At 43.4% G+C, this 576716-nt stretch overlaps 2 protein-coding genes across 5 annotated transcripts; one reads left to right on the plus strand and one right to left on the minus strand.

Annotated features, from left to right (window-relative positions):
* The first annotated feature begins 34318 nt into the window (after positions 1-34318).
* LOC121269611 (beta-galactosidase-1-like protein 2) lies at positions 34319-140778 on the plus strand. 4 transcript variants are annotated; one of them, XM_041174321.1, is made up of 19 exons: positions 34319-34587; positions 50987-51184; positions 52872-52940; positions 55434-55529; positions 58444-58552; positions 59626-59718; positions 62075-62156; positions 62838-62899; positions 64143-64224; positions 68876-69013; positions 72822-72902; positions 73888-73994; positions 76210-76356; positions 81548-81619; positions 82909-82987; positions 85149-85236; positions 86269-86380; positions 93384-93500; positions 94785-96325. In XM_041174321.1, the coding sequence occupies exons 1-19, from the start codon at positions 34463-34465 to the stop codon at positions 94866-94868; spliced, it is 1941 nt and encodes a 646-aa protein (XP_041030255.1). In that variant the 5' UTR covers positions 34319-34462; the 3' UTR covers positions 94869-96325. The 4 variants fall into 4 exon arrangements, with proteins under 4 accessions (XP_041030255.1, XP_041030258.1, XP_041030256.1 ...); XM_041174322.1 differs by lacking the exon at positions 94785-96325 and adding an exon at positions 139369-140778 and having other exon boundaries at positions 34329-34587; XM_041174323.1 differs by having other exon boundaries at positions 34329-34587; positions 94713-94833.
* LOC121269612 (galactosylgalactosylxylosylprotein 3-beta-glucuronosyltransferase 1-like) lies at positions 112200-301575 on the minus strand. The gene is made up of 5 exons (XM_041174325.1): positions 301504-301575; positions 139487-139629; positions 134044-134558; positions 123840-124136; positions 112200-112286 (listed from the first exon to the last, which is right to left on the minus strand). Exons 2-5 carry the CDS (start codon positions 139596-139598, stop codon positions 112200-112202), a joined length of 1011 nt encoding a protein of 336 aa, XP_041030259.1. The 5' UTR covers positions 139599-139629; positions 301504-301575.
* Positions 301576-576716: the final 275141 nt, after the last annotated feature.

The following is a 576716-nucleotide window of genomic DNA, read 5'->3' on the forward strand; positions in this document are numbered from 1 at the left end:
CTACATGTCAAAAGTATGCATTTGGCTGTAAAGCACTTTGGAATGTCCAGTAATATGAAAGGCATTATATAAGTACAACTCTTATTTTTAAATATAAAAGGTGCTTCATCTTCTGAAGTCACGCAGAACAACTTGTCATGAGTTTGCAAGTGAAAGTCCATGTTTCCCACATCGTTTAAATTCAGTAAAAAATACAAATGCACACAAACAATTTCTAAAATATAACTCACCCTTTGTGGCTCTGATTTAAATTGTAAAACTTCCTCCATGTTTCACCCAGCACTGCCAATAGTGCAGAAAATATTAGAAATTACTCTAGTGTTCAGAAAATGCCAGGCGACTTTCTCAAACCACTTCTGGGAGATATGGTAACATTTCTCAACCAAATATGACTGAGTTGGGCACTCTGAGCCCCTTAATGCAGTTATTGCCCTTTTAATTGTTCCTTTAGTCCTGAGCCAGACCAGAGGCTGGGGCTGAGGCTTGGACAGATGAGGCTGGAGCTGGGGCAGGTGAGGGTGAGGCTGAGGCTGGGGCTGGGGGAGGCAGGGGCTGGGGCTGGTGGGGACAGCGGGGGCAGGGGCTGGGGTTGGGGGAAGGGGCTGGGGTGGGGGGGGCAGGGGGGTGGAGGGGCTGGGGTGGGGGGGACGCGGCTGGGGGGGTGGAGGGGCTGGGGGGAAGGGGCTGGGGTGGGGGGGGGCAGGGGAGTGGAGGGGCTGGGGCGGGGGGGCAGGGGCTGGGGGGAAGGGGCTGGGGTGGGGGGGGCAGGGGGGTGGAGGGGCTGGGGTGGGGGGGCAGGGGGGTGGAGGGGCTGGGGTGGAGGGGCTGGGGGGAAGGGGCTGGGGCAGGTGAGGCGCAGGCGCAGTGCTGGAGTCAGTTGGGAGGATCAGTCCGGCTGCCGAGAGGTTCAGATAAATCATCCCCCTCCCACGGGAGGCTGAATTTTATTACTACATCTCACAAGCCATGGGATGTCTGTTATTGACTAATTTACCGAATTTCTCATTTATAAGGTATTAAATCTCCAGTTGCTACGGGCTGTGACCACATAAACTCACCCGGGACGAACACGCCTCCATGCCACTGGCCAACAACTTGCCCGGGCTACACAACGTCGTCGCCACGGCAACGCCGCTGGAACGTCATCACGTAATCAGCGCTCTGTGCGTGCTGAGTTGTTCCGGGCAAAAAAATCATCAGCGATTGATCACGTGGATAAAAGGAAACTACTGCGGTTGCTGGAAATCTGCAACAAAAACAGAAAATGCTGGGTAACGTCGTACAGAATCGAAACGTTAACACTGTTTCTCTCTCCACTGACCTGCTGAGTTTTTCCAGCACTTTGTTTTTTTATCCGATTTCCAGCATCTGCAACATTTTGCTTTAATTTTCTCACGTAACAACTTCACCAGCTCAACATCAATCGTAATTGTCTTGCTGCGATCTCAGATTGTGCACAAAGTGCTAACATTCTCTTTTTGCTCGAAACCTTAACCCCCCTACATATATTATCAAGGGTAACTAGTGTTAATAGTCACTTTGTTTTTGGAGAATGCTACAAGTTTACAGTTACATTATTTATGTTGGATTAACACGAACGAAGTTCTCCAATCATTAAAGCATTTACTAAATGGGAAAACAAATCTCTACAATAAACCTGATCTTGGGCCTATCCAGATCTGCGATGCTGAGAGTTAAATTTGGATCACCTGAACAAGCGAAGTGTACTTAATTTCCTGTAATGTACAATCTGCTCAGTCTGTTGCAGTAAAGTAACATTTTCTTTAATTTTTGGCATCAAGTCAAAGAGATGTCTTGGCATGCAGCAGCAGTGATGTCAACAATCAAACTGAAGTATACACAGCCATCCAAGAAGTTAAAAGCACTTAACATCCCTCATTTTTAATTTAAATTTTCAGATAGTTAAATAAATATGTCTGTATTAGGGAAGAAGTTCACATAAAGATAAGCAGACTTTTAAAAAGAGAAAACATTTTTTGTTGAAAAAACAATTTGGAAATTTCAATATTGTGGAGAAATTTGACTTTCCAAAAATATAAAATCAGCTTTTCAGGGCCAGTGAGCTTGTTTTGTAGTAATTATGAAATTAGTACACAGTTAAAAAAAGTTACACCTCGTTCAACAAGGTGTAACTTTTTCAAGGGTTTTTACAGCAAAACTAACAGCAAGGAATGGAAGCTTATGTTAATTTATGATTGCAGCAGATATTATGGCCTGTGCAAACTTCAACAGCATACCTTCTGGAGATGTAGACTCATTGATAGCAACTTCTGGATGTCTGTGTTACCTTGTGCATATCCGGACTCCCGAAGTTGCTGTCAGTTTTGGTGAAGTAATATTGGTGAACGCTGACGCTTTCGCTGCCATTATCACAGAAAAATATAGGCCATAGTCATGTCTACATCTGCAATTGGACACTTCTAACATTGGGGCTTCCAAAGCTCTGGACACCTACCTCAACATCGTACAGGTTCAGGGCCTTCCAGATCACAACCAACCATACTGCTTTCCTACTTGAATATTAGCAGTAGCAATGGAATGAAGTTCCACTAGCAATGGAGTTAAGGGAAGAGCCTCATGTGAGTTGATGAGAGTCAAAAAGGATAGCTTTAGTTTTGTCAATGTTGAATTGCAACAAATTTTGCGGATAAGTCTAAAAATGATGCACTTTGGGAGGAACACCATGGGGAGACAGTATAACCTAAATGGTACTATTTTGAGATGCTGCAAGACCTGAGGAACCTGGGGATATCTTTAAAGATGACAGGTCAAGTTGACAAAGTGGGTAAGAAGGCATATGTGGTACTTGGTTTTGTAAATAGGGCATTGAATATGAAAGTTATGCTAAACCTTTACAAATCACTAAAAAGACCTTAGCTGGAGTCTTGTGTGCAATTCTGAGCACCACACCTTAGGAAGGATTTCAAAATTTGGAAGATGATGCAGAGGAGACTCACTAAGATGGCACCAGGAATAAGACTTTATGATTCTATTCTATAACAACCTTGAGATTCATTCATACTCTGTCCAAAGGCAGGTCCCTTGACTTATTGTCTGCTGATGTTTCATCCTGAGTCATTTTCTTGGGTAGTTTTTTGTCAGTACTTACTATTCCCAGGATCAGGGCAATATGGTAAGTACCAAGTCTACCTTAACTTGAACAGGAATCAAACCCATACAAGTGGTGTTATCTTAAACCACACACTAGCCACCTGGCTAACTGAGCTAATTGGCCCTGACAGTTTTCACTAATAGAAATGTTGGGTCTTTGATGAAGTAGCTTTTTTCCCCCAGTAGGTGGCATTTATAAACCAATTCAAGCCATTGAGTCAAAAACAACTATCAGGCCCTAACTTCCTCAAAGTGACAATCAGTGTTGAATTGTGATTTTTCTTCTGCACCTGTGTTGCCCAACCTTCTGACTCGGCTTGGGTGAGATCCAGGCAGCACAGCTTGTCCCTTAGCCCCAGCGTCGAAGTCCAACTCTGTTGAAGTGAAGTAGGACAGGTCCTTTTTTATGCGACCAGCTCTGGTAAACCACGTAAGTTAAAGGTCCCATTGAAATTTGAAGGACCTTGATAGGCCAGGGAGAAGGTAAGTGTCTAAGCTAGGATTTGGGGTGGGGAGGGATCTGAGGTCTGGGGGGTGTGGCTGTGCCTTGGTGGTGGGGATGTCGGAGATTAATCACATCGAGGCATCATTTTGTACAAAGAAACCCCATTTATTACTTGTGCACAAGGGAGACAGCACAATGAGAGCTACTGTACAGTCTCGTAGCAGAATACATGCAGACTTGTTAAAAGCGTTTTTACAGCCAATCAATAAGTTTCGCAACAAACCTATCCGTTTATTTGCATTAGTTAACTGACCAATCCATGTTCCAGTAAATTTCTATTTCCCTAACAACAGATGTTTGGTTACGCAGTTGCTTATCACAACCCTGATTACATTCAGCCTGAGAAAGAACAAAATGGAATGTCTCAGGGCTCATCCTACAACTGTGGTCAGACAAGATGGTATTGTTCTCAAGGTTGTAGTATTTTTCTCTTAGGCCTAGGCGTACAATCAACTTCTCATTAACCCTTCCAGCACCAAATGGGCTCCCTGCAGTTGCCTAGACCACCAGAGGGGAGGGTCAGACCTCGAGTGGGGTTGGAGGGTGTCAGACATTTGGGGCGGCTTTGAATCTTGAGGGAGGGGGGATCAGATCTCGAGGAGGGAGTGGGGGTCTGGATCTTGGGGGGGGTCGGACTCATGGGGAGGGTGTCGGTCCTTGATGGGTTGAGGTCTGGGACATGGTAGGGGGTGTGGGGGTTAGACCTTGGTAGGAGGAGGCTCAGACCTCATGGGGCTCTTGGGACTTGCGGGGCCGGGGACATTGTACCTCGGGAGATGGGGAATGGGTGGGGGGGTTCAGTCTTTGCTGGGGAGGGGGTATGGGGATCGGACCAGGGAGGGGGAGTGGACATCGGGAGGGGCGGTGGAGGGTGGGGTCGGGCCTACAGGGGTGCGGGGGGGAGGGGGTGTTGCAGTGGCAGGGTGTTGGGTCATGTCGTGTGTTGGAGGAGAGAGAGTTGGGCCCCAGGCAGTTATGGGGGTGAGAGTCGGGCCAGCAGGGTGGCAGGGAGAGCAGTCCCATGGGAATACCATGGTGGGGTGGTTAGTCGGCGGGGCCGGAGGGCAGTCCCCTGGAGGGTCAGGGGTTTGGTGGGATTTCCTTCGGGGCTTCGAGTGTGTGAGGTTAGTCCCATGGGATGTCATCCTGGGTCTTTATAATAGTCACCCAGAAGTTAGAAGAGGTTTTAATTCTTCTAACTTTTTCTAAGTAACTATTGGTGTAGCCCTGTCGGAACCATCGAACATTTGCAATTAAATTGCATTTTTGGATGGTTCCCAGTGCAGGGCTCTTGCCCAGAGGAAGTTTGCACTTCTGGACAATTGCTGTGCAAACCCTGACCTTTGAAGATCCGAGAGGGGTGCCTCAGTGCATCTTTGGGATATCTCCCCCTGAATCTGATGCTGGGGAGCTGAGAAGTTACGGCTCATTGTGGCAGGATTTTTACAGAGTTCCAGTGAAAATTTGCAGTGACTTAAATGTCCTGTCTGTAGGAATGCAGTGTGGCTCTGTATGAGGCAATGACCGTTGCTAGGACCTGGCAGAAGGTTTTGTGTTTTTTGTTCCTATGTTTGTTTCCTCTCTGCTGCATTGCGAGAAAGGACAAAAATGGAAAACTCATAATAATGCAAGAGTGACCCAGAGCTCCCTCAGCTTAGTTCAAAATTTTGCCGAATTTTGATATATTTTGCTCTGAAAAAGAAACAAGGCCCCATATGATTAATTGGGTTTTTAATTAGTCTCATTCACTTCAAACATAAATCTCACTCATATAAGCCTGTCTTGATGGCCATGTTTTGGGAGAATTTAAAACGAGTAAGAGTTCCTGACATGAACACATCCAAAAGGAAGTCAATTCTACTGTAGCCTTTTCTTGTTCAGAAAGGAAAGCTTACTACTCCCACAGGTGAAATTAGACCTGGGTCAATCCAGAAATGTCAACAGAACAGAAGTAGTAACTATTGTAGAAAGAAGCTGTATTGTAACTAGAGCTGTTGATGAGGATGTAAGTTATACCATTAATAAGCATTTAGAATAATTTGTAATGTAGTTTATTGATTCCCTGGGGAATCAGCTCCTGGTTTAAAATAAGAAACCATTTAGTTTGGGCCAACACGTTTTATTTTTTAAATTGTGATTTTGTTTCACAGTCTCCAGAAATAAAATGTAATTGTTCTGTATTGATGCCAGTAAAATTGATAGAATCTAAAGGGCCAGCTCTATTATACGTGCAGCACAGTGATTCCGGAATGTAATATTTTCAGAATATTCTAAAAGTTGTGAAGTCTCTTTTAAATAGCATTATAGTTTGGTTACTGAAATGAATTGCTTGCCTATGTCTGTACCATTTGGTAAGACGTATTTAGAAGTCCTGCAACCTTTTACATCCCATTGAAACATGCATCATCCTGCAGTTAGTACCTCTCCTAAATACCATTTTTGTGATGGGGACCATGCCATTTTCAGCATCACTGGTCCCCTGCCTTCACACTTCCTGGCAGATTTTGCATTGAGAGAGACTGAATTCTAACTAAGGAGAAAAACCTGAAAAAAGTATGAAGTTTTACTGAATCATGCATGTTTTACAATATCAAAATGTTAATGTTAATAGAAAACTTTAAGAAAAAGAATTAAAGAAAAAAGTTAAAATAACAAATTTGCCACACTCAGCACTCCAGGGAATGCAATAGCAGGATAAAATCTTTGCTGCCCACCTGCATTATTGGAGAAATTAAGGGCCTGCCAGTCTTGAGAAAACAGGTCATTAGTCACTTCCTGAACGTAGGCGTCACAATGAGCTGGCAAATATCAGCGACATCATCCTTTGTACCAAACATAATGCAGCAACCAAGAAATTGATGCTTGCTGTTCATTTCAGTGCCAAGGGCAGAGCAGTTTTAGTCACTGGGAACCTTCCATACTCCTGAAAACTAGGTGTCAAGATTTAAGATAACTGTTACTACTTCCCTTTTGAATTTTTGAAAGCGTTGATATAATATATTTAAGTAACTAGGGCACAGCCACTATTAAGGATATGGCTTTTCCCCAAAACTGTTTTATTTTTCAATATTATTTAAAATGTTAAAATGTTTTTATTTCGATTTTGCAATATAGCTCATTAATGCTGATTTACTCCTGTAGAAAAAAATTCTGATAATGCAGAGATTGGAAATGGATCTTATCATTGATCATTTTCAACATTTTAAACAAAAAGTCAATTATTAGGTATCTACAAAATATTGTTAACTTTCTTTCTGTACTCAGCTCTTCTCAAGTTGTAGTACTTTTTGAAGTAGTGATTCAGTTTGTAACAGCCCTCGCATGGAATCTTAGATATGACTTTACTGAAGGAAGCCATGTTTGTGCCAGTCATGTTTTTAACTGGAACTATCTACTCTAATCTAATTTTACATGCTTATCACAATGTTGTTTTAGTCTAAATTTTCAAATACTTATCCAATTTCCATTGAAATAATGCCCTAGACCATTCCTAAACATGCACTTATGCATTCAATGTTCTAATAACCCTCCTTAAAATGGGTACACATAGAAGGAGACCATTCAGCTTGAGGAATCGGTGCCAGCTCTCTGCAAGAGCAAATGAGTTTGGCTTTTGACTTTCAAATTGTTTTTTCTATGATTTTAGATTAGCATATCTCCAGTGGCATTGCTCTGGTGAGTCAAAGGTGATATGGTTGTGGCAGGAGAGAAAGGATCGTGTGGAAATGAGAAAGACACATATGTGTGGAAATGTTTGAAAATAGAGAGAAGGAAAGGTAAAGTTCCTTTTCTAAAGGATACCATAGATAAAAGGCTGCATAAGCTGCTGGAAGAGTGGTTTAAATGGCTGGAGCTAAAGGGGAAAGATGGTGAGATTCAAATTTTTCAGAGGCTGATGTGTAAGTGCTGCTGTCCCAAATTAATGAATGAAGAGATGCTATTATTGTAGTATCAGGACATGAACCATGTGGTAATTTGTAGCTGTAGCTGGGATTTTCATAGCCCCTAAGAAATCCTTGCAGTACAGAAGAAGTATAATGATCTCACCAGGGTCAGGAAATGTAAGAATGTTTTAAATAAATGGCAGGGCAGAAAACTGAATAAAAAGGAATACATGTGTGTTCCCTACAATAATAGTCAACCATTGCCTCTTTAGGTTATGTTATGAATCTGAGAACTATATGCTTTTTTTAAAAGTTGGAGGGACTTGAATTATTTAGACACTCTCCTGAGTTTTTTTAAGGCTACATGTTCACTTTGATCTGTGAGAAAGCTGTTTTTTTTCAAGAAATCACAAAACTTCAGCTAGATGACCAACAAGCTGCCTGGTGAGACAAGTTATTTTGTTTACTTGAGTTAACATAAAAAAAAACTGCTGTTGCCAAGCCTTGGGCTCCCTGCTGATTGGCTGAAAAAACCTGACCTCTCTGAACATTTTACCTTGAACTCAGTCTGTGCCTTTGGAGCAAACTGTGAAGGAAGATTGATTCTCTCTCTCTTTCCCTCTTCCCACCCTCCTGCTGTATTGCCTGCAGTCCAGAGTGGCTGTTCACCTTCAGCCATAAAATTCTCATCTCAATATAAGTGATCTGTATTTTGAAAGCCAGCGATGCGTACAATTCTGGTCGCCACATTACCAGAAGGATATGGAGGCATTGGAGAGGGTGCAGAGGATATTTACCAGGATGCTGCCTGGTCTGGAGGTTATTAGCTATGAGGAGAGGTTGGAGAAACTCTGATTGTTCTCACCAGAGCGACAGAGATTGAAGGGCGACTTGATAGACGTTTACAAAATTATGAGTGGCATGGACAGAGTAGATAGTCAGAAGCTTTTTCCCAGGGTGGAAGAGTCAATTACTAGGGGACATAGATTTAAGGTGAGAGGAGAAAACTATAGAGGAGATGTGCGGGGCAAGTTTTTTATGCAGAGGGTAGTGAGTGTCTGGAATTCGCTGCCAGAGGAATTGGTGGAAGCAGGTACGATAGTGGTGTTTAAGAGGCAGCTTGACAAATACATGAATAGGATGGGAATAGAGGGATATAGACCCCGGAAGTGCAAAATGTTTTAGTTTGACAGGCAATATGATTGGCGCAGGCTTGGAGGGCTGAAGGGCCTGTTCCTGTGCTGTACTTTTCTTTGTTCTTTGTTCTTTAAGCAAGTTAACAAAGACAGTGTTTCACTGAAGATCTATCTAAAAAGGACTTACAGATAACTACTGTGATCAGCACTCTGTCAGATTGACAGCATCAAGACCTTTTTGAACTTTATCCAACCCCTGCAGAGACCTTATTTGTCTTGTCCTTTGTTTTATGTATGTGTGAGTGTGTATGTGTGTTGGGATTTTTAAAGGAGGTAAATCATTACACTTCCAGGTTACAAATTGCATGTTAACTAGTTTTGCCAGAAGTTTAATTTCATGATAAATCAATTATTGAGTTTATTGAAAGAAACTTGGTTAAAGTCTCTTTTATTCTGGGTCTAGCAGTAGCAAAGATAAACAATTGGCTATTTTAGTGAGTGAATAATAATATTAAGTGTAGCCTACTGAAATGCGCTTATGTATTTGCATGTAGAAGATGTCAACACAGAGTTGACATAATCCAGAAGAAAAAGAGTCAGAATTTTCAGAATGAAGAGGTGAACATTCTTCCAAGTGAGGTGAAAGTGAGATGTCAGTGCACCCTTGAAGGTGGAAAAATGAAACTGTGCAGAAAAGTGATCTCCATAGCCTGGAAGGAAGTAACATAGGCAGTGAGTGCAAATAGTAGCATGCCAATTGAAACAATGCCAGAAATAAACTTAATGATTTGATGCATTCTGCCAGGGTATGTATAGGGAAGTTATTTTGTTAAAATTAAAATCCTAGTTTTCAATCATAGAATGGTTATTTATAGCTAAGGAGGCCATTCGGCCTACTGTGTCCGTGCCACCTCTCTGCAAGAGCAAACCAGTTAGCCCCACTCCCACATCCTTTCCCCATAGCCCTGCAAATTCTCTCTCTTCAGGTAATTATACAATTCCCTTCTGAAAGCCATGATTTAATCTCCCTCCTCCACAGTCTCAGGTAGTGCATTCTAAATCCTAACCACTCAGTGTGGAAGTTTTTTCTCTTGTCACTGTTGATTCTTTTGTCAATTGATTTAAATCAATGTCTTCTGCTTCTTGAACCCTCCACAAACAGGAGAAGTTTATCCCTATCTACCTTGTCTAGAACCCTCATGATTTTGAACACTTCTTTCACATCCCTTCTCAACCCTCCCTTCTCTAAGGTGAACAGTCCCAGCTTCTCCAATCTATCCACGTAACTGAAGTGCTTCATCACAGGAACCATTCTCATAAAGCATTTTTGCATCTTCTCTAGAGCAAATTAGACACATTGGCCTGGATTTCATCTTCGAGGCTGGGATCGGGAATTGGGAAAACTCCCAGCTCAGACCACCCGTTGAAGTTGAAAATACAGAAAGGTTATGAGATGTTGTTTTTTTGTTTACTAATTTTACCAGATGTCATAAATTGCAATTGCCCTGGAAATGGTTCTGACTTTTTCATTTGCGTTATCTCTAATCACAACCATGCCCCACCCACCAAGTGCCACTTAACGAGCCATCACCAGTAATCATAAAATGCGACACAAGGCAGCACAGTCTTGAGCTTTATTTTTAAAATTTTCATTTCTTCTTTTAGGCAAATTTGGCCCATAATGCCCAGGAGTGCTCGTGGTGTGGCGCACTTGAAGGAACTGACAGAACTCGAGGAGTTTACAAGGGAACTGTTTGGTATTTCCATACTGCCATGTGCCAGTGGTGGATCAGATGTGTTGATAAGTGAAGGTAATGTCATCAGCTGAATACTTAAACCATCGAAAGGAGAGTTAATTTATGTGACAAAAAATAATTGTGAACATTTCCTCTTCCAGATCCATGTGGACACATCAAATGGTGATGGAGTGGTGTGCTGTGGGCAGCGCCCAAGGTTCCTGAGAGGAGTGATGTGGAGGAAAATGCTTCACAATGAAGAGGTATGGCAGCTGTAGTGGAGAAGGAAGAAGAGTGACCAACAATGGAACAGGATGGTGGGATCTCTTAGTTTGAGGGTAGTCATAGTAGTGCTGAGACTTCAGTCTGAAGATTAAACCTTATGTTTGTGAAGAAGGGGAAACCTTTGATGTTATGGCTGCTGTGGAAAGAAGCACTCAGAATTGTCAGGAGGCAAGAAACTGGCTTTGGAAGCAGAAGTTCTGCCGTCACCACGAGCACTCAGGCCCATGCTGATGGTGCACAAAATGCTGATGATGCAAATGACCTGACATTCCTTGAGCAGTTATATCATGATCAACATGAGAAACAACTGGCCATTGCAGATTTTAATTGATTTGGTTCAATGTGTGCGTAATATTGAGACAGGTCTTTGTCAGCATTGGCATAGAAGCAGTAATGAGATGCTTTGCCTGCATTTGCAAAAATAAAAGTGAAGTTCTTTGCTAGCTTCAGCAAAGAACCAATGAAACCCTGAATGAAATGAGACGGATCCTGGCTCAAATCATAGTGGTTGCACCCTCAATGCAGAGGCTTTTTTTTTTGCAAAAATATACTTTATTCATAAATCTTCAAAAACATTTCGAATATTTTAAATCACCATTACAAAAATACAAACAGGTTCAACTTTTACAAACTGAAACACAAGGTGTATCAGAAAAAACAATGAATATTTCAAACATTGGCAGACATACATTTTAATCTGTACAGCCTGAGGGGCTCTTTACAGTTCCCAGCCCCCCAGTGCACTGTGGCAGAAAGGTCTTAGGCAGTGACCCTTCCCCATTGCGCCTTTGTGGCGGCTGCCCCAAGCTTAACTGTGTCCCTCAGCACGTAGTCCTGGACCTTGGAAAGTGCTAGTCTGCTACACTCGGTCGGGGACAACTCTTTGCGCTGGAAAACCAACAAGTTTCGGACAGACCGAAGAGCGTCTTTCACCGAGTTGATGATCCTCCAGCTGCAGTTGATGTTTGTCTCGGTGTGTGTCCCTGGGAACAGCCCGTAGAGCACAGTGTCCTCTGTCACTGAACTGCTCGGGATGAACCTCGACAGCAACCACTGCATCCCTCTCCAGACCTTCTTTGCAAAGACACAATCTACAAGGAGGTGAACAATGGTCTCTTCCCCACCACAGCCTCCTCGAGGGCAACGTGCAGAGGGGATGAGACTCCTGGCGTGTAGGAAGGATCTTACAGGGAGGGCCTTTCTCACCACCAGCCAAGCTACGTCTTGGTGCTTGTTGGAAAGTTCTGGTGATGAGGCATTCTGCCAAATTACTTTGTCAGTCTGCTCAGGGAACCATCCCACAGGATCCACCCTCTCCTTTTCCCTCAGGGCCTTTAAGATGTTACGTGCCGACCACTGCCTGACGGACTTGTGGTCGAAGGTATTTCTCTGCATAAATTTTCCCACGAGGGACAGGTGGTACGGCACGGTCCAACTACTTAGAGCATTCCGCGGCATCGTGGCCAGACCCATCCTGCGCAACACCGGGGACAGGTAGAACCTCAGCATGTAGTGACACTTGGTGTTTGCATACTGAGGGTCTACGCACCGCTTGATGCAGCCGCACACAAAGGTGGCCATCAGTATGAGGGCAATGTTGGGCACGTTTTTTCCCCCTTTATCTAGAGGCTTGTACATCGTGTCCCTGTGGACACGATCCATTTTCGACCTCCAGATAAAGCGGAAGATGGCTCGGGTGATCGCCACCACACAGGAGTGTGGAATGGGCCAGACCTGCGCCACGTTCAGCAACAGCGTTGCTCCCACAAGCCCAGTTTCCTTTTCACCATAGACACTCGCTCCTTCCAGTTTCTAACGCGTGCCCTGGTCCCTCCGAACCATATCCCCAGCACCTTCAGGCCATCAGCCCTGACAGTGAAGGGGACAAAGGATCGGTCAGCCCAGTTCCCAAAGAACATGGCCTCGCTCTTCCCACGATTTACCTTGGCTCCCGAAGCCAGTTCGAAACGGTTGCAGATGTGGATAAGTCTGTGTACCGACAGTGGATCAGAGCAGAAGATGGCGACATCGTCCATGTACAGGGAGACTTTGGTCTGAGTGCCTCCACTACCTGGGATCGTCACTCCTCTTATGCCCGGATCCTTCCTGATGGACTCAGCAAAGGGTTCTATGCAACACACGAAAAGAACAGGCGAGAGAGGCAGCCCTGCCTGACTCCAGATTTCATGGGAAAGCTATCTGATTCCCACCCATTGATTGAGACAGCACTACTGATGTTAGTGTAGGGCAGTTGGATCCAATTGCGAATTCCCTCCCCAAACCCCATTTTGGAGAGCACATCCACCATATAGGTGTGCGATATTCTGTCAAAGGCCTTCTCCTTATCCAGGCTGATGAGGCAGGTATCCACACCCCTGTCTTGTACATAGGCAATCGTATCCCTGAGCAGCGTGAGGCTGTCAGAGATCTTCCTGCCCGGCACAGTGCAGCTCTGGTCAGAGTGGATCACCAATTCCAGAGCGGATTTGACCCGATTGGCGATGACCTTGGACAGAATTTTATAGTTCACATTCAACAGTGAAATGGGTCGCCAATTTCTAATTTCCTCCCTTTCCCCCTTGTGCTTGTAGATGAGGGTGATAATGCCTTTCCTCATGGATTCTAACATACTGCTGGCCAGGAGCATACTCTCGTACACTTCTAGCAGGTCTGGACCGATCCAGTCCCACAGAGCCGAATACAACCCCGCCGGCAAGCCGTCGCTTCCGGGAGTTTTACTCTTCTCGAAGAACTCAAGGGCCTCAATCAGTTCGTCAGGAGTTAGCGCTTTGTCCAGACTCTCCCGTGTACTGTCATCTAAGACCTCCGTGATAGAGGACAGGAAGGACTGGGAGGCCGTGCTGTCTGTGGGCTTTACGTCATACAATCCGGCATAGAAGGATTTGCTAATCCTCAAAATGTCAGATTGCAATGTCTTAACTGAGCCGTCTTCTTCCTTCAGGCTGCTGATCACAGAGCTCTCTCTGTGTACCTTTTGGAAGAAGAAACATGAGCACGTCTCATCCTGCTCCACGGAGCGGACTCTGGAACGGAAGATGATCTTGGAGGCCTCCGAGGCAAAGAGCGAGGCTTGCTGGCTCTTCACCTCTTGGAGTTCCTCCTTGATATCGACCCCCATCGACCGCAGCTAGAGCAGGTTCTGCATGTTTTTCTGGAGTCAGGACATTTCCCTCTGTTCCTTTCTAGCTTTCTGGGTGCCTTTGAGGACGAAAAACCTCTTGATGTTTCCCTTGATCGCTTCCCACCAGCGTGTCAGTGACTCAAAGTGGGGTTTCATGGTTCTCCAACCTTTGTAATCCCTCTTGAGCTCCTCAATGTTCTCTGGGGTCAGCAATTTTAGCTTCCATACCCCCCTGCCAGCCCTCTGGTCCTTCTCTAAGTGACAGTCAGCCAGTAGGAGGCAGTGGTCAGAGAAGAACACCGGCTTGACGTCGGTGGATCTGACTGTGAATGCATGGGACACAAACAGGAAATCTATCCTGGAACAGACGGACCCGTCAGGCCACGACCAGGTGTATCTACGCTGCGCTCCATCTGCAGGGTTGCTGAAGACGTCGTGCAGCTTGGCATCCTTTACTGTTTCCATCAGGGATCTGGACGTAGTGTCCAATCTGCTGTCGGCCCTGCCGGATCGTCCAGCCGCATTGATGATGCAGTTGAAGTCACCACCCAGAATGACAGGTCTGGAGGTCGCCAGCAGCAGTGGGAGCTGCTGAAAAACCTCCAGCCGCTCAGCCCCTTGTGACGGGGCGTAGACGTTAATTAAACGGAGTGGAGCATTCTTGTACATTACGTCTGCTACGAGGAGGCGCCCGCCCACCACCTCCTTAACCTGGGAGACGGTGAAGCTGCCTCCCCACAGCAGAATCCCCAGGCCGGAGGAACGAGAGTCGTTTCCTCCTGACCAGATCGATGGCCCATGGGACCACCATCGTGACCATTGCCTGTAGGAGCTGAGGTGCGGTATCGCACACTCCTGCAGAAACAACAGGTCAGCTTTGACCTTGGCAAGATAGTCCAAGGTCGCAACACATCGCGTAGTAGATTTAATGCTACGCACATTTATGGATACCAACTTTACACCCATTTTAAAGCAGTTAGTCGCTTACCAAACCTGTTGTCTCTGAGAGTTCCTTCATGCCCGTGGTGTGCTCAAATTGCTTCACTTGGGATGGGCTGAGGAAAGCGTCCTGAACCTCCCCATTGGAGATGTTCTGCTCGGGTGGCATCTGGGGGTCCGTGCAGAGAGCGGGGTTTGAAATGTCCTCTGTTGGAGAAGCTTCTCCAATCCTCTCCCCCTCTGGGGCGTTGCTGCTCCCAGCTTCCCGGAGCTGGGGTGCGCTGAGCGCCTCACTGCTCCCAGATTCCTGGGGTTGTGGTGCACTAGCCTCTTTGGGTTGTGGGCTAAGTTGGGGTGCGCTGGTCTCCTCATTGTCTCCAATGTTCTGGAGCTTGGGTGTCTCGTCCTCCAACTCCCTAGCGTTTTGCTGGTTCTTCTGTTGGCGCCGCCCTGGCACTTCTTCGTCCGAAGAGCTGCTGCTCTTGTTATCCGTGTCGGATAGGAGACGCCTCTTGACTCTTGTCTGGGAAGTGGCTTGGTTTCTTTTTAGCCCCTTCTTCCTTTTGGCTCTCTTCACCAGCTGTCACTCCCCCTGCTGCTTTCCCACTGCTGCCTCCTCCTCCTCCGTTGATTCGCTCTCCTGAGGAGTGGGAGGTTCAGGGAGCAGTGCTGTTGATTGGCTGTCTGCTGCCTCAATTTTTTCCTCCACCTTGTCTCTCTCTGTGTCCTCCTTTGTCCCGTTGTTCTCCCTGGGGGCCTTGGTGGTTGGTGTGACACGAGGCATTTCTTCTGCTTCCCCCTCGTTGGCTTTAGCTGCCTGTGCATAAGTACGGCAACGTTTGGGGCAGGTCTTGTAGAGGTGATTTACTTCGCCACACAGGTTGCAGCACTTAGCCTGTTTACAATCTTTTGTCTGGTGCCCTTCCTTTTTGCAGTTCTTGCAGAGGACAGCACTGCAATTGGCCGCCCCATGACAGACTTGCCGCATGAGCGACAAAGTTTGGGTTGCCCAGCGTAGACAAGGTACCCACGGCTTCCCCCGATAGCGAATCTGGAAGGGGGGTGGAAAACGGCTCCCTTACCGTCGGTCTTGAGCGTTACCTTAACCTGGCGTTTACATGTCCAGATCCCCAAATTATCTTTAACTTCAGTGCAGCTCCCAACCTTATCGAAGTACCTGGTAAGGAAGGTGAGCACGTCAGCGACAGGGACGTAGGGGTTGTACAGATGCACCATCGCAACCCGTTCACGATGCAACGGTAGAACAAAGAGCGGCTCTGCCATCAGGATCTTCATTTCTGGCAGGTCTTTCTTTTCCTCAAACACCTTCAGGAGTTTGACACAAGCTGCCACATGCTTGAAGGTCACATCAAAGAAACCAGCGCTGGGGAAATCCTGTAGGCAGTAGATATCCGCAGCCTCAAAACCACACAGCTTGAATAGGATCCTCTTCGTGAAGAAGGTCCTATCCATTCCTGTTCCTTGCTCGCTACCCTTCACCATGACTCGGATGGAGTTAGGTACCCCATGGTAAGGGGTTTGACTGGTTATAGCCATTGCTCTTTCCCTGGCAGAAACACGATGAAGGTCTCTCCTCTGCCAGGTAAGAGGCATCTGCTGCTGGGCCTCAGGTACAGTCATGGTTAAGGGGAGATGTAAAGTGAATTAGGGTCCCTCCCAACTTCACTACCTCCTATCATGAGGGCGATTTTTCTCTGTTTTTATTGGTTTGTGTTATGTTTCTTTTTAATTATACTTACTACTAGATTTGACTGCAGACTATGTACTGTTCCATTTGATTTGATATTTATTGTTTTGTTTTCTGAGTTTTTATATATTTATACCTTTATTTAAATATGCACTGTTCCAGTTCAGATTTGTTGTTTATTTTAATAATCTGCTATTCATTAATAGTTCCACTATATTTAAGGATTCACTGGAGAGAACATCCCCCTATCGGGAGGGTTGTGTAGGGGTGGGCGTGGACCCGATCGGCATCCTCAATTGGGTCTGCGCCGCCATTTTATGTGGCTGAGCCAATTAAGGCCCGCCCAATGTACCGCGTACCCAGAAGCGCTGTGCGCTCCCTGTGCCGGTAGGGCCAGGGTTGGGGGGGTGGCGGGGGGGGGGGCGTTCCCTGAGTCAGGAGTGTGCTGGCGCGAAAGTGTACAGAAACCTCCCTGAGGCACAGAGAAAAATTTTAATAAAGAAAAAAAAATTTAAGACACGCCCCCTCGTGGGACAGTGCTGAGCTGAAAATCTAAATGACGTGCGGTGATGTTGGGACGCACGCCCAATGTTACCCCATGTCAATTTACACCTCGGGGAGTAGGCCCCGCCCCCACTCGCCAAGCCGAAAATTCTCCTTACTGAATCTGATGCTCAAATAACACATTGGGCAGAATTTTCAGTTTGACGTGTAGGGGGTGGGCCCCACGCGTCCACGCGTAAAATGATGCACGGTAATGTCGGGCGAGTGTCCCGACGTTACCATGCGCCATCACAATATTTCGGTGGGTGGGCGCATGATGAAGTCCAATGCGCGCCCCCCCCCCCCATTAATTAATGGGTCAGTTAAGGCCCTTTAGTCGTGAATTAACGGTGATTTTTAGGCGCCCGTGTGATCTTCGGGTTGGCGCACGGGCGCAACAGGCAGGCAGGTAAGGGACTTTTCTATGAACCTCATTCGCGGATGGGATAAGAGGGCTCAGTGGGGTCATCAATCTGCTTTGTGGAGTATTTATTAGAGAAAGTATTTTAAACTTGCCGGTGTGATCTGCAGTAGTTCAGAATGAATTCCAGCAGCTTTGTACTTTGAACCTTCAGGTCAGCTCTCTTCAGTCAGGGATCCTTATCGGGCCTGCAGCTTTCCAGAAGCCTCCCCTTAGCCTGGGTATGGGTTCTGACATGTCCACTGGAGGGAGCTCCTCTGAGGAGGAAGGGAGGGCTAGAAGGAGGAAGAGGCCAGGAGTGGACATTCAGCCTCCAGGGGAGCCACCTTTGGGAGGACAGGTGCAGGCACAAGGGGTGCAGGGCCAAGAGGTAGTCCAAGGTGGAAGGGGCTGCAGAAGATGCCACTAACCTGCTGCTAGGATATACAGGTGGTGAAGCAGCTACCTCAATATATCTGAGGTGCAGTGCCGAAGGAGGCTCCAACTGTCAAGGGAGACAGTCAACTACATCTGTCAGATGATTCATCCTGAGACATCTCCTAACTGTGTGGGCGGATGCCCCTTGCCAGCAGCTCTGAAGATCACAGTTACCCTCAACTTCTATGCCTCTGGTTCCTTCCAGGACTCGGTGGGCGATCTCTGCGGTGTCTCCTAATCAGCTGTCCACACTTGTGTCAAGCAAGTCACAGACGCTCTGTTCAGATGGGCATTAACCTTCATCCACTTCCACTGGGACCAGGCAAGCCAGACACAGTGAGCCAGAGGCTTCGCAGCCATTGCTGGCTTCCCCCGTGTCCAGGGTGCTATAGACTGTACACATGTGGCCATCAAGGCGCTGATCTAGGACTCTGCCAAGGAGGCAGGGACACCCAGGAGGCTTTAATCCAATGAACCTTCAGCTAGCACAACACAGATGGATCAGGAGGACCAACCTTGCCTGGCGCATCCATACTTGGCACCCCAGTGCAGAATCTGCCAGGTCATCAGCAGGAACTAAGGGCTTTGGACATAAATTTGAATGTCGAAACAAACACTCATGACATTTCTCTTAAACATACACATGCAGAACAAAGGAGCCACCCTCAGCCATGGTCACACATCTGGTTTTTATTTTAAACATCAGGTGTTCTCACAATTCCAAAACAATACTGTAAGCAAGCAAAAATAAATTATAAGGACCTAATCTTGGGCCAACACAAAAACACCAGTGAGAAACCCGTGGTGTGCCTAATGTGCTTTGTGTTTCCGTTTGTGGGTGCTAAGTCTTGGTGCTGCCCCATCGCTGAGAGTGGTATCTGAGCCAGCTGCTGACTCTGCTGTCTTATTGGCCTCGATCACCTTGGCGGACGTCCTCTGGTCCCTGGAGCCTGTGCTGGCCCCGCCTGGGAGGGAGTGACCAGTTCCACAGCTGGCACCTCCCCAGTCGTCACAGCCTCACCCGATGATATGGTCACCGGGAGAGGGGCGGAGGAGCTGCTGCCCTCATCCGGAGCGCCCTGAGAGGAGCCTGCAGAGACGCCAGGCAGCTGCTGCGCCGATGTGAGGTCACCTCGGACCCCCCTGCTCACCGTGGATGGATGGGCAATGAGCCGAGAAGCTTGAAGCTCATACCATCTCCCACATTGGCACTGACCAACTGTGGCCACTGGCGCTGTGAGAGCTGCAGGTCCGAGCGTAACCCCAGGAGAAGCTGATTGTTCTCCTGGAGGCCCCTCTCCACGAGAGTGGCCACTCTCTCCATGGAGGAAGCATGACGCTCTGACATAAGGCTCATTGCATCAGTGATGCTCCGTGTGGACTCCTCCATCACGGACACCAAGTGAAGCACAGCCTCATGTATCTCCCCCAGATGCTCCCACACACCCGGCTGCATTTCCTGCAGCTGCTGCATCACAGACAACTCCAGAGGCACAACACCACGCCCCGACTGAGCATGTGTCTGGTCCCCTGCAGTCCTAAGACTGCCGGCACCCTGGGCACTCTCTGTCTCTGCCAGCTCCTCCAGCGAATGTGAAATGCCCTCTCCACTGTGCCCCAGGACACTAGCCGATGTTCCAATGCCCACCGAGGTGCTAATATCTGCGCTGGTGACTGCCTGGCAGAAATGGTGTGACTCAGGTGACACTTGAGGGCCCTCAGGTGTGAGAGGGGGCATCTACAGTTCCAACTACTGGCTGTGCTCTGATGATGCTGAAATGAACAACAAGGACAGTGGATCAGTTAGTGTGCACACAGTGACACACTTCATCCCTTTCCCCCTGGCTCATTATGCGCTCAACCTTCCAGAACCAATGGACACGAACATTGGTGCGGTGGTAAATAGTGAGGAGGATATTCTTACATTAAAGGTGGATATAGACGGCCTGGGCAGATGGGCTGATGAATGCCAAATGGAATGTAATGTGGATAAGCATGAGGTCAAGTGTGAGGTGAGCAGGACAAACAAGGCACAGGAATACATGATGAATGGTAGGACCCTGGGAAGTAGTGAGGATCAGAGGGACCTTGGTGTACATGTTGACTGGTCCCTTAAGGTAGCGGGACAGGTACATAAGGTGTTTAAGAAGGCTAATGCCATACTTGCCTTTATTAGCTGAGGCATAGAATATAGGAGCAGGGAAATAATGTTCCAAGTGCAGAAAACGCTGCTTTAGGCCACAGCTATAGTTCTGAGTGCAGTTCTGAAATGCGCCTTATGGGAGGGATGTGATTGGAGTGGAGAGAATGCAGAGGATGTTTGCCAGGATGTTGCCTGGCCTGGAGAGTTTCACTTATGAGGAGAGATTGCACAGACTGGGGTTATTTCCCCTGGGGCAGAGGAGATTGAGGTGTTTAAACTTATGAGGGGCATAGATAGAGTCCACAGAAAGGAACTTTTCCCCTTGGCGGAGGGATCAGTAACCAGGTAGATTTAAGGTCAGTGGCATGAGGTTTACAGGGGATGTGATGAGCAACTTTTGAACATAGAAGGTGGTGGGAATCTGGAATACACTGCCTGAAAGGGTGGTGGATGCAGAAACCCTCCTAACATGTAATAAGAATTTGGATGTGCAGCTGCGATGCCATGGCCTACAAGGCCATGGGGATAGTGCTGGGAATTGGGACTAGGAGAGGTAGGAATGCCTTGAATGTTATGACGTGCCTGTTACAATGTTACAACATCCTGGTGAATCTCCTCTGCACCCCCTCCAGTGCAATCACATCCTTCCTATAATGTGGCGACCAGAACTGCACACAGTACTTCAGCTGTGGCCTCACCAAGGTTCTATACAACTCCAACATGACCTCCCTACTTTTGTAATCTATGCCTCGATTGATAAAGGCAAGTTTCCCATATGCCTTTTTCAATACCCCACCTTCAGACATCTATGGACACACACACCAAGGTCCCTTTGTTCCTCAGAACTTCCTAGTGCCATGCCGTTCATTGAATACTTCCTTGTCAAATTACTCCTTCCAAAGTGTATCACCTCACACTTTTCAGGGTTAAATTCCATCTGCCACTTCATCCTCGAAGGGCTGAAGGACCTTTTTCTGTGATCCACACCCCTGACTCTATCACTTTGTGACCGAGCAATGTTACAACAATACAAATTAAACAATCATCAGTGCTGTGGATGTTGGGAGGACATTGCAGATCTCACTGTTGGCCTCAAATACCTGGCCATTCCACCCCAGCCTCACTGACACCAGTTGACCTGGGTGCATGGCACCTCTCAAGCTCAAGGGCCTCCTGGTCGAAGAAGCGGCTTAACATGAGGAGATGTGCCTGGCCCCCTCCAGTCCTCGCACACTCTGAGGCATTATGAGCATTCTTCTGAGAAAGAGAGAACACCATTCATTATGGCAAATTGCACATGGACTCTGCACGCGCACGCTGCACCCCAACCACAGTGGCCCATATCAGGCCTCCAGTGCCTCTTATCCCCGCTATTGCTGATCATTCACGCAAAGATAGTACACCTGTTCCCAACAACCACCCCCCCCCCCCAACCTCCCAATGGCCCCTTGGACACATTCTGCCTACATCACTTTAGGAACCACACGGTCTTTGCTCCCATAGCAAGGAGGCACAACTATGTGCAGCATCAAGGGCAGCAGATGGTTCTTGGCCACAACACCTTGAGGCTCCCCTTTTACCATCTCATCACCCTGAACAGGACATGTGCTGGAGTTCTGAGTATACACGGAGCTGCATCTCCTGCAGGTTGCCCCCAGACTAGTCATGTGCGACTAAGAGCAACACATGATTCAGGGGAGAACTCATCTCCTCATGAACCAATCAGGCTGATCTAAGCATGGGCACTATCTGCTTGCCCTCCCAGCACAAGAAAAATGCCCTAAATGATTCAGTGCAGTCAGAATCATAGTCTCACAGAATCACAGTGCAGAAGAGGCCCTTCGGCCCATCAAGTCTGTACCGACATGTGAGAAACGCCTGACCTACCTACTTAATCCCATTTACCAGCTCTTGGCCCATAGCCTTGAATGTTATGACGTGCCTGTTACAATGTTACAACATCCTGGTGAATCTCCTCTGCACCCCCTCCAGTGCAATCACATCCTTCCTATAATGTGGCGACCAGAACTGCACACAGTACTTCAGCTGTGGCCTCACCAAGGTTCTATACAACTCCAACATGACCTCCCTACTTTTGTAATCTATGCCTCGATTGATAAAGGCAAGTGTCCCATATGCCTTTTTCAATACCCCACCTTCAGACATCTATGGACACACACACCAAGGTCCCTTTGTTCCTCAGAACTTCCTAGTGCCATGCCGTTCATTGAATACTTCCTTGTCAAATTACTCCTTCCAAAGTGTATCACCTCACACTTTTCAGGGTTAAATTCCATCTGCCACTTATCTGCCCATTTGACCATCCCATTATATCTTCCTGTAGCCCAAGACATTCAACCTCACTGTTAACCACCTGGCCAATCTTTGCGTCATCTGCAAACTTACTTATCCTACCCCCCATATAGTCATCTATGTCGTTTATATAAATGACAAATAATAGGGGACCAAGTACAGAACCCTGTGGTATGCCACTGGACACTGGCTTCCAGTCACTAAAGCATCCTTCTGTCATCACCCTCTGCCTCCTACAACTACACCAATTTTGAATCCAACTTATCAAATTACCCTGTATCCCATGTGCATTTGCTTTCTTTATAAGTCTCCCATGTGGGACCTTGTCAAAGGCCTTGCTGAAATCCATATAAACTACATCAACTGCACTACCCTCATCTACACAGCTGATCACCTCCTCAAAATATTCAATCAAATTTGTTAGGGATGACCTCCCTCTGGCAAAGCCATGCTGACTATCCCTGATCAAACCTTGCCTCTCCAAGTGGAGATAGATACTCTCCTTTAGAAATTTCTCTAATAGTTTCCCTACCACTGACGTGACACTCACTGGCCTGTAGTTCCCTGGCTTATCTCTACAACCCTTCTTAAATAGCGGAACCACATTAGTTGTTCTCCAGTCCTCTGGCACTTCCCCTGGCCAGAGAGGAATTAAAAATTCGGGTCAGAGCCCCTGCGATCTCCTCCTTTGCCTCCCACAGTAGTCTGGGACACAAATCATCCGGACCTGGAGATTTGTCCACTTTTAAGCCTGCCAACATCTCCAATACCTTGTCACTCCCTATATCAATTTGCTTAAGAACCTCGCAGTCTCTCTCCCCGAGTTCGATACCTTCATCCTCATTCTCTTGGGTGAAGACAGACGTGAAGTATTCATTCAACACTCGAGCAATGTCCTCTGGCTCCACCCATAGTTCCACCCTTGGTCCCTACTCTGTCCCTGGTTATCCTCTTCCCATTGATATACTTATAGAATATCTTGGGATTTTCTCTACTTTTACCAGCCAGAGCTTTCTCATATCCCCTTTTTGCTCTAATTGCTTTCTTAAGCTCCACTCTGCACTTTCTGTGCTCCACAAATGCCTCTGCTGATTTGCTTCCCTTGTACCTACTAAAAGCCTCTCTTTTCCTTCTCATCGTAACCTGAATATCTCTGCTCATCCATGATTCTCTGGGCTTGTTACTCCTTCCTATCACCCTAGAGGGAACATGTTGAGCCTGTACCCTCCCCATTTCCTTTTGGAACACCCCCCACTGTAGATTTCCCCACAAGTAACTGTTCCCAGTCTACCTTGGCCAGATCCTGCCTATTTTACTAAAATCCACTCTCCCCCAGTCCAAAACATTATTTTACAACTTGTCGATTTCTTTGTCCATAACAAACTTAAACGGTACCATGTTGTGGTCGCTATTGCTAAAATGCTCGCAAACAAAATAAAATAAAAAAGTCATGACAGTAAGACTTGTGGGGTAGGGGGGTGACCTCAAAGGCTAAGGCTACCTGCTGGGTTAAATATCTAATGCCAACATGGTACTCACCTTGCCAGGGCGCAACAAATTGTTGAAGCGCTTGCGACACTGGATCCAGGTGCATCGCACCACATCGTGGGAGCTCACCACCTCCCCCACCTCCTCCCAGGGACGTTTGGTCATGTGGAGGGGGGCCCCTCCCATCCTGGGGAACCAGCACCTCTCGCCGCGCCACCACCTCCTCGAGGAGGGCAGCAAGGCAGTCATCAGAAAAACAAGGGGCACATTGGCCCCCCGCTGGCAGACCCTACAGCCTGCCCTGCTCCTCTGTCCTTCCCTCCAGCCTGGCCTGCTCAGCCGACCCCCTGTGGTGCACCCTCGAATTGGCCATTGTGAGCAGCCAACAGGAGGCTGCCAGGCCTTCTTTTAAACAGCCTGCTGGGTCTCCATTAGACCCAGTGGTCTGTGCACGCCCACTGCCACCTGCACACTCCTGCTATCCACGGGAGTCGGCAAATACGTTGGGCTGGCCTTAATTGGCCCTTCTGCGTAAAATGGCGGCGCTGACCCGATGGTGGCTGCCGATTGAGGACGCCCGCATCCTCTGTCCCCCTCCCCCAACAATGGAAAATTCTGCCCATTGATCGTAGTCTTTGTAAAGTGTTCAGAAATATGGCGTTCACATGAAACTAATGAAAAAAATGACAAAATGTTCAATATTAAACGCAATTTACTTGTATAATATTTTACTTGAATGGTGGAAGTTTACCTTCCTCAACAGTAATTACCTCAAAAGTCTTTCAAGTGTTTGATATTGAAATAAAGTTATTTGTTTAACTTTCTGATAACATTCTGCTGTCTTATTTCTGGGGGGCAGGGGGGAGGGAGGGAGAGAGAATTTGCAATTCTCAATGTGGAAAAGCAGTAGCGACCAGCTGATCTCTAGTTGTCCTGGTGGCTGCTCAGCCTGGTCCCACATTGAGCCCCTTCATCTCTTCCATTTCCGGCATTAAATCATCCTCGGGTGAAGGCCCAGTCCTTCCTGGTTGGCAAAGTTGTGTGATGCATAACATGCTACCACAATCTTCGAAGCTTTCACACGAGAGTACTATAAAGTGCCCCCTGACCTGCCTAGGCAACTGTGACATGACTTCAGCAGCCCTAGTGACCTCTCCACCACATGTTGTGTTGTGCAAGATTGTTTTCTTTGTGTGCTTTGTTGCTGGTCCTGCAGTAAGGTTTCATCACCCACCTTCTCAGCGGGCAGCACTTAATACTCAGTGTCCATCCTGAGCTGTCCGGTGACGCAGTCATGACCTTGAGTTCACCAGGTAGAATGAATCATGAGCACTTCCCCTGTTATCAGCATTTACAGTGGGGATCTTCAGTTGGGCTTTGCATACGATCATTACGTTCAAAGAATGGAAGCCCCACCTGCTGATGAATGAAGCAGGTTCAGCTTCTGGTGCCTTCAATGGAACATGCATTTCATTGATCATCCCAAAAGCACTTTTGGGAAACCAGCAATCCTGTGGAATGCGATGGACTGCTCCCTCCTCTTCACAGAGGACTAGGGTTGCCAACCCTCCCAGAATGACTGTGAGTCCCCCGGACTCGGCCTCAATCTCCAAACAAAGCATTCCAGCAGCATGTCTGCCAGCCACCAGCCAATCACGTCACTGACTCGTTTACCGCTTGACCTTCCCTACATCAGGGACCAGCCATCAGCCAATCACAGCCCCGGCACGGGCACCTCCTCACCTTCCCTTTGTCAGGAACCTACTCCCCCGCCCACAGAAAAGCCTACGTCGACAGAGGTCACTTGATGGAAGTATCCAAACAGCCATAGACCATGTTATCAGTGCTTCAATCAATTGAGGGGGTGATGCCTTGAGCTTCAGAGCTGGAGGAAGGGGCGCTGATTATGAGCCAAGGTTAGGATTGGCGAGACTGGCTGGATGTTGGTATAATGCATAATTAGCATTATTAGTGTTATTAATTAGTGACAGATTGAATTGGTACTAACCGAGTGGACTATGGTGTGCTGTGGATTTCCATCCACCGAGTGCAACTGGCAGGGGAAGGAATTATTCAGACTCAGTAGTGGAATTTAGTGGAGACGGGTCCTTTCCCTCTCACCCTGTCACAGGCTTTTTCTCTAGCTTCACTGCTCGCATTACACCACCAGCTTCCTGTAACCTCACTTCTGCCAGCTTTCCATGCCAATGTCTCCCAGAATATATCCAGCCAGAGTTGCCAGCCCTAATAGGAACACATCAAATTTAATGAACTCAGAAGCCCTACAAAGATAGTCCCAGTAATCTGGTGAATGCAGACCCTTGCAGTGCTCTGGGAGATGTTGCACGTTACCAATTCCTGACCAAAATGACCCACATGCATAAAAATTCAGTGCAGCAGTTACTTTCATTGCCACTGTTAAGGCAGTGCAGCATTTGGGGCTTGGCTTCAGGTCATCTTGCAAAATACCACAGAAGCAGCTGATTACTTCCCTACTGAAGTGTAATTATCTAACACACAACTCTCCCGACATCATTTCGTATGATATCCTCTCCCTATACACTCTCAAGGCTGGGTACTTTCTCTTTCTGGTCAGCAAGCAGTTATGGTGCCTAACTCTTCTTTTGTGGCCCCTGTGCCTGTGTTGTACTCTCTTTCCAAGTTAGAAAGTTGTATGACAGAAAGCAATATTTCTGAAGCACCAAGATGTCTCTGGCTCACCGTTTGAATCTACAATAGATGCTGGAACACCTGTTAAAGTGATAGCACACATCAGCCTTGTCATTTGAACACATTGCACTTTTATGAAGCATCCTCCTCCTCCTTCAGGTACCATGCCCAAAGATGGCATTGGCAACCATGGACTTCCATTGGATTGGCCCATAATTATGTTTAGCAAAGTGCCACATTTCTCCTTTGCCTTCTGTAGTATGCCTAACCAGGAAACTCTCCTGCTCTTTACCACCTGCCCCTCAGGAATATTGAAAGGATTTACAGGCTGATAATCAACCTGTTTGGCCACATTATACACACACGATCAAGTTCTGAAGTGGGACTTGAACCCGGAGCTTCTGGCCCAGAGGTAGGGACACTATTCACTGTACCACAAGACCTCCTCATAAAACATATCAAACAACCAAATGACATAAAGGGACTTGGAACAGTGAATCCTAACATGGTGCAGACTTCCTATATCACATTTACTTTTGAGAAAGCTTCTAAAGATCAACATTGCATTAAAGAGCCTGTTAAAACTCAAATAAACCATGCTGCATACCTATACCACATAGTCCTTTTTAAAAAGCATGCTAAATGATTAATTGCTTGAAACAGTTAGAAAACAATTCATTGAGAGGTTACTTTCACTGATTGGGTAATCTAAAATCTGGGGTAACAGCCTCAGGATAAGGGACTGATCATTTAGAACGGAGATGAGGAGAAATTACTTCACTCAAAGAGTTGTCAATCTTTGGAACTCTCTGCCCCATAGAGCTGTGGATGCTCCATCATTGAATACATTTAGGGTTAGGATGGACAGATGATTAGTCTCTCAGGGAATCAAGGGGCATGGGGAATAGGCAGGAGCTGAAGCCCAAGATCAGCTATGATTGTATTGGATCATAGAGGTGCACATCTATCGTTTTTAAACATCCTGGAGAGTTACAGATTGTTTGACCAACTTATTAAACATAAAACAATTGTTTTCACCAACCTTCAGGAGCTTGACAGGGCAGCTGCTACCCACTCCCTTTAACTTTTTAAATCTGTTACCCTAGTCTTAGGCCAGCAATGAAATTGTCTCAGCTGATCTGTGCAATTTTCTGTACAATGTCTGGGCATCGAGCCCAAGTTTCCGTGGTTAGGCATATTTCAATGAGAGTCCTACAACTGTCGAAGGAAACATTGAACAATTCGACCAGTGTAAAACACGCTGCCAGAACTTTGAAATTCCCACAAATTTATTTGTATTTCCACATGTCTGGACTTTCACAGATTTACATTCCTGGACAGACAATATGGATACTAGAAGATTTGGGTCAAGGTGGATGCACCTAATGAAGGTTTTCAGCTCTTGGATGACATCTGGAGTGGTCACTGTTTAAAAATAAGGATTTGTTCATTTAAAACGAAGATGAGGCAAATTTTTTTCTCTTAGAGGATCGTGAGTCTTTAGAACTCTCTTCCTGAAAAGGCGGTGGAAGCGGCACCTTTGAATATTTTTAAGGCAGAAGTGGATAGATTGTAATCAAGGGGATGATAAGTTATCGGCGGTAACAGTGGGATGCAGTTAAGCCATGATCTTAATAAATGGTGGAACAGGCTCAAGGGGCCAAATGGCCTACTCCTGCTCCTTGTCCGTATGTTAATGTCAACCGTATTGCAAAGTATACGTGCAGTACCTCAGACTGACCAAAATAGATTTGGTTGATTCTCTGTCAGGGATTTAAGGACTTTTTAGATTCTGTTATGTCTATTGTTCTATTGATAGCTCATAACTAGAATCCTCTTCCTAGCACCAATGGAAAAGTTGATGTACATGCAATCTCTCAATGATTCCTTTTTCTAACCTTTTCAAGCAATTTGACTGTTTATCATGCTTTATACAAGGGCTATGTGATATAGGTATGCAGCATGGTGTATTTGAGTTTTAACAGTCTTAAAGCATGTACATGTATCAGTTTTAAAAGCTGATATAACAGTTTTTCCTTGTAGCAGCAATCCATCAGATCCTTACAGAATCTTTAATCTTTATAGGAGCAGGTTACCATTAAGGCATGCCAAAGAGTTAGGCGTAATCCAGGTCTATCACAGGATGTGGAGGCCCTGATAGAAAGGCCATCTCTATTACAAGATACTCCCAAAATTTTTCGACAGTTGTCTAGCTCTTAGCCCAGGCCCTCATGTGGCACATAAATGTTAGAATAGGGCAGAGAAAAGGTTTTGATAAGGTTGTGCATGCTGACAAAACAAAGCAATGTTTTCATAATTAGCTTTCATATGAAAACTAAGGACTGTTTAGTGTTTGGTTCTTTTGTAGGATGAAGGAGAAAGGAATTAGAATGTGATGGCTAGCTGTGAGGAGTAAGAATTTTATCTAAGGCCACAGAGTTTGGTGAAATCTAAATGCTCTAGTCACCTATGAAGATGTGATGAATAATCCTAACTCTCAACTGTTTAGCAACAGTTGCTACTGTACCTGATATTCAAGAACTGGGTCATGAAGCTCTGCCAGGCCCCTTGGCATCCTCTAGAATATCTATCAACACTACTTTCTGCATTGCCATGCTAAAAAGAATGAAACTCGCGATCACAATTCATGAGACTATGCTAGTTACATACTGTAAGGCGTGCTTGCTTGTTCCAATTCCTACTCTTGTCTTCATGGGTTTACATTCTGTTTCATTTTTCTGCAGCTTCAGTGGTCCCAAGGAAAGGCACGTAGCCATGGGAATTTTGGGTATACTTTGTTATTGTTATGGCAGGCGGATGGTAAATGCCAAGTTGCTCAAATCTCAAAGGGAAATTTGAAGCAGCTGCCACAACTATTTACAATTTGTATTTATTTCGAGATGCGGGCTTTGAACTCAGTAAAATGGCCACCAAGGCATAGAGGTTTCTTACAAAACTAAATAAACTTTTATTAATAAACAAAAATGATTTTAAGCACATATACAGGTTTACAAACTACAACTATAATAACTTCTAGCTTTCCTGAATAATCTAACTCCCAGTTACAACTCCATTAAGGCAGCAGTAAAACACAAATTAAAAAAAACCCAGGCAAAGTAGCACAATACCCTGAACAGTCAAATTCAAAATGAGTTTTCTTAACTTCAGTTTTTTGTATACAGCAACTTAAGACTTGGATGCTAGAGGCTTTTCATAATTGTGTTATATCTTAAAATGCATTCCCTTGCACACAACCTTCTCTCCTTTATACATATTTTGCTCTTTGAGTGCAAATTCCCATTGTTTCACTATGTCTTTAGGCTTTACCTCTCGAATAATAAAAATCTATCATGGTACTAACTTTACCTGTAACCTGTGGAAAAAATAAACACATTGTTTCTTAACTTCTTCTGGCTAGATCAAACATTTCACCCCCTCTTTTGAATTCAAGCTACTTCAATTTATTTAAAAACGCAAGTGTTCCCTTTACACCTCACATTCTAAAACTTCCCCCATGTTTACCTATTTAGCATTTCAAACCTAGTTTCTCAGCCGATACATCAAAGCACCCAGACCAACTGTCTGTATTCAATTAAACACCACATCTCTACACACATGCATACACACTCCATAGACACAGACCCCACTGTTACTCTACTTTACAATAAATTCCAATAACATTATGAAAATTATTATATCTTCCTGACAGTCATCATGGTGTTGAATGACAGTTGGGACACACTCCTGTCAAAATATAGAAGCATCATAACAACTCGCAGCATGTTATAAATTTACATATAGTGATTTTTGAAAATGTGCAGCAAGTCCCGAAATATGTACACAAGACTTCACACACAATTGCAGTGTTCATTTACCAAAGTTATCAAAGCTTAATGAATGGTTTCTGAAAAATTGTGGCTTTTAAACAGTGACACACATTTTAAAGGGCAAGTTTGGAGGTCCTCCCATCCTAATTTTGTAATTTGTTTGTGTCTGCCACTGGGAGAATGGATACCTTCAGTGCCTCCTGAAAATGAATGGAATTTACTTGTGGGGCGAGGTTCAGGAGAGGGTCTTCTCCAACAGAACCCTTTTTTAAAATCAGCCTTATCAGACATTCCTGGCCCCCTCAAGGATGAAAATTCTGAGTTATGCACTCCACCACCCTAGGAATTTGGGAGCCAGAAAATACAAACTTAAATCTGAGGCTGCTTCTGTGTCTTCTTTTCTTACCATTAGATTAACATCACGTTTCATTGTAAGAGTTCTGACTTCCAGATTTTAGTTGAATCAACATAGGCCAACACTCTAAGATTCTGATAGAGCGGATGCAGAGAGAATGCGTTCACTTGTGGAGAAGAGCATATAGAGACCATCAATATAAAATTGTCACCAAGAAAACCAATAGGAAATTCAGAAGAAATGTCTTTATCCAAAGAGTGGTGAGAATGTGGAACTCGCTACCACAGGAAGTCATTGAAGTGAATAGCAGTTAAGGGGAAACCAGACAAGCATATCAGAGAGCATAGTTACGATGATGGATTTCAATGAGGAAAGGCAAGAGGAAGCTTGAGTGGACCTTAAACACCGTCACTGGCTGGAGTGAATGGACTGTTTCTGTATATCCATAACCCTCTATACCAGATAAGCTAGCTTCCCTCTCTCTTAGGATGAGTATAATCTCCAGTTTCATCCTTTCTGGGTTTCTCTTTGATCAGAAACGTCTGTTGCCTGCAAACAGTATTTTACAGCTCTGCCTCATTTCTTTCTCGCTTCTCTCATCCGGAAGAAGACTTCCTGTAATCACTGGACCAATTCAAGCCACAGATGTTGAGATGCCTGTAGCACCTGCCCTAGTTCAATCATTTTCTGCTCTTTCCCATCAATCAATATCAGCATTAGAATTAATCTTGCTCCAAAATGTCTGTCTTAACTGTTGTACAGATTTCCTCATTTCACAAATTTGACTATAACAGGCTCAGGCCTACGCTGCCCAAAGGTTGTGACTATAGTCTACTAGAATCTCCATTACTTTTTCAAAGTTCTGTACACAATTACACAAATGAGCTATTCAAATACCGAGAAATGGTTCCATCTCCACTACAAAGTGGACTCTATTTGTGCTCTATAATAACTTGCATTTATATAGCACCTTTAACAAAGAAAAAGATCCCAAGGCACTTCTTAGAGGCCTCACATTTTCTAAATTCTCCTTATGCTCGGTTGCAGACAATTGGGCAACTAACAGAAGGGATGTGGTGATGGTTACCACATATTTTAGAAGTTTTTGTTTGATCAAGCTTTCCTGTGAGCTAATGTTGAATAATGTTGGTATTTATTCTCAAAGAGCTTGGCTCAGGCACATGCTAAAACACTGTAGGGGCTAAAATGCCACTTGCTAGAACTAGCAAGCAGAAATTCAGCGGGAAAACAAGAAGTTATCATCCGTAAGAAATGATTTAAGAAGCATTTTCACGACCACTATTGTGCCCACTTAGAAGAGTTTAAGTTGCACAACAATGTAAGAGTGATAGTATTGCAGGGAGGATACAGTGTGCACTAAAACCACCAACAATAAAGCTTGATTATAAACCACCCTATTAAATCCTCAGGAGGCTCCAAAGAACTTTAAAGCCAATGGGCTACTTTTGAAGTGCAGTTGCTGTTGTTATATAAGCAAATCCGACAGACAATTTTGACAAACATCCCAAAAAGTGACAAAATAACTGGATTAGCAGTTGATAATGTATCTGTGGCTGTGTGAAGAATTCCAATGCTTTTTGCTTGGCTGCTTTCCTCCACTTTTTCATTGTATTTAAGCTGTTAGGGAAATGTGATACAATATTATGTGATAGAAATGAAATTGGTCCATTTTGCTTCTGTCAACAGATGGTGAAATGATATATGGGTCACGAAGAGCAAAACAATGTATTTTGTGGCTGGCATAAAAAGCAGAGGTATACCAAAACTATTTACATAATGCCACACCTTAAATTTGATAAGTGTGCAAGGTCTTGCTTTACAAAATTGGGTGTGACCTACAATCATGCCTCTGTATATGTCTCTCTTAAAAGAGCAGCTCGAAGTATTGAGAGGGATTTATCACCTAGTTGGTGGCCTCCTGGCGCAGCACATCCCTGGTCAGGTGGAGATGCCTCACTGACTCACACACAAAATGAAAGAATAGGTAAAGAGGAAATTCCTCTGGCCCAACACCCAACATTGCCCTTGCCATTGCCCCCCTTCCCCACTCCGCACTCCCACCCATACACACTATACTCTCTCACACAGTCCTCCTTTATAACCCACTCTCTTTCCTCACACTTCCTCGCAGCCAATGGGAATGTCGGATGAAGGGGTAGGCAGCCAATGGGAGCGGAGGGGGTAGGCAGCCAATGGGAGCGGAGCCTGATTTGGAAGGAAACCTATGGGAAAGGAGCATGCCTGAGAGGGCAGCCAATAATTAAGCATGATGCCACCACCAAACACATCTTCCCTTCAACCCCCTATCGGCATTCCGTAGGGATCGTTCCCTCCGGGACACCCTTGTCTGCTCCTCCATCACCCCCTACTCCTCAAACCCCTCCTATGGCACCACCCCATGCCCATGCAAAAGATGTAACACCTGCCCCTTCACTTCCTCTCTCCTCATCGTCCAAGGACCCAAACACTCCTTTCAAGTGAAGCAGCATTTCACTTGCATTTCCCCCAACTTAGTCTACTGCATTCGTTGCTCCCAATGCAGTCTCCTCTACATTGGAGAGACCAAACGTAAACTGGGCGACCGCTTTGCAGAACACCTGCGGTCTGTCCGCAAGAATGACCCAAACCTCCCTGTCGCTTGCCATTTTAACACTCCACCCTGCTCTCTTGCCCACATGTCTGTCCTTGGCTTGCTGCATTGTTCCAGTGAAGCCCAACGCAAACTGGAGGAACAACACCTCATCTTCCGACTAGGCACTTTACAGCCTTCCGGACTGAATATTGAATTCAACAACTTTAGGTCATGAGCTCCCTCCCCCATCCCCACCCCCTTTCTGTTTCCCCCTTCTTTTTTTTTCCAATAAATTATATAGGTTTTTCTTTTCCCACCTATTTCCATTATTTTTAAATATTTTAAAATCTTTTATGCTCCCTCCACCCCCACTAGAGCTATACCTTGAGTGCCCTACCATCCATTCTTAATTAGCACATTCGTTTAGATAATATCACCAACTTTAACACCTATGTGTTCTATTGTACTATTGTCGTTGACATCTTTTGATGATCTGCTTCTATCACTGCTTGTTTGTCCCTACAACCACACCAACCCCCTCCACCTCTCTGTCTCTCTGTCTCTCCGCCCCCCACACACACACCTTAAACCAGCTTATATTTCAGCTCTTTCCTGGACTCGAACTCAAGTTCTGTCGAAGGGTCATGAGGACTCGAAACGTCAACTCTTTTCTTCTCCGCCGACGCTGCCAGACCTGCTGAGTTTTTCCAGGTAATTCTGTTTTTGTTTTGGATTTCCAGCATCCGCAGTTTTTTTGTTTTTATATCAATAATTAGGGAGCATGCCGGGGAAGGCAGCCAATGGAAAAGGAGCATGAAGGGGAAGGCAGCCAATGGAAAAGGAGCATGAAGGGGAAGGCAGCCAATGGAAAAGGAGCATGCCGGGGAAGCCAGCCAATGGAAAAGGAGCATGCCGGGGAAGGCAGCCAATGGAAAAGGAGCATGCCGGGGAAGGCAGCCAATGGAAAAGGAGCATGAAGGGGAAGGCAGCCAATGGAAAAGAAACATGAAGGGAAGAACAGCCAATGGGAACGGAGAATGAAAGGTGGGCAGCCAATGGGATGTACAGGTTGTGCGCGTGCGTGGGGGCGGAGGGGTTGCGCTGACCTGGAAGAAGAGGCGACTGAGGCAGAGAGAGAGAGGGATTGGGTCTGGGACAGGGACACAGACAGAGACAGGCACTGTGACCGGGACCGGCGCTGCAGGAGGGGCCGGTGCTGGCTGTAATGTTAAAGTTGCTGGTACAGAAAGGATCGCGGTCCATGCAGATCATTGCAGTGAGGAAGGAGCATGTGCGGAGAATTGGCCTCCTGCTTCTGATTGTAGTGGCTCTGGTTCTGTACAGACTCAGGTACTGGAGCGGGGGAGTCTCCACCGCACTTGGTAACTTGTTTGCTTTCCCCTCTATTACTGGCGCATCCTTTTTATTTATTCACCTGCAACCATTTTATTTCGAGGTTTTTGGTCTGTGCTGAAACTGTTGACTGAGGCACTGCCAGATGCAGCATTTAATGTGTTTCTGTGGTAACTTTCACACTCCCAGCTTGTTCCAACCAATTAGTTACTTCGCAAAGTTTCTCACTGTTGAGCAGACAAGCATGGTTACCAATTTGAGTATAACAAGATCTCACAAACAGCAATAACATAAATAACCAGTTAATGTCTCTTGGCGGTGTTCCTAGATGGATATAAATTGGCCAGGACAACTCCTGTACTTTCTTAAGAATTGACAGCTACCACTTTTTGGCAACGCAGGTTCTTCACTGAAGATAAAAACAAAAGACTGCGGATGCTGAAAATCCAAAACAAAAACAGAATTACCTGGAAAAACTCAGCAGGTCTGGCAGCATCGGCGGAGAAGAAAAGAGTTGACGTTTTGAGTCCTCATGACCCTTCAACAGAACTGAGTGAATATTAGGAGAGGGGTGAAATGTAGGCTGGTTTAAGGTGGGTGGGGGGAGAGGAGTTGAGGGGGGGGAGGTGTGGCTGTAGGGACAAGCAAGCAGTGATAGGAGCAGATAATCAAAAGATGTCACAGACAGAAGAACAAAGAGGTGTTGAAGGTGGTGATATTATCTAAACGAATGTGCTAATTAAGAATGGTTGGCAGGACACTCAAGGTACAGCTCTAGTGGGGGTGGGGTGGAAAGGCTAACAGGGCATAAAAGATATAGATTTAAAAATAATGGAAATAGTTGGGAAAAGAAAAATCTATATGAATTATTGGAAAAAAACAAAAGGAAGCGGGAAGAAACGGAAAGGGGGTGGGGATGGAGAGACCAAACGTAAACTGGGTGATCGCTTTGCAGAACACCTGCGGTCTGTCCGCAAGAAAGACCCAAACCTCCCTGTTGCTTGCCATTTTAACACTCCACCTCTCTCTCTTGCCTACATGTCTGTCCTTGGCTTGCTGCATTGTTCCAGTGAAGCTCAACGTAAACTGGAGGAACAGCACCTCATCTTCCGACTAGGCACTTTACAGCCTTCCGGACTGAATATTGAATTCAACAACTTTAGATCTTAAACTCCATCTCCATCCCCACCCCCTTTCCGTTTCTTCCCCCTTTTGTTTTTTCCAATAATTTATATAGATTTTTCTTTTCCAACCTATTTCCGTTATTTTTAAATCTATATCTTTTATGCCCTGTTTTGCCTTTCCACCCCACCCCCACTAGAGCTGTACCTTGAGTGTCCTGCCATCCATTCTTAATTAGCACATTCGTTTAGATAATATCATCACCTTCAACACCTCTTTGTTCTTCTGTCTGTGACATCTTTTGATGATCTGCCCCTATCACTGCTTGCTTGTCCCTACAACCACACCAGCACCCCCCCTACTTCTCTTCTCCCCACCCCCCCCCCAAACACCTTAAACTAGCTTATATTTCACCCCTCGCCTAATATTCACTCAGTTCTGTTGAAGGGTCATGAGGACTCGAAACGTCAACTCTTTTCTTCTCCGCCGATCCTGCCCGACCTGCTGAGTTTTTCCAGGTAATTCTGTTTTTGTTCTGCACTGAAGATTTACTCTAGATGTGTTTAACCTAATGTGTTTGAGCCTGTGATCTTTGGAATTGGACGTAAGAGTGCTGCTACATAACACTGATGTTTGTCAAGGCTGGTTGTCTCCCTAAATAGTTATATTAAAAGAGTAAGATAAAGGCAAAATACTGTAGATGCTGAAAATTTGAAACAGAAACAGAAAATGCTGCAAAAACTCAGCCTGTCTAACAGCATCTGTGGAGAGAGAAACAAAGTTAACATTTTGAGAGTGCATTTTGTAGCGTTTTGGCATGTCTACATAGCCAGACCAAAACTTACTGCAGTGATTGACAAATGTTTGTTGCAGACCTCTTCCCCTTTCAAGCGCTTGAAAGAGGAAGAGGTCTGCAACAAACATTTCCTTTGGGTAGATGTTATCTGCAGGAACCATTATTATCAGAACAGTAACAGAAGTAACTTGTTAATAAGTTTGCAAAAACACAAATATAGAAAGTTGATGATTTTATGAAGTCCTGGTTCAACCTGGTCACCCTTGAAGGGTATGCAGGGAATGGCAAATTGAGGAATTGTGCAGTCTGAGTTTCTGCCTCAATATAAATAAAGTCAGATCAGATCTGGTGCAGTGCAACAAAAACAAAAATTTGGAAACACACTGAATCAGTTAGTTCTTGTGGTTGGTTGGTTTTTGGCTTTTCCCTTGTTACATGAGGGTCAACACACTGCTGGTTGATCACCTTCATATCAGCCATCATTTTTAGATTTGACAGGTGGTTTTACAGTCAGATGCCCTTCCTGCTGCTAACCCTCCCCTACTTAGTTAGGCTGATGACTGACGTTTATACACACTGGCTTCCTTGCACCTGTGGCTGTGCTCTTTTGTGGCCAACAAGTCCTTGAGTGGGATTTGAACCCAGAGCCTTCTGGCTCAGTGGCAGGAGAGCCACTCAAGCTCCTCTCAGTTCAAGTTTGTGGTGAGAACAGACAGTTGATGATTGGGGCTTGTGCCTTTTTTCAAAATTGAAAGATACGAACTGAGCTGATTTATAAATCTTTGATTTATAGAAGAGAGGGGAAAGTATCAGCGAAATGATTGGTGGGTGATATAATATGTTTCAGCTAAATAATGGGAACAAGCATTCAAGAATGGTGGATGGTGATTGTATTTTTTTTAACACCTAACCCTAAAAGCAGTAAATGTGATGAGGCTTGACCCCAGAGTTGTCAGAAGGATGAGCTGTGAGGCACAAAGAGGTAAACTTAGGCTTTGACCTAAAAAGAGATGTCTCAGAGGAGATTGTATGAGAGAGGTATTTTTTAGTCCTTTAGGGGAGAGAGAAGATAATCCTGGACCAAAACAAAAGACTTGCATTTATAAAGCACCTTTCGTGACTCCAGGACATCCCAAAATGCTTTACACTAATGAAGTACATTTGAAGTGTAATGACTATTGTAATGTAGGAGATAATCAGTTTTTGTAATGTTGATTGAAGGATAAATATTGACCAGAACATAGGGATTTCTCCCCTGCTCTTCTCCGAAATAATGCTACGGGATCTTTTATATCTACATGAAAGAGCAGATGAGGCCTTGGTTTGACATCTCATCATACTGCATTGATTTTTGTGCTCCAAGTCCTGGAGTGGGGCTTGAATTGACAATCTTCTGACTCAGAGATGAGAGAGTTACCAACCTAGCCACAGCTGTTCAGCACCTTTTGCATCTACCGATGCATTGGTTCAAGAGTATGAAAAGCAATTTTAGGACAAACGTCAGGAAGTTGTGAAGCTGGAACAGATTTGCAGGAGGAGTGGGTAGAGTCAGGGCAAGGACACTGGACTTATTTGAGAAGCAATTACAATGCTGCAGTGGGGAGATGATGAGCCTGGTGTCAGGATGAAATCAAAGAATTTATTAAGTAAAATTGTGTTTTGCTTGGCTGATTGTAATTTCCTTATCTCTGGGTATTTTCAATTCTGATCAAAAAGGGAGTATATGATGTCAGCGTTACTTTGAATTTCCCTCTCTAAGCTGTAAACTCACTTGTGTCAGAAGGCAAGACTCATTGTGTCATGTTCTAAGTGTATAATCACTGCTAGTTTGGTCTTCACTAATTCCTACAATTTAGAGGCTATTAGAACCCAATCTTCCCATCAAGTAAGCACTAATTCAGCAGTTACCATATTCTGTGTTTTCAACCATGACTGTGTCCTGCAATTATGGGCCTTGGCTCTCCTTTGCTGCCTCAGCTTGCCTTCAATTGACTATAGGTTCTAACTCTTTTGAGTTTCAATTGACTATAGGTGGAAGTAATCCATCCATGTTGCAGATGTGACTGTTTAGTTAGCTTGCAGCTAGAGAAAGCAAATGAATTTTAAACTTGATGACTGAGCCCTAGCAGCCCACTACAGGCAAAACCAAGATGGAACCATATCTTCTGACCTTGTCCACCTGACCATTGGAAGCTACTCTCTGGGACCAGGTTTCAGATTGCTGGCCACGCCTTAGCCTTATTAGTTAAATTTAAGAATAATAAACACAAATACCTTCCCAAATGCTGATGTGTGGAAAATGTTACAAAAAATGTTTTGGGGGAGAAAAGGGGAAATACTGCAATCATCATGTGTTCTTAGGACCTGACCCTAGCCTGGCAGTATATAGAACCAACATTGTGATACACTGGGCTGTGCTTTGAAAAGTGAAATTCCGATTCAAAGCCAGGAAATGGTGATTTGGATTGTTGTGTATCAGGGCGTTGCATTCTTTTCCAATATTTTTTTCTTTCTCCCAAAGGATTCCCAACCACAGTAATCAACGTAAAATCTATGTTTGATCATTTGTGGCTGTACCTAGCCTAACCTCCCATCTTGTGTCTAACCACGGAGATATAGTAGATCCTTTTTTGTAAGAGAGAACCTATGTAACATTGCTGCATTTGTTACCACAAGCAATAATCTGTCACAATTGATCTATCAAGGGGCTTCTATTTTCAGATCAGAAAGATTTAAGTAGTCAGTTGGGGCTTGTGTGACTTGGTAGAATTGCTTTGCTAATTTGTGTGCACTTTAAGAAACTCAACGGCTTGCACTGAGTTATAATGGGACACCGAGGAAGACTGAGTGGATACTGTTGAGAACAATTTGCAGTTACTTTAAGGCCTCTAAGTTTGGACATTTGTGTTGTGGTACATATTTTTTTGCACACTGCCAATAAGCAGTGTCTTGGAGAGATGAGATATGGTTTGCATCTATATTTGACTGCCACTCCCCTTTGGTTACTTCCAGCTCTTAGCCATGCATTGTGGAAAGATGTCAAGCAGATATTGAGTGTTCGCACACTCATTATCAATAAGGAACATTGTGCCAGGTAGCTTTAAAGCAGTTAAGTGTGTGGCTCTCAGGCACATGTGAGTAGTTTGATTTTCCCCTTTCACAGACTACATGGAATCGAGAAATATGGGACAAAGATTAAAAGCTTATAAAGAAATAGTTAGCAATGCCAATGATCTTATTTTATTTGCTAATAGTGGTACTGTCTTAAAGTGAATTGACATTTGTGCTGCTGTTACCTGAAGTAATCTCTATTATGCTAGTGTACTTTTGTACTAGAGCTACCAAATTGGTATGTGGTCTTCAGTAAGAATGTTGTGTTATTTGTTTAAACAAATGTTGGCCAGTAGTCCATGCTGAGGAACTGTGGCTTCCTAAATGCTTTATTAACAACTGCACAATGCTCCAAATTTTAATGTCGGGAGAGCATGGATAGGAAAATCCACTTTCTCAAAACGTTGTAAAGACTCAATACTAAACTTATAAGGAGGCCAGGAAACTGAAGTGACTAATCTAGGCAGCAGGGAACTGGAAATTATTGATAAATGCTAAAAGCTCTGGGTAGGGCCTGTGACTAGGAGAGTGTTGTAGCTATAAAAACAAAAAACTGCGGATGCTGGAAATCCAAAACAAAAACAATTACTTGGAAAAACTCAGGTCTGGCAGCATCAGTGGAGAAGAAAAGAGTTGAAGTTTTGAGTCTTTGTGACCCTTCCACAGTTCTGTGGCAGGGTCATGAAGTCTCGAAACGTCAACTCTTCTTCTCCGCCGATGCTGCCAGACCTGCCGAGTTTTTCCAGGTAATTCTGTGAGTGTTGTAGCTTTCTGTTCTGGTAACTAGGGGAAAATATTATTTGTGATGTTATAACATTTACTAATGAAGCTAAGCTATGAATAAATGACAGAACAAAGGTGTTTGAACTGAACTGATTATGTGGCTAGGTTAACGAATGTGACCTAGCTTTTCATTTACTTGTTGGATCAGGAGAAATGACCATAATTAAACCAAGTGTAGTACATTTGGATTTGACAACACAATTCACTAAAAGTTTCCTGAGTTTATGAAGTTATTATTGATTAGGCTAACTGAGCACTTGGTTGCATATTTTTTTTTCACAAACATCCACTGGCCTGAGCCTATTTCCTAAATCGCACCAGGTCCTGTCTACTCATCATCCCTATGCTGTCTGATTTATCTTCACCCCTGGTCCAGCAGCAATGTCTCTGTTTTAAAATTTTCACATTTGTTTTGAAATCCATCCATGGCCATGTATTGGGGAGGATTTTGTAGGAAGCTACAAGCATCATGATTTATGGAGTGGGATTCATTAGGCTGAAGTTCATCTCATTAGAACAGAAAGCATCAGGAGGGGACATCATCCAGCTTTTTAAGATGTCAATTTAATGTCTGTTTAACTTGAACTGTAGCAATAAACTATGCATCAAGGCTATAAAATATATATTATAGTAGAACAGCATCTGTTACACCTTTAGGAAAAGACTGAATTCTTTGGGTTAAGTATATATAGATAGAGATATCTGAACTTACAAGCAAGAGATCCTGCCTCAGGCGCTAAATCCATTGGTTGGGATCCCCTGCCCCTTGCTGTCCAGCAAGAGACGACCACATGCTACAAGTGACAGCATCTTGCTGATCAGTGAGGAATTCCTAATGGTGGAACACCATGGTTTTTAAGCAGTTGTGGCCAGTTCGGATTCAATAATTGAAAAATTGGGGTGCATTGACAATCCAGCGCATCCCTCGATTACCAGTGGAGATCAGGAAGAATTTCAGGGGAGTGACATATTACCTATGAAAGGTCTGACTGTAATGGGCTTATTTTGTTCCATCTTTCCTTTCTCTACCCTGTTCTATTGCAAGATCTTATTGTGAGCCATAATCTAGTCCTTTCATCTGCAGCAGTCTTGACTGGTTTCTGTATATGCAAGAAAAACAAGTTTTATCTTCTGACACCTAGTTTTTGGCATTATAATATGTGGTTAATCATTAAATTGTCCAATTCTAAAAATGTTTAGGCAGATTTAATTTCCCATCCTGTGAAGTTTTTATCTTCTAAAGACACTGCAGGTAATTTTCTGAAAAATACTGGTGGTTTTAATCAGTGGTTTTGCATCATGCAAATCTAGCATGTGCTGCCAAGTCTAGCATGCAAATTCACAGGCAGCAGCAACACTTAGGGAGGAAATGACCCTTACAATGACTATAGAAAATAAAAGATTCTCTGGGTAGGAAGTGAAACTTGTTGGAAAAAATGTGCACACTTTGATCCTGTGACCTGGGGCTACCCTTGGTTTGGCATATTGACTTTGCACTGTATGGTGGCACTGCTTGTGATTTTGCATCAGGTTCTGATAGTGGTTGATTCCCTGATGCCAGTGCCTGCTTGAACATTATTCTCATTGACTGCTACTGAGATGTATATTGTTGCTCTCACATTTTCAGAAGCAGTTGCCCAAGGCTGAGAGTAATACATTGTATTGTAGCTGACATTGCTGACACAGCTATAGAACCTGCGGTGAATGTTATGGAACCTTTCCTGCACCTGATATTTATGCTGTTTACATGTGCACTGATTTCCTGAAGTATGAAGCCTGTTTTAAACTCTGAAATTGGCCCCAGGGCAGTAGCCTGATCATCTGGAATTCAGTGACTGTATAAAAATAAACCCCCTTTGGACATAAAGATTGACATGGCTCTTTCCTCTGCTATTTTTATCCTAGGACAGGGGGCAACATCCTGAAGAGCCTTTTTAAAAAACATTGTGTTAAATAAAAATTCTTTAGAGCCGCAAGAGGAAAGTTCAACATTTCTAAACCAAATACTTGGCAAATGGCCAAGCCTCTCTGGCAGAAGGCATAATTTGCATAGCTAAGTAAAGTACAAGTACTGAACTATATTAATTTGATGGAAAAAATAACATGTTTCCACTTGATTTTAAAAAAAGCTTCTATTGGAACATTCATAATTTATTGTCTCAGCTATATCAGAAACAATGGTCACAACCATAGAACCTGTTCTTTGAATCAAAGGGATTATCTATAATCATGAAGTAGCTATTTCACTCGAGCAGGTTTGTTTAGAGTAGAATGATGCTTTTCATCAAAATAATAGTTTGAAACTGTAAAGTGCAACTTAATGATCAGCCTTCTATGCCCACAATCAAAACATGGGATGGCTTTCACTTTTCTTGACTTAACTTTTTGAAGGCATTTTTCATAATGTAATTCAACTGGAAAAGGTTGGGACCTGCAAGGGAGATGTTAAAGAAATGCTTGTGGCTCCGGAGCCACGCGTTGCTGACTTTATAAGGCAAACAGTTGGTTGCTACTGCTGTGTATGAAGAAGAACAACTTGCATTTGTATAATGCCTTCCCCAACCTCAGGACATCCTGAAGCCCTCTGTAGCAATTATGTTTTTTTGAATAGTAACTGTTGTGACATAAGGAAACATGGCAGTCAGTTGGTGCACACCAATTGCAATGTAATAATGACCAGTTGAACTGTGTTAACGATGTTGGTTGAGGGATAAATATTAACTAGGGCAGTCTTATTTTTTTGAAAAAAGCAAGTAAGCTACTTCCTTTCAGGCGAGCAGGAATGCCACCTGAACAAATCCAAGCATTCTGTTAATGTAACGGACAAGGTTAATTACAGTCTCATGGAGCCTCTTATTTATTTTTTTGCAGAATGTTGGCGTCGCTGGCTAGGCCAGCATTTATTGCTGATCCATAATTTCCCTTGAGAAGGTGGTGATAGCCGTCATCTTGAACTGCTGCAGCCCATGTGGTGTAGGTAACCCACAGTGCTGTTAGGGAGGGAGTTCCAGGATTTTGACCCAGCGACAGTGAAGGAGTCACTATACTTCCAAGTCAGTCTGGTGTGTGCCTTGTCCTCCTAGGCAGTAGAGATTGTTGGCTTGCAAGGTGCTGTCGATGGAGCCTTGGTGAGTTGCTGTAGTGCATCTTGTAAAGGATGCACACTGATTCCACTGCTCTTGGATTCTATGTTGTAGAGTCAGCTCATTAATATAAATGTATAGGCAGAATTTTCCCGTTGGCGATTTGGGGGCGGGGGCCCGCTTGCCGACGGGAAAATGACGCGGGATGATGTTGGGAAAAAACCCCCAACGTCATCCCGGTCCCTTTAAATTTTTAGAAGGCAGGCGGACAGTGAAATCAGCTGTCTGCCTGCTGACCTATCAATGGCCAATTGAGGCCATTGACAGGGTCATTAAGATAATTAAAAGCCCTGCCTGTCCTACTTTAATGCTGGTGGGCAGGCCAGGAGCCCCAGCGGGCTTCTGATAATACATGAAATCACATCCACTGGCAGGATAAGATTTCATGTCCGTTTTTAAAAACTCTAATAAAGTTTATGTCCTTTTTATTAACATGCGGGGGGGCATGTTAATAATTTTTATGTTTTTAATGTTTTTGACACTGTCAGTAATCTCCCTGAGACAGCACTTAGTCTCAAGGAGATATGTGCTCTTTTGTGCTTTTTAGATATATTATAAGCTATTGTTCAACAATTAATATGGGCACGCATACTTTGACAACTGTCCTGAGACCAGCACATTTCTTCCCTTTCTCCCAGGTTTGGAGCACGGGGTGTAGGTAGTTTTGGGGTGGTTATGATGAGTATTAGTTTATTTTAAATCTGATACTAACGTTAGCTAAAGGAGATAGTTTGATGTTATGTCAGTCACATTTCTCTGTTAATCGTAAACAGGAAGCGTGTAGCCTTAATTGGCCCGTCCATTCAAAATAGCGGTGGGCCCCATTTCAGCAGCAGCGTTCGTCTGCCCGCCCGCCAACCGAGGGCAAAATTCTGCCCATAGTGTTTCTGGGCCAGGCATAACAGGCTGGGAGAGCACCAGGGTCACAGCTTGGGTTATCCAACACCAGCAACTTGGGAAGAGCATCTAGATGTCCTTAACACTGTCCTATTGTAGATGGCTGGAGCTAGGGCATAGGTAAGAAATCCTCCATTCATTGAAGCAGCTTTGAAGACCTTGCAAAGAAGGCTGGACGTTTTTGGAGGTGACGGCCCCTCTTCCAATCAAAAGGAGCATCAGAACCCGGATGGAGGTAGCTGAGTGGATACTGTCTCCCCTGTGAGATTTTTGGATCACTCAAGCTTTAGTTCGACGAGACTAAAACCCATAAGGGCAACGGGGAAATATTTTGATGTAGCAAATTGGGACATTTTTTTTCAGAAACGAGTTATGCTTAATCAGCCAAGGTGGCAACTTGACTACTTGCCTGGCTTTTACTTTCTGTCTGAGCTTTGGGTGTAGTTCAACACGCTTGGCACCCCTCTCGGGTTTCTTTTGCTTCAGTGGCTTCTTGGTTTTGCTATGTCACGAACTTCTTTGTTTCCTTATTCTACGGTTTCCATCAGTTGGGACTCTGTTTCTGTGTGATCAGGGCCCCTCTGAGCTCTTTTTTTAATCCCTTCTGATGGCCCAAGACCACCTAATGTCAGAGCCCTGCTGGTTGGCTTAGACACTGTGTGATCAGTGTCCGGTCCTTGCAATGATAAAAGACACTTATGGAGAAGTGTAAAGACCCCTATTCATTTAGTGAGGACTGGTTTGAGTTAGTTTCACCTAGTCTTCTGATTCCATGGTATGTGAAGCTATCAGAGTTCACGACTCCTTTCGTTCTGAACCACGCAGCATAAAACTTGCAACTGAAATTATTACAATGAATTCTTTAGACTTTTACATCATTAAAACTACATAATCAGAACATACATAACTGAAAGGTTTACAATTAATTAGCAGAGAAATGTGACTGACTTAACATCAAACTATCTCCTTTAGCTAATGTTAGTATTGGATTTAAAATAAACTAATACTCATCGTAACCACCCCAAAACTACCTACACCCCGTGCTCCAAACCTGGGAGAAAGGGAAAAAATGTGCTAGTTTCAGGACAGTTGTCAAAGTATGTGTGCCCATGTTAATTGTTGAACAATAGCTTATAATATATCTAAAAAGCACTTACTCTCAGCTTGGTGCTCAGTACTTGCTCTCAGCATGGAAAACATAGTACACGTACTTCCCAAAGAAGACATTAATGTCCTTCTCTGATATTGGCTCTTATTTCATGTGGAAAAACCTTTAAATACTTCCAGTAATAATCAGTTTATTCCCTGCATAGGTTTCTGCAGCCCTGGTTTAACAATGCCCCTATTTGTTACTGATATCAAGACTGTGATGACTATTAACCAGCAAACTACTACTTCAGAATAAAAAAACAAAGTGCTGAATAAACTCAGCAGCCTGACAGCATCTGTGGAGAGAGAAGCAGAGTTAATATTTCAAGCTCAATATAACTTCTTTGGAACCGAGTTTTTCCAGCACTTCTGTTATTATTTCAGGTCTCCAGCATCCACAGTATTTTTCTTTAATATTACTATTTCAGAATGTTATTTGCCCTTGATGGGAAGTTCTGTTGGTAAACAATTAACGCTGTCCAAATTAATTTATGTCTATCTTCCAATTTGTAGGATTTCATTCTTACTTTTGAACAAACTTATTGCCAAGCTATTTAGACCTAAAATTGAACTTGTCAGATTGCTTGCTCATATTACATGCTGATTGAGCTCCCTTGTTTGACATGAAAATAGAACAGTTGTCAAGCCAGATCCATTCTTTTTGACTAAGATTCTATCTGAGTTTAGTCCACCTCTGGAAATAATAAGTACAAAAAAAAAACCCCAAGATTCTTTTGTTTTGAAAAGAGATGTTAATGTGTAATGATCACAGAGTCTGGGTTTTCTGAGCCCTGTTGGAGGTGGGACAGAAGGTGGTCTGACACCTGGGTTGCTAACCCAGCATAATTTCTATAGTTAGCCTCATTATAATCAGCATAAGTCATCTAAAGATTGACACCACCTCCCTTGGGGTTTTAAAATAGTGAGTTGCTGCAAAACTTTTTTGTCTTCAGCAACTTCAAAGACCATTTGCTGCAGCCAACAAAAGCTAAGAGGAAAAGGATAAAAACAAAAAACTGCGGATGCTGGAAATCCAAAACAAAAACAGAATTACCTGGAAAAACTCAGCAGGTCTGGCAGCATCGGCGGAGAAGAAAGGAGTTGACGTTTCGAGTTCTCATGACCCTTAGGACTCGAAACGTCAACTCCTTTCTTCTCCGCCGATGCTGCCAGACCTGCTGAGTTTTTCCAGGTAATTCTGTTTTTGTAAGAGGAAAAGGATGTCTGACCGGTGTGTAGGAGGGTGTTAGAATTTCTGGGTTCACATGCAACCGACAGAAGTGCTTTTCCAAGAATTTGGGTAGAGGATGGAGACCATCTTTGACACTGGCAAGACCCCAAGGGGAACTGTCTGGGAAGTGGAAGTAAATGGCTAGGACAGTGACTGCCAGCTGATCCACTTCATACATGTTCAGACTGCGGCAGCTAGAAATTTAATGCCCTTATCAAGCCAGGCAAGGCAAAAGAAACCAGGTGCACTTTCCATAAATACACTGTACTAAGCAACTCTGTCATTTGCTATAAGTTCCATGTCTTTCTCTCTCTTCAAGCCACATCCCCTTTGTCTAAAGGGTTGCTGAATGTCAGGATATCACTGTGGGGGCAAGGTGAGGAGGCAGGCACCAAGAACTTCATCAGCCGTTACAGGGCTTGAACCTGTGCTGTTGATGCTATTCTACACTACAATCTAGCCAACTGAACTAACTTGCCTTTGCTGGCTTCACATTGTATTAAAAGTGTTTTAAATTGCCAGTGAAGACAGCCTTGATGCCCTCAGCTTTTACCTCAATCATAACTTGATGTATTGACCCCACAGCTTGCACAGAATATAATTGTTGCACATCCCTTTCGTCACACCCATTACAGGCTTTGTGTTGACTCATGAATGTCACTGAATGTCATGATAACAAAAGATAGCTCTCATTTAGTGCGTCTTTTTAAAAATCCAACAACCAGTACTACTAAAGAGCTATGACAGAGGATGGCCAACCAATCTCAGATTTCCTATGAGGCAGAAGTGCTTATACTTAAGCACTGAAGTTCTGATGAAGAGTCATATGGGCTTGAAAAGTTAACTGTATTCCTCTCTGCCGATGCTGTCAGACCTGCTGAGTCTTTCCAGCTATTTTTGTTTTTGTTTCAGATTTTCAGCATTTGCAGTATTTTGCTTTTATCTTTTTGCTTATACTGTATCCTGGGGAGTGATACCATAGAATACATCAGAGACCAGGAGGGAATGTGCCTGATGAAGGTGCATGATTGTTTTCTGTTTTGTTTCCATCTCATCATAATGTTGTAGTCATTAGCTCTTACCAAACTCATAACTTTCAAGTCACTTTCTTCAGCTGTAAGCAACATGTGAATACTGCTCATCAGGAACTATAATTCCTCTCCCACTTTCTTCCTTCATGTGTACCTAGAAAAGGTCACAAAGTCTGCAGTAAGTCTAGCCCTTCCAGCACTTCACACAAGTTCTCATTCTATACATCTCAGACAGTAACTCTGAGATATCCAAACCAAGGAGCTAGAGCAGGATATAGGTGCGCGCATTGGCCAGTGTGCTACAGGTGTTAGCTCAGCTGGAGGAGCTGACAAGCCGGCCTTGAAGAGCAATGGAAAATTAATTTACATCGCTACAGACCACAATGGAACCTGTGGCTTTTTTATTAATTTACGGGATGTGCATGACACTGGCTAGGCAGCATTCATTGTCCATGCCTAATTCCCCGTGAGAAGATGGTGGTGAGCTGCCTTCTTGAACCGCTGCAGTCCATGTGGTGTAGGTACACCCACAGTGCTGTTAGGGAGGAAGTTCCAGGATTTTGACCTAGTGACAGTGAAGGAACAGCGAAATATTTCCTAGTCAGGATGGTGAGTGGCTTAGAGGGGAACCTTGCAGGCGGTGGTGTTCCCAAGTACCTGCTACCCTTGTTCTTCTAGATGGCAGTGGTCGTGGGTTTGGAAGGTGCTGCCTAAGGAACCTTGGTGAGTTTCTGCAGTGCATTTCGTAGATGGTACACACTGATGGAATCTAAACTTCTTCAATACTAAAGACTTCTGGCAGATGTTCAAAATCTGAAATAAAAATCAGAAAATGCTGGAAGTAGCAGGAGTGAAACAGAGTTAACGTTTCAGGTATGTGACTTCAAAACACCATTGACCTGAAACGGTAACTTTCTTTCTCCATTAATGTTGCCTGATCTACTGAGTAATTTCTGTATTTGATTTCATCATAGAAGCCTGGTTGCCAGAATGGAGATGGCTGTCTTTTCTGATATACCAAGGGTTTGTTGGCTTGCTTCACCACCATCTCATTTTTCAAGATCAGAGTCACATTGAGCTAGAATCCAATACCAGCGGCATTGCAGGAATAGGAAAAGGAGACGATGCTTTCTCCCAACTTGGCCCCTAGCCCTCTTGGCCTACATGTGTAGAAGAAAGAAATGGGCTGGTTGCCTATTTAGCAGAAGGATCACAGTCTGCAGTAGGTCTATCTGATTGGAATCCAGGGCAGTCCCAGTGCCAGGATGCTACTATTGCAACTAGCCGCTTCCACGCACTCTTTCCCCTGAGCTAGCAGCTAAAAGAAGCATAAGAATAGAGTTAAGTGTACATACTCCATATACTGACACCTAGGGGAAATGTGGCTCTAAGAAACAATTTGGCTACACCTTTTAGTTTCTAATTAAAATTGTTCTTGCTAAGGTTTGTAAGCACTTTAAATGGAGCTTGGTGAATTGCATATGGAGAAGTGCTTAGGTTATTCATATGATAATGGTGGAAGGGACAAGATGCAGACAGGACTGCCAGTGCAGCGTCCAAAGCGCAGACAGGACTGCCAGTGCAGCGTCCAAAGCGCAGACAGGACTGCCAGTGCAGCGTCCAAAGCGCGGGCAGGACTGCCAGTGCAGCGTCCAAAGCGCGGGCAGGACTGCCAGTGCAGCGTCCAAAGCGCGGGCAGGACTGCCAGTGCAGCGTCCAAAGCGCGGGCAGGACTGCCAGTGCAGCGTCCAAAGCGCGGGCAGGACTGCCAGTGCAGCGTCCAAAGCGCGGGCAGGACTGCCAGTGCAGCGTCCAAAGCACGGGCAGGACTGCCAGTGCAGCAATATAGAGAAGGTCTCCGCAAGAGTGGCACAGATGTTTCCTGCAGGTTGACCTATCTTTTTATCTTGATGTTGCCCATTGCTCATTCAAGGCCTCTCTGTGAGGGAAATATGTGTACTACATAGTACAGAACAATGATCCCAGAGCCTCCAGTGGACTCTCATTTGATGTGTCTTATTCAATCCGGCTATGCCAATAAGCCAATGGTGTACTCGAATCATCCTATTTCCCTCTGACACCATTGGTGCCATATTCCTTTGGAAATCTTTGGAACCTTGCAAATAAAAAACCTTTACCTCTTCACTTAAAGCTCTACCTTCTTAAAAGTCATATCTTTTTGCGTAAGCTTGCATCTTCTCTTTGAGCTATCTATTTTGGCTAGGTGTTTTGTTCCCTTATTTATTTTCTCTCTCCCCTCTGGAACGTGTCATGAGGTAATTTCAATGCTAATAGACTGCATATTAATATAGTGTAAAGGTGCTCCAAACTTACCTTAACATTGGACCAATTGAGTTCTAATCTCCATTTTTAACCTTTTTGCTGTAAGTCATGAGACTTGTTACACCAGAACAAAAATCGCAGGGTTGGAATAGTTCTCTAGCTAAATTTATATGAAGCTAAATAACTGAGAAGTATGTTGGGAATCTAAAGGGAAGACTTACTGTTCCAAATATAGCTGCCTCCTGATGCAATTCCCTTCGACCAGTTAGATAGATTCTAAAATAAATAGAACATATTTAGCTATTGTGGAAATTAAAAGAATTTGTGGCTACAGTTAGCAGTCTTTCAACTGAGTGCAGCACAATGTAATGGAAAAATCCTTTAAATCTTTAGAAATACCAAGTATTGTAGAAATTGCCAATGTATAAGTACTTGTATTTGAGCATAATATGATGTACTCTTTGTTATGCTAGTGAAAAACTGTATAGCTCAGCACACATTTAGATTGAAGTATATTGGTGCTGAGCTATGCACAGATTACAGGGTATTTGCAATGGTTTCCTAACAATCATCTTTAGAAAGATGATTGTGTGGGTAGTAAAATGGATAACTGTCTTTGTTTTGTGGGCCATTGACCCACCCACTCCCCTCTGGCCCTATCATTTGGTCATGTGACTACTAAACACCAATAAATCCCAGGGGAGGTGAAAGAGGAAGGCATTTTGGTCTATCTTAACTCATCTGTGCATCTGTATTAAAGCTTTCTGGCACTTAAGGTCTTTTGGCCAAACTGACCATGTGCTCAGCTGCGATTATACTTTGAACTAAGATGTTTTTCATCTCCTTCTAGGTTCCACTGGTTGCCACTCATTCCAACAAAAATGAACAGCAGAAAAGTGGGATTGCAGGCTGAAAGGGAATATTTTCAGTTGGAGGGAAAGAAGCTTCTCATCCTGGGTGGCTCGATGCACTACTTTCGCGTTCCACGACCGTACTGGACTGATCGCATGTTGAAGATGAAAGCTTTAGGCTTGAACACTTTAACAACGTGAGTAATGATCCTCATATACATACATGTATATATATTTGTTCTAGATTTCCAGCATCCGCAGTATTTTGCCAAGAGATTGCCAAGGATGTCATAGACAAAAGGACAAAGAGGTGTTGATGGTGATATTATCTAAAGGATGTGCTAATGGGGACATTAAGGGAAGCAAGCTAGTGGCAGCTGGCCCTAGTGCGGGTGGGGTAGGGGGATGGGATCGAAATGGGCTAAAAGGTGGAGTTGAAACTATAGATCGAAATAAATTTAAAAATAGGAAAAAGAAAAAATATAGTTGTAAAAAAATTACAAATTATTGGAAAAAGGGGGATCAGAAAGGGGGTGGGGATGGAGGAGAGAGTTCATGATCTGAAATGGTCGAACTCAATATTAAGTCAGGAAGGCTGTAAAGTGCCTAGTCGGAAGATGAGGTGCTGTTCCTCCAGTTTGCGTTGAGCTTCACTGGAACATTGCAGCAGGCCAAGGACAGACGTGTGGGCATGAGAGCAGGGTGGAGTGTTGAAATGGCAAGCGACAGGGAGGTTTGGGTCATGCTTGCGAACAGACCGAAGCTGTTCCGCAAAACGGTCACCTAGTCTGCGTTTGGTCTCTCCAAGTAGAGGACACCACATTGGGAGCAGCGAATGCAGTAGACTAAATTGAGGGAAGTGCAAGTGAAATGCTGCTTCACTTGAAAGGAGTGTTTGGGCCCTTGGACGGTGAGAGAGGAAGTGAAGGGGCAGGTGTTGCACCTTCTGCGGTTGCATGGGAAGATGCTGTGGGAGGGGTTGAGGTGTAGGGGGTAATGGAGGAGCGTTCCTGGAGGGAACGATCCCTGCAGAAAGCCACCATCGGGGGTGAAGGGAAGATGTGTTTGGTTGTGGCATCATGCTGGAGTTGGCGGAAATGGTGGAGGATGATCCTTTGAAAGTGAAGGCTGGTGGGGTGATAAGTGAGGACAAGGGGGGCCCTATCATGGTTCTGGGAGAGAGAGGAAGGTGTGAGGGCTGATGCGCGGGAGATGGGTCGGACACGGATGAGGGCCCTGTCGACCACTGTGGGTGGAAAACCTCTGTTAAGGAAGAAGGAAGACGTGTTGGAGGAACTGTTTTGGAAAGTGGCATCATCAGAACAGTTGCGACGAATGCGAAGGAACTGTGAGAATGGGATGGACTCCTTGCAGGAAGCGGGGTGTGAGGAGCTGTAGTCAAGGTAGCTGTGGGAGTCGGTGGCTTGTAATAAATATTAGACAGTCTATCACCAGAAATTGAGACTCAGAGGTCAAGGAAGGGAAGTGTCAGTGATGGACCATGTACATATATATAACATGTATATATAATATATGCATTTCTGTCCATGTTGCTTTGCCGATTTTTCTCTGCTAATTTTCTGTCACATAATGAAATTGGGTTGAAATTTCTGAAACCTAGTAAAGCTTCGTGGCCGAATCTTTCTGCGAACCTTTTAAGATTGATAGATTATTAAGCAAAACCCCAGTTACTTTTACATGAGCTTAAAGGACCAGGTCAGAAACTGCCATGCTGCATTTCTCGTCTAGTGGTGGAAATAGCTTGGGAACATTTTGAGCCTGGGGAAGATGGAAGTATTGAGTGTGTAGTTTAACTGCATGGACACTGTAGTGAGCATTACTTGCTGTTTTATACACAATATCAATAAATGTGTTCTTATTAAGGTATGTACCATGGAATCTCCATGAACCTCAGAGGGGAATATTTAATTTCAAGGGAAATCTTGATCTTGAGTAAGTAATACCTTTTTGCAACATTCTTTCTTTTTGCTTTTATTTCCCTTCATCTCTTACAAAAGCATTGATTATTTTCTTGGACTCGGTCACTTTTGGTAGCTCAGCCTTCATGTGTAAGCCTTGGTAGTGAATGTCTGCCAGTGAGTGATATGACCACCAGGCAATATTGTAGTCAGTTCTGTCCCTGTCCTCAACCTACCTCCACATGCATTTCCAGCAAGGGTTTCTGAATGATGGTTGAACTGGGCTCCTGGGATTTTTCTCGTCTGGGTGCAGAGGCGCATTTCAGTCTGTGAATGGTGACCTTAAGTTTTTTTTGGGGAGGAAATTCAATTTTCCCCTGCATTCCCAACCTCGTGCTCCTTTCCTCTGGGTTTTTTTTGGGCCTGGAATGCCTAGTACGCAAAACACATATCTGTTCCTGCTGAGGCCATGTTCCCCATTTTAAATGCTTGAAAATCTGATTTCCTCCCACATACCATTTTCATGTAGTGCTGTGGCTTTTGGAAGTCCATTAAAAGCACGACAGGTTTGAGATTTTGTGAAGAAAATGAAAAGTCTGCTGAGGATTGGAGCATTCTGAAAGTTTGTGTGAGGTGTTTTCTCATCTTCAGATGTCATTATCAAGTACTGTATTGTAATGTAGTTGTGTTTTTAATGCATCATAGGGATCTGTCCTGCAACGGTAAGTTGACCCTTACATTGACCAGTCTTGTGTATTTGTTCACATGCATTACAGTGCTTTTCCAACGGAAAAAGCACCTTGATGCTGAGAAAAATGTTACAAAATGCCCTGTCAGCTTGTGCTGCCATCTTTTCCACTGTGATTTAAATGGCCCTGGCTGATTTTTTAAAAATCTGGTTGAGGCTTGGAGTAAATCTGCACTTGAAAAAAATGCTAACCACGTTCTTCCCTTCCCAGGGAGCAATATATTGTATGGACAGCTGTGGCCATTTTCAATGCTTGGCTGAGTTTTAAGTGCTAATGGGTTTCAGCATAGTAGGTGTTCCATTAATTTGAGAATGAATGGCAGTTCCAAGAAGCTGTAATAACGGACTGTGCCTTTGTGGTTTCTGGTTTGTTGACACAAACTAATAGGATTGCAAGTATTAAGAATTTTTTTCACATGGCAAAATGTATTTTTTACTCTGTATCAATGATATGGAGGCTTTTATTAGATGTTGACAGGTTTATTTTTTTTCCAAGGAATGTAAAATATCTTCCATTGATATTGCATGGATTTTGAGGACTGCACATAGTACATACTGGGTGAGTGGCTATGGAGGATAGATGGGGGGGCATAGAGGTGAATGGCTGGCAAGGGAAGTGGGTAGGGAGAATGAGGGGTAAGGTTTAGGGAGCCTTTAAACAATATTGGGAGTTGGAATACAATGTTGGAGAATGAAGGCAGGCCTTCAAACCAGCTCACCTCTGCACCCACACTCCTCATGCACTCCAGTGAGGCTTGAAAACTGTACTGCAAGGCTGACCCCGTGCAAAAAGACAAAAATGGCGCCCAGATGAAAATTTGGCCTTTTTTTATATAAACTTCATTACCCAGACAGTTGATATCAACTTCAGTGCCCTAACTACCATCTCCGGTCAGGTTAGTCAATGAGACACAGAACCACACAAAATCTTCATGTTTCAAATCATCCAAGTTAAGGGAGAAACTTAACGGAGCGATATCTGCAGTCAAACTTACCACTGACTTGGTTCTGTAGAACACTCCTGATCTTAACCAGCTAGCCACTGGGGATTCCATTATGTATGCATATATCCCATTATATTATAGTCATAAATGATTGTTAGTGTGTGTTATGAAGCAGTGTTTGGCTTAACACTTATGTAGGATTTGTGAATGGACATCGTGCAATAGCATTACAGCAACATCTAAATATACTCTAAGCTCTTTGTAAAGCCCTTTTTGTAATAAAATCAATTTGTTTGTGACAGTGTATTTGATTCATTTATTGTAATATATATGATTGATACTTTAATTGATGTCTTTAGCGCACTCTATTCCCAATTTTTTTCTTAATCCTAAATCTGATTTTTGTGCAACTATTATTTTTGGTTGGCAAGGTTTCTGACTCACATTGAAACCTAACATCGTAATTAACAACCTCCAAACCAAAACTACTAAGAAATCCACATAAAAAGAAAAAATAGTGCATTTTTGTAGCGTCTTTCCTGACCTGAGTACGTGCTAAAGTGCATTACAGAAAGTTAAGTACTTGTGATAATATCCACAATGCTGTAATATAGAAAATATAAGTTGTTTTCAGCTGTCTAGTTTGAAATATATACTCTTTTTCCCCATATGGGCATTCTTCTTTAGCACAGCTATGTGGGATTATAGAGGATGTAGGATAAGGAGCCACTGGTGAATGCAGGGAATAGAGCTCATTCATCTCTAAAGATACCACAAGTTCACCACTTTGTTCAAAAGGTTCAAGTTAAGTATTTTTAAGTATTTTCTCTCACAGGGCGTATCTCAGATTGGCCGACGATTTGGGTTTATGGGTCATTTTACGTCCTGGACCATACATCTGCTCGGAGTGGGACCTTGGTGGTTTACCCAGGTAAATGCAACAGGAATTGGACACACGGTCACACGAAATCTGAGTGTTTTAAATCATCCAGCTAAAAGAAAGAAACTTGATGCAGCAATATCTGCAGAACCTTTGCTGACGTTGCTGAAAATAGGTTTATGTTTCCAGCCATCAGTATGAATGCCGTCCTTGCTGAGGGTTAGATCTAAAAATAGGTTACAGTGTGTTACAGGGTAAGAATATATTGATGGGTTCAAATCACCTCCTAAGCTGAGGGAGCAAAGCTCAAGTTGCGATAATTAAAATTTATGTCTGACGTTTAATGCTTTAGGAAACACTGCAGAATGTGCATAGTATAGAAATGTAAGGACTGTGTGCTAATCTTTACAAAATGTGGATGTGGATAAGTCCAAAGGACAGGTAAAAAGTATGTGTTTATCCTCTTCTCAATGTCTTCACTGAATTAGCAGGAGAAACCTTGCTTTTTAAAAAATGCTGTTAAAGCCATGTGAAGACCATTGCAGAGGAACCTATGCAGCATCACACTATAGGGTCAGGGATAAGAACAAAAGATGAGTTGTAACTTTTGGACTCAGAAGAGGTGTTGTTCATCTTTGAGCAGGAAGAATTTTGGCTTTTACCACGATGACATGGCTGGCATTAAAATGTTTTTCTTCTTTTGATTCCTAATTTATAAAGTTATGCAATTAATTGTACTCTCTCTTAAAAGACATCAAAGTAGAAGAATGTCCAAGATTATTACAACAAATTAAATTCTAATCGATAAATGTATCTGTGAAGCATGAAAAGTCTACGATTATCATAGTGTATGGATGGTGGAACTATTAAATGATTAATTTTTGGGGTGGGAGAAAACACGGCTTTAACCAAAGTTGCTTATTCAAGAGCTCCACTTGTTGGCTAAGTTTAAATAACACTCTAGAGATTTCTTCAAATGAACCAATTAATATGCTTTGTGTCAGGTTTTATCAGTGTCATCCCATTAATTGTACACTGAAGTGACCATTTTCTGTTCCACTTGATGTCCCCTGGCTTTGCAGATAGTAAGTTGCAACCCAGTGTAATCTTCTCGTGAAGTGATGTGAGGAGACGGAGGATAATTGAAGCAGGGCGAGTGGGCATATTTCAGTTCTCATTTTGAAGTCGCACATTCAACTCCGTTTTATATTTCCACTACAAGTTCTTATATCCATATTTATGATTGAAACTGACTCTGTAAACAAGACTCGATTGTGTTTCATCCTTTTGTCAGTGGTGGCTTTGCAATGCCTTCACTGGGAGCAGGGAGTGTATAATTTACAAATTAATAGTTTGTAATAGTTTACAAAGGTACTTTCATTATAAATTATTATGCCCACATTATCATGGCAAAAATTGAAGCAAAGTGCAAATTGACCTAAGATTAGTAATACACTATGTATTTTTCTAGTAAACTTTTAAATCGGCGTACGGTTCTGATATTTTCTGTCGACTTGCATTCAACCAGGCTAAGCATCCTTGAACCTGTTGAGGCTAGACATGCCTGGGAAAGGGCTGTGCTATTTGGATTACAATTGTTAATGTTTCCATGTAAAATTTTTCTGCTCACTGTTTTACCTAAGTTATTGCTTGTTTAGTGCACAAGAAAAATTTGCATAAATTAATCAGTGTAAAGAAAAGACGGTTGAGTTTCACTCTATAGTTCTGCTTCATTCAATGTTTAGCACAGGCAAATAAACACCTTTAATTTCTACAGATAGTTATGTAATCTGGTGGTTTTCACAATATGTGGAGAGCATTTGTCCATATGAGGAGAGTCCACACATGGTTTACAGCTACATTGATATCTAGATTGAGTGCAGAATTGATACCCATGACCAATGTTTAGCTTTGTACACGTGGTATTTATCTTGAAGCAAGGCCTGCACAGTATCCTCCAGGCTAATGTGCAGCTGTGCACCTGCGCTGTTTAGGAACATGCCTGTCACTAATTGTGATCAAATGCCTATACACGTTTTAGAAACATAGAAAATAGGAGCAGAGGTAGGCCATTTGGCCTTTTGAATCTGCTTCGCCAATCATTATGATCATGGCTGATCCTTTTATCTCAACACTGTACTCCCATGCTCTCCCCATAACCCTTGATGCCTTTCGAGTCCAGAAATCTATCTGTTTCCTTCTTAAATATATTCAATGACTTGGTCTCCACAGCCTCTGTGGTAGAGAATTCCACAAGTTCACCACCCTCTGGGTGAAGAGGTTTCTCCTCATCTTAGCCCTAAATGGTCTACCCTGTATCCTGAGATTGTAACCCCTTGTTCTAGACCCTCCACCCCCACCAGCTAGAGGAAATATCATCCCTGTCAGAATTTTGTATGTTTCAATAATATCCCCTCTCATTCTTCTAAACTCCAGTGAATAGAGGTTTAGTCATCCCAATCTGTCCTCAAATGACAATCCTGCTATCTCAGGAGTCTGATGAAACTTCACTACACTCCCTCTGTGCAAGTATATCCTTACTTAAGTAAAGAGATCAAAACTGCACACAATACTCCAGGTGTGGTCTCACCAATGCCCTGTACAGCTACAGTAAGACATCCTTGCTCCTGCATTTAAGTCTTCTTGCAATAAAGGCCAACATACCATTTGCCTTCTTAACTGCTTGCTGCACCTGCATGCTTGCTTTCAGTGATTGGTGCACAGGGGCCCCCATTTCCCAGTCTATCACCATTTAAATAATACTTTGCCATTTGTTATTCCTACCGAAGTGGATAACTTCAGTCTTATCCAGGCTATACTGTATCTGCCATGTATTTGCCCACTCGCTCAAGCTGTCTAAATCGCCCTGAAGCCTCTTAACACCCTCCTCATTGGTTAAAGAAAACTGATCATCATTAGATGGTTAATTAATTCCACTAAAATTGCAATATGTTTATTTCTTTAGTTGGTTGCTGAGAGACCAGAACATGAAACTGCGCACGACTTATGTCGGGTTTACTGATGCAGTCGATGATTTTTTTGATAATCTGATTCCTAAAGTTATCCCCTTTCAGGTGAGTTTGACCAGTTCATTACTACTATGACTGTACAGCTAAGACTCTAAAAATTGCTATTGATGTTGCAGACTTTATTAATGTTCCTCTATTGTTTGGAAATAGCAAACTGACGTTCGAGCAACCAGCGTTTGTTCTGATCAAGGTATTTGTGATTTGCAACCTGTTGGACATCAGCATAAAACATCCTTTTATGCAGACGATGTACATCACTGATCTGGTTGGTTTCCCCCCCCCCCCCACCTCCCCCCACCCACCCTTTACTCCTTTTTCAGGATAATGATTAACTTCTTAAAATTCATAGCGCTAAGGCAGAAACCTTGAGTTGATACCATACATCCCCACATGATTTTAGGGCTTTTCTACAGTAACCTTTCCTGGTCGATATCCAAGAACTCTTGCTACAAGCGTATGTGTCAGGATATTTTCTTCGTAAATCTCTTGCTCTCTCCACATTCTCTTCTATAAGATCCTCCAAAAAGCCCACTTCTCTGACCAAGCTATTGGTCGCCCCACCTAATATCTCCTCCTTTGCCTTGGCATCTATTTCTTTGATTGTGTGAAATCCTTTTGACGATTCATCCAATTCCTTAATGTACTTTAGGAAAGGAAACCTACTGTCCTCACCTTTTCTGGCCTATATGTAACTCCAGTCCCACACCAATGTGGCATTGTAGCAAGCCATTTAGCGATATCTAACCACTATTAGTGGTTTAGGAAGAGGGTCCACCACCACTTTCGTGGGGCAACTTTGAATGGGCAATAAATGCCAACCTCACCGGCAATGCCCACAAAGAATTAATAATGAATAAATAAATGTTGTGGGCGAGAACTGGATCAGGTTTGGCAGCAGATTTGTAGATGGCCAATGTTCCTTATCTAAGCTCACGATTGAAGGGCAGTCACTTGGACGAAGTAATGGAAGGTGCCCGATACCATGGCGCTACCCTGTAAAATGTCAACACCTCCAGACTGGAGAAAATTGACAGAAGAAAAAAGGAAAACTACTGGGATTATTAAAGATGAGTTTTAATCATTAAAGTAGCTTCTCATTGTGTTTTCTTGACTTGCAGTACAAGGAAGGAGGTCCAATCATTGCTGTACAAGTAGAAAATGAATATGGTGGCTATGACAAAGATCAGAAGTACATGAATTTTGTTTATGAGGTAATGATGTTTGCTATTTAATTATGTGAATGAAAATAATGTACCGTAATGTAAGTTTAAGTCTTGTTCCTCTCTCTCAATCCATTCAGGACCATTCTCTGGATAAACAGGTGAGGGTGGGAGTTGGGGGGGGGTGTGCGGGGAAGGTGAATGACCTGGTCCTAGGCCTCTGCTAATTCCACTCTGGTAAAAGCTTCTAGGAAGAATTAAAAAGTATCTGATGGTAATCTGTGACTTTTGTACTCACATTGCCTACTTTTGGGAGAAATCTAGGGTCCGTTGCCGGAGGTCACTGGTAATGGTTGTTGGCTTAGTACAAAGAGGAGAAGAGTCAATTCTCTCTTAACTCTAAATTCGCTTTATTCACGTCGTTAGGTCATCTACATAGAGCTTATATGTCTGGTTAAATATAGATGTGCAGTTTATAGCAGTTTTATACCCAAAACTAGGATCTAAACGCACACCCACTAGGTTTCTCTGGCACTCCGAGTGGTCACAGAATCTAAAAGCTAATACCTGAAAAGGAGAGCTAATGCTGGCCAGGCGTTCCGTTCTCTCTCTCTTGTGTCTCTACATTGCTGACGTAAGTTCTTCCGCTTCTGCGATGGTTGGTCTCCGGAGTTCTCACTGGCTCCACGCCTGAAATTCTTTATTCTTATTCTGAAATCTTATCTCTCCAAGCTGTGCTGTCTCTCTCCCGTTGGTTTAGGCTTGCTTGCCTTGTCCGTGGCATCTTCTCATTGGCTTTGTCCCAAGGACTTAGGTAGCATTACCTCGTTACTCCTTTCCTAAATAAGGACTTGTATCTTATCTCATACCCTTTTTTCTTCAAGAAACTCAGCTACTTCAAACCGGTTCCAGCCAGCTCAGGCCAGTGACTGGAATCAGGTTACTTCAGGTCAAAAGTTGCTTTTGCCTGTGTCAGCAGTTCGGCTGCAGCCCCTGGCCAACAGGTCAGTGGCCCATTCTTACAGGTTTTTTTAGGGTTTAATGGCCAGAGACCATGAGCAGGATTTTCCGGTCCTACCCATTGTGGGACAGGAAATGCCTACCCAAGGTCAATGGAATTTTTGCTGGTCCATCAAATTTTCTGTCCTGCCCACAATGATTCTTGTGGCGGGCAGGTCCGGAACATTTAGGCACATATTCAGGACTGATGTTAGGAATCACTCCTTTAGATGAAGGGTGATTGGCACAAGGAATGGTCTACTGAGTTGGACAGTGGAAGCAAAAGCTCAGAGTTATTGAAGAGATAGTTGGTTTTCTGAAGAGCAAATCATCAGTTTTTGTAGAAGGATGAGCTATGTGAGTCAAATGACCTTCCTCATTTGCACTAATATTTGTCATTCCAGGCTGAAAGAGTGGTGTGTAGTAGGGGGAGGATATTTGATAAACTGAAAGGCATTTTTTTCTCATCCTTTGTGCCATTATGTCTCCTGGCCTCTACTTGGCATCCTGGATTTTGCTGTATGGGAAACAGCACAAGTCTGTTCCCTACATCTTGGATGCATTATTCAACTATTATAATTCATACATGCTACAAAATACTTGGCATCTGTGTGATATTCATACTAATGAGAATGGGACAAACATTGTCACGCTGAAGAGCACCCCCTTCATTAGCTTGAGTTGATGGTGCATCATCTTAAATAGATGAATGCTTATGTTGAAATGTTGAGAAAACTGATGCTTTGCAAGTATGCTAAGCATTTATGTGCTGCTATTGCTATGGTTAAAATGAGTGGATTTGTGAATTGTAGCTCCAGCAGGAGGGTTATGCTCACAGGTAGCACTGCTTGGAAGTATAGCCAGTTCTCCAACCTGCTGGGATTGGTGAATTTGCCTGGTGCTGTTGACTCAATATAGTTCCCTAACCAAGGGTAATATGGCTCAGTGCCTGTGTGTTTACATCTGCAAGACTACTTACCTTATCCCAACGGCCCATGGATTGTTAATGTTACTGATGACCGATAGTCAGTTCCCTACTAATGCTAACTGTTTGAACATGTGATTTAAACATTTTTGTGCTGGTTATACTGGAGCAAAATGTGAGGTAGTCCTGCACAGTCTGTCTAAATTTGGTTCAAGTGACTTCGCTCACCAGTTATACATCCATTTCACATTGTTCCAAATTATGAAGCATAACTCGCCACCATATATGCTGTTTGTTTACAAGGAGCAAATCTGAGCCTCCAGCAATATGCGTGATCATCCCTAAAACCATTAAATTTGAAACACTGACTACATTGCAGTAGCAGAGAATATATTGCATGTATTGTGCAGGCCACATATTTGATGTTCTTGTTGGCAGTTTGAATAAACAAACCCAAAGTCATTTCTGTTTTGATCTTGAAAGGCCCTGTTGCACAGAGGGATAGTAGAATTATTCATGACTTCAGACAACAAAGATGGACTAAGTAAAGGATCAGTCGCTGGAGGTATGTACCATCCTGGGGAATTAGCATGATGAATTATTTCATGAAAATTTTAATAATTATTGTGCAGAGAATAGAAGTTGAAATAAAAATGGTACTTCCACAGTTATTCATGAAGCAGCTTCAGTTAATTTTGCTCTGGCACAAAAACTAATCCTGGGACTTAGGCTCTGAAGGCTGGAGACTGATTGCAGTCCCAGCCCTGACCACTACAGCTTCTGGCGCTGCATGGACTAGAGAGCTGTCGGCCAAACAGATTGTCCGGCAGTTCTCTGGGGCAGGACTTCTTCCCAAATGAAGGGTGGAAGTCCCGCCTCTGGCCATGTAATGAATGTTGGAGTGTTAAACGACTGTGGGGTTGGCTATATCAGCAGTTCTGATGAAGAGTCATTCGAGCTCGAAGCGTTGGCTGTGTCCCTCTCCGCAGATGCTGTCGGACCTGCTGAGTTTTTCCAGGTATTTTTGTTTTTGTTCTATATCAGTGGGGATGTGTTCCCCACCGACTCTTCAGATGGTGGGAAGGGTATTCCTGCTATCCTAAAAATCCTAACCCATGTTGTACACATGATAAACACATTCTATACACATGGAAACTTTTCCAATGTACACTGTTATTAACCTGTAAAGTCAGGAGAAAAAAATAAATGTCCTATTTGTACTAATTCATTATGATACACTTTACAGCTTTACCAACTATCAACTTTCAAAAGATGGATTCTGGAATGACACTTATGAAAGGTCTAGAAGTAAGATTGTTTTTATATATTCTCATTACTTGGTGAAAATATTTATTACTTGCCAGGATCTGCAATATTTTTAACTCAGAACTTGCAACTGTCCTCTGCATCCCATTGTTAAAAAGGGGTGAAAAAAAGGCAGTGCCAGGCAACTGGATGAGTATTGCTGAGTTCAGAGATGCTGAGATGTAAGATTTCAGCTCTCAGCTACAGGTCCCGGTACCTCTGCAGTTCAGTGCTTTTCAGGGAGTCACTGAAGTGCTGGCAGGAAGGTTGAGTACCAAAGTAGAATGTTTTAGTGCAGCTGTGGAGAGAGTTAACTTTTCAGGTTGGTATTGGGAGTACTTAAAGATGTAACGTTTAATCCAGCTAAGGAAGGGTGGGGGTTGGCAGGTGAGAGGCGAACCAAGAACAAAGGGGGAAGTCTGTGATCATTTGAGAGATTAAACAGCAAAAGGGATGATAGTGAAAGGTAAAAAGAGATAGCAATGGGACAAGTAAAGGAACAAATATGGGCCTAGACGTGTAAAAGTGAAAAGCAGAAGGGCCAGCAGCTACCATCCATAATTGAAACCTGTATTAGTTGTAGTGCTACAAGCATGATACAGCTGTTACATAATAATGTAAAACTGCAAGGTCAGATTAAACTTGATTATTTTAATTGGTCATAGCCCATTATTGTGACCACATTTAGAAAACTACAGAACCTAAAGGGTCAAGGTTGGATGCTTGGGTTGCGTCATTCTCTGCCAGATAATGTTAGGAATGCTATAATTAACCTCAGAGCCTTGGGCTACAAAGGGTAAAACATCTACTATAGATTGCTGGCAAAGGGTGCATGCGGTGGGGTGAATGTGTGCAAATATGTGGATTTCCACTGTGAACAGGTTTGGGTTTGGTTGTGATGCCTTCCACAGTCAAATAATGTGCCAGTGTTCACTCTTTAAGCTGTCAAGTGGGACTAGGTATCGCAGAGTAGTCAGCATTATGGAAACATATCTCACTAGAGTATTAGCACTTTCATGAAAGAAAGAGGGGAAGAAGGTTGAATGCTAATAACTAGGGAGGCAGGATATCACAATCTCTAAGTAATTGCTTGTTAATACCTGGTGGTGTTGCTTATGCTAACCCCTCTCCCTCTCAAATTCTGCCTTTGTGTATTCTATCTTACAAGTGATCTCTTCCTGTGCCATAAGTATTTCTATGTATTCTTCCACTGTAACGTACCCAGCCTTTTTCTCTCCCTTTGTAGCCTGGCAAACCTAAGATGGTGATGGAGTACTGGAGTGGCTGGTTTGATCATTGGGGAGGTCACCATCACATCTATCAGAAAGGTTTGTTTGTTTGTTTGTTTGAGGTTATTTTTGCAAATCATTTTGTCCTTTTTCCTCCTTTTCGTTGGTTTTATTTTAGTAAATAATTTATTCTGCAGCTTCACTTATCCACAATAATTATTGTGAAGGTTGGAGTTGGCTGAAAGCAATTTATTGTTAGTTTAGCCAGGGTTTTATTTTTATGCATTTGGTGTTGACCTATTTGTCATGATAATAAAGCCCTTCCAAATCTTTTCCCTGGTAGTAATAACATTAGCGGCAAATTGCAAACTGGTTGTGGAAATAAAATGTGTGAAATTAACTCTTCAGTCCCTCTCGTGATTTTTTAATATTATTTTACAGTCTGCCATCAACATATCAAGAACGCAATTACAGTGAGATTTTAAACAAATCTTGACAGCACTGATGAATTAGCAAACCCCACTAGAATTCTTAAACAGCAAGACAAATGCAGTTGCCCCAGCTGAGATCAGTTGCCCCAGTTGAGTGTAAGAAAATATCCAAAAACAGCCCCTTCACTTGCGTAATAATTAACCATGTGAAACACTCTTAGGGTCTTCAATGACCTGAACATGAAAGAAATGATAAGAACTTCAATTTATCATCGCGTCTTCGCAACCACAGGACATCCCAAATCATTTCACAGTCAATGAATATTTTTTAAAATTCATTTATGGGATGTGAGCTTCACTAGCTGGGCCAGCATTTATTGCCAATCCCTTGTTGCCCTAGAGGAGGTGGTGTGGAGTTGCCTTCTTGAACCCCTGTAGTTCATGTGGTAGATACGCCTACAGCGCAGTTAGAGAGGGAGTTCCAGTGACCCAGTGACAGTGGCAATATGTTTCCAAGCCAGGATGGGAAGTGGCTCGGAGGGGAACTTCCAGGTGGTGGTGTTCCCATACGTCTGCTGCCCTCGTCTTTCTAGATGATAGTGGTTGTGGGTTTGGAAGGTGCCGTCCAAGCAGGCTTGGTGAGTTCCATTTTGTAAATGGTACAAGCTGCTGCCGCTGTGTGTCGGTAATGGAGGGAGTGAATCTTTGTGGGTGAGGTGCCAATCAAGCGGGCTGCTTTGTCCTGGTTGGTGTTAAGCTTCTTGAATGTTGTTGGAGCTGCACTCATCCAGGCAAGTGGGGAGTATTCCATCACACTCCTGACTTGTGCCTTGTAGATGGTGGACAGGCTTTAGGGAGTCAGGAGATGAGTTATTTGCCACAGGATTCCTAGCTCCTGACCTACTCTTGTAGTCACAGTATTTATGTGGCTAGTCCTGTTCAGTTAATTGCACATTTTGTGTAGATTGACTGTTGGAATGTAGGGAACCTGACAGCGATTTTGCACACAGCAAGGTCCTACAATAAGAAAATGCCATAATGATCAGGTAATCCATTAGTGAAAAAACAAAAACAGAATTACCTGGAAAAACTCAGCAGGTCTGGCAGCATCGGCGGAGAAGAAAAGAGTTGACGTTTCGAGTCCTCATGACCCTTCGACAGAACTTGCGTTCGAGTCCAAGAAAGAGTTGAAATATAAGCTGGTTTAAGGTGTGTGTGTTGGGGGGCGGAGAGATAGAGAGACAAAGAGGTGGAGGGGGGAGTGGGGGTGTGTGGTTGTAGGGACAAACAAGCAGTGATAGAAGCAGATCATCAAAAGATGTCAACGACAATAGTACAATAGAACACATAGGTGTTAAAATTAAAGTTGGTGATATTATCTAAACGAATGTTCTAATTAAGAATGGATGGTAGGGCACTCAAGGTATAGCTCTAGTGGGTATTTTTTTATATATAATGGAAATAGGTGGGAAAAGGAAAATCTTTATAATTTATTGGAAAAAAAAGGGAAGGGGGAAACAGAAAGGGGGTGGGGATGGGGGAGGGAGCTTACGACCTAAAGTTGTTGAATTCAATATTCAGTCCAGAAGGCTGTAAAGTCCCTAGTCGGAAGATGAGGTGTTGTTCCTCCAGTTTGCGTTGGGCTTCACTGGAACAATGCAGCAAGCCAAGGACAGACATGTGGGCAAGAGAGCAGGGTGGAGTGTTGAAATGGCAAGCGACAGGGAGGTTTGGGTCATTCTTGCGGACAGACCGCAGGTGTTCTGCAAAGCGGTCGCCCAGTTTACATTTGGTCTCTCCAATGTAGAGGAGACCACATTGGCAGCAACGGATGCAGTAGACTAAGTTGGGGGAAATGCAAGTGAAATGCTGCTTCACTTGAAAGGAGTGTTTGGGTCCTTGGACGGTGAGGAGAGAGGAAGTGAAGGGGCAGGTATTGCATTTTTTGCGTGGGCATGGGGTGGTGCCATAGGAGGGGGTCGAGGAGTAGGGGGTGATGGAGGAGTGGACCAGGGTGTCCCGGAGGGAGCGATCCCTACAGAATGCCGATAAGGGGGGTGAAGGGAAGATGTATTTGGTGGTGGCATCATGCTGGAGTTGGCGGAAATGGCAGAGGATGATCCTTTGAATGCGGAGGCTGGTGGGGTGATAAGTGAGGACAAGGGGGACCCTATCATGTTTCTGGGAGGGAGGAGAAGGCGTGAGGGCGGATGCGCGGGAGATGGGCCGGACACGGTTGAGGGCCCTGTCAACGACCGTGGGTGGAAAACCTCGGTTAAGGAAGAAGGAGGACATGTCAGAGGAACTGTTTTTGAATGTAGCATCATCGGAACAGATGCGACGGAGGCGAAGGAATTGAGAGAATGGGATGGAGTCCTTACAGGAAGCAGGGTGTGAGGAGCTGTAGTCGAGATAGCTGTGGGAGTCGGTGGGTTTGTAATGGATATTGGTGGACAGTCTATCACCAGAGATTGAGACAGAGAGGTCAAGGAAGGGAAGGGAAGTGTCAGAGATGGACCACGTGAAAATGACGGAGGGGTGGAGATTGGAAGCAAAATTAATAAATTTTTCCAAGTCCTGACGAGAGCATGAAGCGGCACCGAAGTAATCATCGATATACCGGAGAAAGAGTTGTGGAAGGGGGCCGGAGTAGGACTGCAACAAGGAATGTTCCACATACCCCATAAAGAGACAGGCATAGCTGGGGCCCATGCGGGTACCCATAGCCACACCTTTTATTTGGAGGAAGTGAGAGGAGTTGAAGGAGAAATTGTTCAGTGTGAGAACAAGTTCAGCCAGACGGAGGAGAGTAGTGGTGGATGGGGATTGTTCGGGCCTCTGTTCGAGGAAGAAGCTAAGGGCCCTCAGACCATCCTGGTGGGGGATGGAGGTGTAGAGGGATTGGACGTCCATGGTGAAGAGTAAGCGGTTGGGGCCAGGGAACTGGAAATTGTTGATGTGACGTAAGGTGTCAGAGGAATCACGGATGTAGGTGGGAAGGGACTGGACAAGGGGAGAGAGAAGGGAATCAAGATAACGAGAAATGAGTTCTGTGGGGCAGGAGCAAGCTGAGACGATCGGTCTACCGGGGCAGTTCTGTTTGTGGATTTTGGGTAGGGTTAGGGTAATCCATTAGTGATGTTGGTTGAGGGATAAATATCGACTAGGATAATACTGGGACAAACTCCCATGCTTTTCAAAGTAGTTTCATGGAATCTTTTATGTCCACTTGAGAAAGCTGACAGGACCAGTCTCACCTGAAAGATGGCACTCTGACATTGCAGTACTTCCTCTGTACTGTTGTGACGTGTCAGTTCAAGCCTGCAGGGTGGCTTAGGATAGAACAGGGATTGAACTTGGGTCTGTGAGAGTTGGGCCACTCATTACCTCATTTATTGGAGAAATGTTTTAATTTTTAAAAGAAAATCTGTTGGCATAGAATTTTACAGCATAGAGGGAGGCCATTCAGCCCATCAAGCCCATGCCAACTCTCTAAAGGCACTCTCCACCTAATTTTATTACTCTGCTGCTTTGTCAAATATTTATCCCTTTCATTTGCAAAAGCTTTTATAGATTCTGCTATTCCCCCCGCCCTCCCCCTCACAATTTCTGGTCAGACAATCCATGTCCTTCTTCTTACCCCTTTTTTTTCTTTTCTCTGGTCATCAACAGACTCCCAATTTCTTTATCACCTGATTCTTGAACAGTAGTCCAGCAGTATTTTCAAGGAACAGCAAATACTTACTGCAAGGAAAAAGACAGCTGTGTATTTTTCCTGTTTGGCCAGATGTTCAGTCATTGTAGTAATGCTACCTGCAAAAAGTAATGGTTAGGCGACACCAAGATCTATCTCTTTGAAACCTGTAGATTGTAGGAGAAATGGAAGACTGATGAACGGGAGCAATTGCATGTGTTTAAACGCCTAGGAAAGAATGATTTAGAGGGTGCAGACAGGCAATGAATCTTAGAGGATAGTGTATTTATTTATAGCTTAGGAGGAATAAATGAGAAAAGTTAAGGGAAGCATCAATCTTGGTAGTATAGATAAAATGGAGCTAGGCGAACATAATTACAACAGAAAGAGGTAAAGTTGGATCTCCTGTCAATAATAGCAGCATTAATCTGCCTGCATTTCTTTTCCATACAAATGTAAGTCTTGTACATCAGTAGATCTATGTTTCTCTGTTAAGTTTCCTTTACTTCTGGCTATACATATAGCAGAGCTATTATGTACTACAGGAGCAGGTTGTGTTTGAGTCTCAATGGATATATTTCTTTATCTCACTGCATGAAAATGCTACTGTTTATTTCTTCTGCAGGAATATTGAATACCATTGCGGCACTTTTAAACAAAGGGGTTTCCATCAATCTCTACATGTTTCATGGAGGAACTAACTTTGGCTTTATGAATGGTGCTCAGGACTTTGGCACCTATATTGCTGATGTCACCAGCTATGGTGAGTACACTTGAGATGTCGCCAGATTTTCCTCAATTGTTTGGCAACTGTTCCTTTTAGGAGGTCAAAATCTTAATCGATTCTTCAAGCAAATTGCAGCAGTCAGTCTTTGAAGCTTCACAGCCAGATGCAGGTACTTAACAGATTAGTTGTAGTTTCTCCATTTAATGAGTGTTATTAGAACAGGATCGCATTTTCAATCAGCTTAATGGGAAATCAGATAACCATTTGTAGATGTATCTGCAGCAAAAGTTACTACATGGCTTTTTAAGCATCTGTTTACTGTTGCGATTAGTGCAGTCAAACCAGAGACCTGAAGAAGAGTCATACGCACTTGAAACATTAACTGTTTCTCTCTCCACAGATGCTGTCAGACCTGCTGAGTTTTTTCAGCATTTTCTGTTTTATTTCAGATTTCCAGCATCTGCAGTATTTTGCTTTTTTTTTCAGAGACCTATCCTGACTTGTAGGGCTCAGGGTCACATTGGGAAGAGTATTTTGCAACTCACCCAGCAGGCGAGGCCTGTGCTAAGAAAGTGAAATGGTTTACAATGAATACAGAGGCAGTAATATTAAGTAAAGGTGTTCAATGGGAGAGAATTTAATTCAATCTGGTAGCACAAAGTGAATGCATTTGTGTAAACTTCCTGAAATCCATTTGATCATCTTTAGTTTGCATGATAATTTGGTGGTCAAATGTCATGCGACTTTACCTGATCTGTAAAGGAATCTTAAATAGAAAACAGCAAATGGTGGAAGAACACAGCAGATAGTCCCCATCTGTAAAAGGTAAAGCCATTCTTGCATGAAGATCTTTCATCAACCTTATCAGGGTGAGTAAAATAGAGAGGGCAGGAGAGAACAAGAGACAATGGATTAATGCACAGATATGCTAATTACTATTTCAAAGAGGCAACTGATATGTTTGATAAAAACAAAAAACTGCGGATGCTGGAAATCCAAAACAAAAATACCTGGAAAAACTCAGCAGATCTGGCAGCATCTGTTGAAGGGTCATTCGGACTCGAAACATTAACTGTGTTCCTCTCCGCAGATGCTGCCAGACCTGCTGAGTTTTTCCAGGTATTTTTGTTTTTGATATGTTTGATAGCTGTAAACAGATCAATAGTCGAGGTTGCTGTGGGAGTCGGTAGGCTTGTCATGAATATTAGTGGACAGTTTATCACCAGAAATTGAGACATAGAGGTCAAGGAAGGGAAGGGAAGCATCAGTGATGGACCATGTGAAAATGATGGAGGGATGGAAATTGGAAGCAAACGAATAAAAAGATGAGAAGTCATATGTGATAAAGAAATACCAGCAGTCAATTTGTGAAAAAGACATTGGAGAAATGGAAAATTACTGAAAAAAAAGGCTCTTGGGTGTAAGAGAATATGGGGAGGGAAGAACGAACAGGTGAATCTGACACGAAAGTCAGGTTAAAAAAAGTTTTTTCATCTGTTTCTAAAGAGATTGTTTATCCTGAGATCTTGGGAGGCTTGCTATGTTTAGTCTCTTAGTAGAAAAGACTCAGATGATCACTTTGTTAAGTTCATTTGCAGCAGGCTGTTCCATATTTAGTTACGTGTCATTTATTCTTTGTTCTGCTGGGTGCTGGCTCCTGCCCTTGAACACACTGACAGTGCTTTAATTTGAATTTGCATTGTTACCAGTGTCATCATCGTCGTCGTCATTTTGGAATTGGAAAGGTGCTGGTACCTGATTAGAAAATATCAGTCTGTTTTCACAGCTGAATCAATTGAATCATCTTCTATCAACTGTAACTTGCATTTATATAATGCCTTTGGTGCAGAAGAATGAAACTAGGTGCTTCAGAAGATTGTTATCACTCAGACAGACAGGTGACCAAAAGCTTTGTCAATGTGGTAGAACACAAGAAGTAGGAGCAGGAGTAGACTGCATGGCCCATGGAGCCTGCTGTACCATTCAATACGATCATGGCTGATCTTGGATTTCAATTCCACTCTCCTGCCTGCTCCCCATATCCGTTAATTCCCTAAGAGACCAAAAATCTGTCTATCCTAGCCTTAAATGTATTCATTGAAGGAGCACCCACACCCTCTGGGGTTGACAATTCCAAAGATTCACAACCCTTTGAAGTATTTGCTCCTCATTTCAGTTCTAAATGATTGGCCCCTTATCCTGAGACTGTGGTAAGAAGTGTCTTAAAGGAGGAGCGAGAGACAGAGAGGTTTAGAGAAGGAATTCCAGACCTGAGGATCTAGGTAGTTGAAGCACGACCACCAATGGTGGAATGGTCGAAATCAGGGTGCACAAGAATGAGGCAGGATTACATAAAATTATCATTTGCACCTTGTCCTTTTTGAGTTTGAAGGAGTGTTATTTAATCTAAAGTGCGTTCTTTCCCCAAACTAATGTTTACTTCTAAGTTTTAATTGTAGGGTCTTTTTTCCTTCAGTCAGATGAGATGGTTTATTGCAGGCTTTTTGCTCAGGGTTGGGGGGGCACCTTTGCATATTTTTCTCACTCAAGGGGCCAATGAGCAGATTTCGGAAACATAAGGTTTGGCACAACGATAATGTAACTTTAAAAAAAAAGTTGGGTTTTAAGGAAAGAAACGATTGCTGAGCAAAATTACAGCAATGTCATTGCAATAAACTGTTAATTTAAAAAAGTAATTAATAAAAGTAATTAATAAAAGTGACCTGAGTGTGATTGTGTCCAGCTCACTCCCAGTCTCGGGTGCTCACTCACTCACACCCGTCTGCTACGAGTTGGTGCGTGGTGGTGAGTGTGAGTGAGAAACCTGAAACTGGGGCGTAAGGCAGACTCGCAATCCAACCCCCCCCCCCCCCCTCCCCCCGTTTCCCGCCCCCCACCAACCCTTCCCCCCCACAGACTCTGTCTTTCATTGTGTCTCGTACTCCCCACCCCACCCCACACACTCAGCCTCTCGCAGCACCCCCCCACGCCCAACACAATCACTCAGCCACCCCCCCCACACACACACACACACACACACACACACACACACACACACACAAACACACGCTCACCCACTCTCACTCGTCCACACACTCACTTAGTCACGCCCTCTCACTTCACCCCCCCGCCAGACACACACATTCACCGTGGCACCGCCTCTTCCTGGGCCTGCCAAAACTTCGCCTTCCATGGGCTTAATGTGATTTTGCCCTCCCAGGCTGCAAAAACCTTGTCCTCTAGGGGCCTGATGGCTCCAGCCCTGACGTTCCTGGCTCCGCGGGCTCCAGCCCATCATACCTTCACTTCCCTTGGCCAGGCAGCCCTCAGTACACTCACCAACACCAGTGGCTGCTGCTCTTCCAGTTAGAGACTGTCCCTTTCCCTTATTTGCTGCATTAGGCTCACAGCCTATCAGCAACAACTGTGGGAGAGAAGGAGGCTCGAGGAGCAGTTCCATGCAGAATCTTCCATTGAAACTCACCTGTTTGACCGTAATTTTGAAAACTGGTTCTGGGGGTTGGACAAGCCTGGTTTATAGTTACATTTCACAATGCTGTAGTTGAGTTCGATGCAGTACTGTTTAGCCTTGATTATTATTAATTTGGAAGTTACAGAATGACAGAGGTCAGATTTCACTTGACATATTGAGCTCTGAAGAAGAGTCATAGAACTTGAAGTGTTAACTCTGTTTCTCTCTTCACAGATGCTGCCAGAGTTTCTCCAGTATTTTCTGTTTTTATTTCAGATTTCACTTGTGGGTTTTTATTTTTAAGTATTGAATAAGATTGAACCTATTGGTTGACATTTCTTCATTTGGCTGAATTTTCCACCTGTGTACCAGATTACGACGCACCCTTGTCCGAAGCAGGAGACTACACAGAAAAATATATTCAAATTCGGGAACTTTACAGCAAGTACTTGGGTAAAAAGACTTTCCTGAATTCTATACACTACTTGTTGAGAAAATGAAGTCCGTGGATTTGTTTGTCCAATTGCCTAGGCTTGGAAGTTGAAAGGGTGTGATTGTCACTTAGCCAACGCAACCCCTTCCCTTCACCCCCATCTTTGCAATACCGTCCATGTTTAGGCTTCTCTCTTTGCATTATGTGTAGAACATAATATAAATGATCAGGTAGAAGATGTACGCACTTCAATAACATGCTTTCTGAAAGCATTGGGATTTCTATCAAGGTGTCCATTTCCCTGCCATTACCTGTAAAACTCAACTTTGATTACTGTTCCTTAAAACGTGTTTTGTCAGCTGACTGGAAACTGTGTCTGCAGCCTGGTCAGGTTGATGGGACTAAAGTATCCGTTGTGGTATCCAATGCACAAAATACCCATAACTTATAATTAGATTCAGGATGCAGATTGGGCAAGATTGCTTGATGGCTAGTGTGAGAAAGGTTGCAACAGGAGTGAGAATTTGGATTTGAGGCTCAATGTGTAAGTAGCTTTACCCTGCAATTAATCTTAACCATATTTAGCTTTGGAACGATTGATAAATCCGATCCTCTGCCTTCTCCTACTCCACTCATGTCACAACTTGAGTTAATACCGCATCATCCTTGCACCAGAATTTCTGTTTGAATGTGCAGTTTGAGGATTTTAAATTCAAGATTGTGGACTTAATGTGCGATCATGTGACCTCAGCATGACTGCCAGTTAAAAAAATCAATTCAAACAACAATCTGTAAAGTCAAAAACCAAACTCATTCGCTCTTGCAGAGAGCTGGCGCAGGCTTGAGAGGTCAAGTGATGACTTCCTGTGCTGTAACCATTCTCTGATTTCATACAAGATCTTTTTCCTAGTCCCATTCTTCACCCCCACCCCCAAAATGTTCTTATTGATATTTATTCATAAATTGTGTTAAAAACCAGGCTAATTTTTTTTCGCTTTGTCACAGATCAAGAGTTACCTGAACAACCTGCTCAAATGTATAAAACAAAGTACTCCGCTCTTCGTGTAAAGGAATACATTCCTTTGTGGGAAGTGCTCAGTCAATTAGAAAAGGTATATTTTAGTGATTGCGACTTGTGTATCTTTCAAGGCAAATTATGCACTAGAGGTGAGTGAAGCTGGTGCGATTTAGATTCAGATGATAAAGAGTTTGGGCATAGGAATCTTTATCATAAGTATACAGCATTTAGAGTAACACGAGTGGCAGGACCACCCGGAAACCATATTGGTGTGAAGCCGACAGGCTCCACACTGACCAGCTCTGTAGCAATGAAGCTGAGCGGGGCTGATTAACGAAGGCCAAGTGGGACTTCTGCCCCTCTGATTGGCCATCAGCTCCATCAGCCCCAGCAGAGTCAGGAAAGGATTAGTGGCAACTGCAGGGACTGCTGCTGAAGAGACCACTCCAAGGCCTAGGATGCTCAGAGCAGGTAAGTCCGGGGCCTTGGATCAGGGGGATTTGGGTAGGTTATGGAGAAGGGGCCATGGTGGGGTAGGGGGTTAGTTTAAGGGAGTGAATGTGTTTGAAGAAAGTAGCGTTCAGTCTAAGGGGGCCGATGTGCGATCAGCAAAGGGCAACGCCTGAAGACAGCGACCCCACCCTCCCTTCTACTCTTTAAACATTGTGGGTAAAAAAAAATCGGGTTGTCCACTCTTGCCCTGCTGTCCACGCCAAACATATTATGGCATGAGCAGCGTATTATACGTTTCAACAGGTTTGATAACAAGCCTAATTGACCCATAATTAGTCATTTGAGTGCTGTTAATTTCAGTGCCGCCTGCCCATGATTTTATGGGGTGAGCTTGCGAGTGGGCGAGAAGATGGTGGGATGAGCAACCACCCATTTTACGTGCCCTCCCTCCCCTGCGGGAAACACGCCCGCTGGGGGTATGTGGAATGCAGCCCCACAATTGCGGTGGTCACCTGCTAGCAGGGTGTATTAGAAAGTGACTAATTTTCTCCCACATGATAGGGTGGAACTTCCAGTTTGGGAGTTCACTCATGAACACTTAATAACTTGCACTGTGTTCCTGTCCTTGTTATTCGTTCAGATATTAACTTGTTTAAAAGAAACATCTTTGGTAACTAATCAGAAGTTCTATGTAAGTGAGTCCCTAGTGTCGCTCACTTCTGCAGGCGGATGTGTCAAGCAGAGACTAGGCATTCTCCTAATGAGTCTACTGAACCACTTGAAGGCAAGTAACCTCAGTCCATTCTCACCCCATCTCCCAGGAGCTGCTTACGAGACATTGTAATAGAGGGAGAAAGCTGGTGAATTCCTGCTCTCAGCTCTCGGAGAAATGGGTTGTGGGGAAAGCTAAAAACGTGAGGTAAAGTTAATGAGGGAAGAGATTCAAGTACCACCCCAATAGTTAATTGACGACAAGCTTATTTCTTTGAAATTTAAAAGGTGCAGCATTATTTGAATGGACTGAAGTTGCATTGTTGATTTAAGTAAAGTACAAATATTGTAGCAAGCTGGTTAATGTTTGTTTACATCATTTCAAGTCCTTTCTTTGCGAGTGTCACACTTGAGATTTAAATTCATCAGGGCACAATAAGCTTACCGGTTTTATTGATTGTAATATTATTCCCTCCAGGGTCAGCTACTAGTTTTGGAATAATTTTCCAAAACCTGCTTCTCACTCCCGCCTGCATGCCAACCATTTCACAGTGTGGGCAATGTGAACGGGTTAATTGACTTGGTAATGAGCTCAATTTCCAGTTCATTATTCATTTAAAAATCTCGAGCAGGCTGGCAATTTTGGCATCCACCCACCCACCACATTATGGTGACCAGGTTGGGGGTAAGGTGGGAAAGCGGTGGCTTACTTCCCTTGTACTTTATCACTACTTGTATTTTACTATCCCTGCTGAAAACACACCCAGCGGTGGGGGATTTGGGGTGTAAAATCCATATTTGTTTTATTCTTTTATGGCATTGTGAGCATCACTGGCCAAGATTTGTTGCTCATCCCTAATTGTCCTTGAGAAGATAGTGGTGAGATCATTATTACATTAGGTAGGATTCAAACTTGCAGCCTATGCTAGTGCTATGGCCTCATTGTCTGAACACTGAGGCAAGATGTTCCTCAACACACAAGGGCCATCAGGTCAAACTCAAAGCTTCTTAACTCCTGCTCTATTGGGGATTCTTAGTATCTGCTGTGCATGCGTTTGGGGATATTTCTTAGAATCATGTTGGTAGATGAACTATACATAAATGTTTGATGTTACAGGAGTAACACGTTTCACTGTCTTTTGTAGCCAATTGAAAGTGAAAGACCTATTAATATGGAAAACCTGCCAATCAACAATGGCAGTGGACAAGCCTATGGGTACACGTTGTATAACACAGTAATAAATAGTGGAGGATTACTTCATTCAATGCAGAATGTGCGGGACAGAGCACAGGTAAACAAACAAACTGTTCTTCTATAATTTTGATAAATGTCTATAATCGTCCAAGGGGAGGGCTGTCAGTGCTGAGGAAGATTCACAATTCAGCACCTAAAATCTCACACCGGCAAGTCAGATGGAGGAGTAAGAGCCATGTATATATTAAGGCATCATTCCATTAGAGGAACTCGGAGCATATATTATTTGTGTTTAAAAAATGTTTAAAATTGCCAAATGTTGAATTTAGCAGTTTTTCTACTCCTGTTGATCACTGTACAATAGATTGCAGGGGAGGAATAGTCCACACTCAATATAATTTCTGCATCCTCTAAACTTAGTAACACTGGACATGAGGGATGCTTTGACATATTGTACAACTGGACTGGGATTTCCCACTCCGGGTTTAAGTCCCATGGCGGGGATGAGAAGCGAGAGTGTTTACTGCCGCCGAGCCCAGCGGGAAATTGTGCTGAATCGTGTGATGATGGACTCATTAATTATGCAGCTGGGGGTTTCCCGATTGTTATGTGCGGTGAAGTGGGCAGGAAGTCGTGCGCCCTGCCGCCATACCCGGGTGTCATGTTTAAAAGGCGCCTGGACTGATATAGCTTTATCATGCTCTTAACTATGGGCTGGGACGTGGAACACAGAAAGCAAGGAGCAATGCCACCCAGATTCAGCGATGCTTCACTGGGAGTACTGCTGAATGCAGTGGAGGAGAGGAGGGACGTCCTCTACCAGAAGGATGGAGGAGGAGGGCCCACCCGAATCACCAGCCCTGCATGGGAAGCAGTCGCCAGGATGGTGAGTGCCAGCAGCATTCGCCAGCGAACCACCTTGCACTGCAGGAAATGGTGGAATGACCTCATCCGCATTGCCAGGGTAAGTGAACCCTCTACTCCACATACTCACCTCATTGAGTGGGAACTGGGGCAAGGGCCTCAGTGGCAAGGGCGCCATCTGTGCTGCACATGCATAAAAGCGCATCTTAGCATGATGCACCACTGCCCTATTGCAGTCCATGTAGTTTGCAAGTGGAGAGATGACTGCGGGTGTTTGACCCTGCCCCCCACACACACAGTTCATAGTGTTTGCGGTGGTGGGGGGGGAGTGGGGTGATGGTGGTTGGCGTAGAGGGCACCAGCATTCACTGCTGATTCCATGCCTCTGTTAGCCTTATCCTTCTATCAGCATGAGCTTACCGCTCTGGAGAGTGCTGCCGAAGAATCCACGAGCTGCAGTGATTCTTTCACGTGGCACACAGTGGCCAGTGGGTCATTGGTGAAGACTGGCATCATGCGAACTTGACCTGCTTCCTGATAGATCTCAAACCATCTTCTCTGCTTGCACAGGACAAGTTAATGCACAACAAGCACGAGAGAGGGACGGGAGGGGGCATGGCTGAACTCCAGCACCTCACACAATTCGAAACAAGGGCAGCCAAGCTGGCAGGGAAGGTTTGGGGACTATTCATGTGCAAACGGTGAGGTCAGCGTCCAGCCTGTATCCAGTAAGGAACCACACATACTGTCTTTACATTAAAACTTAAGGGTCATGCTCCTCAGTGTCAGGTTGGAGGCAACCCATACACCCTCTCTCACTCACCCTCTCCTTTTTTGATTAAAGGTGCTAGCAAGAAGAGGGTGAGGTCTGACCCTGAAACCGAGTCCACCTAGCCCACAGAGGAGTGAGGATGATAATGGTGTTGAAGATATTGCACCTGTAGAGCTGTCACCACAGTAACCTGCACCCTCCACCAGCGCAGAGAGACACACCCGGATGGGTACTGAATCTAGTTCAGGCAGGATCTCGCATTTTAGTGGTCGCCACATGGACGCATGTCCGAGGCAGGGACAGCCAAGGTTGCCAGCACTCGGGCTTCTGCTAAGTCTGAGTCAAATGAGAAGGCTCTGGGAGTGGTCCTAGACAAGATGCTGGAGATGCAGCAAGAGACGGGGGAAACATCAGGTGTCAGAGTAATGTGCGAGGCAGAGGAATTCGCCTGCCTGCTCTTCAGTGTAGTGGCACCGACATGTACGAGCATCAAGGTCTCCATGAGAAGGGTGGCAGAAGCCATGGAGATTCTGGTCCAGCAGAATCCCCAGTTTCTGCTGGAGATGCGTGCAGACATACATCCCATCATTGTAGCTGTGAGTGAGCTTTTGCAGTGGTAACGTGAGACGGGGACGGGATACCTTGACATCCCTTACCCTTTTGGAGTCTTGGAGGGACCCTCTGGTACACAAAGGGAGGAGGAGTGTCAGGCGCACACCCCTGGGATCTCCACTTGGGACTCTTTGAGGGTGCCTGGCTGTTCTGAATCCCCTTCGAACGTGACTATCAGTTCTGGCCTCTGGGACCACAAAGGGTGCCCCAGAGCAGGAGACTTAAACTAATTCGGTGGCCTCTGGAGGACACCTGCCAAAGTCATCAAAGACAACAGGGCTAGTGGTGAGCAAGCTACCTCCACCCCTGGTGCAGATGTCGGGGGAGCACTTAGACCCAGTGGTAGGGAACATAAAATTAAGTAGTACTGATCTCACTATGGTGGCACAGTTGCACTATAATTTTTCATTTTTGATGCATGCTTGTTAATATATGTATAGTTGCACTTGAAGAAGGTCTTCTGTCTTTTCATTACGCCTGGTTGCTTTAATGTCTCTGCACCCCCTATATTCAAGAGGACAACCCTACCTGAGTGTGTGCCCCTGTGGAATCATGCGTGCGCAGGGAGGCATCAATCTTTTGTCATGGCCCTTACGAACCATGTGTGAGAAGCCTCCCACGTGCGCTGCTCCTTTGTCCTTCACAGCCTTTTCAATACAATCACCTTTACCTAGTCAGAACGACATATTGGAGTTCCTCTTTGGTTGTCCAGTTGACCTGACGTGTAGCTCTACCCACCCAATGAGCCTACCCCCATCCAGCATTTCCAAATCTGGACTTCGAGGCACTGGGTAGGTCTGGAGCAGCCATGGTGCATGCCCATTTCGAAGCTTGTTCCAATACCTGTTACCCACCCCCAGCCCCATAACCATTGATTCCCCCCAAGTGTCACAGACAGCGTCCTCATGGTCACCCTTGAGCCCTCCTCCAAGCATCCTTCAGCCCATTACAGTGAGTGTCGATGTCCCCTCCCTCCCTAACAAGCCCACCCCAGTCACCGTTGAAATGCCCACCATTACCCATCCCCACCCCAAAGATCCACACTGCATCTCCCCTCCAACAACCCTGACCGTCCCTTCGCCTGTCGTAACAGGACTTCCACCCTACCGCACACCAATGCCTTCTTTAACAGTCTCAATTCCATTTTATACCATCAACTCCCTCACTTGGCCCCCACCACCTGGATTCTTCAGTTGATACCACTGAACCTTCCCCCCTCCCCCCAACCTCACATCGCCCTTATCCACCTCCATCCCCCCACTAACATCGCCCTTGTCCACCTCCATCCCCCCCACTAACATCGCCCTTACCCCCTCCACACCCCCCACACTCATATTGCTATTTTCCCCCCCATTGCTCTTCCTTCCCGCCCTATTGCCCCCATTGCGCCCATGCAAGAACCCCGTAAGACTCCCATCTTCCTCCACCGCCCCCTTTTTGGCATTCAAGCCCACCCACTTCTTTGGCCTTCCCTCCCCATCACCTTCCCTCTTTCCCCCCTTACCCCACCACCACCACCTCACGAAGGCCCCCGTTGCACATCTGCTGCTGCAGATGTGCACCTGCTGCTGGTTGCTCCACTTGGTCGAAGCCCCACCTTCAGCTCTTGGCTCCAGCATCGACTCCAGGATCCACTTGCTGTTCCAGGTGTGCATCCAGGTAAGCCCCGACACCTGCACACCACAATGGTCCGGGTGTGTTCTCAACCAGTGTGAAATCCCACTGGCAGGACGGTTGATTGGACAGCAAGTGAGTGTTCTGGTTGGTTGTTCATTTGAATCTCGACTATTAGATGTAAAACAGCTTCCTAGCAGCTTCTGGCAGGAATGGGGAGCCGCCATTATTCTGCCACAACAGTCGGGACTGCAAGTTCCCACCATCGGGAAACCGATTTTTCAGCTCCTGAAGTATTGTTGGCCCCTGCCCGCTAAGAACCCCACCACTGGTGGGAGGGGACAATTCTACCCCTAAAGTTGAGACAGCGAAAATTATGGGACATAGGTTGGGCAATATATTTTGCTTACTTACATCACATGGAAAGGTGATCATTCATATATGGACAGATGGTTTATCTACCCATCTTCATTTCAAAAATTGTTCAGACAGACAGATAAAGTAGCCCAATTAACAACATTTTGACGCTAATTTAGTTGAAGACATTCATGGCTGAGTGGTGCTGCACTTCGTTTTTGGATGACTTAGTTCGTGTCAGTTTTCTGAAAGATTTTGGGAGACAGCAGGTCAGTGAGATTAGATGCAGGTTGCTCTGTTAAGGAGCTGGAATAGGAATCAGGAGATGAGTGACCTCCATCTATGCTGTAACGTGCAGTAAATTTCTGCTTCCATGGATGCTGCTGCAGCCAGGACTGTATTGACAATAATCTCCTTTGTTAAATTGATTGTCCAATTCTAAACTTCAGTATCCATTGATTGGTTGAAAGGTAGCCATCCAAACTGCTCTCCAGCGAAAGGTCCATAATTAGAACATTTTAATGAGGTGGCTTGCCTCATATTTAACCAGAGATCTACTTGTACTGCTGGCAAGACCGGTTTCTCAGGGCTCAGAAAACTTAATGACTTAAGGGAGGTGGAAGGGGCCAGATTCATCAGGTCAGTGCCTTTACAACACTGTTCCAGGACAGGTGTTTTACCTCTGCACCAACAGGTTTACCTACTTCCCTGCCCACAATCAGAGGAGACTTACTGAGCCAATTAACCTGTTTCTTTGCAATTTATCCTTTGAAATTCTTTAATTCCACGCAAATCTAAGACTTAACTAGCTTCATGCTAACCATGCTTGGTTGAAGGGAACTGAAGATATACCATGTGAGGCATCCTATAAAGGGGGTGGGAATGAGAAGCTTTAGCCTGTTCCAATATTAAAAAGCACTGAAGAAGCCGGCATTTGTTTTTTTATCCTGCTTTAGATTGTGCTTTTCACTGCTATACATCTCCTGCTGCTGAAGACCATGGCCTGTCATTCACACACAACTCTTATGTTTTCTGTTTGCACAAGCAAGTTTACTTTCTGATGTTTCAGGTGTTTGTTGATGGCCAGTCAGTTGGATTCCTGGATTACAAAAATGTGGAATTGGCAATCTCAGTTGCTACGGTAGGTGCTATTAAATATCAAGTCTCCAAAATGTGTTTGTAGTTAATTCGGCAATTGCTTATTTCTCAGGATTGCTGTTTTTTGAAGGTGGCAGTAGATAATCTGGCTTTTTTTTTTACTGTTTATTTCACAAAAATGGTGACTATAATGAAGGAAACAAAAAATATCTTAGATTTATATAGTGCCATTCATCTCCCCTGGATGTCTAAAATTGTTTCTCAGTCAATAAATTGCTTTGTTCTATGGGCAAAGATAGCAACCAATTTATGTGCAGGAAATGAGGTACATGACCAGTTAATCAGTTTCTTGAGATGTTCAATGAGGGATCAGAATTAGCCAGGACACAGGGAAAAATCTCTGCTCTTTTTCGAGTAGCTATGGGATCATCTACATCCACTTGAACAAGGTTTAAACTCCTATTCAAAAGTCAGCACCTCCAACAATTGAGTACTCTCTCAGTACTGCACTGTGGTGTTAGCTTGGATTATGTGCTCCACTACAGGGTAAGGGCTTGAACCCACAACCTCTGATTCAGGGTGCTTTGTTTCAGAACAACGCTGGGAAAATGTAATGAACATAGTTTAAGGAGTTTTTGGTATGTCTGGCAAGGAGGTGACATGCCTAACTGGGTTATAGAATCTCTGCGCAAATGAATGGTTAGTAATTGCGGTAAATGATTTTCAGTGGTACCTTCAACAGCATTTCTGAGATTTCAGTTAGAGCATAGAACACAGTGCCTAACACTGCACTTTAACATGGACTTCAGTTGCTCCAAAACGCCTCAGTCTGGGCTGCATCATTTGATCATGGTTAAGAATCACTATGCAGTAAATTATAACAAGAGTCCACACAACCTACTGACCTTGTACACAGTTAATGGATAATATAAAAACCTGCAGTCTTCCATGTATTGATTACAATGTTTGGAAAATTGCAGGCATTATGTTCAGTTTTTGCCTGCTGTGTGTGGCACCCTCCAGCAATGTGATGTCTTGTGAAATATCCCCTATAGTTTTATTGTGTTAGCATTTTATCCCAAGAGCAATGTGTTTTTATTGGTTTAATTTCTGTGTTCTGGTTTAAGTTTGCTGTTGTGCAGTGTTTTGAATTGTCTGCTATTAAATTGGTCAACTGCTTTATAAATCCACGACAACGTGAATCTGAAATATCAATTAGGGGAGGGTGTCCATCATCATGTAAGAACTCCTCTGGTCGCTCTGCTTTAAATGATGTGATGATGAAGTTCCACAATGTTCCCCTGCATTGAAACTGATTTCTTTTTCTCACAGGGTAAACGAAATTTGAGCCTTTTGGTGGAAAATCGTGGCAGGGTCAACTATGGTAACAAACTTGATGACCAGCGAAAAGGTGAACTTGTAAGATGGTGATTAACAATGTAGTCAGTGCTGTTGTCAAGAAAGCAAGAAATTGTAACCTTTTATGCCTGGTAACATCTCTAATATCACTGTCATATTTCTTATGTACTGGAAGGCAGGCTATTGGCAGTTGCAAATATGGTAATTGGAGTAAGAGCCAGAGTAAGTGCAAGAGTCCAAAACCAACAGTAAGCAGTGGTTTTGATATGTTAATGAATCAAGAGAAACTTCAATCAAAATTTTACGTAAAGCAATAACAGGAGTCGTTTTGAATTGAGTTTTAGTTCAAAGGGGGATATATGCAGGTTTTATAAGGTTAGGTATGGATAGGGTAAGTTTGTTTTTTTTAAGTCCAAGAGCTAGGGTAAAGAAACGAGTTTAATCAATTCTGGGAAGAAAGCATTTCTGAAGAGACTGGTAAGACAACAGCAAGATTGAAGGATAGGGATTTAAGGAAATACTGAAGCCTATGTGAGGGGGGTAGCTGTTTAGGTCTCCCAGAAGACAGCAGGATAGCTGGTCAGAACTCCCAGAAGACAGTGTGAACAAAGCCAGACCTAGAGAACCAGTTGCAGTCCGCCTCAGAGAATAAGGATAAGGCACTGTGTGGTAAAAATTAATGGAATTCTATAGATTTTAAAATCTATAAGGCTAGTCACTGAATAGAAAAGTGGAAGGTTAGCTTTGAGGGTAGTTAAGTTAAGATCTTGTGGAACTGTTTTAAAATACAGTTCACTATGTGAAGCCATTCTTGTGTTTAAGTGTAATTGTGTTATTTTTAATAAACCTTTAATCTACTATAAAATCATCACAAGTAGTCGGGACATCATTTCCTGCATTCAGAACCTCTCCTCGTACTATACAAATTGCAAAAACTGTTTTGGCGGCTGTTTCAAGCTTCCCTTTGGGATTTGGACAGCTCAGCATTTACCATCAGCCATGCCATAACACTGTTTAGTGCATGATCAGACAACATTTCCAACCAGTGTAGTTATCTGAACTATTCTGTTAAATTCTTAATTTTAATATACAAAGTACATCCAGCAAGAAGAACTGGATTAAATTCACCAGAATTTACTGTAGAAAATTGATGAGCTTGGTTACATTTCAATCATTAGAAAGATTTCACTGTGATAAAGATTTTGTTCTGATAACTGCATGTGGAACTGAGGGCAGAATTCTGACCATTTAAGGAACCTCAGTTTCTCCAGGGTAAGTACGCATCATGTATGAATACTACTCCTGGATATTACAAATGATAAGGTACAATTTAATGGGTAAATTGGTCTTTTCAGCCTTCAGCTAAAGTGCTTAGACTAATGCGATATTTTATCTGATTTTGCAGGCAGTCAGATATGTATTTAGTTATAACCCTTAGGACTTCTCTTTCACACCCAAGCTCACCTATTCAAATATTCTTTTTGCTATCCTCCAGCCTCCATCAATTTCAGCTCATCTGCAATTGCAGCCTCTAATGTGACTTGTACCAAATCACGTGGACTCAAAAATCCCCATATTGGCTCCTGGCCCCATAATGCCTGCAAGCTCTCCCTATCCCTTTAACATCTTCCAACTCTACAGTTCACTGAGAGCTTTGCCTTCCGTCAACCTTGGCCTTTGTACTCCACTCCTGTATCCCCTTCCTTCAGCCCCCCCTGGACGTGCTCTGTAATTCTCTTGCAAAATCTCTCCCAATTTCCCATTCTCCTTGAAGGTCCTTCTCAAAACCTGCCCCTTTGACCAAGCTTTTAGAGACCTCTCTCAATGTTTCCACAAACTTGGCACCAATTTTTGTTTGACTACACTTCTGAGAAGGCCTTGTGATCTTTTCCTTTGTTCAAGGTGCTTTATTAATGCAACTTGTTTGGTTTGCAACAAAAGCCATTGTTTGAACCATGGTCACCTGAAGATATTCTGTTCTTTTGGAGTCACTAAGTGATTATTCTGAGACACTTTGACCTAAGTAAAGAAAAGAACAGGAAAATCACTTTATTATATCCAGGATTCCTTTTAAGAAGCAGCTTCCCATGTCTTTAATTATGTTCTCCCATTGATTATATTGCTATGTACCTAGTTCAAAGTACTATGAGTACCATCTCATAGAATCAGGTTATTTGTTAAAAAGAAAACCAATGTTTGTTTTGGTTCTTCAGGTCTCATAGGAGATATCTTTCTGAATAAAGAACCTTTGAAGGGCTTTACAATCTACCCCTTAGAGATGAAAACAAATTTTATTGAAAGGTAAAGTAATAGGAATTCAACATGTTTTCAGCTGATTTGCTATGTTGTGCAATTTCTGTTTTGTATAATTACAGCAGTTCTTGTAAAGATTATTTGTTTCAAATAACCACACCCAGATCTCAAGTGTCCATGATGCTACTTGTCTCACTATTTTCTTCAGCACCCGCCTTGTGTGTTTTATACTACAATCTGTATTGTTCTCATCGTAATTCATGTGATTGGTTTCTTCAAGGGATTAAATGATCTTAAATTTTTTTGAAATAAGTTTATACATCAGATATTCAAATTATCAACACAAGGGATAACACATCAGCATGTATATTTAGTCATGACTGTTTATTTTCATTTTACTTCAAACCAATTAAAGTTTCCCAAACTCATTTCCTAAGTTAATCTTTATTAGCTAAACCCTAAGAATGAATACCACAGTAGTTCAGATGGCAAAGACAAGATGAGCAAGGCTCTGACAATTTTTTCAACTCTTCGTTGTACACTGAGATTAGATCACTGTTTACAGGTTGCTCCCTATTCTTGAATAGATTTTGTAATCAACAATGGGAGGAATTGCATTTTCTACCTTAGTTCCCACTGCGAACATCAAATACTCCCAGCTCTGGTAAATGCCTGGCAGCGCTGCCATACTCTGTCCCAGTCTGAATATTTCTTGATTGCCACTTTAGTGACCCTCTTGTTTTTTTTTTTCTAACCCGGTTACTATTGTGAATTGAACTCAGACTGAGAAGAATTAGTACCCAATAAACATGTGATGTTCGCACTAAATAATTATTCCTGTCCCTAACCCAGGGATAGATACTGAGGCTAATTGCAGTGTCCTTGCAAAAGAAACATTGTGGAGTGTGTAGGCCCTGTTTTTTTTTTGTCTAACTTTCACTTTGCATACCTCAGCCAGTGTAGATCTACACAGTGACACTCACATTGAAAGAATAAAGATGGTGGACATTTGTTGAATGATAATTGAACACTGTTCATTGGGAATAACACTTTTGTCTTTGTTTGTTTCCTGGGTTGAAGTTTCTCAACTATCCCGTTGAATCCTATTCCGGAAAATCCTACCTTTCCTGCCTTTTTCTATGGCATAATGCATGTGGATTCATTGCCTTACGATACCTTTGTAAAGCTTAAGGTGAGGAAAATTATTTTCATCAACACAGCTTCCTGCTTCAGGTCATGATTTTTAAAATAAAATGCATATCCTAAGATGTGAGACGCACTGAACAAGGTAGTCGAAAAATAAACAAAACGTGAATTGGTCGAAATACTAAACCTTAAATTCATCCCGACAATAGTGGGAAAATATGCAATACTAAACTTTTTAAACATTTTTAAAGGAGGTGTAGGTACTCCACAGAACTTTTAAAATTTTGCAGCTATGGATGGAAATCTGCTTTAACTGAGGATTCATTCCCCTGGGTGCTTGTTCAGAGTTTGAGAATGTGTCTCAATTTTTTTTCTTTTATGGAACATGGGCATCGCTGGCTGGGCCAACATTCTTATTGCCCATCCCTAATTGCCCTTGAGAAGATGGTGGTGAGCTGCCGTCTTGAACTGCAGCAATAGGTACACCACCCACAGTGCTGTTTGGTAGGGAGCTCCAGGATTTTGACCCAGTGACAGTGAAGGAATGGCGATTATCATTCCCAAGTCAAGATGGTGTCTGGTTTGGAGGGAAACTTGCAGATGGTGGTGTTCCCATGCATTTCCTACCCTTGTCCTCCTAGGTGGCTGCAGGTTTGATAGGTACTGTCGAAGGAGCCTTTTTGAGTTACTTCAATGCATCTTGTAGATAGGCTCACACTGCTGCCATTGTGTGTTGGTGGTGGAGAGAGTGGATGTTGGAGGTGGTGGGTGGGGTGCCAATCAATTGGGCTGCTTTGTCCTGGATGGTGTCAAGCTTATAGAGCGTTGTGGGAGCTGCACCCATCCAGGCAAGTGCAGAGTATTCCATCACATTCCTGACTTGTGCCATGTAAATGGTGGGCAGCTTTGAGGAGTTAGGAGGTGAGTTCCCAGCCTCTGACCTGCCTTTGTAGCCACAGTGTTTATGTGGCTGGCCCCATTCAGTTTCTGGTCAGTGGTAACTCCAGGATGTTGGTAATGGGGATTCAGTGAAGGTAATGCCATTCTAACTGAAATGCTCTCTGAATTACTTTGTTATTGCTACTCTTGTGCTGACGGGATTTTTCTTCTCTTATTTTGTCAAAATGTTGTCAAATCTGCTCTTTACTTTCTCTTTACCCTTGGTTACTGTGATCCTTTAAAGCCAATTTAGACCAGACAGTGAATTCTATTGATTCCAGACTTGATTCATTCTCCTCGCAGCCTGTGCCATGAACTGAGACATGATAGACAGTAGTGAGGGGAAACAGAGACAGACTGAGTCAAAGAATCGATTCAAATCAATCCTAATCCATCTGTTTTTTAAAATTACTTCAAATCTCTGAAGTAATAGGTTTTAATTTTGCTCAATCTCGCTTCGGGCTGTGTTTGTTACCATTTATCATTTGGGTCTTTTTTTTCTCTAGCAATAAAGACGTGATTGAGCATTAAGGAATTGTAGGGGCAATTTTCCTGTTTCTTGTCCTGAGAGCCGGTGAATGACCCAGGGAACAGCAGATACAGGAAAACCAGATGGGTTCTTCACACCTCTAGGCAAACCCAGCCAGTTTAAAAAAAAAATAGCAACTCAATCACAAATCAGATGAACTTGATTAATTTCTCTTTTCACTGAAGTCAGGCAATCTATTAGGAACAGGTATGAACTGAACCTGATTTTCATTGTGAGGAGATTGCTGTGTTGTGTAGGAGGAACTGGTAATCCAAGAGAACCAGTTACTTCAGCAAAATACTGAATCAGATTTACTGATTTAAAAGAGATGCCTTTTTTAATGTGTAAATACCTTTGCTTCACTAGAATGTAGCTGCAGCATTACGTTAAAATCGTGTTTGCCCTTCGAGATGAAGATGACCATGTTCCTCATCTGAAGTATATGGCAGGGTTTCAGTGGGTAGATAGGTGACTGCTAAGGCCAACCTGTACGTGGAAGGCTCTACTGCAAATAGGACAGGATATCACAGATGATTGAGTTTTGGATGAGTTGCTGGCTTGAGATTTTCTCTCCTTGCATTTTCTCTCTGCCTCTGTTATGTGCTTGCTTTGGAAGGAGGCTGCACCATTTTTTATTTGGCTGTGCCAGATGCAGCAATAATGTGTGAGCATCTTCCAGGACTTAGAAGGCAATATCAAAATGACGAAGTGAAGCCTTCAGAGTGCCCTTGCTGCACTTCCTTTGACCACCATGAGAGTGCAGCCCAGCATCATGCTCTCCATAGAAGATTTGCTTTGGTAAGTGTGTGTCAGGCATTCTGGTTGCATGGCCAGTTGTGACTGTCTCAATGTTGGGTCAAAGCTTGACATGCCAACTTGGTGAATACCTCAATGTCTTTGTCCTGCCATCTGATCTTCAGAATCTTCTGCAAACAGCTCAACTGAAAGTGGTTGAGCTTCTTGGCATGATGCTGGTACACGGTTCAAGCCTCACATGCATAGGGTAGACTGAGCAGGACTATTGCTCTATAGACTTCTCTTCATTCCCAGGCTGATGTTCAGAGTCTGCTGGAGGCTGCATTTGCTTTAGCAATTCTTGCATGTCACTCTTGCATCATCAATATAGATAGCTCGAGAAAGTATGCTGCTGAGTAAGTGAACTTATCTGTTGCTGACGGGTTCTGGTCATGGGCTGAAACCTTGGGCTCAAAATAGGACTTTCCTGGAGTAGGCTAGTATGTTATCTTTGTTTTCTTCGTGCTGATAGTAAGTCCGAAACTCTTGCATGCATTGGAGAACAAGCCCATGCTACGTTGCTTATCCAGCTCTAAATTGGCAGATCGTGCACAACAATCAGCAAACAGGAAATCGCATAGTATGTCCTTGGCGACCTTGGTCTTTGCCTGGAGTTGTCTCAGATTGAGCAACTTCTTTATTCATCTGATTTTGATGCCAGGATCGCTATAGAATGTATTGGAAAACTTGATGGAGAGAAACATACTGAAGAGGATTGGTGCTAGCATGCAGCCCTGTTTAACTCCATCAGTGACTGGGAATGGATTGGAAGACTCACCGCCACCCAGGGTATGTGCAAACATCTTTGAATTGTTGAACCATTGTGCTGAACTTCTCAGGGCAGCTGAATTTCTCCATTACCTTCCACCGGCCTTCATGGCTGACTGTGTCAAAGGCCATGGTCACAGCAACAAATGTGGGCAGACACTCTAATTTTATTCTTGGCCTTTCTCCTGGAGCTGCCTAACTACAAGCACCATGTCAGTGGTTCCTCAACGTTTTCTGAAACTGCACTAACTCTCTGGCAGCAGATTCTGGTTGATACGTTGCACTAAATGGTTCAGAAGGATTCTGGTAAAGATTTTGCTAGTGAGATTTCTCTGATTGTCACAAGATTGTCGAGTTCCTTTCCACTTGTGCAGGTGCATCTTTGTATTCTTGAGGGTTGGTTCTAGCTCCCACGTAAACTGAAGGAGTTCAGTGAGCTACTTGACTAGTTGTAGATCTCCAGCCTTGTAGACCTCAGCTGGGGTAACATCAGGTCCTGGAACTTTACCCCTCTCAGGCAAGTTTGCTGCAATCTTTGGAGTGTCTCACCCTGTATTGGTCCTTTGCGCCCAACTCTTGCTTGCATCCAAGTAGTTATTAACGTGCAACTGTGACAACTACCTGGTAAATTTGTTTTGGGCGGGCCAAACCAGGTGAGGGTAGTTGTAGGGTCTTCCACACTCGGCGACTTAGGGATTTGTCTACCCTGGCATGCAAAGACTGACTTTGAAGTAGACGTTAAATGCAACAGCGTGTTGCATTTACTTGATATACTGCAGCAACTCACCAAGCCTCCTTTGACTGCACCATCCAAAACTGGAACTCACTGCCTGGTAGGACAAGGGCAGAAGACCCATGGGAACACTACCACTTGAATGTTTCCCTCCAAGTCACACACCATCCTGACTTAGAATTATATTGTCGTTACTTCACTGTCGCTGAATCAAAATCCTGAAACATCCTTCCTAGTAGCACCATGGGCGTACCTGTATCATATGGACTGCAGCGGTTCAAGAAGGTGGTTCACTATCACCACCTCAAGGGCAATTATGTGTGGCAATAGATGCTGGCCTTGCCAGAGATACTCTTATCCCAAGAACGAACAAAAAAAGTGTACAGGGGGAGATTTCAGTCCTAACAATTCAAAGTTCCCTGGTCTTTTTGATGAAAATAAACCTCCAATCTTTAAAATTACTGATACTTCCCCTCTTTTCCCCATGAGATCTTACATTTCACAATTCAGCAAGGAACCATTCATCTTGATAACAGGTACTAGCCCATTAGAGAGCGGCTCCACAGGAACAGACTGCATTCTTTCTGGTCAGTTCACAAAGTAAAACCTACATATTAACAGCACCCAAACAGGATGTGTGACAGCATTAAGTCCCCTCTCCCCAATTCCTCTAAACAATACTCCTTTAGAAGCCGCCACTTTGGCCAAGCTTTCCTGAAGTGACATGGTGCCAAGTTTTGCCTGATAACGCTTCTGTGAAAGGGTGACAAGCCCTCTTGACCTAATAGCCTGCATGCTAGGGTCTTAGAAGAAGTGGCTGCAAAGATAGTGGATGCATTGGTTGTAACCTTCCAAATTCTGTAGATTCTGGAAAACTGCCAGTGGATTGGAAAACCAGAAATATAACGCCTTTATTTAAGGAAGTAAGGACAGTGAAAGCAGGGAATTATAGGCCAGTCATTCGTACATACGTCATTGGAAAAATGCTGGAGTCCATTATTAAGGAAGTTTGTAGAGGACATTTAGAAAATCATCTCTCAATCAAGCATAGTCAACAGAGACAAATTGTAACCACAAGGTGAATAAAGGAGAACCAGTAAATGTAATGATTTCCAAAAGGCACTCAGAAAAGGTTCCTACACAAGATGAGTTCAGGATGTTGGGGGTTATATATTAGCGTAGATAGAGGATTGGCTGATTAACAGGAAATGGTGCGTTGGGATAAATGGATCATTTTCAGGTTGGTGAACTCTAACTAGTGGAGTTCCACAAGAATCATTACTGGGGCCTCAACTATTTACAATCTATATTAATATCTGGATGAAGGGGCAGAATGTGTTGTAGCCACATTTTCTGATGATACTAAGCTGGGTGGGAAAGCTATTGTGAGGAGAGTATACAGGGCCAGATTTTCATGTCCCCATCCATGTTGGAACAGAGGTGGGACGGATTTAAAAATTGTAGACAAGACCTGATTCTAGGATTCCCCCCCACCCCCATCATTCTCGTCTTGTGGGATTTTTATGCCCCAGTATAAAAGTACAGGGAGTAGGCTCACATTCAGAAATCCCACCAATTTTGCTGGAGATGTGGTTGATAGCACCTCAGAGGAATCGTGAACCTTGGGGATTGCCTAGTCTGGAGTTGGGAAACTTTTGACAGATAAGTTTGAAAGGTGTTACCAACCTCACATTTCATATTTATCATTATAATAATTTAAGTATGTTTTAAATAGTGATTGATGATCGTGCTTTGTTATTAAAAGGTAAGTGACCATTAAATTGAACAGCATTGTGAAAGCATTCAGATGTATTAGGGAACCTTGCCCAGTGGAGAAAGTACCCTTCTGCATTCCACAGGATGGAGAATCCAACTGAGGCATTCAAAAGGATTGCGGGGGAACTAATTGAATTTCTCATTCAGAGCTTGTGCAGACAGAATGGGCTGAATGGCTGTAAGAATTCTGTAATATTAATGTATTTAGGGGATTCTGTTTGATTTTTCACAATGATTTAATGTCCTGACATCTGCTGAGCCTTTGAAGGACTTTTCCAGTATCCACCAGATACAGAACCAGTGGACCCTATAATAACACTGGCAAGTCTTTTAAAATATTCATAAAATTATCAATTAAGTATAACTATTCATACCTCCATTGCTTAAAGCTGTAACCCTTTTAACACTTGTTAATCTTATCAAAATATACAAACAGGCAATGAAAAGCTTCTTCCAAGAAAGATAAAGTATTTCCAGCTCAGATGGCACAAAACTTGGAAGTATTGTGAACTGGGATAGTGATAAACTACAAGAGGACATAGGCTGGTGGAATCGGCAGAGATGTGGCAGATAAAATTTAATGCTGAGAAGTTTGAGGCGATACATTTTTGGTAGGAAGAATGAGGAAAAACATGAAATAAATGGCACAATTCTGAAGGAGGTACAGGAGCAGAGGAACATGGGGGAATCCAGCTACACAAATCGTTGAAGGTAGCAGGGCAGGTTGAGAAAGCAATTAATAACATACAGGACCCTGGGCTGTATAAATTGAGGCAGAGAGTAGAAAAGGAGGAAATTATGCTAACCCTGCATAAAACACTGACATCCTCAGCTGGAGCGTTGTGTCTAATTCTTGGCATCACACTTTAGGAAGGATGTGAAGGCATTAGAGTGGGTGCGGACAAGATTCACAAGAATGATTCCAAGGTTGAGGGACTTCAGTTACAAGGATAGATTGGTGAAACAGGGACTATTCTCCTTAGAGAAGAGAAAGTTGAGAGGAGATTTGATAGAGGTGTTCAAATTCATGAGAGGTCTTGACAGAGAGATGAAGAAAAACTGTTGTTGGATGTGTTGAGAACGAGGGGGTACTTATTTAAGGTGATGGGCAAAAGAGCCAGAGACAAAATGAAAATTTCCACTGCAAGTGGTTAGGGTCTGGAATTCGCTGTCTGAGAGGTATGGTGGAGGCAGATTTGATCGTGACTTTCAAAAGGGAATTGGATAATTAATATTAATAGAGAAAAATTGCAGAGCTATGGGAAACGGAAGGGGAGTGGAAATAACTGAGTTGCTCTTGCAGAGAGCTGGCATGGACATGAGAGGCCAAATGACCACCTTTAGTGCTGTAACCATTCTATGATTCTGTTCTATGAAACATAGGCTTAGCAATCATATTTCTAGCCGGCTCTTCAGCTTTCTGTATCCCAGAGCACCTTCAGCCCATTCACAGTTTGTAAAATTGCAAAATGTTTACAAATTATTATGTTTTCTTCTTGTAACTTTTAGGGCTGGACGAAAGGAGCAGTTTTTGTGAATGGAATGAATTTAGGCCGCTATTGGGAAATAGGACCACAACAGACGTTATACTTACCAGCCCCATGGTTACAACATGGCAGTAATGAGGTAAGCAGACAGTGTGATTGTTTACTCAACTATTGGAATCCATAATTCTTTTTCCCCTTGTAGGTGATCATTGAGTATGGCACAAGTGAGATTTCTTGAGTCAAATTCACCTTTATTGTAACAAGTCTGACACAGTACTGTTACCTGGGCTTCCATTTTACCAGTTAGATCAGAAATGGTGTGCAGCTGAAAAATATTTCACAATTAGGTTGATTTAAGTTGTAGGGCAGGAGAGCTGTCCCAGTGCCTCTTCACCTTGTACTTTACTCTCTGAGCAATGAAGCAAAATTTCAGCAGCAAATTAAAAAGAAAATCCCAAAATTCTATTATGGCCTCATGTTTTGAATGAACAGTTCTTGCGCTCTCCACTTTCCTTATTTCACTTTCTAACATTTCTTCACACCTTTTGTATGGTATTCTGTTATTTTGAAAGAATTAGTCATTATGTTTTTTAACAGAAGGCTTTGATTCGTGCCATTGGGTAATAATTAATAATCATTTTTAATCTTGAACAAAGCCAATGCGGACTTTAATCTACAATTATTGGCTCAACAGTGTAAAAGGTTACACTTTACAGCATTGTAAGTAGTGATTCAGTGTTAGCACTGCTACCTTTTGAGTTAGAATCCCATGGATTTAAGCCCTCATTCAAGTCCTAAACTCACAATTTAGGCTGGCACTCATGTGGTACTACATTGTCTAAGCTGTTGCCGTTGAGATCAAGACTCTGTCATGTCCACTTGAGCAGGTAGACACCTGAGCAAGAGCATTTGGAGTTCTTCCTACCAAACAACAATGGCTACATTTTATTATTCGTTGGTGGTAATGAACTTTGGGATGTTCTGAAGATGTGGAAAATGGTGCATAAAAAGAATTGATACCTTCAGTGTGAACTGATACCTAGGAGTGCATGCTGCAGAATACAAACATAGAAAATGAACAAAAGTAAGTAAAAAACTGGTGTGAAGGGATAGAAACATCTACAAATACGTTCCATAATCATTAGGCCCTTGGTCCACTATCCGAGCCTTCCAAAGTTGCTACTTGTATTAAAATCAGTGGGGTGCTCTGGGATACAGACAGGCCTCCTTCCTATCATTGGCATTGTTGAGGCCTCTCTGGGTGGAAGGAAACCTGGTTGGCAGAATGTTGGGACAAAAATTTGAAGTGTTTTTTTTTTGAAGTAACACATTTTCATATTCTCCCACACAGACACTGAACAGCACGCCTGCACCACCTCCTTGATTTGTTACTACACTTTCACATTTTTCCCTTTTAAATTAGATTGTAATTTTTGAAGAGAGCAATGCGGGAAAAACAGTTGAGTTTTTAGACAAGCCTGACCTAGGACAAGCTCAACATGTATGAAGATGAGAACAAAGAATTTTTCTCGACCATTCCTGATTAACTTTTTAACATTTTGGTGGAGAAAAGCATTCACTTGTGCTGATGTCTGATCATCACTGCATTCAAGTATCGAATAAAGTCTTCATTGAGAAGTTACCAGAATAAACTTATGATCCAGTTGGTTTGATCTATGATAGAATTGTTTTAAGTTTTTAAGTGCTTGAAATTATACTGATTAGGAGTGTAGAAATACTTAATGCACTGTTTGAAATCTGCTTCCACACAGTTATAGCAAAAAGATTAACCTGTTTAAAGTAAATGTGCTGATATCTCTGCTGAATAAGCAGGCAGAAGAATTACAAGCAAGTGTGTTAAATGCATCCATGTTTTAACCTTTTCCAGGACTGAAATGTGCAAAATTCACCTGTTTTTGTTTAATATTTAACAAAAAACAATGTCACTTCTCTTAATTTTCTCATCAGAGGTTATAGTTTAATAATCTTGAATGAATTTGAATGAATTCTCCATCCACTGACCTTTGTGTTTTAAAACAGTGTGAAATATCAAACTGGGGCCATTGAAGTAAAATCCTTTTTGGCTTTCTTGGGAAGCACTGTAACAATCTCCTCCTGTGTCTTATAGAAGCCTCTCCTCACATTAAGTTGGTAAGCTGTTTGGGGACAGTGCCATTAGATCTCTTACCAGGAGACTGTTGTTGTCCTCCAGCTCTTGTCCTAGTGTCAGAAGTTTCTCTGTCTGTGATGATCTGTAGGGGTTGTTCATTTTTGTTTTGATGATTAATCCAGGAGGAAGCACTTAACTTAAATGGGTGCTTTCAACTTCCTGTGGATTCAACAATTGCAACTTTCATTTAAGAAATTTGCAATATACATGTAGGAGAATAATCAGACCGAAATTTAAATAAAATAGAGTATATCAGGAGCAATGACTTCACAGAAGCTGATTGGATAGGTGTGAGTGGAAGCTTATTGAGTTGAACAATGGAGGAGAAGCATTGGAGGAGAATAGTATGTTCAAAGGCAGCAGGGAAGAACATGGAACGATAGTGTACCAAGGTCACCCTCACTAAAGATGTCATTGAAATGTCCCTAATTAAAGTCAAAATGGCATCCCCTAAGATTGTGATCATGTACGCAATCATTTGCTAAGTCTAAAACTAATTTGTGCTCTACTCATTCCCCATAGCTCCATCTCCCTCCTCTCCAACTATCTATTCCTCCCTTAAAACTTACATTGTTCAGTGTCTCACTTGCTTCTGATAAAACATTCCATCCTCTTGGTTTTATATCCACCCTATCAGACCCAGGTGCTACCCAAATATGTCCAACTTTGTAAGGTCCCAACACGTTTGTATCTGCAAGTTCTGTTTGACCTTAAAATACAGTGACAAGGGAAGGTTGTAAACTTTGCACAATTGAATTAAAGTTTGAGGTAAAAAATAAAGCCCACTCACCTCCTGTTGTTGTTGCTGCGTGTTTACTTTGCTCTCGTTAATTTTTTTATTTTGTTTTTTCTTGTTGCAAACTATTTCTATCCAAGATAGAAATAATGACAAGAGGCCTGAAAGGGAAAGATGCCTTTGAAGCCTTCAGGAAATAGATAATGTGGGACCCCTAGGAATTCATACGTGTGCACAAAAAATGTTTTCTACTGGGAGTGTGGATGAGTTCCAAACCTGGATCAACCCCATAAAGACTGACTAAAAATACATTTGGCCTTCTGACTCTTAAGATCTTTATTGATCCTACAGACAGCGCTAAAGAAACTTGAAGCAGTTCAACTCCCATAACTGAATATCCAAGCTCTTTCTGTGCTGCTTCAGTGAGTTGCAGGTCACATGTGGAATTTATTTCCACATTCCCATTAATTTGTTTATAGCTGATATGAACAAGTCTAAAACTTCTAACTTAGAATTTATCCAAAAACGATGCAAAGCTTGACAAGCAGCACTTTTGAAGCTTTCAAGTCTATGAAATTAAGGTAGGGAAAATGAAGAAATAAGTGCCAGGGCTTTGAGGGGCTAATTGTTACCACTTGGTGTTCCTGTGCCATTCAGTGTCCGGCCATAAGAAGAAGTGGGAGATGCAAGAATCTTCTTTATTATTCCGTCATGAGATGTGGGTATTGTTGGCCACTAATTGCCCTTGAAAAGGTGGCGGTGAGCCGCCTCCTTGGACCACAACAGTCCATCTGGTGTGGGCGCTCCCATGGTACCCTTACGAAAGGAGTTCCAAGATTTTGATCCAGTGACAGTGAAGGAGCAGCAATGTAGTGCCAAGTCCTGATGGTGTGTGGCTTGGAGGAGAACATGAAGGGGGTGGTGTCTGACACGTCCTCCTTCTTCCTTAACCGAGATTTTCTACCCACGGTAGTTGACAGGGCCCTCGGCCGTGTCCAGCCCATCTCCTGCGCATCCATCCTCACGCCTTCTCCTCCCTCCCAGAAACATGATAGTGTCCCCCTTGTCCTCACTTATCCACCAGGCTCCTCCTTCAAAGGATCATCCTCCGCCAACTCCAGCATGATGCCACTACCAAACACATCTTCCCTTCACGGGGAGGGGGCCCCGGCGACATTCCGTAGGGATCGTTCCCTCCGTGACACCCTGGTCCACTCCTCCATCACATCCTACTCCTCAACCTCCACCTATGGCACCTCCCCATGCGAATGCAAGATATGCAACACCTGCCCCTTCGCTTCCTCTCTCCTCACCGTCCAGGGGCCCAAACACTCCTTTCAAGTGAAGCAGCATTTCACTTGCATTTCCTTCAACTTAGTCTACTGCATTCGTTGCTCCCAATGCGGTCGTCTCTACATTGGAGAGACCAAATGTAAACTGGGCGACCGCTTTGCAGAACACCTGCGGTCTGTCTGCAAGAATGACCCAGACCTCCCTGTCGCTTGCCATTTTAACACTCCACCCTGCTCTCTTGCCCACATGTCTGTCCTTGGCTTGCTACATTGTTCCAGTGAAGCCCAAAGCAAACTGGAGGAACAGCATCTCATCTTCCGACTAGGCACTTTACAGCCTTCCAGACTGAATATTGAGTTCAACAACTTTAGATCTTGAGCTCCCTCCTCCATCCCCACCCCCTTTCCGTTTATTCCCCCTCCTTGTTTTTTCCAATAATTTATATAGATTTTTGTTTTCCCACCTATTTCTATAATTTTTAATGTATTCCACCCATCGTTTATCTATATTTTTATGCCCTTTTAGTCTTATTTCACCCCACCTCCACTAGAGCTACCTTGCTTGTCCTGCTATCCATTCTTAATTAGCACATTCTTTTAGATAATATCACCACCTTCAACACCTCTTTGTTCTTTTGTCTTTGATGTCTTTTGGTTGTCTCCTTCCATCACTGCTTGCTTGTCCCAACAACCCCCCCCCACCCCTTCTCTCTCTCTCTCTCTCTCTCTCTCTCTTGAAACATCAACTGTACTCTTCTCCGCCGATGCTGCCAGACCTGCTGAGTTTTGCCAGGTATGTTTTATTTTTTGTTTCGGATTTCCAGCATCCGCAGTCTTTTTTGGTTTTATCTCTGGTGTTCCCATGTGCCTGCTGCCCTTGTTTTTCTAGGCGGCAGAGGTTACAGTGTTGAAGGAGCCTTGGTCAATTGCTGGGGTGCATCTTGTAGATAGTACACACTGCTGTCGTTGTGTAATACTGGTGGAGGGAATGAATGTTTAAGATGGTGGACATGGTGCTAATCATTGAGCTGCCTTGTCCTGGATGGTATTGAGCTCTTGAATGTTGTTGGACCCACAATTGTCCAGGCAAGTGAAGAGAAATTCCATCACTCTCCTAACTTGTGAGCTGGCTTTGAGGAGTCAGGAGGCCACCTTAGAATCCCCAACCTCTGACTTGCTCTTGTAGCCACAGTATGATATATGGCTGGTTCAGTTCAAATTTTGGTCAATGGTACCCCCACCCCCAGGATGTTGATAGTGGGGGATTCAGTGATGGTAATGCCAATGAATGTCAAGGGGAGGTGCTTAGATTCTCACTTGTTGGAGGTGGTCATTGCCTGGCACTTATGTGGCGCAAATATTACTTGCCACTTATCAGCCCAAGCCCGAATATTGTCCCGGTCTTGCTGCATATGGACATGAACTGCTTCAGTATCTGAGGAGCCACATCCATTAATTGTTAATAATCGACTAGTAGCTATACTCACTTGGGCTGAGGGGAAAGTAAGTCAGTTCTCTGAAGTTGGGGTGACTCCAAGATGGACAGTTGGAACCAAACTGCGACTGACTCAGCAGTCCATTTATTAGAGACCTTCCTGATCTTGAATGTCGCTTGCAGCAGCAGATGAGAGCCTGAGTTTAATATCTCATCCAAAGGAATTCACCTCGTGTAGCCTCAGTGAGTTCCTGGTGCAGAGTTCAAGCCAACAACTATTGGGCCAAAGGTAAGAGCTCTAACAATGGATTAATCTGGATACTTTAACATGTGTCGTGAAACCATTCACTATCTCAAAAAACCCTGCAAAGATAGCTGGTGAAGAATACTCTAGAAATCTGGTGCTAGCGTTTGACACTTGACATTTCTGTTTTCTATGAAGGGCAAATCGACTCAACATTAGCGCTTTTCAACAATCACAACAGACAACTGTACTTTCTCTCTTTATTTAGGGTTCTCTCTTGCTAAAATGACATTGAGGGATTGTGTGCAATCAACAATACATTAACATGCAAAAAAAAGTGCAACTGTCACAGAGACTGAAAATGTTACGATCTATGTATAGAGAAATCAAATACATTTATTATACAGTGAGAAAGAAATATCATTCCAATGTTAGGGACAGCCTTCTTAGTATTGTCTTTATGAATTAAAGACTATTTAGGAAAAGCAGTTTTGGTAGCCTGAGTCAAAAGTATGTGTGAATTATTTATCAGTGGCAGTCTTGGGGCTGTCACTAAAGATAGTGATCAATGTGTGACTCAGGCATTTGAATGTAGAACTAAAGAAAAGCCTGCAACAACAGTTGACAAATCATATCCTGATGTTACTGGGTTTTGGTCTGGTCAGTAGTTTTATATTCTCTTTAATTTTGTGCAGAATTTTTTTTTGCCCAGTCTCTCAAAATTGCATTCCTACTCTGCCACCTAGTGGTTTCATAAAGCTGCAGCTTCCCTTTTCAGCCCTTGTGATAACTGCCAAGTTAATTTGAGGGAAAAAATCTAATTAAGTAGCCAGTGATTTAATAGCAAAGCCTTTAGCAAAAATAAATGACCAGAATTAAACTCTCTCAAGTCCACCAGGAAAGAAGTTTAATTGCTATCATGGAAATCCGGGATAGCAGGGCATTTGGTGAGCACACACCTGGAGTACTATGTGCAGTTCTTGTCTTCTTCCCTAAGGAAGGCTTTTACTTGCAGTACACGGAGTGTTCCAAAGGTTCACTGGACTAACTCCAGGGACGAGGGGATTGTCCGATGAGGAGAGACTGATTAGATAGACTAGGCCTATATTCCCTGGAGTTCATAAGAACAAGAAGGTGATCTAATTGAAACATATAAAATTGTTAAGGGTAAATGCTGAGAAAATGTTCCCCCTGACTGGGGAATCTGGAAGATGGGGTCAGTGTCAGAATAGGAAACTGGCAATTTAGGACTGAGATGAGGAATTTCTTCATTCAGAGTGCTGCGAATCCTTACAGTTCTCTATCCAGTGAGTTTTTGGTGCTCAGTTATTGACAGAATTGGCTAAGAGTTGTGGGTGTTAAGGCATATGAGGATAGTGCAGGAGGGTGAAGTTGAAGGAAAAGATCAGTCAAGATCTTGTTGAATGCTCAAACAGGCTCAAAGGGCCAAATGTCCTACTTCCCTTCCTATTTCTGATGGTTTATTGCAGAGCCTTGCAGTGGTTTAAAACAAGGAAAGCTAGAAAGTAAAACTGTCACTGAAATTCAAACATAGGAGTTTAAAGATCTTGCAACAAAAAGCCAAGAAAAAGAGGCGTAATTCACAGAATCACTGAATTGTTACAGTGAAGAAAGGACCATTCGGCCCATTGTGTTTCAGTTCTCCGAATGAGCAATTCACCTATTCTCCTGCCTTCTCCCTGTAACACCTGTACATTCTTCCTTTTCAGATAACAGTCTGATTCGCTTTTGAATGTGTTGGTTGAACCTGCCTCCACTACACTCTCCGACAGTGCATTCCAGACCCTAACCACTCGCTGCATGAAAATGTTTCTTGCTCTGTCACTTTTGCTTCTTTGGCCAATTACTTTAAATCTGCGCCCCCTCATCCTCGATCCTTTCAAAAAGTGGGAGCAGTTTTTCCCTAGCCACCCTCATGATTTTGGATACCTCTATCAAATCTCTTCTCAGCCTTCTCTTCAAGGAAAATAGCCTTTAACCTATGCATTTTGAAAGAGTTTCTTACTGTAACAAACTATGTTAATTCGAGTTCTTCAAAACGTAAAGGTTTATATTTTTCACAATAGATGGGAGTTTTCAAATATTAGCCAAAAGGTTTGATAAGGTGAAAATAAATGAATTACTGGAGAATTCCTTTCATGCAGATCCTTTAGGGAGGAGGGATACATGTTGCATGTGTCGTTACTTTGAGTTCAATTTGTTACAGCCGATTGCCTTCTACTGATGGTGACTGTAAAACATGTTGATGTATGACTTATGTAGAGTGAATATGTATAGTGCATGTTTCAGATGTGGAATATAAATTAAAGTTCACAGGAGCTAATGCATAACTATGTTAAAATGGTTGTGAGTTGAGTTGAAAGGGTAAAGCACATGGTACAGCAAGTAGTAATTGGACAACTCCAAACTTTGCATCTTGCCCAGGATTATGAAAGAGGTGCTAAAAAGTCCTCCCCAGATATGACAGGTAAATTAAGTGTCACACATTGTGACATAATGTGTATTTATGGGTCTCAGATAGGTAATGCAAATCAGCACACCTGTTTATATATCTTTCTAAAAGTCTTTTTCAGTGTCATTTCCCCTGAAGATTTGTTTTTTTTCCTAGGCTGAAGGTGCTAATCTCCTTCCTCACTCCTGTACCCTGGTTCTCATCATCATTGTCCAGCACTGAGTCCGAAAAGCACCAAGTGTTTGAATCAGTTTGAATTGGTTTGCAGGACACAGTTTCAGATTGGTAGTAGAAAGAACTTATTCGGACTGTAATTCATGCAAATATTAGAGCCATGTTAGTGCCAAGTCTGTTGTCTAGCAGCATCAAACTATAGATCCTGCTCACCAGCTGGAAGGGGCGAGTTTGCACAATTTTTCAAGATCAGTCTCAACTTAATAGATTTAGCCATGTAATGTCAGTAGCCTGGATTGCTACTTGCAAAGGAATGTGTGTGTAATCTTGCACCTGTGCAATATGTAAATAGAAATGTAGCCACAGTGTGTTTTATGGCAAGGAGAATGGTAGTAGTGCTGTGCAGGAATTGGCCTCTTAGTTCATACAACTATATCCCTGGGTATTGCGAAAACTGAGGTTAATTAAGCTGCATATTGAATGCTATGCTTGGCTAATTATGATCCCTTGTGAAAAATAATAAGGATATCCACAGTAACCGGCATCTGCTACATTAATCCATCCACCTTGAATATACTTGAGATTGAGCAAATGTAAGGCCATCCTTAATTTAGCTCTTTTACAAATAGTAAAGATTAAGGTTTGGGATTTTTTTTCTTTAGCTCCCAATGTAACTGTTATATTTGTACATCATCTCGTTGCATGCTCGGTGAGATGGGTGATAAAAGATGTGAATCTACGTTATATCAAGCATGTGTGACCTGCAGAAAAATTTCTGGTCTGAGCTGTACACAGTGAATAACCCTTTTATGGTTTTAAAAAATGCAAGTAAAGTTCATTTTCAAACCCATTCTCTCCACCTGCCACCTAGCATTAGCCCTGCCAAGGATTCAAAACAAACCACTCAATCTCACCGGTGAACTGCAGGTAATCCTGTACATGGCTCAGACTCTGAAATTACTCACTGACCTTTATAAATAATCACACACAAAATATCAATTCAGCCTCCCAACCCACATTTGAACTCTGCTCAGTTGTATTCCACATTGAACTGGTCCCAACAGCATCTGTACCAAGTATATTTGTGTCTATGGGGAAAAGGCATCAGAGTAGATCACTCTAGTTAATCAGGCAGCACTGGCATATGTGAGATGTGTAAAAACCTTTCTTCTGTGGTACAAATTAAATGATTATAGCCCATCCAGATTTAGCTTTTTACAAGAGCATTGTGAACAACAGAATCCAGAGGGATAATGCAATAGAGTAACTTCTCCTTTTGTTTTATTATGTTCTTATTCTCTTGCACATATCCATCACTTAGTGCAGAGAAATATTTTTCTGATGTTTAGACCAATTGGAGTTTCATTGTTTTTCTATTTGTTTCCCTCTAACCCTATTCTATCCTACAGTCACTTTGAAATAATTTAATCAGACCTCCTCAATCATCTTTCATTTCAGTATTAAGTCCAATTCTGAGAGACTCTCATAGCTTACAGCCCTATGTTCCTGGAATCTGCTCACTTGCTCTTTTCTAAACCTTTGTCAATGTCTCCATGTCCATTCAAAGGTGAACTATGCCGAACTGTACACAGTATTCAAAGTGCAGCTTTGCTAATGCATTAGAGTTAAAATATTTTCTTTTCAAATAATGATTGTGTTGTAAACTATACCCAAACATTTGATTAGCCTCATAGTAACATGAACTGCCACTGAATGGCCAGTAGTCATTCATCCAGTAACAAAAGTGAAAGAGGATACAATTTACTATGTATTAATCATTAAGATTCACCTTTTTGTTCTGTTCTATTAATCTTCTTTTGTTTGCACCAGAATGGTGTCTGACTGTGATAGTGAAGAGGAAATTACAAGGCTACTTATATAATTATATAGAGCCACTTAGACTAAGCAGCTTTGGGTAAGGGTAATTGGAAACCTAGCACTAATATTATTCAAAGAGCAGCTAAATCTCAATGTTACTGGTGCTAATGTGTGCACTATCACTGGGTCAGTTCTGTTCCTAATGAAAGGTAACACCACCTTTGTTATTAGACAGACTGCCAAATCCAATTAGAAACACAGTGCAACAATTTTGTTGTTTTTATAAGACATCAATTTGTTATCAAGAAAACAACCATAAACTAGAAGGCTGCTTTTAAATATGTGCCATAATAGAAGGATTGAAAATTCAACAGTTTCCCATAGTACCAAATATATTTCAGATTGAACAGAAAGAAATATCTTTTGGAAGCCACTAACGCCTCTGTGCATTCTTCCTTTTGATTTCTTCTATTATTTTGGTGAAACCTTGAGAGGTTGTTGAGCAGTACTGAACCTTTGTTTGGAAGGTCGTTTTCCAGTGATGCCTCCTTGTGTGCTATTTTTTTGATAGAGGCATTGAAACAACGTAGAAGTGTGGCTAACTGTTGGCTTTGGTACATGTCTTAATTATACTTTCTCAGGAATTTGCCTATACAATGGCACAACATGGACAGTAACTTAATCATCTCTGCCCTTGTCACAGGGACTGCATATATTTTCAAACGCAGGTTTGACTCACAAGGTAAAATATGGTATTAAGAGTTTTTTTTAAACAAAAGGATTTCATTAAACAATTTTCTTAAATTATAAATAGAAATAAATTAAACAGCAGATGTTAGCAAACAGCAGTTGTGTTAGATAACTTCAGTTAATTCTAAAGAAAGCATGTAAAAACAAGGAATTGATCAGCTATGCCAAGAGGATAGAAGAGAAAGCTGTAATTTGTCAAGTGCCGAGGATTACATCTAGTAAAATTGTGCTTCATTTTCAAATTTGATGCCACTATTATCTGCAGCATGTTCTGTTTGTCCACATGCTGCTGTAACTCTCCATGAGGTGTGTAAACATCAGTTACTGTAATGTCATCCTGAGGCTCTACTGTACCCACATACAGATTTCATTTAGGACTCGAGATGTTTGCCTTTCCTAATTATTTACATAATCTAATTCAATTACATCATTTAATTCAAAGATCATGCAGTCCTATATATTTAATTTCCTATCACTCTCAGCCCCTTCAGTCAATGTAATAGATTTACACAATGCTCCGCCAGTTAGGATATTACACATTACTGCATAATTATTTCTCAGAATGATGCACACAGCTAGGGATTATTTGGCACAAATAAGTTGCTGGCCAAGATTGACACTATCTTGACAAGTGGAAATGAGGTACTGATTTAGGTCTCTCTTTAAGGGTTATTTGCAGTTAGTGATTTGTTTGTTTATGCTAGACATGCCTGTTCTTGATATTGTGTCCTATCAATTTTTGTTTTTGAGGCGTAAAATTAAATTTATGATGAAATTCACCCAAACTGAATAATATATTGATCCAGTGGGAATAACAATGCACAAGTGCTAGATTTTTTTTAAAAGCTTGGAATGTGGATGTTGTGGCAAGACCAGCATTTATTGCCCATCTCTAGTTCTTATGAGAAGTTGGTGGTGAGCTAACTGAGTCGCTTCCTAGACCACTTCGGAAGACACTTAAGAATCAGTCACATTATTGGTGCGGATGCCAGATCTCCTTCCCTGTTCATGTTGAAGGATGAACTATTCCTGATTTGAGATGGTATAATTCTTCATTCTCCTAGTGCTAAAGTTATTATAATCAATATCCTTTCACAATTTTATTCTGTGAATTTCCATTATTTCTTCCATAGCTACATTTTGCACTTTCAATATTTCCTTCTGAATTTCTCCTGTTACCCCTCGTGCCCTGAAGGGATGATCTCTTGCTAGGTTGCAGTTTCAAAGCTAGCAGTCCTTTGTTACCTTGACCAAGTGTCAGTTCCTCATGCGTGAGGTCACAGTTATTTTAATCTGGACTCTCAGTACCTGACTCTCAAGACCTGACTTCAATTAACACCCAGATCACTGAATAGAAAACCTGGCTGGATTTGCTTTTCCATTGGCAGGAGGTCCTGATGTCCATTGTCATGTTGCTATTGCTATCTTGACAGAGATAAGCTAACATACCAAGGATCAACCCTTTGATTTTCTTGGTCAACGTGGTTTAAATCCACAGCATGTGATGCATTTATCGACTGACTCATCAGTGGGTGGATGGGTGAGGGGAATCCATTTTTTACCAATTTCTCCCTGAAAATGTACCCTTTGTAGTAGTGTAATTTAGTTTTGATTTCTGTGCATGAGAAAGAGTTTATCCTGTCCAACGTAGTAAAAGTCTTATGAAAAAGCCACGTATAACAAAATTTAACGTAGCAGTGAGGAAATTCTGAAACATAGAATTTACAAATATTACATAAAGAAATGTGTCAGTGCAGTTATCTTCCCTGTTATCTGTTATTGCCTAAATATAAGTGACTGAACATATACTGCTGAACCTTGATAAGACCTACTGGAGGATATTAAAGTACAATGTAAGTCTGTCTCATAATGGGTATTGTTTATGACCATCTGCATAATGCTTATAACCCATTTTTTTGTAGAATTTCAAAGGTTACTGGGAGAAGGCGGGAGAATGGGGTTGAGAAACTTATCAGCCATGATTGAATGTTGGAGCAGACTCGATGGGCCGAATGGCCTAATTTCTGCTCCTATGTCTTATGGTCTTACGGTCTAACTCCAAGTGCTGGCACAATGAAAAGGCTTTCTGTAGCTGACCGTGAAAGGACACAATTGGATATTTGAAAACTAAAATCTACAAGACTGTAGTAAAACACTCTTGAGGTTCGAGCACCCACAGTGCATTTCCTTATTGTTTAGTACTTTGACTGAATGGGCTGTGGTATCTTGTTTTTCAGGAAAATAATCTGAACTTTGTAATGTGCTATAATAGCCATATTTCTGGTCATGATGAAACATTTTTGTGTGCTGCTGTCCTCAGACATACCTTGTTGTAACTGCACAACCCAGAGGCATATTTTCAAATACTCTGTTTGAATATAACAAGTGTTATTAGGAGGAAGGTCTTTTATGGATGAAGTCCTGTTAACTAGAAGTGAATTGGAAATGAAAGGTTTAATGCTGGTGAACAGCCCTGTACTAACATATAATTTGTAGTTGTAATCACAGGTCAGTGCAACCTTAATTTGAAGCCTGGTCAACACATTTCACTCTAAAGCTAAATGCTGCATGAACACAGGTACAAATTTTACATCACTGCAAAAGAGAACTGGTTCACAGTGGCAGTGTAAGGGATCCTTTTCCAACTCTGCAATCCCAATGGGCACCCTGGCCTGCTAAGAATGTGGTTTGGAACTAAGTGCATATGGAATGGGATTTTCTAACTATTGAAATCAGCAGTGTGAATGGCCTATTTCTGATAGGCCATGTTAGCAGGTGAGGTTCCACACTGGCACTACAAGATTGAAATTATCCCTTAAATGCACTCTATAATTGCTCTATAAAAACAACTTGAAATAATTCATGTTGATGTACAGCTCCTGATCATGTTCCTTAGGAATATCGCTAAACATTAGGAATTACTCTGAAGTGTTCACTGTTAGGTAGGTGAACATAGCACTGATTTTGCAAACAGCAAGAAATATCAAGTAGCAATGAAATGCATGACCAATTAATCTGGGTTTGGTGGCGCTAGTTGAAGGAAAAAAATAACCAGGAGAGCAGACTTCTCTTCCTGGAATGATGGCATAGGATTGTTAACATCCATCTGAGCCACTGGAACAGGAAGAAGGTATTTGATTAATATCTCATCCAAAAACTAGCACCTTCAACAGTGCAACACTCCTTCAGTATTGGTGGAGCTTCAATACACAAGTTTCTAACTCACAAGATTGAAATTATCCCGTAAATGTACTCTATAACTGCCCCGTCAAACTACCAACTGCTACCAATTGAGCCAAGGACACACTACAGGATGTCTTTAGCTTCTGTATGCTGAAAAGGATTCATGAACATATGGAGATGAGAGTCGGAACACTTTTAGATCTGAATTGATTTATTCTGCTGGGATTTTACTGTGCTCAATAATGCTGTTGCACATGGAAGTACTGAGAATGTTTTACGTTGGATATTGGCTAGGTGCAGAGAAGCTGCTGTATTCATTTGAAGAAGTATTTAATGAGGGATCTTTCCTTTCTTATCTAATTTTCAACTAGGCTTGCCGTAACCAATGCTCCAGGATTATTGAGGCAGGATCAATTTCAAAATGAACAGGGACAACCCACCAAATTCATGGTCACATAAGCAAACCACATGCAGGACTAAAATCGCACTGTGTGTAATTGCTAACAAGCTATCACCCTCACTACAATATAGGATAGTAAAATTTCATACAATTTTATTACTAATTTCACACTTGGTGTCCAGGCATCTGAAGGGCCTTATCATATGACCAGAATTCCTTATTTCATACAGAATCCATTTTTCAAATTTCCATGCACATGGACCATGATTAAAGTTTAGAGCCTCAAATTAAATTTTCACAAGTATTTGATGCAACCAAATTTGCGTTAATTCAGACAGACCTTGGACCTATTTGCTACAATCCTTACAGGGCAACTTTTGTATGGTTAATTTCACTAATATTGTTAGAACAAAGGCAAACAAAAATGCTGCAGCACACCACTGAGATTAACGATTTTGTCATAACCCTAGGTGAACTTTATAATCTACGTCTTGCTGGGCTGGTCCTGCCAGGCTAAGCAACATTACTGATTGACAGGCCAACAGATATAATAACATCACAACCTAAAGTAAGGATACATTGGATGAGATGCTCTCCATTCAATGTACTAGGGAGGGAAAGGACTCAAGTTTGAAATGAATTGAAACAAAACGTCAATGTAATTTGAGCCCATGGAAGTGAGAGAACCAGTGCTCTATTGTCCTCTATTGTCAGTATCCCGAGCCCCACCCCGTACGTCACAAATTGGAGACAAAAGGGAAAAAACTGAATAGCAGAAACCCGAGATTAAAACAGTAATTGCTGCACTATCCATCAGGGACATCAGTATCCAAGGAGAAATGCAAGGGTTAATACTGCAGGCGGGACTGTTCATGAGATCTGGACCAGTTCCAAAACTGGATCAGACTTCAAGCTTTAACCTTTTCTTCCTGTTTTTGGCTGCCTTGCTATTTCCAGTATTGTTTCACTTTTTTAGTCATGGGTTAGATGTAGTTCTGTGTCCCTCTCTGTGCAGCAAATATACAGTCACCTCAGATTATGATCATTTTGTACTGAAACAGAGTGATCTTTGCAGTTCCTAAATCACCCAACCTTCCATACATACAGGAGATACAACCTGACTAATGCTGAATCTGCTGAAATCTCACCTTGTGCACCTAAACCTACAAAGGATTAGAAACAGATTATCCGTGTTCCATAATTTTCTTATTGAAATGACAACTTTCAATTAGCAGTAAAAATGGTTATTTAACACTAGTTAGGTCCACTTAATATATAGCATTGCTCTATGTGTTAATGTGTATCAAATCCAGTAACTATGACTTTCATCTTTAAACGTAGCATCTTTGCATTCCTTTTTAATGTAACCTTCCTTGAGGACACAGTTGAACTGTAAAAAAAAAAAATCACCCTAGTACGCTACTTTTTTGCCAACCTGGCCAAGTGAGCTAAGCTGGCAATGTTCACACAGGTACCTCTCAAACTGCAGTGATCTTCTAAGAATGAATATGTACTATTGGAACAAAGCTGAAGAGATAAGAGCCTTGTTCACTGGGCTGTGCCAGCTGGTGAATTACCATGTCTCAAAAGAGCCCTTGCAAAATGCAAAAAAGGGATGAACACTACAAGTTAACAGAGTATTACACACTTCGTGGTAACCTTGAGTCGATATCCATGTGATCTAAGTGAAGGTGGAATACAATATGCACACAAGTAAAGAATAAACAAATAGGTGCAGGCTCATGAGGTATGTAAACCAGAACATTCCATTCCTTAGGTCTTCATGGTAGAAAAGGTTCATTGTGGTAACTCACTATTACGGCCCAATCTTCACTGCTTCCCTGTATCTTGTAGGAAGTTTTTCAAGGTCAGTATTTATTTCTGGTTTAGTATTCACACTGAGTGCATGCATCCTCCTTTACCCATGCAACAGAATGCATTGCCATGGAGCCATCTTATTCACACATACAAAGGAACCTATCTTCCTCAATCATAAGTCACAGAGCCTTGCTAAATGAAGTCACAGAACATACTCTTCAATTATTATTGTTCATTTCTCAGGAATCTCATCTGTGCTTTATCCATATAATTATCTGATGACACGACCTGTTCTTGGTCCTGTCACCTTAGGTACATAATCTGAAATTTTTGCTTTTGCTAAAAATAAAACCACTACCATTTTATCCATTGTACGTGTGGTGAGAGAATGGAGCAATCAGCTTGTAGTCAGGTTTAAGGTCAATTTGTCTGCAAGAAAAAAAATGTCAGTTAAGTTGAACACAAGTGCTTGTGAACTTGTTTTAATTCTTGTGTATTAATATGTTGATGTTTTTAATCACAGAGTAAACCTAAATGATCAAAAATATTAAATTCCAAGACACTTTTGAGAGATGTAACACAAATAGGGAGTGGTTATAAGAGGACGACAGAAGTTCATTTAGTGCCTGGCAGAATGGCGTCCACTGTAACATTTCTGTGATTCTCTGATCTAAGCCTCACTGAGATCTATACTGACTTCCTTCAGTTCATTAAATTTAAACCACCACACGCCTCTTTAACTCTCTCAATGGCCTTGCCTCACCCTGTCTGCACCTACACCGCCTTATTTCATTCTCCTGAACAGTTGCTTTCCTGACCCTGGTTTTTTGTGCATTCTCCCACTTTATTCACCAGCAAACTGGTGTCAGAGTCTTCAACAGTCAGGTTCCAACTCTCGGGAATTCCCTTTCTAAACATCTCCACCTCATTTTCCTCCTTTTAAAAGCTTTTCCAAAACCTTTTCTTCAACCACAGCGTTGGTCAACGATCTTCCTTCTTGCCTTGCAGTCTGCTTTCTGTGCTGGAAATATTTTGTATTTCTTTGTTAAAGTCCTTTGTGATTCCATCACACTTTCCGATCATTCCAGATCTCACCAACAATCTGTGTAAACAAGTTTTTCATTTTCCCTCTAGCTCTTTTGCCAATGATTTTAAGCCTATGACCTACTGACCCACTTGCCTAAGGACATAAATTGGAGCAGGAGCTGGCCTTTTACCCCCTTGAGCCTGCTCAATCATTCAATAAGATCGTGCCTGACCTGATTGAAACTGCGTCCCTTTGTTTTACATTCTCTCATGAGGAGAAACACAATCTCAGCATCTACCCTGTCAAGCTGCCTCAGAATCTTATATGTTTCAATAAGATCACTTCTCATTCTTCTAAACTCCAGTGAATATAGCCCCAACCCACTCAACCCTTCCTCAAAATATATCCCTTTCATCCTAGGAATCAGCCTCATAGACCTTCTTGGAACTGCCTCCAATGCAAGCATATCCCTCCTTAAGTAAGGAGACTAAAAGTGCATGCAGTACTCTAGGTGCTGTCTCACCAATGCGCTGTACAGGTGTAGCAAGACTTCCTTACTTTAATATTCCTTTAATCCTTGCAATAAAGACTAACATTCTATTTGCCTTCCCAATTACTTGCTGTAACTGCATGCTAACTTTTTGTGATTCCTATACAAGGACACCCAGATCCCTCTGTACTGCAAAATTCTGCAGTCTCTCTCTATTTAAATAATCTGATTTTCTCTTCTTCCTGTCAAGTCGACAATCTCACATTTTCCCATATTATACTCCATTTGTCAAATTTTTGCCCAAGCATTTAATCTATCTATATCCCTTTGCAGATTCTTTGTATTCTCCTCACAACTTACTTTCCTACCTATCTTCCTATCATCAAGAAATTTGGAATTGAGGCAATTGTTTCTCCCTACTTTTTTTTATCTAGACCCCTCATAAATGTGAATACCTCTCTTAGGTCTCCCCTCAATTTTTGCTCTAAGGAGAACATTCCCAGCTTCTCTAATCTCTCACTGTATCTGAATTTCTATATCTCTGGTATCATCATGGTAAACCTCATCTGTATCCTATTCCAGGCCTTGCAATTCTACCTAAAGTGAGGTGCCCAAGAACCATACACAATTGTACAGCTGAGGGCTAACCAGTGATTTTAAAGGTTTAATGTGACTTCCTTATTTTTGCATTCAATGTCCCCATTTACAAATCCAACGATTCCATTTGCTTTTTTTAACCTGCCTTACCAACATGCCCTGTCTCCATCATGGATTTGTGAATGGGCACTCCCCAGGTTCCTTTGACTTTCTTTGTATTTACCTGTGCATTTATATTTCCACATTTGGATCTGTGAAGCCTTTTTTGCCTTCATTCACCAGCACAGGTTTCTCAGTCCGTGTGTGCCAAACTAGTATCTGTGGGGGGGAAAAACAAGATGAAGATAATACCATAATAATATAATCCCCAGTAGCTTCAAAGCCCTGAGTTTGATCCCTGTTCCTATTCAAAACAATGAAGAACCACCGAGGTGTGCCAACAGTGCAGATTGCAGAAATTTCTCTGATACATTGTGCAAGTTTCTGGGCATCAGGGTCCATTGAAGATGAAGTATCACTTGTATTTTCAAAAATCAAAGGCAATAGAGTCATAAAATTGTATTCTGATCTTATCTGTGATGGCTCTTTGAATGAGCTGTCCAATTAGTCTCGTTTCCTTACTCTTTTCCTATTGCCCTAACAATTTTCCCTTTTCAAGTACATATCTAATTCAGTTTTGGAAATTATTAATGAAGATGTTTCTATAACCCCTTCAGGCAATGAATTCCAGATCATCATAGCTTGCTGCATAATTTATATGTTGCCTCACTTTCTCCCCCTGGAATTTTTACCAATTATCTTAAGTCTGTGTCCCCTGATTACCAATCCTATGATGTCTTAATAGAATGTAAGTTGCTGAACAGTCTGGCATCATTAGGACCTGCATGCTACTTAGATCAAATAAGGTAAGTTGCTTTCCAAAACTTTATCAATAGGTTGGTATAGTGACCTGCTGTTCTAATGTAATATGCTACGGGTAGCCTATGGGTTTTTGTACTTGACTGGACCATCAAAGGAGCTATCAGGATGTAGATAAACTCTTTCCTCTGTATCCCTGGAAGGACAGAAATTCAAATCAAAGAAACGCTTATGATCTATTAGCAGTTGGTAACAGAAGGCCACATGCAGAAGCCTATAGGAGGTCATCAGCCTCTCCTCTAAGCTTGGTTTTTGCCTTGAACTGATTTCAGCAATCTTTCTAATTCAGTAAAGTGTCATTGCCCAGTAAAGGCCTGTCATATACATAAATTTAAACATAGACTGTGCTCATATAAAAGCTTCTGGAACTATATTTTTTTTGTTTAAAATGGACACTAGTGGACACTCTTAAGATGGCTGCTGCAAATCATGTGACTTATGGCATTTGGACAACAAACAGTATCAAATCTCTGGTGACCAACCAATTAAATATGGACATTGGTGAGGCTCCCTCACACCCATCTGTTGAATTTACACATCTCATTGTTTAAGGATGGGCCAACAGCTAAAGACTGTGGAGTTTCCAGGCCGTGTTTCCATGCTTCATACTAGACAAATGGGAAAATCAAAACTCAATGGCTATTATCAACTTCCCATTCAAGTCAAACCGAGTGGGTCTCAGAAGTGTTATCTCAGTGATCATGTGATCAAAAATGGTTTCAGGGTCTACCCCTTATAACCCCAGTTTCCACCAATTTTCAGCCAGTCTGAGAAGCAAACTCAAACTAGCTGCAAGTCATTAAGTAGCCGAAGCACTTAATCCATTCCAGTTTCAAAGTTCACCTGAGAACCATCCTCCTAGATATTCAGCTACAAAAAAACCTCAACCTGCTGTGAACCCTTCGCTTTGCCCTCACATCAACTTTAAATCATTGAAACCACAGGCCTGCCACATGGGGGACTGGAAATCGCAAATCAGAGATTGAACTAACTGTAATCTGTAAAAGTGCACTCTTTACCTGTATCCAATTTTTGTGTGTCTGTGTATGTGCATGCATGCATGAGACAGAGTGTGTAACATTGTGTTAATTCAGGGTAAATGTGTATTTTAAAATTACAAAAGCTTGCTGTTGGATTACCGAATGCAGATACACACTCCAATGGTATGAAAAGACACACCTATTTCCATGCAAAACTTACTGAATTTGGGCTGTAATACATTCTGTCCATGACAAAAGGAATAATTTTATTTGTGTTTTGAAACAACATGCAGCAACATTCTGCAGCTCTTAGCCTCCATTATCAAAAAAACCATCTTATAGTTCTCTGCAATAGCCTGGCTCAAACAGATGATTAGAACAAAGAACAAAGAAAAGTACAGCACAGGAACAGGCCCATCGGCCCTCCAAGCCTGCACCGATCATATTGCCTGTCAAACTAAAACATTTTGCACTTCTGGGGTCCATATCCCTCTATTCCCATCCTATTCATGTATTTGTCAAGCTGCCTCTTAAACACCACTATCATACCTGCTTCCACCCCTCCTCTGGCAGCGAATTCCAGACACTCACTACCCTCTGCGTAAAAAACTTGCCCCGCACATTACCTTTATAGTTTTCTCCTCTCACCTTAAATCTATGTCCCCTAGTAATTGACTCTTCCACCCTGGGAAAAAGCTTCTGACTATCTACTCTGTCCATGCCACTTATAATTTTGTAAACTTCTATCAAGTCGCCCCTTAATCTCCGTCGCTCTAGTGAGAACAATCCGAGTTTCTCTAACCTCTCCTCATAGCTAATAACCTCCAGACCCAGCAGCATCCTGGTAAACCTCCTCTGCACCCTCTCCAATGCCTCCATATCCTTCAGGTAATGTGGCAACTAGAATTGCACGCAATTCTGATTGTCAGATACTAGTTGTTAAAGTATTGTGTCCCATATACATATTCAACAGTTTACAGTCAGGTTTCACCCATTGGTTTCCTTGAAGCCCTACACAACTGGTGGTCACCACAGCACATCAGCTGCTTAAATATCAAAATGCTTAGATTGTTATTTAAACTGACCACCAAAGAGATTTCGTTAGGATAGGTCTTATTTTTTTTAGTGGGCAAAGGCAATTCTTGTTCTGGTGGTTTGGTGTCCAGTTGCTTCCCTCATGTCTCAATCCTTAATGCTGCTCTATGTTACTATGGAATACAAACTTGCAATGATTCTTAGTTCATTTGAAACATTTAGGAAATGCTCAGCATCAAAGTATCATTATCCGTGATTACTAAGCTATCCTGTCTTGTGAATGAAATGTTAAACTGATGTGTCCCGTCTGCCTGCTTGAGTGAAGGTAAACGATCCCCTGACAATATTTTGAAGAAAAGGAGGGGAGTTATCCTGGGTGTCCTGGCCAATATCTATCCCTCAATCAACATTCACAAGAACCAATTATCTGGTCATTAACACTTGCTGTTTGGCGGAGATTGCTGTGTGCAGATTGGCTGCCACTTTCCAACATTATGACAATGACTACAGGCTGGATTTTTGTGGAGTCTGGGAGACCCTGCTGACCTCTAAAGATGGTGGGTGGGACCCGATTCCAGGATTCCTGGTGCCGGCACCAACCCCCCCAAGTTTCATCCAGGCAGGATAAGGGTGCAGTCTGGTGTGGGTCATGAGCCCACACCCTGCACTCTTGACCTGGCTGACTCTATTGTGGGGATAGGCACCTCCTGACCCCCCCAGCAATTTTTGTGGAGGAGGGCCAGCTTTTCAAGGACTCATAGTTCATGGCCCCTCCAAGGTGTCATAAACCATAGTCTGGATAAGAGAACCTTTTAAAAGACAAGTTCAGAAGCTCTTACCAAAACCTCCCATGCCAAGCTATGCCCTTCCAGCCACTCCAATGACTCCTCATATCCTCTATGCCAATCTATATCCCTACAGCTACTCCCAAAGCCCTTCAAAACTTTCATGCTAACCTGTGGCCTTCCACCCACCTCCAATGGCCACCACACCTGCCATGCCAACCTATGCCCCTACACCCATCCTTAATGGACCCTGATGCCCTTCATGCCAAGCTATGCACCTCCACCCACCCTCAATGGACCCTCATGCCCTCTATGCTGCCTATGGCACTTCCATGCCCATTCACCCAGTATAGACTCCATACAGAATCAATTAACCTCATAGTAAGAGTGGCATGCATGGAGAAGTTTAAAACAGTCATTCGTTTGTAACTTTCTTAAAAAAACTGATTTTACTACAGCCTTATAAAAGTGTCAACTGTCCATACATTTAAAGCATCAATTGTGTAAATAAACATTATATAATTGACAAGACAGATTTAAGAGAAAAATGCTGTTAATCAAGCAAGATTTCCCCTTGGGCTCAGCGATTCAACAGAATAATGGATATGTGGGATCTCAGCCCGGAGCCCAGACTCCATTATTCTGTTGTAACAACTGTATGAATAGGCATGAAAGTCCCACAGGTTGGCCTGGAGGGTATTAGGTACCATTGGGGATGGGAGGAGGGGGGATAGATTAACATGGAGGGTATGAGGGAACATTGGGGGTCGGTGGAGGGGCAGAGGTTAGCATGGAGATTATGTGGACACGGGGTGTGTAGAGAGGTATGAGTTAGTACGGATGGGGTGTGAGGAGTGTGTGGTGGGGGTGTGCTAAAGGGGTGTGAGGAGTGAGTGTTGGGGGCCTAATATTAAATAAAACAACTGGGATGAAGCACCAGATCACCGAAGTGGGTTATTTAAGCACTTGGCAGGCCCAGTGGCTGCTACTCATCTGTTTCCGGGGATGGTGGGCCCCACTTAGCACACTGAAGTGAGGAGTATTTCTAAATATTAATATTACATCATTACAGGAGGTATGTGTGACATGGAGGAGCAGGAGGAATGTTAAAGAGGGGAAAAGATTGAAGAGAGAAAGGACATAGCTGTTTATCCCATAAGAATTGTTAGCTGACTGCATGATGGATCGGTGAGAAAGAAGAGAGGCAAGCTGACAATTTGTGGGGAATCCCTCAGAACAATTTGAGTAAACGAGCCACTCCAAACATTCAGATTTCTTTCTCTTTCGCAAGCTGATTATGTTCACAATTTTCTGTAAATAAAAATGAAGTGAATTAGGAAAATAAATTGAATATTAAACACTACAACAGATAAAAAGAAAACCTAAAATGTAATATTGTACAAAGAGCATTAACACAAATAATGCTGATTTTAGAGTGTGCTAATGCCATTAGACTGAGATAAATTGCTACGGCCAGGATTTTACCCCCCCCCCCACCCCCCCGCCCAGCCAGCAGGATATTATGGTTCTCCCAAACTGAATGGGGATTTAAATGGCTCACCAAATCCACTAGGGGAAGAAGACAAGTTGCGGAGGGGCCGTTACATCCTGGCCTATATATTCACCGGGGGCTTACGTCGTATATTTTTCCTCTTCATAGAAAATCTGCCACCAGTCTGAGTGTTTTCACTTTAACAGATTATAGTGTGAGGCAAAAGAATGCTTCCAGCCTCCTGAATCCAAAATCTGGTTGCTTTGAGTAGTTGCTAAGCTCAGAATTGGAAGAAAAGCAACACAGATCTTGAAGGAATTGTTGGAGTAGAAAATTGAGCAAGAGAAAGATAATGTTCGATAGAAAAAGAGATGGTTGACTATACTGAGGCTATGTAGCTGTGATTTATATTGTGTATTTAATGTTTTAAAGTGGCAGCATGTATCACTGTAGTATTCTGTTAGAAATTAGATCATAGATGTGAACTGTAAAAATTGAATTTTACCACAGAGTGTTTTACATAAATCTTTAAAATAGATAACTTATTTTCCACAGTTCATCTTTCCCCAAAGCCACCATAATCTCTTTTTTCCTCTCTTCAATGATTCTGCTCTTTATTTAGACGTTGAGAATTGAGAGGTGAATTAAACCAATATAAACACCTGAGAAAGACAGCTTTCTGGCTGAATTGACTATGTAGGGAGCTATAAGAGTGAGAGTTCATCCTATGATGGATATCAAGGTTCTCCCACATGGGACACCATGGAACCGCTGTGCAATAGCTCTTTTCTGCTCTCCTTTTTCATCAGTTTTCTCCTCTTCTTCATTCTCTCCTAATGGTACTAATTTTGCACTGGAGTACGCTAGAAGGAGGTTACCCTCACCCAAGATGCCATTCTTCATTTGTGAACCTATACCTACTCGGCTACTGGAAGCACCACTGCCAAACCTCACGTGCATTTCCATCAAGTGGTGTCAGCAATTATGAATGGAAATCTTACCCAACTTCCCTCACCCTCAACCATTGGAGCCATTGCTTAAAATTACCATATTTACAGATGAGATCAGCTAACACAATACAGGCATATGACCTACCTTCCCTGTACACTCAGTTACTTGCTCTTTTAACCAGAAAAGTGTTTCAGAGACAGCTCCTTAATTGATATCACAGCCACAGATTGTGAATACCATTCGACTACCTTGAATGCTCCCAAGTATGGACTGATTTTATTCTTTTGGAGTATAGTTCTACATGTGTAGACAACTTCCCAGGAACGTATTAAAACTCTAATGCATGATGCCTGAAGTGGAATGTCTTGAAGTATGAAGGATAACTTTCAAAATGGATGTTGGAGATCATTAATTTTATGTGCTTGTTACACTACATTTCCGCATGAAACAAAATGTTACTACTCTCAATGCATCTTGTGTTGTTGGCTCCCACCAGCTGTTTTGGTATTCATCAGACAAATATTGCCCTTTCCCAACTTGATCTGCACAATGAGCCTCGACTCTTCTCTTGGATTTTATTCATACTGAGAAACCTTCCGCACTGACCCAGCAGAGAGTTTGAAACATTGCTTCATGAGCTGAGGCGCGAGTGGGATAATATCACAAATTGAATCTTGTGCGTTGCCAAGGTCTTCTCTGTTGCCTTAACAGTAGAACCAGATGTCATTTGTCACCACTGAGTAGTGCCTTAGGGGTTGCCCTTCCCGGTTAGACTGTTTATTCTAGCGTAATATCAGCCTGCTGCAAGTTTTATGGGCTCCACGCACAAAAAAAAATACAAGTAACATATAGAGTAGACTGTGATTTGGTAAGGTATGAATATCATTCCAAACAATCTCAGTAAGCAAAGTAGGAAAAAAAAATCAGGCCTGACAGGCACAGCAGGATATAGGCTATAAGAAAATCATTGCAGGAAAAAAAATCAAATTATGAGCAACTAAGCCTTTAGCTTAACTTGACAGCAGCCACTTAGGGCAGCAATAAGAGTTTTTCAATAAACACAAAGGAATGACAAAGGGAATAAACCATGTAATTTACTGCAGAACTTTAAAGCATCCCAGAATTTGGCTGCAATCATCTCTTTAGTTTCTGGAAAATGATGGAACAATTGATAGGTTTAATAGTGATTGATTTAATTTTTCTATTGCATTTTCAGAAAAAAAGACTTTTGTTTTAGCCCTACAAGTTTCTTCTCACAAAATACTCTAAGGCTGTAATGTCAAAATTGATGCTAGGCCCTATCTACCTTCTCATTTACCTCACAAACTGCTGTAGCATGTCTACATCATTAGAGGCTGATATTATCCCATTATTCATGAAAAAAGAGACATGCTGTCAAAGCTTTTCATCTTGCATTCATCAGGACAGATGCAAGAATGCCAGATTTCAAATGGAGCAACAATTTATTCTACATGAGAAGAGAGTGCTGATTGGTTGGCATGTCGATTTTGATTGGTTGTGGGATTGTCATGATGAATGCATTAGGGAACAATTGCCCCCCACTCTTGGTTAATTCAAATAAAGTGCAATGCCTAGACATGTTCCTTTAGCCTGCAGAGGACAGGTCTTTGCACGTAAGCATATGTAGCTTCTAGCAAGGATAAGTGAGCCACATTGTGAGCCTGACTAATTATCTTAATTGTTAGTATAATTCTTAGCACACATGGGATTGGTCAACAAGTGCTATCTAATTGTAGAATCATATCTGAGTTTTGTAAGCAAAGTGCTGGTTGAGTTTGGTCAGTATGCTACCTATTGCAAACAGCTGAAGGGATGTGCTGTTTGATACGGTTCACTAATCATTGGGATGTATAGCCTGTCATTGCATCAGCACTGAAATTCATATGCCACGTTACTTATTTCTATGGTAAGCAGAAAAATTTGAGCAACAGGTGAAATTAGTAGCAACACGAGTGATGTTTCCACTGCCATCTGGACACTGCCATCAAGCCAAAAAGATGTTTTGTCTACCATAAAAACGAGTAATGTGGTATATGAATATGAGTGCTGCGTGATGCTTGGTGTATAGGCCTTACATCCCAATGACTGGTGGATTGTATCAAACAGCACGTCCATTTGGCTGTTCACAACAGGCAGAGTACTAACTGTACTCAATTAGCCCATGCTTGCAAAACTCAGGACATAATGTCTAACATTAGATATGATTCAGCAATTGGACAGCACTTGCTGAACAATCCTGAGTGTGCTAAGATTGACAGTAACAATAATTTAATGTTATCAGCCAGGCCCACAACATGGCTCACTGACACCTACTAGAAGCTACACATGCAGGATCTGTCCTCTACAGGCAAAAGGAACATGAACAGGCATTGCACCTTTTTTGAATTAAACAAAAGAGTTGGGGACAATAGATCCCTTGTGTATTTGCCATAGCAGCATCTCAACCAATCAGAGATGACTTGCCAACCAGTTAGCACCATTTTCCCATGCAGTATAAATTGTTACACCCTTGGAAATTTGGCACTCTTGCATCTGTCCTGATGAATGCAAGACAAAACACTGACGGCATGTCTCTTTTTCAGAAATACTCAAGTCCTGTACTATCAAGTGACTATTATCCTTTTTGTTTATTCAAGGAATTTTGTAATTTGTATCAATGCTGTGTTGATGAGTTCCTCCCCTCTTTGCAATGCAACTGCTCAGGTGATGTCAAAATGCCACAAAAATATCATTCTACTTTTCCTTGATGCTATCATGAGGTAAATGGCAATAATTCATGAAGGGACTGGAAGCCAGCTCTTTGACTCTTTGCCATCTCCAGAGGTCAGATTTTTATGGCCCTATTATGGCGAGGGCGGGGCCATAAAATGCAGTGAGCCATTCAAAAGTCTATTGACTTCGGCGGGACCAGAAAATCCTGCCAGTGGGAAAGACTGTAAAATTCCACCCACAGTAAATACTTCAAAGCAGAGACCAGTATATTATTCCATTATGAATGAAGGGTCAGAAATGTGAACCATCTCATATTTCTTCCTCTTACCATCTGGTATAGCCAACTCAAAAAAGGGGAAAAAATATGGTTTATAAATGGGAACATTCTCATTTGTAGATATAATATATAGAAGATCATGCTACTGGTTTTTAAGCTTAACTAAAAATATCCTTCTGTACTCAAAGGGGCTGCAATGCATGCTGCAGGCAAGTACCTTGGCAGTTACAATTCTTTAGGTCACTTGGCACTGATGCCTTTTACGCTTTTACATGAGTTTAACTATAATTTGTTTTAAAGTTTTATTAGATAACATGGCATGGGAAATATTCTATTACTATAAAAATGATATGAGGTATCTGAGGTACTTTAATTGCTATCCAATTATAATATGCTAGGGAACTTATGGAGCAAGCATGAGAATTGCTACCTCCTTAACCCCCTCATGATAGCACATATTAGCAGCACATTTTCTAGATACACTTGGGCTGAACTGCACTGCTTTCTGTGTGAAGGAGAATGTATCATTGATTCTGCCTTGGCTCAATGGTGGCACTCTTGCCTCTAAATCAGATGGACATGAATTCAAATCCTATTCCCTAACATAGGCTGATACCTCAGCATTGCACTGAGGGAGTACTGTTTTATTCAAGGCGCTGGCCTGGACTTTCCACTAGATAGAACCATATATTTTAGCACAATTCACCCAAAATTGGCCTAACCAACACATAAGATTGCAGAATTGAAGTACAAATTACATCCGTTGTGAATTGGTTTTGTGCATTTTTTGCAATAGTTTACAAAACATTGCACTAGGACCTGCAACCCACCCCAACAAAACTGACCACTACCCCTGCTACCCAGATCAAATCAATCTCCATAGTAAGTTGCCATGAATTGTGCCCTTCTGGACCTTTGAGCAGGCACTTAAAATTAAACTGATTCTTTTGGGCACAGGGATATGTTTTGAAAGTCTCTGAACATTTTTTCAACTTACTAAAAAACTGACTACGGACACCAATATAACTAGCAAATCGTTCTGTATTGTTTTTAAAAGTCATTTTCAGTTACATATGAACATACGATATAGGAGCAGAAGCAGGCCATTGGGTCCCTTGAGCCTGCGCCGCCACCATTAAGATCATAGCTAATCTGCTTATGTTTCGAATTTCACATTCCCATCTATCCCTGATAGCCTCTGATTCCATTGCCTAACAAGATCTATCTACCTCTGCTTTGAAAATATGCAATGCCCCCACCTCCAACACCTTTGGAGGCAGAGACCTCTGAAGTCACACATCCCTCTGAGAGGAAAAAAAAAATTCTCCTCATCTCTGTCCTAAAAGGGCAACCCCTAATTTTAAAACTGTGCCCCCTAGTTCTGGACTCACTCACACAAAGAAACATCCTTTCCACATTCACCTTGTCAATACCGTTCAGGATCCTGTATACCTCAATCAAATCACCCCTCACGCTTCTAAATTCCAGTGGAAACAAGCCCAGTCAGTCTAAACTTGCCTCATAAGACAACCTGCTCATTCCAGGTATCAATCTAGTAAACCTCCAACGCATTTACATCCTTCCTTAAATAAGGAGACCAAAACTGCACACAGTATTCGAGATGTGGTCTCACTAATGCCCTGTATAACTGAAGCATAACATCCTTATTTTTATGTTCAATTCCTCCCATAATAAAGGATGGCATTCCATTAGCTTTCTTAATTACTTACTGTAGTTGCAGATTAACCTTTTGTGATCCATGCACTAGAACACCTAGATCCCTCTGCACCTTGGAATTCTGCAGCCATTCTCCCTTTAAGTAATACTCTGCTTTTTTATTTTTCCTGCCAAAGTGAACAACTGCACATTTTCCCACATTATACTCTATCTGCCAGATTGTTGCGTACTTGCTCAACCTATCTTTATCCTTCTGCAAACTTGTTATGTTCTCTTCACAACATACTTTCCTACTTACCATGAGCTTTTAAGAGTTGTTTAAGATCAAATTACTTACTGTTGGTTGACTGGGCGTTCGGATAAAACTTATTTTTTTATGCATTTGCAACTGTAATAATCAAACTGGATCAAGTTACCACTCTTTTATATGACAGAATATTTTTTAAGACAACATTTAGGAAAAAACAAGTACATTCTAATAAACTGTCTGATTGTGCTGCTTGCTGGCAAATTTTATGTCTGGCCATAAGCAAATGAGTTTAAGAGGAAACTAGAGAAACAAAACACATCTCAAAACTAATGCAATTTTGGGTGCAACTTGGGCCGAGATCACTGAATCTGTCCAAAGCAGAAGTTCTACCCTGCCATGTTGTAGATGAGACGTTAAAAAAGGATCAATCTCCTCTCTCAGTTGGATATAAAAATCCCATGCCAATATTTGGAGAATAGCAAGGGAGTTCTGCCAGTGTCCTTTCCATCATTTATCACTCAGGTAACACTTCAAAAATCAAATTAACTGGTCAATTATAACATTGCTGTTTGTAGAATCTTGCTGTGTCCACATTGGCCGCTGTGTTAGCCTACGAAACAGCAGTGACTGTACCTCAATAAGTAATTAATTGGTTGTAAAGTGCTTTGGGATGTCCTGAGGGCATGAAAGGTATAAATCGAGCTCTTTGCTTGCAAATCTATCTTTTTGGTTCCAACTTCCTATAGTAGGTCGGATGTATATACATGATCTACCTTAGTGCAATTGGCTGCTTTAGGTTCCAGGTCATTTAGTGTCACTAACTCTCGTAGAAGGCTACTTTCTTGATAGCCACCCTTTACTCCACGCAGTTTGAAGTAAGCTTGAGGTCTCTGCAGGATTAATCGAAGGTTTATTGCAAACCCTGCCATATCTATGGCAAACGGTCTGTGCGGATCAAATACTGTTTTCCATCCGTAAACTTTTCCCACTGCATTCACTTTCGGAGATTCATATCGGAGTCCTCCCACAAAGGCAACGGGCCAGACTGAGACTTTCCTTGTGGCACGCATCTAATGGAAAGTGAAAAAAAAAGAGTGGTAGCATTTACTATTTATTCAAATCAAGTCAACAGAATGATCATAAAAATACATTTCAAGGATCAGTCCTTGGTGTATTTTAACAGGATTTAACATGCTATCAAAACTTCTATCAAATTAAAAATCTCTTTTTAATCAGCAAGGATGGAAGAGGTGGATCAGCGGTCAGGACATTCTCATTGTGGATATATTGTGCCTCCTCTGATGATTAGAGACAGCCTCCTAGACATGCAATATCAGTCAATACTTGCAATTTTACTATTTATCAGATGTCCAACATCTCAGTTTTATTTGCCCAGTGCACATCCGAAACTCTAGCTTCTCCATCCAAAAGGGGAACAAAATTAAATGACTACTTCAAGTGATAATGTTGGTGGCCAATTGGGTATGCCAGCAATGGCGGAACATAGAAAAGGTGAGTGTCGCTATGTGAATCAGTCAACTTGGTATTTATTAATATCCTATTCATTCTTCATTTCTGAAGAACTAGAACATAAGCATTTCAACCTTCCTCGAGGCTGTGGCATTACTGCCCCGCCTCAGTCTTGAAAAGTTAAATCACAATGTTGCATTTCGTTTGCCTAAATTTATATGGGAATTTATAAAAATAAAAATGACCATAATTGACTATTCCCAACCGGAACACAGTTTGATACAATTTCAATACTTAATATTTCCATCTCTTCATTTTATTAGCATTATTGACCTGCTACAAAGATGCTGAATCTTATTGGGGTATTACTCTGAAGGTGCTGATCCTTGCTGGGGTATTACTCTGAAGGTGCTGATCCTTGCTGGGGGACTGCATTGAAGATGCTGATCCTTGCTGGGGGACTGCATTGAAGATGCTGATCCTTGCTGGGGGACTGCTTTGAAGATGCAGATCCTTGCTGGAGTATTGCAGGAAGGTGCTGATCCTTGCTGGGGTGATGCATTGAAGGTGCTGATCCTTGCTGGGGTACTGCATTGAAGATGCTGATCCTTGCTGGGGTGATGCATTGAAGGTGCTAATCCTTGCTGGGGTGCTGCATTGAAGATGCTGATCCTTGCTGGGGTACTGCATTGAAGATGCTGATCCTTGCTGGGGTGTTGCATTGAAGGTGCTGATCCTTGCTGGGGTACTGCATTGAAGATGCTGATCCTTGCTGGGGTGCTGCATTGAAGGTGCTGATCCTTGCTGGGGTACTGCATTGAAGATGCTGATCTTTGCTGGGGTGCTGCATTGAAGGTGCTGATCCTTGCTGGGGTGCTGCATTGAAGGTGCTGATCCTTGCTGGGGGACTGCATTGAAGATGCTGATCCTTGCTGGGGTGCTGCATTGAAGGTGCTGATCCTTGCTGGGGTACAGCGTTGAAGAAGCTGATCCTTGCTGGGGTATTGCAGGAAAGTGCTGATCCTTGCTGGGGTGCTGCATTGAAGTTGCTGATCCCTGTTGGGGTATTGCATGAAGGTGCTGATCCTTGCTGGCGGACTGCATTGAAGAAGCTGATCCTTGTTGGGCTATTGCATGAAGGTGCTGATCCTTGCTGGGGGACTGCATTGAAGGTGCTGATCCTTGCTGGGGTATTGCATTGAAGTTGCTGATCCTTGCTGGGGTATTGCATTGAAGAAGCTGATCCTTGCTGGGGGACTGCATTGAAGAAGCTGATCCTTGCTGGGGTATTGCATGAAGGTGCTGATCCTTGCTGGGGTATTGCATTGAAGGTGCTGATCCTTGCTGGGGTATTGCATTGAAGGTGCTGATCCTTGCTGGGGTATTGCATTGAAGGTGCTGATCCTTGCTGGGGTATTGCATTGAAGGTGCTAATCCTTGCTGGGGTATTGCATTGAAGGTGCTAATCCTTGCTGGGGTATTGCATTGAAGATGCTGATCCTTGTTGGGGGACTGCATTGAAGATGCTGATCCTTGCTGGGGGACTGCATTGAAGATGCTGATCCTTGCTGGGGAATTGCATTGAAGATGCTGATCCTTGCTGGGGTATTGCACTGAAGGTGCTGATCCTTACTGGGGTATTGCATTGAAGATGCTGATCCTTGCTGGGGTATTGCATTGAAGATGCTGATCCTTGCTGGGGTATTGCATTAAAGGTGCTGATCCTTGCTGGGGTGATGCATTGAAGATGCTGATCCGTGTTGCAGGACTGCATTGAAGGTGCTGATCCTTGCTGGGGTACTGCATTGAAGATGCTGATCCTTGCTGGGGGACTGCATTGAAGGTTCTGATCCTTGCTGGGGTATTGCATTGAAGGTGCTGATCCTTGCTGGGGTATTGCATTGAAGGTGCTGATTCTTGCTGGGGTACTGCATTGAAGATGCTGATCCTTGCTGGGGGACTGCATTGAAGATGCTGATCCCTGCTGGTGTATTGCATTGAAGGTGCTGATGACATCATGTAAATGGCTGTCTTCATGAGTGAGACACTAATTAGAAGCAAGTTTTTCAACTGTGGTATTTTGGTAACTAAACTCATCTGTGTCACTGAATGTCCACGTGTATGCATATTGTAGCTAATGCAAAGTAACCAGGAGAGTGAAACCTTGCTAACTTATGTTACGTTCTAGCCTGTAACGTGCAGAGTAAACCAGGCGACCCCGCCAGCATGCTGACCGATAACAGCTAACAGAGCATTGAAACCTCCCAGCCAACGTGGCTTCACGATTTGACAAGTGGATATTTTAAAAATCATTTTACTGCAAAGTAAAGGGATCATCAGCTTGCATAGTGAACAATTAACTGTCCAGTCTGGAAGGAGTACAGTGCTCAGCTATTTCCTGCAGGGCATCAGTATGAAGAGGAATCGTCTCCCCTTTCAGTTGAGGCTCCTTTCCCACCTCCTCATATATCCTGAGTTTTGGTAGAAACTTTCCTCAACTCAGCAGAAAATGACGACTTGAAGAGGTTCTTGGCTTGTAAAGTTGCAGTTATTGATTTAAACACATTAGCTAAGATCCAGAGTGAAGTTTCTGAAGCTCCAGGAAAGCACATAGGAGCACCTCTGCACTAACATAATCTCCTAAAGATACCACACTGCTAAACACGACCATATCAGCAACGTTTACATATAAACATATGTTTAGAAATATATGGGTGGTATTTTAGGCCAGTGGGATTTTACGGTCCCACCGAAGTCAATGGAGTTTAAAATGACTCGGCGCGTTTTATGGCTCTGTCCCCACCCTGACGGGGCCATAACATTCCGGCAATAAAAACCTTAAAGGTTATTTCGATTACCTTTACACAGATCAATAAACAGGAATCATGCTCTGCATTAAACTGCCATGGTTGGCATATTGAGGGATTAATGGCAGATTTCTGCACTGTTGTTTTGGGACTTAGGACAGGTCACAGGTTTTTGTATTGAGCCCAAAATACTGAACGGTACAATAATAGTTTTAGAATAAATAGAGTTTCGCATATGATTTTGAATGAAATGTGCATGAAATTAATATTCTTTAAAATTTTTTTTTTTCATGAGAGGAGTAGCAATATTGAATGGGAGCTTGAAGTGTCAGCCAATTGCTGCATAAATTATTCTTAGAAGAGCAAACAGCTCCTTTATAAGGATCAAAAGTGGCATCAAGTTGACTGAAGAACTGCTGGTGATTCACTGTTCACCCTTAGAGGATCAATCACAGTAATTCATCTAGGTAATTCTGGCCATGGCTTGATACACACACTTCATCCTACACTTGGAACATTCCTCCCTAGCCTCATATTCAATATGATTTCAAAGAAAACTATAACCTAAATTTCTTCATATTTTGCTATTGGATTAAATCAAAGTTAAGCCCATACCTTTAGAAGGTTGTGGGTTGAAATGCGACTCCAGCGCCTGAGCACAAAACTCTAGGCTGACATTCCAATGCAATGCAGAGGAAGTGCTGCACTGTCAATGGCTCCGTTTTCAGATGAGACGTTAAACCGAGGCCCCATCTGCCCTCTCAGGTGAAAATAAAAGATCTCATGACACTATTTCGAAGAAGGGAGTTATCCCCGGTGTCCTGGCCAATACTGGTCCCTCAGTAAATATTCCAAGAGCAGATTATGGGGTCCTTATCACTTTGCTGTTTGTGGGAGCTTACAGTGCACACATTAGCTGCAGTATTTCCTGCATTACAACAGTTCACTTCAAAAAGTACTTCAATGGCTGAAAAGCACTTTGGAGTGTCCTCAAATTGTGAAAGATGCTATATAAATGCAAGTGTTTCTTTTCCTTTAACAATACAGACGTATAATATCAATCATAATGAAAATAGGAAACTGTTTGCTTTTCTTATTAAAAGGTGCATATAATAAAAGAAAATGGCTGATATGTTTGATATGTTCCAGGACTGCATTAAGAGCAGACAAGCCTCTGGCAAAATCAAAATAAACCCACTTTCTAAAACAAAAGGTTGTAACAGGTGCTGTTGTGATGGTGCCAAGTTGTCACAGGTGGCCTGACATTGATATCTTTGATCCAGCAAGGTGCCACTGGATGCCCAACCAGTACTGCAGCTCACACCAGGAGTGTTAAATGCATGAGGAAGGCTTTCCATTGATCCTCAGTCCTCTTGGTTTGGAAAAGGGGTCCAGACCAAAATCTACCACTGGAGCTCCAAGCACATTTTGTGATGCCGTTGTAAAAACCTTAAATAACCAAATTAACTTGTTTTGCAATGGATACGCTAAAAGCTGGCTGTGAGCATATTACCTTTACAATGTGAGACAATGAGGACCGTATAGATCACAAATCAGGTTTGGAACACATAATATTGGTTAAAAGCAAAAAACTGCGGATGCTGGAAATCCAAAACAAAAACAAAAACAAAGATACCTGGAAAAACTCAGCAGGTCTGGCAGCATCTGCGGAGAGGAACACAGTTAACGTTTCGAGTCCTCATGACCCTTCAACAGAACTAAGTAAAAATAGAAGAGAGGTGAAATATAAGCTGGTTTAAGGGCGGCGGGGGGGTGGTGGTGGTGGCGGTGGGACAGGTAGAGCTGGATAAAGGGCCAGTGATAGGTGGAGTTAACCAAAAGATGTCACAGACAAAAGGACAAAGAGGTGTTGAAGGTGGTGATATTATCTAAGGAATGTGCTAATTAAGGGTAGAAAGCAGGACGAGCAAGGTACAGATAGCCCTGGTGGGGGTGGGGTGAAGGAATCAAAAAAGGCTAAAAGGTAGAGATAAAACAATGGATGGAAATACATTTAAAAATAATGGAAGTAGATGGGAAAAGAAAAATCTATATAAATTATTGGAACAAAAAGGTGGGGGGGGGGGGGAAACAGAAAGGGGGTGGTGATAGAGTAGAGAGTTCATGATCTAAAATTGTTGAACTCAATATTCAGTCTGGAAGGCTGTAAAATGCCTAGTCAGAAGATGAGGTGCTGTTCCTCCAATTTGCATTGAGCTTCACTGGAACAATGCAGCAAGCCAAGGATGGACATGTGGGCATGAGATCAGGGTGGAGTGTTAAAATGGCAAGCGACAGGGAGGTCTGGGTCATGCTTGCGGACAGACCAAAGGTGTTCTGCAAAGCGGTCACCCAGTCTGCGTTTGGTCTCTCCAATGTAGAGGAAACCGCATTGGGAGCAACAAATGCAGTGGACTAAATTGGGGGAAATGCAAGTGAAATGCTGCTTCACTTGAAAGGAGTGTTTGGGCCCTTGGACGGTGAGGAGAGGGGAAGTAAAGGGGCAGGTGTTGCACCTTCTGCGGTTGCATGGGAAGGTGCCGGGGGAGGGGGTTGAGGTGTAGGGGGTGATGGAGGAGTGGACCAGGGTGTCCCGGAGGGAACAATCCCTGTGGAATGCTGCTGGGGAGGGTAAAGGGAAGATGTGTTTGGTGGTGGCATCATGCTGGAGTTGGCCGAAATGGCGGAGGATGATCCTTTGAATGCGGAGGCTGGTGGGGTGATAAGTGAGGACAAGGGGGACCCTATCGTGTTTCTGGGAGGGAGAAGAAGGTGTGAGGGCAGATGCTCAGGACATGGGCAGGACATGGTTGAGGGCCCTGTCAACCACGGTGGGTGGAAAACCTCAGTTAAGGAAGAAGGAGGACATGTCAGAGGAACTGTTTTTGAAAGATGCATCATCAGAACAGATGCGACGGAGGTGAAGGAACTGAGAGAATGGGATGGAGTCCTTACAGGATGCGGGGTGTGAGGAGCTGTAGTTGAGGTAGCTGTGGGAGTCGGTAGGCTTGTAATGGATATTGGTGGACAGTCTATCACCAGAAATTGAGACAGAGAGGTCAAGGAAGGGAAGGGAAGTGTCAGAGATGGACCACGTGAAAATGATGGAGGGGTGGAGATTGGAAGCAAAATTAATAAATTTTTCCAAGTCCCGACGAGAGCATGAAGCAGCACCGAAGTAATCATCGATGTACTGGAGTAAGAGTTGTGGGAGGGGGCCGGAGTAGGACTGGAACAAGGAATGTTCCACATACCCCATAAAAAGACAGGCATAGCTGGGGCCCATGTGGGTACCCATAGCCACACCTTTTATTTGGAGGAAGTGAGAGGAGTTGAAGGAGAAATTGTTCAGTGTGAGAACAAGTTCAGCCAGACGGAGGAGAGTAGTGGTGGATGGGGATTGTTCGGGCCTCTGTTCGAGGAAGAAGCTAAGGGCCCTCAGACCATCCTGGTGGGGGATGGAGGTGTAGAGGGATTGGACGTCCATGGTGAAGAGGAGGTGGTTGGGGCCAGGGAACTGGAAATTGTTGATATGATGTAGGGTGTCAGAGGAATCACAGATGTAGGTGGGAAGGGACTGGACAAGGGGAGAGAGAATGGAATCAAGATAATGAGAAATGAGTTCTGTGGGGCAGGAACAGGCTGTCACGCTCGGTCTGCTGGTACAGCCCTGTTTGTGGATTTTGGGTAGGAGGTAGAAGCGGGATATCCAAGGTTGGGAGACTATCAGGTTGGAAGCTGTGGAAGGAAGATCTCCAGAGGAGATGAGGTCAGTGACAGTCCTGGAAACAATGGCTTGATGTTCAGTGGTGGTCCAGGGGGAGGTAGGAGGAATTGTCTGCGAGTTGACTCTCAGCCTCTGCGAGGGCCCAAATGGAGCCCAAAGAGATTCTATTTTGTTGGTGTGGAGAATTCTTTATATTATTGAATATGCTATGTTAACATATATTGTCAAAATAATTAGAAGAATCAAAAGTTTAAGCTTTGATAATCAGCCTCTTAATAATGTTCAAATCATCAAAGATGCCATAATATTGGTTGACACTCCAACACAACACTGAGTGAAAGTCATAATGTAAGATGGCCTGGGGGTGAAACTGGTGTTAGCACACAATGGCAATAGTGCATTTACATTCTGTTTTAAACCCTGCCTGTTTTTTGTTTCTATTAAAGTTAGTGGAAAATAAAATTAGGCAGAGTGTAAAACCTGCTGCTGACTCGCTTTTGCCCATTTTTCTCTATGGTCCCCAAGAGCAATTGCAGTTCTGCTATCTCTCAGCTGCTACGTTAAAAGGAATCTGTCCTGGCTCTACTCAACAGAAGAGGTGAAAGTTCCCCATGTGATCTAGGTGGCATTCTCTCCTCAGTTCAAAACATCAAAACCTGTCATCCATTTCCCTTTCTGTTTGTGAAGTTTGCTTGCATAAATAAACTACCCTCTTTGCCTATGTAACAAAAGACACTACAGCTCTTGCTTTCTGCTAGAGTTTTCACTCTAACTACCTGAGTGATATTCTGCCTCGAGAACTTGACGCAGCTGATTGGAGTTTCACAGGCTAGTTATTTAGTTTAGCAAATAAAGGGTGAGATTTTAACTTACTCAAAACCCATTCACCTACACAAAGTTAGAATGGAGCCCAAAGAGACTCCATTTTGTTGGTGTGGAGAATTTTTTATATTATTGAATATGTTATATTAACATATATTGTCAAAATAATAAATTAGAAGAGTCAAAAGTTTAAGCTTTGATAACCAGCCTCTTAATAATGTTCAAAAGAGCACAATAACCATCAAAGATGCAATGTTAAGTGCAATATTAGTGAAACACAAATGATGGGAATTATCTTTCATTTGTCATTGTCTCATTACCATATTTATCATTACACTGGCACTATGGGCTACAAAGCATTTATGCAAGCTATATTACATATTATTACAATCCTAATGGACTGGGCATTGTTTTTCAAGTTGAGGCATAATGGTCCATGTACTACTGACAGTATAGATGAACTTGTAAAAGCTGGTCCCACAACATTATCGCTGACCTGTTCTGTCATTTTGAGGCAAAATATTTCTGCATGTCATCATAAAATAAAAGTAATCTGTAATGGGCCAAAGCACAATTATTTCACAGAAAATATACTGAAGGGATTTTAACATTCGAATAGAGATGTAGCTGGCAGATAATGAATTTTAAGGTGGACTCAGAAGATTGATTTGATGTAACGTTGTGTGCTGGCTGTACAGATCAGGAATAGGGCATTCAGTCAGTGGGCCCACAGGTTTTTCCATAATGACCGTATAGAGCAGATTAGCCATGATCTTGTTGAATGGCGGGGCAGACTTAAGGGGCTGAATGGCCTATTCCTTCTCCTATTTCTTAAGTTCTTATATGTAGACTACACACTGCTGTTACAAAAATGGATTTTGTTCTTTTCATTCCATATCTCTTATACCTAATATATCTCTTATATCTTATATCTCTTATATCTCTTATACTTATATCTCTTATTCTTATATCTTATATCTTATATCTTATATCTTATTCTTATATCTCTTATACCTAACAAAATCTTATTGATCTGTCTTAGAAGCTCCAGTTGTCATAGGAGCCAATTTGAGAGAGTAGAATTTCAGTTTTCTACTACCTTTTGTGTAAAAAAGTGCTTCATAATGTTTCTTTAACATCTCAAACACCTCAATCCCCTCACCCATCAACCTTCTACTCAGTGAATACGAGCTAAGTTTCTGTAACCTGTCATTACAGTTTAATCCTCGAGCTTCCTGTGTAATTCTGGTGAATTTGTACTGAACCCTCTCCAAGATCAATATATACTTCTGGAGGTGTTCTTAAAACTGAACACAGTATTGTGGATGGGGTTTGAACAAGGGTTTACGCGAAGAATGAATAGCAAGACTCTTTCCTCTTCGGCCCTCAATGGAGCCTATTGAAGATTCTTTAACCTTGATGCCTTGTTATCAGACAAAATAGCTGCACCATGCTCCATTTTCAAACCTCAAGTTACCCACTTCCTTTAGACGTGACTCCTCCTTCCATTGCTGCTCTTATCATCAGGGAATCACAATGGTCACAGTGGAATACATCACTTAGCCAAACAAAGAGCAAGAGTGAGCGTGTAAAACATGTAAATACTTATTTATATAGTGAGATGTTGACATGAAAGATCTGGCTAACCAGCATGTACATGGATTTCATGTGTTATTCTTTAAGGAACAGGTGCATCATAATCATCTGAGGTACTCAATTAAATTTCATGTTTGCAACTCGCTTCGAGCTGTCTGCCATTTCAGTCATTTTGCGTTTGTGCCTCCTAGTTATACTTCTTTCCATATTTCCAATAAGAAGGAATGGACACTTCCCTAAAAATAGCAAAAATGAAAAATGACATACATTTTACATGAGGATGTAAGAGATTCTGACTAACCAAAGGCCATTCAGCCCAGCAATCCTATCTATCCAGACACCATTTATGATTATTCTAATATGGATATCCTTGGCCCACTATCACAAGAACATAGATAAAAGGTCTTTAAAGTCTGTAAACTGAGGGTTCAGATAATGATTCTGAACAAAATCATTTCTGTCATGGATTGAGCCACCATCTGAACCCATTACTCAGGATACAAACCTGTCACCTACTCTTATCGCCATTATTCATTGTTACAAGGTTGAACTCACCTCTTCAAACAACTCTAAACTGTATGTGTTGTCATCATCTGCAAAATATACGATCCCTTGCTGTGTGTTGTTTAAATTGAACATTTCCCGAAGCCACCTCAGTGCCAGGTTTCTTTGCATTGTTCCACGTGGGAAACGAGGATCCCGAATATCCCCTCTCAACTTGTAACTGCGTGGTGTTTCTACATTCAAGTGTGTGTAGTTAAGGCCCGTCTCCTTGAGGAGTCGGGTCACCAGTGTTGTTCTTCTCTGTGCGTCTTCCACCACTATCCAGTGGAGGTTGGGCACGTGAAGTAAGGTGTTAGCAACCCTCGTCAGTTCTGCCTTCTGTACAGGCCTGCTGTAAGTTGGTGTGATGACATGAATTGTGGGGAGGATATCTGACCAGGGAGGAGGCCGTGTATAAACATACTCTGTCCTGATCACCTCCACGATATCCTTATCTGATGGACAATATTCCTTGGAGCCTGATGACTGACCAAGGTCTCGGTGGTTGCCATTCTCACTCCCATCATCTGAAAAAAAATGACAAATCTTAGTTCTGTTTTTGTAAACTTTACACTGACTGAAAACATTTTTGGCCTTGATTTCTTCTTGGTAATTGCCTTCTGTCTTTTGCTAACAGTAAGGAAGAGCTCAGGCTCCATCACTAGATGGCGCTCCACATTACTCCATCTGCTGATTGCATCGTGTGCCTGTGCAATATAATATAATATATAGTGATTACACTTGCATTTATGTAGCATATTATCAGGTCAAAACAAATCAAAGTACGTTTACAAAGGAATACTTTTGAAATGCAACTACTGATAGCTGTAGCTATTCTGCACAAAGAGATGATTGAAATTAAATGAATAGCACTTTGCTTTAGTGGTATTGACCTGCCCATCAGGAGAATTCGATGCTCTTCTTTTAATAATGCTATAGGAGGTTTAAGATCAACCAAACCAATCAGATTGGGCTTTTTAGAAAAGTGCCTTATTGACTCATCCAGAGATTGGAACCCCTGACAGTGTAGCACTCAGTCTGTACCGCACAGCAGTGTCAGCTCACTTCATGTGCTCAAGCACCAGTGCGGGACTGAAGGCATAACCTTCTGATCCAACGGAGCCAAGCTGGCACACACAATGATGTGTCCAATACATTCCTAGTTCAGAAGTGTAAAAGGTAAAGTGTGCAGGGACATGGATCCACAATCACAATTGTGCATCTAGCTAATATCTGACTTCATTTTCACTCTCAATGGGAGGAACTGACTGAAGGTAGAGGGCTAGACCAAATGAAATAGGCGATAAAACAATGAGGGCAAGTCAACCTTGGCTTTGTGTAGTGAAAGCCTATAAATAATTACAGGACATCATTCAGACTAAATCCTCCACCTCCTTGATCAAGGACGGTCTGGATGTATTAAAAGGAGGGCTGAAAAACACATTGCTGTCAAAGCAGACACGTTTAATTTGTGTAAATATATGGAGTATCCCATTTACAGAGGATAGTTAACACGTTTTTTTTTACAATTATTTGTACAGTTGCTATATGTGTTCAAATAATTATACAAAATAATATTGCGTCTCCTCCATCACTAACACTGCTTGTCTGCAATTAAGCATCAACTGCTCTGTGACAATTATGCAAACTGCATGCATGGAGCATCCATTGGTTCATAGCTCAGGCACACTGTCCCAGGCAAGTATGAATTCCTACATTTTACCTCATATGTGGCATCTGGTAATGGGACTTTATACAAAGTGCATTTCCAACCTGGAGGAATGTGACTGACCAGAGCAGGTCTGTTATCTAGCAATGTAATATTGGCCAAGGTAATGTAATACTTTTATCAGTTGAAGGGCTGATTTAGATGCAGATCATAGAATCAAAGAAAGTTTATGGCAGAGAAAGAGGCCACTTGGTCCAGCCTGTCTGCACCGACCAAAATACGAGCCAGCCAGCCTAACCCTACTTTCCAGCATTTGGTCCCCACAATTTTTAAATGAGTTGAGGGTTTCTGCCTTTACTACCCTTTCAGGCAAATTCCAGACCTCTACAACCTTTGAGTGAAAAAAAAATCCTCATCTCCCCTCTAATCCTTATACCAATCACTTTAAATCTATGCCCCTTAGTCATTGACCTCTCTGCTAAAATAAATAGGCCCTTCCCATCCACTGCTTCCAGGTCCCTCACAATTCTGCACATCTCAATCAAATCTCCCCTCAGCTTCCTCTGTTCCAAGTAGAACAACCCCAGGCTACCCAAACTTTCCTCATAGCTGCAATTTTCCAGTCCTGGCAACATCCTTGTAAATCTCCTCGGTACACTCTCTAGTGCAATTACATCCTTACTGTAATGAGGCTACCTGAACTGCACACAGTACTCAATTTGTGGCCTAGCTAATATTTTATATAGTTCCAGCATAACCTCCCTGCTCTCATGTTCTATGCATTGGCTAATAAAAGAGAGGATTCCATATGCATTCTTAACCACTTTATCAACCTGCTACCTCCTGGGTATCTATGGACATTCACTCCAAGGTCCCTCACTTCCTCTATACCTCTCAGCATCCTCCTTTTATTGTGTAATCTTTTGCCTTATCTGACATCCCCAAATGCATCACCTCATACTTCTCTGGGTTGAATTCCATTTGGCATTTTTCTACCTGCCTGACCAGTCCATTGATATTTTCCTAGCAACCCTCCTCGCTATCAATTGCACTGCCAATTTTTATGTCATCTGCAAGCTCCTTCATGCACATTATAAAATTTCCATTCCTCATACTTGACATTCAAATATTGGAGAGACATTCATTTAGAAAATACACTTGAAGAGAGATTGATAGAAATTAGATTTGATTGTTACCTCCATTCAAGAGGCTAACCAAAACTTTAAATACTCTGGTTATATCTATGACATAATTAATATCCCCAAGGGAAATTGCAAAATAGGTGACAGTCACATGGCAGCAAAATCAATTGCTATGCAGTTTCAACCTGTTTTTGTGTAGGGCAATTAACTATTTTTCATACAACTCCAGACCAGACATTTACTGAAGAATTAATATGTTTTATTTATTCGGAATGTGGATCTCTGTGTGGGGGCTGGTTAGCTCAGTTGGCTAGCATATGGTTCAGGGTAATGCCAATAGTACAGGTTCGATACCCAGTCTGGCTGAGGTAGATTTGGGAACTGCCTTGTCTCCCTGCCCCGAGATTGGAGGGCAATGGCAAACCACCACTGACAAAACCTACCAAGAAAGTAGTTCAGGATGAAACATAAGCAGACAATGAGCTAAGGACCTGTCTTCAGGCAGAGCACTCATGAATGGATGTTGATGCACGTATCAAACAGGTATAACATGAGTAACCGAGACCATCGAATAGCAGCAACTGAAGAGTCAAAGGATGTTTTGCAAAAAAGTGTTGTGCAGCTATTTAAACCTCATGATATTGCACAAACTGCACTCAGGACGAAGGTAAGATTTAATTGCATCTGTAAATTCATTGTAAGCAATGCATAGGTCCCATATATTCAGAAGCCAGAATAGTCTTCATTACTTTAAAGCTACTAAATAATGTGGAGTCCTATGGGATTAACAGGCAGGTTTTGGGTTGGATAAGAACTGGTGGAATTCTCAAAGAGAGAAGAGAATCTTTCTCAATGGTAGTGTTCTGTGTGTAGGCTGGTTATTAGTGGAGTCCCACAATGATTATTATTAGGGCTGATGCTCTTCACCATCTTTATCAATGATCTGGATGACAGCATCAGGAGAACTGTTCACAAATTTGCAGATGCACAAAATTGTGTTCAGGTGTAAGGACCTTAGATGAGAAAAAAAGTTGGGTGCCCAATGGTAGAAAGAGCTGGGTATTACAGTGCATGAGTTTTTGAAGATTCATGACCAATGCCGTGAGACTATTGCAAAAGCAAGTGGAATGTTAGAAAATATTTCCAAGATAATTAAATAAATACTAGGAAATACTAATCCGTTCCTGTTCACAGTCTCGGTCTGGTCTCACCTAAAACACTGAGGTGGGATTTCCACAGGGGTTCCCTCAGGCGTTTGCCGCAACTCCCTAAGTTCTTCTAGGATTTTTTATCTCTGATATTTTGCTTCTCCTGGGAGATTCACTGGTTTTTGGAGGGGATGAGGATTATGTTGAACTGAAGTCACACTTTCTGACAGTATAGGACAGGATGATGGGTCAGGCTCCTTTTCACCTGTCCGTGTTTTTTAATACCCTTTCATCTACCAGAGTTTTGGCCACACTGCTGTCCCCTTTTCTTCAGTTGTGAATACTTGACTGGTTCTGATTAATTTTCTAATTAACTCTGTCGCACACTGATGATCTGTTATTTATGTTCCAATGTCTTTAGTTGCATTCACTCTCCAATTGTACCTCCTTATTCATATTCACCTCAATCCCTCATTTTATTAACCTGTCAATGGCTTGATACTTTCAGCTTTTCTGTATCTTGGATGGAGCACAAAGAGGGAAGTCCAGCTGGGAAGATCTCACCTACTGGACCTGTTTGATCTTCCTTACAATAATTTAAGCAGAAGAAAAATTCAGTGGATCCTTTTAGTGGAATGTGACCAAATTTCCTTAATGACCAGGCAGGCAGTAGAGACAAAAATCCACCCACTAGATTATGTATAAGAAAATAATTCAGAACAACTGAAAAAGTTTATTTTAGAAAAAAATCCATACAAAATTCAACAATATGTCTATAATGGCTTCAGTTTATAAATGTTCCATCAACTGTTTCAATTTTTAATCTAAACAAAAAATAATGGATATTTAACACCTCTTGATTACCCAGAAAAGGTATTGCAATATTAGCATTTGCAGAACATTACGTTGTATGCTATTTTAGTGGATGGGTTACAATATGTGGTTAATGCCTCTTTTAACATAACAGACAGAGGGATGAGGGGCATGGATAGGGTGGATAGGGAGCAGCTGTTCCCCTCAGTCACAAGGGGACATAAGTTCAAGGTGAGGGGCAGGAGGTTTAGGGGGAATGTGAGGAAAAACTTTTTTACCCAGAGGGTGGTGACAGTCTGGAATGCGCTGCCTGGGAGGGTGGTGAAAGCAGGTTGCCTCATATCCTTTAAAAAGTACCCGGTTGAGCACTTGGCACGTCATAACATTCAAGGTTATGGGCCAAGTGTTGGTAAATGGGATTAGGTAGGAATGTCAGGTGTTTCTCACGTGTCAGTGCAGACTCGATGGGCTGAAGGGCCTCTTCTGCACTGTGATTCTGTGATGTCATATGAACACTATAACTGTTTGCCTTCTCATTTTGCATCTTTCAACTTCTATTTTTCAGGTTCTGAGATTTCTACATCTGAAGGACATTATGGAGCATCTTTCTTCGTGTTTCTCTAAAGAACTATTTTAAAAACAATGAACATTTTGGGGAGCCCGTGAGCCTGGTCATCACTTACCCTTTCTCAGGGCCAGCAGAGGCGAGATGGTGTTTTGGTGCCAAACTGTAATAAGCAGAGTCCAGGGTAAAACAATCAATACAATTGCGAGGATGTCTCGTCTCTTCGGCATCTCCAGGGTTGGTCCTACATTTCTTCATCACCTACCACAAACCCCATAAGGTCAGAACGACAGTACATTCAACAGACAGTAGAGTTCAAAATGTTCTACACAAGATATTCTGACTTTACACACTCTTTTATGGAAGACTTTGATTACAACAGCGCGTATTCCTGGGTGGCAAGATGTTGTTTAACTAGTTTTGGGACAAATCATAGTAAGGTGATGGGGCATAGTCTTCCACCCACACTTTCCATGTGTTGCATTATTGGTTTCGGCTATGCTGTCTTGTGTAAGCTGAGAGTTTGGGTTAAAGGGAGCTCAAAGAACAACTTCAGGCATTTCCAGTGATCAGTACAGCGAAGCAGTGACAAGCTTTAGGAGATGGTTGCTCTCTTGCCCCCTCAATGATGTGTTGACTTGGAGAAAATTCCTTGGGAAGGAGGTGGGGAGGCTGCTAGTGGGAAGAAGTGGTGGTGCAGTCTCAACCTCTATAAATCAATGCAGGCAAGGTATTCTAACTCAGGAGAGTCTGTGCTTTCTGGGTGTATTATTCTCAGGTATTAGGTGACGATGATGTCTCATAATTTTCAATCTTGGATTCTCTTGACATGATTATAAATAAATGGTTTAATAAGAGTGCCTGAATGTTGGTTTTACGGATTGTTTAGGTGAGCTAACATATATACAATATGTGCAACATAATACACAAGCAAAATATTGTGGATGCTGGAACTTTAAAATAAAAACAGAAAATGTTGGAAAAGCTCGGTAGGTCTGACAGATTTGGTTGAGGAAGAAACAGAGTTAATAGAGCCCTGACAAAAGGTCATTGACCCAAAACATTAACCCCGTCTTTCTGTCTCCATGGGTGTTGTTCCTCAGCGTCAGAATCTCAGATCTCAGGCACTAGCACCACTGTTCTGTGGAATCACATTACTCATCTGCAGAAGTAGACTTTTCTCACAGTCTATTTATTGAAAATAAGTAGCATTTTATAATGTGTACAGGATTCTAGGTTTATAACTGCAAAGCTTGGACACTGAGATATATACTGGAGTGCAGAGATTAGCCTGTGCTGCAAACTGTATTAACAATGTACTGTTTCACCAGCTCAGTGGTAACCTTGTATCCTATCTCATTTGTAATGATTGATGAAGAAAAATAAAACTCATGCTTAATTAAACCCAACCAATTCATCTCAAAAATAGAAGATTTTAACACCTCTGTCAGTATTATTAGAATTTTATACAGTGTTGTGCTATGAAAATGACAAAAGCAATTCAGTTTTTAGAAAAACTTTTCTGGAATATGTTCAGAGCCAAGGAAAGATTGGCTCACCTACTGCCCTCATTCCTTTTCTAGTGGTTGTTATTATAAGTGTGAGTGAATGTACAAAACAGAAGGAGGTCACTCAGCCTTTCATTCCTGTCATAATTCTCTGAAAGGGCTCCAATGCCTGTGCTCTCTCCAGGCTCTTTAAATTTCTGTGCAAGGAAAAATGACAGCATCTTGAGCTCAGTGAGAGTCTCAAACGTAACATGAATGGCCAAACACTTCAGTATTCAGATGCTAAAAGAATCAAGAGATAGGGGAAAGGTGGGCTGAGGAAGAAGGTCAGTCAAATCTGACTGAGTGGTGGAGCAGGCTCATGAGGCAGTATGGTTAACTCCTTCTCCTATTCCTTATTTTCTGATGTTCGTATCATCTGGGGCTTTTTTTTGGTGGTGTTATTAAGTGAAGTGAAGTTAATGGAGTCTTTCATTGTTACCTGAGTCTGCAAAACAAGTAGGTGGGGGATTGGTTTAACATCTCATGCACCTCTGACAATGCAGCACTCTGTAGTGTCACATTTACTTATCTGGGTCTGCAGTGGAGACAAAGTGACACCAATTAATAGAAAATGTATTATATTACATGCTATGTCACACTGAAATGGGATTATTATGAGCTCTGGGGATTGGTGAAGCAGTTTTTGATCAGCTTATTGAAATGGAAATCTTCCCACTGTCTTTAGCAAAGGCAACAGAAATTGTTTGTTGCATGGGATGTGTACTTGATAGGCTTTGCCATAACAAGGTTCCCCTATAATTAGTCTGTGCATTGCAAGTGATGGTTTTAATTGACTTTGACTTTATTTAATGAGAAAGTAATTTTGAGGTGTTAAAGAGAGATTGTCATCTCACTGGGGATGTTTTGGTTATAAAAGCAAGATTTCTTTTTCAATTCCCGGAGAAGCCAAAAACAGGAATCCAGCTCAAAGATTGTTACACAAACTATACAGCAATAGATGCTATTTCTGTTGTACTGTGAAGATTCACCTTGTACTTTTAAAGTGAAACTTCGAGGTACATTTTCTTAACACTGCAACTGGCAGGGAGTCGTGCCTGCTGAGAGTATTGCAAATTCAGATATGTAGTGCCTATTAGTTCTCAATCATGTTGGTTTTATGTGCTCTCTTGCTGTAATCAAGTCTCTCCACCAGATGTGCCAAGTCAGAAAATCAACCTTTTCATTTCAATTGACATCATCTAATTTTATAAATCATGCTTCACGATATCATGTCGCTCCACTCTGTATTAAAGAGATAAATTATGTTCCAAGACAGATCCTGTTTACCATGGTTACGGTACGCAATGCAGACTTTTTGTGTTGATTGAATATTGAAGCAATGGGCAGAAGAGTTTAGTCAAAGTTGAATGGTTTGATGATTGAGTCTGATCTTTGCTGGTACAAACAAGGGCAATGATTACAAGAAAGCTGGCAGACGATAGGGACCATTCTACATTTTGTCATTTCTGACCATTTTTACCACAGGAGGATCTCTAACATAGAATTATTATTATTACTGAAACAGGCCATTTAGCCCACTGAGGCAATGCCATTGTTTACTCTCTGCACAAACCACCTCTCATCTTTATTTATCTAACTCAATCATCATATCCTACTATTTCTCTCACCCTCATGTATTTATCTACCTTCCTTTTAAATGCATCTTTATCTCAACTACTCCAGGTGGTTCCACAATCTAATCATTCTCTGGTTTCTCTTGAATTTCTTATTGAATTTATTAGTGACTACCTTATATTTATAACTCACTGGTGTTGATCTCGCTATGTTTCTCTATATTTACCTTATCAAACACCTTCATAATTCTAAAGACACCTATTTTCCTTTTCTCGAGAAAGGAGCGTCAGCCCATTCAGTCTTTCATGATAGTTAGAACCTCTCAGTGCTGGTCCCATCCTTGTAAATCTTCATTGCACATTGGATAATACTAATAAGATATAACTGTCAGGAAAGACAAACAAGGCTTGGTTTGATTTATATTAAAATATTACTTTTAATTGAAATGTTGTTCTCAAGTAGTTAAATGTTCTATACAGGAAGCCTGGAATATATGTAAAACTAGAAGAACCAGCACATGGAGTGGTGCTACTGAGTCATTAACTCATTCCGGATAAGAGATTGTGTGAGCTATCTCTGCTATCATTGCTCATTATGCTGTAGTGATGTTATTAATTTGAGAAACAACAGGAGATAATTTCAAAGGGAGCCTCTACCCGGAGGCCTAGTAACTAGTTTAATTGGCAGCCCTATTGGCCAACACAGAGGCAGAGAGGGAATAAGGGGCCAAACTGCAGGTTTGCTGTCCAGCGAGGAACAAAGTACAATAAACACATGGCCTGGTGTCAGTTCCAGGAGATTTGCTGCAAGAAAGAGGCAGCCAGACTGAGTCCAGGTCCTATTTCCTTAAGATAGACTCTGTCAAATTCAGATAAATAGCTGAGTGAAAAAGTGGATCTTTAGCCTACAAATAGGGACATGGTGGCATGGTATTTCTTGTTGTTCTCAGGGGTCAAGTGCAATGGGATACAGCAAAAATGTTCACTTAAGAATTGCAAAACAAACAAATTAATTGTTAATTTGAAGTGAGCCGGGATGTGGAGGCTAATTCATTAGCTTCCAAAGAGCTGGCATAGGCACATTGGGCTGAGTGGCCTCCTTCAGTGATGTATGGTTCCACGGACTTATGTTTAGCCTTGTCTCATTGAAGTGTGAATCAGTCTGTCTTTGAAAATATTAGAGTGGCGCATATGTGAGCTTATAAATAACCATTTTATTTAACAAAAGACTTAATTGTTATGGACCTGGCTAACCCTTAGGCCATCTCTGCCCCTGCGTCAGCTCACCTCCTTATGTGGATTGGTATCAAATTTTGTCTGATTACATTTCTGTCAAGTGCCTTTGGATATTATTACTATGCTAAAGGTGCTATATAAATGCAATTGCTGTTGATAGCATATGCTATTTTATGACAAGAAATTAAGCAGTAAATGTAAAGTCTCATTGTAAGTGACATGGGAAGCATTTATGGGAGTGACTGGAAATGCTGAACCTGAGAAAATATCGAAAGCAGGCCGGAAATTTGAAACACTACACATTATTGTTGTAGTGGTGGTGGAGAGTTATAAACAATTTCTGCCCAGGGGATACTCTAACTCAATCTGGATTCCATTGGAAAGAGCAGACTTGCCACTAGCTGTAAGTAGATGCTTCCCCATTAGCAAGCTTCTAAGATCCATTTTTGAAGACTCACTCAGCATCAAACATATCAAGCCACCCACTGACCATGAAAGGAAAAAGATTCCCACTGATATGAACACTTGTAATTTTACCTTTCGCCAACCACCCCCCCACCCCACCACCCCCCCCACCCCCACCCCCCACCCCACCAGCGCCCCCCCCACTCTACCACTGCAATCTCAACCCCACGTTCGTGCTTCACTATTCCCCAGAAACCAAGATCAAACAAAATAATCAAACAATCAGTTATACACCGCTGATTTAAGGGCGAGTAGTAGTCCATTAAGAGCTGCTGTGCTGCCTGATTTCACCTCTCCCCCTTCCTCCCAATGAATCACATTGTAGGTTAGCCCTCCCTCATTAAAAAATTTAAACAGTGAATTTTGGAGGGATTGTCAATCACTGAGGCCATCACAGTTCAAGCCTAAACCTCTCCTCATTCGGTGTCCAAACTCAAACTTCCCTCATTCTCAGAAGCCCTCACAGATCAGAAATGATACTGCCTCTCTAAAACAACAGGAGTAGCACAATTTCAAATTGCTACCTTTCCTCTGGGTAAGATTTCCTCCTTACACTCTGCGATACAATTACAATTCAGTTCTTATATAAGTGATTTTACTACTTCATTAGATACAGTGCACAGAGAAATTCTGTCTCTTCCTCCCCAAGGGTCATTTTATTCAAATGTACATTTATCGCTTGAGACTAGGAACTGGAGTGAACTAGAACATAGGCTGGAACTCTATGATACTCAAAGGAAACCTCTTAAGAGAGTAACTTTCTTTCCTTAATCGTCCATTAGTTCATGTAATTTTCAGCAGTCAACAGAATAGTTCAGCCAAACAGTGCCTGATGAAATGGCCTCTGCAGGAATTTTGTCCAAAGCTGTGATTCCCATAAGCAAATCCTTTCTGTGGCTTGTGAGCTAAAATTGGGTTATGCAGCCACACTTAACTTGCCTGCATATGAAGCAAATAATAGCATATTACTTTTCATCCTGCCAAAATTGACTCTTTACGTAACTTTGGCTAAAAGCATTAGCTGTACTATTCGCCATAGCAACATTCTTGTGTCACATAAAAATCCACCCAGAAAGAGGCACCTTCTCCCAAGTAAACACAACAAACAATTCAAAGAGTTCCAATTTCTTCATTATGTACTCCATTGAACCTTGCCATTTTTTGTGACCAAACTAATGGAAATGCTGGCACTTCCAAAGAACTAAATAAAAAATGCACTAGGGCTTTCCATTACGACAGCGCGTGTAGTCTTTAAACAATGGCCCGTGCTTCCTGGAGGTGACACCAGCACTTTTTGCAGGGGAGACTTTCAGCGATACACACTGACGTCAAATGAGTCAAAAGGATTGATACTAGTGTCAATCATGGACTTACGACCATTTGTATCACTCCATGTCTAAAACTTATCTGTAGCAGAAAATAGCAGTAAAGTTACACAAGGAAGTGTAAAGTAGTCCATTGCCTGAGGATCGGTATCAAATTTTGCCTGTTTACACTTCTGTGAAGTGTTGATATTTTTATTATGTTAATGGTGCTACATAAATTCAAGTTGTTGTTGGGTCATGCTATTTTATGACTAGATATTAGGCAGGAAAGGTAAAGTGTCATTGTAAGCCACATGGGAGCCATTTACGGGAGTGACCAGAAATGCTGAATCTGAGAAAATATTGAGAGCTGACCGGAAATTTGAAACCCTACACATTACTGTTGATGGTGGCCTACAAAGCATTAATTAACAATTTGTGTTGTAGCCAATGAACTGCTAGTTCAGCACACTTATCAGTAACAACCATGTACATGTGTATCACATCGCTGCATAAAATTAAATAACAGACTTTGAATCAAAATTAAAACAACCTCAGCAATCAATATTACAAACAGGCTTGTGGCAGTGCACAGAAGTGCCAAGCATACCTCCCTCAGGCAAATGCAACAGACCTATCATTCCCTGCACATTGTTTGTTCGATGTGGAATAGCATTGGCTATTTCCCAGTTTTCTAATGGCACAACTGTACCGAGACAAAATTTCCATAAAAGTTTTTTTGCATCAATGTTAATTTATACACCTGCACAAATGCACATTGGTACCCAACACTGATTCTTCCTTTCTCAAATTGCCAACTTTCACTTGCATTTTATCATATTTCGTCTGTGTAAGAGTCGAATCATTCTGTATATGACAGGCCACAGCGAAGCAATATACTGCAGGTTTAATGTGGAGACATTTTTAAAACTATAATAGGATTATTCCTATCACGTTTCAAAATATCAAATTAGTTCTTGTTTGCTTTGATGCTTTTCAACCATACACAGCAAACTGTGTAATATATTCTAAAATTCAGCTCAGCAATCTTCAATCAGTGAACCATGAATCTTGAAATGTCATTGATTCATCATTGAATCAATCAGTCATTCTGTTAATCACCCTCACAATTCTCGCCAATTGTTCTCTCTTATAACTTATAACTACAATATTGGTACAAAGTTTCCTTGAATATGTTGGCTTAGAAATTGGATTGCACTGTGCCTTTTTTATGGGGGTTAAAACAGAGGCTGAAGTGTCCAAATTGGCATGCACTCATTCTGCACCGGGAAACAACGCTTGTCAAGTTAGTAAGGGCCCCTCAACATCATTCAGGAACGTAGCTGAAAACAGTGCTAGGCCCATTTTAAGCTAAACCAAGGGCCTTGTCTATATTGGATTGCATGTGACCACAGTACCAAACCATTGGAGGCTGCCACAAAAAAGGTAATTGAAAAAAGGTTACATCCCCAAATTCTCTGGCACATCCCAGTCTCTCCCCAGTCCTGGCCTCACTAGCTGAGTGCCAGTAACCCTGCCAATCGACTTTCCTCTTCTTCACACCCAAAGTCCTGCCCGATGTGATGAGGTTGACATCTCCAACATGCCAGTCACATCCTGTTGTCTCATGAGAACCAACTTGGGCATAAGTCACTTTCTAAGCCTCTCTCTCTGAATCTTTTCCTCACAAATCTTTTTAACGTTGTACTTGTAAAAATCCAGCCACTATTATTGAGGCCTTAAAATATTATTCTGCATAATTTTTCAGGGAGAGAGTATGGTCACTGAAAAAATATATAGGACAGAATTTAGCTGGGCGGGTGGGTGCACGCCCAACCCAACCCCAAATGTGAAATGATGGGCGTTGGCGTCGACCGAGCGTGCCAATGTCAACACTTAGTCTTGCAATATTTTGGTTGGTGGGCGTGTTCCAGAGCCATCAGCTAGCCTGCCAGCAATTAAAAGGCCTACTAAGGCCATTGAGTTATCAATAGCCCTGAATTTTTCACTAGCCGTTTAACACAACAGTTGACTGGGAGGCGAAAAGGCCAAGCGGCCTTTGCATTTTTTTGGAAACCTCATCCACAGACAGGATGAGATTTCCAAAAGCAAATACCCGTGAAATAAAAAGTTTATTTTTTAAATTAAAAACATGTCCCTGCTCATGTGACAGAGGGGACATGTTTTATTAAATTTTTCTGATGCTTAATAATGTCCTCAATATTTTCTTCATCACCCTCAGGGAGATTATTCAGTGCTCTTTCATTCTTTCTGGATAAAGAAAGCATTAATTTTTTGCATCCTCATGTGTGAAATGCGCGCTAGGCCTGCTCACACTCCTCCCACCCCTCAGCGTTGCCACTTGCGTATCACGCTGGGCAGGCCTTAATTGGCCCGCTTGCATAAAATCGCGGTGCGTTGTGGATCGCGGGCAGCGGTCGACTTCCTGACCACCCCCACCGATCCCGCACGCCAAGGGCAAAATTCTGCCTATGTATTTCTTCTGGGAATTATGAATGAATTTTTCACAATGATCTCACTGTACAGGGGTTCACACCTGAATATTTTACTTGCCTGTTCTCTCAAGAAGATTGACTGTAATGACTCAGAAATTAGTCAATGTCTCTGCCATTTTTTTGCTTTTTTTCATTTTACAAATCTTATTTAGACCTTGAGGCTGATCTTTTGAGGGCCCTCAGCAGTAATATGGGTGAGATGGGGCTTGGGGAATTGTGTAAGGGTTCATTAAAGCCCCTGAATAATATTATAATTTATGTTAAGAATTCACTAATGCTCTTTTCTAGTTTTATTTTATTGGGCATGTGCATAAATCTCTATTTTTTAAGGTAATTGGCAAAAGAACCAGGGGTGAAATGAGGAGCATGTTTTTGCTCAGTGAAGCAAGGACCAGGATTTTCCAGCCCTGTGGTGGGTGGGACCCTCTGCGGGCAAAGCGGTGCCCCAGCCAGAAGCCCATTGACCTGTGGTGGGTCCGGAAGGTCCTGGCAGCCGGCGGGTGTGGAAAATCCCGCCCATGAACTGTAATGCACTGCTAGAAAGGACAGTGAATTCAGATTCAGCTGTAACTTTCCAAAAGAAATTGGATAAATATTTGAAGGGCTAGGGTGGAAGGGCAGGCAAGTCACATTCTGAATATAGCATCAGCACCAAAATGAACTGGATAAAGAAAGCATTAATTTTTTGCGTCCTCATGAGCAGAATGAATGGTCTCTCCTCTCACGACAGCACTCTGATATACCATGGCCTCTCTCATCAAATACAGATTGCATACGGATCACTCACCAAATCAAGAAAAGCACCCATTCTGCAACATGCACTTTGCCATAATAACATTTTTGGATGGCTGCCAAAGTTAGCAATAAGTATTGACTCTAGAATCATGGAATAGTTACAGTACAGAAAGAGGCCATTCAGTCCTTCATGTCTGATTCAGATGCTCGTAGGACAGACCTGACATGTTCAGTCTGTGGAGGCCTTTGTTGCTTGTAGCAATTTTAGTTTTAATGGCTTGTTATCTACTTCAGAAATATCGAGGTCCAGAAAACACAGCTCGACACGTTGTTCGAATGCAATAAACTCAGATAGGATATCTGTTGCCTTCCAATTGAGGGTTGGAAATCTTGTCTTCATTTTTTACTTTTTTGCAGGATTTTTAATGCTACCTTGAGCTTTTAACGGCTATGCAAGATTCTGCCAGCTCTTTTAGAGTTAATGTAGCTCTGAATTGTTGTACCTTTACTGGTCATAGGTTACTGCTTGACTTTAATGGTGGTGCTGTTGAGCTGTTTCTGATTTTTTACCGGTTGACTCTAAGCTTCTCCCACAAAGCGCTGATTTAGGTTGGAAAGTAACTGCAGGACTTCAAAACTCAAAGCAAGTAGTGAGGAAAGCTTTTTACAGGCTTCTTTTAGCTGCTAGGAGCTGTTACTGGATAGATTCTTCTTCCCAGACCAGCCTACAGTGTTTATCTTCAGCAGTAAAGAGTTCTCCTGTCCGTGAGCTCTTAAAGCGAGAGCAGCTGGAGTCTGCTGTTTGAGTTCTGTTCAAACTCAGCTCAAACTTTGCAGCAGATAGACTTTAACTATTTAAGCTCTCAGATCTAGCTGTCAACCTGAATGAAATTAGACGTTTTCTGTGGAACTGTGGGTCTGACCTGCCTTCAGACAAAGCACAGAAGGAGAAGCACTGGTGAGCCTTTTACTTCAACTGCGGCAGTCCCCAAAGTGATGACACCCCATGATAATATCAGTAGGTAATTTTAACAACAATGTGTTGGGCTCTAATTCAGTGCAAAATTGAATCCCAGTGTTGTTTTACATTCATGATTATCCTATCCTCTATAGTTCTGGTACTGGTAATTTTAGATCATGAACTCTCCTCCATCCCCACCCCCTTTCCGATCCTCCCCCCCTTTTTTCCAATAATTTATACAGATTTTTTTCCCACCTATTTCCATTATTTTTAAATGTATTTCCATCCATTGTTTTATCTCTACCTTTTAGCCTTTTTTGATTCCTTCACCCCACCCCACCCCCCCACCTCCCCCCCCCCAACCCCTTAAACCAGCTTATATTTCACCTCTCTTCTATTTTTACTTAAGTTCTGTTGAAGGGTCATTCGGACTCGAAACGTTAACTGTGTTCCTCTCCGCAGATGCTGCCAGACCTGCTGAGTTTTTGCAGGTATTTTTGTTTTAGTTCTGGTACTTGTTGTTTTGTCCAGAAGGTGGTGAGTGTCAAGGAGGTATTCTTCTGAGGCTGGAGACACATGCACACTGAAACATAAAGACACACACACACTCATACATACACATGTACACATGCTCACAAGAAACTTATACACACATGCACTCACCCACCCAGTCATTCGTATATAAACACAAATGCACATACAGATGTATACACACACTCACACAAACTTATACACACATATACTCACACACATTCACATTCATATATACACACAAACTCACACTCATACACATATACTTGCACACATACATGCAAACATACATACACGTGCACACACACAGTCATACACACCCACAATCATACATGCACTCATATACATACACACCCACACTGGTACACATCCAATACTGGCACAAAGCGATGCTGTGAGATAGGGATATGAAGAATACTGGGCACAACCCAACTGACCTAACCCCAGACCCTGTAAAAACACTGAGGAAACACGACAGCAGAGATGAAAATGCTTCAAACTGGGAGTAAGGAGCCAGTAATTTACTTATTTCTAATTAATGATATGAAACTTTTTTATCCATATTGTACTCTTTTTCTCCTTTTTATTGCGGTATATGTGGAGTTAAAAACAAGATTCATTCATGGCAAATCTTAAAGCTTGTTTGGATATATCTGTGTGTTCCTGTAACATTTGTTTAAATAGAACTGAAGGTAAAATTCTAACAAAATGATGTAGCTTGGGTCACAACCAACTATAATTATAATAGATAATCCTTAAAAAATAAACTGTAGAAGCAATCAGCCAACATATTTGGTGTTAATCAGAACATCCTGATAGCTAGTATATCAGTTGCTGTAATTTAAATTCATGAAATAATCTTGAAACTAAAAGCATATTTTATTTCTAAGAAGCATGGGAGCAAGTGATTAAAGCCAAGCCTGCAATGATTGCTCACTGAACTGATGTTTCACTGCTTCCCTGTTTCACTGGAGAGATTCACCACCCACAGGGTTTCTGATCCATACAGATCAGGGAAAGCCATGCCAGATCCTTGGTGTATGATGACAGGCCAGCTAGTTGCAAGGATGCTTTAATTGGCGTGTATGGTCTGGAACAATCAAAGGGAAAATCAGCTGAGAATCATGATCCATTACAACCTGCCACATAGTGTGCATGTCTGGAAAGCAGGTGAGGAAAGGGAAAGTCTGGGTTTGATGCCTTCAGGGGTTCAACATCTTGCCAGGAGTCGCTTCTTTCCCCAGGCATGAAGAATGATTACTTGGGCACAGACTCAGGTAAAAGATTCAGCATCACTGGTTAAAGAAACAGAGAGAAATTGGAGAGAGAAAGAGATGAGTGATCTTCGATCTCTCATGGTCTGGGCTTATATTAATATGATTATAATTGATTTCCAAAACAAAAACATGCTGAATTTTAGATAATAAATGGCTTGGGGTACTGAAGGCTCCTGCCACAAATTAATACTGAAATAAACAGAAAATACCTTACTAAAAGGGTCACTGATAAGCACAGGAAGATGTGGTAAATCAAAGAGTAGAGAAAGGACAAAAGAAAAAGGTATTAATGTGGGAAATGATAAACAGACTGTGACAAGAAGGGACAGAGAGTAGAGGGAATACAAATCCAAGGGTAAATCAGCAGATTAAGGCTAGAGGTTACAAAAATATTAAGAGGACAAAACTAAAGGCTCTGCATCTGAATGCATATAGCATTCAAAACAAAACAGATGAACTGAGAGTGCAAATAGAAATAAATAAGTACGATCTGATAGCCATTTAAAAGCATGGCGGCAGGATGACATAGATTGGGATCTGAATATTGAAGGGTACGTTACAATTAGGAAGGACAGGAAGCTAGGAAAAGGTAGAGGGGTGGCTCCATTAAATAATGATGGTATTAGTACATTAGAGAGAGATGACCTAAGTTCAAGAAACCAGAACATAGAAACAGGGGTTTGGGTAGAGATGAGAAATAATAAAGACCAGAAATCACTGTGGGAATGCTGTACAGGCCCCCTAACTAACTATACAGTAGGAAGGGGTACAAAGGAAGAAATAATGGGAGCTTGTCAGAAAGGTATGGCAATTATTATGGGGCATTTTAATCTGCTTATAGACTGGGAAAATCGGATAGGTAAAGGTAGCCTAGATGAGGAATTCATAGAATGTTTTTGGGTTAGTTTCTTAGAACAGCACATTCTGGCACCGCCCAGGCAGCAGGCTATACAAGACCTGCTATTGCGCAATGAAATAGGATTAAGTAATGACCTTATAATGAAGATACCCTTAGGCTGCAGCAATCATTATATGATTGAATTTTACATTAAATTTGAGGGAGAGGAGAGCAGGCCCAAGACTAGTATTTTAAATTTAAATAAGGGCGATTATGGGGGCAGGAAAGCAGAGCTAGTAAAAGTGAACCGGCAACTTAGGTTAAGGGATAGTTCAATAGAGATGCAGTGGTGAAGAGGACATAAAGGGACATAGATAGGTTAGGTGGATGGGCAAAGGCCTGGCAAATGGAGTATAACCTTGGGAAGTGTGAAATTGTTCATTTTGGCAGGAAAAGTAAAAAAGCTTATTATCTAAATGGTGAGAGATTGCAGAGCTCTGAGATACAGAGGGAACTAGGGATCCTAGATCATGATTCACAAAGGGCTAGTATGCAGATAAGTTAATTAGGAAAGCTCATTGAATATTATCATTTATTGCAAGGGGAATTGAATACATAAGTAGAGAGGTCATACTTCAATTATATAGGCATTGATGAGACGACATCTAGAGTACCATGTACAGTATTGGCCTCCTTATTTAAGGAAGGATATAAATGCGTCAAAAACAGTTCACAGAAGGTTTACTAAGCTAATACCTGGATTGCACAGGTTGTCTTATGAGGACAGGCTGGACAGGCTGGGCTTTTACCCACTGGAGTTTCAAGAGTAAGAGGTGACTTGATTGAAATATATAAGATCCTGAGGGGTCTTGACAAAGTCGATTGGGAGAGGATGTTTCCTCTTGTGGGAGAATCTAGTACAAGGAGCCACTGTTTAAAAATAAGGGGACACCCATTTAGGACAGAGATGAGGAGAATTTTTTTGTCCCTCATAGAATTGTGAATCTTTGGAACTCTCTTTCTCAAAAGGCAGTGGAAGCAGAGCCTTTGAATATTTTTAATGCAGAGGTAGATAGATTGATTTACTTCAATTGGAGATCCGTCATTTGTATTATTTAATAGTTATTAACAAGATTGTCCCTTTCTAAGTGCCAGCCATGCCTCAGTGGTTGCATTCTTGCCTCTGATTCAGAGGATTGTGGGCCTCGCTGCAGACTTCAGTACATAATGTATTTTGACACTCCAGTGCAGTACTAAGAGAGAACTGCACTGTTGGAGCTGCCATCTTTCAGCTGAGATATCTGGCCTCTCATGTGGATGTAAAAGATCCCATGGCACAAAATGATGAGTAGGGGAATTTGTCTCAGTGACCTGTCCAATATTTATCCTTAGCCAACATTACAATAAACAAATTATCTGGTCATCATCACATTCCTGTTTGTGGAAGTTGCTGTGCACAAATTTGTTGGCACATTTCCAACATTTCAACAGTGACTACACTTCAAAATGATTTAATTGGCTGTCAAGTGCATTGGGATATCCAAAAGTCTTGAAAGGTATTATATAAAGGCACGAATGACAGCAACAATATAAGGGTTAAAGGCAAGAATTACTCACAAAGACATTTCAAATTGATTCATTTAAATGTCAACCACTCTTAACTATGTGACAAATGAGTTGTAAGAAACTAAAGGATAGACAAGGTGTTAATTTCCTCTAGTAAAATAACGATTAAAGTCAATGTTGTATCCTACAAATACAGTTGCTCCTATGATGTCGGGCTGAGGTACATTTTGGCACAGAGTAGAAGGACTTGTACCTGTGATGTACCTGTCAGTGTTTGATGTAGAGTCCTGGTACAAAATGGCAAAATATTTTTTGTTCCCCAGGACAAACTTCCTCACCTCAATGAACATTCCTTCTTCCCCTCAAAAAGAATGAATTCTAAGTGCATAAAATGTAAAGGATGGGATCAACTAGATGGCTTGCGTGTGGTTCAAAATACCACCAACAGTGCAGGTCTGGTTCCTGTTCTGGCTGAGTTACATTTGGGGCCTGCTCTTTGCCCTGCCCCTGGGAGTGGAAGACAATGGCAAACCACCATTGGAAAAACCAGCCAAGGAAACAGCTCAAGGTGAAGCATCAGCAGACCTGCCTTCAGGCAGAGCACAAACAGACTTGATTAAAAGTGAAAGGACAGGTACATAAGAACATGGATTTGTTTTTGTAATGGGTCAATTATACTGTCGTTTGTCAATGCAATATATTATGATTCTAATTTCAGGTGCTAATCTCAATGAGATCTGAATTTTGACCAATGGAGCCAGCCAACTCCGAGAAGGAAGGCACCATTGGGAAAGTAGTTGATAGCAGCTATAGTATAATTGCTGACACATTACAATATAATTCTACAGTATGTTTACATCTAATGCCAAGTAACTCCATAATGATTAACTTTCTGATGTTAACTAGAGTAGTTGAATTGTCTCCTTCATTAGATTTCAAAAGTTAGCAATATTCTAAACAATGAAAAAAAGTGTTTCTGTACCTTTATGTTGTACAAGTACAATGCATCACAGCTGGCAGTATAACCCTCTGCATACACCAGCCTAAGTACAATGCATCACAGCTGGCAGTATAACCCTCTGCATACACCAGCCTAAGTACAATGCATCACAGCTGGCAGTATAACCCTCTGCATACACCAGCCTAAGTACAATGCATCACAGCTGGCAGTATAACCCTCTGCATACACCAGCCTAAGTACAATGCATCACAGCTGGCAGTATAACCCTCTGCATACACCAGCCTAAGTACAATGCATCACAGCTGGCAGTATAACCCTCTGCGTACACCAGCCTAAAGCAGGTGTTTGCCAAAACGTACTTTAAGTATAATAGAAACATATTTTTCCCTTGTGAAAATACAACTATAAAGTTCTATAATTTTTTTAACCTTGACAAAATACTTAATTTTTCTATGTTCTAATTTACTAAAGAATAAATTAGTGAATATCACATTTAAAGTAAGAAGTCATTGGGCAGGATTTTCAGGCAGGCACGGGGGGACCAGCCAGTGTGAATCGCACGCTGAGAGACTCAGCACTGCTGGGGTAGGGGTTTGGAGGAGGGTGAGCGCTGAACTCAGCACGGGCGCTGGGGAGCAGGCAATGAAAGCTTCCTGAAGGCAGAGAGCTGCCTCAAGGAGCTGAAGAATTTTAAACCATGAAATAAAGATGTGGAAATGCAGGAAAAAATGTCCACACATCAGACTTCCTCACATATTCTGTCAAAATATTTTTATTTTTAAAAATTAATATTGGAAACCTCATCCTACACAACCTCAAAAATCCAAAGGCCACTTGGCCGATTCACCCGCCAGCCATAATGTCGGGCGGGAGCAGCAAAAAATTGCACTTAATTAATACATTAATAACCGTAATAGGCCTCTCAATTTCTGGTGGATGCGCTGCTGACTATCGTGCGCAGCCGCTGACTGAAATATCATGCAAGTGCGCGATGATGTCAGGACAGTCGCCCAACGTCATCACGTGCTATTTCACACCTGATCGGGTCAGGCGAGCGCCTGCCTGCAGAATGTAACATTCTGCCCATTAAAACCTTCTCAATTTTTTAATATTTGTTCAGGGGATGTGAGCCTCTCTGCCTAGGTCAGCATTTATTGCCCATCCCTAATTGTCATTGAGAAGGTGGTGAAGAGCTGCTATCTTAAACCATTGCAGGCCATGTGGTGTAGGTTCATCCACAGTGCTGTTAGGAAGGGAGTTCCAGGATTTTGACCTGGCAGTGATGGAAGGCCACTATAATTCCAAGTCAGAATGGTGCAGGGCTTGGAGGGGAACTTGTAGGTGGTTGCGTTCCCATGCATCTGTTGCCCTTGTCCTTCTACATGATAGTCACAGGTTTGAAAGGTGCTGTCCAAGGAGCCTTGGTGATTTGCTGCAGTTCCTCTTGTAGAGGGTACACACTGCTGCCACTGTGTGTAGGTGGTGAAAGAAGTGAATGTTGAAGGTGGTGAATGTGGTGCCAATCAAGCAGACTGCTTTGTTCTGGATGGTGTCGAGTTTTTTTAATGTTGTTGGAGCTGCACTCATCCAGGCAAGTGGAGAATATTCCATCACACTCTTGTGCCTTGCAGATAGTGGGCATGCTTTGGGGTGTCAGGAGGTAAGTTACTCCCTCACAGAATTATCAGCCTCTGATCTGGTCTTGTAGCCACAGTATTTATATGCTGGTCCCGTTCATTTTCTGGTCAATGGTAACTCCCAGAATGTGGATTGTGGGGGATTTCAGTGATGGTAATGCCATTGAATGTCAAGGGGAGATGGCTGGATTCTCTCCTGTGGGCGATGGTCATTGTCTGGTACTTATGTGGCAGGAATGTTACTTACCACTTCTCAGCCCAAGTCTGAATGTTGTCCAATGTTTAGACAATTCTTTCATATAATTAATATAATGCAGAAGCTTTTAGCTAACAGCCCCAACCCACACAACAGATAAGGGAACGTCTTGACATACAAGACAAAATGTAGAGATTTGAACATCCATTTGATTTTAGTCCAGCAATTCATTTTCTCCCAAAGTCCCAAAGAACATTTAAAATTACATTATGAATGATATATGTTGGTGAGATCAAATGCACTTATTTGTACTTCTCACACACAAATTTCATTTTTATTTTAGCATCAGTGCTGCAGGCCTTCAGGGAAGCGCAGACCCTGTACCTGCCACAGGTAATTACACTGAATTTAAACACCGTGAGTATTCGTAATGCATCAGCAATATAATTCCGAGCAGTATCATCTCTAGCCTTTGGACTTCTTAGCCTTCAGCACGTTCTTATAAATTATCTTGCTGTATAAATTATGGGAAATTAAATAGTACAAAGAGTTTTTCAGCCCATTTAAAACTAAGAGAGGATTTCAATTTGAACACTTTATTGGAAATAGACACAAACAAGATCGAAAGATGTGATGAGGAACTCTGATCCTTAGCAATTTTTTTCTCCCTCTCTAGCTTTCCTCATGGGAATCCTTAACATTGTTTTATTTAATTATTCTGCTATTGAAAGGTTATGGTAACATTTATAAAACCAAATGAAACACCTGAAATGTCAGAGAGTATAACTTTTTCATTTATTAAGAGATGATAAATGAACAAATGGGGAGGATCCACCATCTATGGTTAACTAAAAAAGTTAAAAACAGCATCAAACTTAAAGAAAAAGCATTTAATTGTGCAAAGACGGGTGGCAGGTCAGAAGATTGGAAAGAATATAAAGAACAGCAAAGAATGGCAAAAAAATGAATAAGGAGGGAAAAATCAGAGTACGAGAGAAAGCTAGCTAGTAATATAAAGACGGATAGTAAGAGTTTCTATAGATATTTAAATAAGAAAAGAGTTAACAAAGTGAGTGTTGGTCCTATAGAAAATGCATCTGGGGAATTGATAATGGAAAATAAGGAGATGGCGGATGAATTAAACAGATATTTTGCATCGGTCTTCACTACAGGACTCAAGTAACATCCCAGAAATAGCTGTAAATCAGGAAATGGAAGGGAAAGGAACATGGCATTGAGCAAATTGTTGGGGCTGTGGCCTGACAAATCCCCGGGTCCTGATGGACTTCACTCTGAGGTCTTAAAAGAAGTGGCTAGTGAGATAGTTGATGCATTGGTTTTAATTTTCCAAAATTCCTTCAATTCAGGAAGGTTCCATTAAATTGGAAAGTAGCAAATGTAACTCACTTATTGTAAAAGAGAGGGAGACAGAAAGCCGGAAACTATAGGCCAGTTAGCCTAACATCTGTCATAGGGAAAATGTTAGAAGCTATTTGTAATAAATTTGGTGTACCAGACAAGTTTCTTGTAAGAAACAGTTAACTTTATTTACAGAGCTCCTGAAGAAGCTACATGCTTGAACCCAGTCCATGATTAGAAAGCTCTGCCCCTAAGATCACCCGTGCCTAGGGCTGATTCGTCAGTACAATCACATGATCCCTGAAATAGTATAAAAGGTTTTACTTAAAATCCTACACTATTATTAAAGTTGTTATAGCAGGGCACTTAGAAAAATTCAAGGCAATCAGGCATTTTTGTGAAAGGGAAGCCATGTTTCACCAGTTTAGTGGAGTTCTTTGAAGGGGTCACTTGTGCTGTGGATAAAGGGGAATTGGTGGATGTACTGTACTTAGATTTCCAGAAGGCATTTGATAAGGTGCCACATCAAAGGTTATTGCAGAAAATAAAAGCTCATGGTATAGGGTGATAACATATTGGCATGGATAGAAGAATGGCTAACTAACAGGAAGTAGTTGGCAGGATGTGACAAGTGGTATGCCACCGGGATCAGTGTTAGGGACTCAACCTTTTACAATTTATATGTGACTTGGATGAAGGGACCGAAAGAATGGTTGTTAAATTTGCTGACGACACAAACATAGTTAGGAAAGTAAGAAAGAGGACATTAGGAGGCTACAAAGTGACAATGGTAGGTTCAGTGAGTGGGCAAAGACCTGGCAAATAGAGTATAATGTGGGCAAATGTGAAATTGTTCATTTTGGCAGGAAGAATAAAAAAGAAGCTTATTATCTAAATGGTGAGAGATTGCAGAGCTCTGAGATTCGGAGGGATCTGGGTATCCTAGTGTATGAATCACAAAAGGCTAGTATGCAGGTGCAGCAAGTAATAAGGGGAGCTCATAGAATGTTATCATTTATTATGAGGGGAATTGATTACAAAAGTAGGGAGATTATGTTTCGGTTGTACAGAGCACTGGTGAAACCACATCTGGAGTAGTATTCGCCGCCTTATTTAAGGAAAGATGTAAGTGCATCAGAAACAGTTCAGAGAAGGTTTACTAGACAAATACCAGAAATGGGCAGGTTGTCTTATAAGGAAAAGTTGGACAGACTAGGCTTGTATCCACTGGAGTTTAGAAGAGTAAGAGGCGACTTGATCGAACATTTAAGATCCTGAAGAGTCTTGACCTGGTGGATGTGGAGAGGATGTTTCCTCTTGTGGGAGAATTTAGAACTAGGGATCACCGTTTTAAAATATGGGGAAAAATGTTCCCCCTGTTGAAGGGGAAGAGCAGGAGTGGGCGCAAGCAGGCAGGCTCCCGATTGGTGGCCCTGGTCGGAGGCGTGCTGCCATTTTATGTGGGCGGGCCAATAAGGTGAGTGAAGGGCGCACAGATCTCCCTGAGGCAAAGTGCTGCCTCAGGGAGATCGAATCCGTTTTGAAACTTTTAATAAAGGAGTTAAAAAATGTTCTCTGCCGTGTCCCCTCACGTGACACTGTCACATGAGTTGGGACACGTCCATAACTTTTATTGCAACCTTTCATTAAAATTTAAAAACCCTCATGAAGCCTCATTCCGCCTGTGGATGAGGTTTGATGCTTTTTCACAAACCCACCTGGGCTCGCGGCCTGCCTGCCAACCTTATGGCTGGATGGGCAGGTCCGTTAATGAGCTGAATTGGTTTCTTTAATGGCCTTAATAGGCCGTGGACAGGTGGGCGGACACGCAGCTGGCCTGAAAATGTAAACGACGCAGGGTGATGTCAGGAGTTCCACCTGATGTTACCCTGCATCATTTTACATGTTGGCATGTGGGTCCCACATGCTGACGGAAAAACTCTGCCTACGGGTTCGTTCGTTTAAAACAGAGATGAGGAGAATTTTTTCTATCAGAGGTTTGTAAGTCATTTGATCTCTGTTCTTCCAAAGATGGTGGAAGCAGAGGCTTTGAGTATTTTTAAAGCAGAGTTAGATAGGTTCTTGATTAGCAAGAGGGGTGAAAGGTTATCGGGGATAGGCAGGAAATTGTGGGGCTGAGCTTACAATCAGATCAGCCCTGGTCTTATCGAATGGTGGAGTGGGCTCTAGTGGCCCGGTAGCCTAGTCCTGCTCCTAATTTGTATGTTCGTATGTTCATTTGCACAAAGCGATTCACTTGGAGAAGGAGGATTCCAGCCATAATCAGGAATATAGACAGGACAATCTCCATCTGAATATGGTCAGTGCAACTCTTGGCCTCAGGCCCTTATCCCAGTTAGTAACAATCTTGTCTCTGAGTCAGAAGGACATGGGTTTAAACTTTCCTCTAGAGACTTGACCATATAATCTAGGCTGACACTTCAGTGCAGTATTAAGGAGTGCTGCACTGCCACAGGTGTTGTCTTTTGGCTGGGGCTTTAAACTGAGGCCCTGTCTGCCCTCCCAAATGAGGAAAATGCCGGTTTAGTGGAAATGTCACTGGATTAGTAATTCAAAAACTCAAAATAATGCTCTGGGGTCAAGAGCTCAAATCCCACCACAGCAGCTAGTGGGATTTAAATTCAATTAATGAATAATTGAATGTCTCATTAATGATGGCTGTGAAACTAACATCAATTGTCATAAAACCACGTCTGGTTCACTAAACCCCTTTAGAGAAGGAAATCTGCTGTCCTTCCCTTGTCTGGCCTACATGTGACTCCAGATCCACAGCAATAAGGTTGACTCTTAACTCCTCTCTGAAATGGCTGACCAAGCCACTCAATTCAAGGGCAATTAGGAATAGTCAGCAAATGCTGGCCTTGGCAGTGACACCCACATCCCAAGAAAGAGTAAATTTAAAAAAAAATGTACAAGATCCCGCAGCATTATTTCAAAGAATTGCAAGGTGTTCTCTTTCAATCCTGACCAGCATTTTTATCTGAACCAACATCAATAAAACACATTACCTGGTAAATGATCACATTGCTTTTTGTGAAATGTTGCCTTGTTTTTTAACATTATATAAATGACTGCACTTGTGAAGAGTTCTGAACAAATGTCCCTGATGACTCACAGCACATACATATCTGATCAAGAGATCTAGGGATCGACTCACAATTCACCACTTTATAATTTACCACTTCTAGTGATGGCTAGACAATCATGCAGATTGTGTATCAGATTTGTTCACCTCTTTTCCTGAATTTCCAGTATGGAATTGTGTCATTGCAAAGTTCTGTGCTCAGAACACAAAATGTTGAATATTTACCCAATAATCCTGCCCACGTGTTTGTGCCAAATTATCAGTGATGCTTTTACAAAGTTCCACTCAGACTGAATTGTGAATGGTGAGCAAAATTCAACACTCAGGAGATAGCATGGTGCTTCCAACAGTCCTTATGCTTTAGGGAAAAGCTTAATGCTATCAGCTGGAATTTTACCAGCCCAGTGGAAGTGGCTTTGGAGGTGGTGGTCACAGAAATTTAAAACGTAGAGTGTTGTGTTGGTTCCCAATGTTTGTTGACTCCATAAGCTTTGCCTGGAGGTGGGCTCCCAGTGCCAAAGGCTACTTGTCTGGCAGTGGTGGATAGCCAATTACAGTAACTAAAAGGGCTATTAGCCCCAATTCTGACACCACAATGATAGTTTATGAATGCACATTGGTTCCCCACAATATCAGAAGACCAGTAACACATTGGAGACAGTTTCACTGTGGGAGGTCAGAATTACAGCATATGGTTTTGCAGAATCATACAAATAAGTAGGAAGTTGTAATCAGCACATCTGCAGGCATTTGAAACTATTTCTGCTCCACGTTGATAGCTGAGATGGTGCTGGTCTCTATTCAAAGATGCTATTTGGACCTCCAGGCAAGCACCTGGGGAGGCGGTAGAGTAGTGGTATTGTCACTGGACTGGTAATCCAGAGACCCAGGGTAATTCTCTGGGGACCCGGGTTTGAATCCCACCGTGGCAGATGGTGGAATTAGAATTTGAAAAAAATCTGGAATTAAAAGTGTAACGTTGACCATGAAACCATTGCTGATTGTCATAAAAACCCATCTGGTTCACTAATATCACTAAGGAAATCTGCTGTCCTTATCTGGTCTGGCCTACATGTGACTCCAGGCCCACAGCAATGTGGTTGACTCTTAAATTCCCTCTGAACAAGGGCAATTAGGGATGGGTAATAAATGCTGACCTAGCCAGCGATGCCCATATCCCACGGATGAATAAAAAAACCCACCATTGTGTGGCACCCTCTTGCTCTCCGTCTGCCTGAGCAGTGCTCACCTTTCACAGTGGGACCCTCTGAATGGCCCTATCGAGTCTTTATGCCACTCGCCTTCCCTAATTGGATGGCAATCACAGAGGCGGCCTCCTGTAAAATTAGGCTGGCAGACACCTGAATCCCTGTGTCCAGTACTTGGACATTGTTCCAATGTAAAGATCCCAAGATTCGTTTCCCAATGCCTACAGGAAGATTCAACCCTTCAAGAGCAACATATTCATACAGATGTTTTGTTCCTGCTTGGCCTTCAACTAACAGAATTAACCGCAGGAAGAAAAGGAAAATGAAAACCAGTAAATGTGCAGATGTCTCCCTCTATAACATTTAAACTGCAGTAATAATTCAATGAATATAATTTCCTTTTAATTAACAAAGCAGAACCCTTTCCTGCAGCACTCAAGCACCTTCAATTATTCAGTCTTCCAGTTATTTATAGTTAGCCTAAAATTACCCAAAATATTGAAGCCGTGTGATAAAAAAAATTGGGCCAAAATTTGCTATCAAAATAATGGTGGGGCTAATGGCACTCACTGTTATCTAGGGGCAGAATTTCCCGGTAGGCGTGTGGGTGTGGGACCTGCACACCAACACATAAACTGACACAGGGTGACATCGGGGGGGTGTCCAGACATCACCCAGCATCATTTAGATTTTTGGCATGCAGCCGAATTGTCAAAGCCCCATTAAAGCCTGTTAACTACCGAATTGAGGTTGTTGTCAGGGCTGCCCGTCCAATCTTAATGCTGGTGGGCAGGCCGAGAGCCCAGGGGGGCTTCTGAAAAAACATGAAACCTCATCCACAGGCCGAATGAGGTTTCATGAGGGTTTTAAAAATGTTTATTAAGTTTTAACATTCAAATAGTTGACGTGTCCCAGCTCATGTGACTGTGTCGATATTTCTTTTCCTCTCCTTTCAGCACAGTTTTTAAGGCTGAAGTGATCTCCCTGAGGCAGCACTTTGCCTCAGGGGGATCTGTGGGCTTTTCCGCGCGTGCGTGCAGAGCTGCTCAGGGAAACCAGCCTCCCCCCCCCACCCATACAGGAAGCACATAGCGCTTCAGGGCGGACGTCACACTGGGGGCCTTAATTGGCCCGCCCATATAAAATGGTGGCATGCCCCCAGTTGGGGGCGTTCATTAGGAGCCCGCCCGCTCAGGGCCCGCTCTCCTGCACAACCACCCCCCCAATTCCCCCATTTGGTGGGGGGGGGGGGGTGGAATGCTGCCCCTAGGTGTAAATAGTAGAGCAACTTCAGGTAAGGAGCAGGTTAACTGTGAATATCAAGAAGTTACCATCTAAGTTGTGCCCCTCCATTTTGCAAAAATTGCATTTCGTTGTCTGGATTACCATGGCCACACACTGAATGCCATGAAATTGTCCATTGAACTAAATTCACCACGGATATTTATGACTAGTATTTAATCATGTAAGTTGCCTTTTAATGATGTGATCATTGTTAATTGCTCCCAATCAACCTCTCTGGCACTGAAAGTTAACTATTACAATGGTGGTCTCATTCCTTCAGGATTTGAATTTTTGGTGGAGATTTTAAGAAAAGTTAAAACTTAACTTTATTTCTTACCTTTCCTTTCTATCTATCCCTCCCTATCCCTCTCTGTCTCTTACTCTCTCTCTCTCTCTCTGTCTCTCTGGTGCCTATCATTGTATCTCTGAGCTGGCGACCACTACCTTTGAAAAATGGCCTGCGGAAGAATCTCACACTGATTTTATCAGCGCTGCCACAGAGGGGAATCAGGCATCTCCTCACAGCTCTGTAACTTAGATCAGAAATGGGGAAGTAGGAGATTCGACGTATGTCCTCCAGTATCCATGGCAACATCTGCTGGTGAATCAATGCAATGCAGAACTGTGCCAGTTTTCACTTGCTGTTGATAATACTCTTGAAGGTCTGAGAAATCTAGTGCACAGTCTCACAGTGCTCAGATATGGAACTAATCCACTGCCAACTGCAGAAATCACTTCTCAGAAATGGATGCCAAAGTTTGCAGGTGCAGGTCATCAATTGGGCGCGATGACCTCCATGCTTAAGTTTCTGATACTTGGTCTCATTATGCAAAGCTATGTACTAAATCATAAAATTTCTTCAGTAATGTGTTTGGAGATTGGTCTCCTATTTAGGTATAAATTATATGATGTAGTTTCCCTAGAGATACTAGGTGGCAATGATGGGGAAAGGAGTATGTCTATAATTTTCTTAAAACCCCAACTTCCAATCCATTTTTATAATATGTAACGAATAACAATATGTAATAGTACTAACTGAAACATGGCTGTCAAATAAATATTCTAGGTTTAAACATAATCAGAAAGGATAGGGAAGGAAGAAGGGCTTGTGGAATTGTTGTTCTCATTAAACATAGCAAATAAACTGGTAAGAGGATGTGTGGAGGACTTTATTCCGAACACTGTTTATGAAAAACCCAGTAAAAGAGGGAGTAATATTGGATCTAGTAGTTGGAAATGAACCAGAATAGATAATGGAGGTAAGCACAGGGGAACATCTAGGCAATAGCAATCACGTCATAATAAAGGTTTAAGGTAAAGGTTGAGAAGGGTGTAAGACAACAACCCAAGTAATAGATTGGATAATAGCAAATTGTAAGAGAATCTGAATAGAACTAGGGAAAGTAAACTTGAAAAAATACTGACAAATAAATAGAATAGCAGTGTAAAACATTTCAAATGGTGATCAATGGCATCTACGTGAAATATAGTCCACCGAAGACTAGCCAGAAATGACACACCATGGATGAACGAAGAGCAAAATTGAAACTAAAGGAAAAGGCAGACTTGAGAGGGTGAAACAGCAAAAATAGAATGTTCAGAGAAGAAGCCAATAAAGTAATTTTGAGGACAAAGAAAAACTATAAAATAAAATTATCAAGAAATATAAAAAGAAATAGTAAAAATACTCGACAGGCACATAAAGAACAAAAGAAAAACCAGTTAGGGGTAGGACCAAAAATGTAATAAAATCATAGGTAATAATGGTGAATTGGCAGAAATATTAAATAATTAACTTGCTTTGATATTTACCAGGAAGACAAACATGGACATGATATTAGAAAAAGAGACCAAAAAAAAAGAATTTAAGATAGAAAATAGAGAGTTAATTGATAAACTAATCAAGCTCAGAGTGGGGGAAAACCCCTGGTAGATGGATTGCATCTGTGTATATAAGAATGTAGGAGACTGAACAAGCTTTAGAAAAAACAGATTGAAGAGTAACCTAATAATAGGCTCCACAAATATCCCCATCCTCAATGATGGGGGAGCCAGGACATCAGTGCAAAAGATAAGGCTGAAGCATTTGCCACAATCTTCAGCCAGAAGTGCTGAGTGGATGACCCACCTTGGCCTCCTCTGGGGGTCCCCAGCATCACAGATGCCAGTCTTCAGCCAATTCACTTCTGTTCACGTGATGTCAAGAAATGGCTGAAGGCAATGGATAGTGCAAAGGCTATGGGCCTTGACAATATTCCGACAATAATACTGAAGACTTGTGCTCCAGAACTTGCCACACCCCTAGCCAAGCTGTTCCAGTACAGCTACAACACTGGCGTCTACCCAGCTATGTAGAAATTTGCCCAGATACGTCCTGTACACAAAAAGCAGGACAAATCCAACCTGGCCAATTGCTGCCCTATCAGTCTACTCTCCATCATCAGTAACAAAATGGAAGGGGTCACCAACAGTGCTATCAAGCAGCACTTGCTTAGCAATAACCTGCTCACTGATGCCTAGTTTGGGTTATGCCAGAGTCACTCAGCTCCTGACTTCATTACAGCCATGGTTCAAACATGGACAAAAGAGCTGAAATCCCGAAGTGAGGTGGGAATGACTGCCCTTGACATCAAGGCCACACTTGACCCAGTGTGGCATCAAGGAGCCCTAGCAAAACAGGAGTCAATTGGAATCGTGGGAAAACTCTCCACTGGTTGGAGAGTCATACCTAGCACAAAGGAAGATAGTTGTGGTTGTTGGGGCTCAGTCATCTCAGCTCCAGGACATCACTGCAGGAGTTCCTCAGGGTAGTGTCCTAGGCCCAACCATCTTCAGCTGCTTCCTTCCTTCTATGACCTTCCTTCCATCATAAGGTCAGAAGTGGGGATGATTGCTGATTATTGCACAATGCTCAGAACCATTTGCAACTCCTCAGATGCTGAAACAGTCCATGTCCAAATGCAGCAAGACCTGGATAATATCCAGCTTTGGGCTGACAAGTGGCAAGGAACATTTACGCCTCACAAATGCCAGGCAATGAGCATCTCCAACAAGAGAATCTAACCATTGGCCCTTGACGTATAATGGCATTACCACCACTGACTCCCCCACTATCAACATTCTGGAGGTTATCATTGACTAGAAACTGAACAGGACTAGCCATATAAATACTGTGGCTACAAAAGCAAGTCAGAGGCTAGGAATCTGGCGACGAGTAACTCACTTCCTGATTCCTCAAAGCCTGTCCACCATCTACAAGGCACAAGTCAGGAGTGTGATGGAATACTCGCCACTTGTCTGGATGAGTGCAGCTCCCACAACACTGAGAAGCTGGACACCTTCCAGGACAAAGCTGTCCGCTTGATTGGCACCACATCCACAAACATTCACTCCCTCCACCACTGACGCACAGTAGCTGCAGTATATACCATTTAAAGATGCACTGCAGGAATTCACCAAAGGCTCCTTAGACAGCATCTTCCAAACACACTACCACTACCACCTAGAAGGACAAAGGCAGCAGTTACAGGGGAACACCACCACCTGGAGGTTCCCCTCCAAGTAACTCACCATCCTGACTTGGAAATATATTGCTATTCCTTCACTGTCGCTGGGTCAGAATCCTGGAACTCCCTTCCTAGTAGCACTGTGGGTGTACCTACACCACATGGACTGCAGCAGTTCAAGAAGGCAGCTCACCACCACCTTCTCAAGGGCAACTAGGGGTGGGCAATAAATGCTGGGCCCAGCCAGCGAAGACTACATCCTCTGAATTAATATAAAAAAAAAATGGTGACATAGTGATAAATCACTGAACTAGTAATCCAGAGGCCCAGGCTAATGTTCTGGGGACATGGGTTCAAATCTCACCACAGCATCTGGTGGAATTTAAACTGAATCTGGAACATAGAACTAGTCTGACCATGAAGCTATCAACGGTTGTTGTAAAGACCTACCTGCTTCACTAAGGCCTTACCCTGGTCTGGCCTACATGTGACTCCAGACCCACAGGAATATGGTTGACCTTTAACTGTCCTCTAAAATATTCGGCTGAAGGGCAATTAGGATGGGCAGCAACAAATGCTGGTTTTGCCAGTAATGCCTACAGACCATGAATGAATGAAGAAAAACGAGACATAGAGAAGATATTTCTACTTGCAGGAAAGACCAGAACTAGGGACTATAAATAACTTATAAATCCAATGGTGAATTCAGTGGAACTCTGTTCTAAAGAGTGATTATAATGTGAAACTTGCTACTATAAGGATTTGTTGCGGTGAATAGCATTGATATATTTAAGAGGCAGCTAGATAAATGTGGGGAAGATAGGAGTGAAACAATATGTTGCTAGGGTTTGATGAAGTTGGGTGAGACGAGACTTGTGCTGAGTATAAGCACTGGCATGAGCCTATTGGGCTGAATGGCCTGTATCTGTGTTCTAAGTACTATGTAATACAGAGTGTGATGTTGGAAGTTTGGCAAGTGGTGTGGAGGGGTAGGGGGTTCGGTGAAGAGGGGAAAGAGGCTCTCCTTTCTTTTTCTACCTTTTTCAGCCTCCAGTAGTTGATGAGTTTTCTTCCTTTCTCTCCAAGCTAGGATTCTACACTCAACTCATAAGCCAGTTGGTCAGTAAGTATCCACTGTGTGAAAATAACTGCATAATGAAAAAATGTAGAAGTTTTAAATAACCATTAACTACCTACAGGAGAAGGAGCTGATTAGTGAGTGCAGGTCTGTAATTCTAGATTCTACTAGCAACTGGCTTAAAAGTAAGGTATGACAGGCCAGCTTGGCCAAGTCGAATGCATGTCCTGTGATATGTGGGAAACCATACTTCACATTGCCTGGATGAACACATCACCAGTTGCAGAAACTTGAGAACTGGGTTTCTGAACTTGTGCGGCAGCTGGAGTCACTGTGATGCATCGGCGAGACTGAGGACTACATGGATAGCACGTTTAGGGTGGTGTTCATACCACAGGTTAGGAGCATGGGAGCAAAGAAGGAATGGATGACTTCCAGGGAGTCTAGGAGAACCAGGCAAGTAATGCAGGAGTCCTCTGAGACTCTCTCTCTCACAAACTGGTTTTCTCTAATGGACATTTCTCAGAGGTGCATGGCAAGAGGCAAGTTCAAGGCACCAGAGATGGTGCAGCTGCATGGGTGGGAGGGAAGAGTAGAAGTGAAAACGTGTAAGAGAATCAATAGTTAGGGGAATGGACAAACATTTCTGAGGTCATTAACATGAATCCAGAATAGTATGTTGCCTCCCTGGTGTCAGAGTCAAGAATATTACAGAATGGCTGCAGGGCATTCTTAAGAGGGAGGGTGAACAGCCAGAGGTCATTGTTCACATTGGTATCAATGACATAGGTGGAAAGAAGGATGAGGTCCTGAAAGCAGATTTTAGGGAGCTAAACAAGAAACTAAAAAGCAGGACCTCAGTGACACCCAGTGCCATGCACCAGTGGACATAGAGATAGGAGGTTAGAGCATGATGAATGTGTGGCTGGAGAGATGGTGTAGAAGGGAGGGCTTCAGAGTCCTGGGGCATTGAGACTGGTTCTGGGGAGGTGGGACCTGTGCAAGCTGGATGGTTTGCACCTCAATAAGGCTGGGACCAATATCCTTGCTGGGAGTTTTGCTAGTGCTGTTGGGCATGGTTTAAACTAGTTTGGCAGGGAGAATGGGAACCTGAGGGTAGACTCAGAAGGGGTAAAATCAGAAATGGAAATGGAAGACATAAGATTAGTGAGTGAGTCTGGAAAGCAAAGGGAACAAAGGATAGAACGTTTTAAAAGCAGTGCTGAAGCTTATATACTTCAATACAAAGAGTATAGTGAAACAAGCAGATGAGCTGAGGGCTCGGATAGAAACGTGGCAGTATGATATCGTAACTATTACAGAAACATGACTTAAAGAGGAACAGGAATAGTGGCCCAACATTCACAGTTACAGAGTTTTCAAATGAGATAGAGAGGGGGATAAAAAGGGAGGGGGTGACTATTTTGAAGAAGCATTTACAACTGTGAGGAGGGATGATAAGTTAGAAGGATCATCAATTGAGGCCATAAGGACTGAGCATAGGAACATAGAAGGGGCAGGCACACTTGCCTTAGAGGGAGTGCAGCAAAAGTTCACCATACTGATTTCTGGGAAGGCAGGATTGTTGTATGAGGAGAGGTTGGTCTGACTGGGCCTGTATTCACTGAGTTTAGAAGAATGAGAGGGGATCTCATTGAAACGTATAAAATACTAACGGGGCTGGACAGACTGGATGCAGGGGCGATGTTTCCTCTGGCTGGGGGGTCTAGAACAAGGGGTCACAGTCTCAAGATACGGGTAGGTTATTTACTGAGATGAGGAGAAGCCTCTTCGTTCAGAGGGTGGTGAACCTGTGGAATTATCTACCACAGGAGGCTGTGGAGGCCAAGTCACTGAATACATTTAAGGAGAAAATAGACCGATTTCTGGGCTCTAAAGGCACCAAGGGTTATGAGGAGAGAGTGTGGGAGAATAGCATTGAGATAGAGGATCAGCCATGAACATATTGAATGGCAGAGGAGGCTCGAAGGGCCAAATGACCTACTCCTGCTTCTATGTTTCTATGTTTCTACTGGGAGTGTACTATAGACCAGTCAGGGGGAGATAGAAGGGCAAATATATAAACACATCTCTGAGAAGTCCAAAAGCAATAGGACAGTAATAATAGGAGATTTTAACTAACCCAATATTAACTGGGATAGTTTTAGTGTGAAAGGAATGGAGGGAACAAAATTCTTAAGGTGCATTCAGGAAAATATTTTGGCCAGGATGTAGCAAGTCCAACAAGACAGGACATGGTTCTGGTCTTAGTTTTAGTTAATGAATCTGGCTAAGTGGAAGGGATAGCAATGTGATAGTGATCATAATTCAGTTAATTTTGACATAATTATGGAAAAGGACAAAGATAGAAATGGAGTTAAAGTTCTAAAGTAAGGCCAATTTTACTAAACTGAGAAGTGATTTAGCAAAAATGGACTGGAAACAGCTGCTTGAATATCAATCAATATCAGAACATTGGGAGGCATTCTAAGGGGAGATTCAAGGGGTTCTGAGTGAACATGTTCCCAGAAAAAAAAAGGGTGGGACAGCCAAATATACAGCCTCCTGGATGTCAAAGAGCTAACAGGGTAAGATAAGGCAGAAAAGGAAAGCTTAAGTCAGACACTGAAAACTCAAAACAGAATCCAAGAGGAGTATTGAACGTGAAGGGGTGAAATCAAAAGGGAAATTAGGAAAGCAAAGGGAAGGCATGAAAGAATATTATCCAGCAAAATCACAGAGAACCCAAAGATATCTTATGAATACATTAAGAGCAAGAGATAATTAAGGAAAGAGTAGGGCCCATAAAAGACCAAAAAGGTAACCCATGTGTAACGGTGGAAGATGTGGGCATGGTTCTTAATGAATGGGTGGGTATGATTCTTAATAAATACTTTGCGTCTGTCTTCCAAAAGAGAGAGACAATGCAGGCATTGTTGTTAAGGAGGAGGAATATGAAGTATTGGATGTGATAAACATAGGGAGCGAGGAAGTAATAAGGGGATTAGCATCCTTGAAAATGGATAAATCACCAGGGCTGGATGAAATGTACCCCAGGCTGTTAAAAGAAGCCAGCGGAAACACAATGGAAGGTCTGACCATCATTTTCCAATCCTCACTGGTTACAGGTTCGGTGCCGGAGAATTGGAGATCTGCTCACGTTGCACCTTTGCTTAAAAAGGGAGCGAGGATTACATTGATAATTACAGCCCGGTCAATTTAACCTCAGTAGTGGGCAAATTATTGGAACCAATTCTGAGAGGCAGGATAAACTGTCACTTAGAAAGGCGTGGATTAATAAAGAACAGTCAAAATTTAAGTCATGAATTTAAGAGGTCATGTTGGATTAAGTTGATTGAATTTTTTGAGGAAGTAACAGGAGGATTGATGAGCATAGTGCAGTTGGTGGGGTCCACATAGATTTTAGCAAGGCTTTTGACAAGGTTCCTCATGGCACACTGGTTAAAAGAAAATCCCATGGGATCCAGGGGAATGTAGCAGGCTGGATATAAAACTGGCTCAGTGGTAGGAAATTATCCATGGATGTTTTTGCAACTGAAAGGCTGTTGGGTTCCACAGGGCTCAGCAACAGGTTTCCTGCTTTTTGTTGTATATATTAATGATTTGGATGTAAATATAGGGGGAAATGGTCAAGAAGTTTGCAGGGGAAACAAGAACTGGTCGTGTGGTAGATAGCGAGGAAGGTTGCTGCAGACTGCAGGTCAGGTGGCCATAAAAGTGGCAAGTTAAATTCAAAACAGAGAAGAAGTGATGTATTTGGGGAGGTCAAACAAGGCAAAGGATTACATAATTAATGGTAGGATACTGAGAGGTGAAGAGGAAGTGAGGGACCTTGTCCACAGGTCCCTAAAGGTATCAGGACAAGTTGATAAGATGGTTAAGAAGGCATATGGAATCCTTTCATTTATTAGCTGAGACATAGAATATAAGAGCAGGGAGGTTATGCTGGAACCATATAAAACATTAGTTAGGCTATGACTTGAGTACTGTGTGCAGTTCGGGTCACCTCATTACAGTAAGGATGTAATTGCATTAGAGATGGTACAGAGGAGATTTACAAGGACTGGAAAATTGCAGCTATGAGGAAAGATTGGATAGACTGGGGTTGTTCTCCATGGAACAGAGGAGGCTGAGGGGAGATAAGATTGAGACAGAGTGGGCGGGAGAGGCCTATTTACCTTAGCAGAGAGGTCAGTGACTCGGGGACATAGATTTAAATTGATTGGTACAAGGATTAGAGGGGAGATGAGGAAATTTCTTTTCACCCAGAGGATGGTAGGATCTGGAACTCTGCCCAAAAAGTGGTAGCAGCAGAAAACCTCATCTCATTTAAAAAGTGCCTGGATGTGCACCTGCAGTGCCGTAACCTGCAGGGCTATGGGCCAAAGGCTGGGAAGTGAGATTAGGTTGGGTGTCTTTATTTTTTTCAGCCGGAGCAGACACAAGTGGCCTCTTTCTGTGCCACAAACTTTCTATGATTCTAATACTATATTAAGGATCTCTCATTTTCTTCCCCTTGAAGAGTTTCTGCCTCTTTCTAAACTGTGCATGGCTGACATCTTTCCTATTTTCCTCTTGACGGACTATTTCTTGCTGTTTCTTGACAGACCACAAGGAGGTGCATGAGAGCAGTCCAATGTGACTTGTCCTATAATTTCCCTCTAATGTTCGAAAGCACTCCAAATTCACTCAATGCTTCACTTTGACAGCACAGTTGAGAGCATAAAGCATGTTGTTTTTGGAATTCATGGACATTTGGGCTCAAACGTTCTGTCCTATCCAAAACAATGGGAAATATCTTTTACAAGAGAAATTACATTGTGGAAGAACTGACAATGTAGCAGAACCTGCTATCTGATCCAATCTAACTTAATTTCCTGTGTCATAAAATCAATAATACCCTTAGGCCTGTTGCCCTACATCACAGGGCTCAAAACCTTCACATCAAAGGGACGACCCACTGCAAGGGCAAGGAATGGAAATTCAACATCAACTCACTGTACAACATAAATTAAAATGGTAACAATAAAACCTGCTAGTGAATTAACCGTCAAGCAGTTGAGGAGCGTAAGACAGTCAAAATGATTGTCATTGGCTAGAGATCATCAACTTGATCACTTGACTGGATTACTTACAAGTGTCTATGGGCATAATCGTCCCAGATTTGCACTAGGTGTGGTAGCGGGTGGGTAAAATGATGTTTTACCTGTTGGCCATGATGGTGGTTTTCACGCTGTATCATCCCAAACCCGCCATATTATTTATGCATTCCTGGGAAACCCGCTGTATCCATGGTGAGTGGGCACTTAATTGCCTGCCAGCCCACAAACGTCTTAATTGCCTGCCAGCCCACAAACGTCTTGCCGCTGCATGATGCCGGGCGCCATAGTTAAAGTCCGGCCACGCACACATCTCAGTGCTTCCAGACCATCACTGCTGCACGGAAGACATGGCCCTGAAACTGAAGAAGATTGCAACCCCCAGGTTCAGCGACAGATCTCTCGAACGCCTTTTGGATGCTGTGGATTCCCACCGGGATGTCCTCTACCCCTGCTCTGGCCACAGGATGGGCAGCAACAGCACTAACCCGGCTTGGGAGGTGGTGGGAGTGGTGGTCAGTGCCAAAGGCCTTCAAAAGAGGACAGCCACCCAGTGCCGCAAGATGATGGATGATCTCCTCCGTTCCACCAGGGTAAGTTACTCGTTTCATCTCTCTTAACTCACACACTCACAAACCCATCACACACCCACAGGGCCTTCACTCACTGCCACTTCAAGGGACATCACCAAACACTCTCTTCACTCACTGCCATTGTCCTCATCCCATCCATGGGACCACTCATTCACCCACACAGGCCAGGCATACTTATCATCTGCCTGGCAGGCATCCTATTTACACTCTCTCCATCTCTATTCATGCAGGACAAGCTGCCATGTAACAAAAGGGAGAGGCCGCAGACCGGTGGAGAAATGCCCGAACTCAAGGTCCTCATGGACTTTGAAAACAGAGCCATCCAGCAGGCCGGCGAGGATCTGGACTAGTCCTGTTTTGACAGTGAGGGTCCATCAGTGCAACAACCATCAGATAACCATTCTGTGAGTGATGAGAAGTGTTTCACAGGCCACTGTGATGCGCTAATTATTTCCCCTTGCTTCTGCAGGCACATCTGCCACACAGCCGACACAGTCCATGACTCAGGGCCTCCAATCAAACCCTGAAGAAACCTCTGGAGAAGAATCTGGAGGCACCGTCCTTGAACTCCCATCACAGCGCTCACCCACACCCTCCACCAGCACAGGGACACACACCTCAGAGGCACTAGCTTTAGAATAGCCTTGTGATCACAATCTGGTGAACACATTGCACCATCCGATTCACAACAGATGGAGGCAGGGACCTCTGGGTTTCTGGCACTCGAAGGACTGCTGGAGGCCAGAACGTTGCTGAGTCCGAGTCAGATGACGAGCCTCTGGACTTGGTCATCTCAGAGTTGCTGGAGCTGCAAAGGCAAGCTCGGGAACATCAGGAATGGATGTCTGTTGCACTCCTCAGATTGCAAGGCACGATGGTGGAGTCCATCCGCCTTCAGGTTGAGGTGCTGGCACTCGCACGTTAATGCACCGTTGTCAACACTGGTAGGGTGGCGGCCGCCAAGGAGACCTTGGTCCAATATTTTGCTCCTGCACTGCTGCGTAGGCTCAACTCCATTGTTGATGCCATATTTGGCCTCCAACAGTGTGTATGCGAGCGGGGTGCTGGGCAGCTCGATCTCACTCCAGCTACCCCTGCCCATCAAGGAGTCATGTCCAAACCGGCATGCTGACATTGCAAAGGGCTGTGAGCATCTCCAGCAGTGACTGCTACATGGTCGGCTTTAGCGAGGAGATTGTACAACGTGAGCAGTCATCCAACTGTTCTGCCGTTCACTAAGATACTCATGAATTTGCAGGCTGTGCCAGATGGGGTGGGGGGTGCAGGGAACTTTGAAGCATTCGCTGGTGCTTTGGTGCCTCTGTGTTGCTTGAGTGGGGAAATAAGGGAGGAGCCCGATTCCAATCATATCAAGCGGCTACGCCTGAACTGTCTCAGTTGCGGAGGAATGGTAACTTTATACAGTTTTCCCTAATGCGTGTCCACTTCCCTCGGCCACCCTACCCCCCACCCTGAATGCTTGACTGCTATATTCAATGGTAGGGCTGCCCTTAACCCCCACTGCCACCAATCGCCTCAACGACAGGGCTGCCCTTAAACCCGACTCCCTGACGCCACTGAAACTCGAAGTCCAACAGGTGACCCTGGAAAGCACTGCACAACATTACTGTGTACTCATCTCTGAGGCCCCCTCAAAGTGCAGGCCAACAAGCTCACGCCTTTTAAGTGCTGCTGTGAAACACATCATTCTTGCTTTCCCACCAACGTGGATGGACGATTCAGCGAGGGGGGGCGGGGACAATTCCGGTGGGCTGGCCTGATAATGATTTGCGGATGAGGTTCAGGCGAGCAGACAATAGCGAACTGGTTTCCCTCCGTCATAAAAGGGATCGCGCCATATTGTCCACTCACGCCACCTATTATGCCCGATCCCAGCAGGCTCAGGAAATTTTTCGATTTTCTATGCAAATAACTGGGAATATAAATTGGGCGGTTTCTAGAATGTGGGTGCAATCTACAGCATCACTTTTACAAATTGATAATCTACAGCACTGAGCCATGCTGAAGTGTGATTCCATGTGTGGCAATGTCTTGGTCATCGTCCAAGGTTTTTTTTGTATGAATATGTTCAGTTGTGTATAAATTTATCTTGGGTGGAAGTGCAAAGTGGCCAATAAGAACAGAAAATTGAACTGAGGGCAGAACCTGCTGTTGATTTGCCAAATTATTGACAAAAACAGAATTACCTGGAAAAACTCAGCAGGTCTGGCAGCATCGGCGGAGAAGAAAAGAGTTGACATTTCGAGTCCTCATGACTCTTTGACAGAACTGTTGAACTTCCAGTTCTGTTGCAGGGTCATGAGGACTCGAAACGTCAACTCTTTTCTTCTCCGCCGATGCTGCCAGACCTGCTGAGTTTTTCCAGGTAATTCTGTTTTTGTTTTAGATTTCCAGCATCCGCAGTTTTTTGTTTTTATTTTTGCCAAATTATTAAATTGTGGGGACCTTCAAAAGTAAGTCTGATCCTGTCCTTGGCCAATAATGTCATAGGTGGACTTTTCAGCAACACTATAGCAATCAGGAGCAGGATTTTCTTCCTTTCTCTAGGGAAAAACATTTCCTCTGCTAAAAAAGAACAGCCTTGCATTTATACTGCACCTTTCACATGGTCAGGACATCCCAAAGCCTGTCACAAACAACAATTTCATGATTGAGGTGTCATTACTATTGTTATACAGGCACATGGCTCAGCAAAAATACATACACATTTTCTATCCACCATCTGAAACATTTACTTCTCCACCATCGACACACAGTAGCAGTAGTGTGTAACAGCTACAAAGTGCATTGCAGCAACTCACCAAGGCTCCTTAGACGACACCTTCCAAACTCATGACCTCTACCACCTAGAAGGACAAGGGCAGTAGATGCATGGGAACACCACCAACTGCAAATTCCCCTCCACGTCACTCACCATCCTGACTTGGAAATATTTTGCTGTTCCTTCACTGTCGCTGGGTCAAAATCCTGGAGCTCCCTTTTTAACAGCACTGTGGGTGTACCTACAGCACATGGACTGCAGTGGTTCAAGAAAGTGGCTCACCAACACCTTCTCAATTAAGGATGGGCAATAAATGCTGGCTTAGTCAGCGATACCCACATCCCATGAACAAATAGTTAAAAAAAAAAACACAAGGGTCTCACAAATATGAAAAGATTTAACGTAAGGTAATTGTTTTAGCTGGAATAATGAATGTTGGCTAGTAAACTGAGAGCATTATGAATTTCTTCACATAATGCCATGGTATGTTTTACATCCAGATAGCGGGTAGACATAGCCTTGGTTTAAGACCTCACCTGAAAGATAACATCAACAATGCCATGTACTGGGCAAAATATTAGTCTAGATTCTGTGCTTGAATCTGGAGGGTGGATTGATCTCACAACCCTTTGCCTCAGGTGAGAGTGCTGCCGACTGAGTCAAACAGCCACATCATCTCCTTTATCAAGCAATACAATTGGGGATTGAACCTGTGAGCTTTCCTGGCCTGTAAGAACATGACCAAACTAAGTGGTGAATTGGCCAGGCAAGCAGTTGGGGAGCTCCGTTTTAATAACAGGAATTATTGGAAGCAAGAAATGATTGAATCAGGTGAAACATGATAGCAAATAAATTGCAAATTTGATGCTGGCAAGGTGTCTGATAGCCAATAGATTAAAAAAAACCTCATTTTCATGGTAGATTATAAGAAAATGGGCTTGCACATTGACAAAATATACAACTCACAGAGAACCATCAAATGAGAAACAAATTGAATCTAATTATTAGAATTACTGAGGTTTACTGAATAATTGCAATTTTCCTGCTTATCTTGTATTTTGTAATTTTGAATTAATTTCTGAATAGTTTACACAAGTAGTATTTAATCATCAAAATCATATTATTAAGGAAAATTACACTATTAACAATATATTATGTGTTATTTGGTTTGACTGACAGAATTGTTAGGTAGGTTTCTAACACTGATGAAATAAATCTAGCAATTCAGAACATAACACTGGACATGTGCTACGTGTAATGTATTTTTAGCTAACCCAATAGGAACTCTTTTCCTAGAATAGAGACGTCTCTAGTACTTTTGGATCCCCTGGGGCAGCAATATGAAGCCCTGCAGCCCTCTGTTTCCTTCTGATGCACTATACCAAACATTTGTGTTGCATTACATCAGTGAGAGTTGGTGTTACACCAGCCTCAACTCAGATGTTTGGGCAATCTGTTTATGTTGAGTTTTTAATGGCGGCCAGTGGTTTCCTACCAATACCAACTTCAATTTGGCTGCCAGGGGAAAAAAGGCAATGATTTTGCTTCTGTGATTTGTTGGTGGTGAAATAGTTCCAGCTTTCGCCCATGGGTAATGCCCATTAAGAAGACACAACTACAGCGGGACCGGAAATTCCCGCCTGAAGTTAATGCACATTTGGCTCCTTCTCCAAATTTTCCGTCCCACCTGTGAGGGGACCAGCCTGGAAAATCCTGGCCAAAATGTTGTTCATCTGGTTTCTGTTGGTGTAACCTTGCTGTGTGTAAATTGGATGTCATGTTTCCACGTATCGCATTAGTGTTCATACTTCAACAGCACTCCGTTAGTTATTTTTGATTTGAGGGTGTGAAAGGTGCTACTTAAATGCAGGTTCTTTCTTTCACAATCACTGCACTTCAAGAAGCTCGTCAGTGTCTAAAACATTAACACGATAGGCAGAACGTTTACCTCGACGAGCAGGCGCACGCCCCACCCACTCGAACGTAAAATGATGTGTGTTGATGTTGGGCGAGCGTCCCGATGTCAACGCGCAGTCGTGTGATATTTCGTTCAGCGGGTACATGCCGGAGTTAGCAATGCACCTGCCGACAGTTAAAAGGCCTGTTAAGGCCAATTAAAAGATAATTAAAAGAAGTTTTTCACTTGAGTTTGGCAGGCAGGTGAAAAGGCCAACCGGCCTTTGCACTTTTTAAAAATAAAATTAAAATTTTAAAATTCAATTAATGACACAACCCTGCTCAGAGTCTCATGAAAGGACATGTTTTATAACATTTTTCTAATCTTAATTTACTTTTTAAAAATTGTTCATCTCCCTGAGTCAGCTCTGAGCCTCAGGGAGATTCTCAAGTGTGTACTTGTGCGTACGGGTGAAGTTCACGCTAGCCCCGCTTGCACTCACTCCCCCAGCCCTTCCCCGCACAGGCAGCACTGAGCATTGCTGCTCGCGTTTCACGCTGGGCGGGCCTTAATTGGCCCTTAACGGGTCAGCTTCACGCCTGCCGCCGGTCACCTTCCCCCACCGAGGCCGCCCGATAAGGGCTAAATTCTGCCCAATAACTTGCAAGGTACTACATAAATTACAAAGGTGTTATCGTTTTTTGGTTTTAACTCCAGTTTTCCATGCAAACAATTTATCTTTCAGCCGTATGCAATACAAATGTAAATGCAAAGGGGAAAACAAAAACAGAATTACCTGGAAAAACTGTCGAAGGGTCATGAGGACTCGAAACGTCAACTGTTTTCTTCTCTGCCGATGCTGCCAGACCTGCTGAGTTTTTCCAGGTAATTCTGTTTTTGTTTTAGATTTCCAGCATCCGCAGTTCTTTGTTTTTATCTTAATGCAAAGGGGAACCTCATTCTGCCTAACCCTTAGATTACACTGACTTCTCTCTCAATGATTCAAATGCCTGAATTTCCCTGTTTCAATTTAATTAAAATATATAGATGGCCTTTTTTGATCCCAGATCAGATTGATCTGTTGGTTTAAATTGCTAATGAATTCTTCAATGCAAATGGCAAAGAGGTTGTAACTCACCTAAAGGACTGTTTGCATGGAAACCTCTAAATTGAGTAAATCTTCATAAGATTTATCTTGTCAATTTTCCCCTATCCGATTTGTTTTGCTCCACATTCAGTAAAATGTATTTTATCAACATTTCTCAAATTGTACGTTTGAATGCCATTTAAATTTTAAAGTTTATTTTAAAAAACAGTTGAAAGAACTTTTGGTAGGCTCACTTTTAAATGTTACTTGAAGGAATTGTTTCAAAAGAATCATCGAGCACCGAAGGAGGCAATTGAGTCTATTGTGACCTTGCTGGCTTCTGGTAAGAACTAACCAGCCAGTTCCACTCCCCTGCTCTTTCCCCACGACTCTGCAAAGTTTTCCTTTCCAATTATATATCAATTAGATCCATTGGATGTTACTATTGAATCTGTTTCCTGCACCATTTCAGTATTCTGCGTACTTGTATAGAAACTAAATGGTGTACGAGAAGATGAAAACTATATCAATAACCAGAGCATTATCTTGCAAAGCTAAAAATATCATTTTGTGTCTTGTGCTAAATATCTTATTTGCCAAAGTGATTATGGTAATGTGGTAAGAAACTTCATTTCATTCAATTAGCAGATCAAGTGGAGTTATTACTAATCCATAGGTCATGGAGCTCTCTCTCTCTCTCGCTCTTTTCAGGTACTATGCCCTAAGACGGCATTGACGACCTCCATGTTAATCTTGCTCTGGAGGCATGAATTATCTTTGCTGGTGGTACATTCATCCAGTTCGCGAGGCTCTTTAGAAAGATCGTTCTTTGTCTACCTCGATCACTTTTATCAAAAATCTTTCTCATCAGCATCAGACTTTCTAACTCATGACTTCTTATTATGTGCCCTAGAAATTCCGACTGTCGCTTCCTGATCTTCATTAGCAGGTTCTTTTGGTCTCAGATTTTACTCCCACCTTTTCATTGGTAATGTGACTTGTCCAAGATATCTTCATTATTTATCTCAAAAACCACAACTCTGCAGCCTCAATTCTTCTCTGCTTTGCCTCACTAATAATCCAGCACCCACTTCCCTATGTGAAAATTGGTGTGCTGTAACATTCCTGGATTCTCAGGTTTTTTTTCATGGCTAATTTTGATTTGATCATAATCATTTTCATTCTTTGAAATGCATCTTTGGCCATTCCAATCCTTCGTCTTAATTCTTGGTGACACTTTCTGTCCGATATTAACATACTTCCTGGGTAACAACATTTGTCTACCTGTGTTACCCTTTCATTCCTCTCTGTGAACTTACATTCTGGTATGATTTTCCTTTTGGACACTACTAGACATATGGTTTCTTACAATTTATGCTCAGCCCTTTCTTCTCATTTTAATTCTATCCAAAATTTTTTGCAGTTGCCCTTCAAAGTCAGCAGTACGAATAGTGTCATCAGTGTATCTTATATTATTAAAGTTGTAACCTCCAACTATTTCTCTAGGAAGGTCCTCGATCTTTTTAAGAATATTTTCATTATACAATTTCAATAAATTTGGGGAGCTCGACAGGACATATTAATGAAAAGGTTGGGGACAAGGCCACTGACTGGAACTATTATTGAAACATTGACATATATATGGCTTTGCTTCTATTGTGCTAAACCTCAGAGGTTCACAACATGTTCTACTTGGCAAAAAATCTTAATCATGGAAAGGAAAACAATCACGTTTCACCAATTTCTTTTGACCTGGACGTAGAAATTTATAGGTGTCCATAATTACCTGAATTTGCCTATTTAGATTGCTTCCACATAGGGAGTATTTGAAATGGCCTGAAAGGCACAGGTCAGATTAGAGAACAATTCATCTTAGCAGCTAAATATCAAACTATGGACTACTCATGAGCAATGCCATGGGAGAGCAGTGGAGTTCAGAAAACAAACTAGAATTTACATGCCAATCATAATAGATGGGAGAAAAATTCTGCTCTATTACTTTCAAACCTGACCTGTCAAATGAAGGGAACTTCAGAGCAGAGGAAATCAGGCACATCAGTGACATTTCTCACGTGAATGGCTCCAGAATAGGGTTTCTTTAAACAGGAATTGGAGTGTAACAGTTCTCACTAAAAATGGGTCACTGTGCAGTTAAAACAAAGGCAGTCCAGCAGGAATTATAATGGCCCACGTTATGGCAGGACTCAAAAGCAGAGATCAAGAGGAATGTAATCACGGGCCTGAATCCCATAGTGCATCTCTTGTGTAAAATTCTATCATCTTTTCTGCCAATGCAGTAGGATTGATGAAATCTCCCCCAACTGCTAGAAGTTCACCGAAATCTTTATGGAGGCTTTTAATTTCAGGATTGGGGTGGACTTGGACAGGCTCAGTTGATGCCAGTCGAACACTCCATCTACAAGCAACACTGCAGATTGAGCAGAGACTGGAATTCTACTTGGTTCTGGATGCTGATGTGAAGCAGCCTGCCCAGTAACACTCAACCTCTGCTTCATTAGTCAATAACTGACAACCTCAGATCGATATCCAAGTAACAGCGAATGATCACTGGATTATAGAGCAATAAGGAAGAAACCAACACCACCCCATTCCTGCAAAAAAAACCCTTTTTCTCACTGAATAGCTATCAATCAGTTCACAAAATATTATAGCCCAAGCTAGCATGACCATTGGACTATCATTATTTTTTTTATTTCCTTTGATCTTTGAATAAAGTCTGTTTCTTTGATTCCTAAATAGGACAAGTTGAGGTATAATAAAGCTTATATTATGTTCTTTCCTTGCAAGCTGAAGGGATGTCAAATTCAATTCTACAGCTGAAATTGAAGCATTGTGGTGGTGATTAGATACAAGTTCATGTGTGTTCTGTACACAAACCTTAGCCAACACTTTGCCATCAACTAAATCAGCTGACAACGTTCTTGCTAAGGAATTTCCAGACCTGATCAAAAATCTGGTCAGATTAATTCTAATTTTCAGGCATTAACTACTATGGAGAACTAGTGCAGACATGATGGGCCAAATGGCCTCCTTCTATGCTGTAACAATTCTGTGATTTTGTGAACAGAACATGATTCCTTTTGAGGCTTTATGAAAACAAAATATATTTCTGGGAAGTCAGCATTTCAATAGAGAGAGCTGCATTCCTGTAATATTTCTATAGTGATGCTGTGGTGTTCCTGTAGTATCTCCATGTTGAGTCTGCTGTGTTTATATAAAGGATTCAAAGCAGAAGATTTATTGACATGTCTTCAATATTGGTTTTCCAAATGTGGGAGCAAGGAGAATTTCTTTGCTTATTTGATGGGATGAAGAGTATCACCATTGCATTTATCCAGATTGAGTCAAGGATCTGGAGAGAATATGCACAAAGTCCTTCCAGAGTACGGGAACAAGCCTAAGCTAAGACTATCGTTAAAGGTGTTCTGAGATGTGCTCTTCTATCTTGGAGCTTGGTTCTTAGACTATAGACATACTCTGGTATCTGCTTAACACCTGTTTATTAGTACTACAAATACATAGGTTACAGAGTAGGCATGTTGCTCCTAATCATATGATCCCAGCCTCTTTCTCTCGAATCTACCACATGACTAATTGATATCATCTAAGTCATATATTAGCATATCCCATCTGTTAACCCTTTTTACTACACCTCACTCCAAGAATGCTATCCTACTTTTTAACAACAATATGAAATTATGGGTGGGATTTTCCGATCCCATCAGTGTCAGGTATCATGGTGGGAGGGAGGGAAAATATTGAGGGAGTGCAAAAGTCAGGTCTATGTCAGTGCAAAAAGAGGCTGTAATCATCCCCTCCAGACTTTAATACTGCGCATGTTTCCCTCTGCGCCATGTCAGGGATGGCATTTGAATACCATGAGTGCTCATTATCAGGACAGCGCGGCGGAATCTTGCCCCCACGCTGGATTAAAGGACTGGTATGTTTCACAACCGGTTATAAGGGACCTGCATCTGGCAAACGGCATTTCACTCAGCACTTCGAGATAAGTTCGCCTACCTTACATTGCGCTTTGCTGGTGGCACCTCTGACTCCATGCCAGGCAGAATGATTTCAGGGTGGTTTCAGAGCCAAGATGCTACATACAAGACCAGCAGTAAGGCAGGGGTGGGTTGAAATGGCTGCAGGGCAAAGGCTTGACTGAGATGGTGGGAGGGTGGAGGACAAGAGAGAGGCAAGGGAAGCGACTGGAGGACAAAGGCTTGACTGGGGGGTAGGGGCGCGAAGAGTGGGGAGGCGAGGCTCAGACACATGTTTGGGCAGGGTGGGGGTGGTGATGCAGTTGGGCACATCCTTGGGGCCAGAATGGGAAGAGAGTTGAGCAAAGAAGCCCAAATGCATCTGGTGGGGAGAGCTCTTAAGGCTTCTGGAAGGAGTGGATCACCGCACTGGTGGGCCGATTGATATCTGTATTCCCAAATGAGGAGGAATGCAGAGCTGAGAAATGCATTTTACTAACAATAGATGCAATCAGGAGCCTTAAATCCTAAAGCGCATTCAGGCGAGATTAATTCTGATATGTGCTACCCCTTGTCCCAGTCATGGAAATCTTCCAGTGCAACAATAAACCCATGAACAAGTCAGCAGCTGGACAAACTGCAGACACCTATTGTAACCTGCACCACCGAACCTTGCTTCTGGCAGGTTCTGAGATGGGAAACCCCAGTCCCTCCTAAAATAATCCGATTCCCTCACCAAACATTTGCCCTAATGTGTATTCCAAAGCATGTAGTCTTAGAGTGCATTGGATGAGGATTTCAGCACTTGGGATAAATGTAGCACATCAAAGCACATCAAAGCAACCTTATATCATTGGGTCTTCGAAAGAGGTGGGGGCGGAGGGGGGGGTGGTGGTCTGGGTGTGGGGTGTGGGGTGGTGGGGGAGGGGAGGGTGGGTGGAGAATGTGCATACTGCGATCCTGAAAACTGTCATTGTGCTGCCGAGGAATTTTGTGGTGATGAGGAGCCTCGACTGAAACAAACAGCTTGGTGAAACTAGTGAAACTAGTCACTCTCTAGTCAGCAATAGGAAGAGGAGCTTTGGAGGTTGATGCTCACTCATGTTTTTCTTCAATGTCCCAGCAGAGAGGAGAACATGGGGAAGATTGATGGCGCATTTAACGTTGCTTTCATCATTGCATGCAGGCAGGAGGAAAGGTGGGGAAGATTGCTACGTTGGTGCCAGGCTTGTCAAAGGGAGGAGCATCATCCTGATGAGCAAGGGCAGCAGCGCCCCCTCCAGAGCCGGAGGATGAGGCTCACAGATCCACTGAGCATAGTTGGCTCGTAAGACCGAGGGTGTACAGAAACTGCATGTCATTCCTCCCGATGAGCGAGAGTCAGTGTTGCTGACGCCTCCGCATGTCCAGGGATCTAATGGGTCAATATCGCCGCACTCCCCAGGAGTTGACATTGTGGGGACTGGGTGGACATCCATTGCCAGTGACTCTCAAAGTCACTGCAGCTTTTAACTTCTATGTGAGTGCTCCTTCCAGGGCTCCACTCAGGGCCTCTGTGGAATCTCTCAAGCTTCCACTCACAAGTGCATACAGGAGGTGACGGATTATCTCTTTGCCAAGGTGCACAATTACATACACTTTGCTAGAGATCAAGCTAGCCAGGCAGCCTGAGCACTGGGCCTTGCTGCCGTTTCTTGATTCCCACAGGTACAGGGTGCACACGTGTGGCTATAAGAGCTCCCTGGTAAGAGCCAGTGCAATATATTTACAGGAAAGGGTTCCATTTGCCCAATGTACAGCTAGTCTGTGACCACCAGATGGTTTGTCTCTGCACTGGTAGAAGGTGTGGGTGAGCGCTGTGACGGATCTTCCAGCAGCGCATTGTTGGATCCTCATGCAAGGTGTCCTCAGGGCTGGATATGAGTGTCTGACTCCTGGTGCCCCTGGGGCATTTGGCTGTGAAAGGGAACTAGTGCATGGCAGCAGACTACAAAAGATAACAATGCATTCACAGTCCCGCCTTCTGAAGGAGCAGCTAGTGCAGGGTCTTCAATTGTGTCTGTGCTGCTGACCTGACTGTTGCCCCAGGCATGGTCATGGTCCTCTCTGGCCAACTCAATAGCACACTTCTCATAGGGAGTGAAGACCTTGAGCTCAGGAATCCCACCTGGGTCTGGGACATCGCCCTCTTATTGTGGGTGGGCTTGTCCTGCATAAAGACAGATGGAGAGAGTGTGGGCAGGATGCATGCCAAGGCAGATGATAAGGATGCCTGCCTTGTGTGATTGCTGAGCGGAGCCCTGCACAGGATGAATACACGAGCTGCACAGGATGTGAGCTCAGATGGAGATGTCAAAGTGTGTGTGAGAGTGGTTGGTGATGTCCCTTGAGCTGACAATGTGTGAGATCCCTGTGAGAGTCATCCTGCGAATGTTTGATGGGCGTGTGAGACTGTTAGTTGAGAGTGATGAGATGGTTGAGGTACACTGGCAGAATGGATGAGACCATTCATCCTCTTCCTACACTGGATGGCAGATCTCTAATGGGTTGAGTTGGCACTCACCGCCAATGCCAGCTCCTCCCAAGCCGCAGTTGTGAGGTTTTTGGGTCGCCTTCTGCCATCACAGTGATGGAGCACCTCCTGGTGATCCTCAATGGCATCAAAAAGGTGACCTAGCAATGCGTCGCTGAACTTGGGGTTGCGCTCTGCTTCCCTTTGAGGGCCATCTCATTCTTGCAGCAGTCCTGAGCTGCAGATATTGTGCACGGGTGCAGTTTGAATATGGCGCCTGCGCCAATGATCCATTTAGGTTATGATGGGGTGGGCGATTCACAGACGTATTTCCTGTTGATGTATATTTAATGAGGTGAGATGGATACAATTGGGTGCGAAAACCCACCATTGCAGGTGGCAGGAAAAATGCCACTTTCACCACCTGCCACCATACTTAGCCCATGAAGGGGAAAATCCCTCCCTGTATCTTTAATTATTTACATTATATCTCAATAACTCCTTTTATTACAACTAAACATTCTACTCAACACCAACTCCTAGTCCCCTCCCCAAGTCACAGTCCTGGGGCATTCAATCTCCCTCAGTGCTCTGGGCCCTGAGGGAAGAAGTGTTGGGGATATGAGAACTTTCTTCTGCATCAGGCAGGACATCATCATCCATCCGTGGGATTGGGCAACATTTTAGCATCATCGCCATCAGCGTAGCTCGGTAGCAGAGTGTTGGTTGCAGGATGACTGGACTGCAAAAGAGAAGGCTAAAGAGAATCGACTTTTGGACCCTCTGGGACTAGAAGAGAAGAACACAGGACACTCTGAGGAACTTGTTACTCCCATGAAGGACTCTGGGTAGAAGCTTCAGAAGAGGAATGATTTTCAACTCCAGGAAGGACTGTCACAGTCATATCGATGACTGAAAAGGCATTGAAGATCTGAGCTTTCATTGAATTTACATGACAAAGGAGAAGATGACTAACTTCCTGTAAGACTCAGGAAAAGGAGAGATGATTTACCAATGATATTTTGGGAGGACTGTCTACTGTCTGTAGGTAGCGGTAAGAGAGCCGCACTCTGTATGAGGTAGCTCCACCGTGGGCAATGAGAAGAATTGCTGAGGATATGAAGGCAAGACAGCCTCAGTAATGAGAGAAATTTCCTGTAGACAATGAACTCTGGGACAAGATGCTGTACAGGATTCTTCAGCTTCAGAAGTGCTGAATATTCTGTCACATCTCCAGCTCTGAAGAGAAGAAGACTTGCAGCTGGGACTGAAGTATGGGTGTCAGTTGACTTTCACCATGGGAAGGTACCAGCTCTTCAGCAGTGTGATCCTCTATGGACTCTAAACGGGATTCAGACAAAGCATTCTCTGTGGAAAACACTTCATGAATGACAGGAGATAAAGCAGGTAATAGATTGATAGATTCAGTGGAACTGAGCCATGAAAAGCATAGCTGATGTTTCTAAAAAGACAACAGAGAATTCATAAGGCACATTCATCAATGGGAAAGATGAATAATTCTCTAAGGTCCCATTCTCCAGTAGATCACTAAGCATTGAAAGGAATTCTTCCTCCTCACTCTCTAGGAAGAGCCAACTCAGGTCCAGCAGGTCTTCATGGGGATGGTCAGCATCTGCTGCAGTGCCGTCTGTATCCTCCACCTCTGGTCTTACTTCGTGAAGAATTGAGAGGTTCATAACTTCCTCGTCTGGCCTGGGTCTAGTGGATGGTGTCTCTGTGAAAGAAAGGAACTTACTGCTGAGTGTATAAACTTCCTCAGCTTCTGAAGGCTGAATTTCCACTGCTTCTAAATAAAAGATTGAGGACTGTTGCATGAAAGACAGTGAGTCATTTGAATTATTCGTGCCCATGTCCAAACCCCCTGCAAGAGTGGGCTGACAGCCAGTGGACCTAATAAAAAGCCCACCCCAGAAACGGAATATTTTTGAGTGGATGAAACAATGATATTTGTGGAGGATACCTGTGAGGGAAGGGTATGGGATGACAATAGGATGAGGTTTCATGTCATTGGAGGCTGTCCAGGTGGCTCTACTGTATCAGAGGCTTCAACAAGATAAAGACCAGGCTGGCTTTATTCAGCAGAAAATCTCTTTAGGAAGTTCACAAGTCTGTTTGACAATATTACTTAATTATTCCCATCTGGCTCCCTTTAATTTCTGAGAAATCGTTCAACACGTTTGTGTGACAGTACATGTTTGGACCTTAGATTTGGCAGGGCCCTAGCTTTATTTTTTTGGTGCCCAAGAGTATGACCCAGTCTCACGGAATTCTTTTATTTTTCTTTCTCAATTTTGCAGCAGTGTTGAGAAAAACGACCACCCAGCCCCTCTGTTTCTAATCCTCACTGTCTGTAACTACTGACAATAAGCTTTGAAATAAAGAAACCAAAGTATGAGGCAGGATTTTCAGGTCATCGGGCAGGCGCAGTGGCCGGCCTGGGAGTGGTCTGGACATGGCCTCCCGCCCGCGATTGGCCCCCGACTGTGATTGCACAGTGGCTGGCCAATTAACGGCCAACCAGGCTGAAAAACAGGTTGAGAGGCTCAGCGCTGCTGGGGTGAGGGTGGGAGGAGTGCGAGTGCTGGTGCTCAGGGGAGTGCGCACTGAGAGCTCCCTGAAGGCAGCCCCAGGGAGCTAGAGAATTGTAAAAACAAAAATAAAGATTTTGAAAATGTGAAAACAATGTCCCCACACAGGACTCACTCACATGAAAACATAAATGTCATAAAAATTATCTCAAAACATTTTTATTATTTTAAAAATGAATGTTGGAAACCTCACTCTGGCCGATTCGTCTGCAGGCAGCAAGAAAGCTTTTAATTAATTGATTAATGGCCTTAATAGGCCTCTTAATTGTCGGCAGGTGTGTTGCCAACTCTTGTGCGTGCCCACCGACCAAAATATTGCGCACAATTTTACACCCGATCGGGTTGGGCACAGGCCAGCCCACGGGGTGTAAAATCCTGCCAATGAACTTATTTATAAAAAAAGGGTGATGTGTTATTGTTACAAGACAGTTCTGAAGCTGTAACATCCGTCATGAACTGATGAAATGCTTAGAGAAATATTGAGCTAAGGGGCAAACTGAATTGGAAGTTCTGCACTTTAACAACGGATGTCACAGTAAAATGTGTAACTTAACCTCATTAAGTGGTTGCCAAAAGGAATTGTTCTATTCTCGTAAACTCATCCGAATTCTGAACAAATCCTAAGTGATATCCCTCAGGGGAAAACAGTGCCTTTAAAATGATTATTATATGTTTATGACAATGAAACAAAATAAAAACACAATAAACACTAAGGCCAGCGTTTTACAGCCCCTCGTACTGGTGGGATCTTCCAGTGCCACCGATGTAAATGGAGATTTCAACGGCTCGCTGGCCCAGTCGTGGGGGAAGCTACCGCGGGGGCAGGGGGCTGGAAAATTCCGGCCTGAGAAGGCATTTCTTTGGCTCTTTCTGTGAGAGAAAAACTCAATGGCCTGAATTTTTCAGGCAGCAGGCGGGCTCGGTGGGAGCAGGAGGGGGTGGTCACGGAGCTGATTGCAGGCGGCGATCGGCTTCGCGCTGCCATTTTACGCAGGTGGGCCAATAAGATGCGAGCCACAGCGCTCAGCACTACCTGTCCGGATGGGGATTTGGGGGGGGGAGCGTGTGGGGGGGTAGGGAGAGTCAGTGCATGCGCAGAAAGAGCGCTTCAATCTCCCTGAGGCACAGAGCTACCTCAGGGAGATTGAATTGCTATTGAAATTATTAATACATGGATTAAAAATTTATTTAAACATGTCCTCTCATGTGACTGTGTCACATGAGATGGGATATGTTTTTATAGTTCGGAAAAATTTTTTATTTTATTAATGAAAGCTTTAGGAAATCCCATCCCGCTCGTGGAGAAGGTTTCCTAAAAAACTTGAAGGCCGCTTGGCCCTTTGGCTGCCCTGCCCAACTGTTAGGTTGGAAAGGCAGTGTTATTAATTCCATTAATCACTTCCTTAATGGTCTTAATAGGCTGTTTAGATATCGGTGGCTGCACAGCCGACTCCGGCGCACGCCCTCCAACCAAAACATCGCCATGATGTAGGGACGCACGCCCAACATCATCGTGCATCATTTTACATGGCAGCATGTCAGGCCCGCCCCAGTAAGCCGGCTGAAAAATCCTGCCCAATGCATCCATTTACTAGACCTCAGTCGGTTAAAAAGCAGAGGAGGTTTGGACCTTTCAGATCCCAGCTTAGAAGGGAAGCCTATCAAACCAGCTATCCAGGCCACGCCATTCCCTGAACTATCTTGAAGAGTAAAACCTCACCATATATGATGCTTTAAGTAGCATTTTATTTTTCTTGAAATTGCTGGAAATTAATTAACTCAGTGATCAAAACTTCACCTGACTACATTTTGAACCATTTAATAACTTTTGAAATTGTGTAGATTATTGTACCATGAGTACCAAAGCTTGGATATTGGAACCAATTCTAAATCATTCCTAAAAGGAGAAAGAGGACGAAAACATTTATTAACATAAAGTTAAAAAATTATACAATATTCAAAGAAAGCCTTTCTGTTATTTTTTACAGACCACAGATTCCTCAATTAGGGAGAATACTGCTGGAATTATTAATCAGCATTATTAATGAACTCTAGTTCAAACTTTATTTGTGAGATCATTTCATAATGGAAGCAGCTTGATGTTAGTTTGCATAAACAAACGGCACCACTTACTTCCTTTTCATCCTTCTGTTGCACTGAGTTACCCCAGACCAGGCCCAACAATTAATCCCAGTCAGGTTAAATTGTTTAAGGAGAACACTACGTTTTCTGCCAGCTCAGTAAATGAGAAATATCACAGTAATAAAACACATTGATAAGGCTAAACAACTGGTCGCATTTACTGGCAATCCAATATGGTTCATAGAAACCAAAAGAAAAAATCCCAACCAGCACAATACTTTAATGAAGGAACTGGAATCTGTCCACAAGAGGCTACTGTAGACTTATGCTCCTATATGTCTCAGCCACTTGAGTAACCTACACCAGGCACCTCAAAGCATTGGGGGAAGTACAACCAGCAGTGCATTCACAAGATCCTCCATATCCAGTTGCAAGAAAGGCAGTCCAACAGCAGCGTCATCTCCCAAGCCAACTTGCGCAACATCGAGGTGCTAATCACTCAAAACCAGCTCCGCTGGGTGAGACATGTCATTGGTATGCCTGACATCAGACTCTAGAACAGCTCTATTTGGAATGTGGCCATGTCAGGACACTTCAGGAGGACAGCAGAAACTGTTTAGGGATGTACTCAAAGCATCCCTGAAGAGATAAAACATCCCTGTCGACTCATGGGGTAGAGTTCTCCCCCCGTGAGGGGAGTTGTGCGGGGTTAGGTGTGGACGTGATTGGGTCCATGCCGCCATTTTATGTGGATGGGTCAATTCAGGCCCACCCAGCGTGACATGCACCTGGAAGTGCTGTGCGCTCCCTGTGCAGGTGGTGGGGGGTGGGGGGGGGGGGGGCGTGTGTTCCCTGAGTTGGGAGTGCGCTCTCTCGTGCATGTACACGAAAGAGCGCAGAAATCTCTCTGAGGCACAGAGACGCCTCAGGGAGATAAGTTTTAAGTTTTAAAAATTTTAATAAAGAAGGAAAAAATTAAGACATGTCCCCTCATGTGACAGTGTCACGTGAGCGGACATGTCAATGAACTTTAATGAAAAAATGTATTTAATTTATAAACCCTTCATCAAACTCATCTCGCCCGTGGATGAAGTTCCATGAAAATTGTGAAGGCCGCCTGGGCTCTTTGCCTGCCCAACAACCTAGAGGATTGATGGGCAGCTTTATCAATTGGCTTAATTAGTTAATTAATGGCCTTAACAGGCCTTTGACAGCTCGGTAAGCATGCAGTCGACTCGGCTGCACGCCCGCCGAACTGAAAATCTAAATGATGTTGGTGAGATCAGGATGCACGCCTGATGTCACCCCGCATCATTTTACACCTCAGTGAGCAGTGGCGGGCCCCACCACACCCCCGCTCACCGAGCTGAAGATTCAGCCCATGAGAATCCCTGGTTTTGTGACTGACCAAGAAGGTTCATTTGTGAAGACATCAATGGCCTGGAGACACTTCATGGGGAATACGCAGAGGTGAAGCCGAAGTCAGAGGGAGCTCACAAACCTCCAAACATCTCATCTGCCCAACCCTTCAGGCAACACCTGCTCCACATTTGACATTATCTGTGGGTCACTTGTTGGACTTATCAGCCATCTCAGAAGCCATAAAAGTGGAGTGGATGCAAGTCATCCATGATCCCGAGGGATCGCCTAAGAAGCATACACCTTCAGGATACTGCCCCAAAAGTATTCGACATAACCCCTTGGAAAAGTGCTATGATAGCATTATATTACTGGGCTGGTAATCCAGGAGCCTTGTCTAATGACCTGGAATATAAATTCATAATCCCTCCTTGGCAGCCAGAGAATTAAAATCCAGTTAATTAAATAACTCTGCAATAAAAAACTAGAATCAATGAGAGTGACCACGAAACTACTAGATTGCTGTAAAAACTCATCTGGTTCATTAATGTCATTGAGGAAAGGAAATCTGCTTCCTTACCTGGTCTGGGCTGTATATGTGACTCCAGGCCCACAGCAATGTGGTTGACTGGTACTTGCCTTCTGAATTGGCTGAGCAAGCAACTCAGTTGTTTTCAAGAAGACAGCTCACCATCACATTCTCTTGGGCAATATGCCAGCAAAGCCAAATATCTCATGGATAAAAAGCTTTTTTTTAAGGATTAGATGAGATTTTCTTTTATTTCAAATTCAAAAAAAGTATGCATTCTTGAAGAGCATTTTTTATGGCAGCACCAAAGGCTAGTGGTCAGTGTTAACCTTGTTGGTGAAGTATGGCAAGTGGACATGGCAATCTTCACACCTCGATAAATAAATGTGTTCCTTCCCACATATCACTGAGACTATGACAACAATTTGAAATTGTATATTACTGTGATGAATGCATCAGTTCTTAGATTTTATTATGTTGCCCGATCAAAGGAAATCCTTTAGCATCTAATTTGTGGTCACAATCATGCCAGAATCATTTTTTTTTCTTTTTGTGATGAATGTTTTATTTTTCAGGCCAATATACCAAAGATGTTCCCCTCCATCATCTCCACAGAAGAGTGGAAGTCTTTCTAATTTCCTCAACTCACAGCAAATATTTTTTTAAGCACTTTCCCAAGCGCTTTTTCTTCTCTTAAAGTTAAAGCTCCTTTGTGAAGTGACAGTTCATTTTCTAAAACTTTTACTTACTTCATTACTCTGCTATTGTCTTCCAATATCTATTGCCATAGCTTAAAAGCTCTCTTATTGATGTTGTACGAAGAGTTAGTTGATGTTGGATGCCTGCCATTACCATACAAGGCAACTTCCTTTAAAAGCAATTGGATTGTGGTGCTGTTAGTAAAATCTTTTCCATTGATGACAACAGGTATTAAATTTTCATTAACTACTGTTCAACTTCTGCTTTTTAAAAATTTTCCCTTTGGAGTGTTTGCACACGGAAGAGTCCCACTAGTGCCTCCACATGAGCTATAATTTCCTGTATGATCACAGGAAAGCTTCACTGCTTCTTTAAATATCATGTGGAGTGTATTATTTCAACATCTACGAGAGAGGTCAAATGCCAAACATCCAATAAGTATCTCATTCATGACAGCCTGACAGACCTTGAGATAAATGTTGCTATGGAACATTCTCTCACTTGTCCTGAGCTGTAATATTTCATTCTTTGCCCTAATTCCTCTTTCCTACTGTATTCTTTCTCAGCACCTCAAACTGAGCAATTCTATCTCTCCCAGTCATACCTTTCATGTACAATTTTTCTTACTTTTAAAATCCAGGCTTAGGGTTATGTCTTGATTCACCTCGTCTTCTCTTTGAATCACTTTAGCTTTGACTCTTCTCAAGTTAAAAAAAGAAATAGCAGTTTCTGGAAGGTTTCGCATTTGAAGCAAGTGATTCTTTCTACGTTTTATGGTCTCTGTGCACTGTCATGACTAATTAGCCCACAGTGACAGCATTTATCAGTAAACCAGCAGTAACAGGAGCTGCCTGTGTGTTTCAGTTCGACTTTGCCTCTCAGTTTGTCCTGGAAAAATATTTTGAAGTAAATGGAGATACTTGTAACACTGAAAAATGCCAAGCATTTTAAATTATAGAGGTGATATTGATACACAGCATGAGAAAAAAATTCCACATAACCGTGTGCCATTGAAATAAAATATTACATCAGCTAATTATTGCCTTTTATCATAAACTCTTGGAAGAACAATTAACATTTCCAGAAGAAGTGTGATCAGAATACGTAAGCAAAGCATTAATTTTTTTGTGATGATATGATAGTTCCTGACAATTGCATCATGAATCATATTGTAATATGTTTATAAAAACTTGGAAGAAAACATTCAACTGCTTTTGTGTCTATTCATACTCATTAACCTACTGATGTTTTACTTAGTTACGGTGATGCCAATTTTCCATTGCCAGTTGTCCATTTCTCACCTGAAAAGCAAGTAGTTTGCAGTTGAAAATTGCAAAGGACCTCAAATGCAATTTTGAAATGGGTAGAGCATGCATGGGATATAATCCATCCATTTGTACCAAGTTATAAGCAGGTTAACCAGTTGTCCTTAAAGGACCGCGAGCTATTTTTAGTATTTTTTTGCAGGTTCCACAGGAAAGCTCTGTCGTGTTTAATGGATTAATTTATCTGTGTTTGATTATGTGAGCCTGGTAACTGATCTATGCCACCGTGCTTAATTGGTTAAGCCTAGGTGTTGACTCAGAGCTTGAGTGAACAAAGACCTAGAAGCTGTGATTGCAGAGCTATTTTAAAGCCCTTTAAATAAAATTGTTGCATACTTAGAAACTAGTGTTACCTCTGTATTGCTCGGAGGCAAATCCAATGTATAAAAATACAACAAGCTGGCAAAATACACAACATGCTCTTTCAGGTTTCATCAAAAATAGCACAGCTCCCTGCTGGCCTGGGTTCTCCTCCTTTCAGATTGCCTCCACTACTATAACACCCCTTCCCTTGCTTGACCTGCTGGCTGGCTCAGTATCGGAGCTGGTTGATTTCCCAGCCTCCTGTGACCAGCAAGCTGCCTGGGGGCATCTGTTTGGAGCCTGGAGCTCACCAGCTGCATTCAGGTAAGACCCCCATGGATAAATGGTGGGACAGACTGTAAGATGAGATAATGCAGAGTACCTCAAATTAAAGCTATTTGTGTCCCTTGTTGGTTTAGTGAGCAAATATCCTGCTTATTGGGGAATTGTACAGCACAGGCCAGAAGATCTTGTGTTCAACTCTGAGACAATCTTGAATGAAATGATCTCAGCAAGAGAGATTGAAGATAAGGGCTCTGAGTAAAAAAGGTGAGCCGCAAACCATATTCCTTGGTGTTCTTCAGTGAATCCTGTTCTTTCTGGCTATCAGGTGATGACAGGATTATACTCATTCTTATTATGTCCCACGGTTAACCAGCCTAGTGACACTATGCTCACAAATAAAGGATGTCTACTTGGACAAGCTACAGAAAGATGGCTGCTACACGTTTCAAATTATGGTGCAGAACCAGACCCACAGACATTCAGGGGAGGAGGAAGAAAATAATAATGGGGAAAGAATATTAAAAAAGTCAATAGATGATAGCCAAACAGATCTTTCTTTGAATAAAAGAGCAACAGTTACCATCAATGTTGTGCCACTGAATAAATGATTTGAAAATCCACATTGAACTAAGAAAATTATTCAGCTTTTATTACTCTTAACTGCGAGCGCTTGTACTGAAATAAATGACACCAGTTCTTGATAAATAATCGGTATGTAACATTTTTATTTTGCCACGATGTACTGAACCTTACAAATTCTACTTCTTCAGTCTGATATTTCAGCTTCCTATGTAACATTAATGCTATCACTTCCATTTTTCTTTATTGATTCAGAGCCATGCACAAATCACACTAAATCACAGAGGTCAAGTGCTTCTCATAGTCACTAGATGAATGCCAATTCCATTCTGACATTTTGGAAGTGGCCTGATCTTAATTTGTCCTCTCCCTGCAGGGTTATATAATGAAGATCAAACAATGAGGAAGAAGAAAGATAATGCCGTTCTTTGTCCTGGGGCCAAGAATAATTAACAAAGCCAAGACCTGGAAATGCAGAAGACCTTTCACCAATGTCTATTCAAGGAGGGTAACATACATCAAATCGATCCTGTTGCAAACTGCAAGATAACTGCAATAGAAACGTTTTTATGGGAAACTTGTATTTTTGAAACTGTTCAGAAAAAGCTCTATAAATCTTGATTATAAATATCATAGTGACCTTTGGTATTTCTAAGTATCCACGGTTCAGGCCTGTGAATGGTGTAAGACAATGGCTATGCTCTGGGCAGTTTGCTTGCAAATGTTAGAAACTACTAAGATAAAAACAAAAAAACTGTGGATGCTGGAAATCCAAAACAAAAACAGAATTACCTGGAAAAACTCAGCAGGTCTGGCAGCATCGGCGGAGAAGAAGGGTCATGAGGACTCGAAACGTCAACTCTTTTCTTCTCCGCCGATGCTGCCAGACCTGCTGAGTTTTTCCAGGTAATTCTGTTTTTGTTTTTGTTTTAGAAACTACTAAACCTGGTCTCCTATCTTGCTTAGAGAGCAACATTTTCCCCCCGTTGGTAGGGAGGTTGGGGGGGGGGATGTGCAGGAGCGGGCGCGGGGGGGGGGTGGATTCTAAATCAGCGCCCCCAATTGGGGGCTTGCCGCCATTTTACGTGGGCGGGGCAATTAAGGCCCGCTCAGTGTGACGTCCGCCAGAAAGCGCTGGCGGGGGAGATCCCCTGACCCGGCAGTGCATCAGCATGCGCAGGAAAGAGTGCCCAGATCTCCCTGGGGCAAAGTGATGCCCCAGGGAGATTGGCTCAAATGTAAAAAGCTGTTTAAATGATAGAAAAAAGTTCGCTGCCATGTCCCCCCATGTGACACTGAAATTTTTAAAACCCTCATGAAACCTCATCCCGCCTGTGGATGAGGTTTCATGTTTTTTACTGAAGCCCGCCAGAGCTCCCAGCCGTGCCTGCCAACCATAAGGTTGGACGGGCAGGTCCATTAATGATTTCATCTACTATTTTAATGGCCTTAATAGGCTGTTGACAGGTCGGAGGGCACGCAGTTGACTCGGCTGTGCACCCGCTGACCTGAAACTGTAAATGACGCGGGGTGATGTCAGGACACCCGCCCCAGGTCACCCTGTGTCATTTTTCATGTCGGCAAGCAGGGCCCATGCTGCTCCTCGACCGGAAGATGCAGCCCAGAATTACACTAAGTCTACAGCACAGAGGCAGGACACTCAGCCCAACTGGGGCTCCAGCCTTAAACATGACATGAGCTCTCTTGCTCCATGACTGCTTCTTCATGCTTTGCTTCTATTCCCTTGCCCCTCATTTTTACATCAGGTTTCGAAGCACCGATGCTATCAGTTTCAATCTCATAGTATTGAATTGCTCATTCTCATCAGTCTCTGTATAAAGAAATTCATCCTAAGTTCTTTATTTAAGCGGTTAGTGATCATTTAATTTTGGGCTTGGTAATGGAGTCGTTGTGACTGCACTAGTAATCTAGAGAACTTGACTTCAAATTCCACCATGGTGGTTTGAAAATTTGAATTCAGTTAAAAACAATATCTGGGCATAAAATTCTGATGTCAGTAAAAGTGGCCATAATAAAGTTGGATTGTTGGAAAAATCCAACTGGTTCACCCATGTCTTTAGGGGTGGAAACCTGCCTGGCTTGGCCAATCTAGTCTTTATCTAACTCTGGTCCCACAACAAAGTGGTTGACTCTTGACCGTCATCTAAAGTGCCTTCACAAACCACCCTAGTTGCTTGAAACCACTAAGCACTTCCATCACATGAATTGCAATGGTTCATGAAGGGGGCTCAGGAAAACATTTATTGTGCATCCCGAAGGGGTGAACTAGGGATGGGTGATAAATGCTGGCCTTGCCAGTGATGTCAAAAGTCATGAATGAATTAAAACCCTGATATTTATGTCCTTTGTTCTGGACTCACCAATAAGCTTCTCCACATCCATCCTAATGATCTTCATCATGATTTTAAGGCCCACTATCGGGTCTCCTCTTAGATTTCTCTTTTACAGAGAATGGAGTGCCAGCCTGCTCAATTTTTCATGGTAATTGCATCCTGCTAATTCCAGTAGATTCTTACACATTTTTTCTCTGGTGCTTCAATAGCTTTTTTGTAGAACAGAACTGCCTTCAATTTTCCAAGTGTGGTCTAACCAAGATTCTATGGACAGGGTTTTTAGCTTGGCGGGTGGGCATGCGTCCAACCTGACTGAGCATGAAATGACATCAGCCGAGTGTGCGGACATCAGTGCACAGTCGGGTGATAGCTCAGTCAGTGGGCACATGCCAGAGCTGGCAGTGCACCCTCTGACAATTAAAAGGCCCATTAAAGCCATTAAGTTAACAATTGTGCTGAATTTTTCACTGCCCACTTCCATAATGAAATACAAATGAAACAAAAACTTTAATTTTTAATTAAAAACATGACAGAGTCACATGAGCAGGGACATGTTTCATTAATTTTTTTGTGCTGCTTAATAATTTTTTCAATATATTCTTCATCTCCCTGAGGCACGGAGCTGCCTCAGGGAGATTATTCAGCGCTCTTTGGCGTGCATGCACGAATTGCACACTAGACCTGCTGACCCTCCACCCCCCGCCCACCCTGCACAGGCAGCACTCAGCATTGCCGCTCGCATATCCTGCTGTTGGGCCTTAATTGGCCCGTCGGTGTAAAATCGTGGAGCACTGCTGATCGCGGCTGGTAGTTGGCTTTCCGACCGCCCCCGCTCGCCCCACTAATCCCACATGCAAGGGCAAAATTCTGCCCTATGTAAACCTGACATTACCTCCCTGCATTTTATATTCTATTTCTCTCAAAATAAACAGCAGTACCTTGTTTGCATTATTTATGGTCTGAGAGATTTATCTTGTGGACTTTTAGTGATATATCTAGCTGTTTTCGCAGACCTCTTTGATCCTCTACACCATACAGGTTCTTATCGACCAAGGAGTAAGTGACGTCCCTAATCCTCCCACCAAAACGAGCCACATCACACTTGAATTATGAAGCCTATATATATATATATATATATGTATCTATATATATATATAATATAAATATCTTCCTGTATTTTGCTGTAGTGCTCTGCATTATTAGCTTTATCCCTACATGTATCTTCTGCAAATTTTGACACCATATTTCCAATTTCTGAGTCCAACACTTCTGTGCATATGGTGAACAACAGTAGTCCCAACATGGATCACTGTTAGTCACAACTTCCTACTTTCTGCCAGTCTGAGAAAACTTCCTTAACTCTTACCCTCTGTCTTCTGTTTTACCACCTTTCAATCCATTCTGTCACCTGACCCGACACCACACACCCTGATCTTTGTCACGGGTCTCTTTTATGATTTTTAATTGAAGGCCTTCTAAAAGGTCATGTGTATCACATCAACTGCAGTTCCCCTGCTTACTCTTTCTGCAAATTACTGAAAGAATTCAGTTTTAGAAAGGAGTCTTGTACACATTGTAAAACCTTGTTTCTCCTCTTTCACACCCTCTTAATATTATTTTTTGGGGTACCTGAAATCCTCCAGGATTATGATTCTGTGTGTTTTTTAAATTAATTTCTTATTGTTGCCTCCCTCAACTATTTGGTGGCCTGCAGTTCACCTCTAATAGTATGACTGATCCCTTCCTATACTTATCTCAATTAACAAAGATTCAATTCTATTTGCTGTAATGCCCTTTTTTGCTTTTTCTGATTAACGCAGAGTTATGGCTGGACCCCAGGTGAGGTACCCCCAATTTGTTATGATCCTGGTCCGTGTACCCCAAATTGTGATGCTCCAGGGTGAGGAGGGGTTAACTGGCTTCCCTTCTTTATTCAGCCTCTTTGGTTGGTCTTAACAAGGTTAATTTAAAAAGGATCCCTTCCCTTGTGGATACCTTTTCCCAGCCCAAATTTATTTATGTTTTAAGAGGAGCCAATTTAACCAGGCTTTCTTGAATCAAAGAAAGAGTGAGTTTATTAGTTATGGAAACACAAGAGCGACTTTCCTCCAGCAATCAGAGAGAAGGACTTTTCTTACCTGCAAGTGCAGGGATGCCTGGTTGATGTTCTTTAACTGTGATCTTCACAACACACCTTTGCATATCAAGCCTGCAACACCAATCCTATCACATAGAGACCAGGGTTGCAGTTGGCTTTTAACCCCTTTTCTTCTGTATTCCTGGAGGGGAAAAACAAACATGTCATTCACCCAGAAACGACTTTCCTTCAATGTACATCATGTCCACAGTCTAACTCACAGGCGATGGTTTCTGCTGAGATGGTATTCAACCTTCCTTATCTCCGCAACCGCAGGAAATTACAGTTCAGTCTTTGCATTGTATATTTTCCTTTGAATCGTCTCTGTCTGAAGTAAGCCTTGACACCTTTTTAGGTGCAACATTCTGTTCTCTTGACTGGTTGGTCAAGTGTAATCCATGTAGGAATTTTCCAGCAAGTGGTTACTTTACAGTCTCAGCCAGTTTTTGCTTGTATGTCTTTTTTTTAAAAGCAGATGTCTTACTTAAAATTTCAATATGTCAGTTAGCAATTTGGGGTTATGATCCGTGATTATGAGAATAGCTACACTACCTTCCCTTCTTCCTTCTTTATTGTTTCAATATACATTATAACATTTTGTATTTAACTGCCACTCCAGTCCTGCCTCCAACCATACTTCTGCTAACTCTATTGCATCCATTTCCTCACTTGGAATTATTACCTTCAATACACAGCTTCAGCTGAATTGATTTTAAATCATTCATTCCCCCTGCTTTATTTTTAACAGGTTTTTTCATTATTATTTCCTAGAATCATTTCTGCTCCCTGAGTATTTATGTTATTTTTTATCTTTGTACTCTAACCTTTGCACAACCCCTCTTTTTCTTTTCTTTAAGTTAGTGTTATAACTCCCCAAATGCTCACTTTTCACTTATTTCACTTTCTGCAGTCCTGTTTATCCTTTCCACTAGAGCCTTGGGTCATGGATCATAGCCCCAAATTCTTTATGGACATATTGAACTTTTAAGTAAGCCATGTGTTTTTTAAAAAGGTCCTACAAGCCAAAGCTGGCTGAGACTGTAAAATAACCATTGCTGGAAAATTCCTATGTGGATTACACTTGACCAATGAGTCTAGAGAATATAATGTTGCTCCTGAAAAACTGTCAAGGCTTACTTCAGACAGATACACTTCGAAGGAAAAAATGCAATGCAAAAACTGAACTGTAATGTCCTGTGGTTGTGAAGATAACATAGGCTGATTACCATCTCCTGTGAGCTATATTCCAGACTGTGGACATGAAGTGAGTTGAAAAAAAAGCAGATCTGGGTGAAAGACATGATTTTTTTCCCTTCCAGGAATACACAAGAAAGGGGGTTAAAAAGCCAGCTGCAAACCTGGTCTCTATGTGCTATTTTTGGTGTTCTAGGCCTGATGTGCGAGGGTATGTTGTGAAGGTCACAGCTGAAGAAGATCAACTAGGCACCCCTGCGCTTGTAGGTAAAAAAAAGTCCCTTCTCTCTAATTGTTAGAAGCAAGTTACATGTCAGCAAAGCCACTGTTGAAAAAGGAAACAGAACAACTCCTTTCAGCTAGCCTGCAGAACCAAGAATCTGTAAATCATTTGCTCAACTGTGAAAGCTAGCTCTACTGGAATTGCCCAACTAAACATGTGCAATGTTTCACCATCATGGACAAGCCAAAGACTGATTGGTATATTTTTAAAAACCTTTATTTCTGGGCTCACTTCTCATTTCTAATCTGTACGTACGTGTATTGTGTTTTTATTATATTTTTTCTTGCATTTTAGTAACTAATAAACTCATACTTTCTTTAACTCAAGACACTGTGGTTAAAATGGTTCCTTTAAAACATAAATACATTTGGACTTGGAAAGTTATCCACAAGAGAAGGGATCCTTTTTAAATTAACCTTGTTGTGACCAACGGTGGGGGTTGAACAAATAAAGGCAGCCAGTTCATTCCTCCTCACCTGGGTGTATAACAATTTGGGATGTCTCATCTGGCATCATAACAAATTGGGGGAACCTTGCCCAGGGACCAGTCGTAACATTTGGCCCCAGTCTTGATCAAGCCAAGAACTGAATATTGTTCAATTACTGAGGAAGTTCTTCCAACACTTCGTGTGCAGTCTTGGATAAGGTCAGGAGAAAGCTTGTCATAGAATAGGAACCCCCTCTCTCACATCTGATGGCAGTCTTGTAGTGTCCCTGCCTCTGAGCCAGAAGTGTAGGTTCAAGTCCCATCCCAGGACTTCTTGGTAAACGAATGTGCATTCATAACGTGGCCAAACAGGTTGAGTATCAGCCTGCAAATCGTCCCAACATACGCCAACGGCAGGTGGTAAGAACGGGAGAGATTCCTGGTCAGCCATGTGATGGAAAGAATGTTGGAGCCTCTCCCATCACAATTCAAAGCTCCAGACTACAACATGCATGTAAAAAGTGCATGTTGCCACAGTAACGTGGACTCCCTGAGTGATCTGTAACACACCTACCACATCTATATGCCAACTTCTCAATTGACCACTCTCTATTCTGTTGATATTCTTATCATCGGTACTCCTCTGAACTCTCCTTTTTGATCTTCCTGAACTATAATTTCACTATCTACATATTCTTTCTTCTCCCCACCTTCTCACTGTGTGAAAATAATGATGCAGCACATCATCTCATAATTGAACCAATTACCTCTCAGGTCCTCAGGAACTTCTTCCCACCTCCCATCCCTATCATCCCCAAACCAATCCTTCCTACTATAGTCTTCAAGCTGTTTTTTTGAGTAGTAAGGATATCATATAAAATATCAGGCATAAGGAAAAGGCATCAAGCACTCTGTTTACATACACCCTCTTCTTTGCCATGAAGGAGCGGGAGCTCTAATAGCGTCCACACATTGTTCATAATCATGATTATCAATGCTTGTGAATGCTTTTCAACTTGTCTGGGTATTGGTGGATTAGTAACTGAGGATCTCCATCAATGTGCTACTCTGAGTCCAAAGAACTGCTGAAGGTGGTTAGGTTTACATGTCGCTGTACATTCTATTGTATTCAACAGGCCACATTCAACAAATCACGGGACAACTTTTACTGCATGTGATCAGTAACATTGGGTGCTTCGTATTCTTGAAAAAATTGCGTGGAGTCCTTAAATATTGAATTGGACAGTAATGTTCACTCAGCCTTTATCTTCTACAGACTTTCAAAATCCAAACTTAGTGCCACCTAACCAGGGATCCTTTATTTACCTTATTTTCTCTCTTGCTGTTATCAAACTTGGCACCGGTCTAGCCTTTCACCAATGTTTCTCTATTCAAAAAGGAGGGCGAGGAAATATTTTCAGTGCAGGCCCAAAATGTGCACGTTATCACTGGTCTGCCCATGATGCCTGCACAGGGCCAGGGTTGGGAGGCTTGCTGCATTTTGATTTGGGTCATTTTAAATATTTGCAGGGGGCCAAATGGGTAATTTGCTGCAGCTCACCATGTTTGAAGCTGGTAAGGTTGGCACTGATCTAGCTGACAGGTAGGGCCTGCTGAAGGGAAGCAGATCCTCTGGGGGAGGCACGAAAGAGCTAGCAGCAGGCAGACTGGGATGAATTTTGAGGGACTAAGGGTGAGCATGATCCTTACCCTAGGTCCCACAAAATTCCTCAAAATAAATGAAAAGTTTCATGTTTTGGAGTTCTAGCGGTACCTTTATGAATCACTGGTCACTGGCCATTGCCTCTCAATGCCTGGAGAAGACTAATTTGTGTTTTGCATGCTTCACCCATTTCTCCATGACAATTGCAAACAAACTGCCACCTGTTTTTGGAAGGGTTGGATGTTCATTTAAAGACCTGCCTGAAAAATCAAATCAGGTGGGCAAATGGGTGTCTGTGGTCCCCACCTGACTGTTGCCTAGCCGTTTATCAGGCAGGTATTGAGCAGCCAGCGGCTGAAAGACCTCCCCGAGGTGTCACTCATTCAAGGGTAACAATCCCTGTATTTATTTCACATGCTGAATCCATCTTCTTTTTAAGCGGCTGTGTGTTTATGGAAGCTAAACCCTGCCTGTTGAGTTAAACCGACATTATCGAAAACAGCAGTAGCAGTAGATTGAAAAATGCTGGAGCAGCATCAATGTCTAATCATTTCTTATTACTGTTATTGTTTAGTGTATTCATCCTGATGACTGGCTTCCATTCACACAAAGATGATTTACTGACTTCTTTATTCAAATTACTCCAACTGGCTTTGAAAGGGAAATTACGGAATACAGCAGCAGTCCTACTTCATACACAGTCCTTCAGGCCAGCTCCAATTCACTTAAAAATAAATGTAATATTTTCAAGAGTTTGTATTCAAGCATATATTTGATGAAACTATTGTACCTTTTGATTGCACAGTATCATAGCAAAGGTACATTCTATCCAGAGGGATAGTATCCCTCAATAGCACCAGCTAAGATCCCTCACTCTCCTCAGACACCTAGGGACCTAAAGCTAAGGAATTGCTTCAATCTTTAAATCAATTTGCTTGTGTCACCTCATCTGTACGGAGAGAGAAAAGAAGTTTCAAAGTGGCTGCTTGTCAGTCACTGACCATGGTCATTGATTGTTACAGAGATTATTGGCTAATACATGTCACCAGACACTGATGTCGCATTGCTTTCTCCAAGGGCTGCAATGAAGCCGAAAAGATTTTGCTTCAAAGCTCGTCTTATCCTGTGTAAAGGATGAAAAAGAAAACCCTGCCATCAAATACACATTGGAGGAGTGTGCTGTGCATTATAAGCAAACAGCAGTCTGGGGCAGGGGTCGGGTGGAGTGTCTCTCCCCTACCCCCATCAAAATATTGTCACCAAAATATTGTTACCAAAATCAAATGATGCAACGTATTTCCAGCTTTGCCTCAGCTAGCTGTCAAATCTGCTTTGGCTGCTGCTCCATTTTCCTGGTGATATTAACATGTGCAAACAGCTAGACTTTCACAATACAAAGGAAGATTTATGGTCCTCGTACACTGTGAAAAGCTGCCATCCCTCCCAGAATCATTGCAGGCATCTGTTGTCTTTATGCCTGACAGAGCAGATTAGGAACTGAAACATATTAAAGTGGGCCAGAGAGTTTCAGATCGATTACCAGCTAAGAACCGGATTGAAGTCTAAAATTCAATTCCTTTTCTATGCGTTGGAACTAATGAGAGTTGAAAATCTTCACATCAGCATGCTTTGATTGGCATTACATGGATCAGGTCTGGTTTGGCAGAGTGGTTAGTTAGTGCAAAATAATATAATAGCTTCTTGTGAAAAACGTACAATATAATAGCTGCAAGAATGATGAAGCAGGATTTCTAGCATGCTATTGAGTTATTTCCAGTACAAAATTCCTGCTGTATGCACAAACCATTTCATTGGGCTTTAAAGGACTAAAGTGGTCATTTTATTTTCTCTGAAATTCTGTACATCTTTATTCTATGAAAACATGCCCTATTTCAAAAGTACTAGATTAAATGTAATCCTAAAATAACTAAAAGGCATTCTGGAATGTCATAAACAGGGGATTAAACCTACCTACAAACATAAATAAGCATGACATACTTCAAGATATTAGATTTTCATTTGACTTTTTACCTTCAACTAGTCCAAGTTTTCTAAGAAGTTTTAAATATCCGTTGATTTTTCATCCTAAACATCGCCTTAGATTTCCCATTATAACTCATGGTATAAAGCCGGAATTAAAGTTAATGGGTCAGAAATTAGTGCAACAATAACAGTGAGGGTAAAGGCTAACAGTACACATACTTATTTATTGATAAATCGGACTTTAACAGGACTGGCAAATCCTGCCGGCAGAAGGGGGGCCGTAAAATTCTGCCCTTGGAATTTGAAACACAAACAGATCAGCCATGATCTTATTGAATGGCGGAACAGGCTCGAGGGGCTGAATGGCCTACTTTTGCTCCTATTTCTTATGTTTGTATGTTTGAAAATATATTGTTTTGTTTGGTTACCATGTGTTCAAATCTGATTGATGATTATTAGCTCAAACTGATGCCTTCCTTTTCAGATGCTCTTTAACATCTCAGGATGTCAATCAGTTACCCACCAGAGAGTCAGATTCAATAGAGAGATTACCACAAGTGTTTGAGCTTTTGTGATTTTATGCTGCACTTAAATATTTCAAAAAATCTTTGATTTGTGTGCTAATTTGGTGAATCTAACACTTATGCTGTGAGTTGCTTTTATCCTGGTTTTAATAGGGTGCTAGGGCCATGGATCATTCTCTTGAAGCTGATAGGTTTACTTTGAGATTAGTGTTGGCCATGTGAAATATGCAGTATGCCATGATTCAGAGAAGCTAGAGACCAGAGATCCCTGGTTCACACCAATGTATACCAACGTAGCTGATCACAATTGAGCGGGTAATGGGAATAACAAGGTAGAAGTTGATTTTAGAGCTTTATTGTACTGTTTGAGGGCATTGCTGGAGTGGGTATCAAACGGAAAGAGAAAATGGTGGTCCTCTGGACAGGAGACAGATTGTTCAGGAGAATCTCTCTGTATTAATTTTATGCTTTACATCTCTGTCCGCTCAGTGTACTGCTGGGCTATGGTATTGTCTGCTTCCTCATTCCCTTTATCGTCTTTTTGCTCCAGTTCTTCAGAACTCGCAGGAAGTTCTCAGGCCTTTCCCTTTTTGGCAGATGTTATGGACCGACATGGGAGGAGTGCGCAGTTAATTCTAGCCCTCAGGTCATAACAAAAGCTTAAACCTTTAATTCATCCACAAAACTAGCCAATTGTTTACCTTTGATTCTGTTATTCCCAGCACAAAAATACTCTAACCAGGCTTCTTTCAGTAGACACAAAAATTGATTTATTATAAAACGAACTCCTTTTGAAAAACAAGTTAATGAACTGATTAACATACAAATTGCGGTTTAGAAGTGTAACGATCTTCCTCTTTTTTTTAAAGCAACAGATATTCGAACCCCTATACACACACACACAAACACAAAACAAACACAGGCCCCTGGAGAGGCTGGAGGATGGGAACATTTCTTTTAAAAGGATAAAATTTGAAGAGATCTCGATGCTGTTGTTATAACAGAATTCTGGTCACAATAGGTCTGGAAGTTCTTTCAGACCGACTTATTGGTGAAATTGTCTTTGATGACTCTTACTTATCACAACTTTGCAGACTTGCAAAATAAAGCAGATGAGTTATCCTGATGAGAGTTTCTGAGGAAAGTTTAACCTACTTTAGACTGCATGTAACATGAAGTTGGGGCAGAGAGAGAGGGAAAGAGAGAGGCCGTTCTTGCAACCTGCTTCTCAAGCCAGGTGTTTTTAACCAATCAGTAAGAGCCTTTAGCCTGGCAACAGCAGTCATTTGTATACTTAGACATACAAAGTGTCTCTTTCCTCTCCAGGTGTTCCTGCAGGACATCTCTGTTGACCCATGGTTTCTTGAAGAAAGGCATACTCACAGCCCCGAAATAATATTGCAAACTTTTAAGAATTACTCAGGAGGAAGAAAGTCCAACACTCAATGTCCTTCAAATTTTTCAAAATTGGGTTCCTCACAATAGTAAAATTGTAGAATGTACAGCAAACGTTAAAGAATCTTGACATATGTTCTGGGCTGTACTGAAATGTCTCTCCCAAACTGTCCAGACAGTGGAACCATTGGGCAGAATTTTCAACACTTGTTCTCTGTCGCAACAACAGGACCCGCTTGTTGGTGAAGTTGAGGAGTGGATTTTCCTAACGCTCTTTAACTGAGCTCCTACATTAACATCCCACCCTCCAGGTTCTGTGAACAATCAGGGAGTGCGGGTGGGATGAGTGCTGGATCTGTCAAAGGAAGGGTTTCTAATTAAAAGGATCACAGTATGGGTTACCTCACCAAGACTTGGATATTTGAGGCTGCAGCAAGGAATGGAGATGAGGAGACCTGGGAAAGCTACTCTCTTGGGCCCTTCATTCTTACCTGGGGGCCCTCCTGAGCGAACCAAGGGGCTGCAATGAGGTAAGCTCTCCCAAGGACAGGTGGAAGAGGCAATCTCTCCAACCAAGCAGGCGTGAATGGATGTGGCTGAGGAAGTCAGCAGGAGTGTGGTCTCTCCAACCTGAAGACAGTGAACCAGGACCTCAGGAGAACAGGAAGGGTGTATGGCATAACACTTCCAGGTGCCAAGCCCCACACGTTGGCTCACCCAGCATTCCCTTACACGTCACTTATCTGAACACTACACCTTGGTGCTCCACTCATTCTTCTCTCTGCAGGCATCTCACATCCCAACCAACTGGCTAACACGCATCTTCTTCCTACTGTCCTCTTGCACCCTTTGCCTCACAGTCACCCTCCACAAGTGGCATCCTTCCCTCCTCTCCACATAACCCTTTCTAACACTTATAACTGTGTTCTCTTCTTGCAGGAGAAGAGAACACATAAGCTTGGTGACAGGCAGTAAGGTGGCCCTCCAGTGACAGGCATCTTGTTGGCCACTGGCAATGTGATCCCCTTGTTCCACTAGGAAATAGGTCTTGTTCTAGGATGTTGCAGATGTCAGCAGCAACCCATTGTAAAAGCCTAAGCCTGACATGTTGACAGACATGTTGAGGAGCTGATCCTCAACCTGTAGACGCTGAGCTTGGGGGCCGGGGGGGGGGGGGCGGTTGCAGGGGGGTCTCACCTCCATCCAGTTAGGTATGTGTTCATTCCGTCTGTCATACAGCTGAGGAGAAAGTAGCTGATGTTTACGGTGCTGTCGCTACTCACCTTGTTCCTCATCAGAGGTGGAAGGTGGAGCTGCGTAAGCTGTCCCTAAGCCACATTGAAGGCTGTACAGCTGAAGATGAGTGAAGTGGGAGGCAAATTAAGTGACTTCCAAGAGGTTGGCAATCAGCTGTCAAACAGTGAAAGCACTCTCTCTGACAGAAGAAGCGTTGAGAGTAGCAGTTTTTCACCTGGCCGTGGCTGGAGCTCTTCGATAGAACTGATCAAAGCCTCCCCAGTTTATCGGTTTTACTGAAGAAACTCTTCCCACTGTGCACGCAACTCAATGACCCTGGAGAGGTGCTGACAGGCTGGTAATCAGGTGTCCTGTCTGTCAAAGCCTGAACTGAGGGTTGAAACAGCAGTTAATTACCTACTATAATATTTCATTTTTTTCTTTACTCTTTCCTGGGATGTGGGCATTGCTGACAAGGGCAAAAAATGGTTGTCCATCCTGAACTGCCCTTGAACTGAGTGGCTTGTGAGGCTATTTCAGAGGGCAGTTTATGAATCAGCCACATTGCTGTGGGTCCAGAGTCACTTTCAGGCCAGAGCAGGTAGGGATAGCAGATTTTCTTTCCTAAAGGACGTCAGTGAAGCAGATGGGTTTTTATAACAATCAAGGATAGCTTTCCTGGTCATCGTTACTAAATGACTAGCTTTTCTCATATATTTCAGATTTATTAATTGAATTTAAATTCCTCCAGCTGCCACGGTGGGATTTGAACCCATGGACAGACTTTTCTGGATGGTTGTGGGGGAGTGGGGGGGATGGAGCGAGAGCGGATGCAGGAAGGTGCGGACTCGATCTCCGCTCGCGATCAGGTCCCCGCCGCCATTTTACACCTGCGGGCCATTAAGGCCAGCCCAGCGTACTTCACCCCCACTGGGCATAGCGGGAGCAGGCGGGCAGCAGTGGGCACGCTCAACCCGCCGGGTCCAATGGCAACCCAGTGACCTGTACCTTGGAAAAGCTGCTCGCCATGGCTGGGTGAAGGGCTCTGCAGAGGGGCAATGGAGGTAATGCCAGTCCGGAGAGTAAGGGGCCAGTGTGCCCCTTGTTTTTCTGATGTTTGCCTTGCTGCTCTGCTCGAGGAGGTGGCAGCACGATGCGAGGTGCTGGTTCCCCAGGACAGGAGGAGGAGGACCCCCCAACATGGTGAAAGCCTAGGAGGAGGTGGCGGAGGTGGTGAGCTCCCGCGATGTGGTGCGGCGTGCCTGGATCCAGTGTCACAAGCGCTTCAAAGACTTGTTGCGTTCTAGAAGGTTGAGGACAATGTTGGCATTGGGCATTTAACCCAGCAGGTTGGCTTTCACCCCTGCTGCCCACCCAACCCCCCAACCCCCAACTCAAGTCTGAATCCAGTGACTGCATTGAATCATTGACAGCATGTGTCCTTTGCTGGGTGGGCCAGCAGATATTGCCCATGCTGGGGTCAGCCTGAGGGTGAAGAGATGGGTTCTGCACCCACAGCATGTGGTACACTGAGACCCACGTGACTGTTTTGGGGCAACCTGGAGGATCTACACCTAGGCGCTGTGCTGGAACTGCACCTCGGTGGGAGTTAGAACATCGGCTAGTGTCCTGGGGCAAAGTGGTGAGGGCACTTCACAGTTGCTGGTGTAAGTGGCAGAGACAGAGAGTGCCCATGGTGCCAGCAGTTGGAGGACTGCAGGGGACCAGGCACATGCTCAGTCGGTGCCTGATGTTGTGCCTCTGGAGTCGTCTACGATGCAGCAAATGCAGGAAATGCAGCCGGGTGTGTGGGACCATCTGGAGGAGATACATGAGACTACGCTTGGCTTGGTCTCCGTGGTGGAACAGTCCACGTGGACGGTTGCTGAAGCAATGAGCCTCATGTCCGAGTGCCATGCGTCCTCCATGGAGAGAGTGGTGACTCTCGTGGAGAGGCTCCTCCAGGAGACCAATCAGGGCTTCCTGGGGATGCACTCTGACCTCACATCGGCATTGACCTCAGCTGGTCAGTGCCAGTGTGGGAGATGGTGTGGGCACCACATTTCCCAGCTCAGTGCCCATCCATTCACGGTGAGCAGCGAGGTCCGAAGCCACCTCATGGTCGTGCAGCAGCTGCCTGTCGTCTCTGCGGGCACCTCTCAGGGCACTCTGGATGAGGGCGGCAGCTGTTCTGCCCCTCTCCCAATGACTATAGCATCCGGTGAGGCTGCAATGATTGCGGAGATGCCAGCTGTGCAACTGGCCACTCCCTCCCAGGCAGAGCCAGCACAGGCTCCGCGGGCCAGAGGATGGCTACCAAGGTCATTGAGGCCAACAGGACAGCAGAGTCAGCAGGGCTGGCTCAGATACCACTCCCAGCGATGGGGCAGCGCCAAGATGTAGCACCCGGAAATGTAAGGATAAGGCACCTTAGGCACACCACGGGTTTATCACTGGTGCCTTTGTGTTGGCTCGAGATGAGGTCCTTATGATTTGCTTTGAATTGGAACACTCTTGTCATTTTGTTTCATTATGCTTCTTTGCCTGTGATATTAAATTCAGACATGTGGCCATGGCTGAGGGTGCCTCTTTTCCTCTACATGTGGATGGTTTCCAAAAATGTTAGGATTGCATTGTGGGACATTCCACTTTATTAACAAGGCCTTTAGTTACTGTTCCTAACCTGGCAGAGTTGGCACTTAGGTATCGAGTATAGAGCCTGCAACCCAGGCTTGTCCTGGAGGTCTATCTGTGGTGAGCTAGCTGAAGGTTCATTGGATTAAAGCCTCCTGGGTGTACCTGCCTCCCTGGAGTATGCCTGGGTCAGCGTCTACCCCCTCAGCATTTCCCTGTGTGTGCTCATCCTCGGACTCAATGCTGGACTCATTCTGTGCTGCTGCAGCCACTGCGTCTACATCTTCATCATCCACTGCATCCCCCCTTTCAGCACAAGATAGTGGAGAGCGCAGCATGCAACCGCTATCAGTGGCATACGATCTGGGGGGTACTGGAGTGCACCCTCCGAGCAGTCCAAGCATCGGAAGCGCATCTTAAGAAGCCTTTTTGGAGCTGTGGCTCCTATTGTACCGCTGCTCAGCTTCTGTTCTTGGATGGCGGAGAGGGGTCATGAGCCACCTTTTCAGGGGATAGCCCTTGTCACCCAGCAGCCATCCATCCAGCCGGGCTGGAGCACTGAAGAGCCCCGGCACCTGGGAGTGTCTGAGGATGTAGGTGTTGTGGGAGCTGCCTGGGTACCTTGCACAGACTTGTAGAATCAGCATCCTGTGATCACACACTATCTGCACGTTCATGGAGTGGAAGCCCTTCCTGTTGACGAAGGCACCGGGCTCACCTGCTGGCGCCTTGATGGCCACATGTGTACAGTCTATAGCACCCTGGACACGGGGGAAGCCAGCAATGGCCGCTCAGAGGAGGTGCCCCCCGTGGAGAGTTCAGCTCCCATTCCCAGGCTAAGGGAAGGCTTCCAGAAACCTGCAGGCCCAAAAAAGATCCTTCACTGCAGAGTGCTGACCTGAAGGTTGTGAGTCCAGACCAAGCAGCTGGTACGCGTTTTGAAGTATTTCAGATCACACAGGCAAGTTTTAATAACTTCGAAAAATCAATACTTGAGAGAACACACTCCCAATCCCAGTGAGCCCTCTTATCCCGCCCGTGGATGAGGTTTATACAAATGTGTCCTACCCGCCTGCCCATTGTGCTGACCTGAAGATTGCACGGGCGATGAAAAATCAGCGTCGATTGGTGAATCAAGGGCCTTAAGTGGCCCGTTAGTTAATGGCTGGCATGGAGCGGGTATCATCGCGTGCCTGCCCAATGAAATACTGCGATGCACACGGTGACATCGGGACACTCGCCCATATTCACCGCGCATCATTTTACGCGTGGACATGCGAGGCCCGTCCCTGGATGCCAATGGGAAAATTCTGCCCCATGTCTACACAGCCTTAGCCAAGCCCTCTAGATTACTAGTCCAGTGACATTATCACTACATCAATGTCTCCCCAAATTAAATCAATATTTAAATGGCTGACCCAACAGCTGCACAGAGGTGGAAGCTGGAAGAAGATGGGATGATGTCAGGATTATGACCCAATGTTATTTGTTGGGGGGTGTTTTGCTCCCTGCATGTGCCCAAGCCCACCTCCTTTTGTCTGGGAAAATTCGTTCCTTCAGGTCACCGATGGTCTATTCAGTCAGACGTCTTGTTGCTCTGTGTCTCTAGACATCGAGGGGGGACATTGAGGAGGGTAGGAGTGCGAAAACATCACAACTACTGCCAAGAAATGAGTCCCAGACCTGCATGAGCCTTTGTCTGTGGTTGCAAATACATTGAAAATTAAACAAATAGTTGGCAGTCCTGTTGAGAAAGTGTTGTTTTGTGTCAGAGAGCACACAGGACTGCATGTGTAAAGTCCATGATGCCCTGCACCTGAGGGAGCCCAGCAGTGAGGGCAAATCCAGGGCACATTCTTTGATGCTCTTCAGTCTCCATTGGGATGACAATGACACCACAAACAGGGCATCAGTGCTTTCGTGGAGGGCCCGCCTGCTGTAAACTTGCTGACGTCAGCAGAAGCAGTTTGCAAGCAGCTGGAGGCACAAAACCTTAGAGCCACAGAGGCCTTCACTACCACACACATCCAACACATCCACTGGTGCTGGGCTCCAACTCTTGCTGCAACAGATGACACAGGTAAGTGAATCTTCCTACTGAAACACAGCCACACACTGCTCCTCTATGAGGTTCAGGTATGATGCACTTTTCTTTAAGATGCACACACTAAGGCCTCCTGTACCCTTTCCTCCTTCGCCCTCCTTTGCTGCCCTTTGCTGACTTGCTTCCTGCTGCTCCACTTCCTGACTTTGAAGCTTCAACAATAATCTCCACAGCATTCCCATGTGTTTCAGGACAAGGAAATTCCCTCTGAAATAGTCCACAAACTCACCCTGCAAAAGTATTTTAATGAAACAAGCACTTGATGAAACTCTGGCTCAAAAGCATCCAAGAAACCGATACTGACTCAACCCAGACAGACTCACTATAAATAAGGCAGCTGAATGGTGTTAGCCAATTGTTCTCACTGATTTTTTTTGGGCCTGTTAAGGAAATAACATTTCAGACGTGCACAGATACCAATTTTAGTAAAAGACCTGTTTCAGGTGCAGGTGCCTTAGTATATCATATTTAGCTGATGTCGCTCAGGATACCTATCAGGCACTTGGACCAATATGGTGTTGTGTGTACTTCCAGCACTTTTCTGGCACACCACACTGTGCTTCCAAATTCAGTTTTCCTTCCTCCCCCTCACTTTTAGATCTGGGAAACTTTTCAGGCATCTCCCAATTTCTCCCCTGACAGGCCAGGGAATCTCCAGAGTCCGAAGAGAAAATATTGGCCAGGTTTCCTGATTGCTCTCTGATTCCTGGCAGGCAACATGTGCAGACATCAGGTGAGAACACGATAAGGTTCAGCTGTGCTGCTAATCACAGTCAAATACATCAGCTACACTTACTGCCGATATGACAAGTAGGGCAACTATCAAAGTGAGCTCTGGGCCTGCACCATCACCTGAATCACTGTCAGAAAGCAAGGAGAGGTGAAAGGACACAAATTCAAGCAGAAAATACCAAAAAAGCTGATAGAATCAAAGGAAAAGGTTAGCGCCTGAAAATGATGCACACTGGTTGTTTTATATGAAAGAATTTGACACAGCAGAGCTACTGAACTCAATCTGCTGACCCATCCTTCAGGAAAAGGATCAGCTTGGATGCTTTTACTAGTGCTAGTGATAGCAGTTTTCTCACATACACATATTAATTTATAATCTTCAACATTAACTTAAAGTGATGAGTTAGTTGCAGACACACGGGATAATATGTTTGTGCAGAGCTACATGGAAGAGGCAATTAGAATTCTCAAAGCAATGCTTGGAATGAATATTGCAAGAATATTACGGTACAGAAAATCAAAGTGTTAGTATTAATTTCACTGTGGTTTTAGGTATTTTAAAATAAATTTAAATAACATTTGAAATGCTCCTCATTCACCTGCTTATACCATAGGAGCATGGAATTTGATTTGCTGTGTAAGTGTAGATCTCTCACACAGGACTGAATTCTAACTTGTTCAAAGGGTCACCTCACTGCTGGTGTTAAAATGGTGATGAGCAGAATTACATCAGTCCATTTTACTCTGGTGCATTGCTGTCTATTAGTAAATTAGTGTGATGGCTTTTACTATCTAATATGTGGAAGGAATAACTTACCGGATTAATGCATGGGCTTTAGTTGCATGTGACCTCTAACTTTCAGGTATCAGACTGGCCATGTAAGCTATGTACTCTCTGCTTCTAAGGAAACAAAAATATTTTCCTTCTAATTTTCTTCCCCCCTCATCAATAATTTGTTTTAACGTGTATAATAAATTTACTGTGATTCAAAACAGAAATTTAAAAAATAAATTAAGGTTGTTTCCATGTTAAGCTTTAAGTTAAAATTCATAGCTCCAAAAATCAATGGAGGATCTACTGGGAGTCCAGATGTGCCCACCTAGGACGGTCACCATTGATCCCTGCTAAGGCCTGTGTGGTCAGCGGGAGGTCCCCTGCTTTGAATGGTAAAATAAGCACTGATGCCTCTCGGGGGCATATCAAGGACACGTCTCACAAAAGTGTCTGGCCATTCAGTGGCTTTACAAGAGAGGTAGCAACTATTCCCCATGCCACCACCTCACCATCAACGAACGACATCAGCAACCTGTCTCCAGCGTATCTTGACCCCCCCAGGTGTGCCCTACTTCTGCTCTTTGTTGGCCCATTCCACAGCAGCTCCTAATGGGGAACTGGAAAATTCTGATGTGAGGAACTACTGTCTATGTCCTGCCCTCTCCTGGCACTGATGGCCTTGGTGGCCAAAGCAACAAAGTTGAGATCCCTACATGCTCAATCTGAAGCCTGCCAATAGGCCAAGATACAGCATATTCTGCTCACTGGCTGATTTCGAAGCCTTCTGTGACACTGTTGTTCTAGTTAAATGGGAATGTGCCAGATGGGCCACAGATTTTCATGGATATGTGGAGAGGTACAAAGAGCTTAAAAAAAATGCCATGGACATGAAGATGCCTGCCTGAAACTGTTAGGCAAAGGCAGCTGACCAAGGCCTGTTGGTTAAAATCAAGTGGGCTAGAGGTTACCCTTTAGCTGGAAGGTAAATGGCACGGAATGAGCTTCAGGAGGGTATCACAAATGTGATGGGTAGAAGGGGTGGGGAAACAAGGGCTGGCAGAGGCTCAAACGTACCTTGTGCGACCCAGTAGAGCACACTTGCTCATCCTGGCTCCACGAGGGAAAGCTAAACACTTACTTGTTTTTGATCCTTTCATTGAAGAGCAGCTCTCTTGAAATGGAATGGGTTCTCCACTGAGATCTCAGTTAAAAGGCCAGTAGGGTCATATTAACCTGCAGATAAGGTTGCAGATTTGCATACCTGTGTAATGTTTCTACCTGGTTTAGATGAGGACCTCATCTACCATGTTGCTAAAATCCACCCAGAGCAAGCAATTCACCATTTTTTTAAATGGCTCCCATATCTGGATTCTACTGGATGGTTGAAATTAAATCCACTCCCCCCAAGTATTAGCATGACTCAGTAATAGTACACTTGCCTCCAAGTCAGAGGTTTGTGTTTGGAAACCCTGCTCCAGGGATTTGAATATGGATCCAGTACAGAATTGAGGGAGTGTTTCATTGTCGGAGGTGCCATCTTTTGTTAAACCGAGTGCTTGCCTGTCTGTTGATGGGAGTGTCAAAGATCCCATGGCATGAGTTGAGTAAGAGAGGGAGTCCTCCTGAGTCCTGGCCAATATTCCTCTTTATCTTGCACACCACAACATACTAACTGGGTATTTATCTAATTGTTGTTAGTAGGACCTTGCTGTGAACAAATTAGCAATTGCTTTACACCTACAAAACAAAAGCAACCGCTCTCCCAAAGTAATTCAATTGCTGTTAGGTATTGTGGGACATCCTGAGGATGTGAAAGGTGCTATGTAAATACAAGTTCCTTTTTTCTTTGAATTATAGAATACTTGAAATTCCTTTGAATGTGAATTAATTAAAACTTTAACAAGAACTTCAATATTGGTATGCTAATACCCAAAGAGCTCAATTGAAAGGAAAAAGCTGGAGGAGAGTTCTTTCTGATTTAAAAAAAATATGTTCAAGTATAAAATTCCTTCCATATTGGCCTTTTCATATTTGTAGCTTTAAAACTGAGAATAAACACAGAGCGAGTGAAACAGTCAACACCAGCAGCACAGAATGGGCTTGTAGCAAATTGGTGGCCGATCTTTCACGTTGCTTGATCTTTCCACTGAAGCTCACAGAACTACAGCTCAGACACATCTTGGAGACTCGTTTCCTGGTCTCACTGTCAAATTGCTTGGTTTTAAATTTAAAATCTTGGTAACATCTTCCAAGCCAGTAGAAAATAAATAAAGCCGCAGTGAAAAGTCAACTGGCAATTCACTAACAACCTGTTCTGCACTGCTGCCTGCAGACCACTTTCACCCCTAGAAACTGCCTTTGCATTAATGTGACCTTTAAATTCCTCTTTTTATCTTTGAAATCTATTAATCATGTGGACATACCTTCTATCAGGAAAATGGTAACTCATTTTAATAGAGAAAGCCCTAGAGGAGCAAGAGACACTCAACAATGCAAAGGAAAAAATTGTCTTTCGAAACAATTATGATACAGGTCAACCATGAACTGTCCTTCCACATACCCATCACCTGAATATTAATTATGAATTGTATATTTTTATTTCTCACTTTGTACAATTTCAATTTGGATAGCAACTGCTGAAAGTAACTGAAAGCAGAATCAAAAAAGAAAGTCCCACTACTGCACTCAGTCCATTAAACATGCATTGCAATGACAAACAGGGAAAGTTATTTAAAGAGCCTACTTGCTACCACATGGGTTTACACCCATGTCGTGCAATGAACTAGCCCGCCTCTTGAAGAAGTCTAACACTTCTCAATTAAGTGACTGGGAAAATCACCAGATAAAATCCACTGCATTTCATCCTCTTCACTGCAGTTCCAGCATCTGGTCACAGAGGAACTTGTGAGGCCAAGAGGTGAGTGGGTTGTCTACCTGTGTTCACTCAGGGAAAGGATGCTGAGTGATAAAGAGAAAAAGAATGTGCCCTGCCTGGACAACCAATATTTTTTTTTCAGAAAAATAAAAAGATATCCAAAAAATATACCACAAGATTACATAACAAATAGAAGCAGGAACAGACCAAATAGCCTCTCATGCCTGCTCCACCATTCAATATAATCGGGGCTGATCTTCTGCCTCAACCCCCACTTTCCCACCCGTTCCCCATATCCCTCGATTCCCTGAGAGATCAAGATATGAACATAAAAAACCTTATAAAATACTACAATTGGAGTGCTGAAGGTGTTGGAAGGCTGGAGGAGTTTGTCAAGACTGAGTGGGTCACTCCATGGAGGGAGTTGAAGATGTTGATGATTTGCCTAGCTCTCAAATGTTTTATACTTTCCAGAGGCCCCAGCACTTCACCTCACCTGGTCCTCACAAGATATTGCTATTGATTATTCTATGTAGCTCCCAAGAGCTGAATTTTATTTTTGTAAATCCTAATAGTTTATTTATAAAACATAGAATGCAAAGTGTATTTTTTTTTCATTTTCTCCTTATAGCTTGACAATGATATTTCAATGCTGAAAAAAGAGACATGTCTAAGCTTTTCATCTTGCACTCATCAGGACACTCACAAGAATACCAATATAAGGGGAAAACAACAATTTATACTGTAAGTGAAGAGAGTGCTGACTGGTTGGCAAGTGGCATTGCCATGGAGAATGCACCAGTGATGGTGACTGACAAATATTGTTTGAAATTTAAACCAGGCAGCTTAACCCTGATTGGTCAAGGTATTGCTCTGAGGTATGAGTCAGCGAATAGCTGTCACTTATTTTGTTTAGCTGAAACAGGTGCAATGTGTGTACATGTTCTTTTCGTCTGCCAAAGAACAGGGCCCTGTATATTAATATATGTATTTTCCAATACATGCAAATGTGCCACACTGCATGCCTGACTGACAATCTTAAATCGGTGTCCTGATGAGTGCAAGATGAAAAGCTTAGACATGCCTCTTTTTTCAGCAATACTCAAGTTCTGTTATACCCAGCATTAAGTTGAACACTTTCATCTAATCCAATATTTTATATTCTGCCTCTCTCTGCCTAACCTGCATTCACCCCAAGCAGTAAAACTGTGAAATAGTGTTTCAAATAAAAAAAACTGTGTTGTAAATATTGATTAACCTATTTACAGTAATCTGTCACAATCACAAGGCATAAGATTTTTATTACACTTTGGGTATGTCATCTCCTAACCTTCAGGACTAAAGTAGCAGTTTTATAGCATGTCAATCCAGATATCAGTTGTCAGAAAAATTGCTTTTTACAGGTTAAAAGAAATGCATTCACTTTCTATTACAGCTATTTAAAAATATAATTTATATCCTGCCTCTGTGGTTCTCATTGTCATTTACAGTTATTTTAAATGATGATAATAAAGTGATTAAATGTGTTTGTTTTTCAAATGGTCAGCTGATACACCGATTTAAATATATTTAATTAGTGGTTAGAAAAATAGGTGTTATGGCATTGGGGGCACCATTTCTACTCCTGAGACAGAAGCTCCACATTCAAGTCCCACTTCAAGGACTTGATGGCTGAGAAAGGTGTGTTCATAACACGGCCAAACAGCTTTAGTATCAACTTGTAAATGCTTCCAATTTGTGCCAATGTCCGAAGGTAAGAATGAGAGAGATCCCTGGTGCGCCATGTGAGAGCAAGAAATTGGAGCCTCTACCATCATTCCCATAGCTCTAAATTACAACATGCATGTAAAAGTACATGTTGCCACAGCAACTCAGACTCCTTGGGGGTGGAGCTAGTTGGCTGGACAGCCAGTGTGAATCAGATTGCTACCAACAGCACAGGGTTCAAACCCTGTTCAAACTGTGGTGGATTCAGGACCTACCCCTTTGCCCTACCCATGGTAGAGGTTGTGGCATTGTGGGTTGGGTCTGCCTCTGGGCAGAGGGCACAAGCAGAAGATAAAAATGGCTGTGCTGCATTTAACCTGCATCTATTTTCCAAAGTGTAGTGTCTTAGTCCTGAAAGAGGTCATACATTGCAAAGTATGAATGTCTGACAATGGCAAGCTATGTCCAAAGTAAATCTACATTACAATTAACAAAAAGACAATTGACGTTTTCTTTGTAATGCTCAGCCTCTGAAGTCCAGTCAGTGGAAGGCACGTTATTCACAATGTCTTGTTTTTCTTCCTGTTTTTTGATCTCTTTTCAGTTCATGTCGCTGTGATGTACCAGGGCCTTCTTCAGTCTTTTCCTTATTATAACAGACAATTAATTATTTTGTACAATTTAGTACTGGAGTGAACTTGCTATTGCATGCGCTCTTATAAACAAACTCCCTATGATAAATAACATTAATTTAAAAGCCAAAGTTCACTTCACTTAACTATTACAAATAGAATGCTTTTTTTTATTCATTCACAGAGTATGGGCTTCACTGGCTGGGCCAGCATTTATTGCCCATCCTTAGTTGCCCTTGAGAAGGTGGTGGTGAGCTGTCCATCAATAACAGCTCATTGTTTTGTAATGTTATCAAATCCCAACAATTAAATTATTACCTTGTTACTCATAGAGATTCATGTCATCTATCTACCTATATAAGGCTCCCTGATATACCACCAATATACTACCATTTCTGATACATAAATCAGCAATTATGTTAGAACTTCATAGGGGTTGTGTGGATTTATAAAATCAGCATTACTTCATTCATGGGATGGTGTCACTGGCTAGGTCAGCATTTATTGCCCATCCCTAATTGCCCTTTTTCAGAGAGCAGTTAAGAGTTAACCACATTGCTGTGGGTCTGGGGTCACATGGAGGCCAGACCAGGTAAGGATGGCAGATTTCCTTCCCTAAAGGACATTAGTGAACCAGATGGGATTTTACAACAATCAGCAATAGTTTCATGGTCATCATCAGACTTAATTCCAGATTTTTTATTGAATTCAAATTTCCCCATCTGTTGTGGTGGGATTCAAACCCAGGTCCCCAGAGCATCACCCAGGATTTCTTGGAACACTATGTCAAATGACAATGCCACTATGCCACCACCTCCCCACTTTCCTGTGTTGGAGGGTGAATTTTGTGCTCATATAGGGGAAGAACATCTGTGTTGCGAGCGGAATAATTTTGTCAATTTGTTACCCAGGGTTACCACTGCACCATTCCCAGGTCAGGCAAAGTACAAAGAGCTTCAAAGGATAGTTCCCTTACTCTGTTTCAATGAAGCGGCTTAATCCAAGCCTTAGCAGAGCATTCTTCACAGCCAAAAGTATATGTGGGGAATTCAGGAGAAACTTCTTCAACCCGGAAAGTTAGAAAAGAATCATAGCATCGTTACAGCTTAGAAAGGAGCTATTTGACATGTCGTATCCATGCCAGGTTTCTGCAAGGGCAATCCAGCGGGCTCCAATGCCCTGGCCTTTCCACATAGCCCTGCAAATTTTTTTCTGTTCAGGTGTTTATCCAGTTCCCTTTTGAAAGACGTAACAGAACCTGTTAGACTCTCAGGCAGTGCAAACCACTTTCTGCATAAGAAAGTTTTTCCTCATGTCTCCATTGGTTCTTTTGCCACTCACCTTAAATTGGTCTCCTCTGGTTCTTGTCCCTTTTGCCAGTAGGAACAGCTCTTCTTTATCTACTCTGTCTCGAACCCTCATGATTTTGAACACTTCTATCAAATCTCCTCTCAACCTTTTCTTCACTAAGGAGAACAACCCCGGCTTCTCCAATTTATCCATGTAACTGAAGTCCCTCATCCCTGGAAAGATTTTCATAAACCTTTTCTGCACCATCTCTAAAACCTTTATGTCCTTTGCAAATGTGGTGGCCAGAACAGGATACTATTCCAGTTGAGGCTGATCAGCATTTCATAAGGGTTCATGATAGCTTTCTTGCCTTTTGTACTCTATGCCTTGCTTTATAAAGACCAATATCCCATATGCCTTTTTAGCCACTTTTTCAATCTGCTCTATCACTTTCAATGATTAATGCATATATCTCCCAGGTCTCTCTATTTCTGTACCCCCTTTAGAATTGTGCTCTATTTAAATTGCCTGGCCACATTTTTCCCACCAAAATGTATCATTTCACATTTTTCTGCATTAATTTTCATCTACCATGTGTTTGCCTTTGCCCCCAGTTTGTCGATGTCCTCTTGAAAGCTATCATTATCCTCATCATAGTTCACAATTCTTCTGAGTTTTATCTCATCTGCAAATTTTGAAATTATGCCTGTACAGCCAAATCTAAGTCATTCATATATATCAAGAAAAGCAGTAGTCCTAGTATTGACCCCTGTAGAACTCAACTGTATATCTTCCTCCAGTTTGAAAAGCAACCATTCACTGTAATCTCTGTTTCCTATTACTCAGCCAAATTTGTGTCCATGCTGCCACTTTCCATCTTTTTCCATGGGCTTCAACTTTGCTGGCAAGTCTAATATATGATACTTTATCAAACACCTTTTTGGAAGTCCATTTACACCAAATCAATCGTATTACCCTCATCGACCTTCTCTGTTGCATCATCAAAAACTCATTCAAGTTAGTAAAACATGATTTTCCTTTAACAAGTCTATGCTGGGTTTCCTTAATTAATCCACACTTGTTCAACTGACTGCTAATTTTGTGTCGGATTATCATTTCTAAAAGCTTTCCCATCACTGAGGTTAAACTAACTGGCCAGTAGTTGCTGGGTTTATCCTTTTCAACAAGGGTGTAGCATTTGCAACAGTCCTCTGACATCAGCCTGAATCTAAGGAGGGTTGGAAGATTACGACTTGTCCCTTTGCAATTTCCACACTTACTCCCCTCAGCATCTTCGAATGCATCCTATTGAGTCCTGGTGACTGATTAACTTTAAGTACAACCAGCCTTCCTACTACCTCTTTTTTAAAATCAATTTTTTGCCCATTTGCAACTCAACAACCTTCTCTTTCACTGTGACATTGGCAGCATCCTCTTCCTTGGTAAAAACAACTGCAACTTCTCATTTATTATCTTGGCCATGCCCTCTGCCTCCATGTGTAGATTTCTTTATGGTCCCTAGTCAGTCCCACCCTTCATCTTACAACTTTTTTTACTATTTATATGTCTATAGAAGACTCCTGGATTCCCTCTGGATTCACGGTTATGTTAGCTGCCAGTTTCTTCATGTACTCTCACATTGTCTCTCTTGTTTTCTTTTTCGTGTCCCCCCTGAACTTTCTATATTCAGCCTGGTTCTCACTTGTATCATCAAACTGACATCAGCCATATGAGTCCTTTTTTCTGCTTCATTCTACTCTCCATCTCTTCCATCATCCATGGCAGTCTAGTTTGGATGCCCTAACTTTTCCCTTTGTTGGAATGCAATTCGACTGTACCCAGGTCATCTCCTCTTTAAAGGTCGCTCATTGCTCTGTTACAGTTTACCTGCCAATCCTTGATTCCAACATATCTGGGACACATCTGTTTTCACCCCAATGAAATTGACCCTCCTTGAATTAATACTTTTTTAAAATTTTAGATAGCTCTTTGTCCTTTCCCTTGGCTACCTTATAATGCGATCACTACCTCCTAAATGTTCCCCATTAACACTTGATCCACTTGACCCAGCTCATTCCCCAGACCAGATCCAGGAATGCCTTCTTCCTCAGTGGACCTGAGCATATTGATCAAGAAAATTTTCCAAAGCTCCTTCAGAAACCTTCTATACATTTTACAAAATTACTATCCCAGTCTATATTAAGATAATTAAAGATTCCCATCATCACTACCCTATAGTTTTTGCACTTCTGTAATTTCTCTGCAAATCTGCTTCTCTATAACCTTTGCATTAGTTGGTGGCTTGTAGAATACACCCTGTATTGTAATGGCACCACTATTGTTTCTTAACACTAATCAAATAGACCCTATCCTTGACCCCTCCAGGACATCCTTTCTCTCCAGCACTGTAATATTCTCCTTCATTAATGTTTAGTTTGTGGAACTTGCTATCACATGGAGTAACTGATAGAAATTTTAACTCAATAAAAATCTGGAATTAAAAGTCTGGGACAATCGTGAAATCATTGCCGATTGTTGTAAAAACCCAACTGGTTCACTAATGTCCTTTAGGGAAGGTAATCTGCCATTCTTACTTGGTCTGGCCTACATGTGACTCCAGACCCACAGGAATGTTGTCTGAAACAAGGACAATTAGGGATGGGCAATAAATGCTGGCCTAGCCAGCGACACCCACATCCCATGAACAAATAAAAATAAATGCATTTAAGGGATAAATAGATAAGTATAAGAGGGAGAAAAGAACAAAAGGAAAATGCTGATAGGGCTAAACAAGGTATGCTGGAAGGAGGCACAAGGAGCTTAAACAATGGCATTGACCATCTGGGTCAAATGGCCTGTTTCTGCAAATTCTATGTACTTCTCTGTAATGTAAGGCTACCAAAATTGCAAATTATGTCAAGATAATTAATAATTGCACTTGTGGTCAAAGGAAGGCTGGTTTGCAAAGTGAAAAAAAAACTCTACTCATGTAGGACAGGGATGTCCAACCTTTTTACAAAGTGCATGTGGAGCCCTGGGAGCCACATATCAAATTTGACATCTATGCCTCCATTAATTTGCAGATGGCTGAAGGAGTGGCCTTTGAAACCAGGAAACTCAATTTTATTTTCCCTTCTATTTATTTCTTGGTTTGTCCTGTTGGAATTTGATGTGAAATATGATCAGAAAGGCTGATTTTATAGTAGTTGACACATTCTATTTAGGATTCCTGAAGCACAGTCCCAAAAGCTGTCATTATTGACAACTAATAAATGTGTTTGAATTAATAGAGATGTGTGTTAAACAGGAATAAAATTCAATTGGTACAGGGTGGAAAATTGTCAGAAGTGGATCATGCACTTGTTATACATGCTGCCTATTATTCTTATCATTGATTTCAATGGAAAGGAACATCAGGCAACTTGTATAATGGGCAGTCAATGCTGCCAAAGTTAAATGTTATGCTTAAGAGTGGCATCCATGCTTTCTAGAAGGACGGATATCTCTGCCTTATGTGAATGTTCCCATTTCCCATGAGTCATCTTACTAGTCTGGTTGAGCAATTGACAATTTGTTACAATTAATACCCAATTAGAATACTTCTGTACTGTGAACTCACATCCATTCAGAACTTACTTAAAGCTTATTGAAAGAAAAATCATTGGCCTATATAAAATGAACAAATGTTCAAAACAGTAATTTAATCTTTCACAGTTCCATTGTCAACCATAAACCTCAATTTACAAAATCCTCAGACCAGCTCAACTAAATTACCATTTAATAACTCCCTGACAACCCTCTATTTTCCTGTATTTATTTATGGCTCTTTCACTAATAGAGGGGCCATATAATAAACCTTACTTTTACCACAGTTTTTGCATTGTGCCTTAGGACAGCATCACCAACAGTGTCTCCGCCAATTGAGAAAGTGTTTTAAGCAGGCCTTGTTCACAAAGTCTGGGATATTCAGGCCCTGAAAGTTGTAATTCTGTTCACTGGGGACTGCGAGTTAGTTGCGTTTATTCAATGCTTTTCGTTTCAGGTGCTGACTTTTTCTCGGGGGTCTCTCCTGTTCAAAGGAAAATGAATGTCCTGCTTAAACAAAACTCTCTTATGTGGCATTTATTATGAAGCCACTCTTAAATTCTCTCCTCTCGTTATTTGATGCCAGATAACAGAAACCCCAAGATATCTGCACACTAATGAATTTCTCCCAATTAATGCAGCTGATGGTCCTCCTTGCTCTGTGAAACTTATGAATGCAGTTTAGTTGAATAAATAGGGATTAAACTATAAGAACAATACCTTATCTTTTCTGGCATTTTAAATCTAAACATTTGTGGATGATTATCATGCATGCTTTCTCCTTTCTGCCACTCATTACAACACCACACTTGCAACGTGATTGAATTCAGAATAAATATCTGTACAATGTGTAGAATGGAGGCATTCAAAAAGGAATATACATGGTCACAATGAGTCTGAGCACTTCCACAAGTGTCTTAATAACTATATCTATCATGCACTTTCACCTATATTCAGCAATCAATAAGATGTGACTAACCCTTAGACAAGGGCCTGATCAGATCAGAGGATTAGTATTGATCTCTGAGCACACACACTGATAACTAAAGTAATCAAGAAGCTGAACTCATCGTATCATTCCTTACACTGCCACAAATCAGGTGAATGGACGAGGTTTCTCAGCAGTTACCTCATCAAATCACTCTTCTACATTATCTTGTGTTTTAGCAATTACTACACAATTTGCAAAAGGTATTCTCACTTCTAATGAGAGTAAAGCAATCTTAGATAGAAGTATTCCAGGCCTTTGAACAGGTGGACTGCACTATTATTCTGAACAAAGTTCTGATGTTCTTCATTGCTATTTTGGCACAAGCTGAAAATACAGACAAGTAGCCTAGCTCAAAGGCCCCCTTAAAGTGCACAGAAATGGCCTCCAGTTGCTCTACTTCTGACCCTTCCCATAGAGGAATATTTAACTAGTTAACTGACCACAAGGGCAGTCATAGGCAGGAGGATAGCACCTGGCATAAACCTTTGGAGCTCATATGTGTGATTTTCCTCATTCCTAACATGTCTGCACTGCACAAGAGTGGAAAGGGTGCAAAACCTGAGCATGCTCTGGAACAAATTTCCTGGCCTGAGCCACTTCTAAAGCTCAGGAGCACCCCTGGTGTTGGTCCATCTCCAGGGTTGGCAGTGTGCTGAGAAACAGGGCAGGAAACAGGAGACTAGCACGATGGCCATGAGCAGGTCTCTGGCCATCAGTGTTCAACTCTCTAACAATTGCTGGAGAATTGGCAACCAGAGACCCTGAGGCCTAAATATCACATGATTACCCCTGGGGAAGGAAAGCTCTTTCCATTCAGGGAATTTCTGATTTTGGGCAATACTGGGACCTCCAGAGATCCTCTATCCACCAGGAGCCAGGCACCAACTATAATTTTATTAAATTAATTCTTGGAATGTGAGCATTATTTATTGACTATTACTAATCATCCTAAAGCAGTTGGTGAGCCGCTACATGATGCTACTTTCTTTGGCTGATCTTGAAAATGGGCACTCAATGGAGTGGAGAAGTGAACATGGAGTTGGGTAGCAGGAAACACTCCCCCTTAACTGAATTCTATGAAATAATTGAACTGCAGGCACAAGCCTCCTGCCTATAGCTGTCCTCCAGAAGACCAGGGGAAACCCAGAAATCCTGGGACTTCATAGAAACAAACAGGACCGTGAGAAAATAGTATTTGCCCTTTTATCTTGACCCCTGTTTTGACCTTGCAGCAGCCTTTTTCAGTTTACAGTGCTTAATGGTTGTAGGTTATTAAACAAAAGCACTTTCAGAAATCAGACGATTTAGTTGTGTGACAAGGAGGGAAATTGAGACCTGTGGAAGCAAACTAGTCAAAACCGTCACTGCAAGAGCAAAGAGCTATTTAATTGTTTTGTATATTTTAAATTAAATATCAACAAACGATTTATGTACGCATATAACTCACCCATTGACAGTGCTCATCCGCACTCATCCCACTGACAGTGCTAATCCCCCCTCACTCCACTGACAGTGCTAATCCCCCCTCACTCCACTGACAGTGCTAATCTCTCCTCACTCCACTGACAGTGTTAATCCTCCCTCACTCCACTGACATAGCTAATCCCCCCTCACTCCACTGACAGCGTAATCCCCCCTCACTCCACTGACAGTGCTAATCCCCCTCACTCCACTGACAGTGCTAATCCCCCTCACTCCACTGACAGTGCTTATCCCCCTCACTCCACTGACAGTGCTAATCCCCCCCACTCCACTGACAGTGCTTATCCCCCTCACTCCACTGACAGTGCTAATCCCCCTCACTCCACTGACAGTGCTAATCCCCCTCACTCCATTGACAGTGCTAATCCCCCTCACTCCATTGACAGTGCTAATTCCCCTTACTCAACTGACAGTGCTAATCCCCCCTCACTCCACTGATAGTGTTAATACCCTCTCACTTCAATGACATGATAATCCCCCTCATTCCACTCACAGTGCTAATCCCCCCTCACTCCACTGATAGGATTAATACCATCTCACTTCGCCGACAGTGCAAATTCCCCTTACTCCACTGACAGTGCTAATACCCCCTCACTCCACTGACAGTGCTAATTCTCCTTACTCCACTGACAATGCTAATCTCTCCCTCACTCAACTGACAGTGCTAAACCCCCTCACTCCACTGACAGTACTAGACCCCCCTCACTCCACTGATAGTGTTAATACCCTCTCACTCCACTGACAGTGCTAATCCCCCTCACTCCACTGACAGTGTTAATCCCCCTCAGTCCACTGACAGGGCTAATCCCCCCTCAATCCACTAACAATCCTAATCCCCCCTCACTCCACTGACGATACTAATCTCCCTCATTCCACTAACAATGCTAATCCCCCTCACTCCACCGACAGCGCTAATCCCCCTCACTCCACTGACAGTGCTAATCCCCCTCACTCCACTGACAGTGCAAATCCCCCCTCACTCCACTGACAGTGTTAATCCCCCTCACTCCACAGACAGTGCTAATCCCCCTCACTCCACTGACAGTGCTAATCCCCCGTCACTCCACTGACAGTGCTAATCCCCCCTCACTCCACTGACAGTGCTAATCCCCCTCACTCCACTGACAGTGTTAATCCCCCTCACTCCACTGACAGTGCTAATCCCCCCTCACTCCACTGACAGTGCTAATCCCCCTCATTCCACTGACAGTGCTAATCCCCCTCACTCCACTGACAGTGCTAATCCCACTCACTCCACTGACAGTGCTAATCCCCCTCACTCCACTGACAGTGCTAATCCCCCTCACTCCACTGACAGTGTTAAACTCCCTCACTCCACTGACAGTGCTAATCCCCCTCGCTCCATTGACAGTGCTAATCCCCCCTCACTCCACTGACAGTGCTAATCCCCCTCACTCCACTAACAATGCTAACCCCCCTCACTCCACTGACAGTGCTAATCCCCCCTCACTCCATTGACAGTGCTAATTCCCCTTACTCAACTGACAGTGCTAATCCCCCCTCACTCCACTGATAGTGTTAATACCCTCTCACTTCAATGACAGTGCTAATCCCCCTCATTCCACTCACAGTGCTAATCCCCCCTCACTCCACTGATAGGATTAATACCATCTCACTTCGCCGACAGTGCAAATTCCCCTTACTCCACTGACAGTGCTAATACCCCCTCAATCCACTGACAGTGCTAATTCTCCTTACTCCACTGACAATGCTAATCTCTCCCTCACTCAACTGACAGTGCTAAACCCCCTCACTCCACTGACAGTGTTAATCCCCCTCAGTCCACTGACAGGGCTAATCCCCCCTCAATCCACTAACAATCCTAATCCCCCCTCACTCCACTGACAGTGCTAATCCCCCTCACTCCACTGACACTGCTAATCCCCCCTCACTCCACTGACGATACTAATCCCCCTCATTCCACTAACAATGCTAATCCCCCTCACTCCACCGACAGCGCTAATCCCCCTCACTCCACTGACAGTGCTAATCCCCCTCACTCCACTGACAGTGCAAATCCCCCCTCACTCCACTGACAGTGTTAATCCCCCTCACTCCACAGACAGTGCTAATCCCCCTCACTCCACTGACAGTGCTAATCCCCCGTCACTCCACTGACAGTGCTAATCCCCCCTCACTCCACTGACAGTGCTAATCCCCCTCATTCCACTGACAGTGCTAATCCTCCTCACTCCACTGACAGTGCTAATCCCCCTCACTCCACTGACAGTGCTAATCCCCCTCACTCCACTGACAGTGCTAATTCCCCTCACTCCACTGACAGTGCTTATCCCCCTCACACCACTGACAGTGTTAATACCCTCTCACTCCACTGACAGTGCTAATCCCCCTCACACCACTGACAGTGTTAATCCCCCTCAGTCCACTGACAGTGCTAATCCCCCTCACTCCACTGACAGTGCTAATCCCCCCTCAATCCACTAACAATCCTAATCCCCCCTCACTCCACTGACGATACTAATCCCCCTCATTCCACTAACAATGCTAATCCCCCTCACTCCACCGACAGCGCTAATCCCCCTCACTCCACTGACAGTGCTAATCCCCCCTCACTCCACTGACAGTGCTAATCCCCCTCACTCCACTGACAGTGCAAATCCCCCCTCACTCCACTGACTGTGTTAATCCCCCTCACTCCACTGACAGTGCTAATCCCCCTCACTCCACTGACAGTGCTAATCCCCCCTCACTCCACTGACAGTGCTAATCCCCCTCACTCCACTGACAGTGCTAATCCCCCTCATTCCACTGACAGTGCTAATCCCCCTCATTCCACTGACAGTGCTAATCCCCCTCACTCCACTGACAGTGCTAATCCCCCTCACTCCATTGACAGTGCTAATCCCCCCTCACTCCACTGACAGTGCTAATCCCCCCCACTCCACTGACAGTGCTAATCCCCCTCACTCCACTGACAGTGCTAATCCCCCTCACTCCACTGACAGTGCTAATCCCCCTCACTCCATTGACAGTGCTAATTCTTCCCCACTCCACTGACAGTGCTAATCCCCCTCACTCCACTGACAGTGCTAATCCCCCTCACTCCACTGACAGTGCTAATCCCCCTCACTCCATTGACAGTGCTAATCCTTCCCCACTCCACTGACAGTGCTAAACCCACTCACTCCACTGACAGTGCTAATCCCCCTCACTCCATTGACAGTGCTAATCCTTCCCCACTCCACTGACAGTGCTAATCCCCCTCACTCCACTGACAGTGCTAATCCCCCTCACTCCATTGACAGTGCTAATCCTTCCCCACTCCACTGACAGTGCTAAACCCACTCACTCCACTGACAGTGCTAATCCCCCTCACGCCATTGACAGTGCTAATCCTTCCCCACTCCACTGACAGTGCTAAACCCACTCACTCCACTGACAGTGCTAAACCCACTCACTCCACTGACAGTGCTAATCCCCCTCATTCCACTAACAATGCTAATCCCCCTCACTCCACCGACAGCGCTAATCCCCCTCACTGCACTGACAGTGCTAATCCCCCCTCACTCCACTGACATAGCTAATCCCCCCTCACTCCACTGACAGCGCAATCCCCCCTCACTCCACTGACAGCGCTAATCCCCCCTCACTCCACTGACAGTGCTAATCCCCCTCACTCCACTGACAGTGCAAATCCCCCCTCACTCCACAGACAGTGCTAATCCCCCTCACTCCACAGACAGTGCTAATCCCCCTCACTCCACTGACAGTGCTAATCCCCCGTCACTCCACTGACAGTGCTAATCCCCCCTCACTCCACTGACAGTGCTAATCCCCCTCATTCCACTCACAGTGCTAATCCCCCTCACTCCACTGACAGTGCTAATCCCCCTCATTCCACTCACAGTGCTAATCCCCCCTCACTCCACTGATAGGATTAATACCCTCTCACTTCGCCGACAGTGCTAATTCCCCTTACTCCACTGACAGTACTAATACCCCCTCACTCCACTGACAGTGCTAATTCTCCTTACTCCACTGACAATGCTAATCTCTCCCTCACTCAACTGACAGTGCTAAACCCCCTCACTCCACTGACAGTCCTAGACCCCCCTCACTCCACTGATAGTGTTAATACCCTCTCACTCCACTGACAGTGCTAATCCCCCTCACTCCACTGACAGTGTTAATCCCCCTCAGTCCACTGACAGTGCTAATCCCCCTCACTCCACCGACAGCGCTAATCCCCTCACTCCACTGACACTGCTAATCCTCCCTCACTCCGCTAACAATGCTAATCCCCCCTCACTCCACTGACAATACTAATCCCCCTCATTCCACTAACAATGCTAATCCCCCCTCACTCCACTGACAGTGCTAATCCCCCTCATTCCACTCACAGTGCTAATCCCCCTCACTCCACTGACAGTGCTAATCCCCCTCATTCCACTCACAGTGCTAATCCCCCCTCACTCCACTGATAGGATTAATACCCTCTCACTTCGCCGACAGTGCTAATTCCCCTTACTCCACTGACAGTACTAATACCCCCTCACTCCACTGACAGTGCTAATTCTCCTTACTCCACTGACAATGCTAATCTCTCCCTCACTCAACTGACAGTGCTAAACCCCCTCACTCCACTGACAGTCCTAGACCCCCCTCACTCCACTGATAGTGTTAATACCCTCTCACTCCACTGACAGTGCTAATCCCCCTCACTCCACTGACAGTGTTAATCCCCCTCACTCCACCGACAGCGCTAATCCCCTCACTCCACTGACACTGCTAATCCTCCCTCACTCCGCTAACAATGCTAATCCCCCCTCACTCCACTGACAATACTAATCCCCCTCATTCCACTAACAATGCTAATCCTCCTCACTCCACTGACAGTGCTAATCCCCCTCACTCCACTGACAGTGCTAATCCCCCCTCACTCCACTGACAGTGTTAATCCTCCTCACTCCACTCAGTGTTAACCTCTATCACTCCACTCACAGTACTAATCCCCTTTCCCTCCACTGACAGTGCTACTCCCCCTCACTCCAGTGACAGTGCTAATTCCCTCTCACTCCACTGACAGTGCTAATCCCCCCTCACTCCACTGACAGTGTTAATCCTCCTCACTCCACTCAGTGTTAACCTCTATCACTCCACTCACAGTACTAATCCCCTTTCCCTCCACTGACAGTGCTACTCCCCCTCACTCCACTGACAGTGCTAATTCCCTCTCACTCCACTGACAGTGCTAATTTCCTCTTACTCCACTGACAGTGTTAATGCCCCCTCACTCCACTGACAGTGTTAATGCCCCCTCATCCCCTGACAGCGCAAATCCCCCTCACTCGACTGACAGTGTTAATCCCCTTCACTCCACTGACGTTGCTAATCCCCCTCACTCCACTCAGTGGAGTTAATCTCTATCACTCCACGCACAGTACTAATCCCTCCCTCACCCCCTGACAGTGCTCAGCCCTGTTGAACCCATCTCAGCCCAAGAAAGTGCCTACCCACCTCACCCCCTCCCCCACAATGCTGACTTTTCTGATATCAATGGGACAGGAACTGGGAATTCCAGAGGGTGAGTGGGAGGAGAGGGAATGGGCACTGGATGGGGTGAACATTGCTGTGTGTGTTGGAGTGCTGTGACTCCCGCTGATTTAGAGTTTTGCTGGGTTTATACCTGCTCTGAAAAACTCAGTTAATCCATGTAAAAACCAGGTAAGTAGAGGACCATCTGCCCAAGTCTCTGTTGTTCTGGCCAATCACAGAGCTGACTCTTAAAATGCCCCCTCTTCAAGGGCAATTAGGGATGGGCAATAAATGCTGGCCTAGCCAGTGATGCCCACATTCCACAAATGAATAAAAAAAAATCCAGACAGGATAAACCAACAATTGGAGTTTAAACTTCTTGCGTAAGTACCAGGGAAATGTGCAAGCTGGACTTCCGAGGGGTCCCAACACCTATCTCCCGGGGAAGGTCTGGCCTTTGATTATCCGAAGTCTGGAAGACTTGGGCCATTGGGATGGGCACTGTCGGTGGAGTGAGGGGATGGTGGGCGGGGTGGGGGGGGTGGCGGTGGTGGTGGGTATGAAGTGGTGCGGTGGTGGGTGGACATTGTTGGGGCAAGGGGGGATTAGTACTGTCAGTGGAGTGAAGGGGATTAGCACTGTCAGTGGAGTGAAGGGGGATTAGCACTGTCAATGGAGTGAAGGGGGATTAGCACTGTCAGTGGAGTGAAGGGGGATTAGCACTGTCAGTGGAGTGAAGGGGGATTAGCACTGTCAGTGGAGTGAAGGGGGATTAGCACTGTCAATGGAGTGAAGCGGGGGGTGAGCACTGTCAGTGGAATGAGGGTGTGGTTAGCACTGTCAATGGGGTGAAGCTATGTACAGTTTTGGAGGTGGACAGCTCCAGTCAATCTTTAACCCATGAGTTTTGAATATGTTCATTCAAAGAATTGCAAATAATTTGATTTAGATCAAATCTGGCCATGGGATATTTACCAGTTGTGATTACTGAAAATCACATTTTCTGCTATGAAACAAAGTTGGAAATAACACAATTACCACAAGCTTTTGGGACATTTAAACTCATACTTACTAGAGTAAGTGAAAAAGGGGCCTGGCTTGATCTCTCCTGCGCTGAGCCCTGCCTGATTTGCTACTGGAGGCTTCAGGGAGCAGCCAGTATCAGAAGTCTGGCCTTAAAAGACACAGTGTGTACTTGTTCCTGTGGTTAATATCAGTCAGAACTGTTCCGATGCTAATTGAAGATTTGGGCGATGATATCACAGCAAAAGCCAGAAGACATAATTGGAGTCCCAACACTCAGCTAATGATTACACACAAATTGAAACTTATTTCCCATTCATTGTAAGCACAGTGTGAGTCCTCAGTCAAATCAGTTAATTATGACTAAAAGATCATTCATGGCTTTATGAGATACCAATTGTGAGTAACAAGTTGAAGATTTTTAAAAATTCATTTATGGGATGTGGGTGTCACTGGCTGGGCCAGCATTTATTGCCCATCCTAATTGCCCTTTAGAAGGTGGTGGTGAGCTGCCTTCTTCAACTGCCACAATCCATGTGGTGTAGGTACACCCACAGTGCTGTTAGGGAGGGAGTTCCAAGATTTTGACCCAGTGACAGTGAAGGAACGGCGATATATTTCCAAGACAGAATGGTGAGTGGTTTGAAGGGGAACTTCCAGGTCGGTGGTATTCCCATATGTCTGCTGCTCTTGTCCTTCTAGATGGTAGTGGTCATGGGTTTTGAAGGCACTGTCAAAAGAGCCTTGGTGAGTTCCTGCAGTGCATGTTGTAGATTCTACACATTGTTGCTACTGTGTTCCAGTGGTGGAGGGAATGAATGTTTGTGGATTTACTAGGATGTTGCCGGGTCTTCAGGAGTTGAGTTACAGGGAAAGATTAAACAGGTTAGGACTTTATTCCTTGGAGCATAGAAGAATGAGGGGAAATTTCATAGAAGTTTACAAAATTATGAGGGGTATAGAGAGAGTAAATGCGAGTAGGCTCTTTCCACTTAAATTAGGAGAGATAAACACGAGAGGACGTGGCTTTAGGGTGACAGGGGAAAGGTTTAGGGGGAACATTAGGGGGAACTTCTTCACTCAGAGAGTGGTGAGAGTGTGGAACGAGCTACCATCTGACGTGGTAACTGCGGGCTCACTCTTAAATTTTAAGAATAAATTGGATAGATACATGGATGGGAGAGGTCTGGAGGGTTATGGACTGGGTGCAAGTCAATGGGATTAGCGGAATAATATTTCGGCACAGACTAGAAGGGCCGAATGGCCTGTTTTCTGTGCTGTAGTGTTCTATGGTTCTATGGATGGGGTACCAATCAGAAGGCTGTTTTGTCCTGGATGGTGTCAAACGTCTTGAGTGTTGTTGGACCTGCACTCATCCAGAAAAGGGGAGAGTATTCTATCACACTCCTGACTTGTGCTTTGTTGATAGTGGACAAACTTTGGGGAGTCAGGAGGTGAGTTACTCGCTGCAGGATTCCTAGCTTCTGACCCGGTCTTGTAGCCACAGTATTTATATGGCTAGTCTAGTTCAATTTCTGGTCAATGGTAACCCCAGGGTGTTGATAGTGGGGGATTCAGTGATGATAATGCCATTGAATGTCAAGGGGAGATGGCTGGATTCTTTCCTGTTGGTGATGGTCATTGTCTGGCACTTATGTGGCACGAATGATACTTACCACTTCTCAGCCCAAGCCTGGATATTATCCAAGTCTTGCTGCATTTGGACATGGACTGCTTCAGCGTCTGAGGAGTCACAAATGGTGCTGAGCATTGTATAATCAGCAGCGAACATCCCCACTTCTGACCTTATGATGGAAGGAAGGTCGTCGATGAAGCTGCTAAAGATGGTTGGGCCTAGGAGCTCCTGCAGTGATGTCCTGGAACTGAGGCAATTAACCTCCAACAACCACAACCATCTTCCTTAGTGCTAAGTATGACTCCAACCACAGGAGAGTTTTCCCTCTGGTTCCCATTGATTCCGGTTTTGCTAGGATTCCTTGATATCACACTGGGTCCAATGCTGCCTTGATGTCAAGGGCAGTCACTCTCATCTCACCTCTGGGGTTCAGCTCTTTTACCCATGCTTGAACCAAAGGCGTAATGAGGTCAGGAGCTGAATGGCCCTGGCAGAAACCAAACTGAGCATCATTGAGCAGGTTATTGCTAAGCAAGTGCCATTTGATGGCACTGTTGATGACTCCTTCCTTCACTTTACTGATGATGGAGAGTAGACTGATGGAGTGGTAATTGGCTGAGTTGAATTTGGTCTGCTTTTTGTGTACAGGACATTCCTGGGCAATTTTCCACATAGCCAGGTAGTGTTCTAGCTGGCAATTTGAAATCAAAATCAGTTCCGATCAAGTCAACCTATTGTATCTAAGGATAACACTCTAATAAATGCCAATTAGGTTGCACACATCACAAGACTTGGAAATGTCATTATCTATTTATGATGTGTGCATACATCCTACACAGCTTGAATACTGCAGAACCCAGCAGGATACAGTTTTAGAAGCAGGGCAAAGGTAAACATCATGCCATAAGTTTCTTCTTCAACATTGAGTTCTACCTTCTGTAGAACAAAGATAAAATTCATTGAAAGGGAATAAGAACACAATGAATAAAATGTTGGCATTATATACAGTGTGACAAGAATAGGCATATTCAATGCGAGGCATAGTTACAATGTAATAGCCACATGCTTTAGTACAGGGAAAAGTTACTACATATTTGGGAGGTATACACCATACAGGGTATACATTGAATGTTACATTTTGGAGGGTCCAGTTTTGGAACCAGTTCCACCCTATTCCCACCTCTCAACCCAAGCACAAATGGTGACATCCAAGGAGCCTCAAACATTCAGCCACGGACCTCATCTTAATGAAGATGGCACTGTAGGAGGAGTTGACATCAGGTAATTAGTCCAAGTTTGGTCATCTGGGTAAGTAATTGGGGGCCTAAGTGTTACTGCTGGGGAGAGAGACCAGAGCCTCCAGAGATTGAGGGGCTCTAGTTGACAGGGCTGAGGAGAGGAAGGGTGATGGGGGAGGCTGGAGGTTGGACTCAATGATTATAGTGAGTACTTACTTTTATTTATTCAGGTGATCTTTTCTCTGCATTAATCAAAGTTGCAGCAACAAATGGTATAATGGCTGCGTTAGGCATAGGTGGGGAATGCCTCTTGTTTGTCCTTTCCCAAAATGATGGGAGGTGCTACTTGTCTGCCACTTTGGGATTTTGGGAGGCTGCGTAGTACCTGAGAAATAGACACTGCATAGCCCAATTTAACCCCAAACATCTCGTTGCCTTTTGCATCTTTTTCATATGTAAACCCAATGGAGTGAGTGAGGGGCATCAAGTAACATTGCGTTATTTATACGAGGTAGGTTCTTTTACACTCCGAGTTTCTCTGAAAGGCAGAGAGTCACTTTGCCAGAGGAGCAACGTTCCCACTGCATGAGGTAGCACTTGTTTCTCTGCTCTGATTTAGCATGCCAGTTGTTTGCATATATTGACATATGAATCAGCCCCAAATGTTAATCCGAGGAGTTGTCAGTTTAGACAGAGGTTAAACTCAATGTGAGTTTGGATTATGAGAGTGTTGCATTCAGAGATATTTTATAACATTGCTACAATTACATAGGATTACACAAGATACATGGCACAGAAACAGGCTATCCAGCCTAAGCAGTCCATGCCGATATTTATGCTCCACTTGAGCCTCATCTAAATTTATCAATGAAATCACTGATTCCCTTCTCTCATATGTTTGTTTAACTTCCCCTTAAATGCATCCATTCTATTAGCTTTAGCCAATCCCTGAGGCAGCATGTCCCACCTTCTCACCGCTCCCTGAGGCAGCATGTCCCACCTTCTCACCGCTCCCTGAGACAGCGTGTCCCACCTTCTCACCAATCCCCGAGGTAGCGTGTCCCACCTTCTCACCATTCCCTGAGGCAGCGTGTCCCACCTTCTCACCGCTCCCTGAGGCAGCGTGTCCCACCTTCTCACCGCTCCCTGAGACAGCGTGTCCCACCTTCTCACCAATCCCCGAGGTAGCGTGTCCCACCTTCTCACCATTCCCCGAGGTAGCGTATCCCACCTTCTCACCATTCCCTGAGGCAGTGTCCCACCTTCTCACCGCTCCCTGAGGCAGCATGTCCCACCTTCTCACCGCTCCCTGAGGCAGTGTGTCCCACCTTCTCACCATTCCCCGAGGTAGCGTGTCCCACCGTCTCACCATTCCCCGAGGCAGCAAGTCCCACCTTCTCACCGCTCCCTGAGGCAGCGTGTCCCACCTTCTCACCGCTCCCTGAGTCAGTGTGTCCCACCTTCTCACCATTCCCTGAGACAGCGTGTCCCACCTTCTCACCGCTCCCTGAGGCAGCGTGTCCCACCTTCTCACCATTCTTTGGGTGAAGAAGTTTCTTCTGAATTCCCTACAGGATTTGTTGGTGACTATCTTATATTTACAGCCTCCAGTTATGCTCTCCCTCACAAGAGGAAACATTCACACTGTATCCAGTCTATCAAAACCTTTCAAAATTTTAAGGACCTCTATTAGGTCACTCCTCAGTCTCCTATTTTCAAAAGACTACCACTTGTCCTGGGTCTCGGTGGAGTCAACCCAGCATCAACTACTTCTGGGGCCGTGAACTGAGATTTTCTTTCGCTATTTTTAAGCCATTTTACAAAGTAAAAACAGCATGAAAATCTTAACCTCCAGCTTCTCTGTGATCACCACAGTTAGCCCTATTTTCAAGTCTCTCCTGCTATTTTACTAGAATGCATGCTCAACTTACAGCTTAATCTATACATATATGACTGAACTCAGAGAAATACATTGCGCACACAGTAATAGATGTGAATATTTAATTTTTCGTAGATCTTAATGAATTATATAGACACAATTTCCAGCACGTAGGGACTGGCGTGGAAATAAGGAAAGGTGGTTGGATATAGGCAAAGGAAAAAAAAAGGCAGTAACTTGCATTCTCTTTAATAACCTGTCAATTGTTGCTGTCATTTTAACATTGGGCTATTGTGGGTTATGTGAGTTCGATGAGATACAGGCCGGAATAATACGCTCTGAAAGTGGGAGTGATACGCGCATGTGCCAACGTATTATCAGGCGTGAAGATACCAGTCTGGGTAGTGGATGGGTCTGGAAATCAGGAGCCTGCCCATGCTATGCAAATTGAAGGTAATAGGCTAGTTGTGCTCAATGAAAAGGTTGCCACATTATGTGCAGAATGAAAAGTAAAACGCGGGTTTCATGCCAGGCGTATTTCCCATTTTTTCATCAGGCAGGCTGTAATGGTGGGTTGTCTGAGGGCAAATTTAAATCTTGGTTGTTTAGTGTTCTTTGGCCGCTAGAAGTGCTTTGTGGAAGAAGTAGATGTATACTGACTTAAATTCCTGATTTAGGAACCTGAGGCCTCATGCAGAGCGTTCCATTTCTGTTAAAGAGGCCAGAGTGGCCCTTTAAATTACAGGCCGTGACCTCGATTTGGGTGACGGCTGACGAGCTCCCATGCTAGATATCCTGTCCTGCTGCTCAGATGAGGAGTAATGCTCTCAATCTGCAGCCCAGAACCCACTCAGAACTCTTAACTGGCCCAACTGACATTTTATTCGGCATCTTTGGGCAGTGGGTTTGGAAGCCTGAATGCCTGCCGTTTCCGGGTACACAGCTACACGCTCCACACCAGCGCCTAATATTCTGCGCGCACTATATGCATATCTTTCATGTGTATGTAACCAATCTATTAGACCCTTATTAAAAGCCATGCTCACCAGCTATTAAAAAGCTTCTTAGGGTATTCAATGTTTCCTGAATGCATCTTCATTTCATTAGATTTAGGGAGTGGTAATATTGAAAAAGCTTTAGAAAGTACAGGGAGGAAAAATCTACTCTGAATAGGAATTAGAAGCCCAGGAACTGCTTTATCAGTCATCAAACCTGTGTGGTACAATTATCATCTAACAAGCAACATCATTCTTATGTGGATCAGGAAGGTTCGAGCTCAGAGAGCTGACCAAGTTTTCCACGAGGCAGTTTCCTTCCCTTCCTTTTGTAAGTGACCTTATCACCAATAATTCTTGGCAGACAGAAGTGTGGAATGTTAGTTGAGATTGAGACTCAGACCTAGAGTTAGCTTGTCAAGTGTCCAACACTAAAACATGATATACAGCAGATGACTTCATTATTTCCTCAGTGATTTTTCAACCCTGATAAATGATAAAAAAATGTAGACTGACGATTGCTGTGACAGAATAAAGCCAAAGCAGTGAACATACAAATGTCTTTATTCACAATGCACTCAAAATGAAAACTATGATTAAAATATATTTTTAGAGGTAATGTAAAATATTGCTGCTCTCACTCAAGCATCGAAGATCATATGCCAAAATGAATGGAACTGGTTGACCTTTTAAATGAGTTTGGCTACATTTTTGCTCGAGTCTGAATTTTGATTACCTAATTAAAGAGCAATATATTTTGTATTTTCTATATTTTCCACATTAGTCTCATCATGTTTTACAGGGTTCATAATCACCACGTGGGTTCAATTCACCAATTCTGCACTCCCAGCAGAAGACTGCTCAATGGAAGAGCACATTACAGGCAGGGCTACAAAACTTAACAGTGAATCTAAAACCCATGCCCTGATCAAGCAAGGCTCCACATCGGGAAGGTGGGATTGCCGAATGTCCCCTCATACTGGGGCATGTTTTTGCATAAGGTAACCTGGCAAATCACATCAAACCATTCTAAGCCTGCACTATGGTTATTTGATTTTGACACTTTGTCCATTTTCCAAGACTAATACCAGCTCAGTGAGCATAAAATTCCCAAGAAACAGGAGAAATTCAGTTATCAAGGACCATAATTGCTTCTTTTCATTTGAACTGAGGCCAGAACTGCCATACTTCTGTCAACGGATCAAATGTTTGACTGAGGATCGATGTTTCACTGGACACCCAGAGGGCGGAAGGAGGTTAAGGAAACATTTTGCATGTCAAAACCATATGAGAAAATGGACCACACGGATATTTTTCAATGAATACTTTGTATTAATATCACTGTCAGAACCTGGAGTTGCTAAACAAAACATTAGCAATGAGGAGCAGACACTTAAGACATGATTTCTCAGTCACAATTGCTGGCACATAATAAATTACTTCCAAAGAGACTAAAAGCATTAAAATATTATATTTCAGATATGGAATTACATAATCAGCAATTGGTCTACATAGAAACTCAAATACCCCAACATGATCTGTGGTTACAATGCTTTCTGAGTGGTCTTGATGGATGAGAGTTGGATAAATTACCTTTTCAATAACTAAAGTGCCACCTTTTCACCAAACATGCGAAGGATGTGCTATAGATAGTTTGCTTTATGTGAATCTCCACCAGCCAGGGTCACATAACTAGCTTGAATTCTAATGAGAATTTTCCGTGTTGACATTAGAACTTGGTGTCATGGGCCTGAGTTTCCAGCTGGGTGGGCAGGAGCGATGGGCAGGCCCCGGAACAGTTGGGAAACGGACTGCTGACTGCGATCGGCCCCCCACCCCCCTCCACGACAATTTCACACTGGCTGGCCAATTAACAGCCAGCCAGTGTGAAGCATGTGCTGAAAAGCTCACCATGCCGGGGGTGAGGGTGGGGGAGGGTTGGTTGGGGGGGGGTTGCGGGAGGAGGGTGGGCGATGACGTTGATGCGGGTGCAGGCGAGCGCTGACAGAAAGCTCCCTGAAGGCCGGGAGCTGCCTCAGGGAACTGAAGACCCGAAACCCAGGAAATGAAGTTTTTAAAATCAGGAGAAAAATGTCCAAGCATCGCAATCTGGCACCTGAACATATAGATTATAAAAATGGTGTCCACAGATTTTTGTTTGTATTTTATTTAATCACGGAAACCTCATCCTGCCCTTGGATGAGGTTTGCTGAAAAATGTAAAGGCCGCCTGGCCGATTTGCCTGTCCGTCAACCATACGGCTATGTAAAATGACAGATATAATCGCGTCGTTAATGGGCTTAATTGCCCTCTTGACTGTCGGTGAGTGCACTTCCAAGTTTTGTGCATGCCCGCCAACTGAAATATTGCCGAACGCAGGATGACGTTGGGACGCTCACCCAACATAAATCTCGCGCAATTTCACAGCCAATCGGGTTGGGCGCACACCCACCCAATCAGCATAAAATTCAGCCCATTTTGTTATAATTTAATTCCCTCCCTTGTGGCACTTTTGATAGCTGGGGGCATTCAATATGGCAGGAGGGTCCGCAGGGTGGGAAAGGCCATGGATGATCTTCTCACCCCACCGTCAACTGAGGCCTTTAAGTGGGCAATTAATACCTCATCTCACCACTGCTGGTATTCATCCAATGGTGGGCAGGGGGCTCAACATGTGGGAAGCCTGAAAAGTAAATCCTTTCAGGATTGTTTACAGGCTTCCAGTAGGGGTCCCTCATTCAAAGGCACTCAGTTCCTAATCGAGGGATCCAACATTGGGAAGAAAGGGTCTATTGAGAGTCAGCTGCCTACCCTTGCTGCTGACCTGCACCCCCCCCAACCCCATGACACCTTCCTCCTGCCATCACTCACTTGTGCCTTTGCTCATTGGCGAGTCTGGAGTCTGGGCCTTGGATGTGTACAGTACCAGCAGCAGCCCACAGCCTTCCCAGTGGTGTTACTGAACAATGAAGAGCTGCCAATCTCTGGCCGAGAGCTCTCAGTTGGTGATACTTCTGCCCCTGGGGATGTCCCACCTATGCCCAGTTAAGTTCCTGATTGGCACTTAATTCAGTGGGCCTTACTGAAAAGAGTCAAGGTGGAGGTCACACTGGGTCTCCAGCCAGCATGAGACCCCTGAGGCCTCCATTAAATACCACCCATGAAATCATTACATCTCAGAAGGAGGCCTTTTGACCCATCATGTCCATACTGGCCTTCTATGTAGCAATCCAGTCCATCTCATTCCCCGCTCCATGCAGTCACCCTAAGGTTTATTTGTCACAAGTATTCATCCAATTTTATTTGGAAATCATTGATCATCTCCACTTCCATCACCTCGTAGGCAATAAATTCTAGGCGATTGTCACTTGCTGTGAGAAAAGTTATTTCTCACATATTCATATGTTCACATCCCCACTGCATCTTTTACCCTAAACCTTAAATCCATGTCTCCCAGTCCTTGAACGATCAACTAATATGAACCTTATCTAATCCTGTCATAATCTTGTACACTTTATCAAATCTCCCCTCAATCATTTTTGTTGCAAGGAGAATAACCCCAGTTTTTCCAAACTAATCTCGTAGTTAAAATTCTTCATCCCTGGAATCATTCAGGTAATTTTTCTCTGTAGCATTTTGAGGACCTTCAGACTCTTCCTAAAGTGTGGTGAGCAGAACTGGATGTAATACTCCAGTTGTGGCCTAACCAGAGCTTTATAAAGGTTCAATATCACTTCACTGCTTTTGTACTCAATACCTGTATTTATGAAGCTGAAGAACTCACTTGCTTTCCTCTCAATATCTCCTGTCACCTTTACAGATTTGTGCTCATGAACTCTCATGTCTCTCTATCTTTGCGCATTCTTTAGAACTGTGCCATTAGCCTGGATTTTCAAGGTAGGTTAGGGGGAGTCAGGAAAATTCCCTGCCCGCCTCTGGTGAAAGTTCCTGCAAAAATGGGATCTTCATTTCTGGGGACCCGATGTGGGCTGGAATTCGACCAGCAGACCTGAGAAGAAGTGCAGAGGCAACCATAGCAGCTTCTGGGTGCAGAGGTGGGCTGTTTAAAAGGCCCACCTTGGTGCTATAGGACTTTGTCCCAGTGGAAAAAATGCAAAGGTGCTCCACCCCTCACACCTCATTCACCCTCCAAACACTTCCCTTGCCCTATCAATGCCACCTCATGCCCCATCCACCCCGGTGTCTCTCCATGGTCCCTATGATAAGCTCTGCCCCACCCCCTGTGTTCCCTCATGCCCCCTATGCCAAGCTCTGCCCTCCACCCACCCCCTCAGGCCTCTCATGCCCCCATGCCAAGCTCTGCATGTCTGTGCCCATTGAGCCATTGTACACTTTCTAGGACCAATGAGTGCCACAGTGTATTGTGGGATGTGTTAAAAAGAGCTTTGAAAATATGTAATCTCTTTGATTGCTTTCCCTTGTGCTTGAATACAAAATCTGGACAAACTAATAAAAGTGTCAATCATTCAGTCCCTTTGAAGTTTCTAAAAACACAAACCACAAACCCTTTAAACAACTAACCTGTGTCAATGGGGAACTTGCCTGTTGTCCATTCAACATTGACCCTTGCTGATGGAAAAACTCTTCCAATTCTCTCCTCTCCTGATGGCCTGATTCATTCTGTGATATGTTTCCATGGATGCTTCCTACTACCCATTGCCATAGCCGAGTTGCCACCCTCAATGTGTGACCAACAATGAATTAGATCGTAGCCATGCCAAACCCTTCTTGTCACTCAATGCTGTAGCTTCCAACACGGGATCAAAGGATAGTGATAAGGAATCAGGACACTGATTGTTTTCCTCCTGACCACTGGGATGATGAAAGCAACCATCAGGCTAGGCTTAACTAACAAAGCAAGAAAAGAAGGAACTTGCATTTATATAGTGCCTTTTACAACCATAGGATGTGCTGAAGTGTGTGACAGTCGACAAAGTACTTTTGGAAGTGTAATCACAGTGATAATTTAGGAAACGAATGCATCCAGCTAAGTTGTGCACAGCAAGTCCCCACTAACAGCAATGAGATAATGACTAGATAATCTGTTTATAGCAATATTAGTTGAGGGATACATTTTGGCCAGGACCTCTCTACTCTTCTCCAAATGGTGCCATGGGATCCAACTGAGAGGGCAGGGAGGGCCACAGTTTAACATATTATCCTAAAGACAGTACCTCCAACAGTGCAATGTTCTGTTCACCACTGGCATGTGAGCCTAGATTAAATGCTTGAGGATTTTGGAGTGGGACTTGAACCCACAATCATCCCACTCCGCAGCAAGAGTGCAACCAACTGAGCCATGGCTGACATGAGCACCTTTCTTGTTTGGCTGGGTCAGCACAAAAGACTTGGATTTTCCAACTGAGCAACCTTTCAAATTTTATTCATGGAAAATATGTGTCGTGGGTCTTAAAACTTAAACTCAGGAGTTAAAACATTTGAGAAGCCTGAAATCATTCTAAAGAAGACCCCAAAGGGAATTCAAGAAAGAAGTGCTGATTTTTTTTTTAAAAAATGAACTTCCCTAAGAGTTTTGCAGTGAAATTGAAACTGCTCTCCTTGGGTAACACTAAGCATCCCGATTGTCAGAAAAACAGACGCAATATTGTCTGCCTAGCGCAAAATGATCCTGCAACCAAAAATGTATGTAACTGAGAAGACACAGGAGACGTGCTACACTTAGCCTCTCGGCTTCAGTTCAATTAGTGCCGACTTTACTTTCGCAAACTGAAGTGCGATAATATCTTTTCCATGTTACCATCACTTACAGCAAGCTCGTCTTTGGTGATTTTTTTATTTTGGTTCCCTTATGAATAGAAGATTTTTTTTCATGAAGAAGGGATGATGCAAATAGCTCCAGCTGAAGAATGCCATATTGTCGCAGTTAGATATGTTAGGTGCAAATGTGCCATTGATACTGATGCTAGGAGTTTGGAAAGCCATTGAAATTCAATTGATTGTGGTCATGAGGTTGAGAATAGGCATGGAAAACACAATAGCTGGAAAGGGAGCTAAGGAAGTTGGAAATTAGGTCAAAAATTGGGACAGCAGGAGCTGAAAATGTCTGGCTCGACTAACACTGTAATTATTGATTAACATTGAGTGACCCCATTATAGGAAGGATATTAAAGATATGGAAAGGGGACAGCAAAAATGCAGCACGACTGTAGCGGAAATGAGAAGTTATTGTTATGGGAAAAAAATATTCTTCTTTCACTGAAATAGAAAAGATTAAACAAGTATATGATAGAGGTTTTCAAATTTCTGAAAGGTTTTGAGAGGGTAAATGGTGAAAGATTGCTTCTAATGGCTGACAAACTGGCAATAAGGTTAGGGCGGCATCGATCCAGAAGGAACATTTAATGAAAACGGAACCTAGAATGACTTTTTCACAAAAGGTTCTTAGAATACAAAATGCTTTATCACAAGTGGCTATTTAGGGAAAAGTTAGAATATCATTTCAAAGGATAGTAGTTTTAAGGAAGAATATAAAATAATAGAGGGCAGGGAAATTAGATGCGCTGGATGTCTCCTGTTGAACAGCTAATGCTGGCACAAATATGATGGACTGAATGGCGTCCATCAATGATGTAATTTTTATGATTCGCTGGCCTTTAGCCCTCTGAAATTCCTGGATTTTATGTAATGTTTGATGTCCTCTCCCAAGAAAACCACTGGGGACCAGAACAAGAGAAGAATAGACCCATTTTACTGATCCAGAATCTATTGACTGTTTTGAGAAACAAAAAATAAAAGGTAAATTTGGAGATAATTTTATGATTAAAATAAATGCTGTGACAAACACAGTTGAAAAAAAATTGGAAGTGTTATCAAAAACATAAATAAAAAATAGATGGATAGTACCTAGTTGTGCACTGGCAGTAATTATCTATGCCTATATTGGCATCATTCAAACCTTGCCCAATGCCAGTGTATATCATGGCTAGTGAACCTATAATTTGTAAATGTGCCCTTGTGAGGGGCAAGGTTCGCTACTACTGGCACAGATTTAGAAGATAACTCCTCATATAGCGTGAGTCAAAGATCAACTACCAGGCAAGGCCGGAGAGTTCATCTCAAGCATTATTTCCAATTGTTTTTGTTTTCAATTCACCATTCATGTTCAATGTTAGTGAGAAACTACTGGAATAAAGAAGATCCACTGTTAAAATAATAAATTTTAAAAATTATTTTCAAGATTATTGATGATGCACTTTTGGAATTTGGAAGATTTATGTGAGCAACAGAGAAGAACTGAATAGAGTTGCTTATCCATAAATAACTCTGCAACTCGGAGCTGGATGTCTTGCGACACTTTCAGCTACCCTGAAAGTGAGGGCTGGGAGAAATGTTTTCATCTGTTCCTGTTGCGCTGAAGTCTTGTAAATATTTCACTTTTGCCCCACTTCTTGTGAATTATTGGACACCAATGGACCCTTTTTCGAGCGACATATACAAACAAATTTAATTCAGAAAGAAAAATTGTCCACCTAAAAATAATTATAGACTTAATAACAATTTCAGAATTATTGACAAAATCTCTGATCAATACAGCACAATATCAAACAAGTATGGTAAATATTGCAAACAGAAATACACTTTATAAAGTTCTCTGCCCTATATGAGCTCAATCACACATGGTCCTCTCCTTGTGCCATTCAAAATGGGCTTTGAAGGCTAAAAGCACAATCCTGATGCAGAGGCAGGACAGCTGCACCATTCATTACATAAATTCTGTGACCTTAATTAGATTGCTACATGTAATTGGACTCAGACACAAAAGTAAAACCACATGGAAATTCATAAGCAAAGGAATCGATGCAAGTCTTAAGCTAAGGCCTGCACGCTCAACTAATTTTCCAATCGTTCTCTAGCAGCTGATACTCTCTAAAGTTTGGCTTCCTGCTGCTGAGAATTAATATAAAAACAAAACAATCTTAATAATTCAAGCCTCTTACAACAGTTAGGGTAGGAAAAGGAATTCTATTCTAAAAGCAGAGAACTGGTGTCTGGTATACATGTTGCAAATGTCTAGGCAGCCGACTCAAAAAGCAGGCCATCATCAAAACCAGACAGATGAGAGTTTCAAACTAGGAAGAAAAGAAAGTAAAAAAAAATCCAAAGCAATCACAGAAAATGGAAAGTTGACAGGTCTGTGAGAAGATAAAATAGAAAAAAGAGGTTTGTTTTTCAGGGTCTGGGAAACAGCTGAGAAAACATTTGAAACTGCTTTAAAGGGAAATGTTTCTTGTGTCCAGAATTTGGTGCTGTGGATTGGAAGGTCAGGCAGAATGCTGTGAGCAAACTCCAATTTTCCTCCATTTAAATTACTGGTGGGAATTGGGCCAGCTCCTATACTGGTACTGGGAGTTAAATTGCCTAACTTCATGAAAAGGCATGGGGATCACGGTCTGTGATTAACATATATCTGTTCATTACGCTGCAGCCAGCATGTTAAATTGGTGCTACCTGAGCTTGGCTGGAAGCATCAGCTTTGGGCACAGTGAAGTGATGGCTCGTGCTACTTAAAACCAGCCAGCAGCTCTTAAGGGGAGTCCATTGTGTGTGCACGAAATGGTGTGAGCCCTTTGAAAGCTGAATCTGACACTTTGAGGAATGGAAGAATATGTAAGAGAGTGAACCAAGGTGTTCTGATATTGCACTGGAGATTTTGGTGGAAGGGACAGAAAGAAGGAGAGACATCCTACTTACAACCCCAAAAGCCTGTCTCCCAGCAGATAAGAAATATGACAGTGATTTCACCAAAAGAAAACTATAACAATTTTTTTCTTGTTTTCTTGACATGTACCATTAGCCTTAAATGGTAACCACTGCTTATTTCATTATTCCCTCATTACCACCCAACAGCAATGTCTATCAAGCCTTCAATTCACATGCTTTATGGGGGTGGGAAGCCCTCAACATACATGCTCAAGGAGGCAGTGGGAAGGAGCAGCAGTGGTCAATAGCAGGGATACTCCAAGAACATGGATGCAGCGCAAGAAGATGTTTAATGATTTCACATGACCTGTCAAGGTGAGTTCAATCTTCAAATGGCATAGCCTACCAACTGCACCATCAGTCACATCAATTGTTCAATTCATTGCACCCGCATGACTTACTTACCAACATTCTCTATCAATTATACTCAACTCTTCAATTAATATTGTTTACCTCATGCACTTAGCCCTCTGGCATGCCTTGTACACACAGCTGATGGTTCACACAGAGTAGCAGCTATTCAACCATGATAGCCATATCACCCACACATATTGCACGCCCTTTGAAGACACATATCCCTCTTCTTTTTTGTGGGAGAAGATAGTGCATAACCAAAGGCAGCAGCAGAGAACAGGAGGAGGTTCAACTGTCCAAGCACATTTTTCCCTCATTGGAGGAGACAGTGCTGGCCATTCTGGGATGGGGCATTGCTGAGACCATGGCCTTTGGAGGCATAGATGGGATCAATGATGTGGGCCTCTATATTCCTGGTCCTTCTTCATCCTTCCCACTCTCCCTCATCCCACAATCTCTACTGACTCACAAGCTGCAGATATTGTAAGCACACAAGTTACTTTCTCCTCTCCCCTCACCACAAACCCATTCTTGCCCCTTTTTTCTTTTCAGAGAACTGGAGCCTTCCCAGTGAGAAGAGGGAGAGGAGGATGACAGTGAAGATGAAGATTCTGCCACTCAATCCCTCACACTTGCAGCCACCAGTTTATGTGAATGTGTGTAACCATGTGAGGATCAGATAAAGCATGTGAATTGAAGGCTTGATAGACATTGCTGTTGGGTGGTGATGAGGGAATAACGAATTGAGCAGTGGTTACCGTTTAAGGCTGACGGTACATGTCAAGAAAACAAGAAAGAATTGTTATATTTTTCTTTGGCGAAATCACTGTCATATCTCTCACGCATTGGGAGACAGGCTGTTGGGCGTTGTAAGTATGGTAATTGGAGTAAGAGACAGAGTGACTACAAGAGTCTAAAACCAACAGTAAGAAGTGGTAAAAACAAAAAACTGCGGATGCTGGAAATCCAAAACAAAAACAGAAATACCTGGAAAAACTCAGCAGGTCTGGCAGCATCGGTGGAGAAGAGCACAGTTGACGTTTCGAGTCCTCATGACCCTTCAACAGAACTAAGTAGAAATAGGAAAGGGGTGAAATAATAAGAAGTGGTTTTGATATGTTAATAAACCAAGAGGAACTTCAATCAGAATTTTACAGAAAGCAATAACAGAGTAGTTTTGAATTGAGTTGTTTTAGTTCAAAGGGTGATATATGCAGGTTGTAAAAGGTGTAAGTAAGTAAGATAAAGATAGGGTAAGTTTACTTTTTTAAAGCCTGAGAGCTAGAGTAAAGAAATGAGTTTAATCAATTCTGGGGAGAAAGCATTTCTGAAGAGATTGGTTGAGACAAGTGGGAGATCAAAGCAAAGGAATGCATTTAAGGAAATATTGAAGCCTATGTGAGGGGGTAGCTGTTTAGATCTCCCAGAACCCAGAAGGCAGCAGGATAGCTGGTCAGGACTCTCAGAACATGGTGTGAACAAGCCCAGTTGCTGTCAGCCTCAGAGGGAAACCCAAGGAGAAAGGCACGGTGTGATAAAAATTACTGGAAATCTACGGATTTTAAAATCTATAAGGATAGTTGCTTAACAGAAGAGGGGAAGGTTAGCTCTCAGTGTAGTTAAGTTAAGATCTATCGGAATGGTTTTAAAGTACTGTTTACTGTGTGAAGCCATCCTTGTGTTTAATTGTGCTTTTTTTCCTTTATTTTTTTAATGCATGTTTATTCCACTATAAAATCATCACAAGTAGTTGGAAAATCATTTCCTGACTTCAGAAACTTTCCTCTATACAAATTGCAAAAACCATTTTGGCAGCAGCTTTCAGTTTCCCTTTGGGATTTGGGCAGCTCGGCAGTTAACATCAGCCAGTTAACATCAGCCAGTTAACATCAGCCGTAACATACAATTGGTAGAAAATGCCATTTGAAGATGAACTCACTCATCTTAGCAACTCCTGTCAGATCATTAAACTTTTTCCTGCACTGCATGCAGTTTCTTGGAGCATATGTCTGGAGGCCATCCTGAACCTCCTTCTACCACCCCCGCAGTGGATAAAGGATGTGTCTTCTGCTCTCCAGCTCTTGCATCAACCCTTCAAGTGGGCTGTCAGAGCAGGAGCCCCTGCCTGCTCACATATTCAGCCATTCATCACAATATCACAGCCAGATTCATTTTTCAAAATATCCCTAATACTTCTTGGAGCTGCAATGCACCTCACCATGCCCCTTCTGATTAAAACAGTAAGCAGTACAAAGTTTATGTGCTGCCTGAATCACACTAAACAGACACAGGTTAATTACATACCATGATCCCCATGCTTGTCAATTGTGTTAGATTCACTTAGCTGCAGTTAGGTGGAGGAATTCAATATGAAAACATATTATATCAGATAATAAAAGCTATATTCTGATAGCCAATATTAAATTTGTTGTAAAAATCAAGCTCACTAATGTTCTTTAGGGAAGAAGACTTGCCTTCCTTAGCGTATCTGGCTTATATGTGACTCCAGACTCCACAGCAATGTAGTCATCAATGGCAGTGGACAATTAAACAACTCACTGGAGGAGGAGGCTCCACAAATATCCCCACCCTCAATGATGGAGGAGACCAACACATCAGTGTAGAAGATAAGGATGAAGCATTTGCTACAATCTTCAGCCAGAAGTGCCGAATGGTTGATGCATCTCAGCCTCCTCTGGAGGTCCCCAAATACCAGTCTTCAGCCAATTTGATTCACTCTACATGATATCAAGAAACAGATGAAGGCATTGGGTAGTGCATGAGCCATGTGTTCTGACAGTATTCCGGCAATAGCACTGAAGACTTGTGCTCCAGAACTTACCACGCCCCTAAACAAGCTGTCCCAGCACAGCAACAACACTGGCATCTACCTGGCTACATGGAAAATTGCCCAGGCACGTCCTGAACTCAAAAAGCAGGACAAATCCAACCCAACCAATTACTGCCTTATCAGTCTACTCTTGATCACCAGTAAAGTAATGGAAGGGGTCATCAACAGTACCATCAAGCAGCACTCGCTTAGCAATAAGCTGCTCACTGATGCCCAATTTGGGTTCCGCCAAGGTCACTCAACTCCCGATCTTATTACAGCCTTGGTTCAAACATGGACAAAAGAGCTGAAATCCCGAAATGAGGTGAGAGTGACTGCCCTTGACAGCAAGGCAGCATTTAACCGAGTGTGGCATCAAGGAGCCCTAGCAAAACTGGAGTCAATGGGAATCGGGGGAAAACTCTCCACTGATTGGAGCCATACCTAGCACAAAGGAAGACGGTTGTGGTTGTTGGAGGTCAGTCATCTCAGCTCCAGGACATCACTGCAGGAGTTCCTCAGGGTAGTGTCCTCGGCCCAACCATTTTCAGCTGCTTCATCAATGACCTTCCTTCCATCATAAGGTCAGAAGCGAGGATGTTCGCTGATGATTGCACAATGTTCAGCACCATTGATGCCTCCTCAGGTACTGAAGCAATCCATGTCCAAATGCAGCAGGACCTGTACAATATCCAGGCTTGAGCTGACAAGTGGCAAGTAACATTCGTGCCACACAAGTGTCAGGCAATGACAATCTCCAATAAAAGGGAATCCAACCATCACCCCTTGGTGTTCAATGGCATTACCAACACTGAATCCCCCACTATCAACATCTTGGGGGTTACCATTGACCAGAAACTGAACTAGACTATCCATATAAATACTGTGACTACAAGAGCAGGTCAGAGGCTAGGAATCATGAGACGAGTAACTCATTTCCTGACGCCCCAAAGCCTGTCCACCATCTACAAGGCACAAGTCAGCAGTGTGATGGAATACTCCCTACTTGCCTGGAACTTTGACACCGTCCAGGGCAAAGCAGTCTATTTGATTGGTGCCACATCCACAAACATTCACTCCTTCCACCACCGACACTCAGTAGCAGCAGTGTGTACCATCTACAAGATGGACTGCAGGAATTCACCAAGGCTCCTTCGACAGCACCTTCCAAACCCACGACTACTACCATCTAGAAGGACAAGGGCAGTAGATGCATGGGAACACTACCAGCTGGAATTTTCCTCCAAGTCACTCACCATCCTAACTTGGAAATATATCACCGTTCCTTCACTGTCACTGGGTCAAAATCCTGGAACTCCCTACCTAACAGCACTGTGGATGTACCTACACCACAAGGACTGCATCAGTTCAAAAGGCAGCTCACCACCACCTTCTCAAGGGCAATTAGAGATAGGCAATTAATGTGGCCTTGCAAGTAATGCCCACATCCCACAGATGAATTGAAGCAAAGGAATCATGGTTACTGATTTCCAGAATAATACAAAATAAAGTCAAAATAAACTAAGTCTTCCCTTAAATCCATATCATATATTATGTATATTGACATATGAATAGGGATCAATCTAACCCTAGAGTTTAATCATGGCTGTAAATCAATGCAGTTGTGTTGTTGTAGAGTCTAAACTCACTCAGTTCTCCCCAAAAAATGATTTTTGATTACTCTTCATTTATAAATATCAAATGGACTGTTATGCTACTGCATATGGCAAATATGAAAAGAAAATTGGAAGAAAAAAGTATGATTGAGAAAACATTCGAGTACACAGTCATGTGTCCTTATTATTGGCTGTCATATTTAGCAGTCATCAGGATGAGGGATCACTATACTGGGAATCCAAAGACCTTGCCATCAAGAATCCCTATCAGAATCAAGCACTCACATCAGCTATAGCACAGACATAGCACACCCAGCTGTCCTACTCTTCTCTAAAATACCTTTTAACCTTAATTTCAGAAATTACAACCCCACTCTCCATGCACCCGTTCATTTTTACTTACCACAAGAATTAAGCTTAACTTTGAGTACATTTGCCTACTTAGTGGCAATCTGCGCTAAACTAACGGCAGTTTTATGTTGCATGCTTGAGCCTACAACGCCTCATTTAAAACTATCCAAATTATTAGTTTCAGGTAGGACCCTTGTATGAACTGGAACACTTCATTTCAGTTGTTTGACCTACAAACAAACCTACTTCCCACAGGCAAAAGAACAACGTGAGAACCTCACGAGGTCACCAACTTTCAACAGCCTGTTAGATGAGAAAGGTAAAGCTGGTTGAGCTCTCTCTCCAAGGATATACTTAAGTGTTAACCCTGGGGCTTGTGTTGGTGGGAATCCTGAATTAAAAGAATTAAATCTTTCTTGTGATTTGTGAGTGCAGCTTGATTAAGTTACCACATATGAATATGGCCCTCAGTAAAAAGTTAATGAGTACCCCTGTGTCTAGTTAGAGTCAAGCACTCACATGTTACACTCAGGCATTGATAATTCGTAATGTGGGAGTAGTGTAAATGGAAGCGGATGGTTTTAACATATCATACCATTGTGGTTTTCAAAGCTGTGCCACCTAAGATATGTGATACATACTGGATTTCCTAAATTGTCATAATTCTGCTTTACAGCTGCAAAAATAATAACTTAATTATGCCATGACAACCAGTTGGACTATTTAATCAATAGCATGCCTGCGCTAATGTCAATTGAATAACTCAATTTTATTGTGAATTTACAATGTACCTTTTGGAATCTTTCTTTGATAGTACAAAACAAGAATGTGAAAATCTATTTTAGAATAAATATTGTGAAAAAAAATGACTAAAATTAGATAGATGGAATGGATATTAAGGAGCCAATGTCAAGCAGCTATCTCATGAGGAATTCACATAGCATAAACTGCACGAATAAAGCTTGGGTTTAAACCAGGTAAAGTGAAAAGTTCTTCCAGTGTCCCAGCTAACATTTATTTTCTTTCATAGGAGTATTAGATCCAATTAGATTAGAATTGATCTGCACTTCAGTTCCATTTTCCAACTTTTGGTTCATATCTTTGATAACACTGCCAAAAACAAAAATCTATCTTTCTCAGTCTTGAAAGTTCCAATTCAACCAGCATCCACAGCCCTTTTCAGGAGAGAGTTACAGGTTTCTACTACCCTACGTGTAGAAACATTGCTTTCTGGTCTTGCTTCTGAATGGCCCAGCTCTAATTCTAAAATAATGTCCCTTGTTCTTGATTTCCCCAAGACATGAAACGCCCTCCCCATACCTATCCTTTCAAATTCTTGTAACATTTTAAATACCTCAATTAGATTACCCCTCATTCTCCAAGCAAGGGAATACATGTTAAGCTCATTAAACATTCCCTCAACTTTCAACTAGTAGTCCATAGAAAAACAAATAACTGGCCAATTATCTCCGTGGGATCCGACTATGTGAAATATGGCAGCCAGTTATCGCATCTCAAAATAATTGTTTATGGGATAGATTTTACAAATTAGCATTGTTGGCTCAGAACTTAGTATGATGGGAGCACCTGTTGGGAATTTGGCTGTTAACCTCTGCACTCAAATCCTCATTATTCTTTTCTTTTGCACAAAGCTCAGCATTGGAATCATTAGTTCATAAACTCTCCCCTATATGTGAAACACTTAAAGGCGTTGCTGAGAGATGTGCTACAGGGCAGCACAAATGCAAGCCTTTCTTTTTATCTTTAATATGCATGAAGCTCAAGATGAGATTACTTCCTGCAAGTCATTCCCACTGATCTAGTCACTCTATAGAATATACTGAGCAAGCATTGAGACTAATTTATTTGATTTTCACTCTCCTTTATTTCAGTCAGACTTCAGTATTAAGATGGACGCTAAAAGCCAGGGACTTCTGTGCAGTTGATGTATGACAATGTCCATCCTCAACAATTAGCGGTAGTAATAAGATCACTACAGATTTATTGAATGATATCGACAATAAATTACAAGCAAGTAACACAACCAAGGCTTGTTACAATTTAGTCCTGGATTTTTTAACAAACACAAACAGCTCAAACTCTTTTATGATGTCTTGTGAAGCTTTTGATTAAATTTTGACCTTGTTACTCACTCTCAACCATACATTATTCTACATATTGAATCCTCCTGTGACATTATTCAGCACAGTATTCTCTCGGTGTCTTCAGTCGATGTCAAGTCAGCTACACTTTATTACTTTTCATGTCATTGGGACAATAGTACTTATTGTAAGGAAGTATGGACGGTTATGAGTGAATAATAAGGTTGCCACTGAATTAAGATTCAGAATACACATAAATAATTCCAATTCTACAACAAAATGATAGGTTTTAACTGAATTTTTACCACTACAATCTTTTCTTTCATAATGTACCCAGGTTTCAGTAAAATGAATTCAATGATAATAAGAGTCAAAATAATATTGGCAGAAAATGACTGGAAAAATAATGGATAGGTCATGGCAAGTCATTATTAATGCACAAAAACTCTAGCAATATCAGGCGAGGATGAGTTATGTCTTAAGTTGTGAATTGCCATGAATTGCTGGAAAATTTTCAACACATGCATTAGCTTCATAAAAGTGGAAACTCACCATGATCCTCACTGTAAGTGTCAAGGAATTGCTGTGGTTGCACATAAATATGAATGAATCGTGCTGAAGACATTTAAGCACTGCTAATTCATGTTGCAAGATCCTGTTAGTGACATGAATTATGGTCTTGACAAAGCCAAAAAGGAAAACAAATGAAGCTCTAGATTCTCACACCTGCAGGTAGTAAATTGTTCCTAGAGGTATTTTTAAAATAGTGAATTTTAATTTCTTACTTTTTCTTTTGGCTGCTTTTGTCTCTCTTAATCCAATTTTTCTTTCCTTTTCTTTAATTCTATTTATGCATATAATGTGACTCTGATTCATCCCATTTGCTTCTGCATTGTTTGTTCTGCTTCTTTCTCTATCTTTATATTTCAGTGGTTAAAGAGATAGACAATGGCAGCTGATGTTCACAAAGTCCCAGGTGTGCCAATCACCTCACTGTGCTAATGTTAGCTTGCACTTCCAGCAATTTGCAGGGCAAGAATAATATGATCTGAAGGGTGAGTGAGATTCCCTGTTCCAGCAACTTCTGGGCCATTGATTGAAGATAGAAAGACATTGTTAAGATGTCATCAATGCTGAAGGCTCCTATCATGTGATTCACAAAAAGGTGCAGTAAAAGAATTATTTGCTTTTCCAAAGCAAATGAATTACATATCTAGTAAACATAATATAAAATTGATAAAAACAAAAAAAACTGCAGATGCTGGAAATCCAAAACAAAAACAAAATTACCTGGAAAAACTCAGCAGGTCTGGCAGCATCAGCGGAGAAGAAAACAGTTGATGTTTCGAGTCCTCATGACCCTTCGACAGAACTTGAGTTCGAGTCCAAGAAAGAATTGAAATATAAACTGGTTTAAGGTGTGTGGGGGGGGGTGGGGGTGGAGAGAGAGAGAGAGAGTGAAGTGGAGGGGGGGTGTGGTTGTAGGGACAAACAAGCAGTGATAGAAGCAGATCATCAAAATATGTCAACAACAATAGAACAAAGAACACATAGGTGTTAAAGTTGGTGATATTATCTAAATGAATGTGCTAATTAAGAATGGATGGTAGGGCACTCAAGGTATAGCTCTAGTGGGGGTGGAGGGAGCATAAAAGATTTTAAAATATTTAAAAATAATGGAAATAGGTGGGAAAAGAAAAACCTATATAATTTATTGGAAAAAAAAACGAAGGGGGAAACAGAAAGGGGGTGGGGATGGAGGAGGGAGCTCAAGACCTAAAGTTGTTGAATTCAATATTCAGTCCGGAAGGTTGTAAAGTGCCTAGTCGGAAGATGAGGTGTTGTTCCTCCAGTTTGCGTTGGGCTTCACTGGAACAATGCAGCAAGCCAAGGACAGACATGTGGGCAAGAGAGCAGGGTGGAGTGTTAAAATGGCAAGTGACAGGGAGGTTTGGGTCATTCTTGCGGACAGACCGCAGGTGTTCTGCAAAGCGGTCACCCAGTTTAAGTTTGGTTTCTCCAATGTAGAGGAGACCACATTGGGAGCAACGAATGCAGTAGACTAAGTTAGGAGAAATGCAAGTGAAATGCTGCTTCACTTGAAAGGAGTGTTTGGGCCCTTGGACAGTGAGGAGAGAGGAAGTGAAGGGGCAGGTGTTGCATCTTTTGCGTGGGCATGGGGTGGTGCCATAGGAGGGGGTTGAGGAGTAGAGGGTGATGGAGGAGTGGACCAGGGTGTCCCGGAGGGAGTGATCCCTACGGAATGCCGATGGAGGGGGTGAAGGGAAGATGTGTTTGGTGGTGGCATCATGCTGGAGTTGGCGGAAATGGTAACCTGTCTCTCTCTGAACTTACTGCACTCCATTCTCTCAGGTCCAATCCTGACATTGTCATCAAACCCGCTGACAAGGGTGGTGCTGTTGTTGTCTGGCGCACTGATTCTACCTCGCGGAGGCTGAGCGTCAACTCAAAGATACTTCCTCCTACCTCTCCCCGGACCATGACCCCACCACTGAACATCAAGCCGTTGTTTCCAGGACTGTCACTGACCTCATCTCCTCTGGGGATCTTCCTTCCACAGCTTCCAACCTGATAATCGCCCAACCTCGGACGGCCCGCTTCTATCTCCTACCCAAAATCCACAAACAGAACTGCCCCGGTAGACTGATCGTCTCAGCTTGCTCCTGCCCCACAGAACTCATTTCTCGTTATCTTGACTCCCTTCTCTCTCCCCTTGTCCAGTCCCTTCCCATCTATATCCGTGATTCCTCTGACACCTTACGTCACATCAACAATTTCCAGTTCCCTGGCCCCAACCGCTTCCTCTTCACCATGGACGTCCAATCCCTCTACACCTCCATCCCCCACCAGGATGGTCTGAGGGCCCTTAGCTTCTTCCTCGAACAGAGGCCCGAACAATCCCCATCCACCACTACTCTCCTCCGTCTGGCTGAACTTGTTCTCACGCTGAACAATTTCTCCTTCAACTCCTCTCACTTCCTCCAAATAAAAGGTGTGGCTATGGGTACCCGCATGGGCCCCAGTTATGCCTGTCTCTTTATGGGGTATGTGGAACATTCCTTGTTCCAGTACTACTCCGGCCCCCTCCCACAACTCTTTCTCCGGTTCATCGATGATTACTTCGGTGCTGCTTCATGCTCTCGTCGGGACTTAGAAAAATGTATTAATTTTGCTTCCCATCTCCACCCCTCCATCATTTTCATGTGGTCCATCTCTGACACTTCCCTTCCCTTCCTTGACCTCTCTGTCTCAATCTCTGGTGATAGACTGTCCACCAATATCCATTACAAACCCACCGACTTCCACAGCTACCTCGACTACAGCTGCTCACACCCCGCTTCCTGTAAGGACTCCATCCCATTCTCTCAGTTCCTTCGCCTCCGTCGCATCTGTTCCGATGATGCTACCTTCAAAAACAGTTCCTCTGACATGTCCTCCTTCTTCCTTAACCGAGGTTTTGCACCCACGGTCGTTGACAGGGCCCTCAACCGTGTCCGGCCCATCTCCCGCACATCCGCCCTCACGCCTTCTCCTCCCTCCCAGAAGCATGATAGGGTCCCCCTTGTCCTCACTTATCACCCCACCAGCCTCCGCATTCAAAGGATCATCCTCTGCCATTTCCGCCAACTCCAGCATGATGCCACAACCAAACACATCTTCCCTTCACCCCCCGCATCGGCATTCCGTAGGGATCGCTCCCTCCGGGACACCCTGGTCCACTCCTCCATCACCCCCTACTCCTCAACCCCCTCCTGTGGCACCACCCCATGCCCACGCAAAAGATGCAACAGCTGCCCCTTCACTTCCTCTCTCCTCACTGTCCAAGGGCCCAAACACTCCTTTCAAGTGAAGCAGCATTTCACTTGCATTTCTCCTAATTTAGTCTACTGCATTCGTTGCTCCCAATGTGGTCTCCTCTACATTGGAGAAACCAAACTTAAACTGGGTGACCGCTTTGCAGAACACCTGCTGTCTGTCCGCAAGAATGACCCAAACCTCCCTGTCACTTGCCATTTTAACACTCCACCCTGCTCTCTTGCCCACATGTTTGTCCTTGGCTTGCTGCATTGTTCCAGTGAAGCCCAACGCAAACTGGAGGAACAACACCTCATCTTCCGACTAGGCACTTTACAGCCTTCCGGACTGAATATTGAATTCAACAACTTTAGGTCTTGAGCTCCCTCCTCCATCCCCACCCCCTTTCTTTTTCCCCCTTCCTTTTTTTTCCCAATAAATTATATAGGTTTTTCTTTTCCCACCTATTTCCATTATTTTTAAATATTTTAAAATCTTTTATGCTCCCTCCACCCCCACTAGAGCTATACCTTGAGTGCCCTACCATCCATTCTTAATTAGCACATTCATTTAGATAATATCACCAACTTTAACACCTATGTGTTCTTTGTTCTATTGTTGTTGACATATTTTGATGATCTGCTTCTATCACTGCTTGTTTGTCCCTACAACCACACCCCCCCTCCACTTCTCTTTCTCTCTCTCTCTCTCTCTCTCTCCGCACCACCGCCCCCCCCACCCCCCCACACACCTTAAACCAGTTTATATTTCAACTCTTTCTTGGACTCGAACTCAAGTTCTGTCGAAGGGTCATGAGGACTCGAAACTTCAACTGTTTTCTTCTCCGCTGATGCTGCCAGACCTGCTGAGTTTTTCCAGGTAATTTTGTTTTTGTATAATATAAAATTGCCTGGGGTAAGTAAAAGACCATAATTTAATCTTGTTAAAACTTTGCTCCAATTCTAATCTCACAAACTATGAAACACATTGCAACCCTATTAATTACTATCACTTATCCTAATTTAGTTATTAAAGCTAAGGATTGCAAGGCAGTTAAATAGTTGTTCACTAGAGTCAGTGACAGGTTAACAGGTATGAGTTGGTGGGAAGTGACTTAATTTACGGAGTTTTTAATGAATAGCCGATCCAATAATGTTTCCTTTATACTTCTGACTGTTTTCATTAAAACCAATTCCATAAAATGCTGGTTCGAGACTGAGCCACTGGGCATCATCTACACATCAAGGGAACAAAATAATGGTGATGGGCCTTTGCCAATATTGGAAGTAAACATATATAGAGAAGCAATGGGAAGCTGTGCATTGCTAGTCTATATGGGATATTTTCTATTGTAGGTGACAATGAATGTATTTTGCTTATTTTACGCTGTTAAATGGTGCAATCAATGAAGATCAATTCAAAATGCTCTGAAGCTCTCATTTCTTTTGTTCATTATTTATTTGTTCATTAATTTAATTTCCAATAGTGAATGTGATGTACAGCCTTAAATTGATCAAAATAGTGGTTCATTAAATTGGATCAGACAGATATCATATTTGTCACTACTCTTTAAAAATATTTAACATGCTGTGCGACATTATACCTTTTATTGAATCAACCCAATGTTTGATTAATTATATTAGATAAGAAATGAAAGGGTGGAGGGTAATTTATTTCTTCATGTTCTTTTGCTATGGTAATTGTTTACTTTCACTCCTCAGGGTTGAACTGCTATTGGTAACTAGTTTATGGTACTGCAAGATATTTTCTTTGGCATGAGACCTATCAGGTAGAACACATCCCATGTCTATGGCCTGAGGTGTATATTATCATCTCTTGAGCAATTTATTTTTCTAAATTGCCATGTTCCTTTCATTTTTCTTTTTAATTTTGCTGTTTAATTTTCTGTTTTTATTCTGCTGAAATCTCCCTGGTCTACACCAAAAGACTCGGCGTGTAACTTCACTCTGAAACTCTGCATGCTTTGTGTCTCTCAAGCAGATCATTAAGATGTTCTTCAAATAAATGATTGGGCTCTTTTTAGCACCTCCTGCTGACACAACAAAGATTGGCACAGAATGGCAATATTGAGAATCACAAGTGAAAACACATGTTTTTATATTGCAGGGCCTAATAGGTTGGCGCTTTATAATTTGTTTTATAAGGAATTATTTTAAGCAATGTATGCTAAGATCCCACTGTGTGTTTTAACTATTCATCAGATACCTCTCAGTCCTGGAGAAGTTAGTCCTAGGGTGGGGCCAACTTCTCCACCTAACATTTATTGAATGATGTGTTTTACTAATCCAGATTGCTACAATTATACATGTATCAAATTTGTTTGTAAAGTACATAATGAAAAAGAGAGCCACAAAAAGTACAAGTTTGTCTTGATCAAAAGATGAGGCTCATTTAGCTGAAAATTGAATAATTTTGCAGTTCAACAGCAAGAGATTTGTACAATTAAACAATAAAAATGAGGTAGGGAATGTCTCAAAACGAACAACATGAGGAGAGATTTGAGACAGAAATTGGTCCGGATTTTGCAGTCAGCAGTGCAGGAATGGAACTCGCTGTTAACCTTGCTGACAACTGCTCATAAGGTTTTCATGGGCTTTAAAGCAGAGACTTGCTTCAGTCATTGTCTGATCCAGTGCAGCACCATTGACCAAGAATCTAAGGCATCTCTGAGCAGGGCAAGCAGCAGTGAGGCTCCTCAACCAATTAGATTGAAGAATCCTCACTAAGACACACAGAGTCTAAACCAGCAAATATAAAGCCCGAAGTATAAGTTAGATATAAATATTGGGGGGGAGGTAGGGAGGGGGAGGGAGGGAGATGGTGGTGGGGTTGGGCTGTGGGGAAACAAATGTGATTAGGAGAGACAGATATTAGAGACAGACAGAAAAAGTAAAACCAAATTCTTTAAATTTTTATTTATTAAAATATCTTCAACACTGATCAAATTCTGATGGAATGAGGCACCACGCTTGTAAATTTAAATTTCCAGGGTTGGAGAGATTATTTGGCCATTTTTATCAATTATTACACCATTAAAAATTCACTTACTCTTGTGTACCAGTCCTAACTATTTGTGACATCTATTTTGGAACTAATGGACAGCGATCCCATGTTCATATCATTAGGTGTCTTTTAATGCTGAGTCTATTAGTAAGGAATGATATAATGCAACCTGTGGAGGAGCAGCATATTCCTGACAGCAACTTCTGAATTTCCATGTTTAAATGCTCATGCGGATTGCGGGGTTTGCTATCTGATATACTCCACAATAACAGTGACTGCTGTTAGCCCCAATGTTATTGTTAATGTAAAATTTGAGGATTTGAGTCTTTAATTAAGAGGCAAGAGAGTGGTAATAATGTAATAATTAAAAGTGCTCGTAGTTCTCACCTTTTCATTGAGAAATTATCTGAGTAATCTACACTTGGGTTTAATCAGCTTACTGATGTCTAGTTTTGTCTATTTGGGAAAACTCACTGAACTGAATAACAAAGCCAGATCATTGTTCACCTAGCATAATGAAGCATTTAATCCACACCAAACTACTGAATTAACTCTAGCTTTTAATTCACTGTACCAGGGCCAGCTCCTATTCCTGGTCAAAACTTCATATCAGCTAAACTCAATCTTTGATCCATTTGGATTTACTCCAATTTCCTAAGCTTCTCCTGTTCCCTGTCTTTTAATATTACATTAGGGACAAGGGGCAATGGACAATGGCACATTGATGAAGTGAAAGGTAGAGTGGAAACAGAGTTCTATTTTGTATTTGTAGTTAAGGGACACTCCCAGGCCATAAGTAATGATTTTGTCTGAGTCATACAACACTTGATTTGGTGCAACCCGGTATTACCAGTCAATGCAAATAATAAGAAAGAAAAGATCCAATGGCCAGCATTGCAGTCTTTCAACTTCATATCGAAACATACTTCCTAGTTTATAGAATACTGCTGTTTAAGGATGAATTTTAAGATGCCTTGACATTCAATGACAGAGGCTGGAGATATTTGTATGTGCAATAATGACTGAGGGCACATCCTGCTGAACATGCCAAATGCTCCTTTTTTGTGTTTTAATGTATAAAATACTGTACTTCAACTCATGAATCCACAGGAATGTAATCTAGTAGAGAATTGGGATAATACTGCAATACTCACGACTGGGTTCAAAAATCAGGCTACAATGTTGTAGCTCCCTTTTTTAATGAAGACATGTTGCATATAATATTAATTTATATTGTCTTTGGCTGGACATATATATGTATTGAACTTTATTGAAAAGGACACTTTTTGCTAAGCAAAGGACACTGGCTACAGCAGCTACTATATTGCATTTGTGAAGGACACAAGCTGCTTTTATGGAGAAACCAAGTCTATGGAGTGCTCAGAGAGTGGTCATTGATCCAGCTCTTGTGTGTAAAAATATATGCTGGATTTTGTACCAACAGACACTGCCAAAAAGGCAACAGTCTCACCCCATCTCTCTTTCTTCTGAAACTTCTGTCATCAAAGCTGAGCTGTTTGCAATTTGAAAAACCCACCAGAAGACCTCATTGCTGCAAACCGAGAGTTCTTAGAGAAGAATTTTGAATCAACACCATTCTCTCCAGTGAGAAGTCCCAAGAACTGACAGCTACTGTGGAAAGGGGCCTGTCAACTGTAAACAAGCATCTGGGCACTCTGTGATTTCTTTTTCTCTGACTTTATTAGTTAGTTGGCTTAATTTTAATAACTGATACTGTACAGAGTTTTACTTCTATTTTGCATGCTTGAGTGTGTGTTATTTTTGAATTAGTGGGTAGTTGTACATATTTGTACATTTTAAATTTTTTGTTAGTAATTTCTGCATCTTTCCCTGAGTAAGTTTTAGCAGTAAACTGAACTCTTTACTTGTTAACTTAAGGAACCTGGTTGGCTTATTTCTTGCACTAAGCTATACACAGTTAAAAATACATTGAATTGATAATTTCACCTCGCTTGTAAATTCAAACTCTATTATAACCAGCTCAGGAGTGGAGTCAGTTCACTCCTGCTAATCTGATCATAGCACTATGTACTATTGCGCTCACTGCGTAAAATGATCCTTTATGGATCAATTGAAAGGCACCCAGTTATTAGGACATATTTTTTTCTGTGTGTCCTGACCACAAACTCAGGGCTTTTGTACTTGCACCACAGGACAGTGCTCATTGGAAGGGTGTTGCAGGTGCTCAGGCTCTAATTTTTTGCCCATTGATCTGAATGGGCAAGGGATCAGTCTCTGAATCCACAAGGCACTCTTAGTGAGCCTAAGCCCCTACTAGGAGCATGGAATTGGCCCTATTCTACATCTAGCCTGACATTGCCGTTGAGCATTGAGGGAGTGCTGCTCTGTTGGAGGTGTTGTCTTTTGTTTGAGAGGTTAAACTCCTCTCTTAGGCCTGTCAAGTGGGCCTATGATCTCACTGCACTATTTGAAGAAAAGTGGGGAAAATTGTCCCTGGTGTCCTGACCAATATTTATCCCTTAACCAATGTTCCAGAAACAGATCATGTGATCATCATTAGGGAAGGCAGTAGGTTAATCGTAATATCATTGGACTACTAATCCAGAGGCCCTAGGGACACAGGTTTGAATCCCACCATGGCAGCAGCTGGTGGAATTTAAACTCAATTAATTAATAAATCTGGAATTAAAAGCTAGTCCCTGTAATGGTGACCATGAAACAATTGTCATAAAAACTGGAAGGAACTTTGCCATTTTCACCTAGTCTGGCCTACACGTGACTCCAAACCCATAACAATGTGTTTGACTCTTAAATGGCCTAGCAAGCTACTCTGTTGGATCAAACCGCTATGAAGTCTAAAAGGAATGAAACTGGATGGACCACCTGGCATCACCCTATGCATCGGAAGCTGTAACGGCAAATCCAACCCTGTCAACCCTGCAAAGCCTTCCTTACTAATGTCTGTAAAAATTGGGAGAGCTGTCCCAAAGACCAGAGATGCAACAGCCTGAAATAGTCATACACATAGAATCATAATTTACAGAAAGTGTCCCAGACACCACCATCACCATCCCTAGGTATATCCTGTCCCACCAACAGGGCAGACCCACCAGAGGTGGAGGCACGATGTATACAGTTGCAAGGGAGTTGCTCTGGGAGTCCTCAACATTGACTCCGGACCCCAAAAAGTCTCATGGTTTCAGGTCAAATATGGGCCAGAAAACTTCCTGCTGATTACCACCTACCACCCCACTTGGCTGATGAATCAATGCTTCTCCATGTTGAGCATCACCCTGGTCAAAGCACTGAGGGTGGCAAGGGCACAGAATATACTCTGGGTGGGGACTTCATTGTCCATCACCAAAAGTGGACTGTAGCACTGCTCGAGACCGAGCTGGTTGAGACCAAAAGGACATAGCTGCTAGACTGCGTCTGTGGCAGGTGGTGAGGCAACCAACAAGAGGGAAACACTTAATTGACCTCATCCTCAACAATCTACCTGTTGCATATGCATCTGTCCATGACAGTATTGGTAGGAGTGACGACCACACAGTCCTTGTAGAGACAGAGTCCTGTCTTCTCAAGATAAGTGTCAGTGAGTAGGTTATTGCTGTGTAGGTGCCACTTAATAGCACTGTTAACGACAGCTTCCATCACTTTACTGATGATTGAGAGTAGACTGATGGAGCAGCATTGGTTGGGTTGGATTTGTCCTGCATTTTGTGGACAGTACATACCTGGGCACTTTTTTATTTGCCAGGTAAATGCCATTGAGGATACCTTTCATTGTGTTGTGTGGTCTTGCTAGATTGGCTAGATTTCAAACAGATCTAGCAGCTCAATACTGGGCATCCATGAGGTAACGAGGGGCCATCAGCAGCAGCAGAATTATATTTGACTACAATCTGTAACCTCATGGCCTGGCATATCCCCCAGTCTAAATTTACCATCAAGCTGGGGGTTCAACCCTGGTTCAACAAAGAATGCAGGAGGGCATGCCAGGAGCAGAACCAGGCAAACCTAAAAATGAGGTGTGAACAAACGAACATACAAATTAGGAGCATGAGTAAGTCAATGGGCCCCTCAAGCCTGCTTTGCCATTCAATAAGATCATGGCCTATCTGAACGTAGCCTCAGCCCCACATTTCTGCCTACCCTCGATAAGCTTTCAACTTCTTGTTAATCCAGATTCTGTCCAGCTCAGCCTTAAGAATATTGAAAGACTCTGCTTCCACCATCTTTTGAAGAAGAGAGTTCCAAAGATTCAGAGCTCCCTGAGAGAAAACATTCTCCTTAGCTCTTTCTTAAATGAGTGACCCTTATTTTTAAACAGTGACCCCTAGTTCTAGATTCTCCCACAAATGGAAACATCTTCTCCACATCCACCCTGTCAAGACCCCTCTGGATCTTAAAAGTTTCAATTAAGTTGCCTCTTAACCTTCTAAATTCCACTGGATACAACCCTCACCTGTCCAGCCTTTCCTCAAAAGACAACCCACCCATTCCTGGTATTAGTCTAGTAAACCTTTTCTGAACTGCTTCTAACACATTTACACCTTTCTTTAAATAAGGAGTCCTGTACTGTACACAATACTCCAGATGTGGTCTCACCAATGACTTGTATAATGGAAGCATAATCTCCCTACTTTTGTAATCAATTCCCCTCATGATAAATGATAACATTCTATTAGTTTTCCTAATTAACTGCTGAGCCTGCATACTAACCTTTTGTGATTCATGCACTAAGACACCCAGATCCCTCTGAACCTCAGAGCTCTGCAATCTCTCATCATTTAGATAATAAGCTTGTTTTTCATTCTTCCAGCCAAAATGAATGATATTGCATTTGCCCACATTATACTCCATTTGCCAGATCTTTGCCTATTCACTTAACATATCTATGTCACTTTGTAGCCTTCTTAAGTCCTCTTCACAATTTACTTTCCTACCTATCTTTGTGTCATCAGCAAAATTAGCCACCGTCCATCCCTTCATCCAAGTCATTTGTATAAATTGTAAAAATTTGAGGCCCCAACACTGATCCCTGAGGCACATCACTCATTACATCTTCCCAACCAGAAAATGACCCATTTATGCCAACTCTCTGCTTCCAGTTAGCCAGCCAATCTTCTATCCATGCCAACATGTTACCCCCTACACCATTTTTTATTTTCTGCGTTAACATTTGATGTGGCACTTTATCAAATGCCTTCTGCAAATTTAAGTACTGTACATCCACTGTTTCCCCTTTATCCACAGCACATGTGATTCCTTTGAAGAACTCCAATAAATTGGTTAAACATGATGTTCCTTTCACAAAACCATGTGCACTCTGCCTGATTACCTTGAACTTTTCTAAGTGCCCTGCTATAACATCTTTAATAATAGCTTCTAACATTTTCCCTGTGACAGATGTTAGGCTAACTGGCCTATAGTTTCCTGCTTTCTATCTCCCTTATTTTTTCAATAAATGAGCTACATTTGCTGTTTTCCAATCTAATGGAACCTTTCCAGAATCTAGGGAATTTTGGAAAATTAAGACCAGTGCATCAACTATCTAACTAGCCACTTCTTTCAAGACCTTAGGGCGAAGTCCATCCTGACCTGAAGATTTGTCAGCCTGTAACCCCAACAATTTACAGCTATTTCCGGGATGTTACTTGTGTCCTCTATTGTGAAGACCAAAGAAAAATACTTGTTTAATTCATCTGCCATCTCCCTACTTTTCATTATCAATTCCCCAGGTGCACTATCTATAGGACCAATACTCACTTTGTCAACTCTTTTCTTATTTAAATATCTATAGGCAATCTTATCACCTGTCTTTATATTACTAGCTAGCTTTCTCTCATTTTCTAATTTTTCCTTCTTTATTAACCTTTTTGTCATTCTCTGCTGTTCTTTATATTCTTTTCAATCTTCTGACTTCCCACCTCTCTTTGCATAATTATATGCTTTTTCGTTATGTTTGATACTGTCTTTTAACTTTTTTAGTTAACCACAGATGGTGGGCCCTCCCCTTGGAATATTTCTTTCTGAAATGTATATATTGTGTGTTTTCTGAAATATCTCTTTAAATGTCCGCCACTGAACTTCAGTTGACATATCCTGCCATGAAACTATAAGTTTCATAATATTATTGTGGTTTGTTGTGAAGTAGGTTTATGGGTGTGAGTGTAGATGGTCGTCTGTGTGATTTAATTAAATTAGAGTCAGATAAGCTGCAAGCTTGAAACTATCAAAATAAATTAGGGGTAAAAGGCATTGAAATGCTAATGAGTAAACACGGCTGAGGTATTAGCATGTAGGGTGTGAGGCAAATTTGCATTTTTTGGTAAGTGAAGGAATTGTTTGGGTTTCAAAGGGATAGAAGGATGTTTATAACTAACAAGATAAATAGGGCAAGGTTATTATGTTTATTCTTCCTAAAAAGGTACTGACCATTCTGGCAGCATGAGAGATTTTCATATTATGGAATAAATACATTTTTAAAATTCATTCCTGGGATGTGCATGTCACTGGCTAGGCCAGCATTTATTGCCCATCCCTAATTGCCCTTTTTCAGGGGGCAGTTAAGAGTCAACCACACTGTTGTGGGTCTGGAGCTGCATGTAGGCCAGACCAGGTGCTGAATTTTTCCATCAGCGAGCAGAGGGTGGGGCCCGCTCGCCAACGTGCTAAATGACACGGGGTGATGTTGGGAGGAACCCCCGATGTCATCCCCCCCCATTCAGGAAGGCGGGGACACAGCAAAATCAGCTGTCCACCCACTGACTTGTCAATGGCCAATTGAGGCCATTGACAGGATCATTAAAACAATTAAAGGACCTGCCCGTCCAACCTTAAGGCTGGCGGGTCGGCCAGGAACTCCGGTGGGAACCAGAAAAAACATGAAACCTCATCCACCGGTGGGATAAGGGTTCATGTAGGGTTTTAAAAAGTTCAATAAAGTTTCAGTGCAATTTATGAACATGTCCCATCTCATGTGACATTGTCACATGAGGGGGACATATTAAGGATTTTTCCCTCTATTTTTAATGTTTTCAAAACTGTCAGTGATCTCCCTGAGGCAGCACTTAGCCTCAGGGAGATGTGTGCTCTTTCATGCGCATGCGCAAAAGGGCACACTCTCGCATTTGGGGAATCCCCCCTGCCCGGACAGAAAGCGCATAGCGTTACCCGGCAGACGTCACACTGGGTGGGCCTTAATTGGCCCACCCACATAAATGGCGGTGGGACCCACTTCTATGGTGGGGATCGGCTCCTCGCCCACCAGAGATTGGGTCAGGCCCGCCCGCCCAACAGGCAGCAAATTCTGCCCCAGGTAAGGGTGGCAGATTACCTTCCCTAAATGATATTAGTGAACCAGATGGGTTTTTGCGCCAATCAGCAATAGTTTCTCATGATCCTCAGGAGAGGAGACTTTTAATTCCAGATTTTATAGAATTCAAATTTCACCATCTGCCATGGTGGGATTCAAACCTGGGTTCCCAGAACAATACCCTGGGTCTCTGAGTACTGGTCCAGTGACAATACCACCATGCCACCACCTCCCCATATCCAAAGACATATAGAGCCATGAAATTCACAGATTAAAGAGGGAGAAACGCATATAAAGAAGGAAAGAAGGTGATGTTGTGGGGCCATGTAAGATCCATCAGGAGTGTGTGAAACATCCTTGTGGAAGCCCTCCAGCCATGTTTGCAAAAGTCTGCTGTGTAGAGTAACTAAAGTTGGAGAAAAGCCTTTGGAATTCCACTGTCAAGTGGGTGCTGTGGTAAATGTGCTGGCTTGTTATTTAAATTAAAAATCTATTTTGGACTGTTGCCTTAAAGGGGGAGCGGAGTGTAGTTGGGAGTCAGTTTAATTAGGAATTTTGGGATTTGTTATAATATTAAGTAACTGTAATCTTATTTATGTGCTTGAATTTTTTTTGTTAATAAATGTTCTAATTATTTTTTTAAATTTCTAAACGTGTTAGTGGACTCATTACTTCTGAATTCAGTGCCTAAATCTTCTTCTAATAAATACAAATGGTAAAACCGTTGTTATAGCGTGGCCATGTTTCCTTTGTAGGTTTGGTCCATCTGTCACACATCACCTGCCACAACATAACAATTCCTTAAACTCATGTGCCAGTTCACTTTAGCTAGCTCTACTTTCATGCCCTCATAATTGCCTTTACTTAAGTTTAAAATACTAGTCTTGGGCGCACTTGTTTCTCCCTCAAAATGAATGGAAAATCTAATCATATTATGTTCGTGCTACCTAGGGGTGCCTTCACTAGGAGGTCATCAATTAATCCCATTTTATTGCACAATGCAAGGTCCAGTTTAGCCTGCTCTCTGGTTGGGCTCCAGAACATGCTATTCCAAGAAACTATCCTGAAGACATTCTATGAACTCATTATCTACGTTACCTTTGCCCATCTGATTTTTCTGGTCTACATGTAGATTAAAATCCCCCTTGATTATTGCTGTATCTTTCTGGCAAGCTCCCATTATCTCTTCTTTTATACTCTGTCCTACTGTAGTTACAGTTAGGGAGCCTGTACATCACTCCCACAAGTGACTTCTTGTCTTCATCATTCCTCATCTCAACCCAAGCTGCTTCCACATCTTGATTTCCTGAACTTAGGTCATCCCTCTCTAATGTTCTAATACCATAATTAATTAACCAAGCCACCCCTCCACCCTTTCCTAACTTCCTGTCCTTTCTAAATTTCACATAGCCTTCAATATTCAGGTCCCAATGAATGTCTTCCTGTAGCCAGGTCTCTGTAATGGTTATCAGGTCATACTTACTTATTTGTATTTGTGCTTTCAGTTCATCTGTTTTGTTTCGAATGTTACGTACATTTAGATAGAGCTTTTACGTTTGTCCTTTTATTATTTTTGCAGTGTCTAGCAGTACCTGCTGGATTACTCTTAGATTAGTTTTCCCTGTCCCTTCCTGTCACAGTCTGTTTATCATTTCCCATATTAATATCTGTCTCTCTTGCCTTGTTTCTACTCGTTGGTTTACCACATTTTCCCAAATTTAATTCCATGCCCCCAATATTTAGTTTAAAACCCTCTCTACTTCCCTAGTTAGGCAGCTCGTGATGACACCAGCCCTAACATGGTTCAGGTGTAGACCAGCCCAACAGTACAGATCTCACTTTCCCCCAATACAGGTGCCCGGGCCCTCAAACCAGAACCAACTTCTCCCACACCAGTCTTTGAGTCATTCCTCTAATCTTATTTGTCCTATGTAAATTTGCAGTTGGCTCAGGTAATAATCCAGAAATGATTACCTTTGAGGTTCTGCTTCTTACTTTGGTGCCTAACTCATCACATTGACAATTCAGAGCCTCCTTCCTCATCCTGCCTATGTCGTTGGTACCTACATTGACCATGACCACTGGTGAAGCTACAACACAGGACGACTTGCATGCCAAAGAGCAGGGCCAGCATGCAATTGACAGAGCTAAGCAATCCCACAACCAATGGATCAGATCTAAGCTCTGTAGCAGCCAGACCTGAATAGTGGGGGGACACTTAAACAACTAACAGGAGGTGGAGGGTCCATAAATATCCCCATCCTCAATGATGGGGAAACCCAGCACATCAGTGCAAAGGATAAGGCTGAAGCATTGTAACAATCTTCAGGCAGAAATGCAGGGTGGATGATCCACCTCGGCCCCCTCCTGAGGTCCCCAGCATTACAGATGCCAATCTTCAGCCAGTTCAATTCACACAATGTGATATAATGAAATGGCTGGACACTAGATACAGCAAAGGCTATGGGCCTGACAACATTTTGGCAATAGTACTAAAGACTTGTGCTCCAGAACAAGCTGCGCCTCTAACCAAACTGTTCCAGTACAGCTACAGCCCGCCAATGTGGAAAAGTGCCCAGGTATGACTTGTCGACAAGAAGCAGGCCAATTATTGCCCCATTAGTCTAATCTCGATCATCAGCAAAGTGATGGAAGGTATCGTTGACAGTGCTATCAAGTGGCAGTTACACAGCAACAACCTGCTCACTGACACTCAGTTTGGGTTCTGCCTGGGCCACTCAGGTCCTGACCTCATTACAGCCTTATTCTAAACATGGACAAAAGAGCTGAACTCAAGCGGTGAGGTAAGACTGACTGCCCTTGACATCATGGCGGCATTTGTCTGAGTGTGGTATCAAGGAGCCCTCGCAAAACTGGAGTCAATGGCAATCGGGGGAAAACTCTCCACTGGTTGGAGTCATACCAAGCACAAAGGAAGATGGTTGTGACTGTTGGAGATCAATCATCTCAACCCTGGGACATCACTGCAAGAGTTCCTCAGGGTGGTGTCCTGGGCCCAACCAGCTTCAACTGCTTCAATTCTTCCTTTCATCATAAGGTCAGAAGTGGGAATGTTCATGGATGATTGCACAATGTTCAGCACAATTTGTAACTCCTCAGATAGCAGTCCTTGTCCATATGCAGCAAGACCTGGACAACATTCATGCTTGAGCTGACAAGTGGCAAATAACATTTGCACCAGGTAATGATCATCTCCGACAAGAGAGAATCTAACCATCTCCCTTTGGCATTCAATGGCATTACCATCACTGAATCCCCCACTATCAACATCCTGGGGTTATCATTGACCATAAACTGAATGGGACCAGCCATATAAATACTGTGGCTACAAGAACAGGTTAGAGGCTAGGAATTCTGTAGAGAGTAACTCACCTGCTGACTCCCCAAAGCCTATCTACCATCTACAAGGTACCAGTCAGGAGTGTGATGGGATAAAATCCAATTGCCTGGATGAATGCAGCTCCAAGAACACTCAAAAAGTTCAACACTATTCAGGACAAAGCAACCCATTTGATAGGCACCCCATTCACCACCTTCAGCATTCACTCCCTCCACCACCGAAACACTGTGGCAGCAGTGTGTACCATCTACAAGATGTACTGCAGCAACTCACCAAGGCTCCTTCAATAGCACCTTCCAAATCCCCGATCTCCACTAGAAGGACAAGGCAGCAGATGTATGGAAACATCACCACCTGCAAGTTCACCTCCAAGCCACACATCAACCTGACTTGGAACCAAATTACCATTCCTTCACTGTTGCTGGGCCAAAATCCTGGAACTCCCTCCCTAACAGTACTGTGGGTTTTCCTACACCACACGGATTGCAATGGCTCAAGAAGGCGGCTCGCCACCAAGTTCTCAAGGGCAATTAAGGATGAACAATATACGCTGGTCTCGCCAGCAAAATAGGCTTCCAATGAATGAATAATAAAAAAAAATCGCACTTCTATTCATGGGACCTCACTGTGTGCAAATTGGCTGCTGTGTTTCCTTCAAAATTGGCTGTAAAGTGATTTGAGATGCCCTGAGATCATGAAAGGCAGTATTTGATTGCAAATCTTGTTTGCCTTATTCTTTCTTTTGGTCCTTGGGCAGCATTGGCTTTCCAGTGCTTCACCCAAGAGGCTATTCATTATATGGGAAAGTGGACAAGGTATCTGACCGTGGGAAGCCATTTGTCACTCATGCTAGCTCAGGGACCAATTGTACTAGTGCATACTGTCAACCAGATGTGACTCAGCACTGGGTAGAGAGGGAATTTGAATCCTTGTAATGCTCAGTTCTACAAGGGGCAATGCATTCCAGCAACTTAGCCAACAGGTAACATTGAGGGAAATCAGTTACATGATATTTATTTAAATAAGGATCTTCCCTTTCTAAAACTGATGATAGCCAAGAATGATGACAAACATCAAGAATCTGTTCACTCCTCACCATTGAGGGAATTAAAGGTGCAAACATTAATTAATTGGTTAATGAAAAGTTTTGATGTGAAAAATGAGGACGAGGGTGCCCTTAATTTTAACTGATGTCTTGAACAAAATCTCTATCCTATCAAAGCAAGAAATAGTATCTGTCAAAATGTAAAATTAACCATCGCAGCCCCACCTACTTTAATTAGTGTCAGTAATGTAATGCAAATTAGAATGCTGCTAGGATCAGAAGAGCTGGGACCTTAAACAAGCTCTGAAAACTGGTACCAGAAAAAACTCAATTATGGAACTGAACCAGGGTTAAATCCCCATGTAACTGAGTACCCAGGTTTGAGATCCTGTCCAATGTGGGTGATCAAAGGTTTAAGAGTCACTGATTCAAGAAATGGACATAATGTTCAACCAACATTTGGAGATTTTTTGAAGCCATTACTGACTTGATGGTCAGAGGAACAATGGTTGGTATTATGATATTTTCAGATGTTATTAAGAGTTCTGCATTTGCCTAAAGTATGGAGCCATAGATTATCAAGTAAAACACTCCAGTGATGGGGCAACAATGGTTTAGTGGTAATGTCACTGGGCTAGTAATTCAGAGGTTAGTGGTTAATGATCTGGGGGACATAGGCTCAAATCCCACCATGGCATCTGGTAGAATTTAAACTAAACTGATTAAATCTGAACTTGAAAGCTTGTTTCAGTAATGGTAACCATGAAGCCACCATTGATTGTCATAAAAACCCATCTGGTTCACTAATGTCCTTTAAGGATGGAAATCTGCCATCCTTACCTGTTCTGGCTTACTGACCCCAGACCCACAGCAATATGGTTGACTCTTAACTATCCTCTGAAATGGCCTAATAAGCCACTCAGTTCAAGGGCAACAAATGCTGATCTTGTCAGTGATGCCCACATCCCAGGAAAGGATAAATTATTTAAAAATTCCACTGGATAGATGATTATCTGGAAAACAAGGAATGGAGTGTTGCAAGAAAAGGGATCCTTTCAGGTTGAGAAACATTAAGAGCTGGATAGCTCTAGTATTTGAATTGGCCTCGGCACACACCTTTGTTTACCCCTACGTTAGTACTGTTGATGAAGATACCATGGATTAAAACTGAAAGAGGAACCAATGTAAAACAATAGAACAAGTCATTAAGTTACCAGTGCAGCAAACAATATAAATAGTTTGAAAAAGCAATCAGATATTTTTTCCAGAAAAAGTGGTGTTGTAGGAGGGTAGAAGTTAATCTGCAAAAGATAGTTGTTTGTTTAGTTTGGGCCTAATGTAATCCTGTATCTGAAATGTTTATGTCACAGCTACCCAGAAGGTAAAAAACAGTAGAAAATGAGAACTAAGAGTACTGGTCGGAACTACTTTTTCCTTCTGGGTAATTACATCTTCATATTGAAGCTGCAATAAGATCCTGGGCCTATAACTTCCCCCCACAAAAATGTTCCAAATAAAACATTTTATGAACAATAACAAAGAATTATATACATTCAGAATTATTGTAATATTTTATAGGTAAGGAAACAATGCAACTTGATATAAAATAAGCTAAAACAGAAGAAATGTATTTAAAAAAAAGGTTTTTACACTTTTCTCCTGTAGTATTTGCTCAACGAGTTGGTTTTTGAATGCACTTTAACAAATTCTCACAATGATTCTGTGACAAGGTGAAAAACAGACAATTGTTTAATGGCAAAGGCTGGATGAATCCAGACTGGATTGAGGTTTAGAGTATTGTCCAATATCGGCAAATTCTAAATCAGACTAAACCTGGAGGATAATTTGACCCAATATCTTGTAAGAAATTTGGGGAGGTCTGAAAACAACAGTGCATGTCGAATGATCAACGCTGTAAAAACATCTTTGCATCTCCAATTGTATTTGTTCATTCAACCATTCCAACTTGAAATTAAGCTATAAATAATACTTTTAAGAAAGATAAATGCATTACAAACATTTAAATCACAGTGGGCCATGGAATGCCCATAAAATTTTCAATCCAGCTATTAATCTAGCTCTTCCAGGAATTTGGCCTCCTTGAAAATGTATCAAACTGCTGTCAGTAGGCTTGTAATATTATTTATTGTTTTTACGGGAAAGAAACAGAATGATTCAATTCATTTTCTTCATTAAATGGGAAAGCTGAGCATTTTTGTCCTCTAAATGGAGACAATGCTTATACAGTCCCTGGTAGTTCCCAGTCTTGATTTATTAAAATGACCCCCTCCACCGCAAACCAACCCATCTGCCCCAGACACTAAATTGCTGCCTTTACACCTAGGAGATGGGAGTCTTTGTTCCATGACAGTAGGCATGGTGTTGGGGTCAAACGTGTCCCTAAGGAGGTAACCATCCTGCCACTGACTCCGAAAAGCTGTTCTGAAGTACAGCTTCATGTCAGTGGCCTCGAGTCGCAGTTTGTGTCATGGGTAATCTGCTCACTGTGGTATATTCTCAGGCTTCCAGCCAGACGACAGTCTAATTTATCCAGCATCTGCTCAAGGATTTTAAGCCCACAGATGGGACTTGTCAAAGATTAGGACAATTTGTAACATTCTCAAGCCTCACATTCTGTTAGGTTTTTGTGTCTGAGCCTCTCTGTGCTGTTTAATGATTCAGCAGTGAAATGACAACTCAAACCAGCAGAAAGCAACTGAATATAGTTAAAGGAACCCTTGGAGTACTAGATTTTGTTTGCAGTTTGCCTCATAGCAGCCTGTTTTGATAATGTTGTCTGTAAAGCCTACATCATTGAACAATAGTGACCTTTAGAGGCTATGACAATATTCTTTTACCATATTGAAATACTATATGTAAGAAGATTACAGTCAGTGTCAATGAAGACCTGCTGTGCAGCTCCACTTCCATGTTATACTAAGGATTAGGAATGCATAGAAATTATCTTGTACAGATGTTTTGGATAGATAACATGTACTGAATACTACAGAGGGCACATAGGGCACTGTAGGTTATTTATATTCATATATATAATATACACACACATATAGATCCTTTAACTGTGATAATTTGTGGATCAAATACCATCGGGAAGTCTGGCTGTCTCTAATCTTTCTGGGTTTTAGCTCTACATCATATGAAACAATTGTATATTTGCAATGTCTGAGCTGAATTTCCACAGGAAATCGCTCATTCATTGTAACATTGATGAAAGAGCCATGATAACTTCCAAAAAGAGCCGTGTGAAGCTTGTTAAAGAGGAGGGCTGGGAGAACTCCAAGTGAAATTTACCCCCAAAGGTTTAACCTTTATACAGAAGATTGATCGATAGTCTCCTTTAAACTGTTCAGGACCACAGGCTCATCTTCCCTCTTACTAATTACATACAGTGAAACACTCCTACTGCATACAGGGCTTGGTATGGGGATCCGGTTTCCTCTGCAGGGGAAGTGGATGAAGTTACCCAATTGGGATTGCTGTTATTCAGTGCTCGATGGTGCCTGGGACAAATAGCTTTTCTCCCGACCATGGATTAAGCCACCTCACTTCCAGATAGAGTTGTCCCAATAACCCCGTTCATATCCATCACTATCCGGATAAGACTTCAAACCTGTCTTGACCTGTGATACGTACTTCACTGCAGTAGCATTTTGTTCTATCAGTTTGCCATGTGCATCTTTTAACTTTGGCTGAAAATATAAAAAATGAATATGAAAAGTGTTTGTTCTTAAATTTATAAAAGATTAGTAACCAGATGGCTTTGCCACTAACTTATGGGCACACTGCATCACAGAGTCATGTTTACAGGCCTCCACTCCTAACCCCATACATTTAGTTCCCAGTTTTAGGTGAATCACATGGAGGAGGAACTCAGCAATGGGACAAAATGTTTCTCAGAGAGTGAGTCAACTACCTTCTAATGAGGAGTTTAAACTGAAATTAGAAGACGTTTGCCAGCCTCCCAGATGGCAATGCTGACTGGATGAGGCTTAATGAGAATCATGTAAAAAATAGAATAAAATGCTTTCAAGTCGCGAAAGCCTTTTGGCCATGAATTTATCTCCTAATCGCTGCTTTTCCTCATTATGACACTATCGTAGAATCAATACTAGCTGGAAGAAAAGGGCCAAATGTAACTAAACCTGTGTAAGCAATGGAAATATTCTGCTGGCGCTATGAGGAGATTGAGGTTAAAGCACATTCACACAGCACCTTGCATTATCTGGTTTTGTTTGCTGACAGACATCAACACTTTCCCTCAGCTCTGACCCTCCTTCTGTGGTTGCCCTAGATTCCCAGCTGAGCCACTCCAGTCTGCTGTCCTATTCCTCCTAGTGGGCAGCTCAGAAGTTCTCGTGACACATTGAAAGAGGTTGCCTGCCTACTCTCTTACTCTCTTGGCCTGGGAATAGTATGTGGCCCAGGAAGACATATAGAGGGGGGGGGGAGTCAATAAATCTATTTACCTGTCAGGGTTCTTCCAATCCACTGATGTTGGCACCAATCTGATCCACACCAGCCAACTTAGCCAACCAGTCCCGCAGAAAGTCCAAGTTGCTGTGGCCACATGCATTTTTACATAAACATTGTAGTCCAGAGCTATGGATAGTGATGATAGATCTTTCCATCACATGACTGACCAGGAATCTCTCTCACTCTTACCACCTGCCATCGGCATACGTTGGTAGGATTTACAAGTTGATATTTAACCTGTTTGGCTGAATTATGAATGCACCTTCCTTGGCCATGAAGTTCTTGAGTAGGATTTGAACACAGAGCTTCTCGCTCAGAGGCAGGGATGCTACTCACTGCGCCTCAAGACTTCCCTAATGTTTTTTTTATAAAGTACAAATACCAGTCACAACATCAGCTGCAATGTACATTATCTACATGATACACAACAGCAACTCTCCAATGCTCCCTTCAATAACATCTCCCAAACCTGTGACCTCCACCACTTAGAAGGACAAGGGCAACAATGGGCATACGGGAGCGCCACCACCTCCAAGTTCCCCACTAAGGCACATACCCATCTGACATGGACATACATCACCATTCCTCCATTGTCGCTGGGTCAAAATCCTGGCACCTCCCTTCCTAACAGCACTGTGAGTGTATTACACCACATGACCTGCAACAGTTCAAGAAGGTGGCTCACCACCACCCTCTAAAAGGCAATTGGGGATGAGCAATAAATGCTGGTACAGCCAGCAATGCCCACATGCCATGAACAAAGCAAGAAAAAGCACTGAGGGGAACCATCACTGCATGGACTGTAGTGGTTTAAAATAAAGCTCAGCACCAAATTCTCAAGGGCAAAGAGGGATGGCCAATCTACACTGACCTTTCTAGAGACATCCACATTTCCAGAATGAATTAAAAAACTATAAAACTGGTTGGTATACTAAAACTGATGCAATTCTTCAAAAAATGCAATGCAGACTTTCTCATCCTAATGTCTTCTCTGATCTCTGCAGGGGGTCTTACATAACTACAGGGGTATCGAAGAAACTAAAATGCTGCTGGAAGCAATCTTTTACATATGTTTCCTTTACATTTAGGGGGAAAGTATTGCAGTGTCAATTTTAGTTAACTAGTTTATGTTGCTCTCAACTGCAGTAAATTGAGAGATTATGAAATATTTGGCAGTTTAGATGAAAATATATACTCAGTCAGTTCAGTGTTCAGCCTACACTCAGAAAGAGATGTATTTTGTTGAAAAAATAGATTGTTTTTTTGCCACATTTTATATTTAATTTCAGGAGCTGGGTGATGCTGCCAATGCCACATTTATCACCCATTCTTATACTTAATTTCTTTGGCCAGAGCGTCAATGGGAGATTGAAGGACATTGAGTAACCATGAACACAACGAGTGCAAAGGCTCAAAAAGAGTTCCCGCCTATAGTAACTGAGGAAGTAGGAGAGGAATTTCTCAGAGCGTTTTGTCCCTTTTTGGCCCTAGGTTTTTTCCTCTCTGTTTCTTTGCCTCAGACAGGAGATTACCCTGCTGTGGTGGCTGGTGGGAAGTGGAGGGGAGGGAAGAAGAGTCTAGCCATGAAGGTCCTGCCACTGTAGTTTAGGGCACATCTTTGCCTCCCTGTCAATTTTATAAGTATGTTAGCATGTATAAGCCATATGAAATTTGAAGCTCCTTCCTTAATTGGGAGGAAATAAATTGCTCATTCATGACTGTTATTCTTGTCTTGGTAATTTGGGCACTCATGGGAATGAGCTACATAAAGACATAACCATCCCTTGATAATATTAAGAAGCTCTCCATATATTGGAGCTAGCAACGGCAATATGAGTTCACATTTATAGAACTCTAATGTATTTTGTAACCTTATAGTGCTTTTCACTACTTGCCTGCTTTGATATGTGCAAAGGGGTAATCACAATTTCAAAACTGAAAAGGCCCTATTAGTCATCATCTTACAAGGATCTTGGTGATAATAAGTTCTGGTACAGCCAAAGTGTGTGTGATGGTGGTGGTGGTGGTGGTGGGGGGTGGGGTTGGGGATAGTGAGGGAGGGAAGGAACTGAAAACCATTTGGAGGAAAGCCCGCCCACCAAAAGGTCTGTTAAGTGACCACAAACAATGAGGCAGGGGACAAAGCTGCTCTTTGTCTGCCAGCAGTTCTGCTCTGTTTGAAGAAAGACAGGCTGGCTTTTCATCAGATTACCATTCAAATTGAAGCCCATAAATAAAACCAGGGCAGTTCCACCTGCTCAAATCTGCACTGAGCCATGAGTATCTTCTGTTCGGACCTTTCAATTAATGCTAGGCTAATTCTGCATAATTTCAAAAATGTACAACTGGAGTCAGATTGTTTCACTCCGTTCAGTAGCAGCTTCTAACAGTGATCTTTGAAAAGTCATTTTTTATTATTTTTGTTCCGTTTAATAAAATTAGTTACTTATTGCATTTAACGTTAGAGGTGAGTGGAAACAAATATTAAATGTATAATTTAATCCAAACTGTCATAAACTGTCAACACCCCTCACTGTGCCACGCTGATATGCTCCACACACCTCACTGAACCACACTGATATACTCCACACCCCTCACTGTACCACACTGATATACTCCACACCCCTCACTGTACCACACTGATATACTCCACACACCTCACTGAACCACACTGATATACTCCACACCCCTCACTGTGCCACACTGATATACTCCACACACCTCACTGAACCACACTGATATATTCTGCACCCCTCACTGTACCACACTGATATAGTGCACACCCCTCACTGTGCCACACTGATATATTCTGCACCCCTCACTGTACCACACTGATATACTCCACACCCCTCACTGTACCACACTGATATAGTGCACACCCCTCACTGTGCCACACTGATATATTCTGCACCCCTCACTGTACCACACTGATATACTCCACACCCCTCACTGTACTACACTGATATACTCCACACCCCTCACTGTACCACACTGATATACTCCACACCCCTCACTGAACCACACTGATATACTCCACACCCTTCACTGAACCACACTGATATGGTGCACACCCCTCACTGTGCCACGCTGATATACTCCACATCCCTCACTGAACCACACTGATATACTCCACACCCCTCACTGTACCACACTGATATACTCCACACCCCTCACTGTACCACACTGATATACTCCACACCCCTCACTGTACTACACTGATATACTCCACACCCCTCACTGTACCACACTGATATAGTGCACACCCCTCACTGTGCCACGCTGATAGACTCCACACCCCTCACTGTGCCATGCTGATAGACTCCACACCCCTCACTGTGCCACACTGATATAGTGCACACCCCTCACTGTGCCACGCTGATAGACTCCACACCCCTCACTGTACCACACTGATATACTCCACACCCCTCACTGAACCACACTGATATACTCCACACCCTTCACTGAACCACACTGATATGGTGCACACCCCTCACTGTGCCACGCTGATATACTCCACATCCCTCACTGAACCACACTGATATACTCCGCACCGCTACTGTGCCACAATGATATACTCTGCACTCCTCACTGTTCCTGAGTGATATATTCCACACCCCACACAGCACCACACTGATATAATCCACTCCCCTCCCTGTACCTGGGTGACGTACTCCACACCTCTCAGTGCACCATACTGATATAGCTCAAACTCCTCACTGTACCTGACTGGTATAGCTCAAACTCCTCACAGTTCCACACTTATATACTCCACACCCATCACTGCACCCAGCTGCAATATCCACACCCCTCACTGTATCACACTGATATACTCCACACCCCTCAGCGTACCTGATTTCTATACTCCACACCCTCAATGTGCCTGACTGATATACTCCACACCCCTCACTATACCACAATGATATACACCACACGCCTCACTTTACCACACTTATATACTCCATAACCCTCACTGCACTACACTAATATACTCCACACTCCTTAATTTACCAGACTAATATACTCCACACCCCACACTGTACCACACTGATATACTCCACACTCCTCCCTGTACCACACCCCTCACTGTACAGCACTGATATACAGTGAGGGGTATGGAGTATATCAGTCTGGTACAGTGAGGAGTGTAGTCAAATTCTGTAAAACATGTCACACATGTCAGGTGATGGGGAAACCACAAGCAGTGATGAAACCAACATCTTTAATTCCAATTCAAGCATTTGAGGAACCTTTTACTAGGGTCATAATTGATCGCTTAGGAACCCTCCCTAAGACTAAAAGTGGGAATCAATACTTACTGGCAATAATGGATGTGTCTACAATGTTTCCAGAAGAGATACATTTGAGAAATAGAATTGTGGAAGAGTTGACTAAATTTTTTACAATATATGGTTTACCAAAAGAAATACAATCAGATTAGGGTTCAAATTTCATGTCACAGGTGTTTAAGGAAATAATGAATGGTTTGGAGATAAAACAGTTTAAGTCAGCAGCTTATCATCCTGAATCACAAGGGGCTTTGGAAAGATGACATCAAACTTTCAAAATCATGATGAGGGCTTATAGATAAGACTATCCACAGGATTGGGAAAAGGGAATCCTATTCTTGTTATTTGCTATTAGGGATGCTCCTAATGCATCAACTGGATTTAGTCTTTCAATTAGTCTATGGTCATGAGGTAAGGGGACCACTGAAATTGATTCATGAGAGAAATTGGTTGATCAAAATTCAGGAACTACTCTCCTGGATTATATATCAAACTTCAGAGAAAGATTGAACAGAGCATGTGAGTTAGCTGGGGAACATTTAAAGTTATCACAGCAAGCGATGAAAGTGAAGGCAGATAGGACACCCACAGCTCATAATTTTGTTGCTGGGGGGTAAAGTGTTAGTTTTGTTACCAGTACTAGATGACTTGTTAAAGGAAAGGCTTAGTGGGCCTTACAGGATTGAAAAGAAACTAAGTGAAGTAAACTATTTAATAAATACTCCAGATGGAAGAAAGAAGCAGAGGGTGTGTCATGTAATTGTGCTTAAAAAATACTTTGACAGTGAAGAGGACCAAAGGAGGTATTAGTGGTGGTAGATAAGGCAAAAGGGGGAGAAATGAAGGATTCTGAAATTGATTTTCCTCTAATCAAATTGATAATGAGGGGGCACTTAAAAATTCAATTGTAATATTGAGTTGCCTTCCAGACAAGTGTCAAAGTGATTTGGAGAAGCTATTGCAGTCATACAAAGCTATGTGTGGGAATTAGGTGGGGAGGAAAAATTTAGCTACAATTGATGTGTGTGTAGGAGATTCACTTTCACATTTTTCCTTACAGATTAAGTCCTGCAAAGTTATCACAAGTACAGAAAGAAACCGAATTCATGCTTCAAAATGACATCATTGAGTCTAGTTGCAGTAACTGGAGTTCACCTATTGTGATGGTACCGAAACCGGATGGAACACAAAGACTGTGTGTGGGCTTTCGAAAGGTGAATGCATGGACAGAAGTGGATTCATGTCCTATACCAGGATTGGAAGATTCCATTGAGAAAATGGGACAATCAAAAATTATCACAAAGATTGACTTTCTGAGAGGATATTGGCAAGTACCGTTATCGGAGAGAGCAAAAGAGATATCGGCATTTGTGATGTCAGATGAACTATATCAGTTTAAAGTTATGCCATTTGGTTTGAAAAACAGATTAGTGACATTCCAAAGATTGATAAACAAAGTAAATGCGGGACTGAGCAATTGTGCTGTTTATAATAATGACTTATAGTTTTCAGTCAAACATGGGAGAAGCATTTACAACATCTGGAACAATTATTTAATTGACTGCAGGAAGCTAATTTGGTGATGAACTTGACTAAAAGTGAATTTGCAAAAGCGCAAGTTACTTATCTGGGCCTTACTATTGGGTGTGGTAAGGTGGGTCTGAGAGATGTGAGAGTGATTTTCGTGAATTTCTCCATGCCTACTAAAAAATAAGAAGTTTTGAGCTTTCCGGGCATGAGTGGGTTTGACCGGAAATCTGTACCAAATTTTAGTGTGGTTGCTCCATTGACTGAAATATCGAAAAAGAATGAAAAGTTTCAATGGACACAAGAGTGTCAGAAGGTATGTGACAGTATAAAAACTGTATTGATTATGACACCAGTTTTGGCAGTACCTAATTATGGCAAGCAATTTAAGATGGCTGTTGATGCCAGTGATATGGGCATCTGTGATGTATTGTTGCAAGAAGGTTAAACTGGAATTGAGAAACCGATAGGGTACTTTTCATGAAAGTTGAATGTACAACAGAAAAAAATATTAAAATCGCAAAGGAGACTCTGGTGTTAGCCTTGCAACATTTTGAAGTGTATTTTGCAAACAATTCATCACAAATAATTGTTTATACAGACCACAATACTTTAAAATTCCTGGACAGATTTCAAGACTGAAGTGCTGTGGCTATTCAGATGGACGTTATTACTGCAGCTATTTAATTTACAGATTATACATATGGCTGGATGAGAAAATCTAATCGCAGATGCATTGTCAAGAGTTTAAATCTCAAAGGGAAATTGAACATTTAAAACCTGGATACGGGACTGAAATGACCTCTGTTGATACCAAGTATTTGTATATATATTGTTATGTTAATACATGTACCTAGTAATTTAGTAGGTTGGATATACAGAAAGGTATAGCTGGTAGTGTAAGATGGGTTAAGTAAATGAAGCAGTCTTTTAAAATTCATTTTGCCAAAAGGATGGAGGTGTCATAAAATTAATATTTTTTCCATAATATTTTTCTGGTTTATTGTAAAGTAGGTTTATGGGGGCAAGTATAGTTGGTGTGTCTGTGATTTATTACATTTGGAGTCAAGGATACTGCAAGTTTAATTCATCAAAATAAGCTAGGTCTTACAGCATCTGCGGAGAGGAATACAGTTAACGTTTTGAGTCCGAATGACTCTTCATCAGAATATAGTTCTGATGAAGAGTCATTCGGACTTGAAACATTAACTGTATTCTTCTCCATAGAAGCTGTCAGACCTGCTGAGTTTTTCCAGGTATTTTTGTTTTTGTTTTGGATTTCCAGAATCAGCAGTTTTTTTTTATAAAAGAAGCTAGGTGCTTGACATGCTAATGAGTAAACATGGATACTCTCTTAGCATGTAAGTTGTGAAGGGAATTTGCATTTTTAGATAAGTGAAGGGATATTTGGATTTCAAAGGGATCTTAGTCTGTTTATAACAAGCCAAATAAGCAAACCTAAGGAATATGTTTATTTTTCCCAAAGGATACTGACAATGTTGGCAACATGGAAGTTTTTATGTTATGAGGAAGATACAGTTTCGAAGACATGTGGAACAATTGAATTTACATGTTAAAAAGAGAGAAACATATATAAAGGAGAATGAAAGGCTATGTGAGAGGAGAAGGCCCATGTAAGATCTAACAGGAGTGTTTGAAATAGCCTTAATGAAGCTTCCAGCATTTGTGTATAAATCTGCTGTCTACTGAAACAGAAGCTGGAGAAAAGCCATTTGGGATTACATTGTCCAGGGTATTGTGTTAACTTGCTGAGTTTGTTTTAAATCTAAAATCTGGACCGTTGCCTTAAAGGGAGTGTAATGGGGTCAGGTTAATTAGGAATTTTAGCAGTTATTATGGTAGTAATTGTAGTCTTATGTAAGTGCTTGATATCTTTTAGTTTGTTAAGAAATATTTTAATTTAATTTTTAAAACCTCTGAAAGTCTTGGTTGAGCTATTATTTCTGAATTCAGTGCTTGCATCTTGTAATAAATACAAATTGCAAAGCTGTTGTGATAGTGTGACCAAGTTTCACTTGTGGATTTGGTCTGCCAGGCACACATCATATGTTACATCAGAACAACTCCATACTCCTTGCGGTACCACACTGATACGCTCCACACTACTCACTGTATCTGACTGATATACTCCACACCCCTTATTGTACCACTCTGATATTCTCCACACCCCTCAGTGTACCACATTGATATACTCCACACCCCTCACTGTAGCAGGCTGATATACTCCATACTCCTCAATGTACCTCACTGATATATTCCACACCCCCTCACTGTACCACACTGATATACACCACACCCCTTAGTGCACCACACTGATATACTCCACACCCTTCATTGTACCACCCTGATATGCTCCACAATCCTCACTGTACCTGACTGATATACCCCACACCCCTTACTGTAGCAGGCTGATATACTCTACACCCCCTCACTATACCACACTGATATACACCACACCTGTCAGTGCACCACACTGATATACTCCACAGCCCTTAGTATACCACCCTGATATACTCCACACTCCTCACTGCACCTGACTGATATACTCCACACTCCTCACGGTACCACACTGATATACTCCACACTCCGCATTGTACCACGCTGATATACTCCACACCCCTCACTGTACCACACTGATATACTCCACATCCCTCACTGTACCAGACTGATATTCTCCACACCCCTTACAACCACTTTAATGGATGGCACACTCCTCACTGTACCTGGATGATATACTCCACAGCCCTCATTGTGCCACATTGATATACTTCACAATCCTCACCGTGCCACACTGACATACAGCACATTCCTCACTGTACTACAGTGATATACTCCATATTCCTCACTGTACCATTCTGACGTACTCCACACCCCTCACGGCCACTCCAGTGTACTGCACACTTCGTTGTACCAGGCTTTCTTTTATTCGTTCAATTGTTGTCGGTGTCACTGGCAAGGCCAACATTTATTGCCCATCCCTTATTGTCCTTGTGAAAGATACCCTTTTATGGAGGAGACTAGAAGTAGGGGACACCATTTGAAAATTAGGGATCTCCCATTTAAGATGGATATGAGGAGAAATATTTTCTCTCAGAGGATGCTTACTCTGTGGAATTCTCTTTTCCAGAGATCAGTGGAGCAGGGTCATTGGATATTTTTATGGCTGAGTTAGGTAGGTTCTTGATTGACAGGGGAAATAAAGGGTATAAGGTAGAGTTGAGGCCACAGTCAGATCGGCTTTGATCGTATGAAATGGTGGAGCAAGCTCGACCGAATGGCCTAATTCTTGTGTTCATATATGTATGGTGGTGAGCCTTGAACCACTGTCATCCATGTGGTTAATGTGGTCCAACAGTGTTGTTTGGTAGAGATTTCCAGGCTTTTGACCTGACAATGATGAACGAATGATGATATGTTTTGAAGTCAGGGTACTGTGTGGCTTGCAGGGGAACTTAGAGTTGGTGGTGTTCCCATGCTTTGACTTTCCAGATGGTAGAGGTCACAGGTTTGGAAGGTGCTGCCGGAAGAACCTTAGTGAGTTGCTGCAGTGCATCTTGTAGATGGTACACACCACTGCCAGTGTGCATCGGTGAGGGAGGGAGTGAATGTTTAGGCTGATGGGTGGTCGATCAAATTGTTTCCTTCTTCCTGGATGGTGTCGACCTTCTTGGGTGTTACATAGAAACTAGGAGCAGTGGTAGGCCATTAGGCCAATTCAATATGATCATGGCTGATGGAGCCGCACTTATCCAGGCAAGTGGGGAATATTCTATCACACCACTGACTTGTGCCTTGTGGACAGGCTGTGGGCAGTCAGGTCATGAGTTACTCGCCGTAGAATTCCCAACTTCTGACCTGTTTTTGTAGCCACAGTATTTATATGGTTGGTCCAGTTAAGATTCTGGTGAATGGTAACCACCCCCCCCACGGGATGTTGATAGTGTGGAATTCAGCGATGGCAATGCCTTCAATTTCACTAGGGATCAGTGATGCCACACTTAGTCAAATGCTGCCTTTATGTCATTAGCAGACATCTCTCCTTCCCTTTTGAGTTTAGTTCTTTTGTCCATGTTTGGACTAAAGTTCTTTTGAGGTCAAGAGTGGAGTGGTCCTGGCAGGACCCAAACTGAGCGTCAATGAGCAGGTTATTGCTGTCTAAGTGCCAGTTGATTGCACGACTGACAACATCTTTTATCACTTTGCTGATGATCAAGAGGAGGCTGATGGGGCGGTAACTGATCAGATTGGACTTGTCCTGCTTTTTGTGGGAAGTACTGGACAATTTTCCACAAAGTCAGATAGATGTCAGTAATGTGGCTATGAGGGAAAAGCTTGGCTAGAGGTTTGGCTAGTTCTGGAGCACAGGTCTTCAGTACAATTGCCTTCAGCCATTTCTTCATATCAAGTAATGTAAATTGAATTGGCTGAATATTGGCATATGTGGTGCTTGGGGCCTCAGGAAGAGGCCAAGATGGATCAACCACCCATCACTCTGGCTAATGATGGTTGCAAATGCTTCAGCCTTGTCTTTTGCACCGTTGTGCGAGGTTCACCCCTCATTAAGGATGGGGATATATTTGTGGAGCCTCCTCTTCCATCTTGGATTGTCTATCACCATTCATGACTGGATGTGGCAGGACTGCAGAGTTTTGATCTGATCTGTTGGCTGTGGGATCGCCCAGCTCTGTCTATCACATCCCGTTTCTACTGTTGGCACGCAAAATAGTCCTGTGTTGCAGTTTCACCAAGTTGACACCTCATTTTTAGGTATGCCTGGTGCTTATCCTGGCATGCCCTCCTGCACTCTTCATTGAACCAGGGTTGATCCCTTGGCTTGGTGGTAATGGTAGTGAGTGAGGGAAGTGTTGAACCACAAAGTTATAGATTGTGGTTGAATACAATTCTGCTGTTGCTCATGGCCAAGGCACCACATGGATGGTCAGTTTTGAGCAGCAAGGTCTGTTCTGAATCTAATTCATTTAGCATAATGGTGGTGTCACACAGTACGATACAGCGTATGCTCAGTGTGAAGATGGGACTTTACCTTCTCAAGAACTGTGTGGTGGTCACTCCTATCAATGGTACTATGGACAGACGCATCTGTGCCAGTGGATTGTTGAGCACATGGTCTAGTAGGTTTTTTTCTCTTGGTTCTCTCAACACCTGCTGCAGGCCCAGTCTGGCAGATATGTTCTTAAGGACTTGGCCGGCCAGCTTATCAGTAGTGGTGCTACCGAGCCACTCTTGATGATGGACATTGAGGACCCTGGGAGAGGGGAGTTTAGACAGTGCCAAACACCGGGGCCCGAGGCTATTGGGGGGCTCAGGCTCCTTGCTCTAAATGGAGTTTCTTCTTGTCCTATAGCCTGAACAGCCAGAGGCAAAGCTGCAGACCTGGAAAACTGACTTTAAAAAAAATTGGAATCTTCAGTGTCAGGTCAATTTCACTGAGTTGCTACACTGCTGCTTCCGACCTTCAGCAGTTTCATGGTTCTGATTTTCTTTTGAAAAGCTTGCCAGAGAAACCACGAGGTTGGCTGAACAACAGCAGCACAGCAACTGAGAGTGTTCTTTACTGAAAAATGCTGAATCAAATCTCTATTTTAGAACCATTGTTTGTGCTGGGCAGGTGGGGAGCTGATCGGTGCAGATTGGGAGGCGTATAGCAGTTTCTGAGGGAAGAGTTCTTGAATTAAGGTCGTACTGAATTTATGTACCTTGTATCATTCTTCTCTGAAAAATTCATATTAGCAATTCAATCTGCTACATATTTTTCCTAAGCTGCTGGTAGATGTCTGATTGACAAATCCTTGGCATAGTGTCGTTAACGTGAAAGGAGCAGATGCCAAATTTGGTATATTGTGGGTTGCTGTCAGAGAAATCAGAATGTAAGGTTGTATTAGCTACAGAGTTGAATTATTTTGTAATTGTAATGATTTCTTTGTAGCCACTTTACTAACATCAGTTGATTTCTCTGTGAATAATTATCCTTACAGAATTAGCAGTGGCCTTCTAATTTCATCATTGCTACTGTTACCTTGCCTATTGCATGCAGGTATAATGAAGGATAAAACCTATATTTACTCAATACCTTCCATGATGTCTCAAAATCACTTTGAAATGAAATAAACCTGGGTTGTAGTCACTGGCATAATGTAGGCAATGTTATTAAATGGCAGAGCAGACTCGAGGGGCTGAATGGCTTACTTCTGCCCCTAATACATATGTTTGTATGTCATCCTTTGCCATCCATAATTGCCTTGCAAACAGAGGGTGGAATCATGGCTGGACTTCTATTTATTTTGTTGCTAATGGAGGTTTACTGTGCGCAGGCTTTGTGGGGTGAAAATGCAAAGACAGGAGTGCGTAATAGGCTCATAGTAAATCAATAACTTGTTTTACATGAGACATGATTCTCAAGAATCTTTTCCATTGACTTCAATCTTGTCCTTTTGTCTACTACCTATTATTCCACTCTATCTTTGTGTTTTCATGGAATTTTTGTCATATTGAAATGCTGTGATAAAGTGGTGTTGCACAGTAGATATTGAAAATTTATTGTAGTGAGAAATAGCAATCAACAGAGTCTTCAAACTTGCTGATCAAGAAAACACAGATACAATTGTGAACCATTCAATATTTGTCTTCTGGTGTCCTAAATATCTTGTTGCACAGAGATACCTGATGATTCCAATACTTCTCACTGACAGTGAAGACCTATGTGGTTCAATCATTCCACTTTTTTACTCAGGAGTCATTTGATCTTTCTACCCTGTGAGATTACTAATAAAATAGAATCCAGTTATACCCATTCTATGAAATATCATGCACCCAGGCAGGAGAAAGTCTTCTAATTCTCCTACAGAATGGAAAAGATTTTGTGTAGTTTATCTGGATTGTAAGTACTGAATCTTTCCCCCCAAAATGAATTTACTTTCATCATGTTCAAATGGTGCAATTTGCAGAACATGTTAATGAGGGCTGGGCGGTCACCAAAATCAGTGTTATCGTCTGTGCAGTGTTATAAATAACCAATAGGATATTTTCATGTCAAATTAACAATATTGGATAATGCTGATAATGTAAAATTTATATTCTCTGGTTTGTTTAATAGTCGCAGTGGGGTCACTTAAAGGATGCATGCAAACGAACACTGCGTTGCTGCTCTTGATATTAATGACCCACACTGCATATATATTGGATGATATTTGTAACAAGATGCTAACAATGGATGTCATCATTTTACTAGTACCTTTCTGTGATTGGTGAGTTGTTTGGTTAATCTTGAAAGGGGGAAAAATATCATATTTGAGGGGGGAGGTTTAAGTTGGGGCAGGGGGAGGTGTGGAAAATAAGGGGCCTGGAAAGAGGAGAAGCACTACAGTCCATGAGTTTTCTCTCTGGTGTTGCCCCCACTCAGAATACATTCTGTGCCCTTGCCACCCTCGGTGCATCCCCCAAGTGGTGTTCAACATGGAGGAGGACCAATTCATCAGTTGAGGGAGGGCAGTCAGTGATAACCAAGGAGGTTTCCTTGCCCATGTTTGACCTGATGCCAGGATACTTTGTGGGGTCCAGAGTCAATGTTGAGCAAAACCCCTCCAAATGTACACCACTGTGCTGCCACCTCTGTCCTGCCGCTCTGTCACTACCTAGTGCATTAGCAGGATTCCACTGTCTTTTATAACCTTCGTAGCAAAGAGTATAGCATTATGCACAGTTTAAAAACAGAGCTGTTATCTGTAAGCTACTGCTAAATAGTGGAAACCTGCGTCTCAAATGGACATTTTACATAAAAATGTGTTGCTTTTGAGATGATAAAAGTACAAACATTTCAGAACAGGATTTGCAAAAGTGATGATTACAGAGTTTAGATGGTAAAACAGAGAATTAATGCCAATGTGCCCAAGGGCAGAGAGCAGGCATTTTATTTTTTGTTTCATTTCTGTAGCCAGAGAAACTAAAAATGAAAGAATCCTTGGGTTCTGTCATGGTCTCTCTTACAAAATTTGCCACACATCACTGTCTCAGTCTGTGAGCTTTCTGCTCTCACCAATCACTTGAAATTCTGCCCATAGAATGAATTCTGCAATTTGAAGTGTTCTTTGTTCCAAAGTGGGACTGGGCTGAATTCTACATTATCATTTATTCAGTTCAGGAACAGCTTAAGCTCCCACTGGGATTTCCCCAGATGCCTATAGTATTACATACCTGGCAATATCCTTCCTCATCAGCAACATATAAGTAATAAAACAGTGCAATGAGGCCTGGTTTGTTCTACTTTGTAACGTTAGCAAGCAATCTCAGCTTTATGTCAAAGCTGTAATGTCCAATACTTTCACTGTCTTTGCTCACGTGCTTTGATATTTTAATACAGTACATTTGTACAAGTTTTTACTTCAGGATCTTTAAGATTCATTTGTACAATATTTAAGGAATATGTTGTTGAACTAACTAAGCTCTTTTCCTGAGGAAAAGTATAGTCCTAAGTATAGGAACACAAAGAGGAAGGATTTTTGATCTGGAAATCTGAAACATTTATAGAGTTGCATTTACAATTTTGCTACAAATAGTTAGCCCTCAAAGGGCTTAAAAAGTAGAAATGTCCCAGGGTAGGGAACATTGTAATGGATTTGTCAGTTTCAATTTCTAGAACTCTTATTTTTTCTTTATAGTTTTGTTCCCCTTTCACTCCTCATCCTGGGATATGGTTTCAAAGGTATTAACAAGCTCAGTCATTTCATTCATGTAGCCATTCTTCATATGTAATCTGCAGCAGTGAAGGCGAGATATATATGATATTAATGCAGACATCAACACATTTATGATAAAACAAGTGTAGCATTGACATATTTTTCCCAGTAATTTTGACAACAATCATTTCTAGATCTGAACTTGCTGTTGTCTTCTCAGCCTGTGCACATCTTGCCTGAAACTCCATGTTTGAGTCCTTAGAATCAGGTTTCCATCCCTCCCACTGTAGCAAAACAGCTCATGTCAAAATCACAAATGACATCCACGTGACTGTGACCATGGAAACTATTGCCCCTCAGCCTTCCTGACCTGCCTGCAGCCTTTTGCACAGTTAACCAGCAGCATCTTGCTCTCCTCCATTGTCCAGCTGAGTGAGGCTGCACTTGGTTTCCTTCTTATCTATCCAGTCAGAGCCAGGCAAACATCTGCAATGACTGTTCTACCCACCTCCCACACCATTACTTTTCATTTCACCCAAGGATCTAGCCTTGACTCCTCCTATTTCTCATCTACATGCTGCTTCTCAAAGACATTATCTGAGAACTGGTTAGGTTCTACATATAAGCTGTTGACATCCAGGTCTTTTGGCCCTTCCACTACCTGTAAATTAGTACACTGTTTGTCCAATATCTAGTACTCAAAGAGCAGAAATTTCCTTCAACTAAACATTGGAAAGACTGATGCCATTCTCCCTGCCACAAACTCCATTCCATAGCCGCCAACTCCATCTCTCTCCGTAGCAACTGTCCAAGGCTGAACCAGACTGTTTGTGATCTTGCAGCCATATGTGACCCTGAGATGAGCTCTAACTACACATCTGCGCCATTGCTAAGACTACCTACTTCCACATCAGTAATGTCACTGGATTCCATACCTGCTTCAACTCATCTGCTGCTAAAATCCTCATCCATGTTGTTGACTTAACTATTCCAATGAATTACTGGCTGCCCTCCAAAATTTCACCCTCCCTAAACTTAAGGTCATCCAACGTCCTAACTTGCACCGAGTCCTGTTCACCCATTATCCCTGTACTCACTGATCCATATTGTTGGCTGGTTTGCAAGGCCTCAACTTCAAAATTCTCATCCATCTTTCAATACCTGCCCTGGCTCTGTAACCTCTTTCAGCTTTACAACCCTCTGAGATATCTGTGCTCCACCAATTCTTACTCAACCCCAATTTTAATTGATCCACCTACAGTGGCCATTGTTATGATCCCAGCTGATGTTACTACTGGGTAAGCCTGATCCCAGGGTGGAACCTGGCTTGATAGATCCTAACTTTTATTTTTTGTTTGGAAAAGGGCACCTACTGAACAGAGTCACAGGAGTCATCTGATGAATGTTTAACAAAAGAATAAAACAATTATTAAACAAGAAAAAATACTCCTTCACCCACAACTATACTTTTACAGAAATATACAGATTCATAAGGTGAATACAAGTTACAAAAGCTAACCTGTACTCTCATGTTCACAAGTACACAGTATAAACCAATAGGCAAGCTCTGGCCGGGCATACCACACTCTGAGACCAAGTACAGATACCACCCCTGAAAGGTGCTATGGATCCCTCATCAACTCCCCCAGACTCTTGTCACACTGTGAACCAACCAGTCTCACTGAACTCCATCTTTCATATCAGGGTTTCCAACCTCCACTCTTGAAGAACCTGCTTTGGAATCTTCTCCCAAACAATACTTTCTCTCAGACGCCTTCCACAAGGGAGTTTTTATCTCTCCTCCCAATGTGCCTCTACCCTCAATTGCCATGTACATTTAAACTTCACCTTTCATGAACCCTCTCTCAGATATTCAGCCATGCCAACAGAACACCACTGCTTCACATGCCTACAGTAAGAAGTCACCAACCTTTGGCTGTCTCCTTAAATCTTCTGGCTTCTTGCAAGCCAATTTTGCTTTAAGTCTGCATCCTACAGCTTTCTCCCTTTTAGCTTGGAGCCTTCCTCTGCTCCCCACTCTTAACTTCACTTAATATGACCTTTTCCAGATTCCTGTTCTTCCTTTGACTAGAAGGTCTTCTTGATTCCTTTCTTCTGTTCCACTCCCTGGTTTTGGCTTTATCTTTAGTTTGGGTTTGCTCTCTGTCCCTCTCCTATGCTGCTTCTCCTGGAAACTCCTTTCAACTGAACTGAAACTACTTTTTGTTTTTTCTCTGACTCTGTGGTTCCTCTCTCTGCACCCCTATTGGTAGTCAACAGCACAGTTTTTTCTACTTTGTGTTTGTTTTAACTTCCCTTCAAGAGTCATAAAACCTCATTAGAAGGCAGACATCTTTTAAAGTGAAACAAAAACTCAAGTTCCTTTTCATATCACACAAATACTGAAATACAAATTAAACTTAAACTCAAAGATATGTCTTAAACCATCTCTAGTTCCTAAAACCATGCCTTGAGCTGCCAAGTCCCTAAATGTTGGTATTCCCTCACTAATCTTTTCCAGCTGTCCACCTGTCTTTCCTCCTTTATGATGCTCCTTAAAACCTATCTCTTTGACCAAAGTATTGGTCATCTGGTGTCAATCATGGCTCACTATGTAGCACTCACACCTCTGAGTCAGAAGATTGTGGGTTTAAGTCTCACTTCAGAGACTTGAGCACAAAACTCTAGGTTGACACACCAGTGATGCAGTGCTACCTTTAGGGTGAGATTTTTAACCAAGGCCCCATCTGATCTTTAAGGTGGACGTAAAAGATCCCATGACACTTTTTTAAAGATGAGCGGTCTTCTTGCTAATATTTATCCATTAATCAACATCACAAAAAGAGATTAACTTATTATCACATTGCTGTTTGTGGGTGCTTACTGCAAGCAGATTAACATCTGTGCTTCATACTTTGCATCATAGGGTACACTTCAAAAGTAATTCATTGGCTTTAAAATGCTTTAGGATATCCTGAGGTCATGAAAGGTGCTATCTAAATGCAAGTCTTATCTACCTTAATATCTCCTTATGTGGTTCCCTGTCATATTAAAGGCACTATGTAAATGCAAGTTGTTGTTGTTATTGAATGTTGCAAAGATATTTGATAATGGGAGGAATCATGATCAAGCCTGGCCCTAACTGAGCTCAGATCCAATCACCCTGTTAGTACCATTGGATATTAATCAGGCGTGAGTATCCTTCTCCGTAACAACTCCTTTATCAGAGGGTGGGAGATCATTTGTGTACTTACAACTACCCGGATGTTAACTCTGTTCACCATGCAAAGCAGCAAAAGTTACTAAGCACTGAAGCAGCGAAGTTGTCATAAAGATCTCAGATAAATTTTGCCCTAGTGCTGAATCAGAATCTTATTATGAGAAACCGGCTTGAATGTACTATCTGACTCCACATTGCTCTCAAGTTTTGTGTGTGTTATGATAGCCCTGTCACTCACCCTCTCCATTCATTGTCTCTGACCCCCACCTATCCAGTCACGTGACTATATAAAAAAAAAACGCACTTAACGAACACCGTGGTGTAATGAGCGGGCAGTGTGCAGGTACTGATTTTGTTCATTTTAAATGTGATAATGGCCAACAATTGTGCTAATACCAGTGTCAGCTAACCTGACATGGCAGCACCAAGTATCATATCAAAGATAGATGAGCTGGAACTTGTTCCACCAGAAACAAATTCAAAGAGTAACTACCAATTTGATTAGCCCATCGATGCTGTTAGATATTCAACTCTTCACCAGAAAGTCAACAACCTGACTTTTAAGGCTCACAGGAGTTTGTTTGGCTTGGTTGGTACAGTGCTTGGAACAGCTGGGCTGTTCGAACAGAGTAGCAGATACAAGTGAAATGACCTGTCTTTGACAATATGTAGTAGAGGTGAAGGTAAAGAAACATTCCAGTTTGGGTTGTGGTTTGAACTGTGTCTCTTAATTGTCACCCAACTCCTGAGCAGCAATGGTTTGAATGATTGACATGCATGCTGAAGGACGATGTCCATTGGCAATACAACCTATGATAAAAGGAGGAAACCTGAGGATAAAGAAACGAGTTGACAATAATCAACTTACAGCCAATGGAGGCAGCATTAGACCATAAGCTATTCTTGTAACTCACCCCATTGTATAGCAGATAGAATAATCAGAAACAATTGAAACCTTATTCCAAACAAAGCAAACCATTTATAAAAAGGTTTGAAAATTAGACGTTGGAACAAAGAAACCAAAGGCATTTTCCTAATTTTAATCACTGGTTTAATGAAATGAAATGGCATTTTGCACTTAAAGGTAAAGGCCAAAAATAAGCATAGAGGGTGTACCTACACCTCATAGGCTGCAGTGGTTCAAAAGATAGCTCACCACCACCTTCTCAAGGGCAAATAAGGATGGCAATAAATGCTGGCCCTGCCAGTGATGCTCACATCCCAAGAATGAAAATGAATGCTAGTTCCATCCATATTACAGGAAGCAATGCTAAATATTTGGTTAATAAAAGATAACCATGTCCTAAAACAGATATTTTCACTGCATGTGGTTAAATATTTATGCAGGATGAAGGTGCTCAGATACTCTACAGCATTTCTGGTCTATGGAGTGGAAAATCAGCTAAGGTCTCTGCACCTCTTCACTGTCCGGTGATCTTGCTGGAATGTCTGCATATCTCACTGTTTATTGAGGATTAACCTGCTCTTGGGCTGTGACCCTCCTGTACGATGTGTTAACAACCCATTTGCACTACTGTTGTTGACCAATTCGCAGGCTCATATTTGAAGAGAGACCAGCTGGGTGAGGTAATAGGAGGGCTGGCATGCCTATCCTTGGGTTGGGGGACAAGGGGTGGGGGGCGGTGGTTCTGGACCCCAGCACATGCCAGCACCTCCAAGACAGCAAAATAGCACTGGAGAGTACAGCCTTGTTTTTAAAATCTGTGAAGGATAAAAGGAGCGGCAGCGCACTGAGATCTGAAAACGGGACATTGCACTAGGAGTGGATTAATATGAAATGGGAAATCGATGGCAAGATTATGCTGCGGCAAGTTAGAAGAGAAGTCAATAAAATATTCTTCAAGCTAAGGTTTAAATGCATGACTTGAGGAAATTAATAAAACTGTCAACAATTCGAACTAACTAATGTAATTTCCGGTATTAACAAGATTTTACGTAGCATGTAGCATCGTATGCTGTTTGATGAAGTTGAGTTGCGACTGTTCAACAAAAGAACAAACTAATGAGTTATAACTTGAGGCTTTCTTAATAATTTGCTACGTATTCTTAGAATAAAAGATGCAAGGCAATCACAGTTGACTGTATAGTCATGGTTGAAGGTTCCTTTGATGTTTCTTATTGTCAATATATTTTCACTCAAGACATTGAACCAACCATTCATATTTAATATTTATAATAGGCTGTGTATGACACTGGGATTTTCAGACAGTCCATTTTCTATTGAAAAGGATGTAAAATTATTGTCAAACTACACTCACTATTTCCTCGTGTGAAAACCCAATTGCAAGAAAATGAATGCTTTCTGTCAACCAATAATATACTTAACAGGATAAATTAAAAAGTAAATCAGCAGAACTAATCTTCATGTGTCAATGTCTCGGGACCAAGTTTAGCCTTGACAACTACAATAATTGGCAAGGGTCCAGATTCCCTTTAATAGTTCTGTTTAAACTAGTCTATAATTAGCATCTTTTGATTCCTTTTTACTGGTTATAATTCCATTTCTATTATTGACTACAATGCCACAGGTTCTTGTGCTTCTAACTCAAATATCAGCTGTTTATCCAAAATTACTACCCCAGATCTCTTCTGCTGCATGCACTTTTTGAATATGCTATTGATAGTGATAGGAGTGACTTACAACCAATGAATAGCTTTGTCTAAAATCAAATTGAGACTGTAGCAATGTTTTAATAACTTATCATAATGGCATCTGTTATAGGTTGAATCATTTTATATTATAGATCGAACATAGCTTAATTATTGATTACAAAATGCTTACTGAAAAAACAGTGAGCATAATATACACAGTATAGCGACATTGTAACTGATGCTATGTGAGCAGACTGTTTGACAAATAACTATTTCCATAGTTATCAAATATTGCTGGATGCTTTTGTCTCTGCATCTTCCTAACTATATGCATATTTACCAATCAGCTTTCCTGTGAAGAACACCCAACATGGATTTGTGTCAGTGCTCTGCTGGCTCATTTGATTCTTACACAGTCAAAAAATATTTTTCACACGGACAATTCAGTGTTTTACCAACGAGTTGCATAGAACACAAATGCATTGACAAAATGATGAGAAATGGGAAAAATAAAACTTTGCATGTACACCTGGAGTGCCCTACATGTGGATCCTTGGATGAGAGGGAACCATTAGGAGGTACTGATGCTAAACTGCAATAAAAAAATCGAGCTGCATCACAAAAACATAAGTTATTACTGCCCCAGCAAAACAAGCAATAGATATCCAACCATAAGCTGAATTGGGACGACAGCTGCCCATAATGACTGCACAATGCCACATATCAGGTCACTGGCTGATAATTGGGGCACTAGCTACTTGCAATTAAGTCCATCCAGATGCTCTGCAACTTCATACTGTAATATATCTTAATCACTGCTCTGATCTGGTAATGATGCTGATAGACTAAGACAACTGAGTGCATTGGCTCCACAATCAGTTGGTTAAAACAAAATATATAGGCAAACCTTGAAAGCAATATGTTTTCGGATCAATCTTAAAGCAACTAACATAAAGTGCCCTCTTGCCTACAGACAGTTTTGCCAAATTGAACAAAAATTCATTCTGAATATATTTTGGAAAGTTGCAGTGGAAAAGATAGTGCTGAAAAGGTTAAATATTGTGGTAATCATTTCACTCATTCCTAAGAAAGGCTTTTATGTAAAGGAGTCATGAAAGAAAAAGCCCAAGATATTTGGTACTGGAGACCTGGGTATCTGTGGTTTCAGCACGAGGAAGCCTTGGTAAATCCCTTGCTGCCCATTAAATTCAGTTAATAGAAAGGATCTCACACTGAAAGAAGGATCTTGTTTTCAGTCTGCGTTCCCTTCAATTCCAAACAAGACACTGCGGTTCATTCTGAAGCATAATTCTTGGAACATTCCAACTTTAAAATCCCATGCGACAACTAGGAATACTGGAATTAGCAATTGCTTCAGTGCCTCATCGAAAATGTGGTGGTTGGGGGGAGCCGGCATATTTTAACTATTTAATAGTGGCAAGCAGTATGTTTGCACTGTACTCCAAAATTATACCAAATCAGGCTCTCTTCAGGATGCCCCTGAGATGCACTTCTCTATAATGTGTTTGGATCTCTTTGTTCTTTGTCCAGTGTTATTTTACAAATATTACAAATGTAAAGAAAGGTGCATTTACTGCTTAGAAATAAAATAAGCTTCACAAAGAGTTAAGGATTAGCGATGAGCTCTATTCACACAAAAACAATTCTGTGGCAATATACTGCAGACATTTGACTGAAAGACTTATTTAAACATCTAATAGCACTCCTCTAAAGCTACACAAGGAGCTTCATAAATGGTATACAAATCATACAGACTTTGAAAGAGAATAAGGTACCTCAGGTCTGGAGAGTGAATGGTCTGAGATTCCCACCACATGCTGTTAGCTTACTTCCATTCAGTCATAATCCTTTCTTTAAGCACAGAAGCAGAATTCAAAGCATCCCTTTATCTAATCCTGCAGCTGCTGTCAGTCCCCCCAAGTTAATGCAGCCCATGAAAAACAGCTCTACATAAACCCAGCCACCCTACAGTTCCTTCAAGCCAGCTCAGCGAATGAGACTGCCCAGCAGCAGCAAAATGATCTGAAGCGTGGAGTAACATCTGTGTGTTTTTGAATAGAGAAACCAGTCCTGGTACCCCGAGAGCCCACCCCCATGGGGGCATGGGACTTGTTCTGCAAATGGTCTGTACCAAAGGAAACAACTATCCAGGGTGGGCTGCTAGTACCCTCACAGTAACAGCTGCATGCAAATCAGTGAAGTCTGCTTCGATTATCCCTGAGAAAGAATGGTTCCTGCCACCTAACAGGAAACGGTCCAGCTAGTTGCAATATAAATCCACAAAATGTGCTTCATTCTTGTAGAAGCAACAATGAGATGTCTGATTCTGCAGCTTTATTGAACACTGCAACATTTTAGCTATTTTTTCTTGGAATAGCCAAATGGTGACTATAAATGGAAAATGCACAAAGTAAGATGATGTTAGCATGTCACTGCTTTTAATGTTTTGCATTACACAAATGCAGAGATTTTATATTTACTGTAGCAGTATCTGCAATTCAACCATTACGAATGCTCATTGTGCTATTGATGAGTTTTATTAACATTTTAAAACCCTAAAATTGAAACTTCAGAAGAACAAGTGATGTCACTCACTATATTCTTCTGTCTTTCGCTTTCTCTCAAACATCTCACACACGCATAAGATGTGATTCAGCACTTTATTTATATGGGTCAGAAGAATTCAATATTTTTGCTCCAATTTTCTCCTCCCTTTCCCTGAAGGCAGTGAGTGACATGCAAGTGTAACAATTCTGTTACCTTGCCCAAATCAGAATTCTTTATTTGTGACACTAGACAGTGAGTAGCATGAATGTGGATGTCTGTGTGTGTGTGTGTGTATGTGTGCATTAGGGTGCGTTTATGCAGCTGTATGTGCAGGCACACATGTTTATGTGATGGCACGTGAAAGTTATGACTCGGAGAGGCATCACGCCTGAAACCAGACCCATCCTTACTATATCATGACACACACACACTGACCAGCAGGGGTCACTGGATAGTGTTCAGAACCAGAACACTGATGAATTTCCTACCTATTCTATCTACTCTCTTTAGACTAATTGTAGTGGCCCCTATCATTTCCCTAAATGATATCAACTCACTCAACACAGACCAAGGTTTGAGCCTGCAACATGCTTGGCCTGACTGGCTCTGTTTCACATCAGGCAGCACAACACTTTGTCAATATTCACATCATAGCTTTTTAATTAAGTTTAGCTATTTGCAAGCAGCAGTTACTGTACTGAAGAGTGTGTCACCTGATAATGTTATACACGGTTAAGATACTTTACAAATTATCCTCCTTTTGAGGCCAAGGCTGCATTTTGCACAATGATTCAGCGAATAGAAATTAAACATTTCCGTTCACTTTCAAGAATAACAACATAGCACCAGTGTGAAATACTATGGTATTCAAAGGGTAAGTGTGCTTCTGGATTTTATAGATAGCAATATTGAATACAAAAGTTAGAAGGTGATGATGTGCCTGTGTTATAGCATTGATTAGGCCACAAGCTGTAATACTGTGTCCAGATTTGTGCCCCCTTTAATAGAAAGCATATTGGAGCCATGGAAAGGCAATAACATAGATTCCCAAAGATGCTATCAATGGTAAAGGGATATAGTTACTATGAGAGATTTTAATAATTAGAGTTGTGTTTGCTGAAGCAGAAAAGGTCAAGGGGATTTTAACCGAGGCATTCACAATTGTGGAAGAGCTTGAGAGAGTAAATATTGAAAGGTTATTAACAGTGGTTGCTGATTTGGCGACAAGGGTCCATAAATTTACAATTACTAATAGAATGATAAAGCGGAGGTTAGAAGTTTTTTCACATAGACGGTTATTAGCGTATGCAATAACTGGCTCGTAAAGCTGTGACAACCACATTTAAGAGTGAATTAGGTAAGTGCCTGAGGAAGGGCATGAGGAAAAGCAGGAAAATAGCATTAGGATTGACAGCTCTGATGCGGACCAAACACTGACACAGGCACAATGTGCCAAATAGCATCTTTCTCGAAGTGTCTTTGATTCTACAGTAACTCAAAAAAACCCTCAACACTATCGAATGGAAAAGATGCATGATTGTCAGGAAGTGCTGCTTTCTTAACAGCCAAATCATTAAATATTTGCAAATTACAAGGTACAAGAGCTTCTCAGTAGATAGCATTCGGTGATAGACCATAGTCTCTGATATGGAACTGTAATATATAGTTCATACAAGAATATCCTCTGAGAATTTGCTGTTGAAGTGAAAGTGTGCTGTGATTTTCTACTTGTTAGTAATAGCAGGCAAAATAATATACAATGGGGATTTATTGGGTTGTCAAATACCACACCTACTGAATGAGTCTTTATCCACAGCATTGTAAAAATAGGGTTCACATAACAGAGAACAGGTTTGGCAGAGATATTTTTGGCCCTTTAGTTGCAATGACCAGACTTTATGGCCTATTGTTTTTGACCATACTGCTTCATTTTGTGACTGGTTACAACTTCTGTACAACTACAGAATTGCACAGTGAATGACATAACAAGTTAGAAAAAATGTTCTCTGATGGGAAGATGCCTGATATATCACAGTACAGATAATTAGATAATTATTCATTATCATACGTATAATGCATTATGAGGTGGTGACAAAAGTTGCATTGGTACTCTTTTAATACATTGCATGGAACAATGTTGATTCAAAAAAATGTAACATAAAATAATTAAAATGAAAAAGGTTTCTTTCCTCAATTGAAAGATTTTTGTAAAGTGATACATTTGTCATATTTTCACTTCATGTTTGTTATTTTAAGCTGATAAAACCTAATGATATTTTTAATTTAAACTGACCTCCTATCCCTGCATGTTTCCTTGCTTTTTCTTCTGAATTTCCATTTAAAATCTTGGCCTTGACCTATGCCTGCATGGAATTATTCCGAGAATGACTAACAGCATGGTTGACATGAATTGCCGCTATCTTCCTATTACAAAATACACCTCTAATAAGTCTCTGCTTTCTCTACCTCAGTGTGTACACAAACAATGGTAAACATTCAGAGATTTTTTCTTCAGCTTTGAGGATCAGAAATGCAAGTCTTCATAAAGACAAAACTAAAGATGTGATCCTAGAATTTCAAGCCTTCCTAAAGCACCAGGAAACACAATCACTTGGCAAAGATTTATAGCCAGCTCTAGGTCAGCAGGAATTGTGAACAGGGATGCCTTGCACTGGTTCATCCACCAACAAAAAATTCCTCCCATAAGACCATGGAGACACTGGCCCCAGTGACTACAGTGGACTGGTTTCTGAGCTGCAAGCTGGGGAGAATTGCAGGTCTCTCTGCAATTTCCTGCTGTGGAATTTGATCTCCAATGTGAGAATTTTTTCCCCCCAGCTTCCCTGTCTGATATACAGCCTGATTGACTGCCTGCAGGATGAGGAAGAGTGGTAAAGTGGAGTGCTATGTACCTTTAAGAGAATGTAGTTGATTGACCACGTGACTATATTGACCAATCACTATACAGTGTGGGCTACTTTGCTAACTGTAAGTCTAGAGCTGGAAGTGAGTGAAGAAGCATACGTTTTGTTAGTGTTCTGTTCTTAGTTCCAATAAACCACCAGTGTTTGTTCAGTCAGTCTCTGCCTATATTGTTTCAAGCACCAACTAATGTGTTAATATCAAGGACAAAGTGAACTTGACAACCAAAAACATGAAACTAAGTTTCCACATAAATGTCACAAGGTGTAGTGGTTGTTAGGTAGAGATCATGGGGGATGAAGCTGACAGATCACAGGTGACAAACCATGTGGGGGCAAATAGGTGTTGGCAGTAGGCATGAGATCATGAGGGTGGTTGTGGTGAGAGAGGATATAGCCAGTGTGGAGATTGTGATATGGAGGGTCAACGAGAGATAAAGGGAGTGACTATAGAGGTTTTTCACCTTGTTCCTCCTGGCCAACAAGCAGTGATGTAACGACACCTACCTCATGGATCTTGCCCTCCTTCTCACATTTTACCTGCTGGGTTTACTGAGACCTGGGAAACCCACCAATAGTGGTTAAAATGACAAGAAGAGGAATTTCTTCTCTTAGAGGGTAATTAAACTGTGGAATTCTTTACCGCAGAGGGCTGTAGATGCTGGGACTTTAAGGATATTCAAAGCTGAGATAAACAGATTTTTAATCAGTGACAGAATCAAGAGTTATGGGGAAAGGCAAGAAAGTGGAGTTGAGGATTATCAGATCAGCCATGATCTCATTGAATGGTGGAGCAGACTCGATGGGCCGAATGGCTTATTTCTGCTCCTATATCTTACGGGCCTGAATTTTTCAGTCAGCGTGTGGGGACAGACCCGACACACCAGCGCATAAAATGACACACGATGATGTCAGGTGTGCGTCCTGATGTCATCGCGCTGTCTCATGATGTTTTGTTCGGCGGGTGTGCGCTGTAGTTGGCTGCCCGCCCACTGATAACTGATAGGCCTATTAAGGCCATTAATGAATTAATTAGTGTCATTGTTAACACTGCCCGTCCAGCCTTAAGGTTGGCGGGGCAGGTGAAAAGGCCAAGCGGCCTTTACGTTATTCAGGAAACCTCATCCACGAGCAGGATGCGGTTTCCGGAAGCTTTTATTAATTAAATAAAAAAAATTTCTGAAATATAAAAACATGTCCCATCTCATTTGACACAGTCACATGAGAGGACATGTTTAATTAATTATTTTTCCCATTTATTTATTTATTTCAATATCGCTCTGCGCCTCAGGCAGACTGAAACGCTCTTTTGCGTGCATGTGTGAAAGAGCGCTGGCCCCGACTCTCCCTCCTCCCCCAGCCCGCACAGGTACCAGTGAGCACTACCGCTCACGTCTTACACTGAGCAGGCCTTAATTGGCCCGCCTGCATAAAATGGCGGTGCGGAGTCAATCACGGGCGTGCCGATCGGCTCCGTGACCACCTCCGCCGGCTCCCACCCTCCTGCCCACTGAAAAATTCAGGCCATGCTCTTAAAAATAAAAAGCATGATAAGATGAAGGCATGCAGCCAAACTGGCTCTGAAGAGCAGATTCGTTGTCTGTCACTTGTCTCTATTAAAACGAGAAGTGGGAGGGTTCAAGAAACGTTGGGGCTCATGTTTGAAATTTTTAACATTTTTGTTTCTCACTCAACACACACCCATCCGTTTTTTGGAATTAAAATTCTCTCAATGCCTTACCATCAGAGGGCCAGGAGGCAAAATGATTGACAGGAGATTGAGGGAGGAGTGGACTGGCATTCCTTATCAGCTCTGTCAGTGGCTGAGTTTGGCTGGCAGCAGCTAACATTGTAACGTCAACTCTTTGATGCTACCATCTCGCTGGAACATGTATAAAAAGTGAAATAGATACTTCAAACTGGCTTTTGTTACTGTAGCTTTAACCTTGGCATTTATCTTGACATGGTGGGATGTGGCAAACATGCACAAATGCGCATGGACTGAAGTGCTTTATTAGAGGAAACATTAGAGGAAATTAACGTGGAGAGAGGAGGTACTAGAGGGTTTAACGACCTTAAAAGTGGATAAATCTGCAGGCCCAGATGAGATGTATTCCAGGCTGTTGGAGGAGTCAAGGAAAGAGATATCAGGGGCCCTGACAGTAATTTTCAAATCCTCTCTGGCCACAGAATGAGGTGCCACAGGACTGGAGGACTGCTAACGTTGTCCCATTATTAAAGAAGGGAGGAAGATGTAGACCACAAAATTACAGGCCAGTCAGTCTAATCTTGGTGGTGGGGAAGTTACTAGAAAGAATTCTGAGGGACAGAATATATCTGCACTTGGAGAGATATGGATTTAGTCTGCTAAAATAAAAACAAAAAACTGCAGATGCTGGAAATCCAAAACAAAAACAGAAACAGAAATACCTGGAAAAACTCAGCAGGTCTGGCAGCATCAGCAGAGAAGAGCACAGTTAACGTTTTGAGTCCTCTTGAGGGTCACCTGTGCTCTTCTCCACCGATACTGCCAGACCTGCTGAGTTTTTCCAGGTATTTCTGTTTCTGTTTTTGTTTTGGATTTAGTCTGCATGGATTTGTTCAGGGAAGGTCATGTTTGACAAATTTGATTGAATTTTTTGAGGAGGCAACCAGGTCTTGATGAGGGTAATGCATTTGATGGGGTCTACATGGACTTTAGCAAGGCATTTGTTAAGGTCCCTCATGGGCTGATCAAGAAAGTAAGAGCCCATGGGATCCATGACAAAGTGGCATGTTGGATCCAGAATCGGCTGAAAGGCAGGAAGCAGAGGGTGATGGTAGAGAGATGTTTCTGTGATTGGAAGTCTGTTTCCAGTGGGGTTCCATAGGGCTCGGTGCTGGGGCCCTTGCTGCTTGTGGTGTACATAAATGGTTTGAACTTAAGTGTAGGGAGTATGATCAAGAAGTTCACAGATGACTCAAAAATTGGTCGGGTGGTAAATAGTGATGAGGATAGCTGTAAACTGCAGGAGGATATCAATGGACTGGTCAGGTAGGCAGAGCAGTGGCAAATGGAATTCAACCCAGAAAAGTGTGAGGTAATGCACTTGGAGAGGGCTAACAAGGCAAGGGATTACACTATGAATGGTAGGACCCTGGAAAGTACTGAAGATCAGAGGGACCTTGGTGTGCATATCCATAGATTCCTGAAGGTAGCAGGTGGTTAAGAAGGCATAGAATATAAGAGCAGGGAGGTTATGCTGGAACTATATATGCTGGTTAGGCCACAACTGGAGAACTGTGTGCAGCTCAGGTTACCACATTATAGAAAGGGTGTGATTGCACTGGAAAGGGTGCAGAGGAGATTTACCAGGATGCTACCTGGGCTGGAGTGTCCGAGCTATGAGGAAAGATTGGATAGGCTGGGGTTGTTTACCTTGAATCAGCAAAGGTTAAGAGGGGACCCTGATAGAAGTGTATAAGATTATGAGGGGCATAGATAGGGTGGATAGGAAGGCACTTTTTCCATTAGTAGAGGGGTCAATAACCAGGAGGCATAGATTTAAGGTAAGAGGTAGAAGGCTAAGGGGGGAGTTGAGAAGGAATTTTTTCCCCCAGATGGTGGTGGGAGTCTGGAACTCACTGCCTGAAAGGGTGGTTGAGTCAGAAACTCTCGTAACATTTAAGAAATATTTAGATATTCACTTGCATTGCCATAGCCTCCAGGGCTATGGGCCAAGCGCTGGAAAATGGGATTAGTGTCGTCAGAGCTTGCTTCACCGGCGTGGACACAATGGGCTGCATGGCCCTTCTGTGCTATAAATGTCTATCAGTTTATGAGTCTATGAGTTACCCTTACTGAATCTGAAAATGAGAAGTGGCTAAGTAGATACTTTGCCCCCAATTTTTACTTGGAGTCAGGGAAGGATCAAAGAAGGCTGGGAAATCTATAATTTAAATGGAGAGTGAGAGCAGAATGCTGCGGTACAGGGATCTGGGTGTCTTCATTCATGAATCACAAAACATTAGCATGCAGGTGCAACAAATAAGTAGGAAGGCAAATGGAAATCTGGCCTTCATTGGATTATAAAAATAGGGAAGACTTGCTACAACTGTACAAGGCATTGGTGAGATCACATCTAGAGTACCACATATATTTAGATCTCCTTATTTAAGGAGGGATATTAATCTCTGACTTTACATGATGTCAACATGTCAAATTCAAAGGCTGTTAATCTGAATGAAAAGTTAGAGATGGCCCCATTTCAAGATAAAGGATGGTTATGTCAGAAGGCCTGGACTCAGAAAAAAAAAAACAGATGAATGGGCTCATAAAATTAACTGAACAGACAATACCAAATTGGTTGGCAATTTTTTTTTTCAAATCAATTCCTTGGAAGAGGGCCAACATGAGAAGCATTAAGTAGAACACTGCTAATGGAGTAAGGCAGCAACAATAAAAACAACTTGCATTTGTAAAGCACGCTTAACATAGTTAAGCAAACAAATGCGTGTTCCCAAATAAAATTTAATACCAAGAACCACACAAACAAGAGCCAGGTGACAAAAAGCTTTGTCAAAACAAGAGATTTTAAGGAATATTTTAAAGGGCAAAGGAGAGGTTGAAAGGCAGTTCAAGTTAAGGAGGGAATTCAGATCTTCTGCCCTAGGCAGCTGAGGGCACACCTGTCAATGGTGGTGGAGGAAAATTAGGGATGCACAAGAGTCCAGAGTTACAGGAGCACTGATATCATGGAGGGTTGTAGGGCTGGAGAAGGTTACAGAAATTATTAGGAGAGAAACTATCAAGGGGTTTGAAAGCATGGATGAGAATTTTAAAACAGAACCACTATTATTGACACTTGAGACTAATGAGTTGAAATGTTACAAATGCTTGGAATCTTTGATTAAACTAAACCTGATTGGAATTAGATCCTGTGAAAAATTTGTCACTATAGAAAACTGACTGGCCTTATGGCAGAGAAGGTTTATATTTTATAAATAATGGATTTCAGGAGCTTCTTACCTACTGATTCACTTGCAAAGAAAATGAATGAAAAGCTCTAAGGAGTGATATAAAATTGTTAGGATTATTTGCACTGATGACTGTTCCTAAATACCAACCATTGAATTAAGATTATACTTGAATATTGAACCCAAGGTGATGTGGCTAGGAAACATCCAAGTCTCATTGGGAAACATTGGGAAACATCCAAGTCTCAATGGGAACCATTTCAGCCCAAATATGTCAACTTTAGCAGACTTGCTAGAGTTAGGGCCCTCTGAAGTTTTCTTTAAGATGGATTAAACAGATATTCTTAACATCAAATTATTGGCTCTGCTGACTCTTCAACTCTGAAGCATAGCTGGTGCCATTCCACTTTAGGTTGTAATATTATCCCACAGTTGGCATGGTTCCCTCTCTATTGGCGTAGGTTTTTTACCTTCACCATCTGGGTAGCAATCAATTAGGTTTGATAACAGTTCCTTCACAGGACTTGCTTGATTTTCATTTCAGTGGTTTTAATAGAATTAAATTCAGCTGGATTTTATAAAGGACAGGCAATCGTCCCGCCCTATTGCCATTTAGGCTGTGAATACAAGTATCTACCCTGTTATTCCAAGATCTACAGAGCCATTCAACGTTTTTAAAGCTCCTGGGTTCATTAATCCTGCCAAAATCAGTCAGCTTGTATAGTCCTTAAGGATATGAAGTAGGCTTTTTGAGGAAGGCTTGATAAGGTAGACCCCAAAAATACATAATTCAGTTTTTCCATCTATTGCCTGTACAAAATGTTCCTCATTTTGATTAGAAAAGATGATTAACCCTTGCTTTTTCACCGAGCCCAAGACCTTTACATTCTGCTCTTGAGTGCTAATCTTTTTTATATTCAATGCACTCACAAATAGAATATCTTTCTCTGGGCAATGGAACTAGAGGAAGATCTTCATATTTATCCTTCACTATCTTCTAATATTCCTCCCATTTTGTACATCAGAGTTTTTATTGACATAGAGAGATGTTCTTCCAGCTAAACACAGATATCCACTCTAATCCTGAAAGTATTTTTACATGATCAAAGTAAGGAGGGAGATCTCTAACTGCTACTTGTTTGCAATACTGCATGTGTTCTTATTCTCACTATGTCTGGCAAGATCTTATAGGGGTGAAATTGGTCCACATTAACAACGCAAGACAGAATCTTAGTGAACCATTAGAACATTTTTCACTTGCCTGATCTTCTTTCCACTGAATTTCACAGCATGACTGTTCAATTTTTTTTGCAGACTCCTTTTCTAGTCTCACTGTCACTTTTACTTGTCTTGAAATTAAAAATCTTGGCAATATTTTCCAAGTCAATGGAACCTAACAATTGGTGGGGTGAGGAATTGGCTGGCAGTTCACTATGAGGCCATTTCACACTCATGCCATAGATAAATTTTACCCTCAAAAGATTTTAGAAGAAGTTGAGTGATTTTGTTAGCAACAACCAGTGAAGAAAATCTTTCCTTTATGTTTGCAGGAGCCAGAAGATTTGAACTCTGCATTATTGTTTGAAATTAAACAATAATTCCTTCCCAAATTATTCCTTATGGAATGAGATTTGACAACTGATATCTTTCCTGACTAAGAGCATGACTTATTATATGTGTTTAATTTTAGGGTACCTGACATCCGTCATCCCAACTTGGAAGGCACAAGTTTATAATCTAAGATGACGTGGTTGAATCATAAATCAAATCATCCTGACATCTTTTTGCCATTAGATTGCGTGATCAAGCCAACCTGATTCCAGACCATTTAACTGAATGGTGCCATTCATTCTGATGCTTTTTGTGTTCTGGTGATCTATTTTATTGCTAGTCAAGTTTTCATTAAATTTTCACTGTCTAAATAGCCCTTTTCATAGTTCAACATCCATCTGATTTATGTCCATTTCAAAGTGTATGTATGCTATAAAGGAGGGAGAGAGAGAGCGAGAGAGAGAGATGACACAGTTCCCGTCAACAACATGCTTTATGGGACCCTCTTAAATAATGCATTTGTTTTAAGCTGAGATGTCAAATTCCTTAAAGAAACTGGTTATCAATTCACAACTTCATAGAAGAAGCTTATATTTGTATTATTCATTGCATTGTGTATCTTGACATTTTGGTGTCAATCATGGCAAGTTATATGTGTGATGAGAAGCCCACTTTAGATCAAACACCATTGGATAGATTTATTAAATTATGATTCAGCAAAATGAAGCAGACCTCACATAAATCATACAGTCCACATTGTATTACTGGAAGACAGTATTACAGTGCTCTAATGAGCTGTAAGAGCTACAATGAAAGCATTGTAAGTACATGTGCCCACTCAGGGAGCCAATTGCACAACGTAATTGAAACTTTCTTACTTTCCACCTAATGTCAACATCAGATTGCTGTAGCTCGGGTATGATGTAGTTCAGTTGCATTATAGGTGTTTACAACAGTACATGAAGCACTGTGCTACAGAAGTGATATCTAAAGATTGACCAGTGTGACATCTTATTTCAGTGGAATAGACTTGTGTTCAGTCTCAAAAGGTTTGTTAATATACTGCTAATTATTATTAACATTGTGCCATTTTTTGGCTGTTGCATTAAATAAAACTCATCAGCAGTCTACAATTGTAAATGGTATAATACAAAGTCTATCAGATTTACAGTACGATAGAGATTCCTACTAAATTTTCCTTTATGATTACAGTGCTCTCAGTTGGGCCTATAATGGTTTTGAGGAGGTTGTTAATTGAACATTTTAAACCAAGTCTCCTTCATTAGGGACTAATTGTAGAGAACCTTCTACTAAAATAATTAACTTGATTTGTTCACTTAAAAATTAAGACACTATTTAATTGCAGCATTTGTATCAATGCCAAGGAGTTTTGAGTGCATCTCAAGATGAAAGTGGCTGGTTAGGTCTAGGTTTAAATCCCAAGCTAAATATGTGATATCCCCTCAAGTAAGCTCTCACAAAGTTTGGGCTTCCCGATTGTTGGAGTACTTTCCCAATCCAAATAGCTGGTAACTTTAGCTGAGATGACAGTATTTACTGAATGCAAACTTTCGGGATTACATTTGGTTTTAAAGCCAGTAAAAATCAATGTTTGTAGATTTACATCTGAAGGGACTTGGACATAAATTCTAAAGCTGGGCATGATGGCTGCTTCAAAAGAAAAGGAAAAGGAAAGACTTGATTATGTAGCAACTTTCAGACCATCAGGCACTTCAAAGCACTTTACAGGCAATAAAGTAATTTTAACTCTAGTCCCTGTTGAACTGTAGGAAACACAGCAGCCAATTTACACACAGCAAACTCCAGCATACAACAATGTTATAACAACTACATAATCTGTGTTTTGTGATGTTGATTGGGGGATAAATATTGATTGGGATAAGAGGAATAACTCCATTGTTCTTTGAACTAATACCAGAAGCTGTTTTGTATCCATCCAAGCAGGCAGATGGGGCCTTCGTTTAATATCTCATCTGACAGCACCCTTTCAATACTGCACTGGAGTGTCAGCCTTGATTTTCGTGCTTAAACCTTGGAGTGAGACTTGAACCAAAATGTCGTTACTCACAGGTGAGAGGTGCTACTAACTGAGGCACACCTGACACTGGATGTTACCCTCACTGCATTTGTCCTCAGGTTCCGCACCCCTGAGCATTCACTTCAGTGATTCTCACATCCTTTGCAAACCAGACTATGCCTTCTTCTAAGAACATAAGAAATTAAAGCAGGAGTAGGCATTTAGCTCCACGAGTCTGCTCTGCCATTTAATAAAATCCTCCCTGATTTCCTACTTACAGTTGCACTTCACATGCCATGTGAAGTATGTATTCTTTGAGTCCCTTAGTATCCAAAAATCTGTCTGGTCAAAATTTTAACTTATTCAAAATTTATCCAGGAGCAGAGACTGGGGAGAGACTCAGTTGAGATTGGGGGTGCGGAAATCACTGAGGAACCTAACTCCAGTTTATACATAAATTCTTATGGTAAAATCTGATTTGCTTTATAATGTTTCGCTTAAAGTTGCACTTTTAAAGACCACATCTAGAGCATTAAGTGAGGAATTACTATATAAAGATGCCTGCTGCTAATTTTATCTCACAATAAAAAAAAATGAGAAGGTTCTTTTCTCTGAAGCATTATTTTACTATAAACAGTGGAAAAGTGGGGTAAGGAAGGAGAGATAGTTGAAGAATGGTGGTGTGTTTTAAAGAGTAAATTCCAAGCAATAGGGTTTAGGTAGCTGAAGACATGGCTTCCACCGGTGGGTAGGGGAGGGTGTACAGAAACCCTCTGTCAGAAGAACAAAGTGTTCTTCTTGGACATTGGATATATCTCTTGAAAAGGAATTGTTAATAGAGCGATGGGGAAAGAGTCGGAGGATTGGGCCAAATTGGACAGCTCTTTCAAAGAGCTGGCATAGCCTGATGGGCTGAATAATCTCCTTCTGTGCAACAAGATTCTATGAATTGAACACTGCAAATAAGACAGAAAGTGATAAGCAATCAAGGTGTGTGAGCAACTGAATAAGTGTAAGCATTTTGTGAAATGTGATATTGTCCCTGGAATCACAAACAACTGGACCAGTTTTCAAACCAGCACAAAAACTAAAAAATACCTGGAAAATCTCAGCAGGTCTCGCAGCATCGGCGGAGAAGAGTACAGTTGACGTTTCGAGTCCTCATGACCCTTCAACAGAACTAAGTAAAAATAGGAGAGGGGTGAAATATTAGCTGGATTAAGGGGTGGGGGGGAGACAGAAGGGGGGGTGGTTGTTGGGACAAGCAAGCAGTGATAGGAGGAGGTAAGCAAAATATGTCACAGACAAAAGAACAAAGAGGTGTTGAAGGTGGTGATATTATCTAAAAGAATGTGCTAATTAAGAATAGATAGCAGGACAAGCAAGGTACAGATAGCTCGAGTGGGGGTTGGGGTGAAATAAGACTAAGAGGGCATAAAAGGTATCGATAAATGATTGGTGGAATACATTAAAAATAATGGAAACAGGTGGGAAAAGAAAAATCTATATAAATTATTGGAAGAAACAAAAAGGAGGGGGAAGAAACGCAAAGGGGGTGGGGATGGAGGAGGGAGTTTAAGATCTAAAGTTGTTGAACTCAATATTCAGTCCAGAAGGCTGTAAAGTGCCTAGTCGGAAGATGAGGTGCCGTTCCTCCAGTTTGCATTGAGCTTCACTGGAACAATGCAGCAAGCCAAGGACAGACGTGTGGGCAAGAGAGCAGGGTGGAGTGTTAAAATGGCAAGCGACAGGGAGGTCTGGGTCATTCTTGTGGACAGACCGAAGGTGTTCTGCAAAGCGGTCAGCCAGTCTGTGTTTGGTCTCTCCAATGTAGAGGAAACCGCATTAGGAGCAACGAATGCAGTAGACTAAGTTAGGGGAAATGCAAGTGAAATGCTGCTTCACTTGAAAGGAGTGTTTGAGCCCTTGGATGGTGAGGAGAGAGGAAGTGAAGGGACAGGTGTTGTATATCTTGCGTTCGCATGGGGAGGTGCCATAGGAGGGGGTTGAGGAGTTGGAGGTGATGGAGGAGTGGACCAGGGTGTCAGGGAGGGAACGATCCCTACGGAATGCTGCTGGGGGTGTGAAGGGAAGATGTGTTTGGTGGTGGCATCATGCTGGAGTTGTCGGAAATGGCAGAGGATGATCCTTTGAATGCGGAAGCTGGTGGGGTGATAAGTGAGGACAAGGGGGACCCTATCATTTTTCTGGGAGGGAGGAGAAGGCGTGAGGGTGGATGCGCCGGAGATGGGCTGGACACGGTTGAGGGCCCTGTCAACTACCGTGGGTGGAAAACATTGGTTAAGGAAGAAGGAGGACATATCAGAGGAACTGTTTTTGAAGGTAGCATCATCAGAACAGATGCGACGGAGGCGAAGGAACTGAGAGAATGGGATGGAGTCCTTACAGGAAGCGGGGTGTGAGGAGCTGTAGTCGAGGTAGCTGTGGGAGTCGGTAGGTTTGTAATGGATATTGGTGGACAGTCTATCACCAGAGATTGAGACAGAGAGGTCAAGGAAGGGAAGGGAAGTGTTGGAGATGGACCAAGTGAAAATGATGGAGGGGTGGAGATTGGAAGCAAAATTAATAAATTTTTCCAGGTCCTGATGAGAGCATGAAGCAGCACCGAAGTAATCATCGATGTACCGGAGAAAGAGTTGTGGAAGGGGGCCAGAGTAGGACTGCAACAAGGAATGTTCCACATACTCCATAAAGAGACAGGCATAGCTGGGGCCCATGCAGGTACCCATAGCCACACCTTTTATTTGGAGGAAGCGAGAGGAGTTGAAGGAGAAATTGTTCAATGTGAGAACAAGTTCTGCCAGACGGAGGAGAGTAGTGGTGGATGGGGATTGTTCGGGCCTCTGTTCGAGGAAGAAGCTGAGAGCCCTCAGAACATCCCAATGGGGGATGGAGATGTAGAGGGATTGGACGTCCATGGTGAAGAGGAAGCGGTTGGGGCCAGGGAACTGGAAATTGTTGATGTGACGTAAGGTGTCAGAGGAATCACAGATGTAGGTGGGAAGGGACTGGACAAGGGGAGAGAGAAGGGAGTCAAGATAACGAGAAATGAGTTCTGTGGGGCAGGAACAAGCTGACACGATCGGTCTACCAGGACAGTTCTGTTTGTGGATTTTGGATAGGAGGTAGAAGCCGGCCGTCCGAGGTTGGGCGACAATCAGGTTAGAAGCTGTGGAAGGAAGATCTCCAGAGGAGATGAGGTCAGTGACAGTCCTGGAAACAATGGCTTGATGTTCAGTGGTGGGGTCATGGTCCAGGGGGAGGTAGGAGGAAGTGTCTGCAAGTTGACGCTCAGCCTCTGCGAGGTAGAGGTCAGTGCACCAGACAACAACAGCACCACCCTTGTCAGCGGGTTTGATGACAATGTTAGGGTTGGACCTGACAGAACGGAGTGCAGTAAGTTCAGAGAGAGACAGGTTAGAATGGGTGAGAGGAGCAGAGAAATTGAGACGACTAATGTCACGCCGACAGTTCTCAATGAAAAGATCAAGAGAAGGTAAGAATCCAGAGGGAGGGGTCCAGATGGAGGGAGAATATTGGAGTTGGGTAAAAGGATCCATTGAACGTGGAGAGGAATCTTGCCCAAAGAAGTAAGTACGGAGACGAAGGCGGCGGAAGAAGAGTTCAGCATCTTGCCGAGCCCGAAATTCATTGAGATGAGGGCGTAAGGGTATGAAACTAAGTCCTTTGCTGAGCACTGAGTATTCTGTGTCGGAGAGGGGAAGATCAGGGGGTATAGTGAATACCTGGCCACGGCTGGGATTGGAAGATGGGGTGCGGACGGAGGGACAGGCAGGGGTGGAGGGTCCTAGATGGGTGTTGGTGTTGATGAGTTGTTGGAGCTTGCGTTCCTTAGCACTTGAGAGAAAGAGAAAAAGTTTCTTGTTGAGGTGTCGGTTGGGACGAAGAATACTTCACCATGAGTGTGATGTACACTGGAGAACTGCCGATTCAATTTCTGAGCTAACTAGTGTACAAGCTAGGGTTAGTTCTTTGTGATTAAGATTAGTCACATTGTAAATCACGCCATAATGTAAAGGAAACATAGTTGTAATTTCTTATTCAAAGCACCTTCATAAGGCAAAGCCAAATTCTTACAGGTTCCTTTGTTTGAAGATGCTTCCATACCACATGGGTGGCTGCCCTTTCACAGCTAATAGATCAAGTCTGAAACATCAATATCACCAATCTTTCTTGCATTTGAAAATGTTTGATGGAAACATTGAAATGCTAACTTTTTAAGTTCAAACAAACAGATGGAAACTGTCACATTTTCCCTTGCCTTCCAAAGAAAAGGCATTTATTACAGCCAGCAGACTTAAGATCTGTGCTTCGAGGGGTAAAAGTGAAGGAGCAAAGAAAAATCTGTGGATCAGGTATACTTGGACTACTGCATACAAAAGACCTTTTGGATAGCTTCCAAGAACTGACAGTCTTTGAAAAATCACTATGGGATAACCAGCCCAGGAAAGTAGATAGCAAATAATTAGTGAATAAAGTATGGCCAATGATAGGATTAACAGTCACTGGGGATCTAGTGATTCTTGAAGAATTCCTTTACCAGCTTTAATCAACTGAAAGAAGCTTCAATTACCTAGAATCCAATATCTACAGATCATGGGAAAATTAGACAAACTCTGGCAGAGCAAGGGAATCAGAGTCCAAAAATCACAAATTAAATGAGTAACATGCAAAGCAAACCTAGTGGAGAGACCATGCGTGCAATATTTGTTATTTTGAGTTAAAGAGAAGGAAATAAAAATATCAATAAGCATGTATTGGGAAAATGAGCTGGAGAAATTAACCAGGGAGAAAGTTTGGAGAATGCTGTTAGGCGTTAGCAACCAATTCTAGCACAAATGCAACACTAAACTGAATACAATTAAAGAGGGTCCATTGGACATACAAACTTTGAATAAAATATGTGATATGGATCAAATGAAAGCATCTGTGCTGCTGGAGCTGGGAATAATTGGAGAGCACTCCCTCTTAAAAACTGTCAAATGATCCCCTACAACAACTTACCTCTACAGAAAGGCATCACATCTGAAATTAATGCAAAAATATTGTTGGATATTTTCCATCTCTGATCTATGAAGAGATGACACTATTTCTGTGTCATTCACAGTGCTTTAAAATGTCTACTCCATGCTTCCAGCTTCTCTATTGCCTGTTTACGTTCCTCTGAGTCATCACACCATGCTTAGCTAATCCAGCACAGTAAGCACGGATCAGTTACCAGACTCACATAATAAAACACAGAACAATTGAACCATTGAACATGGTAGATATGAGTCATTGAACTCAATGGCTTTATAAAATGAACACTTTCCACATTGATGTGAGCTCTTGGTATATTATTTAGAATTCCAAAGAAGTTAAAGCATGCAAGTAGGCCAGACAGCCAGCTGGTCTATTGTTATGATCCCAGCTGAGGTTATCTCTGGACAAACCTGAGCCCAGAGTGGAACACAGCTTGATAAATCCTAACTTTTATTTGTTTGTTTAGATATGTGGAGAGTAGCTACTGAACAGAGTCACAGGAGTCAGCTGATGAACTTAACAAAAGAATAAAACATTTATTCAACATGAAAAGATGAACTATATTACAATACTCCTTCACCCACAACTATACCTTTACAGATATATACAGATTTGTAAAGATAACACCAGTTACAAAAGCTATCTTAATGCACTCTAATGTACACAGTAAGTACACAGTCCATGTAAATCTATGGCACCCTGTGGTCAGGCACCCAACACTTTGAAATCAAGTGACAGATGCCACCTCAACCAAATGCTATGGATAGCTCCTCAACTCTCCCAGACACTTGTCACACCATGAGCCAACCAGTCTTGCTGAACTCCATCTTTCACATGAAGGTTTCTAATCTCCACATTCCAAGATACCATCTTGGAATCTTCTCCCAAACCCTCACTTTCTCTCAGATTCTTTCCGTAAAGGTTCACCTCCAGGTTTCAAACTCTCCTTCTGATGTTCCTCTTCCCTCGGTGTTCAAGCTGTCTTCCACACAATCTATCTCTCTGACTCAGCTGTCAACAGTACACCACTGCTTCACATGCCCATGGCAAAGAGTTACAGACCTTCAGTTCTCTCTTTGGACCCTTTTGCCTCTTGCAAGCTGTTCTCGCTTTAAATCTGCTTTCTTCAGCTTTTGTCTCTTTAAAGCTTAGAGCCCTTCTCTCTCCCTCTCACTCTTAACTTCACTGAACAGGACCTTTTCCAGGTTCCTGTCCTTTCTTTGACTAGAAGGTCTTCTTTGGACTTTCGCCTCTTCCACTCCCCTGGATTTTTGGGGTTTTCCTTAGCTTGGGACTGGCTATCTGTTCCCTTTGCTCCAGTCTCTCGTAGCAGCAACTTTCAAACAAACCAACTGAACTCCACAGCTTCCAAATCAAAACTGCTGTTTATTTTCTTTTGTGTGTGTGTCTGTGGGAGGGACCTGCCCCTCTGGGCCCCTGTTGCCAGGCAACAGTCCAATTCCTCCACCCTTGTATATTTACCTTTACTTTATAGGAGTCGAAAAACTCCTCATTAGAAATGCAAGCACCTTTTTAAAGTGAAATTAAAACTCCATTTGACCTTTCTTAACGTACAGGTACAGAAATACAAATCAAACTTAAGCCTTTAAGCTAAAACTCATTCCTAACACCCACATATACAAATATAACTTACTTCAACTATCTCTATTTCCTAACATCTGTGCCAGTGATTATGCTCCTCGTGACTCTGTTCTTACTCTACTTCTTTAACCCTATCCGCACACCTTTATATTCATTGATTACCTACCCACCTTCCCCTTAGCTGCATCTATGCTATATGTCTCAACCACTTCATGCGGTATCGAGTTTCACATTCTAATTTTTCCCTGCAAAAGGAAATTGCCCTGAGCTCCTTATTGGATTTATTAACAGCTATCTTATATTTTTGACCTCTAGTTTTGGACTACAAAGTGGAAACATCTTTTCCATGTGAGAATAGTTAATGTCTTCACACAGACATGAGTGTGGAGCAAAGATTTTGATCATGCACAATGCTACTAGTAAAATAACCCTGCAGAACCTACAAGTGTGGGTAACTTTTACTGTGACAATGGATGGAAGAAGCTATTGTGAAAAACTGGAAATTGAAAGCAAAACCATGGGCAGAATTTTGCCCTTGGCGGGGGTGCTCGGGGGGGGTGGGCAGGAGGCGGTCAGGAAGCTGATTGCTGCCCACGATCGGCACTGCACCACGATTTCACACTGGCAGGTCAATTAAAACCAGCCCAGCGTGAAACGCGAGCGACAACGCTGCCTCTGTGGGGGGGGGGGGGGGGGGGGGGGGGGGGGGGGGGGGGGGGGGGGGGGGGGTAGGAGAGCCAGCGGGCCGAGTGGAAACTCCATGCATTCGCACGAGTGAGCACTTCATAATCTCCCTGAGGCACAGAGCTACTTCAGGGAGATGAAGAGATATGAAAAAAAGCGCTAACAAAAAATTATAAAGATGCAATGCAACATGTCCCCTTGTGTGACTCTGTCACATGAGCAGGGGCATGTTATTAATGAAAAATTAAAGTTTTTATTTTATTTTCATTAGCTTTGGGAAACCTCATCCCGCCCGTGGATGAGGTTTCCAAAAAATACAAAGGTTGCTTGGCCTTTTCGCCTGCCCGTCAACCGTTAGTTTGGGCAGACAGAAAAAAATTGAATTTAATTGATTACTTAATGGCCTTAACAGGCCTTTTAATTGTCGACAGGTGCGTTGCCAACTCTGGTGCCCACCCACCAACCAAACTATCTTGTGACTGCGCGTAGACATCGGTGTGTGTGTCACTTCACGTTCGAGTGCGTTGGGCACACCCACATGCCTAGCGAAAATGTCTACCCCATAAGTAACAGTTTATCAAATATGGACACTAAATTCTTCTATGACCATGGAAAGCAAGCTAATCAATACTTTCTTGTATTGCTGCACCTAATACATAGAAGAAATCACTCCCTCCATATCAAAAATTATATTTTGCAACGACAAAATGGATCATTAATCATTAAATCACAATGCATTTGAATCTCACAATAATCCTCATCACACTTTTAATGGACAATTTTAGAACCTGGTACTACCTTGGGAGGGTACCTTGGGAGTACAGGCCTGTCACTTTAATTGATGGAAAACCATGGGCTGTATACACAGGGTTTCTGCCAGTACAGGATCACAAACCATCTCCTTTAATTCCACTATTTGTTATCAATTCCCCCACACTGAGTTTGAAGCATCATACATTCGCTTTTGGCTAATATGTGCCATCTACATAATTATTCAATACTACTTCAATATTCTGAAATTTATGTTTTACCAGAAGAAAAGGTTAAAAAAAGCAATGGCCCAGGGGAGTCTTTTTAAGAATATTTATCTAATTACGGCCCATTAGGCATATTGATGATTTGATACAGAAGATGTGATCAATTATTTTACTTTAAACTGAAGGGCATTTCCTTGTTTGTGAAAGGGAGGGAACAAAGTTTTTTTGGATCACTCTGAATCAAACAAAAATTCCAAAATTGTTTAATCTGTTTTTCACTTCTCACTGTAATGTAACTATGTACATAGCAGAACCCGTGTTGGATTCATATGATCCTGTGCACACACTGGAGGGATTGCCAAGACTATGCCTCATGATTATTATTGGAAGAATTCACATGAAACTATAAACTTACAGGTCCTTCTTCTCTTTAGTTTCTGCCAATGACAGTCTTGAGCTAACCACTAAATGGTACAAGCTGCCAGGGGTCTCCTGATGATTCTCCCTCTAATTTTCCTCATTAATTGACAAACTGCCTCGGTTCTACACCACAGCCTACATAGCATAGCCACTGAGATAAGAAAGTGAACAGCATGAAGGAAGTAGTCTGTAGCTATGGATCAGTTGGTAGCACTCTTACCTTTCACTTAGAAGGTTGGGGGTCCAAGTCCCAGTGAGGGAGCTCTGTGGAGTTGGAGGTGCTGTCTTTCAGATGCAATATTAAGCCAATGTTCTGTCTGCCCTCTTGTGTACTCTGCTATTTTGAAGACCAGAAGGGGAGTTATCCCTGGTGTTCTGGCCAAAATGTATTCCTCAACCAACATCACAAAACTGCGGGATCTTGCTGTGCACGAATTGGTTGCTGCTTTTCCTACATGACTACCCTTCAAAAGTACTTTACCGACTATAAAGTGCTTTCAAGCATCCTGCAGTCATGAAAGGTGTTATACAAATTCAGGTCTTGTCTTTCTTTGTAACAGAACTATGATCAAATCGTAGCTCTTAGCTGAAGACAGCAGTTTGCTATCTGTAACACATATACATTTGAATGAGCAGCATTCTTGACTAGTAGCATTGCTATTCAACACCGTAAATTGACCTTCATAAGGTAGAGTGAACATTACATGTGCTTTGGTTATAATTGCTGGGAAATCAGTTCCATGTCTTCAATTTCTTAGCTTAATTATTGCACAAAAAAGGAAACAATATACTCCCTGCTTGGCTATGTTTTCTTGGAAGGTTTTTGGAGACTTTTTGGCAGGAAAACCTGATTGATGAGATCATAAATTACAATTATATTTCTAATTATATTTTGTTAATTTTTGACATAGCAGAAGCGCAGCTAGGATTTCTCATTTTAAAGATGTCCTGGTTTCCCTGCAAAAATTCTACTTGCTATAACCTAGGAATTACCATTAGTGATATCAGTGAATAAATGTGCAGCACACTCTTGGGACTCTCTGCTATTTAACAGAGATCTGCTATTTAACAGAAGCGTTCATCCATTAAAATTAATATTAAGAATTCCTCCACTGAAATTACCAACTTTTTTGTTTAAGCTGATAGCTTGTAGTTTGTGTTAAAGTTAAGAGAATGGAAGCCCAAAGTGACATGAACTGTGCGGGCTATTGACACAGGCAGGATTTTATTGTGTTAAAAAATATAGAAAGAAAAGTCTCAGATACTTCAATACCAATTGTTCAAGTGAGCAGGACAGCTAAGTGTCAATAAAGTGGCAATGTCATTAGTCAGCAGGGAATTCTAAGTGCCCTTCAGTGAAGAACTCTTAGTGAAATGTGTGAGAATGAGAGTTCATACTACCCAAATACCTCAATGTCCTGGGCTGTCAAGGTGATGAGCACATGAAGAGTTGAACCAGTTTTCCGCTGAGGTGCATTAATTAAGCAAGGCTAAGGCAGGGATGTCCTCTCAGATAGTGGCTGAAAGAATGTGTGAAATTCAGTAATCTATAGCTCTAGTAGATGTGAATCTGGCCATTTGTGTAGATAGTAAGAAAATGGTGGAAAGGGCTTGTGAGGGAAATATAATTATGACAGTTAAGATGAAAATATAATCATGGTAACATAATGGTTGGAAGATATTGAAAAGAGTTAAACGCATTTTGATTACTCTGTGTTGTTATTCTGATATCACTTTTATGTCTCTTTGATGTACCATGATTTAGTACACTTGGGATACAGAAATCAAGGTATGATTAGTAAAAGTGTTATGCATGAATCACTGTGTGCTGTACACCTACTGGAATCATAACGTGTGATGTACCACAGGAATGTGTTGTATGATGCCATATTAAAGACCTGAGCACACCTTGTGAAATGTGATCTCATTAACTATCTTATTTTGCATTATTATAACTAGCTGTTTCTGTGTTCCAGTGTTCAAAGTAACAAACTGAATTAGACCAAGAAAGCAGAAAGGTCCTTTCTCTCTCCACGGATGCTGCCAGATCTGCTGAGTGTTTCCAGCATTTTCTGTTTTAATTTCAGATTTCCAGCATCAACAGTGTTTGCTTTTGTTGAGGCAGTGCAACAAAACGCTCACTCACTTTTTTCCACTAATATTAGCATGACTCAGAATGCGGCTCAGGGAACACGAGCACCTCAACTTCACTTTTAGCTTTGACTGTCGGCAGATCAACACCCCCACATTTTCCATGGTTTTCATGGATGGCTTTGAGGTATTACCAAAGCTGGGGATAAATACGATTCCCTCTGATTTGTTTCTTATCCAGTGATTGGAAGCAGGAGGCTACCTTTTGGAGGCAGTAACCATGCAGAATGTGAAAGGAATATATTACAGTGAAATTATTAGCCTCCTTCCTGGAATGAGTGAGCATGCTTTGTCCTCACTTGATAAATTTGAAACCAAAGCTCAACATGTGGAGTCTACGGGCACAAATATTCCTGGGGGCAATCCGCAAGCAAACACTATTGGATTTATGGCTCTTCATAAAAAAAACTGAAAAACAATGATGGCATTTGATGGGAAATGACCATAAGTTTATGTTTATGATGATCTTAGGCAGTATTCTACATCACTTGAGAGTCTAGGAAGTGGGAATCAAAAATAGGCAGCTTTTATTTGTGTTTAACAATTATTGTTTAAAAAATACGTATCGACTAGAAAGGTTAGCCCAACATTTTACAATATAATACTAACATTGACATTGGTGCTAGTTTATAATGAACAGCAACAAAAGCATGATAAGAAAAACTGAATTTTCAAGCAATTATCACAGTTCTTCAGTCATAAAAAAAATGCCTCATGTCTAATCAACTGTCTGGCATTTTAAATCAATCATCATTGCACACCCTGCAGGTTATTTTTGACCCAGTTAAGAGCCTACAGTTGCTTGCATGCATCTGTATTTTTTAATGCAGCATTTTGCAGTTAGTAACAGTGAACTAGACTTTACAAATTAGCGCTCCTGAGACACAGCTTTACGCAATGGTAGCATGTTTTGGGAATGCAGGCAAAAGCATCTGGATGTTCCGCATAAGATTTTTGTCCAACACAGTCCACCTCGGGGGGAGTATGAACTCACCTACAGCTGTAGCCTGGTAAATATATAGAGGCAGCTTTTGAACTTACTGCCTAGGCATAAAGCTGTTGTTGCAGGTCAGCTGCCCACAATAGAAAATTGTTTTCCAATTCCATGGATTTTTACACCCTTCTCTGTCTAGAAAAGGAGCATCAGCCCAGTTATACTGTGTGCTTCAATGGCTTCCCACAGAACGTATCCTACATAGGAGTTCCAAATATCAAATTCATCAATACCAGTCCTCATAGATGAAGGTCTACATCATAAAGTTTCTTCAAATTTGGTAGTACGATGTGGTGAAATTGATAGGGCTTTGTATGTTTCCCCTGAGTACTTGACATAAGAAAATAGTGTTGGGCTTTCTTGATAGGAAGTAAGAATAAACTGTATCATGTGTACTAGAGCCACATGGAGGTCAGATTGGGCAGGAGCAGTCAGTTCCCTTTTCTGGAAAACATTCATGAACCAGCAGGTTTTTAATGACAATCTCAAGTTTATATGGTTTTTTTTTTGCGGTTTCTAGAACACAAATGATCATATCTCTTGAATTCAGCTTCCCATGTTCATGGTGAGATTTGATCTCATGGTATCTAGGCTAGTACTATAACCACTGTCATATTCAGAAATTCATAACATTACCCTGTTCAAACGTACCACTTTTTCCACAAAGAAAATTGACTGAGATCCCTTCTTATAGCTAACACCATCATTTTACAGCTTGTGTCTCCTGCTATTTGACCCCGTTGCCATAATTTGCCTGGATCAACTTTCCTGGGTCCTTCCATACTCCTAAGAGCCCAAAGGAAACAAGATTAGAACTCAAACCTCTGGTTTTTATTTAAGGTAATTGGGTGAATTCAGTAATTTAAACATATTTTTAAAGATCTAATGGAAATTATTACATGCTACAAGTTTACTTTCAACTTATAGCCAGAGTTTTTCTATCTCTGTGGTATCCCAGCACATGGCTTTGCGCCAAGTTATTTTAATGGGCATAAAAAGATGGATCGGCAAGTGCAGGAAAGAATGAAAGAACTTGCATTTACATAACACCTTTCATGATCTCACAATATTCTAGAACACTTCACAGCCAATGAAATATTTTTGAAGTGTGGTCACTGTGGTGTTCAGAAAATTACAAGACCCCATCAATCCACTACATCTATCATGCATTTTTTTAACCTTTCACAGGACGTGGGCCACGCTGGTTACGCCAGCAATTATTGCCCATCCCAAATAGCCCTCGAGAAGGTGGTGCTGAGACACCTTCTTGGACCACTGCAGTACATGTAGTGTAGGTATACACGCAGTGCTGTTAGGGAATGAATTCCAGGATTTTGACCGAGCAGCAGCGAAGGAAATGTGATACAGTTCTAAGTCAGGATAGTATGTGGCTTGTACAGGAACTTGCAGGTAGCAGTGTTCCCATGCACCTGCCGCCTTTGTCCTTCTAGGTGGGAGAGGCTGTGGGTTTGGAAGACTCTTTGGCAGGAGAATTGGTGAGTTGTTACAGTGCATCTTGTATGTAGTACACACTGCTGCCACTGTGCTGTGGTGGTGGAGTGACTGAATGTTGAAGCTGGTGGATGGGGTGTCAATCAAGCAGGCTCCTTTATCCCAGATGGCATTGAGCTTCTCGAGTGGAGTTGAAGTTGCAATCAGCCAGGCATGTGGAGAATAATCCATCACATTTCTGACGTGTGCCTTGTAGATGGTGGACAGGCTTTGAGGAGTCAGGATTTGAGTTACTTGTCCCAGAATTCCCAGCCTCTGACCTGTTCTTGTTGTCACAGTATTTATATGGCTGGTCCAGTTCAGTTTCTGGTTAATGGCAGCCCCCAGGATGTTGATAGTGGGGAATTCAGTGATGGTAATCACATTGAATGTCAAGGGGAGATGATTGGATTCTCTCTTGTTGGAGATGGTCATTGCCTGGCACATGTGGGTGTGAATGTTACTTGTCACTTATCAGCCGAAGCCTGCATATTGTCCAGGCCTTGCTGTATGTGGGCACGCACTGCATCTGTATCTGAGGAATCATAAATAATGCTGAACACTGTGCAATCATCACGGAACATCCCAACTTCTGACCTTATGTTGGAAGGAAGGTCAGTTGATGAAGCAATTGAAGATGATTGGGTTTTGGACCTCCTGCAGTGAAATCCTGGGACTGAGATGATAGACCTCCAACAACCACAATCATTTTCCTTTATGCTAGGTATGACTCCAACCAGTGGAGAGTATTCCCCCTTATTCCCATTGACTCTAGGTTCGCTAGGTATTGTTGATGATACTCGATCAAATGCTGTCTTGATGTCAAGGGCAGTCACTCTCACCTCACCTCTTGTGATCAGCTCTTCCGTCCAAGTTTGGACCAAGGCTTTAATGATGATGGGAACTGACTAACCCTGGTGGAACATAAACTGAGTGCCAGTGAAAAAGCCATTGCTGAGTAAGTGACACTTGATAACACTGTCGACAACAACTTCCATCACTTTGCTGATGATCGAGAGTAGACTGATGGGGCGATAATTGGATTTGTCCTGCTTTTTGTGAACATGACATACCTTGGCAATTTTCCACCTTGCTGGGTAGTACTGGAACAGCTTGGCTCGGGTGCAGCTCTTTCTGGAGCACAGTCTTCAGAACTATTGCTGGTTTGTTGTTAAGGCCTGTAGCCTGTAGCCTTCAGCCATTTCTTGATATCTAGTAATTGTTCTGTTATATATTAATGTGATAAGTATTATAAGACCTCCTTGTGCAAATGTGTGCTGTAGTAACCCGATTTTCATTATTTCTTTCTATTTTGCTTCCATTCATTCTACAGAGCTTGCTACATACATTTTCTTCCAGCTGATAGATACCTCACATCAAGACATTTCCTGGAGTTAACTCAACTCCCAATTGTTTTTCCTTCCCTCTGGCAAAGCGTCCTGCCTCTGCTCGACACTGTATTTTCTCATTTCAGCTCAGATTAGTATTTCTCTGTGCAACAAGCTGAAATTTATTGAACCTAATGCTGGGTGTGAATTGTACAGCTAGTGGTGGGCATCCACTGTCCTGTGAATTTGGAAATACATTGAATGATGCAAAACTTTCCATCTGGGATTAGAAGATGGTTGATAAACTAACAATGAATGTTTTGATTAACATGGGATTCTCTGTTACACAGTAGATTCCATTAAATTGTTTTGGGTATCCGTTAGTAGGCTGCTCTACATCTATAAATACTTTACGTTATTTTCAATTAATATTTTCCTTACTTCTTTTGGTTGCTCGAAGCATTATCTCAAAAGTTAGTCATGGTTTTCTTTTGTTTATGAATTTAAGTATACAGGGTGGAATTTTCCCAGAATTGCAATATGTGTGGTAGTGGGTGGGTAAAATGGCGTCCTACCCACTGACGAAAATGGCGGGTTTTCACGCCGTATTGTCCCGAGCCCGCTACATTATTTATTAATTCCCGGGAAACACACCAGTTCCATGGCGGGTGGGCTCTCATTCGCCCGCTTGCCATCGTCCCACTGTTACATCACACTGGCCGCCATCTTTAAAAGGCAGCCACCAGCAAAGTGCTCATCGCCACCAGCTCAACACCACTGCCTGGGAGACATGGCTAGCAAAGAAAGAAAGACTGCAGCCCCCCTGCTTCAACGATGGGTCCCTTGAGCCACTGCTGGACACCATGGTGACCCGCTGGGACGTGCTCTACCCCAGCTTTGGCCGCAGGATGGGCAGCAAAATTACCAGCCCGGCTTGGGAGGTGGTGGCAGCGGTGGTCAGTGTGAATGACCTGCAGAGGAGGACAGCCACCCAGTGCTGCAAAAGGATAAATGATCTCCTCCATTCCGCCAGGGTAAGTTCCTCTTTTCTTCACTCCCAACTCAAACACTCACAAACCCATCACACATCCACAGGGCCCTCACTCACTGCCGCTCAAGGGACATCACCATTCACTCTCTCACACACACACCATCATTGTCCTCATCCTGTCCATGGGACCACTCACCACCCACACAGGACAGGCATATTTATCATCTGGCCTGGCAGGCATCCTGATACACTCCCCCCATCTCTATCCGTGCAGGACCAACTGGCTCACAACAGGAGGGAAAGGTCGCAGACAGGTGGAGGGATGCCGGAGATCAAATTTCTGAAAGAGTTTGAAAACAGAACCATTCAGCTTGCCGGCGATGACAGTGAAGTCGGCGATGCTCTACCAAGTGAGGATCCAGCAAGTGAAACATCCATCAGATAACCAGGCCGTGAGTGATGTGTCCTCTTTCACAGGCCATTGCCATGCACTAATTATCTCCCCTTGCTTTCACAGGCACATCTGCCAAACAGCCGACAAGAGTCCATGACCCAGGGCCTCCAATCAAGCCCCAGACAGGAGTCAGACATTCTCAGAGGCCATGTGAAGATCTGTCAAGTGTCCTCACTGCATGTCATCATAATCCTCCTGCGATCAAATGACTATTAGGGTTTCCAATGCATCTCCATGACAGGAGCATTCTCTAGCCAGTGCAAGAGCCTCATCCCCACCATTGTCACCACCAAAGGCACCCTCAGCATCATCCCCATCAGTGTCCTCCTCATTGGAGGAGTTGTGCAGCTCCTCCTTCTCCTCCTCAGCCAGCTCTTCTCCCCATTGCAGTGCCAGGTTGTAAAGATGACAATGATGGGTGACACGCTCTGCAGACAGTATTGCAGGGCTCCACCAGACCGGTCCAGCCACCAGAACCACATCTTCAACATCCCTACGGTCTGCTCCACCAAGTTGTGAGCTGCTGCTTGAGCATCATTATAACGTCGCTCTGCTGCAGTCTGAGGCCCCCGCACGGGTGTCATCAGCCACGGCCTCTGCAGGTGGCCCTTGACCCCGAGGAGCCAACTCTGCAGCCTCTGTGAACTCTGGAAGACCTCAGGGATCTGCGAGCAATTCAAGATGTGGGCTTCGTGCACACTCCCTGGAAACCGTGCGCATACCTACAGGATGCGTTTCTGGTTGTTGCATACCAGCTGCACATTCAGTGAGTGGAAGCCCTTGTGGTTGTTGAAGTCCACTGAGTGTAGTGATGGAGCCCTGAGCGCCACATGAGTGCAGTCAATCGCACCCTGTACCTGAGGAAATCCCAAGATCTGGGCAAATCCAATGGCCCAGTCCTGGGCAAAATGCACCAGGTTGTGTGCCATGGAGAAGATGGCATCCGTGACCTCATGGATGCATTTGTGGGTGGCGGATTGTGAGATCCCACATAGGTCACCAGTGGAGGCCTGAAAGGAGCCACTGGCTTAGAAATTGAGCACCATCGTCACTTTCACAGCCACTGGCAGTGGATTCCCTCCAGGTCCCCATGACGCCAAATCCTGCAGTAAGCGGCACTTGTAAGTGACCAGGTCCCTAGACATGCGCATTCGTCAGCGACACTGGTTCTCAGTTATCTGCAGGAATGGCAGGCAGCGTCTATAGACCCTGGGTGTTGCTAGGCACCGACCAGCCACGGCGCACTGTCACTCCTGGGCAGAGTGTGCGGGAGCCCCTGGTGCCCCTTCATGAGTTTGCTGCTCCTGCCTCTGCACAGCCAGAAGGCCCAGTCACTCTCTCTCCTCAGTCTCCTATGGCCTTTGTAGGAGCACTCTCTAAGAAGCATTAAGGGGAGGTCACACTGGGCCAGGAGTGGCGCTAAGCACAGCCATGATAACCCCGTCTCTCTCTCTCTCTTTCTTGCTGCAGGAGGACCACGTCAGGGTCATGGCTAGCTAGGTCACCAGGATCCATAATCCTGACGTGGTCCTCCTGCTGCATGAAAGACAGAGAGACGTGGTTATCATGGCTGTGCTTAGTGCCACTCCTGGCCCAGTGTGACTGCCCCTTAATGCTTCCCGGAGAGTGCTGGTCACCCCTCGGATGGCCAGAGATGAATGCGCTGCATGGCTGCCCTGGCAACCTGTGACATGGGGGACACCGATCCAGACCAGGATGCTGAGATTGTAAAGGGCTGTGAGCGCCTCCAGCAGTGACTGCTACATGATCAGTGTTGGCGAGGAGATTGTACAACGTGTGCCGTCCAACTGCTCCATGGCCCAATAAAGTGATGGTGGACTTGAAGTCTGTCCCAGGATGGTGGTGCGGGGGGGTGGTGGGGGTGGCCGCAGCACTGTGTTGAGGGGTAAGGTATCTAGTGCTTGGTGGCCCTTTGGTGCCTCCATGTTGCTTGTGTGGGTGGGCAGGCTAGGAGTCCGACCCCAATCATATCACAGTGGCTGCGCCTGATCTGTCTCAGTTGCAGAGACATGATCAGTTTATACAGGTGCCGCTAATGCGTGGCTGGCCAGCACTTAACCCCATACACACCACCCCTCCCCCCCTCAGCAGTCACCCCCGAGGCTGGCCAGCACTTGCCCCTGAACGTCCCCCGCCACCCCACCCCCAGCATCACCTCTGGGGCCAGGCATCAGTTGCTCCCGCCCCTCGGCACCCCTGAGGCCTGTAAACAACAGGAGAGCTGTGGAGAATGCTGCTGCTCACTCACCTCAGTTCCCCCAAAGTGAAGGCCGCCAGGGTGCTGTTGTGAAACACATCGGCCTGCTTTCCCGCCACGTGGACAGACAATACGGCGGGATTCCAAGAGCCTGGTGGGATAGCCTTTTAGTTATATGCTAATGTATTACAATTAACTCCCCGTCAACCAATGGTGAGAAACGCAGCCCGCTATCGCCAGGGCTGAGCGGATGATCACAACCTGCCTTCATACTGTCGTGAAGCAGATCGCACCATATTTGTTTGCACACACCAGCAGGCTCAGAAAATTCGACCCATTGTGTGATGGAATCTGTGGTCAGGGTTTGTATGTTTTGAGACTATTCCTAATTGAAAAGGGAAACTGAGAAAGAAAATGGATCCTCCCAGTTGCTAAGCAAACTATGACTGAAGCTGAGAATTGGAAACTAAAACTATCAGTTGCAACTATATAAAAGGAGACAGAGCCATCAGATCTCAGCAGTTGATGAGGCCAGTGGAGCTTAAGAAGACAGAGGCTAGCTCCAGAAGCTGAGAATAAGCAAATACACAGTTGACGCAGTTGTTTCTGTTACTTGAAGATAACATTGGTGGACCTGCACCATCCAAATTGAGTTAAGGACTCAATTCTGGTGAAGACCATACCTGTGGAACTCAGATTGGTTATGCGCTGCTGTTGCTGGGGATCAGGTTTCATCCTAGAAAAGGGGGAGCTGAAATTCTTCACAAGGAAAACAGAGTTTTGAAGGACTTGGTGACTGAATTTGATGGCCTTCATGCTGAGTAGACCATTGAGTCCATTCATAAGACCTGTCTTAGTTGCATCTGTCGTTTATAATCAACCACAATTTGCCTGTTAATTCGTGTTTAACTAATGTTGACTTTGAGTTTTAGAATATTAACTAAGATAGTATTTAGTGTTTGATTTGTTTGACTCTTGTAAAATAAAAATTCTTCTATTTCAAATTGTGGAGTCTTGTTGCTTCAGCCCTCACTCTTTTAGTAAATAACTAGGATTTCAGATTTCTTCTACTTTAAAAAAAGTTACTAGTCTCTACCAACATCATAATAATTGGATAGGAACAGGAGTAGGCCATTCAACCCCTCGAGCATGTTCTGTCATTCAATTAGATCATGGTTGTTGGATTTCTATTATACTTTGGATGAAGATGTAATTCCTGATATCAATCCATATGGCCTAGCTCTAGTTTTAAGGCTATGCTTCATTGTTCTGGATACCTGAACCCTGAAAACTGTTTGTATCTACCCTATCTACCCTATCTATCTACTCTATCTACCCTATCTACCCTATCTACCCTATCTATCTACCCTATCAAATGCTTTAATCAGAATATCACAATTAGATCGTCCAGATTTTTTTGATTTGAAATGAATCATTTAAGCATTTTGTCAGCAAGCTTCTATAAAATACTAATTAGAAATTCTTGAAATGCAGTAATATCTGTGAATACATTGTAGCAAATGTTCTAAATATGTAAAAGACTATGCTCATTCTACATTGATAAAGCATAGTAAGCTCCTCAGATTTCATCCTCTATATGGAAACATATTCATCACTCATTTAAAAGTAATTTATTGCCAGCTTTAGTGACAAAGTAGTGTTGAATATTGAGTATTCCATACTTTATACCTGTACATTTCTTTAACTAAATTTAGTTAATGGAGAAAAATATAGCATTTTATAGATAAAATTCATATTGCTCAGGGTGTATCAATATGCTTCACACACAAGGAGTTATTCTTGAATTGTACTCACAGGTATCATGAAGGTGAATAGACCATCCATTTTTGAGCACAGCAAAATCCCACAATATGGAGTGACATAGCAATTAAATTAATGACCAGTTAAACTATTTTTGGTTGGTTGAAGAAAGAGTTAAACCTGATTCTTATTTTCTAAAGACCATTCTCCAGAGTACTTATTTTGAATTTGCAACTTAGCAAAAAAATGTGATCTCTTTCCCTTTGTGCTAGGAACGTCACTCAGTGTTAACATCAAGCATTTTAGGTCAGTTTATAGCAAAGGTTTTCTGTTGTTCATTTCCCATACCAGCCATTTCATGGCCTCTGGGTACGATAGCCATTTAGTGTCAGTTTTATACTGTAGGCCTAAGTCACTAGAAACTAGATTGAGATCATCCAAACTCATTTCACAAAGGACACATTTAAACGATCAGCTTAGGATGGAGCTGATCTCAAGTCCCAGAGTTGAAAGGCCAGTGCCTGATTCACTGTTCCACACATTTCCTCCAGAAACATGATTATTTATTTTTACTGGTATTTGTCTACATAAATCTTGGAACACATTCAACGTCTCAGAATAATATTTTAATGAAGAACAAGTGCAAGTATTGTTAAAAAAGCAAGCACAGAGGAGATAATCAAATTAATTATGCACAGTTGCACACAGAAGGCGACATGGGATTCTTTGAGTATGAGGCTGAAAATTAGCATATCAGCTAGCTTCATTTAATAATTGACTCGGTTGATAAAGCATACTGGATTCTGGGCTTTATAGATGGGAGCATAAAGAACAAAAGTAAGAAAGTTATGATATATCTGTATAAAACACTGGTTCAGCCTCAGCTGGAACACTGGCCAGTATTTTCCAGTCTCACCCATGGTGGGAATCGTCATGGGCAGGACAGACCAACAAAGCTCTGTTGACTTCGAGTGTGACCAAAAAATCCTGGCCATTGTGTCCAGTTCTCGGCACCACGCTTCAGGTGGGATAGGAAGGCATTGGAAGAGATGCCTTTTCTGAGATTCATGAGAACGGTTCCAGAGATGAGGAGCTTCGGTTATCTGGATAGATTGGGGAAGGTGTGGCTGTTTTCCTTGGAACAGGCAGGTTGAGTGGAGATTTGATAGAGGAATTCAACCACGGGAGGGGTGTCGACTGAATAGTTAGGGAAAAAACTGTCCACATTAGTGTAGGAATCCAGAACCTGAGAACACTGATTTAAGGTAATTTGCAAAAGAAGTAATTGCAACACATGGAAGATGTTTTTTACGCAGCAAATGTTTACGGTCTGGAATGCGCTGCCTGAGAATGTGGTGGAGGCAGATTCAATTGTGGCTTTTAAAAGGGAATTGGATAATTATTAAAAGAGAAAAAAAATGCAGGGCTACAGAGAAAAGATAGGGGGTTGGGATTAGGTGAGTAGCTCTTGCAGAGATATGGCACAGACACTACAGGCTGAATGGTCTCCTTCTGTGCTGCAACCATTCAATGATTCTATGATCCTATGATTCACAGGATAGAGGGGAGCATTGATGGATCTGACACTATTTTCTCATGGGCCTGAATCCTCTGGTTGGCGTGTGGGTGAGGCTCTGTTCGCCAATGCAGTGATGTTGGGCATGTGGGGGAGGCACTGCTCGCCAATGCGATGATGTTGGGCGTGTGTCCTGACATCACTGCTCGTCATTCAGATCTTCAGTTCGGTGGGTGCGTACCGGAGTCAGCTGTGCGTCCGCCAAACTGTCAAAGGCCTATTAAGGTCATTTAAATAGAAATTAAAACAATTAACAGGGCTGCCCGTCCAACCATTAGGGTGGTGGGCAGGCAAAGAGCCCAGACAGCCTTTGCATTTTTCATGGAGCATCATTCATGGGCGGGATGGGGTTTCATGAAGGTTTTTAAACTTTAATAAAATTTTTAATAAAATTCATAGACATGTCCCAGCTCATGTGACACTGTCACATGAGGGGACACGTCCGAATAATTTTAAAAAATCTTATATTGACTTCTTCACGACGAAATTAAACTCCCTGAGGCAGCTCAGTGCTTCCGGGTGTGTGTCACGCTGGGTGGGCCTTAATTAAATGGCAGCCGATTACAGATGGCAATCAGCTGCGTGTGCGCCTGTTCAGCTCCCCCCGACGGAGAGAAGACTCTCCCAATTAATATTTTAGTATTTGAGCTTCATTCAATGGATATTCCTGAATACTAAGGCAGCTAGGAATGCACCCTCTTGATATCCCATTTTTATAAGTCAGCCTTATACTAATAGCCTTTGATAAAAGTCAGTTCCATTTGCCAGCACTTACTAATTGTGAACTTGAATTCAGACCAGCTGTTAGGGTGATCTGCTTTCAATGTGGTTGTCCCCTGCCAACAACTTCTTTCAACAAGTTACAATCAACCTCAGACTCTCAGGAGATTATTTCTTGCACCTAATCAAGCTTTCCTCTGAATGTGGATGTGTAGCCCTTGGCACAAATCGATCCAGTGCCCGTTATTCTGCTTAGTATAACTGCTGTTAAACAGATCGCTTCTGACAGCGATGGAAGTTGCAGTTAAATTTGACCAGATACAGCAGCTGTGGTTTTGTCTTAGGAAATGTCGCCTAAGGCTGCCATTCCGTTCCTTTATGTAAGAATCAACACCTCACTTAAAGATACTTGACCTATGAGGTAGTGGATCAAATGCACTGTATGACTTCCTCAATATTTTATTAAATATTTTTGACTTAAAATCATATTCCAACCTACCTCCCCTGCAATGTTCTAATTTTCAATCTAAGAGGACCTCTTTAAAGCCTTTTACACACAAAAGACTTGTCAGCAGCTATCATATGATTATTGCATTTATTATAGGCTACTAAAGATTACCCTTCTGTTTTATAATAAGTATTGTACCTTCAACTTAAGGACTTTTCTCCCTCCAGTTTTGTAGCCTTTTTCTCCTATTGTCCTGATCATTGGACGTTGCATAGGGAGCAGTTCCAAAGCTGCTAACAATCCACAGATAGCTCATCTGGATGAATTTTGCATACACGATAATGTAGCTTTTGAGGGCATCATAGCCAAGTATTCTCTTGTGCAATTATACAAATCTTCTAGCTTCAGACTAACTCAGGGGCATATCGAGGCAACACTGATCCTACTGAAATCAGCTAACTCTCCATAAATCATGGATAAATCCTGTGACTTTTCCAAACTTAACTGCTTAGCCTTTATTTTCTTATCTTTTAAATGTTTCAGCCTACATAAAGACTTCATTTTACATAATACAGGATAATGCTTACTTCCACATTGAATGGCACATTTGGCAACTCGTTCCCTCCATTGTTTTTACATTGTGTTCTGGGCTGTTTCCATAACAACAACCTCTTTTTACGTGCACGGGTCGTAAAGCTGACTGGCGGGACCCAGTTAGGTGAAATGGGGCGCGGGGAATCAAATCACATACATGTACTCCTCTAGATCAATGAGATAGTCCATGGCATTCAAAGACCAGAAGTCTCTTCACCAGTGTTGTCCACAGTATCGATTCCTTAGCTTTCTGGCTGAGAGACAGGGATGTTAACACCGTGCCAAGTCATACTCTGCTATTATGGAGCTTAGTGATATCAATTTATTTTACATAGTTCCATTATTTGTATATGATTTTATATTAATTATATTTGAAGAATATTTTCATAAGCTCATCAGTATTTCTATGTGGTACACAAACATCTGTTTCGGGTGTGTGCATCTATCTGACAGCTGTGATAATTATTTTATCTATTCTATTTATCACTGTCTTGTACTCAGATCCTGTATTTTTCCAGTCTTGCTTCCAACTGGACCAGTCTCTCCTCTTAATGCGCTCTAAAAGGATCTGATTATTGAAGCAGGAAGCTACTTGATAAAATGTTGTCCTTTTTGCTTTTTGTTAGTTCTTGGGATATGGGTGACACTGGCAAAACAGCATTTATTGCTCATCCCAGGTTGTCTTGAAGATATTTTGAGCCAACCCACTATAGTGTGGAGTTGGCGTCATGGATGGGTCAGACCAGATGAGGTTCGCAGGCTGCCTTCCTTGAAGGATACAAAAATCCTGCTTTCATGATCATTTTGGTCAGCTACAGCCCATTAGTCAGAAGGGCCCCTAGTTTTTTCTCTCTAGCATCTTATTTTTTTAAAGCATGGATGATGCAGTAGTGAGCTGAAAATAGCAAAACGTAACCTCACCATGACTACTCAATTTTGCACAGGCCTCGACTTAAGTGACCAGCTCTCTTGACAGAAAGTTGCTGCCTGCAAGTTGGGGTCCAATAAGACAATTAGGAACCAAAATAAAAATACCTGGAAAAACTCAGCAGGTCTGACAGCATCTGCGGAGAGGAACACAGTTAACATTTCGAGTCCGTATGACTCTTCATCAGAACTGAGGAAAAATTAAAAAGAGGTGAAATATAAGCTGGTTTAAGGGGGGGGATGGGAAAGTAGAGCTGGGTAGAGGGCCAGTGATAGGCGGAGATAACCAAAAGATGTCACAGACAAAAAGACAAAGAGGTGTTGAAGGTGGTGATATTAGCTAAGGAATGTGCTAATAGGTGACATTTAGGGTAGAAAGACAATCAGGAGCTTGATGCTAATGTGATTGTTTCCAATTTGCACATCGTAATCCTTCCCACTTTCGATAAGGTAATAATCAGCAATGGTTAAAAAGATGGCTGGGAGCAGGTCAAGCAATTTGATTAATTAATAGTTTTGAGCCTTCAGCATTACCTTAACTGCCCTTGCAGTACCTTTCTCATGGTTTGCAAGTCCCTTTATCAATGCTCTCCATTACCTCTCTCCCCCCTATTCCTCCCAGCCCTCCATGCTTTGTGCTGTCCCACTGGATTTCACACACTTTCAAAATGGCAAACTGTCTAACGGAGTTTGGAAAGACGTGTGAAAAACTCACCAATTCAACACAAATGAGGCTGGACCATCAAAATGATTTAGGGCTCTCACTGATAATATTGGTACGTTGGAGCGCACTTCTCATCAAATGCAGGCTGATAAACGCCAAGCCTAGTGCTATTCAATGCAAATAACTGACTTTAATAATCATTTTGGCATCTTGTTGACACAAAGAAATTCTGGTTTTGACTGTTCCTAGGACTTCTCATAAACTAAAGTCAATAAATCCATAGCAGGAGTAGAAGCAGAAGTACATGACATGATGCCCTCATGGGTGGGAGCAGTAGAGATAGTAAATGATAGCACTGAGGTGTGAAACAGGGCAGCCCCAGATGAAAAGTAATGGGAAACTGCCACAATGAAGAAGTAATAAATAATTTACATAATTGAAAATGTTTTTCAATGTAAAAATTAAGCAAACCCCAGATAGATCCACTAAAGACTTTCTTTTGCCCATCCTATCACAGACCTTCCATTTTGTTCTTTCCTCTTTCCCCAAACCCAACCCTCACCCCCAGCCCTTGTCCCCCAAACCCAACCCTCACCCTTATACCCTCCTTTCCCCCCTCAACCACTTTTCTCTGACTGCATGTTTGTATAAAATCTGCAAATCTCTAACATTTTCCAGTTCTGATGAAGTGTCATTGGCCTGAGACAACTTTGTATCACTCTCCACAATTGCTGTCTGACCAGCAGATTGTTTTTTTGTTTTCTGTTTTTAATCCAAAGAGGAGCTCATCATCTAATGAGCATATTTATTTATTATTGGATCCCATTCAATGTTTTACTATTCATCGTTTGTTTCTTTTCTCCTCATTCACTTTGATTGATGAGATCTATATGACATGGGGAGACGGCGTTTCCAATTATTTGGTCTTGATTTATAACAAACCAACGATCGGGAATAAAAACAGAAAATGCCAGAAAAACTCAGCAGGTCTGGCAGCATCTGTAGAGAGAGAAACAGAGTTAACATTTCAAGTCCAATATGACTCTTCTTCGAATGATCAGAATCCTGTGTTGGTGTCTTGGCTACAGAAGCAAATATTTCACTTGTAACTTGTACCTTGTAATAGACATTTGCTATAGCTATAGTTGTTAGCAGTCTCGCCTCTGATTTAGGAGGCTTGACTTGAACATGTAATTAAGACTGACACTATAATGCAAAAGTGAGGGAGTGCTGCACTGTTGGAGGTGCTGCCTTTTGGATGGGACTTTGAGCCAATGCCCTGCCTACCTTCTCTTGTGGGCATGAAAGATCCCATGGCACGATTTCAAAAAGTGATGGAATTCTTCCTGGTGTCTCGGGCATTCATACACAAACATGTTACTGGTCCTTATTGTATTACAGTTAGTGTGGCCTTGCTGTGCATAAATTAGCTTCCTGCCAATCTCTACACACAACTGTTACTACAATTCCTGGGCTTTAAAGCATACTGGGATGTTCCGAGGTTAGGAAAGGCGCCGCATGAATGCACATCTTTCTTGTTTTGCAGGCTGGAATGTGCCCATGGCATAAAGGTTAAGGGCCATAGTGACTGTGACAGCCAGAAGCAGCGCTGCCTATGCTCTGGCATGGGGGGAATCTCACTTAACACTGCAGTAGCGATAGCCTCTTTGTTGAAGCTCAGGTGTTGTCACATCGTCAGTGAGGTTGAGGTAGGTGAAGTGCTCCCTAAAGACTCACTGTGGTATGATCTCCTGCACAGTGCCCACATCTTCCCTCTTCTCCCAACTGCTCCTGCTCTTCTGTCCTTATCAACGTTCCTCCTTGTCCTCCAGCCCCACAGCAGATCTAACACTGTTGACTGCATAAAATTGTTGGAAGTTATTAGCAAAGAGAATACAGTTCGGTGATATAGCTCCGATGCTGATTCTCTAATTTGTGTATCCTTCAAGCATGGCTCCTCACTGGGAATGCAAGGTCAGTGAATTTCCCCTCTGGAGATACTTTTAATATGAGAATTTCAAATTTGCACTGATTTGTTTTTTGTTTTTTCCATGCACTTTAATCCAGAAAATAGAACTACTTAACATTCCGACTTGAAGCACAAGGACAAAAGATTGTACTAGGTGAGGACATGCGAGACGGCACGACAACAGACTTCACAACAGCATTTAACGCTAAACAGCTTATACATTTACAAAGAGGATACACACTTAGAACTGCAGGCAGCATGGAAATTATTATTCAATCACTTACTAGATCCTGCAGTAGCCTCGGTGATTTAATTTGAATATCCTCACACATTTTTTTCTCTCTGTCAGCAATTGTCAGCAATTTTTGATACCCTTTATATCTGGTTTGATTGTTTCATTTTAATTTACACCTCACAGCTATTTTCAGGTCACGGCTTTTCTTTGTTAATAATAAGCATATCTGCTTTGGACTGGAGACTCTCTCTTACACCTCAGTGTAGTTTTGTAGGGGATGGAGTGGCTTTGCTGTGGGAAGAGATTCTTTTTATTCAATATTTAGTGCAAAGGCTCAACTTATCAAAGTGTACCATTTCTGGCCCATGAGTTTTTTCATGTTTTTATCGCTTGTCTAAGAAGTCATATCATTGGCATCAATCAATTGACATATTTGTATAAGCAAAAGTGGAACTTATGTTAACACAATTACTTAGCAGCTTTAATACTGTAGAACATCCTAAAATGCTCCAAAAGAGCATTATCAGCAAAATTTGACACTGAGCCCCATAGGAGATGTTAGGCCCTGTGACCAATGACTTTGTCAAAGAGGTAGGTTTTAAGGATAAAAGAGATCTAGGGCTGAATTTAGTCCTTGACGGGGGTGGTCAGGAAGCTGCCAGACACCAGCGATCGAGGCTGGAAGTTGAATTCATGCTGATGGGCCAATTAAGGCCTGCCCAGCATGAAACACCAGCGGCAATGCTCAGCGCTACCTGTGCGGGAGGGGGCAGGAGAGCGAGCGGGGTGAGCACCAGCTTCACGAATGCGTGAGAGTGCGCACTTGGAAATCTCCCTGAGGCACAGAGCAGCCTCAGGGAGATGAAGAGTTTTAATAAAAATAATAAAGAAATGAAAAATGTTATAAAACATGTCCCCTCTTGTGACTCTGTCAAAAAGGCAAAAAGGCTAAGTGGCCTTTTGGCTTTTTAGGAAACCTCATCCACAGGCCTTTTCGCCTGCCCACCAACCATAAGGTTGGACAGGCAGCAAAAAATGTCAGTTAATTGAGGCTTTAACGGCCTTAACAGGACTTTTAATTGATGGTGGGCATGCTGCCAATTCCTGCATGCACCTGCGAACCAAAATATTGCACGACTGTGCGTTGACATTGGGACACTCGCCAGATGTCAACATGTGTCATTTTGTGCTCGAATGGGTCGGACATGCGCCCACCCGTCAAGGTAAAACCTTTGCCCCTAGAGAGATGGAGGGATTTAGGGAGGGAATTCCAATGCCTAGAGCTTTGGCAGCGGGTGGCACTTCCACCAATGGTGGGCAATGCAGTTTGCAGCAGATAATCTGATGCTGAGACAGATGATTTTATGGAGATGGAAGTAAATGGTCTTGGTGATGGCAGCAGAAGATCAGCTCAGGTTCAAATACAATGCCACTCTCATGGACATCTAGTTCAGCCTGAGATAGTGGCTGGAGAGAGCTGGACACAAGCGAGGAAAACGAGTTTGAAGTAGGAGCAGAAGATATCAGTCTTCCCTGTATTTAATTGGATGAAATTTCTGCTCATCCAACACTGACTGTATCAATTAGTAACTAACATTCCCACAATAAGAGTAATTACCCAAACTCCCCAAAGTGCCCTGGTCTCCTCACCTGGCTGATATTTTTCTAACTTGCCACAGGAGATCTTCTACTTTAGTGTTACCATTTTAAATTCACTTTATTAAGTACTGTTTGGCATTTTGCTTCAGCATATTTTGTGTCGCATTGTTTCCGTGCTATTATATTCGAACACCGGCCCCGAAGCAGATACTACAGGTATCACCATCATTCTCCCAAAATCAACAGGTTTACACTTTTAAGTAACTCTCTTTGTGTAGGGTTGCCACTTAGTGCAGCTATGATTCCTGCTAGGCAGCTATGTGTTCTAACATTGACACGAATAAGAGCACATTGCATTTGAATTAAATGAAACAGAAAATGCTACAAATGTTCAGCAGGTCTGGTAGCATCTGTGGAGAGACAAACAGAGTTAATGGTGGAATCTTGTGCCCTCTCTTAGTTGTGGTAATTTTGGGTGGCGGGAGCCAGTTAGTTGGGCAGGAAGATGGTAGATGGGGGCACTGCCATCTTCCCACCTCTGCCTCGTTTAAGTTCATGGTGGGCAGGCCTATGGATGGCCTTCCAATCCTGTCACCAATGGAGCCTCTGAAGTGGCCAATTAATATCCATTTAAGGGCCACATCCCACTGCTGCTGATATTAACCCAGCAATGGGTGGGGTTCTTGCTTTGTGGGGCGCTGGCAGTGGGGGGTGGGACACAGTGCCTGACTGAGGTTCCCAGCCTTGGGAAGGGGGAGTGGTGCTGCTGAGAGCCATCCCTATTCCCCCCAACCCCACAACCTCCACCGCATGAGCCCGCTCACCTGTGCCCCTTTGATCCGAGGCCTTGGGTGGGTATCTTACCTGCAGCAGCCATCGCCTCCCCAGTGGTGCTGCTGAGTACAGAAGAGCTGCCAGCCTCTAATTGGCCAGTAGCTCTTGCCAGGCAGAATTTCACCCCGGGGGTCCTTGCTCTCAGGGGCAAGGCCCAACCAAGGCCTGTCAAGTGCCTGAGCACCACAAGAAGGGGCAGGCCCTCTTGAAAAGAGGCAATGTTGGAGCGTCGTTGGCTCTCCAGCTGACAGCTGCGACCTCTTTTCCCTGCCTAAGATTCTACCCAACATTTCATGTCAATGATCTTTCATCAGGACCTGAAATGTTAACTCTATTTTCATTTCCAATTTCCAAATTGCAGTACTTTGCTTTTGTATATATTTGAACACATTTGTCAATGCAGTTGCTCGGATAAAGTGCCGGAAGCATTTACCTTCAAGAAAGTTTCTTTTAATCTTAGACACACATAATCTGAATCAGAAAGAAAAAGGAAGAATTGCATTTATGTAGCACCTTTCATGACCGGCAGATGCCTCAGATAGCTCCGATTGAAGTACTTTTTGAAGTGTAGATCATGATGTGATGAAGCGAACATGACAGCCAATTTGCACACAGCAAACTCCCACACACAGCAATGTGAGAATGACCAAATGGCCTGTTTTTGTTGATTGAGGGATAACTATTAGCCAGGACACTAGAAATAACCATCGTTCTCTGATTTGAAATAATGGCACAGCACCGTTTATATTCACCTGAGCGGGCAGATGGGACTTCAGTTTAAATTCTCATCTGAAAGATGGCACCTCCATCAAAGCAGCACTCTCTCAGTACTGCACTGGAGTGTCAGCCTTGATTTAGTGCTCAAGCCCTGGAGTGGGACTGGGGCTCCAAGCTTTGCGATCTAGAGATGAGAGTGCTACGAACTGAGCCTTCAGCAAGAAAATATCTTTAAACAGTTTACTGTACTTTACATGAATACTAGCTATCAACAGATATTGTGTGCAAAGCACAGAACATCCAGTGGCAGTTGGGCTGGTGTTGTTAGTTCCGACACCACTGAGTTCCCAGTCTTGGCTGCATCACGGTGGAAGTACTGAGTGAAGATTGTATGGTGTCCTACAGAGAATGAGGAGACTGGTAAGAAAATTATTTCTGAGTCATTGTAATGAGCTTCCCAATTGCTAGTAGAGGGCAGCATGGCCAGGACATTTATGGTGTGTTATGGAACTGAATAAAATGAAAAAGAAATAGTTGATTTTATAAGAGCACTCTGTCAGCACTTTTTCAACAGTTCCAACTGATGTACGACCTCCTAGCTGACAGGTTATGCAATAATGATTAACTGTATTGCATCCAGGACTCGGCTCCCTCTGCTGGATGTGCTATCAATTTTGGGCCTCAGTCATACTGCTGCTTTCACATTGGTGCACAGCAGTTTCAGCTGTGCATCAATGTGAACATGGCAGCTGAGTCTGGCACCAGATCATTTGCTGTCTCCTCGATGCACTAAAGCCACTGATTTGAGAACTTCTTTGCAGCTCTCTCACATTGCTTGGGCTTCACATCAGTAACAGTAGATGATCTCCTAATTTTGCAAGAAAGCAAACACTAACGCCTGCCTTCTAGCATCGGAAAGTAGCCAATAAAGAAGCAAAGCTGTGTACATGCATGCAAGCAACTGTTAAAAGCTGCCTTCCACCTGGCGGAATGTGAGTTGCAGCCTGCAGAATAACTCTGGTCTCAGTGTTAATGCTTCACACTGTATGACGAACAACCTGAGGATAAGTCACCGGCAAGTCATTTAAGACAGAGATGAGGAGGAATTTCTTCTCTCAAAGGATCATCAATCTTTGGACTTATTTTTGACAGAGAACAGCAGAGGCTGGGCCATTGAATACATTCAAGGCTGAGTTTGACAGATTTTTGATCTACAATGTGGGAGGGTGGGGTGGGGAGTGGGTGGGGTGGGGTGGGTGGGGTGGGGTGGGGTGGGGTGGGGAGTGGGTGGGGTGGGGTGGGTGGGGTGGGGTGGGGAGTGGGTGGGGTGGGGTGGGTGGGGTGGGGTGGGGAGTGGGTGGGGTGGGGAGTGGGTGGGGTGGGGAGTGGGTGGGGTGGGGTGGGTGGGGTGGGGTGGGGTGGGGAGTGGGTGGGGTGGGGTGGGTGGGGTGGGGTGGGTGGGGTGGGTGGGTGGGGTGGGTGGGGTGGGGTGGGTGGGGTGGGTGGGTGGGTGGGTGGGGTGGGGTGGGGTGGGGAGTGGGTGGGGTGGGTGGGGTGGGGTGGGGTGGGGAGTGGGTGGGGTGGGTGGGGTGGGGTGGGTGGGGTGGGGTGGGGTGGGGAGTGGGTGGGTGGGGTGGGGAGTGGGTGGGTGGAGTGGGTGGGGTGGGGTGGGGTGGGGTGGGGTGGGTGGGGTGGGGTGGGGTGGGGAGTGGGTGGGGTGGGTGGGGTGGGGTGGGGAGTGGGTGGGGTGGGGTGGGTGGGGTGGGGTGGGAAGTGGGTGGGGTGGGGTGGGGAGTGGGTGGGGTGGGGTGGGGAGTGGGTGGGGTGGGGTGGGAAGTGGGTGGGGTGGGGTGGGGAGTGGGTGGGTGGAGTGGGTGGGGTGGGGTGGGGTGGGTGGGGTGGGGTGGGGTTGGGAGTGGGTGGGGTGGGGTGGGGTGGGTGGGGTGGGGTGGGGTGGGGAGTGGGTGGGGTGGGGTGGGGTGGGTGGGGTGGGGTGGGGTGGTGTGGGTGGGGTGGGTGGGGTGGGGAGTGGGTGGGGAGTGGGTGGGGTGGGGTGGGGAGTGGGTGGGTGGAGTGGGTGGGGTGGGGGTGGGGTGGGTGGGGTGGGGGTGGGGTGGGGAGTGGGTGGGGTGGGGGGGGTGGGTGGGGTGGGGTGGGGGGGGGGTGGGGTGGGGTGGGGTGGGGTGGGGTGGGGAATGGGTGGGGAGTGGGTGGGGTGGGGTGGGGTGAGGGTGGGGAGGGTGGGGTGGGGTGGGGAGTGGGTGGGGTGGGGTGGGGAGTGGGTGGGGTGGGGTGGGGAGTGGGTGGGGTGGGGTGGGGTGGGGAGTGGATGGGTGGGGTGGGGAGTGGGTGGGGTGGGTGGAGTGGGGTGGGGTGGGTGGGGTGGGGTGGGGTGGGGTGGGTGGGGTGGGGTGGGGTGGGGAGTGGGTGGGGTGGGTGGGGTGGGGTGGGGTGGGTGGGGTGGGGTGGGGTGGGGTGGGTGGGGTGGGGTGGGGTGGGGTGGGGAGTGGGTGGGGTGGGGTGGGGTGGGTGGGGTGGGGTGGGGTGGGGAGTGGGTGGGGTGGGGTGGGGTGGGGAGTGGGTGGGGTGGGGTGGGTGGGGTGGGGTGGGGTGGGTGGGGTGGGGTGGGGTGGGAGTGGGTGGGGTGGGGTGGGGGTGGGGTGGGTGGGGGTGGGTGGGGTGGGGAGTGGGTGGGGTGGGGTGGGTGGGGTGGGGTGGGGTGGGGTGGGTGGGTGGGTGGGGTGGGGTGGGGAGTGGGTGGGGTGGGGTGGGGTGGGGTGGGGAGTGGGTGGGGTGGGGTGGGGTGGGTGGGGTGGGGGTGGGTGGGGAGTGGGTGGGGTGGGGTGGGTGGGGTGGGGTGGGGTGGGGAGTGGGTGGGTGGAGTGGGTGGGGTGGGGTGGGTGGGGTGGGGTGGGTGGGGAGTGGGTGGGGTGGGGTGGGGTGGGGAGTGGGTGGGGTGGGGTGGGGTGGGGAGTGGGTGGGGTGGGGTGGGTGGGGTGGGTGGGGTGGGGTGGGTGGGGAGTGGGTGGGGTGGGGTGGGTGGGGTGGGGTGGGGTGGGGAGTGGGTGGGGTGGGGTGGGGTGGGGTGGGTGGAGTGGGGTGGGGAGTGGTGGGGTGGGGTGGGGTGGGGTGGGGTGGGGAGTGGGTGGGGTGGGGTGGGTGGGGTGGGTGGGGTGGGGTGGGTGGGGTGGGGTGGGGAGTGGGTGGGGTGGGGTGGGTGGGGTGGGGAGTGGGTGGGGTGGGTGGGGTGGGGTGGGTGGGGTGGGGAGTGGGTGGGGTGGGGTGGGGAGTGGATGGGTGGGGTGGGGAGTGGGTGGGGTGGGTGGAGTGGGGTGGGGTGGGTGGGGTGGGGTGGGGTGGGTGGGGTGGGGTGGGTGGGGTGGGGTGGGGTGGGGAGTGGGTGGGGTGGGTGGGGTGGGGTGGGGTGGGTGGGGTGGGGTGGGGTGGGGTGGGTGGGGTGGGGTGGGGTGGGGTGGGGAGTGGGTGGGGTGGGGTGGGGTGGGTGGGGTGGGGTGGGGAGTGGGTGGGGTGGGGTGGGGTGGGGAGTGGGTGGGGTGGGGTGGGTGGGGTGGGGTGGGGTGGGGTGGGGTGGGTGGAGTGGGGTGGGGAGTGGGTGGGGTGGGGTGGGGTGGGGTGGGTGGGGAGTGGGTGGGAGTGGGTGGGGTGGGGAGTGGGTGGGGTGGGTGGGTGGGGTGGGGTGGGGTGGGGTGGGTGGGGTGGGGTGGGGTGGGGAGTGGGTGGGGTGGGGTGGGGTGGGGTGGGGAGTGGGTGGGGTGGGGTGGGGTGGGTGGGGTGGGGTGGGTGGGGAGTGGGTGGGGTGGGGTGGGTGGGGTGGGGTGGGGTGGGGAGTGGGTGGGTGGAGTGGGTGGGGTGGGGTGGGTGGGGTGGGGTGGGTGGGGAGTGGGTGGGGTGGGGTGGGGTGGGGAGTGGGTGGGGTGGGGTGGGGTGGGGAGTGGGTGGGGTGGGGTGGGGTGGGGTGGGTGGGGTGGGGTGGGTGGGGAGTGGGTGGGGTGGGGTGGGTGGGGTGGGGTGGGGTGGGGAGTGGGTGGGGTGGGGTGGGGTGGGGTGGGTGGAGTGGGGTGGGGAGTGGTTGGGGTGGGGTGGGGTGGGGTGGGGTGGGGAGTGGGTGGGGTGGGGTGGGTGGGGTGGGTGGGGTGGGGTGGGAGTGGGTGGGGTGGGGTGGGTGGGGTGGGGAGTGGGTGGGGTGGGTGGGGTGGGGTGGGTGGGGTGGGGAGTGGGTGGGGTGGGGTGGGGAGTGGATGGGTGGGGTGGGGAGTGGGTGGGGTGGGGTGGGGAGTGGGTGGGGTGGGGTGGGGAGTGGGTGGGGAGTGGGTGGGGAGTGGGTGGGGTGGGTTGGGGTGGGGTGGGTGGGGAGTGGGTGGGGTGGGGAGTGGGTGGGGTGGGGTGGGGTGGGGTGGGGTGGGTGGGGAGTGGGTGGGGTGGGGTGGGGTGGGTGGGGTGGGGTGGGGTGGGGTGGGGAGTGGGTGGGGTGGGGTGGGGTGGGGTGGGTGGGGAGTGGGTGGGGTGGGGTGGGTGGGGTGGGGTGGGGTGGGGTGGGTGGGGTGGGGTGGGGTGGGTGGGGTGGGTGGGGAGTGGGTGGGGTGGGGTGGGGAGTGGGTGGGGTGGGGAGTGGATGGGTGGGGTGGGGAGTGGGTGGGTGGGGTGGGGAGTGGATGGGTGGGGTGGGGAGTGGGTGGGTGGAGTGGGTGGGGTGGGGTGGGGTGGGTGGGGTGGGGTGGGGTGGGGTGGGGTGGGGTGGGGTGGGGAGTGGGTGGGGTGGGGTGGGGTGGGGTGGGTGGGGTGGGGTGGGTGGGGAGTGGGTGGGGTGGGGTGGGTGGGGTGGGGTGGGTGGGGAGTGGGTGGGGTGGGGTGGGTGGGGTGGGGTGGGGTGGGGTGGGGAGTGGGTGGGGTGGGGTGGGGAGTGGATGGGTGGGGTGGGGAGTGGGGTGGGGTGGGGTGGGGTGGGGTGGGGTGGGTGGTGAGTGGGTGGAGTGGGTGGGGTGGGTGGGGTGGGGTGGGTGGGGAGTGGGTGGGGTGGGTGGGGTGGGGTGGGTGGGGAGTGGATGGGTGGGGTGGGGAGTGGGTGGGTGGAGTGGGTGGGGTGGGGTGGGGTGGGTGGGTGGGGTGGGGTGGGGTGGGGAGTGGGTGGGTGGGGTGGGGTGGGGAGTGGGTGGGGTGGGTGGGGTGGGGTGGGTGGGGTGGGGTGGGGAGTGGGTGGGGTGGGGTGGGTGGGGTGGGGTGGGTGGGGAGTGGGTGGGGTGGGGTGGGTGGGGTGGGGTGGGGTGGGTGGGGAGTGGGTGGGGTGGGGTGGGGAGTGGATGGGTGGGGTGGGGAGTGGGGTGGGGTGGGGTGGGGTGGGGTGGGTGGGGAGTGGGTGGGGAGTGGGTGGGGAGTGGGTGGGGAGTGGGTGGGGTGGGGTGGGGTGGGGTGGGTGGGGTGGGGTGGAGTGGGTGGGGTGGGGTGGGTGGGGTGGGGTGGGGAGTGGGTGGGGTGGGGTGGTGTGGGGTGGGGTGGGTGGGGTGGGGTGGGGAGTGGGTGGGTGGAGTGGGTGGGGTGGGGTGGGTGGGGTGGGGTGGGTGGGGAGTGGTTGGGGTGGGGTGGGTGGGGTGGGGTGGGGTGGGTGGGGAGTGGGTGGGGTGGGGTGGGGAGTGGATGGGTGGGGTGGGGAGTGGGGTGGGGTGGGGTGGGGTGGGGTGGGTGGGGAGTGGGTGGGGAGTGGGTGGGGAGTGGGTGGGGAGTGGGTGGGGTGGGGAGTCGGTGGGGTGGGGTGGGGTGGGTGGGGAGTGGGTGGGGTGGGGTGGGGAGTGGATGGGTGGGGTGGGGAGTGGGGTGGGGTGGGGTGGGGTGGAGTGGGTGGGGTGGGGTGGGGTGGGTGGGGTGGAGTGGGTGGGGTGGGGTGGGGTGGGGAGTGGGTGGGTGGAGTGGGTGGGGTGGGGTGGGGTGGGTGGGGTGGGTGGGGTGGTTGGGGTGGGGTGGGTGGGGAGTGGGTGGGGTGGGGTGGGGAGTGGGGTGGGGTGGGGTGGGGTGGGGTGGGTGGGGAGTGGGTGGGGTGGGGTGGGGAGTGGATGGGGAGTGGGTGGGGTGGGGTGGGTGGGGTGGGGTGGGGAGTGGGGTGGGGTGGGGTGGGGTGGGTGGGGAGTGGGTGGGGTGGGGTGGGTGGGGAGTGGGTGGGGTGGGGTGGGGTGGGGAGTGGGTGGGGTGGGGTGGGTGGGGAGTGGGGTGGGGTGGGGTGGGGTGGGTGGGGTGGGGTGGGGAGTGGGTGGGGTGGGGTGGGGTGGGGTGGGGAGTGGGTGGGGTGGGGTGGGTGGGGTGGAGTGGGTGGGTGGGGTGGTGAGTGGGTGGGTGGAGTGGGTGGGGTGGGGTGGGGTGGGGTGGGGTGGGGAGTGGGTGGGGTGGGGTGGGGAGTGGGTGGGTGGAGTGGGTGGGGTGGGGTGGGGTGGGTGGGTGGGGTGGGGTGGGGTGGGGAGTGGGTGGGTGGGGTGGGGTGGGTGGGGTGGGTGGGGAGTGGGTGGGGTGGGTGGGGTGGGGTGGGTGGGGTGGGGTGGGGTGGGTGGGGTGGGGTGGGGTGGGGAGTGGGTGGGTGGAGTGGGTGGGGTGGGGTGGGGTGGGGTGGGTGGGGAGTGGGTGGGGTGGGTGGGGTGGGGTGGGTGGGGTGGGGTGGGGTGGGTGGGGTGGGGTGGGGTGGGGAGTGGGTGGGTGGAGTGGGTGGGGTGGGGTGGGGTGGGTGGGGTGGGGTGGGTGGGGTGGGGTGGGGAGTGGGTGGGGTGGGGTGGGTGGGGTGGGGTGGGTGGGGAGTGGGTGGGGTGGGGTGGGTGGGGTGGGGTGGGGTGGGTGGGGAGTGGGTGGGGTGGGGTGGGGTGGGGTGGGTGGGGAGTGGGTGGGGAGTGGGTGGGGAGTGGGTGGGGAGTGGGTGGGGTGGGGTGGGGTGGGGTGGGTGGGGTGGGGTGGAGTGGGTGGGGTGGGGTGGGTGGGGTGGGGTGGGGAGTGGGTGGGGTGGGGTGGTGTGGGGTGGGGTGGGTGGGGTGGGGTGGGGAGTGGGTGGGTGGAGTGGGTGGGGTGGGGTGGGTGGGGTGGGGTGGGTGGGGAGTGGTTGGGGTGGGGTGGGTGGGGTGGGGTGGGGTGGGTGGGGAGTGGGTGGGGTGGGGTGGGGAGTGGATGGGTGGGGTGGGGAGTGGGGTGGGGTGGGGTGGGGTGGGGTGGGTGGGGAGTGGGTGGGGAGTGGGTGGGGTGGGGTGGGGTGGGGTGGGGTGGGTGGAGTGGGTGGGGTGGGGTGGGGTGGGTGGGGTGGGGTGGGGTGGGGTGGGTGGAGTGGGTGGGGTGGGGTGGGGTGGGTGGGGTGGGGTGGGTGGGGTGGGGTGGGGAGTGGGTGGGGTGGGGTGGGTGGGGTGGGGTGGGTGGGGAGTGGGTGGGGTGGGGTGGGTGGGGAGTGGGTGGGGTGGGGTGGGGAGTGGATGGGTGGGGTGGGGAGTGGGTGGGGTGGGGTGGGGTGGGTGGGGTGGGTGGTGAGTGGGTGGGGAGTCGGTCGGGTGGGGTGGTGAGTGGGTGGGGTGGGGTGGGGTGGGGAGTGGGTGGGGTGGGGTGGGGTGGGTGGGGTGGGGTGGGGTGGGTGGGGAGTGGGTGGGGTGGGGTGGGGAGTGGATGGGTGGGGTGGGGAGTGGGGTGGGGTGGGGTGGGGTGGGTGGGGTGGGTGGTGAGTGGGTGGGCAGTGGTCTATGGTTCTGGGGACAGGCAGGAAAGTGAAGCTAAGGCCACAATCAGATCAGGCTCAATGGGCTGAATGGCCAACTCCTGCTCCAATTTTTTTATATGATCATCTCAGCTCTGACTGCAACATGGCCCGAGATACAATATCTCAGATTCTGAGAAGATACATAGTAATACCATGACTAACATAACCAGCCAAGTTTTTATCTTGCCTGTAACTATTATATTACACATGTTGATGATGTAATAATAGAAGAGAATTATGTGTTTTATAATTGAATCTATGACTCTATCACAGAATGCCCAGATATTCCCTATAGAGTCGGGAACCATAGGTTTTCTTTCACTCTCGTGAAAGTCTTCAAATAAGTCTCTTGTGGAATAAAACCTGTACTTTGCATTTAGATATAGGACAGAATTTTATGCTGATTGGGAAGATGTGCACCCAACCCGATTGGATGTGAAATCAAGCAAGATGATGTCGGGCGAGTGTCCCAATGTAATCCTGCGCTCCAGCGATATTTCGGTCGGCGGGTGTGCGTGGGTGTCAGAGCCGCTCCTGCCATCAATTAAGAGGCCAGTTAAGGCGATTAAAAAGGCAATCGACCTAGATTTCATGATGCGATTTCATGCTCATCGCATGGGCAAAACGGGCAGGCGGGCAGCCGACAATTTACAAAACCTCATCCAAGGGCAGGATACAAAGGGTCAGTGGCATTGCCATTGTGAGGAGTGAGGAGTTTTGGGGATAGTTTCCTGCTGGTTGCTTATTGGTGCTAGGCAGCTTCATCTCTGTTCGGGGCTTCGTTCTGAGCATTTCAAGGCTTAATTTCAGGAATCATTGGTGTCTCCAAGGCCCCCGGAGGATTCAGACCATGTGGACACTTCCAGGTATCAGACAGCCTTCCTTTACCCCGGTAATGGGGATTGTGGTCTCCGCTGGAGGCACCTCCTCTGAGGAGGAAGAGAGGGGCAGAAGGGAGAGGAGACCAGTTGTCCCAATGCAGCTTCCAGGTGAGGGACCTGTGGGAGGGGAAGCGCAGGCACAAGGGGCGCAGGGCCAGCAGGTAGTCCAAGGCATTAGAAGCTGCAGAAGATGCCACCATCCTGCTGCCAGGGTTTATAGACGGCGATGCAACTACCTCAATATGTCTGAGGTGCAATGCCAAAGGAGGCTCTGCCTCTCAAGGGAGACAGTCACCTCCATTTGTCAGATGATTGGGCCTGAGATCAGCTCCAACTGTGTGGGTGGACATCCCATGCCAGTGGCTCTGAAAGTCACAGTGACCCTCAACTTCTATGCATCCGACTCCTTCCAGGGCTTAGTGGGGGATCAGTGTGGAGTTGCCCAGTCAGCTGCCCACAGTTGTGTCAAGCTGGTGACAGAAGCTCTGTTCAGGCGGGTACTGACCTTTATTCTTTATCCTGTACAGACGAGGTCAGCCAGGCTGAGCGAGCCAGAGGCTTTGCAGTGACTGTTGGCTTCCCCATGTCCAGGGTGCAATCAACTGCACACATTGGCTATCAAGGCATCAGTGGGTCAGCCGGGTGCCTTTGTCAACAGGAAAGGATTCCACTCATTTGCTGGCACTGGCATTGGAGACAGCCTGCTGACTCTGCTGTCCTGTTGGACTTGATGACCTTGGCGATCGTCCTCTGGCTCGTGGAGCCTGTGCTGGCCCTGCCTGGGAGGGAGCGGCCATTGCCATGGCTGGCATCTCCCCAGTCATCACAGCCTCATCAGGTGCCATGGTCATTGGCAGAGGGGCGGAGGAGCTGCTGCCATCATCCAGAGCACCCTGAGAGGAGCCAGCAGAGGTGACAAGCAGCTCGTACACCAACATGAGGTCACTGTGGACCTCCCTGCTCACCATTGATGGATGGGCACCTAGCTGGGATACTGGGTGCTTCATCCATCACCCACACTCACATTGATGACCCGAGGTCATTGCCTGTGTGAGAGCTTGCAGGTCTGAGCGCATCCCCAGGAACTCCTGATTCTGTTCCTGGAGATTCCTCTCCATGAAAGTTGCCAGTCTCACAATGGAGGAGGCAGTGCGCTCAGCCATGAGGGTCAATGCAGTGCTTGTGCTCCGCATGGACTCCTCCACAACAGAGACCATGGCACGCAAACTCTCATGGATCGCCACCAGAATGTCCCGTACATCCCACTGGACACCCATCATCTGCTGCCTAATGGACAACTCCAGAGGCTCATCATCTGCCTTCAACCCAGCATCATCCTGGTCTTCAGCTGTCCTCCGACTGCTGGTGCCCTTGGCACTCTCTGCCTCCACCTGCACCTCAAACGAGTGTGAAGTATCCTCACCAATGTACACCAATATTGTGCACCAATGTAGCTGACTATTTAATGCCCATCGAGGCGCTGGTATCTGCACTGGTGCCTGGTTCAGGGAGCCGGTGTGACGCAGGTGCAGATGAAACCTGGTGGCCCCCTGGTGTCAGGGGTGGCACTTTGGGGTCTAGAGAGCGAGTGTGTGCTGGTCAATCTAAGGGAGAACAAGGACATGTCATTTGTTTAAGCCATCACACTGTCACTGTGCATGTCAGGCACCTTGGTGAGATAATGGAGATGTGCATCATGGTGCCAAATGCTTTCAATAATCAATGGGGACTCCAGGTTTGAGGCTCCGTTAATGGAGAAACTGCACAAGAATGGTTGCACAATCTGAAACTCTCACCTCTGGGCACTGCGCTCTTACCTTCATCTGACACCCCTGCCTCTCCACGCTCGGTTGCATGGGGAGCGTGCCAGCTCTCCAGCTCAAGGGCATCCAGCTCAAACCTGGTCAGCAGCAGCCGGTTGGGTGGGTCTCTGCCTGTACCTGCCCTTTTTGCTTGGTTATGGATCGTTTTCTCCTGAAAGGACAGAGGAGCATTGATTAGTCCACTCTCTACCTGCAGTGGCATTGCAGCCTGGCCAACCTCAGCTGAGGAACACCTCACAGGGCACATCCGAGTTGTGGCCCTCAAGCTGCAAGGCAGTCTATCCAAGCAGCCAGTGCTCACCCCCTTGGTCAGCTCCAGCGTCATTGACAGTTGGCACTCAGATTCCAGCACCCCTGAGCACCTGGGGCCGAGGGGTGGGGTGGTCAGGCCTTAACACTTCTCCACACTGATCCACGCCAACACAGCACCGACCCTTCCTGATCGAAGCAGGTCATTGAACCTCTTGCGGCACTGCACCCATGTGCTCCACACCACGTCATGGCTGCTGACCTGCCTGCCACCTCCTCCCATGCTTTCTTCGTGAGGCGCGGTGGACTCTTCCTCCCATCTCTGGGGATGAGGGTGTCCCTCCTGACAGCCACCTCGTCCAGGAGCATGGGCGAGACACTCATCCGAAAAGCAGATGGCCAAGTGCCCACCTGACCTTCCCTCCGACCTGGCATCTCCAGCCACACTTGATCCCATGGCTTTACTGTTTAAAACGCAGGAGATAGGTTCTTTTGTGGCAGTATTCAAGGGGCTGACTGTGCCATTTTTAAACCGGCTGCCAGGTCACCATTCTCTCCAATAGTGGGGAGCCCTGTTTGATGCCGGACGGGCCTGAATTGGCCTGCCACTGTGAAATCACTGTCGTGGGCTGATCGCCAGCAGCAGCTCATTTCCCAGCTGATCCCAGGCTCACCAATCACGCCTGCCCACCAACCTGAAAATTCTGCCCATAGAATACTTTGTTTTCAACGAATTACTACAGTTCTTTAGTCTTCTGGATTCCTTTGCTGTCTTATTTGAAAGCATTCTTTCATGCTCACAGACTACTGTAAAATGACATCCATTTTATCCATTTTTAACATTCTTTCTTGAATTCATTGAGACTTTCCACTTGCAGTTGGCATGAAAGCTGTCCTATAACTTTCCAATGCTACAGATAAATAATTTTTTTTTTCTGCAGATGAATGACATAGTACTTGTTTGCACCTCAACTTTTTCGAATATTTGATGCTTCTGACACAGTGCATAGCAAGGAATGTCCGCATGACTACAAAGGTTTGTAGATGCCATGTTCGTCTTTCTGAATCATTGTATTTTGCTTTCTCATTACAGACACATACGCACACACAGTGATACAGAAAGGATATTGCCTGTCATTAAGGATTTAAAGTAGACTTTATTTTTAGCCAACAAAGACGTTAATGCTGTAAAGATTTAGGTCAAGGTAGTTCCCAATTCAAATGATTGATCTCCCATGGTCTCACATGGGATTGATGAATTTATCCTATAGTTGGTACCCTTTTAACATTGTGCATTTAACTAATGCTTGGTTTGAGGTTAATTTCAAATGTATTTAATATATTAAAAGCTTTGTGTGTTGCATGTGACATAACTTAAATGTAACCATAAAAGCACTTATGCTTTTCAACTGAAAAATAAACTTACAAATACTCACACTTAAGACTTGTGTATAATGCCTGGACTACTTGAGATGCTGGAAAAGTGAAGCAGTGGAACTAGATGTGGCAAGCGTCAGTGCCTCAGGAGGTGGAAGGAAAACATGATGGGACACCAATACAGGAGTTCTTCAGCTGCTTTATCAATGGGACTTCCATCCATCATAAAATCAGAATTAGGGATGTTTGCTGATGTTTGCACAATATTCAGTACCACTCATGACTCCACTGATACAGAAGCAGCCCATGTCCAAATGTTGCAAGATCTGAACAATATTCAGCCTTGGGCTGACAAGTGGCAAGTAACATTCACACCATAACAAGTTCCAGGCAATGACCATCTCCAGCAAGACAGAATCTAACCATTGCCCCTTGATGTTCAATGGCATTACGATGCTGAATCCCCCACTATCAACATCCTGGGGGAAACTGACCAGAAACTGAACTGGATTAGCCATATAAATACTATGGCTACAAGAGCAGTTCAGCGGCTAGGAATCGGCTGACGAGTAACCCACCTCCTGACTCCCCAAAGCATCTCCACCATCTAAAAGGCACAAGTCAGGAGTGTGATGGAATACTCTCCACTTGCCTGGATGAGTGCAGCTCCAATAACATTCAAGAAGCTCGACACCATCCAGGGTAAAGCAGCCCACCTGATTGGCACCCCATCCACAAACATTCACTCCCTCCACCACCAGTGGCAGCAGTGTGTACTATCTATAAGATGCACTGCAGCAACTCACCAAGACTCCCCAGGCAGCACCTCCCAAACCCACAACCACTACAACCTGGAAGCACAAGGGCAGCTGGCACATGGGAACACCACAACCTGGAAGTTCCCCTTCAAGCCACTCACCATCTGACTTGGAAATACATTGCCGTTCCTTCACTGTCACTGGGTCAAAATCCTGGAACTCCCTTCCTAACAGCACTGTGGGTGTACCTACATCACAGGGACTGCAGCGGTTCAAGAAGGTAGCCCCTCACCACCTTCGCAAGGGCAATTAGGGATGGATAATAAATGCTGGCTTAGTCAATGACACCAACATCCCATAAGAGAATATTAAAATAAACACAACTGCCAACAAAATCTTGTTTAATTTGTTTGGTATCAAGGATTGAAACTTGTGTAACATAAATTCCACTGTATAGATTGTGAGTATAGTTAACATTCTTTAGGTGGTTAGCCTATTTAAATTGCCTTGGGCATAAAGGTTTTATTACTAGCAGTTAGGATCTGTAACAGTATAATTGTTATTCACCAACTACTGCAGCAGTCCATGCAGTGTTGCTGTCTTTAATATCAAACACAAGTATGTGATAACATGTGTCCTGTAAGCTTGTTTATAATCTCCATTGTGCCATACGCTGGCACTAATGTCTTGGAAACTACTTTGGAAACTCGACAAACTAATATTTATCAGGGCCTGTACAAATTTTAAAGTGGTTGTTTAGCTCACATTAGCATTATAGAGAAGCTCCTGACACAAGGGAGTAATCTGTCTTTCCATATCCCTAAACATTTATTATACTCCATCTTGGCACCTTTGAGTACTTTCAATCCTCTGACTGTAGCCAAAATGAAAACTGCATCTTCAGCAGTGGGTTCTATTAGTGTAATTAGTCTGACAAATCTTTTGGAATCCTAAGGGATTTTTATTAATGGTTTAGACAGCAGAAATAACCTGATGGACAAAATTGCTGGTAAAACTCTGGGAGCTTTGCTAGAACTGAATGAACCTAAGCATGCTGTTAAGGTGGCTACCATTGTGTGAATTGCAATGGCATGGGCATGATGGGCTGAATGGCCTCCTTTTGTGCCATAGATTTTTCAACGTTCACTGTAACTCCGGAGTCAGGCTGCCAGTTTTATGGTAGACTGCACTAAAGTGTTGTGGAATACCCTCTGCTAGGTGGTCTCACACCTCTGCTAGGTGGTCTCACATTGTTCAAGTTCCTTGAACTCCAGCCTGATGCAAGGTTGAAAATGTTACCTGGTGGTCTCTGATGGAGAAAAGAGGAGTTGTTTAATGTTGGGAGGCAACATTTGCTCCTATCAGCACTCTTCAAATGTTAAAATGTACCCATTCTGTTAGAGGAACTGCTTCACCTCTGGCCATTCTTCAGTCCACAGCCAGCAGTATAACTCAGACCTGCTGGCATTCAATAGGTACTGGTATAAGACAGTATAGTGACATTTCAAGGGGTCATCTTCAGATTTCCCAGAAGTAGCCTCAAAAACTGCTTACGTCTCAAACATAGGCTTTGTTTTCAAACCTTCAACTCCATCAGTTGCTTGTCCTACCTCTCAAATCCCTTATTTATTCACTAATCCAGCTATTATATTTTGATCCACCGCAATATAAATAAAGATGATGCTGTGTTAACATCCAGCTTTGTGATGCAGGCTTCTGTTCTGGATCTATACAAAATCTGTGCACATACCCTTTAATTTCAATGCATTTTTTCCAGTAAGGATTAAGACAGAAATGGTTCATATCAGATTGTCTGCAAAGCTGCTCAGTCAAAGATTAAGCAGAAACGAAAGTTTAGATGTTGGAGTTTTTTTCTGAGGTGGAAACAGATGGTGATTTTATTCTTTTAATGTTTCAGTAATTCTGTTTTATAATGTGCAAGCATCGCGTATCCTGGATAATACAATTTTACTGTGTGTTATTCAAAGCTTTATTAATGTTTGCTCTGTCGTTCCATATGGCAGCAATGTAAGTCACAGGATAAAAATGTAAAAGATAGCATAAACCACATTTCCTTAATTCAGGCTGCCAATGGTGCATGAAATGGATTGAATTTTGTACTTAGTGGTGAAACATTGGTACTTTCCACTGACCTTGAAGTAAAGTTGTCCGCAAAGATCTAGCTATCTCTTTGGCAACAGGTTTCTTCTTTCCCAATGTCAGTTTTCATCTGGAAGCCAGAGGGATCTGCAGGCCTCCAGCAACAGTGATTCACCAAGCAGAGTAAGCAACCAATCACATTTCAGCACTCTCACAGACAACAATCCAGATAGTATCGCTTTTTAATGTTTAGAATTTACAGATAGCCAAACAAAAGATTGAGACTTACCCATGGGTTTAAAGTAGACAATAAAATATTATAAACAAACCAAAATGTAAATATTATTTTTAAATTATGTGGAATGTCTTATTATAATGGGAAAAAAATGACATTCAACAGATAGAAAATTATTCTTCCAAACCAGTGAGGCTGTTTATCAACAGTTATGAACATATCACCCTGTTAAAACCCCAGTTACATATCATCCAAAAATATACAGCTTTTTGCAAGAGATTTTGCAGTGAGACTTTAGGACAAACCTGCTGGCATTCATTACCGTTAAGGTTTCACCTATACAGGAAAGAGCAGCCAGGCCAGAATTTATCATGTTTAAGAAAAACTGTCATTAATTACTAAGATAAACATTCATTACACTATATTGTATAAGCACACTGCCATGTTGCTTGTTCCTGGTGTAGATTTATAAACTGCTGACAGTGCATTAACAGCTGTCATAATATTAAAACAGATTAATGCTCTAAAAATGTATATATCACATGTGTACAAATCATTTAACCATTTAGTAATTCTTAGGGATCTTTTTATGGAAGGCGAGGGGGTTTTGCTGATTATGAACATTGATGCGGATGTTAGGGAAGAGCATTTTTAAACATTATTACACCCATGAAATTAATGACACCCAGGTAAAAGCATACGGTGAAGTTGCTGTAAAGTTTGCAAGAGTTGGAATTGGAAGGACAGGATTAGGCTCTCCCAATGTCACCCAACCCTTTTTGATGGAATATTCAATGAAGTTGGATTCTCCCTTTGTACTGAGATGGTAGTGAAATGGAACATCCACTCAGCCCTCTGATTCTGCTGTAAACCTATCACTCTTAGGAGCCTTGGCTCAGTCTTTAGCACTCTCATCTCTGAGCCAAAAGGTTGGAGGTTCACAGCCCCAGGACTTGAGCACAAAAATTGGGCTGACTCTCCAATGTAGTACTGAGGGAGTGCTGCACTGTCAGAGGTGCCACCTTCCAGGTGAGATATTAAATCGATGCTCTGTCTGTCCTCTCAGGTGAATGGAAAAGATCCCATGTTGCTATTTTGAAGATCATCTGTGGAGTTATCCCCGAAACAAAAACAGAAAATTCTGGGTCTAGCAGCATCTGTGGAGAGAGGAACAGAGTTAACGTTTTGAGTCCATATGACCCTTCTTCAGAGCTAAAGAGAAGTGGAAATGTGATTAAATTTATACTGTTTAAAGGGGGTGGAGCAGGCGAAGCTGGATAGAAGGCCAGCGATAGGTGTGGGTAAAGGAGAGATTGACAAAGATGTCATGCACTAAAGGACAAAGGGAGTGTTAATAGTAGTGGTAAGGACCAAAAAAGGGGCTGATAGTGATGTAAAAGTAAGAAAGGTAAAGGTAAGAAATCAGATAATAGCAGAACAAGGGTAGCATTGCATGAAAGAACAACATGGAACAAGCAACAGATGGCCCTTTGGGGATGGGGTAGGAGAGGGGTGGTGGTGGGGAAAAAAAGATAGAAAATGGGCTAAAAAAAAGGGGATCAATGAATAAATGAATGAAAATAAAAATGAATGGATAAAAAATAAAACTGAATGTAGAAAAAAGGAGATTGATAAAGGGGTGAGGATAGAGGAGATAGTTCATGGTCTGAAGTTGTTAAACTCAATGTTAAGTCGGGAAGGCTGTAAAGTGCCTAATCGGAAGATGAGGTGCTGTTCCTCCAGTTTGCATTGAGTTTCACTGGAACATTGCAGAAGGCCAAGGACGGACATGTGGGCATGAGAGCAGGGTGGAGTGTTGAAATGGCAAGCGACAGGGAGGTCTGGGTAATGCTTGTCGACAGACCGAAGGTGTTCCGCAAAGTGGTCACCCAGTCTGCGTTTGGTCTCCCCAATGTAGGGGAGACCATATTGGGAGCAGCGAATGTAGTAGACTAAATTGAAGGAGGTGCAAGTGAAGCGCTGCTTCACCTGAAAGGAATGTTTGGGCCCTTGGATGGTGAGGAGGGAGGAGGTAAAGGGGCAGGTGTTGCACCGTCTGCAATTGCATGGGAAGATGCCATGGGAAGGGGATGAGGTGTTGGGGATGATGGGAGTGGACCAGGGTCCACTTGCAGGAACAATCCCTATAGAATGCTGACAGGGGGACTGAGGGGAAGATGTGTTTGGTGTTGGCATCATGCTGGAGTTGGCAGAAAATGATCCTTTGAATGCAGAGGCTGGTGGGGTGAAAAGTGAGGACAAAGGGGACCCCATCATGCTTCTGGGAGGGAGAGGAAAGGGTGAGGAGAATATGGATCGGACACGGTTGAGGTCCCTGTCAACCACAGTAATGGGGAAACCTCGGTTAAGGGAAGAAGGAAGACATGTCAGAAGTGCCATTTTGGAAAGTGGCATCATCAGAACAGATGCGACGGAGGCGAAGGAACTGAAAGAATGGGATGGAGTCCTTATAGGAAGCGGGGTGTGAGGAGCTGTAGTTGAGGTAGCTGTGGGAGTCGGTAGGCTTGTAATAAATATTGGTGGACAGTCTATCACCAGAAATAGAGACAGAAAGATCCAAACAGTTATCCTGGGTGTCGTGGCCAATATTTATCCCTTAATCAAGATGACAGAAAAAAAGATTATTTGGCCATAATCATAGGTTGAATCTTCCCCTCCTGCCATCCGTGGGAACTGTGGCAGGCGGGGACAGAGGGAGGCAGCCAAAAATCAATTTCACGACATCGGGAAATCAGGTTCGAATCAAGTTCTCCCAACTTTCATGGAGGTTAAAGGTGGGTCAATTTTCTCACTGAAGATCATTGGGAAGTCATTTTATACCTTGTGAATGCTCATTACCAGGCCAATAGAGTGGAATCTTGTGCCCAAGGCAAATCTTCTGCCCCGCCGGTGGCAATTTACGCCATTCAGTTACCTGACTTAAGAAACATGATGTGCTCTCGGTGAAAGAGACATCTAGGACTTACTGGTCAGTGTGCGCTGCCTGAACCATTGGTGGGAACCACAGGAAATGGCACACAAGAGAGGTGTTGAAGACATGAAGAGAGGTAAGGTTGAAGGCTCCAAGAGAGATGGGGGATTGAAGGTTTGAAGGTGGGGGGAGGTGAGGTGCATTTAAGGCACAAAGATGGGGGGGGGGTTAAAAGTTTGGGGGGGTGGATGTGAGTGGAGAAGGGGGTTTGTGCAGGGAAGAAGGAGTGTTTTATAGAGAGGGGTCAGTGGAGTCAAAAGCGAGTTCTTGGGGGATAATCTGAGGGTGTTGATGGAACAAAGGTTATGGTGACAGTGAGGGGAAATTCAGGTGCAGGAAGGAGGGTTAGGGTGTGGATATGGCGAGTGTAGTTCTCAATGGGAGGGTCATGAGGAGGACAAGAATGATGGCATGGGTAACAGCAGTGGGCTGTATCAGGGTGGGCACTGTGATTGATGTGAGCTCATTGGGGAGGGAAGGCATGTCCAATGTCCAGGTTAATGGTTATAGGGTCCAGGGTGATGGGAGAGATTCAAGGGTAACAGAGGGCAAAGTCAAGGTCACATGGGGGAATGGTGATGGGTTGGGGGTGGGGGAGGAAGTTGTTGGGTGCCAAGAAGAGGGTAAAAGGTAGTGGAGAGGGATTGAAAAAGGCAAAGGCTGCTCAGCAGCAAAGCACCACCCCCAAATGCAAATCATCGAGGTGGGAGGAGGGTGTTCTCAGGCAGGTGGAGATGAAGGTCAGCAGAACTGGACAACTAATGGGAAACTCTAATAATCGTGGGGCGACTGCATGAGAGCTTTGTTCTTCTGAAATCCTCACTGTTTGGTGAAGCTCACATGGCGGCAGGTCTGACCCTGAGGGTTCTCATTACAATGAGATCCCAGCAAGGTGTAGAGCTGCCATTCGCTCTGAACCATTTTCCATCAGCTCCAGCCAGAGTTAGAGATGAAGGGTGCGATGGAGGGGGATGCCTACAAGGGACATGCAGCTGAAGGACAGCCAACTGGCAACTGCAAACCTCCAGCTTCCGAGGGAATGTACTTGCCTGACAAGGGCTCATGTGATTAGCCTTTTGGTTATAACAAGGCAAAAGTCTCTCTGCAGAATCTCGAGGGCAGTGGAGAAGAGTGGAATAGTGTGAGTCGGAGGCTTCTCGCACAAGGCTCTCACCACCCTTGTCAAAGAACGATGTCTCTATCTGCAGGCATGTATTAGGGGGAGGAACACACACTCTTGGCCCCTCAGGATGTCTTTCACCTGGAGTGCGCGCGGCCTTTGAAAAAACTGGCAGCAAGAATGAATCCAGGAGACTTCCAATTGATGCAAGCTAACATATATTTACAAGTGCCAAAACTGTATCTAATGATACCAGTGCCCCTGTGACTGGAGCAGATGGAAAATGGTTCAGAGCGAATGGCAGCTCTACATCTTGCTGGGATCTCATTGTAATGAGAACCCTCAGGGTCAGACCTGCTGCCGTGTGAGCTTCACCAAACAGTGAGGATTTCAGAAGAACAAAGCTCTCATGCAGTCGCCCCACGATTATCAGAGTTTCCCATTAGTTGTCCATTTCTGCTGACCTTCATCTCCACCCACCTGAGAACACCCTCCTTCCACCTCGATGATTTGCATTTGGGGTTGGTGCTTTGTTGCTGAGCAGCCTTTGTCTTTTTCAATCCTTCTCCGTACCTTTTACCCTCTACCAGTTGGTCTGGGTATGTCCCCAACACCTGCAGCAGAGGTGGAGGCAGCCTGCTAATTTCCCCCTTGTCTGTGATGACTTTGATGGGTGTTTCTCTGGGCCAAGACCTGGAGTGCCCTGGCCTACTTTGGGTCTCCTTCTCAGGACAGGTGCACCCTCCGTGACCTAAGCAGCTGGAGCTGGTGGGGATACAGACAGAGGAGATTGGGAATGTCTGGACACCCTTGGAGTGTCCAGGGTGGATGCCTCCTGCGTGTCCGCCTGATGCCCCTCCTCTCTTTGGAAGCTCGAGGGCCCCTCCCTGACTCCTTGAGGAGAAGGGGCACCTGGAGGAAGGTTCGAGGTGCACTGTACTTTCTCACCTAGCCATGGCTATAGTGATATCCAAGCACACACCCAGCAGAAACTGCTGGACCTGGATCTTTATGGCTTCTGGAACCCTCTCCATGGAGACTTCCATGTGCTCAAATTCTAGAGCCACGACATCAGAGAGCTCTCAGACAGACTCCTCCATCTCTTGTGCCTCTGACAGCTCTGATTGATGTTCCTGTGTGTCTCTTTGAATCTCCAGCAACTTTCCATGGCCACTTGCAGAGACTCATGACTTAGACTCTGACTCTGCCTTGGCAGGGTCTTTCCCAGCAGCCCTCCCAGCACTAGAGGCCTTGGTGTCACTGCTTCCGTCTGCTGTGGACGCATGTATGAGGTGACCACCAGAGTGTGACCCTGAGCCTATACTAGACATATGACCCACCGAGGTGGGAGTGTCTCTGGGCTGGTAAAGGGTACAGGTGAACACTAATGGCTCTGCAGATGTGAAGTCATCATTGTCTTCTTCCTTTAAGGTGTCCTGGTGGCTGGGGCTTCCTTCTGTAGAGGATGCTGGATGCTCTTCCTCTTCCTGCTGGCATCTGGAATGGAGAAAAGAGAGAATGAGTGACTGCCAAGGTTGGCTCAAACATTGCAAGTGTCAATCACCTTAATTTTCCAAAGTTAACGGAATAATGCAAACTTCCTCACTGGATTCCTGGGATAGGCCGACCTCGCCCTTGGCACAGGCACAGTGTCTACAATCACCTGCCACCTCAACAGTCTGGTGTTCAAATGGAGTGAGGGGTCAGAGCTCAGGTAGCCCATACCCCATCTTCTCTCTCTCTCCATCCTGCTGTGGGCTGTCTTCTCCTGCATATAGATAGATGAGTGAGTTAGATAATGAGCTTGTTTGATGAAAGAGCAGGTCGTCGGCTACTAATTCTGTGGCTAATAACTGATCTCCTGAGTACCGAAAGCTGGGCCACAATTTACTAAGCACAAGTCCTTGGAGGATGCGACTGGAGAATTGATAACAGGGAACAGGGAAATGGCAGATAATTTAAACCAATATTTTGCATCGGTGTTCATGGTAAAAGACACTTTAAATCCCAAAGATATCAGATAAGCAAAGAGCTAATGCGAGGAAAGATCTTGTAACAGTCTCTATCATGAGGGACAAAGTATTTGACAAGATAATGCGACTAAAGTCAGACAAGTCACCAGGACCTGATGGCCAGTATCCAAGGGTTTAAAGGAAGTGGCTGCAGAGATAGTGGAGGCATTGGTCGAAATATTCCAGAACTCACTGGATTCCGGGAGGGTCCCAGCAGATTGAAAAACCACTAATGTGACACTGCTGTTCAAGAAGGGAGAGAAACAAAAAGCAGGAACCTATAGGCCAGTCATCCTAACATCTGTCATTGGGAAAATGCTAGAGTCCATTATTAAGGAAGAACTAGCAGGACATTTAGAAAAGCTTAACACAATCAAACAGGGACAACATGGTTTTGTGAAAGAAAAATCATGTTTGACAAATTTGCTAGAGTGCTTTCAGGATGTAAAAGCAGAGTTGATAAAGGGGAACCGGTGGATTTCCAGAAGGCATTCGATAAGGTGCCACATAAAAGATGCACAAGATGGGAGCTCATTGTATTTTAGGTAATGTATTAGCGTGGATTGAGGATTGCTTAACACACAAGACAAAAATAGGTGGGAGGGTATGTTGTGATGAGGACATAAGGGGCAGAATTATGCCCTTGGATGGTGGGTGGGCCCCACCGGCTCGGCGGTGGGCGGACTGCCGACCCCTGCCACCGAAACGGGGCCCACCGCCATTTTGAGTGGGCGGGCCAATTAAGGCCCACCCAGCAGCCTTCCCGACAGGAAGCTTCCTGTGCTGGGGGTGGTGAGGGAATCCCCATCTGTCAAAGTGCGTAATTTTGTGAATGCACGTGAAAGTGCGCACTGCTCCCTGAGGCAAAGTCCTGTCTCAGGGAGATTCAAGACAGATAAGTAAAGCCTAAAAATAGATAAATATTGAAATTATTAACGTGTCCCCCTCATGTGACAATGTCACACGAGATAGGATATGTTAATGAGCCTGTCAATGGCCTTAATTCCTCCCGATGTCATGCTGTGTCATTTTCCCCTCAGCGAGCGGGCCCCACCCCCAAACCGCCAAGGGGAAAAGCCTGCCCAAGAAATCTGCAAGGGGATGTAGACTGGTTGAGTGATTGGGGAAAAACTTGGCAGATGGAGCTTAATGTGGGAATGTGTGAGGTCATGCACTTTGATAGGAAGAATCAAAAAGCAGACTTATTTAAATGGAGAGAGACTCCAAAAAAGTGCAGCACAGAGGGATCTGGGTGTTGTTGTGCATGAAACACAGAAAGTTAGCATGAAGATGCAGCAAGTAATTAAGAAGGCAAATGGAATTTTGGCCTGTATTGCTAGCGGGTTGGAGTTTAAAAATAGCGAAGTCTTGTTACAACTGTACAGGCTCTTGCTGAGGCTGCACCTGGAGTACCGTGTACAGTTTTGGTTCTCATATTGAAGAAAGGATATACTGGCTTTGGAGGCAGTTCAAAAGAGAATAACCGGCTGATTCCTAGGATGAAGGGATTGACTTATCAAGAACGGTTAAACAGGTTTGGCCTTTATTCATTAGGGTTTAGAAGAATGAGGGGTGATCTTATTGAAAAATGCAAGATTCTGAGGAGGTTTGACAGGTTAGATGTTGAGATGATGTTTCCACTAGTGGGGGAATCTCAAACCAGAGGACATAGCTACAGAATAAGGCGGCATTCATTTATAACCGGGATGCGAAGGGATTTCTTCTCTCAGAGGGTGGTGAATGTCTGGAATTCTCTACCCCAGAGAGATGTGGGGTTAGATCACTGAGAGTATTTAAAGAGGGGGTAGATAGATTTTTGAAATATCTGGGGGTTGAAGGCTATCAGGAGCTGGCACAAAAGAGGAGTTGAGGCCTGGGGCAGATCAGCCATGATATTATTGAATGACGGGGCAGGCTTAAGGGGCTGAATGGCCTACTCTTGCACCTTTTTCTTATTTTCTTCTGTTTTAAGTCAGGAGTGTGATGGAATACTCTCCACTTGCCTGGATGAGTGCAGCTCCATAAACGTTCAAGAAGTGCGACACCATCCAGGACAAAGCAGCTGCTTGTTTGGCACCCCATCCAGCGCCCTTGACATTCAGTCATTCCACCATCAATGCATAGAGGCAGCAGTATGCACCTGGTACAAGATGCACTGCAGCAACTCACCAAGGGTCCTTTGATATCACCTTCCAAACCTGCAAGCTCTACCAGCTAGATGGACGAGGGCAGCAGGTGCATGGAAACAGCACCACCTGCGAGTCGCCCTTTACTCTACATTCTGCGGCTGTGCCAAAATCTAGCACACCACATGGACTGCAGCCTTTCAGGTAGGCAGCACTCCACCACCTTCTCAAAGGCATTTAGGGATGGGCAACAAAAATGCTGCCCTTGACAGTGCTGCCTAAGTCACATGACAGAATCACAAAATGAGTGGTGATGTGAGTTTGGAAAGTAGGGGGTTCACTTACCCTAGTGGAGCAGATTAGATCATTGATCTTTTTTCTGCAATGCAGGACAGTCCTCCTATAGACCCTACGGGCACTGACCACCCTGGCGACATTCTCCCAGGCCGCCATGGTCAGACGAGAGGAACTCCTGCTGCCAATCTTTGGAAAAGTCTTTCCTCTGTAGTCTAGAGGAGATTCTCCAGGGAGGCATTGCTGAATCTTGGTTGCTGCCTTCTGCTGCACATCTTTCTGCAATGTTCCTGGCACCATTAATGAAGGGCTGTCTGGGTGACTTTTAAATATGATGCCCAGACATGATGGCGGGGATGGGGGGGAGGGGGGCGTGTTGGGGGGGGGGGCATTGCCATGAGATTTGACGTGAACAGCGCACATGCAGAAATAACAAGGTGGGCAGCATGTTATCACCCATTCCGTTCACCAGCAGAAGTCACTCCAACTTCTGCTCCCGCCGCGGAACTTAGGCCTGGAGTGGAAGAATATGCCTCACATTCTGTTTGTGGAAGATTGCTGTGTGCAACTTATCTGCAACTTTCCTTGGCTGCAAAGTGCTTTGAGATACCCTGTGGTTATAAAGGTGCTATACAAATGCAAGTATTTATTTCATTACCTCACCACTCCCTATCTTTGTAACTTATTCCAGTGCTGCAACTCTCCAAGATCTCTGCACTCCTTCAACTGGCCTCTTAAACATCATTGTTTTTAATCAGTCCACCATTGGTGGCTGTGCCTTCAGCTACTGAGGACCCAAGATCTTGAATTTCCTCCCTAAACCTCTTTGTCTCTCTCTCCTTCTCTCTCCCCCATTAGCGTGATCCTCAAACTTACCTCTTTGATCAAACCTTTGGTCATCATTCTTAAATGTTTCCATATGTGGCTCAGTGCCAAATTTTGTTTGATAATGCTCCTGCGAAGTGCTTTGAGATAGTTTACTACATTCAAGGCAATCTATAAACACGTGCTGCAGTTGTTATGGGCCATTTGCCTGACTTGTAGTTCATTCAGCGTGCAGGTACAGCATTCGGAGGAACTTCTGTCAACATGAGGAGACCACCACTGCCAGTGAGGAAAATCCTGACAATGCTGAAGCACTCAAAGAGGGGAGGTCACTTTAAACTGGGGAGAAGAGCTCTTTAGAGCTAACAAAATGGGTCAATATAGCGGGAGATGAGGCCACCGCAAAGCCTATTCCCTCCATTTACAAATTTTTAGGCCATTACTACCGTTACCACTGTCTGCCCAGGGTGAGACCAAATAAGGAGGGACGAGGCTCCTTTGTAGCATAGACCTGTTAGACCCAAGGCCACGTTTCTGTAACATTGCCAGGAAGGAGCTGCTGCAAGAAGGACCAAAGGGCAGGAAATAGGGTGGGAAGTTCTTGCCTATCCTCGGAAAGCTGACATTTTTACGTACCAGATGAGAGAAAAGGTGGTTGCCAGTGGTCGTGGCAGATGGAGTGTGGGGAGGGGAAAATCACAACCCCAATTTATACCCATTTATTTTGCTACCTCACAGAATTTCAGGTGTGATTTTGCGGGAAAGTCCAGCCCTTCCTGTCTGCGATCGTACTACAGAAGGCCTGTGAAGTCATCACCTGTAAGAAAGGAATACAGAGAACAGGGAGGAGACAAACCCCTCCTAAATCAGTGCTTTGAAAGGATAAAGGAATGGGGAACTCTCTCAGACTCGGTAAAGAAGATATTTGCACTTTGGAAGGTCATCACTTCCCTTTTTGAACATATCTATAAAAATACACGCACTCAGGCTAATGCTCCTGCTCCCAAAATCTGTTTAAAGTTTAATGACATAAGCGATGCATCTTATTCTTGAAACACATTGCTTACCAAATTAAGAAAAAATTAGTATTTCATTATTTTACACTGTCTCACCGATGCCAGGTAACCGTGGTAACCGTGGTAACAGCACTACTGGCACATCTGCTGAGTTGAAGGCAAAGGTTTTGCAATAACGTGCTGATCTCTCGAGCGCTTTGCTCAAAAGGGCCAGTCACACTTACAGTTTGTGCATTTTTGATGCACCTGAGTAATGATAATCCTTACTATTCTTACAGTTGACTCCCAATAGAAGTCTGATCTTTCTCTAGGACTGCATTTGATCTTAGCATTTGAACACTAAATGTTGCATTAAGTTAGTTCTTTTTGATCAGGAATTATGTCTTCAAAACATTTTGAGTATGTGTACGCCACATCACACACAGTCACGTTTAGGCTAAAACCTGACAATGCTGGAAATACTCAGCAGGTCAGGCAGCATCTATTTGGGGAAGAAGCAGCGTTAATGTTTCAAGTTAATGGCCATGCATCAGAACTCATTCCAGATTTTCCAACATCCACAGTATTTTTTGTTTATGTGTCAGTGAGAGTCATTTTTAGGCTGATGTGTTTGCATAATTGCTAATTTGAGTTGGTAGACTAAAAATGCCATTTTGAGTATCACTGGCAATGCTTCTGAGAAATGTTGTCAATAAATTAGGAAGACATTTCATTAAACTTCTCTTGACTTCAGTGTTGTACCAGAAGCATCATTATCACTTCTATTATCAGCAGTGAGACAGTGTAAAATAATGAAATACTAGTTTTAGTGAAAGGGAAAATGAATGATCAGTTCGCAACACTAATAATTTTACTCTCTGGATTATCTGTTCTGCAACTGGATCTAAATGAATTATGACAATTTTTAGATGATTAGGTTAATGTGCAAAAGATTAGAGTTCTAACTCATACTTAAGTGAAATGAGCAATCAGCTAATGATACTCAATGTATTGAGTGTTATGATCGCAACTGATGTTATTTGCTGAGCAAGCCAAATCCCAGAGGGAACTTTTTTTGGTATTTGGAAAACAAGGGGAAAACTACTGATCCCTGAAGCATAGAGTCCCAGTAACACTTTTAGGATTGTAAAATTAAGATTTATTAACAAGAAGAAAAAAACTTAAACGCACAAGTTAAAATAATACAGTTAAAACACTCCCCACCTCCCCCGAAAAAAAACACTTGGCCAGAACACACAAGTGAACTATTTGGCAACAGCTCCCTTTAACCATAAAAACCCAAAAATATTACCCAAGGCAAAAATTGCTGCTACATCAATACTGTACCCCATACAACTGCTCACTCTCTTTCATTTGTTGTAGAAAATCAAAGGAAGTTCAGGAAGACTGCTTTCTGAAAATAAAGACATTTCTGGCTTGAAACTGGATAGGTGCTTCAAACTCATAACTTTTCTCAGCACAGAGCTGGTCTCAGGACATCTCCTCCACACAGATAGACAACACAACTCAACTAAACATCTTTCCTTAAATATCCTTTTCCCCTTTGGTCTTAGATTCCATTGTTCTAAGCACCTCTTTGAGCTGATTTTTTCCAAAATATAAAAATCTTTCATGCTTTCCTATTGTCTCCACTTTTGGGTAAAATAAAATTTAATAACCTTTCCTTGTTTACTTATGAAACTTTATAAGTTGTAAAAGTCCTTTTGAAATTTAACAGCTGAAATGTCAAGCCCTTGCCTATCACCAAATGTGAATTCTAAAACCCGCCCCATTTACTCATACATTCAACTTCACCATAGCCTCTCATTATAAATGCATGCATCTAGCTCTTTCCGTTTCATCTTGCTGCTCCCACAGACAAGCTGTCTTCATTAACATCCCCCCAGTTTATTTACATACACACACACACTCTTTCTTTACAGAATACCACCATATTGCCAAAAATACTTAAAAAAAAATCTATCTTCATACTGAGAGGTGACAAAAAGCATTTATTAATAAACTTGCAATCTCTATTTAGAATGCCATTCATTCTTTCCACATTTTAACCTGATGTTTTCACTTGAAAGTTCTGTTTATGCTGATTACTCGGTTTATGCTATCAAGGATGAGAAAAGGCCATCAGACACACTTGTGCTCGCTCTTCTATTCTCAGCTGGGTTTCATTCCCATGCTTAACTCTCCTCTTCCTCATCTCCTGGGAAGGGCAAAAACTATCTCTGGCGCATTCTGTAAAGAATTTCTCTCAATGTTCTGGAAATCAGCCCGAAATATGGGAAAATCAGACAAGTGATACAGGATATGTTTCAACCTTATATTCCACAAATTTCAGCTCACCACAGCTACAGACTTTGATTCAGGATTAACAATTTCTCCTCGGTCTGACAGACAGCTTCTCCATGGACTGGTGAAATTTAAATTCAATTAATCTGGAATTAAAATTTAGTCTAATGGTAAACATGAAACCATTGTCAATTGCCTTAAAAACCCATCTGGTTCACTGTCCTTTAGGGAAGGAAATCTGCCGTCCTTACCTGGTCCAGCCTACATGTGACTCCAGACTCACAGCAACGTGGTTCACTCTTAAGTGCCCTCTGAAATTGCCTAGCAAGCCACTCAGTTGTATTAAATCACGATAAAGTCTTAAAGGAATAATGAAACCTGATGGACCACCTGGCACTGACCTAGGCACCAGAAGCAGCAATGACGCACCCAGCCCTGTCGACCCTGCAAAGTCATCCTCAATAACAACTTGGGGCTTGTGGTAAAATTGGGAGAGTTTTCCCACAGACTAGTCAAGCAGCAGACTGACATAGCCATACTCATGGAACCATACCTTACAGTCAATGCCCTTAGACACCATCATTAGCATCCCTGGGTATGTCCTGTCCCACCAACAGGACAGACACACCAAAGGTGACAGCACAGTTGTATATAGTCACAGGTAGTTGGGTTCTCAACATCAACTCTGGACCCATGAAGTCTCATGGCATCAGTTCAAACTTTGGCAAAGAAACCTCCTGCTGGTTTCCACCTACCTTCAGCTGATGAAACTCCTCCACATTGAACACCACTTAGAGGAAGCACTGAGGATGATAAGGGCACAGAATGTACTTTGGTTGTGCGACTTCAATGTCCATCACAAAAGGTGCCTCAGTATCACCACTGCTGACTGAGCTAGCAGAGTCCTAAAGGTCATAGCTGCTAGACTGGGTCTGCAGTAGGTGGTGAGGGCACCATTACCACCAGGCCAAGGATCAAACCCTGGTTCAATGAAGAGTGCAGGAGGGTATGCCAGGAGCAGGACCAGGCATACCTAAAAATGAGGTGTCAACCTGGTGAAGCTACAACACAGGACTACTTGCATACTAACAGTGGAAGCAGCATGAGATAGACAGAGTTAAGTGATCCCACAACCAATGGATCAGATCTAAGTTCTGCAATCCTCCCACAGCCGGTCATGAATGGTGGTGGACAATTAAAAAAACTAACTAGAGGAGGAGCCTCCACAAATATCCCCATTCTCACTGTTAGGGGAGCCCAGCATATCAGTGCAAAATATAAGGCTGGAACATTTGCAGCCATCTTCAGTCAGAAGTGCAGAGTGAAGGATCCATTTTGACCTCCTCTGAGGTCCCCAACATCACAGATGCCAGTCTTCAGCCAATTTCATTTACTCCATGTGATATCACAAAATGGTTGAAGGCATTGGTTGTTGCAAAGGCTAGGGCTCTGACAATGTTTCAGCAATACTGCTGAAGACTTGTGCTCCAGAAATAGCTGCACCCCTAGCCAAGCTGTTCGAGCTACAGACTGGCATCTACCTGGCAATGTGGAAAATTGCCCAGATGTGTGCTGTCCACAAAAATCAGCACAAACCCAACCAGGCTAATTACCGCCCCATGAGCTTCTCTGATCTTCTCGATCAGCAGCAAAGTGATGGGAAGTGTTGTTGACAGTGCTATCAAGCAGCACTTACTCAGCAATAACTTGCTCAATGATGCTCAATTTGGGTTCCCCCGAGCCACTCAGCTCCTGACCTCACTAGGTCCAAACATGGACAAAAGAGCTGAACTCAAGAAGTGAGGTGAGAGTGATTGGCCCTCTCATCAAGGCAATATTTGACCGAGTGTGGCATCAGGGAGCCCGAGCAAAACTGGAGTCAATGGAATCAGGGGGAAAACTGCTTGGAGTCATACCTAGCTCAAAGGGAGATGGTTGTGATTGTTGGAGGGTCAATCATCTCAGTCCTGGAACATCACTGCTGGAGTTCCTCAGGGTAGTGTCGTAGACCAATATATCTTCAGCTTCAATGACCTTCCCTCCATCATAAGGTCAGAAGTGGGATGTTCGTCGATGATTACACAACGTCCAGCACCATTCATGACTCTCAGATACTGAAGCAGTCTGTGGCCATATGCAGCAAGACCTGGACAATGTTCAGGATGGGCTGATAAGTGGCAAGTAACATTCATATCACACAAATGCCAGACAATGACCATCTCCAACCATAAAGAATACAATCATCTCTCCTTGACATTCAATGGCATTACCATCACTGAATTCACCACCATCAACACTCTGGGGGGTTACCATTGACCAAAAACTGAACTGGACCAGCCAGATAAATAGTCTGACTACAATAGCAGGTCAGAGGCTAGGAATCCTGCAGCAAGTAATTGACCTTCTAACTTCCCAAAGCCTGTTCACCATCTATAGGGCACAAGTCAGGAATATGATGGAATACTCTCCACTTGCCTGGATGAGTGCAGCTACAACACTCAAGAAGCTCAACACTATCCAAGACAAAGCAGCCCACTTGATTGGTGCCCCATCCATCACCCTCAACATTCACTCCTTCCACCACCAATGCCCAGTGACAGCAGCATGTACTATTTACAAGATGCACTTCAGCTACTCACCAAGGTTCCTTTGACAGCATCTTCCAAACCCGTGCACTCTACCACCTAGAAGGACAAGGGCACCAGATGCATGCAAGCACCACCACCTTCAGGTTCCCCTCCAAGCCACTCACCATTCTGACTTGCAACTATATCACCGTTCCTTTACTGCTGGTGGATCAAAATCCCGGAACTCCCTCCCAAACAGCACTGTGGATGTGCCTACACCATATAGACTGCAACAGCTCAAGAAGGCAGCTCACCACCACCAATTAGGGATTGGCAATAAAATTGCTGGCCTAGCCAGGAGTACCATGCCCCATGAAAGAGTTAAAAAAAAACTAGGGCATCTCAGTTAGCAACTTCTACATTTCCACAGTTAACTGAGGACGTGCAGATAAAAGAAGTTGCTTTCTGAATTATTCCTCAATAACAGTGAGTGTTAATTGCCTCACTGCTATTGTCAATACAAAATCAAGGCCAATAATTGTTTAATTATTAATTCGTAGCATAATTCGGCTCAGTTGATGGTACTTTTGTCTCTGTTTCGTTTTTAGGTTTAGTCTTAAGGGGACACTATTTTAGAAGTGTTGTTCTTTGGTTCAAATGCTTATCCTTACAGTACTGGAATCATAATGTACTTGTTATCAGGAACTGCAACATCAGGGACATCCTTAGACAATGGCAGTTCAGAATTCCTTAATTCAGCAGAGACATCAGGTTATGTCTATACTAGGTTGATCGGCCACCTCAGAGATTAAAGGTTTGACGTCAATTTCAGCTGGTTGTTGGAATGTCTCTTTACTTCTCAGATGATCCACATTTTCAAATAATCTGGTCTTCCACTTCCACTTGGTATGACAAAGGTCCAGTTTCAAAAACAATTATACCAGGAACCCAATTAAGTCCATTTCCAAGATTTTGCACGAAAACTGTCTCTCTGACAATAAATTTTTGAGATTTTCCACAAATATCATGGTTACCCCCACATCAGTAACAAATTAATTTCTGAATCGCTGGTGAGATGCTTCCAGTAAGTCTTATCGTTTCTCGAGCAGTAGAGATTGTTTCCCACTTTGCAGTAGTCTCCCTGGTTTTTGCGCCCTGCCTGGTGGTAAGTTCCTGCCCTGACTGAAGAGCGGAGCCATGTTGCACACTCTGCAAAGCATGTGAGTCCCTTTCAGCATTCTCCATCGCTAGAGATATTTCCATAACGCGCTTCAGATCAATATTAGCTTCTGCAATTAAACGGCACTGAATGGCATCATTGTGTATGCCACACACCAAACGATCTCACAACATGTCATTGAGTGTATCTCTGAAGTCGCAGTGCTCAGTCAACAGTTTTAACTTCATGATATGAGTTGCGATTGACTCACCTGGGGCCCTTACTCTAGAGTGGAACTTGAATCTTTGCATAATTAGGCTGAAAATGTATCTTCATGAGGTCTACTAGTTCATTAAAAGATTTAGAATTGGGTGGGTTCGGGGCTGTCAGACTATAGATGAGGTTATATGTCTTGCTCCTGCAGACACCTAAAAGAATTACTTTCTGCTTCTTCTCCTCCGCTGTTATTTGATCCGCCACAAAATGAAAATCTAGGTGCTCTATGTACTGGCTCCAGTCTTCCATGGTCGAGTCATAAGGGTCAATTCTGCTGATGAATGACATGACTAGTGAGTATACTTTTCTTTCTCTCTTTAAGAATTGACGTACTCACATTCAGGAGGCGAGGTGCAGCATTTACACTATTTATCCTCGTTGCCAATTGTAATAAACTTGGTGTACTGGACAGGTTTCTTACTTGAAAATTTATTTACAGATTTCTTGAAGAAGCTACATGCTTGAACCAGGTCCATGACTAGAAAGCTCTGCCCTAAGAATACCCACATTTAGGGCTGATTCGTCAGTACAATCACATGATCCCTAAAACAGCAGGAACGGTTTTACCTACAATCACTACAGCCTGCTATTTAGTTTTGCAAATTTCATCACTTGCAAAGAAGGACTTCAGTTTATGTAGTGCTTTTCAGGGCTCCAGGTGATCCCAAAGTGCTTTACTGCCAATTAAATGTTTTGCAAGTGTAGTCACTCTTGTAATTCAGGAAATAGAACATCCAATTTGTGCAAAGCAAGATCCCACAAAAGAAAATCATGATAATGATCAACCAGCTAATCTGATTTTTTTTGCGTTGGTTGCAGGATAAATATCGTACAGGATACTGGAAAGAGCTCCATGCTATTCTTTGAAATAATTCCATGGAACTTTTCATAAAAGGCTGAAGCATCATCACAAATATAATGTTACCCAGAGATTTAAAGTAGCTTAATTATTGAAAGATTAATAATATATATTTTAGAAAAATTCAACATATTAAAAACATTATTGCTACTATTCTCTTTTTTCCATTATTCTCTTTTTTCCACATTCTTCCTACCATAATTATATTTCGTGTATATGTTAATTTATATTTCTTTTCATTTCTGAATGTACAGAATGTCCACTGCCTGCATTGTTCACATTTGATGGTTCCTACACAATTTAAAAGCCCAAAGACCTAACCTGAATGACATTTTTTTGCTGCTGTCCAAAATAATCTAAAGGAGGTTGCTTAAATTATGAAGAAAGAGGGATATCTGTACAAGCAACACAGGCACAAAACTAGGTTAGATGTCTGGTGGTCTATCTTTTCCATTGACCATTGGAACAGGTTGCCACTCATGGAGTGAGTGTGGATTCACTGCAAACATTCATGAGGAAGCTGGATGAATTCCCACAGCAGCCTAATATTGCTGCATACAAAAGCATGAGTGGGATGGTGGGGGATGTACTTTGTGGTCACTGTTATCTCCTAGAAATCACTTTCAGTGACTTTCAGGAGATGGGGAGAAATTTCCTAATTTTTTTCTTTTTTTTCATGAGTTGGCCTAAAGTTTTTGTTTTTTATCTGTTTATTTAGCCGCACTCAAGGAATGACATGGTTGGTGATGGATGAGGAATGTTGGGGTGGTGTTGCCTCATTGCAACATGGTTGAAAGTAACAGATTGAATGAACTTGCCTGCCTTTTTCTGTGTGCCATAAGCAAATGCCAATGAGCACTGACGGCCATGGAGCTCGCAATATAAATCAGGTCTGCTGACTCCACATTAGGCTCACGTTTATCATATAACAACAGCCAACCATTCCCTTTGGACATTTCTTCCAGTTACTAGCTCATCAGTGTGTGATTTCATTACCTAAAGGTTAAACTGGACAAACAACTGTTAGCTCTGCCATCTGTTCAATGCAATAACAATAGAGCTCTGTGAAATTTATCCAAGAATTAATTTAAGCTACTCCTACCTTTTAATTATATTTCAGTGAATCTGAAAGTTCCAAGCGATGTTCAGTGAATGGATATTTGGACAGAGAATACCACTCTCAGAAGCATGCAGGATTCATGTTAAAACAGAGCAAATGCTTGGAACCCATTTAAATTAGAATAAATTTTATGAGCTGATACGCATGTTCTTAGTATGTACACATGTATTAAACACAGACATACAGACAGGAATACATACTGATTAATTTAACATTTATTCCAAGTTACTCAACATTAAATTTCACTGGGATGATTCCAATGCTTCCAACAGATTCATCACTGTTAATGATAGCATTAGGTTAAAAGAATAGGCTTATAATGTTGTAAAGAATAGTAGTAAACCTGAGAATTGGAAGGGTTTTGGGAACCAGCAATAAGTTGATAAATAGGGAAAAGAAAATAGAATGATAGTAAACTAGCCAGGACTATAAAAACAGATTGTAAGAGCTTTTAAAAGTATATAAAAAGGGAGAGTAGCTAAAGTAAACATTAGCCCCTAGGAGGCAGAGACAGAAGAAATTACCATGGGGGAATGAGAAAACGGCAGAGGTGTTGAACAAATACTTTGTGCCTGTTTTCACAGTAGAAGACACAAATCACATATCGGAAATAAGGGGTAAGCAAGTTAATAAGAATGAGGAAGTTAAAGTAGCTAATATCAGCAGAGAAAAAAGTGTTAGTGAAACATAAGGGATTAAAAGCTGACAAATCCCCAGGTCCTGATGGTCTCCATCCTAAGATTGTAAAAGATTTTGCTGCAGAATTAAGGGATGCGCAGATTATGATTTTCAAAATTCCCTAGAGTTTAGAATGGATTGGAAGTTAGTAACTCTAACAGCATTATTCAAAAAAAGGAGGGAAAGAGGACACATGGATGTGCAGGCCAGATAGCCTGACATCAGTCATTGGAATCTATTATTAATCTAATCTATTCTTAATAATGCACTTAGAAAATCACAGTATGACCAGACAGAGTCAAAATAATTTTACAAAGGGCAAATTGTGTTTGAACATTCTTACAACAAACATCCCAAAATAATTTTATGACTCTTGGGCAAGTCAGTTCCTCTCCCTCTGACCTTTATGCTACTCCTCAGGTATTGATCTCCTTCACCCTCTGGCATCCTCCTGCCACTTTTCCATGACACCCCCTCTCCCTTGCCCTGTGGAATTCTGTCTTTCTTCCCTTTCCCTTCCTCCCCTCAGGTTCTATCAGCTGATACGCCATTAGACTTGTGACACTTGTGCTTATTTCATGATGCCCCGAATGAATCAGGGGCCTTAATACCAACAACAACTTGCAGTCATATAGCACTTCTAATGTAGTTAAACATCCCAAAGGCACAAAATATAATCGTGAAGCACATAAAGAGCTATTAGGACAGGTAACAAAGGCTTCCTTAAAGAAGGAACTAGAGGGGAAAGAGGAAACAAGTCAGAAAAGGTTTAGGAAGGGAGTTCCAGAGTTTAGGGCCTTGGCAACTGAAAGGATAACTTCACAAAGTGCTTAGCTAAACTTGGGTACCTCAGAGGAATACTTATTATGTGCAGCTAGCAGGCCAACCTTCTTTGCTTTGGATGTGGGTTTGCCTATTCTGGTTGCTCATATTCCAGGAGGTTTCATCACATGATCACCAACTCCAATTGCCTCAACCAGTCAGAAATTATTATTTTTTTCTTTTGTTGTTGTAACCAATAATTGAAAGAAGTCAAAGAAAATGATAAAGACAACATTTTTTTTCGTGCCCTTATGATTTTTTTTACTCCTGGCGTATTGCGCACACTGGTGTCCAGGGGATTAATAATTAATTCCAGGAGACTCCAGGACGATCTTTGAAGGACTGCAGGAAAGCCCTATCAGATGAGATTTTAAATTGAGGCCCTGCCTATTACCTCTCAGGTGGATGTAAAAGATCCCATGGTTCTATTTTGAAGAAAAGAAGGTGAGTTCTTCCTGTATCCTGGCCAATATTTATCTCCATACCAACATTATGTTTGTGCCTCTGCACTGTGTGTAATTTGGCTGCCATATTTTCTACATTACAGCAATGACTACACTTCAAAAACCAATTGATTGGCTGTGAAGTGCTTTGGCATATCTCAAGATTACATAAATGTGCTATATAAAAGATGGTATATAAATGCGGACTCTTTCTTTCCGTCTTGGTAACCCTCATCAGGCCCAAGCATGCCTATATGAAGAAGGACCACAGTGGTTTTGGATGGATTTCCTTGCCACCTGCTCAGTTAAACAGTTTAAAATCAGGAGCTGTGATACTCTGGCATTACCAGGACAAGTAACCTGATCAAATTAATTCAATCTGATGTCCTTCTTAGTGGGCTGAGTTTTATATGTGGGGGTGGTGGCCTCTCTGCACCCCTTCCCAACCCCCAACCCAGCGTAAAAGTCAGAGAGTCAAGCCCACCTGCACTTGGCTGGCTCCCCCCACAGCCATTTAACAGCCGTCAACAGTTAGTTGGCTTGGGGCAGACTTCTGTCCCCATTGGAGAGGAAGCCCCACCACCTTGAGAGTGGCTGGCCAATCGCCAGGAACAGGACATAGCTGGGATTACATTTGTTCTCCTGAAGAATAGTAACCATGGAGTCTGGATGAAGTTAAATCCAGGATCTCGCTGGGGCTAAGCTGGCAGGAAATCCAGAAGGTGAGGGAGGGGGGAGGGTGAGGGGTCGGGGGAGACAGAATTACCTTGGAGGGGGCCAGTGATGGGCATAGGGTGCCCAAACAGGAGCCACTCCCATGCCCAATCACCAGCCCACCAGGTTTCGCCTGGGGACCTGGACACTTGACAGCAGCCTCCCCGCCACGAGTAAAATCCCAGCAGGGATTGGAGGAGGCATTTAAGTGGCCTCAATTGGCCCACCGAGAAGTGGGCCTCCTGATACCTTTCCCGCTATAGGTGAAATAACTGTGGGGGGAGGTGGGGGTGGGTATAGGGACGAGCATGGTGTAGCTTCCCTGCTGCCAAATTTTATGCTTCCTACCCCAACCCTGGCAAGTGTTTGTAGCTCCAGCATACAAATGCTTCATTTGCCTTGTGTGATGGAACAATACCAAAGTTGAGAATGCGACAGACTGGGGCAAGGAGTGCAATACGATTTGATTTGGATTTCTCTGGCAAAGAGTTGACACAGTTGAGTCAAGGGCCCCCTTCAGTGCTGGAAGCTTTTATTACTTTCTGCATCATGTTTAACAGATGCATTAACACAGTTAGTTTAAATGGGAGCCTCTGTTAAAACAGCAGACAAAATAATTCAATACGAATACTTTAGGATTTGTATGCTAATACCACACATCCCAATTTGTAGACTAAAGAGCTTAAAGAAATTTAATAGCTAAATGCGTGAGTAAATTTAAGCCTTAATGAGTGTGTGAAAATGTAAGTTTGCAATTAAACAATATGCGTTACCCACAAGGCGATAACTCACTCAATTAATTTGTTTTGGTCCATCTTTTCTTCCCACTGGAAAACTGCTGTAAGAGGAACATGCTGTTCACCCCTCAGAAATCCCCATCATCTAAAGTACTTGGGATTCATGGGCAGGTTCTCACTGTGCGGCCTAACAATCCATTTTCGCAGCAGACACTGACCTGCATTGCTAACTCCCACTTCTGCAGCGATTGGACTTTTGGGCGCAATTCAGAAGAGACAGGCTTGTTGAAGTGGAAGAGTCAGTCCTGTGCTTTGTGGGGTGGGGTGGGCAGGGCTGAGATTGAGTTGTACTTTCAGGGTAACGGGAGACTAAATCTGCCTCGTGTTTTATGCTGAGCTTAGAAGAATTTCAGCTTGTTGTTCAGTATAAAGTGGGGCGATATGTTCCATTTTTCTGGTGCTGTCATCAGTCGTCTTGATGAAAGAACGAGCGCGAATCCTCCCAGTGCTGTTGGTTTCCTCAGGAAATTACACTGAAATGACCAGGAAATGCTACTGCTCAGAAATACTTGGTAGTGTTTAATAGACTGGTGTGCTATATGACCACATTTGGACAAATTGCATCTCATGGTTACAGACCCTGTGGGCCTACTGCTTTCTGTGTGATGTTCAATTAATGTAACTGAATTGTAATTAAAGGCAGTCAGCAGAAAGTGCCCTGCGATACTTATTTCATCAATTATTTAGGCCATACTTCATGGCATGTGATATGCGCGCAGATTGCCCTGCCTCCAGTATTTTCACACAAATGAACTTAGATATTGCAGAATTTCCAGCAGATGGTCTATAAGTATTCATAGATAAACCTCCCTGCCATACCATTTTATATTGGAATCTACTGGCACTTCATACTAACCAATGAGTTTTCCTTCATCTCTTGTGAACAAGTTGGTCATTTTGAAGTCACAAATATATTCAACTCCTGGACGAGTAAATCTAGTAAACATTGGGGGCAGAATTTTGCCCTTGGCCTGTGGGATTGATGAGGGCAGTTGGGAAGCCGACCACTGCCCGCGATTGGCAGCGCACTGCGATTTTACACTGGTGGTCCCATTAAGGCTTGCCCAGCGTAATACAAGGCTGCGGAATGAGCATGAAGGGGCAGACGAGGGTGGGTGCTTGATGTCCGCCAGGTCCAATGGTGACCCAGTCGCTGATTCAAATGAGGCCTAGGCAGCCCTTGGAAGGCTGCCAGTGAAGGATGGGGAAGATGTGATGGACAGTGTTGCAGGTGGACACGGCAGGCGGGAGGGCAGGTCAGCGGTGCAGTCAGCCCCTTGTTTCTCAGATGAGTGCCTCGCTGCCCTCCTGGAGGAGGTGTCAGCATGGAGAGAAGCCCTCGGCCCCAGGGACCGGAAGAGGAGCCCGACCCCCACCTCACCAAAAAGGCCTGGAAGGAGGTGGCATCCAGAGTCAACAGCCACGGCGTGCTGAGGCACACATGGTTGCAGTGCCAGAAGCACTTCCCGATTGCAGATCGTTGAAGGGTGAGTACCGTGTTGGCATGGGTCACTTTGCAGAACAGTTAAGAAGTGCCCATCCCCGCTGTGGACTTCAGAGATGTCAGAGTGTGAGTGGCAAATGTTAATGAGGCAGGATCCAGGCAAAAGGATGAGCCCTGGCTGCTTGGACTGAGTGCTTTGCGGCTCCAGAGTCACGAATTGGCTGAGGCCTGTGAGGTGTTCCTCAGGTGGGGTTGGTCAGGCTGCAGTGGAGCTGCAGGTAGAGAGTGGGCCAATCAATGCCCCCCTGTCCTTTCATGAGAAAACATCCCATAACAATGCAAAGAGGTTGCGGACTGGTGGGGGATTACCACACCTACTAATCCTCACTCCTTATGAGCAGGAGGCCCTGGAGCTGGAGACACACCCTGATCAAGCAGCCGTGGAGAGGTTGGGGTGCCACAGAGAAGTAAGAGTGCAGTGCACTGAGGTGGGAATGTCGGTAATTGCAACCATTTCACTGTAGTCTTTATATTGATGTGAGCCTCCAACCTGGAATCCCCATTGATAATGGAAAGATGAGGGCCCCCTGATCCCTGTCTCATGAGGCTGTCAGGCGTGCACAGTAAGTGTGATGACTTCAACTAATGACATATCCTTGTTCTTCCTTTTGGCCTCACCACCAGCCCTTTGGGATGAGGAGCCTGAAGGCTCATCCCTGACCCCTGAGGCAACACTGATCAGAACACACCTGCGTCACACCCTTTCTGCCAAGCAGGCACCAGCGCAGATATCAGCACCTTAGTGGGCATTAGATGGCCGGCTACTATCTCAGTGCACATTTGTGAGGCACTTCACACTCGCTTGAGGTGCAGGCAGAGGCAGAGAATACCCAGAGCATCAGCAGTCAGAGGACAGCTGGGGACCAGGATAACGCTCAATCGATGGCTGATGATGTGCTTCTGGAGTTGTCCATAAGGTAGCAAATGCTGGACATACAGCAGGGTGTGCGGGAGGATCTGGTGGGGATACATGAGGGAATGCTTGCCATGGTCTCTATTGTGGAGGAGTCCTTGCGGAGCGCAAGCACTGTGTTGACCCTTATGGCCGAGCGCAAGCCTCCTCCATGGAGAGAGTGGTAACTCTCATGGAGAGGCTCCTCCAGGGGCTGAATCAAGGGTTCCTGGGGATGTACTTGGGCCTGCAAGCTCTCACACCAGCAATGACCTCAGATGGTCAGTGCCAGTGTGGGAGATGGATGAGGCACCCAGTACCCCAGCTAGGTGTCTGACCATCAATGGTGAGCAGGGAGGTCCAGAGTAACCTCATGTTTGCGCACAAGCTGCCTGTCATCTCTGTGGGCTCCTCTCAGGACACTCTGGATGAGAGCAGCAGTTCCTCCATCCCTCGCCAGTGACTGTGGCATCCGATGAGGCTGCAGCAACTGGGGAGATGCCAGCTGTGGAACTGGCCACTCCCTCCCAGGTGGGGCCAGCACAGGTTCTACTGGCCAGAGGATGACCACCAAGGTCATCTAGGCCAACAGGACAGCAGAGTGAGCAGGCGGTCTCCAATACCGGTGCCAGCAATGGGGGAACACCTAGATGTAACACCCACAAGCAAAAACGTAAAGCACCTTAATCACAACATGGCCTGATCAAAGGTGGTATTTGTTTCCCCCATTTTTCCATTCAGTGTTTATTGGTGTGACAGAAAACACCTGTCAATGTTAATTTGTAAAATGTAATTTAATTCAAAACAAAAATAAAAATAAAAATACCTGGAAAAACTCAGCAGGTCTGGCAGCATCTGCAGAGAGGAACACAGTTAACGTTTCGAGTCCAATCTGAGTCTCCAACAGAACTAAGGAAAAATCGAAAAGAGGTGAAATATAAACTGCTTTAAGGTGGGGGGGGGGAAGAGTAGAGCTGGATAGAGGGCCAGTGATAGTTGGAGATAACCAAAAGACGTCACAGACAAAAGGACAAAGAGGTGTTGAAGGTGGTGATATTATCTAAGGAATGTGCTAATTAATGGTAGAAAGCAGGACAAGCAAGGTACAGATAGCCCTGGTGGGGTGGGGTGGGGTGAAGGAATCAAAAAAGGCTAAAAGGTAGAGATAAAGCAATGGATGCAAATAGGTGGGAAAAGAAAATTCTATATAAATTATTGGAAAAAAAAAGGGTGGGATCAGAAAGGGGGTGGGGATGGAGGAGAGAGTTCATGATCTAAAGTTGTTGAACTCAATATTCAGTCCGCAAGGCTGTAAAGTGCCTAGTCGGAAGATGAGGTGCTGTTCCTCCAGTTTGCGTTGAGCTTCACTGGAACAATGCAGCAGGCGTTTAATTCAATGTGCTTTTGTGCAACTTCATTTGTTCTGCACGTGCAGGGTAAGCCATAATGTTATGATGGTCATGTTTCTCCTTAAACTTTATTGAAATGACACAGAGTGTATGATAAAAACAAAAAAACTGCGGATGCTGGAAATCCAAAACAAAAACAGAATTACCTGGAAAAACTCAGCAGGTCTGGCAGCATCGGCGGAGAAGAAAAGAGTTGACGTTTCGAGTCCTCATGACCCTTCGACAGAAGGGTCATGAGGACTCGAAACGTCAACTCTTTTCTTCTCCGCCGATGCTGCCAGACCTGCTGAGTTTTTCCAGGTAATTCTGTTTTTGTTACAGAGTGTATGATGTTGACCAAGGAACTGGTCCTGTCAGGGATCGAGTCTGGAGCCTGCAGCCGTGGCATGTGGTGGTGGCTCCTATTTGGTAGTCTAGCTGAAGGAGCGTTGGAACAAAGCATCCCGGGTGTCCCTGCTTCCCTGGAGGTCTATCCCCCCAGCATTCTCCTGACCGTGCTCGTCCTCTGACTCACTACAGTACTCATCATCTGTTCCCTTAACAGCTGCGTCAAGAACCTCTTCCTCCACTGCACCCACCCTTTCCAGTATCGGATTGTGGGGTCAGTGTTAGTATGGGAGATGGATTGGGCACCCAGTATCCCAGCTAGCTGCCCGTCCATCAGTGGTGAGCAGGGAGGTCCAGAGTGACCACACGTTGGCACACGCACTGCCTGTCATCTCTGTGGGCTCCTCTCAGGGCGCTCCGGATGAGGACAGCAGTTCCTCCGCCCCTCTGCCAGTGACCGTGACATCTGATGAGGCTGCAACAACTGGGGAGATGCCAACCATGGCACTGCCGCACCAGCCCAGGTGGACCAGCACAGGTTCCACTAATAGCCTGCAACCACTATCAGTGACACACGATCTGGGGGGTATTGCAATGCACCCCCTGAACAGCCCAGGCATTAGAAGCATATCTTGAGAAGACTGATGATTCTCTCTACCGTCGCCCTTATGGAGGCATGGATCCTGTTATACTGCTACTCAGCCTCTGTTCTTGGGTGGCGGAGAGGCACCATGAGCCTCCTTTTCAAGGGATAGCCCTGGTCACCCAGCAGCTATCCATCCAGTTGGGCTGGAGCACTGAAAAGCCTCGGCACCTGGGAGTGTCTGAGGATGTAAGTGTCATGGGAGCTGCCTGGGTACCTTGCACAGACTTGTAGAATCAGCATCCTGTGGTCACACACTATCTGCATGTTCATGGAGTGGAAACCCTTCCTGTTGACGAAGGTACCGGGCTCACCTGCTGGCACCTTGATGCCCACATGTGTACAGTCTATAGCACCCTGGACACGGGGGAAGCCAGCAATGGCTGCAAAGCCTCTGGCTCGCTGTGTCTGGCTGGCCTTATCAATATTGTAGTGAATGAAAGTCAACACCTTTCTGAACAGAGCATCTGTCACCAGCTTGACACAACTGTGGACAGCCGATTGTGAGATTCCACACAGATCCCCCACTGAGCCCTGGAAGGAGCCAGAGGCTAGAAGTTGAGGACCACTGTGACCTTCAGCACCACTGGCATGGGGTGTCCACCCACACAGTCGGAGCTGATCTCAGGGCCGATCCTCTGACAAATGGAGATCAATGTCTCCCTTGAGAGGCGGAGCCTCCTTCAACATTGCACCTCAGACATACTGAGGTAGCTGCATCTACACTTGTAAACCCTGGCAGCAGGATAGTGGCATCTTCTGCAGACCCTTCCACCTTGGACTTCCTGTAGGCCCTTCTCCCTTTGTGCCTGCGCCTGTGCTCCCACAGGTCGCTCCCCTAGAAGCTGAATAGGGACATCTGGCCTCCTCCCCTCCTGGCCTCTCTTCCTTCTTGGAGGAGGTGCCTCCAGCGGAGGCCACAATCCCCATTACCAGGGTAAGGGAAGGCTGTCTGATACCTGGAAGGCCTCACATGGTGTGAATCCTTCAGGGGTCCTGGAAGACAACACTGAGTTCTGAACCGAAGCCTCTTATTTCTGTCAATGCAGCTCTGAAGCGAAATGAAGATGTTTGCACAAGCAACTTGGAGCAAGTTATATCCTAAACTACAAATTGCTCACATTTACAAGCCCACTGACCCTTCTTATCCCGCCAGTGGATGAGCTTTTTGAAATTGTGGCCTGCCTGTTTAGCCTGTGCGATGGCCTAAAAATTGCACCGGCTACGTAAACTCTGAGACAATTGGTGTCTCAAGGGCCTTAACTGGCCATTTAATTAATGGCGGGTGTGCCTCCATCTTTACCTTGCACCTGCCTAATGAAATATCGCGAGAGTGTGCATTGATGTCAGCACACTAGGCTGACATCGACACTCTATTTCACGCTCAGGCGTGTCGGGCACATGCCCACATGCCAAGCTAAAAATTCAGGCCTGGGTGGCCAAATGCAAATTGGGTGATCACTTTGCTGAACATCTCTATTCAGTCCATGAGATCGTGAGCTTCTGATCACTTGCCATTTTAATTTCCCGCCTCTCCCCTACTCTGACTTCTGTGTCCTCTGCTTCCTACACTATCCCAGAGAAGCTTAAAGAACAGCAGCTCACGTTTGGATTAGACACTCTACAGCCTTCCAAACTCAACATCAAGTACAATAATTTCAGATCATAACCACCGCTCTGAACATTTCAGACAGCAAGTGTTGGTTGTGGTTCTGCCATTGCCATTTCATAGCAACTCTTCTTGTTTTCATTAGCACTCACCTTTTCCTTGCCCCATCATCTCTTTTGATATTTAATCTCTCCTATCTTCCACTCAATCACAGACTTTCCCTTTTGTTCTTTCCATTCCCTCCCTCTTTCCCTGCCTCTGTTTTTGCTTAAAACCTGTTACATCTCTAACTTTTCCAGTTCTGGTGAAAGATCACAGATGTGAAGTGTTGGTGTTATTTCTGTCTCCATGGATGTTGCTAGACCTGCTGAGTATTTCCGGCATTTCCTATTTCTATATAGCAAATCTCCCATCCTGGGTTGTTTATGAAGTTTAGATGAATGTTTCCATTAAATTGCATTTAAGCGAAGCTACAGATCCTATAAGATTTTGATATTCTGATTTAAATTCTATCCAACAATGAAGCAACAGACCTAAGATTTAAATCTGCAGGCCAAATTGGAAGAGCAAGATAGTATAAATGAGTCTCTTAGTCTTTAAGGGTAAGATCTCCAGGACCATCCCAGCTACACATGGACTTCAAGCCATAATTTGAAATTCCAGCTCTAACCAAATAGAATTAAAGTCTCAGATTTCAAATGATTATTATGAACTCAAATATTACTCTGAATTCTTATATATTTCCTTGCTAAAGCATGGAACCAGATTTTGCAGTAGTCATGACAGTGAAACGGTCAGCATTTGCCGGCACAAGCTGACAACAACTTCTGGATTCCACACATGCAATTAAATGCAAAAATCCCGAATTTGCTGTCAGTGATACTATGCTTCTCAGTGGAGTAAGTTTTTGAAGACTCATTAATCTTGTCACTTAATGTGACTTGTTAATGAGAGACATTAGTATTTAATTTCATTGGCTGATCAGACATATATTGTTGAACTGTTTAGAAAGGAGTTTTTAAAAAAGCAAGCAAAGACATGACTTAAGATGGCTACCACAAGTCACCTGATATCTGGTATTACTAGGTGACCAGTTTTCTGGAAGGTTCCAATGTGGAATACAATTAGGGCATGTCCAGGCATCCTCTTGGAATTTCACACCTGATTTTGGCCATGGAACAATAGCCACAGTCTGTGCAGACATCAGCTAAGAAAATACCTTCTGAAATCATTATGGGGAGAGAGGTCATGTGACTAGAATAACCATTTTCTGAACACCTTTTATTACAGCACACAAGGTGCTGAGGAGTAGTCTAGAAGGAACATGCCAAAGAGGTAGTAATACTTTCCCTGTCCCCTTCGCAAGACCTTACCTCTGGTACAATTTAAAATTCCAGCACAGAGATAGTGAATTTCCATTGAAAGGAATCACAGATGCAGAAATTATTGACTTCTGGAACAGACAGATTACATTTTTAAAATAAATTGTCTCTGGAAATTGCAGTTTTACATGGGCTTAAAGATCACCATGGAGAAAAATCTGCTGCAGCCATGTATACCAGTAAAGGACTCAAAACAGTGAACACTCTTTTTTTGTACCTTTAAGTATTGAATTTAAATTTGGCTGAAAGTAACCACCCACTACATAACTTGTAACTCTGCATGATTATGTGCACGAGTGTGTTACGAAGATCAGGTGTGGATTTACCTATTGAAATATTTTTATATCTTTACCTGGGTGTGTTTTTTTTACTCAATAAAGCTAAGCTATTTTTGTTTTAAACTGAAAAAAGCCTGCCAGACTAGTTTCTTTGCAGTCAGCACATAAATGATTTAGCACAGACATTAAGTAAATGCTGTCATCCTTGCTAAATTCACAAAAAAACCCTGTCATGGTCAGACTTGGAGGCTATATTAGGGGAGTCATTTTTAAACACACATGTGGTCATAACAGTCTCACTACAAAAATCCTTCAAAAAGCTATGCCTTGTTGAATGAGCTGTCACTGGGATTTTAACCATATATAAAGTTCATAATTACTTATAAATAGCCTCACTGGCCCTAAAAAACTAATTTTATGTTTGTGAAACATCAAATTTTTCCACGGTATTAAAAAAAGCTCTGTATTGTAACATTTTTAAAAATAGTTTGTTTTTCCTATTTCAGCTTCCAATGTGTATGCTCTTACTTTTCCCTCTAAAATTTAATTAACATTGATTTTACTTGTTGGTTTGCTGTCTGTGAGAATACTGAAATGTGATTGACCTCTTACCCTGCTTGATGACATCACCTTCCCCAAGGCCTGGCGATCCCCTTGACTAGATTCCATAGTTAAACTAAAATCAGACAAGGGCCAAAGAGATCACCAGGTCTTCATGAGCAGCTTTATATCAGCAGCGAGCTGATCATTTCACTGCTGACTGCAAAATCTGGGCCATTAAACTATCTTTCTCTTTCTGATACTGCCTGACTTGCTGCACATTTTCAATAATTGTTTTTATTTCTGATCTTTAGCACTCATGTTGTTCCTTCTTACTCACAAATTCACTCATGAAGCTCATGTCATCTTCTACAGGTGCCATTAATACTAAAAGCAGACTTAAAATCAGGCCCATTCATTATTCATTTCAGGAACAATTCTAAGATCATAAGGGTATGATGTTTACTTTAAGGAAGTGCCTTAAGATATGTGTCTATGTTAATTGTGCTTTTTTATATGCAGATTGTCATTTGCCACCCCACTATACCTCCGCATTCAACAAATCATTTTCTTGCAATCTGAAAGATGATCCCACTGCCAAACACATCTTCCTCACCTCTCGCATCCTCTTAACCTCTCAGCTTTCCAAAGAAACCGATTCACTGTTCCAACATTCCATCAACTACTCTACTTCCCCTGACATTTATACACACATGCATGAAATTCAATCACTGCCTATTGACCTGTAGAACTGTATTCTAGCTTAGTCCGTGTCTTGACACAATGCAGTGTCCCATAATATTTTCCTTGCATATTAAAGACTTCCTCTGTATTGTTTGATATAATACATTTTATCCTTTAGTCTACACATTTTGGCCTCTTTGTCCAATACACTACAAATTTTCTCCACTGGTCTGCACAATTATTCCCATTTGTTTCCTATGTCCCCATTGTATTTACTGAATATGGTGATCTCACACTTGTTCCCACTTGTTATTCTCTTATCTTCTGGAATAGTAATTTAAACACATGCTTTTAATCACATGTTCCTGATGAAGTCATGTGCAATGTAGTTTACAAACATCTGGAAAACCATTCCTCTCAAGCTGCAGAAATGCAAACTGGTCCCTAAGAACCAAGAACAAATGATCTACCATCAGGGACATATTTCATTACTCATAACAAATCTTCATATAACCATTCCTTACTTTACTCTTCTTAAAACATTTCCAGTGCTTCTGTTTCTCAAATATTGAAAGAAAAAGACAAGTTACATCTATGAACCATTTTACAGGCAATTGGTTATTTTTGAAATAACAACCCAAGTCTATCCAATCTCTCTTCATAACTTAAATGTTTTATCCCAGGCAACATCCTGGTGAATCTCCTCTGCACCCCCTCCAGTGCAATCACATCCTCCTATAATTTGGTGACCAGCTGGAGTACTGTGTGCAGTTCTGGTCGCCACATTATAGGAAGGATGTGATTGCACTGGAGGGGGTGCACAGATGATTCACCAGGATGTTGCTTGGGATGAAACATTTAAGTTATGAAGAGAGGTTGGATAGATTTGGGTTGTTTTCATTGGAGCAGAGAAGACTAAGGGGCGACCTGACTGAGGTGTACAAGATTGAGGGGCATGGACAGGGTGGATAGGGAACAGCTGTTCCCCTTAGTTGAAGGGTCAGTCACAAGGGGGCATAAGTTCACGGTGAGGGACAGGAGGTTTAGGGGGAATGTGAGGAAAAACTTTTTTACCCAGAAGGTGGTGACGGTCTGGAATGCGCTGCCTGGGAGGGTGGTGGAGGCGTTGCCTCACATCCTTTAAAAAGTACCTGGATGAGCACTTGGCACGTCATAACATTCAAGGTTATGGGCCAAGTGCTGGTAAATGGGATTAGGTAGGTAGGTCAGGTGTTTCTCACGTGTTGGTGCAGACTCGATGGGCCGAAGGCCCTCTTCGACACTGTGATTCTGTGATTCTGTGAAGTGTATTCACTATTATTTTGTAGGTAAACATTCCAACCAAGTTGTACACAGCAACAGACCACAAACAATGGCTGGATACATAAAAAAATATAGAAGTTACAACACAGAAGCAGGCAATTTGGCCCAAGTAATTCGTATTAGAGTTTACCCTTCAAATGAGAAAATAATCCTAATCATATTTATCTACCCTATTTTTCCCTTTCCTTTATCTAACTATCCAATATAGCCTTGAATGTTGACTTATTTTCTACCTCAACCACTAACCCTGGAAGAAAACTCTACAGACTCCTAACTCTGTGTAAAGTTGTTTTACTCTCTGCCTTCTGCTCTAAGCCTTACATTCAGTCTTGTATTTATGGTCCTTTGTTCTAGACCTCTCCGTTATTGGAAACACTCTGCACTTATCCCATTCTTCCACAATTTTAAATGTTTCTATTATATCATTGTATAATCTCTGTTGTTGGAACAAAAGATGCCAACATTTCTTCCTGATTTTATTTCAAACGACCAGATAATCTGTTTTCGATCACTGGGAGAACTACTCTGCTCTTCTCTAAATATTACTCAGAGATGTTATGTAACAACCTGAGGAAGAACAGATAGAATCTGGGTTTACATCTCATCCGGCACCTTCAGTACTGCACTTGAACTTCTGACTAAAGGGGAACTGCTCCCATTAATGCTCAAAAAAACATTAACCCATTTGTTTTAAATTGGCTGATTTTTCTTGAAAGCAAGTGGACAGCTAGTTTCATAAAATCTTAACAAGGTGATTACTAATATGACTCATACAAACCCTAACAAGGTGATCACTAAGGGTAGAATTATTAGGTTGGCATGTGGGCGCGCGCCTGACCAGATCGGACATGAAATTACATGAGGTGATGCTGGGCAAGAGTCCCGGTGTCATTGTGCGCTCGCACGATATTTTGGTCGGTGGGTGCCAGCGAGTGTCAGAAGTGTGCCCACAGACAATTAAAGTTGGTAAGGTTCCAATTGTCCCCGGTTTTTCGTAGTCCATCCAACCTTACGGTTGGTGGACAGGCGAATCTGCCAGGCGGACTTTGCATTTTTGATGAAACCTCATCCAAGGGTGGGATGAGGTTTCTGTTATTAAATAAAAAAATATAAATGGATGGACAGAATTTTCAATCTGCATATGTTCAGGTGACTGATTCTGATGCATGGACATTTTTTTTCTGGATTTTAACACCTTTATCTATTGGTTTTAAATTCCTCAGCTCCCTGAGGCAGCTCTCTGCCTTCAGGGAGCTTTCGTTCAGCGTTCCCCTGCACCTGCACTTAGGTCAGTGATCACCCTCCTCCTGCCCCACTCCAGCAGCGCTGAGCATTTCATCACGCTGGCCGTCGTTTAATTGGTCAGCCAGCGTGAAGTTGTGGTCGTGGGCCAGTCATGGTCAGGGGCCGCTCGCGGGCAGCGGTCTGTTCCCTGGCCGTCCATGGGCCCACCAATCAAGCCGGATGCCAACCTAAAAATCCTGCCCTAACAGGCTGTCACTTCAATTATATCTTATCCTTAGTAAATGTAGTGCACGCTCGCGAGCACAACAGATATAACAAAATAGAATACGTTCACTGACCTAATGCTAACAGCTGAGCATCCAGCTCAAACATTACAGCCCATCCTTGCTGTAACATCCTACCAAGCATCATTACTTCTCACTTCTGATGTTATATCCAGCCTTGCTATTATATATCGGCTCTGGTGTTATTTTCAACTCCACTGTAACGTAATGCTTTTAGTGTAACATTCTGCCATTGTTCTGCCCTCACTTTAACGTCCCATCCTATTACAACCTCTCCAACAGTAACTTACTGCCACAAATGTTTATATGATATTGATACTGCTTTCACAATGACATATTCCCATTTCTTGTCAGTCAGACTTACTGTTCCTTTATTTATCATTACTTATCCTGACATTAGAGTAAGGGGCACATTTTATGGGCTGCATAAATCCGTAAATAAGATGCTTTCTTTTTTATTTTTTCATTTATTTTTTGTTTCTTGGTGGGTTTGAAAGAGCATTATGAATCAACTGCCTTGAACAATCTATCAGTTTTCCCGACAATTAATTAGATTTTGCAATGCAGAGTAAGTACTGGCATGTTTTGAGTGCTATTCTACCATACGACAATCAATGCTAGGCTCGTGCCATGTTAAAATGTTCTTTATTCTTTCAAGGAATGTGGGCATTGCTGGCAAGGCCAGCATTTGTTGCCCATCTTTAGATGCCCTTGAGAAGCTGGTGGTGAGCCGCCTTCTTGAACTGTTGCTGTCCACGTAGTGTAGGCACACCCACTGTGCTTTTAAGGGGCAGGGGTGGGGGGAAGTTCCAGGATTTTGACCCAGCAGCAGTGAAGGAATGGTGATATAGTTCCAAGTCAGGATGGTGTGTGACTTAGAGGGGAACTTGCAGGTGGCGATGTTCCCAGGCATCTGCTGCATTTCTAGATGGTAGAAGCCACAAGCTTGGGAGGTGCTGTCGAAGGAGCCTCGATAAGTTGCTGCAGTGCATCTTGTATATAGTACACATTGCTGCCATTGCACACAAATGGTAGTAGGAATAAATGTTTATGTTGGTAGATGGGGTGCCGATCAAGGTATTGCTTTGTCCTAGATGGTGTCAAACTTCTTGAGTGTTGTGGGAGCTGCACTCATCCAGGCAAGTGGCCTTTTGACTTGTGCCTTGGATAGGCTTTGGTGACAAGGACGTAATAATTATTATTCAGGGAACAGCTAGCTCAAATATTTTACAATCATTTAATATTTTTCATAATAAGCCAATTATTTTTCAGACACAATTGTAATGTGCCTGTGACCCTGAATCGGATGAAGCAGTTCTGGAGAAGTGAATGAGTTGTAATGTGGTCCAATATGCTAACATACTCTGTGCTGTTGGGAGGCTTCTGTAAAGGTTAATATTACTTAACAAATTAACAATAAGACCATCCATTTCCGCTCAGTTCTGCTTTTTTAAAAGCACAATTTTTCCACAATTAGCAAAAGCAGGCAAACAATGGCGGAATTTTAAACACGTATTACATTTGACATACCTTGTGTTTCCGTGATTTTTTGCACTAGTTTAAAAAAAAATGTTGCACTACACCTGGTCCTCACCTGCGAAATTGGCCATGCCCCAGATCAAATGAATTACCATTGGAAGGTTTTGCTAATTGTGTTCATTTGCAGGCCTTCAGGGGTTCTAAAAATGGTCAATTTTCTGATTTCCATTCATTAATCATCTTCCGGATTGGGCTGTGATGCTCAGTCTTAAATGCCACACATGAAGAAAGAGTGGAGGATAGTTGGTGCCTATGGAACTTTATTCTTAGTCCCAGTCTTGACACACAACGGTGTCCCACATTATGTTTCCTAGCTAAACACATTGCCCTACATTATTTGATACATATTTTCTCAACTACATAATTGTTCCTGTGTAATTCCTATGTCCCATTGTATTTACTGAATATGGTGATCTCACACTTGCTCCCACTTGTGCATATTTTATCTCCTAGAAGATGAAAGTATTCTAATTACAGCAATTGAACTGTAAAACAATGAGATGGTACAAGGAATCCAGGACTGAACAGAATACAGCTCTCAGTGAGGTTCAATTTATTTCATATCACTGTTTGTAACATGGAAAATAATAAACTCTGCCACTCTACTGTTAATGGGCTAATCTCACTTTATGATCACTGAAAACCAGAGGGCACTAATCTTTCTCTTACAAAGGCATTAAAGCTGTTACTGCCGGCAGGAGGTTTCATCAGAGATGTAGCAGGTTTAAACTGCGAGGCCTCATTTGAATGCCAGAGGTCAGCTGCTCTTCCATTTTGGGTGGAAAGTAGCTATAGGATGGGGGAAGGGCTAAAGATTGGGCAGCCTAGATGCTTCCACTGGCCCAAGAGGCTGCTTGCAGCAAAATATGTCTGGGAAAGGAGCTGCTGTGTGAGTCTTGTCACTGGAAGGGAGGGTGAGGGTTATCACAGAAACCTGGGAATTCCTTGTGGGCCCAGAGGAGCTCTATTGCTTCTCCTGGCCCCATGAAGGTAAGAATTTATAAGCCACCCTTAGTAGATGTTGCTGCTCCCTGACAGCATTATTTGATGGTACTTGTGTTGGGTATCCTGCTCAGAAGCTTCTTCAAGTGCCATCCAGTGCCTCACAAACATCATAGTTCCTCCATTTCCAATTATTAATTAGGTTTCTGCCAGAGTTTGGTGGGGATATTATTTACTGCTAAAATCACCAACATCAAACAAGAAGAATCAGTGGTAATGTAGTGGGAAAATAGAGCTGCTCAATTTGAGCAGGTCCCCCTGCTCCTTTCCCACTAATCAGCAAAAAGAAAGATTCACCTATACAATCATCCAATTCTCCTGGGCTAATTTGACAATAAAATTGTAGTATAAGGATCTGGCACATATAGGGTTAATGTGAAACTGAGTACACGGTGATGTAGGTGAACACATGACCCACACTTAGGAGTCAGTCTAGTGCTGGACAGAGTTTTGTGCACCAGCAAGCATGGAGACAGCTCCTAGCTTGAACACTTTACTGTATATACGTACATAGTTCTTGTAGTTAACCTACAAACACTTCAGTAAGCCCTATTGACACCCTACAACATAGGGTGTTGTAGCAAAGGGAAAAACCCAAAAACTCTCAAAAAATGTAGAGAAAAACCAAAATCCTACATGATTAAAGAAAAATTCAAAGAAGCATTCTGGCCTGAAAAAACGCTCGAGAAGCAGACATGCAGAGGGAAATTACCAGCAATGAGCACCAAAGAAAGGCTTGGAAGCTGAAGGCGGAAGTCTAAAATTCCTCACTGCAGCAGAAGTCTCCATGGGACCTCTTGGAATTCCAGCTTCAATTCCCAGAGCGCAGAGCCAGCAGACCTAGCAGGGGTGAACTTTTAAATCCCAGGATACAGCAAGTACTGAGAAACTTTAAATAGTTCAGTGGTCAGAAATATTTTGTTAATAACTCTGTCTGGAAAAAACAGATCCCGGAGTTGGTGCTTGAACAGGTGACGTTCGTGCTCACTCCAAAAAGGAAAAAAAAAACAATTTGTGAAAATCATGGCTAAAGAACCAGTTTTAAAGACTAGCAAAGGCCAGGACTCGATGCTGCTGTGACCCTAAAGGATAGGGCTACAGCCAGTCGATTTGACCTGCCACTCTTTATAATTTTGTTCAAGACTGAGTGCGAGCATCATTCCAGAGGGGGCCCGCCAAGACCGGCAGGCACAGGTGAATTCTGTGTCTTCAAACGAACAGCGGCGCCAACTTAAATTCCAGCCGCTTCTCAAAGCTGAAGCTACACTTCAAAAGTTTTTAATCATGGATCAGAAATCTATTCTTCCAGGTCAATTTGGACTTATTAAAGGCTCAGATCAATCACAAAACTGGAGATTGGAGATAAAGATTCCTTAGATACGTGATTGCTTCAGGTCTGAATTAAAAGAAGAGAAGTTCAATAAGTTAACACGCTGCTTTATTCTGTAGGCCCGACAATGGATAACATTATTGCTGGACAAGGAATCAATGAATCATCTGCTAAATTTGAAAAAGTACTAAAATCATTAAATGTTAATTTTAACCAAGAAGTAACACAAGCCTCAAAAGGGCTAAATTTAATAGGCATGCCCAGCAGCCAGGAGAACCTGTTGACTCTGTACGGAATGGCTGAAGGCTGTGAATATGAAGATCTAAAATCTGAATTTATTAGGGATAGAATAGTTGTAGGAGTAGCGGACGACACACTCGCAGGCATGCTGCAAGTGAAGGAAGATCTAACCCCTTGAGAAAGCTATCCAGATTTTTAGGCAGTCTGAACACTGTGCGGCACTGGTCCATTTTAAAATGAGAAAGTAAATCATGGTATAAAGTAAACCCCACAGTCTAGTTCGTTAAACAGCTTATAAACAAGGACACTCCAGGCCAAGGGAAGCAATACTCTAACCAACCAATAGGGCAACTATGTCAGTGGAGCAAAGCGCCCCCGACAGGCAGGATCAATGCCCTGCAATTTCAGCCCAATGCTTTCAATGCAACAGATTTGGATACTTGGGAAAACTGTGAAAAGGCAAAACATCTAAACACACGGAAGACCCCAAGATGATTCTTGAGGTTGAGACTACACACCAAAGAGGACACACAGCCATGTATCTTGGGTGAGGTCAAAGATTTTTGTATTGGAGTACAGACATTTTGGATAATGGCCATCTCACAAAGTTTAAATTGGACATGGGAGCCAGTGTCACAGCCCAATCGATAAAGAACTGTGGCTAAGAGACCTCTGGCTTCGAACAACAGACACACCACCCTAGGGACCCAGAGGAATCTGGCTTCTGGTCATAGGCATGATTCTGGAGCCACTAAGCTATGGCAGTGAACAGATCTTTGGACTGATCTTTGTCATCCGTCACCAACCAACTAGTCTTTTACTCTTTGAGCAGAGATGCCTGTGTAACTCTGAATCTCCTCAAAATGGCAGACATCAAGACAATTAAACTATACAGAACTACAATTCCTGAGAGCTCAAACAAGAAAGAGGATCCTGACTGGGACTTCAGATCTGAACTGTCTTCTCTCTTTCCATTTTTGTTATAGGTGCCGGAAAGCACCCATTGGTCAGACCAGTTAAACACTCAGATGGTTACCATGACGCCTCCAGTGGAGAATAGACAACCAACAACTAGAAGAGTCTCAACTTCAGGTTCCGATGACTCTTGCCAAGGTCACATTGTGACCATAGATCAAATGCTGCATCTCCCAGCCAGCATGACAGGGCCACAGATGGTACTAAAACCAAGTAGCAACCGTCCATTGCCAACAGCACACCACACAGCCAATCGCAAAGGTCAGCTTACTAAAAAAACACATTCTCATAACAGGAATGGCCATCTTCTACCACGGGGGACATCGCGATGATTCACATGATGAAGGAAGAAGAGGGAAAAATGACACAGATATGATCACAACATTCGTCCGCCCTTTAAGAAATGGAATGCAACAAGAAACACCGATCACCGCAACTACTGAGTCAGCAAAGAGGTGGCTCAAAACAAGGAATATAGGAAAATAGGATGAAGAGCTGCGCAATTGCCAGAACAACCTCCAAGTCAACAGAGCTTATCTGGAGCGACAGAGCCCACCACCCCTCTGATAGTAGCGCGAACTAGATATCGAAAAGTTATAAGGCCTTCCGATTGCCTTATCCTATGAAGCCAGAGACTTGAAGAGGGGAGATGAGGTAGTAATAACAATGTAAATACATGGGGTGAACTAGGATGACTTGAAATACATTGGATAAAGACTTGGGGGAGGTGCAATACAAGGGTCTGCCACATATAGGGTTAATGTGGGACTCAATACAGTACCACCCACACAGTGATGTAAGAGAACACATGACCCACGCCTAGGAGTCAGTCTACTGTTAGACTTAGCTGTGTGCACAAGCAAGCATGGAGACAGCTCCCAGCTTGATCCTTTTGCTGTATATATGTACATAGGTCTTGTGGTTAATAAACACATACAGCTAACCTACTTAAGACAATTCATTAAGATCTACCAAATGCTATGCAACACACTACAACAAAAACCTCCCTGCCTTCCAGCTTCCAAGTCCAACTTCCTTCGCTCTGACTGTTTTGGTAGAGTTGAAATGGCGACCTTCAAGCCTCCCTCAGCTCCTTATAATGGGGAGAGACTCACTGAACTGCCAATCAAAACCACGGGCAGGACTGTTAGGTCGGTGGGTGGGTGGGTGTGAGGGGCAAGGCAATGGACGGATTTGAAAATAAAGATGAGGATTATAAATTTAAGATATTTTACCTCCTAGAGCCGTAGAGAGAAAGCCAGAGTTAACATTTCGAGTCTGTATGACTCTTCTTCAGAATCATACGGACTTGAACATTAACTCTGTCTTTTTCTCCACACATGCTGTCAGACCTGCTGAGTTTTTGTTTTTTTCAGATTTCCAGCTTCTGCAGTATTCTGACTTTATTATAAGGTTAAAGACGTAGGTTTTCAGCAGTTTCTTAAAGGCAGAAAGAAAGATAGAGAGGTGGAGAGGCCTAGGGAGGGTATTCCAGAATTTAGGGCCCAGGCAGCTGGAGGTGTGGACATCAATGGTGGAGAGATTAAAACCAGGACACAAAATGTCAGAATCAGAGGAGTGTAGATATTTTGAAGTGTCATAGGAGTGGAGGAGTTTACAGAGATAGGGAGGGGCAAGGCCATGGACGTATTTGAAAATAAGGATGAGGATTATAAAATTAAGATATTATACCTCGTAGAGCCAATGTTGTGAGCAGAGGGCTGATAGGTGAACAAGACTTAAGTCATGAGCAGCAGGATTTTGGATGACCTGAAGTTTATGGAGAACAGGAGACCAGCCAGGACTGCATTGGAATAGTCAGGTCTACTGCCCTTGTCCTTCTAGATGGTAGTGGTCATGGGTTTGGAAAGTACTGTCTAAGGATATCTGATGAGTTCCTGTAGTGCACTTTGTAGATGATACACACTGCTGCTACTGTATGTTGGTGGTGGAGGGAGTGAATGCTTGTGGGTTGGGTGCCAATCAAGCAGGCTGCTTTGTCCTGGATGGTGTCAAGCTTCAAGTGTTATTGGAGCTGCACTCATCCAGGCAAGTAGGGAGTATTCCATCACACTCCTGACTTGTGCCTTGTAGATGGTGGACAGGCTTTGGGGGGGTCAGGTGATGAGTTACTCGCTGCAGGATTCCTAGCCTCTGACCTGCTCTTGTAGCCACAGTATTTATATGGCTAGTCCAGTTCAGTTTCTGGTCAATGGTAATCCCCAGGATGTTGATTGTGGGGGATTTCAGTGATGGTAAATGCCATTGAATATCAAAGGGCAATGGTTAGATTCTCTCTGGTTGGAGATGTTCATTGCCTGGCAGTTGTGTGGCATGAATGTTACTTGTCACTTATCAGCCCAAGCCTGGATATTGTCCAGGTCTTACTGCATTTGTCTATGGTATCAGGACTTTTGTATCTGATGAGTCACGAACAGTGCTGAACATTGTGCAATAATCAGCAAACATCCCCACATCTGACCTTATGATGGAAGGAAGGTCATTGACGAAGTAGCTGAAGATGGCTGGGGGCCTAGGACTCTACTCTGAGGAACTCCTGCAATGATGACCTGGAACGGAAATGACTGACCTCCAACAACCATGGCCACCTTCCTTTGTGCTAGGTATGATTCCAAACATTGGAGAATTTTCCCCAATTCCCATTGACCAGTTTTGCTAGGGCTCCTTGATGCCACACTCGGTGAAGTGCGGCCTTGATGTAAAAGGCAGTCACTCTCACCTCACCTCAGGAGTTCAGCTCTTTTGTCCATGTTTGAACCAAGGCTGTAATGAGGTCAGGAGCTGAGTGGCCCTGGCAGAACCCAAACTGGGTGTCAGTGAGCAGATTATTGCTAAACAAGTGTCGCTTGATAGCAGTTTTGTTGATCCCTTCCATTACTTTACTGATGATGGAGAGTAGACTGATGGGGCGATAATTGGTAGAGATGGATTTGTTCTGCTTTGTGTGTACAGGACATACCTGGGCAATTTTCCACATAGCCGGGTAGATGCCAATGTTGTAGCTGTACTGGAACAGCTTGGTTAGGGGCGTGGGAAATTCTGGAGCACGTCTTCAGCACTTTTGCCGGAATATTGTCAGGACCCATAGCCTTTGGAGTATCCAGTGCCTTCAGCCGTTTCTTGATATTATGTGGAATGAATCGAATTGGCTGAAGACTGGCATCTGTGATACTGGGGACCTCCGGTGGAGGCCAAGATGGATCATCCAGTGGGCACTTCTGACTGAGGATTGTAGCAAATGCTTCAGCCTCATCTTTTGCACTGATGTGCTGGGCTCCTCCATCATTGAGGATGGGGATATTTCCCCCTCCAGGTGCCAAGGCTATTCAGGACTCCATCCCTTAGCCTAGAACTAAGGCCTCTCATTCTAGAATGCCCCACAAGGGGAAACATCCATTCCACGTCTACTTGTCTATCCCCTTTAGCATCTTATATACCTCAATTAGATCTCCTCTCATCCTTCTAAACTCTAGTGAGTATAGGCCTAAACTGCTCAATCTCTCCTCATAAGACAAGCCCCACATCTCTGGAATCAATCTAGTGAACCTCCTCTGAACCACCTCCAGTGCAACTACATCCTTCCTCAAGTAAGGGGACCAAAACTGTGCCCAGTACTCCAGGTGCGGTCTCACCAATGTCTTGTACAGTTGCAACAACACTTCCCTGTTTTTATACTCTATTCCTTTGGCAATAAATGCCAAAGTTCCATTTGCCTTCCTTATTACCTGATGTACCTGCATACTAGCTTTCAGCGATTCATGCACGAGGACACCCAGATCCCTCTGCACTGAAGCATTCTGAAGTTTCCCTCCATTTAAATAATAAGTTGCCTTTTAATTCTTCCGACCAAAATGGATAACCTCACACTTAGCCACGTTAAACTCTGCCAAATTTTGACCCATTCACCTAACCTGTCCATATAGAAACATAGAAACTAGGAGCAGGAGTAGGCCATTCAGCCCTTCAAGCCTGCTCCACCATTCATTATGATCATGGCTGATCATCCAACTCAATAGCCTGCTCCCGCTTTCTCCCCATATCCTTTGATTCCTTTCGAGCTATATCTAACTCCTTCTTGAAAACACACAATGTTTTGGTCTCAACCACTTTCTGTGGTAACGACTTCTATTTATAAATTTCTTATTTCTTCATTGCAACTTATTTTCCCACCTATTTTAGCTATAGTACCTTCTATCCCTGAATCCAAGTCATTAATATAGATTGTAAATAGTTGGGATACGTGAACATCATGGGCTACTGCTAGTCACCTCCTGAGTATTACCTCCCTCCCTTTCTTGATTGGTGCCTGCCTTGCTCTCCTGATCACTGTTACTCGCTCCTGCCATCTCTTGATCACTTATAATCTCTCTTGGTTGTCCCTTCCTCCTAATCATTTCCTCACTTCTAATTCACTGATTGTTAATTGTATAGTAATTGCGTTTAACTGTGCCTGAGCTCCTATAAAAAGACACTGACTATAAAGGTGGCTGTTGGGTTAGGAGGTGTATGTGTGTAACATGTAACTCAGTAAATAAATATAAAAGTGTGTAAACACTGCTTCCAGTTCTATCCTTCATCAACTGGTTTCCTGACATAGAACACTGACTAGAATACCAGACTAGTAGTCCAGAGGCCCAGGCTAATCCTGTAGGGACATGGGTTCAAATCCCACAATGGCAGTTGCTGGAATTTAAATTCAATTAACAATACCTGGTGACCACAAAATCATTGATGATTGTTGTAAAAACCCATCTGGTTCACAAAATGTACCATCCTTGACCTGGCCTGGCCGACAGGAGACTTCATACCCACAGCAATGTGGTTGACTCTTAAATGGCCTAGCAAGCCACTCAGTTGTATCAAACCACTACAAAGTCTAAAAGGAATGAATGAAATGGGATGGACCACCTGGCATCACCTTAGGTACTGGAAACAACAACACTCAGCCCTGTTGATCCTGCAAATACCCCTGACTAACATCACGGGGTTTGACCCAAAATTGAGAGAGCTGTCCACAGACTAGTCAAGCAACAGACTGACATAGTCATACTCATGGAATAATATCTTAAAATGTCCCAGACACCATCATCATAATCACTGTTAATGTCCTGTTCCACCGACAGGACAGAACCACTGGGGATGGCAGCACAGTGGTATACAGTCATGAGGGAATTGTCCTGGGAGTCTTCAACGTAGACTCTGGACCCCATGAAGTCTCATGACATTAAGCATGTGCAACGAAACCTGCTGCTGGTTACCACCTACCGTCCACTATCAGTTGATGTATCAGTGCTTCTCCATGAACAGCTACTTGACCTAATCCTCACCAATCCACCCACTGCAGTTGCACCTGTCAATAACAGTATTGGTAGGAGTGACCAACACACAGTCCTTGGAGATGAAATTCCATTTGCACATTGAGGATATCCTCCATCGCGTTGTGTGGCATACCACCATGCTAAATGGGATGGATTTCGAACAGATCTAGCAACTCAAACTGGGCATCCATGAGGTGCTGTGGGCCATCAGCAGCAGCAGAATTATATTTGTTCACGTTCTGTAACCTCATGGCCAGGCATATCCCTCACTCTACCATTACCATCAAGTCATGGGATCAAATCTAGTTCAATAAGAGTGCAGAAGGAGGGGAGCAGCACCAGGCATACCTAAAAATGAGGTGTCAATCTGGTGATTCCCTAACACAGACTACTTGCGTGCCAAACAGCAGAAGCAGCATGTAATAGACTGAGCTAACCAATGTATCAGATCTAAGCTCTGCAGTCCTGCCACATCGTTGTGAATGGTGGTGGACAGTCAAACAACTAACTGGAGGAGGATGCTCCACAAATATCCCCAATCTCAATAATGGGGGAGCCCAGCACATCAATGTAAAAGACAAGGCTGACGAATTTGCAACAAAATTCAGCCGGAAGTGCCAAGTGGATAATTCATCTTGGACTCCTCCTGAGGTCCCCAGCATCACAGATGCCAGTCTTCAGCCAATTCAATTTACTCCATATGATATCAAGAAACTGCTGTAGGCACTGGACAGTGCAAAGACTATGGACCTTGACAACATTCTGGCAATAGTACCGAAGACATGTACTCCAGAACTAGTCGCACTCCTATCCAAGCTGTTCCAGTACAGCTACAACACTGGCATCTACTTTTAAAATTGGAAGATTACCCAGGTATGTCCTGTTCACATAAAGCTGAATAAATCCAACCCGGCCAATTTACGCTCCATCAGCCCACTCTCAATCATTAGCTAAGTGATGGAAAGCATTGTCTCAAGCAGCACTTGCTTAGCAATAACCTGCTCACTGATACTCAGTTCGGGTTCCTCCAGGATCACTCAGCTCCTGACCTCATTACAGCCTTGGTCCAAAAACGTACAAAAGAGTTGAACCCCAGAGGTAAGGTGAGAGTGACTGCCCTTGACATCAAGGCAGCATTTGACCAAATATAGCATTAAGGAATCTTAACAAAACTGAAGTCAATGGGAATCAGGGGGAAAATCTCTCCCTGTTAGAGTCATACCTAGCAAAAGAGAAGATGGTTGCGGTTGTCGGAGGGTCAATCATCTCAATCCCGGGACATCACTGCAGGAGTTCCTCGGGGTAGTGTGCTAGACCCAAACGTCATCAGCTTCGATGGCCCTCCCTACATCATAAGGTTACGAATGGGGATGTTTGCAGATGATTGCAAAATGTTCAGCACCGTTCGTGACTGTACTGAAGCAGGCTGCGTCCATATGCAGAAGAAACGGACAACATTCAGATTTGGGCTGATAAGTGGCAAGTAACATTTGTGCCATACAAGTGCCAGGCAATGACCATCTCCAATAAGAGGGAACCTAATTGTCTCCCCTTAACATTCAATGGCATTATCATTGCTGAGTCCACCACTATTAACTCCTGGGGGCTTATCATTAGACAGGAACTGACCTGGACTAGCCGTATAAATACTGTGGCTATAAGAACAGGTCAGAGGCTGGGAATTCTGTGGAGTGTAACTCACCTCCTGACTCCCCAAAGCCTATAAACTATCTACAAAGGAAAAATCAGCAGTGATGGAATACTCGCCACTTGCCTGGAGAGTGCAGCACCGAGCCCACTCAAGAAACTTGACACCATCCAGGACAAAGCAGCCCACTTGATTGACACCCCATCCACGACAATAAATGTTCACTCCCTCCAAAACATCTACAAAATGCACTTCAGCAACTCTCTAAGGCTCCTTCGACAGCACCTTCCAAACCAGTGATCCACCACCTAGAAGGACATTGCATGGGAACACCATCAGCTTCGCGTTCCCCTCCAAATTACACATCATCTGACCTGGATCTACATCGCAGTTCCTTCACTGTCACTAAGTCAAAAACCTGGAATTTCCTTCCTAACAGCACTGTGGGTGTTTCTACAATACATGTACTGCAGTAGTTCAAGAAGGCAGTACACCACCGCCTTCTCAAGGGCAATTAGGGATGGGCAACAAATGTTGGCCTAGCCAGCAATGCCCATGAATAAATAATTAAAAAAAAACTGAAGACAGCCAAGTCAAATTATCTTCAGTGATGAGCTGCCTGGTGAAGCACGAAGCCCTGTAACAGGTGGGCTTTGGGTCTACCCTTTGTGACACAAGAACTGGCTGTTGTCCAATTTCTAGGTCCACTATCGTTCTGATGATCTTGTTGTGTGCTGGTCTGGTTATACAGAAGCTAGCGTCTGACTCAATAAGGATTTGAAAATATTCTCAATTTTAATACATTATTGGAAGCTGGTCCAGCAGCAACCTTGAATACGAAATCAGGAATTACACTAACAAATGTCTTCTTTACAACTACTCACCAATTTTTGCTGGCTCATGGTAACTCAGTACAACTGCAGTTTCATAATCTCACTCCCCCAAACTTTCACAGGGAAAAGATGGATTAATATTCGCTGTCAGTCCCATCGATACAGCAGCAGTATTTAAAAGGGAACAAAATTCTTTAAGTACATATATTTTTGAATAAATGAAAGCAAATCGATAACCAGATATTCATCTTTTATTTCTCTGCATTACTAAATTATTAATGTAAATTTCATTCCAATTAATTATCTAAAATAGAAATGATGCAACATTATTGTAGTACTGAGATCAGACTTCCAGGAATTTCCATAAAAAAATGTTTTTTAATATACTTAAGGCTGGTGTTATTAATCTAGCAACAGTAACTCTCTCCAAAACAAAAAAGATATTCAGTATGAGATGCTGATGTTACTTGCTAAAGTTTGTCATTAGGAACTCCATTTATTATATTGAACTGAAACACTTACATTTTAGATCCAGTGCAGATGCTTTCAGATTAATGGGAAATAAAACAGCTTAATTTTAATCAAGCTTGAAATATTGAAGCAATTAATATAGCTTCACTGTGATAAAGGTTCTTTATGCAAAAAAGTTTGTTTAAATATAACCATGGGTACATGCTACTGTATTATATTACTCAAATAAGAAAGAAAGAACTTGCATCTAGATGGTACCTTTCATATCCTCAGATGGTCACAAAGGAATTCACTTTTGACGATTTGTCAGTGTTATTACGTAGTCAAACGTCACAGCCAATTAACACACAGAAAGGTCCCACAAGATAAATGATCATTAACCTGACCTAACTCACACCAAATCCCATTCACCGGTCAACCCTGTGCTCACTGACCTACACTAGCTCTCAATTAAGCAACACCTTGAATTTAAAATCCTTCTCTACAAAACCCTCCCTGGCCTTGCTCCTCCCTATCTCTGAAATTTTCCCCCAGTGCCGCAACCTCTGAGGTACATGAACTCCTCTAATTCTGGCCTTTTGAGCATTTCTAATTTTAATCACCTTACCATCATTGGCCATGCCTAGACTGCTGGGGTCCTAAACTTTGGAATCTCCTCCCTGAATCTCTCCGCCTGTCTACCTAACTTTCCTCCTTTAAGACACTCTTTACAACTTCTCTTTGATCAAGCTTTTGGTTGTCTGACTGAACACCTCCTTATGTGACTCAGTGTCATATTCTGTTTTATTATGCCTCTCTGAGGCACCTTGGGATATTCTTAACATTACAGATGCTATATAAATGCAAGCTGCTGTTATTGTAAATCTCTCCATTTCATCTTTTCCTCTTTAAGACTCTCTTTAAAACCCAATGCTTTAAGTGGGCTGTGGCCACCTATCCTAATATCTCCTTCAGTGGCTCGGTGTGAATTTTTTTTTGATAAAGTACTCTTGGGACAATGCCTTGGGACATTTTATGATATTAAAGGCACTATATAAGTGAAGGTTTTTTGTTGTTGACTTGGTAGTGTAGGGTGAGGAAGGAATTTTGACCAAGACCCTGGAAAAATTCCCATGCGCTTCTTCAAATAGTGCCAAGGGATTTTTCATGTCTACCTAACCAGGCAGATAAGGCCATGATTTAATGTTCTATCTGAAAGATTGACCGTTCAACAGTGCAACAATTTCTCAAGAAGGCACTGTAGCATCAGCCTAGATGACATAATTGCAAAACAAAAACAGAATTACCTGGAAAAACTCAGCAGGTCTGGCAGCATCGGTGGAGAAGAAAAGAGTTGACGTTTCGAGTCCTCATGACCCTTCGACAGAACTTGAGTTCGAGTCCAAGAAAGATTTGAAATATAAGCTGATTTAAGGTGTGTGTGTGGGGGGCGGAGAGATAGAGAGACAGAGAGGTGGAGGGGGGGTGGTGTGGTTGTAAGGACAAACAAGCAGTGATAGTAGCAGATCATCAAAAGATGTCAATGACAGTAGTACAATAGAACACATAGGTGTTAGAGTTAAAGTTGGTGATATTATCTAAACGAATGTGCTAATTAAGAATGGATGGTAGGGCACTCAAGGTATAGCTCTAGTAGGGTTTTTTTTATTATTATTATATAATGGAAATAGGTGGGAAAAGGAAAATCTTTATAATTTATTGGAAAAAAAAGGGAAGGGGGAAACAGAAAGGGGGTGGGGATGGGGGAGGGAGCTCACGACCTAAAGTTGTTGAATTCAATATTCAGTCCGGAAGGCTGTAAAGTCCCTAGTCGGAAGATGAGGTGTTGTTCCTCCAGTTTGCGTTGGGCTTCACTTTCAAGTGAAGCAGCATTTCACTTGCATTTCCCACAACTTAGTCTACTGCATTCGTTGCTCCCAATGTGGTCTCCTCTACATTGGAGAGACCAAACGTAAACTGGGCAACCGCTTTGCAGAACACCTGCGGTCTGTCCGCAAGAATGACCCAAACCTCCCTGTCGCTTGCCATTTTAACACTCCACCCTGCTCTCTTGCCCACATGTCTGTCCTTGGCTTGCTGCATTGTTCCAGTGAAGCCCAACGCAAACTGGAGGAACAACACCTCATCTTCCGACTAGGGATTTTACAGCCTTCCGGACTGAATATTGAATTCAACAACTTTAGGTCGTGAGCTCCCTCCCCTATCCCCACCCCCTTTCTGTTTCCCCCTTCCCTTTTTTTTCCAATAAATTATAAAGATTTTCCTTTTCCCACCTATTTCCATTATATAATAAAAAAAACCCCACTAGAGCTATACCTTGAGTGCCCTACCATCCATTCTTAATTAGCACATTCGTTTAGATAATATCACCAACTTTAACTCTAACACCTATGTGTTCTATTGTACTATTGTCGTTGACATCTTTTGATGATCTGCTTCTATCACTGCTTGTTTGTCCTTACAACCACACCACCCCCCCCTCCACCTCTCTGTCTCTCTATCTCTCCGCCCCCCACAGACACACCTTAAACCAGCTTATATTTCAAATCTTTCTTGGACTCGAACTCAAGTTCTGTCGAAGGGTCATGAGGACTTGAAACGTCAACTCTTTCTTCTCCGCCGATGCTGCCAGACCTGCTGAGTTTTTCCAGGTAATTCTGTTTTTGTTTTGGATTTCCAGCATCCGCAGTTTTTTTGTTTTTATCTCTGACATAATTGCAAGATTGACGCATGAACCCATAATCTTGTGACCAAAGAAGCAAGAGACCCAGAGACTGAACCAAGCTGTAAATAAGATAATCATGCACAATTTCATAATGTTAAACTCACAGCTAAGCGTTGTGGTAAGAGCGATTTCCTTCACTGGATGTAACAACATGCCAAATCCCTTTGTGAAGATTATTAGGAAATAGAGACAGTTTAAGTAACCTATATTGGTATTAGCAGGTGTTAGGAATATGTTTAAGCTTTAATGTTTAAGTTTGATTTGTATATTTGTATCTGTGTGTTAAGAAAGGTCAAATTGAGCTTTCGTTTCACTTTAAAAAGATGCCTGAATTTCTAATGAGTTTTAAGACTCCTAAAGAGAAGTTAAACAAACAAGAGTAGAATAATTAGGCAGTTGTCTAGCAACAGGGGCCAGAGAAGCAGGTCCCTCCCATAGAACAAGAAAAACAGCAGTTTGTTTTGGAAGCTGTTGGAATAAAGTTGGTTGAAATTGGCTGCTAGAGAGAGCGAGAGAGACTGGAGCCAAGTCCCAAACAGACCTTCAAGTCCAAGGAAGGACAGGAACCTGGAAAAGCTCTTGTTAATGAAGTTAAGAGTGAAGGGCAGATAGAAAAGGCTCAAAGCTTCAGGTTTAAAGAGACAAAAGCTGTTGAAAGCGAGAACTGCTTGCAAGAGACAACTGAAGGTCTGGAACTGTTTGCTATTGGCATGTGAAGCAGTGGTACTGTTGTCAGCTGAGCCAGGTAGAGAGTATGTGGAATATAGCTTGACTGCATGTAGTGACCCAGGGAAGAGGACAGTTCGAAATCCTGGAGGTTGAACCCTTGCAGAAGGCATCTGAGAGAAAGCATCTTTTGGGAGAATATTCCAAGATGAGTTCTTGGAGAGTGGAGATTGGAAAACCTCACGTGAAAGATGGAGTGCAGTGAAATCGGTTGGCTCAGTGTGCCAAGCGTCTGGGGGGAGTTGAGGAGATACCCGTAGCATCTGGTTGAGTTGGAATCTATCACTTGGTTTCAGAGTGTGGCGTGTCTGACCACAGGATGCCTATCGGTACATGGACTGCATACTTACTGTGGACATTAGTGTATAAGATAGCATTTGTAACTTGTGTTATCCCTACAAGTCTGTATATATCTGTAAAGGTATAGTTGTGGGTGAATGAGTGTTGTAATATAGTTCATCTTTTCTTGTTTCATACATGTTTTATTCTTTTGTTAAAAGTTCAACAGCTGACTCCTCTGACTGTTCAGTAGCTACTCTCCATGTATTTAAACAAACAAATCAAATGTCAAGATTTATCAAGCTAGGTTCCACTCTGGAATCAGGCTTGTCTAGGGGTAACCTCACCTGGGAATCATAACAAGATACTCTTTTAGCCAAATCATAATCATATTCCTACAGGGCAGGAATCCCCCTACGGGATGTAAATGGCTACATTTACCATCTAGCTGAACAATTACCTGGGGAACACCCTTTTAGATTTCTCTCTGACTATATAGAATTCAGAATATATAAATCACACATTAGTTAATAAACAGAAGTATAATGTTACATTCCAATGCAAAAGCTTTCATTTTTAGTACCTGGAGGTTGAAACTCCCATGTGAACAATCGTTAGAACAAAAATAAAACAGCTTTCTGGACATTGGCAGAATAACAAACTCAAAAGTTTGACACAAATATGATAAACAATGTGCGAAAAATAGAATACAGAAGAATTTCAATCCCTGATGTTTTACCTTCATCCCTTAGCTTAATTAACTCATGAACTATATATCAAAAGACCTTACCAAAACTTCTAGTTAATTCATCAAAAATATTCGTGGTTCAGAAGGTGGAATCCTTTTCCCAGGCATTTATTGGAATCATATTTTCAAACTACTTCCCTCAATCTGAAATTATACTGCTGACATGTCAGAGGTCTACAGCACCGAAAAAAGCCCTTTGGCCCATCAAGTCGCAGTTTCTTTGACTTGTATTTGCAGTTTCTTTGACTTTCAGAAGATAACGCAACAAAATAAAAAAAATCACAGTTCATTTATTGTACAATTTTCTGTGGATCCCTGGTTGAATATTTGGATAAAAGGAACACAACATGCCTATAAAGGAGACCTGTTATAGACCACAATTTGATAGGTTTGGCTACCCACTCGTGGTTGTTGCTGAGGTGTGTGATATGTTGTCCTGAAGATTATTCTTTTTAAATGTATTTTATTTCCACTTGTCGCTTTTATTTTCCATCGTAATCATTTACCACAGAGCGTGTCCTCTTTCAGCAAGGCTTGAGGAACAAACAGCTGCAAACTATTGGTTCCCAACACAAGGAGCAGCAAGTATCATTGCATTGCTGTGCCACCTCGCAGTTTCATTCTTCTGTGAACAGATGAAGCATCATTCTTTGGCTGGTGTACATTATTTTTAACCACCTTAGAGACTCAAGCTAATGGCTACAGCACTGGAGAGTGGGCCATCATCCTTAGCAACACTTCAACATTAGCTGATTTTATTAAGTAACAGTGAATGTTGCCAAATTTTTACAGCAGTAAAATTATTCATCAATGAGTACACTAATATGGGACTAGAAGATGATGTACATCAAAGAATTTACATTTGAATAGGCAAATACACAGAACCATTGCTAAAAAGATAAAGGTATTTATTTGCCCCATTGGTTTTTAAGCTAATAGCTATGTGTCAGCTTATCAATCAGATTAATTAGATAGTGAGATTGAACGCTAATGGAAGCAATCGATCAGAAATTCCTTTCTCCCGCTGTAAATTGCACACAAACCTGAGGCAGGAATGTTTCAGATGAGCTGATGGTTTCAATGAGCCACAGATATACACATAGAGATTATTAAAATGAAGCTTTTAAAACATTTTGATTTTCCTTAAAGAAGCTTACTGGACTCTCATGTAAGGCTGTCTTACGTGAAGGTTATTAATCTTCAAGACTGTTGCAGAAGTCTGCTGGAGGTTTTGAAGAAGGTTTGAACGTTCATGTGCTGAGACATGCAGGATTACTTAAGATTTGGGAAAAAAATAGGGAGTGTGGTTGGATTGGTTATGAGTTTTACTTATTTAAATAATACACAAATATCCTGATATTTAGATATTATTGTAGTGCAATACTATGATTTGTGGTTGGAATAAGAGCCTTTTAATGAATGAGTTGTACGAAATATGCACCGTGTTTAGGCTTTGAAATGTAACCACTCTGATTGACACCTCTGGCTTTCTATAGTCATGTTACTGAAGCCATGAGGGCTGCCTCTGGAGGCAAACATCTTAAGGTCAGTTCAATAAAGACCTCTCGCTGACACACACAATAGAAGACTGTTGTCTTTATACATGAAACATGGTGTACAGAAGTGAAGGAAAATAGATTTTTAAACCCTGTAAAAGCACCAGAGAAGACACTGAGAACTCAGGAACACAGAAAAGGTTCAAATGTGCAAAAAAAAAGCTGCTGAGAAGAACAAAGGAAAACAAAGGCTGCAAGTGAGACACCTCAGAAAGGCAGACAGAAAAAGTACAAAGCTGCGAGAAAAAAGGTGCTGAGAAAGGACAAAAGAAAAGAACAGAGAAGTGAAAAATGCTGGCTGAAGATAAAAATGACAAAGGAAACACAGACAAGGCTGCAAATAAAAAATAAACTGAGTGAGTAAACAATGGCTGCAGTAAATTTTCCAATCCCATCTCCAGTAGCAATGAAAAATGATGCACGGCAAAACTGGCAGTGGCAGAACTATGAGATTGCAACGGACTTAAATGAACAAGCCTAAATCGATAAGAGTAGCCGCACTGTTAACACTGCTGAGGAGGGACTGCTACAAAGTGTATACCAGCCTAAATCTAACAGACAAGCAAAGAAAAAAAGATTACTTGGAATGGGCATCTATAATCTGTAGAAACATGTTTCCAAGAAAAGGTCCGATATAGTCAATGTGTAACTACACCCAGGGCTTACCAGGCCACTCCCATGGTGCAATGGAGTTGCCATCATCAACTTTTGCAGCTGCTGACTTTGCACACAGTGCTTTAACACATTTTCAATATTGTCATCCATCCCTGGCCACTATAGGCAGCTGCATGCTATGGTCTCCATTCAGAAGATCCATGGATGGGCACTGCATAGTTTGACTAAAAGTGGCTCCCTTCCTTTGGAGGAACTATAGTACCTGTGCACCCCACAATAGAATGCCATCTTGACTGCCCATCTCATGTCTTCGGTTGAAAAACAGTTTCTTTTCATCGGAGACTGGCTCCTGGGAGCAACCATGTAACACTTGGTCTCGCACTTGAGGTAGGGCTGGGTCCTGACTCGTCCAGTCTCAGATCCGTCTGGCACATATTGGTGATGTATCTAGAAAATTTAACAGTAAAATGCGTTCCTGTGGAACTGGGACATGCTTGTCTTTCTCTTGTAAGGACAGGCGATTCAGGCCATCAGTAGTTGCGATGTGAATGCCAGGCCTTTTGACAAAGGTGTACTCATAAGCCGCCAAACTTAGGCCTCATCGTTGCATTCTCACTGAGGCTATGGGTGGCATAGCCTTTTCCCCACTAAACAAACCTAATAGTGGCTTGTGGTCTGATATAATCGTGAAATGCCGGCCATGCACGTATTGGTGAGATTTCTTTACACTAAAAATGATCAACAGACCTTCCTTTTCAATCTGAGAATATCCTTTTCAGCTGTGGTAAGCGTCCTGGACACGTAGCCTATTGGCCGCTCCGTGCTGTCGTCCATTCTGAGATATTACCACTCCCAATCCATAGGGAGGCACATCGCATGTTAGCACCAAGTCTTTCATCTGGTCATAATGCACTACCAGATTGGATGAGTGTAACAGCTGTTTCACTTTCCTGAAAGTTTCTTTTTGGGGTGCCTCCCAGAACCAGCATTTGTCCTTTCTTAGCAATGAATACAGAGGGAAAGAACTGTAGCTAAATTAGGTAAAAATCGCCCATAATAATTTATCATTCCTAAAAATGAGTTAAGTTCAGAGGCATTCTTGGGCGCAGGTGCTTCTCTTATTGCTTTAACCTTATCTTCAACCAGGTGGAACCCCTGAGAATCTACTCGGTGACACAAACAGATTACTTCCTTTGCTTAACAAGTGCACTTTTCCTTTTTCAGTCACGCTCCTGCTTGTAAAAAGCATTTTAGAATTTCATCGAGGTTAGCCAAGTGTTCCTTTTCTGTGAATTTGGTTATCAGCACATCATCTAAGTAGACTACAACCTGGGGTATCCCCTGCGGTAAGATTTCCATCATTCTCTGAAATAATGCACAGGCTGAGGAAACACTGAAAGGCAAGCGGGTACAACGCTTTGTGGGTATTAATCGTGACAAATTCATGGGAGGCATCATCCAACTCTAATTGCTGAGATGAATGACTCATTTCAAGCTTTGTCCCTCCTGCTAGTTTGGCATATAGATCTTCAATTTTTGGAATGGGGTACCTGTCCAGTTTGGCTGCTCTGTTGACTGTTAGTTTATAGTCCGCACAAATCCGGACACTTTGGTGTGGTTTAAGAACAGGGACTACGGGTGCTGCCCTTTCTGAGAACTGAACCGCTTTTATGACACCCAGCCTCTCTAGCTGGTTCAGCTCAGCGTCAACCTCCTCTCTCAGGACGTATGGCACCGGTCTTGCTTTCATGAAGCAAGGAGTTGCTTCTAGATCCACGTAATCTTGGCCTGCAGGCCTTGGATTTTTCCCAGCTTGTCCTCGAAGACGGTGGCATACTTTTTAAGCAGCTCCGGTAGCCCACTTACTCTCAACTGGAAGCTTTCTGACCAGTTTAATTTAATCTCCTTTAACCAATCTTGCCCAAGGAGGCTTGGCCCTTCACCTAATAACCACCATCATTGGTAACTTTGCCGATTGCCGATAATGGACAGTTATTCTGCTGATCCTTTTTACTTGGATTTCTTTGCCTGTGTACGTTTTAAACTTTGCAGATATTTGTTCCAAATTTAATTGATGTTCCCCGTTATGTAAATATCTGAAAGGGTGTTCTTCAATTACAGTGGTGGAAGCTGCTGTATGTGCTTCCATTTTTACAGGTTTACCATTCATTTGCACTGTAACAAATATTGGCTCTGCCTTCCCAATTTTCATGTTAAACAATGAATTAATGTCAGAATTTGGTGTTTCAGGCTCTTTTACACTATAGACTTCATTGGCTCCTGCTGTTGTTTGCAAGCTGGTGTAAATCTCTCTTTGCACTCTCATTATGTGTCCACTTCTGTGACAAAAGTAACATTCAACTTTTTTTAAAATTGCCAGTTACCAAAAGACTGATCATTTCCACATCAATTAAAGTTGTTCTTCAATTTAGCTGCTAAATTATTTCTTCTCATTTTTAAGTTAGTGAGGGCTGTTTCCCACTTCACGGCCGAGTCTGGCTTTTTCACTCCACTTTCAGCTGACTGCTCCCGCCCAATTTTGAGTACGGTGCCATTTTGTGCCCCTTATATTGCTTGTGAATCTCTTACCACGCTTTCCATGGTCAGTGCCATTTCTAACGTCTTCTCAAAATCCAGATTCATTTCAGCCAGCAATCTTCTCTGAGTAGTGTCTTCTTTCACACCGCACACTAACCGAGCATGTCGTTCAGAGTCTCGGTGAATTCACAATGTTCCATTAGTTACTTCAACTTCACCACGTAGCTAGCAATTGTCTCACCTGGGGCTCTATTTCACAAATTGAACCAGAACCTCTGTATTGTGACTGAGAGGGCTTGAAAATGTCCCTTCACAAGGTTCACCAATCCCCCAAAATTCTTCAAATCTGGAGCATTGGTGCCGTCAAACCTCAAATCAAACTGTAGGTTTCTCCCCAGCAAGCACTCAGGAAGATTGCTCGTCTCCTCTCTTCCCCTGTGATTTTGTTCACTTGAAAGATGAACGCGAGGCGTTCTATATACTGAGACCAATCATCTGTGGCTGGCTCAATCGATTCTACCAAATTGTGGCATTTTGGGTAAGTTATTTTAAAATAAGGTTGATACTCACAATTGCTGGTGAGGTACAGTACTGATTCTGATTTATCCTCATCGCCAGTTTGCTGTAGTGTGGCTGAGTTGCCTATTTGTAATGGAGTTGATCTGCAGACAACTTTCTAAGTGGAAACATTAGGTCTATTTACAATACAGCCAGCAGCAACTGCATGTGTGCTTTCAACTCCATCTCTATCTCTATACTCCTGAGGAGGTAGCCCGCGCTGCTAACGCATTGGTTCACACAGATCGTGTGATCTTACATCACAGCACTATTCTTAAAGGGACAGTCCAACTTTTAACAAAACCATAATTACTACACAATGTAAAAAATTACAGCTGACAAATGAATATGTTGTTGCTGGGGTTTGGTACACTGAATCTTACCGTTATATTGAAATCCCTCAATTACTATAATCCTTCCAAAAGAAATTATTTTGGCTTGAAAATGTCAGATTATACACCTAATAAGATTTGAAAATCAAAATTTCCCCTCCCCCTAGAAAATCATGCCTTCAACACTCATTTCACTTTAGTAACTTTTTTGTATTTGTTCATTGGGATTTGGGCAGCACTGGCTGGGCCAGCATTTATTGCCCATTCCTAAGTGGTGGCTGCCACTTCATTGAACCTCTGTGGTGCACGTGGTGGAGATATACCCACAGTGCTGTTACATAGAGAATCCCAGGAGTTTGACCTAGAGACAGTAACGGAATATTTCCAAGTCAGGATGGTGTGTGGCTTGGAGAGGAACTTCTAGGTGTTGGTGTTCCCATGTGCCTGCTGCCTTTGTCCCTTTAGTTGTTGGAGGTCATGGGTTTGGAAGGTGCTGTTGAAGAAGCGTTGGTGAGTTGCTGCAGTGCATCTTGTAAATGTTACACACTGCTGCCGTGCATCTTTGTTGGAGGGAGTGGATGTTGGAGGTGGTGGATGGGGTACCAGTCAAATGGTACCCCATCACCCCCACTAAAGCTATACCTTAATTCCCCAACCATCCATTCTTAATTAGCACATTCGTTTAGATAATAACACCAACTTCAACACCTATGTGTTCTTTTGTTCTGTTGTCTGTGACATCTTTTGATGATCTGCTTCTATCACTGCTTGTTTGTCTCTACAACCACACCACCCCACTCCACTTCTCTCTCCACCCTCCCCCCCCGACCACACACACACACACACCTTAAACCAGCTTATATTTCACCCCTTCCTTGGATTTACCTAGTTCTGTTGAAGGGTCATGAGGACTCGAAATGTCGACTCTTTTCTTCTCTGCCGATGCTGCCAGACCTGCTGAGTTTTTCCAGGTAATTCTGTTTTTGTTTTGGATTTCCAAAATCCGCAGTTTTTTTGTTTTTATCTGTGTTTAATTGACTGCCACTGCTCTTCAAGAAATGCCTTGCTTGAAGAAGTTTTGTTCATCTCTGCGACAAGATTTCCGTATCTCTCTGTTGTCTTGCTCACCTTCATTGCTTTCCATTTCTCTCCTGGTGTTTGACAAGGTGTTTACTAAAACCCGCTTTCACAGCCATATCTCCTTTCTCAGCGACTGTCTCCGTCTCCGACTTACCCCACATGGATTTCAACTGAAATTCCACCCCTCATGTTTGAACCCACCCAGGATTACAGGTATCTCCGGGACATAAAACGTTTCTCGGACTGCTGTTCCCTCACATTCTGAAATCCACACTCAGTGCCATGCGCCGCCATATGAACACACTCGACCTCTCCCTCCAGCAGCACCGCCGTACCCTTTTTCAAAGCTGCGCGTGCCCCCAGTTTCATTTTATCCTTCGGCTCATCCGACGCCTCAACAAGAAACTTTTTCTCTTTCTCTCAAGTGCTAAGGAACGCAAGCTCCAACAACTCATCGACACCAACACCCATCTAGGACCCTCCACCCCTGCCTGTCCCTCCGTCCCCACCCCATCTTCCAATCCCAGCCCCAGCCGTGTATTCACTATACCCCCTGACCTTCCCCTCTCCGATGCTGAACGTTCAGTGCTCAGCAAAGGACTTAGTTTCATACCCTTACGCCCTCACCTCAATGAATTTCGGGCTCGGCACGATGCTGAACTCTTCTTCCGCCGTCTTCGTCTCTGGGCTCACTTCTTTGGGCAGGAGTCCTCTCCCCGTTCAACGGATCCTTTCACCCACCTCCAATATTCTAACTCCACCTGGACCCCTCCCTCTGGATTCTTACCTTCTCTTGATCTTTTCATTGAGAACTGTCAGCGCGACATTAGTCGTCTCAATTTCTCTGCTCCTCTCACCCATTCTAATCTCTCTCTCTCTGAACTTGCTGCACTCCATTCTCTCAGGTCCAACCCTGACATTATCATCAAACCCGCTGACAAGGATGGTGCTGTTGTTGTCTGGTGCATTGACCTCTACCTCGTGGAGGCTGAGCGTCAACTCAAAGACACTTCCTCCTATCTCTCCCTGGACCATGACCCCACCACTGAACATCAAGCCATTGTTTCCAGGACTGTCACTGACCTCATCTCCTCTGGGGATCTTCCTCCCACAGCTTCCAACCTGATTGTCGCCCAACCTCGGACGGCACGCTTCTACCTCCTACCCAAATCCACAAACAGAACTGTCCCGGTAGACCGATCGTGTCAGCCTGTTCCTGCCCCACAGAACTCATTTCTCGTTATCTTGACTCCCTTCTCTCTCCCCTTGTCCAGTCCTTTCCCACCTACATCCATGATTCCTCTGACACCTTACGTCACATCAACAATTTCCAGTTCCCTGGCCCCAACCGCTTCCTCTTCACCATGGACGTCCAATCCCTCTACACCTCCATCCCCCACCAGGATGATCTGAGGGCACTTAGCTTCTTCCTCGAACAGAGGCCCGAACAATCCCTATCCACCACTACTCTCCTCTGTCTGGCTGAACTTGTTCTCACGCTGAACAATTTCTCCTTCAACTCCTCTCACTTCCTCCAAATAAAAGGTGTGGCTATGGGTACCCGCATGGGCCCCAGCTATGCCTGTCTCTTTATGGGGTATGTGGAACATTTCTTGTTGCAGTCCTACTCCGGCCCCCTTCCACAACTCTTTCTCCGGTACATCGATGATTACTTCGGTGCTGCTTCATGCTCTCGTTGGGACTTGGAAAAATTTATTAATTTTGCTTCCAATCTCCACCCCTCCATCATTTTCACGTGGTCCATCTCTGACACTTCCCTTCCTTTCCTTGACCTCTGTCTCAATCTCTGGTGATAGACTGTCCACCAATATCCATTACAAACCCACCGACTCCCACAGCTACCTCGACTACAGCTCCTCACACCCTGCTTCCTGTAAGGACTCCATCCCATTCTCTCAGTTCCTTTGCCTCCGTTGCATCTGTTCCGATGACGCTACCTTCAAAAACATTTCCTCTGACATGTCCTCCTTCTTCCTTAACCGAGGTTTTCCACCCACGGTTGTGGACAGGGCCCTCAACCGTGTCCGGCCCATCTCCCGCGCATCCACCCTCACGCCTTCTCCTCCCTCCCAGAAACCTTGTCCTCACTTATCACCCCACCAGCCTCCGCATTCAAAGGATCATCCTCCGCCATTTCCGCCAACTCCAGCATGATGCCAGCACCAAACACATCTTCCCTTCACCCCCCCTGTCGGCATTCCGTAGGGATCATTCCCTCTGGGACACCCTGGTCCACTCCTCCATCACCCCCTACTCCTCAGCCCCCTCAGATGGCACCACCCCATGCTCACGCAAAAGATGTAACAGCTGCCCCTTCACTTCCCCTCTCCTCACCGTCCAAGGGCTCAAACACTCCTTTCAAGTGAAGCAGCATTTCACTTGCATTTCCCACAACTTAGTCTACTGCATTCGTTGCTCCCAATGTGGTCTCCTCTACATTGGAGAGACCAAACGTAAACTGGGCGACCGCTTTGCAGAACACCTGCGGTCTGTCTGCAAGAATGACCCAAACCTCCCTGTCGCTTGCCATTTTAACACTCCACCCTGCTCTCTTGCCCACATGTCTGTCCTTGGCTTGCTGCATTGTTCCAGTGAAGCCCAACGCAAACTGGAGGAACAACACATCTTCTTCCGACTAGGCACTTTACAGCCTTCCAGACTGAATATTGAATTCAACAACTTTAGGTCTTGAGCTCCCTCCCCCATCCCCACCCTCTTTCTGTTTCCCCATTCCTTTTTTTTTTCCAATAAATTATATAGATTTTTCTTTTCCCACCTATTTCCATTATTTTTAAATATTTTTAAATCTTTTATGCTCCCCTCACCCCCACTAGAGCTATACCTTGAGTGCCCTACCATCCATTCTTAATTAGCACATTTGTTTAGATAATAACACCAACCACCAACTTCAACACCTATGTGTTCTTTTGTTCTGTTGTCTGTGACATCTTTTGATGATCTGCTCCTATCACTGCTTGTTTGTCCCTACAACCACACCACACCCCTCCACTTCTCTCCACCCCCCCCCCCAAACACACACCTTAAACCAGCTTATATTTCACCCCTTCCTTGGATTCACCTAGTTCTGTTGAAGGGTCATGAGGACTTGAAACGTCGACTCTTTTCTTCTCCGCCGATGCTGCCAGACCTGCTGAGTTTTTCCAGGTAATTCTGATTCTGTTTTGGATTTCCAGCATCCGCAGTTTTTTTGTTTTTAGTCAAATATACTGCTTTGTCCTGAATAGTCTCAAGCTTCTTGAGTATTGTGGGAGCTGCACTCATCCAGGCAAGTGGAGAGTATTCCATCACACTCCTGGCTTGTGTCTTGTAGATGATGGACAGGCTTTGGGGAGTCAGGTGGTGAGTTACTCATCACAGGATTCCTAGCCTCTGACCTGCTCTTGTAGTCATAGTATTTATATGGCTAGTCCAGTTCAATTTCTGGTCAATGGCAAGGATAGTGGATGTTATCTACATGGATTTCAGTAAGGCCTTTGACAAGGTCCTTCATGGCAGACTGGTACAGAAGGTAAAGTCACACAGGATCAGAGGTGAGCTTGCAAGATGGATACAGAATTGGCTTGGTCATAGAAAAGAGAGGGTAGCAGTGGAAGGGTGCTTTTCTGAGCTGTGACTAGTGGAGTTCCGCAGGGATCAGTGCAGGACCTTTGCTGTTTGTAGTATACGTAAACGATTTGAGGGAAAATGTAACAGGGCTAATTAATAAGTTTGCAGATGACACTAAGGTTGGAGGAGTTGCAGATAGTGAAGAGGATTGTCAAAGGACACAACGGGATATAGATCGGTTAGAGACTTGGGCGGAGAAATGGCAGATGGAGTTTAATCAGGACAAATGCGAGGTATTGCATTTTGGAAGGTCTAATACTGGTAGCAATTACACAGTAAATGGCAGAAGCCTTAAGTGCATTGACGTGCAGAGGGAGCTGGGTTTACAGGTCCACAGGTCACTGAAAGTGGCAACGCAGGTGAATAAGGTAGTCAGGAAGGCATATGGCATGCTTGCCTTCATTGGCAGAGGTATTGAGTATAAAAGCTGGGAAGTCATGCTGCAGCTGTATAGAACCTTGGTTAGGCCACACTTGGAATATTGTGTGCAATTCTGGTCGCCACATTACCAGAAGGATATGGAGGCATTGGAGAGGGTGCAGAGGAGGTTTACCAGGATGCTGCCTGGTCTGGAGGTTATTAGCTAAGAGGAGAGGTTGGAGAAACTCAGATTGTTCTCACTAGAGCGACGGAGATTGAGGAGCGACTTGATAAAAGATTACAAAATTATGAGTGGCATGGACAGAGTAGATAATCAGAAGCTTTTTCCCACGGTGGAAGAGTCAATTACTAGGGGAAATAGATTTAAGGTGAGAGGAGAAAACTTTAGAGGTGATGTGCAGGGCAAGTTTTTTACGCAGAGGGTAGTCAGTGTCTGGAATTCGCTGCCAGAGATGGTGGTGGAAGCAGATTCGATAGTGGTGTTTAAGAGGCAGCTTGACAAATACATGAATAGGATAGGAATAGAGGGATACGGACCCCGGAAGTGCAAAATGTTTTAGTTTGACAGGCAATATGATTGGCGCAGGCTTGGAGGGCCGAAGGGCCTTTTCCTGTGCTATACTTTTCTTTGTTCTTTGATATTGATAGGGGGAGATTCAGCGATTGCAATGCCATTGAATGTCAAGGGGAGATGGTTAGATTTTCCCTTACTGGAGATTATCATTGCCTGGTACTTGTGCAGCATGAATTTTACTCGTCACTTATCAATCTAAGTCTGAATGTTGTCTGGGTCTTGCTGCATATGGACATGGATTGCTTCAGTAATTAAGGACTCGTGAATGGTGAATCATCAGCAAACATCCCCAATTCTGACCTTATGATGGAGGGAAGGTCATTGATGAAACAGTGAAGATGGTTGGGCCGAGGACATTACCCTGAGGAACTCCTGCAGTGATGCCCTGGGGCTGAGATGATTGACCTCCAACAACCACAGTCATCTTTCTTAGTGCTAGGTATGACTCCAACCAGCAAAGTCTTTTCCCCCTGGTTTCTCGGACTCCAGTTTGCTTGGGCTCCTTGAGGCCACACTCGGTCAAATGCTGCCTTGATGTCAATTCATATTTCTGGAAGCTGCACTGATCAAATTGCTACCAGGTCATTCTGTTTAGAGTCAATCATACCAGCACTTTGTGGTCTATCAAATCTCTAGGCGGAAGAAAGAAAGAACTTCCATTCAGATAGTGTTTTTTCACAACCTCAGCAATGAGGTGCTTTCAAAGTAATCAGGGTGCCCGATGTATGAAATAAAATAAAGGACACTTCCACCGTGGGATCTAGTTGGGGGGCTGGGTGAGCGTTACTCCCCCTGGTGTCTAATGACCACAGTATGAATTTACTCACTCACTTTTCCAGAACCGCTTCATTCAATTCAGGCTCACGGGAAGTCTGAACCTATCTCAACAGGCAATGGGCGCTAGGTGGGGATACATACTCACCAAGAAACCAAATAGGTGAAGGCAAAATGAGATTCCCAGGCTCCGTCTCCCACAGATTGCCCTAGAACCAAGGGACAAAAGGTATCCCTTAGGGGACATGAGATAAAAAATCAAAATAAGGGACAATCCCTTAAAATACTGGACAGTTGGTCACTCAAAGTGTAGTCACTGTTGTAAATGTAGACAACACGTAAGCCAATTTGCTCATAACAAGATCCCACACACAGCGATGAGACAATATGTTGTTGGTCAAGGGATAAATATTGGCCAGGACACCAAGAGAACACCCCTGCTCTTCTTTAAAATGATGTCATGGGATCTTACATCCACCTAAACTGGCCAATCAGGGCTTGGTTTAACAGGGTCAGCGTCTGGGTGTTATAGCTTCTGAATAATGTTGAGCATAAACCATTTCTTTGTGAAAAACACTATTTTTAATTCAGCTACAAATAATCGAACTTGCTGGCTTTTTCCCTTTTGACCAGGAGCGAACACCAAGAATTACAGCATTGCCTCCACAGCTTTTCCCCTCTGCTGGATACTTATACAATTACACAACCCAGTTTCAAACAGCACAGGCATTCATTTCTCACCTCTGATCTGACGAAAAGATTTGGTGAGTTCAAGCTACCAGTAAAACAAATGTTCTTTGTCCCTAATTCTAATGTGCTGCCTATATGTCTGGGCTTTAATGATACTTAAAGTGCAGCAAGTACCAAAAAAAGTGCATCAAAGAATGATGAGAAATTCATGAGGATGTAGCAATGTGTATTATTACTTCATGTTTGGAATTAAAAGTTCCATTTAGATGTGGAGAAAAGGAATGAAGAAAAAGCAGAAAGACACTTTGGACTGAGCATTGTACTTAATAGGAATTCATTTCTAAACATTTTATCTCCATAAACATATTTATTCCATAGAAAATGGAGCAGACAGCTATTTCTTTAAATTTCAAACTATTTAAGGGGCAGCACTCTGTTACATCTGCTCCTGGGGCATGCATGGAGAGTGGGAGCGTGAATGTTCCCAATCTGTTCCCCTGACCTTTGCAAGGAGCAGGTGATATGGAATATTGATCCCTAACTGTAAATGGGGCTGCACCATCCGGTCAGCGAGTGGGGTGGGGTGGAGGCACGGGGCCTGCTCGCCGATGTGTAAAATGGCGCAGGGTGATGCCACGCGGGCGTCCTGATGTCAGCCTGTGTCATTTACATTTGCAGGTCGGTGGGGGCACAGCCGAGTCAGCAGCGCGTCTGTCAACGGCCTATTGAGGCCATTAAAAAACTAATTAAGGTCATTCATGGACCTGCTCATCCAACCTTAAGGTTGGCAAGCAGGGCTGGGAGCCGAGGCGGGCTTCAGAAAAAACACGAAACCTTGTCCACAGGCGGGATGAGGTTTCATGAGGGGTTTAAAAATTTCAGAATATTTTAAAATAAAAGTTATGAACATGTCCCAACTCACGTGACAGTGTCACACGGAGGGGGACATGTCAGTGATTTCTTTCTATTCTTTAAACTGGTTTTCACATTTGCAGCCGATCTCCCCGAGGCAGCGCTTAGCCTCAGGGAGATCTGTGCATTCTTCCACGCACATATGTAAGTGGGCGCACTCCCAGATCAGCGAATTCACCCCCCCCCCCCATCATTCCGCACAGCGAGCGCACAGCACTTCCTGAATTGGCCCACCCACGTAAAATGGGGGTGTGCCCCCCCACCCCCCCACCTAGGGGCGCTGACTGGGAACCCGCTCCCACACAAGCACCCCTGTCAGGAGGGAAGATCCTGCCCCATGTATAGATGTGCACTAGATTCAGTTAATTATAATGGTTTTATAGGCTGCAGACCCCTGAAATGATTGCCGCAATCCATCACTGTGTTTATGACGTTAATGAAGGACACCATGTAAACAGCCTCTGATAAAGTGCTCTTAGCATATTGTGGAGGTCTTGAGATCCCAGTCACAGTGACTGATGAATCTGGGGCAACACTGATGGTTGTTTCATAACTACAATTACAATATTCTACAGATTATTGAATTCCTTACTTTTTACATACGATCTCTGTGGTTTTACATTAAATATAATAACACCAAGAATGTTATTGATTTTATCCAGCTTGTATGTTAAATATTATCATTTATAATGATAGGGACAGTTAATTACATTCCATTGATTTATGGCCATTTGATTCTGGATAAAGCTCAATTAATTAGCGGTGTGAGAGCGGGATAACAGTAGATGCCTTTGCAAATCCATAAAGCAATTTCACCACATAGTTTATCAAGCAAGCTGGAGTTGCAAAGAGTACATTGATGCTTATTTCTGAATTGCTGATATAATGATTGTCCATTCTCTACCCCTAAAATATTAAATAATATTCTGTTCATTCCACTGACTATACCCCTGCCTCATAGAACTGCCCAAGCAAACTGGGGGTTCGAGGTTAGCGGATTAATAACGGAGCAGTCCGCATCTTCCTCCCAATTCAATCCCATAAAACATCAATACATCATTTATCCACCATTTCTAAACTATTAGTAACTCAAAGGGGAAGCTAATTAAGTACCTGCAGGAGAATGGAATAGAAAAATATGCTGAGAATGAGGTAACATAAGACGGGAGGAAGATCATGTGGAATATAAATGCCAACATAGTCCTGCTGGACCAAATAGCCTATTGCTGTTCTATGAATTCTATGTAATTTGACATAAAAGCTCCTCCATTAAATTTTTGATAGCTATACAACATAGGCATATCAGCTATGTGTATGCAAATGATTCACTATGTTAAATAGATGTCACCAAAAGTGATGAGAAGGGGTGTTGTTGGGCGAGATGTTAAACCAGGGCCCTGTTTGTCTGTCTGCCTCTTGGGCGGACATAAAATATCCCATGGCACTAATTTTGAAGAGAAGTTGTGTGTCCTGGCCATTATTTATCCCTCAATCAACATCACCAAAGTGGATTATCAGGTCAATATCACAGTGTTGTTTGTGTGAGCTTGCTTTGCTCAAATTGGTGGCAGTGTTTCTTATATTTCAATAGTGATTAAAAGTACTTTATTAGCTGTAAAGAGTTTTGGGATATCCTGAGGTCATGAAAGTTGCTATATAAATGCAAATCTTCCTATTTCTCTCTTCTTGACATCAACATTTTATGATGTGATACAGAACCAGGAAAGACCTAGCTTCCATCCCTAGTCTAGGCTTACTTAGCTGAAGTGACAGTGCCTTTGAGCAGGGAGTCCTGCTTCTGATCATTATCTGGCAGTCTACATGTCAATGATGCATGAAGATTAGACTGGAATCAGCTGCCTAGAACAAACTTGTCACTGGTTGTTTGGCAGGATATTGGAGGACTGGGCATGAATGGAACTGTAACCCAGTGTGAGCCACAAACTTCAAGAAAAAAATTAGCAGCCATGCCAATGCTTGTGAATTTGTCATGAGACCCCTGAATTCTAAGTAAAATTAAGCCTCAGTCTCACAATGAAAGTCTTAACTGTCAGAATTTGTTTTTTCATCTGTCAACCAGGGACCAGGTGAGGATCTGGGAAACCATTCCTCTGAATGAGGAACATTATTGGATTGTTCATCCTCTGCACAGCTAATGAGGAGAGGAAGACTTTGTCTTGCAGTCTGTCACTTACGTTCCCAGCGTGGTTATAACAGATAGGATTTTTTAAAGTATTTTGCAAAGCATTTTAAGATGCGGTAATACAGCATTTATATAGAGGTCCGACAGAAATTAAATAGCCACTAATAAATCACTTATCAATCTTTTTTGTGTTTTTTTCAAAAATAGCTACTGACAATTTATATATCAAATCTCTTGATTTTTAAGGATTTAACTCGACTTATGAAACAGTGGCAAAAACAGAATTACCTGGAAAAACTCAGCAGGTCTGGCAGCATCGGCGGAGAAGAAAAGAGTTGACGTTTCGAGTCCTCACTCGAAACGTCAACTCTTTTCTTCTCCGCCGATGCTGCCAGACCTGCTGAGTTTTTCCAGGTAATTCTGTTTTTGTTTTGGATTTCCAGCATCCGCAGTTTTTTTGTTTTTATCTCTTATGAAACAGTGGGTTTGGCATTACGGAAACAGGTTTAAATGTGATGACCTCATACAGAAAATGGAGCCAGGGTGAATTATGTCTTTTAAAAACAAAAAAACTGTGGATGCTGGAAATCCAAAACAAAAAACAGAATTACCTGGAAAAACTCAGGTCTGGCAGCATCGGCGGAGAAGAAAAGAGTTGACTTTTCGAGTCCTCATGACCCTTTGACAGAACTTGAGTGAGTCCAAGAAAGGGGTGAAATATAAGCTGGTTTAAGGTGTGTGTGTGTGTTGTGGGTGGGTGGGGGGGGGGGGGAAGAGAGAGAGAGAGAAGTGGAGGGGGTTGATGTGGTTATAGGGACAAACAAGCAGTGATAGAAGCAGATCATCAAAAGGTGTTGTTTGTGACATCTTTTGAAGATCTGCTTCTATCACTGCTTGTTTGTCCCTACAACCACACCAACCCCCTCCACTTCTCGCTCTCCCTCTCTCTCTTCCACACCCCACCCCCCCCCAACACACACACACACCTTAAACCAGCTTATATTTCAACTCTTTCTTGGACTCGAACTCAAGTTCTGTCAAAGGGTCATGAGGACTCGAAACGTCAATTCTTTTCTTCTCCGCCGATGCTGCCAGACCCGCTGAGTTTTTCCAGGTAATTCTGTTTTTGTTTTGAATTATGTCTTTTGTTTGACTTCGCATTTTTAAGCTGCCGTGCTGGATGCCATGTTTGAGCTTAAAGATGTTTGCCAAAATTGGCCTAAAATCGGAGCAGCGACAGCTGCTGACAGTGACAGTGATGTGCAGTGGTCAGTTGTCCTGTGACTGAGTGTGGTGACTGATCTATACTCACTGTGCTTGATTACTTTGCCCCAGTTCCACACCCAAGCTTAAGCAAACTGAAACTACGAGAAGCTGAGATGTAAGCAGGAGTGCAGATGTTCTGTGATTGCAGAGATACTTTAAAACTCTTGCAAATAAAACCTGTTGTATATTTAGAAACTAGTGTTAACTATGCATTGCTGAGATATTTGCAGGCCTGAAGCCTGAGCCAATAGGCCTCGGAACTGGTCTTGTATAGCTTAAAATGGAACTCCAGTATTACTGGAATTTGAACATTTTGAACTGGTTTTTCCTTCTGGTTTTGTTGGGGAGGGGGGAGGGGGTGGGGGTCTGGGAGGCGGGTATGGGGTCTGACTGATGGTGTCTAGTGGGTGTGCCATTGCAGCCCAAAGGTCAGGGAGGGGATGATATCAGTCAGATCCTAAGCTGGTTAGCATGGAAGGGGAGGAAATCTTTGCAGCAAGGCCTCAAACACATCAGCAGCAGGCTGGAGGTTTTCTTGTAGGCCGAGAAAGAGCACATCCACTTGTCCTGCCCCACAACAATAAAGAACAACCGATAGTCCTTTTTGTTTTTGAATGACCTCCAGTGGTCCCTGTAAGAGACCTCTCATTAGCCCAACACTTTTTTCAGGCCAGGTAAAATTAAAGATCACGCAATATGGTTTCTGTCATAGTTCCACTTTAGACGTAGCAGATTATGCTGTGAAATTCGGAGGATTTACATCCATTATTGCAATGAGTTTAATCCCCTTCCCACCCCAACGTATACTGCTTGTTATTACATTCAACTGGTAGCAAACTGGAAAATATTTCAGATTAAAAACACATACCCTTCATTGGTCAATCACATTATATGTCATTGTTCATCATATGACCACGTCCATGTCAGAGAGACAGACAGGAAACTTCCTTTAGTTGACTATGGATACAAAGTTACAACAACTTCAGTGTGTCATCCTCCTCAAGACAACTTTTAAATAAGAGCACTAACAACAATGATAACATTTACATCAGTTATAAAGCCCCAGTATTAAGTGTGGACACAGTCACTAATGAAATTGTTTTTAATGTGGTTTTCATACAGTGTCAGCCATGACTCAGTCAGTAGCACTCACACCTGAATCAGAAGGATGTGTATTCATTGGTCCACTCCAGAGACTCATGCACAAAATCTAGACTGACACTCAGTTCAGCCTTCCCTCGGTACTGCAATGATGAGGGGACTTGGCTTTCAGGTGAGATGTAGAAGATCGCATCACTTTATTCAAAAACAATAGGGGAATTCTCACTTGTATCATGGCTAATATTTATCCCTCAAGCCACATCACCAAAAGAATTTATGTGGTCTTTTTGACATTGCTCTTTGTGGGACCTTACTGTGCACAAATTGTCTCTCTTGCTTTCTGCATCACGACTGTGACTACACTTAAAAAATACATTATTTGTAAATGCTTTGAGACATTGTGAGGTTCAACCTCTTGTCTGTGGTGAACAAACTTAAGTTCAGTAAGGAAAAAGAATGCAATTAGGTGCTCTTTATGGAGAAGAGAAAATTGTCTAAGGTTTCCACTTCTTTCAAAAGCAACGACTCCTATTGGAAGTAAATGTGTGTAGACAGAGTTGAGGTTGACTGTGATGCCCCCAGAGTTGTGTGTTAGAGCCTCAAGAGCAGAGGGGACAAGGTGAAAAAAGAATAGAAAAAAATTCCAGCATTTAAGCCATCTAGTTTAGCTAATAAAATATACATGGAAATGAAACATTGATAGGGTTTATATTTTCCAATAAGTAATTTCAGTTATCCAGAGTAGCAACTGAGGTCTCAGCCTAGTTGTTCTATTTGTTGAAAAGAAAGGAAAGTGGATCACAGGCTATAACTAAGATTGAAACGATAGCAAATTTTCCAATTGGAAATGAGCAAAATGCTCAAAGTTCACTGCTTTATGCAATAAAGCATCACAGAGTTTAGCTACATTACAAAAAGTTCTTAGGCTACAAACTCCTCACTACATCAATCATATTTCCACTGTGGGCCATTAGCTTCATAATGAGGAGAGCTCGTGCCATGGAAATACAGGTCCTCTTGATTTTTAAAGCAAAGTCCTGTCCTGTTAACCTGTAGCAACTCTAACAGCAAGACGTGGCCAAATCTCAAGGACAATTAGGGAAGGACAATAAATGCTGGCCTTGCATGTGATGTCCACACCCCATGAATGAACCGATCGTGAATGTGTGAAGCATTTAGATTTAACCTAATTCCTCAATTCATTGGCAATTCCTGACCTTTGTAATTGTTTAACCTTTCAGTTGTGCAGGTACTAGTGGAGGGCCAGGAAAAAGAAGAAGGGCAGGCACATTAAGTTAAAAACAAAAAAACTGTGGATGCTGGAAATCCAAAACAAAAACAGAATTACCTAGAAAAACTCAGCAGGTCTGGCAGCATCGGCGGAGAAGAAAAGAGTTGATGTTTCGAGTCCTCAAGACCCTTCAAGGGTTGAAGGGTCATGAGGACTCGAAACGTCAACTCTTTTCTTCTCCGCCGATGCTGCCAGACCTGCTGAGTTTTTCCAGGCACATTAAGTTGCAGTGCATGTAATTGTATCTTAGACTATAATCTAAGTGTGCCATTGCATGGGAAGGTCTATGTACATCCTCCTTTGATTTGGGGCAGTTGGTTTCTTTTATGGCAAATCTAAAAGTCAATTCTATTTGAACATATTGATATAAACAATGTTAGAAATATTCTTAGAAAGTTTGTCAGCAATGATTATACCGTTATCTATTACATTGAGCAGACAGTTGTCAATTTTAAAAGTAAATCTTCAGTCTGAAAACAACAATCAACCTTTGTGCTTTAAATTGATAGGAAATGCTTTAATCACTACTCATACTTCATTATAATGGGGACCATAGCAGTTCACTGTCTGCAGTTGTAACTTTGCTCAGGACTTGGTTTATTGTTTCTCTACAACAGAGGCAAAGCAGTTCCAAAGAAGAGTCATATTTGTGTTTCTTTATTCACAAACACTGCTAAGCTTTTCCGGCAATTTGTGTTTTTATTTCAGAAGCAAATCATGCATTTCTTCAGCCAATTTGATCTGACACACCCTTTCCCTGATTTGGCTGCATTGACGTTTGCACAAGATCTCATTAAACCCAGGACAGAAAGTTCAACTTGACATGATCAAGACACGAAAATATTTCAACATCAACTCGCCAAGTTTCTGAGATCATAGTATGAAATTTCCTTGGAGCTGATCCCATTCCATTGTCAAGTGAATCCAAGCCAGATGGTCGAGTATGAAATAAAAGACAATTCTTTTCCTTGATAGTAGGTTTATCCACAGGATGCAGCCATACAGATCTCTGCCTCCTAACTACCCAGTGTCCCAGCAGTCTCTCTTTATAAACGGTCCCAGTCCTTAATCAAGCAATACTCAACACATGTGTCTTTAACAATTTGATCAACAAATCATTAACAGGTTCCCCTTTCTTTAATCAAAATTTATGACATATTTAAACATACATAGAAATTAAAGTAAAATATGGTTTTTATAATTCTTATAGCTCATCATAACAAAAGGGTCGGAATCGTCCCAGCTTTGCACTAAGTGCGGTAGCGGGTTGGAAAATGGATGTTTTACCCGTACGTCGCAATGGCAGCTTTTCACACCGTGTCGCCCTATTCCCAGCATGTCCTGCCTCATTAATTATACATTCATGGGGAACACCCCAGATCGCTGGTGGGTGGGCACAGATTTGTCCACCATGCCATGACCTAAGCACATCTTCACTCTGGGTGCCATATTTAAAGAGCACCAGAGTGCATGCCTACTTCATGCCTACAGACCAGGACTGTTCAAGGTGACATATGGCCCCAAAGCAAAGAAGGTAGCCTCCAAATTTAGTGACACACCCCTGGGGCACCAACTGGATGCAGTGGAAGGCGGCTGTGATGTCATCAATTCCTGCTCTGGCCGCAGGAGGTCCACCAGCTTGGGAAGCAGTGACGATGATGGTCAATGCCACTGGAGCTCAGAGGAGGTCAGCCAACCATTGTAGGGAGAAGATGAATGCTCTCATCCATCCCGCCAAGTTAAGTCAATCACCTCATCACTTAGCTCTCACACTCACAAACCCATCACACGTCCACAAGGATCTCACACTTCGAGAGACAACACCACTAACTCTCACACACCACCTCACATCGCTATCAAGCTCATATTCGCTGGAGCTCACATCCTCATCCTGTCTATGGTTCCACTCAGCACACAAACATTCCACGCAGTGTCATGCATCCTGTTCACACTCTCCATCTGTTTTCATGCAGGAGAAGTTGGCTCACAACAGCAGGGTGAGGTCCCAGACTGGGGTGGAGTGGCCCACATAGAAACATAGAAAATAAGAGGAGTAGGCCATTTGGCCTTTTGAGCCTGCTCCACCATTCAATATGATTATGGCTGATCCTCTGTCTCAGCGTCATACTCCTGCATCTCCCCATACATCTTGATGCCTTTAGAGTCTAGATAGATATCTTTTCCTTCTTAAATATATTCAGTGACTTGGCCTCCATAGCCCTCTTTGGTGGAGAATTCACAGGTTCACCATCCTCTGAGTGAAGATGTTTCTCCTCATCTTAGTCCTAAATGGCTTACCCCTGTATCCTGAGACTGTGAATCCTTGTTCTAGGCCCCCCGGCCAGAGAAAACATCATCCCTGCATCCAGTCTGTCCAGCCCTGTCAGAATTGTATACTTTCCAATGAGATCCCCTCTCATTCTTCTAAACTCCAGTGAATACAGACCTAGTCAGCCCAATGTCCCCTCATATGACAATCCTGCCATCCCAGGAATCAGCCTGGTGAACTTTCACTGCACTCCCTCTACGACAAGTATATCCTTTCTTAGGTAAGGAGGCCAAAACTGCACAAAATACTCCAGATGTGGTCTTACCAAGGCCCTGTACAGCTGCAGTAAGACATCCTTGCTCCTGTACTCAAATCCTCTTACAATGAAGGCCAACGTACTATTTGCCTCCTTAACTATTTGCTGCATCTGCATGCTTGCTTTCAGTGATCGCTTTACAAGGACACCCAGGTCCCTTTGTACATCAACATTTCCCAGCCTATCACCATTTCAATAATACTCTGGCATTCTGTTTTTCCAAGTGAAGTTGATAACTTCACATTTATCCAAGTTATACTGCATCTGCCCACTCATCCTGTCTAAATCACCTTGAAGCCCCTTAACGTCCTCTTTACATTAGACCCCTCACTCACTGCGAGGAGGGTGCCATCGCGCTGACTGGCAAGGACATGGACCCTGCCTGTGCTGATGGTGACGTCGGAGGTGAACACCCACGTGAGGATCCTGCAACACATCATCCCTCTCTCAATGCAACTGAGTGCTCTCTCTCCTGCTTTAGACTGCTGCCATGCACAAATTCTTTCTACTTTGGTTTGCAGGGAGCTCTGTCAAGTGACCAATGCCCTCAGTCAGACAGTCCCTCAGCTCCATCCACATCCTCACATCCAGCCGAGAGGACATCTCCTTCACTGAAGAGCTGGAAACAAGCAGCCTGGAAGACCCATTATAGTGCTTACCCACACCCTGCACCAATGCAGAGACACACACCTCAGTGGGATCTAGAAGATAGAACATGCTCGGGCTCACAATCATGTCACAGCACGGACACATGTCCTCAGCAGCAGGAGGAGGCAGGTTCAACCAAGTCCCCTGGCACTCAAGAGAACTGCTGGGGAAGAGGCATCTGTGACGTCCAAGACAGAAGACGAGTCTCTGGATTTGGCCTTCCAACTAATCCTGGAGAGTCTGCAGAAGGCGGGGGACATAACACAGAGCTGTTAGAAGCCCTCAGAGTGACACCTGAGCCAGAGGAGTGCATCTGCCTGCTCTCTGATAAAGCGGTGCCCACATGTGTGCGCATGGAGGTCTCCGTGGGAAAGATGGTGGACACCATGGATACTATAGTCCAGCGGAATGCAGAGATTCACACAGACCTGCACTCCATCGTGGTAGCCATGATGAGTTCCTGCAGTGGCAACACAAGAGAGAAACGGGGCACCTTGACATCCCTCCAGGAGTTCCTTCTCCTCAAGGAGACAGGCCAGGCCTTCAAGCACCCAAAGGGAGGAGCAGCAGTTTGACACCACTGGATCATCCACTCAGAAACCTCAGAGGCTGTCCTCTCCCTCTGAGTCCCCTTTGCCTGTGACCCTCTCAACCTCATCATCTGTCACCGCTGAGGGAGCAGCTGGCCCACAGGAGGACAGCCAAAGCCAGCCAGGTCCCTCGGCTCTCCAGAGAGCCCACACCAAAGTCATCAGAGGCAACAGGGCCCACCATTGCACAGGCTTTCTCCAACCCCTCTGTGGATGTCAGGGCAACACCTAGAAGAAGTGGTAGGCCTAGAAAAGTTAAGAATTACTGATCACAAATGATTGCATGGATGACATTTTGTCACTTTATAATCCGAAAAATTATTCACTTTCACTGAATAATGTGTAATGGTGTCGTTCAGTTTCATTTACCAGCTTCACGAGTCCTCCCTCGCTTCCCCCCCACCAACTGGTAGTTCAAGTACATGCAGCCAGCCCACCAGTGATTCTGGAGGGAGAGGTGTGTGTGTGGCAGGGCCTTTCAAGACTCATGCAAGCACTCTCCCACAAACGTGGAGGGTTCCTGCATCACACTCGTCTCAATGTCTCAAGCATTTTCAATGCTGCCTGCTGGAGTTCTCTTTAAATTGTCCATCTGAGCTGACCTGCGTCTCTGCCCACCCACTGATCACACTCCCATGCAGCACTTGTGCCCGTCCAACACAAGACTCACTTTCGATTTGAGAAAAATGTTGGTCGTCACATTTCTGCTGAGCTCTCCAGTTCTTTTTCCCCCCCAAGTCACCCATGTCCTTACCCCCATCACTATTGACCTGTCTCCCCATCATCAATTTCCACCTCCCCATCATTACCAACCAACCAGTATCCTTTTTTCCCCAGGATATCCAGGTGAAAATGCACATTTTCTACCTTCCTGATAATCCCACCACATTGATCTCTCTGATCGCCTTTGCACCCCCAAGGGTCCTTATCTGCTTTAAGTCCCGACCAACTACCCTCGCCATCCCTTCTACCGCTACTGTCACACCCTCTCCCTCCCACCTCACTCTGCCCTCTCTCATACTCACCAACCCTTCCTAGCATGCCCACCCTCAGTCACTCCCCAGGAGGCAGTCATTGACCACAAACCTCTCCTTGCAAGTTCACCTGGACATCCACCCCTCCTTACTCCCTCCTCCAAACTTACTGCCTCCTCCAACCTTACTGCCTCCTTCAATCTCAGAACTCCCTCCTCCCCTTGGATCTCTTCCTCCCGTTGGACCCCTTCTCAACTCCTCCCTCCTCCCTCCTTGGGACTCCTTCCCCCCTCCTAACTCTTTCCCTTACACCTCCCTCCCCACTTGCTGCATTCTCCCCGTAACACCCTCCTCCCCTATACTCCCTTCTCCCCCTCCCAACCTCCACCGTGATACCTTCACCACCATCCCCCCCCCACCCCAAACTCACACCCCCATTCTCCCCCACCATTGCACTCTCTTTTCCCAGTCAAACCTAAACTTTCCTCTCCCACCCTACCCCGATACACCTTCCTCTCACATTCACAGCTGGACCTCCCTCTTCCCCTCATCGCCAAACATCCATAGCAGCCCATGGCCAAGACCGTGATGATCTGAAGCAGATTCGAGACATCAGAGACCTCCCACCTTCCAAGAGCTGCTAAGCGGTGGAGCCATGTCCATGAGAATCCACCGAGCACGTGATGCACTGTTTCTCCAGGGTCTGGTATCTGTAGGGCTCCAGCATCTTCTGCTCCTTGGATGTCTGCGATCTGAACAAGGGCGTAAACGCTAAGTCCCGATGTCTGCATATCACACTTGTCCAGATGTGTTCCGGGCTGATGTGTTCTCCCGCTGACATGACAGTAAATCTGGCATGGGGGGAGCAATGCCTGTCAGGTCTTACTTTGCATCCCATTAGCAGGATGCAAACTGGTTTCACGATGGCCTCCAGTGGGGTTGGCATTCTGCCATGTTGGAGACCATCGGATGATGCTGCTGTGCTTTCACACTGGCGTGAAAATGATCCTTGGTCTGGACGCCACATTGGTACCACCCACCCTCAGTACCCCCTCATCATAGTACTCAATTCCAATACATCACACCTGACATCATGTCTTGTCTGAGGGAACAGCCAGTTTAACTACCCAATCAAACTTTTTAACTGGCCTGTTTTTCCCTTAGATACAAGAGCATCTTTCTGTGAGGATCTGGCTCAATTTAATCAGGATACTTTCCAGATAGGATTGTTGATTCAAGGTTACTCCTGATGTACTTTAATTAATGCCTAACCCTATAAATTTCCAGGCCCTTGAAGCCTGACCTCTAGTCTTAAATTCTGTTTTGATCTGATCAATAACAAATTGCTCTAATTCCATAGAAACTCCACATAAAAAAGCATCAATGTGCATCATAAAAAAGCCTGTAAGTTATTCTTTGTGATACCAGTAGAACATTGCTGGGTCTGCTTTCAGCTGAATATAACCTACTTTCAGCAATATGAATCTACCTGAGAAATACCTTACTCTCAAAGCATCATTCAATACATAAATACAGTTGTTTAATTTCTATAGCTTCCCTCCTACATCACTCGTTCCTTAGGTAGTTTCAAAAACACTTCTGAAGTTTTTCACTTGTAAAAATACAACTTTTATGTTCCCGAGAATATGTGGTTAACAGAGCTAAGAAAATCTTCAAGATCACTTTTCCTGCACTGGGGAGTTCACTTCAACATCTTTCATCGCCAATTCTCTTTGAAACCCAGAGTCGTCAGCCCCACTTTAAATCTTATGCGTCCCATCAGGGAGAACTTTTTCTATACACATCCCCCTATGTGGAAAGGCTAGCCGTCTCCTATTTCACACTCGAGTATACACAAAATTTTTTCCAACTATCCAACTCTTTGTTTTGCACCCCACCTCTTATTCATCTTATAATAATTTGTTTGTAGCCACTAAAGCCCCCGATCATAGTGGCATTCCTACATTGTTCTGTAGTGTTAGTTCTAGTGAAACTATGCCTCTAGGTGCCCTCCTTTCTCATTCTGGACTACTGCTGCAAGACCTCTCCCTCCCATGATCAGAGGTTCTGTTGCCAGTATGTGATCTTTTCTTAGGGCCAAAGTCACTTCCAGATCCACTGTGTTTTCCACATTTTCCCCTTATTTTGCTAGTACATAGATATTATGTCATGTCCATCACCTTGCACATTTATCCAATGTTTGGATTTGTTGGTGGCTTTCCCAGCTCCCTGTACAATGGTTACATCCCTCCATTCACTGGCCCTTCTGCTATGTACGTTGCCCTAGTGCCCACTTTCGATAATTGTCCTTTGGGATAAGTAGCCCTAACTTGTGCATGGGCATCACTTTGTCTATTGTCATCAGCTTATTTTCTGCTCCTCACAACTGTCAAACACATGAGTATGTGAAGTGTGGGTGTTTCATCATCTTCTACTAATTGCTCAGATTCTGCAAGTTTATAACCAATCCCGAATAACCTAGATAAATGTACCCTACTGGTTTGACTACCATTCTGGAGAATTACTGTCTTCCCATCACACCTCATCATTTTACCTGGGCCTTTCCACTCTTCCTGACCATCTCTTTTATAGTGTTCTAAATCCCCAGGATTAAAGTTGATCTCTGACAGTCTTGTGCAATACTGTAAGGCTCGGCGAATTTTCTCTAGGACTTTTGCCTTGATGAATATCATTCTCTCTGGATGTAGGGATTTCTCTCAGACCAACTGATGAAGATTATAGCCCCCAACCATTTGAAGTGAATTCTTCACATGGACTACCCATGCCAAGGCACACGTTAGCTTACAATTTGGTTGGTCAGCTTAGATCTTATGGAATATCTCATCAATCACATGCAATTTCTTTCACAAAGCTCATTACTGAAGAGACCAATGATTGTGATGTCCATCACTACAATGTTCATATTTTTATGCGTATCTAAATTTGAGATTGGCAAATTCCAACCTGTTCCCCACCCCACCCAGCACCCTTGTCAGTCAGGAATTTAGCTGGTACCTTTAGTCTGGTTCCTATTCATTTTTCCATGGTTTTATCCACGATCACTCTTGATTTTACCATGTATTACTGTAGACAGATTAATCGTGTTACCATGTCTATGAAATGTAAAACAAAAATGTTTCTATCCTTGTCCCACACCTTTAAATCCATAGCTACCACTTCATGGAGGTTGCAAGCTAATGGGAGACTTACAATAGGCCCATGATGTTGCCCTCCAATACGTTTTGCATTTATCGCATTCTCATTAATTTCCTCAATAAGCTTTGATAATCATCACCAACCACTCCTGCATCCTTTAGCAGGATTTTTACCCTGTGACAAGCGGGATTGGCAAATTGTCAATGTAACTTTAAGGCAATTTGCTTTTTTTCTCCCAAGTTCCTATCACCTGATGCCATTAACATTTCTTTAACATTCTGATTAGAGATGCTAGGTTTCATTAAAGGGATGCAATAAAGTCCTGATTGGAAAATCAGTAGATTTACAATTTATCCAAGTTCCATGTCTTAAATCATTTGTGCCCTTTTTATGGTTGGTGTGCTCACTAGACACTACACCTGTATTGATAAAGTGGCTTACCAAGGGTTGCCAACTGTGATTAAAATGTATTCCTGGACTTTTCATCACATGGCTGGTCTCACACTCCTGCCATTAGGTCAGCAAACACATCCATCCTTGTATGTACTGCCTCCCTACAGTAATCAAAAAGCAAAAAAAAAATCATTACCAATTGAATGATGCTTGACTGTCAGCCAGATAGCCTTGTTCCCTCATTTTCAATATTTTTATATCTGGTAAAGAGAAATGTTCAAAGAAAATAACAAAAAAATATTTTTTTAATGTATCTGATATTTCTCCAGAGTTGCACACATCAGTATCCTGGGGATTGGTAAAAGCAAAATACTGCAGATGCTGGAAATCTGAAATAAAAACAGAAAATGCGGGAAAAAACCCAGCAGGCATGACAGCATTTGTGGAGCGAGAAACAGACGCTCCGACTAAGAGCCATACAGTCTTGAAACGTTAACTTTGTTTCTCCCTCCACAGATGCTGCCAGACCTGTTGAGTTTTTCCATAATTTTCTGTTATTATTCCTGGAGACTGATCTTCAGTTCCTGAAGACTCCAGGCCAATCCTGGAGGGTTGGAAACCCTAGGCTTACCCGAGATATTCTACATGGAATTGCCACTCTTTTCAGTGACTTTAACATGTTGTCAGCCTCAAAACTGAAGTAGAACCTTCATATTCCTTGACCTTATTTCAATCCTCCCTACTTAATGAATCCAAAGAACATTTCTACCAATCCACTTCGCATTCTGTGGATGTGCAACCACTGTCCAACATGGCACAATTAAATGAATCTGTGACTAGTACACTCATTACTGGACTGAAGCTTCTTGTGACCCATACAATTCCCTCAGACTGATCAATATCATCTTCCCCTTCTGAACCTTCTATCTCATGCGTCTCTTTGGAAACCTTGTTTTGTTTTGGACAATTTATCACAATGATATTTTAAATTAGATCTGAAACATCTGTTAATAATTCCCAGGGCATTCCTGGGATTCATTCCTCTATTATTCTTACTCCATTCCTTTTGTCTGCCAGATCTGATCTGCCAATAAGGTCTCCATCCTGATTTCTTTTATCCGTGATTCTTCCGATGTATTGACACCTGCGCCCCACATCTGTTTGATCTCAAAATGCCACATGCTTTTAATCCTCCATATTTTACCACACCATTGAATGTCCCATTTGTGCCATGAAGGCCACTGGAAATGACTGCTTTTTTTTTAAAGCTTCAGACATCTCATCTAAAAGCATGGCTCTCTCTCAGAATCTAAATCCAGTTAAGACCAGGAGCCTGTCCATGTGTGACACTTTAGCACAATCTGACTATGTGAAAGCAAACACTTAATTAGGAATTTCCAAATAGAATTTCTGCCAGCGTGTCTGTTAAATTCCAAGATATATTCACCTATAGAATAACTGTCTGTCATTCTAAATTTATCAGTCTGACAATGCTTCATATGCATTTAATAGATCATTTTCTGATAAATTTGGTCAATAAATTTTATTAGAATATCCAAACTTTCCTCAGTGTCTAACTGATGAGCCTCTAGCCCCAAAAATACTTTGCTTTTGGTAGGAAGCAACAGTATAAGGTCATACCTTGCTTTTTCTTTGGTAACCTGTGTGACCCATGTCCACACAGCTACTTTATTTGTCCATTGATCACCCGGTTTCAGATTTAGGGAACATCAGTGGGAAAACATACCCTAACACGTTACACTTGATTTCAGCCATTCTTCTCAAAAGTAACTCCAATTACAGGCTACTGTTTCCAATTTTCATTTTTAGGCAACCATTGCTTGCTACCATGACAAATGGATCTTAGCCAGATGGTGATGTACAAAACGAGACACTATTCTCCTCCTTGGTAGTGGGTTTATTCACGGGATGCAGCCTTACAGATCTCTGCCTAACTGCTACCCTAGTGTCCCAGCTGACTCTCTTTATGTGTGATCCCAGTCTTTAATCAAACAAAAACCATTAACATCCATTGAGATAATTTCAGCAAAATTGTGACGAAACTCTATTTCAATGCTTAAACCTTGGCAAAACTATGGTGGCAGAGACAGGCCAATGCTAAGGAAATGTAAAAATGGCCAAAACTAAAAAATATAATAACCCAAGAGGAGGAATCAGATCATATGGAAGTAAAGATAGAAAATGTGGAAATACCAATGGCAGGCACCATCTGTGGAAAGAGAAACAAAATTAATGTTTCAGCTCAATGATCTTTCACTAGAATAAGTAAAAATTAGATATGTAAATTTAAAAAAAAAATGTCTGGGAAAGGAAGTTTTTGACTCAATGACAGTAAAGGAACAGTTTTAAAGCTCCAAGTCAGGATAATGTGCATCTTGGAGGCAACTTGCAGATTCCCATGTTTCTGACACCCTTGTCCTTCTTGGGAGTAGGTTTGGAAGGTACTCAAAGGAGGCTTGCTGAATTACTGCAGTGCATTTGTAGATGGTCCACGCTTAATTAGGTCATTCTTTGTCTTTAGTGTCACTCTGATGCCTGTCACTGGAGTTCTCAGTTCAGGTCACTCTCTATTTAGTCAGCTATGGTTCAATCAGTAGTACCCTTGCTTCTGAGTCACAGGTTCGTGGGTTCAAACCCTATACTAGGGATTTGAGCATAAAATTTGGGTTGACACTCCAGCACAGCACTGATGGAGGTGCTGTCCTTTGGATGAAATGTTAAATCGACATCTCGCCTCCCCTCTTTGCTGGATGTAAAAGATCCCATGAACCTATTTTGAAAACGAGCAGGAGAGCTCTTACCTGTATCCTGGCCCACATTTATATCAACCAACACCACTATAAGAGATTATCAGGTCATTATCACAATGCTGTTTGTGGGAGTTTGCGGTGTACAAATTGGCTGTCCCATTTCCTACGAGTTACAATTACATTTCAACAGTACTTCATTGACTGTAAAATGCTTTGGGGCATCCAGAGGTCTTGAAAGATGCTATATAAATGTAAGCCTTCTATGTAAAAGCATTCAGAAATAGGGTTAAAAATACTGATGCCTGTAGGGTTTCGGGAAAGGCAGTAGATTAGCCAGCTGGCGAAGTGAGTAAAGAGCTGAGGCAGAAAACTACAAAGAGATGGAGCGTAAAAGTGAACTGTAAACTGTGTTTCTGCATTGTGCCCATGGGCTGTAAGTATTATTAGAAAAAATACAATATTAAAGAACATTCGTAACAAAACAATGAGTTGAAATAGAATTTTGTTTAATATGTAAATTTTAAAATGATTTAAAGCTTTTATGAGGTGTTTTCATTGCTCTTCCACACAACAGAATGGAAGGCACTTAAAATGACTGAAGCCTCAAATTGTCAGCCTGCCATGACACGGATAGAATACGTGCTCTAAATTGCCTATTAAAGCAATAAACACAACGTTCTCCCATGTGTCAGAAGTGAAAGAGCTGAGCCAAGAATCTGTTAAAACGAAATATGTGATGGCTGCGCCTTTTAGTTAAGAATGAAGCCAAAAATCAAGCATTTTGCAGTTTTTAGAATCATGGAATAAACTGATAGAATTGTTACAACATGGAAGGGGGTCATTCAGTCCATTGTGTCCATGTCGGCTCTTTGAAAGTGCAACCCAGCTAGTCCCACTCCTCTGCCTTTTCCCCCCATATTCACACAATTTTTTTTCCTAATTTTAATAATTATCCAATGTTCTTTTGCAAGCAATGATTGAATTGGCTGCCAGCACACTCAGTGCATTCCAGATCCTAGTCACGTGTTGCATTAAAAAAAAAATCCTTGTTTCTTTGGTTCTTTTGCCATTCATGTTAAATTAGTGCCCTCCAGTTCCTAATACTAAAGGGAGCACATTCTTCATATCTACTCTGTCCAGACCCCTCATGATTTGAACACCGTTATCAGATCTCCTTTCAAGCTTCTCTTCTCCAAGGAGAACAACCCCAGCTTTTCCAATCGACCCACATAATGGGACCCCCTCATCCCTGAAGCCATTCTTGTAAATCTTCTTTTGCACTCTCTCTAATGCCTTCACATCCTTCCTGAAGCGTGGTGCCCAGAAATGAACACATTACTCCAGTTGAGGCCAAACCTATGTTTAATAAAGGTTCACCATAATTTTCTTGCTTTTGTATATTTTGCCTCTATTTATAAAGTCCAGGACCCTGTATGCCTTATTAACTGCTTTCTCAACCAGCCCTGTCACCTTCAACAATTTATGCATATACATCAAAGGACCGTTTGCTCCTTCACCCTTTTTAGAATTGTATCCTTTATTTTAGATTATCTCTCTTTGCTCTCCCTACCACCACTTCACACTTCTCTACATTAAATTTCATCTGCCACATATCCACCCATTCCATGAGCCTATATCCTCTTGAAGTCTATCACTATATATCCTCCTCACACAGTTCATAATACTCCCAAGTTTAGTGTCCTCTGCTGATTTCGGAAGGGAGCTCTGCACAGTCATGTCATGGTCTTAGTATAGATCAAGAAAAACAGTGATCCTAATACCGACCCCGGGGGCAGCCCACTCTATGTTCCTCCAGTGCAAAAAAAACAGCCACTCACCAATCCTCTGTTTCCTATCACTCAGTCAACTTCATATCCATGCTGCCACCATCCCTTTTTTTCCATGGGCTTTAACTTTTGCTGCCAAACATGTTATGTGATACTTTACCAAACGTCCTATGGAAAACCAAGTACACCACATGAGCTGTGTTAGCCCATGACCTCGGTTACAAGAATATAAATTAAGCTGCCTTTTATTTTCGTAGGTTGAAGGTAATGGGTGGAATCGTCCCAGGATTGCACTAAGTGCTATAGCAGGCGTGAAGACAGATTTTTTACCCGCCAGCCACAATGGCGGGTTTTTGCGCCGTATCGTCCGCTTCCCACCTCATTAGTTATGCAGTCACAGGAAATGCACTGTCTCGCTGGTGGACAGCCTCAATTACCTGCCACGCTGTTACCTCACTGGTTCCTCACTCCTGGTGCACTATCTAAACTACAGTCCTCACAGTTCTCAATGCTTGCAGCCCAGGGCTAGTCCAGTGAAGACATGGCCCTGAAAGCCAAGAAGAGTTCAGTGACCCATCACAGGAAAGCCTTTTGGAGGCCGGCTGTGATGTCCTCCAACTCCGCTTTGGCTGCAGGAGGTCCAGCAATCTCACCACTCCAGCTTGGGAGGTACACACACACACACACACACACACACACATACCTCTGTCTGGTCTCCAATCCTCAGGAGACTGCTTCCTCAGCCCTCACCATCTTGAGGTCACTTGCACAGATCAACATGTGCCCCCACACATACCCTGGGATACCCCACTTCCTCAAAACAGCACCTGCCCGGCAGCATTTTCCCTTGCCTGAGGCCACTTCTCCCCTTTCCCCAAGCAAACCCTAACCCTGCAGCCGTTGAAAAGCCACCCCCGCCTTATGGCTGGTCTGGTAGGTAGAGACCTGCCCGTGAGCCTCCCCTAACAGTGATGTGGTGCTGCCTGTGAAGCCTGGCGCTGATGACTGCGAGTGCTGCCTGAAGCGAGGTAGGCAAACAAACCTCAAAGTCCCGAGTGAAGTGCAGCTCACCAGGTGCACGCTGCTTATTAAGTACAGTTGTGAAACATTTCAGTGTGCAATCATGCTGATGTGCCCGAGTGATCCAACGTGGGGGGATGATTCCCGAGAGCAGGGCTTGTAATGAGATGCTAATGTATTGAAATTACATGCGGCTGTGGGAAACGCAGCCCGCCACTGATGGGTAGAGCAGCCAATTGCAAACTAGTTTCATGATGGTGTAAAGCCGATTTTTGGCCTTATTGCCATAATGTCCACCGTTCATGCCACTAAAGACGAGTACCTCCAACGGGAGCAGAAAATTCAGCCCCATGTTGCATTTTTCCATTGTAGAAAATTGTATAATCATATTTAATGTACATCTGAAGTAGGTCAATAACATTTTCTGAAAGACATTGTTCGAATTAACAACCCAAATAATCATACTCACTTGTTAAATTGCTATAAAAACTCTACTGCACCCTGCTCATGTCTGTGGGCAGACAACTCTCAGACACTGTTTATAGAGTGCACTTAGAACTGCAGACAGCGAAAGAGTTTGTTAGATGGTCTTTTCACACTTGAATTAAGATATTTTGATCTGTAGATCAATGCAATCATCAGCTGCTGCAGACAGTAGACTGTTCAGAGGAACCAGAGCAGGTAGCAGGTAGATAAGCCAAAGCTGTGCTAGCTCTTTAATTAATATCCATGGAGAAAAGGAATCACTATTCCAATGGACTATTGATCAGCGCTAATCTTGACAAACTTCTGAAGCATGGAACCCTTCATAGAAGCAAAGAAATGTCCTTTCATCTCTCTGTCTCTCTGACTTCTCCCTCTGTCTAATGTACTATTCTTCATGTCCCATTTTAGATCCATATTGGATAATAATTAGGCAGAAATCAATGCAAACATCTGATGTCTCACATCAGTGACCACTTCAGCGCAGAGTGCTGAGAGAAACTGCCACGTAAATATCTATCATAAAAAGATACTTTACCAACTTACCAGTCAGTTTCAAATCAGCTTGGAGTATTAAAAAAACACTAAATCATTGCTAACAGGCCCATTAACCATGGGTTTCACTATATTTCTCACAATTCCCTTCAATAAATATTCCCGGCTTAATTTTCAGCAATCTTCGCACATCTGTTTGCTGAAAACAATGCACTTTTCTAAATCCAATAAATGAATGGTACGCATCATCTGACTCCAGATTGTCAATCTAAACACACAGGGTTTTAATAAAGAAAGAATATTTTGATAAATTTAAAAACACCTGTTCCTATACAGTGTGTTGTAAATACATCACTGCCCTATATAAATCATTTTTATCTCCCTACTACATCCTTCTGTCATGAAGCTCTATGCTGGCTATTGCTAACCAATTGTCTATTTTATGCTGTCATAAAACTAGAAAGATCAATAAAAATAGAAACAATACAGTTTTATTCCACCTCATACCTACCACACAAGCACACAACCACTTGTGCCTGGGGAACCAGAGCTCAAATCCCAGAATCGGAGTTACATTCACATTGGGTTTCCACCAGAAATCAGTCTTGGCAAAGATATCCTGAGGGGGAGAAGAGGAGGGATTGGAATAAGTAAAGACCAAGCAGCTTTTAGTGATCTTTATCTGAACTGCGAGAGAAAGATATGAATAAGAAACATTTATATCATTGTAAAAGCCCCTTACATAAATCCTAATGTCATAGTATTACAGCAGGCCACACAAGGCTTTCAATCCATCAAGTCCATGCAAGCTCTTTTGAAGGTCAATTCATTTATTATTGAATCAGTTCCTGCGGCCCTATCAGGCAGTGCATTCCAAATCTACCTATTGGGTAAAAAAAGGATTTTCTCCATGTCGCCTCTGTTTCTTTTGCAAATCACCTTAAAATCTGTTTCCTCTCATTATCGTTCCTTCAGCCATTGGAAACAGTTCCTCTTTATTTACTCAATCTAAACCCTTCATGATTTTCAACATCTCTAGCAAATCTGTCCTTAGCCTTTGCTGGTCAAAGGAGAAGTTTGTGGGCTTTGTCTCAAAGCCTCAGGTCACTTCTTGGTTTAGTTGCAAAGAAGGACATGGAAAGTCTTGGGGGCTCTTACTTAAATGACTCCCATATATTGTAGTCAGATTTATTCGCAGTAAAACTCCTTGCTTTTAAAAAAAAATTAAATAATTTATATAATAGTTGAATGTGGAAAGAAATATCAAAAGACTGCTCTGCTGAGAGAATGCTGCCTGACAGCATGCATCATATTTTCCTTACTATATAAACTTCTGAGGATTTTTGTGCTCATTGTAGTGAGAAACGTCAGTTTTGAAATTATTTTTATTCATCTTTTAATTCAATATCAGACATAAGTGCTGAACTCAGCTGTAGAATTATTAACAATAGAGGGAAACATGTCCTACCCTTACACCTGATACCGCACCAGTGTTAGGATTTCTGCTTTTCACCCATTCAAATGTAGGTTAGACTCATGTCAAAATTTGATTCTTAGCATTAGCAAAGAAAGATGACTTCCAGCCCAAGTTTCAGAGGTCAATTGCTCAACTCACTACATTCCCCATCTCAAATATCCTGGTAAATAGTTGGGACAAATACTGTATTTTAGAATCTAGCTATTCATTAAGGAACGAAGCCGTGCTAATGTTCATTCATCTAACAGTGAGAGAAGGTGAGAAACCGTAACTCTTTCTAAAGCAGCGCCAGGACTGGTGGAATGAGCACTTAATTTTCATTGTTAATATGAAGGTCATCGACATGGCTGAAATTTAGGCATGGCTTTGAACAGTAGAAGGCCGCAGGGGGATTCTGGTAGTGGGTGGCAAACCTGGTGAGGCTGAAGATGTGGAGGCCCTGTTGATCTTAATGGTGAGGCCTTCCTCAATAAATCTCTGCAGGGTCCCACCTGACACGTAGATGCGTGTGATTGGGCAGCTGGTGGCAGGAGACGTGGGGACTATCTCTGGCATTCAGCTTGGGGGGGGGTGGGGGGCCAATGAGGTTAGGAGGATGTCTACCTGAAAGATTGGGAGGAGGGCTAGCATGATGCCATGGGTGGTCAGGATTTTTTTTTGCGAGGAGAACTGCCATCCCTCCTGACCTACAAGAAAATCTAAAACTTTGCAACTTACCACTTCTTCTGGTCCACAATCAGGCTCCTGACAGTTTTGCCTGACAAGGTAGCCATCAATGATCCCCAGGAGCACACCCCCACCCCCCACCCCCCAAATCCCCCAAGCCTTCAACTAAATTTCCAGCTTACAGATTCTGATGATATTGGAATTGATCTGCAAATTTAGAGTAGCACCCTCCAAGTTCCCCTCCAAGTCACTCACCATCCTGACTTGGAAGTATATTGCCATTCCTTCAGTCGCTGGGTCAAAATCCTAGAACTCCCTCCCTAACAGCACTGTGGGTGTACCCTACATCAGGTGGACAGCAGCAGTCCAAGAAGGCAGCTCACTGCCACCTTCTCAAAGGCAATTAGGGATGGGCAATAAAATTGCTGGCCTGGCCATATCCCATAAAAAGAATTTTTGAAAAAAACACTTTCTCCCCTGCTGGTCTCTTGCTCGCCCACTCGAAGGACACAGCAGGAGCACCACAGGGCCACTGCTGTTCGGTTGCTGATCTTATTTTAACTGACTTTGCCTCCACATAACACACTCCATCCTTCCTCTCATCCATTTTCTCCCAGGCAGGGACAGTTGAAATCAGCTTAAATTGGGTAGATTTAAGCGTTAAACAAGAAAAATGAAGAAAACATCATTCTAACTACCGTGCGTAATTTGCAAAATAATGCATGGGGTAAGAATAAAAGGAATCTGGTTTCCAACAGGTACATCAAGGCACTGAAGGTGGAATTGACTGAGCCAAACCAAAAGATAAAAAAGTTTAGAAAAGGTGTGAATTATGGCCAAAGACACCTTTGCTCATGTTTCCACAATGTTTATGCTGATTCAAGATTAAATGTGTCTGAATCAGGCCCCACCCACAAAACTGGCCACACCCTCCCCAAGTCAAAATTGCAAGATAAAAATAAAAAAACTGCGGATGCTGGAAATCCTAAACAAAAACAGAATTACCTGGAAAAACTCAGCAGGTCTGGCAGCATCGGCGGAGAAGAAAAGAGTTGACGTTTCGAGTCCTCATGACCCTTCGACAGAACTTGAGTTTGAGTCCAAGAAAGAGTTGAAATATAAGCTGGTTTAAGGTGTGTCTGTGGGGGGCGGAGAGATAGAGAGAGAGGTGGGGGTGTGGTTGTAGGGACAAACAAGCAGTGATAGAAGCAGATCATCAAAAGATGTCAACGACAATAGTACAATAGAACAAACACTAGGAGGGAAATGGAAAGCAATGAAGGTGAGCAAGACAACAGCGAGATACGGAAATCTTGTCGCAGAGAGGAACAGAACTTCTTCAAGGAGGTAGGCATTTCTTGAAGAGCAGTGGCAGTCAATTAAACACAGAGATAAAAACAAAAAAACTGCGGATGCTGGAAATCCAAAACAAAAACAGAATTACCTGGAAAAACTCAGCAGGTCTGGCAGCAAGCGATGCTGCCAGACCTGCTGAGTTTTTCCAGGTAATTCTGTTTTTGTTTTGGATTTCCAAAATCCGCAGTTTTTTTGTTTTTATCTCCGTGTTTAATTGACTGCCACTGCTCTTCAAGAAATGCCTTGCTTGAAGAAGTTTTGTTCATCTCTGCGACAAGATTTCCATATCTCTCTTTTGCCTTGCTCACCTTCATTGCTTTCCATTTCTCTCCTGGTGTTTGACAAGGTGTTTACTAAAACCCGCTTTCACAGCCATATCTCCTTTCTCAGCGACTGTCTCTGTCTCCGACTTACCCCACGTGGATTTCAACTGAAATTCCACCCCTCATGTTTGAACCCACCCAGGATTACAGGTATCTCCGGGACATAAAACGTTTCTCGGACTGCTGTTCCCTCACATTCTGAAATCCACACTCAGTGCCATGCGCCGCCATATGAACACACTCGACCTCTCCCTCCAGCAGCACCGCCGTACCCTTTTTCAAAGCTGCGCGTGCCCCCAGTTTCATTTTATCCTTCGGCTCATCCGACGCCTCAACAAGAAACTTTTTCTCTTTCTCTCAAGTGCTAAGGAACGCAAGCTCCAACAACTCATCGACACCAACACCCATCTAGGACCCTCCACCCCTGCCTGTTCCTCCGTCCCCACCCCATCTTCCAATCCCAGCCCCGGCTGTGTATTCACTATACCCCCTGACCTTCCCCTCTCCGACGCTGAACGTTCAGTGCTCAGCAAAGGACTTAGTTTCATACCCTTACGCCCTCACCTCAATGAATTTCGGGCTCGGCACGATGCTGAACTCTTCTTCCGCCGTCTTCGTCTCTGGGCTCACTTCTTCGGGCAGGAGTCCTCTCCCCGTTCAACGGATCCTTTCACCCACCTTTCAGCAACCGATGCTGCCAGACCTGCTGAGTTTTTCCAGGTAATTCTGTTTTTGTTTTGGATTTCCAGCATCCGCAGTTTTTTTGTTTTTATCTCTGTGTTTAATTGACTGCCACTGCTCTTCAAGAAATGCCTACCTCCTTGAAGAAGTTCTGTTCCTCTCTGCGACAAGATTTCCGTATCTCTCTGTTGTCTTGCTCACCTTCGTTGCTTTCCATTTCCCTCCTAGTGTTTGTTCTATTGTACTATTGTCGTTGACATCTTTTGATGATCTGCTTCTATCACTGCTTGTTTGTCCCCACAACCACACCCCCACCTCTCTCTCTCTCTATCTCTCCGCCCCCCACACACACACCTTAAACCAGCTTATATTTCAACTCTTTCTTGGACTCAAACTCAAGTTCTGTCGAAGGGTCATGAGGACTCGAAACGTCAACTCTTTTCTTCTCCGCCGATGCTGCCAGACCTGCTGAGTTTTTCCAGGTAATTCTGTTTTTGTTTCAAAATTGCAAGAACCTGGTGATTGTGTTGATTGGGAAGGCCCTTCAAATTCCACTCACTTTCTGAGGCACTAAAAGGCTTGTTTTAAATGATTTTATCTTAAATATTTAATTGATTAGGAAACAGACTAATCACTAATAAATCCAAATAGATTCAGGAGAAACTTCTTTATCCAGAGGCTGACTAGAATGTAGAATTTGCTACTACAAGCAGTATCACAGAATCACACAATGCATAAGAGGTCCTGCGGCCCATCGAGTCTGCACCGACACATGAGAAACATCTGATCTACCTACCTAATCCCATTTACCAGCACTTGGCCCATAGTCTTGAATGTTATGATGTGCCAAGTGCTCATCCAGGTACTTTTTAAAGGACGTGAAGCAACCCACCTCCACCGCCCTCCCAGGCAGCGCATTCCAGACCATCATCACCCTCTGGGTAAAAAGGTTTTTCCTCACATCCCCCCTAAACCTCCTGCCCCTCACCTTGAACTTATGTCCCCTTGTGACTGACCCTTCAACTAAGGGGAACAGCTGCTCCCTATCCACCCTGCCCATGCCCCTCATAATCTTGTACACCTCAATCAGGTCACCCCTCAGTCTTCTCTGCTCCTACAAAAACAACCCAAGTCTATCCAACCTCTCTTCATAACTTAAATGTTTCATCCCAGACAACATCCTGGTGAATCTCCTCTACAACCCCTCCAGTGCAATCACATCCTTCCTATAATGTGGCGACCAGAACTGCACATAGTACTCCAGCTGTGGCCTCACCAAGGTTCTATTCAACTCCAACATGATCCCCCTATTTTTGTAATCTATGCCTCGATTGATAAAGGCCACTGTCCCATATGCCTTTTTCACCACCCCACTAACATGCCCCTCTGCCTTCAGAGATCTATGGACACACACGCCAAGGTCCCTTTGTTCCTCAGAACTTCCTAGTGTCATGCCATTCATTGAATACTTTCTTGTCAAATTACTCCTACCAAAGTGTATCACTTCACACTTTTCAGGTTAAATTCTATCTGCCACTTATCTGCCCATTTGACCATCCTGTCTACATCTTCCTTTAGCCCAAGACACTCAACCTCACTGTTAACCACCTGGCCAATCTTTGTGTCATCTGCAAATTTACTAATCCTACCCCCCATATAGTCATCTATGTTGTTTATATAAATGACAAATAATAGGAGACCGAGAACAGATCCCTGTGGTACACCACTGGACACTGGTTTCCAGTCACTAAAGCATCCTTCTGTCATCATCTTCTGTCTCCTACAACTAAGCCAATTTTGAATCCACCTTATCAAATTACCCTGTGCAATTGCCTTCCTTATAAGTCTCCCATGTGGAGCTTTGTCAAAGGCTTTGCTGAAATCCATATAAACTACATCAACTACACTACCCTCATCTACACAGCTGGTCACCTCCTCAAAAAATTCACTCAAATTTGTTAGGCATGACCTCCCTCTGATAAAGCCGTGCTGACTATCCCTGATCAAACCTTGCCTATCCAAGTGGAGATAGATTCTCTCCTTCAGAATTTTCTCCAATAGTTTCCCTACCACTGATGCGAGACTCACTGTGGGAGAAAGGTATAGGTTATAGTGATGGGGTTACATAAACAGGAGTGTGAGGAATCTTGGGTGGAGCATAAACACTGGCACAGGCCAGTTGGGTCAAATGGCCTGATTCTATGCTGTAGATACCATGTAATTAATATTCCTGGATTAATCAGTCACCAACCAAATTACTGCTTTTAATACTTAATTTGGTTAATATTTACACCTCTGCTTCCAAATCCAAACTGAACCAAGTAAAAAACAAGCACCAGGCCCCCATTGTATTTATCTTCTAAGTAGGCAAACCAATTACCACTTCTCACCTGGTGTCCTGACCTTGTTACACATAATCACTCTGATGAATATTACCACTGAGAAGTCACTTATGCTGCTAAATAGAAACAATGCATTAGAACCAAAACATTTATACTGGCAGAAGTAGTTCAATCATTGACCTGGCTGTGTAATGTCTCATTAGTCTGTTGATTTGTACTGTGCCGTTCATCGGATCACAAAATACTTATGGCCAGGCCATTAAGCCCATCATACTTCATTCATTCCTTAATTCAGAACAACTGTTTATCATTCGGCCTCCCCTATTGCTGCATTGAGTTGCATCTTAAATGATCTCAGGGTTTTCACTTCACCAGTTTGCCTCTCTCCACACAAGAACAGGATTTTCTATTCTGAGTTGGTGTCCTTACATCAGGGGTTAAGGGTGGGTCCTGATCCTACATTGTGGGAACACAGCACAACATTGATTTTGCCTGGGTTGGCCAATTATTCGCCAGAGGGCAGGCTCACCATTCAATGAAAGCAAATGGGCAAGCTCTTGAAGCTGGAAGACCAGTAGGAGGCCCTCCAGCACTGAAGAAACTGCAGCCTGCCATTGCAGGTAAGCAAGAGAGGATGCCTCCATCTTGAAGTGTCAAATCAGAGCTTTTAAACTATTTGAAATTAAAAATGTTCGCAGCTACCAGAACATATGGAGCGGCAGTGGCTGAGATGATAGCTGTTGCTGCTAGTGCTGCTTCTGTTGATGTTGGTGCATCTGCTCCTCTTGTTCCACAGCTGAAGTCCAAGGCACAGCTATGTAAGCTGCTCCCATGTTGCAGTGAAGGCCGATAACAGGGTAGATCAGCTCAAGATGAGTAAAGCTCAAGGTAAGTGAAATAACTTTCAAAAAGTTGGAAATCATCTGAGAAGCAGTGAATTCTCGTTCTCTGATGTGAACACAAGCTTTTCACATGAGCAACCCAGCAGCTTGGCCATTTCACTATTTCTTCAGTAGTGGCTCCCTGCTGTGACCTTATTGACCCTGACAAATTTCACACAGCTCGGGAACCCACGTGCTGGCTGTTAATGCCGGAATCCTGCGTTAAATCCACAAGGAATTGTCTATTTAAATTATTTACCTGACAGTTCCATGAGAGTTTGCAGCTTTGCTTCACATTCACTCTGGTTAAACCTGGGAATGGTAGGGATCGTGTTAGGTTTCCAAAAGATGGCACTTTTCGGGGCTTTAATCCCCACTCTGCCCACTTGAGCCCACCCCAATCCCCCTTGTAATTTAAAATTCTTCCCTTCAGTGTGCTACTGAGGGAGTGCTGCACTTCAAATGAAATGAACAAGTGAGGCCCCAACTGTCCTCTCAGGTGGACTTATAGATCCCTTGCTACTTTCTGGAAAAATAAGTAGGGCCACCACTGGAGAATTCATCCCTCTGATTGACTGGGCCTGACACAGGAAAAAATCTGAACTGTCCTTCAAGAGTGCCTCAACATCCTCTTCCTCTCCCTGTAACCTCAACTGCACACACCTCCATCAGTCCTCTGATTGGGCAGCAGTTCTGAGAGGTGGGCTAGCTTCCTCAATTGGACAGGGGTCCCAGTGATGGACTCTTAATTGGGTCATCACCAATAAAATCCCAACCGGAGTCTCACCATCTGCCTGGGCTGGTTCAGGCCCTGCTTCCGGGACAGAAGCTTGGCCACCTAGCTTTTGATAAAATTCCAGCCTTTGTCTCAGATACAGATGCACAAAAATTATCAACATCCATTTATTAAAAAATAAACAGGCTAAAACAGCAGCAATACTTTCTACCTTGGTCTAATATGCACACTTCTCCTACGTTTGTAATGAACAAATTACATGCATATTTAATGTTAAATTAATGGACATTGTTGCCAGCATTGATCAATAAAAAATTTTAATGGCATAAGTACAAACACAGTTTACATTTATCACCGTGCAATGAAAAGAATTATGTCTCCATAATAGGTTCATGCAACTTTAAGACTAGTTACATTGCTGAAACCATTGACTCCATTTCCCTGACAAATGTTTGAAGGTGAATCAGAATGTTCACCAGAATGTTCACAATGTCACTGTCCTTTTTGAACCAAGATGAATTTTCAAGCATATATCCATCACTAGGTTCTCCTAATTTCACATCCTTTACATCGCTCTTCTCCACTTCACTTCAGCTCATCGACTGGTGAAACCTTCATCCATGTCTTCGTCATTCTAAACTTGAATATTCCAACCCATTACTGGGCTGCATCCCATCTTCCATAAACTTAAACTCATCCAAAACTCTGCTGCTCGAATCCTAACTCACACCAATCCATTCACCCATCACCCTGTGCTCCCTGACTTCCACAAGTCCCTGGCTGAGCAACATCTCAATTTTAAAATCCCCATGTGAGTTATCAAATCCCCCCCCTTGGTCTTGCACCTGTCTATCTCTGTAACCTTCCCTCGCCCTCTGAAATTTCTGCACTCCTCCACTCGGGCCTATTCATGATCTCTGATTTTAATGCAACACCACTGATGGCAATGTGCTCAGCTGCTAAAGCCTTAAGTTCTGAGTTTCCCTTCCTAAACTTCATTGCTCCTCCAACTCTCCTCCTCTAAGGTTCTTCTCAAAAACCACCTCTGTGCCCTAATGTCTCTTTGTGTGGCACAGGGTCAAATTTTGACTATCCATGCTCCTGTGGATGCCTTGGGACATTTTACTACATTAAAGGTGCTATATAAATACCAGTATTTGTTATTACTATTCTTGTTGAAGTTACCTCGGACTGTTTGAGGGTCATGGAATCAGAAAGTGCTCCTGTATTGACAATGGGATGCAGGATAATAACGGGAAACTTGTTAGCTCTTGAGTACTCCCATGCCCTTTTCATTGTGACGGTAGTTGATAGGAACATAGGACTTAGGAGCAGGAATAGGCCATTCGGTCCCTTGAGTCTGTTCTGCCATTCAATAAGATCATGACTGATCTGGTTGTGGTCTCAACTCCAATTTCCTGTCTGCCCCCCCATGACCCTTGACTTCCTTGTTTATCAGCTCCCATTGCTCTCTCGATCCAGCATGAATAAACGTATCAAGAGTTGGACTGGATGATTCAATGCTTAGGCCATAGTTGGATATTGAGAGAGCCAAAAAGCCTTTTTGCTTATCAATGACTCAGAGTTATGAGCAAGGGCCCAAATGGCCGCACAGGAACAATCAATCAAATGTAGACGTCCTTCACCTTTTTTTATTCTTTAATGGGATGTGGACATCGTTGGCAAGGCCAGCATTTGTTGCCCATCCCTGACTGCCCTTAAAAAGAGTGGCTTGCTAAGCCATTTTCAGAGGGCATTTAAGAGCCAACCACATTGCTGTGGTTCTGGAGTCACATATAAGCCAGGCCAGGTAAGGATGCAGTTTAGCTCGCCTGAAGGACATTAGTAAACCAGATGGGTTTTCTATGACAATCGATGATAGTTGTCATGGTCACCATTATTAAGATTAGCTTTATATTCCAGATTTATTAACTGAATTAAAATTCTACCAGCTGCTATGGTGGGATCTGAACTGATGGCCCCAGAGCACTAGCCCAGGCTTTCAAATTACTAGCCCAGCAACATAACTACTACACCACTGTCTCCACTAAGACTTTGCTGCTGCTACTCACTGATGAATGCTTCTTTGTCTAGATGTTGGCTGGAGAGTTTCATTTAGGACATGTCACAGCTCAGTCATTGCCTCATTAGGGCAGTTCTTGGCTCAAACCCCGATAGCTTTCCCATGGATAGTCCACTAGATGGGCAGTGAAGTGACAGGTCCAGATGGAATGGCTTTGCTGCCACCTTCCACTCCACCGGGCCACTCCGGCCACCCACCTCGCGCCCCCCCACCCCCCACCTCCAAACAGCTGAATCTGGTGGTCAGGTTATACCAAATTCAATTATCTTTGTTAAAAGCAACAAACTGTGGATGCTGAAAATCCAAAATAAAAACGCCTGGAAAAACTCAGCAGGTCTGGCAGCATCTGCGGAGAGGAACACAGTTAATGTTTTGAGTCCGTATGACTCTTCAACAGAATTAAGTAAAATTGGAAAAGAGGTGAAATCTCAGCTGGTTTGGGGGGGTGCGGGGTAGAGCTGGATAGAGGGCCAGTGATAGGTTGAGATAACCAAAAGATGTCACAGACAAAAGGACAGAGGTGTTGAAGGTGGTGATATTATCTAAGGAATGTGCTAATTAAGGGTAGAAAGCAGGATGAGCAAGGTACAGATAGCCCTAGTGGGGGTGGGGTAGGGTGAAGGGATTGAAATAGGCTAAAAGGTAGAGATAAAACAATGGATGGAAATACATTTAAAAATAATAGAAATAGGTGGGAAAAGAAAAATCTATATAAATTATTGAAAAAAAAGGGGGCAATCGGAAAAGGGGTGGGGATGGAGGAGGGAGTTCATGATCTAAAATTGTTGAACTCAATATTCAGTCCGGAAGGCTGTAAAGTGCCTTATCTTTGTGCTTGCTACCTGTGCAGAATAATGTTGCCTGAAACGCAGTAGGGCAGCTTTTTGCTGGTAAGTTTCTATTACAGTGATGCCGACTCAACTCCAAGAGACTATGGGGACAGCAAGAATGCATTGCAGGTGTGATTCAGAAACTCTGGAATATAATTTGTCCCCCAGGTGACAGTAATTATGCCAGCATTAACTGTCTTAATTGATCTAATGTCTACATTGTGCACTCTGATACACAGAAGCCTACTCGGATAGCCTGCAATGAGTACAGAGTGTATTTTCTAAAGGGAAAGTGTGTGTGGTGCTGCAGTCCAGAATACACTGCCTCATTTCTCTGAATTACCTCCAGCATGGACCTTTACACCAACAGTAATCTCTTGGCTCAAGCACTTAACATAATATTTACTGGTAAATCTGCTGCTGAGAAGAATCATATGTTTAGGGTACCAGTCATTTCCTGCCATATGCCTTTAGGTGCTATATCACCGTGAGCCTTGTTACTCTTTATCAAAGTCAAATCACCCTTCACCGTGCTCTGTGTGCCACTGCATGACAGAAAGAAAAGATTTAAAGATTTTTTTTTAACAGCTTGCCTAATAAAAATAGACGTTTGACGTTAAAAATCTTTTGATTCTTGGGAACCTTTCTCTGTCCTTTCAGCTAAACCCCAGTAACATCAACAATAAAGAGAAATAATTTCCGGTTCCTACAAGACGATTGACTGTAGCTGTCCTGCAGGCTCGTGATTTTTTTCTGGCTAATTTGGCTGGAGCAGGAGTGTATAGAATCATATTTTGGAGGCTTTTGGTTCTTTTCTTCAGCCCGATGATTTTAATCCCAGTTGTTCTGGTGGGTATAGCATTTTGGAATTGAAAATTATGTGAAAGAGCAGGACCAGCAAGAAAGGTTTCTCAGACTAAGGGATGATTGCTATTTGAAGAAGGTGAAGGGAGGGCACAGGAGGCCCTACATCAAGAGTGTCTTCAGGAACTGCAATGTCTAGCTGGATCTACCTGAGGAACAGCCTGTGAGGCACCACTGCTTCATGAGGGACGCTGTCACTGAGCTTTGTCACCTATTGCAGCATCAGGGTATGGACAGCATTGCCTGTGGCTGTGAAGGTAACAGTGACCCTTAAGATAAAAGCAAAAATCCTGCGGATGCTGGAAATTGAAAACAAAAACAAAAATACCTGGAAAAACTCAGCAGGTTTGGCAGCATCTGCGGAGAGGAACACAGTTAACGTTTCAAGTCCACATGACTCTTCAACAGAACTAAGGAAAAATAGAAAAGGGGTGAAATATAAACTGGTTTAAGGGGGATGGTTGGGACAAGAAGAGCTGGATAGAGGGCCAGTGATAGGTGGAGGTAACCAAAAGATGTCACAGACAAAAGAGATGTTGAAGGTGGTGATATTATCTAAAGGCATGTGGTAATTAAGGGTAGAAAGCAGGACAAGCAAGGTACAGATAGCCCTGGTGGGGGTGGGGTGAAGGAATCAAGAAAGGCTAAAAGGTAGAGATAAAACAATGGGTGGAAATACATTTAAACATAATGGAAATAGGTGGGAAAAGAAAAATCTATATAAATTATTGGAAAAAAAACAAAAAGGAGAGGGAAAATCAGAAAGGGGGTGGGTATGGAGGAGTGAGTTCATGATCTAAAATTGTTGAACTCAATATTCAATCCGAAAGGCTGTAAAGTGCCTGTTCGGAAGATGAGGTGCTGTTCCTCCAGTTTGCGTTGAGCTTCACTGGAACAATGCAGCAGGCCAAGGACGGACATGTGGGCATGAGAGCAAGGTGGGGTGTTAAAATGGCAAGCGACAGGGAGGTTTGGGTAATACTTGTGGACAGACCGAAGTTGTTCTGCAAAGTGGTCACCCAGTCTGTGTTTGGTTTCTCCAATGTAGAGGAAACCACATTGGGAGCAACGAATGCAGTAGACTAAGTTTAAGGAAATACAGGTGAAATGCTGCTTCACTTGAAAGGAGTGTTTGGGCCCTCGGACGGTGAGGAGAGGGGAAGTAAAGGGGCAGGTATGACACCTTCTGCGGTTGCATGGGAAGGTGCCATGGGATGGGGTTGAGACATAGGGGGTGATGCAGGAGTGGACCAGGGTGTCACGGAGGGAACGATCCCTACGGAATGCCGCCAGGAATGAAAGGAAGATGTGTTTAGTGGTGTCATCATGCTGGAGTTGGCGGAAATGGCGGAGGATGATCCTTTGAATGCGGAGGCTGGTGGGGTGATAAGTGAGGACAAGGGGGACCCTATCATGGTTCTGGGAGAGAGAGGAAGGTGTGAGGGCAGATGCATGGGAGATGGGCCGGACACAGTTGAGGGCCCTGTCCAACCTCGGTTAAGTACTAGTTTACAGGGTCAGTCCAGGCTGCATCAGGTAACATTAGGGACATTACAGAATTTGCTGTAGTAAAGGGTAACTACTGCATAAGGGATGTCACAGAGGCACTTTACTTTGTGAGAAACCAATTTATCTCATTTCCCCAGAGGCCGGTAAGTGAGATGAATAAACTGGGGGCTTTGTCACGATAGCAGGTTTCTCACAGGAGCACAGGATTGTTGACTGCATTCACTTGGCCTTGCATGGCCTAGCTGAAAAGTGAGGCATAGACATCAACAAGAAGAAATTTCATTTCCTGAATGGGGCCAGCTCATGTGTGATGACAGACAGGTCATTATGCAGGTCTATACCCTGTTTCCTGGCAATAATCATGATGCCTTTATCCTGAGCCAGTACTTAATATCCTCTTCCCTTCCACCCAGACTGTTGGCTGTAAGGATGGCTGCTTGACAACAGAAAGGATCACCTGGCCAGCTGCTTCATGACTCCTGTCATGAGCCTAAGCACAAGTGTGGAGAAGCACTATAACCAGAGCCACACCTCAATCACAGCTCTGATTCAACAAGCCAGTGGCCTTGTGAAGCAGAGGTTCTGCTGCCAGGACAGGTCTGGAGGCATTCTTCAGAACAGCCCCGAGAGTCTCCACATTTGTTGCCGTGTATTACATGCTCCATGCCTGCAAAGGTGCAGCCCTTAGAGACTTCTGGGAGGAAGTAATGGTAGCGAAGGAGTAGCATTCTGAGGATGCTGATGAAGAGGAAGAGGCACTGATCCCTACCATGGCCAGAACTCTGTGATGGAGAACCACTGAGGAGAGGCTCAGTTCAATAATTTGTTCCATCTCCAATGTACCAGCAATCCCTCCTACCATTCACCCAACGTTCTTGCACCATCACATGAATACTGTCAAAGTATATACTCTTTGGGTTTGAAATGCAACATTACTACATGTTCTATCTGGCTTGCTGTAGTCATGTGATCTCTGCCACGAGGGATTTGCTTTGCAGCCAGCCATCTTAAAATCAGTGCAATAAAGGTATTCCTCTAAGAAACGCTGCAGTCTTTGAGCTCGAAACATGGTGGCGGAGTGGAGTTAAAATAAAGTTTGAAAACCTGGGCTGAACTTTGAGCGTGGTGTATGTGAATGTAATTGGCGGCCTGGAAGCGGATGTACAATCCTCTCCAAGCCACGATTGGCTGCCTTTTGCAATTTCGCACTTGGATACAAATTTATACATGTGAGAAAGACATAGTTTTAATTTTGCTAGAGTAAATTACAGTTCATACAAACTTTAATAATTTGAGGTTTGGTTCCTGATAAAGTTCTCAAAAGGGAGTTTTTATTTTAAAACGTTTGACAACAATTGACACTAATTCAAATGCTTTTTTATATTTGTAAGTCTGTTTCCAAAATATAAAGTTAATCTCAAGACTTTGGCAAAGTTTTTCAGAAATCCAATTTTTGGTAGAGCTAATGAACCGGGGATGATTTTAAAATGAAGAAGAGGTCAGACACAATCTGGTTACTTTTGAGAAAAATAAAATGTTATTTGAGGAGAAGAAGACAAGGAAGCAAAACAAACTGAATATCTGGAATCAAACAGAAATGTTTGTTTTCTGTCTTAAAAATGTTATGAGAATGTTTGTTTTACTGGACTGTAAAGTCTTTCCAGACAAACTGAACAAGATAAGATGGTAGCAATTGCATGTGTAAAATTGTATGAGGAAATGATTAAGGGTAGGAGATTTTTGTGTCTTGGGTAAATGAGTTCATTGGCCAACCAAACTTTAACTGCATGCCTTCCTATGTTCCCTTCAATTGCTGCTAACAATCTCACAAGGAGAGACTGATGCAAGGATAAACAGTGATGGTTTATTGAGGCAAAGGGCAGAGCACCAGATCATACGTGCTCACTCAGAAACCTCCAGAACTAGACTTACATTTCCCAGTTGCCTGGGCTGTACAGTGATTCATCAGTGCTGTCATATGATCAGTACACTTGCATTCTCTTAAAGGTACAGGGACCTCACTTTACCACATCCCTCCCCCTTTACTTAAAAGTACAGCTAACAAGCTTAAAACACATTAACTTTTTACACAATAACTATTTACAGGTCAAGTCTCTCAGCTTTCTCGGATGTGTTCAGCATCTCAGTTCAACAACGTTGGCTGGTTTTTCAGAGACCTCCTTTTAGGGGACAGTTGTCCACTAGATTCCTCAGTGGAAATTGGCAGGTTTGTCTCCTCAACCCCCTCGGGTCTCACAGGCCCCACCGCTGCTTCCCAATTGTGTGACCTGTCCTCTACATGTGGCACAAACTCAAGCATAAATGAAGACTGCATTTCTTCTTGTGGGACTGGTGTCCTTTTGTGAAGATGATCCACGCGTCGTCTAATTATTTGGCCATTTACACGTACATTATAGGTGAAGGATCCAGTTATGCACTCACCTCGCCCCTCAGCCATTTGGGCCCATCTCCAAAGTTCTTTGCGAGGACCACAGCTCTCACCGTGAAAGTTCTTTTGTGACTATGACCGTCGTGCCTGGCCTTCTGTGCCTCTTGGCTGTTCTCTACCCTCGTGTCTAAATTCAGTCGGAAAAGGGTCAGGCAGGTGTAGAGAAATCTCTTCATTAGTAGATCTGCAGCAGCAATGCCGGTTGTTGTGTGTCGCGTGGTCCGGTATGCAAACAAGAACCCACGGCCATCCCGGCAATTCCCATGGGTGCAATGGAGCTAACGGGGGAGCTTTTGCACCAGTTGGCATTGAGGACTGCTTTTGACCAGGGTTTTGATATCCAAGCCCATGCCTGGCCACCACAAATAACTGTGTGCAAGCATCTTGATTCTGCTAATGCACAGATGAGCTCTATGTAGCTCAGCTAATAATGGCCTTCGCCCCCACTGGGGCAAGATAACCCTTGCTCCCCAGAGTAATATGCCGTCCTGGCAGGATAGCTCATATTTGTGATCAGAATAGGACTTCATCTCCTTGGATTTAGATTCACCTGACCAACCATTCAAGACCTGCTCCCGGATATTAGACAAGTGGGTCCCGGCTTGTCCACTCACGGATTTGTCTGGTCTGAACAGGGGAGGAATCTCTAAGACAAGTTCCTGGGGAATGGGAGCCTCCCCATTATTAGCTGCCAGGGGAAGGCGGCTTATTGCATCAGCATGTGTGATTTGAGTTCCCAAACCGTGAACAACAGTGTATTCATAGGCGGCTAATATTAGTGCCCATCTCTGGATGCAGGCCAATGTGATAGGTGGTATTGCTTTATCTTCTGCAAATAATCCCAGTAGGGACTTGTGGTCAGTTATAATATGGAAATGGCGACCCTGGAGATATTGATTAAATTTCCGGACGGTGAACACAATAGATAATCCCTCCTTTTCAATCTAGAAATATCATTGCTGTGTGACATTGAGTGTGCAAAATGTATACCAATGGGTGGTTGGGAGCCATCTGCCATCCAATGTGAAATGACAGCACCTATTCCATAAGGGGACATATCACATGTTAAAATTAATTCCTTCTTGGGATCAAAGTGGACCAACAAGGCTGATGATCTTAACAATCACTTAGCTTTCAGGAAGGCATCCTGGTGCAGGGCTTGCCATCTCCATTTCTGCTTCTTCTTAAACAGGCCGTACAATGGGGCCAGCACAGTCAAGAGGTTTGGGAGGAATCGGCCGTAGTAGTTTACCAGGCCGAAGGAGGCCTTAATCTCTGTGGTATTTCTTGGGGCAGGTGCCTCGCGAATGACCTGGACCTTTTCTTCCACAGGATGCAGGCCCTGTGCATCAACCTTGTGGGCCAAGTAAACTACATCCTTAGCTTGGAACAGAAACTTTCCTCATTTTAAAGGTAGCCCCACTTGTGCAAAGCATTTGAACACCTCTTCTAGATTGGTTAAGTGTTCATCGTCAGTCAGTCCTGTGACCAATACGTCATCCAAATAAATGATAACATGGGGCAATCCTTGGAGCAAGTTATGCATCATTCTTTGGAAAATAACACATGCTAAGGAGATCCCAAAGGGTAGATGTGTGTATTGATACAATCCTTGGTGTGTATTAATGGTGACGAATTTCCTAGAGTCCTTTTCCAACTCTACCTGCCGGTAGGCTTGGCTCATACCTAATTTTGAATATGTGGTGCCCCTTAGCAACTTTGAATACAATTCCTCAATCTTGGGTATTGGGTGTCTATCAAGTTTGGCCACCTTATTGACATTTAGCTTATTGTCACCGCATAAACGCAAGCTTTGGTCCGGCTTCAGTACAGTATGGTGGGTGCTGCCCACTCAGAAAATTGTATTGATTGTAGGATGCCCAATTTTTCCAGTCTGTCCAGTTTGGTTCAACTTTGTCCCGTAGAACACAAGGGACTGGTCTGGTTCTCATAAGTCTGGGGCTTGCGTTTGGATCTATATGGACCTGGTCTGTAGCCCTTGAATCCTTCTTAACTTGTCGTTGAAAATGGAAGCATACATTTGTAACAATTCCTGTAAGCTTTTTGTTATAAGTTGAAAAATTTCGGCCCATTTGTATTAGTGTTCTTTTGTATTATTGTCGTTGACATCTTTTGATGATCTGCTTCTATCACTGCTTGTTTGTCCCCACAACCACACCCCCACTCCACCTCTCTCTCTCTCTCTCTCTCTCTCTCTCCACCCCCCACACACACACCTTAAACCAGCTTATATTTCAACTCTTTCTTGGACTCGAACTCAAGTTCTGTCGAAGGGTCATGAGGACTCGAAACGTTAACTCTTTTCTTCTCCGCCGATGCTGCCAGACCTGCTGAGTTTTTCCAGGTAATTCTGTTTTCGTTTTTGTTTTCAATTTAATCCTTTCAAGCCAGTTGCAGCCTATTAAGCTGGGGCCTCTCCAGCTCCCACTAACAAAGGCAGATTGATCATCATAAATTGCCAAGACTTGACATAACCCTTTCAAGCCTTATTTCTTCACCCGTGTATGTCCTCAGCTTTGTGTCCGAAACTTCTAACTTCTGAGGATGGGTTCCTTTACTCAGATATCTAAGTGGATGTTCTCCAATGACGGACAACAACGTTCCCATATCAACTTCCATCTTAATGTGTTGTCCGTCAACTGTAATGTCTACTTGGATTGGCTCAGTTCTACCCATTTTGAGGTTATATGATGAATGGATGTCTGATTCTATTTCTTCTGGCTCTTCCCTGAGGCATATTTCACAATTTTTCCTTCTGCCTTTTATAATATTGTTTTAGCCTTTCTTTGCAGTGGCGCCTTATGTGGCCAAAGCAATGACAGGAAAAAGCACTTGTCTTGTTTGAGTTGTCATTCGCTCACTGGAGGCCTGGATGTATTTTTCTCATTCACTTTGTGGCTTTCACTGCAGTACCATTGTTTTTCAATGGTCTGGAGCTACAGAGCGTTTCCCACCTTTCCGTGGAGTCTGAAGTTCTTGAGCCTTTTGTTGCCGGACTGTTCTCACCCATCTTGAAATTGAAATTGACCAGATGGATGGCGGCATTTTGTGTATCTTTTATAACTTTCGAATATCTAACAGCATTCTCCATCGCGGTAGCAAATTCTAATGCCTTAGTGAAATCTAGACTAGGTTGGGCTAGCAAACACCTTTGGATAGTATCTCCAATTCCGCATATCAGCCAGTCTCTCAACATATCTCTAATGGACGTTCCGAATTCGCAATGCTCAGTTAATGCCTTTAAAACAGCCACATAGTCAGCTATTGTCTCCTCTGGAAGCCTGTTCCTTGAATTGAACTTGAAGCGCTGCATAGTGACTGAGGACTTTGGTCTCCAGTAGCTCTGTACAATTTTATTAACTTGTCGAAAGTCTTCGAGTCTGAGGCACTAGGTGATGTAAGGCTATGGATCAGCCTGTACGTTTTGCTCCCACATGAGGACAAAAGAAATCACCCTTTTCTTCTCTTCCCCTGCAGTGTCTTTAGCGGTAAAAAAGAATGCTGACCAGTCATCTGCAATGGGGCTGAATGGATCGACACGCCTGAACTGTGGCAACATGAACAACTGCAAGGGGACTGAACTTCTGATAGGTTTGCCAGGTAATGACAAATTTAGGTGTTTGGCTTACCCCGGAGTGACCCTCTCTCTGGTCTTTATAATTGTCTGCCCATAGCCATTTTTCATGTATTTACCCTTTTAAAAGTATTGCCGCTTTTAAGAGCAGTCACCTTTTTTTAACTCTGTCTCTGCAGCTGTCAGCTTTTCTCTGCTGGGTTTTGTGCTCTTTTTTTGAGTTTTGGCAGGATCCCCATTATTGCAATTCTACAGGGTTTTTTTTTAAATTTCAAACTGCAGCACGGCTTTCTGCTCCCATTGCTGGCTGTCGCCTGTATTTACAAACTAAGTGCAGATTCTCTTTCCAATGCTTTTTTCACCCATCTTGAAATTTATTTTCTTTCCTTCTTTATCCTCGTTGCCACTCTTATGCCTTGGGTAAATGAGTTTGTTGGCCAATCAAACTCTAATTGCTCACCTTCCTATGTTCTCATCAATTGCTGTTTGCAATCAATAACTGGGAGAGGCTGATGTAAGAATAAACAGTGATGGTGTATTGAGACATAGGGCAGAGCACCAGATCATACATGTTCACTCAGAAACCCCCAGGACTAGACTTACAGTTCCCAGTTGCCCACGCTGTACAGTGATCTGTCAGTGCTGTCACATGATTAGTACACTTGCATTCCCTTAAAGGGACAGGTTACCTCACTTTACCACAGAGATAAAGTTAGGGGAAGAGGACACAAAATACAAACTGATAATCTGAATTTGATAATCTGGCTATCATCTGAGACATTGGAACTGCGTAGGGGGAGATAAGCAAAGATCTAGAGACAGAAAACCCCATTGACATGGAATGGGTAATATGGCCAAAAGAGTAAGGAAACATTTTAGACAATCAATGCAATAGAGAAACTGACCTTAAGAGAATCTTCGGATTATCGTGGTCAGAGGGAGTAAAAAAAAGTTAAAGGTAAAAGTATAAAGAATCTGTAGTTGAGGCAATTGAAGGGTAAGGAGAAATAATACTTAACAGCAATTTACCACAGAATGGATACGGGTAAAGGGAGAGCTGGTAAAAGGCTAATTAGATGTATTACTGACCATATTAATGTGCCTGTGAAGTACAAAAAGACCACAGGATTAACACCATGATGACAGGCATAGTTAAGCGGCTGCCAAAGAGAAGTGAAGATACTGAGCCATTGAAAGACTGGATAAGAAGGTGCATTGTAGAGTTGTGTGGCTAGTTTAAGGAATTGAGGTACGAGGTGAGACAACAGCAAGAGATATCAGACCAGGAAAGAAATGAGGAGGAGTGGCTCCCGCAGGACAGAATCAGTGCAGAAGAGGCCCTTCAGCCCATCGAGTCTGCACCGACACGTGAGAAATATGAGGACGTGCCAGAAGTGAGGGATAAGGTAATGGTGAACGTAACACCCGAGAAACCAGGTTCTGAACTCAAGTGGATAGGACTTAATGAGATAATAATGATTAGCAATACTAACGCCCTTGTGGAAGCACTGGTCACAATTGAAGCATGTTACTAACTGATCTTATCTTACAGGACTAATCGTGACCAACCAGCGAAGACTGGGAGGCCTTGTACTTGAATTGGCAGGAATGATGCTACAACAACAGCGCTAACTGACTTAATAAGTGGAGGTAAAACACCACGGCGACAGTTAACTGATATATCTTGTCCAGCATTGAGCCCTGGACCAGAGAATGGACTAGTGTTGATAAAAGTGGGCAAAACTCTGTATGATGATGTACACCATGAGCTGGTACCTGTTGTCTTAAACATCTCCGATGTTGGTTTGCCTGAGTGGTGCTTGGGTCAGACCTGAGCACTGTATGCAGCTCTGGTAAAACAAATGACAACACAGTGTGGACTAAGACCAGACATGAATAATTCAGAGCTTGACCACTGTACCAGACAGCCAGGCTTGGAACATTAACAAATTGATTAATGTAGAGAGAAACCTCTCAGATGATGTGGTCAGGAATGACGTCTGCAGCACCTATTGATCATGGATGCTCAAGCAGACACAGGAAAACTTAAGACAAATTCATGAGGGTGAGTTGCCCCTGTGGATAATAAATGAACACTTGTTTAACCTGTTACGACATAAGAATCATGATTTGACTAGTTGCCAGCTCAGAGGTCTAACACTTGTATATAGAACTGATGCTAGGTGTGTTTTGAATAATAATATGTTAATCAGCATTGTTTTGGAAATCCCAGCTATACCAGAATCAACACCCGCTAAGACATTATATTGAGTAGACTTATCTGCTTTATGCCAGCTTAAAAATGGGGGCATGTCCTCCTCACCTCCAAGGCTGCAGCTCTGGACAGAAGGCTGTGGGAACGCGCTGCGCTACACAGATCTCAGGAAGGTCTAGTGAGAGGAGCAGCCAGATTTCCAGGTAAGTAACTGCAAGCAGAGTAGCACTCCGACTCAATTGCCACTCCACCAGAAGTTACGGCCCAGCTTCTTTTGCATGTGCTTAGTATGCCCCCTTACTCTACAGTTAAGACCAACAATTAAGTTAGGAAAGTTTTAAAAAACCATCTTCATGCTTCTCAGTCTTCATTTTATCATTCCAAAAGTTTAACAGTTAAGAACTAAAGATCATCCCTTGTGCAAATAGTGCCTGACTTTTGTACCATCTTGCCTGTTCTGCTGCTCTTACAAGATTGTTCCTCTGTGGCTACATGTTGAGAGGCGGAAGGATGCTGACTTTCCACTGAGGGAACTTGGGCTATTCATGGTGAACAGCCTCGAGGACCTGTAGCTGTAAAGGGACTGACAGCCAATAGCAGCATCTCCATGTTGACCAGAACATTATGATACTCCTCCTCTTGCTCATAGGGACCAGGTGGAGGGAGCTATTGCTCTAGCCATGTGCTTCCCCATTATCTCCTTTGCTCTCTCCTCAGAGGCTGCTGAGAACCTCCATCAATTCCGGTTTTGAATAAAAATCTTAAATGTGAAAATATAGACTCACAGCTGTGATTTAAGGAGAATAACATTTTTTTATTCATTCACAGTATGTGGGCTTTGCAGGCTGGGCCAGCATTTATTGCCCATCCCTAGCTGCCCTTGAGAAGGTGGTGGTGAGCTGCCTTCTTGAACAGCTGCAGTCCCTGTGGTGTAGGTATATCCACACTGCGGTTAGGAAGGGAGTTCCAGGATTTTGACCCAGCAACAGTGAACGAACAGCGATATATTTCCAAATCAGGATGGTGAGTGACTTGGAGGGGAACTTCCAGGTGGTGCTGTTCCCATCTATCTGCTGTCCTTGTCCTTCTAGATGGTAATGGTTGTGGGTTTGGAAGGTGCTGTTGAAGGAGGTTTGGTTAACTCCTGCAGTACATCTTTAGATGGTACACACTGCTGTTACTGTACACAGGTGGTGGAGGGAGTGAATGTTTGTGGATGTGGTGCCAATCAAGTGGGCTGCTTTGTCCTGGATGGTGTCAAGCTTCTTGAGTGCACTCATCCAGGCAAGTGGGGAGTATTCCATCGCACTCCTGACTTGTGTCTTGTAGATGGTGGTCAGGCTTTTGGGAGTCAGGACTTGAGTTACACTTTGCACAAGTCCTAGCCTCTGACCTGCTCTTGTAGCTGCAGTATTTATATGGCTAGTCCAGTTTAGTATCTGGTCAATGGCAACGCCCAGGATGTTGATAGTGGAGGATTCAGTAATGGTAATGCCATTGAACATCAAGGGACGACACAATTCAATAATTGTGTAATTGCAAATAATTTGCATAAATTTATTTTTTACAGAACCCTGGGGCTGAATTTTCCAGAGTTGGAGGTGGGAGCCAAGTGTGCCATCAATTTCTTGTTACCAGCCGGTGTGCCAGTCTGCTGGCACCTTCCCTCCGGCCTATTTCTAGGAAGGTGGCAGCTGGTGCGGAGTGACTGTTGCCCACCCACTCATGGCGGGTAGCCAGTTAGGCCAATAAAGGTGCCACTTAAGTCATTCAGATCATCCTTCACATTTAAAATATCATGTGATCAATTTTGACATTAGATAGAGCTTAAATCAAGGATAGCTGGAGAGCGAGAGAGAAGCAGAAGGATTGAAGCTAAAGAGTTAAAAAGGGCATGAGGGGGAGAAGGAGAAAGACTTAAGACAGAGACATACGTAGATAGAAAGTTAAAGAAAAATAAACTGATAGCGACAGGAAAGAAAAAGACAGAGAAAACAGACGAGACAGAAACAATAGCTATGATAGCTGTTGGAGAAATAATAATATGCAAATCTAATTAGGTGATTGTGAAAGATGTATTTTTTTATGTATTTGTTGCCCAGAAAGCTTATTTCTGAAGGTTTGTTTCTTACAACGTAAACATATTGAATTTTGAAAACTTCAGGTAAGTAGTGGGGATTATTATATCACCTGCATATTAACTTTGATCTTTGCAATGTTGGATGAGAGATAAATATTGGCTATGGCATCAGAATGAACTCCACTGCTTGTCTTTGAATAGTGCTCTGGGATCTTTTGTGTGCACTTTATATATGGAATAAATGTACAGTAAACAACCATAGTATTAGAGAGCAGTTTGCACTTAAAGCTGACTTCAGGTCAAGAACCAAGTTTGACATCCAGAATCATGATGCTTAAGGGACCTGGGGCCGGTCAGAATCAGATTCTCCTGGTCCTACTCGCGCTCAATGTTGTCAGCTCCTATCCACTTTGGATTCAGATCCCAAGCTTCCTCCTAATGCCTCCAAGTTAGCTTTCATCCCAAATTATGAATTCTAGACTGTAACCATTTTTGGCAGCACCTTTTTTAGACCCAGCAATCCAAGGCACTGTGTTTATAAAGTGTTCAATCATCCACTTGTAACCCCCTAACCTCCAATTCTGTTCCTAACCAGATATTCGTCCACCAATTTTCTACATACCCAACATTAATTGCCTGAAGAAGGTGTTTATTTCACATATCCATGACTATATAAAAAAATAAATACTTCTAATCTTGAGTGCTTAAAGCTATATTTATCCTTTCTGCTTATGTGCTAATATTTCAAGTTAAATAACTTGCCTCTACATTATCCAACCCTCCCAGCATTTGAGAGTCTAGACCGTGACTCCCTTTAATGAAAACGAATCCCTCTATGTGACTTGCAGACCCATGTCTTACAAGCATCCTTGTCACTCTCTACTGGACCTTTTGTAATATATTGGTATTGTTTTGAAGGTGGAGTGCTGGAAATAGACATAATGTTGTTTTGCCCTCAGTGATCTATATAAAACATCCTTGTACCTGATTAACTTTGTTGAGAATAATTTTGCTTTGATAGGATATTTTCAGTGAAGATCCAGTAATTATCATCCTTTTTCCTTCCTCACCTTTGCTAATGATGGTTATCTTTTCATTTTGTGCACAAATTGCACACTTTACATTTAACCATGGTAAAATCCTGAGTCCAAATGTGAAATTCTACCATTGCCTTCCAAATGCCTTCTTCAGCCAGGTGTGCAGCTTAGTGTCGTATGAACATACGAACAAGGAGCAGGAGTAGGCCATTTGGCCTCTTGAGCCTGTTCCACCATTTAATAAGATCATGGCTGATCTGATAGTAAACCTCAAACCTGTATCCCACCTAACCCAGATTACCTATCACCCTCTTGCTTAGCAAGAAGCTATCCACCTTTGCCTTAAAAATATTCAAAGACTCTGCTCCCACCACCTTTTCAGGAAGAGCGTTCCAAACGCTCACAACCCTCTGAGAGGAAAACAAAATAGCATAATCTCCGTTTTAAATGGGCGACTCCTTATTTTTAAACAGTGACCTCTATTTCTAGATCCTCCCACAAAGAGGAAACATCGTCTCCACGTCCACCCTGGCAAGACCCCTCAGAATTATATGTTTCAATCAAATTGCCTCTTACTCTTTTAAACTCCAGTGGATACAATCCTGGCCTGTCCAACCTTTCCTCATAAGACAACCCACCCATTCCAGCTATTAGTCTGGTTAAACCTTTTCTGACCTGCTTCCAATATTTTGACATCCTTCCTTAAATAAGGTAATCAATACTGTATACAGTACTCCAGATGTGGTCTCACTAGTGTTCCGTATAACTCCCTACATTTGTATTCAATTCCTCTCGCAATAAATGATAATATTCTATGAGTTTTCCAATTACTTGCTGTACCTGCATACTAGCCTTTTGTGATTTATGCACTAAGACAGCCAGACCCCTTTGCATCTCAGAGCTCTGCAACCTCTCACCACTTAGATAATATGCTTCCCTTTTATTCTTCCTACCAAAATGGATAATTTTACATTTTCCCACATTATACTCCATTTGCCAGATCTTTGCCCTCTCACTTAACCTATCTATGTCATTTTGTAGCCTCCTTATGTTCTCCGCAACTTACTTTCGTACCGATCTTTGTCATCAGCAAATTTGGCAACAATCACATCCATCCCTTCATCCAAGTAATTTATATAAATTGTAAACAGTAGAGGTCCCAGCACTGATCCTGAGGCACACCACTTGTTACATCTTGCCACTTTGAAAAAGACCCACTTATGCCTACTCTCTGCTACCTGTTCACCAGCCAATCTTCTACCCATGCCAATATGTTATTCCTTATACCATGAGCTTTTATTTTCCACAATAAACTTTGATGTGGCAATTTATCAAATGCCTTATGGAAATCTAAGTCCAGTACATCCATCGGTTCCCCTTTAGAACACAGCACATGTTACTTCCTTAAAAAACTCCATTAAGTTGGTTACACATGGTTCCCCTTTCGCAAAACCATGTTGACTCTGCCTGAACTTATCTAAATGCCCTGCTATAGCTTCTAACATTTTCCCTAAGCTAAGCTAACTGGCCTGTAGTTTCCCGCTTTCTGTGTCTCTCCCTTTTTGAATAATGGAGTTATATTTGCTATCTTCCAATCTAATGAGACTTCTGAAATCCAGTAAGTTTTAGAAAATTAAAACCAATGCATCAACTATTTCACTAGCCACTTATTTTAAGACCCTAGGATGAAGCCCATCAGGACATGAGCACTTGTCAGCCTGCAGCTCCAACAAATTACTCAGTACCACTTTTCTAGTGATTGTAATTTTCCTGAATTTCTCCTTCCCTTCCATTTCCTGATTTATAGCTACTTCTGGGATGTTACTTGTATGCTCTATGGTGAAGACCGATGCAAAATACTTGTTCAATTCATCTGCCATTTCCTTGTTTTCCATTATCAATTCTCCAGACTCACTTTCTATAGGACGAATGCTTGCTTTGTTAACTCATTTTTTTTCTCTTTCTTAAATATTTATAGAAACTCTTGCTTTCTGTTTTTATATTTTTGGCTAGCTTTCTCTTGCACTCTAATTTTTCCCTCCTTATTAATCTTTTAGTCATCCTTTTGTGTTCCTTATATTCTGTCCAATCTTTTGGCCTTTCACCTATCTTCGCACAATTATATACTTTTTCTTTAAGTTTGATGCCACCTTTAACCTTTCTAGTTAATCACAGTTGCCATGTCCATCCCTTGGAAATGTTCTTACTCATTGGAATGTATCTGTTCTGTGTAGTCTGAAATATCCCCTTAAATGTTTGCCACTGCATCTCTATTACCCAATCCCTTAACCTTATTTAACAATTCACTTTAGCCACCTCTGCTTTCATGCCCTCATAATTGCCCTTATTTAAGTTTAAAAACATAGTCTTGGACCCACTCCTCTCTCCCTGAAACTGAATGTAAAATTCATTTATATTATGGTCACTGCTACCTAGGGATGCCTTCACTATGAGATCATTAATTAATCGCACAATACCAGGTTAGCATAGCCGTCTCTCTGGTTGGCTCCAGAACACACTGTTTTAAGAAAGTATCCCAGAAACATTTTATGAACTCCTCCTCATCTAGGCTACCTTTGCCCATCTGAATGTTCCAGTCTATATGTAGATCAAAATCTCCCATGATTATCACCATGCCTTTCTGACAAGCTCCCATTATTTCTTCCTTTGTGCTCAATCCTACCATGAGGTTACTGTTAGGGGGCCTGTACATGACTTCCACAAGTGACTTCTTACCTTTACCATGCCTCACCTCAACCCGAACCGCCTCTATATCCTGGTTTCCTGAACTTAGGTCATCCCTCTCTATTGTGCTAATACCATCATTAACTAACAGAGCCACCTCTCCACCTTTTCCTGTCTTTCCTAAATGTCTTATACTCTTTAATATTCAGGTCCCAATCCATGTCCTCCTGCAGCCATAATGACTATCAAATCATACTTATTTACTTCTACCTCTCAGTGTGCTCTTAGTTCATCTGTTTTGTTTCGAATGCTTTATGTATTCAGATACAGAGCCTTTGGTTTTATCCTTTTATTCTTTTAATAATCTCTAGTCTCATTGTTGATTTACTGTTAGATTTGTACTCTCTATCCCTTCCTGTCACCATCTGTTTTTCATTTCCCATAATAATACTTTTCCCTTTTGTCTTGTCTCTACTCTTTGATTTACCACACCTTCCCAAATTTGTACCCTTGCCCCCACTACTTAATTTAAAACCCTCCCTACTTCCCTAGTTATGTAGCTCGCAAGAACGCTGGTTCCAGCATGGTTCAGGTGTAGGCCGTCCCAATGGTACAGATCCCATTTTCCCCAATACTGGTGCCAGTGCCCCAGGAACCAGAACCCACTTCTCCCACACCAGACTTTGAGCCATGCATTCATTTCCCTAATCTGATAAATCCTACGCCAATTTGCAATTGGCTCAGGTAATAATCCAGAGATTATGAACTTCTTAATTTAGTGCCAAACCCCTCATGCTGACTACGCAGAAGCTTCTTCTTTGTCCTGCCTACATCATTGGTACCAACATAGAACATGGTGACTGGGTTCCCTCCCTCCCACTGCAAGTTCCTCTCCAGACCTGAGCAGATATCCCGAACCTTGGCACTGGGCAGGCAACACAGCCATCTGGACTCATGCTCTCTGCCACAGAGAACAGTGTAAATCCCTCTGGCTGTACTGCCCCCACTACCACACATTCCTTGTAACTCCCCCCGCTTGAATGGCTTCCTGTTCCACGGTGCCATGGCCAGTTAGTTCATCCACTCTGAAGCCATCACTCTCATTCAAACATGCTGAGAAAACCTCAAACCTGTTGGACAATTGCAAGGGCCGAGGCTCCTGCACTCCTGCCCTCTGGGTCCCCTCACTTGCCTCACTTACAGTCACACCCTCCTGTCCTTGATCACTGACCAAATCAGAAGGCTCTGTCCTAAGGAGTCTGACCACATCCTGGAATAAAGTATCCAGGTAACTTCCCCCTGCCCGATATGCCACAGTGTCTGCAACTCAGCCTCCAGCTCAATAACTTGAAGTCGAAGTTCCTGTAGCCGCAAGCACTAACTGCAGATGTGTTTGCCCTGGATCACACCGGTATCCAGAAGCTCCCACATCCTGCAATTGCAGCACTTCACCTGACCTGCCATCTCCAATATGTGTTAATTCATTAATGATTGCTAATGAATTATGAATTAATTAAGCCTATACCTCCCAATAGGTTTAGGCACTGCCAGTAAAACTTACAATACTGATAAAGCTAATAATACCTGTCACTGGTTACCTACTCCTTCTGGTGCACCAAAGTGGAAATCAAATACTGGAGGCTAGAAAAGAGTAGAAGAAAAATAGTATCTCCTCCTCCCTTCAGCGAACTCTCCACTCAGCACACTTTACTTCTTAAAGTAAACCTTACCTCAGGCTCCTCTTTTCCCCAATGTACCATATTCCCACTTTGAACCAAATTCCCAAATATACTCACTCGGTCTCCGTCTCACTCAGGCTGAAGTCTCTCCTCATTGACCATGCTTCTCTTACTGACTCCATAAATTTTACCTAATTAATAAAAACCAACCAGATCATCATGGTTAGAACTGTTAACATTCGCAAATGAAGATTAATGGAACTAAGGTTGGTAGAGGAAGTTGAAGTATAGATCAGCTATGATCGAACTGAATGGCAGAATAGGCTGGAGGAGAAGAATGGCCTCCCCTTTTCCTGTGTTCCCAAATATATTTTCCTTCTGGATTTCCAGCATCCACATCAAGAACATTTCAGTGGATGAAGAGAAGAACCTGCTTATGTATAATGGAGCCGTTATTCTGTGTGGGATACCCTCGGAATGCCAGATGAACAATGTGAATAAGGCAGAAGGGGACATTTCTAACTTCATCCCTCCCTTTACAAAGCAAATAGCATTTGATCGCCCTATGGCAGAGGGGCTAAATAATAAGGCATCTATTGTCTGCCCTAGGCCCCCAGAGGCTAACCCAGAGGTGGTCCTGTGCATGGCTGAAAATGTTCGTGTGAGCACTGTTGCATTTTGGAAATCAACTCCAGAACTTTAATGATCAATGAGGACCTCTTGGTTCTTGATCTCCATCAGCAGCCAGAAGGTGATCAAGGTTAGACATTCATTGCAGGGCTGAGTCCTTTAGCTGCCATTACTTTCCAGGCTTTGCCAGGAGTTGAGTCTGTACAATAAGCACTCCAGGACCATGTGATTACCTGGGTGGAAAGTCCTTATGATCCCCACTTTCAGATGAGATGTTAAACGGAGAACAACCCCACAACTGCTTGGTTGTTTGTGAAAGATCCCAAAGCACAATTTCAGAGAAGAACAGGGGACTTCTCCCTGGTTTCTTGGTCAATATTTATCCCTCATAAACATCAAGGCCAGGATGTTCCCGTCAGTGATTTGGGGGCGGGGCCCACTCGCTGACAGGAAAATGACTCGGGATGACATCGGGAGGAACCCCTGGCGTCATCCCAGTCCCTTTAAATTTTCAGGAAGGCGGGCAGTGAAGTTAAGGCCATTGACAGGCTAATTAAGATTGTTAAAGACCCTGCCCGTCCAACCTTAAGGCTGGTGGGCAGGCCAGGAGCCCCAGCGGGCTCCTGGTAACACATGAAACCTCATCCACTGGCAGGATAAGGGTACATGTCCGTTTTTAAAAAGTTTCATAAAGTTTGTGTTTCTTATTAACATGTCCCATTTCGTGTGACGTTGTTACATGAGGACATGTTAATAATTTAAATACTTTTCTATTTTTGGAGTTTTTTTTACCTGTCAGTAATCTCCCTGAGACAGCACTTGGTCTCAGGGAGCAGTGTGCTCTTTCACGCGCATGTGCGACAGAACGCGCTCTGGCAGTTGGGGATCCCCTGTTGGACAGGCCGCTGGGTGGGCCTTAATTGGCCCGCCCACTCAAAATGGCGGCGGGCCCAGTTTCGGCGGCGGAGTTCGGCTGCCTGCCTGCCGCCGAGCCGATGGGGTCTACCCGCCAACCGGGGGCAAAATTCTGCCCCATAGAAACAGATTATCTGCTCGTTATCACACAGCTGTTTTTGGGCATTTGCTGTATGCCAATTGGCTACCTTGTTTCCTACATTACAACAGTGAGTACACTTTAAAAAGTACTTCACTGGCTGCAAACTGCTTTGTGACATCTGGGCGTTGTGAACAGTGCTATACAAATGTAAGTCCCAGCAATCCTGAGGGTGCACAGAAGGATCATACATCGGATAGACTGGTTCTGTCTTTTTTCCTTTGATAGTATAGTGGAGGTCATCTTTTTATTGTGTGTGCTGTTTCCTTCTGTGATGTGCCTAACATTTATCCACATTAATATCCAGGGCAGGGGATTTCGAGGAAAGCCTACGTTCTGCTGTACTTGACAAAAGGGTATCTGCATGGTCTCCATAGTGCAGTGAGATTTATAAAGTAACTGGTAGCTGAAGTGGATCTCAGAGGTTTGTGAATGCACTAATTTTGGCCCCTGATATTTGAGAGGTTTTTGGACAGGGGAGGTCAGTTATGGTTAGAAAACCACTAAAAAGGGGTTTCCCGAATGTTAAACAGTTTTCATCCACACAGCATCTTTTATCTCTCTCTGCAGCCTGACAGACAGGCGGATGCATGGGAAAAGCCTGCGGCCAAAGGACACAGTGGGGGAGTAGGTACTGTGGAAGCAAGATGTAATGGTCAGGCAGGTTGTGGGGTGCACAAGCTGACAGTCTGAGGCTGCAGGATCATGAGAGGTTTGTAGATAAGCCTGATGGGCTGCCTAGTGTTCCTTCTGTCACGTGGCTGACTAGAAATCTCTCTTGCTTCTACCATCTGCCACTGGTGTGTGTTGGAGGCCTTTTCAGTTTGGTACTCAACCTGCTTCGCTGCATCTTGAACATATCTTCCTTGGCCATCAATTCCTGACATGGGACTTGAACCTCAACTCTGGCTCAGAGGCAGCAGCACTATCCACTGCACCACAAGTCCTACTGGGTTAATTTACAGAGACATAAATCTAGTGTTGTTCAACCGAGTTTGGCTTCCAAACATCAGCATGTGCCAAGCTGTACAACAATGTTTACACGTGTAGATCACCATTTTTATCTGTTTTAATTTTCTAACCTCACTGTTCGTCGATCCACATCACCAAAGGCAATTGACAGGCATAAAAATGTAATTGAAAAATGTTAACATTGTGCATAAGACGTTCTTTAATGGCAGATATAGCAAGGAAATAGAATGGTGAGGCCAATGCCCACTTTTCTGCCCACACCTTGATTTCCCTCGCTGCCCCACCCACTGAGACTGCAGCTGGCATCCCAATGTGCCAGCTGCAAATATGGGTGGCATGGGGCAGCTGGACTCCCATCCCATTTCCCTTGCACCTACCCCTGTTCCTGCCCCTGGATGAGACTGCCTGGTGAAAGAGGTGGTAAACCCAGAGTGGAGACCATAATAGCCATTAATGTGGTGACAAGGCTTAGCAGAGTATTAGTATTTCCCTCCAATCTTGTCCTCACTGACTTAGCTCAGTCTCTGTTAAGCCCTACAAAGAAAGATATAGGGGGCACTGGTCACCAAACCTAATTTGTTCACATTAAGTACTATAAAAAAACATGCTCATTTGATTTTCATCTTTACCTTTTTTTTCTTTCCAGCAGTTCCTGACTCTCTTCAGCTTAGATTAAATGGAATTCTGCCACTGTTACATTCCCTTTCAAAGTTCTTGCCATTCCCTTCTCAAAAAAGTGCCTGTGTCCCTCTCTTTGTAAATTACTGCAGCATCTTCAGTATCTTTTTCCCCACCAAAGCCCTTCAACATGTTGTTGCCTTCCTGATCTTGCTGCATCTCCCCATCCTGAGGGCTGCAGTGGTTGAGACAGGGACCTGAAATTTAAGTCCGTGGATTTCTTTTAATTGGGGCTTGGGGACCAAGATTGAATGGGGCTTACCTGTTCTAAAAAGGGGATTGTTCCCTGCATTCAGTTCAGGGCTAGATGGCACTACCCAAATTCACCCTCATCATCTTTAGAAGGTATATTTTAATCCCTGAAAATTTATTTTTAATTGCCATGATTGTTCAGCTTATGAAATGCTCTTCTTACTTAATTCAAGTCCTTGAGAACCTCTGATATCCTCCAATGAATTTCCCTTTTGGAGGGAGAGCAGAGCCCACAATAGAATTTTAGATTTATATGTTTAACATGAACATATGCTTATAGTAAATTCAAAACCCTGTACAGCACTATTATCACAGCAACCATGGCAGGGCATCTGTCTCATTCTTTTATTCAGACAGGCATATCATTTCTCAAGGTGACTGAGCACGGTTGAATCAAGCAGGTTAATGAATAAACTGATAGAATCAGCAGCAGTTAATCAAACTGCAAGCCTGTTAATCCAATGAGCCTTTTGGAACAAGAATAAGGAGGGATTTGGCCATCAGGAGTTTCACACACCTTTTGTGAGGTGTATTGCCTCGCCTCGCTCACAACACAGGTACAGTGAAATCGAGATGAGTCAAACACAGATGATGCAAAATTCCGGTAATGCCAAAGTCGTAATCATTCCAGCTGGCAGAATAATAAATCCCATAGAACGAAGCCGGTGATAAGCCAAAATTCCACACTGGTTACTCCTGATAAGCCGAATTTATCTAAATTTGCCATGTGACCATGTCATCCAATAAGAGCGGAGTTGGAGCATAGAAGAGTGCAAAATCATGGAGTGCTGATCAAGCCATCATTTGATAGCAAGATCTCCATGTGAAAGGATGTGAAAAACCTGGGAGACTGGCTAAACCCGTGAAAGAGTTAAAGTGTTGTTGATCGGAGAGAATGTAAAGTAGATACAGCAAGTGGAAAACTGTGGCATGAAGCATAGCATAAAGATAATGGAGTTATTCTGAAGCCAACTCCTGGCCTTTTTCAATGCAAAGTCCCAGCCTTTTGCAAGGTCAGGTCATTGTAGTATGTGAACAAATTGAATAAAGAGTTTTTCAAACATTTAGAGCATTTCCTTGTGCTCCAGAACTTGCTACGCCCCTAGCCAAGCTGTTCCAGAACAGATACAACACTGGCATCTACCCAGCAATGTGGAAAACTGCCCATGTATGTCCTGTACACAAAAAAACAGGACAAATCAAATCCATCCAATTACTGCCCCATCTGTTTAATCTTGGTCATCAGTAAAGTGATGGAAGGGGTCATCAAAACTGCTATCAAGCAGCACTTGCTTAGGATCAACCTGCTCATTGACGCTCAGTTTGGGTTCTGCCAGGATCACTCAGCTCCTGACCTCATTACAGCCTTAGTTCAAACATGGACAAAAGAGCTGAACTCCTGAGGTGAGGTGAGGGTGACTGCCCTTGACATCATGGCAGCATTTGGCCAAGCTTGGCATCAAGGAGCCCTAGAAAAATTAGAGTCAATGAGAATCAGGGGAAAAACTCTCTGCTGTTTGCAGTCATACTTAGCACAAAGGAAGATGGTTGTGGTTGTTGGAGGTCAGTCATCTCAGTTCCAGGACATCACTGCAAGTGTTCCTCAGGGTAGTGTCCTAGCCCCAACCATCTTCAGCTGCTTCTTCAATGGCCCTCCTTCCATCACAAGATCAGAAGTGGGGATGTTCGCTGATGATTGCACAGTGTATCACACCATTCTCTCCACTTGTTCCACTGCATTCTCGTCCAGCTGTTCTGCTGTGTTATAGTCAAAGCATTGAAGAAAAAATTGATGTAAAGTTGTGCTTCAGGGAGCTTGCTCCAGGTTACAATACTCTCCACTTGCCTGGATGAATGCAGATCCAACAACACTCGCCTACAAGATGCACTGCAGGAATTCACCAAGGCTCCCTACACAGCACCTTCCAAACCCATGACCACTACCATATAGAAGGACAAGGGCAGCAGTTAGTTGGGAACACCACCACCTGAAAGTTCCCCTTCAAGCCACTCACCATCCTGACTTGGAAATATATTTCCATTCCTTCACTGTCACTGGATCAAAACCCTGGAACTCCCTCCCTAACAGCACAGTGGGTGTACCTACAACACATGGGCTGCAGCAGTGCAGGAAGGTAGCTCACCACCACCTTCTCAAGGGCAATTAGGGATGGGTGATACATGCTGGCCTAGCCAGTGACACCCACATCTCATGAATGAATAATAAAAACAAACTGCTTTACTGTGTTTTCATTTGGCATTTGAACCTATTCTTTTTGACATGGACTGCGTTTGTAGGCATATTGGGTTAAACAGAGACACATTTGGAGGCAGTTTTCCTGGGATTCAACTCATCGAGATTTTACTCTAGCTCAAAAAGGCAGGAGACAGTGTCAGCCACGCCTTTGCCGATCCAGTCATGGGGTCTGACAACCCTTAGGCCAATAGGCAGAGAGGTAGAATGTCAAAATACACTCTGGAAATTTGGGTGCTCTTGCTCTCCAATAGGCTCCACCTACACCATGATCAGTTTCTCCTCTCTTGATTGTACAGAAGTTTTCAATGTGAGAGCACCTGGCAGTCCCTGCAAACTGATCCGAGCCCATCTGACATGGGAACCACATTAGCTGGCAGTGACTTGTGGCAGCCAACCTTCTGCCCTATTTCTTTTCTGAAGAGAACCATTTGGACAAAACACCAGGCTAATTAAAAATGTTGAAAAGGGCAGTTACTGTTAAGAAAGGGAAGATGGCGAGAAGGATTAGGGTGACAGTCACAATTGGTTATAAATATAATAGTTGTGCAAAACCCTTTCCATGCTACTAGAATTGAGGTTTTTGTAATAAGGGATGATGGTGAGAAGGGCTGTGGTTAGCTGCAGAGTGAGTTTTCCGGAGTTTATCCTTATTCCAGAAGACGGGAAAGGTGAAGGAATGGGATGAAGATGTTGTTCTGGATGACATGACCATGAGAGGGCTTCCAAGATGAGGTTTCTCTGGATAGTTTGGCAGTTGTGGCCTGACTGTCCCTGAGCTCAGACGGAGCTTCATTTTCCTCAACTATTGTGTCCTCTTGGTTCTCCTCTACTTGCTTTGCTTCTTGCTCCTCCAGATGGATTCACCTGTCAGTGTTGGTTAAGGAGCAGTCCACTGACAACCCAAATTACACTCTTTAATTTTCTTTCATATCAGAGTGTAATGCGAGTGACTGATTCATACTCACTTTACAGAATTGCTCCAGAAGAATTTCTATCCCATTGGCCTTAAAGAAGTTCCTATTTTAAAAGAAAAAGAACAACAGACTTGCATGTAGCACCCTTCATGACCCGAGACTGTCCCAAAGCACTTAACAGCTAGTGCAGTGCCTCTTCACTGTTGTAACATAGGAAACAATTAGGTTTGAAAAGGATGCAATACTACATCAGTTTGCCCAATAAGGCCAAAATTATTTGATTTACTGTATCAATGGCATGTGAAAATGCATAAAATAAACTATTATATGGCTTGAGGTGTTATAAATATATTATACTTTTTTTCTCAATGTTTTATTAAATATATAAATCATTTTTGTACATTCTGAAAGTCCTTGCAGTTTACTAAAGATTTACAACAGATTGATGCTTCTCTTTGGTGTATGGAAGCAATTTCTGTAGAATACAATCATTCAGAGCCAAGGATCCTGGGCATTCTTTGGCCATATGGTACAACAGTACTCGCTTGGAGACCCACCAAGCCTGTCTGATTGCCCATTAGTTGATCATTTTCACTGACAGGTAGATATTAGACCTTGTCAAACTATTCCTGTTAGGCCTGCATTCTGTATCCCGTCAATAATTGGCTGCCTTTTCCACTGCATTCCTGTTCAGCTGTTCTGCCATGTTACAATCAAAGCATTGAAGAAAAAATTGGTGTGAGGATGTGCTTCAGGGAGCCTGCTTCAGTTTGTATTTGTAATTCAAATCCTAAGGTCACCTAGAACTGCCTGTCTCATACTGAACTTGTGTGTTAGCCAGTTCTTCCAATAATAGTTCTCCATGGCAGCAAATCTCACTGTTTCACTGGCCATTAAAGATAATCCCACAGCTGAGTTAATAAAATAATGACATTTTTTCAGGCCTATATTGCATCTGGCATGTAATATTTTATGTTGTCTGTGATAGCTAAAATCACTTGTTGCTCATAATCAAGAAGTGCCCTTTGAGACAAGTGGCTTTCCAAATAAACAGTAGGTTTCATTTCTTCCCTATTACTGTACGAGCATTCCAGATCATCTTCCTGAGGCATTGACTCATTCTGCACTAGCTCTCCAACTACCTTAGCCATTTTTTAATACTTGAGTCTACAAGGAAGGACTAATTTTCCAGGTTCTCTGGCCCAGGAGCTGAGCATTGTGCAGATTTTAAGGTTGGGGAAAAGGAGATGAAGACTTGGATCCTCAGAGCTATTCCCATTTAATGCCACCACAGGGTTTCTGGGGTTCTCCTACTGGTGTTCTTTCAGTCTTGAACTGCAATTTCTGGGTGTCATGCTCGCTGGAACTTCAAGCATGGAAGTGCCCTAAATGTGGCACAGTGACCTGCCCCCAAACCCCACCAGCCAGGGGGTTCTTGAAGGTTCTGAAGAAGCAGTTCAAAAATCTGCAGATAAGTAATACAATATACCCTCTCCCAGCCCAAGAATTTCAATGGACAATCAAGACCTTTTGACCGCTGACCTCCATTGACAACCAGAAAGTCTCCACCCCTGAGGGCAAAGAGGTGGTTTTCCTGGCCCTACCATTAGTGCAAAGGCCTGCCATGAGTGGGTCTGTGCCATGGCTGTATCTGGGCTATTTAATCTACCCCAGGCAGGAAATACATATGCCCATGGATTTGAATTGGCGCAGTGCACTACAAGTGTGCTGCCCCTGTTTAGTGCCTGAGCAGGGTGAGAAGGACAACAGTTACTTGCCTTATAAAGCAACTTTAATGCAGAAAAACGCTACACAATTCACTTTACAAACGCACAAGGGGAAAAAAATGGATGCCAAAAAAACCAAAGAAGGAAGACCGGTCTAAAGCTTTGTCAAAAATGGGAGTGTTAAAGGGACTCTTAAAGCAGTTGGAGAGCTGGAGGGGCTTACAGAAAGAATTGCCAAATGCTAGGTCAAGGTAACTGAAGGCATAGCCACTAAGGGGCAAAGGAAGAATATGCAAGAGGTTAAAGATGGAGGAACTGAGAGGTTGAGGTTTTGTAGAGCTGCTGTGGCCATGGAGGAATATTTATATAGGATGAGAATTTTAATTTGAGGTTTTGAGGTAAGCTAGTGCAGGGTGGTGGAGGGGGATCTTGGCATGGTGTGAGATAAGACAGCAGCAGCATTTTTGGATGAGCTGAAGATTGGAGGGTGGAGGTTGGGAGGATGACCAGGAGAACATTAGGTCAAAGGCACGGATGAGTTCCAACTCCCTAGCTCACAACTCCCAGTTTGTGATCAAGGTACTATTTTGATTTGTATGGCTCAGCTCCACTTTGGATAGTGTATTTACTTAAAGAACAACCGTGCCTTTTCTCAATTTGAATTGATCAAAGAATAAAATCTCCCCCAACAAGCTTGCCTTCAGGTAAAATTACATGAATATGCTGCTGTCTGACAAAATTGTGCAATCTTTTCTTCTGAATTAGCTCCAGAAGTACCACTTGTAGAAATCATTGTGTGCAACCACAGACACCATAAAGCATAAGAACTACTGACTTCCTTCTGATTTCTTATTCATTTTCAGAAGGCACACAATAAACCATAACAAGTGCAGCAATAATAAAACACTCCAAAGAAATGATTTGTCTCTTACAATCCAATAGATTTAAAACTGGCAGAAGTGGAAGTGTTCCAGGTCACATATCACTCATACAGGACAATGTGAGGTCTATTGACAGCCTTCCCAAATGCTTTTAATGAAAGAATTGTGCTTGCCTCTGAAAATTGTTTAAAAAAATTAAATTAGCACTTTGATATTTACATTTTATTTTTCATTTTTTCTATGCCCAATCAGTTTACTCCTGTGGTACTTATAGCAATGCAGCACTCAGTATTGTAAGTGTCAAGCCCTATGTGCTCAAGCCTGGGATAGAGGCTTGAACCCAACATCTTGTGAGCCAAAGGCTGAGCAGAACTGACAGTAGCTTAGAGCAACAACATAAAGGTATTTATCAATAAAAGATAAAAACAAAAATGGCACAAGAAATGATAACAGAGGTATTGCCCAATACACGAGACCAGGAATATGAAATAATTGCACAATATATTATACAATCACAGGGTTAGCTAAACAGCTTCACAGAGGAAGAAATAGGTCATAAAAAACAGAACAATTTTACTGCAAACCATGAGTTCATATCAATACCAGGTACAGTTCTGAAAATAAAATCCCTTTCTGTAATGTTACACTGCTGTTCCCAACTCTTACCCTGACAGTTTGCACTAAATTTTAAGTGATCATCTTATATTATTTAATCACCGCAGAGAAATGAAAAAGACAATATACAAGGAAAAACTTAGCATGTTCCATGTTTTATCAAAATCATTTTGCACTAAATGGGCCCCTTTGTTTCTATTGGCAATCAGAACAAATAATCAAAACCTGTTGAGCCCAAAGAAAGCCATTTAAAAAACATAACAGTGAGAAATAGCATCCATTCCAGTAAACAACCAATACAATCACAACCACACCACCCCCTCCACTTCTGTCTGTCTCTCTCTCTCTCTCTCTCTCTCTCTCCTCCCCCCCACCTTAAACCAGCTTATATTTCGATTCTTTCTTGGACTCAAACTCAAGTTCTGTCGAAAGGTCATGAGGACTCGAAACGTCAACTCTTTTCTTCTCCGCCGATGCTGCCAGACCTGCTGAGTTTTTCCAGGTAATTCTGTTTTTGATTTGAATACAATTACAATTACTGACTTTGACGAAGAGACTGAAACTAATGTATCCGAGTTTGCTGGAAGAATAGATAGATAGATCCAAAAAGTGTGAAAAGCCTCCAGCCTCCATGTATCAAGTTGCTGTCTCCAGGACCTGTAGCTAAGTGAATCCATTTTAAATATCATTGTCCAGTGTATTGTGTGCCTGAGTCTGCTGAAATCTATGCTGTTTTACTGTTGACTTAACAGAGGTGTAACTGGCAGATAGATTAACTAGGGGATTTGGAGTTATCATAGTAGTAATTTGTAGACCTATGTATGTGCTTAAAATCATTTATTTTATTAATAAATGTTTAATTTAGCTTTGTAAAAAACCTCTAAGACTCTGTTGGCTTATTACTACTGAATTCAAGGCATGCATCTTGAAATAAAGATACAAATTGCAAAACAGTTGTGACAGCTGTTTCAAATGTCCCTCTGGGATTGGAGCAGCTCAGCATTTACCATTCACTGTTCCAGAACAATTCACATGTTCCTCATACTTACCCTGAATGTTAGAGTATAAGATACATATTGTAAATTGTTTTATTTTTCTGAACTTGTATAGTAAAGTTTGTTTTTGTTTGTTCAAAATCGTGGCTTTATTCCAAAAGCAGGTGTCTTGAATTTCAACCTTTATCTACTTTAAACAAAAAGTTATTGGTCCCTAACCAGATCTCCCTCCGCATTCTGAGGTCCAGCCAGGGGTCGTAACAGCAGATACAAACTTAGCCTGCCAACCTTTTCTCATAAGACAACCGGTCAAATGCAAGTATTAGTCTAGCAAACTTTCTCTGAACTGCTTCCAGTTCATTTACATCCTTCCTCAAATAAGGAGACCAAAACAGGGAGGGAGGGTTTGCATGGAAGGGTGGAACAGTGGCCGAGCAAAGGTGGAAAGGAGAGTGCAAGGTGTCTGGGTGCCCTTTAAACATGGCGCCCGGATCTTCGACCCCTGAGATGGCAACGGGAACAGTGACCTCCTGCCTGCCCCAGTCATGAGAATCCTTGCAGATGCATATATAATGAGCTGAAAAGCGCAAGATTGCCCACAGTCAGCCATTGTCCCCAAGTAGAAATCAGACTCACTTCCAAAGCCCCCAACGAAACTTAGACCCCAGAACAGAAATGGCCAATGTGTGGATGAAGTCAAAATGATTTAGAGGCTTTTGTTACTATCAACATTATACACCCAAAGAAAAGTGGCAAACACACACTCACAGCCAAAGCTGACTTCGGAATGAGCATGAATATCCTACCAGTCAGAATTCTGAAGGATGTGTGTCCGGATTGCTAGACATCAATGATACAATCTACAACAGACAAACTGTGCACAATGGGTCACCCATTCATTGCACAAGTAGAGTGACATTGAAATGCAGCCGTGGTAAGTCTACATGGAAATCACAAGAAAATTACCTGGTGGACACAATTGGATCAGCAGTAAAATGATTACCAGCATGTACGGAGCTCAACATTGTGGCCATGCACAAGATCACCAAGATACCGATCACAACAGGAGAGACTGAAGATAAGCACATTAAATCAGTCCATGATTCACAACAGATGTACCCTGACAGATTCGACCGCCATAGGGAACTTCAGGAGTGACGCTGTACTCTACCTCAGAGAAGATGCAATTCTATCAATCAACCCTCTGAGAAAGTGCACTGTGCACATTCAGGAGATGCTAAAGAGTGAGTTGGATGACATGGAGCGTAATGGCATTGTCCATCATGTGCATCAGCACACTGACTGGTGCATTCTGAAAAAGAATGACACAATCCAGGTATGCTTAGACCCAAGACACTGAAACCTTGCTCTAAAGAGATGCTCAAACAAGATTCCATAATCTGAGGAATTGAATCCCAAATTCACAGGAGCAAAGCTTTTCCCCAAGTTGGACGCCAAATATAGATATTGGTCGGTTCACTTGGCAGGGGGATCTCAAGAGGTCACGACTTTCAGGACACGATTCAGAAGTTACTGCTTCCAGAGATTACCCTTTGGTTTATCCATCAGTCAGGATCTGTTAAAGCAGCATATGGACACAATCACAGAAAATATTTCTGGATTTGTATGCATTGCCAATGATGTTGCAGTGATGGACAAAATAAAAGAGGATCATGACGGAAATCTGCACTCACTGATAGCAGCAGCTCATCATGAAGGACTCATCTTCAATAGCAAGAAATGTGGTTTAGTTTGACCATTTCTCTCCTATCTATTCAAGCTCCAGGATCCATCTTGACCCAGGCAAACTCGAAGACAGGCCTACTCCCCAGGACAAAGAGCACTTGCAGAGATGTGGCGGATTTTTCAACTTTTCAGCATACATACCCATCTTTGCCAATAGATCATCACCACTTCGAGAGCTGCTAAGGAAGGATGTTCCATATGTATGGCAGGAGGACCATCAACACATTTTCAAATCAATTAAACAGGCATTGCCTGCAGAGGCATCTGTTCTACAATTTTACGAACCAAGGAAGGAAATGATCTTAGAGGTTCACAGATCTCAAAAAGGGTTAGGAGGTGCATTATGCAAGATGGAAAATCAATCATTACTATTCCAAAAGTCTATCACAAGTACAATCAAATTATTTGGACATTGAGCATGAGACACTTGCTCTGGTATTCGTTATCACAAGGTTCCACACATGCCTATTGGTAAACGATTCATTGTGGAAACTGACCACAAAGTATTTTGGAAATGATTTGGTGCAAGTCACTGACAAGTGCACCAGCCAGACTGCGGAGGCTTCTGATAAAAATACAGGACTACGACTTCAAAGTCCATTACAAACCTAGTAGCAAATAAAGGTCACATCGGACACACTGAGCAGATTACCCAGTCCAAAAAGGACTGTGGATGTTCACAAGACCTACAAGTAGACAACTTAGCGATGCAGAAGTTGTATTCAACATCAATCTGATGAATTTTGGTCAACACAAGTGCAACCAGCTTTAGGAGGAAACAGTAAATGATCCACGACTGAAGGTATTATGTAGAGTAGTAGTGAAAGTTTGTATTGATATGATACACCCTCAGGCATTTTTGGCCATACCTAGGTGAACTAGGTATTTCAAGAGGTATGAATTTCAAGGGAAAACAAGTGCCTGTACCCGAAGGACATATTGTCACAGTTACACCAGTGACATATGGTTATACAGCAAGGTGCCTGGCAAAGTATGCTGCTTATTGGCCAGAGATCAGCAACAATATCGAGAAGACAGTGAGCATGTGCAGAGCATGCCAGATACACCATTGGCTCAAAGATTCTTCACTAAGCTCATGAAGTTGTACCCTTGGTTGAAAATCGCAACAGATTTATTCACTATCCATGGCGATTAATTTCTCCTTGTCACTGACTACTTTTTCAAGTTTCAAATCATCGGACATTTGAAGGATTCCTCAAGTGCGTCCATGGCAGACATAATGAGTTCAGTTTTCAGCTTGTTCGGCACACCTGGAGAGATCATATCAGACAAGAGGCACAGTACACTGGCAGACCTTTTAGGGACATGTATGCTAAATGGAGCATAAACCATGTGACAGCCTTGCCACACTATCTCAGATCCAACAGTCTCGCTGAGCAAATGGCTCGCACTGTTAAGTCATTCATCATAAAGTGCAGGGAAACAAAATAAGATCTCTGTATTGCCATGTTACATTTAAGAGTAACACCTTTGACATGAGCTTACTATTACCAGCAGAAATGATTTTCAGGAGGCAGGTTAGGACATCCTGCCAAGCCAGCACCTGTCCCGTTTCTCATTTAGGGCTGAGATGAGGAGAAACTTCTTCACTCAGACGGTGGTGCACCTGTAGAATTCTCTACCACAGAGAGCTGTAGAAGCTAAGTCACTAAATATATTTAAGAAGGAAATAGATTTCTAGACTTTAAAAGTGTCAAGAGGCATGGTGAGAGAGCAGGAGTATGGCATTGAGATAGAGGATCAGCCATGATCATATTGAATGGCAGAGCAGGCTTGGACAGGCAAATGACCTAGTCCTGCTTCTATTTTCTATGCTTCTATGTTTTTGCAGAATCTGGGAGGATTGTTAAACCACCTGTACATTATACAGATTTTAAACTCTTAGATTCTTAAATCCTTATACTCTTGAATAGAGATTTATTTTTTGTGCACATAGTTTTCATAACTACACTGACGTATATGTATTTTCACTCTTAATGTATGTAGTGTTATCTTGGAAAAAGGGGATGTTGTGATATCACTTTAAGAGAGAATGTGCTAATGAGTAAGTAGCCAGGATGTAAATCATGTAACTGGCAGAGTTATTATTCGGAGTAACTTTCAGTTTAGCTAGCAGCATGTGGTGTGAAGCAGTTGCAGCTAACACGTTCCTGTTAACAATAGCAGTTGAATCTTTATAGTAAATCCATCTGCTAAGCAAACTTGTACTGCATTTTCAAATAAATAAAACCTATGGTTAGTTTACCAGTCCTGTGTGAGATCAGTAAGTTTGTATTAGCAAACATAGAGATACAACACTCCTGCTCCTATTTCTTATGATCATATCTAAACCAGATCAGTTACTTGTGAACCCGTATGGGGCATCGTAACACTGCAGGGAAAAAGAGGAGTCCCATTGGAACAAGAACATAGAATGCTGGGTATTTTTAGAGACAGGAGAACTTATGAATAACTCACATCGTGGTCCAGCTGATGAAAGTCATGCAGGGATGAATGGTCACAACTGAAGGATGGGAAAAATGACTGATAATTGAAAATAACTCAATTCTATCTAATCAAATTCTATCCCTCCTAAATCCAACTGCAAATAAATTCTGCAATTTGAACTGAACCCATGGTTGCACTTCGTTTTCACCCAGTTACACATGGGAGAACTGTAAACCCCTTACAATCTTTTCAAACTGACATAATTGGAAAGCCCCTAACTCACAGGCAGAAGAGAAAGATGACCAATGCTGCATTGTTACAAAATGTACTGTATTAAACAAATTCATGTTGCAGAATTTTTAGTGATATGCCTGACAATTAAAAATGTACTCACGTGATTTTCAAAGGCATGAAGCTTCATTTGAATATAACATCTAAACAGAAGCTTGCAACTCAAAAGCAAAGATTGAAAGGGAAGAGAAACTTTGGCAAAATGAGACAAATTAACAATTTGGACTATTGCAATGCCAAGTATTATAAAAAGGTATAATGATTAAACTTTGAGTGAGATGAAATGCCAAGTGTTGTTGTCTTTAAGCTCATCTATTCCAGACATGCATTCAGCTTCTGAAATCAACTGCTCTCTCTTGCACTGGAGTGAATGGAATTAACAGGGGAAAATGACATATTTTTAGGAATGTGCTTGGTCTAACTTAATCAGCTTCAGACTGTATCATATACTGAATGTTTTGAAGAGATTTTCTGAGTTTGAGCTAGTGAAATTCTTCAGTTGAACTTTTTATTGTGGCAATTTTAGCATTTGAGCTGATAAGTGGCAAGTAATATTCGTGCCACACAAGTGCCAGGCAATGATCATCTTCAAGAAGAGACAATCAAACCATCTCCACTTGACATTCAATGGCATTAGTACCACTGAATTCCCCATTATCAACACCCTGGGGTTTAGCAGTGATGAGAAACTGAATTGGACCAGATATATGAACATTGTAACTACAGAGGCAGCTCAGGAAATCCTGTGAAGAGTTAGGAGGTGACTTCTACCTCCTAACTCCCCGAAGCTTGTTGACCATCTACAAGGCACAAGTCAGGAGAGTGATGGAATATTCTCCACTTGACTGGATGGGCGCAGCTCCAAAGGGGCTCAAGAAGCTCAACACCATCCAGTACAAAGCAGCCTGCTTGATTGGCACTCCATCCACCACCTTAAATTTCACTCCCTCCCTCCAACAATGCACAGTGGCAACAGATGGTACCATCTACATGATGCACTGGAGTAACTCATCAAAGCTCCTTAGACAGCACCTCCCAAACCCACAACTGCCACCATCTAGAAAGAAAAGGGCAGCAGATGCATTGGAGCTTCCGTAATGTGGGAACACATGGGAACCTGCAAGTTCCCTTCTAAGTCATCCACCATCTTGACCTGGAACTATATTGCCACTCCTTCACTGTCACTGGATCAAAACCTTAGAACTCCCTTCCTAACAGCATTGTGGGTGTACCTACACCACATGGATTTCAGCAGTTCAAGAAGGTGACTCGCCACCACCTTCTTAACGGCAACGAGGGATGAGCAATAAATGCTGGTGCAGCCACATACTGTCAATGAATAAATAAGTAAATATCTTTTTGTGTAAGAAAAAAATATTTTTGAATGTAATGCTATATTTTGAATCAATAGTTTTATTTATCTCAATATTTTGTTGCTTTGTATATACTTTTTTTTGTAGCCTGGGCAAAGCTAGTAAGGTCACGTCCATTGCTCACCCCTAATGAAATGCTAATTCATGAAATCTTATGCTTTTCTACGACCCCTCTGTACTTTGGAGATTCACTCACGCCTATATCTTTGGCATGTCTCTACCTCAGACTCTACAGCGACCACCCCCCCCACCCCACCCCCACCACCCCCACCCTGCTCCCCCCCACCCCCTCCGTCCATCGTCCCTACAGCCCCACCCTCTCCCAGTAACCCCGTCCATCTATTGATATCCCTGTAGATAGGAAGTAAATGTGAGCGCGATTATCCAGGTCAGTGAAAACTATCTGATCACATGCCCATCCTGTCAGTTAGCACTGCCTATATTATGGCCAGTTCAGAGATAGTAGTGGGATTAGTATTAGGGAGGAGAAATTGAGAGAGGCCATGGAACATGTGGAGAGAGGAGTAGGATTGAGGACAGTAAGGGAGTTTGAGGGGTTTGAAATGCACATCAAGCAGATGGGGATGGGGTTGTGTCATGTGTGTAAACCACATGTAGGCAGGGAATAGAATGATGTTTGAACTGACAGAAGAAGCACAATAGTGAGTGTCGATACACAAAGCTCAGGTTAAAATACCAGAAATTCATTGATGCTTCTTAGAAATTGCTGATAGTTTTTGGTACTTAGGCAACCCTAAATATTAATTTAAGATAAATTGTATTTTATGACCAGGTTTACACCTTTTCCTGTAGTCCAGTCCAACCACCACACATTGAAAGAACCTTACATAAATCAAATATGACAGATTTATTTGGAAATAATACATATATGACAATGGAAGAGATAACACCGAACATAATAATCAACAACTAGCCATGATGTATTTACAATAAAATTTGGATGTTTTGTGGAAGTTATTAAAATGAGCATCAAAAGCTAAACATTCCTCTCGTAGTTGGGTGCAGTGGCACTATTATTGCATTTGTGCAAAAGTTTCCTAATTTCACTTCCAAAATTGTGAACATGTGGTTTTAGAATGTTTGTCCTTTCAGAATGATTTTATATACAAGCATTTATAGTGTTGGCACAAGGAGTATCATATAATGATTTGGTCAAACTTAATTCATCAGTTATGGACATCATACAAATCCTAAGAATTATACAACCATGCATTTAAGAGAAAGCTAAATAAGTTATTGAGAGAAAAATGAATAGAGGGATAAAGTTAGATGAGATAAGATTGGAAAGAGCTCTTTTGGAGCATAAACATCATCGTACCCCAGTTGGGCTGAATGTTTTCTGTGCTAGAAATTCTATGTACTTCTATGCAAACCACAGGAATAATATCATGTTTCCAATGATTTTCTATCAGATCTACAGAAGCAAGTTGCGTAATAGTTGCAACACAGAAACAGACCATTCAGCACAACTGGTCCATACTGGTGTTTATACTTCATGCAAGCCTCTTCTAACCCCTCTTCAACTAACTTCATTAACATAGTCCTTTGATTCCTTTCTCCCTCATGTGTTCACCTAACTTCCCCTTAAATAAATCTATGCTTGTTGCCTCAATTATTCTCTGTGGTAGCTGAAACCACATTGAAACACTGTCAGGGTAAAAACATTTCTCCTGAATTCCCTATTGGATTTATTAGTGACTACCTTATGTTTATATCCTCCTAGCTTTGGTCTCCTTTGCAAGTGGATACATTTTCTCTATTCTACCTGATCAAACCCTTTTAAAATCTTCAAGTCCTTTATCAGATCACCCCTCAGACTGCTCTTTACTGGAGAAAAATACCTTGATGAATTGGAAATTAATCATATGGGGGATCATTTTTTAAGCAATTGTTTTGGATAGAAAAAGTAACAAATACACAATGAGATCAAACATGTAGCTGGTGCTTCAGCATATCACTGCATGGATCTAAACCTCTGTTTAAAGATTTAGTGGAAGATGATCCAGGCAGGTTGTGACAGCCCATGAAGTGCTGCTTAATTTTATTTTTTTGGAACTTATCAAAGCTTGAAACTAGAGAAAATGGATGTGGTTAACCTTAAAGGCCTTAAATCTTCACAGTTATCTCTCCTTTGTGATATTCTTAAATTACAAAAGGTTTGTGTGATGCTGAAACATTTCATGGTGTGTACACGCTAACATATACACGCGTGTGTACACGCTAACATATACACGCGTGTGTACACGCTAACATACACACGCGTGTGTACACACTAACATATAAGTAATCTTGAAATAGTGCTTACAATGATAAATCGAATTCATGGAATTCTGAAGGCTCTAAAATTGCTACCATTGAAGATATATCAGGTAACTAGGATACTGGTGCCTCAGTATTGACGCACAGAAATATCTACTGAGTAAAGGCTGAAACAATAAACAGTTTAAACAATTTAATATTTCTGTGTAATAAACAGATTATTCTTAAAGTTCCTGAAAATATTCACAATCATGTTATTTTGCCTTTGTTACCCCTTGACTTTATTATTCCAATGCTCTATTGGCTAGTCTCTCAGCATCCAGCTTCCCCATAAAGTTGAGATCTGCTGCTCTTATGCTAATTTACACCAAATTCTGTTCACCTATTACTGCTGTGCTCCCTGAACTATTGCATCTGTTAGAGCAACAACTTGATTTTAAAATGTTTTCAAACCCTTCCCTTGCCTTGCCCCTCCCCACCTCTACATCCTCCTCCAGCTACAATCCTATGAGATTGCTACATTCCTCCAATTCTGACCTCTCAAGCATCCCGATTTAAATTGCTCCACCATTGGCAGCCTTTCCTTCAGCTGCCTAAATCTTATACTTTGGAATTCCCTCCCAAAACCTCTCCACCTCTTTCTCTCTCTCTCTCTCTATCTCTCTCTCCTCCTTTAAGATATTTCTTAAAAACTACCTCTATGACCAATCTTTGCGTCATTTGCCCTAACACCTCCTTTTGTGACCTGGTATCAAACTTTGTTTGAGACCACTCCTCAGAAGCACTTTGGGCCATTTTATTACATTAAAGGTGCTGTTGTGAGCCAGCAGTTGGTGAAGGCTGTTAGTTAAAATCTCAGAGGGAAACTTTAACCAACTGCCATAACCTATATTTTCAATTGGTATGTTTGAGATGAAACTCTGAATTCAGAAATGAACCCACCAAGCCACCAAACTAAATGAAACATTTATTAATTCACAACAAGGTATTAAACACACACACGTCTACAAATTACAACTATCATAAATTTTTAACAAATTCCCAAATTAATCTCCACTAAGGCAACAATACCCAATAGATTTTAACAGACACCAGGCAAAGCATTTTTCATCTTATGAATTCAAATTGAGGTTCCTTTCAATTTGTTCCTTTGCAGACAGTTGTAGGCTTACAGGCTGCTTCAACATTACATGCCTCTGACCTGCACACATAAACTCCTCTCAGGTTATATATTGCCATCCCTTTTGAATGCAAATTCTCATTCTATCGTCAGGCCCTTTGAATTCCACCTCTTCTAACAATAAAACCCCTTTCATTGTACCAATTGTATTACTAATATAAACATTGCTTGGTGTCTCCTAGCTAGGTGTAAGATTTCACTCCCACTTTTCAATGCTCTATTCAACAAAATTCGAATGAACCCTCTATCTCTTGTTTACATCTCAAAACTACTATACATAAAAGCATCCAGACTAGCTGACTTTAATCCAATTAATACACACAGAGACTAAACCTCTATTTAAAAAAAAATAGTTTCCAATAACATTATATACATTAATATCGCTTCCTGATAGTGCGTTATAGATACAAGTAGTTGTTGTTGTGTTATAATGTAGGGAAAGGAGCTAGAAGTCCAGGGACGCAGGATAATCCATTGGGGAAGCTGCAATGCCTTGTCTTTTCTTTGTAAATATTTTTATTTTGGTGAGAGTTTTAAATCTAAAGCAGGTCAGGATGGACACAGGCGATGGGTGAATGGCACTTACTACAGGATAGGTTGTAGGCAGCAATGTTTGGATGAGCTGTAGCTTGTGGAGGTTGGAGGATCAGAGAGCATTGAAATAGTATAGTCTTGAGGTTGCAAATGTTTGGATTAGGAATTCAGCAGCAGATTGAATGAGGAAGGACGGAGGTGTGAATTATTGTGGAGGTTACTGTATTAGCGTGATTAATTAAACTGGGGCAAATCAATATCAGGGCAAATTATAGTTCAACAGCCTCCCACCATTCCAACTCTATTTTATACTCATAAAGCAAATCACTTTAAAAAAAACACAACAATGAGGCTTTGCTTTAAAACCTGGACAGCAGGAAATTTGAACTGCAACTTCTGTCAAAGAGGGATGGAGGGCACCTAATGAGGGCTGAGGGATTGGGGTTGTGAGCTTCGAGGCAGCAATGGGGGTTTGGAGCAGCCTGGGCCGCCCCGTATAAAATTATGGGGGGTATAGATAGGCTATTCAGGAAGGCACTTTTTCCCTTGGTGGAGGGATCAATAACCAGGGGGCATAGATTTAAGGTAAGGGACAGGAGGTTTAGAGGGGATGTGAGGAAGAATTTTTTCACCCAGAGGGTGGTGGGAATCTGGAACTCACTGTCTGAGAGGGTGATAGAGGCAGAAACCCTCATAACATTTAAGAAGTATTTGGATGTGCACTTGCGATGCCACGGCATACAGGGCTAGCGCTGGAAAATGGGATTAGAATAGTTAGGTACTTGTTTGACCGGTGCAGACTCGATGGGCCGAAGGGCCTTTTTCTGTGCTGTTCTGTACTCTAATTTTTAGTATGATAAAATTAGTAGAAACACTATATATAAAATCTGAAATTCCACGGAACTATTCTCATATGAAGTACAATTCTATTCATTTTTACATATGTCCTCAGCTGTATGGGGATGCACTATGATGAAGGTTGTTAAGACATAGGGCCTGTGTTGGATTAAATTTCTTAAATTCGCAGAGGTAGCATTTGTCAATTATATACAAAATCATGGGTACTTTTGCAGCTGTGAATTCACTCATTAGAAATCGGATTTAAAACTCCTCAGCTCATTTAACTTAGCATTTCTTACAAGGGGGGGAGAGAGAGGGGGAGAGAAACTGATGCAGAAACAGAGACGTGCAGAGAGCATGAAAAAGACAGACAGCAAGATAAAAACAGAGACAGACAAAATACAACATACAGACAGAGATGGTCTTTACCAGAGTGAGATAGAGTTATCAGTCTGTGCTAAAGCCAGATACCAAAGGTGGAGGGTCCTGATCTATTTACTTGGTCATTTAATCAAAATATCTTCACTGATAATTGAACATATTCCTTCCTGAAAGAAAAATAATCAAAGCTAGTGTCTGTTACCAACGTATCTGTGATTAGCTAAGAGCAGGTTTGATTTCTGTAACACATGAGATAATTGCTTGTTTCCTCTTCCCCTCAAGGTGTGGGCAAGAACTCAAAACCTGTCATAATTCTGACAGGCAGAACTGATGGATTGCAATATGGGATTTGAAAATATGCCCTGTCATATACAATGTGCACTCTGCCCTTACTTTAAAATTTTAAGGACTGCAGTAAAATTTCTGTACTAGATGAAAAAAAAAACAGAATGCAACACAATTGACATTTAGCTGGCATTGCAAGTATGAGAAATTTAGAATGTTTATCCCGAGATTGCACTGCAGTCTGATGCTCACTGAAGTTTGGATCTGTATGTAACACACATAGTGATCTCGATTTTTAAAACTGTAATGCTTATGGTCAGCTGAATGCTAATTTTATTTTGTATGTATGAGAGATGATGGTGGAGATTTTAGTAAGTCAATCCAGAGCACCACTTGCTGGTCAACTACACTGCTACAGACAACTGTTTACATGAAGGACTTCCATTCTAAATTTTTGCCTAAATAATTTCAATGCTAAATATTGACAGTAGTGTGATTAAAATTATGATCACAGAAAGTTGGACAGGAGGATTGGCTGGATGATAAAAGGAGAGTTTCAATCGTACTTATCACTAACAGGACCAATGGTATAGAATTATATTTGCAATGGGGATTATGTAGCCATTATGTTTACATTTATGTATAGAGTTACTCACAGAATATTGTCAATTAAGAAACATTTTTCATCTCTGGGTCTTCTTGTTATACCAGTTAATTGGATGAAGATCCATTCTGTTCCAGTTAATCCTCAGTAGTACTGCAGAGATGTAACTAAGCATCAGTCCTTTGTGACGTTATGATAGGAGCAATCCTAAAGTTGGTGTGGTCCTTGTGTCTGATGTTGGGACAAATTTTCACCTTCAGCATACCCAGTGAAGTGTTTCATGCACCAGGAACATACGCTGGGAATTTGGCTACATGCCTAATTCTCAGACCCAAGGTTTTCTTGGCGCACACCTTCCAATGTGTACTCTAGTCACTTGACGTCTTGAGCCAGGAGTGTGGAAGAAAATTTACCTCTCATGCTTATTGCAAGAAAAGAATAGGTGCTAAGGTCATATCTCAAAACTCTGCATCACTTAAAAAACTCAGAACAGAATAGCAGCTATGAAGCTTCATGATCTGTATCTTTTGGTATCAGAGCCTCTGAGTTATGATTATGGATTCAATTCAGAAATTAAGCAATTAAGTAACCTATACTGAAAAACATGCTGTATTATTAATGATAGATTTTGGATGAGAAAATAATTCAAGTCACCTCTGCCCACTACGGTGGTCCAGGTAGATGTTAGATATTCTATGCTGCAGTTTGAAGAAGGATAGGGCGATCCCATGGTTTCCAGCTGCATCCAACTCCAAACAAATTACAGATAAATTGGTCAGCCACCTTATTGGTGTATGTAAAATGGCTGAAATGTTACAATAACCACAACGTTATTTACTAAGAAGTGCTTTGATTATGCTTTCAGAAATATGGAAGGAGCACTATATAAATATCAGCCTTTACTTCTGCCTGTGGAGATTTTTTGCAGATAATATTGCTATCTGAAGATAAGACGTTTGAATGCATAAGAAGAAAGAAAGAAAGGTCTGTGTTTTGTCAGGAAGATATAATAGTTCTTATAATATTATTGGAATTTATTGTAAAATTGAGTAATAGTGGGATGTGCCTATGTGTCTATATGTGTGTGTGTGTGAATAAGACTTAATTCAATTAGAGGCAGCTAGTCTGGATGCTTTGATGTAAGAAGAGAAGTTAGGTTTGAAATGTTAATTGGGTAAACATGAGGAAGTTTAGAGACATCAATACCAAGGGAACATTTGCATTTTAAATAAACCAGACTAGATTGTTTTCAAAAGAGGGAGTGAAATGTGTCACCTAGCCAGGTAAAGTTCAGGAACAGTGTGTTTATTTTTCCTAATGATTACTGGTAAAATGTAGTGCTATGAAAAGTTTTTATTATCAGGGAGATAAAGCCCAAAGACACAGTGAAACAATGGGCAGGTTTTTCCCATCGGTGAGCAGGGCGGGACACGCTTTGCGGGGACACGTTGGCGTGTGTCCCGATGTAACCCAATATCATTTAGGCTTTAAGCCCTGAAACTGAAACTTTCTGAACTGTCAACGGCTTATTAAGGCCATTAAAAAACTAATTAAATTGATTGATGGACCTGCCCATCCAACCTTAGCGTTGGCAGGCAGGCAGGCTGGGAGCTCAGGCAGGCCTTGGAAAAGGCATGAAACCTCATCCATGGGTGGGATGAGGTTTCATGAGGGTTTTTAAATGTTTAACTAAAAGTCGTGGACATGTCCTAACCCATGTGACAGTGCCACATGAGGGGGCATGTCAGGGAAATTTTTTATTACCTTTCTGTCAATGTTTGAATTGGAGCCGATCTCCCTGAGGCAGCATGTTGCCCAGGCAGATCTGTGTGCTCTTTAGCGCGCATGCAACAGTAAGACACATAGATTTTAAAAGGCCCAGGCAAAGGAGCATGATACCCTGAACAAGTCAAATCCAAAGTGAGTTTTCTTAACTTCAGTCACAGCAGCTTGAGGCATAGATACTGAAGGATTTTTCACACTTGTAAGATCTTAAAATGCCTACTCCCACACACAGCCTTTGCTCCTTAATACATATTTTCCCCTTTGAATGCAAATATCCATTGGGGAACATTTTCCCCCCATTGGGGGGGGGGGGGGGGGGGGGGGGTGGGGGGCGTGGGGGGGTGGGGGGGTGGTACGGTGGGATGGTGGATTCCCTCAGTCTTAATGTGTCTTGATGAAAGTGTAACTTGAAGTTAGATTGATTAGGGGATTTAGAAGATATTGTAGCAGTAATTTATAGATCTATGCATGTATTTAAAAACCATTTCTCTTTTTAATAAATGTTTAATCTAGTTTTGTAAAAACCTGTAAGACTTGGTGGTCTTATTACTATTGAATTCAGGGCACGCATTTCAAAATTTATACAAATTGAAAATTAATTGTGACAGTTGTTTCAGTTTTCCCTCTGGGATTTGAACAGCTCAGCACTTACCATTGCTGTGTCATAACAATTTATATGGCACCTTTCATGATTCAAAGTACTCTGCAGCCAATGGGGTACATTTGAGGTGTAAACAGTGTTGGAAGGTAGGAAGTGTGCCAGCCAATTTGCACACAGCAACGTGACAATGATCAGAAAATCTGTTTTTAGATGTTGGCTCATTCATTGCATGGATACGTTAAAATATGTTCTGTCAGTGGCAGGTGTCATGATGGGTGTCAGCGAACAATATGGCAAGAAGGCCGAAAATCGGATTTACACCATCGTGAAAGCGATTTGTAATTGTCCGCTCCACCCGTCAATGGCAGGCTGCCTTTCCCACTGCCACACGCCCAGGAGCCTAATTGCAATGCTCTAGCATCTCATTATAATGTCTGCTCTCCACGTCAGTGTGACTTCAGAACAGCGAGCTTCACCACTGCCTTTAAGAGACAGGCACCTGTCAAGCTGAACTTCAAGGGGAACTCGGAGCTGAGCGCACACAATGTTATGCAGCACTTGTGAGCATCGCCCATAGAACATCAAGGAAGAGGCGCTGCACATTTTTTGGGGGTGGGGGGGGGTTTGCATGGGCAATTCACACATTTTCCTGGCTGGCTTTCAGTGCGTTCCAGGGCAAGGGTTCCAGTGCGGGTGAGGTCCGGGGGTTGGTTGGGAGGCGGGGGGCAAGGCAGCACAGATTGAAGGAAGTACACAAGCACATCCCAGGGTGGGGGTTGCTGCTGTGGGGTGAGGGAAACAGCCACACACTTGGAAAAGCGTGTTAAAAGTTAGGATTCTTCTCAAGCTGAGACCATGCAGCAGCTGTTCCACTGACATGCTTGGAGTCAGGCCTCTGAAGTTTCTCTGCCCACTCAAACAACATAAAAACATAAATGTGCCATCAAATGATCCAGAATTTTTCACCCGTCAGGCCCAAACTGCAAGTTAATGTGCATTTCAGGGGGCAGCAGAACAATTGGCCGACCGGGCAAGTTATACAATCCCCTTGTGAAATGTGGCCATGGCACAGTCAGTGGTGGAGGTGCTCACAGCTCCTTGCAGTGTCTTTTTTAAGGTTTGGACCAGTATCCCTCATAATTCAAGCTAACAGTGCAGCCTTGCAGTGCGGGTTAGGAGAATGCCTGTGCCTGAGCTGACAGCACAGCCTGCAGTCCAATGGGCAAATCAGCCGCCGATCAGTCAAGTGGAGTAGAGCAGAGGTGGGTGGGGTTTCACTCAGCCATGAAGCACTCTACAGACTGGCCATCCACCTGGCACCTGGCTCAGCAAAGAGAGGAGCACCTCCAGCAAGGTGAAGGGGTGGCAGCTGATGATCTAAAGTAAGGCATCACTCAGGGATGCTTCGCTAGACCCAGGGTTTATAGACAGCACTTGTCATTCCTGGTTGGTAACATCTGCCAGCTACTGGAGGATTTTGCACCATGGGGACATGGAGGGCATCCACCGCCAGTGGCCGTGAAAGTGACTGCGGTGCTCCATTTTTACGCCAGTGGCTCCTTCCGGGGCTCCACAGGTGACCTGTGCAGGATCTTGCAATCTTCCATACACAAGTGCATCCAAGTGGTCATAGACACCATCTTTGCGAAGGCACAGAACTTTGTGCATTCCGCCTGGGTTCAGAAAAGCTAGGAGGCAAGAGTTCTGGTATTTGTACAAATCTCAAGTTTCCCACAGATGCAGGATGTCATCACAAGGATCTTGTAGCTCTCTGTGGCAACAAGCAGTGCAGCATGTCAGCCACAAGGGCTTCCATTCGCTGAATGTTCAGCTGGTCTGTTAACACCACAAATGCACCCTGCAGATCTGCGCATGATTCCCAGGGACGATCCACGACTCCTACATCCTTACCAGGTCTCAGATCCCTGACGTCTTCCAGGGTCCACAGAGGCTGCAGGGTTGGCTCCTTGGGGACAAGGGCCACCCACGCAGGACGTGGCTGATGACAGCCAAGCGTGGGCCTCAGACTGCAGCAGAGCGACAGTGTAACGAGGCTCATGCCGTGACCTGGACCTTGATGGAGCTAACGATAGGCACCTTGAAAATGAGGTTCCTGTGCCTCGACAGGTCTGGTGGAGCCCTGCAATACAGCCCCCAGAGTGTGTCGCGCATCATTGTAGTTTGGTACATGCTACCAAAGCTGCTGCTGCAACAGTGGGGGGGATTGGATCTGGCTGAGGAGGAGATGGAGGAGCTGCATGTATCCTCTGATGAGGAGGATGCTAAAAGGGATGACGGTGATGAGGTTCTCGAAGGGGAGGATGCTGGCAATGAGGTCGTTGCACTGGCCAAACAAAGGCAGCCACGCTCAGGAGGCTCTCATAGCCGCAAGATTTGTGGAGGTTGATGACAAGATGCAGCGAGGACAGTCCTGACATCCCCACCTTGCACCTGTGAATGTTTGCCTCCTGTGTGGCCAATGGCAGCGCACGTACCCTCAGTGCTCAGGCTCCTGTCATGGAGATGCAGCAGAGGCCCTAACAGTTGCTATATTCTAGGAGGATGATCACAACATGCAGTGAGGACACTCTATAGATCTTCACATATCCTCTGAGAATGTCCGACTCCTGTCTGGCATGGGCAGCTCACACCTGATCCTATGTCAGCCTTCAGCACCTGAGCCCTTTTAGAGCTCAGCGTCACCGATTACAGATGCTAAAGAGATGGGGGGCCCAGTCCCACCTCAAAGATGCTGAGAGCGCACGGGGAGAATGAGGGAACTCTGTGGTGCCTGCCTACCACATTCCGGCAGCAATGACCAGCACTATCAGGGTGCAGGCATCAGTAACGTGTCCAGGGAGTGTGAAGCCAGACCATCACTTTGGTCTGAAGGTTACACATAGCCCAAGGAAGAGTCCATGGACTGAGACACCTGCCTTTATCATGTGCAGGAAACAAGGTTTCACATCTGAGTGACATGAACACTGCTCATCAGAACAAGGAGCCATAGGCAAGGAGATATTCAGTGAACATTATGCACAAGGATTAACACCATAGGGAGGATGTGATTGTACTGGAGAGGGTGCAGTGGAGATTTACCAGGATGCTGCCTGGGCTGGAGAGTTTTAGTTATGAGGAGAGATTGGACAGACTGGGGTTATTTTCCCTGGAGCAGAGGAGATTGAGGAGGGACATGTTTGAGGTGTATAAAATTATGAGGGGCATAGATAGGGTAGACAGGAAGGAACTTCCCCCCTTGGTGGAGGGATCAATAACTCGTCCCTAGGTTACAGGAAGATGTTGACACCAAGCACAGATTGCCAAGATTTTCTTTTTCAATATCTGGCATTATCTTTTTTGTGATAGGCACCTTCATGGTACTCAATACACAAAAAAGGTAAACAGTCAGTTTACAGTTTATTTTTCAGAAGTTCCACATTTGAACAGTTTGAAAAGAATAATAACTTTTTTAAATAGTTAAGACCGAATTCAGTTTCTCCACCCCTGACATGAAATAGTGCAATCGTCAACTGTAAATTGGAAGTCACAAATAAAAATTGAATCAATAAAAAATAAAATGAATATAAAATCTAGTTATGTTATTACTATCCAGTCAACAAAACAGATAATGCGATTTTATAATCAGATCCCATAGGCTGAAAGATCTGCTACACATATGTCAGCTCATTGCAAAGTATTGGTTCAATCCCAAGAGTTCAATGAGTGTTATAATATACATCCACTAATTGTCTGCTCACATGGCTAATTGCTAGCTAATAGCTCGGTAAGTACCGTACTATCGCTAATTGTTCCTGAAGAAACAATTAAAAGCAATGTAAATACAATACATTGTACAATAAACTGTATAAAAAACACAAAGTTGTTCATTCAATTAATCTCCGGACCAATTTGCACATTAGGTCTTGATGCCAATTTATACTTACTTACCACAAGGTGTTCTGATAAGACTAGTACACTCAGAACCATTACTTAAAATGGATAGCAGATTGTCCTAATTAATAATGTCAGTAATGAACATTATAGATGGAATAGTGAGTATTGCAGATATCATATTGAAGCAAGTAACATTTCTGTAAATGATATCGTGCTTATGTCCTAATTCTGACATTACACAATACAATCACTAATTGCTGATTACTTTGATAAGATGCTTTATCATCCTTTCCTAGGTCCTTTTACATAAATCTGCAGCAGCAAGTATGAGCACCTCAAAAAAGCAATAATGGAAACAGAATTACTATATTTCCAGAGCCTGAGATTGAAATTGCCATGCTACATGCACAGTTTAGACATACCTGCAGAATTGGTTTTCTCTCCTGCATTATTTTTCTTACCAGAAGGTTGGCGTTCAGACTGTCACATAATGTTAGCTGGCACCCATTTGTTTTCCACCTGTATTGCAATATTATGCTTACAGCATTCCTTACTGGCACAGTATCACTGGCATATTATGGTCACTCAGCATATTTAACACATAAAGCTATGATAAAAGAAATAGATGGAGCACATGAAATGACCAGGTGCTGATGTAGCCAGCTCTAGTTCCAGAAGATCAGGCTGAGAAACTCTTGTCATGTCAGTAAGAAAAACAGGAAATGTCACATAAAGTACAAGCACTGTTGTATTTCAGCAGAATTGGAATTTTGTGGCAAGTAACTCACCTCCTGACTCCCCAAAGTCTGTCCATCATCTACAAGGCACAAGTCAGGAGTGTGCTGGAATACTCCCCGCTTATCTGGATGAGTGAAGCTCCAGCAACACTAAAGAAGCTCGACACCATCCAGCACAAAACAGCCCACTAGAATGGCGTTCCATCCACCACCTTCAACATTCACTCCCTCTGCCCACAATGCACAGTGGCAGCACTATATACAATCTACAAGATGCACTGCAGCAACTCACCAAGGCTCCTTCAACAGCACCTTCCAAACTTGCAACATCTACCTCCTAGAAGGACAGGAGGGGCAGCAGATACATGGGAACACTACCTCCTATAAGTTCCCCTCCAAGCCATACACCATCCTGACTTGGAACTATGTCGCCATTCCTTCATTGTCACTGGGTCAAAATCCTGGAACTCCCTCCCTAACAGCACTGTGGGTGTACCTACACCACATGGACTGCAGTGATTCAAGAAAGCGGCTCACCACCACCTTCTCCAGGGCAACTAGGGGTGAGCAATAAATGCTGGCCCAGCCAGCGATGCCTGAATTCCATGAACAAATAGATGCAAAAAACATGAGGGCAGGTTTCACTGTGTGCTATTTGTGTTGATACCTTAAATAACTTTGAGTTTCGGATTTGCCCTAAATAGCACAGAGAGGAATGTTTTCTCCACTCTACTAGTTGCACCCAAAATGCTCACCTTGCCTTTCCGTCCTAATTTGCATTCATGCTATTATGATTAGAAATCCTACAGATTGCCTGACACAGTAACTTTATCGCATCTTCAGTCCAGCCACTCTGAAATTTTTTTATGCAAACACAATGAAAAGATTTATAAGACAAATGGCTACAGAACAACTGTGATGAAGATAATGACTAAGCTGTTGATTCAACAAGAGCCCCTTCCTTACAGCCAGAGAGGATGCTTAACCGAGCCTTATTAATATATTTACTCCATTTTTTTTCCATTATTCCTGCTATTTTCTAGGCAATTTTATTTACAAACATGCCTACAACATTTTAGATGTTGGAGGGATGAGTCAAAATATCATATCTCATAGTATTTATTGTTCAATGCCATCATTTTAATAACAGTATCATTTGGGGTAATGTTAATAGTGGGCAATAGAGTAAAGTAGGTGATGTTGAATCAGCCATCCATTATACAAGACTGGAAGTCAACTGGTCAATGGAAAGTCATGTAATGAGCACATTAATGTTGCCCATTACACATAATTGCAAAAAGTTAAAATTACCTCCATTTGGTTCAAAATGAAAAGCAATCTATTGTAGACGCCGGAGGTCTGAAATATAAACAGAAAATGCTAGAAATACTCATCTGGTCATGCAGCAACAGGGAAGAGAGAAACAGAATTAATGGGCTGGGATGATAGGTCAAATCCAGTGGGTGGTCTTCCTGTCGCCTATTCATGTGCCCCTGATCTGTCTAAAATTTTATGGTTGGGGGCAGGGGAGTGCGGGGCGGGGGGGGGGGGTGCAGTGGGGAAGCTGCAGAAAGGCGTCAGGTAACCCACACGCCCTCGGGTCTATTGAAGCCCTTAAGTGACCAATTAATGGCCAGCTAAGGGCTTCTTCCCACTCCTGCCAGTATTTTACCTGTGGCAGAGGAGGCTCACGGTATGTGGAAGACCTGGCAGCTTTAGTTATGCGGGCTTACATTGGGCAAGGGGACAGCTCCTCCTTTGTGGGTCCCCTGGGTTAACTGGAGGCTCCCCCCATAAGGCCATCCCCCCTTTAAGTCTCCCCCCACCGGTCTCTTGGATCCAGCTCCCATCCCGTAACCTCATCTCACCCCCATCGCTGAGACCCCTGGACTTACCTGGGCTCCTCAACACGGTGGGACCACCTGTAGTCTCAGCAGGGGGCATCGATTTGGCTGGTTCTGCTGAGATTACAGAGTTGCCGGCAATCCGATTGACTGGCAGCTGTCTAAGGCAGGATTTCCTCCTAAGAAAGAGGCGGGAGTCCCCCAAGACTGCTCGCTGCTTTAGATTGCTGCAGGGCTGCCATTGGGATGATGGGCAGGATCCCCCACGCCGACTTTGGGGGGGGATGGGGAGGACATGGGCGTCCTGTAAAATCCAACCCAATGTTTCAGGTCTGTGAACTATCATCAGAACTGGAAAACATTGCACAGCTTTTAAGCAAGTAAGGGTGCTGGGAAAGGAGGGAGGGGAGGAAAGGAAAATGGGAGGATGTGTGAGAAGTTGGAAGGCAGGGGAGATTAAATAGCAGCAAAATCATTATCAGAACTTGCCCGAAACAGGAGGTTCTGTCTATATTTCTTTAAAGTGAATTCATTTTTACAATTCCAAGCATTTCATTGATTTAATCAACATTAACTTGAATTACTGGAAATTTAGAATTAAATTTTAATGAAGGAGTTAAATAAGAAACACACTCAACTGTATTAATCAGGTTTAACAAGGGAAATAAATGGCAAAACATTTATTGCAACCCTTCCTCACCAGGAATGAGGGATTTTAGCTACAAGGTTAGGTTGGAGAAGCTGGGGTTGTTCTCCTTGGAGCAATGGAAGTTGAGGGGAGATTGAGGGGGTGTACAAGATTATGACAGGTTCAAAAAAGGTAGACAAAGAAAAGCTGTTCCCATTACAAGGGACTGCAGATCACGGATTTAAGGTTTTGGGCAAGAGATGTCGGGGAATGTGAGGGAGAACGATTTTACGCAGTGAGTGGCCATGACCTGGAACTCACTGCCCATGAGGGCGGTGGAAGTGGAGACAATCAATGATTTCAAAAGGAAATTGGATGGGCACTTGAGGGGAATCTCCCAGGGCTCTGGGGATAGAGCAGGGGGCGGGACTGACTGGGTTTCTCTACAGAAAGCATGTATGGACTCAATGGGCCAAAATGGCCTCTTTCTGCGCCGCTGTGACCCTATAACTATGGCTGCTACTTCCAGGATGGAGGCTTTATGATTTTATCTCTGTTTGCTCAAAGCCACAGGCCAACATTACCTAGATAGAGAAGTGGTTTGTTTTCCTCTGAGTGAATATTCCAGCTGTCATATGCAGAGCATTTGTTGTTTCAACATCTTCTGTAGTTCAAGCTACAATTTCCAATGGGCCTGGGCAAGATTTTCTCTGTGTGTATGTGTAATATTGAACCTTACCATTTTGCTGTATGTAGTGCAGAGAGGAAACCTTCCCCCATGATGAGTTCCCAATTTTAGCAATAACTGTAGGGTGTGTCAGCATCAAGGCTGGCAAGCCTGCATATCTAGGAAAGACAATGGAAGAAAGGCCTCACTTCATGTCACTGCTCCACACCTCCTCGTATCAGTTTGTTAAGTAGCAGCGGCTGTGCTCAGGATCAGGTCTTGCACCCAACCCCTTTATGAGGAACTGATGCACAGGGTTGAAAGGTAGGGCAAAAGGGGAAATCTAAAGTATCACATCAAAGTAAAAACAGTAATATAAATTTAATATCCCCTACTCTGTAACCCCCAGAAAGGGCCAATGAGCCAGCTCCTGTCTGTAAACATCCTTTTAGTTTTGTGGCCATAGTGTAGACGGATATTCCCAATCTTAGCCAGTGGGTGTTTTTGATGCAGGGCATATGAACACCTGCTAGTTTCCCCTTCTTTCCCTGTGAGATCACTTATTCAGTCCGTGGCTCAGCTGGTGAGTCACTCAGTTCTGGGTTCCTATCCCACCCCAGGACATGAGCACAAAAATCAAGGCTGACTCTCCGGTGGAGTACTGAGATGGTGCTGCACTGCCGGAGATGCTGTCTTTCAGATGAGATGTTAAAATGAGGCCCTGCCTGCCCTAATGGGTAGATGTAAAAGACCATAGCACACTTTCAAAGAAGAGCTGGGGTGTTCTTCTCAGTGTTTTGGCCAATATTTGTCCCTCAATCAATATCACAAAAACAAATTATCTGGTCATTATCACATTGCTGTTTGATCACCTTTCAAACCCGCAACCTCTACCGCCCAGAAGGACAAGGGCAGCAGACGCAAGGGAACAACACCACCTGCAAGTTCCCCTCCAAGTCACACACCATCCTGTCTCGCAATTATATCACCGTTCCTTCACAGTCACTGGGTCAAAATCCTGGAACCCCCTTCCTAACAGCACTGTGGGTGTACCCCCACTTTGGCCAGGATTTTGCGGTCCCTCTGCCTGGTGGGACATTACAGTCCCGCCGAGCTGAATGGAGATTTAAATGGCTTGCTGCATCCACCGGGGAGGGGGAGACACACTGTGGCAGGACCGTAAAATCCCAGCTATATGGACTGCAGCAGTTTAAAAAGGCGGCTCACCACTGCCTCCTAAAGGGCAATTAGGGATGGGCAATAAATGTTGGCCTAGCCAGCAAAACCCACAGCCCATGAATGAATGAAAAAATGTAGGTGCTGTGTATAAATTGGCTGCTGTGTTTCTACGTTACAGCAATGAATACACTTCAAATAGTGCTTCATTGTTTGTAAAGCAGTTTTGGAAGTCTTGTGGACATTGAAGATGCTATATAAATGCAAGTCTTTCCTATTGTCTTTACTTCACTGTCATAGCACAGAATTTCAGCAGATATGCTCACATTTTATTATTCCACATACCTTTGGCTGTACCACTTAAACCCTTTTTAAGACATCAGGCTTCAATAGTTACTTTAGCAACTCCAAAACAAAATACATTTTAGTTATCTTAGAATATTGTTGAACTGTTGTAAACAAATGGAAACCCGAAAAGGGAATGTCTAAATTCCGTAGAGTTTATTAATATCCTTTGGTTATATTTATTTAAATGCTTCAGAGTCTATGGGCAGAATTTTATGCTGATCAGGCGGGCACGTGCCCGACCAGACCGGGTGTGAAATCACACGAGATGATGTCGGACGAGCGTCCCGAAGACATCCCGCACTCTCGCGATATCTCGGTTAACGGTGCGTGGATGTTGGAGCCGCGCCCGTCATCGATTAGGAGGCCAGTTAAAGCCATTAAAAAGGCAATTGACCCAGGTTTCACGTTACCCATGCGACTTTGCGCTCGTCACACAGGCGAAATGGTCAGGCGGGCTGCCAACATTTTGCAAAATCTCATCCAAAGGTGGGATAAAAAGGGTCAGCAGCATTGCCAGTGTGAGTAATGAGGAGTTTTGGGGATAGTTTGCTGCTGGTTGCTTATTGGTACTCGGCAGCTTCATCTCTGTTTGGGGTTTCGTTGTTAGCATTTCCAGGCTTCATTTCAGGAATCATTGGTGTCTCCAAGGCCCCCGGAAGATTCAGACCGTGTAAACCCTTCCAGATATCAGACAGCCTTCCTTTACCCTGCTAATGGGGTCTCCGCTGGAGACACCTTCTTTGAGGAGGAAGAGAGGGGCAGAAGGGAGAGGAGGCCAGGTGTCCCAGTGCAGCTTCCAGGGGAGGGACCTATGGAAGGAGAGGCGCAGGCACAAGGGGCTCAGGGCCAGCAAGTAGTGCAAGGCATTAGGGGCCACAAAAGATGCCACGATCCTGCTGCCAGGGCTTACAGGCGGTGATACAGCTACCTCAATGTGTCTGAGGTGCAATACTGCAGGAGGCTGCGCCTCTCCAGGGAGACAGTGGCCTCCATCTGTCAGTTGATTGGGTCTGAGATCAGCTCCAACTGTGCGGCTCCACATGCCAGTGGCTCTGAAAATCACAGTGTCCCTTAACTTCTATACACCCGGCTCCTTCCAGCGGTCAGTGGGGGATCTGTGCGGAGTGTCCCATTCAATTTACACTGTTGTGTCTAACTGGTCTCCACCTGATCGATGGATCCGTAATGCAGATTCCATTGTCTCACCAGGGTGCCTGGCGCCACATCACCCTGGACACCCATCATCCTCCGCCTAATGGATGAATCCAGAGGCTCATCGTCTGCCTTCAACCCAGCATCCTCCTGGTCTCCAGCAGTCCTCCAACTGCCAGTACCCTGGGCACTCTCTGCCTCTGTCTGCACCTCAAGTGAGTGTAAAGTGCCTTCACCAATGTGCACCAATGTAGCTGATGATTTTAATGCCCACTGAGGGGCTGGTACCTGCGCTGGTGCCTGGTTCAGAGAGCCGATGTGACGCAGGTGCAGGTGAAACCCGGCGGTCCTCTGGCATCAGGTGGCCCTTAGGGGTCCAGGGATCGAGTGCATGGTGACAAATCTGAGGGAGAACAAGAACATGTCATAAGTTAAAGCCATCACACTGTCACTGTGTAAGCGAGGCACCCCGGTGAGACAATGGAATCTGCATTATGGTTCCATTATGGTTTCAATGATCAATGGGGACTCCAGGTTTGAGGCTCCCAACAGTGAAGAAACTGCACAAGAATCCATAACTCTTACCTTGGTGCACTCTGCTCTTACCTTCGCCTGCCATCCCTGCCTCTCCATGCCCGGTTGCACAGGGAACATGCCAGCTCTCCAGCTCAAGGGCATCCTGCTCGAACCTAGTCAGCAGCAGCTGGTTGAGCAGGTCTCTGCCTGTCAGTGATCTCTCCAATTGGCTATGACTCGTCTTCTACTGAAAGGACAGAGGAGCATTGATTAGTCCACTCTCTAACTGTAGCGTCATTGCAGCCTGGCCAATCCCATCTGAGAAACACCTGGCAGGGCTCATTCGAATTGTGTCCTTCGAGGTACAAGGCACTCAGTCTAAGCAAGAGCTTACCCAATTGACCAGATCTGGCATCACTGACAGTTGGCACTCAGACTCTAACATCCCTAAACCCCATGGGGGGAGACGGCCAGCCCATAACATTCACCAAACTGATCCATGCCAACATGGTACTCACCCTTCCTGAGCACAGCAGGTCATTGAACCTCTTGTGGCACTGCACCCATGTGCGCCACACCACGTCGTGGCTGCTGACCTGTGCTGCCACCTCCTCCCAGGCATTCTTCATCAGGCGTGGTGACCTCCTTCTTCCATCCATTGGTACAAGGATGCCCCTCCTGGCAACCAACTCCTCCAGCAGCACGGCGAGGCACTCATCCGACAAGTGGGGGACCAAGTGCCCACCCAATCTGCTCTCCCCTGCCACGGCTGAGGCCATAGGTACCGTGCCCACAATGCAGAGTGTAGGCTTCTTTACCGGCAGCCTTCAAGGGGCTGCCTGTGCCATTTTCAAACTGCCCGCCGGGCCATCATTGGACCAGTCACATGACACGCCCCTGCCCACACCTGGCCCTTCCCAGCCATTGGAAAACTGCATTTCATGCTAGGCAGGCCCTAATTGGCCAGCCAGCGTGAAATTGTGATCATGGGCCAATCGAGGGTGGCAGCCCATTTCCTGGCTGATACCAGGCCCACCAATCGCTCCTGCCCGCTGACCTGAATACTCAGGCCTCAAAATCAATAAAGAATATTCAATGGTTTTAAATAATGAATTTTCCAAAATTAAAAGCCCACAGTGAAAAGAGTGGCTGTCTCTTAGATTATACTTGTAATATTTTAGACACATTCTGTCCCTCATTGTAATATATATGAAACGTGCACAAACACATTCCATTCTCTGAACATCTTGCCATGTCCTAAAAAATTTACTTCATGGCCGAAATTTTGCAGCCCCGTTGCCGAGGGAAGAGAGCCATAAAATGTGGCGAGCCTTTCTAATCTCCGTTGACATCGGTAGGACCGTAAAATCCTGCTGGCGTAAAATTGCGCCGCGTATTTTATAAAAAGGTTTAGATGGGGCCTCTTAAGATGCTATTTTCCCATCTACTCTTCTTGAGTCTTTGCTTCCTGCACTATCCCTGAAGGAGAGGGCAGGCAAAATAACATAAAAAGCGCAAGAGCCCTTGTGTATGGTCTGCTCTTCTACGCTTAGCTTCACCTTAGTGCTCGATTATGGAACTATCGCAATCTGATTTTGTCTTATCCATTGCCCATATATGTACTTGCCACAAGGAGTTATCACAAACATACTAACCGGTTGGGTTTTGTGTGAATATTCATTACCTTTGAGCATCGGCATAGTCTTGTTTTGCTGGTTTTCTAGATTGACATTTGTGGCTACTGGATGATGATCAGCAGCAAAGGCCATTTGTCCCTCCTCAGCCCTGGGACTTTAAGGCTGAATATAGCAACACCACTAACCCAGGCGAGATCGGTTAACACGGCACAGACATGAGATTAACGCTGGGAACTTCCTGCTCTAATGAGGACACAATGCAGAAACATAGGATCCATTGACACCCTGAGTTCCCTCCCCCTGGCCTCTCAACCCGCCGGACTCCAGCTCTACAGAAATGTAGGAACAGGAGGAGGACATTTGACTCCTCAAGCTGTTTCACCATTCAATGGGATCACGCCTGATCTGTAACCTAACTCCAGATACCTGCCTTAGCCATAAATCCCTTAACACCTGTGGATAACAAAAATATTTCAATCTCAGATTTAACATTTGATTGCCTTTTGTGGAAAAAAGTTCCAAACTTCTACCGCCCGTTGTGCATAGTAGTGTTTCCTCATTTTATGACTGAAAGAACTGGCTCTAATCTTGACACTATCTCTCCAAGTCCTAAACACAACCAGCCTGAATAGTTTCTCTATTTCTTCCTTTGTTCTTTTCTGTTCTCCAGCTTGGCACATTGGCACATCGCCCTCAATTCCTCACCTTTGAGAAGGAAGTAAGCAAGAACAGCTGGAACTGGAAACCATTGTGCAGTTCATTTTAAAAAGAACAGCAAGCATGTCTTTTTTTTAGATTGAAATGTCTTGTTGGCTATGAATGTGGGAAAGTACAGCAGTCATTATGAACTACTGAAATGCATGACAGTGAATCATAATCAAGGAAACACTCACTGAGAGCCATGTAAACCACTCAACATAATGTATTTATTGCCAACAGATTGCAGCAAGTAATCCTCTTACATTTTCTTTCCTGTCACATGATGTAAGTCAACTAAGTCTTCTAATCACTGTGCTTGTCTCTCTTCTGTTATCGTCATATGATGCAAATATGGCAAATTTCCAGTGTAGCAAAACATTACAAAAGGAGTAAATTTCCAACCTCATGGCAGGGTGATTCCTTCACCCCAGTGCTGAATTTTGTGATCATGCTATGCATGATTTTCTAAGCATTTAAATGAATGGGTAGAACATCATGTGCAGTGCTCATGTAGAGTTCCTTCCTGTACTTCCCATATGTTTTTGACACTCAATACTGGGAGCAGGAAGTTGGAAATTGACCAGTCTGTGCAATATCATACAAATGCTTAAATGGCTAAACTATTGTCTCCTATTTTGGTACAAATTTTAAGCCATTTTAAACAACTTGGCAATTCCTCTATTAGATAACAAACAAGGAAATTTGAATCAAGTGTGTTAATTGTTTTTATGTAATTATCAAAGCATAAATTAAGATAAAACATATTATACAGTAACAAAGCTCCAGGTTTATTAGATGGTTGTACAATGTTAAGGGTTACACTGGCATCTCTAACCTTTTAAATCCTTTAATTTTTGACCATGGTTCTCAGCCGGCTTTCCAATAATGTAATCCTAAATATATTATTGAACAGTTTTAATTCTTCACAATCAACAAGATAATTCTTAATTGGTCCTTACTTTCAAGAGCCTATCCTTAGAAGAATGCAATGAACCTGGGAATCGTAGCAAAGTAACTGACTCTATCTGTGCAATTTCCATAAGTTGCAATCCTCCCATTAGCAAAAAACATTAAGTGCAGTGATATTTAATAGATAGCAACCGTAAATTGGCTGGCAGAATACCTGATTTTTCAGTGTCACTCTTTGGTTGTGTGACTATATTTTTGGCAGGCGGTAGCATGTCTGCAAGGACCGAAAATGAATGTTCTGTTGTCAAACTGCCTCCAGTAGGCAGAACATTACCTGAGTGGTGAAAATTGGCTGGATGTCAAGTCAGTGACATGGAGACAGGCTGTCCTAGTTTTGAGGCTAGTCCCCATATGTGCTGGATGCACTGCTTTGACAGGCACTGACAGCTCAAAAGCATTTAAGAAGTGACGGTGTATGTCCTGATTCATAAATGCCAATTTTTTGATAATATTTCTGTGTAGTTTTGGAAAGATGCAGTGAGTTGGATATATTTGAGAGGTGATGATAGATTACACTATCTTTTGTGGGCCTGAGAGGCATCCGTTTCAGGCAATTAAATTTAGTTTCAGAGATTGATGGCTAGATACCAATTTGAATAATAATCCTTCATAAGGTACAGTGGGTGGTCTGTTCTCATGTATTGCAAACCAGTATGTCACCCACAGCAGAATTGTGAACATGAAACATAACGTAATGGAGTAAAATGCAATTTATCTCATCAATGGAAGTAATCTAATGAAAAAAAATAGTTAAATTGTGGAAAATAAGTGATTTTTATGATTCTTGTAAATGGACTCACTTTTCTTAATCAAAATTATAAGAATTAGCTACTTCAACAATTGAAAGCAGTGAATCAAGTCCGGTGGATCATCACTCTTATGATTATTGTTTTGTTTCCACTCAGCGTTGGTCTGATGGTACTGTTGTTCAACAACTTCTGCTTTGAGACACATGGAGGAAACTGCATAGATGAGAATACCTACTCAGAGTGAAATAGAGGGAAGCAAACCTGAGTATTATTACCAAGTCCTTTAGCAGGGTCTGACAAGGGAATTAGCTCCTCACGTGTGTTATTTTGATTATCCTTTGAAGGGATGTGAGCATTGCTGGCATGGCCAGCTTTTGTTGTCTATCCCTAATAATCCTTGAGAAGGTGGTGGTGAGTCACCTTCTTGAACTGCTGCAGTCCATGTGGCGTAGATACACCCACAGTGCTTTTAGGGAGAGACTTCCAGGTTTTTAACCCAGCAACATTGAAGGAACAGCAATATAGTTCCAAGTCAGGATGATGTGTGGCTTGGAGGGGAACTTGCAGTTGGTCATGTTCCCATGCTCCTGCTGCCCTTGTCCTTCTAGCTGATAGAGGTTATAGGTTTGGAAGGTGCCATTGAAGGAGGCTTGGTAAGTTGTTGCAGTGCATCTTTTAGATGGTACACACTGTGGTTACTGCACACTGATGGTCAAGTGAGTGAATGTTTAAGACTGTGGGTGCAGTGCTGGTCAAACCTGCTGCTTTGTCATAGATGGTTTTGACTTTGTTGAGTGTTATTAAAGCTGTTGTCACCCAGGCAAGTGGAGGGTATTCCAGCAATGGCCTGACTTGTACCTTGTAGATGGTGAAGACATTTTCAGAAGTCAGCAGGTGAGTTATTTGCAGCAGAATTCCCAGCTTCTGATCTGTTCTCATTGCCACAGTATTTCTGTTTAATAGTACATACAGGATGTTGATGGTAGGGGAATTCAGTAATGGTAATAACTTTGAATGTCATGGGGAGAGGGTTAGATTCTTTCTTGTCAGAGATGGTCATTGCCACTCTTGGGTTATGATCCCCATAGAGATCGATAACTTTTAACAAGAAATTTGAACTTCCAAATTAATAGCTGAAAGGCCAACAATACAAGATTTCATGTTTTAAGACTTCTCCAGTAACAAAAGACTAAAAGCACTTTTTACTAAACACTATTTTTGTAGGCAACTTATATTTTAACCCACAGAACAGAAGTGTTCCCTTTTTACTTCTGGCACAACTGAAAAAAACACACTTCACAGATATGCTTTATACTGTCTTTTGAGAAGACATTCAATTCTCCCAGAACCAGGGTTTACTTCTGTTCTTTTCAATTCTTAACCCGGTAAATTTTAATCTCAGAACTGTGTTTCACAGTGAGTTTTTTTCCCCTTGGAGAGTCTTCCACCAGTACAAGCTAGGCAAATCATCTAGCCTCATTTTAACTTCACGTGAATTTGATCTTTTCAAACTGGGCATGAGCTCCAACCCACACTTCTACTTGATGAACCACAGCCTATAGCTTCTCTCCCTTTCTTAGGTCCTGGCAGACTAACTGTGCCTGTGAGTTTTCTGGGATATCTTAGACATTTGCCCTCTCAAAATCTATCTTTATGGCAATATGAATCAATGGGCCTTGTATTCAGGTAGAAATGCTGATTAGCTATCCTTGAGATGCCAACTCTCTTTTGTTTTGGAAGTAAATGGGCAGTTTAGAGAACAACTGTTTGCATTCTGACATTCTCAATATTTTTCTGGGACTTTGGAGAGTCACAGTTTATCCACTGTTAACACACAGGCCTTTGACATTGTCTCCAAGTGTACACATCCTGCACCTTCTTCCCAGGAAAACAATCTAGCCTCCTTTTGATCTCTAATCACCAAACTATCTAGCCTGGCTGTCAGGCCAAGATCAGAACAGGTCATATGACCCCATTTATTTTACCTTAAATTAAAGACACAGTCCCAAAACATAACAATTTTATAAACATCATAATTGTAACACCTGGTACTTGTGCAGTGCAAATATTTCTTGTCATTTATCAGACCAAACCTGGATATTGTCCAGACCTTGCTCCATGCAGGCACAGCCTGCTTCAGTACCTGAGGAATGGTGAGTAGTAATGAACACTGCAACATCAGCAAGCATCGCCAATTATGATGATAGAAAGATCATTGAATAAGCAGCTGAAGATGGTTGGATCTGGGACACTGATATGAGGAACTCCTGCAATGATGTACTGGGTCTGAGAACGTTTCAGTCTTACCTTGCACTGATGTGCTGGACTCCTCCATCAGTGAGGATGGGGATGTTCATGGAGCCCCCCTGCTCCTAATTGTCCATCCCCACACATGACTGGACGTGCAGAGATTTGATCTAAACTGTTGATTGTGGATTGCTCATTTATGCTGCTTTTGCTGTTTATCTTGTATGTTGTCCTGTGGTGGAGCTTCATTAAGTTGACACCTAATGTTTAGATATGTCTGGTGTTGCTCCTGTCATGGTACCCTGCTTTCCTCATTGAAGCAGGGTTGATCACTTGGCTCAACAGTAATGACAGAGTGAGGAAGATGTCAGACCATGAGGTTATAGGTTGTGCATTAAAAAAAGGAATAAGGCTGAACAATGTTCCCAGCTGTAATTTTTTTATTTTGATTTGCACAAATTGTAGTTATACTGTGACTGGTGTCAGCCTGAAGCAGCATCCAATTATCCCTTGTATGAAAGGAACCATAGGGTCAGACATCGGTATGTGTGCTTGGTGAAGAGCTAATGGCATAAAACTAAAATCTGTGAGATTATGACAGAACACCTCTAAATCAGAATCTCCCCTTAAACATCTTTCTGCCTGTCTCCAACTTAAGCTGCATATTTTATGTGAATTAAGAAACTGAGACTCCTTTGCCTTGACACAAAATAAGCAGGATAGCTGCTCTATAATCTATTGCTGATGCCTCATCTATTGCTGTGCCCACAATATAAAGATCTCTTTTAAACCTTACACACTAGGGACAGCTTTGAGTGAAATCAGTGAACAACATTCAAAATACTAAAAAGTATTCAGCTACACTCACACTGCATGTAAGGGAGAGCGAACCTCTCAAATGTTTTCATAGGTTCCAATTGATATTGCAGTAGTAAATATAATCAAAGACGTTTTTGTGACTCATTCTCTGAACTCCAAATACTGGTGCCAGGCGTTTGCCCTACATGGGAAGAAGCAAAGAAAAGTAATGCAGGAGCTTAGATGGTTTAGATCACATGAAAACCATTAATCACAGTCCATTTTAATCTTTTGCAGAAAGTGTGCAGACAGCTACACGAAAGACAACATTTTGAATAACAGCAGCAAGGATAACCCAATGTCTTATCAAAGCCTATTTGAACTTGATGAGGCTAAAATGAGAATCTATTTAGTATTTCCTTTGATTATTTACTAGCTGCTGCACAATTTCCTACTTCAACATTGTGAGCATTCACTTATGTCAAAAAAATTCTACTCATACTTTTCCCTCAGAATTTTGCAAATGGATTTATGGAAATCAGACCACATTTTTAACTCATATGAAATGGTAGGTTACGAATGATTGCAAAATGGAATATAATTTTCTTCAATAAACTTTCTTTTTTGTATATTTGGGACCTTCCATATAACAGCATGTCTTATATTTTTTAATGTCGAATATATTTCTAAAAATACATTTTAAAAATTATGCCAAATGCGCCCCTGGTCTGTGTTCATTGAAATCAGCTGGAGTGATGGCTGCAAAACTAAACCTGCGACATCTATCATTGTAACAATGGTTGCTATGGAAATAAAGTCTTTGTGGGTGGTGATGTAGAGCTCAGTTTGCTCATGCTCCAAGTCCTTCTCATGTACAATTACAGCATAGCAGCAGCGCTACTCTTTGAAATTAAATTCTACATTAAAATGCTGATTAATTAGAAACTATTAGTGGTACAACATCAATGCTATTGATTCTGTCATTAATACTGCCAAGCAAGTTGCAATGCTCCTTTAAGAGTTACAATGATCTTTCTAAATAATCCATGCTTCCAATCTGCTCTTGGGTTATTTACTATTAGTAATATTGCATTAAAAATATGAATTTTAGAAGTATTAATTATACAAAACCCTTGTTATTAAGCCTCTGAGTCTACCTATAATTTAAGTTTAGAGCCAAATTGATACAACCAGTCAATCGATGGAAGATTAAATTTATGCCACCTTTGAGGAAGATCCCATAACTTCAACATTACAAATTCCTGAATGATTCAGATCTGTCCACAGGAGGAATAGCCAAGATAACTCTACTGCCCTTATTTTACAAACTGTTTGTACCAATCCTGAGAAGAACAAAATATCCAAGAATTTTACAAATACACTCCGACAGCAACATGCGCCACTAATATTAGTCAAAGCAAAATACGGATTAAGCATTTGGTCGGGAAGCAAGTCAAAAGCTCAGTGGCCTTGAATGGAGAGGAGTAAGCTACAGGGCATGTAAGAGATTGAGAGAGAGAGAGAGAGAGATGCCATCTGCATGATTGTCCCTTTGTTCAATGTATAACAGTGTGTCAATGAGCTGATGTTTCATTCCTTTTCTTTGTTGTCAGCAGAAGGTTATTCCCTTCCACCACATCACCAGGAAGTTGACTTCGGTTTCAATTGTTGAGTTGCAATAATAATTAAGGAATTTAGACATCACATACTGTGAAAATTGTTTCCAAGCCTTTGTAAGTTTCCAAGTTCCCAGTGCTTCTCCTGACATCATGACAGCTTCTTATGCTCTGAAGTAATGTGGAGAATTCTCTGTATAGAGGTAGGAAGCCACACTTAGACATATATAGAAGCTAGCCTGGAGAAGCTTCAGGTCAATACCATATATTAGAAAAGAACTTGGTACCTGAGAGCTTTGTACATTATTAATTAGCAATGTAGGAACACATGTGAAATCTGTTTGATTTTGTGACTTACAAGTAATAAAGGGGAACGTTCATTCACACTCGGCATGAGGGACTGGCTGGAAATGTGAAGTTAGAAATTGTCTTTCTCGTGTTGGCAAAGGGGTCAAACCCAGATCAGACTGAACAGAGAGCTGTCTTCCCTTTCTTTTGGCTACAAAGGCCTAAAGTAAAAAGGATATGGAAATGTGGCTTTAGTAGGCTGAGGCTTTTATCACTGAGCTATAACCTAGCTTTGAGCTGACACCAGGATGATTAATGTTAGATGTGGAAAGTTTTAAATTGCTGGAATGAGTCAATGCCCTTTTAAGCTTAGCTCAAGCTTATTTTCAACTAATTAATGCTGCACATGTGTCATTCCCTGATATGCATATCCGGAGGTTAATACTTTATTGTCTGGGACACACAGTTGGATAATTTAGCCTATAAAATGAACAAGTGTTTCCTAATTTATATTGTGTTTTACAGAGAAGAAAGGTGTGGCATTTATATAGCACCTTTCATGGCCCCAGAATGCCTTGAAATGTTTTCAGTGAACAAAAGTATTCTTTAAAGTGATGTCATTGAAGGCCAGAATGGTAGCCCATTTTTACACAGCAAGGTCCTACATATTAATGGGGTAAATGGCAAGGTAACCTACTTTTGATGATGTTGGTTCAGGTTGAGGGAGACCAGGAAAGGTTCATTAGCTCTTTTCTTGTAATGAACTGTGGGATCTTTTGTATTGCACCTAAACTGATGGTCAGGGCCTTTTATCTGAAAGGGAGCACCTCCAACACTTTCTCTGTGCTGCACTGAAAGGTCAGCCTAAATTTTGTTTTATGCAATGCTCCTGTGAAACACCTTGGGGCATTTTAGTACATTAAAGGCACAATCTAAATACAAGTGGGAATGCTTATGGGTTGGGCCTTGAGCTTTTGACCTTCCAGAGGTGAAAGAGCTACTACTAAACCAAAACCACCTGGGTAAAAAAAGCATCTTGTAGTGATTTACTGCGGAACTATTTCCATATGATTTCAAAAATGAATTGCTCAGCATTAGCTGTGGTAATCTGATGTATAGTATACCTTTAAGAAGAATATTATAATAGATGATCACATGATCTTATTATCCAATGGCAGAGTAGTGTGGGCTACCTTAGTAGTCTATAGTCAGTAGTGCGTAGTCTCGAGTAAGAGTCTGTAATGTAGAAACAGGGTTTTAGTTGTAAGTACACAAGTGTAGCTGCTGAGTTACTTTGTAAATAAATAGAATGTGCTCCTCATAAGAAGCATCTGCTGATCTGTTCTGTCTATGGCACCAACTCGATCATGCCGAAACAAGCAACCCGGATCCATTAGTACAACTAAACTAGCGAGCAAAGATCCAATAGCATTCCTCCCATTAATTCACTGAGTCAGGGGGAGTGGCCCATTCAGCATACCTTGATGATGGAAAGTTAGGTGGAAAAGTAAGCAGTGAGGAGGATGCAGGGAGGGTGCAAAGGGTTACAGACAGATTGGGTGAATGGGCAAGAACATGGCAGGTAGAGTACCAATTGAATGAATGTGAAGCTGTCCACTTTGGTAGGAAAACTGAAAAACAGAATATTTTTTGAATGGTGATAGACAGGAAACTGTTTGCAAGCAGAGGGGGCTGGGTGGCCTTGAACATGAATCACAGAAAGTTAACATGCAGGGACAGCAAGCAATTAGGATGTCAAATTGTATGTTAGCTTTTGTTATTAAAGGGTATAAGAATAAGGAAGATTTACTACAATTATAAAGGTGAGGCCACATCTGGAGTTTTGTCTCCTCATCTAAGGAAGGACATATTTGCCCTAAAGGGAGTGCAGCAAAGGTTCGCTGGACTGATTCTTGGGATGAGGAGATTGAGGAGGGATTGAGTAGATGAGGCCTTTATTCCTTGGAGTTTAGAGGAATGTGAGGTGAGTTCTCATTGAAACAGATAAAATTCTTAAGGGGATTGACAGGGTAGATGCTGTGAAAATATTTCTGGCAGGGGGATCTAGGACATGGGGTCACAGTCTCTGAATAAGGGGTCAGCCATTTAGGACTGAGATGAGAAGAAATTTCTTCACTCAAAGAGTTGTGAATCTTTGGAATTCTCTACCCCAGAGAGCTGTGGATGCTCAGTCATTGAGGATGTTCAAGAGAGAAATCAATAGATTTTTGAGTTCTAAGGAAATTAGGGAATTAGTATTGGAGTTGGAAGGTGGAGTTGAGGTAGAAGATTGACCATGATCTTGCTGAATGGCACAACAGGTTTGAATGATCAGATGGCCTTCTCCAACTTTTATTTCCTACGGGTGGCTGGAAATTTGACATGCCCCAGGTCACTTATCCACTGGAAAGCTGCCTTGTGACACATTTGGACATGTGACTAAGCTGCTCACCCAATAGCTGGTAGAGTCCAAATTCATATAGGCTAATCGGGGTCTGATTACATCAACAGCACTTTTTAACTTCAACTTGAGCAGGAAAGCTGCTACCTCTATCCAGCCGGGTGAGGACCAACGTGAAGAGCACCTGGAAGTTGAAAACACCCTCTGCATTCAATCTTTGTTTAAACTTCCTTTTGTCAGGCTGGGAGGAATAGGAGTGCTCTCCCCTACCTGCTATCCCACATTCCCCATTGCAAACCTCATTCCCTACACCTACCTGAGTGCCAGCAGATGGCCAAGTGCTGCCTGATTTTCTGGAGACTGAGTGTCAATTCCCATCCACTTCGCACCAATCCCAGGTAATAAGTGAGTCAGCGGGCCAGCTATGTGTTATTGAGGACCAACGATTAAAATTGGCGTGGTCTCATACTGATGTAGACAGATGTGAGACTAAGTGAAACCAGAAGGCCTTCAAAATCCCCCCACAGTTACCATGGTATTGGTTATGTTGCCAAATAGAGCAATAAGGAACACCCAAGAACCATTCAGAATTATAGCTGCATGGCCACACTTATTAACAAGCATACTTCTCCCCAAACTAATACCAATCATGAGAAAAATATAATTTAATTATCTTTGCTTAAGGGATATCAAGCATTGAAATTTTATCCTGACTACAGATGTTATAAATCTACCATGCCATCTGTTATTACCCAGAAGTCTTTGCCCACACCAACATGAGAACATTTGCGACGGCATAAATTGTATATTCCAGAGAGAAGAATTCCCAATCGTAGGAGCACAATTCATCTTTGTGATGTAGTGAATCTAGAGAAAAAAAATAGTTGCTGCTGAGTAGCTTGGGGATTTCTTGGCAGCACAGCTTAATGAGGTACTCGTGGATGAATGTGAATATGGAACAGGCTAACAAAAGTCAGAGACACAACTAATCCAATTGTCTTAATTTCTCACATCTTCAAGTTTCACTAATGTTTAATGCTTGGGTGTGGAGTGGGTGGGGAGGGTGTCAGTAATGTTTCCACAACCATTCAATTTACAGTTTGTTTGAAGGCCTTCAAAAACTGTGGGATAAAATTAAATTGCATGTTTAATTTGAATGAACCACAAGCATTGCAATATGTCCTTGAAGAAAAATAATTTACAATAAAATATGTCAAATTATCTGTTTTAATAGCACAGTCTGCAGTTCCTTAAATGGCAAATTCAGCAACACTGCACTCCTGGGGCAGGATTTTACAGATGCTGGTGTTTGCCACCCTGCAACTGAAAGTCTCCATAAAACTCACCCCAACTCCGACAGGACTGGCCATAGCCACTTCACACTCTGAGACGTGTTACTTGGCTTGACACGGGCCTTCTGCCACCATCTGGGGAGGAAGTCCAATTCTGAGAGTTGCTGGCTGGTTGGCAGATCTCTGGTCCCAGCAGTGGCCACACTGCGTTTGGAACACATGATCCAATCCTTGTCAATGACAAAGCCTGCCCTGGCCCCTCCTGGCCAGCCCTCCTCTCATGACCTCCGTTGTTGTTGGGCCATGGTCCTCCTCTGTCAAATCCTCTCCCTCCGCATCCCAAGGTTGCAGAAAGACTGTATGGGTATATGAGACCCATTGCAACTCCACAAAGTAGACTGTGGGAAGAGGGAAGGCAAAGAGATGTGCATATCCATGCAGATGGCCTTCACCCACAGAGCTGTAACTACCAATGGGAAATCCAGAACCTCCCATGGGCCACACCCAAGAATCCTCACATCCCACAGTCTCCTCCCACTTGAACTTGGACATCTGCCAGCTGAATCTCTGTTTGCAGCTATGTTGTCAGACATGCACAGGGTGACCCTTCAGCTGTTTGCCATTGCCTTCCACTCTCCCTCTGTTACCTTTGAGCTTTCATCCATCACCTTTGACTCTCCCAATGTCACCCTGTGCCTTTCTTCAATCATCTTTGAACCTCCCACCATCACCTTTGACTTCATGGCAGTGACCTTCAACCTTCCATCTCTCACCCTTGACTCTAACCCCCTTGCCCTCCACCTGCCTCTTATGACCTGGATCCTCCCTCCACCATCCCTGACCTACCCTCGGTAGCCCACAATTTTCCATCAGCCACTGTGGACCTGCCCTCACTCAAGCTAAACCTGCTCTCCATCAAGCGTCAACTCCTCTTTCTGAATGTTGAGCTTCCCTATGTGGTGCAGGTGCCCAGGACTTGACATCAGACAGGACTGACCCAGCACGATAGGCCTTGGAACTGCATTGGAACTGCTTCCACCATGCCACCCACCCCCCCACCCTCCCAATCCCTCAACTTGCCAGGGTGTTCCTGCTGCACAGTTCAATGCCTCAACTCCACTCCCATTGCACGACCCACTATTGCGCCCTCTCATGCCCCGACTCCCTCCCACTTCGTCTTTGCCGGTACCAACCATCGAGGTCTGCAAGCATTCTCCTGCTCTCCTCCCCATTCCTGCAGAGTTCAACAAAGGCAACTGCTCACCTCAGATCCAAATGGACCATTTGGCCTGGGTGCATTGCCAGCTTTACTCAGCTGTAAAACAGGTGACACAAGTTTCCTGTTCACTGCTGACTTAATCTTAAAGGTAGGGCTTAATTAGGATAAGTTGTAATTTAGCGAATAATCATGGGATGTAAATATATGAGAAAGAGGTACGACCCACCATTGAAATGCCGTCGGCTTCATCTCTAAAACTCAGCCCAATGTCAGGAAGGGTAAATTTTGACTCCTGCCTAATGAAGCCCGGAACAACTCCCACTCCTGGAGGCCTTATTAAACTCCCACTCCCGGAGGCTTTATTAAACTCCCACTCCCGGAGGCTTTATTAAACTCCCACTCCCGGAGGCTTTATTAAACTCCCACTCCCTGAGGCTTTATTAAACTCCCACTCCCGGAGGCCTTATTAAACTCCCACTCCCGGAAGCTTTATTAAACTCCCAGTCCCGGAGGCTTTATTAAACTCCCACTCCCGGAGGCTTTATTAAACTCTGCTTACCATGTGTTAGGTTGTTAAACACCTTAAACATCTGGTTGTACTGAAGTCATGTGTGCAGAGATTGCAAAGCTTTAGCAGCATCTTTCATTGGGTGAGAGGAATGGGAAATTGAAGAGTTAAGTGGAAGCTTTCAAGCTCCATAGATGGGACATTCTGTTGTGGAAGTGTAGGAGTGTAGGAGAGGATTAAAGCAAGACGATTAATGCAGTGGGCAGTATTCTAGGATGAGAGTTTGATAATGGGTCTCCCAGCAGCAGCGTGCTATCTTCTGAAGCCTCTTCAGACTTATTCTGCTTCTCTTTGTCATCCCCTTGCCGTTCTGGTGAGCCTTTCTCCTCTTTGTCTCTTTGCGCAGTGAAGCTGTGCAACATGGATTAGGCCAGTACAATCTGTGAAATCAGTGGAGAAGTTGGGCAGTAGGCCATCTAGGATTACGTAGCACAGCTATCTCAGAGCATCACTTGTAAATCAAATGGTGGAATCATCCCAGATTTGCAATAAGTGTGGTAATGCGCAGGAAAAAGGATATTTTACCCGCTGGATTCACTGGCAGGTTTTCCCGCCGTATAATCCCAATCCCACCTCATTAATCATGCGTTCCCGGGAAACACTCTGTTTCAATGGCAGGCGGCCTCAGATTCGCCCGCCATGCCGTCACCTCGCTGCTTCCTCACGCCAGACACCATATTTAAAGTTCAGCCGTGCACACAACTCTCAGCGCTTCCAGCCCAGGACTGCTGCACAGAAGACATGGCCCCGAAAGGCAAGCAGACTGCAGCCCCTGATTCAGTGACGCGTCTCTGGAATGACATAAAAACTTGCCATGATGTCCTCTACCCCAGCTCTGGGCAAAGGTCAGCAAGCGGGATCACCAATCCTGAGGTGGTGGCAGCAGTGATCAGTGCCAACGCTCTGCAAAAGAGGACAGCCACCCAGTGCAGAAACAGGATAAATGGCAACATCTGTTCTGCCAGGGTAAGTCACTTTCTCATCACTCTCAACTCACACACTCACAAAAACCATCACACACCCACAGGGAGCTCACACCTCAAGGGACAACACCACTAACTCTCACACACACCCTCACATCTCCGTCATATCCTCTGGAGCTCGTGTCCTCATCCTGTCCATGACTGCACTCACCACACAAACATTCCACACAGTCCCATGTGTCCTGCTCACACCCTCTCCCTCTGTTCCCATGCAGGAGAAGCCTGCTCACATCATCAGGGAGAGGTTCCAGACCGGGGTTGGAGTGGCCCACATTAGGCTCCTCACTCACTTTGAGGACCGTGCCATTGCGCTGACTGGTGAGGACATGGACCCTGCCTGTGACGACGGTGAGGTCAGCAGTGAACATCCACGTGAGGATCCTGCACCACATCCTCCCTCTCTCAACACAACTGAGAGTGCTTTCTCTCCTGCTTTTGATTCTGCTTCCATGCATTAATCATCTGTACTTTGGTTCACAGGGAGCTCTGCCAAGCGCAAGACACCCTCAGCCAGCCAATCCCTCCGCTCTATCCATGTCCTCACTTCCAGCCAAGAGGACACCTGCTCCATTGAAGAGCTGGAACCTGGAAGACCCGTCACAGCTCTTACCCACACCCTGCACCAGCGCAGAGACACACACCTCAATAGGAACTAGATCTAGAGTAGGCTCAGCTGCACAGCCTGGTGGTCACTGCATAGACATGCATCTGCAACAGGACGAGGCAGGTCCAGCTGAATTCCCTGGCACTCGGAGGACTGCTGGGGAAGAGGCATCTGTGAGGTTGGAGACAGATAATGAACCTCTGGATTTGGCCTTCCAATTCATCGTGGAGTCAGCAGAAGGCATGGAAACATCACACAGGGCTGTTGGAAACCTCAAAAAAAGTGGCACCCAAGTCATAGGAGTGCATCTGCCTGCTCTGAAAAAGTGGTGCCCATATGTGCGCGTATGGAGGTCTCCATGGGAAGGATGGTAGATACCATGGAAACACTCCTCCAGCAGAAAGCAGAGATGCGTGCAGACCTGCAATCCATCGCAGTAGCCAAAGTGAGTTCCTGCAGTGGCAACACATGAGGGAAATGGGGCACCTCGACATCCCTCCAGGTGCTCCTTCCCCTCAGGAAGTCGGCCGGGGCCCTCGGGCACTCAAAGGGAGAGGAGCGGCAGCTGGACACCCTTAGGTTATCCACCCAGAAATCTCAGAGGGTGTTCTCTCCCTCTGAGTCCTCCTGCTCCCCCCTCAACCTCATCTCCTGTCACCGCAGAGGGAGCAGCTGACCTACAGGAGGACAGCCAATGCAAGCCGGGGTTCCCAAGGCCTCGGTTCTCCAGAGGACCCACAACAAAGTCATCAGAGGCAACAGGGCCACCATTACACAGGCTGTCTCCAACCCTGCTGCAGATGTCAGGGCAGCACCTAGAAGAAGTGGTAGGACTAGAAAAGTTAAGAATTTCTGATCACTAGCGTTTGCTCGGGTGAACAAACGTTGTCACTTTATAATCTGAAAATATGTTCACTTTCCCTGAATAATGTGTAATGGTGTCTTTCTGCTTCATTGACAGGATTCGCGAGTCCTCCCCCTGCATCCCCCTCCCCCACTAGCAGTTCAGCTGCACACAGCCGGCCCCAGAAGTGATTCTGGAGGGAGAAGTATATGTGTGCCAGGCTCTTTTGGAACCTCATGCAAGCACTCTCCCACATACATGGATCCTTCCTTCACCACACTAATCTCAATGTTCCAACCATTTTCAATGCTGCCAGCTGGGGTTCACTTTCAGTTGTCCATCTGAGCTGACCTGCATCTCCACCCACCCCCTGACCACACTCCCATGTAGCACCTGTACCCTTCCAACACAAGGCTTCTTTCACTTCTGATTTTGCAGAATAGTACTGGTGAAGCATGTCTTTAGCTCTTCCATCCTTTCCTCTCCCCCAGTCATCCATGTCCTTTCCCCCCTCACTGTTGACCCCTGGCATCACCGCCTACCTCCCCACTGTCACCTACTAGCCAGAAACCTTTTCTTCCCAGGATGTCCATGTGAACATGCACATTCCCTACCTTCCTGAGAATCCACACCCCATCCCCGACCTCCTCCTTCTCACCCCCAGGGCCCATGTCTACTTCGGAGTCCCCGCCATCCACCCTCGCTGTCCCTTCTACCACCACCATTTCAACCTCACCCTCCCACCCCACTGGCTCACTCCACCCTCTCTCATTCTCAACATTCCCTCCTACCACACCCACCCTCAGTTTGCACCCCAGGAGGCAGTCATTGGCTCCACAGACCCCTACCTTGCACATTCATCTGGACATCTCCCCCACATTACTTCTTCACCCCCCCTTACTCCTTCCTCTGCCCTTACACCTTCCTCCACCCGGAATCTTTCCTCCTCCTGGACTCCTTCCTCCACCTGAAGTCCTTACCCCCTTCAAACTCCTTCCCCCCTCACAGGTCCTTCTCTTAAACCTTCCGCCCCCTCACATCTACCCCCTCTGTTGCCGCATTCTCACCCATTTCACCCCGCTCCCCTATACACCCTTGCGCTCCTTCCAGCTGCACCCCCGACACCATTTTTCCCCTCCTCCCAACCTTAAACCCCCCGGTACACCTTCCTCTGCCAGGGAAACCTAGACCTTCCTCTCCCACTTACTGCTGGACCTTCCTCTCCGCCCCCTCGATGATTATCCATAGCAGACCATGACCAAGACACCGAAGCAGATACTCAACTGTAATCTTCCACCTTCCATGAGCTGCTTTGTGGTAGAATCATGTCCATATAAATCCACCCAGCATGTGCTGCACGTGTTCCCCCAGGATCCGGTTGCTGTAGGGCTACAATATCTTCCACCTTTCGGGTGTCTGCGATGAGAGCAAGGCCCTGATGGTAAGTCCCGACTTCTGCACACTTGTCAAGACGTGTTCTGCACTGGTGCGTTTTCCTGCTGATGTGGGCAGTAAGTTTGACGTGGTGGGATAACCCTGACGAGCAGGGCTTAAAATGATATGCAGATGTATTAAAATGAGGCTCCCATGTCTGGTGGCAGGAAAAGCGACTCACCATTGACGGGTGGAGCAGAGAAGCACAAACTGATTTAACGATGGCGTGAAACCGATTTTGGCCTTCCCGTCATATTGTCTGCTCACGCTCGCCATGATGCCTGACACCAACGGGCATGGAAAATTCTGCCCAAAATTTCCACAGGCACTGTTCCTCCAATAAGTGGAGGTATGTATTCCTCTCCTTGTAGATTCTGCTGCGGGGATTCTGGTAGATGGGCACACAGCGCCTCTCATAACGCCTCATATTCCAATATCCCAAGATATCTTTACCAGAAAAACAAAAGTAAAAGGAGCTACCCATGAGGATACCCATTGTGATAGTGCTCTGATGGTAGATGAAAAATAATGAATTCTTAAATAATTCCTCTAAAGGCTTCTGACAAACTAATTGGCGACCAGTAAAGCAAAAACAAAGAAAAACACAGAATTAGCCTCCAAATCCTCCAATTCTTCTTCTTAAGGGGTTTATTAAAGTTGTTTCTATAACCAGCACAGTCCTGAATGATCCCAGATTTCCTAGAGTGCACCTGTAGGGGATGCATGACAACTAAGAAACTGCGCATTTTAAGGAGTGATTTTGACCTCAGATAAAACTTAGTGTCCTTTACCCACAGCTCCTGTGGGGCAGGTTGGGAGGTATTGGCAGAGGATATGGGGGTAGCCATTTCATTAGGCTGGGTAGAGAGCTGTCATCTTCCCGACTCGCACCCGATTAAGTCAGAGGTGTGGAATGTTGAGGCCAGCACTCCCCTTAAAGGTCAATTGAGATGCTTAAATGGCCAAGTAAGGGCCTCCTAAGGACATCATCCCACCACCCTTGGAAGAACATCAGTGGCTGGGGTTCCCCAGCCATCACAAAGGGAGGTCATCAGGTATACTCTGGCGGGCAGTGGGTGGGGTTCCTTCTGTTTGGGCACTCTGTGCCAAATGGGGATGCCCTTCTCTCATCAAGGGTTGCCCCATGAGAAGGTTCCACCCTGACTTCCATACCTACCCCTCTCCATCTCCTTACCTGGGCCTACTGGACTGGCCTGATATGGCCGTCCCAATTTCCAGGGTTCCAGGGCCTAGATGGTTGCTCCTTGCCTTAGTTCTCCACTAGGTCCAGCAATGGCCCACTGCTCCTGATGGTGCTGCTGGGATGGAAGAGCTGCTGGCCTCTGATTGGCCAGCAGCTCTTGGAGGTGGGATCTCCATCCTGAAGGCACCAGGGAGCCTGACAGCTGACAGGTAAGTGCCTGCTTGGGACTTAATTGGACCAGGGCTCCCAGAAATGGCTGCATCAGGTTTGTCACCTTTGCAGCCATTAAACTCAGCCGCTTATTTGGCATCAACTACTTATGCTTCTGGAACTCTTCAAACTTAGAACTTCAGAAACCTGGATGTGGAATTGGGTAGAGATCTCACGTGACAGATCTTTGCCTCACTCTCCGCTTGGGTTTACCCAATCAAAAGATTTAGAGAGGCTGGGAGAAACCTGGAAAGAAGGCAATAATCGGTTTTGTGAGAAACATATTTTAAAGATGCCTCTTGAGTAGAATTAGGCTTGCACTCTTGGTCTGAACTTTGGCTACCACACTTCCCAACCTGAAGATTAATATATCTTCAATATTTAGCTTTGCTGTTCTGAGTTATTTATGTAGGTCTTGTGGCCTAGTGGGTAGCATCCCTCCCGCTGGGCCAGAGACTCCGGGTTCAAGTCCCATCCCAGGACTTGTTGGCCACGGATGGTGCACTCATGGTGTGGCCAAGCAGGTTGATTGTCAACCTGTAAATTCTTCTGAAAAGCCTATGGCCAGCGGTAAGAGTGTGAGAGTTTTCTGGTCAGCCAGAACTGTGTGGTAGCTGCAGCACAACAGCCTCCCCACGTTAAAGAGCTCCATGGCTTCATATCAAGTGTCCTCCTCACTTCAAGGGGCTGCTAGAAAGAGAAAAAAAAGGATCAATGTGGTAAAGTTGTGGAAGGATTAATTGATCCATTTGTGTTGCAATTTTGTATGATTCTCGATCATTGCTTGAAGTTGCTGCAGTCCAATAGCTTGAACTATTGCTGACTTAATTTAAAAGAGTAATCGTTCAACTATTAAAAGCCCATAGAGAATACAAATAGGTTTAAAACAAACTAGAGCAACAAGATTGCATGTGCTAGTGAACTCTGCAAAAGGGTTTGTCTCAGTAAGGAATATAATGAGTATTTGACCTGATGGGAATTAAGTAGCTGATTGAAATGTAATCAAATTTTGTTCTTCAGCAGTAGGAAACCCCTTTGAGAAATGTGAGCATCATTTGGACTCCCTGTGAGGAGGCAGAGTGCTGTGGTAAGTATTTCTGAGAAATAAAAACACTAAACCCCTGTGAAACCTTAATGTCTTATAACACAGAGTTATCCCACTGATAGCCTAATTTCTGTGGCAGCACTATGAGGCTGTGCAAGTACTGCTGGATAAGTTTTCCAAAATTTCTCCAGAGGTTTGACTCATTATTAACTGTGAATTTTACTGGCTCCTGGTAATAATGTTTTGTATGGGTCAGCTTGAACATGCCATCCATACAGATCAGCAATGCAATTCCAGTTTCTCACTCAGGCATTGGGCAGCCACCAACTGAAAGATGCAGTGGCAATTTGGAAGGAATTGAACTTGGACCCACACTCAAGAAAAAACAAATTTTCCAATGTATGTAGGATAAAGGAGTTTAATGGTGATGGCAGCACTCAGCCAGGGGTGTGGTAGGAAGTGTCAACTTGACCACAGGGCTTTTTATGGTTGAGAGGGGGAAAATTCCATCCCTGATCACCAAGATCCTTAGCTTTGGATGCTGGATGAGAACAGGATTGAACCCAGCTATGACATCCTCCAGGATTGAATAGCCTGTCAGGAACGTGCTGGCTAGGCTCATACTTGAAAGAAGATAACTTGGCATTAATGTTTCAAATTCTGGGTCCATATCCTAGTTTCTTCAAGAAAGATGGGGAGGGGATAGGAAATGATTTCAGGAAAAACTGAAAGGGGTGAAAATGACTGGCTGAGCAACATTACAACATTATGGCTCAAATCGTCTGAGTAGTGATGGGACCACTGCGTCTGATACTGATTAGGCAGAAAAATGCGCATTTACCTGGTTACTCTTAAAAAGGTCAGACCTTCCGATGCAGCATCCAGAAGACAGCCCTCAGGTCAGGAATCCAGCTAGAGATCTGCGAAAAGGATCAGCATGAAGACACGACCCTTTTTACAGCACAATCTGCCGCATTCTTTTTCTCTTTTTATTCTTTTGTGGAATGGGGACATCACTGGCAAGGCCAGCATTTGTTGCCCATCCCTAATTGCCCTTGAACTGAGTGGCTTGCTAGGCCATTTCACAGGGTAATTAAGAGTCAACCACACTGCTGTAGGTCTGGAGTCAAATGTAGGCCAGACCGGGTAAGGGTGGAAGATTTCCTTCCTTAAAGGACATTAGGGAACCAGATGGTTCATCATAATGATGATAGTGTCCTGGTCACTATTACTGAGACCTGCTTTCAATTCCAGGTTTAATTAATTGAATTTAAGCTCCACCAGCTGCCATGGTGGGATTTGAACCCATGTCTCCAGAGCATTAACCTGAGCCTCTGGACTATTAATCCCAATGACATTACCACTACACCACCATCTTGTCCTTATATGTTTTCTTTAAAAAAAAATGGTAAATATTTAATAATCCAGTCTTTTAATGAATGTGTGTGGGTTAGTAAATGGATGAGTGAATGGGTGAGTGGGTGAATGGGAGGTGGGTGAGGTGGGTAGGTGAGTTAATGGGTTGGTAGTTGAAGTGGGGTAGGTAAGTGAGGTGGGTGAGGTGAATGAGCTGGAAAGGTGGGTGAGGTGGGTAGGGGGTAGTTGGGTGAGGTGGGTAGATGGGTGATTGAGTAGGTAGTAAGGTCAGGTGGGTAGTTCGGTAGACAGGGGATAGCTGCGTGGTCAAGGGATAGTAGGGTCGAGGGGGCATAGGGCTCTGGTCAGGGGTTGTTGGGTCACGTCTGGATATAGTCAGGTGGTTGATGGGTAGCCACGCGGTCAAGGAGGCAGATTGAGGGTCAGGTTTCAATCTGTCTAACGTTTCCTGGGATCCAGGTAAGTACTGCGGATCTGTCCGAAGTCTCTGCCTCTAACTCAGAGACTAGCCCAGGATCCCAGGGAGCAGGGGAATATCCCATTGGAAGTTTAACCTTTCAGGGAAATTCCCATACATGTCCAGGCATCAAGGCTTCTATAGGGTCCTGATGTGCATCTTCAGTCATATGCCTGGTCTCTTCGATCCAGAGACTGAAGATTTGGGCCTATGAATCCATGCACTAAAATATCAAGCGAATCCCAACAAGAAAGAAAGGATGAAGTCATGAATGAATATGCTGCATTGATGACTTAATGAAGTTTGTACTTGGCTTTTATCCACAATAGGCCTAAATGTTTGGTATTTGGGATGCCAAAGACCAATTCCATTCTCAATTCTGTGAAGTTCTCTGGATTGCCAATGAACACAATCACATCCCTGTGTGGGACCAACAAAATTCTAACCAATGGATCACTCTACTTCTGATAAATACTTAGAATAGCTTAGGAATATTAAATTATCAGGTGTAGAAAAATATAGACATGCACCTTATTAGGTGTCACAAAGAGATATTAATGTCTATAATGAAATTGGGAATTATTATTTTTTTAAATAGAATTGTAGTGGGCTGTGTGTCTGTGTGTGTCTTAATTGGATTAAAGCCAGCTAATATGGGCACTATGATATATAATAGTTTGAGATGTTAATTGGGTAAATAGTTAAGTAAGGATAGAAGGTAAAGAGTGCATTTGCATTTGTTGAATAAAACATTGAAAAGAATGGGTAAAATCTTGCACCTATTTGGGAGACGCCAAGCAATGTGTTTATATTAATAGTAAAATTAGTGGGATGAAAATGTTATTGTTAGAAGATGTGATGTTAAAAGCCTAATGATGTAATGGAAAATTTACAATCAAAGGAAAAGCTAGGTATAAACAGAAAGGAGTTGGTGTGTTCAAGTCAGAGACATTTAAGATCTAACCAGCCTGTAAGCCTACAACTGTGTCTGCAAAGGGACCTCATTTTGAATTTGTAAGGTCAAATGTGCTTTGCCTGGTGTCTGTTTAAAGTCTATGGGTTACTATTGCCTTGGTGAAAATTTACCTGGGAGTGATTAATTTGGTAATTTGTTTAAAAGTTATTATTGTAGTAATTTGTAGACATGTATATGTGTTTAATTTATTGTTAAATTAATAAATGTTTAATTTAGTTAATCTAAAAAAATTCCAAGGCTTGGTGATCTTATTCCTGAATTCAGAGCTGCATCTCAAACATACCAACTGAAAATATAATTTCTGACAGTTGTTCAAGTTTCACTCTGGGATTTAAACAACTCAGCATTTACCAAATGCTGTGTCATAACAATTGGGGGCTTATCTGGGATAAATTTGTAATTCCTTGATTGGTTTGGAATTGGCGAATCTTAAGGTTATGAATATGAGAAGAATTGTGAATTCAGGAGTTGGTATGGTTTTCTATATGTGGTGAGACTGCAAGATGGCTTTGGAAATTGCTAAGACTTGTCTGGGAGTAGAAGATGTAACTCTGACTGGGTTACAAAAATTAACCAAGAGTAAGTTAACAGAGTTGGCAAATAAATTATAATTGGGGTTACCTGCAGGGGCTAGGAAATCAGATATAATTAAAGGTATAGCACAGCAGCTACAGTTGGAAGTGTGACCTGAAACTAGTGAGCCACAGCTAGAGGTAGTGAGGCTTCAGTTACAAATAAATACACTTGAATTTTAACAAGCAAAGGAACTGAAAAAACTTGAATTCAATGCAAAGGAAAAAGAAAGGACATTTCAGAGGGAGAAAGCAGAAAGCCAGGAGAAAGAAAGGAAGCTGGAACTGAAATTACAAGCAAGAGAAGGATAAAGAAAAAGAGGCAATGGAAAGAGAGAAAGAAAGAGAAAGAGAATACCTGCTTAAAAGGCTGGAAGTTAAAAAAGAGATTTCAGATCCTGAGGACCTTTAACCTAAAAGCCAATGGGGAGATGTTTAGATTTGTACAAGCTCTTCCAAAGTTTGAGGAAAAATTGTTAAAGCATTCTTTATTTCACTTGAGAAGATAGCTAAACAGATGATATGGCCACAGGAGTACTGGACATTATTGTTACAGTTCAGGTTGTTGAGTAAAGCGCATGAGATATATGCTTCTCTGTCTGAAGAAGTATCAGTGAATTATGATATGCTGAAAAAGGCTATTTTGAGTTGGTTCCTGAGGCATACAGGCAGAAATTTAGGAATCTGAGAAAACAGCCTGGTCAAACTTATATTGAGTTTGAGGGAGTAAAACAAAGTAATTTTGACCGGTGGATATGGGCATTAAAAATAGAGACAACATATGCAGCTTTTAGGGAAGTAATTATTTTGGAAGATTTTAAAGACTCAGTAGTGAGAACTCATGTGGAGGAACAGAGGATTGATTCTGTAAGACAAGCAGCAGAAATAGCTGATGATAGCTGATGATTAGAATTAGTTCATAGAGCAAAACCGTTTTTCTGTCACCCTTTCAAATTGCAAAAGGATAGAAAGTGGGAAGGTGAAAGGAACGTCAGTAGTCAGGGAAGAAAGCAATAGCTGGAAATTCCAAGGAAGTTTTTTTCTCAGAATAAAAAGGAAGGTGCTGAGGTAGGGGTGACATTTGAAAGTTGTGTTTTCATTGTAATAAAGTGGGGCACACAGTCTGTTGTGTTGGAAATTGCAGGGAGAATCTGTTGGAATTATTGGGGTGCAGGAAAGTTCTGGAAGTAAATGTGCTGTGGGTTCTGAGGTTCAGGCACAGGAGAAACCAATGGTTTGTGTATAAGTAAAACAGAGTGAATCAGTGATAGGTAAAGAAGTGGGAATGTATTTGCCATTTACCCAAGAGAATTCTGAAGAGCAAGTTGCAGAAATGTTTAAAGATTTTGTGTGTGAAGGGAAAGTCTTTCCATGTGTACAGGGTGGAGTAGATAAAGACGTTAAAATTTTAAGTGTCACAGGGGCTAGTCAATCCTTAATGTTGTGGGATAGTGATATTTGTTATTGAAAGGGAGTATTACAGGAACAGGTGATGCTAAGTGGGGTTCATGGAGATGCTAAACCTATCCCCTTGTGGAAAATAAATTTAAACAGCAAATAGAAGTCAGGGGAAGTTATTGTTGGGGTAGTGGAAAAATTGCTCATTGCAGGGGTTCAATTTATTCTGGGTAATGATACAGCTGGGTCACAAATGTGGGTGTTGCCTATAGTAGTTGACCAGTCTGTAGAAGTGTTTTCAATAGAGGTGTTACAGAGGGAGCATTGTGGATTATTTCCGGATTGTGTGGTAACAAGATCACAAGCTCATAGATTGAAACAAGAAAAACAAGAAGGGCAGGCAGTTCAAAGACAAGAAGAAGGTGTTGAAAGCCCATTAGCTGACATTGTGTTTGATAAAACTGTGCAGGAAGAAAGACTACAGGACAGTTCAGCTGAAATGTTTAACTTAAAGAGGTTAGTGGAATTACAGAAAAATTATTTGACAAGTTATATCAGGCAGTTTACTCAGAAACAAGCAAAATGTATTCCAGTATGTTATTACCTTAAGGGGGATATTTTAATGAGAAATTGGAGGCCGGATCATGCTTCAGCAAAAGAAAGCTTGAGGGAGGTACATTAGATTGTTATCTCATTAGGGTATAGAAATGAGATGCTGAGGGTTGCTAATGAAATTCCAATGGGGGGGGTTGGGGGGATACATTTAGGAAGTAGAAAAACACAGGATAGAAAAAAAGATAGAGGTTTTTTTTGACCAGGGTTGTATAGGGATGTAGTCAAATTCTGCAGCACATGTCAGGTAATGGGGAAACCACAAGCAGTGATTAAGCCAGCACCTTTAATCCCAATACCAGCATTTGAAGAACTGTTTACTAGGGTCATGATTGATCGTTAGGACCCTTCCTTAAGACTAAAAGTGGAAATCAGTACTTACTGAAAATAATGGATGTGCCTACCAGGCTTCCTGAAGTGATACCTTTAAGAAATATTACAACTAAGATTGTGGTGGAGTGAACTCATTTTTTTTAAAGATATGGTTTACCTAAGGAAATACAATCAGATCAGGGTTCAAACTTTATGTCACAACTGTTTAAGAAAGTAATGAACAGTTTGGGGATAAAACAGTTTAAGTCAATAGCTTACCATCCAGAGTCACAAGGAGCTTTTGAAATATGGCATCAAACTTTAAAAGCTTTGATAAGATCATACTGTCAGGGTTATGCACAGGATTGGGATATAGGAATTCAATTCTTATTATTTGCTATTAGAGACACTCCTAATGCATTGCCCTTTTGAAGTAGTTTATGGTCATGAGGTAAGAGGACCACTGAAATTGATTCAAGAGAAATCGGTGGGTCAATTTTCAGAAACTATTCTCCTGGGATACATATCAAATTTCAGGAAAGATTGAACCGAGCATGAGAGTTGGCCAGGGAATATATAAAGATGTCATAGCAAGTAATGAAAATGAAGGCAAACAGGAAAGCGACAGCTCGAAGTTTCATTTCTGGGGAGAAAGTTCTAGTTCTGTTACCAGTATTAGGTGATTCATTAAATGCAAGGTTTAGTGGACCTCACAGGGTTAAAAAGAAATTGAGTGAACTAAATTATTTAATAAATACTCCAGATAGAAAAAAGAAGCAGAGGGTGTGACATGTAAATATGCTTAAAAAGTACTTTGGCAGGGAAGAGGAACAAAAAGTAATATTATTGATGATGGATGATGAGGAAGAGGTAGAAGTGCAGGATTCTGAAAATGACTTTCCTCTAATCAAATTGGATAATGAGGGGGCATTTGAAAATTTAAATGAAATATTGAGTTACCTTCTATACAAGTACAAAGTGATTTGGAAAGCTATTGTAGTCACGCAAACCTATTTGTGGAAATAAGTTGGGGAAGACAGATTTAGCTTTACAGGATGTGTCAGTAAATGTTTCATCTTCAATAAGGCAACATCCTTATAGATTAAATCCAGCAAAGTTATCACAAGTACAAAAAGAACTTGACTTCATGCTTCAAAATGACATCATTGAGTCTACTTGCAGTAACTGGAGTTCACCTATTGCTGGTACTGAAACTGATGGAACACAAAGACTGTGTGTGGACTAACAAAAGGTGAATGCAGTGACAAAAGTGGATTCCTATCATAAACCACAGTTGGAAGATTGCACTGAGAAATCAAAATTTGTCACAAAGATGACTTGCTAAAAGGATATTGGCAGGTACCATTGTCGGAAAGAGCAAAGGAGATATTGGTTTCTGTGACGCCACATGGACCATATCAGTTTAAAGTCATGCCATTTAGTATGAAGAATGCACCTGCAACATTTCAAAGACTGACAAACAAAACTTTTGCAGGTCTAAGCAATTATGCTGTAAATATTGATGAGCTGATAGTTTCTAGTCAGACATGGGAGGAGCATTTACAACATCTGGAAGAATCATTTTCTCGATTACAAAAAGCTAGTTTGGTGCTGTTCTGGTGAAGAGTCATACGGACTCGAAACATTAACTGTATTCCTCTCCGCAGATGCTGTCAGACCTGCTGAGTTTTTCCAGGTATTTTTGTTTTTGTTTCAGATTTCCAGCATCCGCAGTTTTTTGCTTTTATCTTACTTTGGTGCTGAACTTGGCTAAAAGTGAATTTGCAAAAGAGCAAGTTACTTATCTAGGGCATACCACTGGATATGGTAAGATGGCTCCGAGAGATGTGAAAACCAAGGATATTGCGGATTTCCCAGTGCCTAACAAATTGCAAAGTTTTGAGATTTCTAGGCATGAGTAGGTTTTACCAGAAATTTGTACAAGATTTTAGCCACGTGTTGCTCCATTGACTGAACTGTTAAAAAAGTACAAGAAGTTTCAATGGACGCCGGAGTGTCAGAAGTCATTTGACAGGTTGGAAACTATATTAACTATTGCACCAGTTTTAGCAGCACCCAATTATGCCAAGAAATTCAAGTTGGCCATTGATGTGAACGATATAGGCATTGGGGCTGTACTGTTACAAGAAGATCACACTGGAATTGAAAAGCCAATGGGGTATTTTCACAGAGGCTGAATGTACAAAGAGAAAATATTCCATGATTGAATGTTAGCACTGCAGCATTTTGAAATTTATGTTGCAAACAATTCATCAGAAACAATTGTTTATACAGACCAGAATCCTTTGAAGTTTTTGGACAAATGTCTGAGACTTTTTAGGTGGAAACTATTATTACAACCATTTAATCTACGGATTATACATGTTGCTGATCGAGAAAATCTGTTCGCAAATGCGTTATCAAGAGTTTGAAGCTTAAAGGGAAAATTGGGCATTTTAAAAAACCTGGACACTGGATTAGAGTGATTTATATTAATACCAAGGACTTGTGTGCATATATTGTTATGTTAATGTATGCATCTGGTAATGTAATAGTGTAATAAGTATAGGACATAGTGTGAGATGGGTTATTAAAAATGAAGCCGCCATTTGAAATTATGATGGTTCATTTTTGAATGGAAGGGTGTCATGAAGAGATATTAATGTCTATAATGTTATTGGAAATTATTTTTTTAAAACAGAATTGTAATGGGATGTGTACCTGTGTGTGTCTTAATTGGATTAAAACCAACTAGTCTGGGTGCTATGACGTATCGTAGTTTGAGATGTTAATTGGGTAAACAGTAAGTAAGGATAGAAGATAAAGTGTACATTTGCATCCAGTGAATAAAGCATTCAAATAATGTGTAAAATCTTGCACCTAGCTGGGAGATGCCAAGCAATGTGTTTCTATTACTAATAAAATTAGTGGGATGAAAATATTATTGTCAGAAGATGTGATGTTAAAAGCTTAATGATATGATGGAAAATTTACATTCAAAGGAAAAGCTAGGTAAAAATAGAAAGGAGTTTGTGTGTGTAAGGCAGAGGCGTTTAAGATCTAACCAACCTGTAAACCTACAACTATGTCTGCAAAGGAACCAAATTGCAAGGAGCCTCATTTTGAATGTGTAACATCAAATGTACTTTGCCTGGTGCGTATTTAAGGACTATGGGTTACTGTTGCCTTGGTGAAGATTTACCTGGGAGTGATTAATTTGGGGATCTGTTTAAAAGTTATTATGGTAGTAATTTATACACATGTGTATGTGTTTAATTTGTTGTGCTTAATTAATAAATGTTTAATTTAGCTTATATAAAAACATTTCGAGGCTTGGTGGCCTTATTCCTGAATTCAGAGCTGCATCTCAAACATACCAATGGAAAATATAGGTTATGACAGTTGTTCAAGTTTCACTCTGGGATTTAAACAACTCAGCCTTTACCAAATGCTGTGTCATAACATTAGGGAATATAGATGCATTCAAAATGAGCGAATTAGAGCCCAGAAGTCAACTCCCCAACTCAACAAGCATTGCTTGCAAATTATAGATTATGAGCATGACAAACTATAATTAAAACCCTACCTTTACTGTTGCAAATGTAGCCAAGAGACAGATGTCCTTCACAGTACAGGGAGGATATAAATTAGCGCTGCGCACTTGCAGACGGTAACAGTTCTACCTTGATGGTTATGCACAGCTTGCAGTCTTGTTCAGGAAAAAAAACACAGTTGAGTTGTTTGTGCCTTTATTTCAGTAAAGTAGTGAGTTTTTTTTGGAGGTTTTTACATATTGATAAGGGAACATGCATTACTTTTCAGAATCAATTGAAATAAATTATCTTTAAGCAGTGATTTTTTTCTGTCAGTATTATAACATGTTTTTGTTTAAAGAGTGAGTGATGATGGTACTGGGGAATTGGATTGGCCCTTAGATGGTTATTAGCCACTGAAAAATACAAGGAAAATATTTTTTTATGCAGCAAGCGATTACGATCAGGGATTCATAATTGAATGTGTGGTAGATGTAGATTCAATCCTGTTTTCAAAAGGAAATTGGATAAGTGCCTCAAGGAGAAAAAATTGCAGGGCTATGTGGGGAAAGGTCGGGTAAGTAGGACTAGCTTAATTAGCATTGCAGAGAGCTGGAATGGGTTGGACCAGCCGAATAATGTTCTTTGCTGCAACCATTCTGTGATTCAATTCAATGAGTTTTGTTCTATCCTCCATAATCTTTGCTCCTGATTTTACCACCATTAATAGAATTGGCAAAAATAATCTATTTTTGTTCAGTATAATTCTTTTGTAAGCAATGTATGCTAATAGTATTAAAGCATTCCCATTAACTGTATTAAAAACCTATACATTGCTGTGACATGCAGTATGTGCTATAGTGGGACATTGGTTCTATAATTGATGTGTTTCCAGATTCACCAGCGCCAGCAGGGGAGTAGTTTGTGTCCTAAGGGAGGCTGAGAAGATTAGAGGGCAAGGAATTCTGTATTGTTTTTGTGCGTTCCTTTCCCCCGCCTCAAGCAGCTGATTAAATGAGATAAAGGTCCTTCGAAATGGCAGCGCTTAGAAAGGGAGAAACATAGCTTGTGGAAAAGATGTTATGGAAGATTGTGGGCTCCTCATCAGGGAATAGATTAGATCCACTTTCAGAGTGCCTCTTATGAAAATTGATGTGTAAACATGCATGAACCTAGTCAGAGCACAAAGGTTTCGGTCCTGCATGGATCTCAAAATAATGAAAAGGTTATCACAGGGATTAGCTGGTAATGTGACAGCAGTAATGGTGAGAAGCTGAAAACAGATTCATATCTAGTCAACCTTCCATAATGGATGATACAAGCTTTCACATCCTCAGGTCTTTTGTGGTAAATAAATCTACATTTTAAAATGCTTGATATATGATTTCTGCTTTAGAACTTCTTACTCTCTATTTTGTCTGTAAGTAAATTACATATGACACCTCAGTGCGTTCAGGAAGATTAAAATTATGAATTCATATTATTTCACATCAAGGCACCTTTTTGAAAAAAACAAACAATGCAGTCAGTCGACTCAGAACTAAAACACTGTTGGCTGACAAGGTGCTTTCTGGGGAAAGTAATTCCTTCCTTTGAGATATGGGTCTGGTCTACACTTACCAAGGACTTCAATAATGTCACCTGTCAGAGTCAGGCAGATTTACTGGCAAACAGGAGAGCTTTGTGCACCCTTAACAACAGGTGTAATATATATCTCAAATCTATGTTTGCAAAGGCCTTCAGCTCGACAATCGATGAGGCTTATTCTGAAAACTGACTGTTCTACTTGATGAATATAAACAAAGAATATTAAGCCCAACGACAGATCAGTATTCACCGATTGAAAATTCATAACCTGCTCAAGCAAAAATGTGCCTTTAGGCTGAATTAAAGTCCTTTTTGATAGCCCAAAATATGAATCTCATCCCTCTTAGTACTTTAACTCTCTCAACTTATATATTATTGTGTTCTATGTCTTCCTAATGTTTGTGTCTGTCTTTCCCTAGCCATTAGATCACTCCAGATGTTTATTGCCTTTAGCGTGAAGATGTCCCTTCTAGGGTCAGGTCTAAGTTGGGTTTCACTATCCCTGCTGTCCTACCTAATTTTAAATTAATATTCAGGAATTAGCTTTACATAATTTACTACTTTCTACATTTCATTCAGGATTTCTCTCCTTTTTTTCTCTGACTTGCACAGATTGAGAGATTTTCAAAAGTCCCTTGTAAAAAGGTGACTCAGAACTCTGCAGCAGAAGATCATTGGCTCTCCAGCAAGTACAATCTCAATTGGCAACATTACAGTCACAATATAACAGACATTTTTCAGAAACCAAATACTTTATGAAACCAATGTTAAGGCTGTGGGCTTTTGTTTAGGAGAAATGGTGTGGTCACACCTGTTTAAAAGAAGTTCACATTAAGATTTGCTGAGCCCTCTGCTGCTTACATGTAGGTATGGGCAGGGGTTTCCTGGCTCCAGGGTAGCAGAGTTGGAGATGGGAGGGCTTTTGTAGCAATTATAGTTTTGAGAAACGTAGGACTGTAGCTTTAAGAATAACCCTGTGCTGTAAGATCACATGATCTGTGTAAACCAATGAGTTAGTACCACGTGGAATCTTTAGAGTTCGTCTTTAGCTATAGAGTTTGATGCCCATGTGGGCCAGGATTCTTACCTTGTCAGGTGGGCATGGTGGGCAGGTGGGCATCGCAGGCAAGTAGGCATGGCGGGCAGGTGGGCATGACAGGCATGTGGGCGTGGTGGGCAGGTGGGCGCGGTGGGCAGGTGGGTGTGGCGGGCAGGTGGGCGCAGCGGGCAGGTGGGCGCGGTGGGCAGGTGGGCATGGCGGGCAGGTGGGCATGGTGAGCAGGCTCAGGAGCGGTCATGAAAAGGATTGGTGTCGCAATCGGGCCCCGACGTTGATGATTTCATGCTGGCTAGCCAATTAACGGCCAGCCAGAGTGAAACACGCGCTACATCTTAGTGCTGCCAGTGGGGGTGGGAGGAGGGTGAGTACAGAAGTTTGTGCATGTGCGCGAGTGTGTGTAATGAAAGCTCCCTGAGGCACAGAGCTGCCTCAAGGAGTTAAGATTTATAATTTTAAAAATAAGAAAATAGCAATGTTAAAAACATATCCACTCGTGTGACTCTGTCACATGAGCAGGGACATATGAATGAATTTTGTTAAAAATTATTTAATTTTTAATAGCTGTTGTAAATCTCATCCCACCCATGGATGAGGTTTCCTAAAAAATCCAAAGACTGCTTGGCTTTTTTGCCTGCTCGCCAACCGTAAAGTTGTACAGGCAGTGAAAAATTTCATTCGGGTAGAACTTTAATGGCCTCAATAGGCCTGTTAATTGTTGCTGGGCGCGCTGCTGACTCCTACACATGCCCGCCGACTGAAATATCACGCTGACTCCCATATTCGCTCAACGCCATTGGGCGTGATTTTACACTCGAGTGGGTCAGGCACACGCCTGTGGGCTCAGCACAAATTTCTGCCCGTGTAGTTGCTGCTGCTGACTTGTAAATAAAGTTAAATGTGTCCATCAAGAAAAGTTGCCTGAAAGATCAACTCCATAACAAACTGGCGACTAGGATAAAACAGACATGGTTCTATGCCTTGCCCAGAGATTGTGAGTATCTAAGTTCATTAAAAAGAAAGGAAGATATACTCATCCGAGATGTCACAGTTTAGCAGAATTGATCCCTTTGAACCAACCACAGATGACTGGTCTCAATATATAAAATGTTTCGCTTTCTTCTTTCAAGCCAATGAAATCACGGGGGAGGAAAAGAGGAGGATGATTATCCTGAGTATTTGTGGGAGGAAAGCCTACTGTTTAATTCAAAGCTTGACAGCCACAAGTGCCCCAGATTCGAAGATTTTCAGTGAATTAGTAGACCTTGTTAAGGTACATTTACAACCCAAGCCCTCAGTCAAAATGCAGAGATTCAGGTTCGATACACGGAAGAGAACCCCGGGGGAGACCATTGCTACCTACATGGTGAAACTAAAACAACTAATGGAATATTTGAATGATATGTTCAGGGATCGTTTGGTATGTGGTGTGCAGGAGGATGCTATTCAGCGAAGATTGCTGGCTGAAGTGAATCTTGATTTTAAGAAATAGCGCTTGCAATGGAAAGCACTGTAAGGGATTCACAAGTAATCCAAATGGTGCAAAATGGCACCGTTCTCCTAGTTGGGCAGGAACAGTCAGCCTAAAGTGGTGCAAAAGACTGGGACTCTGCCGCAAAGCCAGAAACAGCCCCTGCTAAACAAAAATTGAGAGGAAGCAGCTTAGCAACAAAGTTGAAAACTAATTTTTATCGACATGGAAACACACTCCCAACAATTGGAAATTTAAGAAGATGGAGTGTTATTTTTGTCACAGGAGTGGACACATATTGAAACATTGCAAAGCTAGATTTAAACAGGTTTCCAGACAACAGTCGAAGTCCAATGAAGTATATGGTGTGGCAGAACCAGAAATGACCAATTCTGATCTTTATTCCTTATTCAACATGAAAGTTGGGAAGACAGATCCAATTACTGTAACATTGCAAGTGAATGGTAAACCCTTAAAAATGGAAGTAGACATGGGTGCTTTTACCACTATAATAGGAGAACACATTTTCAAATATTTAAATAAGTATGAGAAACAATTAAATTTGGAACAAACATCTGCCAAGTCGAAAATGTACACTGGCAAAGAAATCCAGTAAAAGGTATCACCAGAGTAACTGTTCATTATAGGCACCATTCGACACATCTAACAGTGATGGTATTAGAAGGCAGAGGACCAAACCTTCTAAGTCAAAACTGGTTGAGTGAAATTAGCCTTGGTTAGCCAGTGAGATTTCAAAAGGAAGCAGGAAAGGTCCCTGAGTTGGAAAAGGAACAAGGCAAGATACTTCAGAAAGAGCCTGGAGAGGCCGAGGACTGCAACTGGATGAATAAGGAGTATGTAGCCATTCAGTAACCTGAAGAAATTAAGACTGTCTTAAACAACGACATGGAAAAACAGCATAAGAAACTCAAGGAGACTCTGCTGAATTACAGAATTCAAGATGAAGTAAGTGGACTTCGCAAAGAGGAGGAAAGCCTGTTGAAAGACCTTCATGGATCACTCAGGTCAAAGTTTGTGCCTCTGAAAAATTACAAAGAGAAATTGGAAGAATTTAGCATCTCTCTGAGGCAATCGAAGAACCAGTTAGCAGAGAAGGCGCAGCATCGTTCAAGTTTCCAGGAGGAAGCCAACAGATACAAGGAGGAGACAGAATAGCTGAAGAATCAGGTAAATAAAGCTAAGGAGGCTTTGAATGCAGAAGCCTTAGAACTTTCCAAGATGTGAGTAGACAATGATGCCATGGGTAGCTCAACTTCTGAACTAAGACAAGTTGAGATTGCATCTGAGATAAGTCTGGCCGACAGTGGAGTCAAAAAGAAGGGCAAGGCTAAATTCTGTGGTAGAAAGAAGAAGACATGTAGAAGGAGGATACAGAGTTATTGATGAGGCGCATCTTTGAACAAGACTAAGCCTGATACTTCCCAATTTGGAGAGGAAGGTGGAGAAAATTCAAGGGAACCAAAAAGCAACTCATGATTTGCAGAGTCGTGAGCAACAATTTACCTTGGAGAGTAAGTATATGTAAATAGTTTTGGTGGAGGACCAAAGTGTTTACTTGGTAAAGTAAACTCTGTGATCAGGCCATTATCGTACCATGTGGAAGTGGAGGGCTGGATCACCCATAAGCATGTGGATCATTTAAGAAGGGAGCTACCCCAACAAAATGATGTTCCACCTGTAACCATTGCTGAACCAGTGGTTCCTGTTGAAGTTGCTCAACCAAGGACAGACATGCCCAATGTCTCTATTGAAATAGAAGATCCTGGAACTACATGTGCCTAATGAGGTACCTGATGTTAAGGCAGTTCCAGAGAATGTGTTTCCTACAAAAGAATCTGAAGTTGTGGAGCTACAACATTCCACACAGATTAGGAAACCACCTGAAAGACTGAACTTTTAATTTCATGACCTGTGTAAATACTGTAATGTCATGAGCTAAATATCCTTGTAAATACAAAATGTACAGAAAAGTTAAAGGGGTAGGAATGTAGTAATTATAGATTTGAGAAATGTAGGACTGTAGCTTTAAGAATAACCCTGCACTGTAAGATCACATGATCTGTGTAAACCAATACGTTCACAGCACAGGGAACCTCTAGAGAGAGTTCTTCATTAGCTATAGAGTTTGATGCACACATGTAGTTGCTGCTGCTGTCTTGTAAATAAATTTAAATGTGTCCACCAAGAAAAGTTGCCTGGATGGTCAACTCTATAACAGCTTGGAAAATAACGGTAAGACTCATTGAGGTGGATCCCAGATGTGTATTATTCACAATAAGGGGTTGTGGTAGAAGAATTAATCCAGGCTGGTCTTTTGGTTCAAGCTGGTTTATTTTCAAGACAACTCTCAGTGCTACTGACTTCCAAGTAGCTTCCATACAAAGTGGCCCAGCTGAATCTTTTTATTCTATTTAGATGGAATAATCGATGCTCATCACTTGCTTAACTAGCAAAAATCTTTAGTAAGGTGATTGCCACATTGGCAACCTGTTCCTGCTTCCGGGGAACTTTCTAAGAGATGAGCCGGAATACAGATTGGCTGTCCATTGCCCAGGGGCAGCAACCAATTTAGATAATTAAGGGACCAATTAGGGGCAAAATAAAGGGCCTGCCAGCATTTTGTCCACAGCAGAATGGCCCCTTACCATACGGGTTGCCCACTGCCTCGTTGGAAGTGGTCTCCATGCGGCAGGCTCATGGGACACCACTGGAGCTGAAGGTTCCAATCCCCAAAGAGAGGGCCTTTGGTAGCAAAGACAGTACTCAAAGCCCAATAAATACCGCCAGAGGAACTTCCCCTCCAACCCAAGGCTTGGTCCCTCTAAAATAATTACTTATGTTCACATCTGAAGGTGTCTCCAGTTTGAGGCTGCCAGTCCTGTGATTGGGCTGGCAGAATTGGGAGCTTGCCTGCTATCTTCAAAACAGCTTCCCAGGGTCCTACTGAGACATGCTGCAATACTGGAGGTGGCATCTCCCAGATGAGGTGTTAGACCAAGATCCCATTTGACCTCTCAGATGGATGTAAAAGATCTCATGGTGGAGGGGAGTTTTCCCAATGTCCTGGCCAATATTTACCCTTCAAGCACCATCATATAAAAGAAACAGACGATCTGGCTATTACCACATTGCTATTTATGGTAGGTTACTGTGTACAAATTGTTTGCTACATTTCATACATTGCAACTGTGGCTAACCCTCAAAAATACTCCATTGGCTGCAAATCACTTTAGAGGTGCCCTGATGTTGTACAAGTCACAATTCGTTCTCTTTTTTTTTGCAATAATAACTGCCACTTACTTAGCTGGGCCATCTGGCTATTGGCCTAGCCATGCAAAGCGGCTCTGCCTTTAAATTGTTACTTGGGTTAAAATATTCTCTATTTCGATAATACTAGACTAATACCAAGAATGGGCTGGTTGTCTTATGAGGAAAGGTTGGACTAGTTAGGCTTGTACCCACTGGAATTTAGAAGAGTAAGAGGCAACTTTATTAAATCCTTTAAGGTCTTGAGGGGTCTTGACATGGTCGATGTGAATAGGATGTTTCCTCTTGTGAGAGAATCTAGAACTAGGGATCACAGTTTAAAAATAAAGGGTCACTCATTTAAGACAGAGATGAGGAGAATTTTTTTTCTCTCAGAGCATAGTGAATCTTTATTATTCTAAATTATTCCCTTCATTCTTCTCACATGATTATTCTCTCTTGTTACCGAAATCAACAAACAAAAAAAACAATCTTTTACTATTTACTCTATCACAACCTTTCATTACTTTGAAAACCCTTAGAAATCCCCTTAGCATTCTCTGCTCCAATGTAAATAGGCCCAACTTTCAAATCTTTCTTCTTCACTAATAATAACCTTTTATTGCTGATACTACTCTCACGAGTCTTCAAGGCACCATTTCCAAAGTTTTCATATTCTTCTTATAATGAGGTGGTCAAAATGGCATATTACATTCCAACTTAGGCTTACTAATGGTCTATACAAAGTCTACATCACTGCTTTTAAACTCATTGTCCAAAGTATAAAGCACAGAATTCCTTTTAGGATTCTAAACCCCCAATGACGGTAGCTCATTAATCACACAATTCTTGATTTAAACATTTGAAATAAATTTAAAAACCCTCATGAAACCTCATCCCACCGTGGATGAAGTTTCATGTTTTCTCTGGGGCCCGCCTGGGTTCCTTGCCTGCCCGCCAGCCTAAAGGTTGGACGGGCAGGTCCATCAATCAGGTTAATTCGTTTTTTAATGGACTTAATAGGCTGTTGACAGCTCGGAGGGCGCGTGGCTGAATTGGCTATGTGCCTGCCGAACAGAAAATCTAAATAACACAGGGTGACGCCGGGAGGCACGCCCCATGTATTCCTGTGTCATTTCACGCGTCGGCAAGTGGGCTCTGCCCCCACTCACCAACTGGAAAAACCTGCCTTAATTTTTTTTATCAACTGTTGTGCTTTGTGTAGGCACATTGTTCAAGTTCAAAATTGAAATCTACCAGGAAAATGTTTCATCATTTTGACAATTCTCTCCCTTCCTTTGCTGAATGTGCTACCTTCTTGCTGAGGAACATACCACTGCTACCTTTAGTGCCTCAGCAAAATAACCATTAGTCTTGTCTCAGCCTCATCTGTGAATATCACAAACCATATTACATAGTTACCTAGTATTTACAACACAGAAACAGCTCGTTCTCCCAAACAGGTCTATGTAGCTGTTTAGGCTCCACATAAGCTTCTCCCAACCTTCCTCACATAACCCCAAATAATCATTTATCCATTTCCTTTTCCCTTATGTGTTTATCTAGCTTCCCCTTCAATATATCGATGCTACTCATTTCAGCCACTCGTTGTGGTAGTGAGTTAAACACTCTCTGAATAAAGAAGTTTCTCTGAATTCCTTATTAGATTTATTAGTTGGCCCTTAGTTCCTGTCTCCCCTGCAAATCTCCATGTCTACCCAATCGCACCTTTTCATAATCTTAAAGATCTCCACCTGGTCACCCCCTCATTCTTCTCTGTTCAATCTTTCTTAGCCGGTATAACTTCACAGTTCTGGTATCATCTGAGTAAATCTTTACTGCATCTACTTCAGTGCCTTTATGGCCTTTTTATAGAGACTGGAATTGTTCAACATACTCAAAGTGTGGCCTAATGAAGGTTCGATATAAATTTAACATAAATTCATTGTGTTTCAAGTCTATCTCTCCAGAAATGAACCTCAATGAGTAATAGAACAGCCCAACAAAGCCCAAATCTGTCCTCACCAACATCCAACAACTCATGTACACTTTCTGAAGATATCAGCAGATAACCAATAAGGCAGGAACCTTAGCTAAATTTCCCTTCTCTAACCTAGGTGAGATCTCTAATCTGAGTGTCCAATTGGAATCAACTAACTGGAGATTGAACCCACCTCTTATACTGTTTCATCTATTTGAATAAACATACTGAGACATCAGGGGAACTCATTGATAATCAAAGGTTGTCTAATTCAAATGGTGTGTTGTATTCTTGTGTCGTACAGTGAGATTTTTTGATTATGTTTTTGTTTTTTTCCCAACACCTCAGGAGCATAATCTGAGAATCCAAAGGCTAGATGCCAAATTAGTTTAAAAGTATTATCCACATGATGCAGACTAAAATAAAGTAAAATATAGAAATTATATCAGAGTTTGGAGATTTGAATAATAACAATGTTTTCCATCAGTGTGAGAAAGTTGCATGCATTTTGTTAAAGTATTGCAAATTCACTTCATCTTCACAGATTGAAGAATTTGTCAAGCCTCTTAGGCAGAATTTTCATTTTAAAGTGGATAGTATTAAACATTGAATAATAGTCACCTAGTAGTGATTCAGCAGAATTGCTGGAAACTTCAGATGATGCAATCTCTACCTCAGGAAAGGACACATCTTCCTTCAGATATATACTGCAAAGTTGATGGCTGCCTTTACTGTTTCTCACATCTGTTCTTTCGTGATAGCAACTCTTAGTGCACATGGCAATAAACTCCATGATATTAATGTGTGTTAACATCCATTCTGAAGAATTGATAGTTGTGCTGAAATGACAGCAAGTTAGAGTGATAATCTCCAGCTGATGAAGAGCACAACTGAACCTGCATTTTCAAATACTCCAGTCGCAGCCAGCTGCCTTCAGATCCAGCTAGTGCTGCTCCTTCCATATGCGAACCTACAATATCTGTCAGTCACAAATCTTTTGTTCCGGGGAAATAAAAACAAAAATACCTGGAAAAACTCAGCAGCTCTGGCAGCATCTGCGGAGAGGAATACAGTTAACTTTTCAAGTCCGTATGACTCTTCAACAGAACTAAGGAGAAATATAAGCTGGTTCAAGGTGGGGGAGGAGGAGGAGTGGGGGTGCGGGGGGGGGAGGGGGGGTGGTATTGGTGGATGGGACAAGTAGAGCTGGATAGAGGGCCAGTGATAGAGGAAACCGCATTGGGAGCAGTGAATGCAGTAGACTAAATTGAGGGAAGTGCAAGTGAAATGCTGCTTCACTTGAAAGGAGTGTTTGGGCCCTTGGACAGTGAGGAGGGGGGAAGTAAAGGGGCAGCTGTTGCACCTTCTGCGGTTGTATGGGAAGGTGCAGTGGGAGGGGGTTGAGGTGTAGGGGGTGATGGAGGAGTGGACCAGGGTGTCCCGGTGGGAACGATCCCTGTGGAATGCCGCCGGGGAGGGTGAAGGGAAGATGTGTTTGGTGGTGGCATCATGCTGGAGTTGGCGGAAATGGCGGAGGATGATCCTTTGAATGTGGAGGCTGGTGGGGTGATAAGTGAGGACAAGGGGGGCCCTATCATGTTTCTGGGAGGGAGAGGAAGGTGTCAGGTTTTGTTCCTGGGGCTTGGGTTAGCAAATGTCCAGCCTTGTTTGACAACTGAGACCAGGAAAGTCCCAGAGAAAAATGCTACAATTGGCTTCAAAACAGCTGGGCAGGGTAAAGGGAAAATGATGGGTTTCCTCTACCGACTACTGCCCAGGTGCTATGGTTGGAAAGAACATCTGTGCAGACGTTTGATGGACTACAGGATAGCATTCTGCTCTGATGTTGCCATGGTCGGAAACCTAACCTTAAATGTTTTTAATGTCCACGAGGGAGTGATTAGGTTCCATGAATATCACAACATCGGACATCACCTTTGGAAGAGATGGGGGAGAAAATTAGGGGATACATTTAAGTTTTGTTAGAACTTAAAGAAGCTTCAGTAATAAATTATCTGCTAGACCATACAAAGAATGAAATGACTGGCAGAGTTAAATGTTCTTGAGCTTCACTCTCTCAGCTTATGGCATCCGAGCCCTGAGATTCAATTACTGCCAGCCATTGATTATCCAGTATTAAACCTGGCCGGTGCACAACACTAGTTAAACAAGCTGTAAGCAAGCACCAAGTTTTGGACAAACTCAAACAAATTACTTTGCAGAGTTCAAATAAAACTTTTATAGAAATCGGATCAATAAGTTTGTTAGAATATTAAGAATATTTAATAAAGTGACATTTTTCAATAGTTTTTCAATCAGACCGAAAAACATAGAAATACACAAGACCAGAATTTACATACACAGGACCAGAATTTACATACACAAGACCAGAAAAGACCTCTGTCCTGGGTTTGGCCGGTCTCAGGTGACAAATTTGGCTTCTTGCTGCTTGCTTACCATAGATTCAAGTTTGTGTCAGAATTTAAGTTTATATTTTATATTTAGATTTCTGTCTGGGATTTACATAGTTATGAGGGAAAGCTTGTATCCGCTGGAGTTTAGAAGAGTAAGAGGTGACTTGATTGAAATATATAAGATCCTGAGGGGTCTTGACAGGGTGGATATGGAGAGGATGTTTCGTCTTGTGGGAGAATCTAGAACTAGGGGTCACTATTTTAAAATAAGGAATTGCCCATTATAATTATATAGCGCCTTTACATAATAAATCATCCCAAGGTGCTTCACAGAGATGAGAATTTTTTTCTCCCAGAGGGCTATGAGTCTTTGGAACTCTCTTCCTGAAATGGTGATAGAAGCAGAGTGTTTGAACATTTTTAAGGCAGAGGTGGATAGGTTCTTGGGAATCAAGAGGATGACAGGTTTTCGGGGGTAGGTGGGATGCAGATTTCAGGTTACAATCAGATCAGCCATGATCTTATTAAATGGCAGAGCAGGCTCGAGGGGCTGAAAGGCCCACTCCTGCTCCTTATTTGCATGTTTGTATACATACACCACCAAATTCAGCTGCATTGTGCTCATATTTCCAGCACTCCAGATGTCATCGTAACTTATTCCTGGGTTGAAGGCGTTGTCTTATGAAGAAATGTTGAACGGGTTAGGCCTATATCCATTGGAGTTGAGAAGAATGAGAGGTGATCTTACTGAAACATGTAATATCCTGAAGGGACTGGATAGGGTCCAACCCAGAGGGTGTTTCCCCTTGTGGGGGAGACTAAAGCTAGGTGTGTACTCTTCTGGTATGACGCCATTTTGGTGAGGTGGTTAGCATGGGCATTCCTGTGAAGCACCTTGGGATGATTTATGGGCTTGGCCTAAATAGCCAAGTGGTTATGGTACTGGGTTTGTAACCCCAAGATCAAGAGTTCAAATCTCACAATGGCAAACTATGAAACAACGTAACTTCATCTGAAACAGATGGAAACAGGTTTGTACTCGAAAGAGTTACAGACTACTGCTCATATCAGTATGTGTCAGAACAAATCAAATCCATTCAGCTGCAGGATAGTTGGGATGATTTATTATGTAAAGGCGCTGTATTGCTGTTATTGCTGTTGTCTTGTGAGTTTCTTTGCCTGGCCTACAGAGTGTTACCTCTGTGACTGCAACATGGCTGGTGGGAGGCTGCTGACTTACAGCGAGGGAGGCTGCAGATGATCTTCTAGGATGATGTTGCATTGCTCTGGGTCTAGAAGGGCCAGCTTTTGGACTGCATCACCCCAGCATGGTGGCAGCAGTCTGGGCTGACTGGCTGACAGAGTGGCAACAGGGGGTAGGGTAGGGGTGGGGGTTGGATGAATGCTGTCATCCTGAGAGAGGATTATTGGTGGGTAAGTGGTACATTGAGTGAGGCATGAGGCTAATGATGCAGATGGTGGAACATGACATTTGAAGATGCACTCAATGATCTTGCGCACTTGCAAGAGGCCAATGATCTTGCAGCACTGCATCCAAGTCCTTATGGCTGGACTACTGGACTTGACTGACTGCACAGAGTCTGTCTGGTGGTTGCCTGCAGATAGAGAACATTTCCCATCCTGTCCAGCTCCTGCACCAAGGTCTCCAGTGCAGTATCTGGTCAGCTTGGAACACACAATCTCCCCTGTTCTACCATAGTCACTCTACTTTCAGGTCAGACTCTCTTCTCCAGGCACTTTCAGCACCTGTTTCAGTCAAAAGCACCACCCATTTAAGAGGTGTAGGCTGGCTTTAAGTAGGGCAGTCTAGCTTGACTTGGCGCTAGTCTCTCACGATTATGCTTCCCAACTCAGGTGTGCAGCCACTCAGCATGCTGGCTGCATACTGCATCCATGTAAGTGAGCTAGTAGCACAAAGTTCCATGCATCAGAAGCAGCAGGGTATGGTTAATCATCCATTTTGACCCCCGTGTCCATTTTCTGACCTTATCGATTCATAGCGTCAATAACACAGAAACAGATCAATTGAAAATCCGAATATATTACATGTATTGCATTATCCTTGCCTACCCTGTCTACTACTCCTTTGAAGAATTCAATAAGGTTGGTCAAGAAAGACTCTCTTTAGAAATCCATGCCGACTACATTTATTATAATTTCAGATTCTTGGGGTGGAATTTTCCATAAATGAGACTAAGCATGATGGTGGGCATTTTTGGCAACACCTACCCTGCTGTCCGGAATGGAGGGAACCCAGGCTCAATTCTGCACTTGGAGTCTCATTAATTATGCAAAGATATGTATCAGTCCGAATCACCCGGCAGGTCGGGAGTTGATTCGTGTAGTCGGCTTTAGCTGGCGAATTTGAAGGTCCAGGTCCCGTTTTTGAAGGCCAGTCCAAAATACAATCTCACTCTCTCCAGCCCACCAGCGATGCCTGACAGCCAGAAGAGGAAGGCTGAGAGCCTGAACAGGAAGGCAGCGTCCCGCTTCACCCACCAGCCCTCCAGGCCTTGATCAGAGGGGTGCAGGCGCACAGGCACACGCTCCATCCCAGCGATGGCTGCAGCAAGTACAGCAACTTCACCTCTCCAGCCGGGGAGGCTGTCACAGAGCAGGTCAGCGCGGTTGGCATCTGTGCCTGAAATGCCACCCACTGCAGGAAAGGGATGAACGATCTCATCTGCTCTGCCAGGGTAAGCCATCCTTCAACTTCCTCCAATATCAAACTCTCATCATGGCATCATGCACACAAATGGATACTCTCTTCAGGAGTCTCACACAACCATTAGCGGGGGACACATATCAACACTCGTTCTCTCAATGAGACTTTCACATCACCACCATCCCATCTATCATGCTGCTCACACTCCATCCTCTGGTCCTCCTGGGGAGGGCTCACTACACACAGGGGACATGCATCTTACCCAACCCCAGCTCCATCCCTTCTCATCACCTGCCTTTCTTTCTCCTCCATACAGGCCAAACTGGCGTACAACAGGCGTGAGAGAGCACAGACTACGGGAGGGACAGCCAACATCAGCTCCCTCACTGAGTTTGAGTTTGCAGCCGAGCTGGCCGGGGAGGACAGGGGTTGCTCCTCTGGGGAAGGGGAGATTGGCCACTCCCAGCAATCTATTATGGATCACAGCTCCGTCACTCATCAAATCCTGACATTCACAGTGATTCACGTACTGTCCTATCTAGCTCATGCTCATTAACTGAAACTCCATTTTCTGGGCACCAGCAGATCGAGGCCCCCCAAGCCAGTCCAGCACCAGTGCAAGCCCCCAGGCTTCATCTGAAGAGAAAGCTCTGGAAGAACCATCACCGCACCTCACACGCCCCCTCCACCAGCTCAGAGACACACACATTGGTGGGGCACAGATGTAGATTAGGCTCAGCCTCACTTTCTGGGGTACATCTCACTGACACATCCCCACAGCAGTCAGAGGCGGGGCAGCTCAGGTCTCCAGCACACAGAGGGCTGCTGGAGACCAGCCACCCGCTCAGTCTGAGTCAGATGATGAGCCTCTGGAAGCAGCCGCCAAATCAATGCTGGAGATGCAACGACAGGCATCGGAAAATCAGACAGAGATTCGGCAGTTACACAGCAGATTAGAGCGAACGATGGAGGAGTCCGTCCGCGTTCTGTCTGACATCATGGCTCCGTCACGCGAACGCCTCGAGGTCTCCAAGGGAAGGCTGGTGACCACCATGGATACCTTGGTTCAGCAGCTCTTGCCAGATTTGCACTCGGCCCTGTACTCAATGGCATCACACTCTGGTGGGCACCATCAAGACGTAGGCAACATGGGGACAAGGCACCTTGACCACCCTCCAGGTACACCATCTCCTGCAGGAGTTAGGGTGGGGCCCTTGGGCACGCACAGGGAGGTTGAGCATCAGCCGGACACCCTGGGGGCCTCCTCTCAGGACACTCCAGGGTGCGCAGCCACTCACAGCCCCCTCTACTTGTGACCCCAGCCACTCCAGCTTCTCATGCCACTGAGGGTGCTTCTGCCCCTGAGCAGGTGACCTTTCTCAGGCCAGGGCCCTCCAGGCATCGGGCTACCAGAAGATGTCTGCCAAGGTCATCGCAGACGTCAGGACGTAGCAGTCAGCAGCTGCCTCCACCTCTGCTGCGATGTCGGGGCTGCACCCAGGCCTAGCGCTAGAGTAAGGAAAGTTAAGAAAAAAATGTCACTTTTGAGTCATGAGTATGCTTGTCATGTAAATTAATTGCACTTTTGTTAATACATTTGATGAACATGTGAATGTTCCTGTCAACTGAAGGCATTGTGATTTTGTACTTTGGAATCCTCTTATTTTGAGATTTAGCCTTCTTCCCACTCAGTGATAGTGTCCCACTGTGAGATTCACATTCCTGTGATGTCAACCTCAGTTGAACTAGTCCACACAGCCTTGTGATGTCAGGGAAATGTGTTTAAATCCTTATTGGAAATGTGGGATGTAAGCATTTCTAACCCTTCTTCCTCAAGGAACACCACTGAATGAGGGCAGCACATCTGCATTGATATTTTAGTAGCATTTGTGTCTCCTCAGTGGTCATGACAGAAGGAAAGACATGCACAGGAGGAGGAGATCCCTCTGCATGTCCACATCTCAGTCGCAGCAGTGTTTGCATCATTACATGGCGACAAAGGCTTCAAGTCTTCTCCCTCATCGCTCTTGTTCCTAAGTGGACTCTCAGTTCCAAGAGTGAGGTCACTCACAGGATCCCATGGACCAAAGCAAAGGTCATGGCCTGGCCATTCATGAGGCCAGAACACACAAGTGTGAATGTGGGACTCGTTCTCGCTGCAAGTGGGTGGACATCCCCTGAGTTGAAAAATATGTCATTGATGACAAGGAGAGAAGTGGTTATATTTCCTCACTTAATTTTACTCTTCCTGGAACCTGTCACAAATTAACGTGTCATGGGCATATCTTCATGGTGTGATCGTGCTCATAATGACCCTCAGCAGCCTCGTGAGGTTCCTGGGCCTCCGGATCTTCATCCTCCGATGTGGTCTCATCCTCCTCCAGTTCATCTTCTGGCAGGGGGTCACCTCTTTGCATTGCCAGATTGTGAAGGGCACAACACACTGCCATGATGTGGGAAACCCTGTCGGGAGTATATAGCAGTGAGTGGTGCAAGCATCTGAAGTCCATCTTCAGAAGCCCTATGGTCTGCTTTATAAGGGAGCATGTGGAGCTGTGAGCAGCGTTGTACCACCCCCCTCAGAACGACTCTGAGGGGGATGCACCAGTGTCATCAGCCAACGTTTCAGTGGTTACCCCTTATCCACAAGCAGCCATCCCTGCAGATGTAATGGCCCCTCAAAAATCCCAGGCACCGTGACTCAGGATGTAGGAGTCATGGTAACTCCCGGGGTACTTGCACAAACCTTCAGAATGTGCTTCCAGTAATCACACACAGTTGCATGTTGATGGAACGATAGCCTGTGCAATTAATAAACGTTAGGGGCCATGGAGCCCGTACAGCCACATGGGTTCAGTCTATTGCACCCTGCGCTCTTGGGAAGCCTGAGACGGCGGCGAAGCCAGAGAATCTGGCGGCCTGGCTATCTTCATCCAGAGCAACAAAAACAGAATGTGATAATAAAAGGAAAAGGCAGAATGTGATAATAAGAATGTGACAATGTTCAGACTTAACATTGAGTTCAACTTCAGACCATGAACTCTCTCCTCCATCCTCACCCCCTTTTTATCCCCTTTTTTCAATATTCATTTTCATTTCCTAATTTTTATTTTTTCATTTTTTATTTTTAGCCACTTATTTTTATTTATTTTCATTTTTATTCATTGTTTTATCCCCACCTTTATCCTATTTTCAATCTTTTTCCCTCCATCGTCCCCTCCCCCCACCCCCACCCCCACCCCCACACGGGCCGTCTGTCACTTTTTCATGTTGTTCTTTCCAGAACACTTACCCTTGTCCTGCTATTACCACATTCTGCTTTCTGACCTTAATGTCACCATCAACACCTCCTTTAGCCAGTATCACTATCATTAACCACTCCTTTGTCCTTTTGTCCATGACATCTCTGGCAATGTCTCCTTTGCCTCCGCCTATCACTGGCCCTCTATCCAACTTCATCTGCTCCACCCCCTTAACCAGTATAAATTTCATCACATTTTTACTTCTCTTTAGCTCTGAAGAAGTCATAAGGACTCAAAACGTTAACTCTGTTTTTTTCTCTCCACAGATGCTGTTAGACCTGCTGAGTTTTTCCAGCATTTTCTGTTCTTGTTTCAGATTTCCAGCATCTGCAGTATTTTGCTTTTATCTACGTCCAAAGCAAACCTGACATAATGATGGGCCTTCCTGTAAAGGGCATCTCCTTTATGTGTCGATGTCTTGTGGACTGAGAGATGCCATACAGGTCGCCTGTTGATCCTTGGAAAGAACCAGAGGTCAAGAAACTGAGTACTGTGGTCACCTTCAAAGCCACTGACAGGGGAAACCCTCCAACTCCATGTGGCGTCAGGTCTTCAGGAAGAATGTGGCCTATATGAAGCACCAGAGCTTGGAACAAGCGGAGACATGCATGGCATTGCCTCTCATAGACTTGTCCACGATAAACCCTAGGTCTGACGAGTCACCCCAGTTGTCTGGGTCTCCTTTCCTGACCATCCTGTTTAAGCTGTGGCTCCGCTTGACCATGTCCCTCCTGCTGGAGCTGCACGCAGAGTCGCCTCTCCCTCCTTCGCCTCCTCCATTGTATTAGGACCCTGACAAAGGCAGCATTGAGCCCTGGATCTATATGTGCTTTTGCCTTCTCTCTGAAAGGAAACATTGAAGACATTAATGATTGGAGGGGTAAGAAAATGAAGCTCAGAAGATGACACATTTGGAGACTGTAAGGGTCCATAGTTTTCCTGCCCTAATTGGATGGTGGCTGATGCTACCTTGTCTCTGAGACACCAGCACACACATCGAAGTGACCATGTTGCATCACAGATATGCCACATCTTGAGCCCTGCGTGGGATGCTAAAGTTTCAGTGAGATGAGTGACCCAACCTAACTCTGTGCTCCAATCTCTGATGTGGCATATTAATGACCAATCAGTTGCTCATGGTCAGTGAGTGGATGCTCTTTGGCCTGTTAGGAGTGTCAATTCTGGTGAACACGTAACAAGCCTTCATTGATGGATTGCCATATGTGACACAACTGTGCATCCTTTACACACAGGTAACTCTACATTCTTATATGTTACTCTTGAGATGCAGCAGCTGTGATGTGAAGCCACTGGTTTCTGAGTAGCCCTTTAACAAGGCTAATGAAGCCATTGGCTTTCATCGCAAGGAGGTCTTCCTCCTTTCTTTCTAAGCAGTCTCCTGCTCACTCCAGCGGCAACAAGAGGTTAGAGGGTGAGCCCAGAAAGTCCCCCCTCATGTTCGCCCTTCCTCCTCACTGCCATTACACAGCCTTCTCTCCCCATTGCCCCCTCGCATTCGCCCTTCCCTTTGACTGCCATTCCACAGCTTTCCTTCCCCATTGTCCCCCTTGTTTTCATCAACCCCACCCTCACCTTACAGCCCACCCCTGGTTGAAATGCTAGATTCTGAAAGTGGAGGTCTACAGTGGTGTTCCTTGGGACAATGTAGGCAAAGGGCAGAAGTATACCAGCCCTACAGCCCCAGCAGAGTGGCATTCATCACAACAAGACTGGCGCAGCACTATAACTGGTAGGCTATGTATGTTCCACTCATTTCAAAGTTACCAGCGAACTGAAGGCCAGTCAGTGGGATAACCAACCCACCATAAACACACCATCGGGAGAATTGTGCCCTATTTTTACGACAGCGGATTTGTGACTTTTTGCCTATCGCTGGAGTCTCCATCTACACCTGTCACGAAAACCATTGTGGGCAGGATGGGAGAATTCCACCCTCGATGTTTAGTATTCTTTTGTGTAAAGATTGCATTATCTTTCCTACCACTAGCATTAAGTTAACTGCCATAGCTCCCTGGCCTCTTTTTTAAATGAAGGAGTAACATTAGCTGTCTGCCAGTCCTCTTGTGCTCTCCCTTTTGTATTGAATTTATATATATTTTGTGTAACAGTGCCTGTGCTATCTCTTGCTAACTTCTGTTAATATGTGCCTAAGCAATCCATCTAGACCTGAAGTTTTATCCTTCCTAAATTTATCAATTATTTTCCTGCTTTCTATCTCAAATGTCCATGTAGCTTTTTTGATTTCTTCTTCTAGGTTTTTTCTGCCTTGTTAATTAATGAGACAGCATAACCAGTTTATATTTCCCCCATTGCAATGCCCTTATCTGTGAGTTTATCACATGCAGCCCTTCATGGTCCTATCACTATCCTGACTTTTGTTGTCTTTTTTTGATGTTTAGATATATGTCTTGTGTTTCCTGTTTGATAAGTGATCTGGCACTTGAGTCACCGAGGGGAAGCCTCAGCCCCTGACTTGGTACGAGTTGCTTGCTACCTGTGCGGGTGAGGAGATGGACTGCAAGGTGGATGAGCAAACTGACCATGGCGCCATGAGAAAGGATGCCAGTCAGGTGAGCAAAAAGGAATGTGGTAGTGATCGGAGACATTATTGGCAGGAGGATGGATATTATTCTTGGCAGCCACGACAGGGAGCTCTGAAGGTTATGTTGCCTGCCCAGTGCCAGGGTTAAGGACATCTCCTTGCGACCGAAGAGAAACTTGGAGTGGGAGGTGGAGGATCCAGGTGTCATGGTCCACGTGGGAACCAACGGCATTGGTAGAACCAGGAATGATGTTCTAGTTAGAGAATTGGAGCAGTTAGGAACCAAATTAGAAGGCAGAATATCAAAGATAATCACTTCTGGATTGTTACTTAAGCTATGCGCCAGTTAGCATTGAATTAAACGGATTAGATAATTAAATGCATGGCTCAAAGAGTGGCATGGGAAGCAGGGGTTTCGATTCATGGGGCACTGACATCAGTACTCAGGGAAGAATGAGCTAAGAGATGGGCTCCACTTCAGCCGGGCTGGGACCAGTGTCCTGGCCAATCATATAACTAGAGCTGTGGACAGGACATTAAACAAACGGGGAGTTGTGGGGTGGGTGGGGGACAGTTGGCTGTGATGGGGGTGTGCAGTGCGGGGGGAGGGGGGTGGTGGGGGCAGACGATTCGAATAAAGGGAGACTTAGAAATCCAAAGAGAAAGGTCAAGGTATGGGAACAGCATAGTAATGTGGGTAAAGACAAACAGGTGGGAAAGGAAGGGACAGAGAGTTTAACAAAAGATGTATATCAGCCAATAAGGTCATTGCAGGGAATAGAAATTAAAAAAAATGAAATCAAACATTCTTTATCTCAATGCACAAAGCATCTGCAATAAGATAGAGGAGTTAGTGGCAGAAGTAGAAGTAAATTACTGATAGCTAATCGCCATTACAGAAACATGGTTACAAGGTAATCATAGATGGGAAATAAATATTTCAGGGTACACAATATTTCAGAAATACAGAGAGAATGGCAAAGGAGTTGGGGTAACTGTTATAGTAAATGATGACATAAGGACATTAGTGAGAATGAATCTGGCCTCTGAAGATCATGAAAAACAATCAGTATGTATGGAAATTAAGAATAGCAAGAGTCAGAAAACATTGGTGGGAGCAGTTAGTAGACCACCTAACAGCAGTCATACCTTAGGAAGAGCATTTGGCAAGAAATTATTGGAGCCCATAAGAAAGGAAATGTAATAAATTTGGGGGACTTTAACCTTCATAGATATAGACCAGGAAAGTGGATGTGCTAGATATGATTTTCCAATATTCCTTAGATTCAGGAATTGTCTCACTAGATTGGAAGTTGGTAAATATTACACCGCTTCTCAAGAAAGGAGGGAGAGAGGAAACAGTGGACTACAGGCCAGTTAGCCAACATCAGTTGGCATATCAGCTGGAACCTATTATTAAGGAAGTCTTAACGATACACTATAAAAAGCATAATACGATTTGAAAAAATCAACATGGTTTTACCATAGGTAAATCCTGTTTGACGAAGGTTGTGCTAGCGGGGTAGTTAAAGGGGAACCAGTAGAAGTAGTGTACCTGGATTTCCAAAAGGCATTTGATAAAGTGCAACACTAAAGGTTAATAGGCAAAATAAGGGCTCATGGAATTGGGGGTAAAATATTAGCATGGATAGAGGATTGGTTAAGAGATAGAAAACAGGGTGAGCAGAAACAGGCTTTTTGAAGTTGATAGGCAGTGAATAGTGGAGTGCCACATGGATAAGTGCTAGGGCCTCAGCTATTTACAACCTATATTAATGACTTGGATAAAGAGACAGAGTAATGTATCTATGCGGATGATACCAAACTAGGTGGAAAGATAAGTTGTGGGGAGGACTCAGAGAAGATGTAAAAACATAAATAAAGATTAGGTGAATGGGCAATAAGATGGCAGATAAATTATAATATAGGGAAGTGTGAAGTTATTCACTTTGGTTGTAAGAATAAAAAACATTTTTTTTAAAGTGAGAAACTCATAAGTGTTGATGTTCAGAGACACGTGGATGTGCTTGTACAAGGAACACAGAAAGTTAGCCTGCAGGTGCAACAAGCATTTAGGAAGGTAAATGGCATGTTGGCTTTACTGCAAGGGCATTGAGATACAAGAATAAACAAGTCTTGCTACAGATGTAAAGGGCTTTGGTGAAGCCACATATGGACTACTGTGTGCAATTGTGGTCTCCACATTTAAGAAACGACATACTTACATTGGAGTCAATACAGTGAAGGCTCACTAAGTTGGCCCCTGGGATGAGGGCAGTGTTGTATGATGAGAAGCTGAGTAAATTGGGCTTACATTCTCTGGAGTTTTGAAGAATGAGAGTCAATCTCATTGAAACCTACAAAATTCTGAAGAGACTTGCAATGGCAGACACTGAGACTTTGTTTCCATTGGGAATCTAAAACACGGGGGTTGTCCCAGGATAAGGGGCTGATCATTTAGCACTGAGATGAGGAGGTATTTCCTCAGTAAATGGCTTGTGATTGTTCAAAATACTTTACCCCAGAGGGTTGTGGATGCTCCATTGTTGAATATATTTAAGGCTGGGATAGACAGATTTTTGGCCTCTCAGGGAATTAAAGGGTATGGGGATTGTGTGGGAAAATAGAATTGAAGTCCAAGGTCAGCCATGATCGTTTTGAATAGCAGAACAGGCTTGATAGGCCATGTGCTCTACTCCTGCTCCAATGTCTTGGGTTCCTATGTTCTTATATAAAGCAACTCAACTCAGAGGATGCATTTAACTCTGAGTTCACCCCAAAGGATTGACAGAATCCAGTTTGATTTAAAACTAATAATTGCTTTATTATTTTACTTCTCCATAGTCAAAGATAATACAAGTGTTATCTTAATTATAACAAGCAAAACAGTGATGTCTTTTAATTACTGCAAAATGCTATCGCTTTAAAATAGTATGACTGTGTTCAGGATTAGTTGATTTCAGCTGCAGATAGCATAGCAACTACGTTCAGTTTTATGAATTATTAAGGTTTATGGTTACAGCTTTCAGCTTGAATAGGAAAGCAATCTTTGTTCAGACATGACCACAATGACACAAATCGCTTTGATAGCTAGGTACATCTTCAGTGAAGTATCAGTAACATTGCTCTTTCCTCACTCATCAGTTTTTTAAAATCTTCACATTAATGACTTGCATATAACTGTCACTTGTACATCATGCCTTTTAAATCTTTAATTAGAACTGTTGAATTCCACTCAAACTGTATTTGGATACATCCTAACGCAGCTACTTATAGGCATCTTTCAGACTTGGCCATCGTTTAGTGTTCACAAGTCTGCTGAAGTCTGAGGCAAAAAGGCCTTAGTTTAATTTCAGTATATCAGAATTAAAAAGCGGTTTCAGCCAATCTGCCCCATTGATCATCCCTCATCAATATTGGATTTCCTAACAACTTGGATACTTAAACAGTCTAAATACCTTTAATCAATCAGATTGACGGATTGTGAAATTAATAGAGCAAGGACTGAAAAGGAAATGTTGGCGAGGGTGGGTGAATTTAAATTTAAATTTGAGAAATGAAGAGCAAGGAAGAAAGATTAAATTAAGAGAGAGAAAAAGGAGACAGAAAAGTAAAACAAAAACCTAAATGTTAAATTTTATATTATTAAAGTCTCCAATGACAATTAAAACTTGAAGAAATGAGACTCCATAGTTGTAATAGTTAATTTTCCATGCCAGGGAAGTTGTTTGACAGTAATTAGTTCTTGTCACATTGCTAAAAGGGCTCATAGACTGATTCCTCCAAAACCTAACTTTCTATGGTGAGTTTGGTTTGTATCAGCTTTGCTACTAAAGCAACTTCACACCATTCAATGCACTGCTGTGATGAGACAGACAGTGAGATGTCATTTTCATAATGCTAATGGCAGAGCAGTGCAACTTGGATAGCAACTTTTGGACATTTGAGCTTAACAACTCAAGTATCTGTCGCTCCACTGAAGTTGCTGTATTATTTACACATAGATAATGAGAGCGCTATAACCTCACTGATCTTTTGAAAACAAATTAAGGCCCATTGAAACAGCACCACTATTCACCAGAATTAGTCATAATACGTACTCATCGGCTCAGTGATCGTCATACTGAAAGTAGAACAAAAATATATTTCAATTGAATGAGGTGAAGCCAAGCACTCTTATCAATGCAGATTCCACAGTGCTATCTAAATTAAAAAAGCTATGACAATAATTATTCACTTCTCTGCCTGAAGACAGGTCTCCGGTGGTTTTTCACTTAGTCATGGCAAAGTGCCATGATTTTTTTTACTGCAGGTGGGGTGAGAAGGCAGGCCCTGAGTCAGGGATTGGTTGAACCCTGTACTGTTGATGAATCTGATCCACAAGCTAGCTGCCTAACCAACTATGCCAACCATACCCCCCCAAACTGACAACAAGGATGACAACCATGAAATGTGAAATGCTAGTGTATGTATCTTTTTGCAGCTTCTCTATGTCCTCCACATAGCTTCTGTCTTGGACTTATTGAAGATGAAGCTTCAACTCAGCACTAACATTTTAAAAGCACAAAGGATTATTAACCCTAAACCACATGGTCCATTTTTGGCAACAGCCTGGTGCTTTTCAAGCTAAAAGGATCTTTGATCCATAAATTTCAGTCAGCACTTTAGATTCCCCTCCTTGCTGCCGACTCAACACACTAACAGCATCTCATTTCAAGTAAGGGCAGATAATATTAGTATGTGGGAGGCAGACTTCAAATCGGAGATGGGAAAGGCTGCATCAACTGAAAGCTTCATTGTCACAAATATCAGCATTTAAAGTCCACACAAAAATCCAGGCAATCAGCTTTTTGTTCATAACCCAAATTTAAGAATACACAGATTCAATTTATTTGGAATTATCACAGGCAATGGTGCTCCATAAGCTGCTGCAAGTGTGAACTGATAAGCTCACACTGAGGATAACAGGGCATCTACGACCTTGCTGAACATTCTGTCTCCTTTACAAGGGAATTAAAGGATTGAGAAATAAACAGAGGGAGGACTGAGAGGGGAGGTGAATTAGAGTGCGTGAATTCAATGCCGAATCAGGCACAGGAAGAGAAATAGACAGAAAGAAGGATTAGACTATAAGTTTAAGGAATTAACTTTTTAACATCAACAACAATTCTTAACCTGAAGGAAGGAGAATCTACGCTTATAATAGTTCACTTTATGGGAAAGACTGGTTGTCTCACGGCCATTAACAATTATCACATCATTGACAGGGAACTAACACTGTTAATTAACTTTCTGAGGTTAGTTTAATGAACAATTAATGTGAAAATATAATAACTTTATGAAAGTCACAGGAATATTAAGCACAGATGCCATTTTTCAGAAGTTAACCATGGAGCAGTGCAAATCATCCAGCAACTTGTGACAATTCAAATTGTAGCAGGCCCTCTGGCAGCAGATAGTGATGGTGGGGGAGAGCACTGAGCAGGGGAACTGGTCAGCCCCTGGGGGCCACTCCCTGAAGGGAGCAGTGTTTTAATAAGTTGAGGGATGGAGCCAGATGTCATCAGGTGAGGGAGAGAGCAGCAAAAAACAAATCCAGTGTGAGTGTCTGGAACCAAGGCATGGGCAGGACAGCTTGAAGCCCCTAAGGGTGGCCAGAGCCAGCAATAGGAATAAGAGGCCTAGTCAGGCTGTCTGGCAGCACCCCTGAGTCTGACACCAGAATTTTCATCATGGGTCATGATGGGCGGTGGGGGGGACAATGTGGCAAGAAGGCCAAACACCAGTTTTATGCCATTGTGAAACCAGATTGCCCGCTCCACCCATCAATGGCCACATGTCAGGAATGGCATTTAATACATTTGCACCCAATTATAAGCCCTGCTCACCTGAATCAGCCACCCCCCCCCACCCCCCCGCCCATGTCAAATTTACCACCCACATCGGTGTGACTTCAGAACTGCCTTTAAAACCTGTGCACCTGGCAACCTGAGCTTTGAGGGAAACTCTGAGGTGAGCCCAGTGCTCACACGCATCACCCATAGGACATCAAGGAAGAGGTGCTGTGCATTCACGGGGGACACAGTGAAGCCACTGTTTCCCAGCTGGCTTTCAGAGCGATGGTGAGGCAAGGGCTCCAGTGCGGGTTAGACCGGGGAGTGCGTGTTGGAGGGGGTGGATGGGGGTGGGAGGTGGTGTTGAGGGAAGCAGCCATGTACTTGGGAAAGGTTGTCAAAAGTGAACGTGTTTCCACAGCTGAGACCGTTCAGCAGCAGCTCCATTGACCTGCTTGGAGTCAGGCTTCAGAAGCCTTTCTGCCCACTCAAGCAAGGCAGAAGCATGAAAGTGCCACCAAATGCTCCAGAACCTTTCACCCCTTGGGCACAGGCTGCAAGTTAATGTACATTTCAGGGGGCAGCAGAACAATTGGCCGACCGGGCAAGTTATACAATCCCCTTGTGAAATGTGGCCATGGCACAGTCAGTGGTGGAGGTGATCACAGCCCCTTTCAATGTCTTTATTAAGGTGTGGATCAGTATCCATTATGGTTTAAGCTAACAGTACAGTCTTGCAGTGTGGGTTAGGAGAATGCCTGTGCCTGAGTTGAGAGCACAGCCTGCAGTCCAGTGGCCAAAGATGCCGCCAATCAGTCAAGTGGAGTGGGGCAGAGGTGGGTAGGGTTTCAGACAGCCAATGAGCTGTCACACTACACACTGGCCATCCAAGTGATGGCCAGCAATCTCCTGCATGCATGGTGGAGTCTTCAGACTTAACCAAGAGAGGTTCTTAGCACACCCATGCTAAACCATGCATCTCTCTCTCTTTGATCCTGCAGGAGAACATCAGGATCATGGAGCCTGGTGATTGGTAGAATGCCTTGTGGCCTACAGAGACCAGAGAAGAAGAAGAGAGCAGCAGGGGAGACTGGCTCTGCAAAGGGAGCAGCACCTCCCTGAAGCTAAATGTGCAGCAGGGTCTGCTGCATGCACAGCTGCAGATCCACAGCGAGCTGTCGGTCATAGGCACCTCACTAGACCCAGGGTCTATAGATGGGCACCTGTCATTCTTGCAGGTGACTCAGAACCAGTGTCACTGAAGATTGTGCATGTATAGGGAAATGATCGGTCACATATGCCATATGCTGAAGGATTTAGGGACATGGGTTCTCGTGAGCCTCCACACACACAGGCAGTCATAGACGCCATATTTGTGAAGGCGCAGAGCTTTGTGCGTTTCGCCCGGGATCATGAAAACCAGGAAGCAAGAGCACTGGGATTTGTACAGGTCTCAGGTTTTCCACAGGTACAGGGTGCCATCAGCTGCATCCACATGATGCTTAGATCTCCGAGGCAGCAAGCAATCAACTATGTCAACTACAAGGGCTTCCACTTGCTGAATGTTCATGTAATGGCGCAGCTGAGCTGTTCAAATTCCAAAGGGAAACTTGAAACAACTGATTTACAATTTGTATAAATTACCTTGAATTCAGTATTAATAAGACCACCTGGTCATATAGGTTTCTTACAAAACTAAATTAACCTTTATTAATAGAAAAAATGATTTTAAATGCACACATGGACCTACAAATTACTACTATTATAACTGCTAAATGCTCTCTACTTAACCTGACTCCCAGTTACACTTTCGTTAAGGTAACAGTAAGACACACATTTTTAAAAGGCCCATGCAAAGTAAATGATAACAGTCAAATCAAAAGTGAATTCTTTTAACTTCAATCCGTGAAGGCAGCAGTTTGGTACATGCACACTGAAGGCATTTCACACTTGTTGAACCTTAGAATGCCTTCCCTTACTCGCAGCCTTCACTCCTTTATACATCTTTTCCCCTTTGAATGCAAATACCCATTCTTTCACTATGTCTTTGGTCTTTACCTTCCTGATAATAAAAATTTCTTACCTTTGGGAAAAATAAACACACTGGCCTAAATTTTTCCCGTGTCAGGCAGGCTCGGCGGGAGCTGTCGGGGGCAGTCGCGGAGCTGACCGCCACCTACAATCAGCTCCGTACTGCCATTTTACGCGGGCAGGCCAATTAAGGCCCACCCAGTGTAATACGCGAATGGTAGTGCTGAATGCTACCTCTGCAAGCGGGGGGAAGAGGGAGAGTCAGGACTAAATCTCTTTCGTGCATGCGTGCGAATGAGCTCTTCAATCTCACTGAGGTGCAGAGCTGCCTCAGGGAAATGGAAGCAGTTTTTTGAAAAATTTTTACAGCCATTAAAAATTTAATGAAACATGTCCCCTCATGTGACAGTGCCACAGGAGATGGGACATGTTTTTATTTTTTATATAAACCTTTAATTTAAGTGGTAAAAGCTTTGGGAAACCTCATCCTGCTCGTGGATAAGGTTTCCTTAAAATGTGAAGGCTGCTTGGCCTTTTCGCCTGCCGGCCAACCTCAAGGCTGGACGGGCAGCGTAAACATGGCATTAACTCCTTAATTAATGGCCTTAATAGGCCTATCAATTATCGGCGGGCGTGCAGCCGATTCTGGAGCACGCCTGCCGAATGAAGCATCGCAAGACACACGCCCGATGTCATCACGCATCAATTTACACGTCAGCATGTCCGGCTGAAAAATCCTGGCCACTATTTCTGCTCACTATTCATTATACATTACACCCTCACTTTTGAATTGAAGCCACACTAGTTTGTTTAAAAATGCAAATTGTCCCCTTTACACTTCACATTGTAAAACTTCCCCATGTTTACCTGATTAACATTTCAAATCTAACTTCTCTTCTTACACCAAAGCACCCAGACTAGCTGCCTCTAATTCAATTAAATCACACTCACACACACACACACAGATTCTATTTTACAATAAATTCCAATAACATTATGGACATTATTATATCTTCCTTACAGTTCAGCTAGTGTGAAACCACCACAGGCACATCCTGCAAGTCTGTGCACGATTCCAGGGAGTGTCTACGACTTCTACATCCACTCACAGAGGCCCTGGCTGATGGTGCCCGTGCAGCAGCCTCAGACTGCAGCAGAGCGATGGTACAACGAGGGTCATGCCGAGGCTCGGACTTTGGTGGAGCAAATGATAGGCATCTTGAAAATGAGGTTCCAGTACCTCGACAGGTCTGGTGGAGCCCTGCAATACAGTCCCCAGAGGGTGCAGCACATCATTGTCGCTTGCTGCACGTTCCACAACCTGGCCCTGCAAAGTGAGGAGGAGCTGTCTGAGCAGGAGATGGAGGAGCTGCACGTATCCTCCGATGAGGAGGACGTCAAAGGGGATGACGATGAAGTGGTCCTTAAAGCTGAGGATGCCGACAATGAGGCCGTTGCACTGGCCAGACAAAGCAGCCATGCTCGGGAGGCCCTCATAGCCACATATTCGTGGAGGATGATGACAAGATGCAGCAAGGACAGTCCTGACATCTTCACCTTGCACCTGTGAACTTTTGACTCCTGTGTGGCCGATGGCAGTGCATGTACCCTCTGTGCTCAGGCTCCTGTTATGGAGACGCAGCGGAGGCCCTAACAGTCGCTGGATTCCAGGAGGATGATGATGACACACAGTAGGACACTCCTTAGATTTTCACATTGCCTCTGAGAATATCTGACTCCTGTCTGGCCAAGAAAAGCTCACTTGCACTCTGCGATCTGGGCCATATCATGGAGATGCAGCCAGGAAACTATATATGCACCTGATCCAGTGTCAGCCTTCAGCACCTGAACCCTTCAGGAGCACAGCGTCACTAGTCACAGATGCTGAAGAGATGGGGGGCCCAGTCCCACCTTAATGGTGCTAAGAGCACTCAGAGAGAGTGATGGAACTCTGTGATGCCTGCTCATGACATTCTGGCAACGATGACAGGTGCCATCGCGTTGCTGGCATCACTCAGGCCCAGTGAGTGTGAATCTGGGCCATGACATTGGTCTGAAGGTTACGCACTGCAAAGGCAACAGTCCCTGGACTGAGACACCTGTCTTTATCTTGTGAAGGAACCAAGGTTTCACATCTGAGTGACACGAACACTGCTCATCAGAACAAGGCCAAGGAGGCATTCTTGGGAGTTTATTTACAATAGTGAGCATTAAGTACAAGTGATTAACATCTTTGCCCAGGCTGTGCAACATCATCTTCTTAACTTTCCTAATCCTGCCATTCTGTCTTGGTGCTCCCCCAACATTCACCGTGGAGGTGGAGGCAGCCTACTGACTGCTACGCCCCGTCTGTGATGACCTTGGTGGGCATACTCTGGAGGGCCGAGACCTGGAGGGCTCTGGCCTGCTTTCAGGGTCCTGCTGTGTGGCAGTGGCACCCTCCTTGGCCTGTGGAGCTGGAGCTGCTGGGGTCACAGGCAGAGGTGATTTGGATGGGCCGGACGCTCCTGGAGTCACCTGGGTGGATGGCCCCAGGGTGTGTACCTGCTGATATTCCTCCTTATGGGTGCCCAAGAGCCCTGGCTGACTGCTTGGAAGAGGAAGCTGGAGTGAAATCGAGCTGCCCTGCACCCCTTTCATGTTGACACTGTTGGAGGTCAACTATGGCATCAACGATGGAGTTCAGCTCGCGCGACAGTGCAGGTCAGATGTTCTGGACCAAGATCTCCATGGTGGTCACCATCTTACCAGTGTTGGCCTCAGTGTATGCCGGACCTATCACCTCAGCCTGAAGGCGGATGGATTCTTCCATCTCATCTTGCAATCTGAGGATCCCTTCCTGATGTTCCTGAATTTGCTTTTGAAGCTCCAGAAGCTGAGGTATGACTGGGTCCAGGGGCTCGTCATCTGACTCAGAGCAGACCTCTGAGTGCCGGAAACCTAGGAAGTCCCTGCCATTGCCTGCTTTGGATCAGGCAGTGCGATGTGCTCACCAGATTGTGACCGCGAGGCTATGCTTGTGTGCCTCTGCGTTGGTGGAGGGTGTGGGTGAGTGCTGTGACAGATCTTCGATTAGGCACTCATCAGGTTCTTCTTCCCAGGTGTCTTTGACGCTTGAGTTGAGGACTTCCGTCGTGGACCCCCTTGACTGCTTCCCAGATGTGCCTGCAAAAGCAAGAAGAGATAATTAGTGTATAGCAAGGGACTGTGGAACAGGGAAACTGTTTCACCGCAAGGTTGTCTGATGGCTGTTGCTCTGCTGGATCCTCTCTTGGTTGACCATCGCTGACCTCACCGTCAGCACAGGAAAGGTCCAGATCCTCGCCGGCCAGCTTAATGACTCTGTTTTCAACGCCTGTGTGGTCCTTAATGTCAGGCAGCCTGCGGCCTGTCTGAGATCTCTCCTGTTTGCTAGGTGCTAGCTTGTCCTTCATGAATACAAGTAGAGATAGTGTAAGCAGGATGCCTACCAGGTCAGATGAGAAGGATATCTGGCATGTGCAGGTGCTGAATGGATGGGATGAGGACAATATCCACAGGGCAGATGAACATGTGTGTGAGAGAGTAAATGGTGATTCCCCTTGAACTGGCAGTGAGTGAGATCCCTGAGGATGTGCGTTGGTTTTGAGATTGTGTAAGTTGACAATGTTGAGAAGAGTGACTTACCCTAGCGGAATGAAGGAAGTCATTCATCCTCTTTCGGCATTAAGTGGCTGTTCTCTTTTGCAGGGAGTTGGCGCTGACCATTGTTGTCATTGCCTCCCATGCTGGATTGGTGACCTTGCTTGCTCATCTTTGCCCAGAGCAGGAGACGGGGGCTGGGGTGGTAGAGGACTTTACTACGGGCCTCCACTGCATCCAGTAGGTGCCTGGGGTAGGCATTGCTAAATTTGGGGGCAGCATGTTTCCTCCCTTTGCCAGCCATGACCTTGCAGCAGCTTCAGATGCCCCAGAGAGTGTTAGCTCTGTGCAGGTGCCCCCTTTAAGAATGGCACCTGGATTACTGAAGGCCTGAGGTGACAGTGGGGTGGGCAAATCAGAGGCTAGCCCATCAGTGATCCGGCGTATTTCCCGGGAATGCATTTTTAATGAGGCAGGACGTGCTGGGAATGGGGCAATACAGCGGGAAAACCCACCATTGCGGCCAGTGGGTAAAACGTCCATTACCCCAGCCGCTACTGCACTTGGTGCAAATCTGGGTTGATTATGGCCTGAGAAGCTTCGTGGACAGAGAGAAAGAGAAAGATCAGGACTGCAGCTCGGAACTGGAGCAACAGAACCTTCACTGCATTGAGGAGCTGAGGCCACGAATAGGACAGAAGCTTGGGGTATCGATGGTGAATATTCCCTCTAAATAGCTGGCTTCTTGAAGTTACGTTTTGCCTTGAGAGTTTATCCAGTTTTGATGCCAGTGGAATAAATGGACCTTGTTTTTGAACCTTTGTGTAGTCTGTATGCTTAAATCCCACAATACATTTTGGCACAAAGATTCCACAACACAGGCATTGAATCATGGTGCATGAAATTGAAAGGATCTGGCCAAAATGGATCAGATGGTGAAAGAATTGGAACTGGCCCTGTCAGCGAGGGAGGCTGAAGTAGCTGCAGCTCTAGCACAGGCTGAAGCTGAGAATCGGAGTAGTGGCCAGGAAGTGGAATCCAGTGTTCCCTCTTTTAACGTAGCTCGGGAAGGACGGAATATCCCATCATGGATATTCTACCTGCTGACCATCGGAAGCTGGGCAGCTCTGGGGGAAGACTGGAGACATCCAAAGACCTGGCGGCTGAGAATGGAGCGAGGATGCATAGCTGGTGAGGGCATCCAGGGACCTCAAAGAGAGGGAGCAGGCAGCATTTGTGATGGAACATCTGTGCAGGGAAGCTCACCTGGAAATACCGGAGAGAGGAATAGATGTTCAAAGAACTCCTTGGTGGATCTTTGAATGCCTGGCACAGGTTTTTGGGGATGCAGCTGCAATAGAGGTTTTATAAGAACAAGCAAGCTGAAGGAGAGGGCCTGGTCTCTGTATCCCTGGACCTGGTAAAGTTGGTCGACCATATCATCCTCCTGAATGCGTCCTTCAGACCAGGGACATGCAGCTGAAAAATTACTGTGGTAAAGTGGAGTGCTATGTACCTTTAAGAGAATGTAGTCAACTGACCACATGACAATATTGGCCAATCGCTATACAGCATGCGCTACTGGGCTAACTGGAAGTCTAGAGCTGGAGGTGATTGAAGAAGCACACATTGTGTTCCTGCTCTGTCCTTAGTTCCAATAAACCACCAGTGTTTATTCAGTTAATCTGTCTCTCTGCCTATATTTTTTCAAGCACCAACTAATGTGTTAATATCAAGCTAGCATTCGCCAGACAAAGTGAACTTGATAACCCAAAACATAAAACTGGCGACAGGGGTAAACTGGATTAAATTATGGAAATCGGGAAAGCCGCAGTAAGCCAACTACATTATTTCACCAATAACTTGAAGCTGTTTGAAAGTGCAGTCTCCTTAGTCATAGACTATCCTGCAGTTTGGGCATCTTGAACCATTCGACCCCGTTTCTGATGACTGGTCTCATTACATTGAACACCTAGTGTTCTTCTTCACCCCTAATGACATCGCAGGGGAGGACAAGAAGAGGGCGATTCTTTTGTCCACATACGGGAGCAAAACGTATGGGCTGATCCGCAGCCTCACGTCACCTAATACCCCAGATACAAAATACTTTCGACGAGTTAGTAAATATTGTCAAAAACCACCTGAAGCCAAAGCCTTCAGTCACTACGCAGCATTTTAAATTCCATTCGAGAAATAGGCTTCCAGGAGGGACAATCGCTGGCTATGAAGCTGCTTTAAAGGAATTAATGGATATTGTGAGTTCGGATTAATTAATGACATGTTGAGAGACCAGCTGATATGCGGAATTGGGGACGATGTTATTCAAAAGCGATTGCTATCTGAAACTAACCTAGACCTCAGTAAGGCATTGGAATTGGCAACAGCCATGGAGAGTGTTGTTAGAGACTCAGAGGCAATAAAGGTTACACAATATAGGGTGCGAAGGACCAGTAACAAAATGCGCAAAAATGTCGGGCCCTGCAGAAAGGTGGGAAATGCCCACTGTGTACAGACCATTGATGAACAACAGTAGTACAGTGAAAACCCACAACATTAATGAGAGAAATGCATCCAGGCAGGTGATGGACAGTTCAGCAATATTGAATTTTCTGCCACTGCAATGGTCACATAATGTGGCACGGTAAAGATCGGCTGAGACAGCATTTTAAAAAAGAGGTAGTAATCGTGAAATCTGTCTCATTGATGAACCAGAGGAAGCAGAATGTGACACCTATTCATTACACAACCTGAAAGTGGGTAGAACTGAACCAATCCAGGTAGTGACTAGCCTCAATGAACAACCCAAGTTGGAGGTCGATACTTGGTCATCAACGTCTGTCATAGGAGAACATACATTCAGATATTTGAGCAAAGGAGTCCATCCTCTAAGTTTGGAAGAATCAGGCACTAAATTAAAAACGTACACAGGCGAAGGTATAAGAGTGAAAGGGATATGTCAAGTCCTGGCGCAGTATGGGGATTGGTCTGCAAATTTACCCCATATAGCAGCAGCTGGGGTGGGCCCCAGTTTAATTGGTGGCAACTGGCTCAAAAAGATTAAATGGCAATGGGCCGAGGTTTTTCAAATCAGAACGAGAAATTTACAGGAATTCTTACAAAAGTACACTTCCATTTTCAGTGATGAGCTAGGAAGGATTCGTGGGCTACAAGCCAAATCCATATAAACCCTAACGCAGATTTGTCAGAGCCAGCCCAGTCCCTTACGCTCTATGGAACAAGGTTGAGACTGAGATAAGCAGGCTGGAAAAGTTGGGTATCTTACAACTGGCGAAATTTTCTGAGTGGGCAGCACCCATAGTACTCGTACTGAATAC

Source organism: Carcharodon carcharias, chromosome 25 (assembly GCF_017639515.1).
Source record: "Carcharodon carcharias isolate sCarCar2 chromosome 25, sCarCar2.pri, whole genome shotgun sequence".
NCBI lineage: Eukaryota > Metazoa > Chordata > Chondrichthyes > Lamniformes > Lamnidae > Carcharodon > Carcharodon carcharias.

Excerpts from the sequence above, each read along its gene's own strand:
- LOC121269611 (XM_041174321.1), top strand. The coding sequence starts at position 34,463 with ATGTTAAAGTTGCTGGTACAGAAAGGATCGCGGTCCATGCAGATCATT. Across the intron at positions 64,225-68,875 it reads CCATCACATCTATCAGAAAG|GAATATTGAATACCATTGCG; the intron begins GTTTGTTTGTTT and ends TTTCTTCTGCAG. Across the intron at positions 69,014-72,821 it reads TGCTGATGTCACCAGCTATG|ATTACGACGCACCCTTGTCC; the intron begins GTGAGTACACTT and ends CCTGTGTACCAG.
- LOC121269612 (XM_041174325.1), bottom strand. The coding sequence starts at position 139,598 with ATGCCGAAGAGACGAGACATCCTCGCAATTGTATTGATTGTTTTACCC. Across the intron at positions 134,559-139,486 it reads TCTGCTGGCCCTGAGAAAGG|ATGATGGGAGTGAGAATGGC; the intron begins GTAAGTGATGAC and ends ATTTTTTTTCAG. Across the intron at positions 112,287-123,839 it reads AAGCAGCCAATTGCACTAAG|ATACTAGTTTGGCACACACG; the intron begins GTAGATCATGTA and ends TCCCCCCCACAG.